The sequence below is a fragment of the Talpa occidentalis genome, unplaced genomic scaffold (genome assembly GCF_014898055.3).
Source record: "Talpa occidentalis isolate TD23 unplaced genomic scaffold, MPIMG_talOcc4v2.1 talOcc4.11, whole genome shotgun sequence".
In the NCBI taxonomy this organism is placed as follows: Eukaryota; Metazoa; Chordata; class Mammalia; order Eulipotyphla; family Talpidae; genus Talpa; species Talpa occidentalis.
Window position 1 is genome coordinate 39,483,280 of NW_023601104.1, and position 569,853 is coordinate 40,053,132.

A 569,853-nucleotide genomic window follows, 5' to 3' on the forward strand; every position below is an offset into this window, starting at 1 on the left:
GCCTTTGCAGTGCCGGTTCAATCCCTGTTGGCCAGGGAGCTACCCACATGGCACAGCAGACCGCTCCTGTCTTTCCTGCTGCTCCCTTCAGCAGTGTATTTCAGTCAGTCTGCCTGTTCTGTTCCCTACTCTGTCTCTGGTGAATCCTCTCACCATCCCGCACATCTGGCCTATACCTCAGTTCATGTATAAATAAAATAAATCTTTTTAAAAAAATCTACTGTACACTAGTCATCCCTAATAAAATGATGAATAAGACATGATCCCTGCCAACAAGGGGCTCACAGTTTCAGAGAGGGAGCCAGACTATAATAAAAAGTTTTAAATATACAAGGAAGAATAGGACGGACTAGGAATTATTCCAAGGAAGTCTCCATGAAGTAACTGACACTTGAGAGTTGAAATGTGCATAGGGGTTCACCTGGCAGACAGGGAACTGTCTGCAAGGTCTTAATATGGTGCATAGCTGAGCAGATAGCCAACATAGCAAAGCCTTCAGCATAATCTCCACGTCTGTAGCTCCAAGCCTTCTGCATGGAAGCCACAAGCCTCATGCTACACTGTTCCTATGGCTGGAATGCACAGGAAAGGGAGGCGGAGGTGGTGACCTCAGGAGATTAAAGCTATTGCTGTAGACAGGAGGAGCTAGAATGGGACACGGTCAGAGTCTGGGTTCACTGCAGGCAGAGTAATGAGAAAGCCTTTATATTTATCAGGAATGAGCAGACAGTCTGTGAACCCATCCAGAGAACAAGCTGTCAGGCACTGGGACTTGCACAGGGGCGCCCCTCCCAGAGAAGATAGGCATGATCCTTCTCTCTCCCTTAGAGTGTTATGGAATATTCTATCATTACAAATAAAATGTTAGGATAGAAATACGATACAAAAACAGATACTGAAAATATTGAGCAGATAATGAATGACCGTGCCAATATATTTTTTAAAACCTGAGATGAAATGCATAAATTCCTAGAGAAAAAAACCTGCCAAAGTTATCTCAAGAAGAAATAGAATACTCAACATCTCTATAACCATTGAAGAAATTGAAACAGAAGTTAAAATTCGTCTCAATGAAAAAATAAGGGTTAGGGGCCTCCCTGGTGGTGCAGGCAGTTGAGCGCCGCGTGTGAGGCTGTCCGCAGGCTCTGTAGCGCGGGTTCGATCCCCGCTGTCCAGCAAGAATCCCACATGGCGCGGCAGACCTCTCCTGTCGCGCCCACTGCTCCCTTCAGCAGTGTGTTTTAGTCCGTCTGCCTGTTCTGTTCCCCGCTCTGTCTCTGGTGAATCCTCTTACCCTCCCACACATCTGGCCTGTACCCCAGTTCTTGTATAAATAAATGAATCTTTAAATAAAAAGAAAAGAAAAGAAAAAATCATGGTTAGATAGAATTATAATTGAATTCAGTAAATAATAATATACAATTCCAATTATAGAAAATAAGATGGAATGGATACTCAATTCCTTTCTGAAGGAAACCATATAACTTGGATACCAAAATCAGATACAACTTACACAAAGGAAAAATTACAAAGCAATTTCACTCACAAACATAAATACAAAACAAACAAACAAAAAAATCTGTACCTAAATAAAATCAAGCTAAATTCAATACAGAATAACATTGCATCCTGATGAACAGGCGGCCCCTCCTCTCAGCCCACACTCATAGAGCTGGTGGAGTCCAGGTCCTGGTAGTGGCAATGGTGGATCAGTGTCTGAACAGGCAAAGCAGCCAATGACCCTGACATCACTGTTGGGGCTCTTGTTTGTGAACAAATGTTGTTGGTAGAGAGCCCTGTTGTAGTTTACAGAAATCTGCCATGGTGGCCAAATCCTCAAGAATGAAGCTGTCGTTCTCCTTCCATTTGCATCTGTCAGCCACTATCACTCATTATCATTTCAATTCTGGATGCAAATTATATTACATCCATGAGGAAACTTTGTTTAACAGCCTCTATATATGTCTATATGTCTGTTGAGAAGGGCAGGGCTAGAATGAAGATAGCTTAATCCAGGAGAAGGAAGGACAGATTAACAAGACAAAAAATAATCAAGGACACAATAGTTCTAAACAAACACCTATAACGCGTGGGCCTAACAGACATCTATAAGACACTACACCCAAAAAAACATGAGTACACATTTCGCTCAAGTGCACATGGATCATTCTCCAGGATAGACCACATACTGGGCCACACAACAAACATCAACAAATACACAAAGATCAAAATCATACCAACTATCTTCTCTGACCATAAAGGCATCAAACTAGAAATCAAAAAAAAAAAAACTAGAAATCAACTATGAAAAGAAAGCAATTACATGGAAAATGAAAAACATGGTACTGAAAGACCACAGGATTAATGGGATTAATTAATTGAGATGAATGACAATGAGGATACAGCTTTCCAGAATGTATGGGACACAGCAAAAGCAGTAATAAGAGAAAAGTATAGAATATAGGCCTACATCAAGAAACAAGAAAGAACCCCAAAAAACAACCTAAATCCACCTCAAAGTACTAGGGGAAAAAATAACAAAAAATGGCCTCCATGGTGGCCTAGGGGTTAAATCTCAGCACTATCACACCATCAATGCAATGGCCTGAATTCAACCCTGGTCAGGGAGCTAACGCATGTACGGCACAACAGACCTCTCCTGTTGCCCCCACTGCTCCCCTTAGCAGTATATTTCAGTAATTCTGCCGGTTGTGCTCTCCACTCTGTCTCTGGTGAATCCTCTCACTACCACTACCCACCCCATAACTCTGGCCTACACCCTAGTTCTTATATGTATAAATAAGTAAAAATAAAATCTTTAAAAAAAAAAAAAAACCAAAGCCAGTAGAAAAAAGGAAATAATAAAGTAAAAATTCAAACAAAAATAAATGAAATAGAATTTTAAAAAAAGACAATCCAAAAGATCAATAAAACCTAAAAGTAGTTCTTTGAAAAAATAAACAAAATAGACAAACTTCAAGCCAGGCTCACAAAGAAAAGAAGGGAGAAAACTCAAATTAATAGAATCATAAATGAAAGAGGAGAAATTACAACAGACACAGCAGAAATCCAAAGGCTAGCTGGAGACTACTATGAATATTTATATGCAAACAAGTTCAACAACCTACATGAGATGGACAAATTCTCCAGTCTGTCTCTGGTGAATCCATGTATGTCTTTCTCTTACCTAATTGCTCAACAATTCTCTTACCTAATTGTCTTTTTTTTTTTTTTAAGATTTATTTATTTATTATTCATTTATTTATACAAGCACTGGGTACAATCAGAAGCACGGAAGGGTGAGAGAATTCACCAGAGCCAGAGCAGGGAGCAGAGCAGGCAGAAGGACTGAAGTACACTGCTGAGGGGAGCAGCGGGCAGCAGGAGAGGTCTGCGCGCCATGTGGGACCCTCCTCCGGTGGCCAGGGAGCAGCTGGGGATCGAACCGGTGCTGCAGAGGCTGCGGGCAGCTTCGCAACCCAGCACTCAACCACTGCGCCACCGGGGAGGCCCCCTAATTGTCTTTCCATGTATGTCTTTCTCTTACCTAATTGCTCTAGCTAGGACTTCCAGTTTATACTGAAAGGCAGTGGTGAGAGTGGACATCCTTGTCTGTTCCAGATCTTAAAGGGAAGGCTTACCTGTTTTTCACCATTGAGAATGACAACAATGTAGATTTCTCAACAATCTACATGAGATGGACAAATTCTTAGAACTATACAATCATCCAAAGTTGAATAAAGAAGAACTATAAAACCTTAACAAACCCATTTCAAGCAGCAAAATTGAAGCAGTAATTAAAACCCTCCCCAAAAACAAAAGCTCAGGACCAGATGGATTTACAAGTGAGTTCTACCACATGTTCAAAGATGAACTGGTGCCCACCCTACAAAAACTCAAAGAAAATGAGAAAGGAGGAATACTACCAAATACATTTTAGGAAGCCAACATTTGTTTTGCCAAGAGCAAAAACAACACACAGAAAAGAAAACTACAGGCCAGTCTCACTAATGAACACTGATGTAAAAGTCCTCAATAAAATCTTAGCAAACTGATTCCAACAATGCATCCATCAAAAGGAAAATACACCATGACCAAGTAGGATTTATGCCAGGGACACAAGGACAGTCCAATATCTGAAAATCAATTAACATAATCCAACTCATCAACAAAAAGAAAAATTAAAACCATACTCTCATATAAATAGATGCTGAGAAAGCATTTGATAAAGATCATCATCCATTTATGATGAAGGCTCTTGAAATACTTGGGATAAAAGGAACATACCTTAATACAATATAAGCCATATACGACAAACCCACAGCTAACGTCATTCTCAATGGTGAAAAACAGGTAAGCCTTCCCTTTAAGATCTGGAACAGACAAGGATGTCCACTCTCACCACTGCCTTTCAGTATAAACTGGAAGTCCTAGCTAGAGCAATTAGGTAAGAGAAAGACATACATGGAATCCAAATAGGGAAAGAAGAAGTAAAACTATCATTATTTGCAGATGATAAATACAGAGAGAACCCTTAAAATCCCAGAGGAAAACTAATTAAAAAAAAAAAAAAAAACAGGGCCTCCCTGCTGGTGCAAGGGGTTAAGCACAACACTGTGAAGCTATCCACAGCCTCTGCAGCACGAGTTCAATCCCACGGAGCTGCCCACATAGCGCAGCAGAACTCGCCTGTCTCACCTGCTACTCCCCTCAGCAGTGTATTTCAGTCAGTGTGCCTGTTCTGTTCCCCACTCTGTCTCTGGTGAATCCTCTCACTCCCCACACCTCTGGCCTGTACCCCAGTTCTTGTATGCATAAATAAATAAATTTTTAAAAAAATAAAATTAAATTAACCAGTTTAGTAAAGGAACAAGACAAAACTTGCAGGTAAACAAAAGGGGAGTGATAAAAACAGGAGAAGGAAGAGCACAAGGGACTGAGAGATGGTTCACAGGTGCCATGGAGTGGGGGTTGGGGGAGAATTACAGGGACTACACCTGAAGGGAAGAAATAAAATTTTGTATAAAAATAAACAATGATACAATAAAATGAAAAAATAAATAAATAAAAATAATTTTAAAATAAATAAAAGATAAAGCTACTCTCAGCTTAAGCGGAGGGACAGCTGGTGCTCTCCTGGTAGGGCACAGCAAGCCCCATGGCGCCCTCTGCAGGTCAGTGCGGCGGATGCGCCTCTGCTGGGGAAGGAGATGGAGCCACCAGGGCACAGCTGCAACTGGCCAGGATCAGGAGCAGGATAAGAGAGCTTCTGAATTACATAGGCGCGGGGGATCAAACTGGCTCAGAAAGCATCACCCTAAGGTGCGGCCAAGCCTTAGAGAAATATACGTTCGCCCCCTCCTACCTCACACTCTGCGCACCTAGCAAAGATTCCGCAGGTGAAAGGGAATCTGCTGACACCAAGTAAGTCTCAGCAGCCCCTGCACACATCTGGCAAAAGAAGCAATTACCCTGGAGGAGACAAAGTGGCCCTTCTCCTGTCGTCCACCCAGGCCTCCTCACCCCATACCCTGCCATGTGAGGCGCCCCAAGAGTCAGCAGACTTGGGTCAATGAAGGATGCAGGTTCTGGAAGAAATGGAATACAGGTGAGGAGCACAGAGACACTCCAGTCAGGGCACTGGGGCTCTGAACCCTCCCACCTGCCAGTGTAGGACCCCGGGGCTCGGACCTAGTGGTGCAAATGAACCTACTGGTTCCCACACAGGCTCAGCCTACAAGATCCTAGGCCTGAAATGCCAGCCAGGGAGCCAGAGCCCAGAGACACCGCACACTGGATCATTTTGAGTTTTCAGAGGCTGAGGGAACAGTTATCTGCTCAGGACTCTGGCAACCTGCAGGCAGGGCACTGTGTGTGTCATTCATCCTTTGGAGCTCAGGTGAGTGCAGGATGAAGGGCTGCAGATCTTGGAGACAACCCCTGCCCTGAATCCCAGGGCAGTAACAACTGGACCTCCCTGGATCCCCGACCTGCTGTATCACCTGTGCACGTCCTGAGCCTGGGAGACAATAGTCAGACAGCAGCAGAAGTCAAAGGATCAGAATTTTGTTTCCTGTAAAAGAAGCAAGATTCAGAGTGTCTAACATATGTATCTGCCCCCTCACCAACAAATGTGGTAGTGGCCATTCTCTCTGTTCATGAAACCGGCTTTTTCTACATTCTCTCTCAGAAACTCACTTAGTCACACCCTCTTCCACCTCACCCCCTTCTTTCTGTCTTCTTTAGAGCTTTGTCTACCTTTCACCCCATTTCTATATCTAGATTTGTGTCTAGATTTGTTCAGGGGGCTGAGGTTGAGGGAGCTGTCACCCAAGAGAAGGGCCACATTCCACCTCCTACCAGACCTAGCATGGAGACCCCTTCTTATCCCAAAACATCACTGGCCATCAACTAATTGCTACTCGATCATTCCAGAACTGATATTTTTAACTGCTTTAGGGATTACTGTTATCTGATTCTCACAACCTTGTGAGTTCGGACAAGTATTTTACATAGCATTCTTAAAGAGATAAGTGTCAGAAAGTTTCAGTGATCTTTCCAAAATCAGATAGTTAACAAGTGAGAAGAGTCTAGAATAATTACCCATAAAAATAAAGCCTCCCCAGACTAGAAACACATATTTCATACTGCAAACTAAGAAACACCACCAGCCTCTTCTTCAGGCTCTCATTCCACCTGCTCATAATCTTCTCACTTGGCTCCTTCACCACCCCACCTTCCTCCTCTTCTCCCCAGGTCCAAGAAGGGCCACCAGGCTCCCTCTGTCCCCCACTGAGGATCTTCATGTTTAGTTGTGAGTCCTAGTGTGCCGTTCCCTTTACCAAGGCCCAGGCAGGTAGAGTTGGGGCTCTGGGGCAGATAGAGTTGGGGTTCTGGGGCTGAGGAGAAATTGAACCTCTCTCCTCTAAGGTGTGCTGGTGCCATGCCCGCTGCAGGGAGGGACTGGAACTGTCCCAGGGAGTAACAGGAACTGTCCCCCAATCTCCCAGGGGTGACAGTTCAGGCATTCAGTCCTAGACCCAACAACCTCCAGTTACATGTGGGGAGATGGCCCAGGGTCCTTGGGCAAATCAGACCCATGCAAAGACTGGAGGATGAAGGAAAATAAAGAGGCAGCCCCAGCTCCTGCGGACCCCAAATGACTGACTCTCCTCCCTGTGCCTCCTTTTTACCATGGTCATTGGCAAAAAGCTACATTGTCCCCCTTTATCCAGAAAAGCAGTGGCTAAAGAGGAACAGAGTCTCACTAGAAATCATCAACCCTCTGCCACATGCACCCTGGCCTGAGAATAGTCAGATCCACCTATCTCTCTGTCCCAAGCCAGGGGCCTCTCTGACCTGAAGTCAGAAATCAAAGGGCCTGAGGAAAATAGTGTTCAGAATTTTCCAGGGAGAAGGGGTCCCTCGAAGTCAGCTAGAAGGAAGAGAACATGTGAGGGGCTCATCGTTGGTGGTGAGGAAGCTGAGATCCGAGGAAAAGAGCCCACGCTGTTCATGTCAGTGCCCAACACCCGCCAGATCCCAGACAGAAGCCCTGACCCAAGCCTCCCAGAGCTCAGGCCTCCGGAATTTTGACACAGTCCACACTCGGGAGCAGCTCCCTAAATGTCTAAAACGGCCTCTCGCACAGTGGCCTGGGCCACCCCTGCGCAGACCACAGTCTTGTGATTCCGTAGTTGGTTGTCTCTGCTGACCCCTCAGTCCTGCCCGGCTCCTTCCTCCTGGATCCAGGGCTTCTGTGACTCAGACTCCATGAGACCCACACAGGCCCTCATGAGTATCCCTCCCCTGGGAGACAAGTAGAAAGATGCACATTCCCTGCGCTGCACAGTCCATAACGGAGGCTATAGACACCCAAGTGACCAGCGTCCATGGTCCCTGAACCAGGCATCTCCTCCAGGCAGCCTGATGCCGGGTGTTTGTGTGGAGAGTTCCAGAGCTCCCCACATCCTGTTCTAGCAGCTGCCTGCTTCAGGGTTGGGGGAGCTTCTCTTAAAGGCTGTGGGATCATGAGGTTACTGCAATTGGGATCCCACTGAGCTTGCTCTGTTTTGGAAGAGAAGGAATATAAATTAAACCATGCGTTGACACTTCTTTGTGTTACAAAACTTTTCTTTCCCCAAGCTCCCTTTTCACTTTGTTTTAGATTATAAATCGCCACACCTCCAGGTGTGTCTGCTGACCCCTGGCTCTTCTGCAGGGTCCCTAGCCCCCTCTTAGCAAAGCTGGTGAGCAAGGAGAGGCTGTCTCTCTATGGCAATAATGGGGTATATGTTCACAGCCTCCCTCCTGTTCTGGCCAAGGACCAGGGGCACCTGGCCAGATGGAAATGCATGGAGAAGGGGAGGGGCCTTGCAGATCCTGAGTCCTGTGTCCTGTAACTCCAGCCACTCCTACCCCATCAACATACTCTGCTTCCTATTAGGGGCTCAGGGCTACTAATTCTCTGCATGGTGCTAAGAGGAGTCAGGGAGCTCATCTCATGCTTGCCAGTCACTACCACAGGGGAGTTTGAGGCCAAGGTGGCACAATTGTCCTGTGTCTACTCCAGGGAAGGGAAGGGATAGATTGACTTCTAGCTGATTATTAAAACCAGAATCAGTGAAAAGAAACTGAATGTGTGAAAACTTTTTCAAAATTCAGCCTTGACACTCTTTAAAAAGTTCATTCATATAAATTGCCATTATGGAAAGCAGTATGGAAATTTGTTAAAAAGTAAAATTTAAAAATTGAGGGCCCCTCTGGTGGCCTAGGGGTTAATTCTCAGTGCTATCACCGCTAAGGTCGGAGTTTGATCTCCGTCCAGAAAGCTAACGCACATATCATGCAGCAGGACCTCTAACCCTCTTCTGTCTCACCCACTGCTCCCCTCAGCAGTGTATTTCAGTCAGTCCACCTGTTCTGCTCCCCATTCTGTCTCTGGTGAATCCTCTCACCCACTGCACCTCTGGCCTATACTGAGTTCTTGTATGCATAAATAAATCAATCTTAAAAATAAAAAAAAAAAAAGAAACTACCATTTGTAAAATATGAAAAAAAAAAAAAAAAAAGCTTTTATACATAAGACGAAATTACTGGTTACCACAAGGGAAGGGGAGCCAGAGGTGAGCAAATCAGGTAAAAGGGGTCAACTATATGGTGAAGTACAGAAGAGGACTTGTAGCAGTAAAATGTAGTATACACAGATGTAGATTTATAATGATATATACCTGAAACAAGTCAACCTTCAGCAAGGTGGAGGTAACTTCCTGAAAATCCCTCCAGGCCTGTCCTCTAGCCATGCTGAGCCATGGCCAGCCACCTCCAGGTCTTGTTCTGGCCTTGCTCCACCCTCCCCAATTTGGTCTTCCAGGAAAACTGTTGCTAATCATTCCAGATTCATCAGGTGTCATTTCCTGTAGGAGACCTTACCTGTCTCCTGCCATACCTCCCCAGACCTGCTCTTATGCCCCCTTCTTCCCTGCTCACCTTGGTATTATCGCTTATAGATATGTTTCCCCCAGCAGACTGTCAGTTTCTGAAGGATACAAACGTCAGTTTCTGGCGTCTCTGCCTAGAGTGTTATCTGTCAGATGGAAGAGACTCTTAAATGTTCATTACAGAATGAAGTTGGGCTCATGTGTCAAAGGACATAAACATCCTATTGGATCTGGATATAGTGCAAACAGTCCTCAATAAAGTTTGCACCTATTTACAATGCCATCTACAATGCATAAACTATAAGTCTCACTGCAACCTTGCTACTTTACTGGGAGAAATTGTGTCCAGGCGTTTGAACATGCATTTCTTTACTAGTGAGGTCAAACAGTTTCTCCCATGTTCATTTCACTGCTTATACACCTCCACTGTGAATTTGTTATAGGGCAGCCCCGATACAAAACAGGTTGCCTGACTGTGGGTCCTCACCCGCGTGCTTAAAAGGACTTATCAATACTCCACTGCAGGCACACATGAAAGGTTAATAAAAGGCTTATTTATAAGGGAAGGGCAAATGAGGAAATGTACAACTCAGGGAGAAAAGTGGGAGACAAAGTTTTAAATGCATCCTACCCTATCAGCTGATCTGGAATCCCAAATGGCACTCTGAGAGCTGGCCGCAAGTCAGGAGCTGTGAAGCTGTTAGGGGGAAATGATATCCTGAGCTAATCCCATACAGGCTTTGTGGACCCCACCCCCACTCCAGACTAAAGCCATCAACACACTGGGAAAGACAAATCCCGTCACCACCAAAGGGAGGGTGGCTGGGACCTGAGGGTGGAGTTGGGCAGCCAGGTTGGATATAAAAACCAAACACGTGGGCCTTGGGCTGGCTCGCTGTCACTCGCCTCCTGGCTTCAGGGCTCCTGGCTTGCAGCCAGCTCTCAGAGCGCCATTTTGGGATTCCTGATCGGCGGATCGGGTAGGACTCATTTAAAACTTTGTCTCCCACTTTTCTCCCTGAGCTGTACATTTCCTCATTTCTCCTTCCCTTGTAAATAAACCTTTTATTAACCTTTCGCGGGTGCCTGCAGTAGAGCATTGATAAGTCCTTTTAAGCGCGCGGGTGAGGACCACAGTCAGGCACCCCGTTTTGTATCGGGGCTGCCCTATAACAAAGCCAGGAGGTGAGCGAGAGAGCGAGCCCCCCAAGGTCCACGTGTTTGGTTTTTATACTAAACCCGACTGCTTAACTCCACCTTCAGGTCTGAGCCACCTTCCCTTTGGTGGTGATAGGATTTGTCTTTCCCAATGTCCTGATGGCTTTGGTCTGGAGTGGGGGTGGAGTCCACAAAGCCTGCATGGAATTAGCTCAGGACATCCTTTCCCCCTAACAATTGCCCCTTTATGTCCCAGTAATGATTTCCTACAGCTTGCCAAAGTAAATTTCTTTCTCCCCCTAAGCAAGGAGCCGCAGGTCCAATCTTGTAACTGAGTGAAGGACATTTTTCCTAATCTATGTAAATTCATATCAATTTGCCCCAGAAGGAGAGTTTAAATCTAAGTGTGCTACAAATGCTTAAGGCAATTAATATTCCCTACATTACAGACTCTGCCTTCTTGGTAGCAGCTACAGATGAAAAATTGAGTATTTAAAATTTCAGCAAGTAGTTAAAATTTCTGGAAAAGTGCAAGTCTATCAAAATGATCCTTTCTTTTTATTCCTTCAACCGTTTCTAGTTTATTCTCTGAAACTTCTTCCCTTAAGCCTCTAGATGGAGAGGGAAAGCAGGAGTAGGAGCATGGCTCAAGGTCAGGCCACACTGCAAATTGCACAGCAGCTTTGTAGGCAGTTGGTTAAGTAGTTGTTGTGACACAAATTTGCCTGTCAAAGCTTTTTCCAAAAAGTGTAGCGTGAGATCTTATTCTATCCTACACTGTCACAATAAGCCTCCTTATTGCCTCCCATGCACAGTTATTTAAAGGACACATATTGTTTTAGCAGTGACAGTGACTTTATAGTACATCCCATATGGCATCAGGGTAAATCTAATTCTTACGCCACCTGATTCAGTTTGGCATAGTTTCACCCACTATTCGGACATTGAAGTCTGCCCTGGTCCATTTCAAAGTTCACATGTACTGCCAGGCTCCATTTTTTAGGCCAGAGATTTTTATCCTTTTATCTCTGAAGAAGCAGCTTCTTACCAAGTGAACTCTGGGCCAGGCTTCCTGACTCAAGTCGAAACCACCCTCCTGTTTCCATACAAAGCCAACTCAACTGCTTATCTGTATTTTGTCCCAAGAACATTTCTAAACTAGGCTCTGCATGACCAATGATTCTAAACCTTTCCTGCCCTGAAAACCTTCTCCCCCTTTTCTGGACTCCAAAGAAACTCTTCTTAAAATTAACCAATTCTCAGGCATTCATTGACACGTCTCCTCAGACATCCATTCCATTTACTAAAATATATTTGATGAGCTGCTTATTAGGAATCTACTATGACTTAGGAATCTACTATGAACTGCTTATTAGCAATCTACTTATTAGGAATCTACTATGACCTGACTTTGTGTAAGTACTAAAGATAAAGCCAGAACAACTCTTAGACCTGGAAAAGAAGGGGCCCTTCACAGGACCTCATATTTTTTTCTTTTTTTATATATAATTTTTACATCATTTTTCATTTTTGCACAATGCATTCTTTTTTTGAAAGATTTATTTATTTATGCATACAAGAGCTGGGGTATAGGTCAGAGGTGTGGGGGGTGAGAGGATTCACCAGAGACAGAGTAGGAAACAAAATAGGCAGATTGACCGAAGCACACTGCTGAGGGGAGCAGTGGGCGAGGGTGAGTCAGGAGAGGTCTGCTGCACCATATGGGCTGTTCCCTGGCAGGCCCGGGGGTTGAACTCATGCTGCAGTGGCTGTGGATAGCTTCATACGTTGCATCTCAACTTCTTGCACCACCAGGGAGGCCCAATGTATGCATTTTAATCTTGGTTATAGTCCCCTACCACCCTTATTCTGATCCTACTCCCTTCTCCCAGGACCTCACATTTTTAAAAGTCCCACTTGTAACTAGTATAAACACACAAAACAATAAATTTCTCAAAGAATAAAAAAGGCATTCAGTCACTTCAACCTATAACCCTAACCCTCTGCTCTCATGACTGACAAAATTCTAACTCAAAGAAAACACTTCACATCTCTTGCCCAAGATCCCTAAAAGGTGATTACATCTGAGTGACAAGTTTTTGTAGGTTGTGCCTCTGCCAGGACAGGAGACAGACCCTTGTCTCCATGTGCAGATGGTTCAGGGCAGTAATGTACATAGGTGAAAGAAGCACTAACTTGTCAAATTTTCTCTGACAAAGAGCACGAATGCAATGCCTTTTAAGATCACGATGTCTCCTGGTGCCTGAATCTATTTTTGTCTTTCCCGTCACACACACACACACAATACATGGTTTCAAAGGTTCTCACAAACAAGCACAATAATTGTATATAGTGCTGGAATACATGCTACGATAGTCAATAATCTCTTCACTCTTAAATGTGTACACATGTAAGATTGGAGAACATCTATGAAACATGATGCTAATTCTTTACAATACTCTATGTCTCTAGATACTGTTTTAAGAAGTTAATAGTATTCCTGTATTAGAATAACCCATAAAATATATGGCAATAATGTTAATTTAACATATGCAAGCCCATTAAGACTTTTTTTTTTTTTTTATTTATACAAGCACTGGGTACAGTCAGAAGCGCGAGATGGTGAGAGAATTCACCAGAGCCAGAGCGGGGAGCAGAGCAGGCAGAAGGACGGAAGTACACTGCTGAGGGGAGCAGCGGGGTGGCAGGAGAGGTCTGCGCGCCATGTGGGACCCTCCTCTGGTGGCCGGGGAGCAGCCGGGGATCGAACCGGCACTGCAGAGGCTGTGGGCAGCATTGCAACCCAGTGCTCAACCACCGGGGAGGCCCACCATTAAGACTTTTTAACACAGCATGTAAAGCACACGATTCATTTCCAAATCTAGGCATTACTTTAAGAATTATATAACAACACTAATTGCTGAAGCCCCGACAACGCAACATATCTTTATATTCAAATTAATTTTTAAAAATGTATGATATTGGGGTCAAAATAAGGGGGTTGCAATTGTATGGGGAATATAAAAATAAAATTTATTATAAAAAATAAAAATAAATAACCTGAAAATATATATATGATAATTGCAATGATTCAAAAAATACTGATGAACTTGACAGTCATTACTGTCAGAAGATAAATTACATGAAAATCTAGACTGTACCAATAGTAATATTACTGAAAGGGCAGCAGAAATACTAATTTTCACCAATTAGAAGGCCAATCTGTCTGCCTTCCTCCCATCAAAGAAAAAACATACAGTATACTAGTAATTTGCTACTGCTTTCACTCAAGTGATCTTGCCAGGACGATGGAAGGATGAATTCAAGGGGTCACAGTTGTATGGACATTTCAGACTTATTTTGAGTACAGAGGGTGTGTATGGCTATAGAAAGGAGACTTGAGGAGAGTGCATTACCCTCCAGGCCCTTCACTATGATTCTGGGTCACTGATGCTATCAACATTGGAGGTAAATGAGCAGAGGTTGGGGGATTTCAAGCATGGGTGAGTCATGCACATTCTGCCTCCTCCCGTCCAATCTCAGGAGCCAGATTCCCTCTTAGCCTCCTCTGCTGTCAGCCATGAGTGCTTTCCTCCCTTCCCTCCAGCATGTCCTTTTCCTTCCCCAAGGTCCTTACCAAGCAGGACCAGCACCATCTTCAGTTTGAAGCCTAGGTATCAAGAGCTGGAATAAGCTCAGAGATAGCTTCACAGAGAGTATTAAGGATCAGGAAAAGAAAACCATCTGATCGTTTTCAAATATGCAAATCCCCCAAAGAGAAGAGCCAGAGAGGCTATAAGAGAGAAGATGAATGTGGTTTCCCAACAGGAAATAGACCCCTGCTCCTGGCCCTGGTCACACAAAACTATAAGAATGGCTGCCAATATCGGAGTGGGTGGGTATGTGTGAGTGTGTTCATCCAGGTACACACACACACACACACACACACACACCACTGACCTGAGGGAGGAGCCACAGCCACTGACAAAGGTTAAGCAAAAGGGCTGCTGACAGGGCTTCTGCCCCCACACATCGGTCTGCGGGGATGCTCAAAGACACCAGCTGTACATTACTACAATGCATTGTGAATGAATGAATGAATAATTACTTCATGAGATTCAGAATTTTCAAGCTGAAACCATGAGGCTCCTGTCATTGTATCTTCTAGTTTTTACTCTCCTTCGCACTAGGCCCTCTCCAGTTGTTTTGGGCTTCTCTCCCTCAAGTCAGGGAAATATGTTCCTGGAAAATGAGGGGAAGAGAGAAACAGGAGTCTCAAGCATGAAACAGAGACAAAAAGCAGGGAGTTTATAGTTCTGTTTCTATGCTGTGTGTCTCCCATCTCTTCTCTGTGTCCTGATGTTGTAAATAGGTACAAGCACAGTATGGGTCCAGACCCTCTCTATGTGGCTACTGGGTGTGATCACAGATAACAAAGGAAAACTGAGGAATGAACTGGCCAAAGTTAAGAAGAATCATATGAACCACAGGAAGGTACTGTCTCTGTGGGCTAGACAGGAATGTCACGACCAACACAGCAGAGAAGTTAATCAAGGACAACAAAGCCCTCTCCCTGCTCCTTTCAGGAAGCCTCTATCCATCCCTCTACCTAACTCTTGGGATTCTCTTGCAGAGGCATCTATAGCAGACATACATGCTGTGAACACCCACTTCACACACACCTTCATGAAAGATATATACATACACACTCACATATGTAATCTCCTCCCTCTTTCAAAGATCACATGAGTCCAGGTGGAAGCATCACTTACCATCATTCCTATTGACCCATTGGGAAATTTTTTGTTTTCATCTAGTAACTGTGGACTCTGCAAGGTAAAAGATACAGGTCGCCAGAGGAAACTGTTGGATGCACATGTGCAGCAACCTCAGCCAGAGAAAGATATGACTATCAAGGGCTTTAGAACCCTAGGGAATGTTTCAGGTCATAACACCAGGTAAGTCACGAAGACCTAATAATATGACAGCCAAGGGTGAGAAGAAATCAGAATGTGGAGTAAAGGAGGGAGAGGGTGGGAGCCAGCACAGCCCTGAGATCAACTGCAGTGACAGAGGCAATAGTAGCTTGCCCTCCCGAACCTTTCCTAGAGGTCAGACCTGCATCTCAGTCTTACAGCTCTTCCTGCCTCTTCTGGCTTCCTCTCCCTGTCCCTTCGCTGACATGTCACCAATAAATCTCTTACAAATCTAATCCCATCCTAACATTTGCTTTGTTGAGAGCCTAAACTAACACAGACATGCTCAAAACTGATTTAAAAGGTAATCCATGATTTCAAACAATGTAAGAAAATAAAACAAGACATAAAAGAACAATGCATCAGAATTAGAAAATATGCAGAAAAAAGGGGGATATATTCAGGAAAAGTTACAAATAACAGTAAAAACCAGTTAATCGATGAAGACTAATCTATAAAACACATACACACAACTAAAAATAATGCCTTAAGAAAATAGATGATTATAAAATGAACAATTTAAAAAAAGAAATAGATTAAAAGGGTAAAAAAAAAAGAAATAGATTAAAAGGGTAATATCTGAGATATTTGATGCCAGAATTTCTTTAGTTTCCCACAGAATCTATTCCAGTTGCTGCATGCTTTCCTTGTTAAGAGTCTCTCAGAATCTAGGGGCCTCCCCGGTGGCGCAGCGGTTGAGCGCTGGGTTGCGAAGCTGCCCGCAGCCTCTGCAGCACCGGTTCGATACCCGGCTGCTCCCCGGCCACCGGAGGAGGGTCCCACATGGCTCGCAGACCTCTCCTGCCGCCTGCTGCTCCCCTCAGCAGTGTACTTCAGTCCTTCTGCCTGCTCTGCTCCCCGCTCTGGCTCTGGTGAATTCTCTCACCCTCCCGCGCTTCTGACTGTACCCAGTGCTTGTATAAATAAATAAAAATAATAAATCTTTAAAAAAAAAAAAGTCTCTCAGAATCTAATAACTAGTTATTTTCCTTTTGCATAAACTCAGCGGAGGATACTAGATGGTCATTATCCATCTCAGGCCAAATTATCCAAACTTTCCCCCAGGAATCTTTATTTTCCTTATTTAATTTAGTACTGGAGATCTTTCTCTTTAATATCATCTTATTTCTCTACATCTTATTTTGGGTTTTTAAATGTAGAACCACTAATTGGAAATACTACCCAGGACAAGGTATAACCAATGTTAAAATGGCAGAATTCACAGATTAGGGAGGAAATAAATTTATCTATGCTTTGGGGGCATTGTATCCTGGTCAAATGATTTGATTCAGATCCTCAACCTAGTCTATCCTGCTGAGCTTTTCCAAGCATGGAATCAAAAAGTGGTCACTTTGTCAGCATCATCAACAAATACTGATAAGTATTTTCAACGTACAAAGAATTGTGTTCACTGTTTTAGATATCTAAAAAGTAATCCTTGATCATGAGGATAGTATTGTGAAGGTTGTTGTTTTGTTTTAATAAAGAATACTTTGGATTAAGACCAAAGACACATAAATTTGGATCTAAATGATCCTTTGAAATGTATTACTGATGGAAGGGAACAATTCCAATTAGGCCAGTGTCAGAATAAAAGAAGCATCTCTATGTTGTCATTTTAATAGGAAAAAACAGAGGGATATTCAGAGGCACCACCAACTTCTGCTCTTTACTTCTCAGTCTCCAGTGCTCAGGCTTATCTGGTCCCAAACACCCACACTTTCAAGTCTGTCTTTGACATAAGATACAAATTCATAATAATAATTAAAATGTGATTCTTTTTCAAGTTCTAAAAAAAAATATGACAGCACATATAATATCACAAACATTTTGAGTACTTACTTTGGACAAGACAGTATCTCATTAAATCCTCTGCGAAGGATTCAATAACTCTGTAAAGTAGTAATTAATATCCTATTGCTCTAGAACTCGAATTCAGACTGGTAGATTCCAGATGCCAAGCATTTCACGCCACATCCTGCAACTCTTTGACAAAAAATAACATAGCCAATCTTACACTATAGCTAACCCACAGAGATAGGGAGATCTTGTTTTGTTAATACTTGAGCCAGCAATTTCAAAAAAAGTGTAAGAGTGTAGAGATGTCAGTCAAAGTTGTGGGGGAGGACATAGAACCCTGAAAGGGAGAAGAGCAGTGAATGGGACATTTACAAGTTGTCCTAGCACCCTTTGTCTCCTTCCAGAGCATTCAGATTATAAAGTAAAGGCCTCATTTATTAGAATCAAAGCTTAATAACCCAAATGCAAAGGAATCATTAAATTCTCCAACTGATACCATTTTGTACCATAATTATATTTGAACATTTGCATTACAGCAAAGACAGTACTATACCCATCTAGTCACCCAATTCCTATCCTATCCCCAAAAGTTAAGATATATCCTAGTTAACTGATGCATTTGGATAGAAATCAAGGTTACAGTACAGTGAATTTTTTTTTTTAAGATCCATTCATATATGCATACAAGAGCTAGGGCACAGGCCACGGGCATGGCAGCATTCACCAGAGATAGAGTGGGGAACAGAACAGGCAAATCGACTGAAATACACTGCTGAGGGGAGCAGTGGGCAAGCCAGGAGAGGTCTGCTGCACAATGTGGGCAGCTCCCTGGCCTGGGAACGAACTCATACTGCATTGGCTGCAGACAACACCCTGGCCACTAGGGAGGCCCTACAGTGAATTATTTTTAATGCTGCATATTAACACTTCAGAGCAATTATCATATTGTTCTTAACCAGTTAAACTTGTATTCCAAGTAGCAACAATGTGTGTGAAGTTAAGACTTGGGTTACTTGGGCTTAAATCTTGTCACTTAACAGGATTTGTGATCTTGAGCTTGGGTGTGATGTTTAACCACCTTAAGATTCACTTTCCTCAGTTGCAAATGAGATTAACAAGAGAATCTACCTCGCAAGATTCTAGGGACTGAAAGACATTATGTGAAAGCAGCCACTGCAGCATGAGTTTGATTCCCAGCCAGAGAGCTTCCCACATGGCGCAGCAGACCTCTCCTGACTCCCCTGCTGCTCCCCTCAATGAGAAAATATATTATTGAGCAAATGAATATATAAAGATTCCAGCAGAACTGCCAGTCCTGGTGCAATGAAATTACAATGTAGGCATAATTAACAAGTTTGCTTACTTACAGCTCCTTCCCTTTCAAGATTCTTGGCCAGGGCCTCAGCACTGTTATCTATAAGGTAGGGCAGGCAACCAGCTGGTCTATCTCTCTAAGGCCATTCCCAATTGCCTGCATCTTTCTCCCCTTTACCTGCATCTTTCCCCCCTTGTCTTACCCCCCTTTTCTGGAGACTTTGCTACAAATGGTTGTGCCTGCTGAAAAACAATGCTATCAATGTAACAAATACAGAGACAGTTGTGTATAAAAGAAATCCTTGGTCTTTAAACCTGTGCTCAGACCTTATGGGGCTACCCAGGTCTGGGACCTCATGCATGAGTAATAAAGCTTCTCCAGACCTCCCCATTCTTGAAGTACCGCTTGTTCTTCCTCTGCCTGGGTAAAAGACTAGAATTTATTTCTACAGCATCCTCAGCAGTGTATTTCAGGCCTGTATCTCAGTTCTTGCATGCATAAATAAATATACAGTTTTTTTAAAAAAAAAGAAAGAAAGTGGGGCCTCCCCGGTGGCGCAGCGGGTTGCGAAGCTGCCCGCAGCCTCTGCAGCACCGGTTCGATCCCCGGCTCCTCCCAGGCCACCGGAGGAGGGTCCCACATGGCGCGCAGACCTCTCCTGCCGCCCGCTGCTCCCCTCAGCAGTGTACTTCGGTCCTTCTGCCTGCTCTGCTCCCCGCTCTGGCTCTGGTGAATTCTCTCACCCTCCCGCGCTTCTGACTGTACCCAGTGCTTGTATAAATAAATAAATAATAAATAAATAAAATAAATCTTAAAAAAAAAAAAAGAAAGTGAATGTCATCACAGTATCTGGCACACAATGCTCTGTCAGCTATTTATCTAAGAAGACCAGTTTATAATGAAGACAAACGAACACGTAAATAAAGTAAAGCTATTAACTACTACCGGTTCGGGCACCTATATCTGGTTTTTCTTAAGTCACCTTTCCATTAGTGAACTCTCACCTTTTATCTTATTTTTTAAGGTTTTTTTTTTTTTTTTTTTTTAAGATTTACTTATTTATACAAGCACTGGGGTACAGGCCAGAGGCAAGGGAGGGTAAGAGAATTCACCAGAGACAAAGTGGGGCGCAGAACAGGGAGAAGGACCAAAGCACACTGCTGAGGGAGCAGCGGAGGAGACAGGAGAGGTCTGCCACACCATGTGGGTTGCTCCCTGGCCGGCCGGGAATCGAACCCGCGCCGCAGAGGCTGCGGACAGCTTCACATCGCGCCGAGGCGCCACCGGGAGGCCAGAACTCTCACCTTTTAACACCGGAGTGTGGGGGGTATTTGTAGGGGGTGGTAGCCCAAGCCTTCAGAGAGCTCTAGAGCGAAAATCAAGGAACAAAGTAGTTAATACATCTAGAAATACCCTTTGCCAGTCACGGCCGGTGTCTAAAGATCCCCAAAAAGGCGCCACTCCTAAACCGTCCCGCCCCAACCCACTCTGCTCCTAGATTTCTGACTTGAAGCCACGCCCCCAGCAACTCGCGATCACCTCGCTTCCGGCAGGTTTCCCCGCCCAGGAGTCCAAGTCCCGCCCACTTACAGCTACTCTACAAGGTGATTTACATACCGACTGTTTATTGGCTACTAGCAAAGCACTCGCTCTCCTCATTGGCTGATGCTGCCCCGGCCCGCTGTTCGGCGGAGGATGTTTGCAGCTGCCAGTGCGACTGAGGGTCGTGGGCATCCTGTACTTCCGCTTCCGGCTCGCCTCTGGCGCCATGGCGACCGCGAGGGGATTGAGGTATCCGTGGACATTAGGCAGATGGCGCCACAGTCTTGGAGTGGCTCCCCAGGCTCGAGTGAGTGTATTTTCCCTGCGCTGGGAGAGACTGTGGATCTCGGGAACAGCCCCGCTCCGCGGAGGGACCCTCTCAGCAGCCCCTCCCTCAGCCAGCGCCGCAACCCGCTTCCCTCTCCCGGCCCGCAGGCGCTCGCCGCCCTCGTGCCCGGTGTGTCCCAAGTAGATAACAAATCCGATTTTCTGGGAAAGAGGCCGCATCGCCGTCACCCGGGCATCCTGCAGTTGCCTCGCGTAAGGCTGCCGCAAGCTTTGGCGGATGCTGCGCAGTTACTACTGCTCGGTGAGTAACGGTAGGAAAGGAGGCCTGAGCGCTGCAGGCTGAGCCTCTGTGCGTGATGCTGCTCTTCGTCTTTGGCCGTAGAGAGCTCGATGCCCAACGTGGAGAAGCACGTGCAAGGACTGACCAATTATCTCTGGAGCCGTCATTTGCCAATGGAGCCAGAGGAATTGCAAAGACGGGCTGTAGATCTTGAGAAAAAATTCCTGGAAAACCCAGGTAGGGTTTAAGGAAAGAAAAGGCCAAATTAAATGTCAGTGGGGAGTGAAGAGCAAGAAATAGTCAAATAGATACTGCTGTTTCTTATTTGACTTTCTGACCAGAGCAGCTATCACAGTGATACCTTACTAAAATAAGATAGATTATTTCAGAGATTGCCCTTGGGGCTCAGGTAAAAGTCTGAGTGTTTCTATATCCTGTAGGTTTTTTCCTCCAAGTTCACTGGATTAGGACCATCTACATTTTTATTCAAACAAAATGAAGTCCCCTGTATGGCTCCATGTCCACTACTGAAACACTTTTTTTTTTTTAATAATAAATTTTATTTTTATATTCCCCATACAATTGCAGCCCCCCCATTCTGACCCCAATCTCTCCCCTCCCACCCCCGCCCCCTTAAAAGTGTCTCTGGTTCGTAGTTTTTTGTTGATTTTGATTTTCACTTTCTTATAGTTATTTGTTTTCCTGGTCCCTTATTTAAGTTTTCTAGATTCCTGCTATGAGTGAGACCATCCGGTATTTTTCTTTTTCTTTTTGGCTTATTTCGCTGAGCATGATCCCTTCCAGTGCCATCCATGTTGCTGCAAATTGCATGTGTTTATCTTTTTTGAATGCTGAGTAATATTCCATGGTATATATGTACCACATCTTCTTGATCCAGTCATCTATTTTTGGGCATTTGGGTTGTTTCCAAAGCTTAGCTATTGTAAACAGTGCTGCTATAAACATAGGGGTGCAGGTGTTCTTTGGAATTGATGTTTCTGTGTCCTTTGGGTAAATACCTAGGAGTGGAATTGCTGGATCATATGGAAGCTCTATGTTTAACTACTGAAACACTCTTAAGGGACAGAATAAGTACAAGTAATCCAGTTATTTTCATGATTTTGTGAACTTCTTCATATTACAGACCTGCCTTTTACTCATCTTGTATTCCCCGCACTTCCCACAGTACCTGATTCATAATAGGCATTCAGTAAATAGAGTAGTACTGAACTGAATACAATCAGGACACTTTAGATTTTGAAGTTCTTATCTTACGTAGAGGAACATCAGAAATGTCACGATCTTAAAGTTTGGAGAAGTGAGAAAATATACAAAATATTGTCCTTATTTTAGTCTTTAAATCTTTAGTCCACTTCCCATTATTATAGAACAAAAAAATGTGGGATAGAGTCTGTTAAATTTAATAACTACTATTATAAGAGGCAAAGTACTGGTACACTCGTGGTGGTGATCATCGTTTTTAGTCTTACCTGAAACTTTTCTCTAGGTTTGGCTTCTCTTAAGATTTGAGGCTAGGGCCTCCCCTGGTGGCGCAGCAGTTGAGTGCTGGGCTGTGAAGCTGCCCGCAGCTCTGCTGTGCCTGCTGCTCCCCTCAGCAGTGTACTTCGTCAGTCTGCCTGTTCTGTTCCCCACTCTGGCTCTGGGGAATTCTCTCACCCTCCCGCGCTTCTGACTGTACCCAGTGCTTGTATAAATAAATAAATAAATCTTTAAAAAAAAAAAAAAAAGATTTGAGGCTTTTCCAGGTGGCAGTTGGAGAGGAATGGGTAGGCAATGTATTCAGATACTGGATCTGAGTCATGTTCTTCCTAGGTCCTCACCTCCAGTCCTTGTTCTCACCCCAGACTTATCTTTGAATGAAGAGAAACTTCATCGAGCAGTGCTGCGTGCTTTACGCAAAACTACCTACCACTGGCAAGAACTGAGGTAAGGGAGACTAGAAAGGCTGCAGAAGAAAAAGTGACTTTAGAAGGGGCGTTGGGGGTGGGGGGGAGGAGAGTTGGGAAGTACAATTACCCAATTTGGTGTTTGCAAAAGCAATCTTGTTTGTAAAACTCTGCGGGACTCTTCTGTGTTGAGTGAATGCTCTAAGTTGGAAGATTTCCAAAGATTCCATGTTTTAAAAAATCTAGAAGGTAACTGTGGGATGGAAGTTATTTCCCAGTGGGCTTGACACACTGATTTTTCTGACAGCTACAATGAAGGACTAAGCCTGGTGTATATGGCAGCAAGACTGGATGGTGGCTTTGCAGCAGTCTCCCGGGCATTCCATGAGGTGCAGTTTTCTCAATTGCCAACCTACTCCCTTTTACCATCAGTTCCCTTGTTCATAAAGTAGTATTCTGAGGTAGGGTTCTTAGGACATTGCATGTGCTTTTTTTTTTTGTCCCTAACAGACTATGTTTTCCCTTTGAAAAGATTTTATGACCCAAGAAAAGTTTTGAATTGCTGTTTTAGGAGCTTCCTATTCTACAAAGTATTTACATTGAATCTCAAAAGACATTACATTTTCTCTGCCATGGTCCCCTAATTCATTACATTTCCCCTAATTCATTACATTTTCATTCCATGGTCCCCTCAATAAGAATCTACATACTCTACTGTGGGTATTTTAAATTTCTTCAGATCCGGTCTCGAGTTCCAGAGTTCCAGCCACAAACCTTGATGGACTTTGGCTCAGGTACTGGCTCTGTCATCTGGTGAGTATCTTTCTTCTGTCTGCCTTGCCTGCCAATTCTAGCTCTAGACAGCCGTGTTTGTTACTCCACTCTAGTATCAGGAGTCAGGGAAACCAGAAGGAGATAGGAAAGTTGGGAACTAGAATGTTTCTTCCCTCAGATTAGACAAAACCTGAGAAAGCATATGAACTTAAAAGAAATGTCAAGGGGGAAAAAAAAGACTGAACCTAGTTTTAAAAGGAAAAAAACCTAGTTTTTTAAAAGGAAAGGAAATGAACGTGGGGCATAGGTCTTCTATATCATCAGACTTTTGCTTTTGTTTTGCCAACAGATTGTTTTTTGAATCTGACTTTTGTCGTGAGGAACTGTAAATGAAATAAGAAAATAGCATTATTAGTTTTTCCAATTTTTTTAACATAGCATTCTGTTTCTTCAGGGGTAGAGTTAGTATAGGGATGACTCTTTGTCATGGCGAACTGGTAATTTATATTTTGCCTTTGTAGGGCTGCTCACAGTACGTGGGGCCAGAGCATACATGAATATATGTGTGTGGACAGTTCAGCTGCCATGTTGGATTTGGCAGAAAAACTACTGAAAGGTGAGGGCAAGGTGTAAAGAAAGGCTTTCCAAAGTCAGAGGCCTTAAGAAATATAGGAATACTAGAAAGGTTTTTGTGGGGAGTAGAGAAGAGGGCTAAGAGTTAAAGATGAGTCTAATCCAACATTGTGGTCAACAAGAGGGTGGTATAAAGGCCTTTGTTGGGCTATGGATAGTTCGGATTAACAGGACAGAAGACCAAATATTCTCCCTGCTCATTTTAGTATTTATTTACTCTGGCACATCTCATTCTCACTTAGCATTTTTCTTTATTCTCAGGGTCATGTTTCTTAACAGGATGTCACTTCAATTTATTCCTATACATTCATAGTTGCCACATCTCCACTTTCTTCCACAGGTGGTTCAGAATCTGGGGAACCTTATGTTCCAGGTGTCTTTTTCAGACAGTTTCTGCCAGTATCACCCAAGGCAAGTAGTAATGTTTAGAATATGCTAAATGGAATTTGGCAGACAGAAATCTGTGGCCACAGCTTTTACAGCATTGAGTGTTAGAAGAGAAAAGAAAAGGGAAGAAATGTAGGGGGTAGAGCTTTGTAGTCCTCTTAGGATGTAGAGGTGTCGGCTCTGTCATGTTCCTTGTTTTGGTCCTCAGGTGCAATTCGATGTGGTGGTATCAGCCTTTTCCCTGAGTGAATTGCCTACTAAAGCTGACCGCACTGAGGTAGTCCAAACCTTATGGCGCAAGACAAGTCGTTTTCTGGTGAGGTGCAATTCCTTTTTCCCTTCAAATTTTAAAGCAGTTTCATGCCTTTCCTTCTCTCCACTGGAACTTTATTCTTGACCACTCTTCCCCTGAATAGATCCTTTTATCCCTCTTAAAGGGCTCCACTCCCACCTTGTATAAAATTCCCATTTCTGTATAATGCCCACTGTGTCTAGGAATGCTGTTACACAGCTACTGATACTTATGCTTTTGTGAATTTTAAGGCTTCTGCTTTCTTTCCCCTTTTGTGAACAGATACTGGTGGAAAATGGGACAAAAGCTGGCCACCGTATTCTCATGGATGCCAGGGACCTGATTCTTAAGGTAAGCTTCTTCTTTCACTGTTCCCCTGCAGCTGGCCCTCTTGAAAGCAGTATAGACTCTGTCATATAGTGCTAAGGATGACTCTCTGAATTCTAGGCATAGAAAGGCAGTATATAGGGTTGTGGTTGGCATAATCAGGCCTGCAGGTCAAATCCAGCCTGCCACCTGTTTTTGTATGAACCACACTTATTTGTATGTCTGTTTGTGACTGCTTTCATAGTACAAATGGCAGAGTTCAGTAATTGCGCCATAGGCCAATTTTGCCTACTCTCCGGGCCTTTGGGGGGGAAAAAGCGTTTGCCCACCCTGATCTAGGGCATTGCTGCGCCAAGAACCTAAGCTCCTTGGACCAGTATGAGCCAGTGTATAATCATAAATTTAATTGTCCTGGAGTGGGATTTGTTTGCAAGTGGAGGTTGCTGACAAAGGAGCTACCATACAGTGTGCCAAGTTCCTGCCTTTCTCCTGCTGCAAAAAGAAAGTTCTTTGTTTGGAGTATTAGAGAAGCAGCCAGCTTAACTTAAGGAACATAGTTAATAATAACTAGAAGTGAATGTTAAAGGAGTCCTCAGTTTACGGAATGCAGAGATTGAATTATGAGATGAGACCCCTCAAGCCCAGCTTAATATTTTTCATTTCAGGGAAAAGAGAAGTCACCATTGGATTCTCAACCTGGTTTTGTCTTTGCCCCAGTGAGTATTACTTCTACCTTTCCCAGCATAGAAAGATCTAAACTCGGCTGTGGCCAGGAAGAGTGAGAGTGTAACTCTATTCCTTTGTTCCCCTATCCGTTTCTTCTTCATGATGCTCCTGGCTGTCCCTGCCCTGTTCCTATGCTTTTTATCCCTAACCTGTCTTGACTTTCTCAATCTTAGTTTTTCAGTTTTATGATGCTTGGATTTTTATCTTACCTCATGTCTTTTCTCCATTCACAGTGTCCTCATGAACTTCCGTGTCCCCAGTTGACAGCCTCTAAGCCTCTGGCCTGTAGCCTTTCCCAGGCTTACCATCCTATTCCCTTCAGTTGGGTATGTATCTTACTGACAGTATTGCAGCAGGAAAAAAACAACCTGGGAAAACAGGAAGAAAAAGAGTCAGATGCAGAAGGAGTTGGAGAATTCAGAGACTAGGCTGGAGATTGTCGGACCTGAATGAGCATGACTTGTAGAACGTGAAAAAGCCAAAGGAAAGGGAGTCCAGAATCTTTTTCCCATAATTCTTTTCTCTAAGCAGTCTCCGTATCTTTATCTTAGAACAAAAAGCCAACAGAAGAAAAGTTTTCAATGGTAATCCTTGCCCGGGGTTCACCAGAGGAGACTAATCGCTGGCCCCGAATCACTCAGCCTGTCCTTCGGCGGCCACGCCATGTGCATTGTCACATGTGCTGTCCAGATGGGCACATGCAGCATGCTGTGATTACAGCCCGCCGGCACGGCAGGTATAGTGAGTGTGAACAAAATTTGTGGGAGGTGGCAAGAACCCTAAGGCCACTGTAACCTCTCTTTTCCTTAGGGATTTGTACCGCTGTGCCCGTGTGAGCTCCTGGGGAGATCTTTTACCTGTGATTTCTCCATCTGATCCTTCTCCATCCCCTGCTACAGATCCCCTAAAAGCTGACAAGGTTGTGTAACAAAAATGTTCTTCTCATGCCTGTCAAGGCTGAAAGCTACCTGGTATCCAGGGTGGGAGTACAGGTATTCCTATATACCTGTGTGTGTTTGAGATTTTAATAATAATAAAAAGTTTTCAAATATTGAAAATGGATCTTGTAATTCTTAAAAGGTATGGAGGTCAGTTGTCATGGCCTATCCTGTAGTTAAAAGAATCTGGATTCAATGCCTCTCTTCCCACACAAATCTCAAGCTCATCCCTTCCTGCAGAATATTGCACTTCTACAAAAGTCCACGCTTCCCAGGAGGTGCTGGGGAGTAAAAAAATCATCCTGTACCCTTCAGGGTTCTTTGACCTGGTCTAATAAATTAACGTAAGACAGATTAGCAGAAGAAAACTAATTTTGTGTCTATAGGAACCCCACATACGTGAGAGCTTAGGGACAGTCAAAAGCAAGTTTTGGGGACCTAAAGCTTTGAAGGGGAGCAGGGAAATTCACAGGATGATGAGACTGTCAAATATTGGTAATTAAATGTTTACCCTGCCATGTGGGTAGGCCATAAACATTTATTTGGGGAAATAACTCATGGCAAGGCCCCCATCTAAATTCTTGGTGGTAAAGGGAGACACAAAAGTTTCTCAACCCTTCAGGGTCTCAGTCGCCTTCGGCACAAAACAATCTGCATGCCAAAAGTGGAGGCTGTTCTGAATCCCTTTCTGGGATAGTGGGAAAGCCACCCCCAGCTCTCTGAGAACTGGCCCAACAGGTCTCAGGGCTGTTTGTGGGCCATCTGTTTAGGGGAACCAGCAACTGCCTAGTCTCTGTTTTTCTTCCTCCTTCCCTTCTGTCTTTCTCAGGGTTCATCAGCTCCTCCAGAGTTTACCTCATGCATTGTTTTCTCTCAAGAGTGAATGCCCATCAATAATGAAACTTTCCTCTCTACCCTGTATTTCCAGGCAGGATCTTCAGTTTATTTGGATCATTTCTGTTTTCACTTAAGCCTTGCTGCTTTACGACATAACTTTGTCTTACAACAATTCTTCTCCCACAACATGTATCAGAAACAGTTACAGTCAGGTGTAATAGTATCAGTGTTGTAATACCAGAAGTCACAATTCCCACTAGACATTTCCATGCCTGGAGGTATTTTTCTGGAGTTAGAGAAAAGGGGAGTCCCCTCATCAGCTATTTTTCACAGAATGGTGATGGCATCACCTCTCAGCCCCACCTCCTCCTTACCCCCAGGTGGCCCCAAATCCCCTCTGAAAGGGTGCTGGTTCAGGTATCAGCATGGCAACCTCTAAGTCTTGGGGTGGGGGTGGAAAGGGGAGGGTATAGAAGGCTTAGATCAAATGTCCTGAGTGAGGCAAGCCCAGATTGTCCCCAAGACAAGCAACTGGGAAGTCACTATCATAGACTGCCCCATTTTGGATTGAGCCAGTCCCAGCATGAACTAAGACTGTCCACAGACTTGAATTAGTCATGGGACTGAAGAGGAGGAGAAGATAGAGCACTGGCTGCGCCTGGCAGGGAGTCTGGAGTTTCTGGTTTCCAAGATTAGGAAGGCTTGAGGCAGGGGAGGGGCCTGCGGGCAAGGGCAGGGCCCCAGTCACCTATGCAAGGTAGCACAAGCCGAGGCGGCACAGAGCAGAAAGAGGAATCCAACAGACTTCTGGAACTCAGGAAGTGGACCCTCCGGCTTTGACCACCCAAGACACTACTCCTGCTCCAAAGACTGTAACTCCATTTGTCATTCTGAAGTCCCTGCTCACCCTGTACCCCAAGGATGGAACCACTGCTAGGGGTAAAAATTGGCTGTCTATTTGCTCTGCTGGTCCTCACTCTGCTCTGTGGCCTGATTCCCATCTGCTTCAAATGGTTCAAGATTGATGCAGCCACAGGTATAGCCCTCCCATATGTCTATCCCCATGTAATCTGGTCTGATTTCACCCCATCACCCTATCATGATTCTCCCACCACTCGAAGCTGCTGGACAAGTAGGGCACTGCCTATTACCCTTTAGTCTTTATCTTCAATCCTTTATCTCTCTCCTCATGGCCAAATGGATTTTCACTCCTGCTATGTATTAGGTCGTCACCGCCGAGTCCTCAGCCTCCTTGGCTGCATTTCTGCCGGTGTTTTCCTGGGAGCAGGGCTTATGCACATGACCGCTGAAGCCCTGGAGGGAATTGAGTCAGAGATCCAGAGGCTCATGGAGAAGGTGAGCAGCAGAAAGGCTGAGCTGCAGGGCTGTGAAGCCAAAGATGAACAGAACCAAGAGAAGAAAGGGGGCGAGTGATGGAGCCAAGGACACGGGCGGAGCAAAGGGAAGGTGCACATCTGCCATGTTGAGTGGGGTGATGAAACAGGCCAGGGAGCTTTAAGAAAAGCAGTGGTGCTGAGGACAGGACAGGAAGCTGAGCTGTACTGACCCTGTTCAATTGCTGCTTTTGTTTCCTCCCTAGAACAGGACGGAAAGTAAGGGAAAGCCTGATGATCCTGATTCGGCACATGTAAGTATCTCCCACCGGCCTTACCTGGAAGACATGGAGAACCAGAAGCTCCTTTTCATAACCTGACCCTTTAGAGGGCAGTGAGTGAGGAATACAGGACCCCTCCTGTTCCTCAGCTCCAACACCACACAGGAAAAGAGGAGCCAAGCCAGTCCTTTGGGTTGATGGAATCCCAGGAAAAAGCTCTTGCTTTTCATGTCCGTTCTTTCTCAACCTTGACATGTTTGATATTATCCTTTTTTTTTTTTTTTTTTGGAAAATCATGTTCCAAATACTAAGCAAACAAAAATGTGACATAATTTTAATTGATGTATACCATTTAACTATAAACATAAGCAATTTTTGCTCTGATGAACAGGAACCCTAATAGCTCATCTGCAGAAAATAAAATTAAACCCCAGTCTGCTATTGGTTTTTACTTGGCTCTGGATTACTCCCCTGTAATAATGTAATGCTGCTTCTTGGCACCCCTTTATTGTGATACTCTGATGTCCCTTATTGATTACCATAGTTTTTTCAGGAAAGCATGAGATCAGTGAAAGTGTCATGGGTTGTTTTTTCCCCACTGTCATCCCTTATGTTCCTTTGTCCCTTTCCTCATCTCTTGATCTCAGAGCCCTCACAATATATGTTGACGTCCTTTAATTTTTGAAGTGTTTTACTATTGTCAAATTGTCTACTCTGTAACTTCAATATTTGTTTTTATGGTTCTGACTTCTTTACTGCACATAGTTCTCTCAAATTGCCATTTTCTTGAAAATGGTGGCCTTTCATTCTTCATTATGGCTGTATACTACTCCATGGTGTGGATGTACCACATCTTGATCTATTCATCCATTGAAGGAGATTTAGGCTGCTTCTGTGTCCTAGATGTTGTAAATAATGCTGCTGTGTGGGGCCTCCCCTGATGGCACAGGCAGTTGAGCGCAGCACTGTGAAGCTGTCAGCAGCCTCTGCAGCACGAATTCGAGGCCCAGCTGGCCCACATGGCAAGGCAGACCTCTCCTGTCTCACCCGCTGCTCCCTCAGCAGTGTATTTCTTCAGTCTGCCTGTTCTGTTTCCTGCTCTGTCTTGGTGAATCCTCCCACCCTCATGCACATCTTTCCTGTACCCCGGTTCTTATATGCATGAATAAATAAATCTTTAAGTAATAATAATAATGCTGTGAACACAAGGATTTTTTGTTGATGGTTTCATATTCTGTGGATATATCCCAAGAATGAGATTGCCAGTTCATACGGTATTTCCATTTTTAAGTTTTGTTTGTTTGTTTGTTTGTTTTTTAGATTTATTTATGCATACAAGAGCTGGGGTATAGCCAGAGGTTTTGGGGTAAGAGGATTCACCAGAAATGGGAAACAGAACAGGTGGATCTACTGAAATATACTTCTAAGAGGAGCAGTGGGTGAGAGAGGAGACGTCTGCTGCGCTATATGGGTTAGTTTCCTGACCTGGGATTGAACGTGTGCTGTAGTGGCTGCCGATAGCTTCATAGTGCTAAGACTTAACCCCTTGCACTACCATGGAGACCCCATTTTTAAATTTTTAAGATAAATCTATATTTATGCTTTCCACAATGGTTTCACTAGTTCACATTCCCACCGTGTAAAGGGTTCCTTTTTCTCTGCCTCCTTTTTGGTACTCACTGTTGGCATTTCCCATATTCTAGCCCTATTGATAGGATATGTTGTTGCATGTCTGTACCTACTCTGGACTGCAGTCCCCTCCCCTTTTCATGTTCTATTACCACCATCTCCCATTCTCCTCAGTCTCCCTCCTTTCTCATCTCCCAGCCCCTCTCTCTCTTCCTAGATGCAGTACCCCTATGGAGAGCTCGTCATCTCCCTGGGCTTCTTCTTCATCTTCCTGTTGGAGTCGCTGGTGTTACAGTGCTGTCCCGGGACCGCTGAAGGATCGACAGTGCAAGAGGAGGAGTGGGGTGGTGCTCATGTCCTTCACCTCCACAGCCACGGACCTCTACCCCCGCCTTCTCAGGGTCCCCTTCGAGCCCTTGTCCTCTTGCTCTCACTCTCCTTTCACTCAGTGTTTGAAGGGCTGGCTGTGGGGCTGCAGCCCACAGTCGCATCTACCGTGCAGCTCTGTCTTGCAGTCCTCGCTCACAAGGGGCTTGTGGTGTTCGGGGTAGGGCTGCGGCTGGTGAGGATAGGCACCCAGTCACGGTGGGCCATGTTCTCCATCCTGTCATTAGCTCTCATGTCCCCCCTGGGCCTGGCAGTAGGGCTGGCTGTGGCTCAAGGAGATGCTGAAGGGGGCCGAGGCTTAGCCCAGGCTGTGTTAGAGGGGGTGGCAGCTGGCACCTTTCTGTATGTTACCTTCCTAGAAATTCTGCCCCGGGAGCTAGCTGGTTCTGAGATCCCTCTGGCCAAGTGGGCCTGTGTAGCTGCTGGTTTTGCTTTCATGGCTTTTATTGCCTTGTGGGCCTGAGAGATTCCTCACTTTCCTGATTCCCCACCTCCAGGGAACATGTGCCAAATGGTTTCGACCGCAGACTTTTCTTCTCTGACACTAAGTGACTTTCATTAGGCATCTGGCGCCTTCCTGCTTCTCCAAGCATGTTGCATCCGCATAAGCTGGACCCCAGTTTTTCCCTACATGAGATGCCATTTCTCATCGAGGACTGAAAGAAAAGGATGTTTAAGTTAAGCTCCTATATACTGGAGAATTAACATGAAGACCGTCACTCCAGATTTGACTCTTGTCCCAAATATGCTGCTGTGTGTAATAAAATGCCATTTTACCGTTCCCTCAGCCATGTTATACATTATTTCTGTGGTTGTCTAGATGCTGCCTGGCACAGGCAGTGGTGTAGAGGGGATTGGGAGGTAACAGTAGATGCAGTGTTTCCTTCTGGAGCCAGGGCTCCTGCCACTCTTGTCAGTTGCAGGCCATGACCCCCAAACATGAGAGCATTGCTGAAATTCCATCAACCCCTTACCATCTTGCCCGCAGGTGTTGAGAAACTGAACCAGCCTTTCCAGCATTTAGAGAGGTTTACATATAGAAACCATGGGGATCTAGATTTTCCCCACACTAACCACACCCGTCCCACCACTTTACCTCTTATCAGTCACAGCACGTGCTGTAGACCCTTGAGATCAAGTTAAAAGGAGCCTGTTTGCATCTGGTCCCGATTTTCCTTCTGTGCCCTCATATACACTCTGTGCCCTCATATATTGCTCTTCTTTGAGTCTCAGTCTCCTTCCAGCTGCCTCATGCGGAGGGGCAGGAAGCAGAGTGTTTGGAGAGAGAGAGAAGCACCAGATAAATGCTGCCCTTCACTACTTGACTCTTCCCACCTGCCTGCCCCTATGCCCCTGACCCTCCCCCTAGACCACTTGTCTCCAGTTTGCGTAAGCCCTTTGTGTGCTACTTCTCTGCACACTGACTATTTGGAATTGAGGAGGATCAGGTTAACTATTGACCAGCCCCTGACCCATATGGAAGGGTTGTGTCAGAGTTAGCAAGAAATAGGGAAAGAAAAGTTGCATCCCACGAGCTCATCGCCCTCACCATTCACCCCTCTCACACATTCACTGTGGGAGCCCAAGTGCCTACATGTGGACAGGGACTCCTGAGGGTCCTTGTCCTGACTGTCTGCTGTCCAGCCCACTCTTCCACCTACAAATTAAGATCCACAAACCTCCTCACAAGGCCAGCTTGCACACCCCTGGATGAGTGAGAGGGCAAAAGCTTCAGGTAAAACAATTAAAACATCTGACACAGGACATCATTTTCTTGAAGCACCATCCTATTCTGTTTTCCCTTCAGTATTGAAGACACACATGTGGTGACTCAGCAGTGCCTATTATGTAGTAGTGATAAAAAAGAGTTTCCATGCTGAGAACTGCTATGTGCCAGGCACTGTGCTGTCGCTCTCATATACATTCTTGCCTTCTCCACCTGCCAGGTAGGTAACAATCCCCACAGTAAATCCAGGGATGTGCATTCAAAAAAATTAAGTAAATTTGTTTTCAAATTTCAAAAAAAGCAGCTGAATCCCAAACTCCCTATGATTCTAATTTAAAGCCCAACTGTATAGACTCTCTTCTTCATTACTTTTACCTGTAATATCTTTACCTTACTTTTTCCTCACCATTTTACATGTTAGGATTAGGAAGAAAGCAGATAGCACACTGGAGATTGAGGTAAGTTTAATAAAAGGAGAGTGCAGCAACATGTGGGAGGGTTTGAACTGAGCAACAAATGATGGTGCAATACCCCGTGACTTAATAAAAATGTTGTTGCCTCGCCTGAAGACAAGGGAGCAGTTCCAGAGACTAGAAGCAGCCAACCATCAAGTACTATGGCCTTGGGTAGAGGGACACAACCAACCTGCAGGGACTTGATGAGGAAGCCAGAGAAATCTGTCATTCTCCTCTTTGACCTACTGCCAATATCTCCTATCAGCCATACACAGACAGCCTCTAAAGGACAAAAATGTCTGTTGGTGCACTGTAAATACATCAACCTCATGAGGCACAGGTCATAAAGAAATCTGAAGGCTCTGTTCTGTTCCCCACTCTGTCTCTGGTGAATCCTCTCACCTCTCACCCTCCTGTGCTTCTGACATACCCAGTGCTTGTATAAATAAATAAATAAAACTTAAAAAAAAGAAATCTGAAGGCTCAAACATGTCTAACACACCATCAGTTCTCTGCTGCTTTTAACTCAAGTGATCTTGCCAGGACAATGGAAGGATGAATTCGAGGGGTCACAGTTGTGTGGACATTTCAGACCTAATTTTGAGTACAGAGGATGTGTATGGCTATAGAAAGGAGATTTGAGGAGAGTGCATTACCCTCCAGGCCCTTCACTATGATTCTGGGTCACTGATGCTATCAACATTGGAGGTAAATGAGCAGAGGTTGGGAGATTTCAAGCATGGGTGAGTCATGCACTATCTGCCGCCTCCCATCCAATCTCAAGAGCCAGATTCCCTCTTAGCCTCCTCTGCTGTCAGCCATGAGTGCTTTCCTCTTTCCCACCAGCATGCCCTGTCCCCTCCCCAAGGTCCTTACAGCCAGGACCAGCACCATCTTCAGTTTGAAGCCTAGCGTATCAAGAGCTGGAATAAGCTCAGAGACAGCTCCACAGACAGTATCAAGGATCAGGAAAAGAAAACCATCTGATCATTTTCAAATATCCCCACAAGGAGCCAGAGAGGCTGTAAGGGAGAAGATGAATATGGCTCTGAGTGAGACTGAGAAGTGGAAGGATGCAGTAAGAACACCATAAGAACAATGGGAAGGAGAGCTGAGATACCCAAGGGTATGGAGACTAGAAGCCAGATTCAGGGGTGAACTTTAATTCACTCAGCCTTAAGACAGGTTATCACTGAAGAAAATTAGAATCACAAGAGTTGAAATTTTAAAACAGGGGAGAGACCTGCAACACGAGGAAAAGCAAAAGAGGAGGTGCTAACTGAGATAGTCACAGAATGCTTGTAGAATAGTCTTCACGTCTCTTCAATCCCTGTGTCCCTTCCCCATCCCTCATTCTTCATAGTTTAGATATCTGAGCAGAAACAAAACAACGCAAGAGAATGAGACTTCCAAATGCCCTCCCAGGAGAGCCAGCTTTCCATTTCTGCCACCAGCAGAGGTCCCCGCACCTCTGCTCACAGGAGGAGGGTTGGCTTTGGATGTTGGGTTCTGAGATAATGTGTGAAGGGAAGATGAGAACAGCATTAAAGAGCAACCAGAGTTAAGGGAATATCCCTGAGCAGGTGGGCGGTCAGTCAGAGACCAACACACAACTCCGTGGGGCAAAACCCAAATTGCTCAGACAACTCTGTGGGACAATTTGGGCCACGTCCCCCCCGAATCCTGATGGACAGGTTTCCTCCTTCCTGAAAGGAAACGTTTCCTTGCTCCTGACCCTGATCAGATGGAGTACAAAGAATGGCTTCCAGAATCGGGGTGGATGGGTGTGTAGGAGTGTGCCAAAGAGCCAGACACCCTCACATACACCCCCCCCCACACACACACACACACACACTCTCCATGGCCGATGGCCACTGGCAACAATGAAGCCAAAGGGCTGCATCAGGGCTTCTGCTCCACACCTCAGTCTGTGGGGATGCTCAAAGACTCCTGTTGTAGATTGTTTCCTTTATTTCAATTTTGTTCTGAATTCCTCTCTTCAGGTTTGCTGAATATCAACTATATAATGCATTCTACTTTACTATGTATTTATCCAATTTAGGAAAATTCTGAGGCAAGAGGGTGAAAACAACTTACACTGCTCTGGGCAACATTTCCCAGCCACACCCCTGGCCTCTAGTCAGAGCTGATTCTCACTATCCTGTCAGTCCTAAAAACTCTCTAGAAAGGCAGCGTCTCCCACTCTGGCACTTTCTCTGACTTCTGAAGGAGCACTGTTTAAAATTTAATGTCCGTCTCTCCTGCTACAGTTTCACTGTTTCATAAGCATCTTCAGAGAATCACCCTTTAAAATCTCTTCATGAGGAAAAAGAAAAATATCGGATGGTTTCATTTATAGGAGGAATGTAGGGAAACCGAATAAAGGGTAACAGAAAAAAAAAAAGACAGACCTATTCTCTCACCCTCCTGCGCTTCTCACTGTACCCTGTGCTTGTATAAATAAATCTTAAAAAAAAAAAAAAAAAGACAGAACTAGCAAGTAGAGGCATGCACCAGGGAAGGAGGAGGGAGGGGGTCAAAATGGAGGGGACAGTACAGGGGACTGTGATGACAATACACAGGGGATATGGTGGGAGATTTATGGGGACTACACCTGAGGGGGAAATCAACTATTGTACAAAAATGAACAATGTAAGAAAATTAAAAGTAAATCTCTTCATGGATGGAACTGGACTTCGAGTGATAAAGTTCATGTTATATATACACATGTTGATTTGTAGTGATGCAAAACCTGAACATTATATAAGAAACAGGTGCTATAGTGTACTGTAACTGAACTAAATAATACAAATAAGAAAAATCTCTTCAGGAGATTCAGAATTTTCAAAGAGAAATTATGAGGCCCTTGTCATTCCATTCTTCTAGTTTCATTCTGCTTACCATTGGGCCCTCTCTAGTTATTGGGGCTTCTGGCCCTAAAGTCAGGGAAATATGTTTCTGGAGAATGAGAAGAAGGAAACAGGAGTTCTAACCCTGAAGCAGAGATAAAAAGTAGGGAGTTTATGGTTCTATTTCTGGGGTGTCACTAACCTCTCCTCTGAGCCTTGAGTGCTGATCTCCAGAATAGACAGGATCCACAGACCCTGGTTTCAGGCCCTCCCTCAGCAGTAAGTGCCATAGAACCTTGCCAACCACAGGAGGGCACTGTGTCCCCGCCGGCTCATAGCAATGTCAAGACCAATACAGTAGAGAGGTTAGTGAAGGACAACAAAGCCCTCTCCCTTCTCCCTGCAGGAAGCCTCCTTCCCTCTACCTAACGTTTGGGCGTCTCCTGCAGAGGCACCTAGGAGAAAGACACTCCCACTCCGTATACATACCCATGTACTCACATCACTGTAATTTCCCCCCTTTTGAAGACTAACATCATCATCTGTTAGGTAAATGTGCTGAGAAGTTCTGCCTTCCCTTCCATGGTGCACAACAGCAGCTACTGTAAATTGAGGCTGAAGCTGCTAGGAGTTCTTTGCCTTTTCCTTGTTTTGTTACCTCGGAGCTTGTTAGTGACTTCAATATGCCATTCCTTTAGTGTGGCATCTAAGCACTCATAGCTGTTGGCCTTGGGTGTGGTCACCCAACACACCCCTGGCCTTCAATAGCTAGCTCTGTCACCCTGCTAGTTGCGTAATATCCCCAGCCCCTACTGATCCTGCTCCACTGCATTTAAAATAGACTCACTCTTATGAGAGAGTGATAAAAAGCTCAAGAATCAAGACCATCCCCACACCCCCGTCGGTGTGTAAGCACCAAACATCAAGCTGCTTTAGTGCTCAACTCAGATTCCTTGAGAAAAGTGTATAGCTGTCTGTGGTTGTCCTTAATGTAGTCTGGCAAAAGAGCTGTAGCAGTCCGTCCAGAGTGCCCCACAGTGCCCTTAGTGCTACGAAGAACCTAAGCCCGGATTTTTCTTTCTGTGTGTCAAGAGCCCAAGAGTCAACCTATAACAGACACAAAACATCTGAAATCTTAATATTATTCATAGTTGTTGAAAAGCTTCCCAGAGAATGACAAACATGGTCTGATTAACTCCCAAATTCTTGGGTTTATGAGGAAGGAGAAATTCCTCTTTTGTGTTGTGACTCTCTGGAAGGAGTTTTCAGATTGGAGTAGACTGTGAGCACCCCGACCCCTCCAGGCCCTGCCTCCATGTACTGGTTGTACTGATCTGCCCAAAACGGAATCTAGGTCACCCGTGGTGGGGCCCAGAAGGAGATGATCAAGGATAGCCTTGGCCACTTCAGTCAACTGCCTCTACTTCCTTCTCTAAGATCATGTTGGTTTTCTCTCTGAGGTCCTATGGCATCTCAATGATGTCTAACTGATCAGTAAGTCTTCTAAGATCTAAGCAGCTCCTGCCTCCCATATTTGAAAGTATTATCAAGTACAATAACATTCTGTTGGAATAGTGGGCCAGTGATTATGCAATTACATTTTGTCAAGTCTCTATGCTCTGTGAGTCCTTTCCTATGGTTTACGTCACTTTGAGAAGAGAATATGCAAGTTGGGCAGGGAGAAGGTAGGAAAAAGTGGCATGATGCAGGCAAACTCAGATGAAGAAGAATGATGTTCCTATTCCTCTACAATTTATTGTTACAGCAGAAATTGTGGGAGACAGGAGGGCACTCTCCACACAGAAGACACTATGTGGTCAGAGCTCAAGGTAGCCCTTCCCACCCCCCTATGCCAAGCCCCAAGCAGCCCTGCCCAGCTTGGCTCCCTCCCCCCACCCACTCTAGACACACACTGTCTAGACAGCTACCAAAGTTAGTGCAGCCAATGGCCCCAGGCCCCTTTCCATTGCCCCGGCTCTAATCCTTCCTTCATATTTGTTCATTGCCCACCACCTCCCATTCCAACTTCCATTTCACACACCGGATGTTTCTATCACGTCCTGAGGACCACTGACCCACCAGCAAGCCTCCCCTGACGCACATTCATTTAGACCCAGGCCCTTCAGAGATCGCTTTGGTGAATGGAGACCCAGCCCCAAGTCCCCTCCCCTTGCAATATTAGATCAGGAGGGCAGAGTCTGGTGGAGACACCATAGGCAACTACCAAAACCTCTTATCCTTCATCTATGGACACCTAGAACAGGGAGAGGGAATACATGCCCTCTCCACCTTAATACCAGAATGAGGGAGAGGGAGAATTTAAGGGTCTGGGTTCCTAAGAGATATTAGGACATCTCTCCCAGGAGCTGAGGGGAATCACAGGTTAGAGGTCAAGATTAGGGTAGCAATCAAAGTCAACGTCATCTCCCACACGATCTGCCCCTCCTCCCTTGCTCACTCTGGCCCAATGCCCTATGCACCTCCCAGGTTAGTGCTGGGGGAGGTGAGGGTCGGGTCCCACACCAGGGCAACAAGGGTCATTCAACAGGAGACCTCCATAGTGTGCCCTGGGGGCCCCGAAGGCAGAGTCCCAGACTCGCTGCTCTGGGACAGGGTGCGTGAGCGGGACCGGCTGCCATCAAAGGACGCTGCGCTGGTCAGGGAGGCTGTGCGAGACCGGGACAGGCGAGTCATGCAGGAAGAGGCCACTGTGGAGACAGAAGGATATGGAGGCAGTCAGAGGGGAGATGGAGAAGAGAGGCTGGCAAGTCAGAGTGGAGTTCTTGGGTGGCAAGAGTTGTAAAGGGGGCCAGGGTGTCAACAAGATTGATCAGGCACATGAAGTCCAAGAATTAACCTACACTGGCTCCTCCCCCTCAGCACCCATCCTTCCTCCTGGGCAGCAGTCCCCCTTCCTTGTGACAGTCTTTAACCCCCATACTCACTGTAGCCCATGCCTTGCAGGAAGTACTTGAAGGCTTCGGTCAGCTTGCCTGGCTATGGAAGTAGATGAGGAAAGGGAGGCGGTGAGCTTAGAAGCGGAACTGAGCCCAAGGTCACGGCAGGTGTGGGGCTGGAGTGTGTGGAAAAGGGCACAGTTCAGTGCCCTAATACCCCATCCCATGGATGAAAGGGGTACTCACCTGAGTCAGCTGGGGCTGACCTCCAGAGTCAGCCATCTGTTCATAAAAGAGCCACCAAAAAAAAATTAATGCACGTGTAAGTTTAATGAGCCCTGCAGGGAAGTAGAAAGGGGTCTCTCTTCCCAGGCATCCTCACTCTAGGCCCTTAGGGTTTTGTTTTCACTTCATTTACCTCACTTGCTCCCATGCAGGACCCTGGAGGCCTAGAGGCTGAATCTAGAGAAGATACATTGCTCTGGACAGGGGACCAGGAGTCAGGCTGGGCATGAAGTAGCAGGGTTACTGACCTTGAGGAAAGATGTCTGGGTAGGGTCCAGTTTTGAGTTACATTCCACCTGGAGTAAGTGGTAGACTGAATGAATGAGGTCACCATCCCCACGGCCCCTCCCATCCAAGGGACCCAGGCACCCAGACCCCCAGTTCCATTCCCATCTGTCCCCCTACCATCTCCTTACCAGGAATCAACTTCTTATGCCCCAAAGTTACTCTCCTTGTCCTAAACAGAACTTGCCTCTTGGAAAAATACTCCACTGACCACCCCCCTACGCAGCCAGCCCTCCCGTATCTACCAGATAATTCCCCACTGACCACTGCATCTTCATGGGGTGCTTGGTCTCCTACCACCAGCATCACAGGGCACCTGGAGGCACAGTGTCGGGGAGGAGGCCATGAGCCCTGGCACTCCCTTTCAGAAGAGCAGCTGGAAAAACATCTGGCTCCAAAGAGGAAATAGCCTTCCAGTCCCACTAACCCACCAAAAGGATTCAAGGAAGATCTAGAAGGTTGTGATTTGCTAAATAGGAGAGGCTGGGGGTGGCAAGAAAAACTCCCAGTAAAAGACTCCGAAAGGACGCAAGCGCCTCGGGACTATCCAAGGGGAGAAAAGGCTTATCTCTTAAAGTCTTACTTGAGGGCCTCCGTGGTGGTGCAAGAGGTTAAGAAACAACCTATGAAGCTAACCGCAGCCACTGCAGCACGAGTTCAATCCCCAGCCAGGGAGCAACCCACATGGCGCAGCAGACCTCTCCTGACTTGCCTGCTGCTCCCCTCAGCAGTGTGTTTCCATCGATCCGCCTGTTCTGTGCCCCACTCTGTCTCTGGTGAATCCTCTCACCCCCCACACTTCTGGCCTATGCTCCAGTTCTTATATGCATAAATAAATAAATCTTTAAAAAAAAAGTCTTACTTGAGAGTGACATCACCTCCACGCTCTAAGTTCAGGTCTCGGCGGCTAGTAAGAAGTTGAAAGAGTAGAAATGTTAGGCAGGCAATGCTACCACCCAGATGTAAGCGATCTTCCTTCCCCAAATTATAGCCAAACACTGGTGACTAAAAGGAGGAACTATAAGGGCAGGCAGACCTCAAGCACAATCTTTATAGTCACTTGTGCCCCAGGTCCCTGGTCAGAGTGCAGGGAAGGGGAAAGAAGTGCTCAAAAATTCTTATTCTGGGAATCCAAAAATCCCAGGGAAGTAAAGAGGAGGAAGAGGGACAGCTCCTTGCAGTCCTTTCCACTGGGTCAGTCCCACAGCTGCACTCCTACTCCACCCCCAAAACTCTGCTCTTCTTGCACAACATGCTTCCCAGATTGCCCCTCCTCTATGCCTCCCCACTACCCCCAGTCACTGCATCTATGTCCTCCACATGTGTGTGCACATGTGTACACACACACACACGCATGCATACACTGCCCACACTCACTTGTTGTAGCTATTCCAGTACAGTTCAATGTTATCCAGGTTGGGCGCATGTGAAATGATATTTCTGTACTTTTGTATCAATTCAGAATTTCCAGACAGCTCTTCCTGAAGGAAAGAAGAAGGAGAAAAATTAAAATTGGGAAGAGAAGCCAACAGATGCTGGATGAGAAGAAGGAAACCCTCTTCCCCCCAGATCTTATCCCAGTAAGGAAGTCATCCCAAGCATTCAAGTTCCTGCTGTTCCCCTCTACTTCCTCCATCTTCCATAACCACTAACCTGGCTGAAAAGATGTCCAAGGATCATTTCCGGAATGGAAGAGGTGAGGCCTGTTAGCTATGAGGAAAGGGCAGGCGAGAAAGCTCAGGACATTACAGGGAGAAGAGGCCCAGGCAAAGTGACATAGCTCCTCTCCTTAAAGTAGCTTCACCCCATCCTTAAAGGTCAGAGGTCAATCAGTTACACTAGTAAGACCTTACTGGACCTAGACAAGGGGACACCCCACAACCAGCATGGGCCCTTCCAAACCTTGTGGGCTGCCCAATCCATCCAGCCCTTGGCATTGGGGTCAATGTTGATGAGGACAAGGCCCTCAACTGTATCCGGATGGGTAAGCTGAGGGACAGCAGAAGGAAGGAAAATTGGATTATGACCTCATAACTTGATAAGGCCACTGAGCTCCACCCACTCTTAGGCTCCCACGGTGCCTGCCCTTGTACCCACTTCCTCCCCCAATACACACTAGTCAATAGTATTCTCCTACTCCGTCTACCATGGTCCTGGCACCACCTCTCCCTTGCCTAGGGGCTATTTCTTACAGCATATCGTGACAAGATGTAGGCTCCAGCTCCAACACCAACTCCAATGATTGTGGCAAAACTGAAAGGGAAACATGTCTAATAGGCCCTGCTGACCAAAACTCTGGGTCTCCAAACTCCTCACCCTCCTCCCTAAGGCCACAGTTGCAGAAAAGGTCAGAAAAGAACTTTCCTCTGGGGAGGCTGACAAGGAAGGTGCCAGGGCGCTAAAAATTGACGCCAGTAGTCAGCATGGCTCCCTGAAGTCTATCCCGAGCTCCCTCCTGAAGCGCTAGAGTCTTGCAAAGAAACATCCTTCCACCAACCAACCAGATGCTGTTTTCTTACACAGCTCTTTCTCCATTCTCTGTTTTCGGGAGCTAGTTCAACTTGTTCTGTTTTAGTTCCTGGTTCCTCTAGAGGAACTGGAAAGAGGGAACTTGAAGCCAGATGTCAAAATAGAGAGAACATTAGTGAACAACAGGAGGAATGGGGAAACAGCCAAAGAGGTGAGCCAGAGCTGCCCAGCGCCCTCATGCCCTAGAAAGCCGAGCCCCGGACAGAGCCCAGGAGTGGCCGGCACCCGGTATGCCCACCGGGGAGGCCTCACCTGGCTCGCTCCTCCTCCTCACACCCTGTCCCTTAGTGTTCACCAGGAGAGGTGGGAGGAGAACAGATAGGTCTACCTGGCTCCCCCAGGGATTGCTACCCCCTCCTCTTTCTCGCTAGCTTCCCTCATCAGAGTAGGCCCTCCTCAGCCTGAGGCAGGGCCACCCATAAACTTTTCCTTTTTCCTTTCCTCTATCATTTAGGGCTACTCTGTTATCTCAAGTCAAGGTTCTTGTCATCAATATGGTGGGGGCAGGAAGGAGGAAGGATATATCTGGAAAGGACCAAAATGCCAGGACCATGGTGGACACCAGAGTTTTGAAGGCCACCTTGTGCAGGAAAGAGAAATCTAGTTTGGAGGGGTTCCCAGGCTTCTCACTTTAAGTACTGCAGAATGCAAGGGATCATGTCTGCAAGCTGGTCCAGGGATGGGTACTGATATCTGGGGAAGAAAAGAATGTTAAGGAAATACCCACCTGCCCCCACGGCCCCCAACTCAGGGTGCCCTACTGATCTCCTCTCAGAATCACCACTGCCCTCCCTCCCTCCTCCCCTGATAGAATTTCCCCACCTAGCCCTATGCCTCACAGTCTGATGAGGAGGGAAGGAGTTAATTCTTACCCCAAAGGGAACACTGGAGCCCCCTCTTCCATTCCAGGGGCGTCCACATGAACCCGCACAAAGTTCTGAATGATTTCCTGCATATCCCCAAATTGAAACAGCGGCTGGAAGCAAGATTTATCTAAAGAGAATCCCCATAATCCCAATAGTAAAGTCAGACAGGGAAGAGTATCCCCAAGTCAGCACCCACCCTATTCTGTCATACCACAGTCAGAGAGGATAGAACTACTCCCTTCCTGCCCTGGCTCTTTACCTGGGGCCGTACCCTCCATCCCCCCCCCCACCCTCTTCCCAGAAAGGAGTGGGAGGGGAAGTGAAGGTCCTTACAGTTGAGTCCCACATCATGGTAGGTGAATATTGCTGGGCGTTTGGGTTTGGGGGTGCCATAGACCGTAAAAGTGACAGAGCCGTAAGGTGTCTCCACAGAATGAGTCTGCAGGAAAACAGGTCACCGTTAGGTAGGAGTTAGGCTGAGAGGAAAAGAGACAGGAGGAGCTCCACAAAAGCAAAAAGGGGTGGGGGGGAGGCAGAGAGGGTGAGGAGAAGAAGGGGACAGAGAATTAGAAATAGGAGTAGCAAAAATTTAGTTTAGAAATAGATGACAACAGAAGATGATTCTGAGGATGGACAAGAATAAAGAAAGATTGGTAAGCAACAAGGAACTGTGAATAGACGAGGAAGAAAGGGGAGAGAGAGAGAAGAGAAAGGACTAGAATGAAAAGCAAGTGACCAAAGAGAGGTGGAAAAACCAGGGCCCTCTCTTTACTGGGGGGGAAGGAGAGCCCCACCTCCACCCTGGGACCGCCCCACGCTGTTACCTGTCCCTGGTCCAGGAGGATTCTGGCAGCTAATTCAGCCTCCTGGAGAGAGACACACAGACACACGGAGACACACACGGAGACACACAGCCACACAGTCACAGATGGAGAGACAGACACAGATTCAGAGAAGTACGTAGAGAGAGACCGACAGAGACCAAGGACAAAGAAAGAGATGACAAGGGACATGGAGAGGATGAAGGTTAGTGTAGTGACAGGACAAGGGCTGGACCCTCAATTTTGGTGTATGGGGAGAGAGACGTGGGTAGAGGTGGAGAAAATAAGGGTGCGGATTAGAATGAGATCACGGATTGGGGAAGGCAGGAGTTTGGAGATGCTTGGAGGTCTGAAATTGGGGCTGGAGGAGTCAGAGGGAGTCTTATTACCTTGGCTACCTCAGGCGCCTGCCCTGGCAATAGCGGCTTCTCCTCTGTGATCTGTACCTCCTGCAGCTCCGCCATGGTAGCCTGGCAGAGGAAGAAAGCACCAAGATAGGGAGGTTACCTCCATACCCCACCTGTCCCCAAATGCTGGTTTCCTTTCTCTAGCACTGGACATATCAGGATACAAAGGGCCCCAGGAACTAAAGACTACTCTGGGACATAGAGAGAGCCCTTCCCTCCCCCAGCTTCCATGTCCAGGCCACCTGGGAGAGGACTTGTGAATGAGGAATGAGGATACCTCTTCAGACTGGCCATTCCCAGTGCTGCCCCTCAACACCCACATCTCCGGCCCTCCTCCCCTATCCCAGAGAGAAATTCCAGGGTGGGGCAGCATCACAGCTCGGGTTTCCCAGGCTATATTTAGGGGTCACCCCACACTCCCAGTTAGGTAGGGGGTGAAACTCTCAGCTCAGTAACTGGGTATTCCAAAGATCCTATGGGACAATGAGGTGAACATTCAAGTTCACTGTGACCTTCAACTAAAGTCACAAGGTCAGTAGCTAAAAGGGAACGGGGTTAAAAATGACCTGACTAACATGAACAAGAGGGAAGAGGAGGAGACAAGAGACAAGGGACATCTGTGTCCAACTGACCCAATACCTCCCTTCCTCCCCAAAACTCTCCCTGCTGACTGCAAATAAACTGGCACACATTCAACTGAGTAGGGGCAGTGAGGAGCAGGACACCTGTGCTGACCTGCACGCTGGAGCCCTGGCAGCCCAGGGGTGGGTCACTTACTGGGCTCCTATTGGTTGGATGCAGTAAGGTTAGGGGTCAGGGTTCTCACTCTTCCTGGCTCCGGGGTCTGAGAAAACAAAGCAATGAGGTGAATGACATGGGAGACAGACCCTGGGTCTTGTAGGGACAGAAAGCCTCAGCCAAGACCCAGACCACCCAGGTCAGCAACCTTCCCCAGTCACTAGCCCTCCCCAATCTCAGCCCCTAAGTCTGGTGAGCCTCTTTTCTCTACTTCATCTAGAATCCATACTGGCGGGAGGGGCTGCTGGGCAACACAGAGAGCTGGTATGTGGCCAGGCCAGGGGGGAGGAGAGAAGAAAGTGCTGATGTGGAGGAAAGCCGAGGCCCGTGTCAGAACCTCTGGATTCTAGTCTGGCTCTGCGGCTACCGGTGTGACCTTGGCCAAGCCAGTGGGTTACTACTCTTGGTCTCAATTCCCTATTTGCAAAGTACAAGTGGGGATTAAGGGATCCCCCGGATTTTTGACAGCTCGCGAATGAGAGGAGGGCAGCAGAGCACGGCTGTCCCCCTCCATCAATTTGGGGCGGGGGTGGGGGGGACGGAATTCTTTAAAGCTCCGTGCCTTCGCTTCTCTCCACCCAGTCTCCCGCGAGTGAGGAACGAGGAGGGCGGTCCCACAATCTCTTCCCGCACCCAGACGACCGCTGCGGGCCGAGCCCCGGGAAGTCTAGCAAGGCGACGGGACTCGGGCCCAGGACCCGGGACCTGTCCCTACACGTGCCCACGCCGCCGGGCAGCCGGGGACAGACACCCGCGCGCGGCGGCCGCGGAGCTCCCGGACCCCGGACACGGCCTCGCACACACCCCAAACACGCCCTGTCGCCCGCGCAGCCTCCGCCTTTGTGCGCCGCAGCCCAGCGCCCCCTCCTTGCGGGCTCTTCCCGCCAGCGGCCAGCGCCGAGGGACGGGCGCAAACCGCCCGCAGACCTGGCCGGCGCCGTCCGGGCCCCGGGACCCCGGCCTGCCCCTCCCCCTACCTGCTGCGCGGCGGCCGCTTCCACCTTCACTTGCCTTTGACTCTCCGGCCCTCCCCGGCTCGGGCTCCCCGCAGACCCGCCCCCGGCCCGCCCCTCGACGCCCACGGGCCGACAGCTCCCAGCAGACCCGCCCAGACCCCCAAGAAACACGCCCCCTTCACCCCGCCCCAGCAGGCCGCCGCGGGTGGGGAAGCGGGGCTCTGCCGGGGGCGGAGAGGGGCGCTGGAGAAAGCGAACGCCGGGGCTCCCCGGCGCGCGCGCACCCCACACCTGCCCGCACCTGGAGGCTGCGGGGTGTGCGGGAACCCCCGGCCCCGCGGGGATCCCTTGCCCGCTCTCGCCCCCACCCGCGACCTGGGTCTGCGGGTCGCACTTTTCTTCGCCCCCAAACTCCGAGGTAGCGAGTAGGGGAGGCGAGCCCGGGAACAGACGCCGCACGGTCCCCCCGCCCGGCTGCAAGCGGGCCGGCGGCGGGAGGCGGCGGGCTGGGGTCGCCGCGGCGGGAGGGTCCGGCCGCCGCGGAGGGCAGGTGTGCCAGCCCGGGGCGGACGGGGGCATGGAGGGCACCGAAGCGCCAACTCCGGGGCGCCCAGGGTCGGGGTACCTCCTTTCCCAGCCGCGTCCGGTCGCCGGCGCTCCGGCTGCTCCCTGAGAAGTTGGAAAACAAGGCGGGGAGGGGGGCGGGGAATGCGGGGGGCCGCTATAAATAGAGGGATAGCGCGGGAGGGGGAGAGGGTGGCCAACGGGAACTCCCGGGTCAAGGCCCCAAGGGGGGGGCGGGGGAGGGCCCGAGGACCCCCGGGGGCTCGGACTCAGGGGTAAACAGGCTGGGGGCGGGGTTAACGCTGAGAGGGGTGGGGCGGGGGCTTAGGGGAGGACGCTGTGTCCCGGGCTAGGACCCAAGAGACCCCGTGTCTTCGGCGCTAACCCCTCCTAGTCCGGCCGGGAGAAGGAGGGTGAGATTGGCTCGGCCTGGCCCAATCGCAATGCCCAGACGGCGGTGATTTCATGGGGGTGGCGGTGGCGCCTTCAGGGCCTAGGTGGGTGTGCCACTACGGACTCCTCACTTGCCCTCGTCTAGATGCACCTAGATCCCGCCCCGCCCGCCCCCCATCTAGATGCACTTTCCCTGTCCCCCTAAGAGGAAGGTGCCCTGGAATGGAATACTTACGTTGCTAAGGGGACTGGAAGTTGACTTGGCAAAAGGAAATCAGAATGAATTTCTCCCCACCTGCACCCCCCTTCCAGCTCCCCTCCCCCTAGGGTCCCCACCCCATCCTCCTTCAGCCTGGTTCCTGGGTTGCCATTTCGGGGACTGGGCACAAGGCCAGTTGGAAACAATGGCCAATGGAACTGGAGCTGCCAAATGCAACACCAGCACAGACTGCCCCCCCAAGACCCCCAAAGTTTCCTCCCCCTTCTGCCTGGGAACTACCACCCTCACCACCCACAACCCCCCTGCCATCCAAGGAATATCAATGCCCCTTTCATCCCCACTTGGCAGGGTCTATTGGAAAGAAGGAGGGGCCAAGAGGGAGGAGGTGACCAAGAGCAGGAGCACTGGTCAGAATCAAGCTCAACTTTCAACACTCCCAAATCTAGAGGACCCTCTCTATGTCCCTCAGTTGGAGCACCCAAATTTTCCTCTCTCCCCTCACCCACTCCTTTCATAATATTTCTCTAGAAACTAGCACAGAAGCTGGACACCCTGGCACCTCACCTAGTCCTCTCTCCCCTCCGATTGCCAGTTTAATAGTCTCCTGAAAAAGGAAAGGCCACCTGGAATTACGATCATATCTAATGACAGAAGAGAGGTCTCACCAGTCCCACTGGAAGAAAGGGAGAGGGGCCTTGGAGTGACAAGTTTTGCCTGAAGCCTCCTCTGATGTATCTAAAGTAGTCTTACTTGGAATGGGGGAGGGAAGGACCTGGAGGTTCCAGCATCTAAATTCAGCTCTGGGTCAGGATGACTCAGGGGGAACCTGATAAGGGGCCTACTCAGGGCAGGGGCTCTGGGCAGGCAGGAGGTGGGAAATTTCCACTGGGATCCTTTTGCTTCCTAGGATTAAGGGTCTCAGTTTGTTGCAGGCAGAAATGGGGCTGCTTCTACCTTAAGATAGGGTTCCTCCACGGCAGGATGGGTCCTAGCCTAGCCATGGTAAAAGCCACCCAAAACAAAGATAAGCTCCCTTAGTTCTCTTGGTCCAGAAGCAGCTTCAAACTATACCTTCAATTAAGTAACAGTTTTAATTACCTGCAATGTACAAGCCACTGTATAATGTGAAGTCTGGTCAGACCCCCCTCTAGAAGCTTATGGTCAAGTAGTTGAGGGAAGAGATAAAATTAGAAAAATTAAGGAAAATTGTGGATGTGACTATTTAGACAATGAGTCTTTTTAAAAATATTTATTTATTTATGCATACAAGAGCTGGGGTACAGGCCAGAGATGCAGGGGGTGAGAGGATTCACCAGAGACAGAGCGGGGAGCAAAACAGGCAGACTAATGAAGCACACTGCTGAGGGGAGCAGCGGGCAAGACAGGAGAGGTCTGCCTTGCCATGTGGGTTGCTCGCTGCTGGCCTGGGATCGAACTCGTGCTACAGAGGCCACGCACTGCTTCATAGTGTGGTGCTTAACCCCTTGCGCCACCAGGGAGGCCCCTAGACAATGAGTCTTATAGCAATAGTTTCCTCACCCTTCTCAAGTGGGAGACTGGAGGTTTCCACTCCCACATTATGGTTTTATTATCTTCTGATAGAGACACACCATGAATTCAGCAATACTTTCAAATAAGTTTGTATAGTATAGTGTTCTGACAATTATAGCAACGATGTATATAGTAACACCTACATGTACAAAGCATGCTACTTAACTCAGTGATCAATCTTCTGTGTATGAATGGATTCCAGGGATCCTTACAATAATGCAGAAACCCTCATGCCAAAAAGCTACAGCCCACAGGCTAGGAACCATTATCTAGGTATAATTCAGAGGAGGAAACAGGTTTTGTTCCTAGTGTGAACCACTCCACCAAGTGGGAGGGAGGGGCATTCTACCATGCAGAGAGCAAGCAGGGGGTAAAGATTGGGGGCAGAAATGCACACATTGCTTTGAAGAATTGAATAATAGTTATTATGCACAAGGTACTCCCTACTTATTATCCCCCAGTACTACAACTATTATTGTCCTCATATACAGATGAGAAATTTGAAGCTCTGAGATGTTTAGTGACAAGGCCATCCAGCCAGTAAATGACATATTTAGTATTCAAAGTCCTATCCAAGTCCATTCCACTCCAAGGCTGTGCTCTTTCCACTACCAGCTAGTCTCTGGCTCGAATAGTGATTAGGCTATTATGGTCCCAGGTGAAGAATAATTTTGATGTTTGATAAGGTAGATTGGGGCCAAGTGTGCAGGTCCTTGAATGACAGACAAAAAGGTTTGGCACTAAAGATCCTAGAGTGTTCTTGAGCAGGAGTAGTGGAGAAAAGATAGTTTGGTGAAAATCTGAAGGGGAGGGGGAGGGGATAGAGCTGGATTGCAGGGGAGGTCGTGGTGAAGCATTCGACTTTAAAGCCAGGATAATCATCTAGATATATTAAGGACTTGAATGAGTGAAGAGTAGTAGAAATGGAAATAAATAAATGAATTTGTAAGGTAAGGGAAAAATATTTATAGGAACTGATGTCTAATTAGATGGAAAGGGGCCAGAAGTCACCAACCTCGTTGATCTATTTTAGGATCCCTGAAGTTCATCCGTCTATATAACTTTTGGCCAGAGAAAAGGCGAAAATGTGGGGCCTCCCTGGTGGTGCAGGGTTTAAAATTTCAGCACGGACCTCCGCTGGTGGCACAGGCAGTTGGGCACCGTGCTATGAAGCTGTCCACAGCCTCTGCAGCGCCGGTTTGATTCCCAGCCAGCCAGCGAGAGTCCCACATGACGAAGCAGACCTCTCCTGTCTCACCTGCTGCTCCCCTCAGCAGTATATTTCGTCAGTCTGCCTGTTTTGTTCCTCGCTCTGTCTCTGGTGAATCCTCTCACCCTCCTGCAAATCTGGCCTGTAACCCGGTTCTTGTATAAATAAATAAGTCTTTAAAAAAAATTTTTTTTCAGCACTATCAAGCTGTCTCCAGCCACTGCAACATGGGGTTCTTTCCATCCCTGGCCAGGGAGCTGGCCCACATGGAACAGCAGACCTCTCCCTACTGCTCCCCTCAGCAGTGTATTTCAGTGGCTCTGCCTGTTCTGCTCCCTGCTCTGTCTCTGGTGAATCCTCTCACCTCCACACTTCTGGCCTATACCCCATTTCCTGTATGCATAAATATATAAAAATAAATCTTTTTTTAAAAACTGTAAAGATTTATTTATTTTTATACAAGACCTGGGGTACAGGCCAGAGGCATAGGAGGGTGAGAGGATTCACCAGAGACACAGTGGGGAGCAGAACAGGCAGACAGACCAAAAGAACTGCTGACGGGAGCAGCAGGCACGACAGGAGAGGTCTGCCACGCCATGTGGGTGTCTCCCTGGCCGACCGGGAATCGAACCTGCACTGCAGAGGCTGTGGACAGCTTCACAGCACTGCACTCAACCCACTGCGCCACCGGGGAGGCCCAAATGAAAATAAATCTTAAAAAAAAAAGGAAGAAAGAAAGAAAGAAGGAAGGGAGGGAGAGAGGGAGGGAGGGAGGAGGGAGGAGGGAGGAGGGAGGGAGGGAGGGAGGGAGGGAGGGGAGGAGGAAGGAAGGAAGGAAGGAAGGAAGGAAGGAAGGAAGGAAGGAAGGAAGAAGGAAGGAGAAAGAAGAAGAAAGAAGAAAGAAGAGAGAAAGAAAGAGAAGAAAAAAAAAAAAAAAAGAAAGAAAAGAAAGAAAGAAAGAAAAGAAAGAAAGAAAGAAAGAAAGAGCCACAGGAAAGCCCCTGAGGAATATCCTTGACCTGCACAGAAAAGTATCTGGAAGAGTTTCACAGTCTGAGACACCCTTAGTCTGACGTGTTTCACCCTGTCCCACCCAGATTTGTCACACTTCAGGGTCCCTGCTTCCCTTGTTGGATCCAACTTTGGGAGCCCTTTAAAGTTCCCATTGAGGGCCTCCCTGGCATGGGTTTAAGAGGCAACCTATGAAACTAATGGCAGCCACTGCTGCAAGAGTTCGATCCCCGGCCAGGGAGCAACCCACATGGCGCAGCAGACCTCTCCTGACTCGCCCGCTGCTCCCCTCAGCAGTGTATTTCAGTCAGTCTGCCTGTTCTGTTCCCCACTCTGTCTCTGGTGAATCCTCTCACCCCTCACACCTCTGGCCTGTGCCCTGTTCTTGTATGCATAAATAAATAAGTCTTTAACAAATAATAATAATAATAATAATAATAATAATAATAAAGTTCCCATTGAGGTTGGTCTGCCAAAGCCATTGAGATTTTCCATGTTGGTCACTCCCCCAGACCTGGGGACCAGAAAGAAAGGGAACATTGGACTGATGTCGACCCATTTCATTTATCCCCTCCCTGGGCTCTCCTCAGCTTCTGCTGTGGAGCAGAGCATAAGGCAATTTAAGCAGAACCTAGAGGCCTGGGTCAGGCTGTGCTGGAATGGTGAGGGAAATTCGATCAACTGGAGGATCAGTCCTCCCCACAAGACTAGTGCTTTGCTAAGAGTGGAGTGATGTCACATAGGCACTGCTGAGATCACAGAAGCTTCCCTCTGTTCCCCTTTCTCTTATATAGTCTTTCCAGCCAGCTGACTCCCACTTATCTGCACACACATATAAAGGTTAAGAGGGGTCAGACACCATCCAGACACCTTTAGGTACCTAAAAGTGGTGGTGGGGTGATTATTCGGTATGAAGCACCCACACTAGTCTCTCTGTGCTGGGAACGGTGGGTGGATGGAGTGAGGAGGAAGAAGGGAGAGAGCAACAGGGAAGAGAGGGCTTGGTTCCATTGTTGATTCTGGTTTTGTCTTAACCCCCATTCTTCTCACTCCTTAGTCCTCCTTTCCCCTCCTCCCTCACCCCCAAGTCTCCCCCCCTACTGTCCTCCTCCACCTCCTGTTGACCATGGCATCAGAAGCAGTTAAAACATTCCAGCGGTTTGCCGTTTTCGGAGACTCGTCAAGCAGTGGCAATGAAATGAACAACAAGAACTTCTCCAAGTTGTGCAAAGACTGTGGCATCATGGATGGCAAGATGGTCACCTCCACTGATGTGGACATTGTATTCAGCAAAGTCAAGTGAGGGATGAAAGATGGGAGAAGGGGTGGTGAGAAAACAGGGTTGTGAGACACAGAAGTGCTCATGTGGGCGACATCTGCAGGGGGTCTCCTGGGCCCCTGGCACCAAGTGATCACCTGTCCTCAAGACACACAGTGTCAAGAGGCCAGGTCTGGGGAAGGGAAGGGCTGGGCACTGGAAGGTAGTGTTCATGTTCTAGAGTTCCTGGATTTCTATCTCACGACCAGGGCCAAAAATGCGCGGACCATCACATTTCAGCAGTTCCAGGAGGCAATGAAGGAACTGGGCCAGAAGCGGTTTAAGGGGAAAAACCCAGATGAAGCCCTGGAGGAAATTTACAAACTCATGGAGGGCAAGGACCCAGCTACCAGTGGTGTCACTGTGAGTGACCTCCTTCATCCCTAAACCCCTGCAGCTCCTCCTACAACCCTCCGACACCCCTAACCCCTCCCTCCAGGGAGACAAGACAGAAAGTGTCTGGTGCACAGTTGGTTTGGGAACAGACTTAGAGATCATCTAGTCATTTCAGAGATGAGGAAACTGTGGCCTAGATTCCAGACAAGGAACCTGGAAGTGACTTGTCAAAGGTCCAAAAGTATCTTTTTTTTTGTTTTTCAAAGATTTATTTATGTATTTATACATACAAGCATTGGGTACAGTCAGAGGTGCGGGAGGGTGAGAGAATTCACTAGAGCCAGAGCGGAGAGTAGAACAGAGAGAGTGACGAAGTAACTGCTGGGGGGAGCAGCGGGCGGCAGGAGAGGTCTGTGTGCCATGTGGGACCCTTGCCTGGTGGCCGGGGAGCAGCCGGGGATTGAACCGGTGCTGCAGAGGCTGCAGGCAGCTTCACAACCCAGCGCTCAACCGCTGCGCCACCAGGGAGGCCCCCAAAAGTATCTTAATAGTGAAATTTAGTTCATTCTAAGTCTCCAGTACCCAAGCCAGGCAACTAGGGCCTGATGGCTTTGGAGGGTCATCATTTCCCCCCCACACCCCTCCCCCCTACGCCCCAGCCTCCTGATTTAATATAAGCTTGAATCTCTGACTTCCTGCCTCCCACTCACCCTTTGGTCCTTCTCTGCCCCATCTGCTAAAATCTAGAGTTCAAGTAAGGCCTTCCCAGCAGGAGGGACCCTGCTGTGGGGTCCAGAGTTGAAGTTATCTGGCTGCAGCCTAGTCAGACAAACTCCTCTGGAAGCAGGAAAATCCACATGGACCCCACTCATTCCCATACAGCAGAGACTGCTGCTTCCTCCTGAGTGGGCGGCTCTTGTCACAGTCCCTGCCCACAGTTACATCTGGGCCCTAAGAAAGCAGCGTCGCGCCAAGGGTAGAACAGGAGTTCTGAGCACTAGCCAGAGCAAAGGCCATCTTTAGAGGAGGGGCGGGACGGTCTAGGGGAAGGAAGCGCTCATCCAGTGTGCTCTGCCTTGCAGAAAGCCACCACCGTGGGCGGAGTAAGACGGCTGACAGACACCAGCAAGTACACCGGCACCCACAAGGAGCGCTTTGATGAGAGTGGCAAGGGCAAAGGCCTGGCTGGACGGGAAGATGTGACTGACAAGTCAGGCTATGTGAGTGGCTACAAGGGTGCTGGCACCTATGATAAGAAGACTGACAAGTAAGGAGTAGTCTCATCTTAGCCTCTCAAGCGTGATCCTTGTCTTTAACATCAGAGAGCTTGGGGGACAATAAACATCTGTGTGTGGAGCAGCTAATGGGCTCTGACTTCTACAGGGTTAGGGACAGATGGGCCCATAGGGAGGGGAAGCCACAGAGTCAAGTTTCTAGCTCTATACCCTTTACCCTACTTAGCCCCAAAGAATTACATTAGCATTCCCTTCAACAACTGCTTCTAGGGGGGCCTCCCCTGTGGCGCAGCGGTTGAGCGCTGGGTTGCGAAGCTGCCCGCAGCCTCTGCGGCACCGGTTCGATCCCCGGCTGCTGCTCCCCGGCCACCAGAGGAGGGTCCCACATGGCGCGCAGACCTCTCCTGCCGCCCGCTGCTCCCCTCAGCAGTGTGCTTCGGTCCTTCTGCCTGCTCTGCTCCCCGCTCTGGCTCTGGTGAATTCTCTCACCCTCCCGCGCTTCTGACTGTACCCAGTGCTTGTATAAACAAACAAACAAACAAATAAATAAATAAATAAAGCATGCCTCTATTAAAAAAAAAAAGAAACCTTAAAAAAAAAATAAACTGCTTCTAGGAACAGGGCTAAAGAGCATATTTGCAGATGCGAGATGAACCAACCAGATGTGGAGGCAAAGGTGTTTGTTACGTGTGGTATCCACCCCCTCTACCTCCCAAAGGGGAGTAGCAACTCCCAATTTGATATAATGTGACTCAGACACCACCAACTAGACCCTGTACCTTCCTGCTCTGTTGCAATGCAGGTTTTGTTGGGGTACAGTAGAAACCAGCTCAGGGTGAACCAAGGACCTACTTAGCCTGACTCCTGTTATGAGTTTGTTCTCGAGCCAAGGAGAAGGGAAAATCCATTTGCAGAATCCACCCAGCTACCTTCATCATGGTCCACTTGCTCAGAAGATCGTATGGACGGCTAGGGGTAGCCCAGGGAGGCGGCCAGAATGGGCGGCCTCCAGAACTCTGTGAATAAGAGCTCCAGTGCATTGAAGGAAAAGGAATGAAATCAGAACTGACTCTGATGTGCTTTTGATTTTTTAATTTTGACATGATTATAAATTCACAAAAAGATGCAAAAACAGTACAGAAGGATCCGTGTACCTTCCACCCAATTTCCAATGGTTATGTCCTACTAAACTCAGATGTGGTTTCAAATTTTCTCCAACTACCCACCTCACCCCTGCCTTGTTAGTGGAAACTCCTTGAGTTGGGGGTTTGTCAGGAGGAGCCTTAGGAAAGGAAAGAGGAGAGGAATAAGTCAGAGAAGTTCTAGCTTGACATTCCAGAGGGCCAAAGTGAGAAAGATGAAAGGTCAGAGAGAAGAGGACAGGTGACTACAGAAGCCTGGGGTGTGGGGGAGACATGGCCCTGGGCTCCAGATAGCAGGAGGGCAGCCAGGACAGCTTACATGAAGAGAAAATCAATGATTTCATAGAAAGGAGCAGACTGGGAATTGAAAGGGTTGCAGGGAGGCGAGGCTGAAATGATCAGAAGGGAGTCAGGGAGGTTTTTCTGGCCAGAGACACCCACCGTGTTGGTGAGTGAGTGGAGGGAGCTGTAGGGTAAATGGGGAAGACTGGACAGGAAAGGCTGGTGGGGGTGGGGAGCTGAGACACTAAGCAGGGTGCCTGTTGCCATGGTGTGAGCTGAGGCTCTGGGCCTCCATCCAGGATTCAGAATCTGGCCCTGTCGATGGACAGTCACTGCCAACTGGACACAGTCAGCTTCTTGGGTGGGTAAGACTGTCTGTGGGAGAGGGAGGGAGGGGGTAGAGGACAGGGAGGTAAACAAGTTGGAAAGAGCCTAGAAGACAGTAAAACTCTGCATGGCGACCAAGGTTCTGGACGTTTCTCCTACCTTCCTGGTCTGGGAAGGGAACTGCCTGCCTCTGAAGTAAGGGAGGCAGGCTTGAGCCAAGAATCAGAGTTTAGTGGGAGAGGCTGGTCTGTGGTGGCAGTAGGGAGTGGTTTAGAATGCTAACCTCCCTTAAAGGGTACCAAAGATACCTATGGGTTCAGCCTCATCCTTTGCAGAACAGAGCAGGCAAAGCCTCTGGTTGGATAGGGAGGTATTGTAGTTGCAGCTGGCGGGCTGCTCGTTGGTCACAGAGCAGGTTGTGACTGGAAAGGATTCCTGGGTGAATATACAAAATGCATTGTAATTCTCACAGAAGCTGTCACTGTGCTTGCACAATGGCCGGATGTCTTTCCAAGGAGCATGTATCCAATAATGAACCTTTGGGCAAAACCAGCTTTGCATTGTACCCCGTACATAGGACATCAGAATATTACAGTAGGCTTTGCTATTCTTCAGGTTTTCCACTCTGGGATAGTCGATGTTTAAGGCACGGAAGTTCTTAACAGCTTTCCGCATATTGATGTCCATGACCAGAGTTGGCCCTAGAACAAGCTGGAGGGACAGGATCCAGGCCACCACTGGTGTCATTCCTCCTGCTGGTAGAGTGTTTGGAGGCAGAGGTGAGCCTAGAGTGACCATCTGTCCCTCCGGGAGACTCTAGTGTCCACCCAGCCTTCCCTGTGTGTCCTCCCCCACACTCTAAAAGCTGAACTGTATCTATCTCAGAGAGCATCCAGCCCTAGTTTTCATGTCCAGAGAGAAAACACGCTCCCAAGTTCCCCTAGCCATGCCCCCCATTCCCTTGGTCCACCACGGGGTCTCAGCTTCATTCAGTCCACAAGCTGCAATAGTTACAGATAGGAGCTGCAGCTGCTTGTTAGGTAAGAAACTCTTCCCAACTATCCCTGGCCCTAGTCAACCCTTATGGTAAAAATACAGAGGAGCAGAAGGAGCTGCGGAGCTCCAATTCTCTAACTGCTCCAGAGGAAGCATAGGCACTGGAAGATGAACTGGGCATGGGCAGGGATTCTTACCTGAGACCAAAGACAGTTCAAAGGAAGAACAGACTAGAATGGTTTCTGGACAAAGAGCAGTTTGGGAGAATGGAGTGTCCCCTGATCCTGAGGAGGCCCTGTGCTGAGGAGGCTGGATGTGCGGGAGAAGAGATACACTGCTACCTGGTCTCCTCCTCCTGGTGTCTTCAGAACACTTAGTTCCAACCTCCTTGCCAGAAGACCAGGAGTTCCTAGACTCTCTTTGATGTTCTCTCTGGGCCGCAGGCCCTGCTCCCAAGGAGAGGTGAGTGAAAAGCACTGTATGTTGTGTTTGTGAGGAACACAGTGCAGCTTTTTCCTGACCCTCAGGGATCAGGGTCTGCCACACTGTCATCCCACTTACGGGCTCCCAGGAGGCCACCTACTCAAGGGCCTTCCATAGGATGCCTCAGTTTTAGATTCTAGTTTGTGCTTTAGTTTTAGATTCAAGTTTAGGGGGGCTGTGACAGACTTGAGAAAGACCTCCCCAATGACCTCCCAGGTACCAACTTCATTCCAATACCTGTCACATTGCCTCTTACCTCTGACCTCAGGCCCTGTCACATAGATCCTGAGAATCTGTAGATGCTGACCCTGAAGGTTCAAACTTGTCAGGTGGGATTAGACAGAAAAGCCTGGGCTTTAGGAGCTATGGCCACCTGAGCCTCGCCTATCACCCTCTTGCTATTGTTTGTTGATTTGTCATGTTGGGGAAAGCACCCGGCTCAGAACTCTCTTTTTCACCCCCACCTTCCCCTTCACCGGAGGCAAAGAGTTGGTTGCCCAGAGCCTGCTGGTCACAGTCATCTCAGCCTGGCCTCCCTTCAGTGTATGGCCCAGGTTGAAGGTGTTCTCTTCAGAGAGCCTACCTTCCACACCCAAAAGAGAGGAGTCAGAAGGCAGAACCCCAAGTGCCCTAAGACCAATGAGCTCTGCAGATGGTGGGGCCGGGACAGTGCTTAGAGAGAGATTTGTGTTCCTCATTTACAGCCCCACTAGACTTGCTCAGCTGGAGTCTAAAACCGAATCCATCTTTCCCACAACTTGCTTCTCCTCCTGTGTTCTCTCGATTTCTTCAGTCACCTCTGCAAGAAACAGGAGAGTCATCCTAGACCCCTTTCTCTTCCCAACCCCTCCTGTTGACAGGCAGTGCTGTATTGTGGTGAAGATCATGACTTTTGGGTAAAACAAATTAGGAATTGGTCCCGTCTCTAGGACCTACAGACTGTACCGTCAATCTAAGTTTCCCAAGCCATTGTCAGCTTCAATTTCTTCATCTGTTAATGAGAATGATAATTTATACCTCTCAGCAGTATTGGGTTCACTAGGGTGTATATCCATTGCTTTTAGCCCAGTGGTTGGCACATGGTGAGTGTGGCAGGCGTAGCCCATCAATTATGCAATTCTGACAATCTTTTTTTTTAAGTTTGATTTATTTATGCATACAAGAGTTGGGGTACAGGCCAGAGGTGTGGGGGTGGGTAAGAGGATTCACCAGAGACAGAGTGGAGAGCAGAACAGGCAGACTGAAATACACTGCTGAGGGGAGCAGCAGGCGAGTCAGGAGAGGTCTGCTGTGCCATGTGGGTAGCTCCCTGGCTGGGGATCGAAACTCGTGCTGCAGTGGCTGCGGATAGCTTCATAGGTTGCATCAACCCCTTGCACCACCAGGGAGGCCCGCACTTCTGACAATCTTATCAAAAGCCTTTCCTGACCCCATCCCTTCTATATCTATTTCCTCCCTGCTCAGATTCTCCCTTCTCCTGGACAGTCACTCTCCAACTTCAGTAAGGTTCTCCACCTTATGGAACAAAAGGCCTTCCATGATCTGCCCTTCTCCTCACTGCCATGTCTTCATCTCTAGCCCTGCCTGCTTCCCCCTTTGTGCCCCTGCCCACCTCCATGTGCTTGTTCATACTGTGTCCTCTTCCTGGAATGCAGCTCTACTTCTTCTCCCGCTCGCCCCCATCAATTCCCCTGTGCTAGCTCATAGGAGACTCAGCCAGAGCTCCTGTTGAGGAAGCCTCTGTTTGGAAAACCTCCCCACGGAAGTGTGCACAGCCAAGCAAGTGAGGGTAAAGCCCACACAAGCAGGTGCTTCATTTGTATCTTCCAGGCTGAGGTACAAGCCAACACAGAGTGGGAGTTCATGCAGGGTGGTGCCAGACCCTGCAGAGCAGCTGACTCAAATATTTGTTTTGAGAAAGCTTGCCACTTTGTGGTCCCCACTCAAATCTGGCCACCTCGTCCCTATTCACTCGAGACTGCAGCATCCCTGAAAAAAGAAAGGGACTTTTCATGCCTCTTGTTCTTCCTCTTCACTCTTCACTATCCACCATTACCGCTCACCTCTGCACACACAGTTACGGACCAGAACTGGTTGACAGGAAGACAGGAAAGCGTGCAGGACTTCATGTTGGATAAGGAGCCTCCCTAGTGGCTCACAGGTTAAATACACAATGCTATCAGGCTGTCGACAGCCACTGTAGCACGAGTTCGATCCCCAGCCAGGAAGCTACCCACATGGCACAGCAGACCAATCCTGTCTTGCCCCTGCTGCTCCCCTCAGCAGTGTATTTCAGTAGATCCCCCTATTCTGCTCCCCACTCTGTCTCTGGTGAATCCTCTTACCCCCCACCCCTTTGGTCTGTATGTACCCCAGTTCTTGTATGCATAAATAAATCTTTTTTTAAAAATGGGGCTAAGAGGGCCTCCCCTGGTGGTGCGGCGGTTGAGCGCTGGGCTGCAAGACTGCCCGCAGCCTCTGCAGTGCTGGTTAGATCCCCGGCCACAAGCGAGGGTCCCACATGGTGCGCAGACCTCTCCTGCCTCCCGCTGCTCCCCTCAGCAGTGTGTTTCATCGGTCTACCTGTTCTGTTCCCCGCTCTGGTGAATTCTCCCACCCTCTGGCGTTTCTGACCGTACCCGGGGCTTGTATAAATAAATAAATAAATAAATAAATAAATAAATAAATAAATAAATAAATAAATAAATAAAAATGGGGCTAATATCCTCCATACCTCATGAGACCAAAAAAATGAAATGAGATGGTCAGCATGAAAGTGACTTTAAAATTTTTTTTAAAAAGATTTATTTATTTATGCATGGGGTACAGGCCAGAGGTGTGGGGGTGAGAGGATTTACCAGAGACAGAGTGGGAAACAGAACAGGCAGACTCACCAAAGTACACTGCTGAGGGGAGCAGTGGGCAAGTCAGGAGAGGTCTGCCTCGCCATGTGGGTTGCTTCCTGGCCAGCTGGGGATCGAACTCATGCTGCAGAGGCTGCGGATTGCTTCACAATGCGGTGCTTAACCCCGTGCGCCAACAGGGAGGCCCCTTAACCATTAACCATTCTATAGATGAATGGGTATGGTCTCTTAGGTTCTACAACTCACTCCCCTGCCTCAATAGCTTTTGAGTGATCATTTATTCCTAAAGGGAGCCAACTGCCCTCCCCATCATCTTGCTCTGCCAACTAAACACCCCTAACATCTGTCTTCAGTTCATATTCATGAAGCCTTCTCTGTTAGCCATTCGTGTTGATTATTTTAAAATATTTTTTTGAAAAGCACTATGGCAAATGTTGGGGGAAATATAAAGGTAAAAAGACCATTCTGGTCCAGAGGACATTTTAAGTCAATAGGGGAAAGACACACAAGTGACCATATGTTACAGGCACTGAACCCGCCAACAGGAAAAGCGCTGAGCATGTGACATGCCTTCAGGTTCCAAACTGCAGCCCTACTGGTCTGGTCTTGAAATCCCTACCCAGGAAGTGCAGATCCATGGAATTGCTTCTTCCATTCTGACATCCTTCTCATGGATTCATCTGCTCCCTGAGCCTGAGATGTGAAGAATTGTTACCCTCTTACACTGGATTTTACATTTGAAAAAGCTACCTGAGAGACAAAGGAACTAAGTTTCAAGAAAGGCCTTGCTCAAGGTCATATGCCTCATTTGTTTATAATGGAGCAACTCAATAGGTTCTCAATAAGAGGGAATTTCATCTTGTCTGGAGGCAGGTGCTATCGACATCTAGTGGGAAGAGGCCAGGGATGCTGCTCACCACCTGACAGTGCACAAAATAGGCCCCAAGCAAAGGCTCATCCACATCAAAATGTAAATAGTACCAAGGTTGAGAAACTCTGGCCTCACGAGAGAATCAGATTCCCTAACAAAGGCAGACTTACTTATACCTTATGTATCGAAAGGGTTGGTAAATATCTGGAACTTGAAAATATTTTTGTGAGATTGTGTTTATAATGGAGCAACTGGTTCTTCTACCAGCAAAAGGAATACTGATAATTTACCACTGAAACAACTTTGAGATTTTTTTCCTATAAAGAGGCCCTTGTACGTCATCATCTGCATATTCTCTCCTCCCCTCCTCAAGGTAAGAATGTGTAGGACAACTGGCAAGGGTGGCAGGTAGAGGGATAATTCCCTATTATTGAAGGAAACCCCAAGATTTTGCCCCAAGTGAGCTCACCACAATCTCAGTGGCATCACTTTTGTCCTGTCCAGCTCAAATCTCTCCAACAGCATACTGTGTCATGGACAATTACTGGGTTGTCCTTGAACCCAAAGGATTGCTTCAACCATCGCAACCTTGTCATAGCCTCACCTCCACGCCAGGGCTGAAGTCCAGTAGCCGCATCATCAATTTCTCAATCAGTTGCTAACCAACACCGTGGGTTGCGGGTGATCCCACCTAGAACTGGCATCCTTCAGGGGCAGAAAAAATGTCTGTTCACCCAGAAATTAATCAAAATCACCTAGATCCCAGGCCCTGTGCTGTTTCCTATGGGAGGGTCAAAGGAAACACAACAGGAGGTCTTTGTCTTCTAGGCATTGATGGTCTAAAATGGAGAAAAATGAGACACATAGAATGATAACAAATGAGTCAAGGAAGAAAATCACACATTTTGAAGAGAGTAAGTACTGTAGGATTTAGAGGTGAGAAAGATTCCTCTGAATTGGGAGAGTGAGAAGTCAGAAAACATTTTCCTTGCATGTGGAGACTTGCTCCTGGGATCTGCCGATGGGGCTCAAGGAACAGTTAAGAATGAAATGGAGAGCCTCCCTGGTGGCACAAGGGGTTAGGCACAGCACTACGAAGCAGTCCACAGCCTCTGCAGCACGGGTTTGATCCCCAGCCGGGGAGCTACCAACATGGCACAGCAGACCTCTCCTGTCTCCCCGCTGCTCCCCTCAGCAGTGTGTCTCAGTCAATTTACCTGTTCTGCTCCCCACTCTGTCTCTGGTGAATCCTCTCACCCCCTGCTCCTCTAGCCTGTACCCCAGCTCTTGTATGCATAAATAAAATAAATCTTTTTTTTTTTTTAAAGAATGAAATGGAGAGGGGAATTATGAAAGGTATGTATAAAAAAAGAGAGAAAACTAGCCTGGCTGGGGTTGAGGCCCGCAGTGGGAGAAAAGTCACAAATAAAGTTAGACAGGTTTGCCAGATTGTGGCAGCCCTTGAATGTCAGACTGAGGAATTTATATTTTATTCTGTAGCTAAATGGGGAGCTAACTTAGGAGACAGAGTGACCCGGTGAGGCCTCTCACCCCCAGACTAGGTCCCCCCTCTCCTACATCCCGCTTTGTCCAGCAACATAGGTCTGGGAGCCAAGGATTCCAACCGTCTGTCAGGGCTGCCTCTTCCAGACCCACAGCTGTTCCAGAAAAGGTCATGAGAATTCCAAGATCCCCAGCAAGTCCCTCATCTGACCCCCAACTTGCTGTTTGTTTCACTTTCTCCATCTACAAAAATGAACCCATTACCTTTATTTATCCTTCAAGCAACAAATTAGAATAACAGAACTTGGATCTGCTCCTGCTTAGAGGGAAATTCTCATGGACTTTCCATCGGTATCCAGAGGCTGTGTGGAACTCCGGAAGAGAGAGAGAGGCTGGACTCTGAAGGGTGGGCACCAATCCAGGCCCAGCCTCTTCTCTCCCTGACCCCCTCACCCACCCCCATCCTAAACGAGAGGAAGCAGCAGCTGTTGTCCTGTGGGGGAGACAGGCAGAAGTCCACCTGGCACCACTGGGACTTTCACAACAACCGCCAGTGACTTTAAACACACACACACACACACACACACACACACACACACACACACACACATAGAGCAGCAGCAGCAGCAGCCTGGGGAAAGGTTGGGCCAAGAGCAGTGACTATGGTGACAGAATGAGAAGGCTGGAGCAGCAGCTTCATAGCCCTGGACAGGGCTAGGGGGGTTGGGAGGTGGGGAGGTGGGGGGTGACAGAGACTGCTTGTGTGAGGGGCTCCCCCGTATCTTCTGTCCCACCATTTTGTCTTCTGCTCCTCCTTCTCTAAGTTTTCTCCCTTCTGCCAAACTCTCCGATCAGTTGTGGTCAGTCCCTATCGTTGTCCTCCTTTCTCCAGAGTTTCTTTTTATCTAAACACAGTGAAGGAAAAATGGCAAAATGACTATACAGAGTACAAAGTGAAGCAAATCTAAGAAGCTGGATAGTTGAGGCAGATAAATCATTAAAACCGTATGCTTTATCTAACTAATTGAAGCAACGTAAGGGCTCACAAAGCATACAAACCCGCAAAACAACAAAACTAACTCTTAATGCTTTGAAAACTATGATGGTTACCAGAGAGGAGGAAGAAGGTTGGGGGGCAATGTGATGATACTAGAACTTTGGTGACTGCAGTAAAGCGCATACAGGAATTAAGGTGTGAGGCTGTAGTCCTGAAATAATAGGGTTTTGTAAACAAATGGTAAATCAATAAAATTTCGTTAAGAGAGAAAAGCAAGCGTTTGAATTGAACAGATGGGGCCTCCCTGGTGGCACAAGGGATTAAGACACAACCTATGAAGCTAACTGCAGCCACTGCAGCTCCAGCTTGATCCTCAGCCAGGGAGGAGACCCACATGGCGCAGCAGACCTCTCCTGAATTGCCTGCTGCTCCCCTCAGCAGTGTATTTCAGTCAGTCTGCCTGTTCTGTTCCCCGCTCTGTCTCTGGTGAATCCTCTCACCCCCACATACATCTGGCCTGTACCCCAGCTCTTGTATGCATAAATAAATAAAATCTTTAAAAAAAAAATCTTTAAAATCTTTTTAAAAAAATGAATTGAATAGATGGTAGTTTCAATAATTCTACCTCAATTTTAAAGCAAATATAAACTTTCACTCTCTCTTCCCTTTGACCTGAGACAGAGGAGCTGTGTTTATTTTACTTTCACATAGCATTAAGGCAGCCTTCTGGAGAATCCAGCACAATGGAGTTGAAGAGCAAACTAGAATAATTATAATGACAGGAAAACACAAGAGCAGAGAGCAGCCCAAGTCGTGGTTTGGAAACATCTCACTCTAGAATAATGAGAAATGAGACAGAGTCCAAGCTAGGAATTCAAATGAGCTTTTGCTCTCTCACGGGTCCTGCAACCCAAGGCTCTCTCCAGGGCTAGACTGGCCTGTGCTGATCCCCATTGTACCCACAGTCTGCCTTACACCAGGGATTTTATCTCCAAGCATTTGCATTCTTACGGTGGCAGAGGCATCATTCTCCATCCAGAAATTCAAACTGCAAAGACTCAGGCACCTTAACAAAGCAGTGAAAGCTGTTCCCACCGACAAGGGCTTCCAGAGGGCAAAGCAGCAGAGCCAGAGCCTGTGTGAACTTGCTCCTGGCTCTATGTTGCCATCTAGTGGTGTATCCTATCTCCAACACCATTTTTTTCCCCCAAAGATCCTTCATCCTGGCCCAGAGCCTTGCTCTCCCTCTGCTAAAATGATGTCCCTTAATATCAAAACAAATACCCCCTATTTCAGACTCAAAATCCCAATTTCTGCACCAGAATGAAAATCTCATGATAGAGGCATTTTATGTGTTCTCTCTACCATCATGATCCACACAACAGCCAAGTTGTCTTTAAAGGAACAGGTATTGTACTGCTGCTTACAACACTCCCAGAACTCCCCACTGTGTTCAGAGCAAGCCAGAGTCCTTCTCACAGTTGCTGAGGTTTGCCATGATCCGGTCTGTGGTCCTCTCTGACCTCATCACTCACCTGTGCCAGCCACACTAGGCTTCTTTCTCTTCCTCTTACACCCCAGGCATCTGTCTGCTTAGGGCCTTTGCAGCGCTGTTCCCTTTACCTGGAGAATCCTCCAAGTGCAGGTTCACTCTCTCACCTTCAAGTCACCTACTTCAATGACCCTGATTAAAAATCACTGGTGGGGCCTCCCCTGATGGCTCAGCGGTTGAGCACTGGGTTGCGAAGCTGCCCGCAGCCTCTGCAGCGCCGGTTCGATCCCTGGCCACTGGGCAAGGGTCCCACATGGCGAGCAGACCTCTCCTGCTGCCCGCTGCTCCCCTCAGCAGTGTACTTCAGTCCTTCTGCCTGCTCTGCTCCCTGCTCTGGCTCTGGTGAATTCTCTCACCCTCCCATGCTTCTGACTGTACCCAGTGTTTGTATGAATAAATAAATAAATAAATAAATAAATAAATAAATAAATAAATAAATAAATAAATAAATAAAAATTAAAAATAAAAATAAAAATCACTGGTGAAGGAAACTCCATGGGGCTATACCTGAGGGGGCGGGGAAAAGCAAATATTGTTCAAAAATGAACAATGATGTAAAAAATTTTTAAAAATTAATAAAAAATGGAAAAATATCAACTTTACTTTCAAGAATAAACACAAAATTAAAGGGGAAAAAATAAAAATCACTGCCTGCTCATTTCTGACCTGTCCTGTCCTTTTTTCCTTAGCAATTGTCCCTCTTTTTTAAGATTTATTTTCATTTATTTATGCATACAAGAACTGGGATGTAGGCAAGAGGTGTGTGGGATGAGAGGATTCACCAGAGACAGAGCAGGGAATAGAACAGGCAGACTGACAAAATACACTGCTGAGGGGAGCAGCAAGCGAGGCAGGAGAGGTCTGCAGCACCATGTGGCCATCCCCTGGCTGGGAATCCAAATCAAGCTTCAGTGGCTGTGGATAGCTTCATAGTGCTGAGACTTAACCCCTTATACCACCAGCGAGGCCCAGCAATTATCCCTTTGAGCAAAGTGTGCTTTTACATTACTTTTCCTCCAATGGATGGGAAGCAGCACATTGGTAGGGGTTTCTGTCTCCTTTGTTTTCTGACATATGCTCAGCACATAGTAGGTGCTCAATAAATATTTGCTGACTCCATGAATGAAGCTGAGCCAAAATTCTAAGATCACCTGCTACTTACAGGTGAATACTGAAAATAAAAATACCTTTCATCTCATCTTTCCAGGTCTTCCCAATACAGATAGTGATGATTCTCTGCCTCAGTGTTGTGGTTCTCCGCACATGCCATAGACACTCCCCTGAGGCACCTAAGCAGCATTGACTCACGCTCTTCACACAGCTCTAACTACCATGAGAAACAGGGCATACATAGCAAAGGAAGGCCTCAGACTGGGTGTTGAGAGAACACTACCACCAAAACCATTCTCAGTTTTGAAAACTTCAATAAAAGTAGAGAGGAAGAGAGGTTAGGATGAGAGGTGTTGGAGGCCTTCTCCAGGTAAAACCAGATGGCCTTGGTGGCACTGGAACTGGAGGGACTCAGAGGAATGAGCTATTATAAAAGAGCTGAGTTGGGGTGAGGCTGGACATCGTGACTGTGATGACTCATCCACTCCCCTATCTCTTCAATTCCTCTGAAAAGTAAGCAGTGGTAAGTCACGATGGCAAGAAATGATACAAAGCAGCTATTCTATCTGTATATCAGGTCAGAGAAAAAGCAACCCTTATACACAGTGATGTGCTCTGCTCTGATCTCTCACTAGAGGGTAAATCTAGCAAGAGACAAATGACAGCTCTGCCTGAAATTCATTTTGGGTCAACACCTAGGTCAGGTGTTTTACTGGTGTCATCACAAAGCCATGTGGCCAAGGGCCAAATCTTTAAATGTGAGGATTCACACTTCCTCATTGTCCAACACGTTTAGGCAGGTACACTCGCTCCACAGGCATCCCCTCCTTCAGGACACTGGACACGTTAACGAAGAGGCATGACCCTGATTCATTTCCTGATCCAGGACTGCGCCGAGTCCACCCCCAAAAGAAGTAACATAGCCCGGCCCACTCTGGAGGACTTAGTGAGAAGAGAGGCCAGAGACCCAGCGGTGGGTAGGGACATTCTCAGCCCAGGTAGAACGAGAACACAGGGAGAAGGTGAAGCCTGCGTGGGCCACAGGTGAGGTGAGAGCACAGAGAAGGGGTTGGTTCTGACGTGATGAGTGCACGCGGGTGAATGATCAGAGGGATAAAGGGCAGGCTCTGCGTAGGAGGAATAGGGGCGCACACAGGGAAGAGAGATGGGGGATTGGAGGCACAGAATGGGGTCATGGAGGACATGAGACACAGAGAAACGTATAGGGACATGTGGGGATGAAACTCAAGCCACAGAAGACAGAACAGAGAGTGGGAGCCAAGAACAGAATGAAGGAAGGTAGAGATATAAAGCCAGGGGGTGTGGAGCCATGGGATTAGGGGATGCGCCCTCCAAGATGTGCAGGGAAAAAGAGGGGAGACAGGGAGGGAGGGAGGACACAGTAGGGGAGAGAAATGATGATGATCTAGAAGGAGCAGATATAGAAAGTTTAGTTTCTGACCTCCTGCTCTTTGTTCCCATTGACTCCAGCCTTCAATTCTGACTGTTCCCCCTAGGAGAGATGGCACCAGCCAGAGCAGGATTCAGCTCCCTGCTGCTGCTCCTGCTGCTGGGACTGTGGGTGGCCGAGGTCCCCGTCAGTGCCAAGCCCAAGAACATGACCTCAGCTCAGTGGTTCGAAACTCAGCACGTGCAGCTGAGCCCTCAGCAATGCAACGCGGCGATGGCCAACATCAATAAGTACATGAAACGCTGCAAGAATATCAACACCTTCCTGCATGAACCCTTCTCCACAGTGGCCGCCACCTGTCAGACCCCCAACATAGCCTGCAAGAATGGCCGTGACAACTGTCACCAGAGCCAAGAGTGTGTGTCCTCCACCAGCTGTGAGCTCACCTCGGGGACATACCCAGGCTGTAAGTACAAAGAGAGGCAAATGGACGCCTTCTTCATCGTGGCCTGTGAGCCTCCCCAAGCAAAAGATAACCAGAGCTACCAGCTGGTTCCCGTGCACCTGGACAATGTCTTTTAGTTTTCCAGGTTCCCAGCCTTCCTCCTCCTTGGACTGCACCTTTGTTCCTTCTCCAGGTCTCTGACCCACTTTCCCTAAGCCCAGAAGCTTCTCTCCCCCTCCTTGTTTGGGGCCCCTCCAACTCAGGCTTCTCTGAGGGGGAGATGAGGTTGAGAGTTTGGCAGGCTAAGATCCAAAAGAGAGTCTTTCATCTTTCTGTTGCTGTGTTTCCAAGGGTGATCCCCAAGAGCAGGGCTAACTAAGCTCAGAGGTGTGGGTGCCTGTCTGGGCCTTGAACTTCTCTCTCTTGCCCCATCATGGCAGCATGACAAGAAGAGAAAATAAATGGAAAAGAATGTGTGAGACTCTGGGGACCTCCCCCGTGGCGGTGGCGCAGCAGGTTGAGCACTGTGAAGCTGCCGGCAGGCCAGGGAGAAACCCACATGGCGAGTAGACCTCTCCTATCTCACCCGCTGCTCCCCTCAGCAGTGTCCTTCGTCTGTCTGCCTGTTCTACTCCCCGTTCTGTTTCTGGTGAATTCTTTCACCCTCCCATACCTCTGACTGTACCTTGACTTGTACCCCATTTCTTGTATAAATAAATAAATAAATAAATAAATAAATAAATAAATAAATAAATAAATAAATAAATGACTTTAAAAAAAAAAAGAATGTGTGAGACTCATGTACAGCGCTGTTTCTGTTCCTAAACTCAGTGTCCCCCAGCTCTGATGTGGTTGTGAGGTGACCTCTGTGCAGAGGGGTGGCCGGAAGGAAAGACAAGACAAAGAAGACACTTCATATTTATATAGCATTTCATGCTTTTCACGCTGTGGCCACAGGAATCCCCGTGAGACAGACCTGACAGGGAATACTTGTCTTCTTTTGGGATGAGGAAATGGAGACTTCACAAAGCTCAAATAATTAGTTGGTCAAATTGGTTAGTAGCAGAACTTGGACTTGGACTTAGGTCTGCTTAGCCTAAATAGAGTACACTGTCTGCTCTACCATCAGGCCAAAAAGGGAGAAACTTCTGTAGGGGCAAGAGAACTAGGTAAGAGTTCACCCATGAAGAAATGTACCCTGAGAACTCAGAAGAGTCAGTTACCCTGTGTTGGCTGCAATAAAGGTCACTACTTCTCAAGCCAAGAGTCTGTTTATGAGGTGCTCCAGGGATCTTAATTCAGCACTCTCCCGCTCTCTCTCTCTCTCTCTCTCTCTCTCTCTCTCTCTCTCTCTCTCTCTCACACACACACACACACACACACACATGCTCCCGCTCTCACTCTCCCTCCTCTTCTCTTTCCTCCCCACTTATTTGCCATTACTCTTCTCCACCCTTCAACCTGGGTAGATCTCCTAAAGTTATAGGGACAGGGGAGTGTCCTGGCTTCATCCCCATGCTCCAGGATCACATTTCCCTTGACCTCAAGGGACTTCCGTGGCCCAGAGCCTGCTTGTCACAAACAGGCTGGTGGGAGCTGCCAGAGCTTCCTTCCTCCCGATAATGATCTCTCCTATCTCCGTGAGTCCCTGGCTCTTCACTCTGGCAGTCTGCCCCGGGCAGAGGGGTTGAGATGTGGAAATGCCACCCCCCTGACCCCCTGGGCTACAGACACAGTTTCTCACTCCTTGTGCACTGGAGAAACTCTGGCTTTCTGATGACAGGTCCCAAGAGCCTTCTGCCATGCTGCAGCCCTGACCAGCACCAGTCACCTTCTCTCTTCCTTTATATCATCACAAACAAGGGCGTTATGCTATGTGCTCATTCTACCTCAGCACCAAATTATGTGGTTAGATCTTCCCTCCCCCACTAGGGAGTCTACTCTAGACCTTTCCTCCCCAGCAACTCCAGTGTTCCTTTCCTCCTTACAGAGTTAGAGTAAGCTTTGGAGCCAGATAGAATTGGGCATCCTTCTTGACTCTGTGGTTCTCTCAAGGAAACTACCAAATCGACTCTCTGCAGTTGTGTTTCTTTGTTGTAAAATGGGAGTAAAAGCACCTACCCAACGGGACTGTGGGACGATGTAGAAATGGCATTCATGCAGCCTTCATGACCCTGGGCACTGGAGGGGCATTCACTCATAACTGCTGTTAGCAATATTGCTGACCAGTCATAACCAGCTTTGGTGAAATGCAGACCCAGGGGAACAGCTGACTCAGTTTGCCTCGAGGGCTTTCTTCTGCAACAGCCATGTTAGGGAGGAGTTCAGAGACCAAGTCTGCAGGCAGAGTCCTGCTAGTTGTGCTGGTGGACCTGGTGGTTTGAGATGATAAGGAGAGAAGGTAGGGAAGAGGTGATGAGAAGAAAAGAGAGCAGATCATGGAACAATTCCAACAGAGTATGGGGCCAATAAGTTGACGAGTCTTGAAAGTAGACGTGCACTATAAAACCTTGTGGCCAAATGCCAAGTGACTGAGTAAAGCCCATACTATAGTGACCATGCTCTCTATATTATTTTAAAGACATGGTGACTTTCAACCAAAGTACACAGAAAACCAAGATACTTGGGTGTAGCTGATTTTTCTCTTCAATTTTTTTTTCCCACAACTCTTTATGTAGATACATAGATATAAATACAGATGCTTTTTCTTATGGATGTTGTGGTTTGGGAGACATCTTCACAAAATTCTGCGGTTTTTTTTAAAGATTTATTTATTTATGCATACAAGAGCTGGGGCACGGGCCAGAGATGTGGGGGGTGAGAGGATTCAGCAGAGACAGAGTGGGGAACAGAACAGGCAGATTGACCGAAGTACACTGCGGGGGGAGCAGCGGGCGAGACAGGAGAGGTCTGCTGCACCATGTGTGTTGCTCCCTGGTGGGCCAGGAATCAAACTCGTGCTGCAGAGGCTGAGGTAGTGTAGTGCTTAATCCCTTGTGCCACCAGGGAGGCCCTTCACAAAATTTTAAAGTGGCAAAACTGTTCAATACATCCTCTGAAAATGAGAAGACTTTCCAAATAAGACTGTTTTCTTAAAGGCTCATGACCTAAGTAATATTAAATAACTAAAAATTCTAAAGTAACCAATGGTGATAGAATCAGAGTAGTAGTAACTTTGGGGAGTCCTAGTTGGGAAAGGGTAAGAGGTAGCTGGAGATCTTTTATTATTGGTCTGGATATGGTCATGAAAATTTACTGAGCTGTTACTTTCTTAACATTTGAGTGATTTACTACAGCTAATTTATACCTCAAAAAAAATCCTCTTAAAAAGTGTAATCTTTAGTTTATTTTATTTAGCATGATAATTAATAATATATCAATCAATGCTACAAAGATTATCATATAATGAAATAAAATTATGATATCATCTGATTTCCATTGTCTTGCCTTACACTATTGTTTTTAAAGATTTATTTATTTATACGTACAAGAACTGGGGTACAGGCCAGAGGTGTGGAGGGTGAGAGATTCACCAGAGACAGAGTGGGGAACAGAACAGACAGATTGACTGAAATACACTGCTGAGGGGAGCAGCGGGCAAGTCAGGCGAGGTCTGCTGTGCCATGTGGTGCTGCAGTGGCCGCGGATAGCTTCTTAACCCCTTGCGCCAGCAGGGAGGCCCCTGCCTTACACTATTATTTAAAATGGTACTTTATACTTTGAGCTCAAAAAGGATATAAGGTTCTTTCTAAAGTTTTCCAATTATCACACTCTCTCCTATTATTTATATTAACTGTCAACTAATTTTCCTGTTTTTAACTTTGAAAATGCTCAATAATTGGCATATAATCTAAGCATTCACAACCATTAATTATTATTGCATTTTTCTTAAGGGAATATATGTGCATTTATACTTATTTCTACTTGTTGATAGAATTTCAACATTTTAAAAATTCAGAAGGAAAATTTCACTCCAGGTTACATCTAGAATGTTCACCAATATTTGAAAGTGACTTTTCAGATATAAACAATGAATCCAAATGACCTGCCTTGTTTTCATTACTGTTCTAACTGATTAGATGTGACAGTCATCCATTCCTTCACATGCTCTTGATCACAGCCAAGTTTAGAGGTGCCAGGAATAATGTTGAAATAGGCATTTGGCTATTCAGCCTTCCAAAGGCTGAAGTTGAGATCCAAAATGAATAAGAGGTTTGTGCATAGCAAGTCTGCCTGAATCTTAATGCATTCTTACTTGAAAGTGGAGGAATGAGGAAAGGAGACTGATTAGCTATGAGACATTTCTCTTACTGGGGGCAGGAGTGTGGAGAAGAGAGAAGGGCTTGTAGATGACTTTAAAGAGAATTGTTTTAGCCTGAAACTGAGGAGCAGAAATGGAGTCCAAAAGTCCTGAAAGTAACTCAGGAACTGAGCTAGTTTTGCTAGGAGTGAGACTCAGAGGTAGATTAGTAAGAACTTCTCTATTTGACTCTGGCCCCTGAGGTCTCCACATTCTGTAGTAACCATGGACACTATGAAGAGATCAGGACCCTTCTCTGCGATTGAGTCAACTGGCCCTCTTCATGGTTTTGCTGGCCCTAGAGATAACCTCAGAATGACAGCAGCAGAAAACAGACATACCAGCTGCAGCAACATCCAGAGACCCCTCATCTCTAAGAGCCACTTCATCCCATTTTTCCTTTGCTCCAGCACAACTGGACTTCCAAAAGTTCTTTGAAGACTTCAGATCCTTGCCTTTTTTTTAATAAGTTTTTAAAAAAGATTTATTTATTTATGCATATAAGAACTGAGGTACAGACCAGAGGTATAGGACATGAGAAGATTCACCAGTGACAGAGTGGGGAACAGAACAGGCAGACTGACTGAAATACACTGCTGAGGGGAGCAGCAGGCAGACAGGAGAGGTCGCTGCACCATGTGAGAAGTCCGGAAATCGAACTCCAGGCATCGAACTCATGCCTTGCTGCAATGGCTGCTGATAACTTCACAGTGCTGTGCTTAACCCCTTGCACCACCAGAGCAACCCCCCAGATCTTCCTATACCTCCCCATCATGGAGGGGTAGAAAGAAAAACAGTTGTAGTTCTTATCTGGATGTGTATCTGTGCAGTACCTCAAATCTAGGAAGCTTGGGAGTATCTAGGGAGCCACAGGGAAATGAGAAAATCCACTTTGCTAATGAGGTCTTACAGGAGGCCCATAGTTCACACAGGGGAGGTAAGAAAAGATGCCAACTAATAATGGAAATACACACTATGGTATTAAGATCTCTTGACTTCTGGAAATAGGAATTTTCTCATCTATATAAGGGCAATCTACCCCAAGGGAGTAGTAGGTAGGATAAATGTGAATGTGTGTGTGTGTGTGTGTGTTTGTGTAGTATTTGGTACAATGATTGGCATGTGGGAAATGTTTGAGCAGTATTATCATTTCTATTTATTACTGTGGTGTCAAATGTTGAGTGGCCAAACCAGTGATGGATAGAGCAGGCCTGATTTCCGTGACAGAAAACAAAGGATTTAAACAAAAGAAGCCAAACTACTCCTCAGCTCTCCTTGCCAAAAAAAGTTCCTAGCCAAGTGTAGATAAGGTAAGGTTCAAGGTCAGACAAAGAGAACAATATGCATTAATTTCTCTAGGTGAGGTAATTTGGAGTGAAGTAGGGTGGGGGGAATGCTTTCAATTAGAGGGAAAAAAAAGAAAAAGAAAAAAAAATAGGATATCGGGCCTCCCTGGTGGCGCAAGGGGTTAAGCACGACACTGTGAAGCTATCTGCAGCCTCTGCAACACCAGTTGGATCCCCAGCCTGCCAGGGAGCTACCCACATGGCGCAGCAGACCTCTCCTGTCTCACCGCTGCTCCCCTCAGCAGTGTATTTCAGTCAGTCTGCCTGTTCTGTTCCCCACTCTGTCGCTGGTGAATCCTCTCACCCCCTGCACCTCTGGCCTCTACCCCAGTTCTTGTGTGTATAAATAAATAAATCTTTTTAAAAAAGAAAAGAAAAAGACCTCAAGTATTTAAGACTATTTTACTTAAAAGACTATTTTAAGACTATTTTACTTAAAAGACATTTTCTTATTTCTACCTTCCATAAGTTCAAAGATATGAAGAGAAGACAGAAGGTTTAAGGTCTCTAATTTTTGAGGGTGTCCTCCATACCTGTTCCTTTTCAAAGGGAACAATTATTATCACAGCTTTTGATGAAAGGAGAGCTCTAGTGACATTTTCAACTCCCCTCCTACTCCTCTACCGCCCCATCCCCCAGTTACCATGCCTTCCCCTTCACCCTCGGAGACCTCTTACATTTTCCCCATCCTCTGATTCACTTTAGTTTGTATTCCACTATCTGTGGTCTTCCGCCACTGCCCAGGGTCCTCCACTGTTTTCCAGTGGATTGCTTACAGTGGGGAAATACCAGAGTTGATACTTCTTATGGTTTCACACAGAAACTTACATGGCCAACGTGGGCCATGGCATTTAGCACAAGATAGAAGTTCACAACTCCTTAGCTTTAGGCTCTTGCAGTAGATATTCATAAATTGTAATGTTGCAAGAGATTGTATTCAGTGACCTCAGAGGTCATCTTGTTCTGCCTTCCTCAAATTGCAAATGAGAAAAATTAAATCCAGAGCACTTAAACACCTTGCCCAAGATCACATGTCTGATTTAGTGACAACTCTGTTTCTTGACTAAATCCGGTAATGTCTTCAAAGTTGCATTCTAATTCATGGTCCCAAATGGATCTCAGACATTTTCCAATGTCAAACTCATTATACAGGCAAATCAGCCTGAAAACAAGAGATTGCTGGACATGAGACAAAAGTATGTTTATCCGAAGAGTGTTTAGTGCCCATGATCCTGACGTGTTTGCATTACTGTTTCTCTCTCCTGGACCATATCTCCTTTACCTGAATGCTCACATTGTGTCACTGAGATGGAAAAAAATAACATCCAAGAAGTTGATGGCATTTTTACTAGTCAAGCGTATCCCTGGTCCAGGCCACTCGCTGTTGGAGACATAGATAAAGGCACACAGCAAGAACAAAGGTCTTTGCTTTCCATCTGCTATTCAGGACCAGGGTGAAAACACCCGGGAACCCTATTTGGTGGAGCTCCAGCTGGGCCTGAGACATGCTGAGACGTTTTATCTCTGGTAAGGGTCATCATTTTCACCCTCGAGGTTGGTGCATCCAGGGTTTTCATGGTCAACTGGGCCCTAATAGTAATGCTTGTCAGACTTTTCCCCAGAGCACTGGTGGTGGCAGCAAGAATTAATACCAAAGCCATGTCCTGCGAACATGAGCTTTCTCTGTAGCCACCATTTTGCAATCAGCTAATAGTCATAGGATAACCTTGTGCATAGATTTATTACGTTATCTTAAAATTTCATGTGTGGTAATAATGGATCAATGTTAATTTCCTGGCTTTGGTGGCTCTACTGGAGTTCTATAGGCAAAATAGTGCTTGTAATTAGGAAATATTCAATTTAATATTAAGGGGTAATGGGGCATCATCAGCCTCAAATAGTTCAGGAATGCTCATCACTGGGGGCTCTGGGTAAGGCATCTAAGAAAGTTCTACGTACTATTTCTGAAACATATATAAATTCATAATTATTTCAAAGTAGAAAGCATTTTAACATTGTAAAAAGCATTTAACATTGTAAAAACATAATTCATTTGAATTTTTCAACTGAAGCACATTCTACAGTTTTATTTAAGAGAAAAATAATGCTTTAAATTACTCTCTTTCTCCAAAACATTGCTCTCCCTGAAACATTGTTTTAGTGAAAATGAAAAAAGGAAAAAGAAAAAGGACCTCTGTCTTGTGGCTTCATATACCCTGGGCACACACCTGCATTCAGTTTGGGGTAGGGATACAGTGGCCTTAATGAGGTTTCCTTAACTTGCTCTCTGTGAATCTGTATCTCTGGCCAGTATTCTCTTCTAGAACAGAGTGGGGCAGGCAGTCTGGTCATGGGGTCAGGGCACTAGGTAGGTCCTTCACTTGCTCAAAAAATGAGAACATGGACACCGCAACACAGAGCCTTCAGTAAGCTGCTTGTGATTGCTGCTGGCTCTGTTGCTGTAATCTCTGACAAGTCAGAGCCCCTCCGTGGTTGGAGTAAGCCCCAGGCTACGAAACTCATGTGAGGGGCCCCACAAGCCTCAGCTCTGGTTAGGTTAAGCCCACATCCTTTTTTTTAAAAAAAAAAAGATTTATTTATTTATGCATACAAGAGCTGGGGTGCAGGCCAGAGATGCAGGGGTTTGAGAGGATTCGCCAGAGACAGAGTGGGGAATAGAACAGGCAGATTGACCGAAAAGACACTGCTGAGGGGAGGAGTGGGCGAGACAGGAGAGGTCTGCTTCACCATATGGGTTGCTCCCTGGCCAACAGGGGATCAAACTCCTGCTGCAGAGGCTGCGGATTGCTTCATAGTGCTGTGCTTAACCCCTTGCGCCACCAGGGAGGCCCCATCCTTTCCTTCTTGAGGACAGATCTTATATTCAGGGCCCAGGGGACACAGTCCATCCACTGAGGCAAGGTCTTGGTGGAAATGGGCAGGCACCTTAAGAAGGCTTCAAAGAGCTACACAGTAAAGAAAACCCCACTCGTCAGGAAATAGATTCAACCACTGGGAACAGAGTGAAGCTTCCCAGGGTGTGGCAGCAGGATTCCATGTGCTGGAACTCAGGGAAGTTCAGAAACCAGGATCTGAGGTATCTCATAGCCATGGGCCTTCAGAGCCAAGAACTCCTCTTGCAGGAGATTGCCTATTGGTTATTGACTCTTTGCCCAAAGCTCAAATTCCAGCAAACATTCAGAGAGAAGAGGAGAACATTCAGAGAAGCAGGGGCAAGACAGTCCTATTGTTCTCCAGAGCAGCTCAGGAGCAGAATGCTGACTGCCCTCTCCTCTTGGGCCTCTCTGGGCTTTTCCAGCCTGAGTTTGTCTCTCTCCAGTTCCCTGGACTTTCATTTTACTTGTATTACTCTCTTCTTTTCTTTCTTCTCCCCACTCTTGTGGGGGTTCTGTTATATACGCTCACAAAGTACCTGGGGTGCTAAACATTCACAGTCTGTCTCTTTTATGAATTAGCATTGCAATAATGTTTCACAGCCAGGGTTCATCAACTGTGGGGACTTCAGAGTACTCCATTGTTAGAAGTAAGTGCTCCTTATGTTAGCAGGAGGAATGAAGACACCTCAGGACCCCAAGCCTGCATGTTCTAAATGTGTTCTGCCATCCGCCGCATAAAGACAAACATTCTCTTAGTGAGTAGACCTTCAAATACAAAATAACTTTAATATAATTAGTGTGTAAAAGAAAGAAGAGAAAGAATGTAGTTAATATAGCTTCCAAATGAACACCCAAAGTTATAGAACCCCTCCTGCATAAATGTTCAGCCAAACAGGGTTGGCCCAAAAGCTTGCCACAGATCTATTCTTCCTCAGTCCTCTTCCAAGCCCTTTTAGCTTCCCCTTGCTGCTCAGCTCCATGCTTCCTTAGGGTGGGGCAGGGAACCTGGAATCTCCTCTTTCTATGGATATCAAGCTGTTACCTTACAATCACCTTCCCTGGCCGCAGATGGTCCACAAAGATAGTGTGAGCTGTGTGGCAGAAAGTTGGCTGAAAATCTCCTGTGCTGTGCCCAGAGAATATAGCCACTAGTCCTGCAGCTAATGTTATGCCTACATTCAGTTTGCCTCTGGGTGAGTTTTCCTTGAAGGCTTTTGCATCCCAGCTTGTCTCAGCCTTAGCGCCTACAGAAAACAGCACCAGCAACAGTTCTCATATGCCGACATGTAACTGGTCAGAGCAGTTGAACCTGTCCTCATGCACAACTTTTATGAACAGATCCCACCATCACCCTCTCCCGAGGGGTTATTCTGGACAATCTCATATAGGAACCAAGCAGAGCATTAGTTTAAAATACTCATGCTCTTGCCCCCTTAGCCACTCCTGGTCATTTGTAGTGGCCCTGGCCCCTCCTGTAGTAGCCCTGCTCTTCTAGAAGCCCTTCTCCCTGAAGAATCTGCCTGTCACACCCCAGGACACTGCAGGGTAAAGCATAAGGACATACTGGGGGGTGGCAAAGATTAACCTTCATGGTGCTGCATTCCCTCAAGTCAGCAACCCAAATGGCTTTACTGCCACCCACAAGGTGATTCTCAGCCCACAAGGTAACTTTCAATAAATAGGTAACAATATGGAAGGAGAAACAGCAAAATTTTAGAGCCAGACCTATCTCATTTTCTGTCCTGGTCCTTCCACTTACTCAATCTGTGACCTAAGCCACTCAAACAAAGTCTGTTGCCTTCACTGTGAAATGGAAATAGCAACATGGGGTATATACAATTGTGTTATATATAAAAGATATATAAGCACAATGCCTTGGCATGCATTAAACACTTTTTTAAATTGTTAATTCTTAACAAAAAACCTAGCACTGTGCCAAGTACATATTAGCTGGACACTGAATGGTGGTCAGCAGTGCCCTCTCCTCCTATGGCTGTTGTACAGGCCTGGGCTGACCTGACCCTTAAGCAATGTGGGATATATTGTCTTGGCTGCCTTTAGCGAAGTAGTTAATATTATATTCAAGGCAACTGGCCCTAGAATGTCCTAGGCCATGTTCAACACCATCATACCATACCAGGATAATCCTCAGGGAAGGGACAGTTTCCAGGTTCCCTGGCCCACCCTAAGGAGCTGAGGAGCAAGGACAAGTGAGAGGAAACTGGGAGAAGGAAGGAAGGTGAGGAAGAAGAGGACCTGGAGGAGGCACATGGAACAGAGAGACATGTGAAGAAGCTGCACTTGCTTCTTAGCCTTGGACTTGTACCAGGGACTCGGAGGACATGGAAGGAGAAACTTCAGACAGATATGGGTGAGAGACCCATGGGGAGGCTCACAATGGCAGCCTTTATCTTGACTTGGACTTTGATTTTCCTCTTTTCCTTCCAGACTTGCCTGACCCCTTCTGCCCCTTTCCTATGTGTCTCAGCAGAAGGTGCTTTCGACTTGTGGCAAGCTTTTGGGCCTCAGTGGCCCTGCTTTGGGCCAACCCTGTTTGGCTGGGCATTTACCCACGAGCGGATAGGTAACTTTGGGATTCTATGTGGAAACTACTTTATCTATTCTTTCTCTTCTTTTCTCTTTATTGCACAGTAGTTGTATTAAAATTTCATTCCATTAGGGCCTCCCCGGTGGCGCAGCGGTTGAGCGCTGGGTTGCGAAGCTGCGCGCAGCCTCTGCAGCGCCGGTTCGATCCCCGGCTGCTCCCCGGCCACCGGAGGAGGGTCCCACATGGCGCGCAGACCTCTCCTGCCGCCTGTTGCTCCCCTCAGCAGTGTGCTTCTGTCCTTCTGCCTGCTCTGCTCCCCGCTCTGGCTCTGCTGAATTCTCTCACCCTCCCGCACTTCTGACTGTACCCAGTGCTTGTATAAATAAATAAAAATAAATCTTTTTTTTAAAAAAAAAAAAAAAGAAATGAGGGACCAAAATTATAAAAAAAAAAAAATTTCATTCCATTAAAGGTCTTATACACTAGATTATGTCTTGTCTTGATGCAGTGGATGGCAGAACCCATTTAGAGTGGGCAGATTTGGGGGTCCCGTGGTGCCCCTCACTGTGCCTTGTAACACAGGCACTTTCACATATCATCATATTGCATTGAAAATGTAAAATATATGTTCCTCATTCAATAAACGTATATGGTAATGGTATATGAAATGATTTTCAAATTTTACTTTTGGAATAATTTGATGACAAGTAATTTGTGATTGGCACTGTTCCTCTGCCATCATGGTTCTTGGGAATGCCTATAAAATAAGCAAATCTAACCTCAGATTGTTTTCCAATGGAATAAACATTTATGTGCGCCAAATTTTAAAATAATTGAAATCGACTTCAGTGGCTATGGAAGTGGGTAGGCAGATAATTTACCTTTGACTTTGCAGTTTCTTATATTAGAGCCAATATATGTTTTCCCAGTCTCAGATATTGTAGACCTTTGCAAATCCCCCAGCCTCTATTGCTAAATGGGCCTAAGCTAAGGGGTCAGCCCTGGAACCATGGTGTTTGTGATCACTGACTAGGGCCAAATACATAATCAAAGGACCTCTCCCCAGACCTGTCTGGGTGGGGCTGGCCAGTGGCAATATTAGCCCTTACTTGAGGGAAAGCATGCTTTCAACTTAATTGGATTCAGAGCTTGCAAAGTCTGTGGTCAATCATCTTGGTCTGTACAGAATGTTCATGCCAGACCTTGGCTCCTGTCACCATCCCCACCCTCTCACTGCAAGCTCTGAGGCTTGGGTCTGCAACTATTAATGAATCATTTGGTAATTCTTCCATCCCAATGGGAGGGCACACACACACACACACACACACACACACATACTTCCTGGGGTTCAAGTCAACTGCTTGCTCCATTCCCCTAGGTTCAAAACCAAGGATTTGTTAGTTTCATGGCAAGGGATGCATAAAAAGACCCTCACTGTGAAAAGAGTGAGCTCTATTGGTGAACCAGGCCCCACCTTAGAGGCAGAGGCACAAACATCTCCCAAGTTTCCCATCTGGCAATGCTGATCTGAAGAGCTTGGTGATTTTTGCTACTTTGAAGATCATTTTCTCTCCAAGGCAGTGATGTCCCACACATTCCAGAGGTCTAGGTTGGGTGGGGTCCAACATACCAATTAAGACCTGAGAGGTTGTAGCCAGAGCAATTTCCCAACTTCAGTCATTCGCTTCCTCCCTGCAATTGTTGCAATATCACTAGCTGCCATAATATAATTTATTAACGATATGTGTACTCATTTTAGTTCAAAAAATTCTTAGAAAAGGAAACTACATGACACCATATTTCAAAGAACTCAAGTGTCACCTAATAAACAGACATTAAAGTAGATGTACTGAATGTCATCCAATTTTTAAAAATTTTATTTCAATATTATTTAGAGAAGCGACTTCAGCCCGATTTCTGTTGACTTGATGGAAAAGGGAAAGACAAAGAATTTACTCTCTTGTTAATAGGAAACTTTCTCATAGATGTTATCAGGAGGATTAGAAGAGAATTACTGAAGGTGGTGTTCGTGCACCACCCAAAGTCACACACTCAGTAGACTCTGCCTCTAAGGAAGACACTTTCTCCTTCCTTTTACAACGGACACGAGATCAAAGTCAGGAAAGCTCCTAGCCCCAGCTCTGCCTCCCACTCAGGGGCCTCAGGAAGGGCACTTGCCCTTTCAGGAACTCACACCCCCTCATCTGTAAAACTGAGCACTGATTAAGTGATCTTTAAGCTCTCTTCCAGCTCTGACCCTCTATCATTCCAAGGCTTTCCCCAACAGAGTAAAATGGCAGCCATGGAAAAAGCCCAACTCACCATGTGCTTTGCCAGCTGGAGCAGACTTCTTCACTGGGCGTGTCTGTTTTTCTAGCTTCAGTGAGAAATTGGGCCACGGAACAGAGAGGAGTGAGCTGGCTCCACAACCTTAATACTGTCTCTTTCAGGGTCACCTGAGCTAGCCGAAGAGAGTGGAGTGGAGCCTCCACTCTCTATTTTTTCTTCCAAGATTAGATTCCCTCTCCTCAATGTTCAAAAAAAAAAAAAAAAAATGGAGCATGGAAAGAATAGGGACTTTGGAAGCCAAGAGACCTTGATTAAAATCCTATATGTGACACTCTCTAGCTATGTAATAATAGGTAATTTCCTTAACTTTTCTGAGTTTCAGTTTGCTCATATATTTTTAAAAAGTATCATACTCGGGGCCTCCCTGGTGGCACAGGGGTTAAAGATACAGTGCTATCAAGGTCAGACACTGCAGCCTGAGTTCAATACCTGGCCAGGGAGCTGACCCACATGGCGCAGCAGACCTCTCCTGTCTTGCCCACTGCTTCCCCTCAGCAGTGTATTTCAGTAGATCCGCCTATTCTGCTCCACACTCTGTCTCTGGGGAATCCTCTCACCCCCCTGCACCTCTGACCTATGCCCCTGTTCTATGCATAAATAAACCTTAAAAAAAATAAATCAGTACATAAAAAATAGCATACTCACCTCATAAAAATATCACAAGGGGAAAAAAATAGAAGTATTTATTAGGGACATAGAGGCACTTTATCTGCTGGAAGTGTATTAAAAAATGCCAGTGGTGTTCTTAAATATCTGAGACTGCAAGAGCCCTACAATAACTCACTTAGGGTATGAGATTCTTAGAAGAGCCAGCAAGGTTCCCCCATGATGACTACTCATCACCTACTGCTCCCTCTGTTCCTCTGTCTCCCCTAGGAGAGATGGCACCGGCCAGAGCAGGATTCAGCCCCCTGCTGCTGCTCCTGCTGCTGGGACTGTGGGTAGCCGAGGTCCCCGTCAGTGCCAAGCCCAAGAACATGACCTCAGCTCAGTGGTTCGAAACTCAGCACGTGCAGCTGAGCCCTCAGCAATGCAACGCGGCGATGGCCAACATCAATAAGTACACGAAACGCTGCAAGAGTATCAACACCTTCCTGCATGAACCCTTCTCCACAGTGGCCGCCACCTGTCAGACCCCCAACATAGCCTGCAAGAATGGCCGTGACAACTGTCACCAGAGCCAAGAGCGCATGTTCTTGACCGATTGTCAGCTCACCTCGGGGAAGTACCCAGACTGCAAGTACAAAGAGAGACAAATGGATGCCTTCTTCATCATCGCCTGTGAGCCTCCCCAAGAGAAAGATGACCAGAGATACCAGCTGGTTCCCGTGCACCTGGACAAAGTTATCTAAGATCAAGTGTTCCCCACTCCTCCCATGCCACCCCAAGCTCTGTAAACTCCTGCTGCTGCTGCATTTCCTCCCATGAATTCTTTACTAATCCTTACCTTCCTTGCAAATACCACTTCCCTCCCACACACACCCAACTTCATACACTCTTAATTCCTTTGGGGGTTTTCGGGATGCTCCAAGTAATGAGGGAAGAGGGGTCATTCTCTATAGCCTTTCACTGATGCCTGCATTGCTTCCTGAGTTTGTGATACTCTGCGGCCTTTCAAGCACAAAGGATCTGGACAGGGCTTGCTGCAGGGCTGTGTTATGTATAATTTAGGGGGATGTCTGAAAAAGAAAGGGAATATAAAATTACAAATGCAAGCTAAGGTGAGGGCCTTGGAGGGGCTGTGGTTAGATAGTTCAGGGGGGCCACAGACAGTGGAGATTATCTCAGGAAGTAGGGCAGAAAAACCCTTGCTGTGTTCCTTGTGCTGGGCAAAGGAACGTGTCTGATTTTGCTGCAATAAAATACTCTGCTCTTCCTGAGTGTGTGTCATTGTCCGGGGAAGATATGAAGCTTGGAAATCTCTTCTTATCTCTGTGAGGCCTGACCTGCAGGCAGGAAGGGCAGCCAGCACTCTCTGAAAGCTCAGGATTGGGGTAGAGCTGGACTCTGGCTTCCACCCCATTGAGAACTGCCTGGGAGCTCCCATCTCAGCTGAAGGGCAGAAAGAACATCTTCCCAGATGCATGTCAGATCCTACGCCTGTTCGTGCTCCAGATCTGACCTCACACTTCACTGATATGAATGGAAGTAAGAGCCTCATGCTTCTGAAGTGAATTTCCCTCCCTTAGAAATTTCACAGTCAGGACCCTCCAAGAATCTTGATCGGGTACTCCTCTCAGTGTGGTGAAGGGAGTCTGACATGCGATCTGCCATGGATTTACAGTATTATACTGCAAAAAAGGAATTACTGGAAAATGAATTCAAAATAGAACATACTGATAGAGAAAAACGGGGTCAAATTTTTATTAGATTCAATTAACATAAAATCACTTTATCAAATTGCCATAAAAGTTGCTCAAGCTTTCTTCTCAATTTCTGTACTAATCTTGATACTTACACAGAAAAAAACACAAACCTATTATACATGTGTATAATATATGTTGGGACACATAAGTGCCAACATAAGACATACACACCCATGCATATACATGAACACAGGGACAAACACTCACATGGGTACATGTGTGTGCAACACACACTCAAATACATGCACTCAGCAGTAAGGCAACCCTCTCCTCTGCAGATACTGCCTCCTCCTCATACCTTCCTTCCCACATTTTGGAAGAGATTTTCCTACACAAGCTAGGGTTCAGAATAAAGAAAAGATATTGGTGAAATATGATGTAGCAGAGAAAATGGAGGACCCAGAATTTCTGACTCCCTGACACCACCATACCTTCTAGAAAGAGACAGCTCAGGAAGAGCACTCCATTATCTACCATATCCACATATAGCAATAACCCACCTCAAATAGAGCATCCCTCATGCCACACATAATAGTTCTGCCCATCGCTAGCACTATTTTGCCCATCCCTGTGCTGACAACCAAGGAAGGCATACTGTAAGTAAGAGAAAAACAACATTCTAAAAAAAAAAAAAAAACAACATTCTTCTACCCCTTTGGCTTCTCCCCAGTGTCGTGGGCAGGCTCCATTTCCTCTGTCTGCACCTTAAATGATGGTGTTTCTCAAGATCCTATTCTTAGCTCTCTTTCCTTCTCACACTGCATTCTCTTGAGCGACTTGATATACTTCCATGCCCTCTACAATTACTTATCTGCTCCCTTAAGTCTATCTCCAGCCCCAGTCTCCCAAGTTCCAGGCAGAGATATCCAGGTCCTACTGCCACTGATGCCGGCCCCCTTAGCATCCTGCAGGGGTCTAAATTAAAAACACTCAACTTGAGCTCAGTCTGCCCATCCTCCTGCAATCTCTCAGCCTTAGTTTGTGGAAACATCAGACCCAATCATTCAAGGCCCTAATCTGAGATACATGTCAGCTCATTCCTATTTGTTTGCTTCTCCAGCAATTTCCACACCCCTCCCCACCCCTGCCCTATACTGCGCTAAGAGGGTACACAACAGTACTTGGGTGTTCTTTTCTCAAATATCGTTGAATTTATAACAGGTGCCCAATACACATTATGGTTTTGGAAGGGTAAACACACCTGTGATTGGGAGTTAGGCAAACACACCTATATTGTTGCAGACAAGGATTCATTATCCAGCTTAAGTGGCAAGAGAAAATATGCCTTTGAAATACCATAAATAATAACAGAAGAGTGCAGTGAATCAAATGGACTCTAGAATATTTTTTTTCCCACCTCCCTAGAATGTCCCTCATCCCCTCCTAAAGTTTGTTCTTTGTTAAATGTTAATCTTTCTGTTACACGTCTGTGGCTTAACATTATGTCTATAACCAGAGTCAGGCAACACCAGGAAAAATTCAGTCATTCAATATCTGTAAAAGCAATAGCCCCAGAAGCTGGAAAAAGTGTGAAATGAATTCAGAATAGAATGGATCTTTAAATAAGTTAATTATGCCCAAACGAGTGGTGTGGCTACCTGGGTAGGAGTTTCTGGCTTCTGTGTGTAGGTTGAAGAACTCGATGGAGGGAAACTTGAATCTAGGGGCCATGGGCTATGAAATTGGCTCATCCAGAAACAAGTGCGGAAGTTGACAATTTGAGAAGAGCTGCCTGAGAATCTTGGAACAAAATCTCTGCTGGTTATGATCTCTGGGCCACCGAAGATGTGTCTCAAAAAATCACTTGGGTAGGGGCTCCCAGCTATTTAGGATGACATAATTATTTCCTAGTGGGTTTGTTTTAATACCCCAAAAGTTTAAAGTTAAGGGCAGAGGCATTTAAGAGAATCAAACGTGTAGCATTGGGCCTCCCGGGTGGCGCAGCGGTTGAGCGCTGGGTTGCGAAGCTGCCCACAGCCTCTGCAGCACCGGTTCGATCCCCAGCTGCTCCCCGGCCACCAGAGGAGGGTCCTACATGGCTCGCAGACCTCTCCAGCCACCCGCTGCTCCCCTCAGCAGTGTATTTCGGTCCTTCTACCTGCTCTGCTCCCCGCTCTGACTCTGGTGAATTCTCTCACCCTCCCACGCTTCTGACTGTACCCAGTGCTTGTATATATGTATGTATACACAAACAAACAAACAAACAAATAAATAAATAAATCTAAAAAAAAAATGTAGCATTGATATATTTATATTAACGAATTTGTTCATATTTAGCATTTTAGGTACTTTGCATGTTTAAGAGAATTTTGTCTGTAACAGTAACAATTGGACTTGCAACTCTAATTTAAAATGTGTGGTTTAAACATGTAATTTGAAATAGAACCTTCCTTCAAAATTAGTTTTGGAAGATTTAAGAAAACTTAAGAGTTGAATCATCATATTTTTAAATTGTTGGATTTCTAAGAGTCTTTTTGATATTCAGGAATGTTTTGTTGGGTAGCTCAGATTATCAAATTACTTCATAAGGACATGGACTATGTTAAATTTATAAAATATGTTTTTAATTGTTTGAAGGAGTCTTGTTAACTGCTTTTTTAAATAGTCATCAAATCCAATCCTTTAAAGTGATTATTAAAATTTGCTTGTTTGTAAGTTAAATATAAAAGTTTAAGGAAGGACTAGACTTCCGATTGGCATCTTTACACATAACAGCAATTTTATTTATTTATTTTGTGGGACCCTCGCAGGTGGCTGGGGATTGAACTGGCGCTGCAGAGGCTGTGGGCCGCCTCGCGACCCAGCACTCAACCACTGTGCCACCAGGGGAGGCCCATAACAGCAATTTTAAAAAGTCAAATATTGTGCCAAATATTCTTTTCCAAATTCACATTGACACTGCCAGACCAGTCCATTCACTGCACTGTTTTCATCTACAAAATGTACAGTTAACTTTGACAATTGTATTTCCTGGTGTCCCATGACTTCTGGTTTTCCTGCACTTCTAGAAGGAAGGATGGCCACCCATGACGCAATTGCTGAGGCTCATGCTGGGGATTGGTAATGGAGTGGACCCCAGGACTGTACCGCCCTCCCATACTCTCCTTCCTCTGCACCATATGGTCACCTTGTGGGTCATTCTGTAACTTGAGAAGGGTCTCCCATTACATTCTGGAGGAACCGAGAAAGGGGAGCAGGGCTTCCCTGAGGCGAGGGTGGTAGTGGCAGAGGAATTCAGTAAAAGTCTACAAAGGAGTGAAACTCAGAGACTATGGTTGAGTCGTCATCTTCAACAGGGCTTTTTCTTCCTTGGCCAAACTTGGGAGTTTTGAGACTATGTTTTACCAAGTAAGATGGCTTTTTAAAAAAACAAAAACAAAACCAACAGATTGTTAAGCAACTGGTTCCTTCAATAAAACAGGCTGCTTGCCTGGAAGCGTGTGTGTAAATACACTTGTTCATGGTAGGGAGGTGAAGTTATGTTAGTGGAATTAGGAGTGCTATATATTCCACCAATTACAGATCCTTTGTCGACCAAAATTCCCCATTTGAAGTGCAATTATCTTTTGGCAGAAATAAAAAAGATAGTGTAACAATGATTTGGCACCTATGACATTGGTATGGGTTTGTCTTGGGAACATGTGGAGGCACAGCATTTAGAGAGAAGGTTTTGTAATAAGGGGTCTTAAGATAGGTGGAGTGTTGAGCAGATACCTGGAAGTAGACAATGAGTACAGAAAGGGATTTGTCAAGGAACCAGAGACAAATCTGTCCCCGCTGCCTAGCAGGTCTGAAGGTTGGGGGGCATGGGAGGGCGGCAGAGGTATGACTTCATGCTGCTGTAATTTCCAGATTGCCTGCCCCAGGAGATTCTGCTGGGAGTCTGCCAAAGAGGGTTCAGGCTGCCATGAGATATACCTGGCATGTGTTAGGTCTTAATAAATGTTTGTTTAACAAAATTTGTTTTTAGAGCAAAGGAGTGGGGCTAGGAAAATATACAGATCACAAACCTGGAAAGCTTATGAAACAATTCCTTTTAAAACTTTCTCATTAAGCTAAATTTTTTTCCAGAGCGAGAGAATTCACTGCCTATGGAGACGGCCTTTGCCAGTCGGGCAGTTCTAAATATTAACTCCCCTACATACACCCTGGTCTATTCCTCAGTAACAGCAGCAATTCACTGATACTGTCACTTTGAGCCACTCAGAAAAAATCCAATTCCTCATCACACTCAACTTTTTAAATATTTTAAGAGTCCTGTGACTCTTGACCTCCAAATATTATCTCCTCAGGCAAGGGCTATAAAATGACTCCCACTATTTCATCCAATAATTCTACTTGGTGAAATATGCTCAGTGGAAATAACTCAAGTGTGGAGGGAAAAAATGTGTGCAACTGTTTATACTCTGAGAAAAGTTAGAAATAATACAAGTTCCCCCCAAATAATGCGACAACCACTTGATGCTTTAACTGAAGCATCAAGTTATCACTAATGAAGACATTCACACAATTACACAGATGCATGGCTATGTGTATGGGCAAAGCTACATGAAGAAACAGAGGTTAAAACTGTTTCCAAACAGGTCATTGCTATGAGTCTTCCTGGTGCTGCAGGGGTTAAAGTCTCAGCGCTATCAAGCTATCACCAACCACTGTGGCCTGAGTTAGATCTCAGGCCAGGGAGCTAACCCACATGGCCCAGCAGACCTCTCCTGTCTCTCCCACTGCTCCCCTCAGCAGTGTATTTCATTCAGTCTGCCTATTCTGTTCCCCACTCTGTCTCTGGTGAATCCTCTCACCCCCTGCACCTCTGGCCTATTCCCCAGATCTTGTATGCACAAATAAATAAAAATAAATCTTAAAAAAAAAAAAAACCAGCCAGGTCATAGCTATATAAAAGCGTCTGGGTTTGCATACCAATAAGGTCCTTACGTGAATTTGGAGTCTTTCCAGAACTTCCTCTCCAAACCATGCCTCTTCCAGACTCTCCTAGCCCGGTGGGTCTACATCTGACCCAGAAGACCCTCCACTCCACATTAGCTTCCAACTGTCTTGTGTCGCTTCCACTTGCAAATGTCAACCTACAGACAAAAAAGAACTGGTGATGTCTAAGTGCCCCGGCCTCCTCACTCCTTCCCACTTCCCAGCTTCCCCTTCTCATGTAGTGCCACCACCATTTTTGTTCTGATGGTGTCTTTCAGAACCTGGTCAGAGACTATTGAGGTTATCACAGTGACAAACAGACAAGACCCTTGACTTCATGGAGCTTATTTTTAAATTATATGTAGTGGCAGGGGGGCTATCTCTCTGTTAAATGAGGTGGAGAATAAACAAAGACATATTCAAATAGAAATTAATGCTGTGAAGAAAGCAAAAGATGTCTCATAACAGGTGGGAGACCACATAACGTCAGGGGGTCAGGGAAAACATTCTAGAATGTAACACTTCAGTCAGGACCTAATGGATGAGAGCCAGTGACTAGAATTGTGAAAAGAGGCCATCTAGCAGAAAGGAAAAAGAGCCAAAAGCCCACAAATTAGGAATAAACAAGGTATGTTTGAAGGATTGAAAGGGCACCAGTGGCTGAGGGTCCCTGGTGACTTCCCACCTCAGGGGAGTGCGCAGAGATGAGCCTGGACCAAAAGGCAGAAGAGGATTCATAATACAAATGAGAAGTCACTGGAAGGGGTTCATGTGATCCAGCTGAGGTTTACAGAGGATCAGTATGGCTGAGTGCAGAGAATGGCTTATCAGGAAGTAACAGAGGAACTTGTAGACCAGCATGGAAATGACTGCACCAGCACAGGCAAGAGGCTATCCTGTGAATTTTGGAGATACCCAGTTCAGAGAGATACCAGTTGTAAATTTTTAAGGAAATACTGTCAAGAAAATAAAGCCCAGGGCCTCCCCAGTGGCGCAGCGGTTGAGCGCTGGGTTGCGAAGCTGCCCAAAGCCTCCCCGGCGCCGGTTCAATTCCCGGCTGCTCCCGGGCCACCGGAGGAGGGTCCCGCATGGCACACAGACCTCTCCTGCCACCTGCTGCTCCCCTCAGCAGTGTACTTCGGTCCTTCTGCCTGCTCTGCTCCCCGCTCTGGCTCTGGTGAATTCTCTCACCCTCCCGCGCTTCTGACTGTACCCAGTGCTTGTATAAATAAATAAATAAATCTTTAAAAAAAAAAAAAAAAGAAAAGAAAAGAAAGCCCAAACTAAGGGAAAAATTAAACAAAAGTAGAATTAACATATACACTGTGCTGATTACTTATCCTAAAATAACTAAGGTCTGGCTCACAGTTTCCTCAGTAGACACAGGTAAATATATGCTCTTTCAAGTCTGTTCCTAAAATTCCCCCAGTGGTCCTCCACTAAATCCCCCCTTACTTCAAGGCATGGACATAGAGCCCTGACCACTGCCCACCTTACAGCAGTGAGCAGCCTCCCCCAGTTAGAATGACAGCCACATAAACCAGATAATAACCATTACAGACACAGATGTTTCTTCTGCATTCTCTCTTATCAGGATAACACTACTTCCCCCATAAAACCATACTGGGAAATTCCTGATTGCTTAAGCTATTACTTACACTCAAGCCAGTCTGGGGGAGGAAAGGTTTTATTCTCTGACCCACAGGAACATATCTACCATGTTTAGAAACTCTTTCAGGGCCTCCCTGGTGGCACAGCGATTGAGCCCTGGGTTCCAAAGCTGCCCGCAGTCTCTGCAGCACCGGTTCAATCCCTGGCCACCGGGTGAGGATCCCACATGGCGCGCAGACCTCTCCTTCTGCCCGCTGCTCCCCTCAGCAGTGTACTTCGTCAGTCTGCCTGCTCTGCCCTCCGCTCTGACTCTGGTGAATTCTCTCACCCTCCCGCGCTTCTGACCTTACCCAGTGCTTATATAAATAAATCTTAGAAACTCTTTCAGCACTGGCAACTACAAAATTAAAGTTGCCACTTTTTAAAAAAATTTATTTTATTTATGTATACAAGAGCTGGGGTGTAGGCCAGAGTTGCAGAAAGATGAGAGGATTCACCAGAGACGAGTAGGGAGCAGAACAGGTGGATCTACTGAAATACACTGCTAAGGGGAGCAGCAGGGGCGAGACAGGAGAGGTGTGCTGCCCCAGGTGGCTCAGCTCCCTGGCCAGGGATTTACCTCATGCTGCAGTAACTGGGGATAGCTTCATAGTACTGAGACTTAACCCTTTGCACCACCAGGGAGGTCCAAAGTTGACACTTTTTAACATGGTGGTTATGTGGTGGAACAGGTAATGAAGTGTTCCAGGCACTTCTTTCATGCCCTGTGACAGTGCAGATTGAAGCCCTATTCAAACAGACATATTCAAATAGAAAAGACTGTAGTAAAGACTGGGCGTAAAGACTGTAGAATCAGATTGCCTAGCAAGACAGGAGAGGTCTGTTGTGCTACACATGGGCCAGCTCCCTAGCCGGTGATAGAACACTGATAGAATTCAGCCAGCAGTGACAGCTCTGAGATTCAACCCCCTAGGCCACCAGGGAGGCCCAGTGCCCCCTCTTCTATGGGAAAGAAGAATGGTGCTTTTTTCCAGAAGTTCAGGGACTCCCATAATTTATATGCCAGTTCCTAACTGTGGGAGACTTAAATACTAACAATTGTTTCGCCCAAGAAATTTGCTCAAGATTATGGAACATAGGCCTGGTAAAGGAAGATTCAGACTCTCAACACTGGGATTGGGTGAGCAGGATTTGTTTTTGTTGTTGTTGTTGTTGTTGTTTTTAAAGATTTATTTATTTATTTATACAAGAACCTGGGTACAGGCCAGATGTGCGGGAGGGTGAGAGGATTCACCAGAGACAGAGTGGGGAACAGAACAGGCAGACTGAAGAAATACACTGCTGAGGGGAGCAGCCGGCGACACAGGAGAGGTCTGCTGCACCATGTGGGATTCTTGCCCACCGCCCTGAACCGGTGCTGCAGAGGCTGAGGACAGCTTCACAGTGTGGTGCTCAACCACCTGTGCCACCAGGGAGGCCCACGGGTGAGCAGGATTTGTAACAAGTGAATAAAGTTCATAAAATAATCTCTAAGAAACTAGTTTCCCAAGTGCTGGCTTCAGTAACCAGCTACTGGACAGCTTTTACAGAGTGGACACCAGGGGGTAGCAAAATCTCACTCTTGCAGTTTCCAGGCACTAATTAAAGGGAAGTTGGAGTCTACCATGACTGGAGGGCCCCAAAACCCAGTGGTGGAAAAGAGCCAGTTCCCTGCCTCTAATTCTACTGGGGAGATGATCGCTGGCGTGTACTGCCCTAGGCTATGTTTGACTCGCGCAAGAGCAGAGGTATCCTCTTGCCTCCAAGAAGGAGGCACATTTTTCTTTTTCAGATCCAACTGTGTGGGAAAAGGGTGGAGTTTAGCGTTTAGAGGTGAAAGAAGAGCCAATGATCCAGGTGACACGCCCCTTTTCCTTCCCCCCAGTTCCAACAGCTACCCAGAGGCCGCAAGAGCTGCCTCCACTGCCAGGACTTTTTCCAAACATCACCACCTAGCTGCAGTGGGACTTGCCTTTGCACTTCTCTGGCGTCCCGGATCTCTACTCAAAAGCCCACCCTTTGAAAGCACCCCCACTACTTCCCAAAGCCTACACAGGGAGGGACAAGGCATCTCCCTGCTTTGTTTAAGCCTCCCCCAACCCTCCTGGGACACATTGGCCTGGCTTCATTTCCCATCCAGACGTGTGGAGGATGGGTTAGGCTAGAACTTTCCTAACTAGACTATCCCCCTTTGTCTGCTTTGTCAAACAGCCATCCTGACCGCCTGAGCCCAGGGGACCCTGAGAGATTCCCTATTTCCACCCCACAAGGAGAAAGAGTCAGGCATCTGGGATTGAATCATGGGATCTGACTGGGAAGTCTGGCATCTTCCCTCCTTTACTCCAAAAGGGAAATAGAGAATTGGGGCGGGTGGAGGGGGGGCGGCGAGACAATGAGGAAAGAACTCAAAACTTCTGCCGAGGTGCAGGTCCCTGCAGGAGGATCCTGACCCCGGGGCCCTGCCCCGCCTCGGTCACGATGCCCACCCCCTACCCCAGCCTTCACAGCTCCCTAATTACCCCACGCCTCCGCCTTCTCCTGGCCACACAGAGGAGCCCATTGTCGCAGCCCGAAGGCTCGAGGCCCGAGGAGATGGGAGGGGACCGAGGGGACCAGGAAGCCCCCGGAGACTGGAAGGAATCCCCGATTGCCGTGCTCTTCGCTCCACTCGATAAGGGCAAGGGTTGGGGGTCTGTTCTGAGCCCCAGGTTCTGTCTCTGTCTGGCAACTGTGGGGGAAGAGGTTCCCAGCCAAGCAGGAGGCTTCTGCGCGCCCACCGACTCCAGTCCTGGACTTGAGACCTCAGGGAACCCACGCACACCCCAGGCTCGAGTGTCCCTCGCAGAGGCTCAGCTGATCCCAGGGTGCAGGACGGCGGCGGGGGAAGAGGGGCACCCTAGGCGGGGCTGGCTCCCGAGGGCAGGGTCCGGGCCACCCCCGGGGGGCGGGGCGGAGGAGCTCGAGCGCGGCGGGAAAGCCGGGCAGGGCGGAGGGGGCGTCCGGGGGCTCCGCCCGGGAGAGGGAGCTGCGGCGGGGGGTCCCGCGCGGAGGCGGAGGCGGGCACTGCGGGGCGGGGCGGGGCGGGGCGGCCGTCTCGGCCCTCCCTGGCGGGGCCCCGCGGCCTGGGAGCCCGAGTGGGCCGAGCCGCCGCCGGGCCGGAGCTGTCCCCGGCCAGACCCAGCGAGGCGCGCGCGGCGGGAGGGAGGCGGCGGCGCGCCCGGCCCCGCCCGCCGGTCCCAGCGTCGGACGCGGCCCCGCGCCGAGCCATGGTGAGTCCCGCGGCGCGCCCGGGCGCCCCCCGCCTTCGCGCTGCCCGCTCTGCGCCGCCAGCCCCGGCCGGGTGCCTCCGGCGCGGCTTCGGGCTGCCGGCGCCCCGGGGACGCGCCCCCGGCCCCCCCCCCAGCTCCTCTTCTTCGCTCTGAGCGTCCTCTGCCCGCGGCGGGGCTCCGAGCCCACGGGGCGCGCCTTCACCTTTTCTTTCTCGCCTCCCCGCCCCCTCCCCCAGTCTCCCTTTGGTCTCCCCCTAATCCAAACACCTGCCCCTCCCCCTCCCCGTCCTGACCTGTGCCTTCCTTTGCAGGACCTCCCTCCCCCTCGGGGTCCAGCTCCTTACCCGCGGGGGACCCCTGCGGGCTGGTCCTGCAGCGGCCGTGGAAGGGGCCCGGCCTCGGGTCATGAGAACTGACCTGCCTGGAACCACCATTTTCCATCCCAGTCCCCAGCCCGGTGAGCCGGGCCCACCCATCCGGCCCTGGGGGACCGGCCACAGCTGCGGCTGGGCTGGGGCCAGGGACGTAGCCAAACAGGGAAATTCCCTTGGAGAAAGAGGGGCTGCCTCAAGGTAGTGGACAGAGTGAGGAGGGGGGCCTCCCAGTGCCAGGGGGCGCGAAGCTACCGGAGCAGAGCAGAGACTGGGGGTCAGGGAGAGGGAAAGTGCCCCGAGTTCTCGCTGCAGGGAGCAGAAGCGCGGCCTCGGAGCTCTCCCGCTGCAGAGGGGAGGGAGCAGGGGCGGGAGCTCTCTGCAGGGGGTAGGGAACCCCGGCTTTGGCAGCTCGGAGCCCTGGAAGCTGAAGAAGGGAAGCCCATACCCACGGAGTGGACACTGTCTTGGGAACTTTCACTCCAGAAGTACTCTCTGAAGAATCCCTGCGGGGATCGGGCGCTGTCAGGGAGAGCGCCCACTGCATGTGCGGGTGGGGGTGGGGGTGAGAGGGCTGAGGGGCTCTCACTGCAGAATGAAGGAGGGGGAGAGGCCCTGCCAGGGGGCGCTCAGTGCAGGGAGTAGTGGGGGGAGGAGCATTGGTGGGTTTGCGCCTCTACCTCCTGGCTGGGCAGCTGGAGCAAGAAGAAAGAGGAACCGGGCCAGGGAGAGCTGACTCAGTCTCTCTGGTCTCCTCCTGGGTCCTGGCCGGCTGGAGGCTGGGTCTCTGTTCCCGCCTGCCGCCTCCCACCCCAGACCCCTCCTCCCCTCCTGCCGCTGCCGTTTCCTGTGGCTGAGACTCGCTCTGCCATGAGCTCACCGCCCCTAATGGGTTGCAGCTGCCTCGCAGTTAAAGCTCTAGCTACCCCCTTCTGGCCTCAGAGCAGACGGCCCACTCTGCCTCACCCCCCGCCCATCTCCACCTCCCCCAACCCACGCTCACAGTACTGGCCGGGTCTGGAACACTGGGGGGTCTGTCTGCTCGCCCACACACCTTGGGGCTGGGTCTTTGCATTGACGTGCTGAAAGCCGGTCTCTGGAGTGCCTGCTCTTGCTTCTCAGACTTTCGGGACTAGCGGGCAACTCTGGCTTTAGGGACTCAAAGTAAAACATAGTTTTTTATCTTCAGGCCAAAGGCAGGGTTTGGGGTGGGGGTGGGAATTGGGAAAGCTACATAGAGAACTAGACAAGGGAGGCAGTGAGCATCCCCTTGCCTCCCCCTGCCCATGTCCAGTAAGGAAATCTGATAAAGGGAACATCAAAGCCATCTTGAGAGAGAAGTAACTTTGCAAAGGAATAGCCTGAGGGGAGTTGTTTAGGGCTTGGGATGGAGAAAGATAGTCTCATTTATTCACACAGGGAAGGCAAGTCTGGAGAAAGCAGGCATGAGTCTTTTGAAGCAGTGGCTCCTGGTGGAGGTTGGCAGAGAATCAGCAAATAAATATTTACCATCAAAGTCCTTTTGTGACTTTTCCCACTGCCATCACCCAGTTCTTTGTAATCCAATGGCACATGCTTTTAAAATGGGTGATGCTTTACAGCCAATCTGGGAGAGGGACAGTGGCGCTAGAAAGACTCAAGACAGCTCTTTAGTCCTCTTTCCTGCTTAATAATTGTTCATGGGTGGTGGCACCTCCACATAAGATAGGGGTCTCCGATAGCAGGGGAGCAGCATAGGTATGTGAAAGCCCCCACCCTCCAGAGTCATCTGTAAACCCCTGATGTCCACGGAGCCTGTCTCTTCTCTCCCATGGAAGGTCTCCGCAATCCCAATTCACAAGAAGCGGGGACAGCCCTGAGCAGAGACAGTCACAACAAATTCTCCCTGGATCTCCAAAGCCATGATCTCAGAATTTATTGGGTACACTGACTGTAGGCCTTCCCAGGCTTTGGAGAAGTGATGCTTGGGTCTACAGCTTGGTCTTGTCTCTCCCAGGAGCCTGAGCCAGTGGAGGACTGTGTGCAGAGCACGCTCGCCGCCCTGTACCCGCCCTTTGAGGCAACGGCCCCCACTCTGTTGGGCCAGGTGTTCCAGGTGGTAGAAAGGACTTACCGCGAGGATGCGCTGAGGTATACGCTGGACTTCCTGGTGCCTGCCAAGCACTTGCTTGCCAAGGTCCAGCAGGAAGCCTGTGTGAGTAGCCGTGATCTCTGTTTTATGTCTCCTAACACCCACGCCAGAAACTGGCCAGATTGACTGATTTCCCTCCAGCCAGAGACCTACCTCCCCTGATACCAATCCCCACAAAGCCACCCAGATACTAACACACACTCATCTTCCCCAAGTATTGACCCTATGAAACATCAACTCCCAAAGACACCCTCCACCGGCCCTCCATATCCATTTTCAGACATGTCCCCCCTCACGTCATTTCTCAAGATGCTAACTTCCCTTGACATGATTCAACAGAAAGTCTTCACTTCTATAGCTAGAAAGACCTCCTAAGAGTTTCTGACTCCTCCAAGACAATGGCATCTGCTGACCATGTCTTTGTAATGACTCAGTTGTTAGCCTCCCGCACAAGGAACCAGCTTCCTAGAGAAGCTTCCTAACACCGGAAAACTGAATAGAACCAACCCCTTTCTCTGCCACAGGAACACTCCAAGATAGCGCTTCCCACTCCCCTGGGATTATAACCCATCAGGCAGAAGGCCAGGCCTGCCTAGGGTGGTCTCACTGTCCCCTCCTGCGGTTTCATCAGCAGAGGCTTGAGAGCAGCCTCCCACCTCTCTCCCCAGGCCCAGTACAGCGGTTTCCTCTTCTTCCACGAGGGCTGGCCCCTCTGCCTGCACGAGCAGGTGGTGGTGCAGCTGGCAGCCCTACCCTGGCAGCTGCTGCGTCCGGGAGACTTCTACCTGCAAGTAGTGCCCTCAGCAGCCCAAGCACCCCGCCTTGCACTCAAGTGCCTGGCCCCAGGGGGTGGGCGGGTGCAGGAGCTGCCTGTGCCCAATGAAGCCTGTGCCTACCTGTTCACACCTGAGTGGCTACAAGGCATCAACAAGGACCGGCCAACAGGTCGCCTCAGTACCTGTTTACTGTCTGCACCTTCTGGGATTCAGAGGCTGCCCTGGGCCGAGCTCATCTGCCCCCGATTTGTACATAAAGGGGGCCTCATGGTTGGACATCGGCCAAGCACACTACCCCCTGAACTACCCTCCGGACCCCCAGGGCTCCCCAGCCCTCCACTCCCTGAAGAGGCCCTGGGTACCCGGAGTCCTGGGGATGGACACAATGCCCCTGCTGAAGGACCTGAAGGCGAGTACGTGGAGCTGCTGGAGGTGACGCTGCCTGTTAGAGGGAGCCCCATGGATGCTGAGACCCCCTCCGGCCTCTCTAGGACCCGGACAGTACCCACTCGCAAGGGTGCTGGAGGGAAGGGCCGGCACCGGAGACACAGGGCGTGGATGCACCAGAAGGGCCTGGGGCCTCAAGATCAGGATGGGGCACGCCCGCCTGGTGAGGGGAGCAGCACCGGAGCCTCCCCAGCATCTCCCCCTGGAGCTGAGGCTTTTCCAGAGGCAGCAACGCTGGAGGTAGCCGAGCCCCCAGCAGAAGCACAGGGGGAGGCCTCTGAATCTTGCCCCCTGAGGCCAGGGGAGGCTGGAGGAGGAGCAGGCCAGGGGCCCGATGGACTGCCCGGCACCCCTCGGAGAACAAGCAAAGGAAATAGGAGAAAGAAACGAGCTGCAGGCAGAGGGGCTCTTAGTCGAGGAGGGGACAGTGCCCTGCTGAGCTCCAGGGACAAGGAAGAGACCAGCCACCAGGAAGCTCTTGTCAGTTTGCCTCCGCCAAGTGAGCATGAACTCCCAGGATGCAGCCTGATTAAGGAGGAGCATGAAGACTTGGGGAAACCAGAGTCTGAGCCAAAAGAGGAGCACAAACCAGCAGATGAAAAGGAACCTGGGCCCCCAGAACTCTGTGGGCCTATAGAAGAGAGAGAAGGAGAGAGAGAACAAGAGGGGCCAAGCCTGGTGTGCATGGCAGGTGAGATCGCAGGGAGGCTGATCAGCAAGGGCCAGTGTAGCAGGGCCTAGAAAGGGCTTGAAGGAGAAGGGGGTGAGGCTGGAAGCGGAACAGCCAGACCCATCCTCCCTTCAAATCCATAACTCTGCCCGTGTCTGCAGGACCCACAGGTCCCGACGGGCTCCTGTCTGACCATCCAACACCTCCCCCAGAGACTGTGCAGGAACTGAAAGGGGACAGTGTCCCAGAAGAGGCCCCTCCAGCTTCCATCTCTGAGGACCCGGATGTAGCTTGGGACTTGATGGCATCTGGATTCCTTGTTCTGACTGGTCAGTGGGCATCAGTGGTTGAAGGGAGAGAGGAAGGAGAAGCAGTTGGGGGTAGGCTGTGGAGGGAGGTGGGTGGGCTGGAGGTAGCCAAGGCTGGCCACCCACCAGGACAACCTGGCCGTTTTGTGTCCTCAGGAGGGGTGGACCAGAGTGGGCGAGCTCTGCTGACCATTACCCCACCGTGCCCTTCTGAGGAAGCCCCACCCACCCGAAACGTGCTGAGCACCGCTCTTCGTTACCTCCACTCACTGCTCAGGTAACCGAGCCCAGCTGGCTCCCCAGACATTAACCTCTAGGGTCACAAGGACCCCGACCCCTAGGACACCTACTTCTTCAACTCAGATTTTCAACTCATTGACCTTTACTGACTCCCGACCTCCAGGATATCTTCATCAACCTTCAATATCAACATTGCCGACATTCGTATCCTAAGACACAACTAGATTTTCAGGACATTGTTTCACTCTTCTACCACTATCGAGCACCAAGAGCCTATTAGGCACCATGCTACATGCTGATGTTGGGTTCACACCCTTCTAGAGCAGAGTTCCTGACTTTCCAGACCCAGGAGCCACGTGAATACAGGTTCCTGAATACTAGGTCACTTCCTTTTGACATACATCTGACTTTGGCCCTTTGCCCACTGTCTCCCCTGTGTGCCAGGAACTAACTTCTCCTGAGGACTATTATGGCTAAAACCAGACCATGTGTTGCTGTCCCTCCAACACACACACACATACACACACACACTCACTCACTCACTCACTCACTCACTCACTCACTCACTCACTCACTTTGCCTCATTGGCTCTTCCTGCGCCCACAGGCCTGATCTACAGATATTGGGACTGTCTGTCCTGCTCGATCTTCGCAAGGCACCCCCACTGCCTCCATCTCTCATCCCTGTCCTGAGTCAACTTCAGGTAACCAACCTCCTGTGACAAGTTCTTCCGCTCCTAAGGCTTCCCTAGTGGCAATCCCAGGCCACCCAATTGCCTACAGTTTAGAGTGAGTGTCCTCTCTGCCTTCAGGACGTGGGCAACCCCCCCATTATTCAGCGGCTGCTGCTTCTCACTCATGATGAACCTCCAACTGAACTCCTTGAACTTCAGGTTTGAGCCCCTCATTGTCAACTAATCGCCCTTACTAGTAGAGAAGAGCCCCAGGCCAGTTCCTGAATCTCTGGGTGCCCAGGCCAGAAACCCCCTGCCTTCACACATCCACAGGCTGCTGAGTTGCTGTCAGAGAATGATCTGAAAAAAGCAGTCAAACCAGAGGAGCTGCAGTGGGACTTGGGAGATCACAGAAACCTCTCTCCAGGCTACTGGGTAGAGACACACCAGGTAAGCTTCTGCTCCGTACCCAGGACACAGGGAACCAGGAATGACCTAGCTGAGGGCATTCTGGGAGAGAGGGCAGACCAGAGACATGAGATGGGGGTGGGAAAGCGTAGAAAATTCAGCAAGTACTTACTGTTCACAAATCATGAGCAAAATTTTGTTTTGTGCATGGACCATGGCTCCTGGAGAGATGGGAGGAGTCCATTAAATAAACCCATACTATGATATCAAGCAGCATGTGATTTTTGGTGGGAGATAAGTCAGAAACAATTGGAACGTGTAAGATAATGGTCACTGGGGTTCTTCTGAGAGCTGAGAGCCAGGAAGACAAGTTCTGGTTCCTTGTAACCTGGAACAAGTGACTGTATCCTGGAGATGGTGCTTCTCTCCACCTGTTCCCTGCACCAACATCCCAGCCTCAGGAGCCTCACCTGCAAAGTATAGCAATTATGATACAACCTCTGAGTCTATGAATCTAAATGCTAGTATTTAGTATTCGAGAAAAGAGGTGTAAACACGATCGGAATCAAGTTAAAGGCGGTCTGTAACCCCATCTCTAAGCTCTGTGTTAGGGAAGTGGCTCTGCATAGGCAGAAAGGAGGGTTTTACAGGGTGAAGACCCACTGTATGTTTACTAAGGTGACACACTAAGCTGTACAACGTGCCAGGCCCAGGCTACCTTGGCATCATCTCAAACCTCACAAAATCCTGTCTTAACCTGACTAGACAGCTGAAGGAGTTGAGGTTCAGGGAGGTTTCTGGATCTGCCCAAGGACATCTATTTAGCAAGCCACAAAGTCAGGCATTGAACCCAGCACTACCCCATAAAAGTCTCTTCCCCCACTCTGTACTGGGCCTTGGATTTCTTCTCCCAAACCCTGTCTTGGACTCTGTGTTGTATGTGTGCTGCAGGAGGTGGCCAGGCTGTGCCGGCTGTGCCGCGGAGTGCTGGGCTCCGTGCGGCAAGCCATCGAGGAGCTGCAGGCAGCCACAGAGCCAGAGGGAGAGGTAGGAAATGAGATGGGACAAAGGGGCTCAGTGGGGATAGGGCAGGGCTGGGCCAAGGGCTCTGATGGTACCCCAATTGTCAATTGTTCCCTGCCCCCAGGAGGCCGTAGGAATGCCTGAACCCCTACAGAAGGTGCTGGCAGATCCCCGGCTGACAGAGCTGCAGAGGGATGGGGGCGCCATCCTGATGAGGCTGCGCTCCACCCACAGCAGCAAGTATGAGGGTGGGGGTAAAGGACAAGTGGACATGGGGGAGAAGGACACATCGGAGGGCTGCCAATAAAAAACCCTGGTGCCTGATAGTCCTTGCTGAGCATGTATCTAGGCAAGATACGTGCTTTTCTACTTATGATCTAACAACCCTCTCAATTCCTCACAATGATCCTGGGTGCTAATTACAATTGCCCATGGGATAGCAAGGATCAGATATTAACTGTCTTGGCCATAGTAAGTGAATAAGTGGAAAAGTCAGTGTTCAAATTCGGGCCCAGGGTCTGGCCCCTGATGCTGTACCACCACCTTGTGTTGGCATGCACGAATGGAATGGGGTGGGGCTGGAGCTGGACAGGGTAATGGTTCACTCTGCCTGGTCCCCCAGGCTGGAGAGCCCCGGCCCAGCAACACTGTATCAGGAGGTGGACGAAGCCATTCACCAGCTGGTGCGACTCTCCAACTTGCATGTCCAACAGCAGGAGCAGCGGCAACGGCAGCGCCGGCTCCAGCAGGTGAGCCCAGACCCCATCTATATCCCTCTCACTCAGCCTGGGAACAGCCTCCAGCACCCCCTTTTCTGCAGACAACTTACAGTTGATGGTGTTCTCACCTGACTTGGTTCAGTGGTCCTACCTCTCTCCCCACCCCCGCCGGAGGTGGGTCACGGTCAGTTTGAGACTCAACAAGAGGGGCAGAGCATCTGGCCATCAGCAAAGGAGAGAAGCCGGATCTCCCCCTCCACTTTTATGTTTGACCAGGGGCCCTTGGAGACTGAGAGATGCTCCAGTGCCTGTGAGGGAAGAGCTGATTGATGAGGAAGTGCTTACCTCCTTAGAGTAAAAATAATGTCCATTAATATCATCTCTTTAGCTCCTCTTCCATCCATGTTCTCTCAACTCCTTGCTCAATATTTACCCCATCCTTAATCTGAAGCTAGAAAGGCCCCACATCCGCCCACCTGGACGGATTGGGCAATGGAAGCTGCTGAATGCCTTGGGAACCAATGCCTCTTTGCAGGGAAGATGTGGGGATCTGCCTGGCTTCTCTGAACCTCAAGTCTTCTCTTTTTTTTTTTTAATTTTTTTTTTTAAGATTTATTTATGCATACAAGAGTTGGAGTACAGGCCAGAGGTTTGAGGGATGAGAGGATTCACCAGAGACAGAGTGGGGAACAGAACAGGCAGACTGACTGAAATGCACTACTGAGGGGAGCAGCAGGCGAGACAGGAGAGGTCTGCTGCACCATGTGGCTATCTCCCTGGCCAGGGATCGAACTCATGCTGCAGAGGCTGAAGATTGCTCATAGTGCTGTGCTTAACCCTTTGCGCCACCAGGGAGGCCCAAGTCTTATCTTTTAAGCATAAGAACCCATGGGAATTTGCTCTCAGCTCTACCATGTGGCTTGGAGGGGGCTCTGAAATCTGAATGTTCCTTCTTAGGAACACCATCAGGGAAGAGTCACCTAGGGGAAAACGTCAGAAGCAAGGAGGTGGGGGCATGGAATCTCCATTTCCTGGGATTTCTGCATATTGGCTTCCTCTAGCCCAGTATCCAAGATGGCATATCCACTGTTGTTTGCTCCTTATTACCAATAACTTTCCCACTCCCCCACCCCCATTGAAAAAGCATGTGCACATAGGATTTGAAATCTAAAGTGTTCAGCCTGGGGTTTGGCTCTCTAGACGTGAGATGGCAGATGAGTCCAGAAGCATAGATTCCAAGTCCTCCTCCTGGAGGATGGTAACGTTTATGTCACAAGAGTTTAAGGATGATCAAAGGACCAGAGAACCATTTAGTGTTGGCACCGGTTATTAGGAACATCCTCAGACTTCTTGTCCTTACCCTCTCTCCAGTGTCTAGCCTCTTTCCAGAAGAAAAAATTACCATCCCTTTATGGTCAGATTCCAGGACCAATATGAGAGCCCCTGGTGCCCCATAATAGGCAACAAGAGCTGGGCACACACAACCCCTACCTCTGGGCCATCTCTTCAAGCTTGGTTCACAGGACCCCTGCCCACTTGTTCTTGGGCTTCATGAATGTGAAATCTCCCCAGGTCTCTGATTATGTCCCCTGCTTCGGGTTCACATCGGTTGAACCTGAGCCCTTAACCCTAACCCACCACCCTCAGTGCTTTCTGCCAGCTCAAAACTTCTCTTGCTCACTTCTTCACTTGACCCTGTGGAAACTTATTCATTGTCATCATTGCCACTATACAGACGAGATGGAATGGTTTGTCCAAGGTTCTGCAGGTCAGGTGGGGTTGGGAGTGGATCTCTGCTTTACTTTTCTTATCACGGCACAGCCCTTTTCTCCCTAACAGTCTGCTCTCCCACCACGTCTGCCCAGGTGCTGCAGTGGCTCTCGGGCCCAGGGGAAGAGCAGCTGGTGAGCTTTGCAGCGCCTGGGGATTCTCTCTCCACCCTGCAGGAGACAGAGCTGAGATTTCGGGCTTTCAGTGCCGAGGTTCAGGTGAGAAGGAAGAGAGATACTGGGGGGAAGGAGGAGAATGGGACCGAGGACCAGGTCTGAGGGCAGCCTCCATTCTCCAGGAACGCCTGGCCCAGGCACGGGAGGCCCTGGCCCTGGAGGACGACACAGCTTCCCAGAAGGTTCTGGATGTCTTTGAACAGCGGCTGGAGCAGGCTGAGAGTGGCCTTCATCGGGCCCTGCGGCTCCAGCGCTTCTTCCAGCAGGTATGTGCAGAGCCGCTTATTTCTATGCCCACCATGGCCTTTTTTCTGCCTGAGGGGTCATCAGGTAGTTGTTAAAAGCAGGTGCTCAGGAAGCCATCTCCTTGGCTTTGACTGTCGGCTCTGCCACCTAGTTGCTGAATGACCAGGGCACAATTCTGAACCTGACCATTGCTCCATCAGCAACTACTGGTAGGGCTGCAGTGAGGATTACAGAGCCAGCATATAAGCAGCACGTAGTCCAGGACCCGTCACTAGCACACTCTGTATGTTATATATTATATACGTTATATAGTATCGGCCAGTCTTTCAGCTAGGCTCCTGTCTGCATACCAACTCAGAGCGACGTGGTTAGGCAGTGATGCTGGGAGAGTGAGGGGAGGTGTTCCAGGCGACAGCGAAGGTGATGCCATTGGGAAGTCATAGATGGAAGAAGACAAGAGACATCAGGCAGCTTGTGGGAGAGGCACAGGCCCTAACTCCTTCCTCTCCCTATTCCCAAACCCTTTGGCCTTATAGGCACATGACTGGGTAGATGAAGGTTCTGCCAAGCTAGCAGGAGCCGGGCCAGGTCGAGAGGCAGTGCTAGCAGCCCTGGCCCTGCGGCGGGCCCCAGAGCCCAGCGCTGGCACCTTCCAAGAGATGCGGGCCCTGGCCCTAGACCTGGGCAGCCCAGTGGCCCTGCGAGAATGGGGCCGCTGCCGGGCCCGCTGCCAAGAGCTGGAGAGGAGGATTCAGCAACAGCTGGGAGAGGAGGCGAGTCCGAGAGGCCACCGGCGACGACGGGCAGACAGCACCAGCAGTGGAGGAGCCCAGCGGGGCCCACACAGCCCCTCACCTAGTCTCAGCTCCCTGCTGCTTCCCAGCAGCCCTGGGCCAAGGGCAGCCCCATCCCACTGCTCACTGGCCCCCTGTGGGGAGCACTATGAGGAGGAGGGCCCCGAGCTGGCTCCAGAAGCAGAGGGCAGACCCCCCAGGACAGTGCTGATCCGAGGCCTGGAAGTCACCAGTACGGAGGTGGTAGACAGAACGTGCTCACCCCGGGAACACGTGCTGCTGGGCCGAGCTGGAGGACCAGATGGGCCCTGGGGAGTAGGCACTCCCCGAATGGAGCGCAAGCGAAGCATCAGGTGAGAGCCCAACCCAATTGGTGCCCAAGAGGCAGACCCACCTGCCCAGCAGGAAAAGAATATGACATTGTTGGGGGTGGTGATTCCCTCCAATGCCCCAACCTCCTCTGCCCCGCCTTGTGGTGCCTGCAGTGCTCAGCAGCGGCTGGTGTCCGAGCTGATTGCCTGTGAGCAGGATTATGTGGCTGCCTTAAGTGAGCCAGTGCCAGCTGCTTGGCCTGAGCTGACTCCTGAACTTCGGGGCACCTGGGCCGCTGCCCTGAGCGCCCGAGAGAGGCTTCGCAGCTTCCATCGGACACACTTCCTGCGGGAGCTCCAGAGCTGCACTGCTCATCCCCTACGCATCGGGGCCTGCTTCCTCCGCCATGTGAGTGAGCCTCTGAAACTTCCTCGTCTTCTCCCTTCTCATATTTCAGCCCCATCCATTTGTCCTCCTCTCATTATCCATCCCTCCACCTCACCAACTTCACAACCCCACCTCAAATATGTGATGCAAGGCCCAGTGCCACTCCCTGGTCCCTCTGTCTTTAGTCTGTGCACTGTCCTCGGATGCCACTTGGCCTTTGCTCTTTCCATGGGAGTCATCATTCCCTTAGGCAGGCTGAGTGCTCCCTATGGTCTGTCCCTTCTTTGGCTGCAGGAAAGGGAGGGCTTGTCTGTGGAACTTCCCAAAGGATGTCTTACCCCTTCCTCATTGGCACAGGGGGACCAGTTCAGCCTTTATGCCCAGTACGTGAAGCACCGACACAAACTGGAGAATGGTCTGGCTGCACTCTGCCCCCCGACTAAGGTAACCTCTTCTCTGACCCTCATGAGAAAGGGTGGGTCCAGGAAGACCTAAAACTCACCCCACCTCAAAATCGTTCAGGGGAAACAGTTTCCCTGGGCATACCCAGGACCCTCACCTACCATCAACCTCCCAGAATTGCCGAGGGTGGGACAAGGACTGGACTGTGAGCCCACTGAGCCTGGGCTCATCCAGTTCACCTGAGGGACTTTGGCTGAGACTGTGATTCCTCCGGGCCTCTGCTTCTGTATCTGGTCAATATGGGCACTCTTCATTATATCTAACACACAGAGTGCGCTGAGGATCAAAAAATGTGACTTCAAAAATTAATAGAATATAAGGGGTTATTTGTCTTCCTCTTCCATTCCCCTTCCAGGTACAGAGGATGATTAACTCTTCTGCAAGCCTGTATGTGCTTTCTTTGTGGGGGAGAGTTTTTTCCTTACCTTTGGACATATCTAGGTTTCACTTAGCACCAAGATTCTGGAGTATCACCCATCTGCCCTCAGAGCCCAGCACCCTACTCCACCCCTAACCCCTCCCGTCATCCCTGTCTGTCTCCTCCCCAACCAGGGCTCCACAGAGGGTAGCCCTCACATACCCCAGGCTCTCCAGCAGCCCCTGGAGCAGCTGGCTCGGTATGGGCAGCTCCTGGAGGAACTCCTAAGGGAAGCTGGACCCGAGCTGAGTTCTGAGCGCCAAGCCTTGGGGGCTGCCGTGCAATTGCTCCGGGAACAAGAGACACGTGGCAGAGACTTGCTGGCCGTGGAGGCAGTGCGTGGCTGTGAGGTGAGGCCATAACTTCAGTAACTCCAGCTCACACTGCCTAGCCCTGTGGCCTCAGGATGGACTGATGACGAGAGAACTAGACTCAAGGTCAGAGGGTCTTGAGCTCTCATTTCTAACCAGCAGGATAGCCTTGGTCAAGTCACTGGACTTCTAGTCTATAGACTATGTTATGCCCAACATCACATGATACTATATCTGCCTGTGCTTTCTCATTCCTAATTCTTTTTTTTTTTTTTAAAGATTTTTTTTATGCATGCATGCATAGAAGAACTGGGGTGTAGGCCAGAGGTGCTGGGGCTGAGAGGATTCACCGGAGACAGATTGGGTAACAGAACAGGCAGACTGACTTGAAATACACTGCTGAGGGGAGCAGTGGGTGAGACAAGAGAGGTCTGTTGCACCATGTGAGTCAGCTCCCTGGCCCAGGACTGAACTCAGGTCCCAGCGGTAATAGCTTGATAGTGCTGAGACTTAACCCCTATACCACCCGGGAGGGCCCTTTCCTAGTTCTTATCTGTCCCTATCTACCCATACTTCTTCCTGCATTTTAACACCCAACGCATATCTTGTTCTCCTTTGCCTAGTCCCTTTCCAGCCTTGAGGTTCCAGTACGGGTAGGAAAGCTACCTCTTCTGAGATAGACCTCTTTCCCCTTCAATGCTTTGCTGGTGCTTTTCCTTTGTTCCCAATATGCAGCTTAGCCATGGGAGGCTATAAACCCTACTGTGCAATGTACTTTTTATCGTCAAGGTGGGGTGTGCTGCTAGACCAGATGGCCTCTGTGCTGGGGACCAGAGGATGGATTCTAGCCTGGAGCTTCCCTGATTTCCTGACTATGCCTGAGAACAAGTGGATTTCCTTTAAATTCCATTTTTATTACCCATAAAATATACACAAAGGACTGCAAGGTCAATGACCTTTCCTTTTCCTTTCCCCAGACAGATCTGAAGGAGCAGGGACAGCTCCTGCATCGGGACCCCTTCACTGTCATCTGTGGCCGAAAGAAGTGCCTTCGACATGTCTTCCTCTTTGAACATCTCCTCCTGTTTAGCAAGCTCAAGGGCCCTGAGGGGGGTTCAGAGACCTTTGTTTATAAGCAGGCCTTTAAGGTACAATACCTGGAGTGGTGATGGGGGTGGGAGCCTGGGGCCAAACAGCAAGTCATGCTCTTTTTGAGAACTCAGGATATTCTGCAATGCAGCCCCCACCCCAGTTCAGAATATGCTTTATGAAAAGAGTCTTAGGCTTGTAATCAATCATCATGTTAGAGTGTCAGGATGACAGAAATCACTGTCATTGGTCTGACCCCTGGGATTTTCCTTATTGTTCACTCAGGAGATCATGAGGCATTCCTGGCTGAAATGGAGAGGGACCACCTTTCCTATTAAGGACACATGCCTTTGAGCTAAGGGATGGGATGAGGAGAAGGGACATTATATATGTAGCTTAACTTGACTGAACAAGAAGAGGCCTTACTTTAGCACTGGTAGCCACGTAAACATCAAAATGACTTACGGTCCTAGATCAGGCAGGGTATCATAATTCTAAGGGTTTCTAGACTTTTTCTCCTATACTAGTTCCCAGCTCTTCTGGGAGGAGTACAGTTTAGAAAGAAAAGTCTAGGTTTAGAATAACTCAGATGTGGGTTTGAGCCCTCTTTCTCTAAGAAGCTCTGAGAAGCCCTTGGGCAAGCTGCTGCACGTCTCTGGGCATCCCCCTTCTGTAAATTATGGTTGTTATGAAGACTAAATGTAGAGCACTTGGCACACAGTAAGTGCTGAGCAAACATTTACTGAACATCTACCAGATGCCAGGCTAAGTGTAAGCTATTCCATGTGGTACCATCTTGCCAGGACTCACTCCGACTCACCCACTCTCCTCTGCTCTTTCGCAGACTGCTGACATGGGGCTAACAGAAAACATTGGCGACAGTGGGCTCTGCTTTGAGTTATGGTTCCGGCGGCGACGAGCACGAGAGGCATACACCCTGCAGGCAGCCTCACCAGAGGTCAAACTCAAGTGGACAAGTTCTATTGCCCAGCTTCTGTGGAGACAGGCAGCCCACAACAAGGGTACCGAGCAGATCCGGGCTAGGGTGTGCATGGGATCAAGGTTATGGCAGGTCAGCTGGAGATTGTGGAGATTGCTTGGGAAAACAGGATGTGGGATGAAGAAAAAGGATTAACTTATGAGAAGATTGTTGAGATCGAAATTAGTATAGAGAAATCTAGCAAATGTCAAGGCTATAAGAGCAAAGGGTTTTGGGGTGGAGGGTAAGAGAGAAAGCACTCACTGAACGAGGGTGCAGGAACTTATCCACTGTGTGAAATGGACTCGTTTTGTTTGTTTGTTTGTTTGTTTTTGGGGGGGAGGGTTGCTGTTTGCTGTTTGTTTTAATTCTCTAAACCTCATTCCATTCATTTGAAAAAAGGAAAGTAGTATCTCCCTCCTGGTGTGATAAGATTAAATAAGGTGATATATATGGAAGCACATGACAGACTATAAAGGTATACAAAAAATGTGACTTTTGCCCCTAATGCCCAAGATTTAGGGAAGAAGGTGGGGATCAGGAGAAGTTGGATGGGGCTGGCTGCCAAAAAGGAGGATGTAACATGGAGAGAAAAGACAGATGTCTGAGAAGGAGGTTAAGAATTCCCATCCCCATCCATGTCTGACAGTCAACAGGAAGGATAACAAGAGATACCAGAGGGGAGGAATGAGTCATGATGAGCAAAAGGGAGAGTTCACCATGATACTGCCAGGGCTGGAGCAGAGGAGAGGCAAAGGAGGTTGGTAACAGGGTCTCTGTTTCTTAGAGCTCCGAGTGCAGCAGATGGTCTCCATGGGCATTGGAAATAAACCCTTCCTGGACATCAAAGCTCTTGGAGAGCGGACGCTGAGTGCCCTGCTCACTGGGAGAGGTGAGGCCCAGAGTGCTGGGGGTGACCCCTATAAGTTTAAGACATTGAGAATAAGGGCACAGTGGGGAGGCATGGTAGAAAGTTTGGAAGGGAGATGAATGGATGTCTTCGCAGAAACTGTGGGACTGAGATGCCCTCTATGAGACTGGGGGTCATTTCAGGGAGCCCGGAGGGCTTTCCCACACCAGCACCCCACTCCCAACCCCCACTTTCTGCAGCCGCCCGCACCCGGGCCTCGGTGGCCGTGTCATCCTTTGAGCATGCCGGCCCCTCCCTTCCCGGTCTCTCACCGGGAGCCTGCTCCCTGCCTGCTCGCGTCGAGGAGGAGGCCTGGGATCTGGACGTCAAGCAAATTTCCCTGGGTGAGGCACCTCTCAAGGGGTGGCTCCCAACAGCTGGCCCATCATGGTGATGTTCAGGCTGCTTGCTGCTGAGCAATTCCTTTTTCTAGCGAAGTGGCCCAGTTGCCATGACAACTATGTACAGCTTCCCCATTGCTAAAAGAGCCTTCCATCTGGTTGCTAGGGTAAATGCTTACAGCAGCCTGTTGCTAAGAAGCACTTCCTCTGTACCTCTCTTTCTAGCTCTCCTTGGGTTTCTATGGAAACTGCCTCAGCTTCCTGTTGTACCCTCCTGGTCCATCAAGGCAATCCTTATAAGTTTCCTGTCGCTTCTTCCCTGGTTGCTCTAATGATGCTGCTGACAATTTCCTGCCTCTTGGTAGGGGGGGGTTCTCTTGCAACTAGATTGCTATGGTGACTCACAGCTTCCTGTTGCTATGGAGCTTTTTCTTCCTTGATGGAGCAGCTTGGTTGCTTAAGGTAATCTAGAGGATGTCTCTACCCTGCTCTCACCCTAGCTTCCCCTCCAGCCCCAGAAACACTTGACTCTTCTGGAGATGTGTCCCCAGGACCGAAAAACAGCCCCAGCCTGCAACCCCCCCACTCTGGGAGCAGCACTCCCACTCTGGCCAGTGGAGGGATCTTAGGGCTATCCCGGCAGGTAAGTTCCTCAATGGGTCTGGGAATGGGGTGATCTCTGTCCACTTTCTGGGTGGGCTTTTCTGATCATTCGACCCACAGGGGGCAAGGGGAACCAGTGAGACTGTGCTCCCAGTGAGGCTACAGGTTGGATATACTGTCCAGGCCTGGCTGAGAGGCATCAAGGTGAGAAAATAAAAAAGAATCTTTAATAAGGAGCAGAGTTCAGGAGTGGATGGATGGAGAGAGGAGAATACCAACAGTCTGGTTTGGACTTGTATTAAGTCAACAAAATTCAGGAACATGAGGGGGAGAGCAAGACAATGAATATAGGCAAGAGACCATTTCTTATCCTTCAAATTCACTGTACTTTCTCTCCCCGCAGAGTCATGCCCGAGCCCTGAGTGATCCCACCACTCCTCTGTGAACCTGGGTGAGTCAGTGTTCCCTTCCTACCACATCCAGCACACCTTCTCTCTGGCAGGTACCACCCTTCTTCCACCAGCTGCTTGGGAGTCAGCCTTTTCCCATTCCCATCACCGTCTTCTCTCTTGGTTTCTAAAGATCCAGAACTTGGCTACAGCCCCTCCTCTCAGGGCATTTTAGGCTGGGGTGACAGTGGAACATAACGGAGGATTGGAAGAGCATTTAATTCCTTCCCTCAGCTTCCTGGGCAAAGAGGAAGTCAAAGGATCAGCGCTTTTCCCAGCTACCACTATCTCTAGTCCTCCCCGCCAGGTGCCTTCTCCTGCACGAACCAGAGTGGCCACACTTGCTTGCCTTCATACCCTGGAGGTGGGGAACTTATCCTACGTCCAGGCCTCCATCCTGGGCCTTGGCACACTCCCAAGACAAGTCTCCATGACAGCCCTTCCCCAACAGCCTGTGTTCTCCCCCTTCTTCTCACACAACTGCCAGGCCAAGTGTAATTCCTGATGACTCCATTCTGAGGTGTCACAGGAAACGGAACTATGCAAACCATTATAGCGAGGGGGTGGGCAGGGAACTGCAGACTTTATATATGTAATTACTGTTATTATTATACTATTGTTATATTAAATGTATTTACTCACACCTTGTCTCCAGAGATAGAGCAGTCCCTCCAGGTGGAGATAATACTAACTTAAGCACTTGCCTTCACCCAACCATTAACTAAAACACAGAAAATAAAGCCAAGGCTGCAAGGTACCCTGTATCCTTATTGGCCTAAAGCTGGGTGGGCCTGGATCTGGAAGAATGATCCCTCCACATTGACTCCCAGTGGCTCAGTGCACCCTTTGAAGTTGCCCCTCTCAAGCTGCGCCCTACCTCTTGAGTCCTAGCTGGTCACAAACAAGCTGGCATCCATAACAGTCCAGCACTTCTAAAAATGAAATCCTCAGACCACAGTGCATCAGAGCTCCTTGGCTACTTGTTAAGTGCTAATTCTTGGGCTGCACCCCAGAGCTACTGAATCTAAAGCCTGGAGGTAAAGCCCAAGACTCTGCATTACTTATCGAGCCCTTTAGGTGATAGCTAAGTGCCTGAAGAGCTGACTCCTCTGGACAGAATGGTCCAAGGAAGAGGACAGGACATAGGCAGACAGACACAGTGCCCTGTGCCTCAAGACACCTGTTTATTGGGGACACAACTCTGCGACAGGGATGACAGGAATCGTACCAAAAATAGCGACGTCTACAGGGCCCCTGAAGGGGCTAGAAGGGTACAGTGCCCCCCACCCCCACCCATTGTACAAAAATAAACTCTCACGCCTATGGACCAGCAAAGACTGGCAGAGGGGCTCCTCAACAGACACAACCCTCTTTGCCAGCCCTGGGACCCAGTTCTTTGATCCTCACCCCTGCCACTTCTAAGGCACTGTGACTCTCCCCCGGGCTGGGTACTGCCAGTGCCCGCCCACTCTCCTACGCCCTCCGACCCCAACACCTCTGGTCCGCCTGGGGCTGGGATACGGGTCCCACGCTGCCCCCTGCTGGCTGCTCTACCCAACTACCTCTAGCGCTCCCCCGCTCCGGCGGGGTAAGCTCACTAAGCTAACCGCCCCTAAGAGGGCTGCCTACCGTTCCTGCCCCCCCAGCCCAGCCTCTCCCGATCTCGACAGCCCTGGGCCCTCCTCCCCTTCCTGCGGAGGACTGGAAGGGGACTCTCCAGACGGTGCCCGGGCATAGGGCGGGGATCCATCCGCCTGGGGCGGCCGCCGGCCCCGAGCCCGGCGGCTGTGGTGCACTTGCAAGTGCAAGGCCATGAGCTCGGGAGCTCCAGTGGCAAAGGGGCAAAAGAGGCATCGGTGGAGGGCACCCCCCGGCCCGGCCTCGCCACCCGGCCCCGCCCGCAGGGACAGGTCCAAGGGTTCGGCCTCACCGCCTCGCCCGTTGCGCAGGGTCCTCCCGGGGCTGGCAGGCTTCCGACGGGACCCCGGCGCGGCGCTGCTCGAGGGAGGCCGAGGGCTCGCAGCGCCCTCCACCCAAGTCGCAGGCTGCGGAGCAGGCTTGGCCCCAGTTGGCTGGGCCGAACCCCGCTGGGAAGGGGGTGGCGGCTCCGGAGGTGGCCCGGGCCCTGCCCCGCTCCTCTGCTCTCGGTGGTGGCGCTGCAGGTGGTACTTGAGTGAGCCAGACTGGGTGCCCGCGTAGTCGCAGTGTGGACACTTGTAGGGGCGCTCGCCTGGGGAGAGGGAGAGCGATAGCACGACAGGGTCACGATGACTGCACACTCCCACCGCCTTTCACTCTAGGTACTTACAGCTCTCCTCAGGACCGGAAGAGCACATTGCCTCTCCCTCTCCCAACCTTCAGGCAGTCTGAAGGCTGGAAGTTTCCCCACAACCCCCTCACCTTTTTTCCTGCCTTGCAGTGTTCCTCCCCCAGTCCGTGGCTGGCCCCCTCACCTGTGTGCACGCGCAGGTGCACTTTGAGATGATGCGCTGACCGGAAAGATTTTCCACAGAAGGGACAATCCTTGCCAGTGGCACCCCGACCCCCTTCAGGCCGTGTCCCTCCAACCAACAGCCCATTCTCTTCTGTAATACACAGGTGAAGGCAGGTCAGAGGAGCCCTTTGCAGCAGCCCTGTCAGGGCAGGCGTCCCCACACCCACACCATATTGCTTCCATTCCAGGCCCAGGAAGAAACAGTATGCTTGGGGGCACCTGAGTGGTGGGATCTGCTGTGAATTGAGCTGGTACCCTCAGAGAGTGATGAGGCCTTTGGAAGGCAAGGGGCAGGAGACAGATCCTTCTATAAAAGGGGGGCGCAAGGAAGGAGTGGTGACATCGGAGAGGGCCCAGGAGGTGGCAACCACAGGGTGCCCGATACCTACCCTGCGGGGCGGAGGGCCTTGCCTGGGCCCCCGCGGCAGGTGCGGCGTGCCCTGGGCCCTCCCCAGGGCGCGGATGCAGCGAAGCCAGAGGGCCCAGCGTCCTGCTCCGGGCCCAGGGCTCCTCCTCAGCCTCCACGACCTCTTCTTCCTCTTCTGGCTCCTCCGCACGATGCCGGCGACCCCGGCCAGGGAGGGCAGCCGGCAGTGGGCGGAAACCTCCAAAATTGCGGCCCGACCCAGATTCAGCGCCCTCACCATTGGGCCGGGCCTCTCCTGCTCGCAGGCTCAGGTAGCCCAGGAGGCTCGCAGGCTCACGGCGCTCTGCAGGAGTGGGCGCAGGGGCCAGGAGGAGCGCTGGGCCCAGCGGCTCATACGCCAGTAGGCTCAGATCTGGAGCTTGGGGGGGCCGGGCAGGACCAGAACCAGGCCCTGGGGCACGCAGTGGCCCCAGCTTGCTGGCGTGCACCTTCATGTGGTTCTTAAGGAACCAGGGCTCCTTGAAGCAGCGGCCACACACAGGACACGCATGATCGAAGGAGGCTTTGTGCTTGCGCATGTGGCCCTTGAGAAACCAGGACTGCGTAAAACTCTGACCACACACTTGACAGCGGAATTCCGGTGGTGCAGGGGGCTCCTCGGGAGCTGCAGGAGCGGGGGCGGGAGTTGCCTCGCGTTCGGGCTCTGGCTCAGGCTCGGGCACAGGGACCGATCTGGGTTCAGGTTGGGATGAAGGCTGAGGCTGGGGCTGGGGCTGGGGCTGGGGCGCAGCCGAAGTGGCCGCCAGGGGGCGGTCAGGAGCTCCGTGGGCGGTCAGGCTATGGTGCAGCAGCTCCTCCTCCTGGCTGGAACCGAAACTGCACAGGCCGCACTTCCAGGGCCTGTGCAAGATGTGCAGGTGGCGTTCACGCTCCGCCGCGGTGCGAAACTTGCCTTTGCAGAAGGGACAACGGAAGGCGGACGACGTAGGACCCTGGGGCCGCGCCAGGCCCTCAGTGGCTGGGGTGACCTGCGCACCGCCTGAACTGCGGGCTCGCCCCAGCCGGGCCTCGCGCAGCAGCGCGCGTTCCTCCAACTCCAGCAAAAGACGCGCGGCGGGGCTACGGGGACGCTCCGGCTGGTGCGTGCGCAGGTGCGAGCGCAGCAGAGCACGCTGCGCTGCGCGGTGCCCGCAGTGCGGGCACTGGAAGGCCTGGGCCCCTGGGTGCGCCCGCAGGTGCAAAGCCAGTATGGAGTTGAAGCGGAAGCGCTTCCCGCATACGGGACAGGGAAAGCGCCGTTCGCCTGCACGACTCTCGGACCAGCCTACTGCTCCCATTCCTGGAGACCCGGCGCTCACGCCTGGCCCGTTGGAGTAGCGCTGCAGATCCAGTTCGCCTTCGAAGGCCGGTGGCGATGGCGCAAAGTGGCCGCCCGGGGCACGGGGACGTGAGCCCTGTGGAGAAAGATGTGGGTAGACCACAGGGTGGAGAAGGGAGAGCTGTGGGGAAACAAGGGTTTGGAGAGCCAGAAGAACCCCAGGGAGGGTGGGTTGGGGCCTAACCGGGAACACAGGGCTGCCCTTCCTACTCACCTCGAGGAAGTTGGGCGATGAATGGGAATTGAGATGTTGAGGCTAGGGAGATAATTTTTAATAATGGGGGCAGCGGGAGGGTTAAAGGGGGTGGGGTGGGAGAGAGACTAGCTATAGATAGGTACTTTCAGGTTCAGGCCCCCAGCTTCACTCACCTCCATGGACCCCCTTCACATTCTTTGGTTCTGGGGAGTGCAGAGAAGAGGAGGAGGAAAAGCTGCTAGTGAAGGCAACAGGTGCTGAAGAGCTAAAGCAAGAGAGACAGATTTGGAGGAAAAGATGAACCCCGATTTTCAACAGTGGAGTTATCCCCAACCCCAGACGCTCAGCACCCCATATTCCTGACAGGATCCCTTCTCTCTCCTTGCAGCCTAAGGCAAGAAGGGGTGCTGTCTTCAAAACATGTGCTCCTGCCTTGCTTAGCCAAGCTCACAAGGCTTCCTAGTGACCGGTTTTCTTCACCCCAGTTGTATGTTTTAAATGCCTAGCCAAGAACCACCACCAGCATCACCCCGTGGTGGTGGGGGAGACCATCACAGTATACCCCTCTCTCATTTAGGTTGGGCTGGTGCAGCTTGAAGAGCAAACGGGGTGGGCTCACCGTGCTCTCCAGTTACCCAGGTTGCTCTTAGACCCCTAACTGACCAGCTAGCCAAACATCCTTCCAGGCTCCTTTCCTCTGCCCTCACCCAGTCTTTCTGTCTTTCCCCCCTCATTCTCCCTCCCTCCGCCTGGATTCCTGATCCATTCATTTCCATTCATTACAGAGACTCATTCATGCATGGGAGAGAAACACCTCCCAGCAGCAGAGTCTGGAGACAGACAGAGGGGGAGGGGCATGAAGGGGGAGAGAGCCAGAGAGAGAGAGAGGGTGGGGGGGAACGGAGAGTTGGGGGAGGAGTGAAAGTTAAGGGGCACTGCTGGCCTGGAGAAGGGGTTAAAAACTGCAAATACCAGCTAGAATTCATCCCCGTGTTTCAAACCTTAGAGCCTGCAGTTTGATGGGGCATCTCTGCCCCTTTGTCCAGGGCTGTTCCGAGGCAGGCTTTCCTCCTCTCTGCAGGGGAGAGGCTCCCTCACACAAGAGGAGGATTACACTGGCTCTGAGCTCAAGAGGCTGGAGTGAGGGACGGGGGGCGGGGCTGGGCCATCTGCACAGATAGGAGCTCAGCACATGCTCTGAGTGAGAAAGGGTTAAAATTCTCCAGGCTAAAATTCCCTGAGCCTGAGATGTGCAGAGCTCCAGTTCTGAGGAAAGAGAAGAGCTCTAAAGGAGGGGGGGGGGGGGGGGGGGGGGGGGGGTAGAGAACTCGCCTGATTGGAAGCTCAGAGGAGGTTAGCTTTAGGACTTAGAAGCACCCCCAGAGTTAAGGTTCATAGAAATGGACCTGGGAGAATGACCACAAGCTGACCAGTCTACCTTCCTGCTTGCTTACATATAGAACTGTATCTAGGAAAGCCAGATGGATATGGGCCTAACCTATTTTTTTCGCCTGAGATAGAAAGAATATTTGATAAAGAACTTCCTTACAATAGGCATTGTGAAACTGAAATGGGTTACTGAGAAAGAAAAGAACTCAAGCATTATTTTGCTTAAGGATCTTTAATAAAAGAGAACTGGGCCAGGAGACAACCCTGCTTATCGGGAAAGAGAAAAGGCTCTGGAGGTCCAAGGCATCTTTAATTTCTGACATTTGGTGGCTGTGACGGGACTCCATGAAGGGGCAGAAGCCTGTTACATGTGGAATCTGAGTTATGGAATTTTATTAACAGGAAAGGAATAAATGCAGTGTCCTTGTCCAGGGTCACTATACAACCTTTACCCCAACTTTTAATATTTGTATTTCTGTAGCTCCAAATTAGGGCATCCACCCTCATCTTGTGGCTCCTCCATATAACCCCCTCCCTGGAACCCTGAGCCTCACCAGACTCATGGTCATGAAGAAAGTGGCATGGTAGTGGCACAAAAGGTGAATGAGAACAGGAGTAAGGGGTGTAAGGCTATTGTGGGCCCAGGGTGACCATTAATAGCCGGGCATCCGGCAGTCACTTACACTCCCAGTTCACTCATCTGGAAAACAAGGGAATTGGGCTAATTTATACTGATGGCCCATTCCAGCTCAAAAGTTCATCGTTGCTGTCACAGTACTCTTCTGGACCACAGAGAGACATTAAACCAAACGGTCGTCCCTTCAGTACCATGGAGAGTGCAGTGGGCTACCAGAGGAGCCACTTTGGCCACCACAGTACCATAGAGACAGAACTATGAAGTGCTAGAGGGGCCCCATTTGCCATTTTAGCACAACAGAAAAGGCAGAGAAAAGCTAGATTCTTATCTGGGAACCACAAGCAGAAAAAATACAACAGTGGTACCAGAGGGATTATTTTGGCCTTTTGAATGTCACTGAAAATAGATAGATGTAATAGAAAATAGATGTAACTAGAAGAATTTTAATTAGCTAAAGGAGTGGCCTGACAGTTACAGTTTGTACATCCTGGAATGAGTTACTGAGGCATCGTATTTGGGTCCATCACATTCTGTTGCTCTCCTGGGGATTCCCGGAACATCCTGGTGTACAGCCAATCTGGTATATTCAGAGGAAGCAGATGGTGGGGGAGGAGGGGGGAGAATGGGAATACTGCATGGTCATAGCTGACTAACCTATGGGCACATATTCTGATTCTGAGTAGATTCTAGGGCCCCTAAAACTGCCTGTAAAATAGCAAGCAAAATACCTCATGGGAGGCTGACCTCTAGAATAAAGACCAGGGCAAAGCTTCTCCCCCTCCCCCAAATAAAACAAAAATAAACCCCTCACTTTGCACAGAGCAGTTTCCAGGATGGAAAATAGAGTGATATACAAGAAGGCCCAAACCAAAGCTGAATTCCAAAGCAGGGAAAGTTTCCCCAGAGAGTAGCCTCAAATCAACACCGCTGCCCAGCACCATCACCTGCCCAGCACCATCACCACCCTCCCCCGCCCCCCACCCCGGGGGGGGGGGGGGGGCCCAGTCAAGAGCTCCTGATCAGCTCCACACCAAACCAGGTCCTAGGCACCTGATCAGATTAGTTTTCAGTAGAAGAAAACACTGACAGGGCCCAAGATTTTATGAACTGGCTTGGAATGCAGATCATGTATATATCGCCTGTGGGCAATCATCACAATTTTCTGTAATCAGGCCCTAAACACCATCCATGAGACTTGGCCAGATAGCTGCACTGACCTACTTTCCACCCCCTCTGGGAATCAGGGATTATCTTACCCTTATTTGGGTTCTATAGGGATGCAGGGACAGGAATGAGAAATCTTTCCAAAGCAACAGGCCAATTATTTTTACGTGCTAGGAGAGCCACTAGGAAAGGAGGCATGGACCACCAAGCCTTACTGAGTAAGAGAGATGGAAGGGTTGGTGAGCAACACCAGGGACAAGCACATAGATAGAAGCATCTGCTGAATGGAGGACCATGAAGCCTTGTGATTCAAAAGTTTTTAGGGCCAAAGTATAAGGGGCATCCTTCAGAACTTCTGAAATCGAGCTCTGACTAGGCTTCTGTCATTGTTCTACCCTAATACTTGACGTTTTTCCTTCCCTTGAGACTCCTATACCTCCCAAGTCCACTAACAATTACAATTAACACTGCACTAGATGGGGTTAAAAGGAAAGGGAGCTTCTTATGAAGTGGTCTAGAGTCAAGATCACCTTTATCAAGACCTCACAGAGGCTGCAGATAGCTCGCTTTTATGATTTCCTCCCCATGGCCTCTGAAGCTCTCTGTTCAGGTGGCTCCTCCCAACTGACCCCACACCACAGCCTGCCCATCTTTTAGCCTGAGTTCTTGGTAAAGCCTCCCTCCCTCCATCTCCACTGTCCTGAATTGGGGCCATGGTGTAACAGGGTGGTACAATGGGACCTCAGTCATGGACTCCAAATGCACACAGGAGGTAAACGGTAGATACCTGCTCACCTAGTGCCACCCTACTGTGGTGAATCTTATCCCAGAGGCATGTCCCAACTTGACCCCTCTTCTGAAAGTTCTGGAGGACCTGGATTTGGGGGAAGGAGCTTGTAACCAGCCCCAAGTTCCCTTACCTGGAGCTGATCCTAGAAAAGTCAGAGTCTTAGCACCCACATAAGCATACTCCAGAGATTAGGGGGTAGGGGATGGGCAAGAGAGCCTCTGGGAAAACCCCCCTCCCAGAAGTAGGTTGGCAAGTAGGGCAGGACCTGTGATTCTGCACAAGAGGTTCTTCCAGCAGTACCCCAGAGCCCTCCCGGGGATGATAAGCCAGGAGAATGATGAGGGACGGGGTTGAGAGATTGGGAGGCCAGGGCTCAGCTACCCCAGCCGGAGAACAAAAGCTGAGTTGCAGCCGCCTCCGCTGCTGCTGCCGCCGGCCGAGCTCTTTGTGACACTTTGTTTGGGACGCAGAGAGGGAAGCACCCCCCATCTTCTCCCCTCCCCCACCCCGCTCCCGGAGAGTTCGGGTCCCTTCCCCCTCCTCCAGGAGCCCTACCTGGGCCGGGGGTGGGGGGGTTACTCATCCACTCCGGCTCCCGGTTCCGCCGCCCCGCACCCCCAGGCCCCTCGCGCCCTGCCTTCGGGCCCCTACAAAGACGCCTGCCCCCCCCACCCCCGGCCTTTCCCCTTTGGTGTCCGTTTCCTGGCTCCCCCACCTGATACCCCCCTCCCTCGAGGCCCCCCTAGCTCTCCAGGCTTCCGAGGCCGCCGCCCCCACCCCGCCCCCCCAAGGAGCTCTGGGCGAAGTTTGCTCGGGGCCGAGCCGGCGCCCCTCCCCCGCCCCCGCCCCCTGCACCTGCTCCGAGCCCGGCGCGCGGAGCGGCCCCCCCTCCGGGAGGGGGGAGGGGGCCGGGGGCGGGGGCGGATGGCGGAGGGGGGGGCCGGCAGTGGGGGGAGCGGCTACTCACGAGCCCCGGGCGGGCGGCGGCGGAGCGGGCGGCGGCGGCGGCGGGCGGCGGGCCGGCGGCGCGGGCGTCAGCGTTACGTGGGGCCGGGGGAGATGCGCCGGGCCCCGGCCCCCCCGCCCCCGGCCCGGCCCCCGCCCCCTCCCCGGTCCCCCGCCCCCGGCCCTGGCCCGCATTGTGTGCGGCGGGAGGCGGCCCGGCCATTAGCATGCGGGGGGCGGCGCGGCGGGGCTCTGAGCCGCGCGGGAACGGGAGCGGGGCTCTGCTCCGGGGACAGGGAGCGGGGGACCCCGGGAGCCGCGAGAGGCGGCCGCCAGGGGCGGGGTGCGGGCAGTTGGGAGACGGGGGGCGCTGTCGGAGGGAGGGAGGGAGCGAGCGGGGGTGGGGCGCGCAGACGATTCCAACTGGATACTGGAAGAGATTTTGAAAGGTCATCTCGTCCTTCCCCCAGCCTCCTAGCAGAGCCGCCCCTCCCACCCCGAACCCGGACATACCAGGGAAGGAGTTGGCGCTGCCGCTCTTTCTGCCCCAACAAGCACAGACTCGGGAAGTTCTTCCTGGGGTTTTATCTCAAAGCCTCTCCCTTACAATTTCTGTCTCTCTTTTCGGGGAGGAGGAGGGGCGATTATAGAGATAGTTAATGTCTGCCGTATAAGAAACATTATTAAAGTTACTCTTCGGTCCTTTCTGTTCTTGATAAACAATTTCTGCTCCTTCCCCTCGAATTCTGCTTTCCATTCCTGAAGTCACTTTAATGGCTCTTCAATGCTACAAATATTTACTGAGTGCTTATAAGTACCAGGCACTATGCTCAGCTGTGGGGGATGAACAGATGAGGGGCTATAATCTAGACAGGGGCCAAAAACTTGTTCGTACTATGCCCAGATTTAGTCAAGATCTACCGAATGCCAGTTCACATATTTGATAGTATAGAACGCTTACGATAACACTTTGAAATATAACTAGCACGTGCAGGTAAGGAGAATAAGGCTCAAGGATTCTCTTCCCACTGGCTTGCCAGCTCAGAGGTCCTTGGTGCAAGCCCAACAGCCCACATTCTGCCAGGCCATGGCCACCAAATAAAATGAATGCACATAGAGATGGAGGGAAAAGTAGACACACAAGATCTCTGGGTCATTTGAAACATGATTTCCACTCCCCCGGAAAAGAGCGTGGGCATGGTGCCCCAATTAGTGCAGGCCCAGCACTGAACAGGGCAATAGTGACTACAAAGACAGCCACTTCTTCCCAGGACCCTGGCTTCTGGTCCTAACCCCGAGGTGTCTTTTGACTCAGTCTTCTGTCACTAATCATAATGATAATAGCCCCTACCATTTATGTGCCACTGCTGGGCTGAGATGATTCATATGCATTTTCTTTTTTAATACTCAGGCAATCCAGTTGAGATTGGTATTAGTAACTTTCCTCTATAGATAAGAAAACAGAGATTAAGTAACTTGAGCAAGGTCACCCAGATAGATATGAGATCCAAACATAGGTCTTGTTGCCTCCAAACCTCAGACTCTGCACCTACATGGGCCTTTCCTATTTTTGACCTACAAAGTATATATTTGGGCCCAGCTGGTTCTGCTTCTTACTGTAGACATAAATGTCACTAGCTTAGCTTCTGAATAAGCCCTTTAGTGTATGGGCATCCGGCACATCAGTATGGCCTCATCAGCACCACTAATGGTTAGCAAGCACCCACCATGAGTCAACAGCCTTTACAGTCATACATTAGTCCCTTTTTTTAATCACTCAGTTTGAACAAACTGTGATTCAAATAGGTAGAATAATGTATTCAAGGTCAGACAGCTGGGAAAGTGGCAGAACTGAAATTCTAGTCCAGGTCTGCCTGGCTGCAAGGCAACTTCTATCTCTCAAAAACAAAAACAAAAAAATTTGTTGCAATTGTGTCCTTTCCAAAACTGACCGTTTGGGACCATCTCATCTTCTACACATATCTAGCTACAGGTTATCACTGAGTCAAAACCAATGCCCACTATAAACAGGGCTCCCCACCCACTTCTTCAGTGTCTAATCTAGGATAAATCATTCAAGAATGGAGGAAGGGAGAAATGGTCTAGAAAGTGAGAGGCAGAAAAGCACAGCTTAGGGCCTCCCCGTTGGCACAGCGGTTGAGCGCTGGGTTGCGAAGCTGCCCGCAGCCTCTGCAGCGCCGGTTCGATCCCCGGCTGCTCCCCGGCCATCGGAGGAGGGTCCCGCATGGCGCGCAGACCTCTCCTGCCGCCTGCTGCTCCCCTCAGCAGTGTACTTCGGTCCTTCTGCCTGCTCTGCTCCCCGCTCTGGCTCTGGTGAATTCTCTCACCCTCCCGCGCTTCTGACTGTACCCAGTGCTTGTATGTATGTATGTATAAATCAATCAATCAATCAATAAATCTTTAAAAAAAAAGAAAAAAAAAAAAAGAAAAGCACAGCTTACCTGGTCTTGGGGCAAAGTTACAAGTGATAATGACTAGAAGCCAATCCAGACACTAATGTGGTGATTGTGAACAACAAGTGGTTTGAGGACATCAAAAGAAAAAAAAAAAAAAAAGGAGAAAGAGTAGATGGGCAAGGGGGGAATATGGACTTAGAGTGGTAGTGTCCACCACAGGGGGAGGTAAGTGATCAGAAGGGGAGTCCAGGCTGGGCAGAGATGACAGTGAACAGAAGAGTCAGGGCTGGGCGTCTGGTGGAGTGAACAGAGACTCATATCTACACACGTAGCCACTTCCTGTATCCTTAGGTCCTCAAAGGGAACTTTGCCCCTCCACACCCCATCCCAACAGCCTGTCTCTGCTAAGACAAGTCTGTCGTCTGCTCTGAGCTACCAAGCAGGCCTCCCAGGAGCTCCAGGCGCAGCTGAATCCCATTCCTTGGAGTAGCTGCCTCAGATTCGGTAGGTGGGAGGTCCTGACCTTCAACTCCTTAGATACTAGAAGAGGGCAGAGGGACAGCTGAAAGAGATGTTCCTGCATGCCCTGTCTTCTGACAAGTCCCATAATATATTTTTCCCGGCCTAGGAAACACGGAGCCATGGAGGAGAGAGATGGTCAGAAAGAGCAGGAGACACCCAGTGTTCGTCTGGAAAAGCTACAACACTGGGCAAAGCACAGGCAGAGTGGGACCCTCTTGGTGCTGGCGGTGAGGCCAGGCTGCCCCACCCCATGCTTCAGCATGTCTACTTGAGCCCTAATTCGGTTCCATCTTTGTTCAATGAGCATCTCCCATGTACCTGAAACTGTGCTGGGCTCTGAGTGGGAGGAAGGGGGAGAAAACATAGAATATACAAGGCAAGACCCTTAATCTCCAAGTAGCTCCCATCATATGAGTAAATAACTAACCTATGACATGAGGCAGGAAAAAATTAAATTATAGCCCCTTCTTTCATTATAGCTCTTGGTTGACTACCTCCCACCACCATGCATTCCTCCCAGCTGCTGATCACTAGAAAAGGCAGGGTTGGAAAGAGAAAAGGGAATCCCTGATAGTTCCCTTCAACTACTTACTCCTGGCCCCTAGGTGAGCCAAATATGGCTGGCAATCGCTGTGGTACCCCTTGCTGTCTCAGTAGCCTGCCTGACCTCTGCTTGTCACATGACCACAGCACTACCACTTGGGCCTGGAGCCTTGGTAAGTTCCAACACAAGCAAGGGTGGAAGGAAGGTCCTGGGGGCCACTTCCTAATGGGACCAACACTTGTTCAACACTTGTCCTTCTTACCATTTAGGATCTCCTCACTGGAATTGTTACCCTTGAGATGCGCAGAGCGCCCCGATTCTGGAAGGTAAGAGAAAAAGAGAACGCAGTACTCTCTTCCCACTCCCCAACATAAATGCATACCCCCCTCTGCCCAGGAAGTAAGTGTTTCTCTACATGTTGATTGATCCCATCAGCTCTCTGCCTGACTGGCTTAAAAAATGGAGCAAGAAAGTTAGAGGGCTGGGCGGCCCTGGTGGCGCAAGGGGTTAAGCACAGCACCGTGAAGCTATCCACATTGTCTGGCCAGGGAGCTACCCACATGGCGCAGCAGACCTCTCCTGGCTCACCTGCTGCTCTCCTCAGCAGTGTATTTCAGTAGATCCGCCTGTTCTGTTCCCCACTCTGTCTCTGGTGAATCCTCTCACCCCCCGCACCCCTGGCCTGTACCCCAGTTCTTGTATGCATACATAAGATAAATCTTTAAAAAAAAAAAAAAAACCTTAAAAAAGAGGAAGAAAGTTAGAAGGCTGCCGGAGATAGAGGAATAGGAGCTGCATTTTGGTTTTGGCTAGGTTGCACTGAGTCCCCTAGGCTGATCAGTGCTGAGCTGGTTCACTGACAGGTACAGGCCATGATGATATGCAACACCTTCACTCTGATCTTGGGTTTCATCGCGGTGGTGGTTGAAGTGATGAAGACAATCTTGGGACACGGTGTGACCATCTTGGGACCTGCCCCAGCTTCCGCTTCCCAGGTACAGATGAATAAAGGAGAAGGTAGAAGAATGAGGAGGCAAGAGGAGATGGAGAGGTTTAAGGCAGGGGCAAACGGGTGCTGGGTCCTCTGGAGTATACTCAGTCTTGTCTACCCGCAGCTGGCCAGCTTGCTGGTGCTGGAACTCAGTGCTGAGGCCTTCACCCTAGGGGGAGCCCTGGTCTCAGCATACTCGCTATTCCTTCTGAGCCAGAGAAAGCCAGGATGCTGCAGAAGCCAGACTCTTCGCTACCAGGAGCTACCGGAGGTATTGAGGGAGAAAAGCACTGAGCAGCTATTAGTTGCTCATTTTTTTCACTACCATGGTCACAGGCACTTGGGGTGAGAGTGGAGGGCAGGTACAATGGGACAGAAGGGGTGTGTGGGAAGACTGAAACTGATTAATTTTCTGGCTAGTGGCGGGTAAGAGGGCGTTGGTTAGTATCTAAATGGTTGGGACCAGAAATGTGGTGGGGGGGACGCATTAAGACGCTACCTAAATACTAGCACACAAGGCAGAAAATGGGGGAAAAGGAGGAAGTTACTTTTTCCTGAGATTTCTCCTTTCTCATCCCTATAGTATGCTCCCCTCCCACCTCTGTCTGGTTTTCAGGGTTTTTCTGAGTTGGTGGAAGTTGGAATGGACTCACTGGACAGCACAGCAACGTAAGAAATGAGCGAGCTGGCGAGGGGAAGCAGACCCTCCTGCACCCACCCTATCTAACTGAAGCTAGACGAGCGGAGCCCCAAAACCTGCATGAAGCCCGGTGACGTGCCTTCAGTTTTCACTCAGACTAGCCCCCCGTTTTCTTCCCTTCCCAAATAGCGGAAGATATACCCAGACCAGAGCCCTTCCTCACCTCACCAATCTGAAGTGCTGCCCACCGCAGGACACCCTTAGGCACCTTTCAGCTATACCCACTTTCTACTTGCCATCCTTTCTCTCCACCTCCACCGCCTGCCCATACAGCTTCACACCTTCCTCATGTCTGTATTGCCCTCCTTGCCACTATTCACAGCCCCGTGCACCCTGCAACCACGCACGCCCACTGTGAAGCCAATTCGCGGGCGCTTCGGCTTCCCCTTCCGTGCGGCTCCTGGCCTCGCCCGCCGAGACTACAAGGCCCAGGATGCCCCGCTGCCCCGGGGGCTGCTGGGAAATAAAGAGCTTTCCCTCCGCGGTGGGGGCCCGGAGCATCTGCTGAGTGACGCGAGGCGCTCAAGTCGGGGCCTAGCCGAGAGTTTCCTCGGACGCGACCACTGGCCCCGAGTGCAGGGAGGCGCGGGGCGGGTTCCCCTGCGCGGGGCGCCGCCGCCCCACCCCCCGCGACTGCGAGCTCGCAGCAGGGCCACACCCCTCCCTCTGGCAGCCTCCGACGCGGGCCGCGGCTGGGGGGCAGCGCCCGGCAGGGCTGGGGGTTCCCCGCTGCTGGAGCCGTGCCCCCCGCACAGTGCCCGGGTCCAAAGTCCTGAGACTTGGAGCGCGCGCGAGAAAGGGGTTGGAGATGATGAGTCAGAAGCCCGGGGCCCTTCTCGTCCCCTCCCCCGGGGCCGGGGCGCCCCAGGAGCGCTGTCTCCGCGGGCCGCTGGCGGACGGGGCGGGAGGAGGGGGGAGCGCGGCGCCCAGGCCGAAGACTTTCCCGCCTCTGGGAGCACGCCGGTGGGGCGAGCCCGCGTGGCCGCCACCCTTTCTCTCCGAGGCGGGCGGGAACTGCGCAGGCTCGGCCTCCTGGCAGCCCTGCGGACCTTTGATCCCGGCTGTGGTCGGTGGCTGAGGCTGTGGCTGCGCGCAACCCCCACCGCTGAAGACCTTTGCGAGTGTGCAAAGATGACAAGCTCGGGTGGGCTTGAGCAAAGGCCAAGAAAACTGGGAGCCCCCTAGCACCAGTCGGGCAGCTTAACAGCTCGCGAAACTAGAAATTGACCAGAGCCGGAGTACTTAAGAGAACTCACCCCAAATTCACATAGTGCCCAGGATGGGTGTGCGCCTCACACTCATTTTTGTTCCCACTTGAGAAGACTTCTTCCCCTAGAGAATGCTGCTTCTCTGGGCTTAGCCAAGCCCAGGCACCCGTGAGGAAAGAGCACAGCCTGGCTGCCTTGCCCTGACATTGCAGCGGCGCCAGCGCAGCTCCTTTCTGTGACACCTTGGGAGTGGTAATAGTTGCCCTATGACAAGGTTGTGTGAGTACAAGTGGGTGGGGACAGTTCTGGGATTAGGCTCTGGAATGGAGAAAACGAGATTTCTGTCTCCCTTTTCTCCAACCCCCAATCCAACCGCCAGAATAATAGAGAGATCACGTGTGAAGGACTCAAAATAAATTTCTTTAAAGACGAAAGGTGGTGGTAGATGAGGAAGCTGGGAGTTAAAAGGCAATTTGCTCTCCCTGCCTTCTTGCTAAAAACTTTTAGTGATAGGATCTGAAGTCTAGGACTTGCATTCTAGATGTTCAGTGACCATGCAAATAAACCTTGCATCAGTCAGGTTAGGCTAGGTTATGCTGTGGTTAACAATACCAAAATCTCAAGTGACTTAAAACCACAGTTTTGTTGTGGTTGTTTTATTAAACCATGAGTAGTAAAGGATGTGAAAATGTCCCACTCTTAATAGTCACAATATTGTTCTACTTGTATATAAAGGTAGACAAAAGCATAGAAAGAAATACGATAGCTGTGTGAATAACTCATACATATTCTGTATGTTTTCAGTGTCTTTCTAAACATTTATCGCAAGCATTTTCCAATCTCATTAAAAACACCTGTTCCTCATTGCTTTTGAAGGTTGCACAATATTCTAGCATCTGGTTGCACTGTCTGTACACCTAACAATTTCCACATTTCTGACCATGTTATTTCCAGTTCTTCTTGTTCTTGTTTTGGTCTATCCTCTGAAGGTACTTCATCAAGCAAGAAAAGTATAAGAAGGCCTATTCCAAACCCTGATAACAAAGATAAGTTGTAGGAAATTTACTGTCAGACTCAATATAATAGATCAGGGGAAAATATAAACCAGTTTTAGAGGTGGAAGAAACTTGAGAAATGAGCTATCTCAGCCTTTCCCAACAACAAATGAAAACATTGAGAATCAGGATGATGTGGTGAAATGTTCCAACTCACAAATAAAAAAAGACCATGGCAACATCTCAAACCTGGAAAACTGAATGCATCTTTTTCCTAAGCTCTCCTCCTTATGAGTGCTCATGGGAGACATTTTTTGTCATTGTTCTTAGTAATAAAAAATGTCAATAGAGGACTGGTTATATAAATCACAAACAGTGAAAGTAAAAAAAAAAAAGAAGACATTTTCAACATTCAGTTGATTTTTTTTCCCCTACCACCATTGTGCAGGCCCCTTTTTACCCATTCTCTCTTCCCTCTCCCTCTTAAGCCCATAAACCTTACATATTTGTTAGTGTTCAATAGTTTTTTTGTTTTGTTTTTAAAATATTTATTTATTTTATACAAGCATTGGGTATAGTCAGAAGTGTGGGAGGGTGAGAGAATTCACCAGAGCCAGAGCGGGGAGCAGAGCAGGCAGAAGGACCGAAGTACACTGCTGAGGGGAGCAGCGTGCGGCAGGAGAGGTCTGCGCGCCATGTGGGACACTCACCTGGTGGCCGGGAAGCAGCCGGGGATCGAACCGGCGCTACAGAGGCTGCAGGCAGCTTCGCAACTCAGCGCTCAACCACTGCGCCACCGGGGAGGCCCAGTGTTCGATAGTTTTTATAATTATTTTGTTTTATCAAATCATCTATGTAAACATTCAATATTTGTGTTGTCATTCTGACTTGCTTTACTCCATGTAATTCCTTCAAATTCTTTCATTTTTCTCTAAGTAGCAACATTTCATCTTCCTTTATGGCTGAATAATATTTCACTGTGTGGTTATACCACAACTTCATAATCCAATCTTCTATCAGTGGGCCTTTAGGTTGTTTCCCTGTCCTAGCCATTGTAAATAATGCTGCAATAAACACTGTCAAGCCTGACATTTTTTTTTTTTAAGATTTTTTTATTTATGCATACAAGAGCTGGGGTAGGGGTCAGAGATGCAGGGGTGAGAGGATCCACCAGAGACAGAGTGGGGAACAGAACAAGCAGAATGACTGAAATACACTGCTGAGGGGAGCAGCGGGCAAGACAGGAAAGGTCTGCTGCACCAGGTAGGTAGCTTCCTGGCTGGCCGGGGATCGAACTTGTGCTGCAGCGATTGCAGATCGCTTCATAGTATGATGCTTAACCCCTTGCGCCACCAGGGAGGCCCTAAATGAAGTTCTTAATAGAAACTTTTCCCGTGACTGGGAATCAGAAAAATCTAAATTTAGTTTTGTTGTGTAAGTTTGGGAAAAATAAATTACTCTGAGCTACATTTTGCTTATATGGAGATTATAATCACTGTATTTGCTCTACCTTACTTGGACTATGAAGGCTAAAATAAAATCACGCATGGAAAAATACTTTAAAAACAATAAGCACTGGGCCTCCCTGGTGGCGCAAGGGGTTAAGACGCAACATGAAGCTGTCTGCAGCCCCTGCAGCATGAGTTTGACCCCCGGCCAGGGAGCTACACACATGGTGCAGCAGACCTCTCCTGCCTCACCCACTGCTCCCCTCAGCAGTGTATTTCAGTCAGTCTGCCTGTTCTGTTCCTCACTCTGTCTCTGGTGAATCCTCTCACCCCCCACACCTCTGGCCTGTACCCTAGTTCTTGCATGCAATGCATAAATAAATAAATCTTTAAAAACAAAACACCACTGTGGCTGGAGTTCAATCCCCGGCCAGGGAGCTATCCCACATATGGCACAGCAGACCTCTCCTGTCTCTCCTGCTCTTCCCCTTAGCAGTGTATTTCAGTAAATCTGCCTGTTCTGCTCGCACTCTGTCTCTGGTGAACCTTCTCACCTCCTGCTCCTCTGGCCTGCACCCCAGTTTTTCTGTGCAAAAAGAAAAAAAGCAGATAAATGAATAAGTTGTATATATAAAAAAACTATAAGCACTCTAGCAGTTGAAAATAAATTGTCTGTTTTCACTCATTTATACTGCAGAAGTAGTATAAATTAATTAAGCAGATTGGCTCTGTGGTAATATGGAGTGGTGGAAACTGTAGCAAAGTATATAGCACATATTCTATTAAAAGACTTTACCCACAATTATTGCCATGTGGGACTGACTGTGGGCCTGGTATTGCCATAGTTCCAATTTTCCAATAGAACTCAGAAATTCTGACTTTTTAAATGTGAAATATTCTGATTTTAAAATGATGAAATTAATTTTTCTTAGCCTGGTAACCAGATCAGCCTATGTTCTCCAATCGTAGTCTCTGCATTAAACAAACATCCGGAAGGATTTCAGGTTTGGGATATGCAATACAGCTCTTGCACATCTTCAAGGTCTTTTCTGAAATTCAAGGTTTGGAAAGACTAAATGTGTTCTTAAAAATATTTTTTCCCTGGTGGCTCCAGGGTTAAAGACACAGAACTATCAAGCTATTGCTGATCACCAGCCAGGGATGTGACCCACATGGCGCAGCAGACCTCTCCTGTCTCACCCACTGCTCCCCTCAGCAGTGTATTTTTTTTTTTATTAGATAATAAATTTTATTGTTATATTCCCCATACAATTGCAGCGCCCCCATTCTGACCCCAATCCCTCCCCTCCCGCCCCTGCCCCCCTAAAAGTGTCTCTGGTTCATAGTTTTTTGTTGATTTTGATTTTCACTTTCTTATAGTTATTCATTTTCCTGGTCCCTTATTTAAGTTTTCTAGATTCCTGCTATGAGTGAGACCATCCGGTATTTTTCTTTTTCTTTTTGGCTTATTTCGCTGAGCATGATCCCTTCCAGCGCCACCTCAGCAGTGTATTTCAGTAGATCTGCCTGTTCTGCTCCCCACTCAGTCTCTGGTGAATCCTCTCACTCCCCCCCCCCCCCGAACCCGGCACCTCTGGTCTACACTCCAGTTCTTGTATGCATAAATAAATAAATCTTAAAAATATCTATTTTTTTCAAAATCATATCCATCTAAGCATTTGTTCTCAGGGAGGGGATATTTTGCCCCCCAGAGATTATTTGGCTATGTCTTAGAGATGTTTTGGGTACTAACAACTAAGGGAGGAGGGGAGATAAGTTATGGAAGGAATATTAAATGAGAAGTCAGAAGACTAGAGATTTAGTTCCACTGCTACGAATGCCCCTTTCCTGTGCATCGTTCTTCACCAAATGGTAAGTGAAGACGGTCAAAGGCTTGTCCTGTGATCTTCATGATTCCCCTCTCCACACAGCCTATTGCGGTGAAGGCATTCTGCTTTGCTGCAGTGCTTCCCAGTAATCACTGTATCTGACCCATTCTTGGGTTTGGCAGCCTTTGTGGAAGTCACTCATAATGTACTTGAATTGCTGCCCACTGGAACTTCACAAAAAGAAGTGACTGTGACAAGCTTCCTGCTGACGTCAATTTTTAAAGAACTTGAGGGGCCTCCCCGGTGGCGCAGTGGTTGAGCGCTGGGTTGCGAATCTGCCCGCAGCCTCTGCAGCGCCAGTTCGATCCCCGGCTGCTCCCCGGTCACCAGAGGAGGGTCCCACATGGCTCGCAGACTTCTCCTGCCGCCCGCTGCTCCCCTCAGCAGTGTACTTCGGTCCTTCTGCCTGCTCTGTTCCTCGCTCTGGCTCTGGTGAATTCTCTCACCCTCCCGCGCTTCTGACTGTACCCAGTGCTTGTATAAATAAATAAATAAATCTTTAAAAAAAAAAAAAAAAAAAAAAAAAAAAGAACTTGACCCCTATCTTTGCTTGAGGCTTGGAGAAATGTTCAATTCATATGGGGCATCACATGCAACTGAATTCTGTGATGGTTGGGAAATTTTCTATATTGATGAATTTTATCTTCATTTCTTGGAAATTCAGTTATTTATTCTGGCCTTAAATACATGATTGATTATACACAACTGATGATATTTCCCTAATGAATCGTCTGCTTTTGCCCTTGGCTCAGGTTTCGTGCCCCAGGTTGTGTCCTCTGCTGCCATCTGGTGGCGTCTCGGCTGCCCGGTCTCAATCTCACAAAGAGCCGTTTGCAAGGTAATGGCGTTTAGAAAAAGAATCTCTGCACACAGAGATATGCTCCCCAAACTCCTCCCCTCGATGAGTCTACCACTGCAGCAGCACAAGCAATCTGGAGCACAGGGTACCTGGAGGATTTTTCTGAGTCATCCTCACCCCCTTGGGCCTCTGTTACGCAATCTTGGACTAAAGCCACCAAAATCATTAAACTCAACTACCCAAGAATAATCAGAATAATAATCCTCAAGGCCTCTTCTGAAATTCAAGGTCTTGGAAAAGCTAAACATTATGTTCTTTCTCTCTCTCTCTCTCTTTTTTTTTTATGATTTACTTATTTATGCATATAAGAACTGGGGTGTAAGCCAGAGGTGAGGGAGGTGAGAGGATTTGCCAGAGACCGAATGGGGTACAGAACATGTAGATTGACTGAAATACACTGCTGAGGGGAGCAGCAGGAAGAGACAGGAGAGGTCTACTGCACCATGTGGCTTGCTCCCAGTCGGCTGCGGATCGAACTCCTCTGTGGTGGCTAGCAGTAGCTTGATAGCTCTGTCTCTAACCCCTGTGCCACCAGGGAGGCCCCAAACATTATGTTCTTTAAAATATTTTTTCAGGGCCTCCCTTGTGGCTCAGGGGGTTAAGATACAATCTCTGAAGCTGTTCACAGTCACTGCAACACGAGTTCGATCCCGGGCCAGGGAGAAACCCATATGGCACAGCAGACCTCTCCTGACTTGCCCACTGCTCCCCTCAGCAGTGTATTTCAGTCAGTCTGCCTGATCTGTTCCCCCCTCTGTCTCTGGTAAATCTTCTCACCCCCTGCACCCTATACCCCAGTTCTTGTATGCATAAATAAATCTTTTTTAAAAATATTTTTTCAAAATCATATCCATCTAGGCCTTTGTTCTTAGGAAGGGGACATTTTGCCCTCCTGACCTCACCTGCTTGGTCTGATGTACGCTTCACAGCCTATCCCCACTCACCATCTGGGAATGGGATATTCTTTTTTTTTTTAAAGATTTATTTATTTATTTATATAAGCACTGGGTACAGTCAGAAACATGGGAGGGTGAGAGAATTCACCAGAGCCAGAGCGGGGAACAGAACAGGCAGACTGACGAAATACACTGCTGAGGGGAGCAGGGGGCGGCAGGAGAGGTCTGCGAGCCATGTGGGACCCTTGCCGGCGGCCGGGGATCGAACTGGCACTGCAGAGGCTGTGGGCAGCTTCATAGCCCAGCGCTCAACCACTGCGCCACCAGTGGAGGCCCAGGAATGGGATATTCTCTATCTCACAGAGAAGAGATTACCCAGTCAGCTTTCCAGATTACATTTTCCTGTTTACCCCATTTTGTGTTGCTCTGTGTCCACACCCTTCATTTTGGTTTGCTCAGCTGGTGCTGTCTCAAGTCTGATACTTGACTGATGGGCTGAGCAGGATACTGGCAAGTGACTCTCACTGTGAGGCAGTACTTCCTGTGTACTTTAGTGACCAGAGATCTATCTCCAGGGAACAGGGAATTTGGGAGACTTCCCTCAGCTGGACTATAACCACTGAGCAGTAAGTGACTCAGTGCAGAAAGAAGACAGGAAAACAATTGTAGTTGGTGCTAACTTTTTTTTATTAAAATATTACAAACACACACACACACATAATTAAAAGCTTCCCAATTGCTAAAGCAAATTAGTAGAGTTATCTCTTACTTGTTAGCCCCTCCTGTTTACTTTCCATATTTTTTTATGCAGAGTCCTGGCTTTTCTGCACGCTCATTATCCCTAACCCCAGAAGAAAAGGAGGAAAAGGAAGAGAAAGGAACAAAAGGAGCGAGAGGAGGAGAAACTGATGTCTTTGGCATTTGTTTTAACATGAGTTCCCCTGTGTCAGGAGGGGGAAGGGCCTCCTTATATAATTTCCTATGGCCTCAGGCCAGGGATAGCCATACTTGGTGATAAATTACTACTAAGCTAAGTATGTGTTGCCTCTTTTAAAAATTCAGATGCCATTTACTTAATGTGAGTCGTCTTCTCCGTTTTTTCCCCCCTTTGCTATATTTTTCTGACTTACTTATGTTTCATGTTGAATGATATTCTTGATTCTTCTTAGCTATCTATATCTTTGGATTTTCTTATCGGAAACTTTTCCTTGGTTCTGTTCAGAGCTAACGATGTATCTTTATTATTTCTTCTCTATTTTCCTTGCTTTTGTAAAATTTATTTGTGTAAATGATCAGGTGGACCAATAGAAATTTATAGAACATTCTACTAAAAAAACAGCACAATTTACATTATTCTCAAGTTTACACCACTTACACAGAATATTCTCAATGATACAACATATGTAGAAGCATAAATTAAGTATCACTAAACTTATGAAAAGTGAAATCATACCAAGTATTTTTTCTGGTCTTGAAATTACAAAATTAGACACCAACCACAAAAAGGAAACTAGAAAAACCTCAAACATGTGAAGATTACAGCATGCTTCTCTGTAATCACTGAGTCAATGAGGAAATTAAATCAGTAATTTAAAAACACCTGGTGGCAAAAGAAAATAAGATACACATTATAAAAACTAATGGAATGCAGCAAAAGTGGTACTAAAATGAAAGTTAACTGCAACAAAGGCCTACACTAAGAAACAAGAAAAATATTAAACAATTTAAACTTATACTTTTTTTTAAAGATTTATTTATACAAGCACTGGGTACAGTCAGAAGCGCGGGAGGGTGAGAGAATTCACCAGAGCCAGAGCAGGGAGCAGAGCAGGCAGAAGGATCGAAGTACACTGCTGAGGGGAGCAGCTGGCTGTAGGAGAGGTCTGCGCGCCATGTGGGACCCTCCTCCCGTGGCCGGGGAGCAGCCGGGGATCGAACCAGCACTGAAGAAGCTGCTGGCAGCTTCACAACTCAGCGCTCAACCCCTGTGCCACCGGGGAGGCCCTAAACTTATACTTAAAGCAACTTGAAAAAGAAGAACAAAGCCAAAAGTTAGTAGAAGGAAAGAAATAATAAAAATTAGAGTGGAAATAAATGAAATAGAAGCAAAAAGAATATAGAAAGACCAACAAAAACAAGAGTTGGTTCTTTGAAAAGATAAACAAAACTGACAAGCTTTAGCTAGATTCATAAAGAAGAGTGAAAACTTTTTTTTTATAGATTTATTTATTTATTTATGCATATAAGAACTGGGGTCTAGGCCAGAGGTGGGTGTGGGTAGGTGTGAGAGGATTCACCAGAGACAGAGTGGGGAGCAGAACAGGTGGATCTACTGAAATATACTGCTGAGGGGAGCAGTGGGCAAGACAGGAGAGGTCTGCTGCGCCATGTGTGTGGCTACAGATAGCTTCACAGTGCTGTGCTTAACCCCCTGTGCCACCAGGGAGGCCCCTGTATGATTTTTTAAAACATACTATAGAAAAACAGTCAATTAAGTAGAGAAAGTGTTCACAATATAGTCGTGTATTATTAAATCAAAATAGTGTATTTCAGTGTTCCATATTTTATTGTAAACATTTTTACATGCATAGAAAAAAGCCTACTGAAAGTATTATGTCAACCTATATAACTAATGGTTATATTTAAGTGGAATGACTTTAGGAGAATTTTATTTACTTTTAAAAATATATTTCAGGGGCCTCCCCGGTGGCGCAGCGGTTGAGCGCTGAGTTGCGAAGCCACCCGTAGCTTCTGCCGTGCTGGTTCGATCCCCGGCGGTTCCCGGCCACTGAAGGAGGGTCCCACATGGCGCGCAGACCTCTCCTGCCGCCCGCTGCTCCCCTCAGCAGTGTACTTCGGTCCTTCTGCCTGCTCTGCTCCCTGCTCTGGCTCTGGTGAATTCTCTCACCCTCCCGCGCTTCTGACTGTACCCAGTGCTTGTATGTATGTATTTATCAGTCAATCAATCAACCAATAAATAAATCTTTAAAAAAATATATACATATTTCAGAATTTCTCCATAAATATACATTACCTTAAAAACTGAGTTTTAAATTTCTTAAATTTTGAAGACTTTTAAAATTTTCCCTCATATTGAGCCAAAAACTATTCTTAGGGTTTTTTTTAAAGATTTATTTATTTATGCATACAAGAACTGGATACAGGCCAGAGGTGCAGGGGGATTAGAGGATTCACCAGAGACAGAGCAGGGAGCAGAACAGGCAGACTGACCGAAATACACTGCTGAGGGGAGCAGCAGGCGAGTCAAGAGAGGTCTGCTGTGCCATGTGGGTAGCTCCCTGGCCTGGGATTGAACTTGTGCTGCAATGGCTGCTGATAGCTTTAGAGGGCTTAGACTTAACCCCTTGCACCACCAGGGAGGCCCAGAACCTTCATTTCTATTAACAACAGTAACTTTGTCCTACTTATTGTGTGTGTTTGGCACTGGTGCTTTAATTATTTAATTATTTAATCCTTGAAGTAGGCACTATTACCTCTGTTTTACAAATAATGAAAATGAACCACAGGAAGGTTAAGTAATGTCACACATTAATGTGACACAGCTAGTAAGTGAAAGAGCCAATTCATATCAAGGAGTCCTCATTCTGAGTTCATGCACTTAGCTGTTATGTCACTGTGTCTCCAACAAAGCAAGGCACACCCCACCCCAGGGCAGTGGTGCACAAAGGGTAATCCTTTCAGAAGTCCAAGAGGTCAACTCTATTTTCATAATGATACTGAAAGATGTGTGTGTGTGTTTGGTTCTCAATTTTAATTCCCTTATGTGTACACAGAGGAGTTTTCCAGAGGAAATATGATGACCTCATCACTTCATTGACTAACAGAAAATATGCATACAGTCCTGTTTTCTAGGATTTTCTGAAGCACGTTCTTTGGTGTCCTGAAACCAAAAACTTGGAGAAATATTGTCCTAAGGTAAAAAGAACATGGTTTCTGAAGGAATAATTAAGACTGACTGCCAAAATATGTTAATTAATTCATTCGTTCATTCACTCAACTAATAATTGAGCACTACATGCCAGATATAGTGCCAGGTGCGGGGATTCTAGTGGTGGACTAGAGTGGCATGGTCTCTTGACTTGTGGAGTTTGGTTCTAAAACATTAGGGTGAGTGGAACTTCCTTGGCAAATTCTTTTTTTTTTTTTTTTTAAGATTTATTTATTTATTTATTTATTTATTTATACAAGAACCGGGGTACAGGTCAGATGTGTGGGAGGGTGAGACGATTCACCAGAGACAGAGCGGTGAACAGAACAGGCAGACTGACTGAAATACACTGCTGAGGGGAGCAGCGGGCAAGGCAGGAGAGATCTGCCATGCCATGTGGGACCCTCGCCAGCCGGCCAGGACTGAACCACTGCTGCAGAGGCTGTGGACAGATTCACAGCACTGCGCTCAACCGCCTGCACCACCAGGGGAGGCCCAAATACTATTTTTTTTTAAAGATTTATTTATGCATGCATGCAAGAGCTGAGGTACAGGCCAGAGGTGTGAAGGTTGAGAGGATTCACCAGAGACAGAGTGGGGAACAGAACAGGCAGACTGACTGAAACATACTGCTGAGGGGAGCAGCGGGCAAGACTGGAGAGGTCTGCTGCGCCATGTGGGTTGCTTCTTGGCCTGCCAGGGATCAAACTCGTATGGCAGAGGCTGCAGACAGCTTCATAGGTTGCATCTTAACCCCTTGCGTCACCAAGGAGGCCTTCTTTTCTTTTTTTAAGATTTATTCATTTATGCATACAAGAGCTGGGGTGTAGGCCAGAAGTGCAGGGGGTGAGAGGGTTCACCAGAGACAGAGTGGGGAGCAGAACAGAAAGATTGACTGAAATTCACTGCTGAGGGGAGCAGCAGAGAGAGACAGGAGAGGTCTGCTGCGCCATGTGGGTTAGCTCTTGGCTGGGGATCAAACCCCCACTGTGGTGGATGTGGATAGCTTCATAGTGATGAGACTTAACCCCTTGTGCCACCAGGGAAGCACCCTTGGCAAATTCTTTCAAAAATGTAAATACTGGAACTCCACTCAGAAATGCAGATTCATTGGGCCTCCCCTGGTGTTGCAGGCTGTTGAGCGCAGTGCTGTGTAGCTGTCAGCAGCCTCTGCAGCACTGGTTTGATCCCGGCCGGCTGGCGAGGGTCCCACATGGCTCAGCAGACCTCTCCTGACTCACCCGCTGTTCCCCTCAGCAGTGTATTTCAGTCAGTCTGCCTGTTCTGTTCACCACGCTTCCCACACATCTGACCTGTACCCTGATTCTTGTATAAATAAATTAATAAATCTTAAAAAAAAAAATGCAGATTCATTTTTTTTAAAGATTTATTTATTTATGCATACAAGAACTGGGGTACAGGCCAGAGGTGTGTGTGTGGGGGTGAGAGGATTCACCAGAGACAGAGTGGGGAACAGAACAGGCGGACTGACGGACTGACTGAAATACACTGCTGAGGGGAGCAGCGGGTGAGACAGGAAAGGTCTGCTGTACCATGTGGGTAGCTCCCTGGCCGGGGATCGAACTCATGCTGCAATGGCTGCAGACAGCTTCATAGGTTGCATCTTAATCCCTTGCACCACTAGGGAGGCCCCAGATTCATTTTTTTAGGTGATGGGACTCAGACATTTTCTTTTTCTTTTTACAAGCTTTTCCGTTGATTCTGAAACAAAAGAGCCATTTAACCATGCATTGAAAAACACTGATCCAGTGGTTATTTATCCTGAAGAGAAAACTTGGGGAAATGAATCATCCTATATAAAAACCTGAGTGGGGTTCCAGTCCACAGAGTAGATACCTGTAGTCCAGGGCGAACCTAAAGATAGATTTCCATCGAGGACTATGCAGGAACGGCCACTCGTGGAGGGCAGGGGTGGGGGCAGTGGGTTTCTGATGAGCTGCAAGTTGGAGCCTGCTGAAAAGCCATACCATAGACATTGTCACAGGGCGCTCACATTGAGTATGACATTTTTATATAAGTCCTCTAGGGATGAGGCAATTTTACAAAAGCCAAAGGAGAGGGTTGGTAAAAGGCCTCATTGATTTAGTGCACTATTTAACCACTTATTTTCTCTATGTCAATTCAGATAATAGTACCAATTAAGTAACCACTTAGACTAGGACGGACTAACAAGACTCTGATGATGAAAAAATGAGGACTCTGAAAATGAAGAAAAAGTAGAAACAACTTCATGGAACTTCCCTTGTTCTCATGGGCCTGCACCTAAAGTTCAGTGACCTCAGTAGTAAGGACCAAGAAGAGCAGAACTTTCTTCCATTTTGGACCCTGAGAAAGGATGTCTCTCAGGCCTCATCACCCCCAAAACACCCAAGGTTCTGGTTCATATTTTCTTTCTAGCTAGACATACCACTAGCTATGAAACTTATATGATAAGTATTTCATATAACTCAGACTTCCAAGTTTCATATCTTGCTGGGCAATAAGACCTATTAGAAATTTCAGTGTGGCAAACCTAGCCATGGTCTTTATAAGGTATGTGGGGCCTCCCTGGTGGTGCAAGGGTTAAGACGCAACCTATGAATCCATAGCAGACCTCTCCTGTCTCGCCCACTGCTCCACTCAGCAGTGTATTTCAGTAAATCTGTCTGTTCTGCTTCCCATTGTGTCTCTGGTGAATCCTCTCACCTCCCCTCTGTGCTATACCCCAGTTCTTCTATGCTATAAATAAATAAAAATAAACAAATAAATAAAAATCTTTTCTAATAAAATCCAACATTCTGTTAAGAAAATATCATTTCATGCCCAAGTAATTGCCCAGAAACAAAACTTGTTTAACATGAGGAAACATGTTTTAAATTCACCATTGGAACAAAATTAAGGAAGATCACATTATATTAAGAGTTACTGAAGATACATTTGAAAATTATCAGCAACTGGGCCTCCCTGGTGTCACAGGAGTTAAAGTCTCAGCGCTATCAAGCTATGGCCAGCCCATCTCTAGCCACACTGCTGCATGAGTTTGATCCTTACTCAGGGAGCAACCCACATACTGCAGGAGACCTCTCCTGCCTCGCCCGCTGCTCCCCTCAGCAGTGTATTTCAGTCAATCTGCCTGTTCTGTTCCCCACTCTGTCTCTGGTGAATCCTCGTCCCCGCCCCCCCCCACCTCTGGCCTACCCCCCAGTTCTTCTAAGCATAAATAAAAATAAATCTTTTAAAAAGAAAAGAAAAGAAAAATGTCAGCAGCCATTTGTAAGAGTAACAGTTAAAGTTAATTAAGAGCCTACTATGTGCCAGGTATTGTTCTAAGTGCTTTGTTTGTATTAACTTACTTAATTATCCTAAGAACCACTGCTTTGCTGCAATTATTGTTATTCCTATTCTACAAAAGAAAACAATGAAACTCACAGAGTTTGAATAATGGACCTAGGATCTGAACCAAGGTAGGCTCAGCTTTAGAACCCATATCCTTATGGACTAATAAAATCTGCCTCTAATTAGCAACAAAAGGAAATCATTATACTTAAATGTGATCAACATTAAATATTAAACTTTACAATAAAAGGCAAAATACTCATTAAAATTCAGGAACAAGTTCAGTGTCAGGATGTTTTTGAGCACGTGTCAATATTTGGCATCATCCGCTCCCTTTTGATCTGAACAATTTACAAAAGGGATAAAAATCAAATAAGGAGCAAAAAGCCCATTGTATTACTGTTAAAGGCTAAAATATATGGATTATCTTTGCGGAAAATGATCTTTAAGAGGTTGAGTTACTGACCACAGCAGACTTGGCTGACCCGGGTAATGGATGTCCTGAGCAGAGACAGATCTCCCCTAGTGGAAGGACTAGCCAAGCCTGCCTGCTTTACTTTCCTCCAGTATGGATGAGTACAGGGACCCCAGGAATACCATGCTTGACTCAGCTCCTGCCCTTATGATTCTTTTTTTAAAATATTTAATTTAATTCAATCACAACTTACAAATTACCAAGAACAGAATGCTAGCAGAGACAAGCACCTGAGAAAGGCAGAACATTTCCTTCTCTCTCACTTTGTGACAATTTAGGCATTGGGTTAACAGAAAAGGTGAAGGAACTTTCCAGATGCCTATTATGTGCTGAACCATTCACTTGTGATAGCTAATTGAACACTTTAAAACTCACATCAGGAGGGCCTCCCTGGTGGCACAAGGGGTTAACTCTCAGCACTATGAAGCTATCAGCAGCCACTGCAGCATGAGTTCGATCCCTGGCCATGGAGGTGACCCACATGGCACAGCAGACTATTCCTGTCTCACCCGCCTCTGCCCTCAGCAGTGTTTTTCAGACAATCTGTCTGTTGTGCCTCCCTGGTGGTGCAGCAGTTAAAGACACAGTGCTATCAAGCTATCAGCAGTCACTGCAGCACGAGTTCAATCCCCAGCCAGGGAGGTGACTCACGTGGCACAGCAACTCTCCTGCCTTGCCCGCTGCTCCCCTCAGCAGTATATTTCAGTAGATCCGCCTGCTCTACTCCATACTCTGCCTGTGGTGAATCCTCTTGCCCTCCTGCGCCTCTGACCTAGCTCTTGTATGCATAAATAACTAAATCTTAAAAAAAAAAATTGAACACAGGGTGTTGTTAACTTTTTTTAAGAGTACATGGAACAGGGCCTCCCCGGTGGCGCAGCGGTTGAGCGCTGAGTTGCGAAGCTGCCCGCGGCCTCTGCGGCGCTGGTTCGATCCCCGGCTGCTCCCCGGCCGCCGGTGAGGGTCCCACATGGTGCGCAGACCTCTCCTGCCGCCCGCTGCTCCCCTCAGCAGTGTACTTCGGTCCTTCTGCCTGCTCTGCTCCCCGCTCTGGCTCTGGTGAATTCTCTCACCCTCCCGCGCTTCTGACTGTACCCAGTGCATGTATAAACAAAAACAAACAAACAAACCAGCAAAACAAATAAATAAAGCATGCCTCTATAAAAAAAAAAAAAAGAGTACATGGAACATAACTCAATGATTCATTTGAAGTGACTGAGATGTAATACTCAGCCCTTCTTTTTTAAAAAAATTTATATACACATGCATTTTTACATCATTGTTCATTTTTGTACAATGTTTGATTTCTCCTCTCAGGAGTAGTTCCTGTAAAATTCACACCACCAATTTACCCGTGAACCATCACCATAGTCCTTTATTCAGCCCTTCTTTTTTTTCTCTTAAAAATTTATTTATTGATGCATACAAGAACTGGGGTACAGGCCAGAGGTGTGGGAGGTGAGAGGATTCACCAGATACAGAGCGGGGAACAGAACTGGCAGATAGGACCTCCCTGGTGGCACAAAGGGTTAAGCACCGTACTATGAAGCAATCCCCAGCCTCTGTAGCACGAGTTCGATCCCCAGCAGGCCAGGGAGAAACCCACATGGTACAGCAGACCTCTCCTATCTCACCCTCTGTTCCCCTCAGCAGTGTATTTCAGTCAGTCTGCCTGTTCTGTTCCCCACTCTGTCTCTTTGGTGAATCCTCTCACCCCCGCATCTCTGGCCTGTACCCCAGCTCTTGTATGCATAAATAAATAAATCTTTTTAAAAAAAAGAACAGGCAGATAAACTTGAAGTACACTGCTGAGGGGAGCGAGGTCTGGAGGTCTGCTGTGCCATGTGGGTTGCTTCCTGGCTGGCCAGGGATTGAACTCACGCTGCAGAGGCTGTGGGCAGCTTCACAGCCCTGCGCTTAACCCCTTGCGCCACCAGGGAGGCCCTATTCAGCCTTTCTTAACATAACAGCTGCTAGTTTATAATAAACCCTGTTATTGCAGCTCTAGAATTTGGTTGCAAATGTCATTGGCCCTTTAGTATCAAAAGCCAACAGTGCTTCAAGGCAAATTACAAGGACTTCAAAGAAATGACTGTAAAAATCCCAGGTTGGGGGCCTCCCTGGTGGCGCAAGGATTTGAGACGCAACCTATGAGGCAGTCCGCAGCCACTGCAGCACGAGTTCTATCCCTGGCCAGGGAGCTACCCACATGGCGTGGCAGACTACTCCTGTCCCATCCGCTCGCTGCTCCCCTCAGCAGTGTATTTCAGTCAATCTGCCTGTTCTGTTCTCCGCTCTGTCTCTGATGGGTTCTCATGCCCCACACCTCTGCCTGTACCCCAGTTCTTGTGTGCATAAATAAATAAATCTTAAAAAAAAATCCCAGGTTGGAATAGCTTACAACAACTTCAAGGAAGTTGATAAATGGTTTTTAAGAGTAGAGAACTTCTTGAGACTGTTTCACATCTTTCCTCAACAGACTGTGCCCGTGTGGTTATAGGTCTGCAAGAATCTCTGGTCAAAAGAATTGTCAGAAGCAGAGAAAAGTAGGAATGGGGCCAATGCATAGGATGATGTAGATGAAGTGGGGAGAGGAGGTGGGACAGCGTTGGCTGGTGGATAGTGGATCAGAGCCTCCAGATGTATCACTTGCTTTAAATCCCTCCTCTCTTTTCCTCCCCTTTTCTCTCTCATCTCTTCCCCAGTCTGTACTAATTCAAACTTATTCAGAATAGGGCCTCCCCGGTGGCGCAGCGGTTGAGCGCTGGGTTGCGAAGCTGCCCGCGGCCTCTGCGGCGCCGGTTCGATCCCCGGCTGCTTCCCGGCCACCGGAGGAGGGTCCCGCATGGCGCGCAGACCTCTCCTGCCGCCGGCTGCTCCCCTCAGCAGTGTACTTCGGTCCTTCTGCCTGCTTTGCTCCCCACTCTGGCTCTGGTGAATTCTCTCACCCTCCCGCACTTCTGACTGTACCCAGTGCATGTATAAACAAAGAAAGAAAGAAAGAAAGAAAGAAAACATGCCTCTATAAAAAAAAAAAAAACTTATTCAGAATATAGAGAGTTAATCAAGCAAGGAATTGTGGAGAAATTGACATCTCTGACAGTTTTTCAAAGAATGCTAGAATAACAACTATTTCTGTGGGCAGCACCTTGTGCCTGTGAATGAAAACTGGGTGACGATTTAAGTGTGGTCTTATACAGAGATGTATTGGGGAGTGGAGTGACTAGGAGTGAGAGCAGATGTCTGGGGCTGGTAGGTGAAGGAGGAGTAGGCAAACGGGGCTTTATTTATACTTGACTTTTTGTCATCCTTCCTAGACAGCAAAGTTGGAGCACATACAGAGAACAGGTAGCCACAGCAAGAAGCTAGTGAGCATCTCTGAGTAATAGTGATCACAAGCAATGGTTTTTAAACATAATGGAACGCTGCCCGTGGCTCACTTGTTACATGTGAAAGTTTCAGATCCCAACCATAGAAAATTGGATCCAATAGGTCATAGTTGGACCCAAATTTCCAGGTATTTTGAAACAGGTGGACTCTGAACCATACTTTGAGAAAACCTAAGCCATGGGGTACCTATAGGAGCCAACAGATTTTCCTGAGCCACAAACAACAATTGTTTTCTAACTTTTCAGAATTATCTGTGTCCTGGAAAAATCAATGTGTAGGTAGAATGTTTGGCCCAGCTGTACATTCTTTTCTTTCCAGAATATATTACAGTAGTTAACAATTCATAGAAATCTGGACATTACCTGATAATAATAATCAAACACATCGTTTAAGAGAGACTTTCCTCCTTCAAAGTTACTTGAGGGCCTCCCCTGGTGGCGCTGGAGGTTGAGTGCTGCACTGTGAAGCTGTCCGCAGACTCTGCAGCACGGGTTCGATCCCGGCCAGCCAGTGAGAATCCCACATGGCGAAGCAGACCACTCCTGTCTCACCCGTTGCTCCCCTCAGCAGTGTATTTCACTCGGTCTGCCTGTTCTGTTCCCTGCTCTCTCTCTGGTGAGTTCTCTCACCATCCCGCGCCTCTAAACTGTACCCCAGTTCTTGTATGTATGAATAAATAAACCTTTAAAAAAAAGTTACTTGAAAATACCGGATGGCCTCACTCATAGCAGGAATCTAGAAAACTTAAATAAGGGACCAGGAAAAAGAATAACTATAAGAAAGAAAATATCAAAATCAACAAACAACTATGAACCAGAGACACTCTATGGGGGGTGGGGGGCGGGGAAAGGAGGGCTTGGGGTCAAAATAAGGGGGTTGTAATTGTATGGGGAATATAAAAATAAAATTTAAATTAAAAAAATTTACTTGAGATGTTCTTAAGTGAATCATTTAATTCTTCAGTGAATACAACTTGATGGCAGAGCTGAACAAGAGCCTTCAGTAGAAAAACAGTATAGATAAAGCCAGGCTTGTTGGATCCATAGACTGAGCCTGGGGATCTAACCTGCTACTGACTTTAATCTCTCACGTGGTGAGGGGAGTGAGACAATCCCAATCCCTGCACCTGATCCTACACCAGAGCCATCTGCTCCCCTGGGCAAGCTAGCAGCTCACTGCTGGGGAGGATGATGTGCTCATGCATGAGAGTTTAGGAGGCAGGGGAGGAATGACAATAATTGGCCCCATGTAGACCCATTAACATGTTTTCAAAGTTACTAGCATCTCCAAGAGTCTCTATCCCTGAGGAGTCAGGTGACTGGGAAGCTGGGATTGAAGGGAAGAGATTGACACCGTCCCAGCTGGTATATTGAACATTAGCCCCAAAGGACTGCTCTGCCTTAACCCTAAACTTAAATCTTATGTAAATTGTGATCTGTATTTCCTTAATCCTGGAAAACCATGTTTTTAAGGCTTTTCTTCTATGCCAGGTACTCAATGTATGCTGAGACCTAGATTACAGCAGAGGACCTCCCTGCCTATCAAGATCACAGTGAAATCAGAAGTATGTGGTTTGGTTGCCAAAAATTTGGGAACTTTCATTGATCTTTCTCTAATTGACTTCTAATTTATTTATTTTTTAAAGATTTATTTTATGCATACGTCATGAGCTTTGGTGTAGGCAAGAGGTGCGGGGGCGGGGTGAGAGGATCCACCAGAGACAGAGTGGGGAACAGAACAGGCAGACTGACTGAAATACACTGCTGAGGGGAGCAGTGGGAGCGACGACGGGAGAGGTCTGCTGCGCCATGTGGGCTGATCCCTGTTCGGTTGGGGATCAAATTTGTGCTGCAGAGCCTGCGGATTGCTTCATAGGCTGCGTCTTATTAACCCTTTGTGCCACCAGGGAGGCCCCTGGTTTTTGTTTTTTTTCTTTTTTTTTTTTTTTTTTTAATTTTTTTTTTTTTATAGAGGCATGTTTTTTTTTTTTATTTTTATTTGTTTGTTTGTTTTGTTTTTGTTTATACATGCACTGGGTACAGTCAGAAGCGCGGGAGGGTGAGAGAATTCACCAGAGCCAGAGCAGGGAGCAGAGCAGGCAGAAGGACCGAAGTACACTGCTGAGGGGAGCAGCGGGCGGCAGGAGAGGTCTGCGCGCCATGTGGGACCCTCCTCCGGTGGCTGGGGAGCAGCCGGGGATCGAACCGGCGCCGCAGAGGCCGCGGGCAGCTTCGCAACCCAGCGCTCAACCGCTGCGCCACTGGGGAGGCCCTGGTTTTTGTTTTTTATCTAATTTAATAAGCTTTGACATTTAACTGATGTTTAAACAAATTACATTTAATATGATTTTGGGATGGTTAGATTTGAGTTGATCATCTTGCTATTTGTCTAAAATTTGTCTCATTTTTCCTTTGGTCCCTTTTCCTTGTTTTCTACAAGTTTTCAAGTATTATTTGTGATTCTATTTTATTTATGTTCTTTGTTGCCTTATTAGCTATATAGTTCTTTGTTTTAGTTTTTTTAATTGGTTGCTCTAAATATTTTTAAAAAGATTATTTATTTATTTATACAAGATTGATTGATTGATTTATACAAGCAGTGGGTACAGTCAGAAGTGCGGGAGGGTGAGAGAATTCACCAGAGCCAGAGCGGGGAGCAGAGCAGGCAGGAGGACCGAAGTACACTGCTGAGGGGAGCAGCGGGCGGCAGGAGAGGTCTGCGCGCCATGTGGGACCCTCCTCCAGTGGCCGGGGAGCAGCCGGGGATCGAACCGGCGCTGGACAGGCTGCGGGCAGCTTCACAACCCAGCGCTCAACCGCTGCGCCACCGGGGAGGCCCTGGTTGCTCTAATTTTTATAGTCTACATCTTGACCTTATCCCATCTAACTTTGAGTGATATACTACTTAATAAATAGTTTAAGAAACTTACAATAGGGCCTCCCCGGTGGTGCAGCGGTTAAGCGCTGGGTTGTGAACCTGCCGGCAGCCTCTGCAGCGCCGGTTCAATCCCCGGCTGCTCCCCGGCCACCAGAGGAGGGTCCCACATGGCGCGCAGACCTCTCCTGCCACCCGCTGCTCCCCTCAGCAGTGTACTTTGGTCCTTCTGCCTGCTCTGCTCCCCGCTCTGGCTCTGGTGAATTCTCTCACCCTCCCATGCTTCTGACTGTACCCAGTGCTTGTATAAATAAATAAATCTTTAAAAAAAAAAAAAAAAAAAAAAAAAAGAAACTTACAATACTATACTTCCATTTTTCTGTACCTAGCCTTTACGCTATCACTGTTAAGCATTTTATCTTTGAGATCCCACAATACATTGATATTATTTTTGTTCAACAGTCAATTTTAAACATATTTAAATAATAGGGAAAACAATCTTTTATACTTTCCCATGCAATTAACATTTCAGTTACTCTTTTTTTCCTTTTTGAGATCCAAATTTCCATCTGTTCTCATTTTTCTTCTGCTTGAATAACTTTTCTTTTAACATTTCTTATTGTGCTGATCTGCTGGTGATGAATCTTACAGCTATTGAATGTCTGAAAATATCTTATTTGACATTTTGTTCTTTTTTTATTATTATTATTATTTATTTATTTATTTATACAAGCACTGAGTACAGTTAGAAGCACGGGAGGGTGAGAGAACTCACCAGAGCCAGAGCCAGGAAGAGAACAGGCAGACAGACGAAACACACTCCTGAGGGGAGCAGCGAGCACGGCAGGAGAGGTCTGTCACGCCATGAGGGACCCTCACCGGTGGCCAGGGAACGAACCAACACTGCAGAGGCTGCAGGCAGCTTCGCAGCCCAGTGCTCAACCGCTGCGCCACCAAGGGAGGCCCAACATTTTGTTCTTGAAAGATACTTTGGTTTACCAGGTTTAAATTTCCAGGTTGACACTTTTTTTTTTCCCTTTCAGTGTGTTATTCCACTGTCTTCTTTCTTCCATTGTTTCCAATGAAAAATCTATTCTCATATTTCTCTGTAGAGATGTCTTTTTTTCCCCCTCTGATTACTTTTAAGATTTTCTTTTTATCATTGGTTTAAAAAATTTGATTATATGTTTTGCTATAATTTTCTTCATGTTTCTTGTACATGGGTGTTCATTGAGTTTATTGAATCTGTGGATTATTCTCATTAAATATGTAAGGTTTCAGCCATTATTTCTTCAAATATTTTGTTTGATGCCCCTCATTCTCCTTGGCTTCGAGGACTACAATTACACATACATTTGGTTGCTTCCAGTTGTCTTACCCATACTGATGCACTTTTTAATATGCTTTTATGTATTTCATTTTGCATGGTTTTTATTGCTATGCCTCCAAGTTCACTAATTATTTCTTCTGCAATATTTTCTTCTGCTGTTGATCTCTTCCAGTGTATATTTTCATCTCCAGATGTTTGATTTTAGCCTCTTTCTATATATTCCTACCTTTAGTTAAATTTTTATATGCATGAAAATTTATAATAACTGTTTTAATGTTCCTTCTCTGAATTCTAATGTCTATGTCAATTTGATGATAATTGCTTTATCCATTATGGGTCATATTTTCCTGCCTCTTTAATAATTTTGTTTGGATGGCTCCTACTGATATTGTGAATTGTGTCTTGTTGGGTACTGGACATTTTTATATTCCTAAAAATGTTTTTTGTTCTGGGATGCAACATTTTTTGAAAACAACACGATCTTTGTGAGTCTTACTTTCTTGATTTGTTAGGCAGTACTTGATTGAGTATAACAGTGCTCAATCTAGTGCTAATTATTCCCCAACACTGAAGAATAATTCCAAAATACTTTACCTAATGTCACAAGAGTTATGAGTTTCTCCATTCTGACTGGTGGGTCCTCTGAGGACCAGGCACTGTTCTCTCCAAGTATTAAGAGATCAGAAAACTTACATTTTCTCCTTTAAAGCCCTGCCTGAGCCACTATGTGATTATCATGCTAAAAAACAAAAACAAAAACAAACAAACAAAAAACTTGAAAAGAAGGATAGCCAGCTCTCAGCAATTCTGTCCATTCAATAACAACATTAAATATAAATGGTTTACATATGTATAGTCCAAACAGATATATATGTATAGTCCAAACAACAGAGGTTCAAATGCATGAAACAAAACTCATACATTGAACTGAGTTCCTCAAAAATAAATCTCCAGATCTAGATGGTTTTAGGTGACAGGTCTCCCAAACACTTAAATAGAATTTACATCAAATTTATATAACGTCTCCAAGAACATAGAGGGAAACCTTCATCAATAGATTTTATGAAGCCAGTTACCATGATACCAAACAACAATCATATTAAAAAAAGACCATAGTGAAAAAAAAAAACCTTTGTGAATATAAACACAAAAATCTCCAACAAAATATTAGTGAACAGAATCAAAGCATATATAAAGAGAATTATGTGCCATGACTAACTGGAGGTTAATTTGGGGAATGCATCATTGGTTCAATATTTGGAAAGCAATCAGTGGATTCTACCTACTAATAGGTACAAGAAGAAAATTACACAATAATATCAATTGATGCACAAAAGCACTTGATTAAAAACCTACAGCTAACATCATACTTATGGTAAAATACCAAATACTTTCTCCCTAAAATTGGAAACACAGCAATGACATCCACTCTTACATCCTTCAGCATCATAGTAATGGAAATCCTAGTCAATGCAATAATGAAAGACAAGGAAACAAGAGGCATACATACTGGAAAGGAAGAAATGTAACTGTATTTGCAGATGACATGATTATGTAGGCCGATGAATCTAGAACATTTTAAAAGAATTGAGAAAAATCATTTCTCAATGAAGTTATCAGAAACACTTCCCAGAGTTTAGTAAGGCTGAAACAAAAGTAAAATATAAACTTGAATTATATTTCTATCTACTTGCAATGAGTTTATAGAACCTATTCTAAAATATTTATCTGTAAATCTTGTAAAACCTGTACAGGATCTCTATATGCTCAAAATTATATTGATTAAAGTAAAAATGCTAAACAAATAGAAAGATGTAGCAGTTTCATGAATTGGCATAATTGTTGGGGAATAATCAGCATAATAAAGATATCAGTTTTCCTCAAATTGATCTATAGATTTAACAATTTCTCATAACAATTCCAGTAAGTTTTTTTTAACATGTTGATAAGTTTATTCTAAAATTTATATGGAAATGCCAAGGGAAAAACTAAAACCAAAGATTGAAAAAAACAAAAGAATCGAGTAGAAGGAATCATTCAATCTTATTTTTTAACTTCCTATAGCTACAATAAACAAAAACAATGTTTTGGACAGATAAATACAGTAACCAAAGGAACAAAATAGAGAACCCAGAGATAGATCCACACACGTATGTTCAATTGATTTTTGACAAATGTGCAAAAGTAGTCAGTGGAGGGAGGCTAGTCTTCAACAAATGGTGGAGCAATTGAGCTGAAGGTAGAAACAAAACCACCCCCAAACCCCCTCAATCTAAACCTCACATCATATACATATATATATGATGAATATACATGAATATATATATTCACACATTTAAATGTAAAACTATTGAACTTTTTAGAGAAAATGTAGGAAAAAGGAGAAAACTATCACAATCTAGAACTTGATGAAAGTCTTATAAATTACACTAAAAACATGATCCATAAAATTTAAAAATTCACAATTTAGATTTTATCAAAATTAGACTTTTGCTCTGTAGATGAAAAGACATGCTAAAGACTGGGAGCAAATACTTGCAAACTATCTGACAAAGAATTTTCAAAATTCAATATTTCAAAGCAAATCCAATTATAAAATAAATAAGACATTAACAGACATTTCACCAATGGGGACATACGGGTGGCAGATAAGCACAGGAAAAGATATTCAACATCATTAGCCATTAGAAAAATGCAAACAAAACTCACAAAATAAAAAACAAAAACCCATTAATACCTATTGGAAGAATTAAAACTAGTGGCCATCACAAATCCTGACAAGAATGCAGAATAACTGGATCTCTTATACATTCTTGGTGGGAATATAAAATAATACAGCAACTCTGAGAAAGTTTGAGTTTCTTATAAAATTAAAACACACACTTACCATACTACTCAATCACCACACTCCTAGACACTTCTCTGAGAAATGAAAACTTATGCCTACAAAAACTGATATATATTCATAGCAAATTTGTAATAGTCCAAAATTGGAAACATCCCAAATGTCCTTCAACATATGGTTAAACAAACTGCTACATCCACAGCAATAAAATGGAAGTCTTTTCTATTGATACATGGGTGCATCAAGGACATGATATTGTGAGGGTGGGAGAGGACATTCTAAAAAAGTGTGGTGTCATTTATATAACCTTTTGAAGTGGCAGTGACAGTGATAACAGATCAGTTGTTCCCAGGGCTTTGGGACTTTAGTAGGTGGATGGGGAAATGTATTGTCATAATAAATAGTACAAGAATTCCTTTCTGATGATGCAACAGTTCTATGTACATATTTTTAATAGATTTTATTTATTTTTGCATAGAACTGGGGTGTAGACCAAAGATGCAGGGGATGAGAGGATTCACCAGGTACAGAGTGGGGAGCAGAGCAGGCAGATCCACTGAAATACACTGCTGAGGGGAGCAGCGGGCGAGACAGAAGAGGTCTGCTGTGCATGTGGGTCAGCTCCCTGGCCAGGAATCAAACTCAGGCCATGACAGTGGTAGCGCTGAGCCTTAACCCTTAGGCCACCAGGGAGGCCCAGTTCTGTATATTGATTGTGGAGGTGGTTACATTATTTTATACATGTGACAAAATTTGCAGAACTGTGTGCATGCAGGTGCGTGTGCACACACGCACATCACATACTCACACACCATGTACCAACATACATATGAAACTGATGAAATCTGAAGATCATCTGGGGTTTAGTAGTAATGTACCAGTGTTGGTTTCTTAGGACAAATGTACTATGGCAGTGCTGAAATGTTAACATTAGGAGAAACTGGATGAGGCATACAAGGAGGCTTCTTGCTCTCTATGCAACTTTTCTGTGACTAACATTATTCCAACATTAAAAACTTATTTTAATTTTTTTTTTTAAAGATTTATCTCCTATCTATGCATACAAGAACAGAGCACAGGCCAGAGGTGCAGGGGGTGTAAGGACCCAGCAGAGACAGAGCAGGAAACAGAACAGGCAGATCCACTGAAACATACTGCTGAAGGGAGCAGCAGGCGAGTCAGGAGAGGTCTGCCGTGCCATGTGGGTCACCTCCTGGTCGGGGATCTAACCTGTGCTGCAGCGGCTGCAGACAGCTTCATAGGCTGTGCCCCAACCCCCTGCACCACCAGGGAGGCCCATTAAAAGCTTATTTTTAAAAAACATAAAGGATGTTTTTAGTTTGATACTGCTCTACACCTACCAGAATAGATAACCGGTGAGGATATGGGGTAATAATCCATTCTTAGTTATATGCCCTGTAGAAAGACATGTATTTTAAAAAAACAGACACACTCTAGAATGTTCAAAGCAGCTTTATTAAGTCAAAATTGAAAAGTCTAAATGCCTATTTAGAGAATCAACTACAATATACTTATATAATGCTATACAACAGTATGAACAACAAAATACAACATGCAACACTATAGATGACTTGCAGACAGATTGTTGAATGAAGAAGCCAGACACAAAAACTACACAATGTTATTCCATTTATTTGAAATTCAAAACCAGAAAAAACAAAGGTCTATGTAGTGGGAGTAACAGATGTCCTTGGGATGGTGTTATGGTGACATGAAGAGGGTATGGCTAAATAGGGTGTCTGTAGCACTGGTGATTTTCTCATTTTTGATTTCTTGATGTTTGTGGTCATGTGCTTCAAAAGTAACAGCTGTACAGATTTTTTATTTTTCTGTATGTAAACTATATTTCAATAAAAATTTGACCAAAATGCAAACAAACTGAGATACCACTACACACTCACCAAAAAACCCAAGGACTGATACTACCAACTGGCAAGAATGTGGGACAACTAAAATTTTCATTTGCAGTTAGTGAGAACACACACTAGTACAATGACTTTGGAAGTGTTTGGAAATATCAAAATTGAATACACATATATCCTCTGATCCAACAATTATACCTGTTATGATCCACAACAGAAATGTGTACATGTGTTCTCAAAAGACATGAACAAGCACATTTTTAATAGCATCATCCCAAACTGCAAACAATCCAATGTCCTTCAGTGCTGCTGAAGCCCACTGAGAGCAGTTACAGCCCGGGATTGCAGGGAGCTTACCTGCCTGTGGCATTCCTCAGTCAATGGGGAGAGGAGCCAGTGGATATTCTAGCCTTCCGTTCCCCCATCCAACAGACAATTCTGGGAAGCATTATGCATCCATTTTCAATAAACACCCTTCTATCTTCAACTGTCTCACCCTTCCCACTCACTCCTGCCTCCTGGAATCATCTCCCAAATAAACTACTGTATCCAAGTGTTTCCCTTGGGGGAGCCCAAATTTCAACAATACAATCCCATCCTATCCACATACAGTTCAGATACAAGCAAAAACTATCTATGAATACAGAAGTCAGTGGTAGTGGTTAAGGGGGCAAGATTTCTGGGCTGCTAGTAATAATGCTCCATATCTCCTAGCCAGGGTCATGTTTTAATAAGTAAACTTTGTAAATGTCCATGAAGCTGTTTACTTAAGATGATAGCATTAATGTACACTTTTAAAAGATTAAAGGATGCAGGTGTTAAGGGGGAAGGAGATCTACTCACTAAGGAAAACTGTGAGGAAAACGGAACTTAAAGGTATTAAAACAGGTTAATTGCAACAGACACATTCACCTTTGTTGATAATGCCCTCTCTCAACCTTGGATTACTGAGGGATTTGTTGGAGTCTGGCACTGGGAGAGAAGTGTGGAGTTATTAGTGAAAGCAGGGACATTGAAATTCACCTGTAACACTCCTCCAGGTGTGAAGTCAGTTCTTCTGCCTTGCTTGGAGTTCCTGTTGCCATTTCCAAGACCGCCTCACCCAGGGCTAACCCTTCCCCACTTCTTCCTTTCCCTTCCATCCACCCATTCATTCAAAATATATTTCAGAAACCATGTTAGGCACTCAGGATATACTGGTGAACAGTAGCAGATGTGATTCCTGTTCTGCTGAGTTCCACTCTTTCAACATTTTAATCAAGTAATCATACAAATTTATGAGTGATTGTAATTAGTATTACAAAGAAGAGATTCCTGGTTCTATGAGCTTACTGGCCTACTTAAGAAAGGCAGGGAAGACATGATGGAGGAAGTGACACAAACTCAACTCAAAATGGAATACAAGTTAACTGGGGAAGAATATGGGAAAAGAGGAAGTAATAGGAAGGGGACGTAAAAGGGTTAAAGAAAAATCCACTGTGGTTGAAAAAGTACAGGAGCATATGGTAGAGAGGCTGGATAGATGGGCAAAAGAAGACCATGTTTAAAAGTTTTCTAATTATCCTAAGGACAAGTAAAACCAGGAGTTTAGGGCAAAGAAGTGCCATGATTATCATGTTTGGAGATTACTATGCCTGTAATGTAAAGTAGATTGGAAAAATGATGAGAGGATGTGGGTGCACAGGAGGCACAGTAAGCTGGGAGCAAGGTAATGGTAGCTTGAACTGGGATGGTTGGGATGGAAAGAAAATGATTAACCAGATTTGTACGAGGCACATGAGCTTTAATAGCTATAAAAGATGGTGTCATCTTTCTGACCAGAGCAATCCTAACTGTCTTCATCAGCTAGATAGATGCAACAGTTGAGTCTTCTTGATCTTGCTTGTCTCATTTCTTATAAGACTTAGAAGACATTTCTTCTAAGAAAAAAGGTGTGTGGTCATACTGGAAATGAATTGTGCCCAGGACATTCTAAAGCTTCTAAATACAAATATTGCTCAAGGAGAGAACTGAAAATTATGATAAAAATCACAAGGAAAGAGGGCATGTGGGGACATGGCTATGGAACTGGAACCAGCGATTAAAAAAAAAAAAAAAAAGGTACCCAAAGGTGATTTAGCATTGTCTGAATACAAAGGATAGGCAGGAGGTTGCCACTTTGGTGGAAAAAGTTAAAACAGGATCTTCAGATACACCGAAACAGAAACAATCTTTCCAAGGTCTGTAGAGATCCAGGGAAAATGAACCATCCAGTCATTAACATGAAAACCGCAGACTCCTAAATTTTAGATAAAAATACATACCCCTACACTCAAGTGAGTGCTTAAAAGAGGACGACACCATCACATTCAGGAGTGCTGCCCCTCACAGGCTGAGGGGGCGATAGCACCCCAGGTAGTTGCAGGCCACATCACACATCCAAGTAACAGGGAATGGAAGACAGCAGAGACTGAGGTCGTCTCCAGAGGCAGGCAAACAGTGAGAAAGTAAGGAACCTCGTAGATTCTCCTAAGAGCTGCTACTCCCTCAGCCCAAAGCAGGGTAGAAATAGTTCTAACTGGAAGGATGTTAAGGGTCCATAAGGGACACGGCAAGAACCTGAGACCACAACAGCATATCTAGCACTTATGCAACTAACCCCCAGCAGTTTCTGGGAACTTGTGACCTAGTGGAGGCTTCGGAAATGTTTGTGGAGAGTGTATATAAAGTCCTGGGGAAAGGGCAGGTTTGGTTGGATGAGGACTCCAACACAAGTATTAACACAAGTTCTACATAGGGAAAGGAGTACTGTGAAGCTGGGCTGGCAGTTGTCTATATAGTTATCAATCAGACAACCTGGTGCCACTCACCATAAACCCTCTGGTTGGGGTCATATCCCCCAGCAGAGAGGGCTAAAAGGAACTTTAAAATATTTCATTCACCTTTGCAGAGCGAGTCATCTTCAGGGCAGGAAAAAAAAAAGCATCAAAGCATCAGACACCAAGATTTTATGGTTCATAAAGGATGCTTTCGAGGCCCGGATGGGAACTAGTGAACCTGTTAACAAAGCACCAAGCAAGAAATGGATGTTTCTGAGTCACTGAACTTGACAGGTATTGTTAGCACCCTCCCTTTCTTTTTAACTTGTATCCAAATTCACACCAGGAATTCACTATTGTGGCTTGTATGGATCTGCACAAGTGACTCAATCTGCCACTGGACCCCTTCCACAAAAATAAGCCCCTGTCAGGGACACGAGTCTTTTTTGGGACATTTTTTTAAAAAAAGAATTATTTATACAAGCACTGGGATACAGGCCAGAGGCACGGGAGGGTGAGAGAATTCATCAGAGACAAAGCAGGGAGCAGAACAGGCAGAAGGACAGAAATACACTGCTGAGGGGAGCAGCAGGAGACAGGAAAGGTCTGCCACACCATGTGGGAAATCTCCCTGGCTGGCCGGGAATCGAACCTGTGCTGCAGAGGCTGCGGACAGCTTCACAGTGCTGTGCTCAACCCACTGCACCACCGGGGAGGCCCTTTTTTGGGACATTCTTGGAATGACACTTAAAATGGGCGATGCTGGCTTATCAAGGTTCAGGGATGATAAGAAACTTGAGCTCGAATGGTTTAAAATATTTGAGGTACCCCAGGAAGAGCTAAGGACAATGAGTGGGAGCTTGACAGTATTCTTGCTAATTTTCTGAAGTCCAACCAAGTTGCATGAAGTAGCAGTTATTTTAATTAAGAGCCAGGCATTTAAAAATAACAGTGCTTTTGCAAGTTAGGCCTATGAATGACCCTAGTGTACAAAATGGAGAAGATATTTCCATCATTGAGAAGGTGCTGACATCCTACAGTCTTTTATTGTAGTTTGAAAATACTGTGTCATTTCCTAGCATTCAGGTTGTGGGTGCAGAGATATCATTTACTCTCTTAAGGTTCAGAATGCATGGAAAAGTCAGGTTACTGGTCAAAATGTTTGCTTCCCCATTTAATAATTATAGGGTTTAACGTAACCAAGGTACTTAATTTCTCTGCAACTCTTTGAAGCATAGGTATTAGTTTTATATATCCATAGTTGGTTTATGTGAAAATCAAGATCATACATTAAATGTTTGCCTTGATCACACTAATGCATATAAAACCTTCATTAAATAGCAATGTTTGCCTTGAATTTGATTTGGAGCAGCCAACTGACCAGACAGGTTTATACTAGCAAAAACTTCAATGTTAGGGTCTAAAAATATGTATTTTCAATGAGCTCAGGACATGAAACATCTTGGAAACATATTTGTTGATCTAAGTTTGAGTTAGTAAGACTATCTGTACTTTATAAAGTGTACTCAAATACAAAACTATCCAATAAGGTACAAATGCTACATGTGGCTATTCATATTCAAAGAAAATTTAAATCCAATCCTCACATCTTTTTTTATAAAGATTTATTTATTTGTATATTTGTTTATTTATGCATACAAGCACTGGGTACAGTCAGAAGCACGGGAGGGTGAGAAAAATTCACCAGAGCCAGAGTGGGGAGCAGAGCAGGCAGAAGGACCGAAGTACACTGCTGAGGGGAGCAGCGGGCAGCAGGAGAGGTCAGCACGCCATGCGGGACCCTCCTCCAGTGGCTGGGGATAGCAGCCGGGGATCGAACCGGCGCTGCACAGGCCGCGGGCAGCTTCGCAACCCAGCACTCAACCGCTGAGCCACCGGGGAGGCCCCAATCCTCACATCTTCAGAGCGCAGCAGCCTATTATGGCTACCCTATCAACTAATGCAATATCAGACATTTCCATCACAGAAAATTCTATTAAATAACTCAGTAGTTATCCCTACTCAGAAGTTGTCATAGGTACTTTCTGTACCTTGGCCACAGATTTCAATGCAGGTACACTCTCATTAGAAGTTTTTCACTTTTTAAGCAAAGCATGCACTGTATGCTTGCTTTCCTCACTACTCCAGGAAGTTTTCTTGATCCACTTAACATGGACATTCTTTTACTGACTTGTTACCCAGCGATATCCTCTCCAAAGTGGAGTCTTTTCCTAATCCTTTCTCCCTTTCCACCTACTTTACTAAGGAAATGGCACTATTTGCCTCTCAGTGCTGTGATTCTCCATCTTGGCAGCAAATTGAAATGACAGCAGCTTGAAAAATATTGATGCCAGAGAACTCCAGATTTAATTGGCCTTGAGAGGACACCTGGGCAAAGGATTTTAAAACCTCCCTTGATAATTTTAACACAGAACCAAGGTTTAGAACCAAATTAGAACCAACTAATTTAATAATATACTAGCAAATCTTTTGTGAAAGGCCTCCCACAGTTATTTTTGCACAAGTACCTTCAGAACATCTGATTTTCCCTTTTTAGTCCCGTGTAGCACTTCAAAAAAGCTGGCATGCTCAGGACTGAGAGAGCAACATACCCTCTTAGGTGCATTCATCTTGGGCCACAGGCTCGTTAACACCTTTGTCTTTGGCAGTCATCCCATTACAGTGGCCCTCTCTTTTCTATTATTTTCTATTACATTCTGTTGTTTAAATTTAAGCAGGGGGGAAGGGCCTTAACGTAACTGCAACAGAGCTTTTTAACACTCTTAAGCAGATTCTAACTTTCTTAACAAAAAACTCAACCAATATTGTTTTCAGGGCTTCTCCTTGATTTACTTGATTAGGATTAATCTGACTGATGAAAACTCAAATTTGGAATTTTCTAACACCCCTAATTGGATCTTTCTAAATATCTGGAATGCAGTCATTCCAGTAAGGTATACATCAATATCCATCTTTCTCTCTGCAGTTCAATATTCTTGAACATAATTCCCATTAGCCAAATAACCACCACAGTATATAATCTGTTTCCTGCATATTATATATAACTCATTTACTGCTCACTCTCATTTATGTCGTATGTTTAGAATTCTTAAGTGGTTTCCTTATCAGGATACCTTTTCTTCTTTCCCTCTAAATTCAACTGAAATGCATTTTCTTGATCAAGGTGATTGGAACTAGGGTTCAGAAATTCAAATCTTGACATTGGTGTAGCTGAGTTTCCTTATCAAGGAAGGAGGTCTACTGTCAGCAGGAAAGGTAAGGGCTAAGTCCTACAGGCTCCCAGACCTATCAGTGATGGTTTCCAGTTCTATTCCAAAAATAAAATTAGTGCATTAGTAGTCAGTGCTGCCAGAGGCCAGCAGCATGTTCTCAGAGCCAAGTACTACTTTCCTCTAATCTCACTACACAGCTATTTTCCTATTCCAACTATTTCCATAAAGCGCCCCATTAGACTACCTAAAAATGTTTTAGTACAGTTATATACTGCATGATGACATCTTGGTCAATGACATGTTTAAGTTGCCCAAGTGTGTAGTAGCATAGCTATAACCATTCAAGTTTGTGTAAGTACAACCAATGACACATAACAAAATCACCTAAGGGTGTATTTTTTTAGTGTGCCCATTGTTAGTTAATGCATTACTATACTTGATAGCTTATCATCTCTTCTGTTTCATTTCTTTCAATATTATACCCCTGAGCTTTGTGATCCCTAGCTACTTCTTTTGAACTTTTAAACACACTGTTGCTAAGTTATCCAGTAGATTTCTTTGACATTTTATATGGCTACTATAGATGGCTCAAACAATGACTGTATTAATGTGTTCTACTCCTATTATATTCTCAATCCTCATCTTGTTAGGGGGAAAAGGATGTCCTAAAGCTAATTCCATACAGGCTTTGTGGACTCCACCCCCACTCCAGACCAAAGCCATAAGACATTGGGAGACAAATCCCATCACCAGCAAAGGGAAGGTTCCTGGAACCTGAGGGTGGGGTTAAGCAGCCAGGTTTGGTATAAAACCAGACACATGGGCTTTGGCGAGGGGAGGGGGGGGTGCCCCTTTTTTGGCTCTCCGCCAGCTCGCAGTGCTTGGTCAGCTCTTGGAGTCTTTGGGTTTCCAGGTCAGCGATCGGATAGGATGCATTAAAGACTTTATTTCCCTATTTTCTCCCTGAGTTGTACATTTCCTCATTTCCCTTTCCCTTGTAAATAAACCTTTTATTAACCTTTTGTGTGTGCCTGTAGTGGAGTATAAGTAAGTCCCTTTTAAGCGCGCAGGTGAGGACCCACAGCCAGGCAACCCGTTTTTATATCGGAGCTGCTCCGTAACAATCTGAATTAAGTTTCTTTCTTTCTGATTTCCCCTATTTGTTTGCATTATTTTCCTTTTGTTATACCTCATTCCCTCTGTCAAACAGGGACTTTCAAATTTAGACTGACAGGTACTAATCATATATAAATCCTTGCAGGTTTCAGGTACTGTGAATCTAAACTAAAATCGAATGGGAGCCCTCTTTTCAAGCACCTCAGATTTGTCATCTATGTCCACCTAACTTTTAAGTCAGCTCTTAATACTGGTGAGTATAGTATCAGAAAGGTTTTATTTTTATTTATTTAATTTATTTTATAGAGGCATGTTTTTTATTTATTTATTTGTTTGTTTGTTTTGTTTATACATGCACTGGGTACAGTCAGAAGCGCGGGAGGGTGAGAGAATTCACCAGAGCCAGAGCGGGGAGCAGAGCAGGCAGAAGGACCGAAGTACACTGCTGAGGGGAGCAGCGGGCGGCAGAAGAGGTCTGCGCACCATGTGGGACCCTCCTCCAGTGGCCGGGGAGCAGCTGGGGATCGAACTGGCACTGCAGAGGCTGCGGGCAGCTTCGCAACCCAGCGCTCTACCGCTGCGCCACCGGGGAGGCCCATCAGAAAGGTTTTAAAGGGATCTTTTCAATCATTTATCTTCTCTCTTGCTTTCCAATTTGGCTACAAACTTACATTTTGTAAGTTTCTGGACTATGAGATTTTATGGCATAGTGAAAAAACCTATTCTGATGACTTCATAAATGTATTAATTTACTATTTCCATTGAATACTGGAAGGATCCTGCCTTTGCGATTATCAAATTACCCAGAATGCTCTCTAAGCAATTATTAGCTAACTCTAAAACTATGGGACTGCATCAAATTAAAGAGCTTCTGTACAGCAAAAGAGACAGTAACCAAAACAAAGAGACTCCCCACCGATTGGGAAAAAATTTTTGCACACATTAATGATAAAGGACTGATCACAAAAATCTACAAAGAGCTGATGAGACTCAACAAAAACAAAGTAAATAATCCAGTCAAAAAATGGCAAAAAAAATGGCAGAAGAGCTAAAAAGAAACTTCTCCAAAGAGGAAATGCAAATGGCCAACAGTCATATGCAAAAACCTTCACTTGTAATCTGGGAAATGCAAATCAAAACTACAATGAGATATCATCTTACACCAGTGAGAATGGCACGTATCAAAAAAAAAAAAAAAAAAACTAGCAACAACAAATGTTGGCGAGAATGTGGAGAAAAAGGACCTCTCCTGCACTGCTGGTGGGAATGCAAACTGGTCCAACCACTATGGAAAAGCTGTGTGGAGATTCCTCAGCCTGCTAAAGATGGAGCTTTATGATTCAGTAATTCCACCCCTAGGTATTTACCCAAAGGACACAGAAACATTAATTCAAAAGGGCACCTGCACCCTTATGTTTACAGCAGCACTATTTACAACAGTGATGCTATGGAAACAACCCAAATGCCCAAAAACAGACTGGCTCAAGAAGATTATTACGTATACACAATGGAATATTACTCAGCAATAAAAAAGGTAAGCTCATGCAATCTGCAGTAACATGGAGAGCAGGAAGGGATCATGCTCAGCGAAATAAGCCAGAAAGAAAAATACCGGGGCCTCCCCGGTGGCGCAGCGGTTGAGCGCTGGGTTGCGAAACTGCGCGCAGCCTCTGCGACGCCGGTTCGATCCCCGGCTGCTCCCCGGCCACCGGAGGAGGGTCCCACATGGCGCGCAGACCTCTCCTGCCGCCCGCTGCTCCCCTCAGCAGTGTACTTCGGTCCTTCTGCCTGCTCTGCTCCCTGCTCTGGCTCTGTGAATTCTCTCACCCTCCCGCGCTTCTGACTGTGCCCAGTGCATGTATAAACAAAACAAACAAACCAGCAAACAAATAAAAAAAAAAAAAAAAAAAAAAAAAACTAGAAGAAAAAAAAAAAAGAAAAATACCGGATGGTCTCACTCATAGCAGTAATTTAGAAAACCTAAATAAGGAACCAGGAAAAAGACTAATTACAATGAAGTAATAATCAAAATCAACAAGCAACTATAAACCAGAGACACACTGTGGGAGGGAGGAAGAAGGAGTCAGATCAAAACAAGGGGGGGTGGGAATTACATGGGGGCTATAACCAAGATGAAAATGCATACATTGTACAAAAATAAAAAATGATGTAAAAAATGTATATAAAAAAAACTATTGGGTCTTTTATCTGCAACATCGAGTTTACAGTTCTACCTTCTAATTTATATTGAACATACCCCAGTCTTATTTCCTGGGACCCAGGGTTAAGCAATTTAAGTTTACACATCCGACAGTCTTTAATAACACCAGTCTCTTTAAAAAAAAAAAAAAAAGCTGCTGATATCTATTATACATAAACTGTTTTGATCAAATTTCTTATTAATTTGCTATAGTTTTAGCACTGGAGACAAAATATTAAGTGCATACGCCTCTGATTGCACAAACTTTAGAGTAATGATTTCTTACTTACATGAAGAAATGTAATTCATAGCAGCCCGAGACCAACAATGTGAAGACTGCTATTTTATCAAAAACACTATATGTGTGTAGACTTTCTAAGAGAATATATATAATCATTTCTCTAGTTATTAAAAATGGCTCAACATGGGCTTTTTTTTGGTTATTGTTTTCTTTCTCCTCGATGTCATATGGATTAAAAGTAGACATTTTTATGTCTGGACCAGTATATTTTAAATACTGATGGGCAATATAGTCTTACAGGCTTATTAGCATCTTAGAATTTTGACCCTTTCTTCTAAACATTTAGGTTATTTTGCCATCAGTTAAATGCAAAAAGTTTGCATAACATAAGATCAGAAAACAGGGAGGGTACAAGAATTTTAGACCAAGAGCTACTTTTATAATGTGGATATGGCCTTCAAAGGTAGTCTATATCTATAGTTCAGCCTCTTCTTTCTATCTGCTTTATCACCTGTTATATAAAAATGATTTGTAAGATCCAAATATATATATATAGCATATGACTTCTGCCAATAAATGCCTTTGCTACATGATACAAGACAACAGTAATTTTCTGATGAAGCCACGGTTTGTACAAATGATAAATCAGCTCAAACTGAACATGTTTTTGTCCTGCTGTGATGGAAGAAAAACATAAACTGGGTCTTTCTGAACTGAAGGCTGATTATTATATCCATTTTTAGAAGTTTGGGTGCTAACTAGTGTACTATGCTTAAAAACCATCGCAGTAAATCAAATTAGGGAAAGGGATAAAAATTAGTTCATATGAAATGAACTTAATAAATACATAATTCTTCATGATGTTTCAGTTACCCAGGAAGGTAGAGACTACAGTATAGAAGATCAGTAAAGAAAGAACTTTCCTATTTACAGTGACACCAATGCAGACCTCAGAATCCAGGTCACTGAGGCTATAAATAGCAATAACAAGGACAAAATGTAAGCAAACAGAGGTTTCATTCTTCAGCTTTAAATTTTTCCTAAAATCTCAACATGTTTGGGGCCTCTTCTATACAAGGATTTTATCATACAACAAAAAATCTCAAATGAGTATCAACCAGACTACAAAGCAATATAAAGGCTTAAACGAGTTCGCCAATCCTTTCATTAGGACATATAAACACTACTCTAGCTCAGTTACCTGGGTCCTTGATGCAACACTCCCCCCCATGAAATATAATTTGAGTAGTGTATGTTGGTATGCATAATGATTATGATTCTAAGAAATCTATACCTAATACATCAGAGGGGTTTTGTGGAGGCCGCTGTGAAACAAAGAATTTGAATAAACAATTATAAAATACAAAAATAAAAAAACCAGGTTATTTTTTTTCTCCAAATTCCTGGTTTAATAAGGACTTGTTTATTTTGAGAAAAAAAGGTCCCAAACATCAGGCTGTTCACAAAAATAACCCACAGTATCAACTTTAGAAAACAAATTTTAAGACTATTACACTATTTTTCTAGAGGATGCATTTGACATGCCAACTCTCATTCACAAAAATACATTGTTACATCTGTGTTGACCATCCCCACATAAACACTCTTATGTGGGGTATAACACACATACCTCTAACTCAAAGCTGCTCTCAGGTGCTACTCAACTAATGAGATTGCCTTTGCAGTTAGGGAAGCAACTACCGAACTCATGTTATGAATGAAAAGAACTGTACTCCCTGCATAACAAGAGATTATTTTGGAGACAGTTGATAAAAACCATACATCCTTTTTATTGTTAAGTCATAAAGAGGTATCAAAATTAAAAGCAAAAAATTACAGGGTGAGACTTAACATAACTACTAGGAGCGTCAAAGGAAGTGAAAATGGGACTAGGCGCAGGGCAATATGAATTAATGAACATGGGAAGGACAAGGATGGGTAGAACAGTGAGCATGTGCTGAAGATACTAGGGGAGAGGATCTGGTGAAAATTTTGATTTTAGACAAGCGCCTAGGTAAAGAAATAATGGGACAAGATTTCTAAACCCCACTATGTGCTTAAGAGTCATCCTCGCCATTGGCGCTGTCTCTGTCATCCTCTCCTTCCTCAGCCTCTTTTTCATCATCCTTGATCAACTCCAGCTGTGAGAAACAGACACAAACAGGATGGAGTTAGAGGCACTCCATGTGTCCCTGATCCCCCCTCCACCACCTCTTTCTTTCCTTTCCCGTGGTTTTCACCTGGTCATCCCCCCGATCTTCATTATCATCATCATCCAGTAGGTCCCCCTCCTCAGCAGAGTCATCTGCACCCCCCTCAGACTCCATCTTCACATTAGTCTCATCTTTCTTCAGGGAGCTGCTGCTCTGCTCCTCTTCTGACTTATCATTCTTCATCTCTACTGGGGATGAGAAGGACAAGTCTGTCTAGGGGCAAGTAATGTCCACAGGATGTAGACAATCCCCACTACTGATCATAGATGGCAGCACAAGTCTAAATCCTCCCACACAAATGCCCTTCCCAATTCAAAGTCCCCAAGCTTCAAATTCATTTGCTTTATAGCCCACTATTCCAATATATACTTTCAACTGTCTTAGGTAACTAACCCAACTTTATACCCAACAACAGCGGACCATTTACCTCCTTGTTTGCTCTGTTCCTTTTCAATTTTTTCCAGGCTTTCAAGTAGAGAATCCACTTTTTGTTTTATCTGGGTCAACTCCTTCTTAATGGTCTGAAGGTCATCTCCTTTCACTTTAATATAACAAAACCCTAGATTAGAATCAAATATACAGAAGCTACCAGTTACTAAATACCTTCTTGCTAAACTACACACCAGGAGCCAACAGGAGATCCCTGGGGAGAAATGGAGCCAGTACCAGACTATCCCCAGTAAAATGGGGACCTTTGCGCTTTCATTTGGTAGTTGAAAACTGAATCTCACATCTACTTCCTTAGCAGTAGCATGCAGACCTTTGTTGGCCTGCCAGAAAACTTTAATCCTACTTTTAAAAAAGATTTTATTTATTTATGCATACAAGAACTGGGGTGTAGGCCAGAGGTGCAATGAGAGGATTCACCAGAGACAGAGTGGGGAACAGAACAGGTGGGTCCATTGTAATTCACTGCTGAAGGGAGCAGTGGGTGAGACAAGAGAGGTCTGCTGTGCCATATGTGGGTTGGCTCCCAGCCGGGGTTCAAACTCATGCTATAGTGGCTGGGGACAGCTTGATAGTGCTGAGACTTTAACCCCTGTACCACCCAGAGACCCTTTAATTCTATTTAAAGCATTTTCTCTATGTTTTACTGATATACGTTTCATACATTTATTTATTTATGCATTTAAGAGCTGGAGTGTAGGCCAGAGGTGGGGAGGAGGGGGGTGTGGAGAGGATTCACCAGAGACAAAGTAGGGAGCAGAACAGGCAGATATGCCTTAAAATACACTGCTGAGGGGAGCAGCAGGTCCGAGACAGGAGAGGTCTGCTGTGTCATGTGGGTCACTTCCCTGGCAGGGCACTGAACTCGTGCTACAGTGGCTGAAGATTAGCTTCATAGTGCTGAGACTAACCCCTTGCACCACCAGGGAGGCCCTGTTTCATACATTTAATAGGTGCCTCAACTAATAGTCTATAATGAATTCAAATTACCAAGGTTGTAGGGATAGAAGGCAGACTGGAATTGGCCCCTTAGTTATTATCTACTTGCATTATTTTGATTATGCAAGCCATTTATACAAAACCTGAACATGATTAACTGCATTAATTCCACAATTTCAACACAGAAGAAACAAGAATCACAAAAATGAGTAATACATACACTTTCCAGATTTGGAAGAAGAGCCTCGCTGTCCACTCTTAGAATTGAAGCCACTTTTGCCCCTTCGTGATGTGTTTCCTGATACACGCTGGCGTTTCGAGGGCACTACAGCCCGAGCAATAGGAGGAGGTGGAGGAACACGAGCGGGGTAACTGTACATCCTATTGGATAGAAGGAAAAGAGAATTCCTTCATAATTAAAATTAAGTCGGCAAGATTCAAACAGTGACTTAAAATAATGAATATGCATCTCTCTCAATTATTTTTTGCTGCTAATTTCATTCAAAAGGACAGTAAAAACTTTCACTCTAGCATTTTTAATACTGTAGTCACTTTTCTTCAAGAAAATATCCAATTAACATTGGATATGTTGGCCTTAAGCACTGGACATAAAAAGGTTCCTCTGTACTAAGCAGTAGTAAGAGAGTATTGTGTTTTTACAATATGAATGGCTTTTATCTATCTGTTATTTACACATACATACTACACTAAGCAGTTTCTGTACGTTAAATAAAGTACATCATCGTAAAGGACCGCAACTAACTACATCTGTAAAGGGAGGTATTTGCTACTAGCTAAATCCTTGATCTCTTCATCCAAAGAAACATACAAATCATTTCTAATGATATTAGGTTGAATCACAAAGAATCGTCAATAGTTAACTATTCTTGGTTTAATGAACAGCTGCTTTGTATGTTAGCTGGGTATAAGGTACTGCTATCAGTTGTAACAAAATTTAAACATAAGCCCCACTTAAAGCTAACAGCTTTAAAAAATACTTTTGTTCATTATCATTATTACAAAATATCATTATTTAAAAAAATTCCACTGCCTAGCATATATTTAGCTTTCAAAACTCATTGATTTTTCTACTGCTACATCCATTGGAAAAGCAACCCAATGACTGCTAAAGATGTATCAACATAATGGCTTGGTATTGACTCTCACAATAAAGATGGATTCAAAATACCAACAAAAATTTCTTACATTGACATTAGTTCAGAAAATTTCAACATTACATATTTTTTTTTTTAATAGAGGCATGTTTATTTATTTATTTATTTGTTTGTTTGTTTTGTTTATACATGCACTGGGTACAGTCAGAAGTGCGGGAGGGTGAGAGAATTCACCAGAGCCAGAGCGGGGAGCAGAGCAGACAGAAGGACCGAAGTACACTGCGCTAAGGGGAGCAGCGGGCGGCAGGAGAGGTCTGCGCGCCATGTGGGACCCTCCTCCGGTGGCCGGGGAGCAGCCGGGGATCGAACCGGCACTGCAGAGGCCGCGGGCAGCTTCGCAACCCAGCGCTCAACCGCTGCGCCACCGGGGAGGCCCAACATTACATATTTCTATTTTTACAAGAGTCTATGGGGACATAAGAGGTAACAGCAGGGGGAGAGTGGGCGGGGAACTTTTTAATTCTAGTTCTGGGGTTTTTAGCTACTAAACTCCAAGGCCCAGGTATTCCTTAAACAAACAACCTCAACCTTAAACAAACAACCTCTAACTGCTTTCCCAATTTCAAAGGTTTTAAGGAACAAATATGATGTATTTAAACAGCTTTGAAGTTTTATAAATCATATATTACATAATTAGACTCCCTCATGAACATCTCCTTAGTGGCTAGTCTTCTCTGAATTTGTAACTGTTCACTGCTGGTGGTAGTGAAAACATTGGTTTTATGGTCTGGCTATCATACCTAATTCTTTTCTGGTCATTTCAACAATCTAAAATATTTCCTTTTCATTGTGAACAAAGTAGTATTTTATCTTTATTATTAAATATAGTTTTAAAAGTTTAAAAAATTATTTTTATCATTATTGTAATAAAATGTCATTATTTAAAAAATTCCAATAGGGAACACTTTTAAGTATGATCCCCAGAAAATAAAGTTTATTGATTTAGAAATCAGGAAGGCCTTGTTTCCAGAGGCTTCTTCTCAATGGTTAAGTATTAACTGAGCTGTCAGTTTTACTCCATTTATGGAAATAAGCACAGCTATTCAGTAATTTTATCATCATTACCATCTTTCCCTCTTTACATAAGGCTTTATTTTTTTGGTCTTATTCCAAAGTATGATTCAGAAACTGTAAAATATCAGCATTTTTTTTTTGAAAAGACAAAAAGTAACAAAGATTTAATACTTACATATATACCCTATATACATAGCAGAGATTAGGCATGACTGAGTAACTCACCCATATGGCTTCAGACACCATCTTAATAGCTTAATTAAGACAAGAGATGTTGGGAAAAAGAAGGGAACTTCAATATGGAGTATGCTAAGGAAGGCACAGCAGACAGAAATATACAGACTAAGTGCTGCCTTCTCCATTGAAAAGAGATTAGGTCTTCCTGGTACACACCCCTACAGAAATGTATATGTAAATGTATTTTTTTCAAAAGCTACTTTCATCTAGCCTTCAGAGCCCCTCCCATTAAATGAAACTTTTAAAAAAGACATAATAAGTTGTGGTGGTAGATTTTTGATCCCTTATAGGGAGCTTACAAAATGTAAACATGGGGTAGGAAGGTTATGATAGCTAGCCTTCAAAATAGCATCTCCTAGTCTTTTGGTGTGTGCTGCTTTTCCCCACATGAATATCATCATTCTTAAAGTACTATCCTGTGGGTAAGGTGATGGTATTTTAAAAACAATTTCCAGAGGCAAACAACAGTGAGTTATCCAAATCTTTGGGCACAGAACTGAGATCTCATGCTAAGCCCAGCTGGGTTGCGTGATCTCACCTACTCCCCAACCTCATGTACTATCACGAGCACCTGTCTCAAAGCAATGAGCCAGCTGCTCTAGACTCCATATATAGGTAAAAACATTGAAATTTCCTTTTGAACCATACAATTCAGTTGATCCAGTTAATGGCCGTAATGAAAATGAGGCAAGAAATGCAGTTTATTTTCAATCTCTGGAACGGACCCAGAAAACAAAAGGGAGAGTCAAAAATTCTACTTGATTGAAAGATCAACCGGTAATGTGTGAAGGGCTCTTTGTGCCAAAGAACTTAACTGCCACTCAAACACAAATAAACTCTCAAAACACAAAGATTTCTCCTAGCAAGTTTAAGGAGAGACCATGTCGCTGTAAAGTATCAAAGTGCATGACTGTGAATGTCAACTGTGATAGCCCTTAAGGTAAAAGGGACAGATAATAAAGAAGCTCAGCATGACAGCTGCCAGAACCATACAACAAAATTAAGCTTCCCCTTGAGAAAAGCTATACAGCAAGTTACAAATCTACAATGGCTACTATCTCCTATTGATAAAGCCCTATTGTTAGTAGGTCTTGATGAAAGTTTCAGCACCGAGAAATATGCATAATCCCCAAGAGAATTATGACTATACCTAAACCAGAAATTGGACACCAAATGTTGATAATAAAACCTATAGCAGTAACAAAATGTAATTAAAACACCATTTTAAAGAAACAAAAACATTTCTGAATGTACAGAAGCTAGATAATTATTTGAACTGCTAAGAAAATTTCTATCCTTACCTCAATGCTAAAACCATAAGCATCACTAAATATTTACTAAAAATACAGGCTTTCAAAAACAAACTTTGGGCTTCCCTAGTGGCGCAAGGGTTTAAGACACTACCTATGAAGCTATCCACAGCTACTACAGCACAAGTTTGATCCCCGGCCAGGGAGCAACCCATATGGCTCAACAGACCTTTCCTGACTCACCTGCAGTGTACTTCCATCAATCTGCCTGTCTGCCTATTCTGTTCCCCACGGTCTCTGCTGAATCCTCTCACCACCACCCCCCACCTCTGGCCTGTACCCCAGCTCTTGTATGCACATAAATAAATCTTTAAAAAAAAGTAATAAACACTTTTTTTTTAAAAAAAAGATCCATCTACCTATGCATACAAGAGCTGGAGTACAGGCCAGAGTGGGTGAGAGGATTCACCAGAGACAGAGCAGGGAACAGACAGGCAGACTGACCCAGTACACTGCTGAGGGGAGCAGCAGGAGAGCCAGAAGTTTGCTGCGCCATGTGGGTTGCTCCCTGGCCGCCGGGGATCGAACTCGTGTTACAGAGGCTGCTGACTGCTCCACAGTGTGGTGCTCAACCCCCTGAGCCACCAGGGAGGCCCGGAAGAAGCAAATCCTGTCTTAGAAAGAAAAGTTTATTTTAAGAAAAGACAAAGAACAAAGACTCCCAGGTATAAGGTACCTACCTGGGAGGGGCCAAGAGCAGCCAACACACACACATTTTAATCACTACCAAAACATTCATTGTTGGAAAAGTCATGATGCATTTTTCCTATGTTTTTCAAAGAAAAAATACATCCTGGCTTTCCCCACAACCCAACAGAAACCTGAGGTAATATGCTAGTATTAATTCTATGTTCTCTGGAATATATTTATCTATGGTACCATAGTTGTTTCCTGTCTTAAAGAATTGGGATTATACAATTCTAATATAATTTAATTCAAGTGTTAGGAGATAGCATATATAACAGAAAATTTTCAAGATGAATTTTCATCCTGTTGGCCATTGATTATCCTAGAAAAGGTACTGACTTAAGAGACTACTATGTGTGGATTTTAAAAATGTCTGAGAATCCCTGAAATTGTCTGCCAAAAATATATGAATGTACCCATTTATTAAAAGTTAAAATTACTGATGCAGAAACAATTCATTCTATGTAAGCTAATTGGGACCAAATCTAAAGTACTATGCGCTCATTTCTGAGACAACTGCTTTACATTTAGAGAAGTACAGAGAAAAATATGTACAAGGCCATGATGAGATTCAAAAGGAATGATTTTAAGAACAAAAACAAGAGACCAATGAAGAAATAACACATAAAATGCAATCTGTGGGCGAGGAACTTGTGCAAAACTATGTGACAGTTTGCAAAATTTATAGTGTTTAAGAGCCATGAGCAGATTTCCATACTAGCTCCAATAATGACTAGCTGAATGAACTTCCAATTGATGACAGATAACCAGCCTCAAACTCAACCAGAACGCTGATGGAAATCAGCACACTAATGACTTCTTTAAAAAGAGTTTAGGGCCTCCCTGGTGGCGCAGCAGTTGAGCACCAGTTCGATTCCCAACCACCGGGTGAGGGTCCCACACACACAGCGCAGAGACCTCTCCTGCCCCGCCCGCTGCTCCCCTTAGCAGTGTACTTCGTCAGTCTGCCTGCTCTGCTCCCCTCTCTGGCTCTGGTGAATTCTCTCACCACACCCCCACCGCGCTTCTGACTGTACCCAGTGCTTGTATAATAAATAAATCTTTTAAAAAATAAAATAAAAAGAATTTAAACTAAACTAAGGTTCTGAGTGAAGATCTTCTGCTACTATAATTGTTCTCATTCCTTCCTTATTGATATGCCCCAAACCATGACAACCTAGAACTTCAACAATAGCTTTCCCTAAGTATCATTCCAAGCAAAACTTCAGAATATACCCCATTACATAACATTCTGTACAATTTTGTAGAGAAGGCCTTTACAAACTTAATCTTTGGCATTTTGTGGACTGAAGTTTTAAGCATTATCCTCCATGAAAAAAAACTATCAGCTACTGATAACTCACAAATACCAGAATGAAAACTACTGAAAAATCAAGCTCTCTGCTGAAAAATAATTGCTCTCTTTGAACTTTACAATATGTATAATCTGGATACTTCCTTCCCACTTTTTATAAAAGTTGCCTGCACCCCAGTTCTTATATGCATAAACACATCTTTAAAATTTTTTTCAGCAAAATGTAACTATGAAATCACATCATGAAAAAAAATGACCTCTCCCCCAAAAAGACTTTTCATAATTGTATCTGGAATTTGTGTTTAACAATAAACCATCTGGCTACATTTCTGTAATGTGTCTTATTTCTAAATTAAGACAATTTCTAGATATTATTTGTAAGCATTCCACTACTAACACGCTGCCTGTTGATTCTGGGAGAAACTGAACTGGACACAACTGTACAGGTTTTGTTAATGTAATTTATGGATTGCATGCCAATTATCAAAGTAAACTGGTTATATTTTATGTTTCTTAATTTTCTCCATGGTGCTTTTATCCAATGATCCACTGAGGACATGGATTACCAGTAGAACAGTCAATTTGGTAACAGCAAACACTACTAGTCTAACTGATAAAGGGACTAAATGATGATTAACAACTATGCTGTTAAGGATCCTTTGACGTATATGGGAACTCAAACTGTTATATTTCAAAGAAAAATAAAACCTTGTAAAGGGGAAAAATAACAGAGGTTATTACCACCTCTGTGGCTTTAAGAATCTTCCCCAAAAGAATACTACATTTGGTTGGGAAACACCACATGCATTCCTACTTATAAAATGCAGAAATCGGGCCTCCCCGGTGGCGCAGTGGGTTGAGCACTGTGCTCTGAAGCTGTCCTCAGCCTCTGCAGCGCGGGTTCAATTCCCGGCTGGCCAGTGAAATTCCCACATGGCATGGCAGACCTCTCCTCTCCTGTCTCGCCCGCTGCTCCCCTCAGCAGTGTCTACGGTCCGTCTGCCTGTTCTGCTCCCCGCTCTCTCTGGTGAATTCTCTCACCCTCCCGTGCCTCTGACCTGTACCCCAGTTCTTGTATAAATAAATAAATCTTAAAAAAAAAAAATAAAAAGAAATAAAATGCAGAAATCAATGGTATCAAGTCAACAATCTTCTACGAGAAAGAATTGTTGATATTGGTACTTAGGGTATTTTTGCAAATTCAAAGATGTACTTGACTGAAAATTGCTCCATTTAATTATTTACAACCGTTTTGAAGGGGAAAAATATTAAAGGTACACATTTTACACAGTTCATTTTGAGATACACTCAATTTTTACAAATTTTAAAATAAGAAAAGCAGTAAGAAAATACAGCAATTTGTTCGGTTGGATTCATGGGAAAGCTATGTTAACACAAAATAAGACACTGCATTGAAGACAATTTGAAAATTCACATAAAAACTTTCTGAAAAATAATTTGGGCAATGATGTGCTGGTTGTTCTGAGTCCTAAATCAATCTGTTCAAAAACAGGGCTGAATCCAAGACTACCCTAAGAAAAGCAATGAATTCCTATTTTTGCTTCTGTTTATAAAGCTTTCTAGCCAGATGATGATCTTTTCTAGATTCCTCAATTTTCAAAGAATTAAAATATTACTCACCAATAGTTCTCATCACATATACTTCCATATGTCACTTTGAATCTTTCCCAAAGACAATGTCTTAAAATGTCAGTGTGGTCCATATTTTTATTTTTAGAACAGCTAACTATAACAGTATTTATAAAGAACACTGTTTATACACCCTACTTTTAAGAACATATAAATAAAACTATTCATTCCTATATTGTCATTTTATCAAATAAGAATTACACATCTTTCCTTCCACTATGAATAAAATATCTCTTAAGGAGTTGTCTGAGAAAACAGATTGCAGCTGCTAGGGCATAGAGTTGAAGGAGCTGACTACAAAAGAACTTCATAGTGAATTTCTGGGAATTATGACGCTACTTGTTATCTTCATTACACTGGTAGACAAATGGTAATCCATGTCAAAATCGTAGGTTTTGTTATTCTATGCTATCTCCAATTTCTAGCTTTCTAGTCTCCTGAATATCCTTTCGTTTCTTCACCACACCCACCATTATCAAAACCTACCTTGTCTAGGTCACCAGTAATCGCAATATTGCAAAATGAAGTGGGTAGGTCTAAATCTTCACATTATTTCCATTTCCAGTTACTTAACAGTTCTTCCTTTTATTCTTTCAGTACATAATCACACAGGCTCCAGAACACTTCAATCTCCCTTCTATCTCCATTTATCTAATATCCAACTTTTTACAGTTGATAGGCAGATGACAGCTTTGGCCCCATGCAACTAATTGCATACTTAACATCCCTTGAAGTGGATGTCTAACAAGGAAGCTGATAACATGTCCACAAGTATGTGATATTCACTCCTAGTTCTGTGTTTATGTTCTCCCTTGCCCCAATCACTATTTCTATAAATGCCAAGCACCTAGCTATACAGGCCAAAAAACTTTGGTGACATTTTTGACTACTCTCACTTCTCACATCTGTAAATGAATTTTTCTACATTAACTTCAAAATTCAAATACTTCTCACCACCTCCTTGGTTCTTCCCAAAATGAATGCTTGTGTATTATTATTCTATTGACCACTTATTACCTATTCTGAGTGATCTTGTTATAATACAAATTAGATTCTGTCACTCCTCTGCTCAGAACTCTCCAATGGCTTCCCATCTCATTCAGAGTAAAAGCTTAAGACACATACTGTGTATCATGTGTTCAATCTACCCATCTGTTTTTCATTACAGAACTCGAGGTTCGCAAAACAATGCCTCACAGTGAGATCTTAATACCTTTTGAAAAAATAAACGTGTTTCCTAAATTTGCCTCAAGGAAAGAATTTATCACAAATAAATTTATCTCAAAAGGTAACATTAAACCATACTAATATTTGGAAATCTAGGAGAATGAGTTTACCTTTTTTCTAATTTTATAAAGACAACTGGACAGCACAAGTTGAATATAATTATTTACCACAAAATTAGCTTTTTCAAACTATTATAAAATCAAAATCTGATCTTATGCTTATAATGGATATAATCTGAGATGATTATGCCAGGCTTGTTATAATCACTGACATAAATTTTCAGACAACTTACTCCTGCTACTTTATTTCCTGTAGCTTATTCATCTGTTCCCCTTGCTGAATTTCACTAATCTCATAGTAGCAATACATTTGTTTCCTTCAAGGCAGTAAAGATACTGGGAAAAAATGTTTTCCTACCTATACAATCAAATTCTAATTAATAAACTGTAACCTAAGAAACAAAGTCCAAGAGGTTATTATTAAAGTGTAATCTTATTTATCAAAAGTATATATTCCCTATTTCAAAAGTAACATTAATTTTCTGAATATTCTTTCAACATTGTCAGCTTTGATGCAAAACTATAACATGGGATCTCTGATTTCTTCTAGGAAGAGTAGTCTCTACTCATTGCAATTCTCACACTTAATACTCAAAACTCATTTGATCTAGGGCCTCCCTAGTGGAGCAGTGTGTTGAGTGAAGCGCTGTGAAGCTGTCCACAGCCTCTGCAGCGCGGGTTCAATTCCCAGCCAGCCAGGGAGATTTCCACATGGCGTGGCAGACCTCTCCTGTCTCGCCCGCTGCTCCCCTCAGCAGTGTACTTCGGTCCTTCTGCCTGCTCTGCTCCCCGCTCTGGCTCTGGTGAATTCTCTCACTCTCCCGCACTTCTAACTGTACCCAGTGCTTGTATAAATAAATAAACAAACAAACAAACAAACAAATGTTAAAAAAAAAAAAAAAACACCTGACATAGATTAAAAAAACAAAACTACTCATTTGATCTAATAAAACTAACTTCGCAATATTCTAGGGTGGCACTGTCCAACTTAGTCACTTACCCACATTTCAAGTGCCAAGCAGCCGTATGGCTAACGTTAGCACACTAACATGGGGCAGATATAGAAAAATATTGTATCACGGAATTCCTAATGGGAAGCACGGTTCTAGTCTGTTGCTTCCACAGACCTTTACCTACTGCCTATATGGCTTTCAAAGAGAACATAAGATTCTATGATTTTTTTTCAGTTTAACAAAATACTCCATAAACCTTGTCTAATGTCCATAGCATTAATTGATAATTACACAATTATAATCACAAAGCACAATGTTGAAACTCATAAAAAAGCTGAAAACAGGGCCTCCCCAGTGGCACAGCAGGTTGAGCATAGAGCTGTGAAGCTGTCCGCAGCCTCTGCAGCACCGGTTTGATTCCCGGCTGACTAGGGAGACTCCCACATGGCGGGGCAGACCTCTCCTGTCTCGCCCACTGCTCCCCTAAGCAGTGTACTTCGGTCCGTCTGCCTGTTCTGCTCCCCGCTCTCTCTGGTGAATTCTCTCACCCTCCCGCACCTCTGACCTATACCCCAGTGCTTGTATAAATAAATAAAATCTTAAAAAAAAAAAAATCTGAAAACAATTAACTTTACAATGCCAATGTCAGATATTCTACTCAGAGACTTACATCCAGAACATGCAAGCCTACAATACCAAGAAAACAACCCAATATAAAAATGATAAAGAATGAGAATACATTTCTCCAAAGATTAATAAACCATCAACAAACACATGAATATTCAATAAGATCACAGGCTAACAATACTACTCCCCCCTGGAGACTACAATGGCTTATATAAAACTGGTAATAAAATAAATGTTGGCAGAGAGATATAGAAACTAGAACCCATATATGGACAATGGGAATGTAAAATGATTCAGCTACTTTGGAAGACAAATTGGTAGTTCTTCAAAAGGTTATCCTAAGACCTAGCGATTCTACTAGGAGGTATATACCTAAGAGAAATGAAAACACATGTCCATGCATAAATTATTCAAAGAGGTAGTCAAAATGTGAATTAACTCATGACCACTAACTTGATGGACAAATAAAATGTATTATCCAAAGTGAATATAATTCTTTAGCAATAAAAAGGAATGTGGTACCAGTACATGTTACAAATGATGAACCATTATTCCAAGTGTAAGAATTATTCTAAGTGGAAGAAATCAAACAAAGAGTCAAAGACACATTTTCTGATTCTGTTGATATGAAATATCCAGAAAAGGCAAATCTGCAGACAGAAAAGACAAACTGGATGAAGAATGTCCTGAAATATATTCCTAAAACAGCAAGGATACCTCTAGATTATTAATGCTATCACTTGATTACCACTAAGTCTGAGGCATAAAAAAATATTCTCTTGATCCAGGCTGAAATGCTTCCCTTCAAAGAAATACCTTCTGCCTAACCAACAAGATATGCCCAAAAGAAATGTTGTATTAGTAAAAAATTTAAATCTGGTATTAACAGGTTCACACTGAAGTAAATTCATACTGATCCATTATGCCTTCATCTAAAATCCTTCTGGCACCTATATAAACAATTTCCCACAAGAAAGATACAACCAACAAAGTGACTCTGAGCAAATGAATTACTTTAACTTATTATGTCTAAAGTACCTTCTCCCCACCTGAAATGACAGGAAAAGTAGCATCTTCTCCAAGCAGCCAAGAACCCTTTTGTTCTCTGAATCCATATGCCTTTCTTTGTACCTAATATTTAATATATAAATATTTCATGTACTCTCCCTTCATACATGATACTATGCTCTCTCAGGTCCAGTGTTGTTCAAAAATGTTAAAGTGTTACGAGGGAGGCAACACATCAGCTCCTCTAATTCGGTAAGAATGGGTGGGGATGAGGTATGAGTAATATCTTCAGTCCATATTCTCTGTATTTTTTTACTTTTAACAAGTGAATGCAAAGCTTAAAATTGTGGGCCCAGAACATAACAGGAGAGAAAACATTAGTTTACAGAATATGAATGGTTGGCCTCTTTTATCTGTCTTGCATTTCAGTGGAGACTCCCCTAGCACTGCACTTCACCTCAACTACTTTTCCCCACTATTTACCAGACTACCTTCCTGAGAAAATTTATACAGCAAGTATTGACAACACAATTGCATCGCCCACCTCCACAAATTCTAAAATCTCAAATCCTCCAACCTCTGGTCACACAACCTTTAATAGTATAATCCTAATGATGAGAGGTAAAATCTCAGTTATATATTTGACTGTTTTCTCCCTACAAGCACCTACTTTCATAACTTACTCCCAATCATACCAAGACCAGTCTATCCTCAGAGATTTTTCCATCTTCAATCCATCCCAACATTTACAATGGTCACTACATAATTTATCTTCTCCACTTTTTTTTTTAAAGATTTATTTATTTATTTATTTATACAAGCACTGGGTACAGTCAGAAGCACGGGAGGGTGAGAGAATTCACCAGAGCCAGAGCAGGGAGCAGAACAGGCAGACTGACGAAGAACACTGCTGAGGGGAGCAGCGGGCGCGGCAGGACAGATCTGGGCACCATGTGGGACCCTCGCTGGTGGCCGGCGCTGCAGAGACTGCAGGCAGCTTCGCAGCCCAGCGCTCAACCGCTGCACCCCTGGGAGGCCCTTCTCCACTTTCTTTTTTCTAGCCATGAGGTGGTTTCTAATTGTGTCTGCCTGTAGGACACAATTATTTAATTTGCCATACATACAAAGACCTTAACAACCAACATTCTTTCCAATTACACCTAGTTGTGCCCCCAAGGGATAGTCGTAACTCAGTATAACCTTTGTAAGAACTGCCCTTATCCTACTTGCTTAAAAATCTAAGGCATATCAGAGGCAAGTTCAAATACAGGCCTTTGTTTGTTCCCCACTCTGTCTCTGGTGAATCCTCTCAACGAGAATCTGGCCTCTACCCAGGTTCTTATATAAATAAATAAATCTTTCAAACACACACACACACACACACACACAAATACAGGCCTTTGTGAAACTATCTGTGTCTCATTAAACCTTAACAGGCAGTTTATACCTCTTTAAACAACAGAATCCATCTTTCTCTACAACAACCCTATACAATGCAGAACACAAAACAGTCCCTATTAATTTCAAAGCATCTTCTTTTCTGTATCATATTTTGTTCTATGTGTGTGTTGCATTTGATCTGTGCAGTGATGTATTTCATTCCTTTTTCTATTCATGGTACACTGGCATATCTACTTAACGTATTTAGACTTATAATCTTTGAAACTTGATCACTAACACCAGAACAAAAGTACATATCACTGTTTCTCCTAACAAAACATCAACATTAATCACCTGTTTTCTGTCATTTAAAATGTTTCTCCTTACAAAACAATCAACACTTACATTCTTACTCAAGTTAGGCTAATGATTAAAATGTCTAATAACTTTATGAAATATTCTGGTTTCCTTTCCCACTCCTCCACCAATGCCATTAATTAAAAACAAAATCTGATCAAGCCTCCCAATCATTCGTGCAATTTCCAGGAATATGCTAAATACCACAAAATACAACCTACAAAAACAAGTTTGGAAAACTGACCAGAATAGTGGATGAAATTAAGTCAAAGAATTTTATTATTTTGAGTCTAAATCATTTTATGGCTATGTTTATAAAAGGTGTCTTTATCTTTGACTGGTATACCCTTCTTTTTTATTTTATTTTATTATTTTTTATTTATTTTTATAGAGGCATGCTTTATTTATTTATTTATTTATTTATTTATTTATTTATTTATTTATTTATTTATGCAAGCACTGGGTACAGTCAGAAGCACGGGAGGGTGAGAGAATTCACCAGAGCCAGAGCCGGGAGCAGAGCAGGCAGAAAGACCAAAGTACACTGCTGAGGGGAGCAGCGGGCGGCAGGAGAGGTCTGCGCGCCATGTGGGACCCTCCTCCGGTGGCCGGGGAGCAGCCGGGTGCCGCAGAGGCCGCCGGCAGCTTTGCAACCCAGCGCTCAACCGCTGCGCCACTAGGGAGGCCCTATACCCTTCTTTTTTAAAAAAAGATTTTATTTCTTTTATACATACAAGAACTGGGTTGCACACTAGAGAGGTGAGGGGGGTGAGAGGATTCCCCAGAGAGAATGGGGAGCAGAACAGGCAGATCCATTGAAACACACTGCTGAGGGGAGCAGCAGGTGAGACAGGAGAGGTCTGCTGCGCCATGTAGGTTACTCCCTGGCCGGCCTGGGATAGAACTTATGCTGCAGTGGCTGGAGATAGCTTGACAGCGTTGTCTTCAACCCCTGCACAAGCAGGGAGGCCCTACCCTTCTCTATTAAATGTATGTGAATTGAAATGTTCCGTAACAGAAAAAGGTTGTGGTTAACTATTTAAAAGGATGTTTAGAAAACCAGTATCAACCATTCTTTATTTTACTGTGCATTACTTTGGAAGATGATGGCCACACATAATTTGAAAATGCTAGTTGTGCTAGATCTATTAGGTTGGGGGTGGCAAGTGATAGGATATCCATAAGCCCTTTCATTCTGATATTGAAATTAGTGTCAACCAAATGTGCAGTAGTAATGTATGTATAACAGTGTTAAAAAGGTTTATAAAATACTAATTGAGAGCCATAATTTTTAGTAATTTTAACATAAGTATGTGGAGATTTTGATAATAAAATTATCATGGTTTGGGAATTCTTGACTGTCCAAAGAGCGCTATTTTGGGGTCATTTTTAATACTATCTTTCATGTTTCCTTTAGTCTTCCTATCAACCCTGTGAGTAGGAATTATTTCACTTCAGGGACAGGAAAACTGAAATAACATTAGTTAATGACTGTGGTTATAACATTTACTGCAAAGTTATATTTACCACAAAGTGACAAATCTTTGTATTGTTCTTTTCTCTGCTCCTTAGTAGCTACCACCCTACCATAATGTAATAGGTAAAAAACTCAAGATGTCAGAAAGCTCAGTAATAAATGATTTAAAGAAATGCCAAATTTATGTCTTGCAACAGTCACATAAATTTTATGTTCTTAATGGAAGGACTAAAGGACTAAAATTACAAGTAAATACTGATTTAATCCCAATTTAGATAGTAAAGCCCAATTTTCAGAATAATTCAGAGCAAATTTTCCACCTTCTTTATTTAATAAAGAATCCATCACAATTGGAAGATAACTGTGTTACTAACTAGAACAGTAACAATTATTTTAACCTTATACCCCCAGAAAGACTGCTGAGAGGAAACTAATTCCATTTTCCTGAATATTTTTTCCTCTCTACCAGGTCTTACTAAACAAATTATTTCCCAGGCCCGACTACCTTACTAGTATCTCCCAAATCACTAAAAAAACCTATGGATCTGCCAAATGGCAGACAAATCCTTGCTAATAGAGCACTCTTGGGCCTCCCTGGTGGCGCAAGGGGTTAAGACACAACCTATGAAGCTATCCGCAGCCTCTGCAGCACAAGTTTGATCCCCGGTCAGGGAGCTACCCACATGACACAGACAACCTCCCCTGCCCGCTGCTCCCCTCAGCAGTGTATTTCAGCCAGTCTGCCTGTTCTGTTCCCCATTCTGTCTTTGGTGAATCCTCTCATCCCTCACACCTATGGCCTGAACCCCAGTTCTTGTATGCATAAATAAATCAATCTTAAAAAAAATAGCACACTCTTCAACATCATATTCAACAATCATACAAAACATAAACCTAATTCCTTAACTCAACTTGAGCTTTGCAATTTCCTAACATGCATTTATTTCTTCTTAACTAAAAACGTTCATTTCCCTTCCAGTCTTCTGTACTATACTTGAATCAGTCTTTTGCCAGCATCTATTTGCTAATTCAATTTATCATCAGAAGTCCTTCTAACTGGTTGAGATTGTAATGGAAGGGGAAAGACATTACTCTTCACTGATGCTCTACAGTATCAAACAATACAGAGCATAACTAAGGGTATCCCCCTGACTCTTGAAAAACAGAAGTGAAGCCACCAGTGTAGGGCCACCAGTCTTTAGGATTAAATAGCAATGATAAGAATTTAAAGATTTTCCACAAACACCTAAATTTCTTCACTATTTTTTGCTTTCTATATCATCTTTCATCAATTAAACCTTGAGATTTCTTACTTAAAAGTTTTCCCAAACCTACTTACATACAAAAAGATGACATGGTCAAAGTTTTGCTGCCTTACTAATATGACTAAACATAATTATTATATCCCCCCAAATGAGCATATTAGAATTTTTCTAAAAGGAGTTATATCAAAGAAATAAGAATCACAGAAATACAACAACTTTTTCATTCTCTTATCATAGATTCTTAACTCTGCCTGGATATTTGAAATTCTTAGGAAGCTTAAAAAACAAACAAACAAACAAACAAACAAGCAAAACCCCACATCATTAAGCCTACCGTGGGGGTACAAAAATTCCCACAGGATATAGTTGGGCATTAAGTATTACTATGATGATTGGGCCTCCCCTGGTGGCGCAAGCGGTTGAGTGCCGCACTGGAAAGCTCTTGAAGGCCCTGCAGCGCGGGTTTGATCCCAGCCGGCCGGCGAGGGTCCCACATGGCACAGCAGACCTCTCCTGTCTCGCCCACTGCTCCCCTCGGCAGTGTATTTCGTCAGTCTGCCTGTTCTGCTCCCCACTCTGTCTTTGGTGAATCCTTTCACCCTCCCGCGCATCTGGCCTGTACCCTGGTTCTTGTATAAATAAACAAATAAATAAATCTTAAAAAAAAAAAAGTATAACTATGATGTGTGGCTTTTATTAAGACTTTCAAAGTGCTTCATTAGTTTTTAAACTGTGTTCAAATAGTCACAAAAATGTGAGGAAATCTTTAAGACAAATGAAATAACCATGTTGATAAAATATGGAGACTCATACCACACCACTTACTAGTATGGCACTCAAGGCTTTTTGTAATGCAGTTCCAAACCACATTTCCAGTTCTAATTTCTGGCCTTTTAATGACTGGCTACCATAATTTATGTGCTTTTTCTCAAATACATAAAATAAACAGATTCAGTTCTTTGATCACACAGTTTACTGGCTGACTTGATGCCTTTTACCTTGGCATGATAGATCAAGTCAGCTAAGCAGTTAATTTCATTTTTGCAAAAACAGTCCCAATCAAAAAAGATATTATGTATAATACAAAAAGCAGGTATTGATCTAACTGGAATTTATTATATATCAACTACAAAAACACAAGTGATTAGAATACTAGAATTTCTGAGATGACAAGCAGCAAAGAAAAATTTAAACTGATTTTTAAATCAAGCCTAATCAATGTTCCATATACATACATACAATGCTCAATTAAAAAAATAGCAAATCAAATAAACATGTTTCCCTAGTATCAAGACTTTACAGAATGTAAATATGACAGTAACATTTTTGTATATCATTCTATTTTCTGATAATTTCAACATAACCTAGTCTAAATCCATCACTCAAAGTCATCCATAACCCATCTCTATCCCTACATCTTCCAATTTTATTTCTAATCACTCTCCAACAAAACCAAACTATTCTGAAGGTCAAGAAATAATTCCAATCTCCTTGCCTTTTTAACTTATCACTTAACTGTCATCAATCTACAATATGAATTTCTACACTTTATAATTAACTCTTCTTTTTAAAAATTTATTTTGTATAAGAACTGGGGTCGGTCTCCCTTGGTGAAACAGGTGGTTGAGAGCAACACTGCGTGAAGCTGTCCACAGCCTCTGCAGTGCTGGTCCCATCCCCTGCCAGCCGCAGAGCAGCCCATGTGGCGAAGCAGAACTCTCTCTGTCTCGCCCGCTGCTTCCCACAGCAGTGTATTTCAGTCATTCTGTCTGTTCTGTTCCCTGCTCTGTCTCTGGTGAATCCTCTCACCCTCCTGCACATCTGACCTGTACCCCAGTTCTTGTATGCATAAATAAATCTTTAAAAAAAAAAAAGAACTGGTGTGTTGGCTAGAGTGGGGAGCAGAACAGGTGGATTTACTGAAATACACTGCTGAGGGGGAGCAGCAGGCAAGACAGGAGAGGCCTGCTGTGCCAGATGTGATTAGCTCCCTGGCCCAGAATCAAACTCAGGCTATAGTGGTGAGAGTATTGAGACTTAACCCCTACGTCACCAGGGAAGCCCCATAATTAACTCCTAAAGCAATTTGTATTTTTAATTTATTATAGATGTTTATTGCATCTATATTTCATATTAGTTGGTTTGCTGAAAGGAGACTAAGGTTTTTAAGGTTAGCGATAGCTTCATATCGTTTTGGTGTAACAGCCTACAACGCAAAGCCAAGTGACAAGTACGCAACGGGAATAATGAAAGAACATGGAACTGTTAAATCCCATTTCATCATCAGGCAGGTGAGTTATTCTTTACTCTTATTTGGCATACTAATCAAAACAAACAAAATCCCCACTGACTTATCCAGAAAAAGCATTATCCATAAAAGACTAGACATATCCCATATGCTCAACAAAACAAATTCATTCTTTAAAAATCAATACAGGGCCTCCCCGGTGGCGCAGCGGTTGAACGCTGGGTTGCGAAGCTGCCCGCAGCCTCTGCAGCGCCGGTTCGATCCCCGGCTGCTCCCCGGCCACCGGAGGAGGGTCCCACATGGCGCGCAGACCTCTCCTGCCGCCCGCTGCTCCCCTCAGCAGTGTACTTCCGTCCTTCTGCCTGCTCTGCTCCCCGCTCTGGCTCTGGTGAATTCTCTCACCCTCCCGCACTTCTGACTGTACCCAGTGCTTGTATAAATAAATAAAATAAATCTTTAAAAAAAAAAAAAAAGAATAAGGTACTTATTTAAAAAAAATAAATAAACAAAATCAATACAAATGTCACTCTACTTATTTGTAAGGTATTTTTCACTTTGTTTTCACAGAAAAGGAAAAGTTCATTACTACAAAACAGAAAAATAAAATGGTTTATAACAAATGGCATTTTACCAGAAAAGACACACAAAAAAGCTTTAACATACCTGTCATAATAATCCCGTTGGAAGTCATAGTCCAAGTCAAAAGAGGAGCTGAAAAATAAATACCAAAGAGGATTAATTTGGAGTTGGTGATATAAATTCACAACAGCAGATGGGAAAAATAAGAAAAAAAATAAAAACAAACAAAAAAACCTATGTCAAACAAACCACAACAAACAGATCAACAGATAGCATGGAATAATCCCCACCATTCAAACAATAGATCACTAAATCCTAAATAAGTTTAGGCCACTGCAATACAGTGGCTAAATTGTAAATTTATATGAAAGTCTGCTGAAATTTCAAATCAAATCATAATAGCTAAAATAACATTGAAAAATACAACAGTAAACTAAACATTCTTACATCACCCTTCCCTTTCTTACTGCCCAGCAGCTTCTTAGAAGCTAAACAACTCTTCATGAAGAATTACAATGCTATAAATACCAAACTACTCTTTACTAGTAAAAATCTAAAGAAAAAGGGCAATAAGGAACTATAGTAACGCAAAATAAATACTTTTACACAGATACTACAATTAACCCTCCCCACATCCAGAAAACAGATAGAGAAGATGCCCACTGATGGACACAATGCAGTTATAAATAATAAAGTTCCGGACCTGAGTAGAGGGGACGGAGAAGGGTGTTCTGGTACTGACCCGTACATCTCCGCTGCAGATCGTTTCACACCTGCTTTTCCTCGGTTCACTTTTGGCTCTGCAGCCAGATTAATATCTGCAAAAGCAAAGATGTTAATTTTAATTCTGATGAAAAGGTTTGGAATTAAAAATACAACATTTAAAAAATGTACTTAGTCATACAAATCAACTAAGGTCTAACAATATATATCATCTTTTCTTACATAAAAGAGGCTCACAAATTCTTACAATGCTAGAAATTAATGCTTCATTTCCTATGTTCTGTTTTCTTTATGTATCACATTGTCTTTGGTAAGTCCTATCCTCAGCTTCCACCTCACTGAACTGCCCTACGCAGAGCACCCACTCTTTCCCTCAGTTACTAGGACAAGAGAAGTGTTGACGATCAACATTTGCCTTTGCAGGAATTAATTCTGTGCATTTAAAATGAGCACAATTACATTAAGAATAAGTGAATAACCTAGGAGATTTTAGAATATATAGTAACTCATAAATCAATGTGATTTAAGTATGGTACATGTACCTTATCCCCAAAGGCAAACTTTTATTCCCCTTGTAAGTAGAACCAGCTGTAAAACTGCATAGCAAGTGCTGCTTAAGAAACTCTATGCAGGGCCTCCCCTGGTGGCTCAAAGGTTGAGCGGTGGGCTATGAAGCTGCCCACAGCCTCTGCAGAGCCGGTTCGATCCCTGGGTCCCACATGGCGCGCAGACCTCTCCTGCCGAGCCCGCTGCTGCCCTCAGTAGTGTGTTTTGTCGGTCTGCCTGTTCTGTTCCCCGCTCTGGTGAATTCTCTCACCCTCCCGCGCTTCTGACTGTACCCAGTGCTTGTATAAATAAATAAATTAAAAAAAAAAAAAAGAAAAAAAAAAAGAAGCAACATCCACTCAACCTTTAAAAAAATGGAAAAAAAGAAAAGCTATGCACCCAAGGGGAACAATAACTATACAAAGGTGACCTCTGACGTAATAAAAAATTAAATAGGAAAATGAAAATTTTTAAAATCCTATGCAAGCAATAAAGTGCTTAAGAACCCGCATGTGTGTGCATATACTACAAATCGAGAAAAAGTAGGAAATAAAAAAATTCTAGTTTTCATATACAACATAATTTTTAAAATATCTGTTCCAGTGTGGTCCGTTACTTTCTGTCACCTATCTACGTAAGAGTTGGTTTTCTCTCTTGTTCTAACAAGAGTCCATTTGTCATTCAGCCAAAAGCTAGTTCTCCAAAACTCAGTTTATCAAAAATAGACGTAGTACATGTCTACTTGATGAAAACATTGTATTTATGAATAACCTTCAGAATCCTAAGTTCACTAAACTCATTTCCAATTTTTAATCATCAAAAGTTTATAGCGAGCTGGAAGGGATCATGCTCAGCGAAATAAATCAGAAAGAAAAAGAAAAATACCAGATGGCCTCACTCATAGCAGGAATGTAGAAAACTTAAATAATAAGGGACCAGGAAAATGAATAACTATAAGAAAGTGAAAATCAAAATCAACAAACAACTATGAACCAGAGACACTCTATGGGGGTGGGGGCAGGGAAAGGAGGGGTTGGGTCAAAATAAGGGGGTTGTAACTGTATGGGGAATATAAAAATAAAATTAAAAAGTTTATAGCAATTTTGCTTTTTATAGTTTTGGCTTTGGGATCATATATATTTTATAAAACTAAAGATAAAATTAAATTTAAAAAACCTGAAATGTAAAAACAAAACTATCAAAAGTTGATCACACAAAACTATAAAAGTGTTTCATGTAATTCCATAGAGCTGAGTCAATATCCAGAGTAGATTACATATTTATAATTAAAAAACCCCAAAGTGTAAAATTACCAGTAATCTTCATTAAGCTATAAAAATATAGGTGTGGGTTATTTTGAAACTCTGGCGCAAAGCACACATAAAATTTTATGTTTTGTTTTTTTAAAAAAATGTAAGAGAGGGGCCTCCCCTGGTGGCGCAGCAGTTGAGCACTGGGCTGCGAGGCTGCCTGCAGCCTCTGCAGCGCCGGTTCAATCCCCGGCCGCAGGGAGGGTCCCACATGGCGCGCAGACCTCTCCTGCAGCGCCTGCTGCCCCCCTCAGCAGTGTATTTTGTCAGTCTGCCTGTTCTGCTCCCTGCTCTGGCTCTGGTGAATTCTCTCACCCTCCTGCACTTCTGACTGTACCCAGTGCTTATATAAATAAATCAATAAATCTTAAAAAAAAAAAAAGTAAGAAGAAGAGACTCCCTATTCTATCTACTAAAACTAACCATAAGTAATTAAAATTCGGTAAGAATAAACACTTCTGGTATACAGACTGTGGTTTCTAAGGAAGTACTTCTGAAAGGAGCTGTTACGGAAAGTGGCAAATTCTGGGGTTAGGTCAAGAAATATACCAGATGACCTGGGATATCATGTGATTCCAGAAAGCAAGGAAAGAAGCAAAGCAGTATTACAAAAGTAATGACAATGACACAGGAATCAACTTGAAGTAAATTCCACTGAACTAAAGAATTATTTTGAGCTCTAAATAATTTGCAATTTAAATTATATAAATTTATTTTTTTTTGACTTTTTTTTTTTTTTTAAAGAGGCATGTTTATTTTTTTTTTTATTTGTTTGTTTTGTTTATACATGCACTGGGTACTGTCAGAAGCGCGGGAGGGTGAGAGAATTCACCAGAGCCAGAGCGGGGAGCAGAACAGGCAGAAGGACCAAGGTACACTGCTGAGGGGAGCAGCGGGCGGCAGGAGAGGTCTGCGCGCCATGTGGGACCCTCCTCTGGTGGCCGGGGAGCAGCCGGGGATCGAACCGGCGCCGCAGAGGCCGCGGGCAGCTTCGCAACCCAGCGCTCAACCGCTGCGCCACTGGGGAGGCCCCTAAATTATATAAATTTATGAGGATACTACTAAAGGTGATAATTACATTTGAAAGTTGCTAGAGTACCAATTCATTACAAGATTTGAAAAAGATTTATTATATTGCCTGCCCAAGTATCTGGGGAAAACTAACATTGAGTTCATTTTAGAAAAATTACAGTTAATAAATGCAGAATGAATGAGGAAACCCACTATGTTGTGAGCTCTAATGAAATACCTAAGCAATGATTATCAGTGGTGACCATAAAAGATAAAAAAATTAAAGACAAAACTTAATCATGGATCAAAAGCTTTCCCTGAACCCACAAATTATTTTTCATAGTACTAAAACTGGGATATAAGTCCATACAATGTTGTAAGATATGAAATTTTAGCTCATTTTTCCATAGACACTTGATAGATGGTAAAGTTTTACATACTCTGTGTTTTCCTCTACTTTCAAGTATAGAAAAAAATGCACATGAAAATTTCTGCGCTCTAAACTATTTCATTTTAAATGTTAAGGATTACTTGTTCTCTAACTTCCAATATTTTCCCTTCCCAATTCATTGGGGTTGGGATATTAAAAACGGCATTTGAGAAATGTTATATTCAATATGAAATGCTGATGTTTTGAGCAGTATTATGCAAACACTTAAAAGTCATTCCAGTTAGAAGAGAAAGGCAAGTAGGAAATGAAGCATAAATGAGCTTTAAAATTTACTGTACTAATAAGCATTAAAAGTGCTGAACACAAACTGTTGAAAATGCCAAAAACAAATGGAATTCTATCATTGAAAGCAGTGACTACTAAATTGAAAAGGACAATATATTATCAATGCAACTAGTCATTCGATGGCACTCAAAACATTGTGTGCTTATTCTTTTTTATTCATAAACAGCAACAATAAATGGACTTGTCTTAGATAGCCTTAGTTTCCTTAATATTCACATTCAAGAACAAAAGCTATACCAAATCACTATGATTCTGACAACAAACCAGAAACTGGCAATTAGATATTTAAAAAGATGAAATTCTACTCTCACCAGTATGTTCTCCTCATGTGCTAATAGTATAATATGTAATGTGAACTTCTAAAATTTATAATATAAACCATTACCCTGAACTATGCATAGATATTAAATACTTGAGTATCACCAAGGATACCCAGATTGGGGGAACTAATACATAAAACAGAGAGTTTATGCTCTAAGATAGTTGCAGCAGTATGTACTTTTGATTGAGTGTAACATATTAGACTTACATTGCCATTCTGAATTAAACTTCATAGTATTACTGTCATTTTAACATATGAGAAAATTTAAGGCTCAGTGATGCTACAGTGGCTACCCAATACACAGAATTGAGAAGTCCCAGTACAAGGCAAGCAATTTGACTTCAGTGCCCACGTGTAACTAATCTATAGTCTCCCTTAAGTTGATCAGGAGCAGCAGGCCACTGTCATTTAGGCAGCAACTGCACATTACAAAATAATGTTCTTACCCCTCCCTACCTACTTACTGAAGACTGACAACTGATGGTTATCCAGTCTCTCCTACACGAAACAGCATAAAAGTAAAACCCTTATTTGACCTATCACCTACCTATTAACGTTATATGGTTTTATTAGACTTAAGTTCCATGCAGAAAACTTAAGACCATTAATTTTATGGAGAAAATTAAAAGAAAAACTAAATTACATCATCAATAAAAAAATTAACCCAAACCTTACCTAAAACCTGGCCAGCAATCATTCTGCCATCTTCTCCTGCCACAGCAGCGCGGGCATTTCTTTCATTAACATATTGAACGAAGGCAAAGCCCTTATGAACAGAGCAACCCACAATTTTGCCATATTTAGAGAAGATTGCCTCCACATCAGACTTCTTCACCACAAGAGTATTGAGATTCCCAATGAATACACGGGAGTTCATGGAGCGAGGATCTGTCTTGTTTGTAACATTGCTGGCCATTGTCTTTGATGGTAAGGTTCCTCACAAAGCTGAAAAACTAGAAAGAAAAAAATTGCATTGAGATAAAAGGATGCTAATACAAATAAAATAGTCCTTATAAAACTTTCTTATTTTGAATCACCATGACTATCTAGAATATTATCTGTCAACATAAAGGGAGGGATCTCACACAGCAGCAAGCATATGGCTATTCAGAGTACACTAGAGTCTCAATATAATCTTATACTCAACCTCCCCTTCTTGGGTCCATTCCAGCAGTACTGGATTACCATTTCAAGGGAGGAAATACTTATTTCATAGTCTACTCACAACACTTTCTGAGATATTAATTTCAGATGAGCCCTCTATGTTCTGAAGTTTTGAAGAGAAAGTTAGAAAACCCTAAGTGCTCTACTATCAGTTTCTGCATGTTTTTCACATTCCCAGTCATGCCAAACCATTCCTTGCCATCTAGTAATAACTTTGCTTTCTTGCACATTACTTACATTAAAATTCATCTCATTCATTCCCAAGGATATACAAAACCCCAAATCATGCTACAAACCATTCTTTGGTAGGCAACTGACACTCTAGCTTTCAAGTACAATTAATCTTAAGAAATGGCAATAAACAGCCAATTTAATCACTTTGGAAATATCTATTTACAGGTATTTCAACTGATTTGTCATATAGCTTAATTATCAATACCATCTTTTTTTGCAGACGCAATTTTTCACGTGATAACCTACAAAAAGCTGTTAACACTTAAAAAATACTGAATGATAATGATGATAAAACATAGCATGAATCACGAGAGAATCAGAAGAGAATATACCTTCCCCCCTCAGATTTTTTCAAAATGAAAGTAATTTTTTTGTATGTAATGGAGGGTTCGAGTCTATCATAATTACATGGAGACTCACAATAATATCCTTTTAGGTCTTCTTCAAGTGAAAAGGTTTTAGGCATTTTTTTTTTTTTTAAGTACTTTTATTTATTTATTTATTTATTTTGTTTTGTTTTGTTTATACATGCACTGGGTACAGTCAGAAGCACGGGAGGGTGAGAGAATTCACCAGAGCCAGAGCGGGGAGCAGAGCAGGCAGAAGGACTGAAGTACACTGCTGAGGAGAGCAGTGGGCGGCAGGAGAGGTCTGCGTGCCATATGGGACCCTCCTCAGGTGGCCGGGGAGCAGCCGGGGATCGAACCAGCGCCGCAGAGGCCGCCGGCAGCTTCGCAACCCAGCGCTCAACCGCTGCGCCACCAGGGAGGCCCATAGGCATTTTTTTTTTTTTAGCTTTTATTTACGTACCTTTCCACTCCAACAACCAAACTTAAAACAGAGTTAAAGATGGACCACCTTAGATTCAGAGTAACATTCTTAAGGTTATTTCTCACTGGCCCCTTGAAAGCTACTAAAGAACCTCAAATCAAAAGATACCATTGTCTAGGATCTGTTATCTTTCTAATTCCTAACAGAATCATGACAAATGAATTTTCAGATTAAGTAAATATGTCATATAACAGATGCATAAAACAGTATAGTGTAACACTTATACATGACCACTACTATTGTGACCCTTAAAAAACAAAAAACCTGGTAATTTCACAGAAGCATACTGATTTAAAAGCTGCAACTGCTTTTTCCTAACAGTTCTGAAATTCAAGAATCTGTCTTATTTAATTTTTAAGCTCTATCTTTTTTTAAAGATTTATTTATTTATAGTTATACAAGCACTGGGTACAGTCAGAAGCGTGGGAGGGTGAGAGAATTCACCAGAGCCAGAGCGGGGAACAGAACAGGCAGACTGATGAAGGACACTACTGAGGAGAGCAGCGGGTGGCAGGAGAGGTCTGCGCACCATGTGGACCCTCGCCCGGTGGCCAGGGATCGAACCGGCGCTGCAGAGGCTGCGGGCAGCTTCCCAACCCAGCACTCAATCGCTGCGCCACGTGGGAGGCCCAAGCTCTATCTTTTTAAGAGTAGTCCTGAATCTTTGTTTAAACTAAGTAATGAAAATCACCATGCCGGGCCTCCCCAGTGGCACAGCGGGTTAAGCGCAGAGCTATGAAGCTGTCCTCAGCCTCTGTAGCGCAGGTTCGATTCCCGGCCAGCAAGGGAGATTCCCACATGGCGTGGCAAACCTCTCCTGCTGTCCGTCTCAGCAGTGTTTTCGGTCCTTCTGCCTGTTCTGCTCCCCGCTCTGTCTCTGGTGACTTCTCTCACCCTCCGGCGCCTCTGGCCTGTACCCCAGTTCTTGCATAAAATAAATAAATCTTTAAAAAAAAAATTCTTAAAACTCAAAAGTAAAAAATCAAACACAATAATTAGAAAAAGGGCAAAATTTTGAACACATGCTTCACTAAAGATAAACAGATGGCAAGTGAACACATAAAAAGATATTTGACACAATTATTATAAAAATGCAAATTAAAACACAAGATATATCTATATACACCTATCAGAATGGCAAAAATAAAAGAAAAAAAAAATCACCATGCCAACAGCAGTTGCTTAGAATCACCAACAGCTATGCAACTTTTGAGTACTGTAAAACTTTACAACACCAAAAGGAATTAAATAATCCTGCTAAAAGCCTTAATTGGTTTCAAATATTATTGTTGGAGATTAAGGTCTGCTATTATTAACAAGCTAGTTTTAAAGAAACAATAAATATCTGAATAGCAAGTATAGGCAAAACATTGTTGGCTTTAATGTGGATTAACTTGTAGGAAGACTGTCATTTTACATTTCACCATCATACCAAACAAGAGACACAGAACTCTGAATAGAAGAGGAATGGATTTAAATGCCTCTTCAATTTTCACAAGGATGGTAAGTACCAAACCAGATGCAGAGAAGGGAATTCATTACACAGAAATAAAACAGTGTATAAGGATTTAATTCTTTCTAGGAAGTCCATTTGAAAAGGCTGGTAGAGGGGCCTCCATGGTGGCACAAGGGGTTGAGCAACACACTATGAGGCAATGTGCAGCCTCTGCAGCATGAGTTCGATCCACAGCCAGCCAGGGAGCTGACCCATATGGCGCAGCAAACCTCTCCTGTCTTACCCGCTGCTCCTCTCAGCAGTGTATTTCAGTCAGTCTGCCTGTTCTGTTCCCCACTGTCTCTGGTAAATACTCTCATCCCCCGCATCTCTGGCCTGTACCCCAGCTCTTGTATGCATAAATAAATTAAAAAAAAAATAAAATAAAATAGAGAAACATCCAGTACCCAAATAAAAAATAAAGATTATCTTTGAATTTAAGGATATGATTTTATTTGCTTTATACGTGGTTTCTAAATGTCCTATTAAAAAATCATATATTGTTAATACAAAAACAATGACCCCCAACTTCAAAAGCATACTGAAGACAAAGGAGGGCCTCCCCGGTGGTGCAGTAGTTGAGCGCTGGGCTGTGAAGCTGCCCACAGCGCGCAGAGACCTCTCCTGCATCGCCCGCTGCTCCCCTCAGCAGTGTACTTCATCAGTCTGCCTGTTCTGTTCCCCGCTCTGGCTCTGATGAATTCTCTTACCCTCCCGCTCTTCTGTCTGTACCCAGTGCTTGTATGTATAAATTAATCATTTAAAAAAGAAAAAGACAATGAAATAATGTTCAATGTTCATACTTATGAAAAGAAATTCATCAAGGGCCTCCCCGGTGGCGCAGCGGTTGAGCGCTGGGTTGCGAAGCTGCCCGCAGCCTCTGCAGCGCCGGTTCAATCCCCGGCTGCTCCCTGGCCATGGGAAGAGGGTCCCACATGGCGCGCAGACCTCTCCTGCCGCCCGCTGCTCCCCTCAGCAGTGTACTTCGGTCCTTCTGCCTGCTCTGTTCCCCGCTCTGGCTCTGGTGAATTCTCTCACCCTCCCGCACTTCTGACTGTACCCAGTGCATGTATAAACAGACAAACAAACAAACAAACAAATAAATAAAACATGCCTCTATAAAAAAAAATTAAAAAATTAAAAAAAAAAAAAAAGAAATTCATCAAGATACCAACAACAGTAAAGACAGAGAACTATTAATCCCACATTTAGGGGGATTAACATTCTCTTCAAAAATGTAACAAAGAGGCACTACCAATTAATATGTTTTTTTCACTGAACATTTAAGCATCTCCTAAGTACTAAGCACCACCAACTGAGCTACTGAAGGGAAGGAACAAAAGGAATGGATCCATCAGAGTTTACATTCTAGAGGTACCTCTACTTCAAATTTTATTGAATAGATTTCTCAAAGCTTTAAAAAAGACCAAATGGTCTCAGACCATACTTTATCTTAAGTCTGATTATTAAATCAGACTTTATTTATTTATTATTTATTATTAGATCTGAATAATAGACTTTATTATTAGATCTGAAATCTCTATTAAGGGAGAAAATGGTGAATTCCCCAAATGCATTGCGAACTACTGGAAAAGAATTCAAAGTCTTGGAAAAAAGCAACAGCAAAGCAGTTTTCTGAGCCTTCACATAAAAAAGCAACTAGGCAAGTGAAGCCAAAACAAAATCCATGGTAAAGGCATACCAACAGCCAACAAGCATGGTACCGATCAATGACTATAAGAGAAGGAAAAAGCAATAAGGTGTCTACAAGACCTAGAAATTAAATTATTCCAAAATACCTGTGTAGTTTTTACTGGGTAACAAGAACCAATTCTAAGAAATGAAGTTGAAATAGATTTTACCTGCTCTAGTAAGAGGATGAATACAAGGGACTGTGGGGAAAATGAAGGTGCTACAGCATTTTACTCTATAAAACCTCAAAACTCAGAAGCCTTGTGTATTATCATTCCATTTTCATTATTTTTCCATCTCCCAATTCTACTCTAACTTTACTATCACTTTCTTCCATTTTAAATAATTCATCACCTAAGAGAATATCCCTAGAGAGTAGCTTTGTCCATTAAAACCAGTCACCTATTTTTCAACCCCTAAGTTTCCCTTTCATCCCTTAGTTGGGCATCATCTATCCACATACGGGGTTTTTGAATTGTAGTTTTCCAGTCTAGGTTTTCCAGAAGTTCATACTCTTAGTACAATTTCATATATTCTTTTGCCTTCTGTATTTCCTGACACTGGAAGTTAAGCCCAAAGGCTTGATCAGACTTGTGTGACATTTTAAGACTATACATAGTAGGTACTTCTTGTGATGTCCTTAATGTTTCATTTTTACATTTCACTAGGTAGTATGGTGCTTTAGGTTTATCTCTGATGATACTAAGATCTCAGAAGACTAGCTTCTCAGATCTTACGTGCTAGTAACAGTTTGCCTGTGTCCCTTCTATTTTTAAGTCAGTTTTGCTGGGTATAAAATCACTATACCCCATTTTCTTCCTTTAAATGTTACTCTCATTTACTTCTGGACAGTTTTCTGGCTGTCATGGGGTCACCCCAAAGTGTAAATCTTGCTGAAAAAGCTTTTTTTTTCTTAATGTGGGTAGCTGAGCAGGTCTTTGCTTTGTCATCACTCATTAAGTCTTATTTTTTTTTTTACCCAAACAGCTCACATATTTACAGAGCCAGGTACAAAGGTGTACCAAGAGAAAATGTGCACAAAGCAGTGATGTTTTCAGTGACATGATAGATGCTACTGATCTTGATACAGCATAAATATGCACACCATCTCCATGCTATTCCTTACAGACCCAGCTTGGTTCTTCTCCAGTGTCTCCTCTTGGAATTGTACCTGATTTTATTGCCAGTTTTCATCTGAATTCACTGGGGAATGGGACGATTTTATTTTTATTTCTTGGCTAGGAACAGCTTGATCCTGAAAGCCTTGAGAAGACATGGTAAGGAAGAGGTAAGCACGCACAGCGCCATGGTGGAGGGAAGGGTACTCATTCAGTCTTAACAGTTTAATGATAGAACTAGAACATACCTAAATGAGAGCTTTAAAGCTTTCTCATGGGTCATGAAGTTTATACTCTGGAATAAGCCTGAAAGGGTACATAGGCCACGACAGTATTTCCCAACTTTCAAAATCTAGGTGCTATGAAAGGAAGAAATGCAGACTGTTTTGAGCTGCTTAAACATCAGGACTAATAATCTTAGAGAAACACATCAAGGCCTTCCTGGTGGCACAACTGGTTAAGACGCAACCTATGAAGCTGTCTGCAGCCTCTGCAGCACCAGTTAGATCCCCCGGGCCAGCCAGGGAGCAACCCACATGGCACAGCAGACCTATCCTGACTCGCCCGCCGCTTCCTTGAACAGTGTATTTCAGGGCCTCCCCGGTGGCGCAGCGGTTGAGCGCTGGGTTGCGAAGCTGCCCGCGGCCTCTGCAGCGCCGGTTCGATCCCCGGCTGCTCCCCGGCCACAGGAGGAGGGTCCCACATGGCGCGCAGACCTCTCCTGCCTGCTGCTCCCCTCAGCAGTGTACTTCGCTCTGCTCTGCTCCCCGCTCTGGCTCTGGTGAATTCTCTCACCCTCCCGCGCTTCTGACTGTACCCAGTGCATGTATAAACAAAACAAACAAACAAATGAATAAATAAATAAAACATGCCTCTATTAAAAAAAAAAAAAGTGTATTTCAGTGTGCCTGCCTGTTCTGTCCCCTACTCTGTCTCTGGTGAATCCTCTCACCCCCCACACCTCTGGCCTGTACCCCAGCTCTTGTATGCATAAATAAATCTTTTAAAAAAAAAAAAAAACCCACACAAAAAATAGGGCCTCCCCTGGTGGCGCAGTGGTTGAGCGCTGGGCTAAGAAGCTGCCCGCAGCCTCTGCAACGCCAGTTCGATCCCCGGCCGCCGGTGAGGGTCCCACATGGCGCGCAGACCTCTCCTGCCGGCCCACTGCTCCCCTCAGCAATGTATTTCGTCAGTCTGCCTGTTCTGTTCCCCGCTCTGGTGAATTCTCTCACCCTCCCGCGCTTCTGACTGTACCCAGTGCTTGTATAAATAAATAAATAATCTTTTAAAAAAAATCAGATATCATGTAAAAAGCAAGTTGCAAGAGGAATGAATTGTTTACATTTCATGTGGATTTTTTGTAAAATAGATTTCTAATAACTCAGCGTTCTAATTACCAGCAACTGCCACCTTCAGAGAATAACTTTTAAATGTGGGAATTATATTTAAATTAAAAAAAAAAAAACAGTAGTATGTACAGCTGTACAACACAGAACCTGGACAATGTAAAAACTTGGTACAAAAAAATGTGCTTAAGAAAAAAAAATGTGCTTAAGTCAGAAATATCAAGTATTTTGTATAGGTACTCTACTTTTGGTTAACTTTTGCTCTATATTGTCAAATTTTCTGCAATTAACTTTTTTTTACAGTAAAAGTTATCTTTTAAATCAAGCACATAACTCTAATACATTTGATGGAAATAAAAAAGGCCAGACTTCCAAACCAAAACATCATGAGAAAAAGCACCCAAGAAGTGAAAACTTCCTTTTCTTGAGCTACAACCTTCAGCAATGTTAATTCCTTTTGTGAACAAAACTAAAACATCTACTATTCTCTGATACCTCCCAGAATGCAGAAACTTTTATTAAGTGTTCTTATTTCTCAAGGCAATGGGTTATTGTGCATAAATTCACCCAGATTTTTCCTCTACGGAAGACTACTGGAAATATGGTTCTATTACAAAGGCTTTCACCAAAATGTCCTATCTGAGACCAGACTGCTTTCAAGAATTCTACCTGATCTCAATCTTCAAAGAAAAAACTAAGAAGAAATAAAACACTGAATACCTTGCTTTAAAGAGTTCCAGGTCTATAGGAAAAGAATAAGAAAAGTCATCATTCCTGACAGCACAGGCCATTTTAGGGACCTCAAGAGATAGATTTACCCAAAAAATACAGGTATCAAGGGCAATCTTATGTTGAGACCTTGGTGTGGTCCCAAGAGACCATTAGTTTTATATGAGATTCCTTATGAAACAGTTCTGCAAAGCAGATTTTAAAAATCAATAGGGGCTGTACTCTTTCAATTGTGCTTATACAAAAAACTGGGCAACTTTATTGGAAATAGGCTTAATTTACAAAAATTTTTTTTATTGTTTTAGTATTTTTAGATTTATTTTTATTTATGCATACAAGAGCTGGGGTGTAGGCCAGAGGTGCACGAGGATTCACCAGAGTGGGGAGCAGAATAGGTGATCTACTGAGAGAGATAGGAGAGGCCTGCTGCCCCATGTGGGTTAGCTCTCTGGGGATGGAGAACAAAGGGAGAAGGGACCCCAATGGTCTTTGCTGGAGGATTATGGGTAGCATTGTTTGTGGGAGTGGTAACATACATCTAAAGAGGTATGAATCTATTCCCCTAAATCAGTGTTAAAAAACCAATGTTGCAAACTCAATAAAAAAGTTGGTATTATGTAAAAAAGTAAAAACGTACAGCCACATTAGTGTCAGTATGTATTAGCAGTAACAGGCTGTAAACAGTGCTTTTATAAAACCAAATGTTTTGAGAATATCAAATGTACCAACACTGCTAAATAATGAATATTAATCTGCACAAAATAGTTTAAATTTTAATAATCTTATGTAATGTCTTTTTAAAAAAAATTTATTTATGCATACAAGAACTGGGGTACAGGCCAGAGGTGTGTGTGTGTGTGGGGAAGAGGATTCACCAGACACAAAGTGGGGAACAGAACAGGCAGACTGACTGAAATACACTGCTGAGGGGAGCAGCGGGCGAGTCAGGAGAGGTCTGCTGCACCATGTGGCCGGGGATGGAACTCATGGCGCAATGGTTGCAGATAGCTTCATAGGTTGCATCTTAACCCCTTACACCATCAGGGAGGCCCCATAACGGGATGTCTTGATGGAAAATCCAACTCATGCATCTAGTTTATAAACTTCAACTTTATTCCACTTTTTGAAAATGATTAAATTTTCTAAATGATTAATCCTTTAAGTCCTCAAAGATTAAAGCACCTAGGTTTATGTCCTTTAAATGTTTTCTCAGCAAAGTTTTAAGTCAAATTCATTAAGATAAATTCATTCTTTAATTTATTAACAAATACTATGTAAGATCTAAGTAAGTGAAAGTTCAAAGAATAAAAAAACTGTATCAGATTCCTTTCTGAAATTGGCTTTATAGAGTATAGCCCTCAGGGAAAAGATCTGTGAAATGACTGTGTTTGCTGGTTACTATACATCTTGTTTAACTTACTAGCAGAGCAACTGGTCTGGTTTCCAGAGAATTCCAAAAGCAGAATTCCATGAAAATACAAATAGTTTCCCTAGAAGGTATTAAGTAGTGGCACTCCAATCTCTAGTCCATGAATGCATATACATGCAGATTTGTCTGTTTTTCTCACTCCAGGTTTTAATTCCTGAACTTGGACTGAGATACTTCTATACCCATATACCAAAGGATCTGTGTGTATAATATGCTTCATGCTGAACCAATACAAGCTATGAGATTTTAGTGACAATGTGAAGGATAAGAAGTGCTTAAGATTCACAGATACAGGAAAATGTGCTTCTATTCCTACTTCTACCACACCATTCTAGTAAACCCAAAAATCATCCCCCCAAAACCATTTACCTCACTGGGATGCAAGCAAACCTATGGATTTTATTTCCAAATCTTACTCTAAAGTTTTAACTACTACCATGACTCTTTGCCCTCTTAAGAAAACCTATCAGATCATCAAATCTAAGCTAAAAAATTGGAAAATGTTTACAACTACCCCATTTCTTTTAAGTTCACATTAAACCTCAAGTAAATTGTGCACAGAAGAGGTATAGAAAGGTGGAAAGGGAAGACAGCACTATTTGATTATGAGATTGAAGATGCAAATGATCCTGAAACAGGTTATGAAAGTTCTGGAATTCATTGGGAGTGGAGTCAAAATTGATTTCAAATTGGAATCTAGCCTTCAGCTCCATTCCTTTTGTGACCAAGGTACTAGAACTCAGATGCAGCAGAAAGGAACTACAGGTATAGAAGATACTTGACAAAACAGTATCACTCATTCCAATTGTGTCAGGATTACATACAGACATTCACTGCAAAGAGAGGGGGGAAAAATGCAAACTAGCCACAAGGAAATGTTTCTATGGTGCATTTCAATTTCAGCAAGTCCTCTGTTTGTTCATCCCCTTCACACAAAATGAATCACATATACTTGATAACTCATTTGTCAAAAAACAATATATATGGCATCAATATGGCTTATCAGATGTCAAATCATATTAACTAGAAAACAAGGGAATTAACTTACCTCAAGGAAGAAAATTTAGTACTGTTCCTTTAGAATTTCCTTTATTACTACCCCTTAAAACATAAACTAGCGTTTATATTAAATTCAAATTAGATTACAGTGGTCATACACCTAATGTTATTTCCCATCTTTCAAGAATCTTAAAAACAAAGTGGCACTAGATGGCAGCAATGAGGTGGTGCTAAAAAAAAAAAAGACTTGAGCCACAAGATACTTGATTTCACAATGCAGTCTACAATTTGCCTACTTCCCCATTTCTCTTTACATTTTCAAAAGGACATGTATTTAGAAAAAGACAGGAGAACACAAGGTAGGAGAAGGAGCCTTCTGCCCTCTGGTTTTCTGGTTTGTTTTTTAATTTTTAGTGTGGGAAAGATTTTGTATTTTTATGTTCTATTTAGGATGTTCAGCTCAAGGTTAGTCACTATCTTAAATGTGGGGGAAAAAAAAACAACCCTGAGGAATATTATTGTCCATAAAAATTCAAGTCTTTAATACTGCATACAAAGATGTATGAAAATATACCCTAAAGATAAAGAGCTCAGAGGTTTTGGAGTGAGAGATTCCTTTCAATTCTAAGCTCAACCACAGAAATAGTGTGCCCTTTCCTTTATAAGTCAATCTCTTCAAAATCAGATTTCTCAACTGTAAATGAGGAACACTGATATTATTTGCGTCAGAGGACAGGAATAAGGCATAACTGAAGACACACAAAACATCTAACACAGTGCCTGGCACACAGCAAGTGTTGCTGCTACAGCTGCTGCTGTTACTATACATCATTTACTATTATTGGTACATACCAATGTAAAAAAAACTGGACCAAGAACAAAAACAGGTGATTAACAAACACAAAAAGGTCAATGAAAATTAATAATTCAACACTGCCATGAAAGAAACATAAACCAGATGAACTAAAACATTTTAAATCACAAGTGACTTTCATTATTCTGACAGTATGAAGTGGTACCAAATTTTCACAGAAAAACTGGATTTTATGAAATCTTGAAACTATTATTCTTTGACTCAATAGTTTCCACTTTTTGAGAATTCATTTGAAACAAAAAGACATTAAGAATGAAAGATTAGAAAACATGCATGACAATAGGAGACTGGCTAACTAAATTTCAGTACCTGTATACAACTGAACATAGCAGCAAAGGGTCCCACCAAAAAAAAAAATGAAAAACCAGGACATCCTTAATGTAATTGAAAACTTAAGTGAATGAGAGTAACAAAGGTCATCAGTGTATAAACTCCTGGTCAGGCAGAGAGTATCTTTATGCTTGAGAGATTTATGCTTACAAATTTAGGGGTTTTTTTGTCTTAAGTGAGCAATTTTTTTTCAAAGGTTCAGTAGAAAAAACTGAAAGAAAAAAGCCAATTTGGCTATCTATCGAGGTGGACAACAAAGGAACTCAGTGTGAAGTTGGGGAAAAGGAAAAAGTGGTTATATAACTAGTAATCATAGATCTACCTTGAGCTGCAAAACTTTTTTAAAAAAAGATTTCTTTATGCATATAAGAACTGGGGGGGTGCAGGTCAGAAGTGGGGGGGGGGGGTGAGAGGATTCAGAGAGTGAATGGGGACCTGAACAGGCGAAATACACTGCTGAGGAGAGCAGTGGGTGAGACAGGAGAGGTCTGCCGCACCATGAAGGTTAGCTCCCTATCCTGGAGAACTCTGTTGCAGTGCTTGACAGCACTGTGTCTTCAACCCCTGCGCCACAAGGAAGGTCCCTTGATGTGCAATCTTATTAAAGTGTGAATCTTTCAGGTATCATTTCCCACCAAGAAAGAATTCTTGGTCACCACATGGTTATACTATGTTATATAATAATATGTAATTTGACTAAGCTCAGGTAATTCAAAATGTATTTCAGGACTTCAACTATTTATGATATTTGTAAAACTTCATTTATTATCTTGTAGAAAGCTTCAACTGCATCGATATACTTACTAAAATTTGCTACAGTTCATGGAGACTTTTGCTTGGAAAAGCATAATCTTTCGGATTTTACAAAAGTAGCTGGTTATCTGTTGTGTAACATCTCAGCAGAATCTAGGGACGCACACAAGTCAAATATGTTAAGTTTCTGTAGCAATGCATATTTTCAGTCACTGAGGCAACAGATTATAAAAAGCATGCCAACTAAGGTCAGGTTTGTTACTAAATGAGTCTGGATCGAACTAACAAAAATCTCTGTCAAATTTTTATTTATTTTATTTTTTTATTTTACTTAATTTATTTGATTTATACATGCACTGGGTACAGTCAGAAGCACAGGAGGGTGAGAGAATTCACCAGAGCCAGAGTGGGGAGCAGAACAGGTAGAAGGACCGAAATTACTGCTGAGGGGAGCAGTGGGCGAGGCAGAAGAGGTCTGCTTCACCATGTGGGAATCTCCCTGGCTGGCTAGGAATCGAACCAGCACTGCAGAGGCTACGGACAGCTTCACAGCATGGCACTCAACCCGCTGTGCCACCAGGGAGGCCCGTTGTCAATTTTTTAAATCTCTGAATTGTGAATAGAAAATTGTGGAGCAGGGGGCCTCCCCAGTAGCGCAGCGGTAGAGCGCTGGGTTGCGAAGCTGCCCGCAGCCTCTGCGGTGCCGGTTCGATCCCCGGCTGCTCCCCGGCCACCAGAGGAGGGTCCCACATGGCGCGCAGACCTCTCCTGCCGCCCGCTGCTCCCCTCAGCAGTGTACTTCGGTCCTTCTGCCTGCTCTGCTCCCCTCTCTGGCTCTGGTGAATTCTCTCACCCTCCCGCACTTCTGACTGTACCCAGTGCTTGTATAAAAAAAAAAAAAAAACAAAAAAAAAATAAATAAATTAAAAAAAAAAAAATTGTGGAGCAGGGCCTCCCCCGGGGGCGCAGCGGTTGAGCGCTGAGTTGCGAAGCTGCCCGCAGCCTCTGCAGCACGGTTCGATCCCCGGCTGCACCCGGCCACCGGAGGAGGGTCCCACATGGCGCACAGATCTCTTCTGCCGCCCGCTGCTCCCTTCAGCAGTGTGCTTCAGTCCTTTTGCCTGCTCTGCTCCCCACTCTGGCTCTGGTGGGTTCTCTCGCCCTCCTGCGCTTCTGACAGTGCCCAGTGCTTGTATAAATAAATAAAAATAAATCTTTTAAAAAAAAAAAAAGATAAAAAAATTGTGGAGCAGTGCAACAAAATTAATTTTTATATAGAAATTTTTAGTAAGGAAATCTAATAAAATTATTGCAACATTCCCCATTATTCAAACCCAAGAAACTAAAAACAGGATTATACCTAAATTTGAGAATTAAACAGTGAAATGTGTAAAAAATTAGGAGTCCTGTATTTGTTATCATAAACTTCATTTTATCACCACTATAACGATGTAGATTCTTATCTTAGGGCCTTGAAAATAGGTATTTATTCAATGTTTTCTGTGTGAGCACAGTTGTTTTTTAAGCTCTTATCTTTTAGAAATACATATTAAAATACCTACAGAAATATACCAAGGAGGCCTCCCCTGGTGGAACAGCGGTTGAACGCTGGGCTGCGAAGCTGCCTGCAGCCTCTGCAGTGCCAGTTCGATCCCCGGCGGCCAGAGATGATCCCACATGGTGGGCAGACCTCTCCTGCCGTGCCTGCAGCTCCCCTCAGCAGTGTACTTCGTCAGTCTGTCTATTCTGTTCCCCGCTCTGGTGAATTCTCTCACCCTCCCGCGCTTCTGACTGTACCCAGTGCTTAAATAAATAAATAAATAAATAAGAAATATACCAAGGATTTGCTTCAAAATAACACGTGAAGGAACAAATGCAGGTATAAATGAAACATGGTTAGCCAAATATTAAAGCCGAGTAAGAGGGCCTCCCTGGTGGCACAAGGGGTTAAGACGCAACCTATGAAGCTAAAGGCAGCCACTGCATCAAGAGTTCGATCCCCAGCCAGGGAGCTACCCACACGTCTCAGCAGACCTCTCCTGTCTCACCCATTGCTCCCCTCAGCAGTGTATTTCAATCTGCCCGTTCTGTTTGCCACTCTGTCTCTGGTGAACCCTCTCACCATCCGCAACTGTCACCTGTACCCCATTCTTGTATGCATAAATAAATCTTAAAAAAAAAAAAAAAGCTGAGTAAGAATTTGTAGACTATTCTCTTCTCTAGAGTATATTTGGCATTTTTCACAATAAAATAAAGATAGCCCTAAATATTTACATATGCCTATCTCAGCATAAAAATTACATGGGAATCTCAAGCTATACATAAAATGTAGTCAACATAGTAGCAAACTTTCAACAGATCTGTAACTATAAACAACTCTTTAGCATACCAATTCCTACTTCTTGGGTAAGAAATGCCCAGGATTCTATAAATTTACAAAATTATCAAACACTAACTCCTCTCACCCCCACTGCTGACCTACACCCTAGTTCTTGTATGCATAAATAAAAAATAAATCTTTAAAAAAAAAAAAAGAAAAAGCCTGTGTAGTCACAGGTGGACAGGAGAGCTACAAACTTTTGTAAAAGGAAAACAAATAGAACATGAAAAGATTCTACAAGTATGCAATGGAATACTACACAGCTATTAAAATGTTTAAAGATAAACACATGCAATTTGCAGCAACATGGATGGCGCTGGAAGGGATCATGCTCAGCGAAATAAGCCAAAAAGAAAAAGAAAAATACCGGATGGTCTCACTCATAGCAGGAATCTAGAAAACTTAAATAAGGGACCAGGAAAATGAATATAAGAAAGTGAAAATCAAAATCAACAAAAAAACTATGAACCAGAGACACTTTTTGGGGGGTGGGGGGCGGGAGGGGAAGGATTGGGGTCAGAATGGGGCGTTTGCAATTGTATGGGGGAATATAAAAATAAAATTTAATATTTAAAAAAAAAAAATAAATAAATAAACAAGTAAATAAAAAAAAAAAAATGTTTAGATTATCTTTATTTACTAATAAGATGCTCATGCTAAGTAAAAACTTACATGGATGTGCTATCTGCATGACCCAACTTTCTGAAAAGCCTACACATACCAAAAAAAAAAAAAAAAAAGTCTGGAAAGACACAACAAAACCTTTTATCTTTGGATGGCTGAAGTTTATCTTTCTTTTTGGTTTGTTTTCAAAGTATTATATGAGCATGTATTGTTTACTGAATTTGGACTAAATGTGCAACAGAAAAGGGGGACCATCTCTTAAAAATGCACAGTAAGGACCAAATTAATCAATCTTGACAAAACTATCTTAGGTCCAGTGGTGATGCCCTATTCACAAGAGTATGCCTCTCACAAAGGGTCTCCATCTCTCTCCAGAAAAGAAGCAACTTGTTCTTCATGGATGAAAAATGCGCAGGAGTCTATAAAATTATCACCATTTTTAGCCAAGCACAAGATGTCCAGTTTTGCATGCTGGCTGCCCCACTGTTCTGTGCCAGCCTACAAGAAGAAAAGCAATACTTACAGAAGGATGCTCCTTCATAGCAAAGCTGCACTGAAAGCACCTTGAATCAAGATGAGTGGCAATCCCAATAAACACATTTGGGATTTAAAAACAAACTAAAAAATCTATCTTAGATTATATCATAAATAACCGAACAGTTGAAGATATCAGCCAACGAAGAAAATTTCCTTTGGAAATCACTGAGTTATAAAGCTTTTTGAAGTTAACACCAAAACCACTTAGGTGAAGAGGACAGTAATATACTAACAGTGCATTATGACTGTATCTTTTTCAGAATACAGAACCTTTGCGATGGGTGGAGGGAAAACGTCTGTTTAATATATATTCTACTATTAAAAAAAATATTTCAGACTAGCCAGAAAAGCCCAAGATTTGTTCAATGAACTCACAAGAGTTACAGGTTCATCTCTATGATGCCCAAGTCATGGGTTCATCTATGCAGGAAACTGGAAGAGTATTTCAGATTGGTAAAATTGGATCAGATTATACAGGAAGAAAATACTCAGATGTTCTCTAATCTCTTATGGCTACTTCTTACAAACCTGTGTTCTCAGTAAAGAATATAGATATTTTTAAATAATAAAATTCTTTCAAATTTTGATGACAGCCCCATCCCAGGTAACACTTATGTCCCCATATGCTACCAAAACTGTTTACTAAACCCCTATGTACAAATTCTAGTTATGCCATTTAAACCCAGACACAGAAAACTGAAGTAAAACTGTTGTTTTTAAATCAGAAACAAAAAAATGTACTGCTCATTACAATACTCAATCTCAGCACATACAGTGAAAGTTTCATTCCAACCTTTCCAAAATCCCTCCCCCTTGCCCAGAGATAATCAATATTAATTACTTTGCATGTATTTTACAGACAATTTTCTATATCTTTATGTAGAAAATAAAGTTCTACAGCAAGTGAGCTGGTGAGAAGTGCTGGACTATTTAGTGGGAGGGTAAGCGTGAATGGCTGAGTGAGGGTAAAAAATACTGAGATGGTAACATCTATTAACCTAAACGAATTAAACTTAACTTTATGTCTAGGGTAATAAATTGTAAGGAAAGCCTTAGGTAGGAATATTTAGTGTGTTCAAAACATGGTAATGTGGCTGATGTAAAGTGTATTATTAGTAAGGGAAGAAGGGAACAATAATTTGTGTAGAGTGTCTTGTAAATCACAAAATTTTATAGGACCTACAGGTCACTAATTTTCTACAAGGCCAAAGATAAGGTATGAGAAAAAAATGAAGGATGCCTACACAAAATCTGTCCACATGACATGAAAACTAGTTTATTAACTGACCAGGCCGACAGTGCAGAAGAAACTGGTTTGAGGTAAGCAAAGGAGGTGACCAATTTTGGACTTTTAAACCTAACATACTTAAATTCAAAGAAACTGTAACTGGCAGATGAGTATGCCCATCAAAAAAGATGTCTAGGTTGGGCCTCTCCAGTGGTGCAGTGGGTTGAGTGTCACGCTGTAAAGCTGTCTGCAGCCTCCACAGTGCCAGTTCGATTCCCGGCCAGCCAGGGAGAATCCCACATGGCAAGGCAGACCTCTCCTGTCTCTCCCGCCCATCCCCTTATCAATGCCCTCAGTCTGTCTGCCTGTTCTGCAACCTGCTCTGTCTGGTGAATCCTCTCACCCTCCCACGACTCTCTCTGGCCTGTACCCCAAGTCTTGTATAAATAAAAATAAATCTAAAAAAAAGGCTGTCTAGGCTGACTATTTAAGTGTGGGAATTCCCGACTCAAGAGATGGTATATAAAATCATGTGACTGAATGAAATGACCCAGAGAGTACGAACAGAAAAGGAGGACTGAACCATAGAGCACACCATCTAAATGGTACAAAAGCCAGAAACAGAAAACCCTGGAAGTTAAATTAAAAATGTTTCTAGGGGGGCCTCCCCAGTGGCGCAGAAGTTGAGCGCTGGGCTGCGAAGCTGCCTGCAGCCTGTGGAGCGCCGGGGAGGGTCCCACACGGCCTGCAGACCTCCCCTGCCGCTCCCCTCAGCAGTGTATTTCATCAGTCTGCCTATTCTGCTCCCCGTTCTGGCTCTGGTGAATTCTCTCACCCTCCCGCGCTTCTGACTGTACCCAGTGCTTGTATAAATAAATAAATCTTAAAAAAAAAAAAAAAATTAATGTTTCTAGGGCCTCCTCCCTGGTGGCGCAGGGGTTAAAGTCTTAGCACTATCAAGCTATTGGCAATCACTTACTGCAGCATGAGTTTGATCCCTGGCCAGGGAGCTGACCATTCCTGTCTCACTCACTGCTCCCCTCAGCAGTGTATTAAATCAATCTGCCTGTTCTGCTCCCCACTCTGTCTCTGGTGAATCCTCTCACCCCCAACACCTCTGGCTTACACCCCAGTTCTTGTATGTATTAATAAAAACAAATCTTAAAAAAAATGTTTCTAGGAGATAAGTGGCTTGATTATTTAAGTCAAGCCACAGATCAACTGAGATGGACAAAAAGAATTTACCAATATATCCCTCTGTATTTTTAAAACAAATTATTTTCATCTAGAACTCACTTAAAAAAATAGTTACTCCCTTAAAAGAATGTCATACCCAGATTCCATAAAAATCCTGCTATACTGGGCCTCCCTGGTGGTGCAAGGGGTTAAAATGCAACCTATGAAGTTGTCTGCAGCCTCTGCAGCATGATTTCGATTCCCCAGGCAGGCCAGGGAGCAACCCACATGGCACAGCAGACCTCTCCTGACTTGCTCCCTGCTCCCCTCAGCAGTGTACTTCGGTCAATCTGCCTGTTCTGTTCCCCACTCTGTCTCTGGTGAATTCTCTCACCCCCCACACCCCTGGCCTGTACCCCAGGCTCTTGAATGCTTAAATAAATAAAAAATTCTGCCACAAAGCTTCATAATTTATTGCCTTGGACACATGCCACTTGAAAGTGTGAATTAAATACATTAAATATGTACTTTATTATTTAATTTTAAATATTTAAAATTTAAAATACATAAAATATTTTATGTATTTAATTTTAAACACACACTAAACAGTGGTATTTGGCTCAAAACATAATGGGGAGCAGAACGGGCTAATCCACGGCTAAAGGGAGAAGCAGGTGAGAAAGGAGAAGTCTGCTGTACCAAACGTGGATTAGCTCCCTGGCCAGGATAGAACCCAGGAATCAAACTGAGCCTGGAGCAGTGACAGCATGATAGCGTGAGATTTAACTCCTACACTACCAAGGAAGCCCCTGAAGCACAGTTTTCTTGGTACTTTAACCAAATTAAAACTGGTTTTTCTATAACACTTGACAATCAACTACAGACTAGTAAGATTAAGAATTGAAATTCACAGGTTTAAATGCCTGGGTTGAATTCATGTGTCACCATTACTAGGTATGTTTAGCAAATTAAATTCTATGGTTCAATTAAATATATATTAAAAAACCATATATAAGGTTCAATTAAATATATATATAAAATCTTTTTTTTTTTTTTTTTTTTTTTTTTACAAACTGTTTATTTTCCATCAACCTTATTTCCACTTTCTGTTCAAGTCTCTGGAAGAACAGCTTAAGACCACTCAGTGGTTGTTCCCACCCACTCAGTGGCTTGAGCAGTGGGAGCTGCAGACCAGTCTTCAGTGGCAGGCTGGGCGCTCCAGTCTTCAGTAGGGAACTGCTGGATAGGTACAGAGGGCACCTGCACGCCTTCAGACCAGTCTGCCACTTCAGGCTGAGTAGCAGTAAACTCAGCATGTAATACTATTTATGCAAGGTGTGACATTCAAGTTAACATAAATTGAGCACCTTAGCAGTGATAGCTACATGGTACAGTCCAGGTTATTACTTTCAGAAGAAAAAATTCACGTTCTACCTTTCAAATGAGAAAGCTGTTATATAATGACTGACCAAAGAGTGGTGGTTATAGAAATAACTAGTAATTTCATAGAGCCTGGCCAATATATCCCTATCCCCTTCAAACTAATTACATGTGCTCATTAATACATGCAAAGAATTCATTTGAAAAACGAGGGCAAGTAGTAACCTCAGGTATAGGATTCCTACTTTTTGAGGAGATCAATAGTGACCTACTCTAGTGGGTTTTCTAACTTACTGTTCTACTTGTACTTGGTCCTCATTACTAATATCACCAGACAAGAACCCAAAGGCAACTCCATTCTCCTTCAACAGATTCTTATCAAGCCCAAGATAATCTAGATCTTGCAGATGGCTCTAGCAGGACTTGTACGCTATGCTTGGTCCCTACCTACCTCTCCAACTTCATCAGTAACTCTATTAGCATTCTTTTAAAAAGTATTTGTTTATTTACTTATGCATACAAGAACTAGGATGTAGGCTAGCTAGAGGTGCAGGGAGTAAGATTCATCAGAGACAGAGTGGGGAGCAGAACAGGTGGATCTCCTGAGATACACTGCTGAGGGGAGCAGGGGCAAGACAGGAGAGGTCTGCTATGCTATGTGGGTTAGCTTCCGCCAGGGATCCAACTTGTGCTGCAATGGCTGATGATATCTTGACAGCGCTGAGACTTTAAACCCTGCACCAACAGGGAGGCCTCTCTGCATTCTTGATGACTATTCTCCAGTAGTATTTCTTGTTCTGAGGTCAAGTCCCTTAGCCCCCAACTCTGCTTTTAAATAGGATAACCCTCTTCCAAATATCAATTTTGACATTAATTCCTTTAACATCTCTTTTCTGGCAATACCCTCCCATTTCCAAATTCTAAATTTGGTTCCCTTAGTACAATCATCTCACCCTGTTTTCCTTCATGGATCTAGAGTGTGAAAGTGTTTATGTTCATTTTCTCTCTTCAAAGGTCTATTAACATCCAGGAAGGCAGGGGACAGAATGTTGTCTTCATTCCTACATGCTCAAGTCTAATGATGACTTTCAGAGTAAGTACTCAAATGTTTAATCAAAACCTGTATACCTGAGCCCCTCCCTGGTGGCACAAGGGGTTAAGACACAGACTATGAAGCTATCCCAGCCAGGGAGCTGACCCACATGGCACAGCGACCTCTTGTCTCGCCAGCTGCTCCCCTCAGTAGTGTATTTCAGTCAATCTGCCTGTTCTGTTCCCCACTGTCTCACTCCCCCCCCCACCTCTGGCCTGTAAGTCACTTCTTGTATGCTTATAAACAAATCTTAAAAAAAAAAAAAATCTGTATACCTGATTGTTCCACGAAAAATTCAAAGATCAATAAGTTGTTCTTTTTCTTACTTTCAAAGCTAACCCAGCTCCCTTTGTTGCCTTAGCTTCTATCCCCATCCCAGAAGCTAGAAACCTGAAAAGTCGTGCCAGTCTTCTTATCACAGCCACCACTAAAATACTCCTAAATTTATTTTCTCCTAATCACAGTGCCACTGCTTTTGATCAGACTAGGTGATTACTGTTCCTTAGATTTAATATCTCCTACTTCCAACAATCCAATTCCCCACTCAGTCATTCCTACACTGCTGTTATGCATGATGACATTTCTAAAAATGAAAATTTGATGTCACTCCACAATTTGGAATCTTTCAATAGCTCACCTTCGATTTCTGGCTTAAATACAAACTCCTTGGTATATCTTTCAAATTTGTGTAATCTGGTCTTAACTCCAAGATTCAGTTAATCTCCCTTTCTCTGAAAGGCATTTCTTGACCTCAAAAAAGAATTAGGTAACTATTTTTGCATTTGGCTCTGTGCTTATCTCTGATCACATTGTGACATTATTTTACCCATCTGTCTCCCTCAGAGGCTGAGTGCCTGAAGAACTATTGTATCTTTCTGTATAGTCAAAACCAGAATATGACCCACGAAGTAATGGATATGTAGATTAACAAGGAATAGAATTATGCTGGACGTATAGTAAACAGCAGCCACACAATGAGTAAAGAGCGTTAAGAGAAGCAGAAAAAGGTTTCATATACCAGGAGCATGAATAAAATTTGGACCCATAATAAAAACATTTCTATTCTTCCAGATAAACCTCCAGACCTTTTTCCTTAACCTTCTCCCATCCGTTTTCCTTTGAGGCCTGCCTTCAGTGTTCACAAACTAGATTTTACTCTTCAGTATGTGAACATAACTCAACACATCTTTAAAAAAAATTATTCTACTTCCCCAAGCTCAAAGTCTGTTAAAGCAACTCTAAAATGAACTATTAAACATTCCAATGTCAGAAAAAATACTACAGGTTGCTAAAATTCTTAACTTTTTAGCTACATTCTCATTAACTTATTCGCTGTTCCTCTAACAGACCAGATTCATTCTTTCCTATTACCTCTGGGATGACAACAGACTCTCAAATATCTGGTTGGGACACAGTCATCACTGAAAACAAGGTCAACCCTAGATCTTTCCTGACTTGGATACAGAGACTTAAATGATTTTTGTCTCCCAGGTTAAAAAGCTTATATCCTTTTCTTTAAAAAAACTTCAGGGAGACAGCATTTTAATATCAAGTCATGTGGGGTTTGTTATATTTTACTGATAAAAGTAGGCTAAATATAATTCAGTTGTCAAAAATTCAAAGAAATGTACTTTAATTGGCAAATTTACTAATTTACAGTAACTTAAAAACAAGGACTGCCATGTCTTGTTGCTAATCACTAAAACAAGCCAGTCATTCTAAAGCATACTTTATTCTTTCCAATTATCAAAAATTCTCAATCATGCAAATTAATTACTCATAATCCCATCAGTTTACAAAAAAGCTGAGGTGGCCTCCTTTTGTAAACAGCTCTTGAAATACACACACAAAAAGCATCACCCAAACATTACCAGTAGCTATCACCTACACCACAAAACTAGACTTAAAAATCGATGTATTTCCTAGCCTTTGCAATGAAACCAAGTGGACCTCACACCTCTTACCATCACCCAGGAAGGGTGTGCATCTGTTCCGAAGGCCCCCCTGGCTCCAAGTCATCCTGGCTGCTGCTGCTCCAGGCTGGGCATCCATGTTGCTGCAGCTTGTGGTTTGTGAGGGGTAGTGTACAGGAAAAGCAGGATGGGATTTCAAGGGAAACAGGAGGAAGATGGCTTTCTGGGAAAATGCCATCATCATCATAGGTGTTAAGTAGTACCACACACATTTTATTGCAGCACAGTTTAAAAATTTAACAAATGAAAGATTAAAAATAAAAAAAAACCAAAAAAAAATTAAAAATACAGACGTCCAGAGATGCTCTAAAACAGTTAAGTTAAAGATCAGGAAAAATAAGGTCACAGACTTAACAGCCAGTAAAATTCTTTTGAGGGGGTAGGGGATGAGGGCAAGGGTGGGGTTGGGAGAGAAAAGGTTTATGCTCAATCCACTTAAAAATGCTAATGCCTTCACTTTCTCTCCCAAGGTGCAAAACTCCAAAGTCAATCAGGAGGCGAAGAAATTCTTATGAACATTCAGAAAAACTCGACTTTAATCCGGTTAAAAATCATCAGTCATTATCATCATTATCACCACCATCATAAGTATAATAATAATAATAATAATAGTAACTAGTAACAACAATAAAAAGGAAATCAGCGGAAAGTCAGGAAAAATGTAAAAAAAAAATTGGAATAACTTACTGTAGCTGAAGATCAAAAAAATCTCACTGTAAAAAAAAAAAATAAAAATAGCCCAGATTAGAAAAACGGGAGGTGCAAAAATGTTAAGTCAGTAAAGTTCATTTCTTTCTTTCCAAAAGCAGTTTCCACAAAAACCGCAAGGGTAAAGTTCTCAGTAGCAGACAAGCAAAGCCCTTTCCACATCATCAATCAATCTTAAAAATACACGAGGAATAGAGAGGTCAATTTATGAGAGGCTAAAAGGCTCCTCCTCCTCTAACCCAACTGCTGCAGAAAAAATAGAAATAGAAGTTTTAAAAATTACATCTTAAATCCAAGTCCCGTTTTTGGAAATAATTAAAAAAAAAACACCTGTAAATTTGCTGTAGTGCACACCAAGTTGCATCATTATGTTTAAAATGTCTTAAAATCAGTTTTGGAATGGGAATGTGTGTGTTCTGGAAGGGTGGGGTAGGGAGGTTAAAAATCAAAGCTGAGCTCCAGTGAGTAGGGATGGGGTTCGCCTTGCTGCCCTGTGAAAGGAGAAGGGACAGATTGAGTCAGAGTTCCTCAGAAATGTTGTGCCCTACACCCCCAAGACAGAAACATCTGTCCATTGCATCTAACACATTTTGGTAAAGCTTAACATTCCATTGGGATGGGGAGAGCCTTTATAGAATCAGCACCTCTACCAGTGACTGTTTTTACAATCTTCAACATCAGTAGGTGACTAAAATCACGGTAGTACATGCCTGTATTTCCTTAAGGGTCTCAAAAAAGGTCTACAACCTAACATTCATCTTGCTAATCAGCCGTTTGGGCAAAGAATATAGAAAAACCAGGTCAGCAAAGACGAAGATGTGAGCAAATGTCAAATATCAAGATTATGAATGTAAACAGATTCATGGTTTTTAAAATTTAATTCCTGTGAGACTGAAGGAATGGTCTATCATGAAGATACATGCTAGGGGTATCTATTCTCAAAATTAATGTGATCGAACTGTAAGACCTGATAAGTTATACAGTAAGGAGGAACGATGCTTTAAATAAGGAGCACATTATTTCACTACCAGAATGAAAAAGCTCAGATGAATAAAAGATTACTGTTTATTGAATATCTAATGTCATTCATGTGTTCAAAACCAATTTGCCTTATGGAATCTGTTTTGTGGTCCCAATGCTTATAAATAGGTATATAAAGCAAATTCCAAGATATGTATTCTAAGAATCCCGATACACAAACCCCACTAAAAATAATATGCACCATAAACTTCCTACTAGCTAACACAAGATTTGCAATTAGAGTGTAAATCTGTGCAAATAAGAATGAACCGGTTGCACTCACATTTCAACAGTCTTTATAAATTTCAGTAAACTAAAGAATTTAAACGGCTCTTGTGTCACTTGAGTCAATTATGCATGAATGACTACAGCAACAGAATAGCAACTGTAACACTAAAATTTTAATGGTAAAATTTTTCAAAATAATAAATAAGTTCAGGCATGACAGGTAAGCTATGCAAATATACAAAATACAGAAAAAGTTGTAGGAATTATCTCCTTCCATTCAATCCAATTTTCTTATTTGGATTGATAGCCTGAACCTCTTACTCAAAAATTTCAGATTTATGTTAAATAACTTTGTGGCTCATCTACAACAAATCCTTTCCACGTGTCATCAGACAGTAAGCTTAAAAAGCACCTAGAACGCTTTCATTTTTGAAAGCATTTTCTCTCTTTCAATGGGCTATCACCCAAAAAGACTAAACAATTTTAGCACCTAACTGTAAAGTTGTGCAATTAATAGTAAACAAGATTACACTTTGTTAAAACTCTGGGCAATCTGGAGCCCTTCTAAAAGGGTAGTCTCAAAAGGAGATTTCTGCCAATGAGCACCTTGTGGGATTGACAAGAAATGCAAATTCTCCTAGACCACTTTGGAATCATCACTTTAATTATAAACTCTAGGGGTACAGAGCACAGCAATTTGTTTTAACTAGCCCTCTTGCTGATTCTGATGTCAGCCCATGTTTGAGAACAAGAGCAAAGAATTTAATATGGAACCTTTATCCCCTAGTTAAATCAATTCTTTTAAATAAAGTGCCTCATCCTTGCAGTATACTGTGACAGCATGAACACGAAGGCTCCAAAATTTTTCCTGATACAACTGAAAATAAATCCAATATCATACCCTATACAGTAAATACACCAAGGGAATTTAAAGAAAATCCCATAGCAATCATTTTTTCCCCTTTATAAACCCCAAGTGTTCAATACCTAAGAGAACATACGTAGACATGCTATAGCCAATAGTTTTGGTTTTCACCAATTCTCTAGTAAATCTAGTATGCATAAAACGGTAATTTTCCTGATCTCAAAGAGTATACATGTCAAATATGAGCAAATAATGCTCACCAAAGACAACCACCAGTAAAATTACTGAAATACTAAAATTACTGAAGACTGAAATACTGTTAAGCCAACTAACAGTAATTGCTAACATACAAAACCTGCTTTCAGATAAAGCTGTTTTTTAGTCTTCTGGCAACAAATGACATCAGTTACACAAATTAAAACCGGTAAAAAGTCAAAGGCCCCTTATAAATATAACCAAAATGCAAGAAGTTTAACTGATCTGCCTGACATCTAATAATCATGGATGGATGGGAAGGCAGAGAGGGTAAATAAAAATCAGTTCTTTTTAACTCCTAAATCGAGATTCTTTAAACTGTTATACTCCCAAGTTAACATCTCACATTCGCCAGTTAATATAATTAAACTTCAGTATTAGAATAACTGTCCTGGAGCTTATTCTTTGCTTGTTTCTAACAACCATCCCATCGAAAACAAGGTCAAATGCTATGTGACACCCTCTGGAGACCTAATTACAAATATAATCTGTGTTTAAATTTTCCACAGAAAAAATAGCCACCAAGCATTCCATGGCAAGAGCACACAAAAAGGTCATAAGACCTGCAACTTACTCCCCCGTAAGTCAGTCCTCTCTAGCCAACAAAAAAAAATATACTAGGGCCTACCTGTTTTAACACACAATTAGAATTGTTTCTCCGACCAGAATGTGAATTCTGGGGCCAAATTCTTCCAAATGACATTAGCTCAAAGGAATTGTTATCTCGGTATATGCTAATCCCAAAGAATCCTTATTTCTAACACAAGGCAAAAAAGTGCACTTTAATTTCAACTAACAATTGTACTTAAATATTAATTTCTGAACATCCCTTTCTTTGCCAACAGTATTTTTATTAGGTAGATGATTCCTGTAACTAGCCAATCATTGCCCTTATTTCTAACGGTTCTACTGAAAGAAACCAGATTTAAATTTAAGAAAAAAAAATTAAAGATCCCTAGCACATAGCTACATAGTGAGGAATCAACAAACGCACTATTTAAAAAATATTTTTACTTTCTATCAAATACATTCCCCTAAGGGAACAATTTACCCTGGGGGGGGGGGAGATTTACCCTGCAGTACTGATTTCAAATGTGCCTTTTAACAACTTTTTGTGAGATGAAAAAATTAATGAGATATAACAAACTACTTCTTGGATACGGAAACGCGGTACTACTTAGAAACCTATGTAAAAAAAAAAAAAAACAACCCTGTGTAACCAATTTTTATAATCTTAGCAATAAAGTTCAATGACGTTTCAGGACCTAGTGATAGTAGGCATTATAGTACTTGCTGAATACAAAGTACTTAGTTACGCATTTTTGCCGAAGTTTAAATGAACTGGAGAAGTAATGCCAGCATTATCTTCAAAGTCAAATTTTAAGTTTATCATCTTACTACGTTACATGAACAACAAATAGAACTCTCATAATTAAGTATTTTTCCAAGGCGCAGTTCAGGAATTTCATCCAGTAATTTCTGTAATCCGGTTCTTGTAAAGATTCAATCACAATACATTTGTGCCTAAAATTCCAGTAACAGAAAAACCATTTGACTGACCTAGTGGTCAAATTCCTTACTAGGTCCGCTACTAAGACGATCCAGACCATCTAAACTTATGCCTCAGCTTCTGTCTTAGAAGATGGTAATACCTACCTCAGCAAAGTTCCACTAACTTATATATTTCAAGTGATTTTGTAACCTGCAGATAAAAAGTTAGCTTTAATTATTACTGTTATTAGATAAATGAGATTAGCCTTTTTTTAAAAATGAAACTGAAAAAACGACTTCGCGGTCCATCATTTGCTCATAGAGAGAGAAAAAGTAACCAACAAAATATTAAACCTATTGTTATAATATCTATTACCCTTATACCCTGCGGTAAGCTCCAGAATTGAGACGCTTGTGGTAAAATACCTACTTGGCAACCCTTCTCCCTCCCCCCTCCAATTAAAAAATTTAACAGGAGTTATCAACACTGCGTTAAATTCAACTGCATTAATGAGCATCTTCATCTTCCCTTCCAGAATCTTTCTCGGAGTCCTCATGGTCGTAAAAATGAAAGGAAAGCAGCCGTTAACACTGGAAAGCGAAAATAGAAATAGGGCATTTCCCCTGCAGATCGAGGCCTAGAGGACGCCAGGTTAAATCCACGCAAGGGCCGAGGCCTAGGAAACTCTCCCGCATAAGACCTAATCCCCCCAAACAATCAGAATAACTGAGGGCCTGAATACTCTACCGAGAGGAGGGTTCCCTCGTTTTCTCTCACACCCCCTCGCGCTCCCAGAGGAACCCAGCGCCCCCCTTGCTTCCGCCCACTCCACTTACCAGGAGGGGGGAGGGAGAAGAGATTCGATTCTGAATCTCCTACTCCCGGGTTCTACGTGGAGAAGCCAACTGCTGCTCGAGGTCGAGAGCTGCAACCGCTCAGTCTTCGTTTCTTCACAAAATGGCTCCCGAGTCTCCTCTGCCGCCGAGGCGAAGGCCTAGCTCCCGCCCCACTTCTAGGACTCTTTGTATTGGCTGCGGCTTTTCTCGCTCCCGCTTCTAATTAGACACATCGACCGCTCTTCAAAATTCTGTCCAATCACAATCAGTAGTGGGTTAGACTAAGTAAGTGAATTTCCACATGCGTGAGCGATACTAGTTTGTAACTGGTTGTTTCCCCCGTCACTTATCACTTGAGAAGTGTTTATTGGCCACTGTACCGGAGGAAGCGCAGGCGGGGGGGAAGGGATCTCGCCTTTGTATCGCGCACCGCTTCACATCCGGGTAACAGAGAGGCCTGATTGGCGGTCAGGCTGTCCTATCGCTGCTACATAGAGCTCCTAGTGGAAGGCCCGCCCACATCTCGGAATTCCCGCGGCGCGAGGGCGGAGCAGGAGCCGGCAATGTTGTGAGGCAGCGGGTGGAAGGAAAAGCGCCTAGTGATTTTTCCATCGTGTGGTGTGAATGAAGGACTTTTCTAAGAGGGAGCAATCAAGACGAGACCATGGGTAGAAAATTTACCATCCCAGCATTTTGTCCAACCCTAGAGCCTTTCTCAGTGGAGACCCAAACGACAGCTGCCTCGTGGGCCACTCCACTCCTCAACCTTTCAAAAGCCCATCTTCAGGCAATCCACATCTCACCCAAGCCAGCTGAGTTCCCTAATCTCTCCACTACAAAAAGTAAAGGAAGTCCAAAATGCTGGCCTGGAATACTGCAGTGCATCCTCTAGGCCTGAATCTTTTCTCTTGCCCTATATGCCAACCAAATTGGCCTACCTCTCTGAATCGCAGAGATTCACAGGGAACTTGATGCCTGTGAAATGACAAAACTGAAACACTTAACAAGGAATTTGCTCTCCTTTATTAAGGAAAGCAGTCCATGGGTGGGGCAGTACAAGGCCTCACAAGTACCCCTTCCAGAGGGATTTTAGGCAAGAGCAAGTTTGGCAATATGGAACCCAGGGATGGTGGCTGGCGTTGCATATTTAACTTTATTTAGAAAGGTCAAGGAGCAAGTAAATAGATTTCAGAATCGGCATGGCATTTGGGAATTGGCTGGCTGGATGAGCATTTACAGGAGCACAAAACGTTTGGTTTGCTGACCGCAGCACCCTGGTAAGAGTGACACCATCTTAGATCTAGAAATTTATTTCTACATACATTTGGTGAGTTTACCTTTTTCATTGGTGTGCCTTTCTTATTGTTTGAATTTTTTACTTATGCTTGTGTGGCTTTAAGCTCATTTAAAAAAACGAAGAGCATGTAAGAGAAAAATAGACTAAAATATTCGTAGTGGTCCTCTCCTGTGGGGGAACTATCTGTGGTTTAAAGATTAAAAATAAATGAATAAATAAAAGACTCGTGCTTTCCTGTATTTTCCAAAGTGTCAACTTTGAATAAATTTCTAGAAAAGTAATACCTAGTTTACTTTTTACCTAAGCTATTAGCTGCATATTGTCCTCAATATCTTTTCATCTGACACACCCTCAGCCACTACTAATCTACCCTATTTTGTTCAACAAGTCAAATAAAACTTTACTAGATCACCATTGTTTCTCTTCCCCAGCTGCCTCTGTCATCCAGTAATGTCATAAGCATAAGCACTCACTGGAGACTGAGGGTATGGGATCTGATGACGACAAAGCACTTAATTAAAATTTCACAGAGATCTCTATCCAACATGATTTTATACTCCTTTAACATTTAATGTGGCCATCTTTCTAGTGGTTTACAAGCTATTGTCTACAGGCAGCCTTAGTCTACATGAAAAAGAACATGATAAAGATATTACCATTTTCAAGACCTTTCCTCTTTTTTCTGCATTACTCTTTCTCCCATATTGAGGCTGTCCCCCAACTGATCCTGCAAACTGCTGTCATGGTAATCTTCTGAAAGCACTCACTTTTATTGTTCGACTCCCACACTAAAATCCTATAATAGCTCTCTGTTGCAGGCCTACGTTTTCATTGTCTCATTCACAGCTCTTCCCTGATTGGCCCCCTCATTACCTACTAAGACTGGAAAATTAGGCAGCCCCTATTGTTCCACTCCAGCAGGCGGTATTCATTCTCCCCATAGTCTGCTGGTTCTTTAAAACCCAACTCAAGTCCAGTTAATTTTTAAAGAATGTATGTTGCTTCATTCAACTGCTTTTTAAATTAACCAACATTGTGTTTTATTTTTAAACTTTGAGTGTTTTCTATACTCATACACTGACCTAAACATCACAAACCCGGATATATTGATAACAGAGTTTGACTAGCTATCTGACATAGCATTTCATTATACCCATTTCTCTTTTCATCCACAAAACCTTTAGCAGTGGATAAAATCATAGTAGGAGAAGTTAGAACATAGAGTCTAATGAATAGATTATTGATGATCTGTTTGTAGAGTACAAGTTTTCCAAAAACAATTTTACACACAGCTAGTAAAATTAGTGGTCACTGTGGTTGGATACACACCTTCTGAAAGCTTCCAGTGTTTTTTTTTCCCCTTCTCATATTATTTTTCAAGTATTCAAATGGAAATACCCTATTTGTTTTTTTCTGATGTTGTTGATAATTGTAAAAATTTGAAAAACAGTAAAAACACCCATTCTTAACTTTTTGGCACAGATCTTGACAGCTTTTTAAAAAAGTATATAGGGTTTTATTTTTACCTAAATATTATAACCTGCTACCTTTTTTGAGATTAGTATTATATAGTAGATGTTTGTCTATATAAATGTATATAAACTTCATCCTAATTAACAACAGTATTGTAACAGAATCTATGGAAGTAACATAATTAAGAAAAAAATCTCCTATTCATGTAGCTTGAGCTTGTTTCTAGTTTTTCAGTATTATATAATATTTAATGACTCTTAATACTTCCTTAAAACTTCCTGCGTGAGAGTATTGAATATTTCCATCAATTGAGAATTTGGGAAACTGATCTGTACAGGGCCTCTATAGATGTACCTATGAATGCTAAAAATTGGCTAGCTATTACTAGAGTTTCTGCAAACATTAATATCATTCATCAAGGCATAAACACTTACAACCATATTGAGCTTTCATGTCTTTTTAATAACAGAAAATCCTGTACTTAAAAAATTTAAAAATAAATAAGCAAAAAATATCCATAAAGCTTGAAAAAAAATTTAGGAAGATTAAAAAATCTGAATCATGACATCTGTTTAGTGATATTGGGGTTGAGTAGTATTTGATTTTAAGTATTTCTCACCACCCTTATAATAATAGTAAAAATAATACGTAACTTTTATTAAGCAGATACCATGTGCCAAACATTTTTGTAAGTGTTTAAATGAATTAGTTCATTTGGTAATATTATTCCCATTTAAAAGTACAAGAGGGTAGGTAATAATATACCTGAAGTGGACAACTAGTTTTTTTTTTTTTTTTAAAGATTTATTTATTTGTTTGTTTGTTTGTTTGTTTATACATACATACATACATACAAGCACTGGGTACAGTCAGAAGCGTGGGAGGGTGAGAGAATTCATCAGAGTCAGAGCGGGGAGCAGAGCAGGCAGAAGGACCGAAATACACTGCTGAGGGGAGCAGCTGGCGGCAGGAGAGGTCTGCGTGCCATTTGGGACCCTCCTCCGGTGGCCGGGGAGCAGCTGGGGATCGAACCGGTGCTGCAGAGGCTGCGGGCAGCTTCCCAACCCAGCGCTCAACCGCTGCGCCACCGGGGAGGCCCGGACAACCAGTTTTTGATGGAGCTAAGATTCTGAAACTAGGGGGTTTGATTTTAGAGTATTTGTGTATATATGTAAATATATTTTATATAGAAAATACACACACAGAGAGTCACTCCTAAGGTTTGCTAAAGTGGAAAAACCCTACCTATTCATTCATTTATTCAATAGATATTTACAAGATACATGTTATGTAAAACCTTATATCAAGTACTATGACAGATCACAAGAACATAAAAGTAAGGAGCATAGATATTACCTTTGACCATCAGAACAGAGGCAGATATTAAATGAATAATTTTTCAAGTAATTGTTTATAATAAGTTGTATTAAATGCTACTAAAGATAAGTAACAGGATGTTGTGAGAGCTATGTAATATAGGCCCCTATTCCTTCAGGAAGATATTGTGAAAATAAATGACTTATTTATTTCTCAATTTCTTATTTTCCCCATCCTTCTAAATATTTTCTCTATCTTTTCCTTTGTCTTTGTTCCTCTTCTAATTTTCATCCTCACAATGACCTGAATCTGGCTTCTTGTAGGGTAAGCCTTCTTTAACACACTTGCCATCTGTTCTCCTTCTGGCTCTGAAGAACAAGATTTTATCCTCTGTTAATTTTTTCATTAGGCTAATCTTTGTGCAGCTTACAAAGGGCTTTGCAGTTGATAAGTCTTATATTTCATAATTAGTGTTTTTTTTACAGAGCAATGGTAGAAACTGACCTATAATTAAACATCTAAATATTATAAAAATGTTATGTGAACCCTCTGGCCTACATCCTTTGAAATATGAAAATCATTTGTTTCACATTGTAATTATCTTTCACATAACTGATCATTATAAAATTTATCCAGAAAAAATTTTTTCTGTCCATTAAAGCATTTTGTTAGCACATGTATATTAAATCCCTAGAAAAAGAATCCCAGGATTTTCCCTTTGTATGTTTTTGTCTTGCTTCATCATGGCCAACTAAAGTTGTCAATGAACCCAAACTGCAGAGACTGGAGCAGATTATTCTGCCATTTTTCTGGATCTTTGAGTTTTACATCACATCTGGGGCTGATCACTCCACACTTGTTTAACCTGACTGTGAAGTTCACAACAATTTTCCAGCTCTGTGATCTGCAAAGATTTCAAATTTGCCAATGTAACCATGCTTCATCATCACATATAGAAACCAGACCTTGGCTTTGTAGCATGACATTTGCCTCTCTTTTTGGCATTGTTGATGCCAAAAGTTGATGTTGGCATAATGTGTACCATTTTGTGGCACAGAAAATTGTGGCACAGATAGCGGGAAAGAGCTACCCAGGGACTTTTTTTAAACACAATTTTGGAGACCTTTCTTAATGTCTAAGGAACAGTGCCAATTAAATTTACTCTTATCTTCACTACTCCACTCACAGATTACTGCCTTTTTGTCATCTCAATTTATATTCAAATGCCTAAAGCCTAAAAACATACTCCCTTGCTCACGTCCTTATTTTCCAAAGATACCTGACTGCCGTTACCTCTGGGGAGTGGTAAGAATAGAATAGCCTGGGGTCAAAGAATAGAAAACTGAAGAAATGCTGAATTAGGGACAATAACATCAAGAAAAAGGTAAATCACTAGGTAGCATGCATTTGAATTGGCAGATGTGAGGAAGGTAGAAGAGATAATTTGAATTTCCTTCTTACAGGAATCCTAAAGAGCAATCAAAACCTTATTAAATTGTGTAAGTAAGACCTCTCTGGTAGTGCAAGGGATCAAGCAAGTCTCAGCACTATGAAGCTATCTGTAGCCACTGCAGCATGAGTTCAATCCCCCGCCAGGAAGCGAACCCGCATGGCTCACCGGCTGCTCCCCTCAGCAGTGTGTTTCAGTAGATCTGCCAGTTCTGCTCCCCACTCTGTCTCTGGTGAATCCTCTCACCCCATCCCCTGCATCTCTTGCCTGTACCCCAGCTCTTGTATGCATAAATAAATAAATCTTTTTAATAAATAAATAAAAATAAAATGTAGACTATTTAGTATTTTTTAAATGTTTACTCTTTGTTATATGTTGGTTAATGAAAAGTACAGACTTCTAAAAATAAAACATCTAGAGTAGTTAAATCCATAGGAACAGAAAGAACAGGGCCCGGGAAAGGGAAAAGGGAGATCACCAAATGTTAACACTGTCTACCAGTAATAAAATTTCTCTACCATGATTTTTACTTGCTTCTTTGTATATCTCCATTCAAAAAAGCTTGTGGGTGAGCTTCTTTGGTTGATCAATAATATGACTATAATTAGCACTCCTATATATTTAAACATGGTTAAGATAGTAAATGTTATGTGTATTTTACCACTTTTGAGAAATTTTAAAAGATAAGTGATTCTAATTTTATTTCAAATAGTTTATATGCTTGCACATCAAAAAACAATAGTTCTCTGCAGGTAATAGGATTACTAATACATTTCATTTTTTTTCTTTTCTGTTCATGTGTACCATGAACATGTATTTCTTTTGTAATCAGAGAAATGTTATTATACTCCAACCCCTCAATGACTGAGACTCCTTTATCATGGAATCAGACCTTTTATTCCACATTTAGGAGTACATTAAAACCTAGTGAATTATCTCTAAGGTTAATAGGATGTCAAGGGAAAAAAACAGGAGGCAACTAGTTGTCTGAAAGTGATAGAAAAAAATTTTTGTATGTGACACTTACATTATTTTGAAATAGTTCTGAAAAAAATTTTATTGATTAAACTTTTTTATTTTCTTACATTGTTGTTAATTTTTATACAATATTTGATTTCTCCCCTCAGATGCAATCCCCATAAATCTCCCACCACCACATCACCCATCACCTACTCTGTTGTGCTCTCTCCCTCCCCTTCCACTGCTATATGCCTCAGATCTATATTTTGCAAGTTTTGTCTCTTTCTTTTTTTTTTGAGCCTTTGTTCAATTTTCCTATATTCCTCCTATAAGTGAAACCATCTGATATTTTCTTTTTCCTTCTGACTTATTTCACTGAACATAATCCCTTTTAGTTCCATCTATGTTGCTGCAAATGGCATGAGTGTATCTTTTTTGATTATTGAATAGTATTCCATAGTGTATATATACCACACCTTGATCCATTCATTTGTTTTTGGACATTTGGGTGGTTTTGATATCTTAGCTATTGTAAATGGTGCTGCAGTAAGCATGGGAGTGTAGGTTTAGAAGGAAATGTTTTTAAAAATCAACACAATTCAGAAAAGAAAGAACAAGATGACCAAACACAAAGTTGGCCTGCTTCAAAATTTTACACACCACAATTTCTGGTTATTTCATCCAAAAAAGGAGAGAAGGTAGAAGATTCATTGTGAAATAGTTTGGACCAGAAGCAATCTGATGCAGATCTGGGAAAATAATATTTGGATTGTACTGTTTTTATTGAAAATATATATGTTCTGGATAATTTCTATACTTTCATTGTCTCCAACACTTTATTATTTCATAGGATATAGGGGAGATCATACATGGCCCATTAAACATATATTCACCTTCCTGGGAATACCTGCACTTCTCAACTTTCCTGGTGCACAGAAGTGCATAAGAAAGAATTTCATGTTAACAGTTGAGACCCTATTTCTCTTAACATCTAATATGAATGCAGGTACCAGCCTGTAGAATTTTTAGGAACTAATTTTAAGATCTCGTTTTCAAACATCAAATCCTATTGTTGCATACTTACATTCCAATGTTTGGTTTGGAAACTGGAGACACAGTGAAATGGAAGATATCCATATAAATGGAACAATACAGTGTAGTCAAAAATCCATGCATAACTTTTGACTCCCCCAAAACTTTTTTTTTTTTAAGATTTATTTATTCATGCATACAAGAACCGTGGTACAGGCCAGATATGCAGGAGGGTGAGAGGATTCAATAGAGACAAAGCGGGGAAAAGAACAGGCAGACTGAAGAAATACACTCCTGAGGGGAGCAGCTGGTGAGACAGGAGAGGTCTGCTGCACCATGTGGTTATCTCCCCAGCCAGGATCAAACCCGTGCTGCAGAGGCTGTGAACAACTTCACAGTGCTGTGCTCAACCTCCTGCGCCACCAGGGAGGCCCCCAGAACTCTTTTTTAAAGATTTATTTATGCATGCAAGAACTGTGGTACAGGCCAGAGGTGCAGGGGGCGTTGAAAAGATTCTCCAGAGACAGAGTTGGGAATAGAACAGGCAGACTGACTGATATACACTGCTGCGGGGAGCAGCAGGCAAGACAGGAGAGGTCTGCTACACCACGTGGATAGCTCCCTGGTCCAGGATTGAACTCAGTGGCTGCAGATAGCTTCATAGCGCTGCAACCCAACCCCTTGTGCCCACAGGGTTCCCCGACTCCCCCAGCGCTGCAACCCAACCCCTTGTGCCCACAGGGTGGCCCGACTCCCCCAAAACTTAATTACTAATACCCTGGTGTTGACCAGAAGCCTAACCAATAACAAACAGTCGGTCAACACATATTTTTGTATGTTATCCATATTATAAGTAAGCTAGAGAAAAGAAAGTGTTAAAATCAGGGCCTCCCCGGTGGCGCAGCGGGTGGCGCAGCGGTTGAGCGCTGGGTTGTGAAGCTGCCCCCAGCCTCTGCAGCACTGGTTCGATCCCCGGCTGCTCCCCGGCCACCGGAGGAGGGTCCCACATGGTGCGCAGACCTCTCCTGCTTCTGCTGCCCGCTGCTCCTCAGCAGTGTACTTCGGTCCTTCTGCCTGCTCTGCTCCCCGCTCTGCTCCCCGCTCTGGCTCTGGTGAATTCTCTCACCCTCCCGCGCTTCTGACTGTACCCAGTGCTTGCATAAATAAACAAACAAACAAACAAACAAATAAATAAATAAATATTTAAAAAAAGTGTTAAAATTATAAGGAAGAGAAAATACATATATAGCACTGTACTGCATTTATCGAAATGAAAAGAATCTGCATATGTGTGGATCTGTGCAGTTCAAACCTGTGTTCTTCATGGAGCAACTGTACATTCTTTTAGTTGAGAGGATTCTGGCACATGATTAAGCAGATCTGTTGACCCCACCAATAAATCAGAATTTGTTCTCATGAAAGAGATTTCAAGGCTCCAGACAGTCTCCCACTATTGTTACCTTTCAGGAGGAGATTTAAACAAATTCTGTTTATCTCAAATCAAAGAAATTTGTTTTCAGATTTAGTTTTAGTTGAGAAGATGGTATGTTAAGGAATTTTTTAGCTACTCCACCTACAACATGCATAGAGAAAAAATACAGCCTTCAAGCTCTGATCTACAAAGAGTTAACATCTTAAGAGCTAAAAAGAATTGTATTAACTCCTCTCTTAACAAGCCAGAAGGACAAGAGGATTCTAGAGTACCAGAGGACACCGGAATAGTCAGAGAAAAGAATTAGCTCTCTGGAGGAATCAGCAACGGTGAGTTTATATTTAATACATATTTTTCATCTCCCATTTCTTTCCCTAGAGTGTTTTTGAGAATTGTGAAATATTTATTCATTTTGCATTATACTACCAGTCTCCCAGGCATCCAAACACAATATCACTAGATCATCTCTAATCCTGTCACCCACATCCAACTAGTTGTCAAATCTTTGTTTCTCCTTCATCAGTGTCTTTGTGATCCATCCCCCTATCTAGTTCAAGACCTCTTTTTAAAAAAATACTTATTTATGCATACAAGAACTGGGGTATAGGCCAGAGGTGTGGGGGGGTGAGAGGATTCACCAGAGACATTAGGGAACAGAACAGGCAGATTGACTAAAATACAGTGGTGATGGGCCTCCCCGGTGGCGCACTGGTTGAGCGCTGGGTTGCGAAGCTGCACGCGGCCTCTGCAGCGCCGGTTCGATTCCCGGCTGCTCCCCGGCCACCGGAAGAGGGTCCCACATGGCGCGCAGACCTCTCCTGCCGCCCGCTGCTCCCCTCAGCAGTGTATTTCGGTCCTTCTGCCTGCTCTGCTCCCTGCTCTGGCTCTGGTGAATTCTCTCACCCTCCCGCGCTTCTGACTGTACCCAGTGCTTGTATAAATAAATATATAAATCTTTAAAAAAAAAAAATGAAAATGACTTGTAACTCTTTAAAAAAAAAATAAAATAAGATAAAATACAGTGCTGAGGGGAGCAGTGGGTGAGACAGGAGAGGTCTGCTGCGCCATGTGGGTATCTCCCTGGCCGGGGATCAAACCTGTGCTGCAGTGGCCTCAGACAGCTTCATCGGTTGCGTCTTAACCCCTTGCGCTCTTACCTGAACCACAGCAACATCCTAAGTCTCCTCTTCCCTTTCTGTCTCTCTAACTACCTAAGAGCAGATGAGTCTTCCCAAAGCTCTTTGACAGCTCTAAATCATTTGCTTTTGTGTTCAAAATGTATAGTTGCTGTCCATTGTTAGCAGAATGAATAGAACTCCTCCATCTTATATATAAGGACTTCCAAAATAACTCTTCTTCAAACTCATCATACCTACTTAACTACAGTCCAAGACCAACCTAGCTCTTTGCCCATCCCTATTTCTACTCAAACTGTCCTCTTTGTTTGCAACATTCAGTATCTCCACATGCCAAAATCCCTCCCAGAGTCCAGCAACCCTCCCTCCACAAAACTTTATCTTATCCTTCAAGTGAACATGAATGTCATTTTTACATTCTCACTATGCGTTGTTCTTCTCTGATTTTTAAAAAATATTTTACATTATAATAAAAGTATGTTTTTTTCTTTTGTTAATCACTTCCTAGGAGCAGGGACTCTATTTTTATTCTCCTTGCAGCAACCAGATAGAATGAGTAGTCAGTAGTATTTGCCAAATTAAGTTTAATACAAATTCCAGGAGACTCTATCATCTCTTCTGAGCATTTCATACAACCACTGCAATTTCTTCTCTGTATCTCTGCTGTGATGCTCTGGCTTAATGCTTACCTCTCCTTTGCGTCTATCCATTTACATGTATCAGCTCCTAAGTCCTCTCACCATGAAACTATTTTCTTCAAGAGTCTATTCACAATTTGTTTCTTTCCCCAGACCTTCTATTGAAAGGAGCCCACCTGCAGCCCCCTTTCAAGGACTTCTTTAGTTAGTGGGCCCAATAAAGTTAATTCCTTATAGTGGGAACACTTGAATTCCCAATCCATATTAAATTTGAAATAGTTTAAACCCTATCTTTTTACAGACTCACTTAATCCAGGACTTTTTGAAGGATGGGACTATTTTTGCAGCATCATTTCATATGCTCTACTGATATGCTAATGATACTTCTTTGAGGATACTTTTCACCTTATTTTTAAATATTCTCCCTCCTCTTCCCTACTCAAGTCAGTGATACCATTATGGTACTGACCTCACTGTGTTACTGGGGCTGGGGTATATTAGTAAAAAAACTGTAAAATCATTACAAACAATTATAAAAAGTGAAACAGTTTCTGCCACAATCCAGTGTCATAAGAATACATCTGCTTGAAAATCTTTATGTATCATTATATAATCTGCAGATACCAGTCACTGTATTAGGCACCATGATATATAAACTGTATAGGAAGTGGACTCATTTGGATCTGGGCGCAGGGGTTAAAGTCTCAGGACTATCAAGCTGTTACCAGTCTCTGTGGCATGAGTTCAATCCCCAGCCAGGGAGCTAACCCACATGGTGTGGCAGACCTCTCCTGCCTCGCCCGCTGCTCCCCTCAGCAGTGTACTTCGGTCTATCTGCCTGTTCTGCTCCCCACTCTGTCTCTGGTGAATCCTCTCACCCCCACACTTCTGGCCTAGACCCTAGTTCTTCTATGCATAAATAAACAAATAAATCCTTAAAAAATCAATCATATAGTTCCTTTGATTTCCATTTTAGTGTTTGTTTTCCAGTCGTTCCATATCACTACTAACTTTGGTGATGTATTTTTGAATGGTTATAAATGAAAACAGTCTTCTCCCGGCTCAGATCTTAAAGAAACAAACATCTCTCTTTCCTCTACAACTTCATTTTTGCAAATGACTTCAGGTCCAAAGAATTAGGCCTAGATACAGTCATCTCTCCTTTCCATTCACATTAATTATCTACATAGGAGGCCGGGAAGATAGGATTAACTTGCTGAACTGCAAAAGCTACCTTAAGTGTGAGATTTACTTAAAACAAAATGGTTTCCTTTGTGGTTTGCCATTTGATCCTAACTCTAAGACTATTTTTTAAAAAGATTTATTTATTTATGCATACAAGAGCTGGGGTACAGGCCAGAGATGCTGGGGGTGAGAGGATTCACCAAAGACAGAGTGGGGAACAGAACAGGCAGATTGACCGAAGTACACTGCTGAGGGGAGCAGCGGGCGAGTCAGGAGAGGTCTGCTGAGCCATGTGGGTTGCTCCCTGGCTGTCCAGGGAGCGAACTCATGCTGCAGAGGCTGCGGATTGCTTCATAGTGCATTGCTTAATCCCTTGCACCACCAGGGAGGCCCCCTAACTCTAAGACTATTGTCTAACATGTGAAAGTACATTAACTGGTAGGTCACTGTTCAGCTTCCTTAAAATAGACCGGCTGTAAAATCTGTCTGGATCCATTTGTGATTATGTTATTATGATCTTAAAAAGTAAAAAGCGGGCCTCCCCAGTGGCGCAGCGGTTGAGCGCTGGGTTGCGAAGCTGCCCGCGGCCTTTGTGACACCGGTTCGATCCCCGGCTGCTCCCCGGCCACCGGAGGAGGGTCCCACATGGCGCGCAGACCTCTCCTGCCGCCCGCTGCTCCCCTCAGCAGTGTACCTCGGTCCTTCTGTCTGCTCTGCTCCCCGCTCTGGCTCTGGTGAATTCTCTCACCCTCCCGCGCTTCTGACTGTACCCAGTGTATGTATAAACAAAACAAACAAACAAATAAATAAATAAAAAAAAAGCATGCCTCTATAAAAAAAAAAAAAGTAAAAAAAAAAAAAAAAAAAGTAAAAAGCTGCAGAATACGAATGACCCAATTCAAGTTAAATTGTCTGGAAAGTAGATCAACAAAATGTTAACAGTCTCTCCTAGTAATAAAATTTCTCTGTCATGCTTTTTACTTGTTTCTTTATACTTCTTTGTTCAAAAAGCTTGTGGATGAGCTGCTTTGGTTGACCAGTCAAACTAGTTTCAGCAGAAAGGGGGAATTTGCTCTACTGGACATAGGACTCTTCTGTAGTACCTAAGGGCAGAAACAGAAACAGGCTTTGGAAAAGATTAGAATCAAGATCAAAAAGCTTTTGACTCATCTCAGTCACTCAGTGTCATACTCTCTCTTAATTTTCTTGTACATTTATTCATTTATACACTATATATTTATGAGATGCCTGCTATGATCCAAGAGCTGTTTGGGTGCTGCGTATATAGAGGTAATCGAGAACTAACTTTCTCATTCTTTTCAATGAGAGGAAATAGACAATAAAAAAGTGTAAATAAATGAAGGTAATTTCTGAGTATGTTAAATGTTAGGGGAAATAAACAGGGCAACATGTATAACTAAGGAAGTATTCACTTTAATTATAAAAGTAAAAGTCAGAGAAAGTTTTATTGCAGATGAAAAAATGATGAGGAACTGAAGGATGAGAAAGAATCAGCCTTGTAAAGAGCAAGGGGAAGAGAATTCCAATGAAGTACAAAGGCCCTCAGGTGAGAAGGACAATGATGGTGGAAGAGGAGAGAGGAGGCCAGAGGTGAGAAATGAACACGGTGTGAACTGAGAAGTAGAAAGGAGATCAGATTGTAGAGGGCTATGTGGCCCATGATAGGGAGTTTAGATATTATTTTAAATTTTAAGGAGGGTCATTGGAGAATTTTAAATAGGAAATACTATGACCAGGGTTGTTTTATAGAAACACTCTCTGTTTCAGGGAGGATTAATGGGAAGGGCCTGGGGAGAAGAAAATAGGGAGAGCATTAGGAAAATAAAAAATAGTATGATGTTGAGGTAAGAGACATAGGTGGCTTGAGTTACAGTAGTAGCTGTGAAGACAGATATTTTTTAGGAATTATTGGAGGATTTGTTAATGGATGATGGAAAGGAGGAATCAAATCTTTAGGACCTGGCCGGGTAGTAATGCCTTTTATGGCGATAAAGACAGGTAGGGGAAAGTTCAGGTTTTAGAGAGAAATCACAATCCCTTATGTAGAACAGGTGAGTTTGAAATATCTAATAGATATGTAAGTAGAAATGTTTAGAGAGGAAGCTGTATAAATCTGAAGGTCAGGGCTGGAGATAATAAATTTTGGAAGCAATGTGTATGTGTACATAGTACTTACAACCAGAAGATTAGATACTATCATCCAGGAAAAAGAATGAGGCAAATCTACATATTGGACTTCCCCGGTTATTCAAACTACAGAATAGACTATGGCCATTTTAGAACTCCCGAATTTACATAATAGCTCTCTTCAGAGTCTAATTTAGCACTCTTACAGCCATTTTCATCCTTCTGGGAAGGAGAATCTTACTGAGGCATCTTGGGGTTGTTGTCTATACTGGTCTAATGAACAGTGACTGTGGGAACTGGATCATAGAAATACCTGGGGGGTCAGTCCCTGTAAATGGAGTGGGATGTGGGGGTCGGAGGTTCATTTCCCATAGAGAGGGGATGGTTGTTAGATTCCAGACTTAGCAGACACTTAAAAAAATGATCCAGGGCCTCCCCAGTGGTGCAGCGGTTGAGCACTGGGCTGCAAAGCTGTCTGCAGCCTCTGCAGCGCCGGTTCGATACCCGGCCGCCGGCGAGGGTCCCACATGGCACGCAGACCTCTCCTGCTGCGCCCGCTGCTCCCCTCAGCAGTGTACTTCGTCCGTCAGTCTGCCTGTTCTGTTCCCTGCTCTGGCTCTGGTGAATTCTCTCACCCTCCCGCGCTTCTGACTGTACCCAGTGCTTGTATAAATAAATAAATAAATCTTAAAAAAAAAAAAAGATCCAGAAAGATGTGCATTTATTCTATACTCAAAAAAATGACTTCATTTTTAATAATGTCATCATTATTGAATACTTTGTCTTACTCTTTAGACCACATGGCCTTACTCTTATTCTTGATACTACCAGAAAATAAGACTATGTTATACCATTATGAATGTGCTGAGAATTTCCTTTTGCAACTTAAGTGCAGCCTACAGAAGACATCCTTAAGTTTCATGCGGTGACTGGCCTTTTCTTTTGTTTCGGTATTCTCTTGGATCTCTTCCAGCTTGGGAGCTGATATAGCATCACATCTTCAGGTGGATGAAACATCAAAGGATCTATTACACACCTTAGACTTGTTATTTATGATGCTACCAACATCAAAAGGTAAATTCAGTACCCAAGGTCCTCCCTGGTGGTGCAGGGGTTAAAGACACAGAACTATCAACCTATCCCCAGCCATTGCAGCCCAAGTTCGATCCCTGGCTGGCCAGGGCTGGCCAGGGAGCTACCCACCTGGCACAGCAGATCACTCCTGTCTCATCTGCTTCTCCCCTCAGCAGTGTGTTTCAGTAGATCTGCCTGTTCTGCTCCCCACTCTGTCTCTGGTGAGTCCTCGCGTACCCCATACCTCTAGCCTACACCCCAGTTGTTTTTGTATGCATAAATAAATAAAATAAATCTTTAAAATAAGCTTTAAAAAAAAAAAAGATGAGCAGAGACCTGATGGCTTAAAAAAAAAATTACATATGAAAAAAATTTCCATTTACCCTCTCCTGGCATTTTAGGTAAGAATATAAAAGGTCAGCCAACTTTGAGCAGGATGAGCCGGGAAGAACTGGAGGACAATTTGTTTCGTCTTCGTGAAGAGCACATATTGGTGAAGGAACTTTCTTGGAAGCAACAGGATGAGATCAAAAGGTAACTTGAGTTCTCCTTAAGTCTACCCAGGACTGCACCAAACTAAACAAAAGGAATATATTTTGCTGGGATATCTATACCAGAAAATGTTTCTATGTCAAGAATGGTTAGCTCCAAAAATAATCTTTGAAGCCGTATTGCTTTATTCTGTTTTTTAGTTGAGTTTTGTTTTTGTTTTGCCAAATATATTAATAGACTGTGCCCACAGGTCACAAAGCATTGGCAGAGCTATTTTAACACAGAGGGCAGGTCCATAGGCTCCTACCTTAGTCACAGAAGAGGATAGGGTTGGGAAGGTGGGGTGAGGGGGGTGGAGAGATGACCAAAATCTAAGGGAACAAAGACTGTAGGGCCAAGAAAGATGAGACTTTAAATTACATTAAAAAAAAAAAAAAAATCAGGGCCTCCCTGGTGGCGCAAGGGGTTAAGCACCGCACTATGAAGCAATCCGCAGCCTCTGCAGCATGAGTTCCCTCCCCGGCCGGCCAGGGAGCAACCCACATGGCACAGCAGACCTCTCCTGACTCGCCCGCTGCTCCCCTCAGCAGTGTACTTCGGTCCTTCTGCCTGCTCTGCTCCCCGCTCTGGCTCTGGTGAATTCTCTCACCCCCCCGCCCCCCCGCGCTTCTGACTGTGCCCAGTGCTTGTATAAATAAATAAATAAATAAATCTTTAAAAAAAAAAAAAAGTTTATCTTTTGGATGTAGACCCGGAGAGGAATCTGAGCTGGGTTGTGGGCAAGCAGATGAGGGTGAATGAGAGTACTGAAAGTCCTGGCTTTATCTCTAGGATATGTTTTGGAGATACTAATGTCAATGCCTTCTAGCCAAAGACCACCAGATAGACACCTGTAGTTGAACACTATTACTAGTGCAGCTAGAGAAAATGCAGTGCATACCATGGGCCTCCATGGTGGCGCAAGGTGTTAAGCATCGCATTCTGAAGTAATCCGCAGCCTCTGCAGCACAGCATTCCATCCCCGGCTGGCCAGGGAGCAACCTCCATGGTGAGACAGACCACTCCTGTCTTGCCTGCTGCTCCTTTCAGGAGTGTATATCAGTCAATCTGCTTGTTCTGTTCCCCACTGTCTCTGGTGAATCCTCTCACCCCCTGCATCTCTGGCCTGTACCCCAGCTCTTGTATGCATCAATAAATAAATCTTTAAAAAAAAATACATGCCATGATGAAGTAAAGGTATCTCAATATGAGTGTTTCAGAAAGAACCCATTATAGTATTTGGCCATTCAGTTGACTAATTTGGGGGAGGATCCAAGATAACGAGTTTGCTCCAGATTTGGAAATGTCAGTAAGCAAAGATAATTCTGTATTTGGATATCTCAATAAATCTTGTCTATAGGGAGTGTAGACTAGTGTGAGGCTAAAGCTCTAATTGGTGAAAAACTAGCTGTCACTCAAATTAGCCAGGAGAGGAGTTTTTATTTGTGCTTAGACAAAATTATGCAGTGGCCTTTTTTTCTAATCATGCTATCATGGCCTCAGAATGGCCTTGTTTGATGTTGGTTTTCTGTGAGATTATGTCCAGCACGGCCTCTCGAGTGAGCAGCAGACCATGTTCAGACAACACTAAGGACCAGCTATGTCAGGCCAATTCCCCAGAGTCAAAGGCAGCTTTTTACTTTCTCATTGGTAATCTCCTGGAGGGTTCAGAACTTCATTTAGAATCTATAGTATTGCAAACTTCTACTGTATGATAGTACTCTTCAGAGTTAGAGATTCTTTTATATTGTGGAGAACTTGAGAATCTGGGGAAGTCAGAAGGTTGCTAAAATATCTTGCTTCTTTGGTAACTCAAAAGTATTTGAGATTACAGATACTGACTGATTTAAGTGGATTCTGTCCCCCCCATGTTTTTGGGCAAGTTATCTAGTTATTTCACTCCTTGATTTATTTAATTTATTTAATTCTTATAATATCCTAATGAGGTAGGTACAATTTTCATAGATGAGAAAGTTGAGCAGAAAAGAGTAATGACGTGCTCAAGACCACATAGTCAGTAAATGTTAGAACCAATATGCATGGTAAAAAGCATGATTTTAAATCAAGATAACAAGTATTGGGGCCTCCATGGTGGTGCAAGGGGTTAAGATGTAAACACTGTAGCCACTGCAGCATGAATTCGATCCCCCACCAGGGAGCTACCCACATGGCACAGCAGACCTGTCTCACCCGCTGCTCCCCTCAGCAGTGTATTTCAGTCAATCTGCCTGTTCTGTTCCCCACTCTGTCTCTGGTGAATCCTCTCACCCCCCACACCTTTGGCCTGTACCCCAGTTCTTGTATGCATAAATAAATAAATCTTTAAAAAAAGATAACAAGTAGTGGTTGACTATCCATTATAAATAAGACTCTGTCTACAAGGCTGTGGAGGACAAATTCTTAAAGTTGGGCACATATATAAGGGTGTGTATACAACTGAGGCAAGGAAGTAAACATTAAAATTTATACTTGTATTTAATTATGTCCACTTCAAAAATTAGTATTTTTACTTATGCTTTGTAGAATCCATAATTTATTAATACAGTAATAAATGTGTATACCTAAAAAAATACATACATGTATTACAGAATGCCCCAATATATTTTACTAAACTGAGTGTGTGATCACTATAACAGAATAGGGAAAGACAGAAACCAGGACGCTTACCCTCAAATAGTCAGTGTAGGGCCTTCCCTGGTGGTGCAGGCGGTTGAGTGCCACGTTGTGAAGCTGTCCGCAGCTTCTGCAGAGCCGGTTCGATCCTGGCCGGCCAGCGAGGGTCCGACATGGCATGACAGATCTTGCCTGTTGTGCCCGCTGCTCCCCTCGGCAGTGTATTTCGTCAGTTTGCCTGTTCTGCTCCCTGCTCTGTCTCTGGTGAATCCTCTCATCCTCCCATGCATCTGGCCTGTACCCTGGTTCTTGTATAAATAAATAAATAAAATAAATAAATCTTAAAAAAAAATAGTGTATTGGGGACAAAATATGTTTTTTAATGTAAATAATGGACTGCAGTTGATAAATTTATATCAACCAATCAATGATTATTTGCCACCAAATAAACTGTAGAAATAATAACTGTCATAGAAGCCATGTGTCACCAGCTCTCTTTTGCCCACAGGATGAGGACAACTATCCTCCGATTGACTGCCAAGGGCCGAGACCTGAGGGTAGAGGCGGCAGCAGGGGAGCAGCTCTTAGAGCCAACAAAGAGGCCACCGAACACGGGGTGGCGGCAGCGTCCCCACAAGCACCAGCACTCCTTGATGCATGGGTTGCGACAGCAGTTTCAGAGTGTTGGCCCCCCTGCAAGATACCGTACCCAACCACGCGTCCCCACAGGACACAGACAGCTCCATTCTGCTGGTGCTCAGGTGCTGGAGAAACCCAAGAATGGTGCGGATCAGGGCCGAAGCCCCAAAAGGCAAAAACACTGGAAATGATTGATTTTTTTTAATCACTGTGTTTTCTTCTTCATAGCTTTATCCTGCCTATCACCCAATTTTGTTCTTTTGTTCTCAATCCTTTCTACCTTTCTTAATTCTTATTTTCCTGGGTGGGATGTCAGGTTCAAAATCTTCAGTTGAAAAAAAAATCTTCAGTTGACCATGAAGTACTGCTGACGGGAGAATCAGACCAGGGAAATGGGAAATTTGGCAGTCAAGTCTGCAGCAGGCCTAGAATATAGACACAGAGATAACATTATGTCCTGATTAGGTGTGAAAAGCAGTGAGATTAAAACACATTCTTCTATTGGAACTATGGATCTCTCTTCTAATTGGCCTTGGCGCAGAATTGGGGGAAGAAGACTCCTTTGAAATCATGATCAAAGTTTAGGCTTTCTCCCAAGAAAAATGTACTTAGACATAGACAAAGCTTTTCATACAATTCCGTGGGTTCAGAGATTCCTCAAGATCAGGGCTAGAAGTTAGGCTATAAGTGATCCTTGGGAGAGAGTTGCACTTTCTCCTCTTCCTGTGTTTCAAGTGACCAAGAATTTCTGACTGCTGTGAAACCCAACTCTGAATTAAATGTTGTGTGTGCATTTCCTTTACCTAGTTCTTATCCCTCATTTAGGTTAATGGAAATGAGTTTGTATTTATCCTCAGGATTCAGTGTTAAGTTTTGTTTAGTATAGTCCAATACTTTGAAGTTCCCACTCCAGTCAACCAGATCTATGAAAAAAAAAAAAAAAAAAAAAGCTAAAAGTCGAAAATTAAATAAGTTTAAATTTCAGTTCACTTTAACAGCTCAGCATTATTGAGTATCCATATATACCAAGTAGTAGTGATAAAGATGCATTACAGTTGGACAACAGTTCCTATTCTAGACAAGCTTGCACCTTTCTTTCTTCCCATTTATACTCACTTAACTTGCAAATTAGTAGTCTGACTGACTTCTGTATCTATAGTTGCATTTCTATGCACAAGTAAAGATTGAGAACTTTTTGTAATTAGTGGTTAACAGAAGATTTTTCTCAGACCTCAAGGCTCCCTACTTTCAAAAAATTGATATTCCAATTCTAGCACTTGCTGTTCTGGAGAAATCTGTTGTCACAGTTTGCATTTCTGTCTAAACATTCAGAGCCAAGGGAGAGGCTGAGCTACACAGCTCCTCCCACATTCAAGGAGCATGTGACAAATGAAGAAATCAGAGGTGAAGTAACCAGTGAACCCAGTGAACTGTGAGTTCTTTTCATTCATCCTGTGCTTTATTCTTTCAGCTTCAATTGGAAATACATTATTTAGGGGACAAGTAAATTTTGGCACTTTTAACTTTTCCCAGCATTATTGGAAAAGGGAAAGTGAGCCCTAAGTCCAGGTCCAACTTTATTGCTTGAAAATGGAAAAGAAGCAGCTTTCTGTCTTCCAGAGAAAGGAAAACACTTTTTTCCTTAATGGAAGGTATAATGTATCTACTTTCTTTCTCTTTTTGTTGTTTCTTTCTCTTTGTTTCTCTTTTGCTTTTACTTTCTCTTTGTTTCTCTTTTTGTCATTTATATTTCTGTTTGACACTTGAAAGCTGTATTTTGTAAGATTATGCTCCACACATAGCACATATTAGCCCCTCTAACTTTTTTTTTTTTTTAAGATTTATTTATTTATTTACACAAGCACTGGGTACAGTCAGAAGCACGGGAGGGTGAGAGAATTCACCAGAGCCAGAGCGGGGAGCAGAACAGGCAGAAGGACCGAAGTACACTGCTGAGGGGAGCAGCGGGCAGCAGGAGAGGTCTCTGCCCCATGCGGGACCCTCCGGGGAGCAGCCGGGGATTGAACTGGCTCTGCAGAGGCTGTGGGCAGCTTCGCAACCCAGCGCTCAACCGCTGCGCCACCAGGGAGGCCCCCCTCTAAGTTCTTTTTAAATATGTTTGAGCCCAGATCTAAACCTCTATGACAGCAGTTTCTATTTCTTCTTTTTGTGTTTAATGTTCCTAATTCTAACAGTATAACTTCTTTCAGGAAAGTTGTAATTATGACTAAACTCTTTGGTCTCTGTATGCCAAACAGTGCCGGCATTATGACCAGCAACACTCTGCTGGAGAAAGAACCAGCCAAGTCTCCAGAGAAATCATGGTCCAAAGATGAAAATTTTGAAGAGAAATACTCTGTTCTGGAGTATGCTCAGAAAGCCACAGAGCTTCGGTAGGTGTTTGGCATTCCTTGCTTCAACCATAATGAATTGAAAAAGTAAGCAATTTTTATTTGTACCTTTTATCTATCTCAGGGAAAAAAAAATGTTTGGGGTTAAATTCAATCTGAGAAGTAGACCTTGGAGTCCCAAGTGGGTTAAAAGCTACATTACCCAGGCCTCCCCGGGGGCGCAGCAGTTGAGCGCTGGGTTGTGAAGCTGCCCACAGCCTCTGCAGCGCCGGTTCGATCCCCGGCCACTGGAGGAGGGTCCCACATGGTACGCAGACCTCTCCTGCCGCCCGCTGCTCCCCTCAGCAGTGTACTTCAGTCCTTCTGCCTGCTCTGCTCCGCGCTCTGGCTCTGGTGAACTCTCTCGCCCTCCTGTGCTTCTGACTGTACCCAGTGCTTGTATAAATAAATAAATAAATCTTTAAAAAAAAAAAAAGCTACATTACCCTCACGGGATGTTTATGTATATTAGATTTGCTGCATCAATTCACAGAAGGAAAACTATTATCTTCCTTATCTGATCAGGTTTTCAGCCCTCTCTGTGCATCAGTTCGTGAAGGACTTTTCTTTTTCTTTTTTTTTTTTTTTAAGATTTATTTATTTATTTATACAAGCACTGGGCACAGTCAGAAGCGCGGGAGGGTGAGAGAATTCACCAGAACCAGAGTGGGGAGCAGAGCAGGCAGAAGGACCGAAGTACACTGCTGAGGGGAGCAGCGGGCGGCAGGAGAGGTCTGCGCGCCATGTGGGACCCTCCTCTGGTGGCTGGGGAGCAGCCGGGGACCGAACTGGCATTGCAGAGGTTGCGGGCAGCTTCACAACCCAGCGCTCAACCGCTGCGCCACTGGGGAGGCCCCGTGAAGGACTTTTTTTAATACACTTAATTTTTTTAGAGCAGTTTTAGGTTTACAGTAAAATTGAACAGAAAGTACAGATTTCCCATACACATCTCTGCCATCACATGCAAACAACCTCTCCCACTCTCAATAACCCACTCTAGAGTGATACATTTGTTACAATGAATGAACTTAAAATTATACTTTTAAAATCAGCATTTCAGGGCCTCCCTTGTGGCGCAGGGGTTAAATTCTCAGTACTATCAAGCTGTCGCCAGCCACTGCAGCATGAGTTCAATCCCCAGCCAGGGAGCTGACCACATGGCACAGCAGACCTCTCCTATCTTGCCTGCTGCTCTCCTCAGCAGTGTATTTCAGTCAATCCGTGTTTTCTGCTTCCTACTCTGTCTCTGGTGAATCCTCTCACCCCTGCATACCCCTGGCCTACACCCCAGTTCTTGTATGCATAAATAAATAAAAATAAATCTTTAAAATCAATGTTTCAATATTCAACTCTCAAAGTATCTAGTTTTCTGAGAGTTCACTCTTGATACTCTACAGTTTGTGGGTTTGGAGAAATGTATAACGACCTATCTATCAGTATAGTATCATACAGATGGTTTCACTGCTCTGAGAATCTGGGGGAGGAGGGTGGAAGTGCTTAACTATCTACCCCAATCATACACAGACGATTTTAGCACTGTTTTCTTTCTCTAGAACTTCTATTAGGGAAAATATAGAATTGATTCGACTTAAGAAGCTCTTACATGAAAGGAATACCTCATTGGCAGTAACAAAAGCACAGTTAACAACAGTTCAAGAGGTGAGTTGTGATCATAAGGTATACTTTTGTTAATATTATGTTCTCCCTTTTACATGTGGGAGTGCCTAAGATCACACAACTGGTCGGTATTATTCAAAGCCAAGTCTTACGCTCAGAATCTCTTCTTTTTGCAATACATTCCATTATCTCTCTATTGGAAGAAGACACAAGCCCTGTCTGCTAAAGTGGAATTAAGTGGGGTTAATTTGTATCAGGGTTAAGGTCCCAGCCACGACCACAACTACAATGTAATTAAGTTGGGAAGCCAAGAACAGTTACAGACAAAAAGGAAGGGAAATAAACCAGAGTCTTTTCTTAAGGGCTCTCTACATGTTGAACTGTGTCCTAGATACTCATAGTCAAGATCTCATTTATGCTTGACAAGAGCTCTCAAGGTAAGAACATTTAATGGATGAAGAAACAAAGTCTCAAAGAAGTTAAGTAACCTGCTCAAGTCATAAAAATAGCAAGGAGCAGAGCAGAATTTGAGCCCAAGTTTACCTGATACCAATGTTCATGTTCTTTCTCATTACCATACAGTAGAAATTATGAAAATAGGGCATCAATGATCTAAGTAGTAGATTGGCACAATTCTTTTATTGAATAGCTATTAAGTACCAGGAACTATGCAAAGCAATGGATGCAAAGATTACAAAGATAAGTAAGTCAGCTCCTAACTTCAAGTAACTACAGGATAAAAGAACAAGATGGAAACAGATACAACTATCCACACACAGGATGTAAAAGGGAGAAGACAAAAAAGGAGAATAGTCAGGGGGCCTCCCTGGTGATGCAGGGGTTGAAGTCTCATATGCAGCTATCGCCAGCCACTGCAGCACGAGTTGGATCCCTGGCTAGGGAGCTGACACACATGGCGCAGCAGACCTCACCTGTCTCACCTGCTGCTCCCCTTAGCACTGTATTTCAGTAGATATGCCTGCTCTGTTCCCCACTATGTCTCTGATAAATCCTCTCACCCCCTGCACCTCTGACCTACACCCAGTTTTTGTATACATAAATAGATAAAAATAAACCTTTAAAAAAAGAGAGAATAGGGCCTCCCTGGTGGCGCAGCAGGTTGAACGCTGCGCTGTGAAGCTGTACACAGCCTAGCAGCACAGGTTCAATTCCCAGCTGGCCAGGTGTATACCCACATGGCGCAGCAGACCTCTCCTGTCTCTCCTGCTGCTCCCCTCAGCAGTGTATTTCAGTCAATCTGCCTGTTCTATTTCCTGCTCTATCTCTGGTGAATCCTCTTACCCACTGCACCTCTGGCCTGTACCCCAGCTATTGTATAAATAAAAAAAAAGAGAAATCTTTAAAATCAATAAATAAATCTTTAAAAAAATTTGAAAAAAGAGAGAATAGTCAGATCTACCACAGAATGGTGTACAGATTACAAAAAGGATTCATAAGGGAATGTATTGATAACTGAATACTGGAAAATACTAAAAGATTTGCAGGTGGCAAAGACAACAAAGAATTTCTAGGGGATAAGCATAGACAAAGGCACAGAGGTGAGAAATTTCAGGGACCATGTCAGGCATGTCTTATTAAGAACTTAGATTTTGTCCTATATGCAATGGAGAGCTAGACAAATGTTTTAATAAGTTAATAACCTGATCAATTTTCTCCCCAGAGATATCATTTTATTCTTTTCTAATGTCTGAAATATTTTGGAAATACATTTTATTTTTTAAAGATTTATTTTATTTATTTATGCATATAAGAACTGGGATATAAGCCAGAGGTAGAGGGGGTGAGAAGATTCACCAGAGACAGAGTGGTGAAGGTAGATTTACTCAAATACACTGTTGTTTTTTTTTAAAGATTTATTTATGCATATAAGAGCTGGGGTGCAGGCCAGAAATGTAGGGGGGGCGGTGAGAGGATTCATCAGCGACAGAGTGGGGAACAGAACAGGCAGACTGACTGAAATACACTGCTGAGGGGAGCAGTGGGCAAGACAAAAGAGATCTGCTGCACCATGTGGTTTCTCCCTGGCCAGCTGGGGCTTGAACTTGTGCTGCAGAGGCTGTGGATTGCTTCGCGTAGTACGGTGTTTAACCCCTTGCACCACCAGGGAGGCCCTCATATACACTATTGTTGTTTTTTTAAAAGATTTATTTATTTATGCATACAAGAGCTGGGGTACAGGCCAGAGATGCAGGGGGTGAGAGGATTCACCAGACACAGAGTGGGGAATAGAACAGGCAGACTGACTGAAATACACTGCTGAGGGGAGCAGCGGGCGAGGCAGGAGAGGTCTGCTGTGCCATGTGGGTTGCTCCCTGGCCGGCCCGAAATTGAACTCATGCTGCAGAGGCTTTGGATTGCTTCATAGTGTGGTGCTTAACACCTGGTGCCACCAAGGAGGGCCCTCAAATACACTGTTAAGGGGAATAGCAGGCAAGACAGGAGAGGTCTGCTGTGCCATATGTTGGTTAGCTCCCTGGCTGGGAAAACAAACTCAGCCTCTGCCTCTTGTTAACTATGTTATTCTGAGCCAGTGACTTAGTGCTATGGGCTTGGTTTTCTCATTAAAAAAATTTTTTTTAAAGATTTATTTATTTATTTATACAAGCGCTGGGTACAGTCAGAAGTGCAGGAGGGTGAGAGATTTCACCGAGCCAGAGCGGGGCGCAGAGCAGACAGAAGGACTGAAGTACATTGCTGAGGGGAGCAGCGGGCAGCAGGAGAGGTCTGTGCCATGTGGGACCCTTCTCCGGTGGCTGGGGAGCAGCTGGGTATCGAACCGGTGCTGCAGAGGCTGCAGGCAGCTTCACAACCCAGCACTCAACCACTATGCCACTGACGAGGCCCTCTTGTTAAAATTTTTACTTACTCTGGGCCTCCCTGGTGGCACAGGCAGTTGAGCACTGGGTTGCAAAGCTGCCCGCAGCCTCTGCAGTGCCCGTTCGATCCCCAGCCCCTGGGCGAGGGTCCCACATGGTGTAGAGACCTCTCCTGCCACCCTCTGCTCCCCTCAGCAGTGTACTTCATCAGTCTGCCTGTTCTGCTCTCCACTCTGGCTCTGGTGAATTCTCTCACCCTCCCGTGCTTCTGACTGTACCCAGTGCTTGTATAAATAAATAAATAAATCTTTTAAAAAAAATGTTTTACTTATTCTATTTTTTTATTTTAAAGATTTATTTATTTATTTATTTAAATTTTATTTTTATATTCCCCATACAATTACAACCCCCTTATTTTGACCCCAATCCCTCCTTTCCCTGCCCCCTACCCCCCATAGAGTGTCTCTGGTTCATAGTTGTTTGTTGATTTTGATATTTTCTTTCTTATAGTTATTCTTTTTCCTGGTCCCTTATTTAAGTTTTCTGGATTCCTGCTATGAGTGAGACCATCCGGTATTTTTCTTTTTCTTTCTGGCTTATTTCGCTGAGCATGATCCCTTCCAGCGCCATGCATGTTGCTGCAAATGGCATGAGTCTATCTTTTTTGAATGCTGAGTAATATTCCATGGTGTATATGTACCACATCTTCTTGATCCAGTCATCTATTTTTGGGCATTTGGGTTGTTTCCAAAGCTTAGCTATTGTAAATAGTGCTGCTATAAACATAGGGGTGCAGGTGCTCTTTGGAATTGATGTTTCTGTGTCCTTTGGGTAAATACCTAGGAGTGGAATTGCTGGATCATATGGAAGCTCTATGTTTAGTAGGTGAAGAAATAAAGATTTATTATTAATGCATACAAGAGCTGGGTTGTAGGCCAGAGGTGTGGGATGGGGTGTGTGTGAGAGGATTCACCAGAGACAGAGTGGGGAGCAGAACAGGCAGATCTACTGAAATACACTGCTGAGGGAAGCAGCGGGCGAGACAGGAGAGGTCTGCTGCACCATGTGGGTAGCTCCCTGGCTGGGGATTGAACTCATGCTTTAGTGGCTGCAGATAGCTTCATTGTGCTGAGACTTAATGCCTTGTGCCACCAGAGAGGCCTGGTGACAAACAAGTTTAAAGGCAATATGCTATTAATCAAAGCTATATTTTGTGACATCCACTAGGGAATGGATGTCAAGAATAACAGAGATTATTCTTGCGATTATTCTTGCTGAATGATATGACCATTACCAGAGCAACTTTCCTCTTGCCCCAGAATCAAGGAATCCTGAGTGCAGCCCATGATGCCCTCCTCAGCCAAGTGAATGAGCTCAGGGCAGAACTGAAGGAAGAGCGCATGAAGGCTGTGAGCTTAAAGAGGCAACTAGAAGATGTGTCTATTCTGCAGATAACATTGAAGGAGGTAAAATAGCAATAATAATTAGAAAACATCATCATTGTAAGTTACATTCCAATTTTAGAGATATCAAAATGTGTTTTTTATTTTATTTTTAAAGATGATTAATTTATTCATACAAGAGCTAGGGTGCAGGCCAGAGGTGCAGCGGGTGAGAGGATTCACCAGACATAGAGTGGGGAGCAGAGCAGGCAGATCTATTGAGATACATTGCTGAGGGAAGCAGCAGGTGAGACAGGTCTGCTGCACCATGTGGGTTAGCTCCCTGGCCAGGGATCTAGCTGGTGCTGCCGCGGTTGTGGATAGCTCAGTGCTGAGACTTAATGCCTTTCACCACCAGGGAGGCCCCTCAAAATGTGTATGTTAGTAATGTGTTTTCAAATGAGAAATATGGGGCTGTAAGTGTTTAAACACTTTGCTCAAGATTATACCATTGGGGAAAAACTAAGCCTTATACTTATGTCTGTTCTCTAGTCTTTACTATTTTACAAAGTTCTGCTGCATTTCTGACAATAGAAACTATGAAAGCTTTCAGAAAAGCCTTACTAATTCCAATAAAAATTTCTATTCCACCTTCATTTGGTTCTAACCTTTGTAGTTGAATGTCTCCTCATAGACATAAGAGATGAGTATAAAAAGCTCCCACCTAAACCCTATCCTGCAATGGGAAAAGGGGAAACTTGTGCAATGCAATGGATTTAAAATTGGATCTTAAGCACTCTACTATCATTCTTAGTTTCAGGAGAGAGTTGAAGATTTGGAAAAAGAACGCAAATTGCTGATTGACAATTATGACAAACTCTTAGAAAAGTGAGTACCAAACTTGGGTCCCAGAACATTGCTTGGGATAAAGAGCAATTATGAAAAATTCTTCCAGTTTTTCAAAATAATACCTAATGTTGATAAGGATGTGAAGGGAGCTGGTACTCAATACTGATACAATTTTAGTGAGAATATAAGTTGGTGCAGTGTAAGTAAGAGAATTTGACACTATCTGTCCAAGTGTTAACCATGCTATCTTTTGTGCCAGGAATTCCTTTTATTTTGGAATCAAAATTAAAGAAAGCCTCTTATATACATGCAAAGGTATATGTATAATAAGGTTGTTAATTGCTGCATTGTTAGTAACAGTAAAAAAAATTAAAAACTATCTAAATTTCCTTTGTTAAGGGATTGACTAAATAAATCTTATTGCATAACCACAATAAAGTACTATGAAGCTGCTAAAAATGAGATGGATCTATATTAAGATATATATTATTAAAAAAACAATGATCTAGCAAAAGAATATGCTTACTCTGACTTAATTTGTGTTTTGTATAAATGTATAAATCCACAAGCCTTTAATGAGATGAAAGGAATGGAGTAGGGCGTAGAGGCACCTTCACTTTTATTCTTTTTTTTTTTTAGATTTATTTATTTATACAAGAACTGGGGCACAGGCCAGGTGCACGGGAGGATGAGAGGATTCACCAGAGAAAGAGTGGGGAACAGAACAGGCAGACTGTGAAATACACTGCTGAGGGGAGCAGCAGGCATGACAGGAGAGGTCTGCCGCACCTTGTGGGACCCTCACCGGCCTGCCGGGATCAAACGGGCACTGCAGAGGCTGTGGACAGCTTCATAGCACTGTGCTCAACCGCCTGCGCCACCAGGGAAGGCCCCCTGTCTTAATTTTTAAATTAAAAATATTTGACAGTTTTAGGGCCTCCCTGGTGGCGCAAGGGGTTAAAATGCAACCTATGAAGCTAACCGCAGCCACTGCAGCATGAGTTTGATCCCCGGCCAGGAGGCAACCCACATGACGTAGCAGACCTCTCATAACTCGCCCGCTGCTCCCCTCAGCAGTGTATTTCGGTCAGTCGGTCTGCCTGTTCTGTTCCCCACTCTGTTTCTGATGAATCCTCTCAACGTCCTCCCCTGCCCCCCACACCTCTGGCCTGTACCTCCAATCTTGTCTGCATAAATCAATCAATCTTTAAAAAAATTTTTTTAAAAATAAAAATATTTGACAGTTTTAAAAAATTAAAAGTGCCTCTGACTTACTTGAAATCAGCAGAGGGTAGATTGGGGAGGTTGTATAGGCGCATCCTGGGAACAACTGCAGCTTTTCAGCACAGTGAAATAGTGTGGGGGTGATCCTCTTGAAGACTCTCTGTGACAAACATTACCATTTTCTTCATCATTCAGAACATTATCTGCTTGGATCAACATGTAATATGCGGTTAGGAAGTGCCAAGAACTCTTAATACTAAGTTAAGCCACTTTTAGACTACATTTATTAAAACAAAAAATTGCAAAAGACATAAGCAGAAATAATTGTTTATCAACATCTCTTCACTTTTGAAAAGAACTGACCATGGGTCAGCTCTGACAGCTAGCAGTAATGGTGTGTAGGATACAGTTATTAAAATGTTTAGTTTTTGCCTTCCAGTGTCAACTTTTTAATCTGACTCTTAGGCAAGACCATTGGTGAAGGTAAGTAGATAATGGCGTAAGGAAAGGTAAATACTTTGTTCCTCACTTCTAATCCAGCAGATATGAGAATGTCTTGGTATACAGTTACTGGCCTAAAGAAAGCCATCATGCTGGAGAACTTCCTTGGGAAATAGATTTGACTTGGGTTCTTTCCTCAGTAGGATCCAAAGGTTCCAAGGCAGTTGGTAAATGACAGTTACAGATAAGGCAGGGACAGAAAAAACATTATGGGAATGAATGATGAACTAGACTCAGGAGATGCTAAAACTGTGTAATAAAGGTGTCTTATCATACACCTTCTGTTATCCATGTGACGACTCTCACCTTGCTCCCTAATTGCTTCTCATTTTAAGCATGCTGGACAGCAGTAATCAGCCTCAGTTGAGCAACGAGCTGGAGGGAGAACAGCAAGAGCAGAATGTTTCCCAGTTGCAGCATCAGCCGGATATGCAGCTGGAAGAAAAGGAGGAAGTCTTACTTCAGCTGTCCATAGAGCAAGGTAGGTCAGGCCTTGAAGAGCTCTCTCAAATGAGGCATATTCTACATCTGGTTTGGGAGACAGAACTTGGACCAGCGTTTTTCCGTTCCCCTCACTTGATCCTATTTTTGTGTGAGTCACAGATAACTAGAATAAGAACATTGGCAATCAAATCAAATTTACCATCAAGAAAGCATGACACCTACCTTACTCACATATTTTTTCCTATTAATGACTTCATATTTGAGAGGATGCTAATTCTTAATTTATTATATATTTTAAATAGCCCCTTTATCAAATGTATTGAAAAATAATTTTTCTATTTTTTATTCTTATCAATAATTTTAGGGTGATGAGAAACTTTTTCTTTTTCCTTTTTATTAGTACTTACTGCCTGAAATTGAGATCTAAACTACAGCTTCTGGTTACCACTACCATTTCTTTCTGTCTTAACTTTTGGATCATGGTGATAGTTATTGTGAAGACCTGTTTTTTCCTAAAAGATTTATTTATTTATGCATACAAGAACTTGGGGTATAGGCCAGAGGCATGGGGTCGGGGTGAGAGGATCTACCAGAGACAGAGTGGGGAACAGAACAAGCAGATCGACTGAAATACACTGCTGAGGGGAGAGATCTGCTGCGCCATGTGGGCAGCCCCCCTGGCGGGGGATCGAACCCCCGCTGCAGTGGTTGTAGACAACTCCACAGTTGCATTTTAACCCCTTGCACCACTAGGGAGGCCCGTTATTGTAAAGACTTTTAAATACTGTCTAAGAGATCTTCATCTCACTTCTTTTTTGCTAACCTGGGCCTTACTGTTAGGTTTATTAAACTTATATTTAATCAGATTCTAGTATGTTCACATAGAAGAGTGAAGGAAAAGAAACATGACATGAAGAAAAATAGAGGCAGAAACTATGAAAGCTGAGAAGCACATGTTCAGGACCTTGTAGTATGTCTCAAGTACAAGTGAAATATTTTTAGGACTTTAGGATTTAATGTAAACCCTCTCTGTAATGCATAATTATGAACTTATCACACTAAACACTAATCACCATTCCCTAAAACACACACACAAAAATGCCTATGTACTTATTTTCCTCCCCATCTCCAGGTTAGGTTGGGAGTGGGGGTGAATGCCACAGAGAATCAATAGCTTAGAAGTCAGAATGGAGAGGAGTGCCTTCCTGGATACATAGGGGTTGGGATCTCAGAGCTATCAGAGTACGGCCGGCCATTGCAGCGTGAGTCCAATCCCTGACAAGGAGCTAACCCACATGGCACAGCAGCCCTCTCCTGTCTCACCCACTGCTCCCCTCAGCAGTGTATGTCAGTAGATCTGCCCATTCTGCCCCCGACTCTGTCTCTGGTGAGTCCTCTCACCCTCTGCACCTCTGGCCTACACCCCAGTTCTTGTATTCATAAATAAATAAGGACAAATCTTTGAAAAAAAAAAGAATGGAGTGGAGGAGCAATCAGTGAGATACTGGTTTGGAAGTAACTGTCCCTCATGTAGCTGTTTCTTTTTTTTTAATTTCTGATTTTGTTGTCCTTTCTACTCTACAGTTCTGTAGGTGTTTTTTGTTTTGTTTTTTGGTTGCAAGTGTCAGTTCATTTTACTGGGTCAATAAGCTAGAACTACCTTTTTTAAAAATAAGAGAATATTGCTTCTTTAAGGATAAATTTTCATTTATTTATTTGAAGTAACATTGGTTTACAACAGTGTACATGATTTAGGAGAATAGAGTCACACCTCCTCAGATGTATGTTACCATGCCACCCTACCATCAAAGTACCCATATTCCTCTACTCTAAGCCATTGGGCCCCAAGGGCATTTTTTTTTTTTAAGATTTATTTTTATTTATTTATTTATACAAACTTACAGTCAGAGGCGGGGGAGGGTGAGAGAATTCACCAGAGCCAGAGCAGGGAGCAGAGCAGGCAGAAGGACCGAAGCACACTGCTGAGGGGAGCAGCGGGTGGCATGAGAGGTCTGCAGGAGAGGTCTGTGCGCCATGTGGGACCCTCCTCCGGTGGCCGGGGAGCAGCCGGGGATCGAACTAGCGCTGCAGAGGCTGCGGGCAGCTTTGCAACCCAGTGCTTAACCTCTGCGCCACCGGGGAGGCCCAAGGGCATATTTTTTTAAGATTTATTGATTTATATATACAAGAACTGGGGTGTAGGCCAGAGCTGTGGAGGGGTGAGAGGATTCACCAGAGACAGAGTGGGAAGCAGAACAGGCAGACTGACTGAAATACACTGCTGAGGGGAGCAGTGGGTGAGACAGGAAAGGTCTGCTGTACCATATGGGTCAGCTCCCTGGCCAGGGATCAAACTCATGCTGCAGTGGCTGGTGATAACTTGATAGTGCTGTGTCTTGAACCCCTGTGCCATCAGGGAGGCCTCAAGGGCATTTTTTTTTTTAATTAAAAAAAATTTTTTTAAAGATTTATTTATGCATACAAGATCTAGGTCACAGGCCAGAGATCCAGGACGGTGAGAGGATTCACCAGAGATAGAATGGAGAGCTGAACAGGCAGACTGACTGAAATACACAGCTGAAGGGAGCAGCGGGCAAGACAGGAGAGGTCTGCTGTGCCATGTGGGTTTTTCTCTGGCCGGCCAGGGATCAAACTCTGCTGCAAAGGCTGTGGATTGCTTCATAGTGTGGTGCTCAACCCCTTGCGCCACCAGGGAGGCCCAGGGCATATTTTTAAAATGAGTTAACATTAGTGGGAAGATTTAATTTTCACTTGGCCCAACTCTGACCATGGTTACTGAGAATTGCAGAGTTTCAACTTTCTGGATTATTTTTTCTAGCTCAAAAGGATCTGATGCTTGAAGTCACCAAAAAACTACAGCAGCATAACCAGGAATTAGAACTCCTGCAGACTGAAGATATAACTTCCCAATCTCCAGACAGTCAATCTGAACCAGCCTCTTATCCAGTTCCAATCCAAGAGACCACTGAAGTAGAGGTAAGAGTACCTTTAATCAAACAAGTCCCCTCTACAGTAGATCTCTGTTAAATATCCCTAGAGAAGGGATTAGAAAACTAACTGAATTATATTATATTATATTCCCCCACCCTCTACAAGTGATAAAATGTAGACTCTTTTTTTCAGAGTCAGAGATGAAATGATCTGTTGAAGATCAAATAACCTTTACAGGGTGTACAACTTCCTGACTATTGCTACTGAACATGAGGAATTAAAGGAGAGAGCACTTGGGAAATAATAGGAGTCCTCATTTACATTTTTTAAAAAGATTTATTTATTTATGTATACAAGAATTTGGTTACAGGCCAGAGGTGGGGAGGGAGGGTAAGAGGATTCACCAGAGGGCCTCCCCGGTGGCGCAGCGGTTGAGCGCTGGGTTGCGAAGCTGCCCGCGGCCTCTGCAGCGCCGGTTCGATCCCCGGCTGCTCCCCGGCCACCGGAGGAGGGTCCCACATGGCGCGCAGACCTCTCCTGCCGCCCGCTGCTCCCCTCAGCAGTGTACTTCGGTCCTTCTGCCTGCTCTGCTCCCCGCTCTGGTTCTGGTGAATTCTCTCACCCTCCCACGCTTCTGACTGTACCCAGTGCATGTACAAACAAACAAACAAACAAACAAACAAATAAATAAATAAATAAATAAATAAATAAACATGCCTCTATAAAAAAAAAAAAATAAAAAAAAAATAAAAAAAAAGAGGATTCACCAGAGACAGAGCTGGGAATGGAACAGGCAGATCTACTGAAACACACTGCTGAGGGGAGCAGCGGATGAGTCAGGAGAGGTCTGCGCCATGTGGGTAGCTCCCTGGCCAGGGATCGAACTCATGCTGCAGCGGCTGCGGACAGCTTCATAGGTTGCATTTTAACCCCTTGCGCCACCAGGAAGGTCCCTCATTTACATTTTGGAGTAAATAAATAGTATTATAAACTAACAAGAGCTTTATGGAGAGTAGTTATTCATGTACTTATTATTTATACTCCCTTTTATTATGCTTTTTCCTCTTTAGCCCTGCAAACCAACAAATGAAGAAGTAAACAAACTGTCCCAGATTTTAAGTGAATTGAAAGAATCTCATGCAGAGACCACATTGGAATTAGAAAAGACCAGGGACATGCTTATTCTGCAACGTAAAATCAACGTGTGTTATCAGGTGCAAGAAACGATGGTCCAGGAAGGGGATAGATACATGGGCACATGGGAACCACTCACAAGACTGGGAATGAAGCAAGCCCCGAGTTTGTAGGGCTGATGCAGTGATATACTGTCCCCTGCAAACACAGAATGGGCTGTCCTTTGAAGACCTTGAGGACTCACCCATGTTCATGGCACCTTGGCAATAGAAGCTAGTGAAGGGGCCAGCTAATGAAAATGGCAGGTGTGAAGCTTCTGGGTTCAAAATTTGCCAATCCCAGGAAAATACTACCATATGGCTCTGATAGCGCAACTTGTCCTGGAGGGGTCTTTGAGGAACCCAAGCCTTTTTCTAGTGGATGAATCTGCCCTGCTAAGGAGATAATGGAGTCTCTACTACCCAACAAATGTCACCTTTTTATCTGGGCTCTTTGGTTCTGGGCCACTGAGATAGAAAAGTTCAGACATTATTTTGTTTCAGGAGGAACTGGAAGCAATGATGTCAAAATCCGATAATGAAAATAAAGAGCACACAGAAAAACTGGAGAGGTTGAATCAACTCCTAGACCTCAAGAACAAGCGTATCAATCAACTGGAAGGTATTTTAAGAAGCCATGGCCTTCCAATATCTGGCAAGTCTTAGTACCTTGTTCCCCTCATCTTGGGACCTGTCATGGAGCTAGCGTCTCTGTTCCTCTCGGTGTATTCCTATCTAGAAAGCTGCTTCTTATGTTCTTGGCATATGACTTATCCCTCCTTTTCTTTATCTTGTCATCAGCAAAGGCTGATGATGGCTAGCAGCTTCTTTTCCTTCACCATGTCAGTGTCTTTCTCTGATCTCTCTAGAGAGTTTCAACAGGGCCCAGCAATTTCAGAATCTATTTTGAGAACAACAAAGTATCACCGTTGGCCCTCAGAGTGCTTTAACATTGTCCCTCTGGCAAGCTTGTCTACTCAACAGTCCAGGCATACATAGCAGTTTTTGTGAGGTAATAAGAGTTTCATCACTCATCTCCCATCATCCTTTTCTGTTATTTCACTCTGAAAGTCTCTGAATTCTTTCTTGCACTTTGAAGATGTCAACAGTAACAGAGCAACTTGCTGGATAGTTCAGCAAATTTCATAGTATAGTACTTCCTATTTTTAGTAAGTCACTGTTGACCAGGGCCTGGTATCCACCTGACTTGACTTTGGAAAATAGAGAAAGAAAATAGTCAGACAAAACCCAGCCAAAAAAAACCCTAGAAATCTGATGGTAAAACTGAGTCTACCAGAGCGGGATGGTGGAGACTAAGGGTGAGAGGGGGCAAAGTAGACTATGGTGGAGGACTATGGATGCCTTGGTGGCAGGTGTGGTGTGATGTGGTAACATACATCTAAAGAGGTGGGATCCTGTATTTCCTTTTTTTTTTTAATTGTGGACTTTATTTATTTAGCTATCTATTTATTTATCTATCTATTTATTTATTTATACAAGCACTGGGTACAGTCAGAAGTGCGGGAGGGTGAGAGAATTCACCAGAGCCAGAGCGGGAAGCAGAGCAGGCAGAAGGACCGAAGTACACTGCTGAGGGGAGCAGCGGATGGCTGGAGAGGTCTGCGCGCCATGTAGGACCCTCCTCTGGTGGCCTGGGAGCAGCCGGGGATCAAACCAGGGCTGCAGAGGCTGCGGGCAGCTTCGCAACCCAGCGCTCAACCGCTGCACCACCATGGAGGTCCGGGATCCTGTATTTCTTAACATACAGAGTGTTGGAAACCAATGTTACCTTAATAAAATTATTTAAAAAAGAAAAGTAGAAAATAGGTTGTACCTACAATAGGTTTATAAAGCTATGAGTATAAGCTGGATTAAAAAGGAAGGTAGAGAATTTATTACACTTGGAAAAAAAGAACTAGAGTAAAGGGAGATGGATCACTCTTGGGCACAATTTATCCATGCCAAGGTGAATCTGTCAAAAGGTCAATGCCATAGAATAAAGGAACTCCTCACCTTGTATTGAAATTCTCAGGTCTTTTAAATTCAAGGTCTTTCTCCCAGATAGTGCTAGATAAGGGCCCTTACCTTCTTCTGAGGTTTAATTTGCTTTAGCTTATAGTTTTTTCATTGACTGCAAGGTTAGAGGGTATTCTTTATGTTTACCTGTTATTTGTATTATTTCTTTTGAGAATTACCTCTTCCTACCTTTACCCCTTTCTTAATAGATTTTTTTATTCACTTTTAAAAGTTCTTTATATGCTAAGATTTTTTTTTTTAAAGACTCATTCATTCATGCATACAAGAGCTGGGGCACAGACCAGAGGTGTGGGGTGCGAGAGGATTCACCAGAGACAGAGTGGGGAGCAGAACAGGCAGACTGACTGAAGTACACTGCTAAGGGGAGCAGTGGGCGAGTCAGGAGAGGTCTGCAGTGCCATGTGGATTGCTCCCTGGCAGGCCGGGGATCGAACCCATGCCGCAGAGGCTGCGGACAGCCCCACAGGCTGCATCCTAACTGGTTGCGCTACCAGGGAGGCCCTATGCGAAGATTGTTAATCTTACATCATCCAATGCAAAATTTTAAATATATCTTAAGTTTTGTTAATCTTATCAACTAGGAGACTGTTAGTCAATCTCTATGTTGACTTTGGATAGGAAGATATTCTGTTGTATACAGAATATTTTTATTCTTTTTCTTTGAATCTTAAAATAGGACCTTCACCATCAATACATTATGACTGAAATACTTCCCAATTTGAAGTGATATTTAAGTATCTGGTTGGATTTGGGGAGTAATGCTCAGATGGTGGTAGACTGTCTTACATATCTTTGCATCTTATTGCCAATATTTTGAATGTCTTTCCAGTGAGTCTTCTCCCCACTTTTTACTTCCTTACTCTTTGACTTAATGTGTTTTGTTTTTGCCATCTTACCAATAAATAAAACCAAATTCCCAATAAAATAAAGATTCTTGTGGTTGATCTGCCTGGAGAAGAGGAATCATTTCTTGGTAGGGCCCATGCAGTGTAATAGCCACTATGACTGTAACATGCTATTCTTCCCATGGCCAATATCCCAAACTGTTGGAAATGTTCACATTTTGTGATTTTTAGTGCTCTCGTGTATTTACCAGTGAATTGCTAGGGCTTGTCGTAAGCCAAAACAGTGTCATCTGTAGATGATATTGTGCCTCTAGCATTCTCCTGATTTTCAATCACTCATACCTTATCTCTAAAGTAGGCTTTGGATTACTTGGACATCAGAATTCAAAGCTCCTGGTTCTGTTCTGTTTCTTTTCCTCTTGAATAACATGATTTCATGAAATAACCACAATTTGGATTTCCAGCGTGGTTTTTATTCCCTTTCTTTCTGCCTGCCTCTACCCTAAGGAATAGCTTCCTACTCTTTAATAGATAGATAGTTTTTTTTCCTCTCTAGAACAGCTCAAAGATGTGGCTTATGGTACCCGACCATTGTCATGTCTGGAAACACTGTCAGCACACAGAGATAAGGATAAAGTGGACATTTCTCTGCTTCATCAGAGTGAGAATCTGTTTGAACTGCACATCCACCAGGCCTTGCTGACATCTGCTGCCCTGGCTCAAGCTGGAGACACTCAACCTACCACGTTCTGCACCTATTCCTTCTATGATTTTGAAACTCACTGTACCCCACTAGCTGTGGGGTCACAGCCCCTTTATGACTTCACTTCTCAGTATGTGGTGGAAACAGATTCTCTTTTTTTGCACTACCTTCAAGAGGCTTCATCCCGACTTGATATATACCAGGCTTTAGCCAGTGAGCACCATACCTTGGCAGCTGGATGGATTTGCTTTAGCAGGGTTCTGGAGACTGTGGAGAGAGTTCATGGCTCTGCCACACTTACTGGTAAGTGCTCTCAGCTTCCCACAGATTCAGGCCTAATGCAGAATTTCCTAAGGTCTAGTAACTCATTTAGTGGTTTACCATTTTCTTCCTCTGTATTTATGCCCCATCCTCACCACATCATCTATATCTTCCATACCTTTAATGCTTTCTACTTACCCAGGAGCTGGTGGAGAAGAGTTTGGGGTGCTAGAGTACTGGATAAGGCTGCGCTTCCCTGTAAGACCCAGCCTGCAGGCATGCATTAAGCAAAGGAAAGCTCAAGCTTACCTGTCAGCCAATGTGCTTGGAGTCTGGGAGGCCCAGGAGGATGAGGTGAGAAAAAGGATGTATCCAGGCTTCTCAAAGGCGCCTCAGCCAAGCAGCTCATGAGAACAGCTCAATCTTGCATTCTCAATAAGAACTTGTTAAATGTGTATTTGCTGAAAGAGAAAAACTGTCACACTACAACTAGTCCAGATTCTTCCCTTGTTCAAACTTGAGTTTGAAGTGAAATTATGCCCTTGGAACTAGCTATTTCTCCTTACTGTGAAAAAAATAGCTTCTCTGTTCCATTGTCTCGAATAAGGCCTGAGTAGCAGCATCTCCTTCCCATAACTATCTGCCAGAGCCAATTTGCAGGCATGTGAAAGTCATTAGGTTTCTCTGTAACCCAATCAGGATTCAGCCATTCTCTAAGTCATAGTTCTTTCTTACCAAGGGTGATAGGCCTTGCTTACAAATCTCTCTGGCTGCCTTTTCCTCAATTCAAGACCAACATCTTTCCAGACCAGATCAGAGACTTGGAAGCATCAGAATGCACTGCGAGTGGAAATCACAAGGTGCTGTGGCCTCCAGAGTCGATGGCCGGCAACCCAACCCAGTCCATATGCCATGTACCGCTTCTTCACCTTTTCTGACCATGACACTGCCATTATTCCAGCCAGTAACAATCCAAATTTTAGAGACCAGGCTCGATTCCCAGTGCTTGTGACCTCTGACCTGGACCAGTACCTGAGGAGGGAGGCCCTGTCTGTGTACATTTTTGATGATGAAGATGCAGAGCCTGGCATGTACCTTGGCCGAGTCCAAGTGCCTTTGCTGCCTCTTGCACAAAACAAATCCATTAAAGGTGGGAGTTCAAAGTTATTAGAACTTTAATGCTCTCTGCTCAGTGTTGTTTCCTTTCTTAATTCTACTTTGCTTTGATTACTTGCTTGGAACAGTCTCTCTTAAAGCTTGCTGAAAAACCTTTAGAATATTGTCAGGAACAACAGAGCAGAAGATTTAGAGCCTCAGCAATCATGTGAAAACATTAGCCGCTGCTGCATCTTTCTAGCAACAAAAGCAAGGTTCCCAGTGGGTACAATCCACCAACCTGAGTCTGTACTTCTGTCTCTCTACAAGTATTTTCTTACCATGTGATGCTTCACAGTATTTGTCTTTGTTCAAGACCTCTCATTTCTTAGCATATGGATATTGGATTTTAAGTTGTGTGCTTAACACTCTCCTATCATTCTCTTGCTTCTTTGAAACAGAGACAAGTTAGACTTCTGTGCCACACCACAGGAAAGGCAAAAAAAAATTTTTTAAAGATTTATTTATTTATGCATACAAGAGCTGGGGTACAGACCATAGATGCGGGGGGTGAGAGGATTCACCAAAGACAGAGTGGGGAGCAGAACAGGCAGATTGACTGAAATACAGGGCTGAGGGGAGCAGCGGGCGAGTCAGGAGAGGACTGCTGCGCCATGTGGGTTGCTCCCTGGCCGGCCTGGGATCGAACTTGTGCTGCAGAGGCTGCAGATTGCTTCATAGTGTGGTGCTTAACCCCTTGCGCCACCAGGGTGGCCCAAGAAAAGCAAATTTGGATTCCTTCCCCGCCCTGCCCCCGCAATACAGACCTGAGTTCTTGCTACCTTACTTTACTTTCAGACCCAGTGTTGTAGGGTGCAGTGAGGCAAAGTCACCTCTGGTTGCAACTGGGAGAGTGAGGCAGGGTTATCCATGCTCATTAGGAAATGTGGAGAGCTATCTCTAATTCCAGTCCTATTTAACAAGCTTCAGGATGCTCCATGAAGTATGTGAGGTCCCAGTAACACAACTGCTAAAACAAAACAAAAAGCTGACACTTCGGCTCATAACTAGTCCTTTGCCAAACAAGAGAGACAATTTGAGCCATCTGTTAATCAGTGTTACAAATTAGAAGTCTGACATTTAGAAAAAGTCATTGCTAAAATTTTCTTGGCTTTTGTTATTTTACAAGTAGAGACCACTTGAATGTAGATAATGGTCTCCTCGGTACGCCTAGGGCATAGTGAGCATAGGTAATAGTAATAATGTGATCTTGTTTGTTGGCTGGGTGACTGATGACAAGCAAGCTGTATTCCTCCCCGTCTTGACTATCTCTTCCTGAAACTTAGATATCTGTTTCCCCTAAAATATTCAAAGTATCCTGCTATTTTATGTTATTTCTAAATGTATTATCATGATTATTTGATGTGAATTTATAACAAAATAGGATGAAATTCAAAATAGGAATGGAGACCATAAGTTGCTGAGAAGTACTCACTGGCCTACTTTGTATGATAAGACTTTTCTTAATGTCTGTGTCTTTTACAGGTGATTTTAACCTCACTGATCCTGCAGGGAAACCCAATGGATCTGTTCAGGTGCAACTGGATTGGGAATCTTGCTACCTAGCCACAGAGAGCTTCCTGAAACCAGAAGCTCAGACTGAGGAGACCATCACCAAGGACAATTTAGAGATAGCACCTGAAGAGGAAAAGGAGTCATTTCCTCCCCAGGTGTCAGAGCTTTACCAATCCTACAAGGCAGACTTGAAGAAGACAGTATTAAAATTGGAGTAAAAGAAATTCCTTCTATGAAAGTCATGTGTTCTGCAAACAATCTGCATCCCTCATAAGCTTTGAGGCTATTGCTGAAGCCGGGCTCTTATTGTGGGGATAAGAGAAGAGGGGGTCTCTCAGTTCTGTGTCAGGAGGGAATTGATGTCTAATGCCAGCTCACAAATACCCTTTTTTGAATACAGATATTGTTCAACTATCATTTTGTAAGACTGTCTTTGATCCTTCTACATAGGACCAGGTGGCATCTACTGAGATCCTCACTGAAGCTGACCAGTGTCAAGCAAAGAGAAAACCTCCTCAGGAGGGAGAAAGAAAGGAAAAGGAACACCAGGTGGCAAGCTACTCAAGAAGAAAACATGGCAAAAAAACAGGCATCCAAGGAAAGAACAGAATGGAGTATCTAAGTCGTAACGTCTTAAACGAAAATGCATTACAGGTAAGGCCTTAGAAAACCTAGAGAGGTAAAATATGGGTTATATAGCATTCCCAAATGTATTATTCTCACAGATAGAAACAGGAGCAGATACAGAAGAGAAGTAATAATCATTGCTTTTTGTGTTTCTACAAATATAGGTAGTTTAATAAAACTTTAAATAGTACAGCCCATTTCAGTGTAAATTAATTAAATTATGGACTCTGTGATTTATGCTTAAAGGCTTTAAAACCATAACCCTAACCATCCTCTTCAACTATAATCAAAGTAAATTAAAAACAAATATTTATTGAATAACTGCTGTCTTGATACTGCCTTTTTTCACAGGAAACTGGATTAAAGTTACTACATGACACCTAAAAATATATGCATGAGATTGTAAATATATACTATTATCTGATTATAATATTTCTAATTATATGTGATTTATATTATATGACACATAATTATGTTATATTACTGTATAATTAACACATAATTATGAACTTATTTTATTAAATTATAATTATATAACATACTTATAATTATACCATATATATTATTATAAATATATATAACACACATTTTTAACTTAAAGACATGTATTAAATTAAAAATTTAAAAAGGGCTAGTATGAGAAAAGAAATCCAGGAGATCACCAGCTATATAATATTGTCTTATTTTGAAGCAGGTGAACTATACTGAATGGACCTTCTCAGGGCTGAACACCTCCATCAAAAAGGATTTAAAAACTCAGCAAAAGGAAGAGGAAATCACATCATCCCATTCGGCACTGTTACAGAAGGAAGCCCTACATTCTGTAAATGGTACTGTCTTTTTTTTTTTTAAAGATTTATGTATGTATACATACAAAAGCTGGGGTACAGACCAGAGATGAGGGAGGGTGAGAGGACTCACCAGAGACAGAGTGGGGAACAGAACAGGAGAAGTTAAAGAAGAGGAACATTAAATTGATAATGTATAATTTATATCTACACTCAGAAAATGAAGTTATGAGTTCTCTTTTTTCTGGAATATCAAGTATAATATCAATTATAATTTCTTTTTTAAATTTTTGTGTAGAAGAGCTGGAGTGTAGGCCAGAGTGTGTGTGGGGGTGGTGGTGGTGGTAAGAGGATCCACCAAAGGCAAGAATGTGGGGGAGCACAATACAGATTTACTGAAACACATTGCTAAGGGGAGCAGCGGGTGAGACAGGAGAGGTCTGCTGTGCCACATGTGGGTTAGCTCCCTGGCTGGGTATTGAATTCAGGTCATAGTGGTGATAGTGCTGAGACTTAACCCCTAGGCCACCAGGGAGGCCCATAACTCTCAGTAGTTAATTGTAGGTTGCTTTCTTTGATTTCTTTGAGCAGTTTCTGGATTTGAGATTCATATTCATCTGTCTTCAACTGGAGTATCTAGAGGGAGCAATTTTACAGTTTTAAGGCTTCACACAGTGTCTTTACTCCATTATACCCCTTAAGATTTCTTTTTTTTTTTTTAAGGGACGGGGGCTAAGAGTCAGAAATTCTTTTTTTTTTTTTTTAAAGATTTATTTATTTATTTATACAAGCACTGGGTACAGTCAGAGGCGCGGGAGGGTGAGAGAATTCACCAGAGCCAGAGTGGAGAGTAGAACAGGCAGAGTGACGAAGCACACTGCTGAGGGGAGCAGCGGGCGGCAGGAGGGTTTGTGCGCCATGTGGGACCTTCGCCTGGTGGCCGGGGATCGAACCAGTACCGCAGAGGCTGTGGGCAGCTTCACAACCCAGCGCTCAACTGCTGTGCCACTGGGGAGGCCCCCCCTTAAGATTTCTGGTTCAGGTACAGAGTAAGCTGGTTCTGGTTGCTGCTGAGGTCAGATGAGAGGTCTACATAACTGAAAGAAGTGATGGTGCATCCCCATAACTACAGGCATCTCAGGTTACACTGTAGTTCTCTTTAACACTTTACATAATCATACATTATACAAAAATAAAGGATGATGTAAAAAATATATATATAAAGAAAAAGAAAGGAAAAGAATAAGTTATGTGAATAAAAAAAAAGAAATTTCACACAGAAACTTTAATCCAGTAATTCTTATATATTTCTGCCCCAAATCGAAGCATGTTAGTCTTGATTTTTGTTGGAGAAGATGTACAGTCATCAGTTATGTTATAACCAAATACTGTGCATCAGCATCTGCAGTTTACATTGGGGGTAATTCAAGTCCCTACTCAGAAGTTTTATGCTGCCATCCCCCAGGTTATTCTTTGCCAAACACAACTATGTCAGCCTCTACCTTATGATCAAAGCAGAAGAGAGCTCCTTACAATGGATTGCTGTAAGATAACAGTTTTCTATGACAACTTCTGCAGGAAGCATGGCAGTTGTCTAAGTTGTGTACAGCAACTTGACACCCTCATTCAGGAGCTCATTTGCTATGAGGTTCAATACTGCCAGGAACTGGTTGATTTTTTTTTTTTTTTTAAATTTTTTTTTTAATAGAGGCATGTTTTATTTATTTATTTGTTTGTTTGTTTTGTTTATACAAGCACTGGGTACAGTCAGAAGCGCAGGAGGGTGAGAGAATTCACCAGAGCCAGAGCGGGTTGCAGAGCAGGCAGAAGGACTGAAGCACACTGCTGAGGGGAGCAGGGGGCGGCAGGAGAGGTCTGCGCGCCATGTGGGACCCTCCTCCGGTGGCAGGGGAGCAGCCGGGGATCGAACTGGCGCTGCAGAGGCTGCGGGCAGCTTCGTAACCCAGCGCTCAACCGCTGCGCCACCGGGGAGGCCCAGAAACTGGTTGATTTTGAGAAAATAGAGGAGAGATCAGCTCATCGATGAATGGTGGCAGAACAAGATGCAGCTTACATTTTGGTGGTCATAAGACCTCACACAATCAGGGAAACATCATTTTGGTCATATCTTTGAAAAACCAGATGGTTTTTGTTTCTTTTTTTCCACAAAAAATTCTCACTGATGATACCAAGGAAGTGCTGAAAGAGAGCTAAAAAGCAGATTCATGTTTGAACCAAACATGGAATAAAGGTCTATCCAGAAAGGAAGCAATTGTTGATCATTCTGTGATCGCTCAACTTAAGCATCTCATTCTGATGTATCATTTAGCAGGTGTATCCTCTTTTCTTGCAAAATTTTCTGCAAGTTTTTTTTTTTTAAAGATTTATTTATTTATTTATGCATACAAGAGCTGGGGTACAGTCCAGATGTGTAGGGGGTGAGAGGATTCACCAGAGACAGAGTGGGGAGCAGAACAGGCAGATTGACCAAAGTACACCGCTGAGGGGAGCATCGGGCAAGTCAGGAGAGATCTGCTGAACAATGTGGGTTGCTCCCTGATTGGCCAGGGGATAGAACTCATGCTGCAGTGGCTGCGGACAGCTTCATAGATTGCGTTTTAACCCCTTGTGCCACCAGGGAGGCCCCAATTTTCTGCAAGTTTTGTCAGTGCTTGCTGCAGAGCAATATATGCATGATTTCCATTTTATTTTTCAAATGTTCTTTGTCATGGGTCATTAATTCTTTCACAATTTGTTTCTCCTGAGAATTGTAAAGACAATACAAAACTTCCTTTCCATCACTGAGAAGTTTTATTCTTTTGGGACTGTTTTGTATTTTGGTGAGTCCCTTTTGACCTCCATTCACATCTAGCAGCCAAAAGTTTTCTCCAACGCCCTGACTCACTTGATGTTGGGCCTCCCTGGTGGTGCAAGGGGTTAAGTCTCAGCACTATCAAGCTATTGGCAGCCACTGCAGCAAGAGTTTTGATCCCTGGCTAGGGAGCTACCCACATGGTGCAGCAGACCTCTCCTGTCTCTCCCACTGCTCCCCTCAGCAGTGTATTTCAGTCAATCACCCTGTTCTGGTCCCCATTCGGTCTCTAGTGAATCCTCTCCCCACCCCCAGCACCTCTGGCCTACACCCCAGCTCTTGTATGCATAAATAAAATAAATATTTTTTTTAAAAGCAAAGATGCTAATGTTCAAGATGCTGAATAGGAAATTGGTGTTTGTTAGCCTTTCTTCCTTGGAGAGAAGCTTATGTACATCTATGTGTCCCAACTGAGGCTATCTCTGTCTTTCTCCTTGTTTCCAGAATATAGAAAATGGTGGGAAGAAACTACCGAGATGATGAGGGAGTGGTAGCCCTCACAGTTCTTGTCCTTCTAGAGAATATTCTTACTCAGGAAAAGATAGACTCCACTGCCCCAAGTTTCCCAAGGTCTTCTCCATTAAACAGGGATACCTGTGTTCACATGCTCTCAGCTGCTGAAACAGAACCTTCTTTGAATCTTGGAGGTACTATTTGTGACAGCTACAAGTTGCCTGTGTGAACTGGTTGCATAGAAAACACAGGTAGTAGTTTAGCAAGTCAGGACAGGTCTTCTCTCATCTCCATCTGCAATTTCAGACAAATGCAGAGATGCTCCAGCAGATTTGAGAGCTGAGTCCATGTGGAACAAGGCTGCATTTCTTCTCAAGATAAAAGTTCACAGACTTAATCATCATCTTCAAAGCATTTCAAGAAAGACTTTCTGTCCAGCTCTAACAACCCCTCTATTTCTATGAAGAGGGACTCTTTGACTAAGAGTTGGAACTCTCTCAGAGTCTTGTGCAGTGTGATAATCAGTATCACAATTGGCCTTGGTTAACATTTTTCTCTTTGGCATACTGCCCACAAGGATGGACACCAGCTTCTACTTCCTGTCATTACTACATGACATTGGTTAAGTACTTCTGAGGTACTCTCAGCTCATTGAAACCACCATGATGAACCACCAGGATCTCTGCAATGGCATCCTGCAATTTTGACTAGTCCTTGGAGACCAGCTCTGCTAAAGTAGTGACCCACTTAGCTGAGATAAAAGGCAAAATTGAATTCTTTGTGAGGATGTCCTGTGTCAGGTGCAGCATCAGTTTATTTTTTGTCAGTGGGGTTTTCCCAGTGCATGCAGGACATGTAACACCACCATGTGTGAAAATGGTCCCGAGAGCATTTTAGGATTAGAAAATGGGATCATCATCTCATATCTCTGAGTGATAGTATGGGCATTTTACCAGTTCTTGGCCAAAATTGCTCTTTAATTTGTTTTTTCAAGCCACCAAATTTGTGGTAGCTTGTGATAACAACAATAGGAAAGTAATGCAGACAGTAACAAATATTTGATTATTAGCCAACACACATCTAAATAAATTTTGCATCAAGATTAAATCTTAGTTATGCTTATAGCTAGAAAAGAATAAAGGTCCAAAGTTAGTAATTTAAGCTTCCATTTCAAGAAACTAGAAAAAGAAAAAAAAGTCAAACCCAAGGAAGGAAATAATAGAGCAGAGCAGAAGTCAGTGAAAAGTAAACTGAAAAAGAAGAAAGAAAATCATTGAAGTCAAAATTTGTTTGAAAAGATCAACAACTTGCTATGCCTTGTTTGAAAAGATCAACGACTTGATAGGTCTTTATCTAGAATGACTATATTAATGAAGATTCAATAATAAGAAACTATATAGTAATTTGAATCGGAAAAATGTAATGTAAACAATCACCCTACCACAAGTACTGACCTAGAGGAGATGAGGATTGAATAGTAAGAAGTAAAGAGAACTCCAAAGAATACCGGACTGAAATCCAGACCTCATTGGAGAATGTGAAGTTTTATTTTACTGAAAGGCACCAAAGTTTACTGTGGCTTCATGTCAGAACTCAGAAGGAACTGAGAAGTTGCTTTCAGTAAGCCATTCACAGAGAGGTTCTAGACAATGGAATTTCACTGTGAAACCCCCGTAGGGGGTGTCAAGGAAACTGCCCATGGGAAGGTGCCCATGCTACTGACTGCTGAGAACCACTGGAGTAGGATGTTGCAGAAGCCACTTGCTGCTGAATTGCGTTCTGCAGGAAAGCGCACATGCTGCTGGAGCCAGACCCTCAGTTGGAGGATCCCATTGTAGGAACCTGGTCTGCAGACTCAGGAGCCTATAATGAGTATAATGGAACCAGGAAGAGAATTACTCCTCCAGTGATCTTCAATACCTTCTGCTGACAAAATTTAACATGCCATCTGGCAAAGAAGATGTATTTAAGAGTTCAACTTAATCAATGCAGAGCAGTTAAAATTTATATTTGGAGCTGAGAAGCAATACATTGATAATTGGCATGTTGATCAAGAGAAAAAGAGCAGTGGCCACCCTGGTGGTAAGGGGTTAAGACTCAGCACTATGAAGCTACCCGCAGCCACTGCAGTATGATTTTGATCCCCGGTCAGGGAGCTACCCACATGGCTCAGCAGACCTCTCCTGGCTCATCTGCTTCTCCCCACAGCAGTGCATGTCTGTCAATCTGCCTGTTCTGTTCCCCAATCTGTGTCTGGTGAGTCCTTTCACCCCCATACCTCTAGCCTATACCCCAGTTTTTGTATGCATAAATAAACGAAACTTTAAAAAAAAGAAAAAAGAGCAGACACAATTAGCACAATCGGGAATGAATGTAAGGTCACTACAGAGCCTATTATTAACAGATTATAAAAGAATATTATGAACGTTATAAATGGAAACTTAGATGGAAAAAAATACCTAGAAAGATATAAATTACCAAAACTGACTTACAAAGAAATAGACTATCCGTATTGACCTATAAATATAAAGACAAACTATCAGAACTTATGGGGTGCAACAAAATGTTATATCTATATCACTCGATTTTTCTCCATGTAGAATATGAGAAATGGGAGCAGGAGTTAATCTATCATTTGTTTTAATATCTATCTTTTCTGAATTTCAGATCAAGAGCAGCAATTAGCAGGACAGGAAGGTAATATTTGTCCCAGAAGTCCAAGTAGGGATATCAAAGGCAGGATGGTGTGGTTGCTGAGAAACTTAATCATTAAACTTTCAAACAAACATCTACATGACTATTAGATAAAGATCCCCAAGAAAAAGAATGGGCCCAATATTAAAACTATTCCAACATCCGCTGACTTAGGCCCTTTAGTAGAGTTTGCTTCTGTTACCCCATGTCATCTCAGATCATCTGCCTCTGAAACTTCAGTGGAATGGACAATTCGAGAACTTTGAAATTTTATGTTGGCTGCAGTTAGTCTTCCAGTTATCTGTTACTACAAGTAGCAATCCACTCCAAAACGTAGCGACTGCAAACAATAATCACTTCTTTTGCTCACTAAACTACAATTTAGGCAGGACTCTTGGGGAAGGCACAAAGCTCTTACATGATAGCAGATATGGCAGCTGTTTGGGGGACTGAATTCATCTTAGAAGTGGCTCATTCTAAAGCTTGGCAAGGTGGCCCTGTCAATTGGCAGTGGCTGTGGTTTCAGTTCCTCTCCACACAGTCCCCCTGCAGGTTGCTTGCCTTCCTCACAGCTCGGTGGCTGAGTTCTAAGGGTGAGTCCTAAGAGGACAAGTTGTGAGTTCACAGCATTTTTATTTTGTAGCCTCAGAAGTCACAGAGCATCATTTCTATCATTTTCTTTCAGTTGAAGCATTCACAAAGATCTACCTCTGTTCAAAGGCAAGAACATAGACCCCCACCCTCAGTTGTTTGAGACTGTCTTTGGACACAACCTGAATGCGCTACTTTTCCTTGGCTTGGCCATTTTGTCCAGCTCCTACAAAAGGAACTAACTTTCTAATTTTCCCTCTTCCCTTCTTTTTTTCTTTTTTGCAAAAGTAAACTCGTGTTTGGCAAGCTTCCAATTAAGTGACTCTTTAAAAAAGAGGATTTGATTCTTTATAAGGGCAGCCAAAATCTAGGTCCTCAGAACTATGGCTAAAGAGTGAATTGAAAATACAGGCGCTGGGTGTTTTCTTGGCTATTCAGGGTGGTCTGAAACCGTTCTTTAATGCCAGTCTCTTCTCTAGCAGATAAAGATTCCTGTGAACAAATTTCCGAAGTCAGTGAAGCCCAAACTACAGAGAGTGATGACGTCATAGTGACACCCATATCTCAGCAATGTCTTAAGGCAGTAAGTACACTGGTCATCATTGTGAAACAAGATTGTAAATAGTGGTAGTATGCTTAATGTCATGTATATGAATTTCATATTCAATTTTAATAAACTTCATGGGAAATATAAAGTTACTTAAATTTACATTACATGTGAATGGAAGCCTGTTGATAGAAACAGATAAAAGGATCATTTTCTTGACTTGGTGTAATGAGGACTTGCTTTAACTCTGCTCTTGCCTGTTCTCTCAACTGTCTTCTCCTACTCCCATGTTCTCCATTTCCATATTGTGATTCTTCCCCAGCCTGAGTGATGCCCTAAGAAGAACAGATTTGTTTTTGGAAGTTGAGGTTGGAAGAGAGGAAAGGATTCTTGGTGGGAGGGCTCAGAGAGACCATTCAGTTTGTGAAGTTTTTGACCCAACCCTTAAAATCTGTACTTACAGTCATGTATTAATTTCATCCTCAAAGCTCTTTTGGAACTAGTTGAGGACACACAGTCACACACATGCACACATGTATGAATAAATGTTCATAGGTATATTCAGCAGTTATTGTATTAGAATCTTGTGGGGTTACAAATGAGATAGAAAACATTCACTTTCTTGAGTCACTAGAATGTTCCACGGCACATCTGCAGATGCTCAATAAATAGTTGTAGAATAAATGACTGAATGAAAGAATAAAACTTAAGATTGTGAACTTCCTTAGAAGCAACAAAAGAAAATATAGGTGCAGCTAAAATCAAGAAGGTAGATTATATGATTTTTAAGTATTCAGAAAAGAGAAATTATTGTTGCTTTTGTAGAGATCAGAAAACTTTTCCTGAGTAGACGTCAGAGCTTCTCAAGATATGCAGGAAAATGAAGGCTATTGGAATGGGGAGAAACAATTAAAAATCAGTACACTTAAACTGTTAACATAGTAAATAGTTAAGTTTCTCTTCCTTTGAAGTTTTATCTGTCACACCTTTTTTTAAAGACATTATAAAATTAATATCTTGAGAAATGTTTAGGAACCAGAGAATATTGGACTTTGACACCTTCAAGATTATAAAGATGAAAAAGATTAAATGATATTTCCAGGAGTATAGAGCAAGCTGGTAAAAGAGTGGGAACTCAGGACCTCCCCTGGTGGCGTAGGCAGTTGAGCGCCACGCTGTGAAGCTGTCGGCAGCCTCTGCAGGGCTGGTTTGACCCCAGCTGGCTGGCGAGGGTCCCACATGGCGCTGCAGTCCTCTCCTGTCGCGCCCGCTGCTCCCCTCAGCAGTGCATTCCATCAGTCTGCCTGTTGTGTTCCCCGCTGTCTCTGGTGAATCCTCTCACCCTCCTGCCCATCTGGCCTGTAACCTGGTTCTTGTATGAATAAATGAATAAATCTTAAAAAAATAATAAAAATAGAAAAAAAAAAGAGTGGGAACTCTACTCAAGGTTTCTAAACTGTGCCCCCTCTCTCAGGTCAACAGCTGAAAGGCAGACAGCTGGTCAGCAAAGTTTTTTTTTTTTTTTTTTTTTTTTAAAATTTTTTTTTTTTTTTTTTTTTTTTTTATAGAGGCATGCTTTCTTTATTTGTTTGCTGGTTTGTTTGTTTGTTTTTGTTTATACAAGCACTGGGCACAGTCAGAAGCACGGGAGGGTGAGAGAATTCACCAGGGCCAGAGCGGGGAGCAGAGCAGGCAGAAGGACCGAAGGACACTGCTGAGGGGAGCAGCGGGCGGCAGGAGAGGTGCGCGCCATGTGGGACCCTCCTCCGGTGGCCGGGGAGCAGCCGGGATCGAACCGGCGCCGCAGAGGCCGCGCGCAGCTTCGCAACCCAGCGCTCAACCGCTGCGCCACCGGGGAGGCCCTGGTCAGCAAAGTTTTGAATTACAAACCAGGCAGATTGGGCCTCCCCGGTGGCGCAGCGGTTGAGCGCTGGGTTGCGAAGCTGCCCGCAGCCTCTGCAGCACCGGTTCGATCCCCAGCTGCTCCCCGGCCACCGGAGGAGGGTCCCACATGGCGCGCAGACCTCTCCTGCCGCCCGCTGCTCCCCTCAGCAGTGTACTTCGGTCCTTCTGCCTGCTCTGCTCCCCGCTCTGGCTCTGGTGAATTCTCTCACCCTCCCGCGCTTCTGACTGTACCCAGTGCATGTATAAACAAAAACAAACAAACAAATAAATAAATAAATGAATAAAATACGTGCCTCTTTAAAAAAAAAAAAAAAAAAAAAAAGAAAAGACAAACCAGGCAGATTACTTTTAAAATATTATTCTGACAACTCCTAAATAAGATCTCCTTTTAGAGAACCCTTGCATGTCCAAAAATGTTACTTGAGAAACTAAATATGAAAACTCAGTCTAGTTTAGCAAAAAAGTAGTGTTTTGATCTAATTAAATATCCTACATTATAATTAAACTTCCAGCTCAATCATGATTATATTTCAAAATTGCTAGGCATAAAAGATCAAAGGGTTGAAGGCCCAGAGACAGTACTTGAGTTTTGTCACTCTTCTCCCTGGAGTCAGCCAGGATAATGAAGGAGGCAAGTAGTGTTTCAGAGCTTGGAGACTGGTTCAGAGAGAAGTGGTTTGGGTCTTGCTGCTAACTAGCTATGTAGCTTTGGGGGAGTTATTTCACCTCTGTAAAATGGTACTGTTGGGCCTTCCTGGTGGCAGAGTGGGTTGAGTGCCATGCTGTGAAGCTGTCCACAGCCTCTGCAGTGTGGGTTCGATTCCCAGCTGGCCAGGGTGATTCCCACATGGTGCAGTAGACCTCTCCTCTCTCGCCTGCTGCTCCCCTCAGCAGTGTCTTCCGTCTGTCTGCCTGTTCTGCTCCCTGCTCTGTATCTGATGAATCCTCTCATGCCCTGCACTTCTGGCTTGTACCCCAGTTCTTGTATAAATAAATAAATCTTTTTTAAAAAATGGTACTGTTAACTATGTCTACCTTATAGTCATGTGGCAGAATTTAAATGAGGTAATGGGTGGCAAGGGTCTAATATAGCACCTGAGCTACATTAAGCACTAAATGACAATGATGTTATTGATGATGTCAATAATCTATCCTCTCTGAAATATCTTCCTCCTCCTGCTTCTGTAGCATGGTGGAGGCCCCTACAAGGAAGGACTAGGCCCCAATGCGGGGGAGTGTCATTTCTCTTCTGCCTGACTCTCCCAAAATGCCTTTCCCTTGTATAGCTAAAAGAGTGAAGCAATCACAATACATGTGGATCTTTACCTGGTCTCTTTGAGACAGTTCTGTGTGCATAGGATGTATATAGAATTGTTCCCTGGGAGGCCTTATTTGTTAATCATCACAAAGTTTCTAGATTTCCTTTATGCTTATCTTCCCTCTAAGAATCTTTTCCGGGGCCTCCCCAGTGGCGCAGCGGTTGAGTGCTGGGTTGCAAAGCTGCCCGCAACCTCTGCAGCGCCGGTTCAATCCCCGGCCACCGGGTGAGGGTCCCACATGGCGCGCAGACCTCTCCTGCCGCCCGCTGCTCCCCTCAGCATTGTACTTCGTCAGTCTGCCTGCTCTGCTCCCCACTCTGGCTCTGGTGAATTCTCTCACTCTCCCACGCTTCTGACTGTACCCAGTGCTTATACAAATAAATAAATACATCTTTAAAAAAAAAAAAAAGAATACTTGAGTCCTTAAAAAAAAAAAGAAAGAAAGAATCTTTTCCCAAGAAAAGATTTCAACCCAAACCACATATTTTCCACCAGATGAAGTGCCATTCCTGGACCAGTAATCAATCTTGTATTCTGAATGGACCATAGAATACATTTCCTTCCTTTAACAGCTACTGAGAAAGGAGAGGTCATTTGCCTTTGGTCTGTGGCCTCAGGTGACTGTCTCAGGTTAGCAGTAGTATCTATAAAAACCTTAAAGTTTATTCTCTTTTCTTATAAATTTCAAGTGTGGAGGATGTCCTGAACTTTTATTATGCTAGTTGATTAATTTTTGGAGCCCCCACCCCCATCCAAATTAGCTGGCACACCTGAACTGATAAGCCAAAAAGAACTGTCTGGCACTAATACTGCATAACTAACTGTTCTTGGGGGTTCTGCAAGTAACCCCCAAGCAAGTTCAAATGAGTTAGTATGTTATAGAGGTGAAATGGCTAATATTACTAATTGTATACTTCTCTTTTAGTTATTTAGTCCCAATAAATTATATAATGAAATCAAAGGAGAGGAAAATGGTGGTGGCAGCAACTCTGGAATGAGGATGAAAGTGTTGGAGTTGCCAAGGGAGGGTGGTGGTCCTAGGGCTGCACTATGATATGCAGTCAGAAGGGGATGGAGGCCCTGGACAGCGCTCTATTATTGTGCTTAAAACAGTTACTAAACCTCCAATTATCAATCAACAGGTCTGTTAGGACCTAATCTCGGGAAAATGCTGGACTGGTTTTCATTCAGAATATTGAAGAAAAACTATCTGCTCAGAATTGATTCTTACTGTAGTGCAGATGGCTGCAGAAACTATTTACTGGACTGGGAGATACAACAACTGGATTCTCTTTACAAATTTCCCAACAACAAATTGGGGCATGGCAATTCAGTCAAGTTGTCTTTTGGTGCATATTTTATCTAAAAATTGATCCTCAAGAAGTAATACATTAGATGAAGTATGCCTAATATTGATTCCTAGAGCATAATGTGTTAATTAAATGGAGTATAAATACATGAAGCATCACTAAACTATAGGGAAATAACTTTTGTCTTATCAGGGTTCAGAGAAGATGTGCATTGAAGTTGTCTCCCTAGCCTTCTTCCCAGAGACTGAAGTGATGTGTGATGAGAACGTACAGCAGGTGTATGTGGAGTATAAGTTTTATGACCTGCCCTTGTCGGAGACTGAGACTCCAGTATCCCTGAGGAAACCAAGGGCAGGAGAAGAGATCCACTTCCATTTTAGCAAGGGTGAGACATCATCCCCTGTGGATAGTGAGAAGTGACTGACAAACATTTAGATGGGAGGAGTCAGAACTATTCTGGACTTCTGATGGAGTGAATCCAACCATTTTACATTCTTTGATTTATCAAAGTAATAGGTACATAAGGTTTTAGAGTGTCCAATAGGTGGCCTCCCTGGTGGTGCAAGGGGTTAAGCACAGCACTATGAAGCTATTCACAGCCTCTGCAGCACACATTCGTTGCCTGGCCAGCCAGGGAGCTCTCCTGACTCGCCTGCTGCTCCCCTCAGTGGTGTATTTCAGTCAGTCTGCCTGTTCCGTTCCCTACTCTGTCTCTGGTGGATCCTCTCATCCCCCACACCTCTGGCCTATACCCCAGCTCTTGTATGCAAAAATAAATAAATCTTAAAAAAAAAGTGTCCAATAGGTCTAAAAAGATTTTTCATTAACATTAAGCAATTATTTGCTCTATCTCTTCTCTACAAATCACTTTGTTCCGTGCCCCCTCAGGCCACTATACTTTTTCTGCTATTCGACTATATATTTCTGGATGATGTTTTTCTTGCAGTTTCCTGATTCATCAATTTTAGACATTATCTGCTGACTTCTTATATTGGAACATAAAATTTATCTGTCTTATATCACACCCACCCCCTTCCCTCGATGTAGTGGGATTCTAACATTTATTTAATCTGGTCTTAATTATTTGTTATTATGGATCTGTGAATATTAATTCTTGCAAAGCCAATTAATACCCCGTGATTGTATTGCCTTTCTTATTATTTTTTTGCTTTAATTTTTCACTTGCTTTATTTACATTATACGTATTTTAATTATTTTCATAATTTCTAATAGCCTTTCCAAATTTTTAAATAATCAAGCCTGTCAAATAGTTTATATATTTTTTTTCCTGAATAACTCTTTATCCTCTTGTTTTTCTCTCGTCTACTCTTCAGCTATTCTCCCACATAGAGAATTTCATTCTCTGGATTTTCTTTTCTCCTTTGTCATCCTTTGTCTGATTAATTTTCTTATTTTAATGAATCATGTTTTCAGCAGCTTTTAAAGGATACCTTGGAAGTAAATATTTTGAAACAATCCCACTGAATTCTCTTTATTTTATTCGCATATTCTATAGGTAACAAGGCAAAACATATGTTGAAAACATTTTCATCTAAAATTTCAAAGAGATTGGTCCATGGTCTTCAAAATTCCAGCCAGAAATCTAACCTTTGTGTGAAAACTGCCCCCAAGAAGACTTTTAGCATTTTTCTGTTTATCTTTAGTGTTCTTAAATGTCAGAGTAATATGCATATTTTTTCTTTAATTGTTCTACATTTAGCAGATTCATTCAATCTAGAGCTCATTGCTTTTAGTTCTGGAATTTTTTTTATTGCACTTTCTTTGATAATTTTGTTCCTAACATTTTCTCATTTTCTTAATTGTCAGATCTTCCAAATTGATCTTCTAATTTTTAAAAATATTTATTTATGCATACAAGAACTGGGGTACAGGCCAGAGGTGTGGGGGGTGAGAGGATTCACCAGAAACAGAGCAGTCAGATTGACTGTAACACACTGCTGAGGGGAGCAGCGGGTGAGTCAGGCAGGTCTGCTGCACCTTGTGGGTACCTCTCTGATAGGGCAGGAATCAAACTCATGCTGCAGAGGCTGAGGATAGCTTCATAGGCTGCGTCTTCTTAATCCCTTGCACCACCAGGGAGGCCCCTGATCTCCTGATTTTCTTATTTTCCTTCTATAATTCTACCTTTTTTTCCCCCTTTCTATATTTTTGGGATATTTTCTCCCTTTTATCTTCTAGTCATTGACAGAGTATTTAAATTTCCAAAAGCTATTTCTTGTTCTCTATTCCTCTACCCCCACACTTTTGTATATCCTGTCATAGCATGCAAGATAGTAGTTTATTTCTCACTTGTTTAAAGTGAGGCAATTAATTGGCATTGCAAGAATTAATATTCACAGATCCATAATAACAAACAATTAAGACCAGATTAAATAAATGTCAGAGGTAGGCAATCCAGGACTGAGACTTGTGGCGATTTAGATACTATCTTGTCTTCCCTTGTCTTATAGATATCCCATGACCCTTAATGCCTGCTGAGGAAAGGAAGAATATCTTCCAGCTAAGCCTCTTAAACAGGTTTCACACAACACAATGGCCAGAGCTCAATCTCATGACCAAACCTTGCTCTAACAAAAGCTCTTTTTTTGTCAACTACTACATTCCATTATAAAAATGAGGAGGAAGGGGAGAGCAGATGTTAAGATAGGCTCTTGAGTTGAACCTGCCTAAAAACCCAAATATCTAGGTGGTCCCCCAAAGTAAGTCCTAGAATTCTTTCAGCTGTGGAGTAGTAGGAGCACATTTTTGAAAAAATTTATTTATGGAAAAAAAATTTACTTATGTATACAAGAACTGGGGTGTAGTCCAGAGGTGTTGGGGGATGGTGAGAAGATCCATCAGAGACAGAGTGGGGAGCAGAAAAGGCGGATCTACTGAAATACACTGCTGAGGGGAGCAGTGGGTGAGAGAGGAGAGGTCCGCTGCACCATGGGGGTTTTAGCTCCCTGGCAGGGAATCAAATTCATGCTGTAGTGACTAGCGATAGCTTGATAGCCCTGAGACTTCACCTACGTGCCACCAAGGAGACCCAGTGGGAGTACATTTATCTTGACATGGAGCAGAACAGCTTTCAAAGTGGGCTATAAGTTTTCCTTTTTATCAGGGGTCAAAATTTTTTTCTTAAAGAGCCAAATAGTAACTATTTTAGATGTTGTAACCCAGACAGTCTCTGTTACAACTACTCAACTCTATTACTTAGGTTGGAAAACTACCCTCAAATATATGTTAAATATTCAATAAAACTGTTTTTATGAAAACAGGGGCAGCCCACTGGCTCTATTTTGCCAACCTCTGCTTTTATTACTGTTTTACTTATACCATGTATGAAAGTCTTAGTGCCCAAGTATAACAGTTTATGATTCTTTGGGTTTTTTTTTTAATCTTACCCTTAATAGTGATAGACCTGGATCCACTGGAGCAGAAAGGTCGAAGAGAATTTCTCTTTAACATGCTGAATGGACAAGATCCTGAGCAAAGACAGTAAGCACCTGCTGCACACTTTGAAGGGAGTTACTCAGTCACAGCATTTAAGTTTGGTCTTTCACTAATGCTGAATAACCTAATTACTTCTGTCAAATTAATTGACTTTTAATGAATTTCTCATCTACTTAAGTCTAATTTTTGTCTAATGTTTGTGTCTGATTACCTGATCAATTATGTCATCTCATAGGTTTAGTTCTTTTCTCACTATGGCAGCAGCCCTGATGAGCACTTTCTAGTGGCAGCAATTTACCTGAATACCTTTGACTTTCTTTTGTCAGTATGGCATAGTAGACAAACAACTGGCTTTGTAATCAGACCTGACTTTGAATCCTGATTTCCACATACTTGCTCTAAGATCTTTGAGATATCACTTAATATGAAGGATCATGTGAGGATTCTGAAATAACATAGTTTACCTAAAACACTTGGTAGTATGCCTAGCACAGTTATACGAGATAACCTCCCTTTGCATTGTTGAATTTCTCAGAATTGATACAGAAATATAATCACAGTCAGATTTTAGTTCTAGTTCTCTTGCACTCTATTGGCCACCAATATTTGACTTAAAAAATATGAGCATATAAAATGTCCATAACAGGCAAATCTGGAGACAGAACAAAGGTTAGTGTTCACCATGAGCTGGGGAGAGGGGATAGGGGAATGTCTGCTTAATGAGTATAGTGTTTCTTCTTGATGTAGAATTAGGTAGTGGTGATGGCTATACATTATGACATTAAAAAACACCGAATTACATACATTTAAGTAGTTAAAGTAGTGAATTTATGTTATGTGAGCTTGTCTTTAAAATTTAATAGGTGCCAGTTTTTGGAATTCATCCTTTGTTAGGCTAAGCTAAGGTCATAATAATTGCTATTGACTACCCACTGCTTGTCAGACTGTGCTGTGTGCTTTACAACATCATCTCTCAAGACTCTAAGGAATGCACTTTTTATATTCTTTTAGTAGTTCTTCATTCTTTCTGTCTCCTTTACCCACTCAGGCACGTTCTACAACTTTTATTTAGAAATTTTAAACCTCTTCTAACTTCTATACTCTTGGTTTCTGTGTAACACCTCCAAGCTTAGATCAAATCTTTCATCAGAATTGTAAACTATTTTACAAGGAATTATATCTCAAAAGTTTTGAGGCAGCTTGGTGAACTACAGTACCTGGAGTCTTAGTGCCTTTTTCTCAAGCCCGTTGTTACTTTAAATCATCCTGGTTCCTTACTCTTCTGCTGTTGCAGTCTCATGAAATGGAGGCAAGGAAAAGTGACCTAGGGATGACATTGTAAATTTAGAATTACTTTTATCCTTATTTCACTTCTAAAGCCTATTCCTTAGGTTTACATTTCTCAGTTAAATGGAATGTTGTTTTTTCCCCCCTTTAGTTTGAAGTTTACAGTGGTAAGTGATCCTATGGATGAAGAAAAGAAAGAATGTCAAGAAATAGGATATGCATATCTAGAACTGTGGCAGATCATGGAATCAGGAGAAGACATTACAGAACAAGAACTTGACAGTAAGTAATGTGCCTCTCAGTTCCACTTATATCTAGTAAATCATCCTAGTAATGAATACCTTCCCTGTTTCATCTTTATTACATATCATCACAACAATATTGATAGTTACAAGCTGAAAAGAAATTCCTGCAGCTATATTTATTTCTAGATAAAGCATGAAAGCAGTCACTTGTATATTTTAGCCCATAGGTCTCATGACAAGTAGAATCTATTGTTTTTTTTTTTTTTTAAAGATTTATTTATTTATACAAGAGCTGGGAGTACAGGTCAGAGGAGCGGGAGGGTGAGAGAATTCACCAGAGACAGAGCAGGGAGCAGAACAGGCAGACAGACCAAAGACACTGCTGAGGGGAGCAGTGGGCGAGGCAGGAGAGTTCTGTGCACCATGTAGGCATCTCCCTGGTCTGCTGGGAATTGAACCAGCACTGCAGAGGCTGCGGACAGCTTCACAGCGTGGTGCTTAACCTGCTGCGCCACTGGGGAGGCCCCAGAATCTACTGTTAATCTCCAATGTTTGAGTTAGGAAATTTTTAAAATTTACATTTCAGATTTAAATATTGGAATTTCTTTTTTCTATTCACTTATTTATGTAAATATATATTCACTCAAATATATACATTTACTTAAAATTTATATTCTTCCGAAATACGTTTTTCCTGCTTTTAAAAATTTGTTGCAATACCATTGGCTTACAACCCAGTATTATGTTTTAGGAGTATAGGTTCACACCCCTTCAAATGTATTTTATCATATCATGTCCACCACCAAAGTCCCAACAACCTTCCATCACATTCCTCTGGGCTCTCCTCCTCCCTTTTCCCCACTCCCCCTCACCTCTGGTAATCTCAGTTCAGTGGTCAGAATCCAAGGGATTATCTTGGTTTTGTTTTTGCTTTGTTCTACATATATATTCCACATATGAATGAAATCATGTGGTATTTGTCTTTTTCCTTTTCGCTTATTTCTCTTAGCATAATCCCCTCAAGGTCCATTCGAATTTTCACAAAAGGCAAGACTTCATCTTTCTTTCTTTTTTTAGCTTAGTAATATTCCACAACTTTATGCTCTGTCATTAGGCATTTGGTTTGTTTATCTTGGTTATTGTAAATAGTGCTGCAATGAAAATAGGAGTGCGTGACTCTTTTCAAATTTGTTCTTACATTGTTCAGAGAGACATCTGAGTGGAACTGCTAGATCACATAGATAGATCTATTTTTGATGGCTTGAGAAATCTCCATATTGTTTTCCATAGAGGCGATATCAGTTTACATTCCCACCAAAAGCATATGAGAGTTCCTTTTTTCTCCATACCTCACCAACACTTGTTCCTGGTCTTTTATAAAGATCATTCTCACAGGTGTAGGGTCATTGCTCATTGTGGTGATGATTTGCATTCCCTAAAAAGTGACAATGAACATTTTTTTTCCATTTTGGCCACATGTATATCTTCCTTGGAAATGTATCTGTTTAGCTCTTCTGCCTATTGTTTGATTGGGTTGTCTTTTTTGCTGAATGAGCCCTTTATATATCTTGGGTATTAAGCCCTCACCAGATATATGATGTGTAAAAATTTCCTCCCATTTCGCTGGGTGTCTTTTTTTTTTTTTAAAGATTTATTTTTATTTATTTATACAAGCACTGGGTACAGTCAGAAGCGAGGGAGGGTAAGAGAATTCACCAGAGCCAGAGCGGGGAGCAGAGCAGGCAGACCAATGAAGTACACTGCTGAGGGGAGCAGCGGGCAGCAGGAGAGGTCTGCGCGCCATGTGGGACCCTCCTCCAGTGGCCGGGGAGCAGCTGGGGATTGAATCGGCACTGCAGAGGCTGCGGGCAGCTTCGCAACCCAGCGCTCAACCGCTGCACCACCGGGGAGACCCTAGTTGGGTGTCTTTTTAACTGTAGTTCTTTTATTGTACACTTTTTATTTTGATGTTGTCCCATTTTATTTTGCCTTTGTTCTTTTCCTTACCATCGGACTTCCCAGGTATCACTAAAGCCAGTGTAATGGAGTGTTGTGCCTGTTTTCATCTTAGTATTTTATGGTTTCAGGTCTTGAATATATTCAAGTATTTTACCTATTTTGAGTTAGTTTTTGTGTATGGCATAAATAATGGTCTAATTTCATCCTTTTAATGTGACCAATTTTTCCAACACCATGTGTTGAATAGACTTTCCTTTCTTCATTATATATGCTCTTCGTTCCTTTGTCATAAAGTAACTGTCCATGTAACTATGGGTTTATTTCTGGGCTCTCAATTCTCTTCCATTGATTTATTTTTATTCCAATACCTTGTTATTTTGATTACTATAACTGTAATATAGTTTGAAGTCAGGGAGCATGATACCTCCATTCTTTTTTTTTCTCAGGAATTAGTTGGCTATTTGGTGGTTCCATATACATTTCAGTAATGTTTGCTTTATTTCCTTGAAGAATGCTACTGGAATTTTGATAGACTGTATTAAAACCTTACATTGCTTTGGGTAAGATGGTCAATACAACAGTTGATTTTTGCAGTCCATCAGCACATAAAATCTCGCCATTTCTTTGTGTCTTAAATTCCTTTTTTTTTTTTTAAAGATTTATTTATGCATACAAGAACTGGGGTGCGAGGGTGAAAGGATTCACCAGAGAGAGTGGGGAGCAGAACAGGCAGATCTACTGAAATACACTGCTCAGGGGAGCAGCAGGCGAGGCAGGAGAGGCCTGCTGCGCCATGTGGGTTGCTCCCTAGCCGGCCAGGAATCGAAGTCTTGCTGCAGTGGCTGTGGATAGCTTGATAGTGCTATCTTTAACCCCTGAGCCACAAGGGAGGCCCCTTAAATTTCTTTTAACAATGTCTTTTAGTTTTTGTTGCTCAGGTCTTTCACCTTCTTTTAGGCACTTAATTCTTTTTGATGTGATTGCAAATGTGATAGTTTTCTTAATTTCTTTCTCTTCATTGTTTGCATATAGAAAGATTGTTACATATTGATTAAACATTGGAATTTCTGACTTCTTAAGCATAGTTTGTAAAAAGAAACAAAACAAACTAATACCCCTTCTTTTTTAAAGTAGTCCCTTATGTAGATCAAATCTTCCGACCATCAATTGGTTGCACTTCAGGAGTGTCTTGACTACATCCCCACTACTATAATGGTTTTCTAAACTGATCTCCCATCACTGGTTCCTTCCACCCCATTTCCACCAACTACAGTTTTTAATTTTTTTTAAAGATTTATTTATTTATGTATATAAGAGCTGGGGTACAGGCCAGAGGTGTGGCGGCGGGGATGAGAGGATTCACCAGAGGCAGATTACGGAACAGAATAGGCAGACTGACTGAAATACACTGTTGAGGGGAGCAGCAGGCGAGTCAGGAGAAGTCTGCTGCACCATGTGGGTTGCTCCCTGGCCAACCAGGGATCGAAGTTGTGCTGCAGAGGCTGCAGACAGCTTCATAGGTTGTGTCTTAACCCTTTGCGCCACCAGGGAGGCCCCAACTACAGTGTTTTTAAACAATAAATTTGATCACATTCTCTCTAAATTTGCTTAGACTATTTGCCAGAGACCAGCTTCTTTTTAAAATACTTGCATTTGAATGCCTTTAGTTGGGCTTGCTTTGTCCAGTCCACACTGATCCCAGTCACCTTATACATCTGGGACTTCATATATTTATGTTAGGTGGTAGCAGACACCTAAGAGTATCCACTTGACCACTGTTTTCAAATTTCCACTCATAATCCATTAGCATATGGTAAAATGAAATTAGTAACAGAGTCTGGAAAAAAAAAAGATGAAATACCAAAATCACAGATAAGAAAACATGAGTCCACTGCACATATTTTGTGAAACTTGTCATTACTCCTGTCCTCATTTGAGTCATGATACAAAATGGTTTGTACTGATTGTAATCAAGGAACTTTGAGGACTACTCTTTGGACCAAATGTTACAAAGTCCAAACTTTGGCTTATCGACAAAGATCTTTGTTATATTCCTCTGGTACCTTTCCAACTACATTGGGCAAGTTACTTACTTTCTCTCTACCTGTTTCCTCAACTATAAAATGAGAATAGCAGTTCCTATTTCACAGGGTTTTCAGGATGAAGAGTACTTAATAAAAGGATTAAGTAAAGGTCATGGTTGGCACATTGTAAGTGCCATCTGTCAACTGTTTTCAGCTCTCACTCCCAAATTTTTTTCCATTTTTGGGGGGTGCAGCAGGATCTCATATCAATACACCAGCCAGCAGCATGCCAGACAGTGCCAAGGCCACACCCTTAGCTGCAGGAGCCGGTATGGGTTTACTCATTCACTTCCAATTTCTACTCCTGTCCCCATTCTCTGTACATACCATGCATTCCTGACCTCTATTTCCTTTGTACATAAGGAAAACCCCCTTAAGCTTTTAGTGACCTCGGAGTCTCAAAAATCAATGAACACGTTTCAATTTTTTAATCATTAAAAGTTATAATTTCCTTGATATGGCCTCTCTTCCACTCAGGTTTAAACATGTTAGTCTGATTTTAAAATCAAAACTCTGCTTTCTATCTCTGCAGCTATCTTATCACTTTAAAACTCAGCTCCTTGAAGTACTTGCAAAATGGTTGGTCTATTTGGCATTGCCTGTACTCTAAGATCAAATTTACACCCAAGCACCTTACACTGTTCTTACCAATTTCCCTATCTTGTCAAATCTCATTGGTTTTCTTACTCATCCTACTTGGCTTTTCTAAACCTCTAATGTGGCTCATTCTCCTTTTTCTAGGCCAGATTTTTAATAAAACTGGACTTAAAGCAGACCAAGTCACTACTTCTGTGTCCATTTAGTACCTCAAACTCCCCCTACAACTTTGTACCTTGTATTCCCTCTTACTCCCACTATCTTATTACCCAAGTTAGAATGGTCATCCTTAATTCTACCTACCTCCTCACTTCCAACATTGAGTGTTGAAATTCTATTTTACTTAAATGTTCTGAATCTGCCCTCTTCCCTACCTCCCTCCCCTACTATCACACATGAAGCCCCTTCTTTTTTCTCCCAAATTGCTATAATCACCTCATAACTACCCTCCCCCAATTTACTTGTGTCCCATTTGAATCAAATATATTCTCCAAATAATGGAGTCATTTTTCTAGAACCCAAATAAAAACTGTCATTTCTCATACCTTCTAATACCTGTCATTTCAAATTCCTTAAAAGACATACAAGGTCTTTTATGACCTGGCTCCTGCTTATCTGACTAGCTTCCTTTCTTTTTATAAAGGTTTATTTATTTATGCATACAAATGCTGGGGTACAGGCCAGAGGAGGGGGGGGGGGGTGAGAGGACTCACCAGAGAGTGTGCGCAGGGAACAGAACAGGCAGATTGACTGAAATACACTGCTGAGGGGAGCAGCAGGCAAGTCAGGAGAGGTCTGCTGCTGGGCCATGTGGGTTGCTCTTGCCAGCCAGGGATCGAACTCATGCTGCAGAGGCTGCGGACTGCTTCATAGGTTGCGTCCCAAACCCTTGCGCCACCAGGGAAAGCCCTGAATAGCTTCCTTTCTGCTACTCCTCACATTTTCCCAGACTTCACATGTTCTCATGTCTTGGCAAATGTTTAGAATATCTTTCAGTTTTGAAAGACTTAGGCATTATCTCCAGAAAACCTTTTCCAATTCCTCCAGTGTGGGTTAGGTGCCTCTTGTTTTCTCAAGGCACCTACACTATTTTATTATGATTTTCCTTGCTCTTCCAAACTGTGTCCCCTCTAAGAAATGAGGTGAAAACTTTAGTGTCCTCAGTACCCGACACAACAAAAACCAGGTATTTAAATTAAGTGTTTTTACTTGAGGGATGCTGTTGTCTGACATGTTCCTTCTTTATTTCCCAACAGTTGTTAGCCCTGAAGATCAGGCTACCCCAATAGGAAAGCTGAAGGTTTCCCTTCAAGCTGCAGCTGCCTTCCGTGCTATTTACAAGGAGATGACTGAAGATTTGGTTTTGTGATGGAACAAGTGCTATTCCACGCTAAACCCTGAGGGAGCCATAGGAAAACGTCTCATATAAAGTAACTTGCTACGCCATAAATGTAGTTTCCTGTGATGTCTACTGTGACAGCAGAGATGATGAGTGACGGACAAAGGCCTACTTCTCTACATCTTAACACTTCATCAAGGAGAAGCTGGTTTTCAGTAACTGCAAAAATAAATAGCACACAAGGTGAATTTATAAAAACAAAACAACAACAAAAAAAACCACAGTTTATTTATCTTTTAGTTTTTCCAAAATTGAAAATATCAAGTCCTACTGCTAAGGAGAAAAAAAAAAAAACAACAAAAACAAAATCTGAGGCCCCTCCCCCCCTCTTCTCTTAAGGTCACAGAACACAGAAGGAACTGTAATGGGGACAGATGGGTGCAGAGAACCAGGAGGGGAAGGATGGCAAGATAAACTCCCCAAATACTTAAAAAGCTGTTCAACAGAAACTGTGATAAATACAGGACAATGCAAGACAAGTAAAAATAAGGAGCAGCAGTGATGAGAGGCTGTGTTGTAGATGTGGCCTCCCTTCCTCTTCTCTGTTCTCATCAGGGTATTCTAGGCCCAAGGCGTGACTCGCCCCCTTCCAGATCTAAATGTTGACTCCTTTGCACCTCTTCCTAGATTCCACTGGAAGCAGTCAGTATATGAGGAACAATCACTCTTCCTCAGGTACACCAGAAAAGAAACTTGTAATTTTGTTTCTACATTGTACCATGTATGAATTGTAAGGAGGATGAACTGAGCCAAGGAGTGTCACTGCTTATGTCTTCCAAGGCAGCAAAATAACTCAGAATCCGCAGGAGGCAAGAAAGCAGGAAAACTGGTGAAAGTACCAGCCTGATCTGCCTCATCAGCTCAAGCTGTATGGTTTATCACAACCATTAGTAATATCCAAGAACCTTTTCTTTAGTACTGCAAAGATGGAACTTAAAGAGATGTGAGGAAGGTCATGGCAAGTAGGATAAGATGGAGGACTGAATCTGCTGGTTAAGAACCTTGGCACAGTAGGTAAGAGTCACCTTGTACCAATGTCCTGGAAATAGAGCTTTGAGACATCAAAGAATAAGATGTCAGAAACCTTCAATGTCCTGGTAGAAGGTGACAAGAAGAGAGGAATGAAACAGTATTAACAGTGGAAGCCTCTGCCCTTCTTCAAGAATACCTCCTCCCTTGCCATCTGGATGGGGCCATTGGCACGAGTCCTGGTGGGCCTGGAATCCCCCGAGTAGATTGGTCCACACAAATGGCCCCCTAAACCCATAAACACAAATGGCAAACGTTCGAAAGAAAAAAAAAAGGAAAAATACAGTTTCTATGTCATGTAAAATTTTCAGGGGTTGGCTGGAGGAAGAATGGAACTGAGGGTCAAAGTTCAGAAGTTACTTCCTCTTTTTCTTGGGGGGTGCAGAGCTGTGTCTGGAACCACGGTTAGAGCCACGGCCTGAACTGTGCACAGATGCCTTCCTCTTTCGGCTCATACTTCGACTCTGTTCTTCTTCCTCCTCGTAACGACTTTCACGGTCCGCTAAACAGAAGAGGCATTACTAGTTAGCTGCAGGTTAGCTGTAGGTAGCTAACCTGGAGAACATGAAGTAACACAGAGAATGACCTTTGTAGTCAGTCCTAGGTTTTAATTTTTACTTAGTCACTAGATGTGTGACTGGACAAGTACTTAATCTTCCGCAGTGTTCATTCATTTATTCTTATCGAATGGAAAACTTTTCAGATTAAGTAAGGTAATTGATGCCAAGAACAATCTCAGTGGCCGGGATATGGGAGACTATTTCCTTTTCATCTTTAACTTTTCTTTGTTATCTGGCTTCAGAGTAATTAAATTAATACCACATAAACTTTCCTATCCTGGGAGACGTGCAGAAAGTTAAGAGAATTTAGATTTGAAAAACAAATAGCCTAATTTTGGAACCTCACAAGATTATGTTGGCATCATGGCTATCGACCCACTGGGAGCCTGACCAGGTGAAAAAAGCATCCAGTTAGGCAGTCATGCCCCTTGGAGTGCACACACACTCATTTTCTTCTTTGGTCAATGAAGTTGCAGCTTATTCTTTTGTTACTCTTATTAGGCTGCCAATATCACAAAATATTGAAATCCATTAGCAATTTGTGCCTCAAAAAAATAAAACAAGCAAAGCAAAAATTTACCTTTTCGGGCTTCTTCCTCCAATTCATCCCAATCCTTTCCACTCTCTTCTTCACTGCCTAATGATTCCTTGGAATAATCTGGAATAAAATTAAGCATTAATCTTTAGATAGGCATGGAGTAACAGAATTTTCCCTTCTAAAAAAACCAGTTTCTAGGGCCTCTCCAGTGGTGCAGCGGTTGAGCGCTGGGTTGCAAAGCTGCCCGCAGCCTCTGCAGCGCTGGTTCGATCCCCGGCCACTGGGTGAGGGTCCCACATGGCACGCAGACCTCTCCTGCTGCCCGCTGCTCCCCTCAGCAGTGTATTTCGTCAGTCTGCCTGTTCTGCCCTCCGCTCTGGCTCTGGTGAATTCTCTCACCCTCCCATGCTTCTGACTGTACCCAGTGCTTATATAAATAAAATAAATCTTAAAAAAAAGTTTCTAGAAATGACATTAGATTAGGAAGACAGAAAACTTTCCCCTATAAAGACCAACCTGATTCTTCTGCTTCTGATGAATAATCTTCATCACTGTCCTCCTCCTCCTCTTCATAGTCATCCTCTGAGGGATTAAAAGTCTCATCTTCAATTTCAGACTCTGAATCCCCTTCCTCAGCATCACTTCCCTAGTGAAGGTAGCACATAATATTATTTGTGTTTTTTTAAAACAAACAACAAAAACCTGGACGATCAAGAGATTAAAGGATTTATTTAAAATCACTAGTAAGAATTAATAGAGACCCTCAATATCTAATTCATATTTTTTTTTATAGATTTTCTTTATCCTTTCTTACCCAGGAAAATTAACCAAAGAAACACTAATGGTAATAATGCAATATGCTGAAGGAAACATTTTCTGCAAAATGCCCTTAGGAATTTTTCCATATAGTAAGGAATTCACTGAAAGAAGCAGATTTTGTTTTAAAGAAATCTTGTCAGTGGCTAACAAAGCCCAATTAATTTATCATTTACCCGTAAAACTAATTTGGAAAAACAAAAGCAACTTGTATTCAGAGCTTTTTCCATTTGCTCCGGTCCCTCCTGTACTACCTACATGGCACTGTGCTAACTCCCCAAGTGGTAACGGGCAACACTATACCAGAAAAAAAACCCCACACTCACGCACCTCACCCTCAGGCTCCAGGAAAGACCAGCCACCTTGTTCAAAGAAGCCTTCAGGGTCATCAACGATAGTCTTCATGATTTTAGTCCAGTTGAGGGACTGTACTCCTTCTGTGTACTTTAGGTCACAAGAACTGAAAGAAAAGACATTACAAATCAAAGTCAACCCTCTATATTTTCTGAGAAATCTATACTGTCTTTATCATAAACATCTCATAAAAGTCAGTAACCTTTTCCCAAATATCCAAGAGCAGGTATTCCTTTCACTGTGCCAACAAAACATACCTAAGTGGCTGATAGTTCATTTCTCAGAGCACTGGATTTTAACACAAGGCAGCTTGACTGATGCAAGCTTTGTCCCACAACCAAGTAAGTGTGAGCTCATCCTATTTTCCATTTCTTTTCCTTATCTTTAAGCACCAATTTCCTATTCCTCATGTAGCTTTCCCTCCTACTCACCTCACCCATGCTTTCTCCTCTCTGATGCCATTCTTATTTGCAAGTAGGCTCAATGCATAACCATCTCTGTGAATACTTTTCAGTTCTGATCATTCATACTTCCATTACAAAATAGCAACAATTTTCACTGGCCCTACCTTAACCCCTGCAATTTTTCACTGCTTTCCTATTCTTGTTTACTTGATGCGAGGTCTATCTGATGGCAGGAAATTTTTTTTTTTTTTTAAGTACTTAAAGTGCCCTGTATTAGGAAGATGCTCAAATCCATTTCTGTTGAGGAGAGCTGAATCAATTAAAGTGGGTAGGGAGGGCCTCCCCGGTGGCGCAGCAGTTGAGCACTGGGTTGCGAAGCTGCCCGCAGCCTCTGCAGCGCAAGTTCGATCCCCGGCTGCTCCCTGGCCTCCGTAGGAGGGTCCCACATGGCGCGCAGACTGCCGCCCGCTGCTCCCCTCAGCAGTGTACTTCGGTCCCTCTGCCTGCTCTGCTCCCTGCTCTCGTGAATTCTCTCACCCTCCCGCGCTTCTGACTGTACCCAGTGCTTGTATAAATTAAAATAAATAAATAAATCTTAAAAAAAAAAAAAAAACTTAAAAAAATAAAAAATAAATAAAAATAAAAATAAATAAAGTGGGTAGGGAAGAAAAGAAATCAAAGAAATGACAATAGCAAAGACGATAACAAGCTTAGCATTAAACCTGCCTGAGAACTGGCATAAATCTATTACAGGTATTATCACATTCACTGAAACTTCTGCTTCTAGCCACAATGGAGTAACAAGGTCTAAATTTACCTTTCCAGTTTAAATAAATAGAAAACAGAACAAAATATGAAATAGCCATTTTCAAACACTGGATAAAAAGCAGCACATGACTATAATTCCTGAGAGAAGGAAACAAACAAGGTTTTGTTTTATAGTCGCTCCAGTTTTCTACCTGAAGATAGTTTCCAGGATGCTAAACATAGAGGGAGACACCAACAGGAACAGAAATCAACAGAACATGATTAGGGGAGGCTAAGGCAGAAACTGGGCAAGAGTACTAAGGAAAAAGAAAGCTCTGGAAATTTGCAGAAGGATCCCTTCAAGTCTTTGGCAAAAGATTGAAACAAACATGACAAAATGATGAAGAAATCCCTCACTTCATTTTGTAAGTTAAAAGAGGACTGACTGTATCAAAGCTAAAATAATGACAGTGGAATTCATAACATATTATGTATGACTAATAGCAGAAAGGACAGAAGAATGGAAATGCAAACATAAGAATCTTCCAACAATAGTGATATATTTGCTGACCGGGGACTGGTAAGTTAAAGATGTGTATGTAAACCTGAGAGCAGCCATAAAAGTAAAAGAGGTATAGTTAATAAGCCAAATATGAAGATTATTTAATAAAGAATCATAAAGTTAATCCAAAAGTGCATAAAAAGATGAGGAAAATAGTAAAGAGCAGATGGGGGCACAGGGTTAAAGTCTCAGCGCTATCAAGGTATCACCAGCCATTGCAGCATGAGTTTGATCCCCTACCAAGGAGGTGACCCACATGGTGCAGCAGACCTCTCCTGTCTCACCCACTGCTCCCCTGAGCAGTTTATTTCAGTCAGTCTGCCTGTTCTGCTCCTCATTCTGTCTCTGGTGAATCCTCTCACCCCCACACCTCTGGCCTAAACCCTAGTTCTTCTATGCATAAATACATAAAAAATAAATCTTTTAAAAAAAGAGCAGATGAGAAAACAAATAGCAAGATGTCGGATTTCAACCAAACTTATCGATAATTAAATTCGGATGGTAATCCAATTAAAAGGCAGTCAATTTTTCAGAATGAATTTTAAAAGGTGAAAAGCAAATAAATGCTATCTCCAAGTAAGTAAGTGACTTTAATAAAATGTTAAACAAGAGTTAAACAAGAAATAATAGAAACAAAAAAAGAAAACCAAAAATACATTAAAAAGTAAAAGACAGAAAAAAATATGTACTATGAAAATGCTAAGCAGCACTAACCAAAATAAACTAGAAATCTACAATATCCCATTTTACACATTTCAAAACAAGGACTATTAACAGGAATAATACATGTACTGCCAAAGCAAATACAATTACCAGGAGTAAGGAAGATTATTTCATGAAGATGGGAAAAAAAAATTCAATTAAAATGACAAATTATCTGTGCAGACTAAACAACAAGAGGAAACCAGTTATGAACACTGGGAAGGAAGAGGGACATCAACACAAATTGTACATATACTAGAGCTGTAATTCTGATGAAACTGACCACTTTTGTTGAATGATACTGATTCTAAAATTTTAAAATGGAACAAAACTGGAGACTTATACTACCTGATTTCAAGACTTACTGTTAAGTGACAAATAATCAAGACAGTAAGGTATCAGCCTAAGGATACACATACCCCAATGGTAGTCCAGAAATAGACTACTTCCTATATTGTCAACTGATTTTTTTTTTTTAAATAAATACGGCAAGGTAATTCAATGATTGGTAAGAAATGATCTTTTCTCTTCAGTAAATGCTAAAACAATTTGTCTGACCCTTAACCACAGTTAAAAATATTAACTGGAAATGGATAACAGACCTAAATATAAGACGTAGAAATATAAAACTTTAGAAGAAAAAATATTTATGACTTTGGCTTAGTTAAAATTTACTAGCTAGGACATACAAAGCTCAATTACAAGAATTGAACAGATTTTTTGGATATTTTATACTTCTGATCTTTTAAAGGCACATAAGAAAATGAAAAAGCAATGAAACTATTGAAGGAAACAGATACAAAAACTGTATTTGATAAAGGACTTGTAGCCAGTCTAAAGAACTCAGTATCCAAGTGGCAAGATACTGATTACCGGATACCTGATTTTTAACATGAGAAAAAAAGTAAAATACTTCTTATATCTGTTATGTGTCAAAAACAAGAAAACTTAATTTTTCAGTAAAAACAGAGAACGTCTAAGAAACTTGCCCCATGTTATATTTGTGTATGTCTTCTATACATATATATGTGTGCGTATATCTATTTAATAGAGACAAAAAAAATTTTGGACTTTGATTTTCTTTGAGTATAGACTCAAAGAAACTACCGTTTAGTATAGAACATAAACTACTGTTAAGTGTTCAGGGAAAAAGTAAATAGTTCTATGACTAACAGATCCCAAATTTTCCAAACCTGGTCTTCAACTCAACCCAGGGACAGTTCACCTTAAATATGATGGTAGATTTCATATACCACACCGCACAGCTATAGTTTCTAATGTAGGCTTCTTGGGATAAATGTGAGACTGGTAACAGACTTACTTCAACCATTCTTTGATGGGGTCAAGTGAGGCTACGGGAATGGCATTGATCATTGTCACTTTCTTGCTGTAGTCCTTATAGACGATTACCATATCAAAGTTCTTCAGGTGAAACTGGACCCGCTCAAAGTGAATCAGCTCCACTTCATCCAATGTCACCACAAACGGTGGCTATCAGAAAGGAATTGGAACAGTACTTTATAAATACTTCCCTTAAAGCATTAGCATCTTCAGATAACTTTCGGGATCTAAAATTCACCACACAAACGATAACTAAACTGTTTTTTGGGGGAAAGATTATAAGAAATACAGCATTAAGCAGCTATAGTAAAAGGGTCTGCTAGACAGAAAACTTCCAAGGAGAATAAATTTCAGAAAAAAAAGTGAAGAAACTGTTTAAAAACTATTTTGAAGAATCATTTGTGGGCTGCCCTGGTGGCACAGGGGTTAAAGTCTCAGTGCTATCAAGCTATCACCAGCCACTGAGGCATGAGTTTGATCCCCAGCCAGGGAGGTGACCCACATGGCACAGATGACGTCTCCTGTCTTGCTTGCTGCTCCCCTCAGCAGTGTCTTTCAGTAGATCCACTTGTTCTGCTACCCACTCTGTCTCTGGTGACTTCTCTCACCCCTGCACCTCTGGCCTACACCCCAGTTCTTGTATGCATAAATAAATAAAAATAATCTTTAAAATAAATAAGAATCATTTGTTCAATGTTTCATGTCTTAGGTAAGTAAATATCAAGTGGAAATCAGTTAACAGTTTTCTTACTGAAAAGAGATAAGAAATACTCACCCATTCTGTAGCATTTACCAGAGCACTACTAGTGGGCTGAAGGAGGCAGGTACTCCTATAGGGAGCTCCATTAAATCTAAAAGGTATAAGAAAATAAACTCATGTAGACCTTGTTATTGTAAGAGAAACTGTTGCTACCACAATAAATCCCTTCCTTCCCCCTAGCACACTCACTGGAGATTATTTTTAGATGAATCATCTTAGCCTTAACCACTCACCTCAACCCTTAAACATTTTCAAGAGGAGAAGAATTTCTCATGGGTTATCAGTCACAGGAAAAAAAGATTTATTATTATAAAAGGAAGATAGGAAGATAACTGGTTTTTCTAAAAGATATCCCAATGAGGGCCTCCCCTGGTGGCACAGCAGTTGATCACTGGGCTGTGAAGCTGTCCGCAGCCTCTGCAGCACTGATTCCATTCCCGGCCACCGGTTTGGGTCCCAAATGGCGCGACAGACCTCTCCTGCCACGCCCGCTGCTCCCCTCAGCAGTGTATTTCGTCAGTCTGCCTGTTCTGTTCCCCACTCTGTCTCTGGTGAATTCTCTCACCCTCCTGCACTCTGACTGTACCCCAGTGCTTGTATAAATAAAAAAAAAAAAAGAAAAAAGAAAAAAGATATCCCAGTCAATCTTAGGCCAAAAAGAAGATGAAATGTTACCCCAAGTCCCTAAAAGGCACTTCAAATTCCAGTTCCTCCTTAGTTAGAGCCTCTACTTTCTCAATGAAATTTTTAAAGGCTGTTTTCAGTTTGTGCCTCATTTCTCGTTCCATCTGTAGAAGAAAAAATACTTATTAATTATAGCTACCACTTTAGCCATTAATAGTACATTCCTTCAAAATGTCTGAAATGTTTTCAGTCCTTACCTCTTGTAACTATATCACTAACCCATATAGCTCATTATAAGTCACCATACCACTAGCTGTAGTTAAATCTACAATCTAAGTCAGATCCGTAAGCCATTGCACTATGCCATCCCAACAGATACCTAAGTCATCATGCAGACAGATATAGGGATCGTTTGTAAAATATAATAATTTTTGGGCTCAAGTCTGGGCCCCATCTCACCACCCTGCAAATAAAATGCTAAGTCTCACAGACCTGCTCAGCATAGAGGTCATCTCGATCATGCATATGCTGATGTTTCCCCAAGTCTGTGGTGATCTCTCCCACTTCTGTGTAGAACTGCACATCTGTGTGCCGTTTCTTCCCAAACATGATGGCGTTCTGAGTGTAGGAAGCAGAGGGAACAAGAAGCCAAAAGACTTAGGCTACATAATAGTGAGGCAAGGCCAGCAAACAACAAAAGGTGAAAGCACCAATGTTTTGTGAAAAGATTAAACCATCCTTGGTGTCATTACAAACTACACTTGGGAATACAAAAAGGGCATAAATTTTCTATTTATTAGAATGAACTTTGCAGATTATGTCAGTAATTGTGCCTACAGAAAAAATTTTCTATTTTAGAAATGGGAATTTGGAGACAAACCTTTTGGTGGTTATTATATATCACGACAAAGGAAAGAACATGTTTAGTACTTTCTAGGTGTCAGGCACTGGGGATTTTCATAATTATTTTATTCAATCTTCATAGTAATCTGAGATGATAGGTGATCTTTTCTATTACTATTTTAAAGGAAAGAGGGTGACAGATCTAGCCCAAGGTCTCATAGTCAGTATACCTTGAGGTGAAAGTGCAAGACAATAATCATTTCTCCATCACAGGGCTGGAACAAAGCATGCTTGATGTTATTGTACAGAATATCCACTTTGTCTCCCCGAACAGATGTGAAGCGGAACCCTGGGGGGTGTTAAAAGAAGTAGTTATATATCAAGCTGCATAATTTGGTATGTTAAAATCCAGTATATCTTTCTAGCTGATTTGAATGAGGTCAGAGGAAATGCCATAGAATAGCTTTCCTTTTCTTCATGTCACACAGTTATGTAAGCACATTCCTCCTCGTATTTTTGTGTCATACTAAATTATCCAATCTGTCATTTCTACAAATGTGCCCCTGAAGACAGAGCCCAGGCATGCAAAACCATCCATACCATTGACGTGGGCCTCCAGTGAGCCTTGCATCCTCTTTTGGGCAATGTTTGGACGAATGTACAGATCTTTCAGTTTGGGATTACTTCGATTTAGATTGATCACCAATGAGTCTTGTTTCACGATACCCTAAATACAATGAAAACTGTGAATCCATGTATCTTTATGTGTCACAAACCTGCACATGTGTCATTCTGCACAGAGGTGCTTAGCTGTGTTGAGGCTCACCTCTTTCTCTTTCTCTTCTGCTTCCCGAGTCTTATAACGCTTCTGTACTTCTTTAATTATTCGGAAAGCATTCTGAAGGTTTAAGGCTGGTACTGTCTGTTCTCCGGGGGCCTTCATATTTGAAGCTCGGTATGTACTGTAGGAGGGGAAAGTACTTATATAAGTTTCTTTATTAGGTCAGGTAGTTGGCCTCATTACAACATTTTACAACTGGCTTTATATCCTCGAACAGAAAAAGGTACCCGAGTGGTGATATACATCTGGGAAGCTCGCCCCCAAATCCCTGCCAAAAAACCTCCCTTTCTTCTCTTTTAAACAGAGTATATTAAAAATGGTTAATTGAGGGGCCTCCCTGATGGCTCAAGGGGTTAAGACGCAACCTATGAAGCAATCCGCAGCCACTGCAGCATGAATTCAATCCCCGGTCAGGGAGGTAACTGACATGGCGCAGCCGACCTCTCCTGACTCTCCTGCTGCTCCCCTCAGCAGTGTATGTCAGTCAGTCTGCCTGTTCTGTTCCCCGCTCTGTCTCTGGTGAATCCTCTCACCCCCCCCCCGCCCCCCCACATCTCTGGCCTGTGCCCCAGCTCTTGAATGAATAATTAAATCTTAAAAAAAATAAAAAATAAAAATGGTTAATTGAATGGGTGGGAGAATAATACTTAATTTTCCAAATCTGGCATAAACTCACCAAATCATCCTATTCAACACCAAGAAAGAGCAGATTCCAGTATGGAAAACATCTCCTTATTTGCGATTCTATTGCAAAATACGTGTAGTAACTATTAGACTTAAATCATGAGGATTCTAAATTAGGTTCCATCCTCAACAGGTAACAGCTGGCAAGGTGGTCCTACACAAGTACCACTGAGGGCCCTCTGCTGTACTCTACACAGGGCGGACACAGCCCAGAGGGTGAAATGTTTGAGTTCCCACTCTAGTCACCAGGGATCTGGGAGTGGCTGTTTTCCCTAGGACTCACATTTCCTTGACAAAAGTGGCTTCTGGATTAGGAAAGATGTTGCCCTCATTCCTGCCAAGAGCACTGCCTGGGCAATAGAAGTTGATTCGCAGGTAAGTATAATCTCCTTCCACGGACATACTTATATTCTGTTTAAAGAAAGGCAAAGTATTACACAAACAAGTTTCTTTCCTAAAGACTGGTGGTTACAGAGATCCTAAAATTAATTGAGTTATAAGTTGACTGCTAAACCTAGCCAGTAAACCTTAATCTTAATTTAATAAACTACCTAGTTAGCTTTTCTTTCTCTAGTAACCGAATGTGTTTCTCCCAAAGAAACACTGAGTTTTCCAAGTACCTGTGCCATTTACACAACCAGTTAAAAAATGCTTTAAGATCAAGGAAAAATAGGCAAATTATGTTTCTAAATTAGATCAGTTAACTTTCAATGAAGTGAAAACTGAAAAGGAGAAAGGAAGAAAGAGATAAGGGAGAGAAGGGAACTTAAGAGGTGAGAAGGGTAAGTATGAGTGAGCAGAGTGGGTGAGATGATACAGTAGACAGAACAGTAATCTCTGGTAAGTCTGACTGTATTTTAAGAAACAGCTTGGAGGTACTCTGATTCAATGTTAGTACCTTGATTGTGGCAATGTGAAAAGGCGTTGCAATGCCAAACACAGGCATTATTACGGTTTCATATTTCTTATCAATATAGATCTTCATTTCCCGAATATGCGGTTCCTTGGGCATCAGTGATGGGTTTTTATAGGACACGTTAGATTTGCGGGCTCTGAAATGGGTAAAGAAAAACATCTGAAAAACTTCTGCAAATTACATGTGCCCTTAAGACAACCTCACTGCTCAGTGCAAACTTACTTCTGAATCTGCTGTTCTCCTTTCTGTTCAGTCAGTCGCCTCTTTGCTTCCTCATTGAGTTGAGCTGCCAGTTCTTTTTGATGTGCTCGTCGCTTCTCCTCTGCGGTCATCTCATTCTAGTGAAGGGAATACCCAAGCTTTCAGAACATGTGGACCATATGATAAATATGCAATCCATGTTGTTTAAAATAAAAAGACTCACACGTGTTCTTTCTGTGAGCAGTGCTGCCCGAGAACCTCTCCCCAACAGGTCCTCGGCTTCATCTTTCTCTTCCTCCTCTTCTTCCTCATCCTCATTCTATGAAAAAGTCAGTCAGAAATTCAAGTCTTAATTTTTCTAGCCAATGCTGTTTATCTTCTTCATTGTACAAATTTTGTACAGCCCTCATTTATCTTCTTCCTACCTTTAGAAAAATTCCCACATTCTTCACTTTCTTCTTCACAGACGTGAGAACAGTGGCTGGGCCATCCTGGAATTAGATGGAGAAACCAGACATTTATAAGAGACTTAAAAGAAACACTCTCACTCTCTAACGTGGTATACAATAAAGCAATGTTTTGAGCCTCCTGTATACTAAAATCTTCGGCAATAAAGTTTTTAACCTTCCTAACCTCAACCTTGGGAGGCAATGTTGGGCCAGTGGATAACAATATAAGCTTAATTTGAAACTTGGCTTAGTCAAACCCTTGACAATTGGCAAATTAATCATCTCTGTTACTTAGTTTCATTAGCTATATATAAGGATAAAACTATTCACTTCATAGGATTATTGTAAGGATTCATAACTGCATACATAAAAATGCCTAGCTTAGAAGAAGAACACTGATTTGCTATTATTATTAAGAACCAACTTCTACTAAATGAAAGAAATTAGTCATAAAAGTCTACAAAGTTCCAGAATTGACAAAACATTAGAGACAGAAAGTAGTTTAGTCATTGCCTAGGCCTGGCTATGTATGTATGTATGTGTGTGTGTATGTATGTATGTATGTATGTATGTATGTATGTATGTATGTATGTATGTATACAAGCACTGGGTACAGTCAGAAGCGCGGGAGGGTGAGAGAATTCACCAGAGCCAGACCGGGAGGCAGAGCAGGCAGAAGGACCGAAATACACTGCTGAGGGGAGCAGCGGGCAGCAGGAGAGGTCTGCGCGCCATGTGGGACCCTCCTCTGGTGGCCGGGGAGCAGCCGGGGATCAAACCAGCGCTGCAGAGGCTGTGAGCAGCTTCGCAGCCCAGCGCTCAACTGCTGCGCCACCGGGGAGGCCCGAGGCCTGGCATTTTTGTGGAGATAGTGGAAAGTGACTGCTAATGAGCACAAGGTTTCTTTCTAATTTGATGAGTTTGTCATAAAATTAGATGTGGTGATAGTTGCACAGTAGTGAATGTACTTAAAATCACTAAATTGTATATTTAAAAAAAATGGCTGACTTGTATGGTACGCAAACTATAGTTCAACGAAGCTATTAGTAAATTAAAAAAAAAAAAAAAAAGCAGTTCCCTCGGGCCTCCCCGCTGGTGGCGCAGCGGTTGAATGCTGGGCTGCGAAGCTGCCCGCAGCCTCTGCAGCACCGGTTCGATCACCGGGTGCTCCCCGGCCACCGGAGGAGGGTCCCACATGGTGCGCAGACCTCTCCTGCTGCCCGCCGCTCCCCTCAGCAGTGTACTTTGCTTGATCTGCCTGTTCTGCTCCCCGCTCTGGCTCTGGTGAATTCTCTTACCCTCCCGCGCTTCTGACTGTACCCAGTGCTTGTATAAATAAAAAAAAATAAATCTTTAAAAAAAAAAAAAAAAGTTCCATTATTACAATCAAGTCCTGAAAATATCATTATCAAGATTCAAGCCATGACATAGTAAAAACCTGTTTTGTTTAGATTATTCCCTATACTTGGACTACAATGACTCTTCCCGCTATATAAGGTCAGGCTGTCAGAAGGATCTCTCCCCTTAGTCAACATTTATAAAGACCTTTAAGAAAGAAACCTGAGTACAAAATTGTGCCTCACAACTCACTTCTTGAACCCTTAAAAGTTATTTATTTATTTAAACCATTTATTTATTTATGCATACAAGGACTGGGATGTAGGCCAGAGGTATGGGAGATGAGAGATTCACCAGAGACAGAATGGGGAGCAGAGCAGGTGGATTTACTGAAATACACTGCTGAGGAGAGCTGTGGGCAAGAGAGGAGAGGTCTGCCATGCCATATGTGGGTTAGCTCCCTGGCCAGGGATCGAACTCAGGCCATAGAAATGACAGTGCTTAGACTTAACCCCTACATTACCAGGGAGGCCCCAACACTTAAAAGTTTAAGCAACAACACACACCTCATCCACAAGCACTGTGTCACCAATGAACAGAGCATAGGTTTTCTCTTCTGGCTTCTTCCCTTCTTTGTTAGACAGGTCTGAGAATCCCAAGTTGATGCTGAAAACCATCCCTAAAATGCCAAAACAGTAATTAGTCCATAACTGTAAAAGAGTGGTAAAGTATAGATTTTATTTAAAAAAAAAAAAAAAAAAAAGGGAGGGGGTGCAGGATGAAGTTATAGGAAATTATTAAAAAAAAAAAATGTTCCTATGGCATGCATATAGAACTTACCTTTCTTCAGTTTGTATTGATTTTTACTATTAATCACTAAAGAACCTTCACGGAATTCAATTCCCATTCCAAACCTAAAGCAAATGAAGAGAAAGTTCAGATAAAGCAGCAAACATGTGGAGTTATTTCCCCATGCTGACCAGTGAATTAAGGAACATTCAAGGACAGTCTTTGAGTTCTTAATATGTTGAAAATAATCCCCTAATTAAGTATCTCCTATAAAATTTACTTTATAAAGCCTTTCTTATTTTAATTTATTCATCCACATTTAAATTTTAATCTTCCACCATGAAATCAAGTTAGGAGTTTTCCTATAAGACGCTCTTAAGGGGTGTATTACTAAATGGTGATAACTGTATTAAAAGAAGCAAATTTTAGTGGAATATTGATAAATAGATTTATTAAGTCACTTGGGCCAAGACTTGGTATCTGTTAATATATTTCCTCTTGTCCATCAGAGAAATCCAGAAAGAAACTACATACCCCAAGAGTAGTTTCCATGTAAGAAGACTGCCTAAAGGTTTTGTTTCCCAAAATGCCTTTTGTTCTGTAAGAGGTTATTAGGTACTTCCAGGTGGTTAATAGTCAAATACATTTTAGAAGGTGTTCTAAGAAAAGAAATATAGTGTGTAATACTTATGAACATCTATGATTAAATTCTGGAACACTTACTGGCATCTATTACATTGGTCTAGAATTTCCACTCCATCTCATAATACAAGGTGCTGGGCACACAGTTTAGTCTTAGTTGAATCCATTTAAGAATATTTTCGCTGGCCACTGCCAGTCATGAAAATTGACTTAAGAGTGACAGTCACATCATAGCACTTACCCTAAGTTTTTTGTAATTTTGTTCAATAATTCTGGCTTCTGCTTTTTAACCACATCCATGACAGCATTATACACATCACATATCTTCACACCTAATCACAAGACAGAAAGGGAAAATTAAAGTGTCTTTGAAAAGAAAGCCCTAAACTACATTTTTTTTTTTAAATTTAAAGATTTATTTATTCATTTACACAAGAACCAGGGTACAGGCCAGATGCACAGGAGGGTGAGAGGATTCACCAGAGACATAGAGGGGAACAGAACAGGCAGACTGACAAAATACACTGCTGAGGGGAGCAGCGGACGAGACAGGAGAGGTCTGCTGCGCCATGTGGGACCCTTGCCCGCCAGCAGGGATCGAACTGGCGCTGAAGAGGCTGCAGATGGCTTCACAGCGCAGCGCTTAACTGCCTGCGCCACCAGGGAGGCCTGCTAAACTACATTTTTTATTTATTTATTTAAATAGAGGCATGCTTTATTTATTTATTTGTTTGGGTTTTTTTTTATACATGCACTGGGTACAGTCAGAAGCATGGGAGGGCGAGAGAATTCACCAGAGCCAGAGCGGGGAGCAGAGCAGGCAGAAGGACCGAAGTATACTGCTGAGGGGAGCAGCGGGCGGCAGGAGAGGTCTGCGCGCCATGTGCGACCCTCCTCCGGTGGCCGGGGAGCAGCTGGGGATCGAACTGGCTCCTCGGGCGCGGGCAGCTTCGCAACCCAGCGCTCAACCGCTGCGCCACCGGGGAGGCCCTAAACTACATTTTTAATCAACATTTTCCCCATACAGTATGTCTCCTACAGCAAGGTTTCTCAAAGTATGAACTGAGGATTGCAGCTGCTTGAGTGGTAGGGCTTTAGAAATTTACATCTTAAAAAACAATCTACTCATTCATTCATTTTTTTTTTTTAAAGATTTATTTATATAAGACAGGGGTACAGGCCAGATGTGCGGGAGGGTGAGAGGATTCACCAGAGACAGAGCAGGGCAACAGGCAGAAAGATTGAAATACACTGCTGAGGGGAGCAGTGGGTGAGACAGGAAAGGTCTGCCATGCAATGTGGGTTGCTCTGCCGCCAGCGGGGATCGAACCGGCACCGCAGAGGCTGCGGACAGCTTCACAGCGCTGCACTCAACCGCCTGCACCACCAGGGAGGCCCATTCATTCTTTTATTTTAAAGATTTATTTTTATCTATACATACAAGAGCTGGTGTATAGGCCAGAGGTGCGGGGGGAGTGACAGATTCACCAGAAACAGTGGGGAGCAGAACAGGCAGATCTACTGAAATACACTGCTGAAGGGCGCAGTGGGCGAGACAGGAGAGGTCTGCTGTGCCATGTGGGTCAGCTCCCTGGCGGGGATTGAGCTCAGGCCACCAAGGTGATAGTGCTGAGACTTCACCCCTATGCCACCAGGGAGGCCCTACTCATTTATTCTTAAGAATCGTTAAAAATCAGTGACCCAAAGAATTGGGGGGACTAAGTTGTCTCTTGAAATAATTTTTTAAGAGTTGATAAAGAGGGGGCCTCCCTGGTGGCGCAGGCGCTTGAGTGCAGTGCTGTGAAGCTGTCCACAGCCTCTGCAGTGCCGGTTCGATCCCCGCTGGCCTCAGAGCAACCCACATGGTGAGCAGACCTCTCCTGTCTCACTCACTGCTCCTCGAAAGTGTATTTTGTCAGTCTGCCTGTTCTGTTCCCCACTGTCTCTAGTGAATCCTCTCACCCTCCTGTGCATCTGGCCTGTACCCTGGTTTTTGTATAAATAAATAAATCTTCAAAAAAATAGCCTTTTAAAAAAAAAGAAAAAAACTATGAAATGGGTACCTATTAGAATGACTTTGGCATAATTTTCCGGTTCTAGTGTATGAACAGATATTTCATGCTATAGTAGTTCTGATACAGTAGCTTCAGAGAGGGATCTATCCTTATCAAACTACCTATGACTGTGATTTCCAGTAATATTTGTCAAGATTAGCTTGAGACATGGAAGAAAAGTGTCTGCAAACTCTGGATAAATGGATGGACTTACAAAGTGGTATAAAAGTGGTGAACATAAAATCTCATTTAGCCACCTGGGGGTGTAAAGTCTCAAAAACAAGGTGTCAAGCAATCTGCTTTCTTTCTGAAGCAAGTAGTTGCTTGCTCAGCTGATTTGTCTCAAATTAAGATTCTTAGTATCCATTCAATGTAAGATTAACATCACACATTGGTTCCTAAATACTAGTGCAATTTTTTAAAATCTAAAGAGAAATAATAAGGCCATGGTATTTACAAAGATCTGGACACAGGCGTCTAACCTCAGAGGTTTTTCTAAATATTGCTGTAAAACCACAGTAACCACTCATGACCAAAAGAAAAAGCAGATAGAAGACCTACATGCTAGGAAGATTCCAAGCCTGTAAAATCTAGTTCTATTTTTAGTAAAACAGTTTCAGGGATATAAACTCACACCACCTCAAAAGATATTTTTGTTACATGATCTCCAAAACTTGACTCAGGCATCTCACCGTGTCTTAATTCCTTCAGCAGTTCCTCTTGAAGCTGGAGCAAAAAGTTGTAATTTTCTTGAACTTCCTGAGAAGGGTCAACCATCAAAGTGCGAACAAGGTTGGAACAGTAAGATTTGAAGCGAATACCCATGGCACAGGTGATGGCCCCAAAATGCATGTGATTCTTGTCACTAGAGACCCGAAGAAAGTATTTCATTAGCCAAACTAAGTAAACCTAAAGTTCTCAATAGCACTGGCACACAACACTCGTAATAATTTTTCTTTGCTACAGCCCAAAGCTGAAGCAGAATAACCAATGAAGCTTTTTAAATTCCAATCAACTTGTAATGGTTGTGGTATAATACTTGTGGCCACAACTTTCAGAATAAAAATTCAATTGACAAGTAGTTGAGCTGTATCATAAATGTCCAAAAGGTACATTGAACGAATTTTATTCATTTATAGCCCTACAGTATGGTGAGCTACATCATGAGTTGATGCTGAATTGTAGCATTTACTGCAAATGTCCTCAGACTGCAGGAGAAACAGCATTATTTACAGTATTTTTTAAATTAGAGGGAGAATTACATTATGGTATATCTAATGAGAATTCAATTTTTTCCCCCAGCATGTCTTGTGCTTTCCCCCCAGCATTTTAAATCATCAGGAAAAAATGCTTACAAATGGACTCAAGTAATGAGTTGTTATGTGAAAGAGAAATATACAGGTAGAATAAGAAGTCAGTGTAGAAAACAGAACGGTTATTCTGTCTCCTACATTTTGGAGTTCCAGGGTAAGCCAAGGAAAAAAATAGGTTAAAGGCTGACACGCTCTGGCTATTGTTGTATCTGGAAGTTCTCAAACTTACCTCACCACACTGAACTTGAGATTGTAATTGCCACCACTCTGAATGATAGGAGGGTAACACATTTCCACGGTAGAAGGGTCTGCCCCAGCTAGATACTTTTTCTCTTCGATGGCCTTTTCCACAGACTCAGCCAGTTTGCTGTGCCGAACTTTCTATAAGTATACCCAGAAAAAAAGCAATATTTAACTAGAGGACAGGAAAAAGGATGCTGGGCTTATGTACCAGACAACATATTGGTACAGATGCAAAGCAAACTTAAGAGAACAACATGTGGAATTCACAGTTATTCAAGGAATTTTCCAGTAATATACTGGGTAACTATCAAGAAACTATCGTGTAGGTTTAGTTATTTTGAAGAAGAGTTGGCACAACTGTATACCAACTTAAACATCAAAGACTTATGCCTATTTCATTCAAACAGTAAAAGGAATACTTCCTCTCTCCATTTACCTCATCTGCATCAACTATTTCCATGACCCTTTCCTTGAAGAACTTGTTGAAGACTTCAGAGGTGATGCTGGCTGCTTTCTTCATCAGGTTGAGCTCCCCGTCCTCCTTGACAGCAATGGTATAGGCCACAACTGCACTGATATCTATCTGCAGTCAAGGTGGTAAGAGTTTTCATCATGGAAAAAAAAATGTTTTTCTCCAACTATGACTATTTTTTGTTTTAAAGATTTTTATTTATTTATACAAGCACTGGGGTACAGGCCAGAAGCACGGGAAGGTGAGAGAATTCACCAGAGACAGAGCAGGGAGCAGAACAGGCAGAAGGACCGAAGTACACTGCTGAGGGGAACAGCGGGTGAGACAGAAGAGGTCTGCTGCACCATTTGAGAATGTCCCTGGCCAGCCGGGAATCGAAATGGCACTGCAGAGGCTGCCAACAGCTTCACAGCGCTGCACGCCACCAGCGGCGCCACCGGGGAGACCCCTCCAACTTTGACTATTAACAGTGACGATAACTGGTTATTTAGTAAACTATTCACCAGTAGTTTGTGGAACACCTAAATAATATTCTCTTCTTAGATGCATAAACATTTGAAACCACTCTTAACCAGGTCATTCTCTGTACTCTAAGAGACATTAAACTAATGTAAATGTCTCTCTATAAAGGATTTTGTAAAGGTTGAAGGAGGGAGAGGCAGGATTGGAGGGACCCCTCCCCCCAAAAAAAATGTTTTCTGGTAAAGAGGTTTTTCTCAGTATCTCCCTGAGATAGCTTATCTATCTCCTGAATGCCTCATTCCTGACAGAAAATTAAAATTGGTTTACTACTCCAAGGGGAACGAAAAATGGAAATGTGAATGAATATACAATCTTCCTAAAACATACTCTCTGCACAATCAGATATGGAAATCCATCACATGTTTGTCTTTCTGCCTCCCAATGTGCTTGTTTCAGGGAGTATTCTTACTTTGTCAAAGCCTTCTTTGTTAAGGCAGTCATTCCAGCTCTTCATGAATTCTCCAGGGAATTTGTCTTTGCTGAACACTCCAATCTTCTTGCCATTCTTGCTTTCTTTAATAGCTTCAATCATTTTGTCAAAGCTGCTCTTATTACTTTCATTCTATCAGTGCCACAGGAAAGAAAGGAGGTTTGTTAGTTTTAGAATTAGACATCATTTCTACTAATAATAGGAAGTAACCCCCACACTCCATCTACTTCTATAGAGCAGAATATAACATACCAAAAGGTAACCAAAATTTCTTTGGTTATTTTTATATATTTAAGTGAAATGCCATATAAGTCAACAAGACTACTCTTTTTCTTCAGGACAATTAAGAAACTCAAGGCCCTAGGTTAACAATATTTGAAAAAAAAAACTGTCAGGTGGGCAGGATGACAAAAAGATCACATTTGATAGAACTGGAAATGAGTATTTATTTTATTTTTTTTTTTTTAGAGGCATGGTTTTTTTTATTATTTATTTTATTTGTTTGTTTGTTTTGTTTATACATGCACTGGGTACAGTCAGAAGCGAGGGACGGTGAGAGAATTCACCAGAGCCAGAGCGGGGAGCAGAGCAGGCAGAAGGACCGAAGTACACTGCTGAGGGGAGCAGCGGGCGGCAGGAGAGGTCTGAGCGCCATGCGGGACCCTCCTCCGGTGGCCGGGGAGCAGCCGGGGATCGAACCGGCTCCGCAGAGGCCGCGGGCAGCTTCGCAACCCAGCGCTCAACCGCTGCGCCACTGGGGAGGCCCTGAATATTTATTTAAAGATACTTAAAGATATTTGTTCTAATGAAGGTACTCCAATGAAAAACAAGGTGAGAGTGTCTTTAGAATGGACAGATAGTTGGCATTCACTAGAATTTCACAGCCATGTTTTGTGACAAAACTATAATACTATTAAACTGCTTTTCTTCCTAATGAATATGCAATAGAACTTTGTAATTACAACCACATTTGGCTAAAATCTCCCATTTATATTCTTTGAAATTCCTAGAAGGCATTTCTGTTTATCACTTTTAAACAATCCGTCACATTTATGACACATTCTTTTATCAGCTCTGACCTTTTCTCGTATCAACAGTGTGATGGCAGGAGCTCCATTAGCATTCTCATTGCCTTTAGTGTTGGCAATCTGTTTCAAGAACTCCACTTTTTTCTTGCTGGCCATAAAGATGATTTTGTCATCACAGAAAACCATAATGGTATCAGTTAGTTCATAACCAAAGAGCCATGTCTATGGAAAAAGATAACAGTGATAACAGTATTAACTCACTGAAGAAAATTACTTATACAGAAACACTTACAGAATACGGGAATTAACTTCAAAATAATCTGAGGAGGGGGAGCCCGGATATGGACACAAATGAAATTAGATCACCCAAGAGTTGACAAATTTATTGAAACAGGATAATGGGTACATAGGAGTAGATGTTACATTTATCTATCTTTATGTTTAAAATATCCCATAATAAAGACCACCAAGTAGAAACAATTTAACTGTATAGAGGACATAAATACATAAACAGAGTAGCCCCTCAGGGAATTGTGTATTCTATATCCCTCAAAGACTACTAGTTGCCAATCAATTATTTACCATCATTTCTTGTCGCTAAGTATGGCCATAGATTGAACTTAGGCCAATTAAGTTATAAGTAGAAGTATTATGTGGGGGACTTCAAGCAAGACTCCTTAAAAACAAAACGCAGTCTCCCATTCTTTCCTTTCGCTATCTTCTACCTGGAATGGAGATGTAATAGATGGGGCTGCTCTAACAATTTTTTCACCCTGAGCACAAAGGCTACAGTCTATGGATGGGAGAGCAAAGATTTGGAAAAAGTCTCGGTTCCTGAAGACTATACATTTAAATCCATCACAGTTTACACATGTCTCTTTTCCTTATATTCTAAATCCGTGTTGCCCACTCACTGATGGAAAATATTCTATATCTATTCTAAAACATGGCAGCCAATATTGAGTACTTGAGACTTAGAACTAAGGAATTAAATTTGTAATATGGTTAGTGGCTACCATACTCAACAGTGCAGTAGATGATCCAGTGACTCTCAGGGCTTAAAAACTGTTAGAAACCTCTCACCTGTAAGGCAGTTGATTTGGCATAAACAATTTCTTCATCAACACCCACTGATACAACAATAGCATCGACATTGGCGTACTCATCTTCTCCTTTCTGAAAAGCAAGGAGGGTAAGTAATTTGGTCACTTTCCTTTTACACTACCAGAATAGGAATATTTACACAGAGAATGCATAATTTCTTCCTAACAGAAATTCTAATTTAAGTTACACATTTGTTTAACAACCTCACAGCCACTACTCATTCCACTTTTTAAATAGCTTTAAGATAGAATTCACATCTAATACAACCCATTCATTTAAGGTATAGAAGGATGGTTTTTAGTGTATTCAGAGCTATACACCATGACAACAAAATTTTTGAACATTTTCATCTCCCCAAAATGAAACCCAGTGACAATCATTATTGATCTGCCCGCCCCCCCCCCATCCTAGGCAACCACTAATCTATCCCTATGGACTGTGTATTCTGAACAAATTCATATAAATGGAATCACATGTGGTCTGTGTGACTGGTTGCTTTCACTTAACATGCTTCAAAGTTCATTCAAGTTGTAGCATGTATCAATACTTCATTCCTTTTCATTAATGAATAATTCATTGTATGGAAACAGCATATTTTATTTATCCAATCATTAACAGCTAGATATTTAGGTAGTCTCCATCTTTGTGACCATCATGAATAATGCTGCCATGGGCACTCATGTAAGTTTTACGTGGACATACTTTTTTTGAGCATATACCTAGCTACGAACTTGCTGAGTCAAATGGTAACTGTGTTTAACTTTTTGAAAAAAATCACCAGATGTGAAGTAATGTATCATTTTAGTTTTGATATGCATTTCCTATGACTGACTACTCACCATCTGTACACTTTTTAATTTTTTTGAGAACTGCCAATATAGAGTCTTTCTATAATGGTTAAGAGCTAGATATTTAGGTAGTCTCCATATGGGGTATTGCTTTGTTATTAAATTTTAAGAGCTCTTTTTGATCTTATATTCTAAATTTAAGTCTCATCAGATTATGACTTACTTTTTTTTTCCATTGGCAATCTTTTCCACTTTTTTTTTTTTTTAAAGATTGATTTTATTTATGTATACAAGAGCAGGGGTGTAGGTCAGAGGCGTGGGGGGTGAGAGAATTCACCAGAGACAGAGTGGGGAGTAGAACAGGCAGATCTACTGAAATACACTGCTGAGGGGAGCAGTGGGTGAGGCAGGAAGGTCTGCTGCTCCATGTGGGTCAGCTTCCTGGCCAGGGATCCAAACTCTACAGTGGCTGGCGACAGCTTCATAGTGCTGAGACTTAACCCCTTGCGCCACTAGGAAGGCTCCCTTTTCCACTTTCTTATTTATATCCTTGGTAATACAACTTTTTAATTCTGGAGAAGTTAAAATTATTTTCTTGTGCTGTTGATGTCTAAGGCTTGTCTAATCCAACATAAAGATTTACCTATACTGGGCCTCCCTGGTGGCTCAAGGGGTTAAGACGCAACCTATGAAGCTATACGCAGCCACTGAAGCATGAGTTCGATCACTAGCCAGGGAGCTACCCACATGGCGCAGCAGACCTCTCCTGACTCGCCCGTTGCTCCCCTTAGCAGTGTATTTCAGTCATTCTGCCTGTTCTGTTCCCCACTCTGTCTCTGGTGAATCCTCTCACCCCTCACACCTCTGGTCTGTACCCCAGTTCTTATATGCATAAATAAATAAATCTTTGGAGAAAAAAAAAGATTTACCTATTCATTCTCCTATAAGTTTTTAGGTCTATGGTTCATTTTGAGTTAATTTTCTTTCTTTTTCTTTTTCAAGATTTATTTACTTACGCATACAAGAGCTGGGGTACAGGCCAGAGATGTGGGGTGGGGGTGAGAGGACTCACAAGAGACAGAGTAGGGAACAGAACAGGCAGACTGACTGAAATACACTGCTGAGTGGAGCAGTGAGTGAGACAGGAGAGGTCTGCTGTGCCATGTGGGTTTCTTTCTGGCCAGCTGGGGATCAAACTCGTGCTACAGAGGCTGTGGATTGCTTCATAGTGTGGTGCTTAACCCCTTGCGCCACTAGGGAGTGCCTTAAGTTAATTTTCATGTATGACATGAGGAAGAAGCCTAACTTCATCTTTACCTGTGGATATCCAGTTGTTTCCAAAACTATTATTTTCTCATTGAACTGTGTTAGTACCATTGTAAAAATAAATAAATAAAAATCAAATGATACAAAGGCAGAGGTTTATTTCTGGATTCCAAGTTTCAGTTCACTGATCTTCATGCCTGTCCTTACATTAGTACCAGGTTGTTTTCATTACCATAGGTTTGTAGTTCTGAAATTGAGACGTGAGAGTCTTCCAACATTAGCTGCTTTTAAACAGCTTAAGAAGACCAAAGAAGTAGCAATTATGAACTGTAAGGTTAAATCTGACTTCTAATATCAAGAAAAACAGTTACATAAAACTCCTCCACACTAAGGCTCTAGTTGCCAATGAGGTTCTGCTGAATTTCTCTACCACAATTTCTCTATGCAACCCAAAGAAGATATTACTTACAAAGTACATACAGTCTCCCATTCTGAGAAAATGTTTCTACTTCAGGTTGATAAAATTTTACCATTAGATCTCATGGATGAACTGAAAGCAATGGTAGCTAGAACTGCTAGCACCAAAGCATGAATTAAGACAGGGTCAGCATAATTTTTCTCTACCACACACCCGTAAAAGAAAAGCCAGTTTCATTAAAAATTATCTTTGATACAATAAAAAAATTAATATTATGAAACCCCAACCACTGAGAAATGAGAAGTACATACAAGCCCTTCTATGTGCCTACTGAAGTATGATGGCTGCTTCAAGCAAACTGCTTGTACAATTATTTGACTAACAAGTCACATTAGTCATTTTAAACAGTATGGGTATCTGTCACACATACTCTCATAAATGAATGAGGCAAATCTGCCACTTCAAGAAAAATGAATGACATTTGTGTTGTAAATAAGATTTGCGTTTTCAGACAAAAATAAAAAATTTGAGAAACTTGTATCCCATCGCTGGAACTTGACAGTGTCCCTAGTTATTCAACTTTTCTGATAAGATCAGTTGTAATATTAATATAATGATTTTTTGATACTGTATAAAGATACTGACATTATATGTAAAACATTTCAAAAATCTGCACAAGTGAGAAAACCAGTGTTTTCCAAATAATCAACTCATAAAGCTACAAAGTCATCCATGGGTAAAGGATCAAAGGTGCAAAACAGACTTAATATGAAAAGTTTATTTTTTGTGGTTTTAGATTTACATTACAACTTTCAAGAAACCATCACTTCTAGAATAACAAAGAATATTCATAATTATCTGAAATGGTTATGAAAATATCCTCCCTGTTCCAGCTTTATGTACATGAGATCAGATTTTCTCTATATACTAGATACAAATAAAGAAAATTTCTTTGGGGTCCAGAGTATTTTAAGACTGTGAAAGAGTTCTGATAATAAGAGTCTGAGATCCAATGGACTATATGAGTCCTATGACACATTAACTCTGACTTGGACATCAGTTACCTTCCTCCTAAAAATTTTGTTCCCTTACATTCCCATTCTTCAGGCAAAAAAGGATTTTGTGGCAATTTTACTACTATAATATTACTACTATACCTTGATAACCTATCAAAATTAGTAAGAGGCACTTCTCTATGTTTTTGTGTTCTGGACACAATACATAATTTTCTTCTTAAACATTTTCTGAAAAATATCACTGAGTCCCTTTTAATATTTTTTGATACTTAAAACCTTGGTTGAATCAAAAATTTTCAGCAAGAACAAGCCACCAGCTCCTTTCCTCCCTGGCTGCCTGAAAAGCCATCACCATCATGAATGACACAGTAATTATCCAGACGAGGAAGTTCATAACCAACCGAATTCTTCAATGGAAACAAACGGTCATTGACATCCTTCACCGTGGGAAGGCAACAGTCCCTTAGACAGAAATTTGAGGAAAAACTAGGTAAAATGTATAAGACCACCCCTGATGTCTTCTTTGTACTTGGCTTCAGAAACCATTTTGGAGGTGGCAAATCAATTGGCTTTGGCATGATTTACATTCAGATTATGCAAAGAAAAATGAACCCAAACATAGTCGCAATACATGGCCTGTATGAGAAGAAAAAGACCTCAAGAAAACAGAAAAAGGAACACAAGAAAAGAATAAAGAAAGTCAGGGAGAGGAGATGGAAAATGCCAATGTTGATGCTGTCAAAAAGGAGTCAAGATTCTATAGTGACTTTATCTGATTCTATAGTGACTTTATCTGTATCTGTGGTGATTATATAGAGTTTTCATGAGAGGATTAATAAAACCTTTTATGTATCTGCTTGGAAAAAAGAGAAAAAAGGTATCAAAATACATAAAATATTCAAACACTAATATGTTTTAAAAAAGTAAACAGTATAATCATGCAACTGAATTTTGTGGAAAATAATTCAAAGGGATCTCACTGCATTTGAAAATGGAAAAAAAGACCCACATATTTATTTTATGAAGACAGGGGAAACAAACTGAGCAAAGCTCAAGGATTTCACGTCATATAAAATGTCTAGTTTTCTACTCCCCCCCAAAAAGATAAGAGGATGAATTCTAACATTTCTCCAAAAGTAATTGCTCTGGCCATTTGAAATACTCTTGATTCTTTATAAATACTGGTGATCTCTGACTCCAAATGAAATAAATGTCATAAGAGCAGAACTAAAGGTACCTAAAGATAATGAATTTCGGTAAAAATTTTATAAAACATTATCAGTGAAAAGAATTACAATAAAACCCAATATTTTGACAGCAAAATCCAGGACACTACTTTGTATTTTCAAACCCATGAGAAGTATAAAATGCCTGATACAGATTACATCTGGTAACAGTCTTATGAAACCGTGGGAGAGTGGGGGCCCAAACCTGTGCTGCTTAAATGGCTCCACATTTCTACTTGATCCATTCCTGCTTGGGATGGTCTTCAGGACTGATTTATTTATTTTAAATTAAAGGATTCATTTATTTATTTTAAACTAAAGTTCTTTTTTTAGAATTTTATTTATTTATGCATAGAAAAACTGGGGTGTAGGCCAGAGGTGCTGGGGGTAAGAGGATTCACCAGAGACAGAGTGGGGGCAGTAACAGGAGGGATGACTGAAATGCACCGTTAAGGGGAGCAGCAGGAGAGAAAGTGGGTAGGTCCCTGGATAGGGATCAAACTCAGGCCTTAGCAGTGACAGCGCTGAGACTTAACCCCTAGGCCACCAGGGGGGCCCAGTCTTCAGGATTTTGATTCAAGTCCTTGTCAAGTACGGACTGTAATTCCTGTGTTCCTCTTTCTAGATGATCCACCTTGTAGCAGTGACCACTGGTGTTCCCAGATTCTTGATATCCATCAAATCTCTTCTGCCACCATAAAATTTAGATACAGTATGTATCACTGTACTCAAAATTCCACATAAAGACCTAGCACACTCAAAATTCCCCACACAAATATATAGGCAGTCCTCACTCACATGAATGGGTTAAACTTAAAAAAGGTACTGAAAATAATAGTTAAAATATACTTTTATTATAGAATTTTATAGAACAAACAATAAAGCGATAGTTTTTCTCTTTTAAAACTTCCAGTTACCAAATCAGATGAGAGAATACTTTCATTATGGCCCTAAAGATAAAAATAAATTTCTCTGGAAGTTTTTGATTTTTATTTATAAGGAGAATTAGCATCACGTGACAAAATTTTTCAGGAAAGGCATCAGTATACTGATACTGACACTGACTTCTTAAATTTACCAGAAAATTCTTTTAGTGACTGTAACCAACAGGAGGTCTGCCTTCTGTATTTAGAGACAACGTATCTACCATATAGGCTCACTCTGAAAAACAGTGCTTACACTTACTATAACCTAACCATGCTGGACTCCAGTCTCCTCTATCTTTACATATTTAAGTTCTGCTGTGAGAATGAAGGGGGTAAATGTGTATAAAGTGCTTAGAATAGTGCTTAGTACATTATTACTAAAGATTGAAATGGTTTCTTGTTAGAAATTTGCAGGTATCATCACACCACTACTGTTATTGATGTCAAAGATTAGCCGTTGATTATATAATCAGTACAGAGTACGGTAGAAGAAACACTTTGAACACCCTGAAAGTGTGCAACCCATAAAGATTTTGGGTGAGCCCAAATGTGGCTTTAAACATTTAATCACAGAGCAAAAATAGTTATATACTTTTATATAATAGTTATATACTTTTAAAAAGTTATATACTTATATACTTTTAAATTGATTACAGAAAAATATCTGCTTAATATTTAATGTTATCTGTTAATCTGTTTAATGTTAGTCCTTAATAAATGCTATAATTTAATAGTGCAGTTGTAATTACACTACCTTTATTTCTAGCAGCTATTTTTTATTTTTTTAAGTGACACAATCTTCCATTATAGTGATATAAAGTAACCTATCTGAATACATTTAGGTTTAAAGAGTTGAAAAGTTTTTTTTGAAGATGAAAATAGGTCAGAGCTTCACCCCAAGGGCTTGAAAAGCATTCTCACTGGAAAGATAATGATTCTAAGTATGCATACCTTGAAGAGCCCCAATGAGGCACCAAGTATCAGGGAAAAGGAATGGAGTATGTATGTGATGGATGAGTTCAGAGCTAACAACAGGTGCTGTCAGCAAACTTGAGATGAGCCTCAGGTTCTCGGAAGTTCCAAGACAACTTCTAATCTGTCTGCAAAAGGACTCGATTTATTCTCTGGAGAAATGGAATCAGAAAAGATTCTAAAACCAGATACTAGGACCAGCAGAACGCAAGCATTAACTGTTGAGGAAATAAACAAAAGCTTGTAATGGGAACAATAATAATTGGGAATAAATGCCGTAAGACAAGAACCACAGATTATTTTCTTTACACATTCTCAATGAATTCAGAGAAAACACTACTGACATTTGGAGGTCTTCCATGAAAAAGCCAGCCCACTCACTCTAGAGTAACTGTAACCAGTTGAGAGGCCCCATTCATGCAAAGTTTCCATGCTTTAACAAAATAAAGGGAAAATCAAGACAAGGGCTCTCTAGGATAAGGGGGAGTCCCCACAAGGGAAAGTCACATGGGTCAATAAGACTAGAGAGCAACTTGCACAAACAGATAAGGAAAATGTGAGGTGAGACGTGGTGGGCAGGGCAATTTAAAAATAACAGACTTAAGTGTGAAAATTTTGGAATCAAAGATTGATAAGACTATGGCACACGTAAAAATAAACAGAGTAAGTTATCAGATGAGTGTGAGAATTTTAGAATGAAAGACTGATGACAGACCAGCAGGAAAAAAATTAAGGGCAGGTACATTTTAAAAAGGAGGGAAAATAGAGGCAATCCTTAATGTCAAGATAAAATGGAAAACAAAAAAACACTAAACACAGTAGATCCAACATTGAAAATATTTACATGAGGGCCTCCCTGGTGGCGCAGCGGTTGAGCGCTGGGTTGCGAAGCTGCCCGCGGCCTCTGCGGTGCCGGTTCGATCCCCGGCTGCTCCCCGGCCACTGGAGGAGGGACACACATGGCGCACAGAACTCTCCTGCCGCCCACTGCAACCCTTAGCAGTGTACCTCGGTCCTTCTGCCTGCTCTGCTCCCCGCTCTGGCTCTGGTGAATTCTCTCACCCTCCCGCGCTTCTGACTGTACCCAGTGCTTGTATAAATAAATAAATAAATCTTAAAAAAAAAAAATTTACATGAGCGTTACAATGTACACTGACTACTGATTTCACTAAAATGGCAAAAAATGAACAAACAAAAAAAAACCCCAAAAAACCCCACAACAACTTATCAAGAGGGGTGGATGCGTGAGATAGAGCAAGTAGAATAAAACATTATATAATTGAGATGGAGGGTACATGGGTATTCACTATAAAATCCTCTCATCTTTCTGTGTCTTGAAATTTTTCCAAACAAATATGTCAGGAAGAAATTTTAATCACAGGAGAATATAGGGAAGTTGGAATGAGTGTGACGGTGTGGGATTACAGAGTTAAACAGTTCTGGGTGGGCCACAGTCAGTAAACAGCAGAAAATGAAGCCCAGCATGTGGGATGCCAACCTGTGCAGCTCTGCTTGAGAGTCCAGGCTCCACTCCACCACACCACTTTTTCTTAAGTATGATGGTATAAGTATGCAAAATTTAAATCCTAGTATACCAAAAAACAAATTCACATTTAAAACTGCCAAATTAAGAAACAGCATGTGGCAGCTTTGGGGGCAGGTGACCTTTTTATGGTTTTGTTTTAAAGAATTTTAGAACTATTTGTTTTTTTGAAACACTTCATTAAAAATAATCTTTGAAGTGCAAGGTAGAGAATATAGATGTTAAGAAATTGGCAAAAGTGGTGAAGGTGTTATCTGAATGATAAGAAAGTAGGGGAAATACAGCAGGAGAGGAAGAACTAGCTTCCTTTGAATGAAATGGGTGCTACATCAAAGAGGAAACATTCTTGAAGGTTTTTGTTCTAGTTAAGATACTTTATCATCAAAACAAGACAGTTTTGAGAATAAAAGGGTAAGCTATTAATAATTACACAGGGATAACAGGTGAACAGTTCCAGAAAGGCAGGACTTATGATCACCCTAAATATAGCCTGGACACAAGTATTTTCAAACCAAGAAAGACTGCACGACAGACAGCTCAAGTCACCATTGTCCACTGACTATTATATACCAGGCATTACACTTAATAAAGGGAAAAAACAAATATAAAAAAATAGATAATCACAGTAGACCTTAAAAGTTGAGTAAGCATGAATAAAGAAACCCCAAACTATTTAATCATTTACTTCCATCTAGTCCTCTTCTTTACTTAATAGACCAAAGCATTATTTAAACCATTCTTGTTCTTACTCCAGAGATAATGGAGCTATACAGAACTGAGATGGGTGGAAATAACCCCTTACCCTGCTGAAAGCAGTCAGGGGATTGCTTATATTTTAAAGAATCTTTCCAAGTCAAAGTTGCCTAGTCGTTGGAGAGCAATACAGAACAAGAAACTTGTCCACAACAAATACAAGCAAAGAGCCAGAAACTGGCACCAGAGACAAACACTGACACTATAGCTTATTAGTTTTCTCCATACGCACAAATTTTCTTTCGGGGCTGCAAACCCATCACCTCAATGCTGATCTGTGGTGTAGAGTAGCATAAGTGAATGCACTGGATCAGCATTCCTTTCGAAAACAGCTGCCTTTTTGACAGTTTATGGAATTCTTCTGGGATAGAAGGCAGACAACTGAAGTGGAGGTTCACTCACTGCAGGATGTCTCAAGTGGGTCTCAAATGAGTCACAGGTGTTTCTGGATATTGTATACCTCAGCTCTTAAAGTAGGGACCCTGAAAAGGGGGCAACCTCCCCATTCCTATCCCATGCAGTACTAATCACATTACTTGGTTAAAAATGATCATATCAGGGCTTCCCCTGGTGGCGCAGCGGTTGAGCGCTGGGTTGCTCGCCTGCAGCCTCTGCAGCGCCAGTTCGATCCCCGGCCACCGGCGAGGGTCCCACCAAAAAAAAAAAAAAACCATCATAATCATAGTCATGAAAAGGCTGGGGAGTCCTGAATAAAGACCTAGTAAGTATGAGATGGCAGAGAAGCCACAGCCCACCCTCAGGTCTGACCACTACCACCTGAGCTTTTCTACAGCAGAAATAAACAGGCGCGGCAAACCCTTGAAGCTTTTATCAATTCTAGTTTAGAAAATAAGAAGGAAGACTGGACTGGACTCAAATATCCAGTGAGTCATAAAACAGTAGCAAGTTCCAGTCACTGTAGAGGTTCCCTAGTGATTTTTGACTGAGCCCATTTTTTCATCTCTAAAACTATTTTCTCAAGTGTAAGATTTAATGTTTTAGAAATTTCTACTCAAACAGTTAAAAGTGTGTGAGTGATACTGCAACTGTTCTTAGGACTTAAATTATGAACAACGTAATTAAGAGAAAACATCTTATTTGCAATGGCCTCACAATATATACTTAACTTGTAGAGAGATGAGATTAGGAGTCACATTAGCTCTCACTCTTAGGTAAAAAGAAAGAACAAAAGTTCGTAGCTTTTTGGTCCTCTACAACTTTATGTAGCTAGAGACAGCGACCTCACGCAACCACAGTTCTGAATTGCTTATCCTCAGAAGTATCTAAAATTAAAAAGTGGGTGTAGAGCCCAAACTAGTTTTTTGTCTTTAACAGATTTCTTTGAAGAAGATAATAGTTTAAGACTTGGGATTGATATAGGTAACTTCAGCTATTCTATTTCGATGCCAGTTTTCTTAATAAAATAAAGTAAAACAAACAGAGCATGCCACCTATATACTCAACGATCTTTCTGCTACAGCAATCAGAACTTATCCCAGAAAACTGTTATCTTTGCTTAAGCAGATCAGAATGCAAGTAATGTAACCTAAAAGACCGTCCACATAAAATGAATTCTGGGCGTAGTTACTGAAATTTAGTTATTAAAAAAATACAGGTCTATCAAGGTTTTTGTAATAATTAGCCACAAGATTAGCTAATGAGTATTTTTATATTGATTTGGCTCATACTGCTACAATCCTAACAATATCTGAGAGGACTGATATCAATTTAATGATTAAAAAAACAAAAAAAAAGGGGGATAGTAAGTTAATTTTCATGAATTTAAAGACTGCCATTTGATCTTAAGTTTGTTAATGTGTATTCAGGCCTCAAGATTTTCCTAGTTTCATGCTTTTCATCTATCAGTTGTGCTGGGAAACTTGGAACTCGGAATTAATCATACCTTTCATGAATGGTCTAAAGAGAATGAGAAATAACTTGATAAAGTGATTTTACTGGGCTAGAAACAACTTCTACATTAAGGGTGTTTAATTTCAGGGTCCACGGATAGAAGGGCTTCGATTATACCAGTACACTAGAACTTAGTCATCTTTAGCACACTTGTACCTACAAATCTTTAGAAAATATAAGAGCTTTTAGAAAGACCTTTTCAACATGGAGCATGTTCAAATTAATTTTGTTGACAGTGAAAAAAGCTGTAGCAAATAGAAATTAAGCAAATTTTTAAAAATTATGGTTATGATTTGTCTAGCACAGTCCTTAATTTTGCCTTTCATAAAATGCAACAGAGGATCCATTTTATTTCCAATTATCTCCATGCATTTATCCTCGAAAGATGAAACATGCACAGGAACCTTTATTTTCAAAGTCAGGGAAATGACCAGCAGCTTGGTTTGTCCGTAGATCAATTTGCAAAGGCAACTTAAAACGCTGAAATCAGATTGATAATTTTTGTGTACATTTTCCAGGTTTAGAAAGTCTTTATTAGTTTTATCTTCCCTAGATGACAAAGTTCCGAGGCCAGCCTCAAGCTAGACAGCTCACGCTGCACCACAGGACGCAACCAAACGTATGAATTGATAAATTACTATCATAAAAATAAATGTTAACTCTGGATGTTTTTCAAGCAGCAAAACGGCCCAATCTTTAAAAGACCGCAACAGCTCATTTTCTTGAACACGTGCCCCAGACACTACCAAGGAGGAAAACTAACAAGGTTTTGGGCAACACATCGCTTTTTCTATTACCAATGCCTGCAGGTCTTCAGCCTGAGGTTTCTGTGTTACCCACAGCAAGGCCTAGAACGAGAGGCGGTTGCGCGTGAGCAGCATTTGTTGTTGTTTTTTTAAATCCAGCAAAAACCCCCGCAAACGACAAACGCTAAGAGCCGGATTCACAGCCTTGAGCGCCCCTCCATCCATCCGTCACGAAGGTGGTGATAAGTGTGGCGGGACCTGGGGCTTTCTACCGTGGTTCTGGGGGCAGAGCGGGCGCGTGGGTGTGTGTGAACACTGCAGGAGGGGGCAGCAAGACGAGATCACGGAGTGGGAGGGAGGACGATGCCTCTTCTAGGGCGGGAAGAGCTACGAGGGGCGGCTGTTATGCATGACGGGGGCCGGCACTCGGGGGAAGATGGTGGTGGCCGCAGGGCAGGGTGATTGCGGGGGATTCCCTATTACCAGGGGGCGCTCGGAGCCGTCTGCGGGTGAAGGATCCTGGAGCCACGAAAGGGGCGCGACACTGAAACCGGGTATTACCGATCGAAAGGGAAAAAAGGGCGCCGAAAAACGGAGTTATTATGGGATGGCAGAGGTGGGCTCCCTAGGGAAATTAATTACGGGATCCAGCTCACCCGCCAATTGCTGTACAGTCTCTTCACTCGCCGGTAATAGGCATCTTTGTCCAAAGTCACAGCCATAGCCACAGACGCCGCTCCTCCTCGGGTTCCGAGAATCACGCGAGGTCCCGGCTCCACCACCCGCTCTCGGCCCCGGAATCCCGCACTCTCCCAGTGACCCGGAAGTACCGACCTCAAAAAAGATGCCCTTTCCGCTTCCGGGTCCCGGCAGCGTGCAGATTTTTTTTTTTTATTTTTTTATTTTTTTTAAATCTTCTCTCCAGAGCTTGGGGGCGGAGAGAGAGGGAAAAAAAGGGTGGGGAGATCAACAAAAGTATAATGCCAAGAGTCTAGATTTTCGCGGGGTTTTCTCATCAATTTAGCAAGAGCCGCACGCAAGTCGACGTCATCACGTGACGCCCTGCTCCAGTCCTCACGCTCACCAGGGCCTCGATTTCCAGGAGCTCCGACTTTTTGTCGAGGAGGCAGCGGCTGGGCTTGCGAAGGAGGCGGGAGGCCTGACGCGCTCGCCCCGCCCCACTTGAGCTGCCGCGCGCGGGTGTGAAGGCCCCACCCATCGGCAAAGGAAGGGGAAGAGGAAAGAGCGGGATCTGCCGTGGGGTGGCAGTGGGAAGCCCGCAGCAATAACTGGGTACCTGCCTCTCCTAGAGGTGGGAAAGCAGCGATCGCTGCTTCTCCAGGGCTGGAAGGATCTTTCGTGCCAGGACCCTGAGTCAGGGGCTTCCTTGAGGGACAAATACAGCCCTGGAGAGGAAGCCCCACCTCCTAATAAACCAGTCAAGTTTTGTGGGAAGAATTTGGCATTAGAAAGAAAATAAAATGCCAGGCTTTTCTGAACTCTGGAATGTTAGGGGAAGGGTCGTGGTAAACAAATGGCTTTAACGGTTTTTCACACAGCTCAGGTAGGCCCCCAGGCCCAAGTAGTGAGGTGTTCTTCCAAAGTAGACCCCAGGCACAAGTAGAGAGGTGTTCTTCCAATCAGCCAGTCTCCTTGCCACACTTTGTAAAGTGACACCATTCTTATGGTTTCCCAAAAGCACCTTAATCCAAACAAAATGTACAAGGTTCTTGATGAAGCTCTTCCTTCACATCCCTCCTAAGAATTTGGAGTTTGAATCTGAGACATTTTGTATACTATTCAGCTTATATCATTTCCTAGCCTTTAGCAAGCTGGACAGCTTACTCACATCCTTTAATGGAGTAAAGGTTAATTGTCCGCCTTATTCAGGTAACTGCATGAACAGTAATGACCTTTAGGAAGTTAGTGTTGAAATTACATCAGCTCTTTAAATGAGTATTATTGGATTTGAGCAAATACAGAACAAGGGAAAAGTGAAAAAGGATTAACTTAAATTTATTAATGCCAAGGGGAAGGAAGGTAACAGTTCCTGACCCTCCAGCTGTATCCACAGTTCGGCCAGGAACAGGCTCTGCCAGAGGCCAGGGCCAGCGCTACATAGTCTGTGGTTAATGGAGGTGTCTAGGGAGGGGTGAGAGCATCAGCTGCTCTAGTCTCCTTTTCTTCCCCAGAAATGAGGAAGTGGTCATGTATTATTTTAGGAGTTCCCCTGCCCACCCAATCCTCTCAAATTTGGAAGCAATCAGGTACAAGTTTTCTTTTTCCTTTTCACCTCCTGGAGTCCTGGGTTTCCCCACATCTCCCCTGCCCCTCCCACTTTTCCATAGTCCAAGGGCCAGAGTAAATGAAAATACAGCAGCCACCCGAGCAATGGGGACCATGGGACATCAGTCATCAGCATCTTCACTGGAGTCTGAGTTGGCTGGCATCATAGGATCATCAATGAGTGAGAAGTCCCTTTCTGAGCTATCATAGCCCTGAGATAAATCATCATCATCATCTTCATCCTCATCGTCCTCATCTTCCTCAGGTCGCAGTGGTGGCAACCTCAAGGCAGTACCAGAGGTGGTAGTGGCTGGTGAAGAAGGGTAGCCAGTGGCTCTCAGGCCTGGATGGTGATGGTGGTGATGGTGGGGATGGGGGTGGTGGTGGTGGTGATGAAGCATGGTGCTGGAGTCTACATGAGGGGATGATGTTGCACCACCCATCACAAATGGCATAAAAGGCAAAGATGCAGAAGTGGCACTACTGTGACCCAGAGATGACACTGACTGCAGGCCACTACTGCTGTGTTGGAAGGTATTATGCAGAGATAAGGACCCAGTGGTTCCACCCTGCATCAGGGCCATCATCTTAGAAAGGTCTGGTCGCATCCTACGGGCCCGCTTCTTGCTGCTGTCTGGTGCAATAGGCCCTGGTAAAACCCGGTTGAACACAGTTTCAGCATGGTGACCCTGGGAGGAGGAATAGAAGACAGTAGAAAGAAGGGGGTGGGGTGGGGGGGAAACAGAAGTCAACAGAATTCTAACTTGCAAATGTTTTTTCACCAAATTGATCTTTAGTAGTCTGACAAGGCCTGATGGTAGTAACTAGGAGGAGCAACTGTGAATGTTGCCGGCTAGAGCATTCTGATGTTGCAGCTAAATGAAAGGATTTGACAGAGTTTTGCTTATTTTTATGATGATATTTTATCTTTACTCTGGTCGCCATTCCACAAATCCTTACTTTTGTTAATAAGGGATAAGAATAAAACAGTGAATGAACCAGTACTTGCACAGTATACTTTACTGATGGTAGGTTGTTTACATCATCTGGCCAAATGAAGTGCAGTATAGCTAAATCAATATTTACAGTACATAAATGGGGTAAACTTGAGACAGGGGTAAACATTAAGATTTTTGGATATCTAGAACACCAAACATATTGTGAGTAGCTCCTCACCAAATTAATGTTTTTCTCCTCACATTGGTAGGCTTACATTATCTACTGAATTTTGAATTGCTTTCTTCTAAATACTGACTTCAAATATTGGTTAAATTCGGGCCTCCCCTGGTGGCGCAGCAGTTGAGCGCTGGGCTGCGAAGCTGCCTGCAGCCTCTGCAGCACCAGTTCAATCCCCGGCCACCAGCGAGGGTCCCACATGGCGCGCAGACCTCTCCTGCAGCCCGCTGCTCCCCTCAGCAGTGTATTTCATCAGTCTGCCTATTCCGTTCCCCACTCTGGCTCTGGTGAATTCTCTTACCCTCCCGCACTTCTGACTGTACCCAGTGCTTGTATAAATCAATCAATCAATCTTTAAAAAAAAAAATTGGTTAAATTCGTTGAAGGAGAAACACTGCTTTCAGTACCCTTGCTTTGCTAGACTCAGGCAATAGAAGGGTTGGAAGTGTGGCATAAAGGATGGCATTAAACTCAGACCATGTTACACATGTCTATGGACTCTATTTTTTAAAAAAAGATTTATTTATATTTATACATACAAGAACTGGGTGCAGGCCAGAGGTGCAGGGAGTGAGAGGATTCACCAGAGACAGAATGGGGAGAAGAACAGGCAGGTCTACTGAAATACACTGCTGAGGGGAGTAGTGGGTCAAATAAGAGAAGTCTGCTGCGCCATGAGGGTCAGATCCCTCGCTGGGGATCGAACTTGTGTTGCAGTGGCTGCGGATAGCTTCATAGTGCTGAGACTTAACCTCTTGTGCCACCAGGGAGGCCCTGGACTATATATCTTAATCTAAGCCTAACACTTGAGAATATGCTTTTATGATTTAGAAAAACAGTATCTTGATACTCATTTCTATGGATTTTTACATTTTTCCATAAAAATTATGGAACACTTCACAAATTATATGTCATCCTTGAGTCAGGGCCATGCTAATCTCTTGTTTGAATTTTTTTTTTTTTTAAAGTTTTTTTTTTTTTAATAGAGGCATGTTTTATTTATTTATTTATTTGTTTGTTTGTTTTGTTTATACATGCACTGGGTACAATCAGAAGCGCGGGAGGGTGAGAGAATTAACCAGAGCAGGGAGCAGAGTAGGCAGAAGGACAGAAGTACACTGCTGAGGGGAGCAGTGGGCGGCAGGAGAGGTCTGCGCGCCATGTGGGACCCTCCTCCAGTGGCCGGGAAGCAGCCGGGGATCGAACCGGCGCCGCAGAGGCCGCGGGCAGCTTCGCAACCCAGCGCTCAACCGCTGCGCCACCGGGGAGGCCCTCTTGTTTGAATTTTAATACCTATGCTGCTGAAGCAAGTGCTGTGTGAATTTTTAAAATGTAACTATTGTAAACACCTAAATTCCTGTAGCTCCCAGCAATGATGTAGTGCCAGACTACTGCTCAGAATTCTAGTCACATTAAGATTTTTTCTAATTTCCTCTGATCTTTTTTTTTTCCCAGAGTTATCAAACGCCACTAAGGAAGTAGCAAAATTACTTATTGTAAAAATAGGTAATAATGAAGGAAAAGTTTTTCCCAGAGGCTGCCCTATAATGTCAGATTCAAGAAACAGATGGCTCTCTAGCCACCGGGCTTTTCTCATAACTATTCTGCTTATTACATGCTTGCTTCCATGGAGGGTAAGAAAAAAATTAAAACATCCCTACATGGTAACAATATTTACATGAACCCACTTTTCCCCTATATGAAAAAAAAATAAGCCTCCTAAATTTACCTCACAAATATATTATGTGCAAAATAATGTTATTAAAATTTGTTAAATGTAAAAGATCGTATTCATTTGAAAATTTTATTGAAAGATAATGTGTAGCAAGTGCTAATTCATTTCTAATAACTACCTACATCAAATCAAACTATACTTTTTTAAAAATGTTTAAAAAACACTACTGTCCAAAGTTAAGACACATGTAGTCAAATAAACTTTTTGCAGGTATAGTTTTGTAGGAAGGAGAAGAAACTATGGGTAAACTTAGTCCACCAAATAGTTTATTAACCATGATTATACTTGAAAATAATAGAATTACCATTATTTTGATCAAAATGTAAAGAATGCCATTATAAACGATGAAACATAGTTTCCCCTCCTTTTTCCATTGCTGGTGTATTAGTGATACTCAACTCTTTAGTGTTCTGGGAAACCCCAAGACTATTTTCCTTAGGTTTCCAAATCATTCCTAAGATATATAGAGTCATAAAACTTTTAAGAGATTATCTGCTCAGAACTCTCACTCTTGGGCATGTGCAAAATGAAAAGGTTAAAGCATCTGCAAAAAAATCCCTTAACAGAAGAGCAAGATAAAGTCTTGAATATTTTAACACATTTACTAATTCGTACATTTTAATAAGTTTCAAGTACGATGTCAGTTTTCAGAATTTTATGCTCTTGAGGTGACAATTCCACAGTACTAGAAAAATACCAGTAAAAATACTCTGGGCTTCCACATTAAACTGAAGATACATTTTTTTCAGAAGTGTACAGTGGGGAGAAAAATAAAATTAAAGGCCTCCCTGGTGGCACAGCAATATCAACTATCACCAGCCACTGTGGCCTGAGTTCAATTCCTGGCCAGGGAGCTGACCCACATGGCAGGGCAGACCTCTCCTGTCTTGCCCGCTGCTCTCCTCAGCAGTGTATTTCAATCCATCTGCCTATTCTGCTCTCCACTCTGTCTCTGGTGAAACTTCTCATGCCCCGCACCTCTGGCCTACACAGTTTCTAGTATGCATAAATAAATAAAAATAAATCTTTAAAAAATAAAACAGAATTAAGTAATTTCCAGTCATAACATACGTTGAAAGCATACTTCACTTTGGAGACGGAGTGTTAATGCTCCAATCTTACCTTTTTTCCATTCCTAGAGTTAGCTGTCTGTACTGGTTCCATTCCCAAATAGTTCATTTCTGCCTTATTATTTTTTTTACATCTCTGCCACTTCTGTTTTCTACGATCTTCCATATACTGCAATAGAAAAGTACCAGTTATCCTGGCGGAATAAATATCTTCTCTGTAGTAATATGGCACTAGACCTAGCTTGACAATAAATAATTGCTTACTACATGAATAAATAAATGCTTAGTTCTAATTATTGCAAAACTGCCACTAGGCAGATCTCTCAAAAAAGATTAGGTAGTTATATAAGCTTAAGAGTAAACAATTGTCTACCATTTAATTTAACAAGTGACAATATTACTTTGACACTCATGACAACTCTGGGAGACATGAAGATTTTGTATAATAACTCTTATTTTTTGGATGCAAAACCAGTGACATAATATGGCATGCTTTCTCCTTCTCACACAGCTAAATACCAAGGGAATGACTTTAAAATCTTGCTGTATGGAACTGCCACTCACCGCTAGAAATCGGGGATCGACAGCAAACTCTGGATGACCCTGTAACCACATCTCCAGTTCAGCCCGGCGAGGGGCATCCTCACCCACCAGCAATGTACCATCCACCTTATTGATGACAGGGATCCGGGTCTCCAGGTCCACATCAAGGTGATTGGGCTCTTCCATGCACTCCACCTCCAGCTGCAAACCCAGAATCCACCCCCATGAGCACATACTCTTCTTTGGGGCAGGGAGGGAGGGGGAGCAGAGCCAATGGTAGCCAATAAAATAACTCTAAAATCTTCTAATCCCTCAATCCCAACTATCTTCATAAATTACCAGGAATAAAAAGATCTTATCATGTTGAAGACTTTATCACTCACCTCAACTAGTTTCTTTCTGTTCCCCTTCTTCTTATGAAACAATGGATGTCCATCTCCCATTACTCCATTAGCCATCAATTTGTGCTTCTGGAATGTTAACTTTAATCCTTCCTCCTAGGAACACAACCCACCCACACAAGACATTATATGGCACATGTTTTTAAAGTAAAGATTAAAGCTTTGGAGGACATGGGTTAAAGGTCATCCACTGGCTCAACGATTGTGAGACAGAAGACTATCTCAGTTAGAAATATAACACAATTTATGTATGTTCTCATTGGAAAGATTTTATTTCTTGACTTAGAGCCCCTCAGGTAGATTTAAGAGAAATACAATTTATCTCAACAGCACCCAGAGCAGTGTAAAAAAAATACCTACCTAGAGAGGCTCAATATTAGCATGGCAACTCATCATAGGGGCAAATCCTAACATAACTGTCACATACTAATTTAAGACATTTTTCTTATTAAGTACTTAATGACCAGCTAATTGGGTTCAATAGAAAAGAAGATTCTGATTTAATTTCACAGGAAACATTCCTTTTTAACTTAAGGCTCTTAATACTTAGGTGTCATTTTAATGGCTTTCCCAAATTCGATTTCAATTTTTTAAAAACCAGGCTTAGATCTAAAAGCAAGTTATCCAAAGAAGCCTGTGTCAATTAGATTTCTTTCAAAAATGTTGTCTCTTTTAATCTAGTCTTCAGGAGATTAAAGTCAAGATCCCTTTCATTACTTCAATGACTTTTTTTTAAACGGATCACTGTGACCTCTAATTTCTCCTCTCATTTTTAAAGTTAGCTGACCAAATACATTAGTATCCTGTTAGTGAAACTAGCAAGGACTACAGTCTCATTCCCCACATCCCGATCCCTAAATGCTGAGCTTACATCTTTGATCTGAACTGTAAACTCTTTTTCATCCATGCCTCGGCGAAGTTTGGTAAACTGAGCTGCTGCTGTGGTGACTGCAGATACTTCCTCTTCTGCCATGGAAGCTGCACTGCTACTTCGTGGTGTGGGGACTGGAGAGTCTCCATATTCTCCTGGTGTCAATGAAGGACTGTCTAACAAGTGGTTGCCTGACCCCAAAATTCCTCCTGTTATCATTTCCTGGCTTCGGCGGCTAGAAGGCCACTTCCCTGAGAGTACAGCCTGGCAGACGAGGTCAATACGGTTTATCAGGACACGATCCTGAGAGGAAAAAAATATACTGGTTTTAAGCTCGGAAAACTGACTAGTTGTATGATTCTGTGCCAAAGAATATTTCTGTTATTATCAGGATAGGTACAAATATTAAGGCAGAAAGAAGGAAGGTAATAAATACTATCACCTTCCCAGTTTCATGAAAAACATGTAACACTAAACACAATACAAGAAAACCAGAACTATCTGCTCCATTTTCCCCTTATATGTTTCACTGTATTTCTAAACTGTATGTTTCCAGGAATAAGGCTGTTACCTTGGGCCACTCAGATGCTCTTTGTCTTTCTTGTAGCAGCAGAAGCTCAGGGGTCATTTGTTCTCCATCTTCATTTGGGAATCCATCTTGGGACATAGTGAGGGACAGGAGACTCTCTTCATCATAGAGCTTTGAGCGGGGCCGGTCAGCAGCTAGAGATCATACATGTATGAACAAGATGAAAGAATAAAGTTAGAAAGGAATGGTATCATATGGGCTTTCAGAAGTTCAAAGAATAACAGATGTTTTTTTGACATTTTATCAAATCAAAACTAACATCTATTTCAGGAGATGCATTTAGATAAGAAAGGAAAGAGCAGAGAAGAGGAAATAGGGAAGAGGGCCAACAGCCTGTCACATGCACTCACTTAGCTTTTCTTCCTTCTCGTCCTCACTCTCATCAGTGCTGGAGCTGGAGCTGGATGACGATGAGGAAGAAGAGGATGATTGTGACAGCTTGCTCAAGTCCAACTCAGAGTCTGAATCATCCTCATCCTCTAGTTTGACTGGTGGGACACTCCGGGAAACCAGAGGGGTAGAATCAGAGGGAGCTACTCGCATTTCATAGTCTTGTGGGTTTGCTCGGCTCCTGGCCACCACCTCATGCTCTAGCTTTAAAGTCAGACTCTCCAGACTGGGAACCTGGGCAGCTGTCTCCTCGGGTGGCTTTTCAACAGGAACATCTGGGCGCAGGGGCAGTGGTGAGGCAGTGCGCGAGGTATACTGCTGGTGTAGCAGTGGAGTAGAGCAGCGTGACAGGGATGGAGCTGGTGCTCCTGCCTGATGATTCTGCATATAATTCATACGGGCAGCCAGAAAAGAGAAGTCTGGATCCTGCATGATGTTGCAGTCTGTTTGGCTCACCCCATGGCGGGCTGCCCCTCGTAGAAGCTCCCCATCATGCCGAATAGGCTCCCACCATTTGGGCAATTCAGGACCTGGAGGCTGACATAACGCCAGCCGATCTTCCAAAAGGGGGTGGCATAAAACTTGTTCCCGTAGGCGCCGAAGCAATTCGATACGGTAGAGAGTCCGTGAGGCCCTCTCCTCAGTAATAGGCTCAATGAACAGGTTGGGGTCCGGGGGCTCTGTAACATACAGAGACAGTAGGAAAGAAATGATTCAAGAATTGGTTGTATGATAATCCATCCCCACACTTCCTAGCTCTCCAGTCTCCCTTACCATCTCCAGCTGCTGGGGGAAGGCGGCATACTTGGCGGCACATGGCCACAAAGCCATGGAAGTACTTGGTAAGGCTTTCATCTGTTTTTTTGTCCAGTCGGGCAAAAGTGCGGAAGCGATCCCAGTGGAATTGCATGGTGTCAGGGTCATATTCCACACCAAAAGTAGACACTACTCGATAGAAATCAGTTTGTTCACGCCTTGTCCACCTACAGAGGGAAGAGGAATCAGGTAACAGTGATTAAAAGAATATAGGGAGACTGAATACTTTTTAGTGTGGTTTAGAATACCTGAAAAACATAAAATTGAAAGTAGCAGGAAAAAAAATGCACAGAAGAAAGCAGAAGAGGTGGTATAAAAGGTACTCTATAATGTGTGTATAAGACTTTTAAAAATTATCAGTCTAAGGGGAGAAAGGATATAGGGAAATAAATCAATGAGAATGGCTATAAACAAGCACTACCTGGATCACCTATGTGGTTATGTACCTAGTGAGGTTTTATGTCACAGAGGTGTAACAATTAAAGGCAAAAAATGGTCCCTCGGTAAGGAATTCCAAATCCTTTCCAAGATGCTTTTCAAGATAGGGTCACAATTGAAGACAAACTTACAGCTCAGCCCAAATTCCTAGTCATATTTTACCGTTGCTGTTTCTCCCGCCTTGCAATTTCCTTTAACTTGAAGGCTGCCTCACAACGCCGTCGTCTCCGGTCCCCTCGTTCTGCAGCCTCTATCTTCATCTGTTCTCTCTTATAGCTGCGCTGGTAGGCTGTAACTAGGCGGCGAAGTCTGGCTGTTAGAGCAGAGCCTGGAGGCCAGAAAAGATGACCTGGCTGTTGGGTCACCTGGGCTGTGGGAAATAAAGCAGGATAAATAAAAGGTACAGGAAAGATAATAGAAACAATACTAGTATTTCAACCCACCCAAAGGTAAAGCTCTTAGAAATCCCAAGATAGTATAGAATTATCAGAATTATCAGGCAAAGGGGAGATAGGATATGGGAAAATAAATAAATAAACCCCCACCACCCCACACAAAATTGCACTAGTTCACCTAGAAGTTTACCTTCATCTCCATCAATCACTGAGATCTCCTCATCCATCATCATCAAGGGATCACCCTAGAGAAAGAGATCCACCCCAAAGGATGGAAGGTGAAGAAAGGGGGGAGGTTGGCACTCTGAAATCATTTTGGCACCAAGGGAGCAAGAAACACTTCCAATGAAAGGACTCTCACAGAAAAAATGGAAGCAATCAAGTAAAATAATAAGAAAATATAACCTGAAAAGTGAGTTATTATTAATAGTTTAATGATAACAGGACTCAGGAATTTAGTAGTCAATTATTTCAGTATCCAGCTTGGGTCCCACTTTATCCATAAGGTCATCCCTGATCTCCCCCAGTTGGCATTGTAATTCTTTTCATATTCAAAATGGTATTTATTTCCATTTCATATTATCAATTAATATAGGGTCCAAGGAATGGGAGAATACTAAACTATTTAGTATTAGAGAAAAGCTAAACTCAAATGAGATTCCTTACCTCATCATCTTGGTCTTTTGGTGGACCCTGGAGTGGTTTATATTCAGGGTCTTCACAATCCTTATCAAAGTCAACCCTAAAATTATTCAGAGGCATGACAAAAATATTAATAATACATCTTCTTTCACTAAGAGGAACTGAGGATAAAGACCTGGCAAAACACAGAATCTAACATGGACTAATCTTTTCTGTAATGCTTGATGGAATGGCTACCAGGTGCTAAGCTTTGAGTAAGTTATATACAGCACCTAACAGGAGAAATAACTGGAAAAACTGACAATGTGGTAGTCTATATTGCTTGAATTTGAAATTAAACACTCTGACCAGCACATTTCCTTTCTCCTGCTTTTTTTTTAATGTTTAACCCACTATCCCCCTCATCCCAACTACTTACTTTTATTATTTCATTTGAAGAGCCATGCTTCCTTAATATTTTGCTCTATTGAGCTTAAGGATGACATAATAAACACTTCTCAAAAAACAAATGACCCAATTTCCTTTAAGTATCTTACACTAAGGAACTGAGGTTGTAATCATTAAAAAGAAATCTCTCTATCACAAAAGTGAGTGGGTATTTATGACCTATGTGAATTACTTTACATGCCCCTCAGGTCTCCATGTGAGAAGTTTTGTTAAACTCACTGGCACCCAAACCAGGGCAATATTGCCTTAGCTGGTGGCTCAGTATTAGCATGGCAACTCATCACTGAGGCATGTATCCTGATAGAGTCAATCTGTCACACATTGCTGGAAGATGATATAGTGCAAAATTTTTTAGGTAATACCAAAAAGTAGCATGAAGAAATGCATGGTTATATGAGATTGAGTTATCTTCTTAGCCATTTACTATAGCGATATTGAAAAGCATTGCAAAGAAAGCTGAGTCAAATGAAACATTTGGGAGAAACATTAACATTCACATTTAGGAGCATCTTATGGATTGTGGATTTAGGCCAGCTTATGGAGTCCTTTCCACTGGTCCCATTCTCTCTCAAAGATTTATCATTCATGAGTATAACTACCACTAAGAATCCCAACAGGTTTAGTCAAAACTAGAATTGTTACTTTTCAACACAAGCAACTATGAGCCTTTATAGGGTGGACTCAGAGTTTTTAGAGAACTAACCCCAATGCTTACCCTTCTACTATGTCAGAAAAATTATCCAACACTCGGTGTTCTGCTGCAATGGCCTTGTCATCTGGTCGGCCAGCCTTTTCCAGGAAGCATAAGGCTGGGTCTGCCCTCATAGTATTATATTTCTCATATCCTAGAAGGAAAAAGAAGCATAAATTAAAGAAATTTACTTGGTATGTTGATAGAGTAAATATGATATGTGTGCTATTTTGCAAAAGTTAAGTAAGATATATAATCGAGACAGTTTTGTTGGATTATAATACTATATTCAACATTTCTACAGAGTGTAGAGTCATAAAAAGTTTTAGTATAAGTTATTGAAGAAGGGAATTTAATCAGTTTACATAAAATGGTGATAGATTTAAATAGCCACTTAACTGGTAATCTTTCTATTATTCGTCCAATAAAGGTAAAGAAACTAAAAAAGTTGAATAATTTAGAGCTAGGTAACACATTCTCAAATAAAGCATAAGAAACTTCACCTACAAACAAATAGGACTCTGAATGTCTGATTAACACTGAAAGAATGAATGAAATGAATAAACACATTTCAGGATATTTGGACTCTTATCAGCTCTGTGTCTCACAAGTAAACCAAAGACTATAAATGGTCTGCTTTTTCTTGTCCCTTTAAACTTAAAAAAAAAACATAGATTAACTCAATCACTTCTACCTTATAGAAGTACAGAAAAGTCTTTGGAAAAAAGAATTTACTGATTCATGGGAAGTTAGTGGTCACTGCTATTAATACCTGGGTTTATTTCTAGGCAAGACAAAAAGGGAACATTCCCCCTTTTAATATTTTATTTTTGTTTCAGTCAAACACTGTTGCTCACGTCATTAAATTGCTGACCATTTAGACAAATGGATAGTACGAGGGTCACAGGAAAAAAAAATAACTATACAAGTAGAATACTTTTAGCAAGCCACAGGAAACCCAAACAATTAACTGTGGTTATTACTAATGAGTAGGCATATAGTACCTCCCCTGATTTGTGGAACCTTAACTGAGAGGGTATGACCTAAAGATTGGTAACAGTGATTAAAAAACAGATGGGAGTCTTCCTGCCTTGAGATTTAATTATCTGTCTGGTCATTCTCGAACAACTATTTATAAAAACTAACTGCTCTGCTCTGGATATTTAAGAACTAGCTTACCACTTAAACCTAAATTTATCGAAGATCGGAGAACTCAATTAATACTAAATATTCTATCTCTAACACAAATCAACAACAGGAAAGGAATAAGCTAAAAGAAGGTACCTACCATGCTTAAAGACGCCAATGAGCAGGGATTTATCAGCCTCACTGTCCCACCACGTTGTTGGAACCTCCAGCTGATCCACTACTGGGAACCATATGTCAATCTCACTAAAGATGTAAGAGGTCAGAGTCAGCATAATGAAGCAGATAATGGATATGATAATCCTTGGAAATATTAGCCAGGTATCTTCTATCCATTCATTTAAATACTCATGTGTCTACCTATTTCCTCCTGCTTATATAAGGTATAGAATTAAAGACATGATATATAAACATTAATTATTAGGTATCCCAAAGACATTATAGAGGGAAATAAACGAATCATTCTTGAAATAAGGCAGAGCATAAAAAAAAAACATAGCATAATTTTACCTGGCAATGGCACCCCCTAACACCTTCTCTGCTTGGTCTCCAATGACCTCCTGCCTCAGATAGTATAGCATTCGGACCCGCAACAGCACCCTAGAAGAGCAGAAGAGCTGGCTCAATAATAGAAAGTTTGAAGTGGAAAATGCTTTAATATTTGCTAAGTACTATTCTTACTTGTTACACTGATGTTTCAAATGTTTCTTATAACTTTCATCTTGGAAGAGAGTATCAGGGTTATATTTCCGGATCCAATCTGCCTTATGGATATCAAAAGTGCTTTGTGACTTTACTTTTTTCCCCTTGCGTCCACGAGGCACAGGGATAGAAAGACCTTGGACAGGAGAGACATTGAAGACTTGGATTGAGAAAAACCCTTGGACATGAAAATGATAAGGTAACCTATAGAAAGATGAAAAGTAAAGAGTTGATAATTACCTGAATGATTCTGCAATTCTTTTGTCTTGCCATTTTCAGCAGGGCTAATTAAGTCCCAAATGAAGCCTTTGATATTTTCATCCCCACGATAGTGTAGAAGACAGTACACGAGAATGGTCCGGCAGATTGTCTCTACATCTCGTTCAGTCATACGGCGCTTGAAGCGACCATGAGACAAGATATCTCGCCACCGTCCCCAACTGGAAAAACCAAAAAGGAAATTGTATTAGCATTTTCCTGGAAATGCCAACTCACTGATATATCTCTGTCCGCCAAAATCACATCTCCCAAATGGTGGAGACAAAAAGATGTTGGGAAATCACAAGAACAGAATAAATAGAAACAAGTTCTTCAAAGGCAACCAACCCCCTTAGTCCTTCTGTCACAGCTCCAATTTGAAAGGTAAACAGGGTGTCTATTAGAACAGAGATGTTCTACATGGGATGGAAAGGCAGACTCTTACCCATATACCAAGAGATGCTTTTCCACCCGAAAACAGTCAGTGCGCCCATAGGGATGATGACGGTCATGTCGGCGAGAGCGTGGTCGCTCATCATCTTCACTTTCCAAATCAGAAAATTCCACCAGGTCATCATCTTTCAGAGTGCTGAAGTGGCGGGTTTGTTTCCGTACTCTAGGTGTGTCAATCACCAAGTTATTCTATGCAGAGAACAAAAGAGGTAACTTTCTTCATATGTTCATGGGAAAGGAATTTAGACAATCAGGGATTGAAACAGCCTTGGAAATAAATTTATAGATACTCAAAGTTTTTGACATTCAAAATAATCTATAAGGACTCAAGTAAGCAAATACAAGTAGTTTTCTGGGGCCTCCTATACAGAGAGTTTGTACAATGATCCTTATATATATGCCATCATAAAACAAGGTCAACATTGAAGAATCAGAGTAGCTATAAAGACTCCTATGAGGAATGTTTCTTCTGCAACACTTCCTCCTTGAAGGAAGAGTAAGCTCACCTTGCTATTGAGTAGATCCATGTCCAGGTCAGCCTTTTTGGCCCACTTTTGCCAAAAGTTGGGGTCATCCAAAGAAATATCTGTCCGATTTTCAGAAGCAACAAAACTTGCCTAGTGAGAAATAAAGGAACACAGAATGTTGACTGTAACATTTTTTTGAGCAGTAAGAAAACCGTAACTACATTAAAAAAATGTACCTAAAATATAGAAATTCCTATCTTTATCTATGTCTTTACTAGCCTCTAGCACAGACAAAACATACCTTGGCAAAGGTAGACCCCTTTCCTTCAGACTCAATGGTGATGGTTGTGGTTCGTCTCAACAAAATCTGGTCAATGTCCTCTTCACAAAACTTGGAGCCCTCATCATCTTCCTCCATTATGGCTGCATATGCTCCTTTTCGTAAGAGATCCTCAATCTCCTTCTTAGAGAACTGTTGGATCTACAAAATCCGATAGAAAGATGAAAAGACTACTAAGAATATTACCTAACTATATCATAGTATTTTAGTTCATTATAAGAAATAGTAGTTGAAAATCCATACAAGGTAGATTCCTGTGCTGACATAGTTTTTGCCTCCCTCTATCATCATGACCTGCTACAAACATATCGATAGTCTAAAAGGACTCACTCCAGTAATGTTGCCATCACGACCACTCATGGACTGAAGTACAGCCTTATCCAGTCCCAATTTGAGGCTAGCCTTATCAAACATTTCTCTCTCATAGGAATTACGAGTGATAAGACGATACACCTTCACAGCTTTGCTCTGCCCGATTCGATGACAACGTGCCTGGGCCTTTTAAAAAAAAGGGAGAGAAGGAAAGAACAAAGGAAATATGAGATGGGGGTAGGAGACAGATGGGGAAAGGATACAAAATATCAATTCACATCTACAAAGCAGTCATGAGATTAACTCCAAATCAAAATTCAATTTCCAGGTGGATACTGCCTTATCATGCAGGCCAGGGGTGAGCAAACTATGCACTGTAGCTACCCAGTTCTATTATAAAGTTTTACTGAAACAGAGTCCCACCCATTCTTTACATATACCATTGGCTTCTTTTGTGCAACAAAGCAGAGATATGTAGTAACAAAAGAGCTCATATGGTCTGCAAAGTCTAAAATATTTACTGTTTCTTTACAAAAAGTTTGCTGACCTCTGATTTAAACTGCCACTCCTAAACAAGTAAAAAATTCCAAACTCTCTGAAAGACACTTCCTAAGAGGTCCTGATCCTGTTGAAAAATCTCCTAGGTTATGTACTTAGTTCTAAGACAGCAATTTCCTTTACCTGCAGGTCATTTTGTGGATTCCAGTCTGAATCAAAAATGATGCAGGTATCTGCAGCTGTGAGATTAATACCAAGTCCACCAGCCCGGGTACATAGCAAGAAGACAAAGCGGTCGGAGTCAGGCTTGCTGAAGCGATCAATAGCAGCCTGTCGAAGGTTGCCTCTAACTCGCCCATCAATACGCTCATATAAGTACCTGTATAGGAGTCACAGAAAAAAAATTTTAATTGGCTAAGGAGACAGAGACCAAACATATTAGGATCAATATTAGTATCTCCATGTCTCCAGTTGGCCAAAAACCATATCAGAAACTTAGGCATATGCCTCTTAAATATGCCTCTCATTCCAGACCTGGTCAGTTTCTACTGAAGTTGGGCACAGTTCAGGACCTTCTACTCTTTGTAGCTTTGAGGATACAGTGAACACAAGGCTTATAAAGACTCTTTTCTCACCTTCTTTGGATTAGATAATCCTCTAGGATATCCAGGCAGCGTACCATCTGGGAGAAGATCAGAACCTTATGGCCACCAGCTTTCAGTTTTGGAAGTAACTTGTCAATAAGAACCAATTTGCCAGCTGAACGAACCATGGCCTGCAGGTGGAAGTCATGAGGTATGATATGGCAAGCTTCTCGAAATTCTGTTAGGATTTTCTCTTCTGCACCTGCCAAAAAAAAATTAAACTTGATGGTAAGATGTAGAGAAACCTACTAAGACTGTGATTTATTTAACTACAATATGGAAGCAAAAAAAAAAAAAAAAAAAAACAAAAACAAACAAACAAAAAAAAAACCCAGTAATGATTTGAGATGAACATTTCTCACATACATTTCAGCATGAAAAAAATACAAAATCATCTGCAGATGTGTTACATCAAAACCTTCCAAGTCAGTCTTACAATTATAATTGGGTTTAACAGGGTATCTAAGATGTGTAAGTATGTGTACAAGGACTAGGATAGATCATGCAAATGGCTATGACCACTCTACTGGCATCCAAATTAGAACCAGCAAAATGGAGTAACAGTGAGGACATTTATACACAGAACAGAATGACCTGAGTTCTTATTCATGAAATTTTTAATAATAGGTTCTATTTAATTTTGGAGATTGTGCAGGGTAGAATAGACAAAGACATTTCAATTTAGAACCCTATTAAAAGGAGAACTCTCCTTCATCCCCAAATTAGTCTGGATTAGTCAATGCATCCATTTTTCCTGAGGTATATCACTTAGAAAGTGAACTTTAAGTTTTACGGAAATTCAGCTATTTTCCAGGAACTTCCTCACCATTAATGAGATACGGGTGATTGCAGCATTTACGCAACTCCATCATTGTGTTGAGTAGATTAGGCATATTAGTATGACCTGCCCCTTTGGAAAGGAAGGAGAAATTCTTCTCCAAAATAGCCCGGTAGTATTTCTTTTGGATGTTGGTCAGTTCTACTTCAATAATAGTTTCCTGTTTGGGTGCCAAGTTTTTTTCAACATCCTCTTTGAGTCTTCTTAGCATCATTGGCTTAAGAATTGCCTGTAGTTTTTGAACCTGTGTCCAAAACAGAGAAAAGAAATCAGAAACAAGAAGACAAACACTTTCAGATAATGTGGAAACAGAGAAGATATAAGTTTTCCAGTATCTAAGTGGACAATGCCCCCAAATGATGCAAGGACAAGGCTACACAGAGTCCAGAAAGGTTTTGGATGTGTATGGCAATAGGTATCTACTTAGTACAAACTTTATCTTTTATCTGCCCTATCACCAGACTTCCTACCTGTTCCTCTGTCTTGAGATCCCCAAAGTCCTTGAGAAACTCTGATTCTGAAGGAAACTGTGAAGGTTCCAAGAAATGAAGCAAACTGAACAGTTCCTCCACTGTATTTTGCAATGGTGTTCCTGTGAGTAGCACTTTATGTTCCTACACATGAATGATAAAATTCAAATGATAAAATTCAGAATGATAAAATTCAAAAACACAAAGGACTTCTGGAATATTCTACTGAGTGTATAACTTTATCTACAAAATTATGAGAATGGACCAGATTACTCCCTTTTCTTTTACTTGCTCTCTCCTTTTTTTTTTTTTTTTTAAAAGATTTATTTATTTATGCATACAAGAGCGGGGGTGGAGGCCTGAGGTATGGGGGTGGTGGTGGTGGTGAGAATATTCATCAGAGACAGAGTGGGGAACAGAACAGGCAGATTGACTAAAATACACTGCTGAGGGGAGCAGCAGAACAGGCAGATTAACTGAAATACACTGTTGAGGGGAGCAGCAGGGCGAGATAGGAGAGGTTTGCTGCGCCAGGTGGGTCACCTCCCCGACCAGGGATCAAACTCATGCTGCAGTAGCTGCGGATTGCTTTATAGTGCTGATGTTTAACCCCCTGCGCCACCAGGGAAGCCTCTTGCTCCATGTTTTGATAAGCATAAAACATTCAAGAAGAACCCTGATGTTATTTAACACATTGAATTAACTTAAACACTGCGACGATGAAATAAACAATTCAGAATATGCCTTCTTTCCAATTACATGTCTCTCCACACCCAACCCCCCTCAGATGTCCTAGTATATTCCCCCTCTAAATACGGCCATTAAATTCTTTGTAGCTCCTCTTATCAAGGTTCACCCATTGAATCTTGGTGTGCCATGTTTTGACAAAGAGAATGCAGTAGAAGTGGTACTGTGTGAATTTCAGACCCTATAACTCAAATGCTTTATAAGCTTCCATCTCCAACTCCACCATGTAAGGAAGCCCAGTCTGACCTATTAGAGGGTGATGTCTGCATTGAAGTTGAGCCCAGGTGACCCAGCCAACAACCAGCACCAACTGCGAACTGCAGATACATTAATGACTCCAGACAAGACCACCAGAAGAATGGCCTAGCTGAATCTTAGGCAGATTACTGAGCTAGAGAATCCTGAAAAATGTATTTGTTGTTTAAGTTTGTGGGTATTCTACTATGTAGCAATAGGTAACTAATATAGAATCCCTCCTCTCCACCTGATTGAGAACCATTAGCTTAATCTGCCTTCTAATTCTAAAACTTATGTAACTTTTAGGTAACCATTCCCAGAGATCCCATAGATCAATACCCACCACCCAATAGCAAGATGGTGATTTCTTTTTCTTCTCTGCTAAATTGGGGTTATTTTAATTTCACAGTAAATCAGGGCTATTTTAATCCAGGTGTTTTGTCCACAAGTCAAATGTGAGGACTCACCAGGTCCATATGCTTAAGACTATCAAGTAGTTTGCAATTACGATTCTTCAGTCGATGGGCCTCATCAATGATAACACAGCGCCACTCAATTTCACGAAGCTCAGGACAGTCTGACAGAATCATCTCAAAAGTGGTGATCAGGGCATCAAACTTGTAAGCACCTGGGATGAGGCGCCCCTAAGCATGAAGTCAGTAAAGTCAGAAAAAGGCTAAAACATACCTAAAACAAGGAGTTCTTCTGAATTACACATTTTCTTTTCCAAATTCAGGCAAGCTTAGTAGGAAATACAAACTGCACCACCACCCACCTTCAATGCCATTTATCTTCCTGATAAACAGTGCCAAATCACTGAATGTAAGACACATTGCCTCCTCAACATATTTAGTTCTTGGGACTATGACAGTCCTCACTGAATGAAGCTGGACATTTTTGCCTAGTTCATGTATCTCAGCCTTAGTATTTTGCTGGTTAACAATGAAATCCACAAATGATGGGCACCGCTGAAACACACAAATCTAAAGTGAAAATAGCTAATATTGTATGTGGAAATACTGGTAATTGCCTAAAAACAGAAGAATCAAGCCATCAAAACAAAATTAAGAACAGTAAAATGTGACTTGAATAAATGTGGTTTGGTTGAAATAAAAAGCACAGAAAACTGATGGTAGAAAACTTGCTATTAAAAAAGGGTAAGTGATTCAAATATATTTTCAAGTCCACAAAGAAAAAGGAACTGTTCAAAATTTCAGTAGACTAGGGGGTAAAAAAAGGCAAGAGAGGAAATGATTTGAGTTCACCACCACATGGATCAAGGAATTAAAGTGGCTAAGTGATTTTCAGAATGAAAAATTTTCAGAATGAAAATCACTTTGTTGATTAAAAGCCAATGCTGGTAAATAAAATTCTATTTAAAATGTATGTCCTCATGAAAAAAAAGTTAGACCTTCTACTGGATCCAAATAGCAAGATTGAAAAAAAAGTCCTAAAAAAAATGTCCTATAGGGCCTCCCCTGGTGGTGCAGGGGTTGAGCGCTGGGCTGAGAGGCTGCCTGCAGCCTCTGCAGCGCTGGTTCATTCCCCGGCCACGGGCGAGGGTCCCACACACACACACACAAAAAAAAAAGTCCTATACAATCTGCACAGAATTACACTAAAACCAGAGTATCAAAAGTCTTTTATTCATGTGAAAGCTTCTAAAATACCAGGTCCCTTGGCCGAAGACATGTATCTCACCCGTGAATCTTTGCAGTACATTTCATATTGCTGAATCATCTGCCGGCTGGCCAGACTGCCATGATACACAATAGTATTCATCTCTGTCCATGTATTGAATTCTCGCTCCCAGTTAGTAATTGTGGACAGTGGGGCAATAACCAAGAAGGGGCCATGGATGCCCACATTATATACCTCCTGCAAGAAGGCAATGGACTGAATAGTTTTGCCCAATCCCATCTCATCAGCCAGGATGCAATTCTGCCTGCATATTCATCGTGGAAAAAGAAAAATATGTCAAAGATACCATCTTAAAAAGGAGTATATAAAAACAAAGTTTCAAAAGAAAAGTAATACAAATAATCCCAGACTTAGCCCATATCTCATGGGTCCACTCTTTCCTTTACCTGTTATACCAATTAAAAAGCAACCAATTGACCCCTTCCAACTGATATTCTCGTAATTGGTTTCTGTTTTTATATTCATGTGATAACTCCAACTTCTTCCAGGCGCTTGCCTGTGGACGAGTCTAAAAAAATAGGAAATTTGAATAAATGAGATGGAGACATGAACTAAAGTAGACAAACTTACTAGGTAGTTCTGGTAGAACTCAATTCAAAAACATTACTGCTTGAATTAAAACGTCAAATTTATTCAAGCTTGTGAATTTTTACTTACATCTTAAAAAGAGTAAAAATCCACTAGTTACTCTGGAGGATGCTAAAGAACTACTTCGATAATTAAAAAATTAAAAATTAAAGCATTTATACTCCTTTCCTATACCATCTGTATCTCAGGGTAACCAAATAGTAAGTGAGACTTCTTTTTATAGAAGATTCCAGCTAATAAATGAAGAAATGATAGTACACTTAGTGGCCCTCACTCCTATTATGATCAAGCCTCTGGAACACTGACGTCTGATGGAACTTTCATCAATAACTGAAGATGTTTTATATCTGCCTCTAGCCACACATCACTATTCAGCATGTGAAATATGGGTAAAGGCTACTGTATTGGGCAGCACAGCTCTAAAAAGCTCTAATGGACCACACTGCTCTACACCTAACCATACAGGAGTTAGAAGGGACAGAGAACATTCAAAAAGTACCAAGGGTAATGAAATTGGTAAACTTCAGACTATGGAAAATCCCAGAGAACAAATTACCTGGTTTCTTCAAGAGAAAGTTGCAAATGAGAAAGAGGAGGTCAAAGGAGACTAAAATGACATATTAATTAAAAGCAATATATGGATCTTATTTGGAATCCATTTCAAACAATATTAAAAATTAGAAGCCAGAGGTCCTCCCTGGTGGCGTAAGGGGTTAAGTCTCAGCACTATGATGCTACCAGCAGCCACTGCAGCAGCACGAGTTCCATCCATGGCCAGGGAGCTAACACACATGGTGCAGCAAGCCTTTCCTGTCTCGCCCGCTGCTCCCCTCAGCAGTGAATTTCTGACAATCTGCCTGTTCTATTCCCCACTCTGCCTCTGATGAATCCTTTCACCCTCCCACACCTCTGGCCTGTACCCTAGCTCTTGTATGCATAAATAAATAAAATAAATTTAAAAAAAAAATAGACAACAATTAGGGAAATATAGACTAGATATTTAATAATAGTTAGGAATGGTTAAATTTTTCAAATGTGATAATGGTATTATTCATTTTTTAGACATAAACACTAAAATATTTATAGAGATGAAATGAAGGAATCTGGAATTTGCTTTAAAATAATCTGGGGGGCCTCCCCTGGTGGCACAGCAGTTGAGCACTGGGCTGCGAAGCTGCCCGCAGCCTCTGCAGTGCCAGTTTGATCCCCGGTCTCCAGCGAGGGTCCCACATGGCGTGACAGACCTCTCCTGCCGCACCCACTGCTCCCCTCAGCAGTGTATTTTGTGAGTCTGCCTGTTCTTGTTCCCCGCTCTGGTGACAGGTCACATAACTTACTTTCTCCCACCCTCCCGTGCTTCTGACTGTACCCAGTGCTTGTATAAATAAATAAATAAATAAATAAACAAATCTTTAAAAAAAAAATCTGGGAAACAGGAGAACAACTGGGAAGAGAAACACATGAAAAATGGCTATGCGTTAACTGTTAAAGATGGGTAATAGATACATGATACTACTTACCCAATTTTTGTATATTTTTAAAAATATTCAATAACAAAAAGTCAAAACAACATTAACTTTTGTAGAAGGAAAATTATAAAGCCGTACATGGACTTTATATGCTAAATGCAAAGGTATTTACCATTCTTTTGAGTTCTGGGTGCCTTGATTGAATCCGTTTAAATTCTCGAATCTTGCCTTCATCAACATCTTCTTTCAATTCCCAGGTACTATCCTCATAGGGTAGAGAGCACCATTTCACCAGGTAGTAAATTACAGGCTAGGAAAGAAGTCAAAGCCTTTATAAACTAATTGTGTATTCTCTGCTGTGGTTAAAGAATAAGATTTTGATTACAGAATCAGATCACAAAGTGTCAATAACTTAAAGGCATCGAAAAGGTCAAGCTGACTGCACCAATCATTTGCTCACCTGCTGATGTATTGCACTATTTTGGCTTAGATCATTCTTCCACACAATTTATAAGTACCTGCTCTAAATTTCTATCTGGTTGTTTCTAGAACATTAAGAACTAAAACATTATGCTTATCAAACAGGCAGATGCCAAAGGAAAAAAAAAAAAGGAAGAAAAACTTCTTTTCCTTTATTTCCTAACCTCTACTGAGTTAAGTTAAAATGAAAAGATAAGGCTTGTAAAAGATAAGCATACGGGCACCAAATCTGATATAGTGGAAGCGAGGCTACTTTTAGAAGTGAGGAACAGGTTAAACCCAGAGGAGCAAAGTAGGGCTGAAATCACTGGACTTCAGAGTTCCTGATGCTCTGAATGCAGATGCTTCTTCAAAGAGTGGTCTTATGGTGGTAAAGAGATTTCCTTGTGAGCCTCAGGAAGCTAGGAGATAATTAGAAGATAGTATCACTGAAGAAAGTAACAAAAGTGAAGAAGAGAAAATGCTGAAATTCTAACTACAGCACAATGCTCTATATAGGCATTTCACTGCAAGGGAAGAGGCAAGATGATTCAAGATGATCACTGCACTCACTGCATTTCCATTTTTGGTTTATAAGCAAGAATTACGTTGGGCCTAGAGTTAATCAACAAGAATCTCTACCAATTCATAGAAGCCAGCAAGAAGTCTGAAGACACAGTAACTCCAGAGTTACAGATCAAGAAGTAACCCAGTTACTCCTTTACCTTTTTCTTTATCATAGAAGTCAGGTCACATTCTAAGTCAAGTCATTTGTCCAGGTCACATATTTTTGCAGCATCATAACTTACTTTACAAGGGCTTTATTCAAATACTTATTTCTACTATTAGGTAATGTAAAAAGGATGACAAATTAAACTCACTTGGGAGAAGGAACATAGGTACACATAATGTTTTTATCCAATACTGAGAACATAAATTACAGAACCAGAGTACTATAACAGCTTCATCTGTCATGCCAGTTATAATACTTTCCAAAACAGGCCTAACCAAAAGAAATTATTCTGGGGAGGATAAGTATAGTGTGGTAGTCAGCATAAGACTTTTAAGGCTGTGAAGGCTGTGATGCTGAAAATGATGGGAATAATGGTAATTAACCTATCCTTTTAGCTAACTAACAGTATTTAACCTAACCAGGTTAATAACTGGTGCATTTTTCAATCACCTCCCACAAACAATAACTCACACCTTTAATTCAAAAAGCAGAATATATGTTATCTGAGGCATGCTCATTAGGATTTGAAGATGTACTGAATTGTAATAGGCCTTGGACATCTAAGGTTGACTTTGTGAGTGGTCTTAAAAACATTAAATAAAGTAGACTTAGGAGTTTTACAGAAGAGACTGTCAAATTCACTGTGGCTTAGATCTGTAAGACTCATGGAAAATGAAAATAGTAATGTATGAGACTGTATCTGCAAGTGTTTTAGCATCTGTAAACTCTGCTACCCAGTCTAAGAAAGCTTCTAGAGCAGTGTTTACCATATCAGTCTATGCATGAGAACAACTTAGAGAGTAATGTGAAAATACAGTCCCACAATAGACCTACTCAATTTGAATCCATGGGAGTCAGACAGCACAATCTGTTTAAAAGTACTGAATCAAATGCCATAGATCTGTTTTAATGACAAATGAAAATGCATTTAACTGATGATAAGTTCAGGAAATAATTCTCAACAACATGCAGAAAGCTATAAATATGAACAAATATTTTTATATTCATAAATCTGAAAATTTGTGAAGTACCCTTTTCTCCTCCCCACCTGTCACCCTTAAGTGAGAATCAAGGGTCTCCTATATAAAATCTGAGAAAAGCTGGAGACCAAAGAGAATGACTTTTCAGTATATAAAGCCCGAAGATAGGAATCTTCTCTACCCCTTACCTTCTCAGTATCACTCTAAGGATCCCTCAGAAAAATTCAAAAGTACCTTTCCAGTCCAAAAGATAATTCAGTTATAACTGAAAAATAAAGGATGGGCAAGCAGACCAGTAGAAGAAGTCTTTCATGTTCCTCCATGGTCCCAACTCACCTCGCCATTGTCCTTGTCAATACTGTGAGACTCATCCAATATCCTATCCACCTCTACATAGTCTGGATTGAAGGGCTCTTCATCCTAGAGGAATTAAGAAATCAAACAATAAGACCTAAAGACCATTGTTAAGTAAACCTATCCCTCCATCCTACCTTTAGCTGATGACCCTACTTCAAGAGTTATTAAGAAAACAATTTATCAAATCAGAGCTCCCCACTTCCATATCATCAAATCCTCCAAACTTTGCTATATCTGCACACATGTTCTTGCCTGTTATGAGAGAAAATGTCTCCTCTCCATAACAGAGGTTACTTTCTCCATATATGCCCTGAAATCCATCCCATGTTTTAGCAATCCCTCTATATTGGACTATAACCATATGAACATGCACTACCATTTCCCATCTTTGCAACTACTTTTCTATTCTGCTTCATACTCAAACTTTCATAGGTTTTAAACACACAGCATGTCAATCTCACATGTCCATCCATTTCACTCTTCCTTTGATCATATAACTAAACTAATCTCCTCAGGATCATTAGTCATGTCCAAAAACCAAATACAATGATAACATTTCTGTACTGATCTTAACTTTATCGCTACACAGTATTCAATAATTCACTAGTCTCTCCTGAAACACTCTTCCCTTGACTTTTTCTCTCTCTCCCCACCCTTCTTTTGTTTTGTTTTGGACAATTCTCAGTTACATTCACTTGATCTTTTTCCCCTTGGTCTCTATTTGGGTTGTATCCTAAGATAAATAATGCAAGATTTCTACACGTGATCTCGGAGCAAGCTTAAGGGAAAAAATCCTACTTTTTCTTAAGATACTTTGCCCCCTTGGTTTTTGTGATGTATCTTTCACCTATCAATCTGGCATATAAGTCCCCTTGCTTTATCAGGACATCTGACTCAGGGAGAATTCTTTAAGGTTTGATTCTAAGGTCACAACCATTCTATTGCAGAATGTTCTACAAGAAAGTACAGAACTATTAGAATTCCCCTGCCCTCTGATTTTATTTATTTGCTCAGATCAGAAACCTATCCTCATAAGACATCACACCAAACCCTGTCAATTCTACTTTGAAATAAATTCTCTCTACCCAATAAACCTAAGTCCAAGTCATGATAATTTCTCATCTAGAAAACTTCAAATGCCTCTGTACTGCTCATCCTACTTTCATGTCTATTCTTCTCCAATCCATTCTGCAAAGGTAGGTGCATTTTTTTTTTTTTTTGGTGGGACTCTCGCCGGCGGCCGGGGAACGAACCGGCGCTGCAGAGGCTGCGGGCAGCCTCGCAGCCCAGCGCTCAACCACTGTGTCACCAGGGGAGGCCCAGGTAGGTGCATTTAGAAGCAAAAATTGGATTATGTGTTTGGCCTGTTTTAAAGCATTCAATGGTTCCCCTTTGCACTTAGAATAATAAAAAACAAAACAAAACAAAAAACACAAGCTGCTTATAAGATTCACAAAGCACCTCCTTGCCTAAACTTCAGATCTCACTTAGGCCGTTCACTCTGTTATATATTAACTTCACTGTGTTTTCAGTTCCAATCCTATCTCAGGGGCTACTTCACATATGCTACTTCTCACTCCAAGGATACTATTTACACGTGCTCATTGCCTTGTTAACCCAGCTGTCAGGGAAATCTTCCCATATTATTCAAAGCAAAGTAGGCAATTGTTCTCTTTTTGTATGTCCATGTTCTCTTTCCTAGTACTTATCACAATTCAATTTTTTATCTCTATTGCCAATTAGACAATGAGCTACATGAGATCATGTCTGGTTTGCTTATTACAGTGATTAGTACAGTAAAATGATGAATACATGAATGACTGATTTGGTTAAATTGTCTACCTATAAAGGCAGATTTAACTGGTGTATGAGTTAGTTAACAGAACTCAGTTAAATGATCACAAATCGTACATCGAATGCCTACTGTAATGAGATTACAGTTTCATCGAGCATTTCACAAATCAAAAAGAACTTGTTTAAAAAGAACATGGATGGAAGCACCACCCAATTATCCTTATTTTCTTATAAAAAGAAATATAAACGCTTCATGGTTCTACTTGCCCTCTTGAGATAATAAGAAAAATAACTCATTTAGTAGCAAACCTGGTGGTATAGTTTTAACAGATTGATCTGTTAGAACTTTTTTGGGGGGGCTGGTTATACATTGTAATCCTTTTCTCAATCTTTCTCACAAGACCTTTTTCCCTTTTGCTCTAAGAAATTCTGAAAATGAATCCTTCTTAGGGCACTTAATACAGTATACAGAATAAAGATGAAAAATAAGTTTGGTAAAGAGATATGTACACAAAACTTTCAAAGCAACACAGAGGGCTTAAATATGGCTCAAGAGATCCTTAAGCATGCTCCACTGTTTAACTAGTGATCTTCCCAAAACACGGGATATGAGAAATTAAAATGCCTTTATCACTATTTCTTATAATAATAGATTAGAAATTTGAGAAAATAAATGTTCTCTCTTACTGAATAGCTGTTTATATTTATCTACAGATACCATCAACAGATGAACACTAGAGGAAGAATACCTCAATTGGACCAGAGTTTGATTTATCATCCACTCTGGAAATACTTTATGAATGTTGAGCAAATCAATTTCAAATACCTGTAACTTATAAAAATATCATATTTAGAGCTGGGAAAACAAAGCATGGAGCAATTAAGTAAGGGGAGTCCAAGGATCAAAATTAAAATTTCATGTATATACACAGTAACTATAAGTCTTTTAAAGAATCGGTCAAGATCAAGATACATAGTAATTGACCCTTTAATGAAAGAAATGACAGGCAATAGCATTCATAATTACCTCATGGAAGAAGTGTCTCATCTGAGCCATTTTGGTTTTGAAGCGTTTTAGTTTTTGATGGATCCTCTTATCCTTCTCAAGTTGGGAGATGGTAGCCCATTCACAGTGTAAATAAGAGCTGGAAGAGGATGGAAATAGCCCGTCATGATGTGAAAAAGAGGAACTGGTAGGCTAGTGTTCAAGATTTGGAAATCAGCCAGAAGCAGACATGCTTAAATATGGGGTGAGTCTTCTAGGTCAGTGCTTCTTAAACTTAAGTTTGCACATAAATACTTAGTCTGAGGTAGGTTTGAAAATTTACATTTCTGACAGATATCCAAATGATGCTAATTCGGTCTCTCCACTAGTCACACTTTGTGTAGCAGGTCCTAGTGTTAGACTAAGGTATACAGGAAGGCAAGAGATTTTGTCAGCAATCACCTTCACCCCACCTTCTTACAAAGAAATATTAAGAATCATGTTAATTCCTGAATTTCTCTCTGAACAGCAATTTTCCTCACTGAAAACAACATAACAGCTAGATACCACTAAAAAAAAACAAATCTCTCCCCCAACCCCGAAATAGCCTATACAGGATAACTTTTTACAACCCTGGGAAATTTGGGGTGAAAAACTTTTTGCACAGATCACATACTAGTTCTTGTACTTGACAAAGAATTCTTCTGCTTCAGTATATTGTCCAGAAGGAAGCTGAGAAAAAAGGAAATTACAGTTACTAATACCTTATTTGTCAAAGAAAGAATCTTTAATTTTAATCATACATGTGGAATTTCATATCAATTCTCACAGAATATATTATTTGATTGAAAGATTAAAGAAGTAAATTGGTATTTAAATATTAGAGGTTTGATAGGTAGAAAAATAAATCTTTACACACTTTAAATGAATAAGCCAGGAAGAGGCAATAAGACAGTTTCTACTTTTTGGCTAACTTTCCTCCAACATCTCTCATAATGATACTCTAGCAATATATTCTGACAACCAAGGGTGCTCATTAAATAAAGCCTGACAAAATAGCATTACGGACTAATATTAAAGATAGAAGTCTCACCTCCTTCTTCACAATCCGCATTGAAAGCACTTTATCTACAATGGCTGCATCTTCTTCACTGGGATTCTCCTGTAGCAAAAGTTGTAGTCAGTCAACAAAGATTAGGAGCAGCAGAACCAGCCTCTCAAATTACAAGTTCTCAGCTTACCACAAAGAACTGCATGGAAGGCAAAGTCTCGCCATCTGGTTCCTGCACGGGTTCAGGGAGGATAGGCTCAGTTTTTATCGGACCAGTTACATCCACTTCTTCTTCTTCTTCATCATCTGTGATCTTTATATCCAGATCTTCTGTGTATTTTTTTCGCTTAACTTGGCGATTTGAGCGTCTCTTCTACAGAAACAAAAATGATTAAAATAATCACACTTGTTACACAAAGTGTGACTAGTACTGAGGTCTTTCAAAAGGGAAACATTTAAAACCTCCCATAGTCATTAGATCTTATTTCAAAATTCTTATGAAAAATCAAACCCAAAGAGCTTATTTATCAAACTATGTGATGTCGAAGCATGAAATTTATTCTATGTCCATACATTAATAAATTATTCATATAGACTATGAATAAATTAATTTGCTGAATTATTTTACTAAAGAACCAGAATCCACCTGAAAGAAACATGGATACTACTGGCAAGAAGCTCTGGAAAACTGAAATAGTACTCTCAATCTGCAGGGTGCAAAATACTTCACACCATAAACAACCATAAAGTGTAAAGATGTAAGAATATTTTGTTTCTGTTTTAGTTCTCAAGCTTTTTTCTTTATGTGTGTATACACATATACATAGACACTATACATATTGTTCTGCTTATTTTTTTACTTAACAGTATTTCATGGAGATGTTTCCCATTATTGACACATTTTAAGTATACTTTATTCTTTCAATTGGTTGAGTTAAATACTTTTCTTTTTTAAGATTTATTTTTATTTATGCATACAAGAACTGGGGAATAAGCCACAGGTTTGGGGGGGGGGTGAGAGGATTCAGCAAGGACAAAGTGGGGAACAGAATAGGTGGATCTACTGAAATTGGTGAGGGGAGCAATGGGCAAGTGAGGAGAGGTCCACTGCGCCTTGTGGGTCACCTCCCTGGCCAAGGATCAAACTTGTGCTGCAGTGGCTGCAGACAGATTCATAGTGGGAGGCCCGAGTTAAATACTTTTAAATTAAGTAATACTTGCAGATCACAATAAAAAATTGGAAGTGATAGAAAAATTATTTTTCAATCATGGTTATGTCCCTGAAAACCTGCTGTTTTAAAAATGAGTGACATTCCGAGCCTCCCTGGTGGTGCAGCAGGTCAAGCACAGAGCTGTGAAGCTGTCCGCAGCCTCTGCAGCGCAGGTTCAATTCCTGGCCAGCCAGGGAGATTCTCACATGGCGTGGCAGACCTCTCCTGTTGTGCCTGCTGCTCCCCTCAGCAATGCTTTCCGTCCGTCTGCCTGTCCTGCTCCCCACTCTGTCTCTGGTGAATCCTCTCACCCTCTTGCACCTCTGGCCTGTAACCAAGCTATTGTAGAAATAAAAAATAAATCTTAAAAAAAAAAAAAAGTAATATTCTTATATAGACACAGCCAGAAAATATGAGAGTAAAGATTCTATTTTTGGAAATAAAATTATCTAAACAATTATATAGTAAGAAATATACAACATACATATGAAGAAAATTTTAAAACACTATCGGACATAAAAGACGACGAATGGGGATAAAATGTAGTGTTCTAGAGTAAGACAATTCTCCTTGATAACACAAATCTGACAACAAAATTAACAGAATGTTTTAATTAGATAAACTGATTCTAAACTTCCAATGAGAAATAAATACCAAAGAATAACTAGGAAAAGCATATTGGGCCTTACCAAATGTTAAGCACAATATAAAGCAATACTAAAAAATATAACTCTTCAAGGGCCTCCATGGTTACGCAAGGGGTTAAGCACAGCACTATGAAGCTATTCTCAGCCTCTGCAGCACGAGTTCGATCCCCGGCCAGCAAGGGAGGTGACCCACATAGTGCAGCAGACCTCTTCTGACTCACCCGTTGCTCCCCTCAGCAGTGTATTTCAGTAGATATGCCTGTTACGTTCCCTACTCTGTCTCTGGTGAATCCTCTCACCCCTCACACCTCTGGCCTGTACCCCAGTTCTTGTATGCACAAATTAAAAAAAATCTTCAAAAGCTAAAGCTCTACTTAAAAAAAAAAAAAAATATATATATATATATATATATATGGATATCACCTTTGAAAGAAAATTTAATAATGACCTTTGATCCAGCAATTACAGTTCTAAGATAATTTATATGTAAATTTGTACATATACAGCATTTCTTGATGTAGTAGAAGACTAGAGAAAACTTAATGCTCATCAAAAGGAGAATGGTTAAACAAATTACCATATAGTTAAAACAAGGAATACTGCAGACTATTTAAAAAGAATGGGGTAGGGCCTCCCCGGTGGCGCAGCGGTTGAGCGCTGGGTTGCGAAGCTGCGCGCGGCCTCTGCGGCGCCGGTTCGATCCCCGGCTGCTCCCCGGCCACCGGAGGAGGGTCCCACATGGCGCGCAGACCTCTCCTGCCGCCCGCTGCTCCCCTCAGCAGTGTACTTCGGTCCTTCTGCCTGCTCTGCTCCCCGCTCTGGCTCTGGTGAATTCTCTCGCCCTCCCACGCTTCTGACTGTACCCAGTGCATGTATAAACAAAACAAACAAAGAAACCAGCAAAACAAATAAATAAAGCATGCCTCTATAAAAAAATAAAAAAAATAAAAAAAATAAAAAGAATGGGGTAGATTAACAATACTAGATGCTGAAGATGTGAAAATGTAACTCTACCAGTAGCAGGGTAAAATGTCTCAATCACTTTAGAAGCTAGTAAATTTTTACAGTTTTTTTTTTTTTTTAAAGATTTATTTATTTACACATACAAGGCCAGAGGTGCAGGGGGGTGAGAGGATTCACCAAAGACAGAGTGGGGAACAGAACAGGTGGACTGCCTGAAATACATTGCTGAGGGGAGTAGTGGGCAAGACAGGAGAGGTTTGCTGCACCATGTGGGTAGCTCCCTGGCTGAGGATCGAATTCATGCTGCAGAGGCTGCAAACAGATTCACAGTGCTGTGCTTAACCTCACCACCAGGGAGGTCCCAAAATTTTATGTTTATATGTTTAACTATCCTACAGTCTTATCAATTCCATTCTCAGGCATTTATCCATGAGAAATGATAACCTATGTCTTGTACTATATTCATAATAGCTCCATGGCACTTGTAATAAGTTCCTGCAGTAAAACTGTTCATTTCAGCCTTATTCATAATAGCTCTAAAGTGTAAACAACCACAATGTCCATGGATAAAGAGTGAATGGACAGGGCCTCCCTGGTGGAGCAGGGGGTTGAGCACCGCACTATGAAGCAATCCGAAGCCTCGGCAGCACAAGTTGGATCCCTGGCCGGCCGGGGAGCAACCCACATGGCAAAGCAGACCTCTCCTGACTCGCCCGCTGCTCCCCTCAGCAGTGTACTTCGGTTAATCTGCCTGTTCTGTTCCCCACTCTGTCTCTGGTGAATCCTCTCACCCCCTGCATCTCTGGCCTGTATCCTAGCTCTTGAATGAATAAATAAATCTTTAAAAAAAAAAAAAAGTGAGGGGCCTCCCCGGTGGCGCAGCGGTTGAGCGCTGGGTTGCGAAGCTGCCCGCAGCCTCTGCGGCACCGGTTCGATCCCCGGCTGCTCCCCGGCCACCTGAGGAGGGTCCCACATGGCACGCAGACCTCTCCTGCAGCCCGCTGCTCCCCTCAGCAGTGTACTTCCGTCCTTCTGCCTGCTCTGCTCCCCGCTCTGGCTCTGGTGAATTCTTACCCTCCCGCGCTTCTGACTATACCCAGTGCTTGTGCCTGTATAAATAAATAGATAAATCTTAAAAATAAATAAATGAATGAATAAATAAATAAATAAATAAATATGCATCTGACCCCAAAAACCTGGGTCCTTTAAAAAAAAAAAAAAAAAGTGAGTGGATAAACATTGTGATATACTCATAAAAAAATTCTCACGAAAAATAAGAATGAACTACTGATACATTCAACAGCATGAATGACTCTCAAAGCCACTATGCTACAAGAAGATCCAAAAGCACATATTATATAATTTCATTTATAGGAAGTTCATCTATAGTAATAGATGAATCTATAGTAGTAGAAATCAGAACAATGACTGCCTATGGGAGAGGGGATGAAGTGACTGGAAGACTGTATAAGGGAACCATTTAGTGTAATGGAAAGGCTCTTTATTTTGATTTGAGTGGTGGTCACTTGGATATATACATTTGTGAAAGCTCACCAAAGAACACAAACAAAACCTATGTACATTTCATTGTGTGTATATTCTACCACATTAAAAAAAAGTCTGAGAAGATACATGAACTATTGGTAGTCAGGTCTAGCCAGTGGGATTACAAGAGAATTTCTATTTTCTACTTTACGTTTTTCTGTATTATTTAAATTACATTACATCCATCATAGAGTAATCTTAGTATATTTTTATAAAGTTTAAGAGACATTAAAATTACTTGGATTGTGTAAAATAATTTAGGAAGGGACATGATAATGAGATAGCTGTTAAGAATTGAGGTAAGAAAATGGGAAAATGGGACTTCATAAAATAATCCCTGCTTTTCGCTTCAAAATTTTCATAACAAAAAGGTAGGGGAAGAATGGCATAGCTCTATCTTTTTTTTTTTTTAAGATTTATTTATTTATACAGGTACGGGGGTACTGGCCAGAGGAGTGGGAGGGTGAGAGAATTCACCCAGAGACAGAGCGGGGAGCAGAACAGGCAGACGGAACGAAGACACTGCTGAGGGGAGCAGCGGGCAAGACAGGAGAGGTCTGCTGCACCATGTGGGGATCTCCCTAGCTGGCTGGGAATTGAACGTGTGCTGTAGAAGCTGCGGTCAGCTTCACAGCAAACTGCGTTCAACCCGCTGCGCCCCCGGGGAAGCCCCAAGACCTATCTCTCCTGATAAAGAACAATCTCCAAGATGTACTGGTAGAGAAGAAAAACCAAAAGCATATATATGGACTACTAACATGAAATGAAAGGAAAAGTAGAGTACTCATGAAAAAAAAACAGAAGAAGTGGTAAGAGGTTGCTTCTAGGAAAAGAACTGGGGACTGTAAGTTTGGAAGGTAGATTTGAAGACTTTAATAAAGTCTGCTTTTTCAAACTGTTAGTCATTTTGCTCATCCATATATATTAAAATAAAATGGTAAATGGTCAGGTACATGGATAGTTCTGAAGAACAAAACTCAAAAGAACAATAATCATGACCCATTTACCCTTTAACCCCTCTCTCTTCTCAAAGAAACGTAGTCTTAAAAACTGCTTGTTCATTCTACCAGGAGGAAAAAAAGGGTGTATATGTATATGCTTATGCATACACACTCACTCTTTAAAAGTTATTAAAGAGATTTTATACATACTAGTCTACATCTAGGTCTTTAAAGAGATTTTATACATACTAGTCTACATCTAGGTCTTTTCATTTAATATGGAGATGTTTTCCACATTAGCATACTGTGTTCTACTTCACTGTTTTTTTTTTTTTTAACTTTTTTTTTTTTTTAATAGAGGCATGTTTTATTTATTTGTTTGTTTGTTTTTTGTTTATACAAGCACTGGGTACAGTCAGAAGCGCGGGAGGGTGAGAGAATTCACCAGAGCCAGAGTGGGGAGCAGAGCAGGCAGAAGGACCGAAGTACACTGCTGAGAGGAGCAGCGGGCGGCAGGAGAGGTCTGCGCGCCATGTGGGACCCTCCTCTGGTGGCCGGGGAGCAGTCAGGGATCGAACCGGCACTGCAGAGGCTGCGGGCAGCTTCGCAACCCAGCGCTCAACCGCTGCGCCACCGGGGAGGCCCTACTTCACTGTTTTTAATTGCCATGTAGTATTCTATTGTATGGCTTTTCATGATTGTCTTTCTTTTCCGTAACAGACATTAAATATTTGGATAATTCTGCCACAGCAATACATGCTTCACTGCATACTTCTGAGAATGTATTTATCAGTTTCCTTGGTGCAGGATCACTGAGTCAAAGGACATTTTATATGCACACACTGACAACAAAAAAACATTGCCTCACCACTTCCTGCCATCAACTGTGTGTAGTGTCTGTTCCTTAACTCCATACCAATGGTGGCATCATCACTGCTATAGGCTGAACTGCATTCCCCAATATTCTTATACTGAAATTTTAACCCCCATTATATCAAAATGTGATTGCAACTGGACACAGATTTTTAAAGAAACGATTAAGTTAAAACAAGGCTTTTAGGATGGGTCCTCATTCAATTCGACTGGTATTATAGTAAGGCAAAGCAATTTTAACACACAAAAAGGTACTAAGGGATGTAGACAACTGGGGAAAGACCATGGAGGGACGCAATCAGGGTGGCCACACTCAAGCCAGGAGAAGGGCTCTTAGAGGAACCAAAATTGCTGAACCCTTGATCTTGAAATTTTAGCATTCAGAACATAAGAAAATAAATTTCTGTTGTTAAGCCATATATTTTGTGGTATATTTTGTTATGGCAGCCCTAGCAAACTAATGCACTTTTTAAATTTTACTAAACTTTATATTTCTTGTAGTACAAAGATTTGTTCTCAGTTTGTTTCTTTATTATTAACACTTCATTGACACTTTTATTTAACAAACATATATATTATTCTTACTATGAGTTTTTAGTACGAGCTTAGTACTGGTGTATGTGTTTTTTAACATTTATATTTAATCTTCCTAATAATCCTACTTGGTTGGTTATTATTACTTGCATTTTAGAAATGAGGAAATTGAGGTACCAAGGTTAAGTGAACTTGCCTGAAGTGACAATGTTACTAAATGGTAAAGATGAGAATCCAAGAAATCTTGTTCCAGAGAATGGGCTCTTAACTACTATGCAGCTTATGGAATTTGTTGCTGTTCTATATGCATCACACTTTTATATAAAGGTATCAATCTTTGGCTCTCCCCTGGTGGCGCAGTGGTTGAGCGCTGGGCTGCAAAGCTGCCCACAGCCTCTGCAGCGCTGGTTCGATCCCCGGCCACAGGCGAGGGTCCCACATGGAGCACAGAACTCTCCTGCCGTGCCTGCTGCTCCCCTCAGCAGTATATTTCGTCAGTCTGCCAGTTCTGTTCCCCACTCTGGCACTGGTGAATTCTCTCACCCTCCCGCGCTTCTACCATACCCAGTGCTTGTATAAATAAATAAATAAATCTTAAAAAAAAAAAGATATCAATCTTTTCCTTTATAATTCTGAATTTTAATACCCTCCATAGTAAGATCTAACTTACTTGATAATTTAAAATTTCATCAACATACAATAGAAAATTCATTTTAATTTTTACATTTAAAGCATCACCTGAACTAGAATTTTTTTGGTTTGGTTTTAATGAGTGACACAACAAATCAAGTTTTATTTTTTTGTAAATGTGTACCCAATCTTCCTAACATTTATTAAATACTCTTTCGCTCCACTGATTTAAAATGGCATTTTTGTAACTATTTAAGTCTATTTCTAGACTATTATTTTTTACTAGACTGTTATTTCTTCTCTTATTCCAAACTCTTGGTAATTATTGTTTCATAATATATCTTAATATTTATTAAATCAAATTTTTGCCTTATTTTCCTTTTCAAAAATGTCTTGGCTATTTTCACATGTTAACTTGCTCCACATGAACTCAAAATATCAGTCTGTAAATGTACTGAATGTATATGAAAAGGAGAGATACCTGTAAGTATTAATAAAGAGGTAACTAAGGTTCAAACCTCCACCAGCAACAGGGAATTGAGACAAAGCTAAATACATTAATGAACCCAGGTTAGTAGAGCTACTTGGGTACCATGGGTGTCCTGAATTTTCATTCTAGTTCTTTTTATGGTTGGAAACTAGAGCCAAAGATGGTGTCATAAGGCAACAATCAGAGAGAGAAGACTAAATTTTTCTGGTCTTACAATGTCTCTTATCTTCAAAAGGCAGGGAAAACTGAGGCCTCCCTGGTGGTGCAAGGGGTTAAGTCTCAGCACTATGAAGCTATTGGCACTACAGCACGAGTTGAATCCCCTGCCAGGGAGATGACCTACATGGCGCAGCAGACCTCTCCTATCTCACCCGCTGCTCCCCTCAGCAGTGTATTTCCGCCTGTTCTGCTCCCTACTCTGTCTCTGGTGAGTCCTCTCACTCCCCCAACCTCCTCATCTCTGGCCTATACCCCAGCTCTTGTATGCATAAATAAATAAAATCTTAAAAAAAAAAAAAAAAAAGTAGGAAAATTTTGTGCCTAAGCACCCCAGTTCAGAGTCAGAACCCCGAGTGTAAAAAAGAAAAGGGAAAAGGGGATAGCTGGACAGATGTAAGACAAACCAAAGTCCTGACTTGGCCATAACAATAATCATTACTCGATTTCTTATTTGCTTAGTTTTTAAAATTGGAATTTAGGGAAATGTAATTTTTATAATAATATGCTCTTTGCATAAGAAGACAAAATTTAAAAGACATGATCATGACCAAGTCCTACCTCTTTTACCTTTTAGGCCTATTCGTAGGCTTAGAAAAACTACTAAAATGTGTACATGCTTATAATCTCTCAGTATCTATTCCTGATTTGTCTGTCAGAAGTAAACATGATTCTCTTCCAGGTTCTTTAGGGATCATTTTACCTGGATGCTGCTTTCTTCATCTTCCCGGGGTGATTGTGCAGGCATGACTTCCACATCTGAATTATCAGATGAGGTATTACGTTTTCTTTTCTTACCCACAACAGGAGTGATGGTGCTAAAAAGGAAAAATCAAATTCATTTTCAGCGAGGGGAAGGAAAATTTACAATTAAGAAAATAGAATCTAAACCATCATATATGAAATTTCCAGATATAAATGTCTAGATCTTCAGTGTGTGGGACACACAGCTATTAAGTAGGATGTTTGAAAAGATATTAGGGTTTCTAATCCACTGGACTGATCTTTACACCCGGTACAACAAATCCTTGCTACCACTGTATTCACAAGTACCCGAAGGAAGGTAGCATAAGACAACAGAACAAACACTGGACTAAGAACTACAAAGCTTTTTTAGTGCCTGTTCTGTCACTAGTGTTAATTTCCTTATTTGTAAGCATTGGTAATACCTGGTCTAACCGTTATTAAAGATCAAATAAGATAACAGGTATGAAACTTGTAATTGAGAAGTCCTAAATCTTAAACATAGCACAAAGTCTAAAAAATCCTAGGGAGAAGGAGCATAAAAAAAAAACATGGAAGAAAGGAGTGAAGCCACATAACACAGAAAGGAAAGTGGACCATGCAGTTGTGACAAGAATTATGTGGCGGGCCTCTCCGGTGGCGAAGTGGTTGAGCGCTGGGCTGCGAAGCTGCCTGCAGCCTCTGCAGCGCTGGTTCAATCCCGGGCCACAGGCAAGGGTCCCACATGGCGCGCAGACCTCTCCTGCCGCCCGCTGCTCCCCTCAGCAGTGTCCTCCGTCTGTCTGCCTGTTCTGTTCCCCGCTTTGGCTCTGGTGAATTCTCTCACCCTCCCGCACTTCTGACTGTACCCAGTGCTTGTATAAATAAATAAATCTTTAAAAAAAAAAAAAGAATTATGTGGCAAGTCAAGTCAAGGTTCTGTCAACACTGCTTCAGGTAGAGAGTGGCTGCTGAAACCTTTTCTAGTTCAGAGATGAGATGCAAGAACAGGGAAACAATGTCTCCAACAGCTTTTACTGGTGTGGGTGTTAGAGTAGTGGGAAATCTTTCACACTAGAGTAATACAAAATCAGGATAAATACATACAAGCATAGCCACAGCTTTTTAAGTATGATCCCCCAGGCAACTAGCTCTTTCCCATGTCTTACTGTTTCTTTCAAACATGCTAATTTCCAACTGTTTAATAAGTAATATTAGCATTGGAACACAGAAAAGTTCATATTCTTTCATGATACATAGGTCACCTTAAATTATGTATCTGTTAAATATATGTGGTTCCTCTCAACTCTAATTTTAAAATGAGCACAATGTCTTTTAATGTTCCATTAAAGAAGCAAGAGGTAGTACTTACTTTAGCTTACTCTTGCCTTTAGTTTTAGAGGTACCAGATGTTTTATTCTTCTTTGGCTTTTCTTCCTTGAGTCTTTCCCCACTGCTCTTCTTCCGCCGTTTCTTTTCACCTTCTTCCTCAGGCCGAACACTGGGCAATTCATCCTCATTTAGGACTCGAGGTATGTTCTGCTCACCCCGGGCACGGGCCCTAGCAATGGCTTCTGCTACAATCCGATTTGCTTTCTCTTGCTTTTTCTGGTGTTCCAGCCTGCGGTTTTCCTCCATTCCTGTCTTGCCCCCCGTATGAGCAGCAGAGCTTGCTGGTGATGATAGAGCTGCTACTTCACTGGCACTTAGAACTTTAACTACAGAGAGCCCGGAAGAGGCCCCTTGTGAAGAGCCAGCCTGGAGAAATAAAGACACTAAAATTTCACCATCCTTGTAACTAAGTGACCTAAATAAAACCTAGACCTAAAGGAGGTAGGCTAGAAACTTTAGCTAATTCCTCAAAATCAAGACTCAGACTGAGTCTTACTGAACCTAGACACATTAACACAAAAATTGTCCTTGGTGGGAAGTGAGAAAAGGCAAGAATTCTGCCAACTAAACTTCAATATCCTTTATTTATGTTCCTAGTATCAATACCCATCTCTTAACTGTTTTAGGAAAAAAAATTCAACCAACATAGCCCATAGTTTCTGTGGCGTAAAAGTAACAAAGTTCAAATTCCACTCCTGGCCTACCATTAGCTCTCTCTGGGGTGAGATAAGTGATCTCTCTGAGACCTTATGTTTATCTTTTATATGAGAGGCTATTTATTTTATATCATTTTTATTTTATAAGGATATTAAGAAAGGATTATAATTGAGATAGTTCAAGGATAAATACTAGATAAATGATCTCTATCCCAAACCAAATAACCCCCAAATTTTTTCATGATACAACTGAAACAAGATTTCCATGGGTAGAAGTAAAAGTCTGTATCTCAGTTCAGAAGTATAAACCTAAACTGGCCCCATATTCAACAAGTAGCTGCTGAGGATTAAGAACAAGGTACTAAGAGATTTGTTTTCTTTCCTAACTAGGGAAGTCTCACCTGTGGCTGCAGCACAACCTTGAGTGGTACTGAAAGTCTTTGTCCTGGGCTCTGTCCTGGTCCCATTATCTGAGCCTGCTGCACAGAGGAGAGTGTCACGGGTTGGGTTGAGGGTGGCTGCTGGGGCTGGGGCTGTGATGATGGTGGTTGTGGTACTATCTGGATTTTCTGCTGTGGCTGCTGTACCTGCAGCTGAATAGTTACTACTTTGGCAGGTTGTCCCTGGGCATTCTTGGCTTGAGTCAGGGCTGCCAGCTGGTTGCCCTGTAACACTATCTTGCCTGGTAGACTCCCTAGCACGACATGCCGGTGTCCTCCTTGGGGACCTCCAGATTGTGGCTGCTGGAGGACCAGAGTGATGCGTTTCGACTCACCCTAGAGTAAAAAAAGCAAATTGCAAGAGAGACACAACATTAAAGGATGGTATACCCTTAAATATTTACACCAGCTTTCCTCATCCTAGAATCGTAAAAACTAAGGGTCAGAAGATACGGTACAATTTATTTTGATCATCCTCCTATCTGTACTGATATAATCTTTTCTATAACACCTCTGCCAATTAGGTAGCAAGTCTACTTTTAAAAGTTCCTGATAGAAGACACATTATCTTCTCAGGTAGTCCTTTCAATGCTTTTGAAATCTGTGAGAACAAAAGTCTCTATATTGGATGAAAATCCACCACCTTCTTGGAGCTTCTTCCCACTGGTCTTAATATCTTTCCTCTCTTTCCTCCCAAAACCCATTTGGCCCTTTATTCAGAGGCTAGAGCCTTTACTTTCTTATAATAGAAACTATCCTTTTCACTGGGCAATGTAGAAGGACATTTTTGTATTAAGAACAGGAGAAAGTTATACATAGTTCTGTAAGTCTTATATACTTTTTTTCCCCAAAAAATGACTCCATGTTCCCACAGCATCCTATAATTCTCATCAAAATTTATCTATTACTGTGAATTCTTGCTTAATGTCTACCTTTCCTGGCAGACTGTGAGCTCTCTAAGGACAGTGGCTATGTCTGTCTTGTTCAGCACCAGCTAGGCAATGTAAATATGTAGTAAGAGCTCAAAAAATGCTAACATTAACTGCTTTCACCTAGTAAGTATGTGGTTGCCAATACTAACTGATAAAAAGTAAATACGGAATTTAAACAGGATTTCCCGGGGATAACTCTCATGCGTGCTCTCTCACACAGTTGCTGGGCCCTCTACTAAACCAAAATTCACCTCCCCCTTTCACTCAAGTCACCTGGGCAGGTGTAGAGGTCAGTGTAACTGCAGGCTTCAGTGGGGGCCCTGTGGCCCCAGGGTTTCCAGCAGGAGCTGAACCCTTAACTGGCTGTAGGACCAGCTGCTTTACTGGTCGGCTGGGCTGGACAATGCGCTGAACAGTAGCCTGGTTCCCAGGGACCTTGGCGGCCAACACTGTATTACCAGAGACAATGGAAACACCTGGTCGAAGGGGAGTGCCGGTTAGCACTTTGGTAAAAGTGACTTTTCCACCATTGGCTGTGCCAGCCACCAGGGGCTGAGCTGTGCTGGTGATACCTTGGGCCTGAATTTGTGCCACATGGGCACCAGTGACTGAGGAGCTTGGTGGGGCCTTAAGGATAACAATCTTAGGGGTTGACTGAGGTGTTTGTCCTCCAGCACTACTAGAGGAGACAGCTGTGGCAGAGACACCCATGAAAGGATTCCCTTGGCTCAGGATCTCCTGGTTCTTGGAGACCTGCAAAAGTCCTGATGTTGGCGTCGATGTCTGTAAGACAGGTTGGGCTGGCTGCTCCTGGCTGACGGGCTGAGTGGTATAATCATGCAAAGTTAAAGACTCTGGAGCTGGAACTGTTGATTCTTTGGGAAGTTCTGTGGGGGTTGTCTCCTCTGGTGGGGGGACCAAGTCACTTGCTGATGAATTGCCCACATCGCCACCTCCACCGTCTTGGTTCATCTGATCCAAGGAGTCCAGAGAGCTTGGCAGTCCAAGAGCTTCCTCAATGGGGTCTTGTGTGACCTGGTTGAAGCTGTCATCAGTCAGAGAGTCCAAGCCAAATAAATTTGGGTCATCAAACAGATCCATGATGGGGTCTGCCATCTTGGGAAAGCAATGGAGGGTACTTCCCCAAGATCTAGGGAGGGAAGGGGAGGGGGGGTACTGGTTCTCCCCTCCCCTCCCCTATTAAGAAAAAAATGTACACAGTGAAAGAGGACTACTCTTCAGGTAAAGAACCAAGAAACAAGTGCATGTCAGATTGTCCTGACCTTCATGGAGCAAGATGGCTAGGTCTTCAGAGGAAGATGGTGGAACTCCTGTTGTGGGAAGACAAATGGAAAATGAGCAAAGTAGGTGACCTCAGGGAACATTTCTTAGGTACTAACCTTAATCAAATGACATCAAAATAATAATGTGAGGGAAATTTGAAGTAATATGAGGACAGAGACCCAGTAGAGAAAACACCAACATTTCTGCTTCAAAATTAAGACTGAAAAAGAAAAACGAAACAAACCACCCCTTTTCTGGGCTCTTCCACCTACACACTTTGAAGCTTCTGTCAACAGCATTCAGCTGTCTTTGTCCATTTCATTTGAAAATTATCATTCTTAGGTAGAAATCAGAAGATGTGATATTCATTTACCTTCTATTTCGAGGTCTTAAACTGGCAGAAGTTAGCAACTTACTTCAGCATTTCAGTGAATGTACACAAAGATTTCTGCATATATTTTATTTTATGAATTTCCCTTGTATTTTAGACACTTTGACTTACTACTGGCAAAAATAACAACCTTTTAACTAAACTCATAGTATGGGGGGTGAGCAGAGAAAAATACTGCAACAGGCTTACAGTATAATTTTTCCAGGAAGGTTTGCCAACTTTATTCTAGTTAACATATCATCTATATATAGCATTTCTGTTCTTAAGTCCCCTGTCCCCTTCTCCTATTAAGAGCAAAAACGTCCTCTGCAAGCGACTTGAAGCTTTCCATATTTTAGTAGAAATGGGTCCCCATTTATATTTCCTACTTACATTCCCAACTTCACTCACATCGTTTCACTGCAGTCCAGCTAGTTTCCTTAATGTGACTCCCAGCTACTGACTTTGCCTTTTATGCCACAGTTTCTGCTTGAAACTTTCCTGTACCCAAACATTTCTCCCAGTTGAAATCTCGCCCACCATCAAAGGTCTTCTACTCCATAAGATAAGTCCTGAATCTCTGCCCTTTTAACAATAGAGTAATTAATGCTGTCTTGGTCCCCTTACCTTCTTTACCCATGGCATTGCTTGTACCTTAATTACAGCACTTGTATTTATTTTACTAAAATGATGAGTCTCTCTAGTCCATATTCTGTGAAGGCTGAAATGGCTCCTTTGTGCAATTTACAAAGAGCTGTCTGCTCCTCAAGATGCCTGTCTGCCATCTACTGGAAAATTGTCATACTAAACATATTATCAATAATGATCATGAATATGTGCAATGCACACCCTGCATAATTCTGCATGGTGGCCCAGCCTCAAGAGACAGAAAGTTCCCGGATGGTAGGGACCAGGTTTTACTTATCTGTGAAGAGCTAAGACCAACAGGATATTGTAAACACAGTAGCTATTCAAAAAAAATTAATGAATTAATATACTTATTTGTTTGTACTATCCGGAGTGAACTGTTTAGAGAATCTCAACAGCATACCCTGATTGTAAGATGAAACAATAGAAAGATTCCTACTTTTAAAAGTTGCCATACAAGTGACTGAAACAATACCTGGGCTATAAGTTCACGAAAATAATGGCAAAAACAAAAACAAAAAACAAAACCTAAGGCAAGGAATTAGTATATGACCACAAAGTTAAACTATATGAAAAACAGTATCTGTTCTTTGTATAGGATGTCAATATTTGACTTCACATCTGGAAAATTTTACATGAGACCATTTCTCCTAACTTTTAGAGGATACCAGAGAAATAAAATGTCATTTACATAGTACAGACTTCACTAAACATTTTCCACACAACTCTCAAATGTATTCCCCTTCCTAACTCATTCCAGTTATCTTTTAAAACAATATAATGTTTTATCTTTTAAAACAATATAATGTCAGAAAACTCAAACATAGTTAAGATGAATAGATTCATCAGTAGTTGGCAAGTCAATCAAATGTACTAAGTATACATGGTATCTCCATCTATGTTAAACAAATTTATATACTTTTCACATCTCACTCAGAAGCCTCATCACTTCTCATCCAGGCTAAACTCATTTCATTCTCTCCTATGGAATACCTATTTCAGAGTTACTCAAAAAGGTAATCAGAAAAGTTATGGTTATTTCTTGAGTTAATAAAAATCTACTCATTTTGTAAATTTTCAACATTAACATCAACTTGCTTCAAGTTATGTCCTACTTTGCCACCTGTCATCTTTTATCACCTAATACTTTCAGAGAAGTTATACTAACATCTCCAGTTAAGTATCACATAAAATCTATAGTGAAAATTTCCACTTACTGTAAGTTTATGCTGGTAATAGTTTGTAACTTAGCTTTTCCTGCATGGGGCATTTTATCTTTTCCATGACTTCTTGCTATTTAACCTATCCAAATGCTCGTCCTTCTCTCCATAGTGGCCTAATCTCAGACAGAGAAAGGTCTCATTTTCAATGGTAGAAACAAGGTTTACAGTTTCTGAAATAATTCCTTTCTCCCATATAACTGAAGTATAAATTTTTAAAGGTCAATGCATTTATCATTTATCCCCCTTCCAAATATTTGGGCAAATTTATGCTTCTTCTGGTTTAGTTTAGGAACAATAAATTAAAAACCTCACCAATGATTTAATGCCACACCATCAAGTACCACTACTTATCAGTCTCGTCCCTTCAACTCACTTCTACTGACCCAATTCATCTTATATATACTTTTAAATCTAGTTTTCTACTTCTTTTCTACCTCACAACTTTCAAAAGATTAAACTTTCTCCCATCATACCTTCAACTTTCTTCACCCTCCTTCCACTCCTATTTGTAGATTATCCTGGGTGTATCCACATGAGGGCTACTCTACCAAGCTCCTCTATCCCATGAATTCCTTTTCTATGGTTTAAATCCTCGTAGTGAAAATAAACAGATGTTAAGCAGCCTTTAAATTTATGAAGGACTTAGATAGCACCAAGTAAAGCAACTACCTCCATAAAGAAGTTATACCAGACTTCTATAATATTGAGAATGAAAAGCCAATTTAGGCCTACTATTTCCGCCAAAGAAAAACACATATATGAGCTCAAAAGAAAAACAGTTTAATGTTTGTATTTAATCATTTTCTGTAACTCCAAACTAATGACCAGACTAGTGACAGAAGGCTTGGGGGAGCAGAGAAGAAGAAATGAACAAACTATTCAGTTAAGGTTAAAACCCAAGGCCATTCATCTATAAACCGCCCCCTCCAACAAGCCGTTAATACTAAGGAAGTATTCTATACTGATCAATAATAGTCTTTCACTTCATCTCCTTAAAGGGGGAAATTTTCCTCAGACTAAGTATAAACATGTTCTGCTGCAGCTTTACCACCTTTAATGATGCAGTTCTTCTTGGTTTGGTCTGGAAACCTAGAGTCTCAACTCTCATCCTTATTTTATATGTCTCCCCTTCCATGTCCATTTTGACAACACCTTGTTTCTCCAATCATAAGGAGCTTTGTTCTAATTTTAATTCTTCAAAAATTCTTTTAATTATACTTTTAATTCTATATTTTTCCATCTGGGTTCAGCATCCCAGACCTTTTAATAAAGCAGTGCTTCTCAATCAGGGGTTGGATGGTATATGTAAAATATCTTACAAATATCTCAATATGTGAAATGGTACTCAGTGTCATAGTTTTGTATTTATTAAATGGAAAAGAAAAACATCAAGTGTGATGTTCAGATTATTTATATTCAGTAAAACTACACAACATCCTGGCCAGTGATAATCTAAAAAAGAAACATACAAAGGGTGGATAGGTAAGGGAGGGGTGGCTGCAGAGAAAGAAGCATGTCTGACTTGGAAGGGTTATCAACATCTCTGTGGTGGGATAAGATTTCTTATGGTCTCTCAAAAGGGAGTTTATCATAGTTTATTGTCTATGATGGATGAGAAACACTGGACAGAGATCAGTCCTGTTGTCCAACAGATAAAATTACATAAACTTAGCTACAGACATCCACCCTCCATTTACAGATTTTTCTGTACAACCATCCTTTTAGAAGATAATGAATGAATATTATAGTGACAAATAACCAGCACTGTAACAAAGTATCACCCATGCCCACTTAACCTCTAACTGTTCAAAGATTCAAAAAAGAATAAACTATTTTACTTCAAAGTATAAATCTTGTTATTGGAAACTGTATCCTTTCAAGAGGATCATCTGCAGATAGACATAAACACATGTTATTGAAACACAAGACGGGTAGAAGCAGTCTAATTTAAATGAGAAATTCTTTGGGGGACAAAAATTAGATCTAAAATGAAAATCGCCAACATGATTTTAAAAGAGAAAGATTTAAAAAATGTGCCATGGAGATATTTGTAAGACTGAAAGCGCTTCAAATCTTATAAAGGAATTGAAAACAAATATGGAAAGTAACTGTAATCACATTTAGGTTCAGCAAGGGATCAGGGTGGAAAGACACAAGCCATAAGAAATGGAACTATTAACTTGGAGCCCTACATTTTTTGAAGATCAAGATCCTAGGCCATTTTCTCTACTTTTCCCATCCTCACTGCCAAATGTACGGTTACTCTATTACTGTTTCCCCAATTACTGAAGGAAAGGCACTCACACCTCAATCTGGGGTATGGATATTTGGGGGCAAACATGGCTCATGAACCCTCCTGAATTAATAGGGAAAGCAAAATAAGCAACTATGAAAGCTAAAGGCGTGTACGTACGTTCAGGGGGTAAAAGAGAAACTACAGAAATTATGTACTCATTGGAAGAAAGGAAGAGACAAGGTAAAGAAGTGAGGGGTTGATGGAGAGGGAAGCGCGACTGGGGGTGGGGGTGGCGGGGACCAGAGTACATTACCTGCTCATACTGCCGGGGTTGGTGCCAATAAGGCCCACACAGCAGAGGCGGGAGATTTCAGGCAACTGGCGCCCCAAAAATGGAGATGAGGTACATGCACTTGAAGGAGGGAGCTAGCGGGGTGCCCTCCAGGGTGGGAATGGCTAAGACGGGAAGATGCGGGGGGAGGGGGGATGTGGATGCCCGGGTGGGAGCAATGTTAGGGCGGAAGCTACAGTTGAGAAGGCCCAACAAGCCCCGAAGGAGAAAAAGAACTGTGCCTCACCCCAGCTGGGGAAGAGAGGTGCCTTTACCTGCAGCGGCCGTGGGGGGCCGGTTCGCCCCTCTCGCTGTCTCTCCAGCACCAGTTTCCCCCTCCTCCTGTACAACCTACCATGATGCGCCTGCCTGCCCCGCATCCTCATTGGCTAAACTGGGCTGCCACTCACCAGAAGCGCCAGGACGCAAACCAGCGCAAGGGGTGGGACCAAAAAAGAACTTCCCCCTCCCCCCCGCCACCGCGAGTTAGGTTGAGAGCGCACGGAGAGGCCTATCCGGTTTCTAGGGCCGAGGCGAAGCCTGCAGTTTGCTTGGAAAAAAAAAAAAAAAAAAAAGGGGGGGGGGGGCTAGTCGGAGGAACGGTCTCATGCTGCGGGAAACTACTAGCAGGGACTAAATTCCCCACTATCTACACTGTATTCTGCACACCAAAGAGCGTAAACTCGGGAGGGAGGGCTCCACACTAGGTCAACTCCGCCTCCCTCTGAATCCCCTGCCTTCCAGCAGCCCTGTCAACACTGTGCTGGAGCGATCATACCTTATCCCACTACTCATTAATAAGGGGCCAGGTCATGGGGGTGAGTCGGACCGGTTGCTGGAATATGAGGCCTTTCACTCCGAAAAGATAAAGCGCTAATTCTGCCACAACACACAATGCTGGCTTGTATTCTTCACACTCCAACCCTTGGGCAGCTGTATCACTTTTTGGAAAGTAATCCCAGTTGCCCTCTTAACAAGTCCCAGCCCTCTCCCCCTCCAGAGCACACACTCACTCCAAACCTGATCCTTCAGCACACCTCACTCCTCTCCAAACTCAGGCTGTTTGATATATTGGCCAGTGTTCACTTTGAAATTCCACTTGAGACCACTCTAATTCCCAATGAGACTAGCCAACCCCAGAATGAGGATATACAAACCAAAATCCCCCAAAGCAAACTGGTATTGAAAACAACTGCTTACATTCTGATCACTAGTTTTCCCTGAAATGTAACCCTCAACACTGAAATCCTGCTTTGTGTACTCCAGCCATAAATGAGGAAGATCAACTTATCTTTAGGTTTCCTATTTTTAAAGATTCTAGCATTACTACCATTGTTAGGAACACTCAATCATCACTCCCATAAAGAGTAATACTGTTTTCCCATTCACTCAGGCTCACATCCCAGTGACTCTTGTACATGTATCACAAGATAGATCTGAAGACTTCAGCAATCATATCAATCAACATTCCTGTTGTACAGATGAGAAAACTGAGGCTCAGGGAATTCAGTGATTCCACTATGAAACTAAGTGGCAAAGTAGAATTTGCCACCTTTAGGATTTAGATATCTGAATCTTCTATTTTGGTTACCAATATTAAGAGAAAGAAATTTTTACAACTAGTCTAGTCTCTCTACTAATCCAATCTGCTGCCAGATTAATTTCCTGAAACACAATACATACAAGTCAGCCTCCTGCTTAAAAACTTTCAAAGATTCCCTCTTTATTTTTTTGCTTTTTAAAAAGATTTATTTATTGTTATACAAGAACCGGGGTACAGGCCAGATGTGCAGGAGGGTGAGAGGATTCACCAGAGACAGAGTGGGGAACAGAACAGGCAGACTGACAAAATACATTGCTGAGGGGAGCAGTGGGCGAGACAGGAGAGGTCTGCTGCGCCATGTGGGATTTTCGCCGGCAGACGGGTATCGAACCCGGCTGCAGAGGCTGCGGACAGTTTCACAGTGCTGCGTTCAACCACCTGTGCCACCAGGGAGGCCAAGATTCCCTCTTAAGATATATCAAAAGACCGCATTCTTCCTTTCCAGTCTTACTTCCCACTATTCTTCTACATGTATTATACATTTACATGCATGCCAAAAGAAGACAATTTACTATCAACACATTTTTCTCACCTGAGCCTAGCTAATGCTGCTATCTTCAAATTATATGTGATTCTTATTTGTCTTACCAAAATTTTATCCTCTAAGATCAAATGTCTCTTCATCACTTCAATGTTTACTGAACATATGATATACCACGAAATATAGTTGCACTGGAGAAGCAAAGTTGAAAAAAACATAATCTCTACCTTCAAAGAACTCACAATAGGTAGCTGAGGGTAAAGAGTAGGAACAATGACATCAGTGACAATTATAATACAAAATGACAGGCACAATGAAACAAACAGGAGGGGTCTCCCTGGTGGCACAATGATTAAACTCAGCGTTATCAAGCTATCGCCAGCCACTGCGGCATGAGTTCAACCCCTGGTCTGGGAGCAGACCCACGTGGCGCAACAGACCTCTCCTGTCTCACCCACTATTCCCCTCAGCGGCGTATCGCCATAGATCTGCCTATTCTGCTCCCCACTCTGTCTCTGGTGAATCCTCTCACCCCCCCACCACCACCTCTGGCCTAGACCCCAGTTCTTGTATGTATGTATGTATGTATAAATAAATAAATAAATAAAATCTTAAAAAAAAAAAAAAAAAAGCAGAGGGTTCTTAGAGGAACACAGGTGAAAGGTACTTAACAACTTAGTAAGAAAAGTTGACATGAAAAGTAGTTAACTAGGTGGGAGAGTAAGATGGGTACAAGAAAGGGAATTCAGGCAGAAAGGAAAGTAAGAGGAAAGGCAAAACAAAGCACAATAATGAGAAACAGCATGAGATGTGTACAGGAAATGATAAGCAGTTCTTTAGTTCAGTCTTGCCAAAGTGTAAATCACAAAGAAATTAGAGATCAGGTTGAAGGAATAGATAAGGGTCATATGTTACCACAGAGGGGTATGAATGCCATACTAAAACATTTTCCCATAGGTGGACGAGGAGCCACTGAAACATGGAATGACATGATCATTCTGGGGGGACTCCCTGGTGGCACAGGGGTTAAAGTCTCAGTGCTATCAAGATATCACCAGCCACTGTAGCATGAGTTTGATCCCCCATCCAGGGAGCTGACCCACATATGGTGCAACAGACCTCTCCTGCCTCACCCCCTTCTCCCTTCAGCAGTGTATTTTATTTTTTTTTAAAGATTTATTTATGTATACAAGAACTGGGGTACAGGCTAGAGGTAGAGGGGGTGAGAGGATTCACCAGAGACAGATGGGGAACAGAACAGGCAGACTGACTGAACTACACTGCTGAGGGGAGTAGTGGGGGAGTCAGGAGAGGCCTGCTGAGTCATGTGGGTTGCTCCCTGGTCGGCCAGGAATCGAACTCGTGCTGCAGTGGCTGCAGAGAGCTTCATAGGTTTCATCTTAACCCCTTGGCCACCAGGGAGGCCCAGCAGTGTATTTTAGTAGATCACCTGTTCTGCCCCCCACTCTGTCTCTGGTGAATCCTCTCACCACCACCCCTACCTGGCACCTCTGGCCTACATCCCAGTTCTTGTATGCATAAGTAAAATAAAATCTTGTTTAAAAATCTCTAACAAAACCCCCACATTATGGTTAGCTAACTTGGGCTGTAGGATTAATAGATTTGGGGAGTGAGGGAACAGAGTTCACAGAAGCAGTGAGGAGGCTTCTGTGGTAGTCCAAAAAAAGTTGTATAGTGGATATTTCTTGATTTTTTTTTTCTGCTCAGCAACCAAAATCCTCCTTCCAATAAACTAGGAGACTATTTCAATATAAAAGTCTTCAACTGGGGTTTCGCTGGTGGCGCAGGGGTTAAAGACATCACTATCAGTCACTGCAGCACAAGTTCTATTCTTGGCCAGCCAGGGAGCAACCCAAATGGCGCAGCAGACCTCTCCTGCCTCGCCTGCTGCTCCCCTGAGCAGTGTATTTCAGTAGATCTGCCTGTTCTGCTCCCTACTCTCTCGGTGAATCCTCTTACACCGCCACACCTCTGGCTTACACCCCAGTTCTTGTATGCATAAATAAATCTTTTTAAAAAAGTCTTCAATGGTAAGTTGGAACTTACCTCCCACTATACAGCTGGGGTAAGGAAAGGAAAGAGATGAAGAACACACATGTTGGGTGGAATTGTATGGGGACTATAACCAAGATGAAAATGCATACATTGTGCAAAAATGAAAATGATGTGAAAAATATATAAAATTAAAAAATAACAATAAAAATTAAAAAATAAAAAAGAATAAACATGTCTAGGCTAGTTTAACTGGACACTCCTGCTGGGGAATTTTAACTTTGCAGAGGTAATGTAAACACCCAGAACTGACCAGTGGACAGCAATAGCAGATACAAGGGTTCAAATGCATCACTCTAAAGTCTCTTCCGTGGTGTGGCCTTGGCCATGTTCTCCAAGTCTCTAACCTCCCTTAGTTTCATGTCATTTACTAGACCAGATTCTCTAGCATTGCCATTGATTTTGTGAGCCACACAATATTCTTCCAATAGATTCCTTTTCTGCTTAAGTTACCCAAGAGATGATTTCTGTTGTTTGCAACCAAGAATTATAACAAACCAATTAGGGCCTGAATTACAGCAGTCTGGTTCAAAAGTTAGTGACAGGAAATGTTGCGTTGGGCAACACCACCCTGACAAAAACACAGGAGTCAAGCAGTATCCTGCCTTGTGCAGCCTGCTCCATGACTCCCGTGTTTTTGTCAGGGCGGTGTTGCCATTTATTGCATCGGGCAACAAGGAAAGAAGGGACAGAATTAAGTATTACTTAGGGGCTAAAAAACTAGTAGAACCTGGAATATGGAGGAAAGATGCATTCATTCATGTTATTTAAGTGTCTATAGCATGTTAATTAGTGATATTCAGTAGAAGGTTGGATGCAGAAATCTAAATGTTGGCTTGGTTGCCTTTTTGGCCAGAACTGCCATTTTCCAATAAGTCACCAAAATGACCAACACAAAGGGAAAGAGACGAGGTACCTCCTAAATGTTCTCCAGTCTTTTAGAAAACAGAGTTATTCTTTGGGCACATACATGTGAATCTACAAGAAAGGTGATATTGCAGACATCAAGGGGATGGACACTGCTCAGAAAGGAATGCCCCAGAAGTGTTACCATGGCAAAACTGGCAGGCTATAATGTTCCCAGCATGCAGCTGGCATTGCTGTAAACAGACAAATAAAGGGCAAGATTCTTGCCAAGAGAATTAATGTTCATATAGAGCATATTAAGCACTTTAAGAGCTGAGACAGCTTCCTGAAACGTGTGAAAGAAAATGATCAGAAGAAAACCATAGAGAAAGGTACTTAGGTTGAACTTTAGTGCCAGCCTGCTCCACCCAGAGAAGCACACTTTGTAAGAACCAATGGAAAAGAGCTGAGCTGTTGGAAATCATTCTGTATGAATTCACGGCACGAGAAGTGTGAAAAATAATAATAATAATAAAGACCTCTGGATTATATTTATTTATTTGTTTGTTTGTTTGTTTATACAAGCACTGGGTACAGTCAGAAGCGCAGGAGGATGAGAGAATTCACCAGAGCCAGAGCGGGGAGCAGAGCAGGGAGAAGGACCGAAGTACACTGCTGAGGGCAGCAGCGGGCGGCAGGAGAGGTCTGCGCGCCATGTGGGATCCTCCTCCGGTGGCCAGGGAGCAGCCGGGGATCGAACCGGCACTGCAGAGGCTGCGGGCAGCTTCGCAACCCAGCGCTCAACCGCTGCTCCACCGGGGAGGCCCTGGATTATATTTAAAAAAGAAAAGTTGGCTTGGTAACAGATTTAAAGGTATCAGTATCTAAATGGTAGTTTTAAGAGTTGAGATTATCAGCAAGTGTGACAAGGCAGACCAAATATATGGGATAATGCACCAATACTACCCAGGGAGGTGATAGAGAATGTTCAGGACTGAAAAGAACTGGAACATTCCAAAGAGAGTACCTTTTATTCAATTCTGGTTAAATGTTGCCATATAGAAATACACATTCAAGATTGAGAGAGAACTTCAAATTTTCTAAAAGCCAGAAATACAGAGTTTTATGTAAATCTCCTAGGCTTTAAAATTAATAACTTTTTTTTATTTTAGCCACTATATAGGCTAAGCAAAACTTAGCTGAAAACTCAATTGTTTAAGATTCTGCTGTAGAGTGAGAAAAGCTAAGGTGAAAGGTAGGAGGACATCAGGATTTAAGAATCAGAATAAGGGCCTCCCTTGGTGGCACAGCGGCTGAGCACTGGGCTGCGAAGCTGCCTGCAGCCTCTGCAGTGCTGGTTCGATCCCTGGCCACCGGCGAGGGTCCCACATGGTGCGACAGACCTCTCCTGCTGCGCCCGCTGCTCCCCTCAGCAGTGTATTTCGTCAGTCTGCCTGTTCCCCGCTCTGGCTCTGGTGAATTCTCTCACCCTTCCGCACTTCTGACTGTACCCAGTGCTTGTATAAATAAATAAATCTTTGAAAAAAAAAAAAAAGAATCAGAATAAGCTACACCTACTACATAGGTAGAGAAAGAGAAAGAGAGTGCAAAATCACAGAAGCAAAGAGAATTGCAAGGGGGTTGTGCGTGTGGGGGGGGGGGGTGCTTGAAAGGGATGGAAGAGGGAGTGATTACACTCACCAAAGCAAAAATGTCTAATAATATAAGAACTTCAAAATGTCCACTGGATTTAATAACTGAAAGCCTTCTTTTTTTTTTTTTTTTTAAGATTTATTTATTTATTTATACAAGCACTGGGTACAGTCAGAAGCATGGGAGGGTGAGAGAATTCACCAGAGCCAGAGTGAGGGACAGAATAGGCGGACCAATGCTGAGGGGAGCAGCGGGTGGCAGGAGAGGTCTGCGCGCCATGTGGGACCCTAGCCCGGTGGCCGGGGATCGAACCGGCGCTGCAGAGGCTGCGGGCAGCTTCACAACCCAGAGCTCAACCGCTGTGCCACCGGGGAGGCCCTGAAAGCCTTCTCAATCCCTACTTTTCACTGTCAAGCCAAACGTAATCAGTTCCATATGAGCTTTCATAGCATTTTGGCCAAGTACTCTTCTACTCTGTATTTGTTTAATTTACACATGGAGATACAATGAGCTTTGAAGTCAGAGGGATCTGGGTTCAAGTTTCTGTCCAAGGAAATAAACCTTTCTAGTCAAGTTCATTCCACTGTACAAAGGGGGATTAAGTTACAGGGTTACTAATGAGGATTAATGAAACACCTAGTACAGTATTGGCACATAATGACTATATAGTGTAGGGGGTACTCAACAACGATTGCTGGATAGAAAATTTGGGGGGGGATGACTGATTTTGCAAGTGTCTCTACCTACTAGGAGATGCTGATCAGTCTCACAGGGGATCACCACCCAGATTGTCTCTAAAGCAATTTGTTATTTCCAACAGGCTATCATCCATGCATTTGAATGTGAACTCTAGCACTCTCTTCCTCTATACTTGAGGAATCTACCTTGAGGCAAAAATGGATAATACCACCCTGAAGATCAGACTCTAGCTTCTATCAGTCTAGCCCTGCTATAGATGTTCTAAGTCACTACTGTCCAAATTTGAATAGTGAGAAACCTAAGACTCTCAGGGATCTGAAGAAGGGTCATAATGATTTTAGGAAAAAACACTCCTACCCTCAAACATTTTTTTAGATGGCTTCCAAGACATCAGACTTTTCTGTTTTCTTTCTACAATTCTGGCCACTTCTCCTTTGCTGCTCTTCTCTAACAGCCTTTTAATTGTTAAAGTTCATCATGTTTTGGTCCTGGATATTCTTGTCTTGTCAGTCTATACTCCCAAGAATGTCTAGTTCACACATGGTCTCATTTATTATTCATTTTTTTCTTCAACAAATTACATATGCTGTTCATTTGTAACTCCAGGTAAGATATCAACTTTAAACTCTGTATCTATATATGGACTTGCTTACTCAACTGCTCCACTTGGCGGTATCTCCAGTCTCTTTGATGACTCACTTGTCCAACTTTATTACCTTAAGGAGATGGATACCTTGGTAGTCCCTCTAGAATTCTCCATCCCCAATACCATGTGCACACACATACAAAAAGGATAGTACTCTTCAAACATCTGTCCAATCATGGCCACAGAGACCAGAAACACTCTTTCTACCACCCATATCCAATATATTTCTTTAAAGATTTATTTATTTTGCATACAAGATCCGGGGTGTAGGCCAGAGGTGTGAGGGGTGAGAGGATTCACCTGTGACAAAGTGAGGATCAGAACAGGTGGTTCTACTGAAATACACTGCTGAGGGGAGCAGTGGGCAAGACAGGAGAGGTCTGCTGTGCCCTGTGGGTTAGCTTCCTGGCTGGAGATCGAACTCAGGCTGTATGTTGATAGTACTCAGACTTAAACCTGAGGCCACCAGGGATGCCCCATATCCAATATTTTTAAATCTTACCTTTACCTTGTAAATATCTCTCAAATCCATCTGCTTCTGCTCTTATTGTCATTCTGGATCGATTTACCAAACTCATTACCCTGGACTACTGAAACTGCACTCTTATTGGTTTCCATTCTACCTGTTTAATTCTTACTTATCCTTCAAAGCTCTTTTCAACATTATCATCAGTTCAAAGAAATGCTTTCCCGGGTCTTCCCTGGTGGCGCAGCGGTTGAGTGCTGGGCTGCGAGGCTGCCCGCAGCCTCTGCAGCGCTGGTTCATTCCCCAGCCGGGGACGAGGGTCCCACAAAAAAAAAAAAAAAAGGAAAGAAAAGAAATGTTTTCCCTGGCCTCCCAGACAAATAAGTCCATTTATTGAGTGTGCATTACACAGTAGACACTCTTCTAAACAAGGAAGATGTATTAGCATACATGATTTTCTTAAGCCTGAAATGACTACCTTTATTTTACAGATGAGGAGACCAATGCACAGAGAGATAATAATTTGCCCAAGTTCCACACTGGTGAAAACTGGTGCCAGATTCAAGTTGAGGCAATGTAGCTTCATAAAGTCACATTCTTAACCTCTAAGTTACATGGCCCTATTATAAATTCTCTGGTCACACCCAGTACTTTTTTTGTAATAGAGATAGAATAACTGATAATATAACTAATTGTTTGATGTCTGCCCACCCCACCCCCCATTAGAATGTAAGTCTCCCAAGGGCAAGGATTGTGTATGACTTATTACAATATTCCCTTCGCTTATCAGGTTGGTAGTGGACATTCAATGTACTTGTGTTGAAAGAATGCATTTTCAACTCCCAAAGATGTGTGGGAGTGGGACTGTGGAGGGGTAATGGGAAGGTTTCTAAACAAAATCACTTTGACCACATCTTCTCTTTTTAGGACCTGTAGCAGACGCAGCTTTTACATATAGCAAAAGGGGTCTCACGTAACACAATAAAGCACTATTTTCTGTAGCGTGATGAACACTGTTGAAAGTAATAAAATTTTAGTTATTGCCTCTAGGCTTAGGGCCATCAGAACTCAGTGGTGGCCAATTTAAAGCTGTGGCAAGAAATGAATGGTTGACACTATCCCCTTTGCCTCAAAAATAGGGCATGGATTCATTTTTAAGTCAGCCACACTGTAGATCCTCCCCCGCCCCCAATAAAACCCTGGACTTTCAGCCTAAGTCTGAAAACAGAAAAGAAGAGCCTCATGTTTAAGGATAACTGCCTGAGGTCAGTTTAGACAGAATCTGCATTAGTTCTTCACTGGCACAGGTTACCAGGGTGAAACAGTTCCAGTTGAGGAATATTTAACCGGATCAATATATCAACCTTGTATGACTGCCACTTGGGGGCTCTGATATATGTAACTATATACACATAATTTTCCTGGTCTTCTGTACTTCCCCCCCCCCCTTGTCTATGGCATGCCCTACTTTAACTGGGCCAAGTACACAGACATTTCTTCATAACAGGAATGAATATTTACTTAATTATTTATGAGGGATTGTTTTCACTGCAACATTTATGTGAAAGTGTGTGGGGTAGGGGAGGAGAAACATTATAAAACATTATTATCAGGGCCTCCCCGGTGGCGCAGCGGTTGAGCGCTGGGTTGGGAGGCTGCCCGCGGCCTCTGCGGCGCCGGTTCGATCCCCGGCTGCTCCTCGGCAACCGGAGGAGGGTCCCACATGGCGCGCAGACCTCTCCTGCCGCCCGCTGCTCCCCTCAGCAGTGTACTTCAGTCCTTCTGCCTGCTCTGCTCCCCACTCTGGCTCTGGTGAATTCTCTCACCCTCCCGTGCTTCTGACTGTACCCAGTGCATGTAAAAACGAAACAAACAAACAAATAAAATAAATAAATAAAACATGCCTCTATTAAAAAAAAAAAAAAAAAAAAAAAAACATTATTATCATACTTGTGCCTATAGGCACAAAAACCCAACCCCAGTGACATGGAACTGATGAAAATTTATTGGGCTAGTTTGACTTGCATTGGCTATAAAATTATTACTTGCAAGACTAAACACATTCTGTAAAGCTTAAAGCATTTCACATAATCTTATCTTCAAAATAACTAAGTTAAATTAAAGAAACAGTTATTTGTTTTTTCCTTCTAACAGAGACACAAAGACAAAAAAAAGTTTACATTCTCAAGGTTCTATTACTGTCAAAGGTACAGCTTTAACAGACGACTGAAAGCCTGCTTGTCTACCACTGTGGTTACATGCAGCTCTCCCAAGGGGTCAGCATTGCACTTTTAAATGGAGGAGGCTGGGGCCTCCCTGGTGGCGCAAGGGGTTAAGTACCACACTATGAAGCAATCTGCAGCCTCTGCAGTACAAGTTCAATCCCCTCAGCAGTGTATTTCAGTCAGTCAACCTGCTCTGTTCCCCACTCTGTCTCTGGTGAATCCTCTTACCCTCCCACCCCCCGCATCTCTGGCCCGTCCCCCAGTTCTTGTATGCATAAATAAATCTTTAAAAAAAATAAAATGGGAGGAGGCCGAATAATGAAGGGGAGTTAGAAGTCAGACACAACAGTCCTACTCATGATTGAGTTAATTCAACCTCAGTAAACCTTATTTTTTCTCTTCTGTAAAACATCACATATTTTAGGGTTATTCTGAGAATTAAAAGATAATATACAATTTGGAGGATGCAGTAGGCCAGTAAAAGGGAGTTTATTATTTCCTGTCCAATATCTTTTTTAAAAGATTTATTTTATTTATTTATGCATACAAGAACTGATGTGTAGGCAAGAGGTGGAATGGCGGGGGAGAAGATTCACCAGAGGTAGAGTGGGGAGCAGAACAGGCAGATTGACTGAAATACATTACTGAAGGGAGCAGTAAGCAAGACAGGAGAGGTCTGCTGCGCCATGTGGGTTAGCTCCCTAGCTGGGGATCAAACTCGTGCTGCAGTGGCTACCAATAGCTTCACAGTGCTGAGACTTAACCTAACCCCTTGCTCCACCAGGGAGGACCTCCTGTCCACTATCTTAGAACAGTATCACAGAATGTTTCTCTCAAAGCAAAATTACCCCTTAGAGACTTGGCAGAGCTGATCTGCTAAGCAGAATTGTGGGATACTGAAATAGATGTAAAGTTTCACAATTAGAATAGCAGGACTGCTGGGCAGGATAAAAGGACTCTAGCACTACCTTACTGAGAAAGCAGTACAATCCTTTAACCTCAAAACCATGGAACAGACTTCAGCAAGCACTGGTGTCTCAGGCAACAGCCAGGTTATGCAATTTATCATTTTTTGTGTTTGTTAGGAATGATGCCAGTGTCTGTCTCATAATACTCCACTCAGTTCACAATGTCTGCTGTGGAAACTTAAGAGTTCTCCAGCTGACTAGGTGGTCCCCGGTGGTACTACCTGCTTCTGATTCCCCTATCTAAAGAGCAGTGAATGGAAGTGGCCATTACTTATGTAAGTTTTATATATATCACGTAAATGTTCCCCCTCAACAGAAGCCATACCTGAAATCCGGGATAAAACACTATCTTTTATTGAAGAACTGATGTGTAAATAAACAAAGAGCTGACTAATGTGCTTCACTCCTCAGAAAAAGGGTAGGGGGGAAGGAAAATGATTGAGTAGAAGCAATAAAGACTAAAACACTGAGTGAAAGTTGAGTGTTATTGTAACTTGGTATCCCTTATTCAAAAATCCAGAAAAATCTTTCTAGTCATTTAGTTTACTTAGGTAGATGTAGATCTGATAAAGTTAAGTTCTATTACCAAATTCTGTTATGATCTGAGTCCTAAATAGGCACACAACTGAAATAATTGGTTTCTTCTAGAAACAACAAAAAGTAATTCCCATATTACTAATAGGCCAATATATCTCTAATAACCATGTCCCAAAGGAACAATCCCCAAAGATGTAGTGTATGCCAACGTATATAGAAGAAAAAAAATGAAAGCAGAATATTCCAAAAGTTTCTATAATGACCATGAGATACAATTTGAGAAACCTGAAAGATTGTACAGTTCTTAAATATCCTTGCTCTCCAATGAAATAAAGAAATCAGTACATACATTTTTTTTTTTTTCCTGAGAAAGTTACTGGCATAGTTTTAGGAGAATTTAGACTCTCAAACAAAAAGGTATTATTACAGAATTACTAATCACTGGATATTGGGGGAGGCACTACCACATTTGAGGTACTCACACACAGGAGAGAAAAGAAATACAGTTCTATTATTCAGTATTACCCAGTAATTTCAGTAACATGCCATTTAATTACCTTTTCAAAATAAAGTCTGAAAATGTCAAATAAAGTGAAATCATGCACAATAAATTTCTCTGGAAATGTATAAAGCAAAGAAAATAGGGATGTTTCATTCTTTCCATGGCAAAGTCAATCTTAACAATTATGCATTAGCATAAATAATTTTTTAAATCCTTGGTTTGTCTTTGAAAGGTTTTTGTACTTTTATTTGAACATGAATTAGTCTGATGTTCTGGGAACTCCCTTCAACCAACTAGTGCAAATAAACTTGGCTAGTCTGAATTTGAGGAGTCTAGAATGTGGTCTACATTGCCCCACTGCTCCACTGCTTGGAACATAACCCAGATCAGTTCCTGCTGAAGATGAATATACAGCATTATCCATGTCAGTCTCCTTTGTATTTATGCCTACTGAATTTTTGATTATCACATAACATACTTTAGTGGGTAAAAATTAAGTGTTTTATTTTTAAAAGTTCCCTGACCTGCCTCCCTGGTGGTGCAGGCAGTTGAGCACAGCGCTGTGAAACTCTGCAGCACGGGTTCAATCCTGGCCAGCCAGAGAGTTACCCACTGGCGTGGCAGACCTCTCCTGTCTCACCCGCTGCTCCCCTCAGCAGTGTATTTCAGTCAGTCTGCCTGTTCTGTTCCCTACTGTGTCTCTGGTGAATCCTTTCACCCTCCCACACATCTGACCTATACCCCAGTTCTTGTATGCATGAATGGAAAAAAAAAAAAAGTTCTCTGTCCCAATCTGAAGGCAAGAATTAAGATACTTTAAAGTTGACCATTTTAGTTTCTTATGACATTAAACAGCCAAGAACCTAGCAAAAGACAGAAAGTAGTGGATAATAAAAGGGCAGAAGAAATGTTACCTACAGAAGAAATGTGACCTACAGAACAGCATGAGAAATCTCAACAGCTAATGTACTTTGTAGTTCAAATTCAAACTATCCAGTAACTACAAAGAGGTAGACTTATTTTGCAGTATAAACACAACAAAACAGAGTTAGAAAACACACAAAAAGCTAAACTACAACTTTATACACAAGTATACACACAACTGAGGTTAATGGGGGGAAAGTTAGGCAAGATAAAATTTAGAATGTAACAAATGGTTAAACTTTTAGGCAATAGTATACTTTCATACAATAGCTGTGTGATACAGAAATAACAACTGTCACTTGGGTACTAGGCACCAAAGGAACCACATTTTGAAAATACAGGGTCACTTTGCATTCCTTAAAAGGTCTTACAGCAAAAGAGAAGCAAAAAGGCTCGGTGTCAGTGAATTAAAATAAAAAATAAAGTCAACAAAATTATAGCAGGATGGAGGAAGAGCTCCAATTTTATAAAGACTAAAAAATTAGAGGTGATACAAAAAGTTAACCAAGAAAAACAGGAAATGACAATGTATCGATGAACTGAATGCTAAAGGTAAAATAGTGAATACCAGGCTGGTAGCCGTAGTGCAACAACTGTAGGCCATGCAAAGACCTGCAGATCAGGGACTGTAGGTCCAGAAGTAATGTGATTCCTATGGCTGAGGGTCCAGAAAATTATTAGTGTTCTGTTTATCCCGTAGGTATAAGGTTCAATACTAACTCAGAAGCTAACTTAACTCTTGCAGCACTGTTAACAAAACAAAATTTCAAACATTTAACATTAATCTTAATGCTTGTTACAATCCTACCACAAATAACAATATTAAATCTCATTCTGGTTTCATGGTTGAGAGTTGGGGAGGTGAAATAAAAAAAAAAAAATCTCATTCTTTCAGTAAGCACAGAGGGCACAGTTCTTGGCGCTGCAAATTAATTCAATGGTAATTCTGCTTAGAAAAATCTTACCCTTTTCAAAGGAGATGTGTACACTGTTTCTTTTAAAGACTGATTCCCCTCACTATCCTATTTTACCTATCAGAATCTCAACCCTTCACATAACATGTCAAATTTTATGTCAAGTTTTAACAACCAAAACTCTGCAGTAGTGGGGTTATCATGATGCCAAGAGTCTTTCACCCCATCAACAGGCAGTGCAATAAAGAGGGCTATTCCAGGAAATGCAAGATCAGCTCAGCAGATACATTTCCTATCCACGTCCAGATGGATTTTGTCAATTTGGGAACTGACAAAATCAAAAGGCCAGATGCACAGGATAGATCATAGGAAGGTGAGAATTGTGCAAATACCCATACACACACCATCAAATCCCTTTTCCCAACACATTACTCCTTTGCTAATTTCAGCTTTACACTTTCCCTACATCTCTCTCTCTCTCTCTCCACACACACACACACACACACACACACACACACACCTATCCTCTCTTTAGTATATTTTCATACAACAGCTTGTGATACAGAAATATTAAATCTCCTCAGCCAATGTCCTTCATCTTGCCTTGCAGATCTACTGTTATGTCATTCTTGCAAACCAGGTCTTCGTAAATGTTAAATGTTTCCGTATCATAACCCTTGCTTTCTTTAAAGGAAGTGAGATAATTCCAAAGTACGTGGAATGAGAAATGTCCTATATTCTGGCCCTATGAAGTAGGCCACAATTTGTTCTGAAACTTATTTGATAACCCATATACAAAAAAAATTCCAAGGCCAAAGAAATTATCTAACTAGCATAGAACATTACTCAAATCACAAACTCACCTTCTAGTATCTAAAATGCCCCATACCAGACAGGGCCTCAGCTAATGCCATGTTCGAGAATCGCTGACTGAGTTGTCATGCTCGGCACAACACAGAGAACAAGAATCTGTGGACTCAAGGCTGACGGTGGGATGCAGTAGACGCCAATAATGCAGCTCCCCGGGCTTGGGTTGGGGCATTCCACTATGTCTACTCTTTAAAAGAAAAGACATCTGATTCTAAGTCTTCGACTTTTGGCGCACTATGCTTAGTCATTAAAAAGAGATCGATCCACTTAACACCTATACACCTTCACTATCTACTTCTTCTTTGAAGACTTTAATCACTTTAGGACCGCCCCTTAAAAGTAGGCGCTGCTGCATCTGCACAGCAGCTGCAATGGTGGGATATTTCCTGCGACACTAGACAGGTAGGTAAATAAAGCAACTGCATTCGCTGAGGCAGGGGGAGGGGTCTTCCGCCAGTAAAGAGTTTACATAATGCAACAAAAAACCAGTGAGCTCTGCAGACCTGTCAGTGGATATGCAAGGCACTCTTTCCACCATCTCAACACACTCTCGCCTGCTCGTGTCTCCCAAAGACCCCCAGAAATCACACCTTGTATAATAAACCGTACACGGTCGCCCCATGCTTTCCTATCCACCTTTATTATTAAAATACAAAAGAGAAAAAGAAAAAGAAGAAGAAAACCTCCCTAAACTCCCAGTTGTGAGTCCAAAGTATGGAGTAACCAAACGGAGCCGGGGAGTTTGCCCTCCTCGGAAGGGACAAGAAGAACAAGGAGCTGCCTCAAATCTACACCACGCCCAGTAATGCAGTGACAGGCCCTCAAATCTCTCCCGCGGCCGGGGCAGCCCCTTTCGCCTCCAGGCCCGGCTCGGGCCCCGCAGCCCCGCAGCCACCCTCTCCCCCGGCCTTTCACAAAGGAGAATGGTTCAGTCCAGAGCATCACCCAGCACCTGATCCCTCACGACTCGGGGACGGGTAGGGGCGGGGGAGAGAGGAGGAGGATGAGTTACTAAAACCAATTCTAACAGCACAGCTTTTGCAGAGACTGTAGAAGCGGCAGTGAGGGGCGGGCGTGTGCGGGATGCCTACCTGAGCCAGTCCTGCGGCTTCCTTTCCAGCCAGCGCTTCAACTCACCCTTTCGGAGAACAAGGCGCCTTCCGGCGGAGCATGGCCAGCCCTCGCCTCAACCTAGCTTGCTAGTAGTCCATTCTCCCCCTTGGCCCCGCCCACGTACGCTCCCCCCCACCAATAGCAGTGCCGACGTCAGGCCTCTTCCAGCAGGGTAGTGTGAGCGCCATCCAGGAAGTCTCCTGAGGGTGGGAGGTCCTAAAAGGCTGCGAAGGGTACTAGGCAACCACAGATATGCCTGATTGAAAATAAAATCCAGCGGTAGCTCGCTGCTGACGGCTCAGTTCACAGGCGTTTAGGCCTCTCGGCATCTTTTTTCACCCCCGCCGTTGGGGGCGCTCTAAACGAAACAGCATTTAGTTACCTGTTTCTGGGAAGCCATCTTGGATCGGGCTAGTGCCTTGGGGGCCGGTTAATAATCTGCAGCCCTTCTCGCGTTCTCTTGGATTATTTAGGTCCAGCCCCACATACTCTGCTTTATACAGTCAGAAAGTGCTTCAGTCAGGATGGAGAAAAACTCTGTAATAAGGCTGAATGTGATTAAAGGCAACCACCACCCCTCTCTCACAGGAGTGAGGAGTCAGAGGCAAAAATGAATTCTTGGTATGACAGTGGGTTTTCCCAGTTCCTAGGATGATTGTAGATGCTTCTTTCTTTAACATAGCAGCATATGACATAGGCTATGTAGCTATTGTAGATGCTTCTAATCCTTATGCTTCAGTTGGAAATAACAGTGTTGTTTGTAGTGTGCATCAGTTGGAAAGGAACACGATTCAGGATAAAATTTTAATTTTTAAAAATTGCCTAAATGCATCAAGATTTAAAATACTTGTCAGTTAGAGCAAATGTTAGGTGCCTCAGAGAAATAAGTTATGTAAGAAGGGTCATTAGTGCCTTATTAGAAACATAGGCTAGAGAGAGGTTTTCTTTTTTTTTTTTTAAAGATTTATTTATTTATTTATACAAGCACTGGGTACAGTCAGAAGCACGGGAGGGTGAGAGAATTCACCAGAGCCAGAGGGGAGAGCAGAGCAGGCAGAAGGAGCGAAGTACACTGCTGAGGGGAGCAGCGGGCAGCAGGAGAGGTCTGCGCCCATGTGGGACACTCGCCCGGCGACTGGGGATTGAACCGGCGCTGCAGAGGCTGCGGGCAGCTTCGTAACCCAGCGCTCAAGGTTTTCTAATAGCTGCACTTAAATTGGAGGGAAAATAGTTTTATCGTGGGTAAAATTCACTTGCCCTGAATGAGAAGGGTTTTCCTGTGTTTCCTCATCTAAATCTCTATGGCAGGGCCTCCCCGGTGGCGCAGAGGTTGAGCGCTGGGTTGCCAAGCTGCCCGCAGCCTCTGCAGCGCTTGATACCCGCAGCCTCGATCCCGGCTGCAGGGCGAGGGTCCCACATGGCGCGCAGATCTCTCCTGCCGCCCACTGCTCCCCTCAGCAGTGTACTTTGTCTGTCTGCCTGTTCTGCTCTCCACTCTGGCTCTGGTGAATTATCTCAACCTCCCGCGCTTCTGACTGTACCCAGTGCTTGTATAAATAAATAAATCTTAAATAAATAAATAAATAAATAAATAAATAAATAAATAAATAATCTCTATGGCAGTTACAACTTGCGACGAGTTGTTTTTTTAACTCATGAGTGAAAAGAGTCCTTATCATTAAAGGGATTTCTCAAAGAATAACATATTTGCATGATCATATGTGGTAGGAACTGAGAGAGGGTAAGGAGTGGTGTGAGTAAATATTTCATTGAAATAGTGACTAGGCCAAATACATTTTCCTGTGTATTGAACACAATCTGCTGGCCAAATTCTCCCCTGGGTACTGCTGTTTTGTCAAATTCAAAATTACTAGTAGGATTTACCAGAACAATGTGTTTGTCTATAAATCCACATAAATGTATCAATAGTTTCTAGAATGAGAACCTATTGTCCTTCTGCTTATTTGGTACAAAATAAATCTGTTACTCAATTACAAAAGGGAGAAGGGATGTGCTAGTCTAATAATTTCACTACCTGCAATGTATAAACTGTGTGATTTAGATTGCTATAAGCAGTATAATTTCCAATGGTACTAGCCTTCAAAAGTCAACCAATACCTTTATTATTTCACAACCATCATTCTTCACGTGCAGATGTGAGACGCACTTTTTCTGATAATTCTTCAAGACAGGAAGATCTTTAATGATCAAAACAGGTCATGATTTACCCAGATACTTTTGTTTCTCTTGTGTCCCTAGAACAAGTAAAATATCCAAATATCCAGAGGTTAGGAGTGGTTTGGATAACAGAATTGGCTGTGAATTTAGGATTAAAAAGATATGCTCCACAATACCAAAATGATGTCCTCTAATGACTCTGAAAGCAGCGGCTCCAGGCAGAATGCTATCTTTGGCCAATGCTCTGATCACTAAAGACTTTTTTGATTAGTAAAGAAAAACTCCTGCATAGAAACTATAAAGTTATATCTACTTCAGTTTTATCCCTGAGGTAAGAGGGCAACCCCCAAACTCAACTACCTCAATCCTCTTTGGAGGTAGGATTATAAAAAATCAAAACAAAGCCATGATCAAAAGCGATACCCCAAATGTCTTCCAAGTTGCAGTGGTGCAGTGTTAACTCTTACTGTATCACTAAGGGCAGAATCCAGTATAAAATGAATGTATCTAAAGAAGGCTTCTTCTGATACTTTCGATACAATTCCCTAGAAAGGGAGTATCTACTTATGTTTGCTACAATCAGAAATGACACATGAAATATGAGCAGCTTGAATACATGCATATATTTAATAATGAAACAGTTCATCAACAACAACAACAACAAAAAATTAGAAAAAGTCATGAGACCTCAGTGCAGTAAAGAGAATGGATGTCAAGGCAAAAAAGATATAACAAATGAACCAAAAGATGGCATGATAAATAAAGCAAAAGCAGATTTGGCTAAGATAGTATTATATGCTGTTGAAAAGGAGAATGGCTGGAGAAGTACCATGTATTTGATAGCTTGGAAACAGACAGACTTACTGTATGTTACATGGAATGGAGGCAAAGAGTCAGGGAAGGGAAAGAGGAGAGAGATGAGAGGAAAGCAGCAATAGAGAATCCAGGGTAAGCAGATGGGAAGAGTGAGATAGAGTTACAAAGAGATGACACTAAGGCCTTTTGTTTCCTCTGAAGTCTCGGATAAACCTGTTCCAAATCTTTACGTGTGTCAGTCAAAGTCAATGATCACATAATGAATTGCACTAGGCACTGGAAGGAATGGTGGAGGGTGTGGTTTACAAAAAGTAAAGGGAAAATATGGTTCCTGCTCTCAAGGAGCTTACAACCTATATGAGACAGATACCACACATAAAACAACTATAAAATATATTTACAAAATAACATAATACAAATAAACAATACCTCTGAATAAACATTTGAAAGCTAAGGTTTACTAAAGTTTACTGTGTTAGTAATTGTCTAGAAGTTCTGAGTTCAAAGAAACCTCTCTGAAACACAAATTTTTAGATTTTGAGTATAATAGTAGCAGGGAGGTGGCAAGTGCAAAGGTATTAAGGTGGAAGTAAATATGACATGTCCAGAAAGCATAATAGTTTGATAGACAGTCCAAATAGGTCTAGTTAAGAAATGAGTGTAATGGGTGTTTTTCAGGAAAGACACTCAATTTTAGGCCTGGTCCCTAAAACAAAACAAGCGAGGAAAGACTTTTCTTTAAGTAATGGTAGTAAGTAGCCATTGTCCAGGAGCAACTCTGTGGCTCTCACAGTTTTGTAGTTACTCCAGGAAAGAGAGAAGCTAGTTAAAGGATGGTAAAGAAGTATTCAGCCTCTTTGAGAAGTTCAAGTAGAAGGAACAATCTTTTTCAAGATCTCTTATGAAGTGGTGAGTGGGTTCCAAAGACAAGGAAGTAAAATAACTCAATGAAATTGCTAGGCAGAGGATCTCTGGTCCATGGCTATCTAGATCCCAGTAACTTTAAGTGCTCAAGCACACTGTCCTAGACCCTATTACTAATTTTACTTGGTGGGGTGTACACTGTGTAGGCTCATAAAACAATATATTTACTTTTGAACTACTATGACAATCAGTTTTGATGCTAACATTGTAGAAATTAAAACAGAAGAAGGATAAGAAAAGTCCTAACTATAGGGAATGCTCACATCCCTGAAGAAGGACAGGTCAGCAAGGGACCAAATTCTCCCCTGGTCTTTTTATGTAGAAAGGCAAAACATCATATTTTGAAAAGAGGCTTTTCTCAGCCAAAGCAAATTAGACTTCTTTCTTTAAGCCTATTGATCTGAAGCTGTTCCAGAAAGAAAAAAAGAGATCAGGCCAGATGTTCAGCAGCAGCCAGAGTTGGACCCTACGTCACCAGAGTTCCGCGGGGAGGAGCTGGATCCCACCGATGTTGAAATACACTGTTGGGGACCAATCTTGATTCCATTTGCCTGCAAAAGAAGAGGTAAGAGTTCCCTCTCAGTTCTCAATGCTGAAGTGGAAGAACAAGGGAGGATAAAAGGAGAATCATGATTTACATTTTCAGATACCACCTTGGCAGGTAATCGTGAGCCCTAGTTAGACTGTTGTGAAACAATAATCCATGGCTATAAGGATGTGATGACCAGTTGTGATATAAGGATTACTGATGATTAGTAGTGGCTTCTGTGCCCACTTTAAGGTGACTGTTTTAAGTTTCATAGTTACATGCAGAGTCAGGATGTGATTAAGAGTAGGAGAAGGCAAAAAGTAGATTTAACACAAAATTCTTTTTTTGCCCTGGAATTTGCTTTATAGAAATAACCCTGCTGAACAATTAAGAATCACACCTCCCCAATGCGCTGGAATAGTAAAAAAAAAAAAAAAAACAGGTTGAGAAGAAAACCTCCCATATTATATAAGCCTTTTAGATCCCTAATTAATAATCTCTAAGAGGGCCTCCCCGGTGGCACAGTGGTTGAGCGCTGGGTTGTGAAGCTGCCCGCAGCCTCTGCAGTGCCAGTTCGATTCCCAGCCGCTGGCGAGGGTCCCACATGGCACGCAGAGATCTCCTGCTGTGCCTGCTGCTCCCCTCAGCAGTGTATTTCGTCAGTCTGCCTGTTCTGTTCCCCGCTCTGGCTCTGGTGAATCCTCTCACCCTCCCACACTTCTGACTGTACCCAGTGCTTGAATAAATAAATAAATAAATCTTTAAAAAAAAAAAAAAATCTCTAAGAATTATGGGTCTCAGACTTAAGAAAAAAAAAAAAAACAGAATGTGATGATAATTTTCTATGTAGCTACATAAAAAAAACAAGTTAAACTGGCATAGCTTCAAATAGTGTGATGTTAGATAGCAATGCTCACATTCTAGGCAGCTCTCTGTTTAAGACAAAGCAAAGGTAACTGACAGGCCCTCCCCACAACCTTCCTAGCCCCCCCCACACACACACTTTCTCACCTCATTGTGGATATCAAATAAACCCTGCTGGATCTTTCTATATATTTCTTTGGCTGTGTTAATGAAGGCCTAAAGGAAACACAAATCATATTATTAGGCTCAGGTTTAGGTAGAAAAATGAGGATAGCCAAATATAAATACTCCTATTTGGTTATCTAAGATGTATTAGGAACCATTAAAGAAGACAGTGAAAATACAGACGGCTCACCAAAGTTCCTAAAAAAAAAAAAAAAACCATTGAGAGTAGTTTCAAAAGGAGAAAAGAGATTATATGGCATCTAGTACTGACCCAAAATGTTCCTAGCATTCTCTACAAATAAAACAAACATGCTCTCTTTGCCATTAGTCACTGAAGACACAGTCAACACCAGTATTGTGAATGACTACAGTAGAGGCCATTAGATCCTCCAATAAAGTGATTTACAAGTAACAGAGTCCTCTAATCCACACTTACCAATTAATGTTACCCAGAGCAAAAGGAAAACCTTAGAAATAAATGTGAAAGAAAATAGGAGAATTCCCTTGAAGGGAGGACTTATGGTTACCATGACTACAGGATTTTTTTCCTTATCCATGGAGAATGCTGAATAAAAGGACATAGCTAAGGTGTAGTCTATGAAGAGTTTTCCCTATTTTTTCCAAATAGTACCTCTTCAACATTGCAGGCTGTTTTGGCTGAAGTTTCCATGAATATAAGTCCATGTTCCCGAGCAAAGGCCTCTCCTTCTTCTCTCTTCACATCCCTGCGGGACTCTAAGTCACTGCAAGAGATTAATTGAGGGGCAGGGAGGAAACTAAAAAAAGATGGAAGTAAAAGAAGCAAGTCTCATTCTAAAAGAATCCCATAGCTGTTTCAAATGCCAGTTAATCCATAAGGTATGTAGCCTCTACACGATACTCTCCAGCACAGGGTTACTGATTTCTGTAGCCTCTTGGAAAATATTCTTCAGATTCATGACAGCTGCTGCATGGTTGAGGATTAAGCCTTACTCTACTACAGAGAAGAAGGTTTATAAAGGGGTAGGCAAGCTCAGTTACTCAAAGCTTATGTTCTAGACTGCTTGTGTGAATGCAATCCAATGAGAATTCAAGAAAGATGAAAAGAAATTTCCAGTGGCTAGAAGGTAGCAAAATCATAGATGTCCTATCCCATAGGGATGAGCACCCCTTCCTCTTTTACTGAAATCAACCCACAAGAAGGGAGTTAAGTGGAAATAAGGACACTGTTGCCTCGGGCCTCCCTGGTGGTACAGGGGTTAAGTCTCAGCACTATAAAGCTCTCAGCAGCCACTGCAGCACCAGTTCTATCCCCAGCCAGGAAGTGAACCTGCATGGTGCACCAGACCTTTCCTGGTTCACCAGACCTTTCCTGGTTCACCTGCTGCTCCCCTCAGCAGTATATCTCAGTAGATCTCCCTGTTCCGCTCCCCACTCTGTCTCTGGTGAATCCTCTCACCCCCATGCCTCTGGCCTCTACCCCAGTTCTTGTATGAACTTTTTTTAAAAGATACATTTTATAAATGTATAAAATGTATAAAATGACAAAAGATAAAATGTATAAAATATATAAATCTTTTTTAAAAAGATTTATGTTATTTATTTATGCAGTTCTTGTATGAATAAATAAAATAAATCTTTAAAAAAAAGATTTATTTTATTTATGCATACAAGAGCTGGGGTGTAGGCCAGAGGTACAGCGGGGTGAGAGGATTCACCAGAGATAGAGTGGGGAGCGGAACAGGCAGATTGAAATACACTGCTGAGGGGCGCAGCGGGCGAGTCAGGAGAGGTCTGCTGCGCCAGGTGGGTTGCTCCCTGGCCGGGGAGAGAACTTGTGCTGCAGTGGCTGTGGACAGCTTCATAGGTTGTGTCTTAACCCCTTGTGCCACCAGGGAGGCCCCCAAATAAAATAAATCTTTAAAAAAAAAGAACACAGTTGCCTTAATTCTCATGTTTCTTTATTAACCTGTACAGTAGCAGCTTACTACCAAGGAAATGAAAGATTCAGAGAAAATCATATGGAGGAAAAAAGAGCCAAAGTCTAAGAAAGGGAATAAAGTGGCACAAAAAGACATTACAAAAGATGGACAAAAGGCTGCAGAATAAGGTAAGGGTGATCTCTTTGAGTTTCACTTCTCAAATTCGAAGTTTTTGTTTGGGAGGTTTCAAGTTTTTCAACCATAGGAAAAAAATCAAGAGTAAGTCCATTAAAAGAACAACAAATCCACAATATGTCTAGTTTTTATTCTTCAGCTGTGTGAAGACCAGGGAAAAACTATCCATTTAAATGTCAACACTCCTAAATTTGTACCTCTAGCCCAGATGCTCCTCTAAGCTCCAGATCTCTTAGTCCATTTGTCTGTTCTTCATTTCCATTCCGATATATAAAAAGCAACTCAAACTTAGATCAAAATGGAACTTGATTATTTTCCCACTAACCTACTTCTGCCCCAGGCTTCTACGTCTCAGTAAATGGCACAAAGCAAAAATCAAGACACTATTATTAACATCATTTCCACTTTCATTTCAAATACTCAATCCACCCCAAAGTGAGGCACTTCCAAAACGTACCCTAAAAGCACCCTTTCCTCACTCTCTCCAGCATCATCACCCTAGTCCAACCCACTATTAGTTAGATTACTGCAAATGAACTTCCATTTCAACTCTTGCTTCCCTCCAGAATAACCTTCTAAAATTTGATCAAGCCACTTTTTTGATCAAGCCACTTTTCTACTTAAAACTCTCAGAATGGGGCCTCTCTGATGTTGCAAGGGATTAAGTCTCAGCATTATAAAGCTATCAGCAGCCACTATAGCTCGAGTTTGATTCCTGGCCAGGGAGCTAACCCACATGACACAGCAGACCTCTCCTATCTCACCTGCTGCTCCCCTCAGCAGTGTATTTCAATAGATGGGCCTGTTCTGCTCCCACTCTGTGTCTGGTGAATCCTTTCACCCCCTGAACTTCTGGCCTACACCCCAGTTCTTGTATGCATAAATAAATAAAATAAACCTTTAAAAAAAAAAAAGATGATTTACTGAGACTGTAAGTGTGGTGAGGAGATGGAGAAATTGGAACCCCTGTGCACTGCTGGCAGGAATGTAAAATGGTGCAGCCTATGGAAAGCAGTATGACAGTACCTCAAAAAATCAAACATAATTATAAGATGCAGGAACTCCACTTTTGGGTATGTAACCAAACTGAACAGACATTTGTATACCCATGTTAATAGCAGCATTATATGCAATAGCAAAAGGTCTAAGCAAGCCAAGTGTCCATCAGTGGATGAATAGGTAAAAAAAAATGTGGTCACCACTTATGGTGAAACACTATTCATCCTTAAAAAAGAAGGAAATCCTGACACATGCTACAATAGGAATGAACTTTGAGGATATTATGCTAAATGAAATAAGTCCATCATGAAAGGACAAATATTACATGATTCTACTAATACGAGGTGCCTAGAGTAGTCAAATTCATAGAGACAGAAAACAGATGGTTGCTAGGGACTGGTGGGCTGGGAAACTGGGGTTAGTATTCAATTGAAACAGAGTTTCAGTATGAGTAGATGAAAAAGTTTTGGGGATAGAGGGTAGAGATAGATGCAGAACAGTGTGAATGTACTTAATGCCTCAGAACTGTACACTTGAAAATGGTTAAAATGATAAATTTTATCATTTATATTTTATCACAAGAAAAAAATTCTTGTACTGAGACACCAAGAACACCATAAACTAAAAAAGTTTGGGAACCAAATGCGTCAGTGTTGACATAGGACTCCCATGATTCCTGGTTCTTATTATTTACACAAATAAAAATTTACCTCTTATTCCCAATTAGCATGATAACCATGTTGGAGCTAGAGTGTTGCCGGGCATCCTCTAACCAGGAGGTCAGGTGGTTGAAGGTTTCACGTCTAAGCAGAAAAGTTTAGAAAGGTGGTCAGGGGCCCATTTCAAAATGCTAAAGTAATTCCAAATGCATGATAAAGGAGTAAACTACATGTATAAAGAAAAATACTGAAGAGATCACTCTTATTTAGCATTCTTGCCAGAATCAGTAAGTAGAAAAGAAAAATATTTCAAGAACATAGGAAAAGTCTCCCACCCACACACCAGATCTGACTCACCTTGTGATGTCGTACACCAGCAGGGCTCCCGCAGCTCCCCTGTAGTAGGAACGGGTGATAGAACGGAAGGATTCTTGCCCAGCCTTTCCCACCAACATAGCAACAAAAAATCCCAACAAAACCAGGTTATTTCCAGAGAACTGACTTGATCATATGCCACTCTAACACAAAGGCCTTAACTTCAGACAAGAATTATATTAAAATAAGAGAACTAGGGAAGGAAACATGACTGTCTCGGGAGAAACCCAAGTGAAAAACCATTATTTTTCGGTGGGAGTGCAATGGATAACTGGGGTGGACTGTCCATCAAACTGCTAAGTGTTTAGCATCACTGGCTCCAGTGACTACAGGCCAGTAGCACCCCACCATGCCAGTGAGAATCAGACATATTTTAAGATGGGAAAATGAAGATGTAGACATGGGGAAAAAAATGGCTTTCTCAGAGCATAATAATAATAACCCAAATGGGAAAAGTGAGACTCAAATGAGTAAGTTCAATAATTGGTCAAAAGTGATAAAGCCAGGCCTCCCTGGTGACGCAAGGAATTAAGTTCTGCACTATGAAGCAATCTGCAGCTTCTGCAGCACGAATTCGAATTTGATCCCCAGCCAACCAGGGAGCAACTCACATGGTGCAGCAGACCTCTCCTGTCTCGCCCACTGCTCCCCTCAGTAGTATATTTCAGTCAGTCTGCCTTTTCTGTTCCCTACTCTGTCTCTGGTGGATCCTCTCACCCTCTGCATCTCTGGCCTGTACCCCAGCTCTTGTATGCATAAATAAATAAATCTTTAAAAAAATTTTTTTAAAAAGTGATAAAGCCTAGGGCCTTCCTGGTGCACACAGGTTGAAGTCTCAGTTCTATCAAGCTATTGCCAGCCACCGTGGCATGAGTTCCATCCTCTGTCAGGGAGCTTCCTACATGGCACAGCAGACCTCACCTGTCTTGCCTGCTGCTTCCCTCAGTAGTGTATTTCAGTAGATCAGCCTGTTCTGCTCCCCAATCTGTCTCTGGTGAATCGTCTCGCCCCCTGCACCTCTGGCCTATACCCCAGTTCTTGTATGCATAAATAAATAAAAAATAAATCTTGGGGGGGAAAAAGTGATAAAGCCTATAAATGTTGAATCTACAAATTAAACTCAGTACTTTCTAGTACAAAAATTTGTTCTCTTAGTCATTATGTCATATAACATAAACCTGGGTTTGAAGGTGAGAAGAGAATTATGGTACACTAAGGTTACTTTTCTAACACAAGAATTCCTTTCTACAGGAAGCATACAGTGTTTTAATGAGTTGCATGCCTGTTAGTATGTAAAAATCCAAAAATAATTTTAAAGAACTTTGTTGATAATTTTAATATTTTAAGATTTAAAATATACCTTTTTCTAAGAGCTCACTTAAAGTTTTATTTATTCTCTGACAATCTCATATTTTAAATTATTTGATTCCTGTTTTGCTTTTATCTCTTACTGACTTTTCTCCTTTTCTGTTATTGGTGAAAACTCCTTCCTTCCCCTGGATTACTAGGAACTAAAAGGGAAAGTTTGAGAGGGGCCCACAAAATGGTTGAATTATATGACAGCGTTTCACTTAAGCAGTTGAAAACACTTCCTGTGAATCATCAGAAATTGCCAAAATAAAATCACTCTACTTCTTCATCTCAGTCCATTTCATGAACTAAAGTTTGTGAGCCAGGAAGTTAGAAAGAGCCATTCTACTTGGGCTGGTCTAATCAGTCCGAGGCATCCTTGTCCAGCCACAGGAAAAAAATCTGAAGCAGATATTTAGTAAGATGATGGTTTGATAAAGAGAATTTCAACAGCTTTCTAATTTCTCTCAAGTGGAACTGTATGTTATTGTTTCAAGATAAATTATTTGAAATATCAATTCCTACAAAATCAGATACACTCATTTCCTAAGAATCAAAATATACTCCCAAATAAAATACAATGAATTTGGGATTATTTAATCAACATTTTATATTAGCTACAATACAGAGACTTTTCATTTAGCATGGTTATTTGGGCAACAATGTATAGAGAATGAACAAAGGTAAAAACTAATATGGTTCTCTAAATACTCGTCAATAACCAAAATGGTGACAACAAAATCTCTGAAAAACTTTGAATAACTTAAAGTCTCTTTAAAAATACTCTTGGGCCTCCCTGGTGACGCAGCAGGTTGAGTGCAGCGTTGTGGGGCTGACCGCAGCCTCTGCAGTGCGGGTTCGATCCCAGCCGGCCAGGGAGATGCCCACATGACGTGGCAGACATCTCCTGTCTCGCCCACTGCTCCCCTCAGCAGTGCTTTCTGTCCGTTTGCCTGTTCTGCTCCCCACTGTCTCTGGTGAATCCTCTCACCCTCCTGCACCTCCGGCCTGTAAGCCAGCTCTTGTATAAATAAAATAAATCTTTTAAAAAAAAGAGAGAGAGAGAATCCTTATAAACAAATAAATAAATAAATAAATAATACTCTTCATGGGGCCTTCCTATTGGCCTAGGAGTTAAGTCTCAGCGCTCTCACCACTATGGCCTGAGTTCAATCCTAGGCCAGGGAGCTAACCCACATATGGCACAGCAGACCTCTCCTGACTCGCCCGCTGCTCCCCTCAGCAGTGTAGTTCAGTAAAGTTGCCTGTTCTGCTCACAACTCTGCCTTTGATGAATCCTCTCACCACCACCTTAACACATACCTTTGGTCTATACCCCATTTCTTCTACACAAAAATAAAAAAAAATAAATAAGAAAAAAAATACCCTTCATGGAAATCCCTAAACATTTTCATGTACAATGGCTCTGGGAATGGGTGAGGGTCAACAAAGTGGAATGCTGAGGTGGGTAAGCAATGAGCAGCAGATCAGGGCTCATGAGAGAGATGATCAGGTTTATCCAGAGAGTGGTAGACAAAACAGATACTACATTATAGGTAGGAATCTTAAAATAAATAGAAAATCCCAGTATTCTGAGACCTATATGATTCAACAAAGATTAGTCTGAATTCAAAATAATTATTAAGAGAGAGCAGAAAGGAACTAAGCTAGTTTCTGTCAACAGAGCAGTGGCTCTTGACTTTCTTAGTTACAATCCATCCAGGACTCATTACCACCTAAGCTAAAAAAGAAGGAAAAAATCCCAGCAGGCCAACACTTAGACATTCTCATGACCATGACCATACCACTGACTGACAGCTATGAGGTCTCCTGGCATCAAAACATCAATTTTTGGAAATGGTAGAGGTTTAAGTAAAAGGCAGAATCTAGCTAATAATATTAAACTTGATACTTACATGTGCTTCACTCTGTGTCCCCTCCTCAAAATGTGTCCTGTGGCTTTGAGGGGGTCAAATCTCCCTCGTGAGAAATACAAACCCAGGGAGTAATAAAAGGAGACATGGTCTCACTCCATGTCTCACTCCACGTGGAATATAGAGAAACCAAGCAAAAGGTCAGGAAAAAGTCAAAACTAGCAGGCTGACCACAGAGCTGAGGCCTACAGCAAAGGAGAGGGTAGAAGAGGGAGCAAAACAGGGGAGGGCAGAATACAAGGGAATGTGGTGGTAGTTCATGGGTGATAAGGTGGCAGGAGAACTATGGGGACTACAATGAGAAGAAAAAATTCAATAAAAACTAACTAACTAAATAAATAAATAAATAAATGGAGAGTTGTAATACCTACTTGGGTTAATAGTGACAAAGAACTGTAGGCCCCAAGAATAAAAGAAGGGATTAGTGATAGTTGTTTAAGAAATATATTCTCGGGCCTCCCCGGTGGCGCAGCGGTTGAGTGCTGGGTTGCGAAGCCGCCCGCAGCCTCTGCAGCAACAGTTCAATCCCCAGATGCTCCCAGGCCACCGGACGGGGGTCCCACATGGTGCGCAGACCTCTCCTGCCGCCCGCTGCTCCCCTCAGCAGTGTATTTCGTCACTCTGCCTGTTCTGCTCTCTGCTCTGGTGAATTCTCTCACCCTCCTGCGCCTCTGACTGTACCCAATGCTTGTATAAATAAATAAATAAATCTTAAAAAAAAAAAAAGAAATATATTCTCTTAATTTTGGCAACAGGCATAGAATAATACCTCTTAGGCTTTATTGGAAGGAAAAGGCTAGAGAAAAGCTGATCAAATGAAGCAAGTTTGAAGTTTTAGAGGCATCTAGCTGGTCCTACCACTATTAGAGATGTGAAATGATTTACATTCACGTTATAAGATGGTGAAGTGCAAAATCTGACCAGAAGGACAAGTGGGGGGCCTCCCTGGTAGCACAAGGGGTTAAGCACAGCACTGTGAAGCTGTCTGCAGTCTCTGCAGCACAAGTTCAATCCTTGGCCAGCCAGGGAGCAACCCACATGGCACAGCAGACATCCCCTGACTCGCCTGCTGCTTTCCTCAGCAGTGTACTTCAGTCTGCCTGTTCTGTTCCCCACTCTGTCTCTGGTGAATCCTCTCACTTCCTGCACCTCTGGCCTGTACCCCAGGTCTTGTATGCATAAATAAATAAATCTTAAAAAAAAAAAAAAAAGAAGGCAAATGCTTATTCAAATGCTTGGAAATACAACCAACAAATGCACAGAAGAATATCGTGCTTGTAAACAGCATCTGATCAATTCGTTCATCCAAAAATGGCAACCATGTTGGGGACCACCAGAAAAGGACCCGGTGCAAAAAGGCCCTACAGCAGTAAGTAACTGCTTTTAAGATAGACATCTATATGTGTTGGGGGAGGGAAGGAGAAGGAGAAAAAAGAAAAATCATGTATAAATCACTTGTAGATATACGAGTTTCACTTCTCCATTCTGAGAATAAACAGAATCAAATAAGAAGCAAAAACAGGAAGAGATTTTAGGTGAATATTAGCAATATTGCTAGCTCCCTTTAACTCAGAAAACTAGGATAATGTTTTTTTTAGAGGAAAGAAAAGAAAAACCAAGTGGGATACTGCCTATAAGGACAATTTACCTGGATGAAACAAAATTACACTGTCAGGCTAAATTTTGGCATTTATCAAAGTTTAAAATATGCATAAACTTTAACTCAGAATTTCCATTTCTGGGCAGCTATTCCACAGAAATTCACAAACATTTACATAAACATATAGTAAAAAAGAATGTTCAATGAAATTTTGCCATGGTGAAAAACTGGAAACTACCTTTCCCCAAGGGAGAAGAAGTAAATAAATTATGGTATAGACAGTCTACAATCCTGTGCAGTGATTAAAGGGATGACGTAGATTTACCTATATCTACATTTAAGTCTCCAAAACAAATCCTTAAATAAAAACCCAAGTCACACAGCTAGGTCTACTATGACATAATTCTATAATGCAAAAACTAATAAAAACAAAACCATTATCATATGTTTGTACATTTTTACATTTATGTATCTACATGCAGAGAAAAAGTCTGAAAGTATTAATAGTGGTTTATTCTGGTAAAGCAGAAACTAAGATTGGAAAAAAGAGATATTTAGATGTGTAAAGGGGACATTCACTTTTTATTCTATTCATTTTGATTTTTTGTTTTTATTTTCACTAGAACAAACTCATATATTACCCGGGGAATTTAAAAGAAAAAAAGAATTTGTAACTAAAACAGATGGAAGTGAAAACTTCCCTATATCTTTAATTTTATTCCTCCCCTATTCTCGTTACCATTAGTCCCATCCTCAGTACTGTTCCCCTGAATTAGCCTTTACTATTATATTTGCATAATGACCAGGGACTAATTATTTTGTCCTCTCTCACCGTATCCCAGATTTGCAGTTTGATTTGTTTTCCATCAATGTTGACCATGCGGGCCCCAAACTCCACACCTGTCAGTGAAGACCGAGAGAAAAAACATGATACTCATGAACAAGAGCTATGCTGAATGAGAAGTTCTTGCTTTCCCTCAGTGTACTAATATGACTCATCCTCACTCAGTGCCACTAAGTCCATTACTGCTGCCTATTAGCTCCATTTAACTGTGTATTCTTACGGTTTCATTTGCCTTCTAGAATTAAGAACTGTGTCCTAGGTGATAATGACTTCAGGAATGTAACCAAAAGGCAGATATGGGGATGAAACTAATTAAGAGTCAAGTAGAAAAGGTGAATACATTTTTAGCAATGTTAGTTAATGCACAAATTTGATTAGGTAACATTCAATTTTGTAACTTTTTTAAAACAGCTAAAGATTTTGAAACTATTTCTTAACATTTTTCTCAGTTCCTGACCCTCTATATGCAACAATAGTCCTTTCTTTTACAAAGTAGAACTTTTTGTTTGAGGAAAGAACCCACCTAAGAAATGGGTTCGCAAGAATGATACACTTCAGATAATAGATACACTTCCAATAATTCCCAGAGCTCACTGGGAAATAGCCTCTCATAGGAGTATGGAATCTGATAGTCTTAACAAAGGTTTTAGTTTAATGGCATTCATCTTCTTTCAAGGTAATGTCAGGCCAAAACTTAAAAATTGAAGGTCACTTACATTACAAATACTTTATTGTAAATCAGACAATTTGTCCTATTTCCTATTTTTATACAGTACTTTACGCATAGTATAGGGAATTCTGATTTCCAAATAAGAAAGCACACTAACCTAGCTTCCACTAAAGAGGTGATCTGCACCCATAAAGTGCCCCAAGCACAATATATCTGGAATATCCCTCTCAACACTAAGGTACTGCAGTGAATAAGAAAGATATAAAAATTATTTCATACAACTCTAGATTGCCTCATCAAAAATAGCGAAAGCTACTGAAAAAAGCCACTATTTTTTCTTTCTGGTCAGCAGGAATTGAATTCCACTGGGAAAAATTTAAAAAACTTTATCTTCTTTATGCAACTTCATCTAGTTATCATTCAAAACTCCTATATTTTGCACATATTTTCTACCTAACTGCCTTATTTATCTTGGTACAGAAAATTGAAGTCAGAAAAAATGCAGCCCATTTTAGACTCTAGTTGAAAACACAATTGTTTCATTCTTCACTTTAAAACTTGTCATTTGCTCCCTTCACCTTCAGGTATTTCAAAACTTGGTACCTAATTTATTCTCTTGCTACTTCAAACTCAAACTTCACTTCAAACTCCTTGCTCCAGTCACATTAAGTTGCTATCAGTTTTCCAAAAGTGGCCTGACCCCTGACATTGCTGAGCCTCTGCACATTTATTCTCTCTCGCACTTTTTCCACATCTCTAAAACTTTTGCCTAACTCCTACTCATTCTTCAATTTTCAGCGTCTCCTGATAAAGATGGCAGCCTCAGCTTTCCTTCTGCAATAGGAATTTACTTTCTGCACGCAGTCTCAGATTCTGTCTGTATATTGGAAGACAGTAAGCTACTTAGGGCAAGCACAATATTTACTCTGTTAAGCATTGTATTATTAGCATCTATCACAGTATGGTATTCACTTAATACTCATTTACCAAAAATATTTCCTGTTAATGCTGTCCTTTTACTCATGTCTAAACCCACTAGAAAGCTGACTCTGAAAAAGTACTTCAACTTTCATAAAGACAGGACTAGAAAGTGGCACTATGTTAAGAGTGGGAGCCAAGTATTTTATTCAGAAACTGTATTTTCATGGAAAGGTTTTTTATGTATTTATTATCTGGGCTGGGGTTATGCATTTATAGGGAAGAGGCAGCATGTTTATACTTTGCAGGATCACCAGTGTGTTTTCGGAGCGTTCTAATACTGTTCTTTAAAAGGAAAGTTAGTATTTTCATCTATCTTTTCATTCTAAATCTGGGATCACCCTTCAATTTGCATCCTCCTCTCACACACAAAAATTCATTCGTGTGTGATGATGGTTTTGAAAAACATATATTTAGCATTGTTACCGCGATGTTTAGAGAGTTTTTGAAAAATTATTTATGCTGTCATGAGATTTTCCATAAACATATAAATGGCATTTGGTGACCCCCCCCCAAAAAAAAAAAAATCCACGGCGACTAATACATACTACACGCTCATCTCTTAAATTACCTCTTAATTATTTACTCCCCATTGCAGTTCTTTCCAAGTATAGCATTTTCTAGTCACACCTCATTTAATATACTTTCGGATTAGTTTAAAAGTAGCGAGAAGAAACTTTCCTTCGCACACTGAAGGCTGCTAACTTTCCATGTAAACTAGTCAGTTTTTTTTTATAACTAGTCAGATGCACTTACCTATGGTGAGGTCGTGGACAGGCTGGAACCGCTTGTCTGTGAACTGCAGAAGGAGACATGACTTCCCCACACCTGAAAGAGGAGGACGAGATTCTAGGAATCACACCCTCCAGGAACAGCCTTCAGTCCCGGCGTCCGGATTAGGGAAAGGGAACCCGGAGCCCCGCCCCCGGCCGCCCCGCCCCGATCGTTCTTCACGAAATCGCCCAGCCCACTAACAGAGCCCCGCCCCCACGACCCGATTTGGGGACTTCGGATCTCCGCTCCAGCGATGAGGACAGTCGCGGCGGGTTACCTGTGTCCCCGATGATGATGTACTTGAAGAGATAAGCATAAGTCATGGTCCCGTTTCCTCTAGATTCCGGGTCCGCCCGACTTCACGTACCACCTGCCCCTCTAGCCACTCAGTCGACCGATGTCCGTCCCCTCTAGCCCAGATCAAGTCTCTATTGCTCTCCCAAGAAATCCTCTCTTGATCTGAGCCACGGTAGTATCCTGACACTGCTTCCCGGCACGCCTACAACAAATCTCCATGCCATTACACCACCAAGCTACAGGGGGCGATAGCTAGCTTTTCCGTCCGGTCGCCCTTCCGGGTCTGACTCGCAACAGCCCAAACAACTCCTTCCAATCAGCGGAAAGCGACGCGGTCCTTGCGGAAGTGACGTCAGTTCCGAGTCCTCTGGGGGCGGTGGGAGAGATGAGAAGGCTGAGATTGGGGTAGCCGTTGTGTGAAGATGGAGGTACGAGCCTGAGAGCTTAGAAGGCTGGCGAGAGAGCGCGGCCGACGATGTTGAAGCAGAGACGGGAACCCGGGAGGAGAGGCGGCTGGCCGGGAGGGTTGGCGGCGAGAGGGGTTTTGGGTTCTGGCAACATTTTGGCAGAATGTTGGGGTCAGAAGCTGTCGCTCCAACTCCCTGCTCCCCCCCAAACTTACTCCACGGTTTTCTTTTGATTTCCAGTTTCCCGGAGGAAATGACAATTACCTGACGATCACGGGGCCTTCGCACCCCTTCCTTTCAGGCGCCGAGGTGAGCTTGAGCTGCCCACGCAGTGGGGGGAGGGCGTGGAGCTGCAGTGGATCGGGTGGGGGGGTGTGGGCTCGGACGCCAAGGACTGGGGGCCGGGAGCTAGGGTCGCTATGGTGTTTACAGAAAAGTGACTGCCACTTCTAGAGCACGTGAGGATTATAGGGAAGGCCCAAGAAGCCACTGTCATCAGATAAGCAGGATGTTGGAAAGAGCTAACTTATTCAAGGGTGATTCTGGATCAGAGGAGTGAAGTGGCCTCCTTTTCTTGGGGAGAAATAAAACAACAATCTTGAAATATCACAGCGGAAAGGAAATGTTATAGCTAAAAAGTTGGGGTAAGAAGAGGGCTTTACCTACGAGGGTTTAACTGGGCTATTGAAGGGGTCGTTTCACTTAAATTTCCTACATTGATTTTAAAAAGTTTGTACTTAGTTTACATACCTGGTATTAATTTGTTTTGCTATTAAAAGGCAATAAATGCCAGAGAACTTGAAGGGAATTGAGTAGAACACGTGTTTTTGTTTGCCAGTGACTCAGAGTTTGCCAGTGACTCAGACCTAACCTTTGTGTATCACAGTTTTCCCAGTTGTCAAATGGCTGTAAAAATAGTTTATGATGTTGTGAAGTGGAAGTAGTGGTTGTGGTGGGATACTTTAGTATTCACAGGAAAAGTTTTGGTTGAAACGTCATACTATTTATCACTTGCTTGGTCAAAGCAAAAGAGAAATGGAACAGACAAAATAAATTTCTTGGTCTTTAAGAACTTGAAGTTGAATTTTCTACTATCTCTTGAGGATTTTAATTCTTCTTCAAAAGTGGTATGAGCCACTCACGTACAATTTAGCTTCTTACTTTGCTAGTATTATTTTTTGGTATTCTCCTGAGTAGGGGAAAGTGTGAATCAAGGGAGCGGCAAATTTAGAAATGATTTTAAACTAAAATGTTTGATGCTTTGCAGTTTCATTGACGGTTTTCCTAAGCAATATATCCATGGTTTAATTTCATAATTTGGAGTGTTGTAAATCACATTAGCCTTTATCCACATGAAATTTGCCAATTTCTTCTGAATTAGTCTCCAGTTTGTTTCTTTAGAGTGCTGTAAATTTCACACAGGCCTCATGCATGTGGAAGTGCATTGCAAAATTTAATTTAAATACAAATAGACTTTACATTTACCCCCTGTTCTTTTTTTTTTTTTTTAAGATTTTTTTATTTATTTATTTATACAAGCACTGGGTACAGTCAGAAGCGTGGGAGGGTGAGAGAATTCACCAGAGCCAGAGTGGGGAGCAGAGCAGAGCAGGCAGAAGGACTGAAGTACACTGCTGAGGGGAGCAGCGGGCGGCAGGAGAGGTCTGCGCGCCATGCGGGACCCTCCTCTGGTGGCCGGGGAGCAGCTGGGGATAGAACCGGCGCCGCGGAGGCTTCGGGCAGCTTCGCAACCCAGTGTTCAACCGCTGTGCCACCGGGGAGGCCCTACCCCCTGTTCTTAATATTCTACTCCTTTTATAAACTTGAACAATCAAGAAGAGGTAACTACCTAAGAAGTTACTCCTTATGGGCCTCCCTGGTGATGTAAGGGACTAAGCACAGCACTATGAAGCTATCCACAGACTCTGCAGCAAGAGTTCGATCCCTAGCTGAGTCCTCTCACCCCGCCCCCACACTCTGGCCTGTAACCCAGTTCTTATATGCATAAATTTAAAAATCTTTAAAAAAAATTTTTAGAAAAATTTTTTAAAAATGAAGTTACTCCTTTTTACTTCAAGAAACTTTCCATGTTTGAGTCTATCTTTTTCATGACTTTAAGATGTGTTAAAATAAAACTTTTGCCATGAAGCTCATCATAACTAAGTTTAGGCTCAATTTCAAAATCTCCCTTTAGCCTAGGGCTCTGTCATCATTAACAGTTCTTTTCCTCATTACTACTTCTTCATTTTCCCTTTCCCTCTAGTTTTGTTTGGTTTTAAAATCCTTATTTTAATTGGTTTGTGGTTTTTGTGTTTCTGGTCTTACTGTGAACCACCCCAAATACAATTTTTTTTTTTTTTAAAGATTTGTTCTTTGTTACTTTATACAATAGCTGGGGTACAGGCTGGAGGCGCGGGAGGGTGAAAGGATTCACCAAAGACAAAATGGGGAGCAGAACAGGCACAGACCGAAAACACTGCTGAGGGGAGCAGCAGGTGAGACAGGAGAGATCTGCCACGCCATGTGGAATCTCGCTACTCTGTGTCTCAGTAATTTCACCCCTTGATAGGTGCTCAAGAGAAATAAGTGTATGTGTTCCCCAAACATGTTTGCTCACAGTAACTTTACTCATAATAACACTAGAAACAACCTAAATGTTCGTAAACTTCTAGATTTGTTTAAAAGGAATAATATACAACAGATTATAAAAAGAACAAATTACTAATAAATGCATCTTGGGTGATATCAAAAATTTATCGTTGAGTGAAAGAGGCCAGACATGAAAGAGTAAATATTAAATGAGTTTAATTTTTATGAAGGCTAAGAATACACAGCACTAAACTATGGTGCTAGAGATCAGAATTCCACCTGTTGTGGAAAGAAGGGAAGGTAGAAAAGGAGCATGAGAAAATCTTTGAGTCATAAAAATGATCTGTCTGTCATCTGGTTGGGGCTAATTGGGTACTAACATATGCAAAAACTCACTGAACTCTATGCTTAAAATTTTTGTAATTTGCATGAGTTGTACCTCAGTGAAATAAATAATTTTAAAAGAGTGGTAGTTCAAAGAGGGAGGCTCTTATTGTTTAAGATGGGAAAACTCTAAAGGGAGTTTAATCTTTTTCTTGTATTTGTTTTGACTCATACATTTTCATTTGAGCAATCTGGGAAAATAATAAGTCATAAAGATATACCTTTCCTTAGTTAGGAAAAGTAATTCTAATATAAGGACTAGTTAGTGATTTCAATATGAAAACTATTTTTACTATTGTATTAGTTTTTTTTTTTTAAACATTTATTTATGCATACAAGAGCTGGGGTACAGGCCCGAGGTGCGGTGGGTGAGAGGATTCACCAGAGACGGAGTGGGGAGCAGAACAGGCAGATCTACTGAAATACACTGCTGAGCAGTGGGTGAGACAGGAAAGGTCTGCTGCGCCATGTGGGTCCAGCTCCCTGCTGGCGGTCATACTCATGCCGCAGTGGCTGGCAATAGCCTGATATAGCTGAGACTTTAACCCCTGCGCCTCTAGGGAGGCCCTAAAATAAATTGTTAAAAGTAATTTACAAAAGAAACTATATTAAGAAGTACTGGATTGTGTGTTTTGGTATATAGGGATGGTGAGAAAAAGGAAGAAAATGGTATTTTTTGGTTTTCTAAATAGTTTAGCATCCTTTGTAAACTGTAATTCCCAAACTGCTCTCTCCCTCAAAATGGCCCAGGAATTTAACAGAAGGAAAATAAAGCTGAGTGAAAAGGGAGCCACATCATGTTCCTATTTTCTCCTATGTCTGAACCATTTATTATTTCTTTAAGACTTGCTACAATTTCAATTTTGTTTCATATTTGACAGTCTGGCATAAACGCTAGTTATGTAATAACATTCGATATTGATTTTTTTTTACCATAATCTTACAGATTATCTGTGGTAGTAACAGGTATTTAGATTAAATCTATGTTTATTATAGCATGTGGTATACCTTTCTGTATTCTTGATCATTGCTATTCTCATTTAAAGGAAAAAACCAAGTGAATAAAACATCGCCCCCACCAAAAAAACCAAAAGATTAAAATCAAGGGTACCGAGTAGCAAAGCTGCTTGCACATTCCATGAGTGGTGCACAGAAAGATTCCTTGTTAATCCCATACAATGAAATCTCTGCATGTCTGTTTGTTTTTTTTTTTTTAATTTTTTTTAAGATTTATTTATTTAGGCATACAAGAGCTGACGTACAGGCCAGAGATGTGGGGGGTGAGAGGATTCACCAGAGACAGAGTGGAGAGCAGAACAGGCAGACTGACTGAAATACACTGCTGAGCAGAGCAGCGGGCGAGTCAGGAGAGGTCTGCTGCGCCATGTGGGTTGCTCCCTGGCTGGCTGGGGATCGAACTCGTGCTGCAGAGGCTGTGAATTGCTTCATACTGCGGTGCTTAACCCCTTGCGCCACCAGGGAGGCCCCTCTGCATGTCTGTTTTTTTAATGTAGTCCATGAGAGCACTCCAGATGGTTTATGAGGTATAGTCCTTTGTAGAACACTGGCCTTTTTATTTTGATATGAATTTTTTTAGATTGATATGAATTTTTATTCTTTTTAAGTTCTCATAATAAATAGTATCATTTTCATATCTCAGCAGTTGCTTATGTATACTTTCTCAAAACAGAAAAATATAGGTACCTTTTGTGTGGCCAAAGCTATCTGCATCTTTTTTTAAAAATTGAAAATCAATATTATACTATTATTAATTCGGTCTAATAAATGTTATTCCTGGTGCTTTCTCCTGCTTCTGTAATTTCTTTGTTTGATGTGCGTGTTGTAAAAATCTTTGTACCCTGATCCTGAAAAAGTGCTCACATGAACCAAAATAAACTAAAATTTCAGAGAGCTTCATGGAGCTGAAATTAAGAACTCCCACACAATAACAAAAATTATAAGTTGTATATTGAGAAAAGTTAAGTTCTTGGGGAGAATTTCCAATTTTTCCATCAATAACTGCCTGCTTCTATGCTCTGTATATGTTCCTCTTGTGTTAAATCCTAGCCAACTACCAAATTTTTACCATACTAAGTAAATAAATAGTAAAGTTCTCAAAGGAGGAAAATGTAGAAATGAAGGGAAGGGATATATATATCCTGTTGTCTTCTAGAAAACTTTGTTTGCCTGTGTGATTTAGAAAGATTGGACAGGGCCTCCCTGGTGGCGCAAGGGGTTAAGCACCGACTATGAAGCAATCCACAGCCTTTGCAGCACGAGTTCGATCCCCTGAGTTCGATCCCCTGCCGGCCAGGGAGCAACCCATATGGCGAAGCCGACCTCTCCTGTCTTGGCCGCTGCTCCCCTCAGCAGTGTACTTCAGTCAATCTGCCTGTTCTGTTCCCCACTTTGTCTCTGGTGAATCCTCTCACCCCACTACATCTCTGGCGCATACCCCAGCTCTTGTATGCATAAATAAATAAATCTTAAAAAAAAAAAAAAAAGATTGGACAGTTCACATACTTTTTTTATTTTCCCTCTCTAGTTTCTACTAGCTGGAAATATTCTTTTAGCAAATAAAAATTGTTATTAATGAGGCCATTTTAATGAGTCCATTGAACTTGATATCAATCAGTAAATATTTACTATGCCATACGATAAGTTGAATTTAAAATTTCTTAAATTCCAATTATCTGTGATAGTTAGTTGGGTAGGTGGCACATAAATAGTAATTAGGATATTAAGATTATCACTAAAAATAGTGATTAACAAGTTATTAAACAGCTATCAAGCAATGTGATAAGTAGGTGAGGCTACTATAATGCGATAACTAAATCCTTCATCCTCTTAATAATATGAATAATCATATGAGATTACCGTTGAAATGCCCATTTTATATATGAGGACAAGCCATTTAAGATCAGGAAGTGAGTAGCAGAGCTGGAACTTGAATTGAGACTTCTCTGGCAACAAGGTCTGTTGCCAATATGCCATATTACTGCAGATACCACTTATTTAGTTTTTTTTTTTTTTTCGGTGTGTATAAACAAATCATAGGATTAAATATATCTTAGGTTAGACCCAGGTCTTTAGCTTCATGAATGATGATCCTATTTAGAATAGAAAATGTTTATTATTATTGGTTGTTGGATCAGAAGAAGGGGTTGGATCTTAGCTGGAGTAATCTTATTGCAGAAAGACGTCGTCAGAGCAAGACTGTGTATGTATTCTTTTTTTTTTAAAGAATTTATTTATTTATGCATACAAGAGCTGGAGTACAGGCCAGAGGTGTGGGGGGTGAGGATTCACCAGACAGAGTGGGGAACAGAACAGGCAGACTGACTGACTGAAATACACTGCTGAGGGGAGCAGCAGGCTTGAGTACGGAGAAGTCTGCTGCACCATGTGGGTTGCTCCCTGGCCAGCCGGGGATTGAACTTGTGCTGCAGAGGCTGCAGATTGCTTCATAGTGCAGTACTTAACCCCTTGTGCCACCATGGAGGCCCTGTGTATGTATTCTTAAGCTATTAAAGAACCACTTTGGGGCCTCCCCGGTGGCGCAGCGGTTGAGCGCTGGGCTGCGAGGCTACCTGCAGCCTCTGAAGTGCCGGTTTGATCCCCAGCCGCTGGAGAGGTTCCCACATGGCGCGCAGACCTCTCCTGCTGCGCCCACTGCTCCCCTTAGCAGTGTGTTTTGTCAGTCTGCCTGTTCTGTTCCCTGCTGTGGCTCTGGTGAATCCTCTCACCCTCCCGTGCTTCTGACTGTACCCAGTGCTTGTATAAATAAATAAATAAATCTAAAAAAAAAAAAAAAGAACCACTTTGTCTTTGTTGCTCTTTTTAAAAATTTATCTCCTCGGGCCTCCCCGGTGGCGCAGCGGTTGAGCACTGGGTTGCGAAGCTGCCTGCGGCCTCTGCAGCGCCGGTTCGATCCCCGGCTGCTCCCCGGCCACCCGAGGAGGGTCCCACATGGCGCGCAGACCTCTCCTGCCGCCCGCTGCTCCCCTCAGCAGTGTACTTCGGTCCTTCTGCCTGCTCTGCTCCCTGCTCTGGCTCTGGTGAATTCTCTCACCCTCCTGTGCTTCTGACTGTACCCAGTGCATGTATAAACAAAAAAACAAACAAACAAACAAATAAATAAATAAACATGCCTCTATTTAAAAAATAAATAAATAAATCAATAAATAAAAAAATAAAAATTTATCTCCTCACTGTTATCTTTATCTTGGTATAGTTCAGAAAATGTTGTACAAAGAGGAGTCTTACTTGTTTTTATTCTTTTTTTTTTCTTACTTGTTTTTAATGTCATGATTTCTACAATGAAGAGAAGAGATAGGAAATCAAAGTTCATATATTATTTTATTTTTTTTTTATTTTTTTTTTATTTTTTTTTTTTAAATATTAAATTTTATTTTTATATTCCCCCATACAATTGCAAACGCCCCATTCTGACCCCAATCCTTCCCCTCCCGCCCCCCACCCCCAAAAAGTGTCTCTGGTTCATAGTTTTTTTGTTGATTTTGATTTTCACTTTCTTATATTCATATATTATTTTAGAGGAGGGTAAGGATCCCATAACATATCTTTTAGGATCTTCATCAAAGGAAACTGAAACAGTAGTCAAAGTACAACTGTCTGATTAACAATCAATTTCTGTGTATTTCAGTGAATTTCTAACAGTTCTGATGTAGCATTAATTGTGGAATAACTGCTATCTGTTAGAATCTTTGGAAAGATTTTAAGCATTGTAGCTAAATAGATTATAAAGGTGGTACCATTTCATTGGAACAGTAGGAGATGGTAATGGTAGGAAATAGGAAATAATTGAAAACTGATCATCTTTTCAGTTTTGTATATGCTATATGACCTAGGGTATGAGGAAGAAGATTTATTTATAAAATTAAGTATGTCCCAAGAAATTGATAACAAATACAAGACCCAGGCTGAGGGCCTCCCTGGTGGCGCAAGGGGTAAAGTGTCAGCTCTAGGAAGTGATACGCAACTACTACAGCACGAGTTTGATCCCACACTGGCCAGGGAGCAACCCACATGGCCCAGCAGACCTTTCCTGTCTAGCCTGCTGCTCCCCTCAGCAGTGTATTTCAGTCAATCTGTCCATTCTGCTCCCCACTCTATATCTGGTGAATCCTCTCACCGCCCCCCACACCTCTGGCGTGTAACCCAGCTCTTGTATGCATAAATAAATAAATCTTTTTTTAAAAAAAAAAGAAAAAAGACCCAGGCTGAAAGATACACTGAGAATATCCAGTTCTGAACCAAGTGATGCTTTTCCCACTAATTCTTTTTTTTTTTTCTTTACAGACATTCCATACACCAAGTTTGGGTGATGAGGAATTTGAAATCCCGCCTATCTCCTTGGACTCTGATCCCTCACTGGCTGTCTCAGATGTAGTTGGCCACTTTGATGATCTTGCAGATCCTTCCTCCTCTCAGGATGGCAGCTTTTCAGCCCAATATGGGGTCCAGACATTGGATATGCCTGTGGGCATGACCCATGGCTTGATGGAGCAGGGCGGGGGGCTCCTGAGTGGTGGCTTGACCATGGTAAGGGGAAAGGCATTATTGGACTCATCCAAGCTCATGGGCATGGTATTAGAGGAGGCAAAAACAATTCTCTATTCCCTACCACACTTGGGTATTTCTTGTCACTGCAAAGACTTCATTTCCCCTGAATAAATGAGGTTGTTATTTGAATCAATTTCACTTGAAAAATGGTTTAAAATTACAAATAGTCCAGTATTAACCCTGAAATAAAAATGGTTTATTGTGATTGTCTTAGGGGGGTAAGCAAGGTTTTTCCTCCTCTTATTATTGCCTTCCCATCTTAGGATTTAGATGTATGATAGATAGCTGTCACATCAAGCAAGGGATTTATTTTAAAAACAGCCTGCATCCAATGTATCGATGTTGGATTAGTGTTGTAAATCAGCATATTGGATTTCCAGCACGTCTCTTTAGTAGCACATCTCCACACACTATATGGATGGCAAACCTCTCTATCATTAGTCTTATTTACTGTGAATCCTTGTATATTGCAAATAAAGTGTTTATTTTGTGAGGGTACAAGGAAGTTTTTCTTTACTTTGTATAGTGTCACTACCTCCAGTTTACTAAATAAGTTATTTGCTGTTTTTGCTTGTCCAGAATTAAGATTTCACTGGTTATTTTTAGTTAGAGTAGGCCTTTGCATACAAAAAATGAGTTTACTAATTCTGTACTTTGTTTAAAAGCTTAATGTTTATAGAAGACACATTATTTGATCATATCTAGAAGTTAAACAAGGACACAGTCTAGTTAAGTGGGGTTTATAAATTGTCTTAAATTTGGGGCAGAGGTAGTGGTGGTTTTTATATTTAGAATTTAATTAATCTTTCTGCTTTTCTCAGGACTTGGAGCATTCTATAGGAACTCAGTATAGTGCCAACCCACCTGTTACAATTGATGTACAAGACATGGCATCTAGCTTGATACCGCATAGCACGTTGACCACAATTGATCAATCAGAACTGAGTTCTCAACTTGGTTTGAGCTTAGGTGGTGGCACCATCCTGCCGCCTGCACAGTCACCTGAGGATCGTCTTTCAACCACCCCTTCACCTACAAGCTCACTTCATGAAGATGGTGTTGAGGATTTCCGGAGGGTAAGGCCTTCCCTGCAAATAATCAAATCTGCCATTATAGGCCTCCCTTGTGGCACAAGTGGTTAAGCATGGCACTATGAAGCAATCCGCAGCCTCTGCAGCGCGAATTCAATCCCTGGCTGGCCAGGGAGCAACCCATATGGTGAGGCAGACCTCTCCTGTCTCACCCGCTGCTCCCCTCGGCAGTGTATTTCAGTCAGTCTGCCTGTTCTGCTCCCCACTCTGTCTCTGGTGAATCCTCTCACCCACTGCATCTCTGGCCTGTGCCCCAGCTCTTGTATGCATAAATAAATAAATCTTTAAAAAAAAAATCTGTCATTTTAGTCTAGAATGAAAGTCTTGGCCTAACAAGCCTACTCAGGGTTCTTTACTCCTGCTTTACCACCTTCTCTTCTTTTTTCTCACTCTCAATTTACTTTTATCCTCCCAATCCCTAATTTTTTTTAAGATTTATTTTTTTATTTATGCATAGAACTGGGGTGTAGATCAGAGATGCGGGGGTTGAGAGGATTCACCAGAGACAGAATGGTGAGCAGAACAGGTGGATCTACTGAAATACACTGCTGAGAGGAGCAGCAGGTGGGACAGGGGAGGTCTGCTGCGCCATATGTGGGTCAGCTCCCTGGCTGGTGATTGAACTCATGCCGCGATGGCTGGCGATAGCTTAATAGTGCTGAGACTTTAACCCCTGCGCCACCAGGCAGGCCCCCCATTCCCTGTTCTTATTGGCCCTCACATAATTTACTAAAGTCTTAATCCTTATTACCTCTTTTTAGCATTTCTGAAAATTCCATCCACATGGTCTCTTTCCCTCAGACAAAAGTCCTTTTTTGTAGTTCTCTAGACACAGTACATTCCTTCTTCCGTCTTATAGTTCTTTCTTTTCTCCCTACAGCAAGTTCCCAGCCAGAAGGCAGTTGTGGTGGAAGTAGGGAAAAAGCAGAAGGCCCCGAAGAAGAGGAAAAAGAAAGATCCTAATGAGCCCCAGAAACCAGTCTCGGCATATGCTTTATTTTTCCGTGATACACAGGCGGCCATCAAAGGACAGAATCCCAATGCCACTTTTGGGGAGGTTTCGAAAATTGTGGCCTCCATGTGGGATAGTCTTAGAGAGGAACAAAAACAGGTAAGCAAATAATGAGGAATTAGTAAGGAATGAACGTTCCAGAAGCTTTTAAGGGGATTAAAAACGAAGATGTGTCCGTCTTTCTTACATATTCTTAATGTCAACTCCTTGTTAATGACATTCAGTATCATCCTTTATTTCAGAAGTTGCAGCTATATATCAAATCAGAATACACTTCTAAAAATTTATTATGAAAACAAAGCTAACTTTTTCCAGGCCTTGTTTTTTGTTGTTATCTGTGAAATTAGGCTGTTCCTTGGTAAGCTGCATACTGTAGCTATTTCTAAAATCCATTACAAAGTTTAGATTAAGCATTTAGTTTAGGGCTTTCTCATTGGCCTAAGTGTAAATTAGAAAACCTAGTTAATCTCCCAAAGTTTATTAAAAAATAAGTGAAAGTCGTGATACTATTAAAGATACAGTTGAAGATGACTATAATTATCATCCTAGACTCCCCACACAAGATTCCTCCTGTCAAATATTTGAAACAAAAAAACTGGCTTCTCATCCTCCAAATAAGCTAGACTGGCTTCCTCACAGTATGACAGGCTTAGAGCAGTGTTCCAAGAGAGCAAAGAAAAAAAAAACCTTAAGGGGTTTTTTGTATCATGTCAACCATATTCTAACAGTCAAAACTTAGTCACAGAACTAGCCCAGATTCAAAGGAAGAGTAAGTAGTTTTCCACTCTTGCTGAAGAAAAGGCATGCAGGGTAAAATTCTTGTGGGCCATTGTTGCAAACAATTCTTCACATTCATTAAGAGAGATTATACTGGTTAAATACAATCCCAGGCTAAGCAGATGACCGATCTTAATTTTGGGGTCAGGATTTGTTTTGGTTACAGAAGTGGGTGTGGTTTCATATTAGTGTTAGAAGTGTACTTATTCTGGCGAGGCTTGTGTTGACTGGCTTTCAGATGCATTGTAACTGAAGAATCTGCCATGGAGGCTATTCTGGTTACTAGCTCTCAGAAGTGTATTTAATAAAGGAAATTTATTAGATTGACATGAATTGTCATTCACTGATGAATATTATAGAATTATCAGTCTTTTCTAGGAGTATGAGGACTTTTTAAATAGTCTTTCTTTCCTGTAGGTGTATAAGAGGAAAACTGAAGCTGCTAAGAAAGAATATCTAAAGGCGCTGGCTGCTTATAAAGACAATCAAGAGTGTCAGGTAAGAGGGTTAGGGTAGGTAGTGATTTAAACCAATATAAAGATTTTTGTTGATTTGTGGTTATAAGAAATACCACCCAGGGCTTCACTGGTGGCCTAGGCGTTAAATCTCAGTGCTGTCACCACTATGGCCTGAGACTGATCCCCGGCCAGGGAGCTAACCTACATGGTGCAGCAGACCTCTCCAGTCTCGCTCTCTGTTCTCCTCAGCAGTTTATTTCAGTAAATCCTCCTGTTCTCCCTGCTCTGTCTCTGGTGATTCCTGTCACCCCTTGCACCTCTGGCCAACAACCCAACCCACTTCTACGCAAAATAAAATAAATGAATTCTAGAACTTAATTTAAAGGAAAAAAAAATCTTGTGGAAAAAATCTCGTAGAATTAAAAACTTAAAAGTGGCTAACTGCTTTCCTGTTGTTTTCATCATAAACCTTGCCTGGCATTCTTTGTGAATTTTTTATTTTGTTGTTTACTTCAGTCAGTAGCACCCACATACCCACAGCGGCTCCTTTTCTTAATTCTGTCTCTCCCCTCCCCAGTCTGTGATGCATCTTTTGTTGGGAGGTAGATTGTATCCTGGGAAAGAGGGTTAATCTCCCAATGATGGGCTTTTTGGTTTTTTTTAGGCCACTGTGGAAACAGTGGAATTGGATCCAGTGGCGCCATCACAGACTCCTTCTCCACCTCCTGTGGCTACTGTTGACCCAGCATCTCCAGCACCAGCTACAACAGAGCCCCCTGCCCTGTCTCCTTCCATTGTTGTCAACTCAACGCTTTCATCCTATGTGGCAAACCAGGCATCTGCTGGGCCTGGGGGTCAGCCAAATATCACCAAGTTGATAATTACCAAGCAGATATTGCCATCTTCTATTACCATGTCACAAGGAGGGATGGTTACTGTTATCCCAGCTACAGTGGTGACCTCCCGGGGCCTCCAGCTAGGCCAAACGAGTACAGCTACTATCCAGCCCAGTCAGCAAGCCCAGATTGTCACACGGTCAGTATTGCAGGCAGCAGCAGCAGCTGCTGCTTCTATGCAACTGCCTCCACCCCGACTACAACCCCCTCCATTGCAACAGATGCCTCAGCCCCCAACTCAGCAGCAAGTGACCATTCTGCAGCAGCCTCCCCCTCTTCAGGCCATGCAGCAGCCTCCACCTCAGAAAGTTCGAATCAATTTACAGCAACAGCCACCTCCTTTGCAGAGTAAGATTGTGCCTCCACCCACTCTGAAAATGCAGACTACCTTAGTCCCACCAGCTGTGGAAAGTAGTCCTGAGCGGCCTATGAATAACAGTCCTGGGGCCCATACAGTGGAGGAAACCTCTCCTGAGACGATCTGTGAGATGATCACAGATGTAGTTCCAGAGGTGAGTGTTTAGACCAGTGGCAATCTATAAGAGTGTTTATGTTAACCAGTAAAAGTGGGGGTTGCTACTAGCATTTAGTAGCTGGCAACCAGGAGTATGTCTTGCAGAAATGTCTGCAAGAGGCAATTCCCTGTGACAGGGACTTGCCCCACCTGAGAGACTCTATAGTGTTCTTGGTAATATTATTCAATCTTTAAAGTACTACTAGCGTTCAACTAGAGCAGATACAACCTAAGCATAATTACTTTTTAGAGGTCTTTCCCCAAGGAGCCTAAGCTTTGGAGATATAAATCCTTTTCATTTCTCCTTCATTCTTGATGTTTGAGGTAGAGGGATGCATATGTGTAGTCCAGTATAGACGTGGTTTATCTTACTGTCTTGAACAGATAAATGCCAGTTACCCAGTTTTCCTTAATGTGTACATGACTATTAGTCATTTTAAAATATGGGTCTTTGAGAATCTTGAACCGTAATTAATGAAGCATCATTTAAATGAAAACACAAAACCAGACTTATATCAGAAGGAAATTGAATCTTTAAGTTCTCTTCCTTTTTCTAAGGGTACCACATGTAGTCTTATCTTAGCTTTCCTTAATCTTCGTTGAGGTGCCGTACCCTCTACTCACATTCTAGTTTTGATTTTTTTCTGAAAATACTATTCAAGTGTGGAGTCAAGTCAATGAGCATGTTTAAAACGTAAGAAATAGCGTATGTCCAGCACTCTGGATGCAAGAATTTCCTTACCAGTTTGTTTGGCAAAGTACTAAAGCTAAGTATCAAGGGGGACACTCACTGAGTACACACCTTTAAGAATTCTGCCTTTACCTGGAGGTATTAGCACCTGTTCCTCCATTGAGTCCAGACTTAATTTCACTAGCTAGCTAGCAGGTAATAATCTAATCAGTCTTTGTGTACTTTCTGCCTCACATAGGTTGAGTCTCCTTCTCAAATGGATGTTGAATTGGTGAGTGGGTCTCCTGTGACAATCTCACCTCAGCCTCGGTGTGTGAGATCTGGTTGTGAGAACCCTCCCGTTGTGAGTAAGGACTGGGACAATGAGTACTGCAGCAATGAGTGTGTGGTGAAGCACTGCAGGTGAGCTTATGGTTCCTTCTTTTAATTCAGGTATCACTAAATCAAATGTTTGAGACATAACCCTGAGTATACAGTTTTACCTAACTTAGGTATGGTAGGTTGCTATCTACGTATCTATAGATAGCTGATTCTAGAGCCTACTAAAAGTTACCCTGCATAAAGATACTACATTTACAGCAGCTGAAAATGACGTGATTAGCAGTGCATGCTTTCCAGTTAGCGCATTACCTAGGATTGCTCTTTAAAAGTATGTATTAAGCTGCAACTATGTATCTCTGGAGTTCAAATCAGACCACTGAGGGAATTAGAACATGGGGAGGATTAAAGTGAGTTAGGTAGTATAAGGTGCTAAATGTGACAGGAATGGGGGAAAATTGTGAAGAATTTTTTCCTTCCCATATTTTCCTAGGATTTATCTATATCCATAAAACAAAGCATTAGTGTTTCCTATCTCAAATGCTTTATAAATCAGGATTGCCCCTATTTCATACTTTTAGGCCCCCTTGCCCTTTTACTCACATTGAATGATATCATCTCACCTTGATGCTACAGGAAGTTATCTGGGAAGCTATTTAAGACAGTATAAAAAGAATACTGTTACTATAATTCTAAGTTTCTGTGTATCTTCTCTTTTAGGGATGTCTTCTTGGCCTGGGTAGCCTCTAGAAATTCAAACACAGTGGTGTTTGTGAAATAGTCCTTCCTGTCCTCCAAGCCAGTGAAGACTTATCTGCTGGGAACACGTCCAAGAGCCTTTTAACCAAATGGGCTTGGTAGTGCCTGATCTCAAACCATGATGGTCCTTTACGCTTTTTCCCTTTTTTCTTTCAATAGGGGCCACACTATGGAGCAGGGCCAGTGAGTTTGCTGTAATCAGGATTTGCTTTTTCCTTTTAAGTACAAGCAGAGATGCCAGTTATTAAAATAGCAGAGGAAAGGGTAAAGGGAAATGACAAGCAGAATATAGGGATGGGATGGCTGGCAGGGTGATGGTGGTGGGGTTGAGAAAACTTACTGGTGTAATTGTCACAGGACTTTCCTGAAAAATTATTAAAATGATGGGAGAGTATTCAGCTTTGAGTCCAGGGGAAAATACCAGTGTGTGCATCAATTTTAAAGGGGATAAAAGATTGCATTAAAGGTTATTTCTTGAACAGGGAACTGCTACTGTTAGATCTTAAGTGCTGCTCTGAGAACAGAGGTTTTCAACATAATTGGCACAGTGAACTGCAGGGAAAATAACACCTAGGAGTTTCTCTTTACATATTATTTCTGTAGTTGATATCCCTCTATCTGTATTACCATAGCTGTAAAAGGCTGTCTACATACTTAAATTAATATAAGTTTCACCATAATCTAAAGAAGTCTGTTCACTTGTATTTGATAAAGTATCTTAAAAAATAGGCAAGAAGTGTTTTCACCTAGCCGTCATATAGATTAATTCTCTGCATACCTCTGCCACTTATTTCATCCCAGTGTGCTCATTTTTTTTTCCTAGATGTAAGTTAAAGAATAGACAAGCAGAGCCACAAATTTTTAACATGATAAGCAAATATTTAGAGGGTGATAGTCCCCAGTGATACTTTAAGTGAAATTCAATCAAACCTTACACCTTAAGAAATGCTATTCCAGAGAACTTCCGTATTAACCACCATGTTCACATAGTACTGATTGCTAGTCACTTTGATCCTGTAGTGTATAATCAACATTTTAATGTGTTCCTTGCATTCGTTTAGTTTGAACCCTCACAACAACCCATGAGGTAGGTAATAATCCCATTTTATGTATGAGTCAGACTGAGATGAACTACACAAAAACACCACTGTTAAGTAGCAGAGCCAGAATTTGACCTCAAAATCCCAACCACAATACAAACTTTTATTTAAATAAGGAGAAAAGACTACTGTACAATATTACTCTTCAGGTGCAGCCTGTAGAGCCATGGCCTTGAATTGCTTAGCTGTGAGGAAGTGCTTCATAGATTCTTAGGTTTAGAGATGATACCATCTGGATACCTTTGCTTGAACCGAGCAACGACATCTGGGTCTAGTAGATGGATCCCATCCAGCTGGTTTCCAAGAGTAATCCTTGAAGCAAAGGAAAAGAAGGGGCAAATCAAAAATCCTAGAATTAAAAGGCTTTTAATATTATTTAAAAAAATGTATACCTTTTATTAAGATTGCCTTTCATCTCATGAAATATCCATTCTAATTCTTTTTTAAAGATATTACTGGTAGAATAGTATATGGTAGATGACTGATTAAGAACTGGGCGTAGATGCTAGTATGAAAACATGCTGGATTTATTACTACTTAAAAAAGGTTAATACCTGATGGCTAACTAAGCCTACTTCACAAAGTGGCTGCTACAAGTGGGTATTCTTTGGGTAAGTAAAATGCTAGCAGCAGGTCTTTTAAACTCTGCTAAAGGGATGAAAGTTAGAGACTGTTGTCGACAGATTAAATTCTTTAATAACCACCAGGGGGCAGATACCACACATCCAATAAAATAAAAGGAAGTGCCTTAGGTGAAAGCAAATGGAGACCGTAGAGATCAGTGGTTTAGTTCTACCTGCTGGATTTCCAATCAATGTTTTGAGATCCCATAAACATTTTAAATACAAGCTTAGGTGACTTATGAATCCTCTGAAGCCAACTTATTTGTGGACTGTGAGATGAAACTACTAACTTTTTCCTTGACCAAACACAGTTCTGCCCTTAGGGGTCAGCCTGTTGTCTTACCAGTTGGGTTGCACATTGTGTGGCCGTCCAAATAACTCAATCTTGCGAGTGCCAGGTGACAGTCTCTCAATCATGCCATAAATTTCATCTGGTTTATGACTGGTGGAACGAACCTAGAAATAAAGGCTCTAGCTACTTTTAAGTTACCTAAGATTACAGTTCTAGACTTTTCCAGTATGTTTATGGTCCAAATGAGAGAACCTGGGATAACAATACATCTCATTTAAATAAATGATACCAATTAAAATGCCTAAGCTATGAATGTCCTGGGGAAGCACATACCTCAGCTACGATCACATCACAGTCCAGACCCTGGTTGAAGCCTTGGGGATTTCCTTTGACACCAACCTGCTCGCCACAGAGAACAAATAATTACCCTATGAAACCCCAGCATTTGAACTTTTTTTTAAGAAATTAAACAAATGAGCCTCCCTTGGTGGCACAAGAGTTAAAGTCTCAGGGCTATCAAGCTATCGCCAGCACTGAGGCATGAGTTCGAACCCCTCCCTGGCCAGGGAGCTAACTTACATGGCGCAGCAGAACCTATCTTGCCTACTGTTCCCCTCAGCATTGTATTTCAGTAGATCTACCTGTTTTCTCCTCCCCCTCCCCCACTCTGGTGAATCCTCTCACCCCCTGCACCTCTGGCCTACATCCTAGTTCTATGCATAAATAAATAAAAATATATCTTTAAAAAGAAAAAACAATTCCTTTTTTGCTCCACCTATTGAATTAGGCCCACTGCTGCTCACCAAGCAGTGTTCCTTCCCATGGTTCAACCAGTGACCTGTTCGGCCTGTCCGAATGATACGCTGCAGTTGATTTGTCTTCACCCAGATAATTTCATCTACCCGTTCATACCTGTGGACCACAACAAAGAGAATTAGAGCTATAACTAGGCTTTCACAATTTAGGGGTAGTACCATCTATTTTAGAGGCAAGACATCATGGAATACTCTGGGAGAAGGGAACATATCTACAGCAATTATGTATTTCCCTCAAAAGAAAAAAGAAAGCAACAGTGATCTCTACTTACCCCCAGAGGTTCAGGCATTCTCTGCCCAACTCCATGGCCCTAGAAAGAAAGGATTACAAAGCTATTTTCATGCCCATATATTTTTTCCCCTTCAAGATGTGTTTTCATTAGATATTCCATGAACATTTACATGCAAGTGTACCATTAGGGAACAGACTGGATCCAAGAATGAAACAGTATCTGTTCTCAATGTCCATACATTTCACCAGAAGCAAACAGAATTAAATATAATTCAAGGTATCATCTGTGTTATAAACAGGCATTAATTAGGTCATAGTAGGGAAAAAAGCAGACTCAGTCATACTCTTTAATAGCAGGAAACCCCAGGATTTTATCCCCACCCAGTACTCACTCTGTACTATATCTGCCCATACCTACATATCTTTGAACTGCATTACCTGCCTGTGACCCAGAGGAAGAGAAAGCCATCATCCTGCAGTACTGGTATGTTGAGCCTGCGCATCTCATCATCTGTCAGGGTCCCATAAGGCAGCTCCATGTGAATATCCCAGGGTGGGTCAGCCATCACAACTGCAAACTTGCCCAAGATACTGACGTCCAGGTAGCGGATATCACAACAGATCCACTGCATAAGGTGGTATTTGGTCATCTTCCCTTCCTTCACTCTCAGATGCAAGGCCCCAGACCCTCCTTGCCATATGACTTTCCTATTCCCTTATAAGGGTGTCTTCTCCCACTCCATTCCCAATCAGCAAGAGATTGCCAATTATACCCTGCTCTCCTGTATGTCTGGCTGTATACTTAAACCTAAGTCATAAGTTAAATTTTCTGACCAAGCAGGTACCTGAGGTGGGAAGAGTCGATCTGCATTGGAGTCGCCTCCAACACTCTGTGTAAGAGCAAGTTCCTGGCTTGGTGTATGGTCTTTACTGCCAGGAGCCTCAGAATCCATGCAAGCGTCAATTTCATAGTGAACGTATTTGCAAGTATCCATGTGGAAACATGTATTAAGGAAAGAGCAGTCACCTAATGACTCATCAGTGTGTTTATTGATGATTCGTCTGAAGGAATAAAAAGAATCAGAATAGTGCACTAGAGTTAGATCCCACAGTTTGAAGTCCAAGTCATTTCAAAACTTCCTTTCATTACCCACTCCTAATTTTTTCTATTTAGCACCTCCTCCAGTTTTCAGACTGGAAGTTAGGTAAAACCCATACTTCATACTAAAGAAGAGTTGTAATTCCTCAATGATGAAAGATAAATCCTTATAACAGGAAGGGAGCGCTTGCTGGTTAGAGCAGAACAAAACTGACCTAAATTAAGTTCAGGTTCCCGTTTTTCCTAGCTGATAACCTTTCAGGGAACTTTTTATCTATCACATCTGCTCAGAGACAGCGATACCTTGCATTACAAGAAGTGGCGTTACCAAAAAAAAAAAATATTTGGGAGGGCAGCCTGTATTCTCTCCCAGAAAACACTACTTCTGAAAGTAGAACTTGCAATCCAAGACAATCCATAGACTAACTGATAGAATTAAAGAAAACTTCAATGACTGGAAGGAATATGCTGAAAAGGAATGACTGCTTTGAAGAGGCCCATCCCCACCCTTCCCCTTCCCAAGAGACCTGAAATGTAGCTTGCGACAGGGCCGGTCAGCATCACTGGCTTTCATGCACTCCTCCTTGGTTCCATAGTCACAGAACTCTTGCACCTGGGCCCGACCTCGTGAGCGAAACTTTTCAACAATGGATTGTTCCTTAGCTGTTGTCGTATTTAATAGCTCTAGGATCTCCTGACTGACCTATGATGGAAGAAATTTTGTACTTAAAAAGGGCTGACAGAGGGCCTCCCTGATGGCTCAAGGAGTTAAGACGCAACCTATGAAACTGTCTGCAACCTCTGCAGCATAAGTTCGATCCCTGGCCAGGATGCAACCCACATGGTGCAGCAAACCTCGCCTGTCTCACCTGCTGCTCCCTTCGGCAGTGTTTTTCACTCATTCTGCCTGTTCTGTTCCCCACTCTGTCTCTGGTGAATCTTCTCACCGCCTACACCTCTGGCCTGTACCCCAGTTCTTATATGCATAATTTTTTTTTTTTTAAAAAAAGGGCTGATAGATAAAAATTGGTCCTTAAACTATCTCTAAATTCTAACTGACATTAATGTCCCATAGGGGATATATACACGCTAATTTAATCAGAGATTTGTCTCAGGTTCCATTCTTTCTCACAAATCTGCATTTGGAATGGAATTAAAATACGACGAGGTTCATACTGCTAAACATTAAGCTAACCTCCCCTCTCCAGGAAAACACTGCTTCCTACAAAATACTGGTATTTATTAGATGCTGAGCCAAGACACACTGCTAAGCACTTTCCTGTTTAGCTGCCAGACTATTCAATAGTTTTATAAAGGAGGATACTCTGGTAATCCTCAAATTACATATGAGAAGACTAAGATCAAGAGAAGTTAATTAACTTGCTAGAACTAGCAAGAGGGTGAGAACTCACGGGTCTAATGTTTACACTCAGAACCACTACACTGCCAATTCACCTTGTTTAATCATAAATTCCTGTAAGTACTGCTCCATGTGACTATTTTCAAGTATTCATCCCCCACCCCCATACCTCTACATTTAGATTACTCTTCTCTTTGATCTAAGGAGCTTCCAGAGTCTATGATAAAGATTCTCTAAATCATAGTTTCTCAGCACTGGCAGTGACAATATGGGCTGGGAAATTCTTTGTCATGAGGGTTGTCCTAATATGATTGGAGGATGCTTAGCAGCATCCCTTGCCTCTATCCTCTAGATGCCTGCAGCACTCAAGTATTGTGACAACCAAAAATGCAGACATTGGCTAATGCTGGGGAAAGCAGGTGGCAAAGTCATCCCCAGTTGAAAGCTGCTGCTCTAATGCTCTAAACATTCAATCGAACTGTTCTTGCCCTAGAAATAAATCCTTCTCAAGCAAAGCTATAAATGAAAGTATGTGTATGAAAGTGTTTTCATCTACCCTTACCTTCTTGCTCTGTTGTTCTTTAGTAGACTGTTGGTTCAGAAGGCTCTCTATCTCCAGGTCAACATCTGAGGCAGCATGTCTCCTTGATTTCTTAGTTGGCTCCTTAGCTGGTTCTGATGCTGAAGAGGCCAGACCAGAGGCCAAAGAACTAGCAAAGGCAGCTACTGTGGTCGAGTCCTGTTCCGCACGCCGTTTCTGCCCTGTGATAGTCCCTGATACCTCCCCAGGGCCCTTCTTTTCTGCCACAGCACCCATCATAGCAGAGAGCTTGGAATGATCAGCATAGGTCACAAGCGTGGGATGTGCATCATCTTGTAGGAGTCCTCGCTTTACCTCGATCAATTCCTGAGCTGCAAACTTCTGCAGCAGGCTTTCCACCCCATCTTGAGTGGCAGGGGCATCTGGCTAGGGAAGCAGGAGAAGGAAGGGCAGTAAGATATTCACTATGAACTGGAAAAAAGAAGTGGTAGATCCCAACCCTGTCTTATCTGTCATTACCGTGGAGATGGCAAGGCGAATGGACACGGCATCAGTGGGCAATGTTAGGGCCAGATCAGAGAGGTGGTGTAGCAACTTCTTCTCTAATTCAGGGTCTGTAGCTAATTCAGGAACTGCTGAAGCTGTGCTGGACTTGGCGCCACCAGAAGTAGGTGCGGAAGGCACTGGGCTATCACTTCGGAAAGTTGGAGACAATGCAGCCTCTGGATTCCGTAGATCTAGCAGTGAAGTGAAAAAGCACAACCACTATCACTCTGTATATTCCCCAGAAGTCAAATTCTCCAGCATTCGGGCCTCCCCGATGGTGCAGCGGTTGAGCATTGGGTTGCGAGAAACTGCCTGCAGCCTCTGAGGCACCGGTTTGATCCCCGCTACTCCTCGGCCACAGGAGGAGGGTCCTGCATGGCGCGCAGATCTCTCCTGCCGCCCGCTGCTCTCCTCAGCAGTGTACTTCGGTCCTTCTGCCTGCTCTGCTCCTTGCTCTGGCTCTGGTGAATTCTCTCACCCTCCCATGCTTCTGACTGTACCCAGTGCTTGTATGTATAAATAAATAAATAAATCTTTAAAAAAAAAAAAGTCCTCCAGCATTCGCAGCATATAGTTCTCTCATTTCATGGAGGAAAATCCTGTGACCAAATTTTAACAATAGATGATGACCTTTCCTCAGTCATACTCAAGTATTTACTTTTTGCCAAAGATAAGCATCAAGGACTTTATTGAAATTGAGAGGCATTTTCCCAATATCTTGTCCTTATCGTGTTTCAAAGGAAAAAAAATTAGTAGCACGGTAAATTTAAATGTTCATACCACCTCATTTCAGTTACTCTAAATGACAACTAATAAATTAACCTGCATTTGAAGTCAGAAATATCTTCAACAACAAAGAAAGAAAGATCTTCAACAACCTAAACTGTGTTCAGACTATCTTTCTGAAGATTGGAATTTGAAATTTAATGAATTAAGGTCAGTAGACATCAGGTGTACACAATGACAGTGAAGGGGACCAGAATGATGTGATCTTTAACACTGAACTCAAAAATTTTACAAAACTTTGCTGAAGTCCTGGTCAATAAATGATATTTCCTGAATGTATTTTTATTATCTACTCTACTACTTTACAAAATAGATGGCTATCCTAACCTTAGTAAGGTTTAATAAACTCAAATTAGGAAAACAGGATTAACCTTTGGGAAAGTCTAATATCTATAATTAGTTAAAATACAGATGAAAATTTTAAACTCCCTGGCCTTTCCGGGAATTCTGTTAAATTATAAGTGGGATTTCTGGATCATTTGGGCATTCCATTTTTTATTTTATGAGGAACTGCCATATTGTTTTCTATAATGCTTGTACCAATTTACATTACCACCAACAGCGAATCAGGGCTCCCTTCCCCCTACATCTTTGCCAACACCTGTTATCTTTAAGACTTTTTTTATTTTTATTTTTTTAAAAGATTATTTATTTAGGCATACAAGAACTGGCGTATAGGCCAGAGGTGTTGGGGGTGAGAGGATTCACCAGAGACAGAGTGGGGGACAGAACAGGCAGATCTACTGAAATACACTTCTGAGGGGAGCAGCAGGCAAGTCAGGAGAGGTCTGCTGCGCTATGTGGGTAGCTCCCTGGCCAGGGATCGAATTCCTGCTGCAGTAGCTGTGGACAGCTTCATAGGTTGCATCTTAACCCCTTGCGCCACCAGGGAGGCCCTACATTGTAATTTTACTCGTTTCTAGTCCATATAATTTAAAAATGATTGAAAATAATTACTGATTAAAATAAATTATCAAGTCACACTGGTGACACAATGGATTAAGTCTCAGCACTGAAGCTATTGCACCCACTGCAGCATGAGTTTAATCCACGGCTGGCCAGCGAGCTACCCACATGGTGCAGCAGACCTCTCCTGGCTAACCCACTGCTCTCCTCAGCAGTGAATTTCAGTCAGTCTGCCTGTTCTGTTCCCCACTCTGTCTCCAGTGAATCCTCTCATCCCCCCACCCCCTACCCTCTGGCTTGTATTCCAGTTCTTGTATGCATAAATAAATAAACCTTAAAAAAAAAAAAAAAGAAAAAGAAGCAACCGAGTCATTTGTCTGTGATGGAGGTGTAACTGTTCTATTTCCTATCTAAAATTAAAATGCATAAAAGGCTCATAAATGGAGGGAACCAAAGAATAAGGAAATTAAAAAACAGGGAAAAGTGGATCTACAACATGAAGACAAAGAGTTGAAATTTATATATCAAGGGAAAAAAAAATTCTCCCTTGGGTAATTCAGTAATTTACTCCAATGCTTGAAAATGAATATTCCCTTACCATGACTTATATACACTTCTTCCTCCACTCTTAACTTATTTGATCACCTAAGTTTTACATAGCCATCAAGACCAAATTCCGTTTCCTTCATTATATCCTTCACTAACTAAACCAGTTACTTCTCCCTTTGCTATACTCACTATATCCTTTACCCTCAACTAAAATTTAAACTCCTTGAGGGCAGAGCCAGTAACTTATTTATTTTTGCCTAACTAGACTTCGCACTGTACTCAACAGATGTCTACTTATTATGATGAGAATCCTTCTTGTTCCAGGGACCAGAATATATGACCATGGATCTAAGCTGTATCAAGACAAGACTTAGTTAGATACAGCATCGAGTGCATGATGAACACTAGAACAAGTTACCACAAGAGTGATAAAGATTCACTAACGTTTAGATTCTTATAATTGACTTGCCTTAAATAATTCAGGACTTGTGCAGGGAGGGCATCAGAGGTGGTTAGAACTTGACAGCCTTTTACAGTTCCTTCAAGTTTTATGCAAATGAATCAGGTGCAACCAAAAGAGAAAAAGTTTAAAAGCAAATGTTTCAAACTTCTGCTCGGTATCTAAGTGGCTTGAGACAATGCAAGTTCCTCTACTCATTTGGCACGACCAAGTGTCTACTCTGGGTGGGCTACTGTATTGTTTACTGTGTACACAAAGCTTCAGTCCTTTTCTCTCAGTGTCCACGAGGGCAAAGTACCCGCTATAATCAAGGGAAGAACAAAGCGTTCAAGGAGTAATCAAAAGGAGGCACTTGCAGCTTAGAGGGATGGGGGCTGAGAGGCCTAGAACAGGCGACGTTCTGGAAGACCTAAGAGAAGCCGGCCAGAAGCACGGCTGTGAGGCCCGGGCGTTTGTCCGGGAAAAGTGAACTGGGAGAAGCCAGGCCCGAGATGGGAAGGGACAGCAGGAGCGCGAAGCATCTGCGCTGCAGCGGGGGAGAAGCGACCTACCCGACTTTAAAGAAATGGCCGCTTAGGGAAGGATGCCGATTCCGGAGCTGTCTTTTTCTCCAAGGTTCCCTGCCCCCCGTCTCCGGCTGAGCCAGAACCCCCACAGCCCCTTGCCTCACCCAGGTGCCCGGAGTCCTGCTTCCGCCTCCGCTGCAGTCTCTCCCGCAGCGAGTCCAGCTGCTTCTTGTGGGCCTGGATAGAGCTCCACGTGTCCGACATCCTAAACTCCCAGCTCCAACACGTCTCGAATCAGGCGCGGCGAACTAGCACCTCCCAGCCCCAGCTTCAGGAAACATCCAATTCTCTCGCGGATGCCTTAGGGCTAACCGGAGAAAGTCCCGGGAGGGGCGCTGAACGGGAGCGTCATTTCCGGTTTCGCGCTCTCTTTGATGCTGAAATGGGAGCCATCATAAGTATTGGCAGGATGGCCGACTCAAGGGGTTTTTTTTTTGTCTTTTTTTTTTTTTTTTTTTTTCCATAAGGGCTCCCTTGTGCTTCCGGGTGCTCGGAGGCTGCAGTTGCCATGTTGGTACCTGGCAGAGTGGCCATGTTGCTTACAACGCGCGCATGCGACCATGTTAAATATTAAGTGAGCCCTGAGTCGGCCAGTGTTAAGACCGTTCTCACAGAACCGCGCTTGTTGTATGCTTTTTTTTTTTTTTTTTAATAGAGGCATGTTTTATTTATTTATTTTGTTTGTTTGTTTTGTTTATACATGCACTGGGTACAGTCAGAAGCGCGGGAGGGTGAGAGAATTCACCAGAGCCGGGAACAGAACAGGCAGAAGGACCGAAGTACACTGTTGAGGGGAGCAGCGGGCGGCAGGAGAGGTCTGCGCGCCATGTGGAACCCTCCTCCGGTGGCCTGGGAGCAGCCGGGGATCGAACCGGCTCCGCGGAGGCTGCGGGCAGCTTCGCAACCCAGCGCTCAACCGCTGCGCCACCGGGGAGGCCCTGTTGTATGCTTTTTAAATGAAGGATCTTTAGGGCCTCCCGGTGGCGCAACGGGTTAAGCACCGCACTATGAAGCAGTCCGCAGCCTCTGGAACACAAGTTCGAGCCCTGGCCAGGGAGCAACCCACATGGCGCTGCAGACCTCTCCTGGCTGGCCCGCTGCTCTCCTCAGCAGTGTACCTCGGTCATTCTGCCTGCTCTGTTCCCCACTCTGTCTCTGGTAGATCCTCTCACCCCCCACATCTCTGGCCTGTACCCCAGCTCTTGTATGCATAAATAAATAAGTCTTAAAAATAAAATGAAGGATCACTTACTCCTTCTAACAGTTTGATACTAACATTGAAGGTACTGTAGGGTTATATTTCCATGAATTCAGTTACAAAGACATAGCTAATATATATTTTTTACCAATACATCAATGGGGTGTAGATATGTGCTCTTTGAAAAAGGCAGGGTGTGGGAACAGACGTTATATGAGGTCTACAAATACATATTCTTACTCACTTTACTTATACCAAATCTACTAGAACCATGTGTACTACATTAAAATTCAGCCCAGAAGAAGGCACTAGAGGGCCTCCGTGGTGGCACGGGCGTTAAAGAAAGGGCTGTGAAGCTCTACACAGGCTCTAAAGCATAAGTTCGACCCCCAGCCAGCCAGGGAGCTGCCCCACATGGCGTAGCCGACTGCTCCTGTCTTGCCCGCTGCGCTCCTCAACAGTGTATTTCAGTCAGTCTGGCTGTTCTGTTCCCTACTCCGTCTCTGGTGAACCCTCTCCCCGCCTCCACCTCTGGCCTGTACCTCAGTTCTTATATGCATAAATAAATAAATCTTTAAAAAAAAAAAAAAGGCACCAGAAGGGCTTTAGAGATTCTGTTTGCATTGTTTCTTTTTTTCTTTTTTAAGATTTATTTTATTTATGCATACAAGAGTTGGGGTATAGACCAGAGGTGTGGGGAAGGGGGGTAAGAGGATTCATCAGAGACAATGGGGAGTAGAACAGGTAGATTTACTGAAATACATTGCTGAGGGGAGCCACGGGGGAGACAGGAGAGGTCTGCTGTGCCATGTGGGTTAGCTCCCTGAGCAGGGATGGAACTCATGCTACAGTGACTGGTCGTAGCTTGATAATGCTGAGACTTTTAACACTTGTGCCACCAGGGAGAACTGCTCTCTTTTTTTTTTAGATTTATTTATTTATTTATACAAGCACTGGGTACAGTCAGAAGCACAGCAGGGTGAGAGAATTCACCAGAGCCAGAGCGGGGAACAGAACAGGCAGAAGGATGAAATACAATGCTGAGGGGAGCAGCCCTCGCCGGTGGCCGTGGATTGAACCGGCACTGCAGAGGCTGCGGGCAGCTTCGCAGGCCAGCGCTCATCCGCTGCGCCATCATGGGAGGCCCTGTCTTTTTTTCTTTTTTAACCGAGTCTTCTGAATGAAATCATTTGGTAACCACTGATTTATCAAATGGCTATGTGATGTGAAACACCGTATCAGAAAGAATAACTTAAAATGGCATCATTACCCTGTTTTCAAAGGATTTATGATTGGGGTAAAAAATAGCTACGACCTAATTCCTTAATATCAAACTCTCTTTACAACAGAGGCAATGTGAGTGTGGACTCTACAAAACAAATAAACCCGATGACAAAGAAGAGGGCTCCCAAGTGCAGATCACCCAGGAAGGTATTTGAAAGAAGGTGGATTCAAGGTTCAAGCCTGAAGTGACAGAGAGGGTTTCAAAGGGGAAGCTATAGGAGAGACTTGCAGGCCAAAGACTTGATAAAAACAAAGGTCTAGACTACAGTTAGAAAAGCAGGTATGTTCTGCTAATTCACATTAACTTGCTAGATCAGAGAGATTGATATTTTAAAGTACTGGGGGAATTATTTAGGTTTTCACGTTTGAGAACAGATTGCAAAGGGTACATGTTCCCTAAGTAAAGAGCTTCCAGTTTATTCAGAATACAACAGGGGAACATTTTAGGGTTTGTGAATAGGGAAATGTTTTAAAGTTAATCTGGCGTTCTAAGAAGATTGAGGTGAAGAGGCAGAATTTAGAGACAGAGAAAGATGGTTAATAGCTTAGTGTACAATTCAGTGCCTGATGATAGGACTAAATGATAATTCAGAAGCTGGTTAAGGATAGTAATGGAAGGGAAAGGATGAATATGAAGAGGAATTATTGTGAAGATGTATGTGTATTAGAATGTGAATTTTATCCATTTATTCAGCAAGTATTTATTGAATGAGTACCATATGCTAGGTGCTGTGGAGATTTAGTAGTCATCAAAATATTCATTTTTGGCCTCCCTGGTGGTGCAAGGGGTTAAGACACAACCTATGAAGCTATCTGCAGCCACTGCAGCATGAATTTGATCCCCGGCCAGCCAGAGAGTTACCCACATGGCGCAGCAGATCTTTCCTGACTTGCCCACTGCTCCCTTCAGGAGTGTATTTCAGTCAATCTGCCTGTTCTTCTCCCCACTCTGTCTCTGGTGAAGCCTCTCACCCCTCACACCTCTGCCCTGTACCCCAGTTCTTGTATGCATAAATAAAAATAAATCTTTAAACAATATATTCATTTTCATCTTATATTTCAAATTTAATTACTTAGTTGCTGATTTACACTATTTTGCAAGATGTGAAATTCTCTGTGTAAATTGAAGTAGAGGATGCAAAAATGAATATGGACACATATGAACATCTCTGTACATTTAAATCTCAGAATCAGGGGCCTCCCCGGTGGCGCAGCGGTTGAGCGCTGGGTTGCGAAGCTGCCCGCGGCCTCTGCGGCGCCGGTTCGATCCCCGGCTGCTCCCCGGCCACCGGCGGAGGATCCCACATGGCGCGCAGACCTCCCCTGCCGCCCGCTGCTCCCCTCAGCAGTGTACTTCGGTCCTTCTGCCTGCTCTGCTCCCCGCTCTGGCTCTGGTGAATTCTCTCACCCTCCCGTGCTTCTGACTGTACCCAGTGCATGTATAAACAAAACAAACAAACAAACAAAATAAATAAATAAAACATGCCTCTATAAAAAAAAAATATATATATATATGAAAATAAATAAATAAATAAATAAATCTCAGAATCACAATTAGAAGTAAAATGATCTCTTTCTTTTTTTTTTTTTTTAGAGGCATGCTTTATTTATTTTATTTATTTGTTTGTTTTTTTGTTTATACATGCACTGGGTACAGTCAGAAGCGCGGAGGGTGAGAGAATTCACCAGAGCCAGAGCGAGGAGCAGAGGAGGCAGAAGGACCGAAGCACACTGCTGAGGGGAGCAGCGGGCGGCAGGAGAGTTCTGCACGCCATGCGGGACCCTCCTCCAGTGGCCGGGGAGCAGCCGGGGATCGAACCGGCGCCGCAGAGGCTGCGGGCAGCTTTGCAACCCAGCGCTCAACCGCTGCGCCACCGGGGAGGCCCTAAAATGATCTCTTTCTCAGTTGAAATACTCTGGGGAAAGTTGGCTGACAGGAGATCAATGAAACCATGAAAGACTATTCAAGGGATTTCTCTACCTAAACATGTTATATCTTTTAAAAACCAGCCCTCAAGAAAGTTGACAAGGGATTTTTTTACATTCGTACTTTCATTTGGGTATTCTGTGTGGCTCTATGTTTAGGTACATATATTACTAAAGGAGTGAAATAATCCCACTGTTGCTATATTGTAGAACTGTTAATTGTTCAAAGTTTGAATCCATCACGTTATAAGATCACAGTTCTTTAAAGGTTCTTAACACATATGAGTGAAATATAGAAATTATATGGCTGCAAATTAAATAGTCTTGGGAGAGTACTGGATATAGCATTGCAGAAGATGAAGGGGATTCATTCACCTTAAAGGCATAAAATTCTTCAGTTCAACAGTATAAGCATTTTGTCTAGAAAAGGAAGAATTTCCTAGTGAAAGAGGTTTAGTCCTTGTAAGGTTTGGGATACTGAAGACTTGGATTACCTTCCTCTTACCAGAGGAAGTCAAAATAGCCCAGGTATTCCTGAAAGTCAGCCAAATCAAGGGCAGCTCTCAAAAGTTTTTGCACATTCACTTTGGGTAAACTTACAAAGTAGTAAATTTGGCAAATTTTAGGAGTTCATGATGGCCATTTTGAATGATTTACTTTAAGAGAAAGTCCTTATAGAGTCTTCATAACAGTAAATTTTGTGGTGGTTTGTTACACAAGGGATTGCCGAAACATCTATAGTACTGACTTGATTTGGTTCTCTGGCCAAATATTTTTGTTTTATTTTTAATTTTGTCCTTTATCAGTTTTTCATTATATGACCTCCCCCGCAAAAGTAAAATGTGCACTGTGGTTAATCTAATATTGTTAAACTAAACATTAGAAAAGACAAAGGGAATGTAAGGGGAAGTCAGAGTTAGGTCTAATGAAGCCAGTTTTGGGGATCAGGAAATAGACTTTACCTGCTTTACTAAGTTCCAGGTACAGTAACCAGAGTCCCAGGAGCAGGAATTTATAAATGAAAATGTGCTAACAGAATTGAGGCCTTTGGAGGGTGAGGAGGAGGCTTTGGAATGGGTTGAAATCTCCAAGAAGCAGAGAGCCTAAAAGTTTCTTTGGGAAGTAATGCTTGTGAAAGGAAAAGGAAGAAAAAGCAGAATTGGACAGGTAGAGCTGACAGAACTTAATGTAGACCGGACAAAGTGTTTGTCAGCCCAAGAGGAAGTTTCAGAGTAAAAAATGCTCATTAGAGTCCCATGTTCCATTTGGAGGTTTTTAACCAGGTTTCCTATGGCTGGATAGCCAGTTCTTTTTTTTTTTTTCTTTTTTTTCTTTTTTAGTAGAGGCATGTTTTATTTATTTATTTGTTTTTTTATACATGCACTGGGTACAGTCAGAAGCGCGGGAGGGTGAGAGAATTCACCAGAGCCAGAGCGGGGAGCAGAGCAGGCAGAAGGACCGAAGTACACTGCTGAGGGGAGCAGCGGGCGGCAGGAGGGGTCTGCGCGCCATGTGGGACCCTCCTCTGGTGGCCGGGGAGCAGCTGGGGATCGAACCGGTGCCGCAGAGGCTGCGGGCAGCTTCGCAACCCAGAGCTCAACCACTGCGCCACCGGGGAGGCCCTAGCCAGTTCTTTTTTGAAGAGGCATTTCTGAAGCAGCATGATCTCTGTGTTTGTCAAAAGAGACCTGGTGGATCTTGTATAATAGGTTCTTTCTTTCTTTCTTTTTTTTTTTAAAGATCCATCTATTTATGCACAAAAAAACAGGGGTACAGGCCAGAGGTGTGGGGGGTGAGAGGATTCACTGGAGACAGAGTGGGGAGAAAAACAGGCAGATCGACTGAAACACACTGCTGAGGGGAGCAGTGGGTGAGTCAGGAGAGGTCTGCTGCGCCATGTGGGTTAGCTACCTGGCCGGGGATCGAACTCACGCTGCAATGGCAGCAATTGTTTCATAGGTTGCGTCTTAACCACCAGGGAGGTCCTATAATATGTTCTTAAATGGTAACTGCATTGGTCTTTAGGTTGTTCTATGGATTGAATTAGTATATTTGAGAGTGGTTATTATTATATTTGGGAGTGGTTATGTACACTCTTTCCCCCTTCTAACTTTGCACTGAGAATTATTTCGATGGGGCCGAGTTTGATCCCTGGCCAGGGAGCTAAGCCACATAGCTCAGCAGACCTCCCATCTTGCCCGCTGCTCCCCTCAGTAGTGTGTTTCAATAGATCTGCCTGTTCTGCTCCCCAGTCTGTCTCTGGTGAATCCTCTCACCCCCGCCCCCCACACCTCTGGCCTACACCCCAGCTCTTGTAAGCATATTTTTTTTCCCAAAAGATTTCTTTGGTAGCCCCCAGAGACTGTGTACCTATCATAGTCTTTACTACTACCAATAAAAATGCTTACACTTTCCCTCTTCCTAAATTGAGCTTCCCTAGAGACAGACATGTATCTCATTTATTTTTGTACCTATCCAACACTTACATGTCTGAACCAAAGAAATCCTCAAATATTCATAAGTAAATCTCTCACTTCTTATAATAGCAGCACTTTTACGTACCCAGTTTGAACTGGATCCACTATTTATTTTGTGTTGTTTTTCAAGTTGCATTTATTTACACACCCAGTAAGTTAGTATTAATTCCTCTTCCAAAAAGATGAGCCTATGAAAAGTGAATAAGATATGGTGGGGCTGAGGGTGAGCATAAGGGTGCTGCAAGAATGAAGAAACAGAGGCTCTGAGAAAGAATAAACTAAATGTGAAGCTAGAAAAGAGAAAGAACTGTTAGATTAAAAAGGTCAATGAAAGAAGAAAAAAACAGGGCCTCCCTGGTGGCGCAAGGAGTTAAGCACCACACTATGAAGCAATCCATAGCCTCTGCAGCATGAGTTCAATCCTGGCCAGCCAGGGAGCTAGCCACATGGCACAGCAGACCTCTCCTGACTTGCCCACTGTTCCCCTCAGCAGTGTGTTTCAGTCAGTCTGCTTGTTCTGTTCCCCCGTCTCTGGTAAATCCTCTCACCTCCCACATCTCTGGCCTATACCCCAGCTCCTGTATGCATAAATTTTTTTTTTAAAAGATTTATTTATTTATTTGTTTATTTGTTTGTTTGTACATACAAGCACTGGGTACAGTCAGAAGCGCGGGAGGGTGAGAGAATTCACCAGAGCCAGAGCGGGGAGCAGAGCAGGCAGAAGGACCGAAGGACACTGCTGAGGGGAGCCATGCGGGACCCTCCTCCGGTGGCCAGGGAGCAGCCGGGGATTGAACCGGCGCTGCAGAGGCTGCGGGTAGCTTCGCAACCCAGCGCTCAACTGCTGCGCCACCGGGGAGGCCCTGCATAAATATTTTTTTTTTAAAAAAAAAGAAAAAACAGGAGAAAAAAAATAAAAAGGAGACAGAGAAAATGAGAGGTGTGGGGTGGGAAGTGAAGCCCAGGATGACTCTACCCAAGGAAATACCCATCAGAAGCCTCACAGTCATTACTTTAATGGGAAGTGGCATCTAAAGAGAGGGCAAGTCTAGTTTAATTAGTTAAATGGCATTATCTATGTCCAAAGGGGTTGGGGGAAGTAAAGGGAATAGGATTGTGACCCTCTTCCTACCACAGGCTAAGGCAAAATAGATTTATAAAGCTTTGCCAGGAATTAAAGAGACAAGGGCTGTTTATTCCCCACTTGACATCACAAGATTCCCTTACGTTCCTATTCATCTTTTAAAGGGAACCTGCATAGAGTCAAACATCGGTTCTTTACCTTGAATTGAGCCAAGGTTTACTCACCTCTTTGCCTCTGCCCTCCAGTCTTTAATGATGTAGCAGGAAGCAGGCACCATTCCTGATCAATGGAAGTAGAATCCCAATAGACTGCCTACTTGGTTTTTTAAACCAACTCTAATGCCACTTGGTTTAGTGACTCTGTGAAATCATTTTACCAGCTCCACCTCCTTAGCACTAAGATTCAGTGATATTATCTATCAAATGCAAAAAAAAAAAAAAAAATTATGGCGAATGGTCTTTTAGGAAAGCAAAGTCTTGGAATCAAATCTGAGCCTTATCATGTTGTAGAGAGATTATATTTCATTTCATGCTCCCCCCTTAATGTACTTCCCCTCTGCTAACAATCTTTATATTCTCGTTGGCAGAAATTATTAAGGTCAAAATTAGGCTTCTGTTTACATCAGATGTCAAGGATCATAAAGATTAATTCATCTTGGGCCTCCCCGGTGGCGCAGCGGTTGAGCGCTGGGTTGCGAGGCTGCCCGCTGCCTCTGCGGCGCCGGTTCGATTCCCGGCTGCTCCCCAGCCACCAGAGGAGGGTCCCACATGGCGTGCAGACCTCTCCTGCCACCCGCTGCTCCCCTCAGCAGTGTACTTCGGTCCTTCTGCCTGCTCTGCTCCCCGCTCTGGCTCTGGTGAATTCTCTCACCCTCCCGCGCTTCTGACTGTACCCAGTGCATGTACAAACAAAACAAACGAACAAATAAATAAATAAATAAATAAAACATGCCTCTATAAAAGAAAAAAAAAAAAAAAGATTAATTCATCTTGGTGTGCAGATCAACTGATGGCAGCTAGATTGAAAATGACACTTCCATCCTCTGAACAAAACACAAAAACATAGCAGTGGGGGGCCTCCCTGGTGGCCCAAGGATTAAGACGCAACCTATGAAGCTATCTGTAGCTACTGCAGCATGAGTTCGATTCCCGGCTGGCCAGGAAGCAACCCACATGGCGCAGCAGACCTCTCCTGACTTTCCTGCTGCTCCCCTCAGCAGTGCACTTTGGTCAATCTGCCTGTTCTGTTCCCCACTCTGTCTCTGGTGAATCCTCTCACCCCCTGCGCCTCTGGCCTGTACCCCAGCTCTTGTATGCATAAATAAAAATAAATCTTTAAAAAAAAAAACCCAAAACCTGGCAGCAGAAGGTTCTAGGCAAAGAGAAAACCTAGACAGTGACTACACAAAGTGAGCAAATCCCCTGCCACTTGAGAGTACAAACTCCATTTCTCCAGGGAAATTACACTCACTGGAGGTTGTTTTAGGACAAGGCTGAATAAATTAAATATTTCAACACCATATGTTCAGCTTTGGCAGGGGATGTAAGTGAGAAGGGAATCTCAATGTTAGGGAATGCCCATATCACACACCAGCTGGCTATTTAGTTATGAAATAAGGAGAAACACACAAATATTTGGTTAAAACACCTTTAATGAAGAGGGAAAGACACTAATATCTCCCTTGTTTGCTCTTCACATTTTACTATGTTAAGAAGCTCTGGAGCCTAACCTTTGGAGGAGAAACCATCATTCAAGTCAGTCAGTAGCAGAACTGTCACTCTCTCCTCCGCAGAACTCCTGTTTCAAATGATCCTATGTTAAGAGTAAGTACTACATCTCATTACAAGACGGAGAGGCAGGGAGAACATCACCTGGAGCTCATCTCCCAAAGTCTGGGACTCTAAGAACCAGACAGTGGCAAAGACAGAAGCCCCGGTCTATGGACAGGCAAAATGGGAAGGAAACGGGCCTTGAGACTGGAAGCTGAGGAAAATACAAGGAGCCAGGGAATAAAGGAGGGAATTATCTAAAACTAGAAGCACACTAGTGCTAGGAAATCCCCCGTGAGCCACGGTGCACTGCTGCACACTAAGTCACTATTAGTCCAAAAGAACATCCATGGTCCATTCAATCAAAAATTCAAGGTCCCCTCCCTTACATCATATCCCCTTCCTAATCACATAGGTTCCCAGCATGCCCTATGCTTTAGCAACATTCCCCAACTCTCCGTCTTTACTCCTTCAACTACCCTCACCAAAAATGCCTGTTAATGATATAACTTCACATTTTCAAAATGACCCATAGAAGACCTCTTGGCAAGAAATCTTGTTTCTTAATTGTGAGAGGCCATGATAAAGGAACATGAGAAGCTGGAGATGTCTTAGCCTATGGACCAGTCAACATCTTGGCCTTAATGTGACTATCAAAGAATTTACTGGGAAGAGTGTCTTATGCCCTTCGTTTCTCCCTACCCCATGAGGCTGAGCCAATAGATAAAAACAGATATTGCTGTATCTTCATTACTGGCACCTTTGGGGGGCGGGGGTGGAGAAGGAACATACAATTTGCTACTTCTCTTCTATGACGGGGCTCTCAGGTACTGCCCTGGATGCATGAGGCCAAAATAGGAAGGGGGGGGGTATCTCTTCTCCTTGGATGCTGGAGGCACCTTCCCAACCACAGTTTCTAGACCAAACAGCACTGACGATGCTAGGCCTGAAGTGGTAGTAGAAGTAGAGCTGGAGCTCCAAGGCTTGGTAGGCAGAACAATTACACAAAATATTGGTCCCCAAAAGACAGGGGATCCACCCCAACGACTGGACAGGAATGTCTGGGACAAGACATGGTCACCAGAAAGGAGTGGCCGTGGGCCCTTCAGGGCCAGCTACTGGCCCCTCTGGCCTGGGCTGCAATTCCAATGTGGGTGCTCAGGTGCACCTGCCAAAGGGAAAGCAAGAGGAAGAAAGAAGAGGGGAGAAGGGTCATCCCAGGGAATCTAGAGGTGTCCCCTCAGGAATGTGGAAGCTGTAGGGAATCTATATTTCTCAGGTTCAGTGAATGAAGAAGGAAGTAAAATTCCTCAGGGGGCCATCCCCCTATGAACACACTGATTTCCAAGCTTAGGGACTAGAGAAAAGTCACTAGGGACACATGTTATTAACTCAGAGAAAAGGAGAAATGAAGGTTCAAAATCTTGGAGGTCCTTATGGAGAACTGTTGGTTTCTGCTCCCTGGGTCAAAGAGCAGCAGGTACAGAAAATCAGGCTCATGGGATTGTGGGGTCATCTTTTCGGGGGAAAGGCGAAAGCCCTGGGGAAGTGATGGAGGGTGAACAGCCTGGGACCAAGGAAAGAGCAGCAATATTCTGGGGGCCGTGCGGGGCAAAGGGCTGTACCTGGTGGTGAGCCAGCAGCATGTGCTTCTTGAGGACAGCCCGCTCAAGAAAGCCCTGCCTGCAGAAAACGCAAGTGAAGAGCGGCCCCTCCTTGGGGTGGGTCTTCTGATGCTCCTCCAGAGCCACCTGGGTGGGAAAGGTCTGGCCACATACATCACAGGCCTTTCTGCTACTGCTCTCTCCTGGCTCCTTTCTTATTGCTTCCTGAACGCTCAGCTCCTCCACCAAGGCGGTGCTGCTGCTTTCCCCTTCTATGGCAAGTGCTGACATTGGGCTTGCGCTTCTCTCCAGTTTGCCCCCCTCTTCCACGCCTCCCACGACATCACTGCCTCCCTGCTCCATTGACTGTGCTTGATCCAGGCTGTCAGGTGGTGGTGGCGGTGGTGGTGGCAGAGAAGGCTGTTGAATTGCCTTCTCATTACTGTCAATCTCCTTCCCAGCTGTGGCTGCTGCTGCCACAGTGCCCACTTCCTCCTCTGCCCCAGATGCCTCTTCTGAATCACCTCGCACGGATATTGCCTTCTCACCTCCACTCTCTGAGCCTCTCCCTGCCAGGGAATCTTCATCAGTCACATCTTCCTCTTCTTCCTCCTCCTCCTCCTCCTCTTCAGACAACTCTTCTTCTGGGGAGGGCTGCTGGGATGGCTGCGGCGGGAAGCTCCCTCCTCCAGAAACAGCAGATTGCTCAGCGCCATTTTCCTGGGCAGCTCCTCCGCTTTCAGGTAGTGTGGTACCACCGTTGGGGATCTGGCCCCCCAGGTGCATCCGAACGTGCTGCTGCAGAGTAACAGCATTGGTGAACTTCTTCTGGCAGATAGGGCAGGAGTTCTGGGCCCGGGCAGCTGGACTGGTCTTGTGACCCACAAAATGTGCGCGCAGATTGCCCCGAGTGGAGAAGGCTCTGCCACACACCTTGCACTTAAAGGGCCGTTCACCTCCATGTTGACCATAATGCAGGCGTAGTGCCCGAGGACAGCTCAGCACCCGGAGGCAGATGACACACTGATTGGGTCCAGATGAGGCTGAGGATGAGGCTGCAGGGGCCGAGGTGGTGGGAGCTCCCGAGGCAGTAGAGGCCACTGTCACAGCTCCCTGTCGGTCAATCTTTTCTACCAGTTGCTGCAGTTTCGATGTCTCAGAGGGTGATGCCCCCAATGGCTCTAACACATAGGGGAAGGGGAAGCTACCTGTGGACTTAAAGTGGTTGGTGAGCAGTGCCCAGCTGGGTAGTGAAGTCACCAGCTTGCTTAGCTGCATGCGGGTAGCACTTCCACTTTCTGCCACCCCTGTGATGGCAGAACCCTCACTCCCTGGAGGGGTATTTTCATCAGCTTTACTCTTTGGCTCCACCGCTTTCATGAGCACAAACTTATTGAAAGGAGGGAGTGCAGGAGCCGAGGCTGTGCCTGCACTGGTGGAGAGCAGCGTCAGGCTCTCTGTGGCACTGAGTGCTGTGGTGGAGGCCACCAGAGGCTTGCGTTCTACACCGCCACCTGGCATGGCCGCCTCCTCCTCGGCCTTCTCAGGTGGCACGGACATACCATAGGGCAGGCCGCTGCTGGTGATGACGTAGTCTAGGTGCTCTGGCACCGGGTGAGGGTTCATCTGCACATGCGGGTACTTCTCACGATGCCGATGGAAGTGTACTTTGAGGTTGCCACGGGTGGTAAAGCGGTTGCCACAGACATTACACTTATAGGGTCTCTCACCTGTGTGGGAACGCAGGTGGATCTGAAGAGCACTGTCACTGCCAAATACTTTGGCGCAAAAGCGGCACTTGTGCCGTCCACCAGGCTTCTCCAAGGGACCCATCACTTCCCCATAGCCCAGCTCACCACTTCCATTCTTTGGCTTCAGGAGCCCTGGGGAGGCAGCAGCCTCAAGGCCTCGGGCCGCCCCAAGACACTGTGCTGCCAGTAATCCCGTGGTGCCTGGGAAGGCCAGATGAGGCGAGGCAATTAGCTGATCTGTGCTGCCTGGCAGGGCCGGGGAGGGGGCAGGGGTGGGTTTGTGGCTTCGCCCAACCGCTCCAGCAGAGAAAGGATGCTGCGATCCCAGTGGATGGTAAAGGTGGAAGAAAGCCTGCTTGGGTGTTTCTGCCCCCGAGGAGGAGGAGGAGGAGGAAGAGGAGGAGGAAGGTGCCAGGGTCTTGCTGGTTTGGACTGGCTTGATGGGACTGAAGAGGGGTAGCAGGGGCTTGGTGGAAGAGGCTGTCCCTGTCCCAGGCAACTCTGAGGGACTGGCAGGGGCGCCCACCGTCTGGCCTAAGGAGCCAAGCAGCAGTACCTGCCGGCAGATTTGCTCCGTCATCTGCATCTGATGGATCTGCCGCTGCTGCAGCACCCGGAGCTCTTCCAAGATCAGAGGGATGTTCAAGTGGCCGCTGCCCACCCCTGGGGGTGGAGGAGGTGGCGGAGGAGGCGGAGGTGCAGGGGTGGATTCTGGAGGTAATGGGGTTGCTCCCAGTTTGGGGCTGGCCAAGATCAGGCCTCCGCCTCCCCCAGTTGCTGTACCTGTGGCAGCGACCAGAAAATGCCCCGCAGACTCCTCTCCTCTCCGCTCAGGGGCCCAGGTGGGATCTGTAGGCACAGAGGAGGACCCAGAATCCTGGACATTGCTGTGCTCTGCATCCATGACCTGGGGGCTATTGTGGCCCTCAGGCCGGGGTTCAGAAGAGGCGGAAGAGTTGTTGGGATTCTCCTGGCCCCCAATGATCACCATTACAGGGGGTTCAGTTGAACATGCATTCTGGTGGGCAAGGAATTCAGCTGGGTCAGAGAATTGTGCGCAGCACTTGGCACAGACTTGGGGGTGGTCCTCCTCACTAGCATCACCTGGGGAGAAAACAAGAAGCGAGAGCGTGGGTGGTGCGGGTGGGATGGATACACAGAGGCTCTAATTAACGAGCCCAGTAACTGCTAGTTGGGGGTGGGGGTGATGAGCTCACCATCAAGCCATGCAAGGGGCTTTAGAGCTCAGTCCCAACACCCTAGCATGCAGGGCGGGGTGGGGGTGTTGGTGAGAGCACGCGTGAGCGACCGCCTTTCCCAAAGCCCCCCCCCCCGCAACCCCCCAACCTCGGTCACCGAGCCAGCATACTGCATGGGCGCGAGGACAGGGGCCTATGCAGAGAATCGTTCATTTTCATCCTATCCACCCGAAGTCCTCCCCCGCCCTCCCCCTCCCGCGTCCCCTCCCGCTCATTCCGGCCCCAGCCGGGCCCTACCGCACCTCCAAGCTCCGTGGGCTCCCCGAGAAGAGAACTCCTCCCGGCTTCATGCGCCATGGTTGCAGGGGAGGTGGAGGGCCGGGCGGAGGGGAAGACAATGGGTATCGCGACTGGGGGAGGCGGCACTGGCCGCCGGGGCTGCGGCAGCCTCTGCACCCAGCGGCCCAGACTGCGGAGATGGAGATCGGCGGGCGGCGGGGGCAGGGAGCAGCCCGGGAGGGGGAGGGGAGCGAGGAGGCGCAGGAGGGGAGGAGCTGGAGCGAGAAAGCCAGCGGGAGACGGGGGAGGAGCGGCTGCAGAGGGGAGCTCGTGGGGAGGAGCTGCAGGATCTGCGGAGGGAGCGGGGAGGGGGGCGAAGGGTGGGGGTGGCAGCCCAGGGGGTTTCCGAAGTCCTAGTGACAGGTGCTGTGGGACAGGATGGGGGTCCACCTTTCCTTGCCCTCTGCTAGCTCCCCCCTTTCAAGATGTCTTTGCCCAGGCCTGCCCGCCCCCGCCCAGCAAGCTCAAGGGGGCACAGTGGGAAACAGCCCTGCTCAATAGAGCAAAGCGGTAGGCTTCTCTTATTTTTCTTTGGATAAAGGATCCGCTGAGCCTGGAAAACGTGCTCTCCAGAGAGGGTGGTCTGATCTCCTCAGAGGTCGGAGGGCCAAGTGGGGAGGGGAGCCCAGGACATCCACCTCTCGTCAACTCACAGGGACCTCAAAATGTCCCAAGTTTTGTCCTGTCTTCCTCACCCCCATGTCCCTTTCCCCCTCCACGAAGAAGTTTCTCAGGTGGGAAGCTTCAAGGTAGAATTTCCAAGGAAGTCATTTCAGGACTCCTCTCTGCGGAACACTCAACACTAAACCCCTTTACACCCCGCCCCTCCTCCCCCAGAATAATAGCTGAATGCAAGTTACTGCACAGATCACCCAGCCCACACCTAATTTATAGAGTTCATGCTTATTTAAGGAGCCATCTCCTATTTAGTACCCCCTTTATTCTTCCTCCCCCTCCTCCATTGTCCTCTGGCAACACAGGCACACTGTCACTATTAAGGAGAATTGGGTGTGAGGAGATGTTAGCCTGCAGAGACCCTATATAGGCCCACCTAGCTCTAACTTAGGGGGGAGGGGAGCTCTTTCTGGAACAATGGGGAAAATGCAGCAGGAGCTTCCAGGCAAACAACCTCTCCTAGTCTGAAGCCCTATTCAGCCCCAACCTGGTTTGAATGCCTAAGAAGTGACTTCACACTTGCTAGCACCACGGAGACCACCTTCTGCTCAGAGACAGTATAAATAGCAGTAAGATGCCCCATGCCCCATTCCCTTTCAACGTGAAATGAGTCTTAAATGGTTTTCCCACTTGCTAAGAATCTTACAGGAAATGACTTGTTTACTGATGCCAGTTCTATTATGGCCTACCGGGTAAACTGAGGCATGGTGGTCAGTCATACCAAGTTATGCTATCATTTCCCTTTCTATAAAGTAGTAACAACATTGTAGTTGCACGATCTTCCTTAGAGAAATATCATGGGGACAAAATCTTGAAAAACCTCAATAAATAATATCAATATGTACACATGAGACTAAATTGGGCGGTGGATCCTGAATGAGATCTGTTTTTCACATTACTTATTAATCATATTGATTTCTGAGGTAAGATATTGGCTGTTATCACTAGCATATGTCAGGGCTTTAGGGAGCCTTGCGGGGGTGGGGGGGGAGCTGAAATAATACTAGAAACAGACATTTCCTTTTTCAACACAACGTTTGCCATCTTCTTAAAATTAAAAACATTGAATTGGATTAAGTCAAAGTTTTGAAACTTTAGACAATCTTAGTACTGTGAATCATGGCTCTGAAACAGATGACCTGACCCTTGCCATTGCTGCTCTATAACACCATGAGGAAGAGGAGGATCTGTTTTCAAGTATGGCAAGTCACAGATTAGTACAATGGTTGTTTATTTTTATTGATAAGGAAATTGAAACTTGGAGAGGTTAAGTGACTTTTCCAAGTTCACACAGTAATTCAGTAAAGCAAGCATTCAGAATTTTGACTCCTGTCCAGTGTTTTCTCCAGCACATCGACATTGTGTGGCTTCCCTGATGCTAGAGAAAGGGGCCTGTGTGGCTCCCAGCTGCCATTTGCTCTCTGGCCTCAGTAAGGGAAAGGGAATCAGATGGAGGTTTCTACTGAGCATTTGTTAATTAGCACTGAACATTTGATATCAAGTTGCTGTTTTGTCAAGTCTTCCGACAAGAAAAAAATCCTGTTCTTTTCATCTTCTCCTGGGAAACACTGTTCCCTTTCTTGCTCTTTAATGAAACTTGCTTTCTGATGCGTAATTTGATCTGCACTCTTCTATAAGGTAAATTTAGTCCCTGGTGAAAGGTGACGGATCAACAGCTACCTGTAAGAGGAACCCTCTATTTCTCAGCACTTTGCACTCACTGCCTGTCCTGAAAAAAGGGGCAGGATTCTTAGGCAGACATGAATGAAGTCATAAACACAAGAATAAACTAAGCTGGTAATGGTGTCCCTAGATAGCAGATAAGGTGAGGTAAGCTAACCTGGGTCACAGGTAAAGTCTGGCATGGATATAGACTAAGACCTGGACATGCCTGTTTATTTATTTATTTTTTTTAAGATTTATTTATTTATACAAGCACTGCGTACAATCAGAAGCACGGAAGGGTGAGAGAATTCACCAGAGCCAGAGCGGGGAACAGAATAGGCAGACTGACGAAATACACTGCTGAGGGGAGCAGTGGGTGGCAGGAGAGGTCTGTCGCGCCATGTGGGACCCTCGCCCGTGGCTGGGATCGAACTGGCACTGCAGAGGCTGCAGGCAGCCTCGCAGGCCAGCGCTCAACCGCTGCGCCACCAGGGGACGCCCACTGTGGGATTGTTAAACATTGGTTTTCAAACTTTGTTGTCCATTGGAATTACCAGGAGGGCCTTGTAAAATTCAAAGGGCCAGACCAATTAGTTTCAGAATCTGAGAGAGCAGGACCAAGCTTCAGGAGGTTTATAAATCTCCTCAGGTGATTCCAAGGTACTACCAAGAATGAGAACCACGGTATGTATCAGAGGACTCCCCTTTCATCAAACCTTCCACCCTAATACTTATAAATTTTACCTTGTGCAACCTGACCAAAATGAGGACATGGACAAATAAGCCATTCTTATGTCTAATCGCTGTCTTCTGCCAGGCCCCCTCTCTACTCTACCCACACACACTTGGCTATCTTACATTCTGCTTCCTTGAATAGGATTTGATATGATTTGTACCTGACTGTGAATTTAAGCAGTCATTGTCTTTCCCAGGGTATGTGACTCTTGAGCTGTATTTCTAATTCTAAGATGAAAGGTTTTGTTCTACAGAGTTCAAGCATCATCCGCTCATGAAGACAACTACAATCTATTAACATTGGACCAACACCAGTTGAGAGTGTCTGCCATTATGAATTGGTTCTGTGACTGCTGCTATATAGACTACTTGTGAGATGGTCTCATCTTTTCCTCCTCACTCTCTTTCCTTCATTCACACACATAATCCTTTGCTACCCACACCTACTAATATGCCTTGGTGTTTGCAACACAGTAGACAAATAGGCACCATGATTTATCCATTTAGTGATAGGTGAGAAAAATATGTTTCTAGAAAAGAAATAGATCAAACAAGAAACTGTTTTTTTTGTGGACATTTTTCTGAAAGCAAAGGACTGAGAAATTTAAGATGAAATTCATACCACTTGGGAGCCAAATGGGACTTTATATTCCTTTAGAGAGAGCTGACCCTCTCTCAAATGAGTGGAGTGATTGGGAGTGTCAGTTCTGAATCAGCTAGAACTAAGTTAAAGTCCCATTTCTAGCACTCTCTTTTTTTTTTTTTTTAAGGATTTATTTATTTATGCATACAAGAGGTAGCGTACAGACCAGAGGTGTGTGGGGTGAGAGGATTCACCAGAGACAGAGTGGGGAACAGAACAGCCAGAGTGACTGAAATACACTGCTGAGGGGAGCAGCCGGCAAGACAGGAGAGGTCTGCCGCACCATATGGGTTTTTCCCTGGCCGGCCGGGGATCGAACTCGTGCTGCAGAGGCTGTGGATTGCTTCATAGTGCAGTGCTTAACCCCTTGCGCCACCAGGGAGGCCCAGTGCTAGCACTTTCTAACTTATGTGACCTTGGCAAAGTCTCTTAATTTCTCAAAGGCTCAGATTTCTCTTAAAATAGGGGTATAGTCACCAAGAGACTAAAATTCTGATACATGTTTTCAAGTATGACAAGTTACAGCTTAGCACAATGGTTGTTTATTTTTATGGACAAGGAAATTGAAACTTGGAGAGGTTAAGTTTCAGCATGGAAAAGGTGCGGAAAAGCCTTGAAAAGTTATGCCCAGTGAAATAAGTTAGGCAGAATAACGTACGAGTTCACTGTATGAGGCTCTTGTAATGGGTAAATTCAGAGACAAAAAGTGGACTGGTGATTGCCAGGAGTTGGAGAAGTTATCGTCTAACTAGTATATAGTTTTAGTTTTGCAAGATGAAAGAGTTCTTAGTTTTGCAAGATGAAAGAGATGGATAGTGATGTTGGTTGCCCAACATTGTGAATATTCTTAATGCCACTGAACTGTACACTTAAAAATGATTAAAATGGTAAATTTTGTTATGAATACTTTACCATAATAACAAAAATGTCTTTTAAATGGAGCATTTATTTATTTATGCATACAAGAACTGGAGTACAGGCCAGAGGTGGAGGGGAGGGTGAGAGGATTCACCAGAGACAGAGTAGAGAGCAGAACAGGCAGCCTGACTGAGAGACACTGCTGAGGGGAGCAGCAGGCATGACAGGAGAGGTCTGCCACACCATGTGGGAATCTCCCTGGCCATCCGGGAATCGAACCCATGCTGAAGAGGTTGTGCACAGCTTCACAGCACTGCGTTCAACCTGCTTCACACCGGGGAGGCCCCAATAAAAATCTTTTTAAAAAATCAACGGGGCCTCCCCGGTGGAGCAGCAGTTGAACTCCAGGTTGCGAAGCTGCCCGCGGCTTCTGTGGTGCCGGTTCGATCCCTGGCTGCTTCCTAGCCACCAGAGGAGGGTCCCACATGGCACGCAGACCTCTCCTGCCGCCCGCTGCTCCCCTCAGCAGTGTACTTCGGTCCTTCTGCCTGCTCTGCTCCCCGCTCTGGCTCTGGTGAATTCTCTCACCCTCCCGTGCTTCTGACTGTACCCAGTGCATGTACAAACAAACAAACAAACAAACAAACAAACAATACATGCCTCTTTTAAAAAAAAAATGCATCAACGGTCTGCAGAATACCTGACAAATAGTAGATACTCTGAAAATCTTAACGATGAGTGTGATTATTTAAAGGTCCAAAGCTGAGCCCTGGGAGAAAGGACTTGCCCAAGGTCACATAGCTTCAAGGTCCAAAGTGGATTGAAAACCCTGGTTTTTGCATGCTTATCCTGTATTTATAACTCCAAGCCGAAGTTACTTTCTAGTTACTCAGAAATGTTTTCTATTTGACCCGAGAGCACCTGGGGTTGAATGATTCAGAGCTTAAGAGCCTGAGGGATGATGCTCTCAACTTCTAATACAAAAAATATAGAGTGCTCAAAAGGCTACTTTTGGGTCACCCTGGTGGTGCAAGGGGTTGGGACACAACCTATGAAGCTATTCACAGCCACTGCAGCATGAGTTCGATCCCCGGCCAGGGAGCTACCCACATGGCACAGCAGACCTCTCCTGACTAGCCCGCTGCTCCCCTCAGTAGTGTATTTCAGTCAATCTGCCTGTTCTGTTCCCCACTCTGTCTCTGGTGAATCCTCTCACCCTCCACACCTCTGGCCTGTACTCCAGTTTTTGTATACATAAATAAATAAATCTTTTTTAAAAAAAGGCTACTTTTGCCTTCTATCCCCCCTTGTGCTCTTGATGTCTGCCAACTTCCATTTCTCCCTCTAGGCCTGTTTGGCTGTTGTCCTGGTTTCTCCTTCTCACTAAATATCTGGGTTTCTGATCGTTTTCTTTATTTCCCAGATGTACTAGTTTACATTTTCCCTATTCACATCCTTTAAGTTCTCTATCCAGATTTCTAGACTCTGTAGGGGAGAGACAAAAGTTTTTTCTCTCCAGAGTTTTTAAGTAAATAGACTATTTCCTTCTCATCACTTATGTGCAATGACTATTTGTTAGGTTTTGGTGTTCTGGTCAGGGAAGCTGAGAAAAAACAGGGCTGTAAAACAGGTTTTTCAGACTGCTTCTTGGTGCAGTTTTAGGGCACTGTGGAGATGGGGCTTTTAAAATATGCAACAGAGTCTCCCTGGTGGTGCAGGGGGTTCAGTCTCAGCACTATGAAGCAATCCTCAGCCACTGCAGCACAAGTTTGATCCCTAGCCTGGAGCTGACCCACATGGTGCAGCAGACCTCTCCTGTCTTGCCTGCTACTCCCCTCAGCAGTGTATTTCACTCAATCCACTTGTTCTGCTCCCTGCTCTGTCTCTGGTGAATCCTCTCACCCCCCAGCACCTCTGGCCTACACCCCAGCACTTTTATACATAAATAAATCTTTAAAAAAAATAAAAAAAAAAATAAAAAAGCAACAAAGGCTCAGCATTTGCTTATCACATATGGTAAACATGGCTTAAAAGAAGGCAAAGACTTCTGAAAACCTAGCCTACTGAATAAGTATCTGTTGATGCTCCCAATGATAACCATAATTTCACAGATACACCAAAAGTCTCAAAAAAGAAAGCGCTGCACCCCCCCCCAATTTTGGAACATGCAGAACAAGACACTGTCTCTGAAGTAGAAGGAAAAGTAAGGTGCCTGATTGTCAGATAAATGAACAGAAACCCTAATTATGGAAAAGGAGGGAATGTGAAATTTATAATTCAGAAAGGAGTTTTAAGATTTGATCAAGTACATGTCTTGTGGTGTGTGTGTGTGTGTGTATGTGTGTGTGTACACAGAGAGAGCTCATAGGAGATATAGATGATAATTTCATCTCCCAAATGTGACCCAATGACCCTCTACCTCATGCAAGTAATCCAGAATCTTTTACTCTCAGGAAAATTCTAATCAAAAAACCCTTAGGATTTCTTCAGGCACATCTTAAGAGGTTACTTACTGCTTTCTTCCTTCTTATAGTTATGATTCTGACTTTTCTGGCTCAGAGACAAAATTTCAACTGCAATCTGTTGCTGCCATTGGGTTGAAGCCTACACTGTTTCTATGGGGATGGCTTTGCAGTAGCAACCCTGTGGCCTCAAGTGTTCATAGCCCCAAGTGGGAGCTATTGCTCAAAAGGCTTGAGAATCCACTCAGGGCAATTGTGATATATTCCTTCACATAAGATTTTCCTCAGCTGGGTATGGGAAATGGCGGAGCCAAATTCGAAGATCTGGGGAGAGGCGAGGAGCGGAGAGGACGCCCGTTGGGTGGGGAGGATTCAGCATAGTTCCACAATTGAACCAGCAGGGGATCAGGACTGTGAGGCAACTCTGAGGCTCTGGGGGAAGTCTCCTGTAGAGTAGCAGGAGGAAACATCCGGCCTGTAGCAGCATTAAGAGGGGGGTTAATGTGTCCCAGAAGGGAAGGATGCCACCATCATGAACCTCTTAATATGGCATAGTGGGATCCCCGCAGAGCAGTGGCTTAAGGAGGATGTGTTTTACCCAAAACACAATATGTCTGTTAAGGTTATTCTGTGGCGCACTGATTTGATCTGAAGTCATTTTTTTTTTTTTTTACAACAGGTGAAAGGGTAAACTTAATGATTTAGAATTAGTCACTACAAATACACTATCCTAGAGCTCTTCAGGTCACACAACTCAAAGAAGTGCTGAAGTTTGCCAAGAGGTTCCTGAGCTTTGGTCATACTTCAATACTTGCAGGAAGTGCTACAAATGTACATGCAGCCAATATCACAAATAGTGATAATAACTCCCCCCACATATTAAATACTCATTTATGCTAGGGACATAACCACATGTATCCAGTACATAGTTACATTTGTTTTTTTCCCCAAAATTTTTCCCAAATGCTTTACATGTATTGAATCATTTAGATTCACAGTAACCTAATGAGGAAACTGGTATATCTATCCCTATCTCATAGAGGAGGAAACCGAGGCATAGAGAGGCAAAGTAAACCACCAGCTGATCAAATTGTGGAGCCAGGATTTAAATTCTGAAAGTCTGGCTCCTGAACAGCTGTGCTTGGGTAAATCAATGGTCTGCTGAATAAATCCAGTAGTTTATCCCTGAGCCAGGACTTTCAGATTTGCACAGTAGGCACATGTGCAGCCACAACAACTAACATGTCCCAAACTTGCTCAATCCTAAGAACAACCCAGATATTTGCAAAAAGATACAGAATCCCAGTTTCTAGGCCAGATCAAGCAATTTGGAAAACTTTAAGCATCAGGAAACCTAGGTTTTTGTCCTTACTGTTCCTCTGTTTCTGAGACTTTGGGCAATGTGACTTCTCAATACCTTGGTTCCTCCATTGTCTGTCTCTTATTTACTGGAAGGTTATAACAATACATGAAATTTTTTCCTCCTCATAAAGAAGTCTGTTACTTAAAAAACAGACAATAATATCCTCATAAAGTGACATGCATCTACGAGCAGGCACGTTAACTCAAACTTTTTTGTTTTTAGCTTGGCTTGCCGAAGCACGAACTGAAATGCCTCTACCCCAGGTGACACAGATCCACACCCCAAAGCAGACAGCCCCTGACCGACATTAGCCCTCTCCCTCTGGGAGCTCTTCTCTGCTCTCAGCTCAGCTCAACAATGAGCAACTTTTTTCTCTTTTCCCTCAGGGAAGCCTTCACGTTTATCCAATTCATTCTCTTGCAACCCAACTCTCCAGAAAGGGGAAAAAGAAAAAAAAAAAAAAAAAAAAAAAAAAAAAAGCGTGTGTGGGGAGGAATCCCACCCCTAAGAGACGGTCTTCAGGTCTGAGGACGTTACTTAGCAACGGCACAAAGACCAGGGAGCGAAGGGGGACCTGGGGAGAAAACTCTTGGGTGGGGAGACAGAGCCAGTTTGAAAACTCCATTTCATCAAGAGAAAAACAGCGAGCAAAACACAAACAGAATCATTCCAGAGAAAAGCCAAGTGGGACTTCTCCCCCGCACAGGTCATCTTACTCCCTGCATCTCAACTCCTTCAAACCCCCGATGACCAGGTCCTCCCCCCGGTTTCACCCCTGGCCCGGCTGCCCTCCCCTTGCCCTGGCCTGACCCTCACAGGCTGGGACTCAGGGCTCCCCACCCCTCCCCAGGCACCCACCGTTCTCAGACGCGCTGGGACCTTCGCAGTCCGAGATTAACTGTTGGGGTTTCCGCTGCTTTCGCCGAGACATTCCCGGGTAGAAGTGGGGTAGGGAGGGGCAACGCTCACTTAGTCTTAACCGGGGTGACCAGATCTGGTGGCCCCCTTGGGTCTGAAGCCAACTGACGTCTCTCCCCCTGTGCAAATCACTGTGCAGCAGAGACGCGCTCTCTTCCCAGGGACAGACAGACAGACAAACTCGTGCGCCCGAGCCCGCGCGCTCTCTCCGATTCCGTCCCTGACTCTCTCTCTTTCTCTCTCAATCTCTGCAAGTCTTTAAAGGGGAGACGCCCCCTTTTTTTTCTCCAGCTTCTTCCCTACGCTTCTGAAGCTCCCATTGTAAAAGCAAAAATCCTAATCTTTCCGCACACTCTTTTCTTTTGTACTGCAGAGGGGAGGATTTAACCCTCTCCTCCCTGCCTAGGGCTCCGGGCCTCTCCCGGTGCTGTCTGTTTAGAAAATGCTCTGCCCTAGTTTTTGTTTTTTAACTCTTCTGCCAAGATTTCGCGGTACTTTTGGGTCTTTCATCATTCTGGGACATCTTGATTGGTAAAGTGACTTGTTCTGGGGTATAAACGGAATTAAGCACTTTCTGTTATATTCTGATTTTGAAGCCAAGAAGTCAGTTAGTCCCAATGGAAAATGAGGATATGAAAGGTTGACTATAAAGATTTGAGCAAAGATGGGCAGTCATTATACATCAGTAATTACTGATGTATAACTCTAATTTATAGAATATTTTAATGCGTGTGACATGTGTCTGAGATCAGCACGGCAAGTTTTACTATTCTGATTTATAGATGATCCCTTCATAAATGAACTCAGAGTCTCAGTGAGGTTAAGTAATCTATCTATCCAAGTTTGCACAGCTATGATGTCACAGACAGGAGCCTGGAAGCCAGGTGCACCTAGCCAGGTACATTTTCCCCCTACATTGTCAGTGGTGCAATATGCCACCAGATTCCTAGCAGGAAAAGAAAGTGATTTTAAGGAATCTAATTAAAAATAGCAACAATGTCAGTGGCTTTTCTGTCTCTCCCTCTCCTGTCCAGCTCCCAGGGTGGAAGAGGTCCACAGGGTGATGAATTCCTCGGTCAGGGTAGATGAGTTTCATGCTACGCCCAGGGTAAAATCTACAAGGAGGCACTTATAGCTCAATATGAAGGAACTTTCTGATAGTGTGGTGGACTCTTTGTAACATGTTCTTACACAGGCTGAAAACAATTTCAAGAATTCTATTGAAAGAATTTCCATGTGGATGAAGTTGGACCTTTATGAATCCATCTCTAAAATACATCCTTTGGCAACCAACCAGGTCTTTCCCTCTCAGCATGCACCCTCAAGGGAGACTCATTTATTGTTTATGTGTCCACCTGAATTGGAGTAATGCCACGCTGCTGAGCTTAGAGATGCCCTATCTTCTAATTATAGTGCCTAAATTCTGTTCTTTTAACTTTATTTACCTTTTACTCTTCTGCTGAGATTTGAGAGAACATTGAAACACCATCAGGAAAGGGGGAATTATTTTCCCCTTTGGAGTTTAGTGATGTAAATCGCTGGTCCCTATGTCTTCAGAGAAATGCAAAGCAGGGTTCACTCACATTTTAGGGTATAAGCTTGAGGTTGCCTTCATTTTTTTCCCTCAGACAAATCCAGGTTAGTTCAGCAATACTAAGAGGGGAATACAGAACAGATGGTAGGAGGGTTGCTGGTGAGAAATGAGACAGGTACGCACGGCTGAAGAGAATTTGGGAAGCACTCAAATCTTTGCTTTGGCGTTCACTGACTCTCCATTATTATCCTAGTCCTTTGGGGTCAGGACCCTAGGAGGCTCCCTTATATTTTCACCCTTGAAACTTCTTCTAACATTGTCTAATTCATCCTGTCAACTCCCCTGTGGTAGACAGGTGTAGCGATTGCAGGGCTATTGTAGGAGATATAGGAACACCAGGGCAGGAAAGCTTCTCATTTCTCAGTGGGCTAGGCCCTCTCGTCCCTGCTGTTTTCACCATGACCTCTTCTTTGAAAAAAGTAAGGAGGGAAGGAATAGAGCTTTCTGTTTTTCTCAGGAGTCTATGAAGACTCCAAGGGCAGATTTGGGAGTCTACTATTTGTCTCTTTCCTAGGTTTTGTCTGTCTTGTCTTTTCCTATTTTTTTCCTACCCTCCTTCTTGCTGGCCTTATTGTGAAAGGAAGGACTCTTTCCCCTCCTCTCCTTTCTTCCGCCCTCCCCCATTTACCATTTTTTTCCCTTTTACCTCTCCACTGTGGCCTCTTGACCTCCCCACAGAGTTACAAAAGTAAAATCCTTGAAGAGATGCTGCTGTGGGAATGTTAATGAGCCTTCCCCACAAAGGGGCAAAGACTTTACTTCACTGAGTTGGAAAAAAGCCCCTTTGAAAAGGGGTTTCTGTGTGTGGTGAAGTGGAGAGGGGAGGGGTAAGAGAGAGGGAGGGACAGAGAGGGAGAAAAGAAGGGAGGGAGAGTCAGGGAGATATTGAAAGGAGAGAGAAATGAGAGAGACAGAGAGACAGAGACAGAGAAGAGACAGACAAATGAGGTAAACTTAATAGTTTGAGAAAATATTAAAGCCATACTTTTCTTCATTTAATTTGGGAAAACGTTCTACTTGTGGGCATTGAAGATAATAAAGGATAGGAGAAAGCGACTTATCCAGGCATTCTAACTCAGTTCCTTCCCATATATGGGACCCTAAAAGACTCTAGGGAGACTTCCGGATGGGGGAAGCTGGTGGGCTCTTCTGGTTTTGTGGTCCTGTCTTACAATATTTTCTAAATAAATCAACATTTTCTGCTTTGCCTCCCTGTTGGCTGTTGGCCTAATAATTTTTTCTCCTGTCAAGAATAGCTTAAATTATATTTGCGCTATATGGAGCCAATTTTCAAGCCAGACCACTTGAGCATAATCTCTGTATCATTTGTGAGCAAAGGTTTACTCTAAATTAGTTAAAATTCCTTTTATTTTTAGTGTCAAAATTAAGACCTTAAAACGCACATACATATTGTTGCTTTTTAAAGAAAACAGTCCTTACGCTTAACTTTCAGAGATTTCCCTACACATTGTTTTGTGATATCAGCATAACACTCCAGCTAAAGGAGCCCAGAACTGTGAGGAACAAAGAGAAGGTGATTGGAAAGAGATCCTTGGAAGAGAATGCTGAGGAGCCAGTCGGGAATGCTAATCCCCAGAGCTCTATACTCTCCTCAGAACTCACTGTAATCACATGGGATATTTAGAATTCAGATTCCTGCCCTCTATCAGACTCTCTGAGGTGGGGCCTAAGGTGTTCAAACAAGCTCTTAAATGATTCTTTTGCAGAGTCAAGTTTGAGACAATTGCTCTTGAACCATGGACTCTACAGCACCAGGGGACTACAGAGTCCGCGCATGGAAATCCTTATACACACGAACAGGGCCTGGCCTGTGCTGTGAATAAATAACGTGCCTCTCAGATGTATATGCCACTGTTGGCCAATGTTTGTTGATGCTGTTGAAATGAATACACTTTTAAGTCATTTATAAATGATTCTAAACCCATAGTGACTTTTGCCCTATAGTTCAATTCTTGTCATGTTGTTTCCATGACTCAACATGAGGGGCCAGTACATTTCTGGCATTTTGTTCAAAGCCTCTTTTCTCAGGGCAACACTCTGCTTCTTAACATTTTCCTTTTTCAGCTTTTTTTTTAAAAAAAGATTTATTTTTATTTATTTATGCATACAAGAACTGTGGTACAGGCCAGAGGTTCTGGAAGTGAGAGCATTCACCAGAGACAGAGTGGGGAGCAGAACAGGCAGATCTACTGAAATACACTGCTGAGGGGAGCAGCGGGCGAGACAGGAGAGGTCTGCTGCGCCATGTGGGTCAGCTCCCTGGCTGGGGATCAGGGGATTGAACTCAGGCCACAGTGATAGCTTGGTAGTGCTGAAAATTTAACAAACCCTGTGCCACCAGGAGGCCCTTTTGTTATAGGACAGGGAGAGGGCCACGGATGGCTCTGTCCTAAATCACGTTGGACGCCAAATCTGTTATAGGACAGGGAGAGGGGCAGCCCAAACCCCGCAAACCTGCCTATTCTAAATGGGTTCTGCCATCCGCCGCATCAACACAAAACATAGGAGACTTTCATGGGAAGGAAATTTAATAAAACTAGGAAACAATACAGGTAAGGCAAAGAGTCTAGTTTCTAAATGAAGCATCCAGAGTTACCCGTCCCCTCGTGGGTAAAAGTCCATCCAAATGGGATTGGCCCAGAACAAGGCCCCAAAGCCTGCTACAAGTCTAAAGCATCTTCCAGAGGGAACCCACAGAAAAGGGTCACAAACAACTGGACAACCCGGAAGGAAAAGAGCAAAATCAACATCAAGATAAAAGCTGCCATTGTCACCTCCCCACGGGTCTCTCACCCACATCTGTGTCACCCAGTCCACGACCAAAAGACAAGCGCAGTTTCTTTACGTGTCGCTAGGCTCCATGTGCCTCCTCCAGGTCTCCTTCTCCATCCTGCTTCCTTCCTTAGTCTCTTCTCCAGCTTCTCCTCTTCCTGCTCAGCTCCACCCTCCCTTGGGTGGGGCAGGGAACCTCCCCCTTTCCTGGGGACCACCCTGTTACACTTTCAGGTTTGTTGATGAGCATGCATTATGGAGGCATTTTCTTCACTTTCCAAAGAGTTAGACTCTTATGAGGAATTTGATTTTAGTTGCAAGAGAGTTAAACTATAAATCTAGAAAGTCACATAACTAACATTTTTTTTAAAGCTTTTTAAAATTTATGCATACAAGAGCTAGGTTGTAGGCCAGAGGTGTGGGCCTGAGAGAATTCACCAGAAACAGAGTGGGGAGCAGAATAGGTGGGATGAATAAAATATACTGCTGAGGGGATCAGCGGGCCAGACAGAAGAGGTCTGCTGTGCCTGTGGGTTAGCCCCTGGCTGGGCATTGAACTTGTGCTGCAATGGCTGCAGATAGCTTCATAGTGCTGACACTTAACTCCTTGTGCCACCAGGAAAGGCTGTAACTAACATTTTTCTTTTCTTTTTTTTTAACTATCTCGGGCCTCCCCGGTGGCGCAGCGGGTTGAGTGCTGTGCGGTGAAGCTGTCCACAGCTTCTGCAGCATGGGTTCGATCCCGGGCCAGCCAGGGAGAAACCCACATGGCGTGGCAGACTTCTCCTGCCTCGCCCACTGCTCCCCTCAGCAGTGTCCTCGGTCCATCTGCCTGTTCTGTTCCCCGCTCTCTCTGGTGAATTCTCTCCCGTGCCTCTGACCTGTACCCCAGTTCTTATATAAATAAATAAATCTTAAAAAAAAAAAAAACTCTTCCTTTTTTTTTTTTAAAGATTTATTTATTTATTCATACAAGAGCTGGGGTGCAGGCCAGGGATGCCGTGGGTGAGAGAATTCACCAGAGACAGAGTGGGGAGCAGAACAGGCAGATGTACTAAAATACATTGCTGAGGGGAGCAGTGGGTGAGCCAGGAGCGATCTGCTGCGCCATGTGGGGTACCTCCCTGGCTGGGAATCAAAATTGTGCTGCAGTGGCTGCTGAGAGCTTCATAGTGCTCCCTTGCACCACAAGGGAGGCCCCCAATTAACATTTTTATTGATGGGAATAATCATAGCTTCGATGCATCCTGTGTGCCACATGAATACATGATAGCATTTAATCCTTAAAATAACTTTGTGAAGGAAGCATTTTATAATTCCCTTCTTAAAATACAGAATACCCCATTTTATAAATGAAGAAACTGAGGATTGTCATAGAGTTGACACAATAGCTTTCTTTTAAGCTCTCATAATTGATAAATGGCAGGTTGAAATTTGCCCAAGCAATGCCTGCTTGGACAGCTTGTGTTTTTTCACACAATGTGATACTTGATTGGCTGCCCTGCTGATTTCATTCTCTATTATAGGCCTCATTTTCTGGCTGCAGACCTGAAGCATGATTTAAACTTTCAACTTCAAAAGAAAATTTGAAGACCTACATATAAATATCTGCAACAAATTTTGATACTTATCATTACACATACTACCATGTGGTCTTGGTCTTGCCAACAGTGGAGGAAGGCAACAGAGAATAAGGGAAAAGTGCTCTTTGCAAAACTTTACTACATAAGAAAGCATAGGCAAACAATACCTAGTCTTAGTAGATGATTTCTGCCTGGTCTCTTCCAGGTGGTGGCGGTTGCCATGGTGTTTTAGGGGCAGAGGGAGGGGGTGAAGATCAAGGAGGGTTATTTAGACTATGTCTAGTCTGATGTTTCTTGCAGAGTTCATTCTGCAAAGGGTAGTGGGAATTTAATAAAAGAGGAAGGATGGAACTTGTACTTTTGACTTTCCTTCATTTCTTCATGTTACTCATGTTAAATAAGGGGGAAATGGAATTGATGTAAAGGGCAGGTAGTGGAACTGGAAAAGGAGGTTGTGGGGGAAGGGCCCTGAGTCTCACAGGCAGTGGGACAAGACTGGGCTTGGGGTGGAAATGGAGAGAAGTATGTGTATGTTGTCAAGGGAGAAATGATAGAAACAGGGCCTCCCCGGGGGCGCAGTGGTTGAGCGCTGATTTGCGAAGCTGCCCGCAGCCTCTGCAGCACCGGTTCGATCCCCGGCAACCGGGAGAGGGTCCCACATGGCACAAAGACCTCTCCTGCTGACTGCTTCTCCCCTCAGCAGTGTACTTCATCAGCCTGCCTGTTCTGCTCCCTGCTCTGCCTCTGTTGAATTCTCTTACCCTCCCACGTTTCTGACTGTACCCAGTGCTTGTATAAATAAATAAATAAATCTTAAAAAAAATTATAGAAACAATTTACTAAAGTTCTGGGGAGCTTGAGATTCCCCGGTTGGTCATGAGAAAGAAAATCAACAACTGAACAATGTATGGGGATCAGGGAGGAAGAGAGCATGATGATAAAGAAAAATAAAAAATTAACTAAGGGATGAGAAAGGAAAACAAGTAGATAGGAAAGAAAGAGGAAAGACTTTGGAGGAATAGAAACATGTGGATTGAAGTTTGTCAGAAAATATGAATAATTGACCACCTATAATGAAAACAGGTGAGAGCCTTCAGGAAGAACCATTAAGAAGGTCCTCCCTATTGGCGCAGGTGTTAAAATCTCAGTGCTATCAAGCTATCATTATGCAGCTATCCCCAGGCACTGCAGCATGAGTTCAATCCCCCAGCCAGTGAGCTGACCCTCATGGAGCAGCAGATATCTCCTGTCTTGCCCACTGCTCTGTGTGTATCTCAGCACAGCCTATCTCATAGACCCATCGGTTCTGCTCCTCACTCCCTACTTTGTATCTGGCGAATCCTCTCACCCCCTGCACCTCTGGCCTACACCCCAGTTTTTGTATGCATAAATAAATAAAATAAATCTTAAAAAAAAAAAGAGGGCCTCCCTGGTGGCCCAAGGGGTTAAGTCCCAGCACTGTGAAGCTATTCACAACCACTCCAGCATGAACTGGGGTACAGGCCAGAGGTGTGGGGGGTGAGAGCATTCACCAGAGACAGAGTGGGGAACAGAACAGGTAGATTGACTGAAATGCACTGCTGAGGAGAGCAGGGGGCGAGACAGGAGAGGTCTGCTGTGCCATGTGGGTCACCTCCCTGGCCTGGGATCAATGGAACTCCTATTGCAGTGCTGTGGATAGCTTCCTAGTGGTGAGACTTAACCCCTTGTGCCATTAGGGAGACCCCTGAACTTTTTTTTCTTATAGAGACCATTGTAATTTCAAGAGTTAATTCCTTTCTGATGACATTAGACCTTAAACTATTTTAGTCAAATAATAATCCCCTTCCCCTCTTTGAGGCTATTCCCTGGAAAGGCTATTTCTGTGACTAATTTAAGTACTAAGAAAATTCTCCATAATGCCTAATTATATTGATTCCTAATTATATTTTAAGTGAAAATCCTTTAAATCTGTGCTCGGTAGAGTGTATTCATTCACATTCATTCCTGCAACAAATATTTTTTTGAGCACCTACTATGGGCTAAGTATACAACAGAAAATAAAACAATGACTATTTATTACTACACTGCTATTTCATAATTATTTGGACTTTAATCTTTTGTTGATAGCTATTACTTTTTACATTATTTCCACTTTCAAATTATTCCTCATCTATAATTGGGGAAATTTATGCCAGGATTTTTAGGGACTTCTGATGTGGCTCCTCAATTTTCCTGGAACTGCTCTAATGAACTCAGATGGAACCACGACATGTGGTTCCCATGGACTTGAGTAGAGCAAGTTTACTATGGAAGATAGCTCAAAGTAAGGAGAGCTGGCAAGTCAAAACCAGAATCCTTGAGGAGATTTAGGAGGAGCTGAGGATCCCACAAGCAATCTAGAAGTCTAAAAGGAATGAAATAGGATAGCAAATGAATTAACAGAGAGAGGAGTTAAGAACTGGGAAGAATAGGGCCTCCCTGGTGGCACAAGGGGTTAAGATGCAACCTATGAAGCTATCTGCAGCCACTGCAGCAAGAGTTTGATCCCCGGCCAGGCCAGGGGCTGCCCACATGGCGCAGCAGACTTCTCCTGACTCACCCTCTGCTCCCCTCAGCAGTGTATTTCAGACAATCTGCCTGTTCTGTTCCCCACTCTGTCTCTGGTGAATCCTCTCACCCCCCGCACCTCTGGCCTGTACCCCACTTCTTGTATGCATAAATAAATAAATCTTTAAAGGATGGCAGCTACTTAAATGTGAAAGTTAATATCCACAGGAAGTAAGGGCTGTGGTGTATACTGTGGAGAATTCTGTGCCTCCCTGTAATTGAGCATTTCTATGAAAATGGATGTCCATATATTACTTATGTTACTTAGTAATCATATACTATTTGATTCATTTTTTTGTCCATTTTATTTATTTTTTTAAGTTTTATTATTATTTATTTTATGTATACAAGAACTGGACTTGGGTGCAAGGGCTTGAGCACAGCACCATGAAGCTATTGACAGCCGCTGCAACAAGAGTTAGATCCCCTGCCAGGGAGGTGACCCACATGGGTCAGCAGACCTCTCCTGTCTCGCCTGCTGCTCCCCTCAGCAGTGTATTTCAGTAGATCTGCCTGTTCTGTTCCCCACTCTGTCTCTGGTGAATCCTCTTACCCTCCACATCTCTGGCCTTCACCCTAGCTCTTGTGTGCATAAATAAATATATCTTTAAAAAAATAGGTAGGTAGATAGATAAAACGTATATTCTTTCTATATTTCTGAATACAGAGAGATATGGTATATATGTATAGGTATATACATATATATTTAAATATATATACAAATATGAGAAGAGGGGATCAGTGGATTTAGAACAGAAATTAGGAATGATGGAGGAGAGACTTAATGAACCAAATTTTACTCTATGAAATTTAGGTCTTTCTTTCATTGTCCAACCTGGTTCTGTTATCATTGTTCTCACATTTTGGTCAAGGGATAAGTATTACCAGGGTATGTGTGTTTCCAATAAATTGGATGAACATCTGGAAAAATGGTGAAGAGGGAGATTTAGGAGAAATAGCAGCTCCTGTGTTACTCAAGGGGAATTATTCTTTCCATCATCTATCCTCATCTTTCTGTTTCAAAACTACCCTATCTGGTCAAATGGTCCTTTACTGAATTATTTTCCTTTATAGTTCTCAAGTATCTGGGCATTCCATGGCACTGCTCTTGATGTCATAAAGGTATTGGCCATCAACATTGCCACCAACAGACTGACCAGTTGCCAGGAACTTTTTAATGATTCTGAGAGTGTTCTAGCTAAAGATTTGTACTACATCTGTGGGCAATGTTGACAGTCTCATCAAAAGTGATATTTCCACTCTGTTTAATGTTTTTCTGCTTCTCTCTGTCCCTTACCAGTTCCTTAACCAGAAAGTGTCACCTCAAACTGGACCTGTCTGTTCTGAATGGTCAGTTTCACCATAATCCTCATACCTTTCCAATTGTGGGTTATCCTGGTGATGTCATCATCAACCTTTTTTGGAGACAGATACAAAAAAGACAGACCTCCTCACCCTTGCAACTTGATCTGCTGGGGGCTGAACTTAGGCAGTGGGGTGGAGGGGGCTAGTATTGCAGGATGCCAGAGCAGGAAGATAGATATTGTACTTTGGCTCCTGATGAGCAGAAGCTGAAGGTCACACGCACCATTTCTTTTTCTTTTCTTTAAAAAAAAAAATAGGGAATGCTTCATGAATTTATGTGTTCTCCTTGCTCAGGGGACAATTTTAATACATCTACTGGGCAAATTGAGCTCCACACACACCATTTCTAAGCTGTCCATATTTATTCAGTTTGAAATCTCAGTACTGGGCCTCCCCGGTGACGCAGCGGGTTGAGCACAGTGCTGTGAAGCTGTCCGCATCCTCTGCAGTGCGGGTTCAACTCCTGGTTGAGTGCTGTGCGGTGAAGCTGTCCACAGCTTCTGCAGCATGGGTTCGATCCCGGGCCAGCCAGGGAGAAACCCACATGGTGCGGCAGACCTCTCCTGTCTTATCCGCTGCTCCTCTCAGCAGTGCTTTCTGTCTGTCTACCTGTTCTGCTCCCCACTCTGCCTCTCGTGAATCCTCTCATCCCCCACATCTCTGGCCTACACCTCAATTCTTGCATGCATGCATAAACAAATAAAAATAAATCTTAAAAAAAAAGAAAATGACTATTGTAACCATTTCTACACAGGGTCCTGCAATAATAAATCCATGGAAATGAATTTGTAAAGGCATTTTTTAGGGCAAAAATCACCTAAATCAAAGTTGAAAGGTTGCTTTGCTATTGGAACAGGTTATCATTTCTGTGAAGTATCACATTATGTAGATGGCCTGCAGTTAGGGGGTAGGTGGAATTAAAAAAAAAATGTATTTCTCAGTATAGAATCACACTTATGCTTATAATAGAGACAAGGGGGGGGCCTCCCTGGTAGCACAAGGGGTTAAGCACAGCACTGTGAAGCTATCTGTAGCCTCTGCAACAGGAGTTCAATCCCCGGCCAGCCAGGGAGCAACCCACATGGCGTAGTAGACCTGTACTGCCTTGCCTGCTGCTCCCCTCAGCAGTGTATTTCAGTCAGTCTGCCTGTTCTGTTCCCCACTCTGTCTATGGTGAATCCTCTCACCTCTAGCCTATACCCTTGTTCTTGTATGCATAAGTTAATAAATCTTTTTTAAAAAATAGAGACAAGGAAGCAGAGAAAATCACTGTAATAATTGAATGGAATGCCAGGGTGGCATTGGCTGCTTCCTTTACACTGTTGTTTATCTCTGTCTTTTGTAGACTTTCACGTTACTATAAATGAATTGGCATATTGAAATTAATTTGATTTACAGTGATTTAAAATATTAAAGTCCATCAACATCCCTCTTCTGCTGATCCCTGTGACTGCCAGGAATAAGCCCAGTCAAAAGCCAAAGGAGCTTATAGGTTTATGATTCTCTATCTCCAGATGGCAGAATCATCACCGGATTTAAACTCAAGCTCAGGCCAGAGAACATTTTTTCGTCTTTTGGGCATAAGTACCAGGCTAGATTTTCCAATTAATTATGTGCTCACCAAACACTTACTAAATGCATTTCATTGCACCTGCATTTTAGGGGCAAGTAGAATAAAAATAAATAAAAATAAATAAATAAATAAATAAATAAAAATAAAAATAAATAAAGTCTCAGCACTATCAAGCTATCCTCAGCCACTGCAGCATGAGTTTGATCCCTGGAGCTAACCCACATGGTGCAGCAGACCTCTCCTGTCTTGCCTGCTGCTCCCCACAGCAGTGTATTTCAGTACATCCGCCTGTTCTGTTCCCCACACTGTCTCTGGTGAATCCTCTCACCCCCCACACCTCTGGCCTGTATTCTAGCTTTTGTATGCATAAATAAATAAATCTTAAAAAAAAAAAAAGAATTTACATCCAAGTAGATTCTCCATACATATGTAACTAAACTGATGTATCCAAGGTTAATTTGATCACTGGAAAGTATGGGAAGAAACCAGTGGGGTAGGAGGAAATTTTCTTTCTGCCCTACAATGTTACAGCTCCATTTACCCTTTAGAAAATTGAGGTTTAGAAAGGTTGGTAAACAGGCTGAAGTTTCTGCAGTCATGAGGCTCTAGCACATTTATTTCACAACAAAGTCTATGTTGCTAAGACTTTTTGGGTTTAAATCACCACCACTTATCAAATGCATGACTTTGGGCATTCACTTAACTTCTCTGAGCCTGTTTCCTCATATGAAAATTAAGTTAATAGAATCTACGTCATAGGCTTGTGGTAGAGATTTAGTCAGATTCAGTTAAAGCATTTGGCTCCATGCTTGGCCAATCTTTCAAGCTCAATATGTTCAATCACTGGCGTTAGCCTGTCCAGCGTAGGTAGCAAATGGCAATTGTTATGAGAGATGCAGATCAAATATGCATACATTCAGTGGAAAGATTTCACTTTTAATTGAGAGCCAGAGTGTAAGTAGATTAAAGAAGGATCATGGCAAATTCACTTAAATTGGAGTTTTCAAAAAGAGGTGAGACTTGAACATTTAGACTCTAAAATTTGGAGTAGAAATTCTGTGAGAAAGGCAGCTAGGAGCTTGTTACCTGTGTGAGGTGATAAGCAATAAAAATGCAAGTAAATAAATTAGATAATTACAAAGAGTGGTAATTAAACAGGGTAATTGGAGAGAAAGTGAGGAGGAAGGATGGGGCTGGTGGGTAGGGGATTAAGAGGGAAGACCTGATTATATCTCAAGGTAGGAGGCTGTTCATATGTAGATGGTGCTATCTGTGAATGAATACAGAATTTTGGCCCAAATTGAGGGAAATGCAAATAGCCTTAGAAACTGGGGCTTTTAGTAATGCAAATATGAAAAATCTCTGATTTAAGTAGAACATCAATGACGACAAAACACCCTAATCGATCTTTGCATGAATCAATCTGTGAATAAAGACATTCACATTCTCACGATTTCAATGATAGAAAAGACAACTTTTCTTTGTCTCTGTTTTATCTTAAGTTAGACCTAAGTAAGATCAGTCAAGGCCGTCCATTCTTATTACTCATTCCTTTATTCGACAAATATTTTAACTAAGAATTTACTAGGGGACAGGCACTATGCCATCCTGGGGGAATACAATAGAAGGTTTTATCTTGGCATCTTCTCATCCCAAGCTCCAGAGGGCTTTTGGAACAAAAGGACATCCCAGTGACCAAGAAACCCCCAGGCAGGATCTGATTCTGTCTACTGACACTTTTGGATAAGGATGGAAGACGACCTTGTAACAAGGGCCCAGAGTGTATGCTGAAATGATGTATGGTTAAAAAGACAAAGTACTTTGGATTAAAGAATTTTGAAAATATTGTAACATTCCCCCACTTTTATTTGAACTAAAATATGGTCTGCCTTTCACATTCCTCTTTGCACCCAGTCCCTAACTCCTCCTCCTATACCTGTCCTCAACTTTTGCTATACAAATGGACCAAATAAATCTTTCCACTCATTCCAATTCCTGCTGTTCTTCACAGTCAGTCTCCAGGCTCAGCCCCAAGCCTGGAGGGGCAGTAATGGATTCAGAGTTGCTACTCAAACACAGATCCCCATGGAAACCAAAGGACTAAGAAAACAAAAAGAGAGGAAGAGGCAGCCACTGCCTGACCTTTTATACTCACTCTCCAAATTCTTTTCACTCTTGGGCATGAAGGCAAGTGCTTATTTGTATAACTAGTGGAACTAAAAAACCTGACCCCTTCCTCTCACCTCCCCCCAACTCAAATTCTTAAGAACCTCTCTTCTTTGACATTAATAGGACAGTGGGACATCTCCACCTGGTGGTACAAATGCCAAATTACCGCCGAAAAGAAAGAGGACCCTGCAATGAGGGCTATTAAGTAACTGCAGCAGGAAGAGCTTGCAAAAAATGTAATATTCAGGATCCACTCCTAGGAAAGCCTTTTAGCTGTGATTCATTTACTTGCTTTTTCGTTTATATATTTCAATTATTTAAATATAATGTTTATGTTAATGACACTTTTTATTTTGGCATCCTATCCAAATATGGGTGCATGAAGTCTGGTTTCTCATCTCTTACCTAGATGTCACTTTGTCACCATAAATTCAGTGTAATCCCCAAACTGGATGGTGCACATGTCTTTGTTCCTTTCCCTTTTTTTTTTTTTAAGATTTATCATTTATTTATTTATTTATTTATTTATTTATTTGTACAAGCACTGGGTACAGTCAGAAGCGCGGGAGGGTGAGAGAACTCACCAGAGCCAGAGCGGGGAGCAGAGCAGGCAGAAGGACCGAAGCATACTGCTGAGGGGAGGAGCGGGCGGCAGGAGAGGTCTGCGCGCCACGTGGGACCCTCCTCCGGTCACGTGGGACCCTCCTCCGGTGGCCGGGGAGCAGCCGGGGATCGAACCGGCGCCGCAGAGGCCGAGGGCAGCCTCGCAACCCAGCGCTCAACCGCTGCGCCACCGGGGAGGCCCTGTTCCTTTCCCTTTTAGAGGACAGATTTTGCTAGACTACAAAGGGAAACCAGAAGGTTTATCCACTGTTTTTTTGATATATCCTCTTTGTTTCCTCCAGGACTGTGCCCCCCAACCCCCAGGTTGTCACCCTTTGTCTTCAGGAACTGGGAGGGCTTAAGAAGGTGTAGTGCCAGGATGGCCACAGTGCAGGTTTTCTCTGATTCGAGCAGACCAGATGGGTAAAGGAGAGTCCTGGAGACCTCGGTGGCTTTCTCAGGCTCTTATTGAGCTTTTACATGTAGTGCAGCAACCAGGTACACGGCAGGCAGGAGCCTGAAAATCATTTACCCTACAGAAGGGTATCCATCTTTTTGCTTCTTGATTCCCTCAACTTTCCCAAGACACATATACCGGAGAAGCTGTGGTCTACTTTACTGGACAGCTAGGGGCATTTTAGAAGGGAATTACAATGTAGAAGGCATAGAAACCAAAGTTCTAACTAGCCTGCATGTTCTTTTTTTTTTTTTTTTAAAGATTTATTTTATTTATTTATGCATACAAGAACTGGGGTCTAGGCCAGAGGTGTGGGGTGGGAGGGTGGTGGGAGGGTGAGAGGATTTATCAGAGGCAGTGTGGGGAGCAGAACAGGCAAATCTTCTGAAATACACCACTGAGGAGAGCAGCTGGTGAAACAGGAGAGGTTTACTCCCTGGCTGGGGGTCGAACTTAAGACATAGTGGTGATAGCACTGAGACTTCCCAAATCAGTTACTAAAAGTGAGTTACTTTAGGGCCTCCCTGGTGGCGCAGGAGTTAAAGTCTCAGCACTGTCAAGCTATCACCAGCCACTGCTGCTCCCCTCAGCAGTGTACTTCAGTAGATCTCACTATTTCGCACTCCATTCTGTCTCTAGTGAATCCTCTCACCCTCTGCACCTCTGGCTTACACCCCAGTTCTTGTATGCATAAATAAATAAAAATAAATCTTAAAAAAAACAATAACAAAAAAGACCCAAAATACAGATTCCTGAACATCTTTCACTCAGATCCGCCAATCATCTTGACATACTTAAACTCAGGTCCAAAGGTTATCAAGAAAGTTACCCAGCACATCTCCTGAGTGAAAGGTTTTGGTGCAGTAAAGAGAGAGAGAGAGAGAGAGAGAGAGAGAGAGAGAGAGAGAGAGAGTCAGGCCTAGTTTCTGAAAGGCAGAGATTTTATTGTGGAGGCCAGAAAAGTCGGGCCCCTTGGGGGATGAGGGCAAGCTTTTATAGGGCAGGGTCTGGCCTTGGCTGGAGGTTGAAAATGTGGAGTCAAAGTTACTTTTTTTTTTAATCTACTTAAAAATTAAAAAAAAAAATTTTTACATCATTGTTCATTTTTAAACAATATTTGGTTCCCCCCCTCAGGTGTAGTCCCCATAGAATTTCCTTCACAAATGCACCCCTGCACCATCACCTCAGTCCCCTTGCGCCTCCCTTCCTCCCTCCAATCCCTCTCCCTCCTCCTCCCCTGCAGTATGTCTCTCCTTTATAATTGTTTGTTTTTGCTTTGTTGTGTTTTTTACCTTTATTATTTGTTTACACTGATATCTTATTTGGTTCCCCTCTATTCCTGCTATAAGTGAAACCATCTGATATTTTTCTTTATCCTTCTGGCTTATTTCTTTCTTTCTTTTTTTTTAAGATTTATTTATTTATTTATACAGGCACTGGGTACAGTCAGAAGCGCAGGAGGGTGAGAGAATTCACCAGAGCCAGAGCGGGAAACAGAACAAGCAGACCGACGAAATACACTGCTGAGGGGAGCAGCGGGTGCGGCAGGAAAGATCTGCGTGCCATGCAGGACCTTCACCAGTGGCCGGGGATCGAACCGGTGCTGAAGAGGCTTCGGGCAGTGTTGCAGCCCAGCGCTCAACTGCTGTGCCACCGGGGAGGCCTCTTCTGGCTTATTTCACTGAGCATAATTTCTTCTAGTTTTATCCACGTTGCTGCGAATGGCATGACTCCTAACAAGTTTATCTTTTTTTTTTTTAAAGATTTATTTATTTACTTATTTATTTATTTATTTATACAAGCACTGGGTATAGTCAGAAGCGCGGGAGGGTGAGAGAATTCACCAGAGCCAGAGCAGGGAGCAGAGCAGGCAGAAGGAACGAAGTACACTGCTGAGGGGAGCAGCGGGTGACAGGAGAGGTCTGCGCGCCATGCGTGACCCTCCTCCGGTGGCCGGGGAACAGCCGGGAATCGAACCAGCGCTGCAGAGGCTGCGGGCAGCTTCGCAACCCAGCGCTCAACCGCTGCGCCACCCGGGAGGCCCGAGTTTATCTTTTTTGATTGCTGAATAATATTCCATTGTGTATATATGACACATCTTCTTGATCCAGTCATCTATTTTTGGGCATTTGGGTTGTTTCCTTTTCAAAGAAGTTGCTTTCCTCTCGGAACTGGTTGTTCTTTCATCTCTGCTTATCAGGCCCATGGTCTCCGGAATGCAGGTGACAGCAGTTTCAAGTTCCCCTTTCCTGCCCCATCCCTGCCCCAGCCTCCACCTTACACTGAGCATCTCCAGCATGGCAGAAACATTTGGTGACCATACTATGGAAAGTACAGGAAAAGAAGGAGAGGAAAGAAAATATTTCCTATCCCACCTGCCTTGTATTTTGTCTTCAAAGAACTTAAAATTTTTTTTTTTAGAGATTTATTTATTTATGCATACATGAACTGGGTGCAGGCCAGAGGTGTGTGTGTGTGGGGTAAGAGGATTCACCAGAGACAGAGTGGGGAGCAGAACAGGCAGATGTACTGAAACACACTGCTGAGGGGAGCAGTGGGAGAGCCAGGATAGGTCTGCTGTGCCATGTGGGTAGCTCCCAGGCAGGGGATCGAACTCATGCTGCAGAGGCTGTGGATAGCTTCATAGGTTGCATCTTAACCCCTGGTGCCACCAGGGAGGCCTCAGAAATTTAAATTTTTAGAACAATTTCTTTCCACATCATTGTAAAATATTAACCTTTATTTCATCATTTCTACATTTGTGGTTATTAGAGTTCTCCTACAGAACTTTTTTTTTTTAAAGATTTATTTATTTATGCATATAAGAGCTGGGGCAGAGGCCAGAGATGCCGGGTGTGAGAGTATTCACCAGGCTGCGGATTGCTTCATAGTGCGGTGCTTAATCCCTTGCACCACCAGGGAGGCCCCTCCTACAGAACTTGTTAAGGAAAAGTTAAAGAACCATAACTTTGTATCTAGGTTTCCGGCTGAGGACAAAACCTTTGCTCCTGGATTGGCTCAATTTCATTTGTCTTTTTTTTCTTTTTAAAGATTTATTTATTTATGCATATAAGAGCTGGGGTACAGGCCAGAGTTGTGGGGGTGAGAGGATTTACCAGAGACAGAGCGGGGAACAGAAGATTGACTGAAATACACTGCTGAGGGCTTCAGCAAGTGAGTCAGGAGAGGTCTGCTGCACCATGTGGGTAGCTCCCTGGCTGGGGGTTGAACTCATGCTGCAGCAGCTGGGGATAGCTTCATAGGTTGCATCTTAAATCCTTGTGCCACCAGGGAGGCCCTGTCCTTTTTTTTTTTTTTTAAAGATTTATTTATCTTTGCACAGAAGAACTGGGGTATAGGACAGAGATTTAGGGAGTGGAGGATTCACCAGAGAAAGAGTGGAGAGCAGAACAGGCAGATTTTTTTTTTTTTTAAAAAGATTTATTTAGTTTATGGACGCATACAAGAACTGGGGTGTAGACCAGAGGTGCAGGGAGGGTGAGAGGATTCACCAGAGACAGAGTGGGATGACAAAAATGGATCTACTGAAATACACTGCCGAGGGGAGTAGCAGGTGAGACAGGAGAGGTCTGCCGTGCCTAATGAGTTAGCTCCCTGGCTAGGGATCGAATTCATGCTGTAGTGGCCAGCAATGGCTTGATAGTGCTGAGACTTTAACCCCTGTGCGAGCAGGGAGGCCCTGAATGGTAAATCTTTTTTATTAAAAGTGTGCAATATTTCTATTAGAGAAATTAAAACAAAAAAGAACTGCCTAACAATCTGGCAAAAAATTAGTTGAAATAATTTAATGTAGGTGAGATGAATGGGCATTAACAATACACACTCACACCATTTATAATTGGTAACTGAACTTCTTGCAGGTGATTTCTAGAAAAACGCTTATTTTATCCAGTATGAAAATTGAGGAATTTGAGAGAAACTATTAAGTTATGAACCTTTCAAGCCTCTGTCTAAGATGGCTGCCAGTATTTTTGGCTTCTGGTGCACTTACTTTCTCCCAGTCATCAAATACAATCAAAATTCTCTCTAGGTTCTGATGTGGAGGGATTTTGTGGGTATAATTAAGAAACCAAATGAGTTGATCTTAAAATAGGAAGATTATCCTCTGTGGGCCTAACTTAATAAGGCGAGTCCATAAAAAGGAGTGGATTTTCATGGAGAGAGAGCTTTGAAACATGAGAGGGAGATTCTCTGTCCTGACATTGAAGATGGAGGAGTTAATGTGGCAAGGAATTCAGGCAGCTTGTAGCGGCTGAGGGTGACTTTTTTTTTTTAATTTATTTATTTATGCATACAAGAACTTGGGTATAGGCCAGAGGTATGGGGGGGTGGTGGTGAGAGGTTTCACCAGAGAAAGAGTGGGGAACAGAACAGGCAGATCTACTGAAATCCACTGCTGAGGGGAGCAGCGAGTGAGTCAGCAGAGGTTTGCTGAGACATGTGGGTCCCCTCCCTGGCTGGGGCTGGAACTCTGTGCTGCAGTGGCTGCAGATAGCTTCATGGGTTGCATCTTAACCCCTTGTGCCACCAGGGAGGCCCCTCATCTTTATTTTTTTAATATCTGAGTAGCATTCCATTGTGTGTATGTTATTATATTTATATATAATATATAATTATTATACATTTTATATATATAAATAAAATCTTCTTTGTTCACCTATCCATCAATGGGCATTCAGACTGTTCCCAACTCTAGGCTATTGCAAATGGTGGTATGATGACCATTGGAGTGCATGTAACTCTTTGAACAGTGTTCTGTTATCCTACAGGTGACTAAATATCCAGAAGTGAGATGGTGGGATCATATGATCATATCAATAGAGCATTAATCTATTCTAAACTTTTTTAAAGATTCTCCATACTATTTTCCATAATAACTACTTATATCTGAAGTGGGGGAATTTAATTTGAAAAGATTTTATAGCATTCTTTCTTTTGGATTGCTTAATTTGGTTTGATTTATGAAAACACTAGTTTAAGGAAGCTTTTTTTTTCTTTTAACAGGCAAGGTAAAATAAGCACTTTATTACTCTTCACACAATTTGGTAGCCTCAGGAAGTTCCCAGAACTAGGCCTGTTAAGACACATACAGTGGAGCTTGTGTAACTTATCCTCTAGTAATAACTCCTAAGGTATATACCAATTGGGACAGAGCTGAGCATTCTCCCCATCAAAAGAAATGGAGTTCATATTTTGAAGACTTGACCAATGTCAACCTAGAGGCGTAAAAGTTCATTGGAAACTTTTGATATGCCAATCACCTGAATGTCTAAGTGTGGCAGCTTTTGCTATTTTCAGAGTCTTTAGTCTCACTCTCTACTCTTGGAGCAGCTGAGAGGTGTTGATCTGTAGGGGATATTAAGGAGCTTCTAGGAAGAAGCATTTTACCTTAAACTGTATTGGTTTTAACATCACTGACACTATAGGAACATATTGAACATAGCATATCTACATAGTGTACTGAAACTATGTGTCTACATAAAAGAGAAAAAGCAGGAAGTACAAAACTTTGCTGAAATTTAAACATTGGAAAAAATTACAAATATGAAGTATCCCCAGTGGGGAGAAGACACATTCAAACCTCAGTCTTAGCCACCGGACCTTTCATCATTCTCTTCAGAGCCAGCTTCACATCTTGGTTCCGCAGAGTATAGATGAGGGGGTTGAGGAAAGGCGTGATGGCTGTGGGGAACAGGGCAGCTGCCCCAGCCAGGGGGCTGTTGGCTTCAGGCCTCAGGTAGATGACGGCACAGGGCACATAGTACACGGTCACCACAGTGACATGGGCTCCACAGGTTGAAAAGGCCCGACGCCGCCCATCAGCTGTTTGGATTCTTAGGATGGCTCGAATGATCTGTATGTAGGAGAGGAGGATCAGGGAGAAGCAACTGGCAACCACCACTCCAATGTCCACAAATGTCACCATCTCGTTGACTGTGGTATCCGCACAGGCCAGCTTCAAAACTGCGGGGATATCACAGAAGAAGTAGTTTACCTGGTTGGGTCCACAGTAGGGCAGACGGAAGGTTAAGATGGCCTGGATAGCCCCGTGGATGGATCCTGCCACCCAAGCACCAGTCACAAGCAAGGCACTCAGCTTAGCACTCATGAGGACAGGGTAGCGCAGGGGCCGACATATTGCCAGGTACCGGTCGTAGGCCATCAGGGTGTAAAGGAAGCACTGGGTACTGCCCAGAAAGTGATAGAAATAGAGTTGAGCAGCACAGCCACCATATGGGATGGGTTTGATGCCTAAGGTGAAGTTCATTATGAGCCGAGGAACGATGATAGAAGAGATGCCCATGTCAATGATGGAGAGAACACCTAGGAATATGTACATGGGACGGGCATGGAGCTGAGGGTCTACCCAGACAGTGATGAGAATAAGCAGGTTCCCCAGCTGGGTCAAGATGTAGATTAGCAAAAAGAACACAAAAAGAAACACCCTTAGCCTGAGTGGGTAGGGAATTCCTGTAAGGATGAACTCAGTCAATAATGTGCTGTTGACTTTTTCCATCTCTGGAATGATCAGACCTGGAGAATGAGAAAACAGGAGTTAGTGTGGAGATGAGAGGGAGCTGAGGTGACTAAAACCAGATATAGTGGGGGAGACATTTGTCTCTTATGTGGAGAGATGACAAATAGGGAGAAAGTATGTTCTGTACAGAGGTGGGTGTGCAAATTCTCAAATATTTACTTTCTGGACTTTACAGAAAAAGTTGGCACCTGCAACACATTTGCCAAAGATTAAAAGTTGTTGGAAATATGTGTGGGGAAGAACATTTATTTGGTAAGATGCTCTGGCAGTTCAGAAACTTCCAGAGACTACTGGCTCATTTTTATCTCTCCAGGATATAAACTTACATGGAGTGGGAGTAATTACAAAGGAAATGAGAACGTTCTTTTGCCCTCTTTGTATTAGAGAGAATGAAAGAGAATTCCGATTAAATGGCTAGTTGTTTATGATAATGCTTGATGCTTTTCAAGTCTCCATGTTCTTTATAGTTAAAGGAAGAGCGTGCTCATGAGACTGAGCAAGTAAGCAAAGTTATGGCTGACACTGGTACTATGTATTTCACTTTCTTTTCTTTTCTTTTCTTTTCTTTTCTTTTCTTTTCTTTTCTTTTCTTTTCTTTTCTTTTCTTTTCTTTGGGGGGACCCTTGCCGGCGGCCGGGGAACGAACTGGCGCTGCAGAGGCTGCGGGCAGCCTTGCAGCCCAGCGCTCAATCGCTGCGCCATCCTCAATAGGGGAGGCCCTATTTCAGTTTCTTTTTATATAATAATTTAGCCTTGAGAGATGGTAAAAGAGGGGAGGAGAGAAAGAAGCAAAGAGGGATGTCTGTAATGAGAAGTCAGAGATAAAGGAAGAGCAAGGATGATGGGTGAAGATGAGTGGAACAGAATGAGTGGATGGCTAGAGCAGAGCAAATGGCTCTCTGCGTTGAAGAGTCATTTTACAATCTTAGCTTAACCCCTTGATTAAAATTTCTCCACCTGAAGAAAAGGTTTGGGTTAATGAGTTTTTTTTTTAAAGATTTATTTATTTATGCATACAAGAGCTGGGGTACAGGCCAGAGATGCAGGGGGTGAGAAGATTCACCAGAGACAGAGTGGGGAACAGAAAAGGCAGACTGACCTAAGTACAATGGACTGAGGGGAGCAGTGGGCGAGTCAGGAGAGGTCTGCTGCGCCATGTGGGTTGTTCCCTGGCCAGCAATGGAACTCCTGTTGCAGAGGCTGCGTCTTAACCCCTTGCACCACCAGGGAGGCCCTGGGTTAATGAGATTTAAAAACTCCCACTAATGGCCTCCCTGGTGGCTCAGGGATTAAGTCTCAGCATTATCAGCTATAGCCAGTCATTGCAGCATGAGTTCCATCTCCAGTTAAAGAGCTAACCCACATGGCGCAGTAGACCTCTCCAGTCTTGCCCACTGCTCCCCTCTACAGTGTATTTCAGTAGATCCACCTATTCTGCTCCCACTCTGTCTCTGGTGGATCGTCTCACCACCCCCACACCTCTGTCCTGTACCCCAGTTCTTGTATGCATAAATAAATGATAATAAATCTTAACAAAAAGTTCATGACAGAACTGTTCCAGATATTAGGGCAACAGACATTGGCCTCCCCCTCCCATTTCCCAATTTCAGGAAGTGCAGAGTGTTTAAGTCCCACACAAGTCCCTTGAGCAATCTGTGACTGCCCAATGTCAGCCCTGGCTGGAATGAGCTCACGTGGCTTCTTGTTCTGGTCTGCGTGTCATGTGATGCTGTTGTTTTCTGGGGTTACAAAGGTCTGATGTTAAATTGCAGATTTAGAAGCCTCATTTGTGTCTCTAGAGGAACGAGGCTTTAGGAAATCAATTCTGCTGTTCAAATACCTGAGAGAATGACATGTAAACCAAACAATTTGTTAACTTACTGTGGGAGATACCACCCCCAGGACTGGGTGTGTGTGCTACCCAAGGCAACTTACTAATATCAAGGTTTCTGATACCGAATGGTCTTACTCATAGCAGGAATCTAGAAAACTTAAATAAGGGACCAGGAAAAGAATAACTATAAGAAAGAAAATATCAAAATCAACAAACAACTATGAACCAGAGACACTCTATGGGGGATAGGGGGTAGGGAAAGGAGGGCTTGGGGTCAAAATAAGGGGGTTGTAATTGTATGGGGAATATAAAAATAAAATTTAAATTAAAAAAAATCAAGGTTTCTGGAAATCAAATTAGAAATCAGTGCATATTTCTGAACTTCAAATCAGAATAAAGAGAATTTGATAGAGTACACTTAATTTAGTCTTCAATAGGTTTCAATGAATTATACCTGGTAAATTACACATTTTCTTTATTTAAGGGAATATTTCAATCTTCCCTTTAGATGCAATATCTTTTTCTTCTGAGCAGTAGTAAAATAATGACAAAATTGTACTCTAATTATTTTCTTCCTGAGTTGCTATCTCTTTTTTATAAAAGACTTATTTTTATTTATTTATGCATATAAGAGCTGGGGTGTAGGCCAGAGTTGTGTGAAGTGAGAGGATTCACCAAGACAGAATGGGGAGCAGAACAGGTGGATTTACTGAAATACACTGCAGAGGAGAGCAGCGGGAGAGACAGGAGAGGTCTGCTGCGCCATGCTCCTGGGCTGGGATCTAACTCAGGCCACAGTGGTGATAGCTTGATAGTGCTGAGACTTACCCCTCCACCACCAGGGAGGCCCCTGAGTCGCTATTTCTTTTAGATTGCTTTTATTATTTCCAAAGGCTTTCTTCTTTTCACACATTTCCCTAAACTTTTAGAACTCCCTAACCATTTTTTCCTCATTTATTTTCCGTACTGCTTTCTTCTTTGCATTAGGGAACATTCTTTTTTCTTTGAATTATTCTCTAGAAACTGTTATTTCTTTGGGGAATTTTACTGTAGCTAGAGACTTCAATCTGCACAGTGTGCTGATGCTTGTTTCATTCAACTGGAAAGAATAGCATTGCCCAAACTTGCTCATAGATTTTAGAACCATCTTAATGGGAGGAATAAGGAAATACATGGAGCCCTATTTGTATATTACTGTCCTTATTAGGTGTAATTTCATTCCAGTTGCATTTAAGTTTTCATCAGTTTGTTTAACAATTTTTTTCTTCCTTATGAAGTTATAAAGATTAACAGGTCATTTTCCCTTTGATCTCGAACTGTCATGACCTTCTTTATACCCCTGCCATTATCATAGATCTCCAAGCATGAATTTTGGTATTCACTAGGTAAACACCTCTCTTTTTTAATTCATTGGTATCTCAGATGTTCTGAGATGCCTTGAATCCTTGCAATAATAAAACTGAAGGAGATGGGGAGCCCGAAGTGGCACAAAGAGAAAGAAACACATCACCCGTGAAGTATCAATGGAGTAGGTTGCTAAGATCTCACAGTGTTTTACATCTGTGTGGTGTGCTCCTGCTTCTTAAAGGAGTTATGTGATGAAGGAAACCCAGAACTATAAATGCTAGACCAAGGACTCCTGGCAGATTTTATGGTTTCTACTTCAAAACTCTTCATTTTTACTTAACATTTATTCCTACAAATAGGTCAAAAAAACAATTAGTAAATCATCTTATTTCAGATTGCTTGGTAATTAAGAGCTTTAAAAAATCATTGGCAATACTAATCCTTATTGTCCTGAGGCTATAGTTTTATCTGTGATCTGAAAAACTATTTTAAGAGTTTGATGTTTCATTCTGTCAAAGATTCTAAACTGGTGTTGCTACTCTCTTTTTAAACTTAGTTATGGCAGAATTAAGTGCAAGTTATAAAGTCAAGAGTCAAATTTTGTTACTTGGAATCTCCTTTCATTGTCTGGCATTCTATTACACTGTATTTCTTAAAAACTGTCTGAGGATTTAGCACTAGTTTCATTTTACAAAGACTTAGACTGTGAAAGTATTGATACATTATTTATTAAAAAATATGATCTGATATCAAATGTAAAAGGCATCTTGTACAATCACGTTTGAAAAAGACATGGGGATCATCAGTGGGCAACAAATTGACTATAAATTATAATGCTGATCATTAAAAAGGCAGCAAAGGGCAGAGTTTTGACCAGTCATCAGATGAGTTTTACTTAATTCTGGTCTGAGATGGCATGTCTAATTTGTCTTCATATGATCATGAAGAAATCTTAAAAAATTTGCTTTTTATTTGAAAATCCACTCAAACTACATTTTCTTTTAGTTTATAGAAAGTACCTCCGCTCTAATTTTACAAACAAGGCATGCAAAACTGAAAATAATCTAAAGAGGAGTAATAGCCGGAAAGAATATATCTAAAAATACAATGAAATGAGAAAAAAATGAGTTACTGAATATGAGAAATGAGACTAAAAGTTTTCATTAAAACATGGAAGCCCTTATCAGCAATGAGTTTGAGCTGTCTGTTTAAGATATTCACTAACATAAAAATCAGATTACTTACAACCATCTTTCAATTTTCAGGCAGAGAATCTATCTTACAAATGAGAGAAGGAATCTGGCAAGGGCCAAAGAGCAAGGAGCAAAGAGAACCAGCACAGACCTCCAAGGGGCTCTCACCTGCTGTGGTCGGCATTGAAGCCAGATGGGAAACGAACCTTTGAAGAAGGTAGTTTTGGAGAAAGATGTAGCCAGTGAAAGACTTGGGGAGATAGTATCATCTTGATATAAAAAGGTTAAATGGTAGTTGCATAGTTATTTAGCACAACTGTAAAGAAAATTTCTGCAAGAGAAGAAAAGTATATTGAATAATTAAATAAGGAAGGACATTGAGAGATGAAGAGATGGACAGTGGAGAAACCCCTTGCAGTGTTGGCCCCAACATTTACCTACATTTGAAACTTACTCAAGGTCATCTATACATGGGGATAGCTTCCCTTTTTTTCAGCACTTCTCCACATCAGTAATCAAGTCCTGTATCAAGTGATCAAGATGTTTACTCTGTAAAATGGAATGGGACAATGGCAGGTGCTACCTTGTGAAGAGAATCACCTTCACTTTGAAGTGTTAGCACCCACAGAAAATTCTTTTGTTATGTGAGAGAAGGAATATAAATCTGTTCCTAGAGAATCTCAATGGTTTTGGATCCCATGGGGTCAGCTGATCCCATGGGGTCAGCATTTGAAGAACTAATAGGAAAAGGCCCAATTAGTCAGTTCTGCCTGGCCAAAATGAAGGACCAAACTACCGAAACTTGATTTATCATTTGCCTACCTATTTGTGAATATTCTTTACTAGTTTCCTTATGAACTATGGGGAGAGTTATGGCTCCCACTGAAGGTAACTGCATAAGTTGGTCTCACTTGTGTTCTGTTGTCTCTTTTACTTTCCCCAGAGTCGATTACAGTGTGTGAGACCTTTAGCTTGGGGAATAAGGTAATAGCACCCCTGTGATAAGACAAGAACAATACGGTTTGTTTCCTGGGAAAATCCCAGAAACATTAGGTGGGACAAAGTCTGTAGGACTTAATAGGGCTTGCTGGTGATTTCATATCTGTGGCTTTTTTTCTCTTCTAAAAATGAATTTGGAGGGCCTCCCCGGTGGCGGCGCAGCGGTTGAGCGCTGGGTTGCGAAGCTGCCCGCAGCCTATGTGGCGCCGGTTCCATCCCCCGCTGCTCCCCGGCCACCAGAGGGGGGTCCCGCATGGCTCGCAGACCTCTCCTGCCGCCCGCTGCTCCCCTCAGCAGTGTACTTTGTCAGTCTGCCTGCTCTGCTCCCCGCTCTGGCTCTGGTGAATTCTCTCACCCTCCCGCACTTCTGACTGTACCCAGTGCTTGTATGTATAAACAAACAAATAAATAAATCTTAAAAAAAATTAATTTGGAGAAAAAAATGAAAAAACTAATGTGATTGGTATTGGTCAAAGAGTTTTCTTATTGGCATATTCACATCTTATGACATTCATATTTCTTTGCATTACTAAGACGCTAAGATAGAACCATATAGATTAGAAACAAATCAGAATGTCAGGACTAGAGGCACATGAGAAGTCATTCAATCCAATTATCATCTACAATATTTTAAGTCATCCTGCTGACAAATAATTTTTATCAGCATATTTTGGTGTTGTTTCTTTGAATATTTTGAGATTGGCTTGACATCTTTTAATTTGATCTTCAGAATAGCCTGAGCATTTTCTCCACATCTTCTTCAAATATCTAGACATGGAATATACCTTGAGAAAATACTTTGAACGAGATCTATTCCATGTACCCCAAAACTTTTGTGGTAATCTTTCTAGCTCCCAAGTCACCTTGGTGTTGAAGTGTCTAGAACAGAGGTCAGCAAACATTTTCTGTAAAGACCAGAAAATAAATATTTTTGGCCCTGAGGATCATACAATCTCTGCTGCAACAATTCAAGTCTGCCTTTTAAGTAAAAGCAGCCAAAACAATATACATATAAATGGCCAAAACTATATCATAATAACAATTTATTCATAAGCATTGAAGTTGAATTTCATGCATCCTGAAATATTACTCTTGTTTTGATTTTTTTCCTCTCAACTACTTAACAAATGGAAAAAACATTCTTAGCTTACAGTTTACACACAAAAAACAAGTAGCAGGTCATACTTGTACCACAGGTGAGTAGAGGTGATCAGGGAAAGCATGAAACTTCTTTACAAAGAGCTGTTCAAAAGAGATGTATGTGCATAGATGCAGTCTGGCAAAACTATTTGTCTTTCATAGCCTGGTCTTTCCTTGTGTTTTTCTCTTCTACTATTCCAAGAAAAATGACTTCAGTTGAAATAGATTTCAGAAAAGAAATCACTGAATTTTATATATTCAATGAACATATTGCATTTTGTATATTGCAACCAGAACATGTATTAGAAGTTACTTTGTGAAGTGGGACAATGATAGTGCAGGTTCAAATTTTCTTAAGTTGTTCACAACTTGGTCTAGTTTCGTAGTTTCAACTGATGACTTTCTAGCTCTGTTCCGCAAAAATTGCTCTGTCTCACAAGAGTAATTATGTTTACTGATGAAATTAGTAATGATACATAAACTTCTAAGAGAGTAGTTGGTTTTATAGATTAGTGTTAATAATTCCTAAAACTCAACAACAAAAAGTGAGGAACACTCTTCCAAAATGTACAGTGGACTTAAGTAGATGTTTCTCTACAAAGATATACAAATGGCCAAGAAACATGAAAAGATGATCAACATCACTAATCACTAGGGAAATGTAACCAAAACTATAATGAAATACCACTTCACACTCTACTATTAAAAAAATACACACAGGGCCTCCTCGGTGGCGCAGCGGTTGAGCGCTGGGTTGCGAAGCTGCCCATAGCATCTGCAGTGCCAGTTCGATCCCCGGCCACCGGGCAAGGGTCCCACATGGTGCACAGACCTCTCCTGCCTCCCTCTGCTCCCCTGAGCAGTGAACTTCGTCAGTCTGCCTGTTCTACACTCCGCTCTGTCTCTGGTGAATTCTCTCACCCTCCCGTGCCTCTGACTGTATCCAGTGCTTGTGTAAATAAATAAATTAAATAAATAAATCTTTAAAAAAAAAAAAGAAACTCAAAAAAGTCCTGCTCTTTAAAAAAAGCACACACACACACACACACACAAAAAAAAAAAAAAAAACCTCAACCCAGAAATTAAGTGTTGGCAAGGATGTGGAGAAATTGGAATATTTGTATACTGTTGGTGAGAATGTAAAATGGTACAGCTGCTATAGAAAACAGTGTGGTGTGTCCTCAAAAAATGAAAAATAGAATTACCAAATGATTCAGCAGTTTTCCTTCTGGGTATATATTCAAAAGGACTGAAAGTAGGGTTTCAGAAAGAGATATCTGATACTCATAGCAGCATTATTCATGTTAGCCCAAATGTGGAAGCAACCCAGTGTCCATTAATGGGTGAATGAGTAAACGAAATGTGATATATACAGACAATGGGATATTATTCAGCCTTAAAAATGAAGAAAATTCTGCTATATGCTATGATATGGATGAATCCTGAGGACATTATACTAAATGAAATAAGCCAATCAAAATGATAACTGCTGGGCCTCCCTGGTGGTGCAGGGGTTAAAGTCTCAGTTCTATTAACCTATCTCTAGCCAAATGTGGCATGAATTTGATCCCCAGCCAGGGAGCTAACCCACATGGCACAGTAGACCTCTCCTGTCACCTGCTGCTCCCCTCAGCAGTGTATTTCAGTAGATCTGCCTGCCCTGCTCCCCACTCTTTCTGGTGAATCCTCTCACCCCCTGCACCTCTGGCCTATACCCCAGTTCTTGTATGCCTAAATAAATAAATAATAAAATCTTTAAAAAAATGGTAAATGCTGTTTGACTCTACTTACATCAGTTACTTAGAGCAGTCAAAATCATAGAAACAAGAAGTGTAATAGTGATTGACAGGGACTTCAGAAGGGGATAATGGGGAATTGTTTAATGAGAAGAGTTCCAGGTTTATAAGGGAAAAGGAGTTGTAGGGATGGATGGTGGCATAACAATGTGAAAGATTTTATACCACTTAAATGTCTTAAAAAATGGTAATTGTTGGGCCTCCCCAGTGGCGCAGCGGTTGAGCGCTGGGTTGCGGAGCTGCCCGCAGCCTCTGCAGCGCCGGTTTGATCCCCAGCCACCAGGAGAGGGTCCCACATGGCGCGCAGACCTCTCCTGCCGCCCGCTGCTCCCCTCAGCAGTGTACTTTGTCACTCTGCCTGCTCTACTCTCCGCTCTGGCTCTGGTGAATTCTCTCACCCTCCCGTGCCTCTGACTGTACCCAGTGCTTGTATAAATAAATAAATAAATAAATAAATAAATCTTTAAAAAAAAAAAAAAAAGGTAATTGTTATATATTTTACCAAATAAAAAATATCTACCAGTAAACACCCCCCCCAAAAAAAAAAAACAACCCAAAACAAAATAGGCTAGCATGATTTCAAACATCTAAATGAGTGAAAAAACTTTCAGTGAATGAAAGAACACATTTACCTGACTCTTTGTTTTCTGGAAAGAACTGTTGACACTTGCACTTATACTACCATACATTTGAATCCTCTGTCTCCAACTTTTTTATGTTTTACTGCTTTGTCAGTAAGACCCAGACAGGTCACAGGGGTCAAGGTCATTTACATCAGCCTATCCCACTGACTGACTAGGTGGCTTCCAGATCTTTGGCTATTGAGCATTCATGATAGTTGGCCCCCCAATTTTGGGGGGGTTGCCCTGGACAATTTAGATGTGATCAAAAGATTTTCTTGGTGCTGTTTTAATTTAAAAACTGTTGATTAAGGTGAAGGTGCTGTAAAAAAGTAATTCAATGACAAATCAGTATATTAAAGAAGTTGGGGGTTTATTTTCCTGTGACTTAACGTTGTGAGGTGGTATTGCAGCTGAGCATCTCCACTGGCACAGGAATATTACCTGTGATTTTCCTTCTCAGAATTGGAAGTGGCGTATAATGGCGACCCAGCTCCATGATCAGATTGTGGATACAAGTTAAGAGATCTAACTATCTCTATGCAGGAAAGAGTAATGAATATTCATAAGGAGAGGAATGACATACTTAGTTCTATATTTCATGAAGTAAACTCTGGTAGTGTCATGGATGTGGTTGGGGATGACAGGAGACCACTTAAGGAGCCAGAAAGAATTCATTTGGCAGAATGAACGGAATTTGGTGACTTACCACACAGGGAGTGAGGGGCTAGAAGGAAACATGGTGATTGACACAGAGATTTAAATTTGGGAGGATGGTTTTGCTTGATGTGAACCAAACAGCCTGGAATGCCTAGAAACTTGGGAAATTAGGTATGAAGGAAATTAATGAAGTCTGATGGAGCAGAATTATGCTGGGCTTTTCAAACTTTGCCTGGAGTAATCCCCCCTCCATTTCAGTAGAGCATTTATTCTTCATAGTCAATAGTTGTGTAGAATATGCTATTTCCTGAAAGGTGGGTAAGAAAAGTGTAAAACAGCTTTGGTTAATAATTTTAGGTTAAATGTAGCACCAGAAGCTTCTTCCTGGTGGAAATACATTGAACTCAATTTAAACTAATATGTGTTTTATTGATAGCTTGCCAAATGCAACAGTGATGTAGGTAGTCCTTGAGCCCATAGTTATTTATTTTCATTTGTACCCCCTGGACCTGCTGTTATTCTCTTCAGAGCAGACTTCACATCCTGGTTCCTCAGTGTATAGATGATGGGGTTCAGTAATGGGGTGACAACAGTGTAAAACACAGCCACTGCCCCATCCAGGGGACTTTTAGAACCTGGCCTGAGGTAGATGAAAATACAGGGCACATAGTAGACTGTGACCACAGTTAGGTGGGAGCCACAGGTGGAGAAGGCTCGGCGCCGCCCCTCAGCAGTGCGAATCTTCAGGATGGCGTAGACTATGTTGGCATAGGACAGCAGAATTAACATGAAGCAGCTGGCAGCCACTATCCCAATGTCCACAAAGGTCACGAGTTCATTAATAGTTGTGTCAGCACAGGCCAGTCTCAACACTGCAGGGATGTCACAAAAGAAATAATCTACTTCATTGGGCCCACAATAGGGCAGGCGGAAGGTTAGGGTGGCCTGGATAGACCCATGGATGGAGCCAGCCATCCAAGCTCCAGCTACAAGGATGGTGCACAACCAACCATTCATGAGCACAGGGTAGCGCAGGGGCTGGCATATTGCTAGGTACCTGTCATAGGCCATCAGGGTGTAAAGGAAACACTGGGTGCTGCCAAGGAAGTGAAAGGCATATAGCTGAGCCACACAGCTGCCATATGGGATTGCCTTACTGGCAGGAGTGAAATTTAGAATAATTCGAGGAACAATGACAGAAGAGAGCCACATGTCCAGGAATGAGAGCACACCAAGAAGAATGTACATGGGGCGGGCATGGAGCTTTGGGTCAATCCACACGGTGAACAGAATGAGCAGGTTCCCCAGCTGAGTCAGGATGTAAATGATTAAGAAGACCAGGAAGAGCAGGATCCTCAGGTTTGGGGGGTGAGATAAGCCCAGGAGAATGAATTCTGTCACTGTTGTGTGTAGAGATGTGTTTCTGGTCTTCCCCATCTGTCTGTCGTCTGCTAAAATGAATGGTGAATTCAGACAAGGGAAATACAACACAGGGAGATGGTAAGAGGATTTTTTTTTCTAATGACTAGAGTTTCGGAAGTAAACAATGGACTTCTATATTTTATTTCATTTTTACTTTTTAAAGATTTATTTATTTATGTATACAAGAACTGGGTACAGGCCAGATGTGTGGACGTGAGAGAATTTACCAGAGACAGAGTGGGGAGCAGAACAGACAGACTGACTGCAATATACTGCTGAGAGGAGCAGCGGGCAAGTCAGGAGAGGTCTGCCGCACCATGTGGGTAGCTCCCTGGCTGGGGATCAAACACGTGCTGCAGCCACTGCTGATAGCTTCATAGGTTCCGTCTTAATGCCTTCCGCCACCAGGGAGGCCCCGGACGTCTATATTTTAATTGCCAACTATCATCTAGGTTTCTTTACAAGATAAGCTCTCAGAGCCTGGTTAGTGTCTTGGTGACTCACCATCCTCTGCATGGGCAGACTGTACAAGTGTTGAAAGTTAAGACACAGGGTTTTATGTGAATAATATAGTAAGTGCATACGATGGGTTATGCCCCAATGGGAAACCACAGAGAGTTGGATTCTGGAGGTATAGGGCAGTGTGGAACAATTATTCCACAATTGCCCTCTCATTGTTGGCCTCTAACTTATTACCTTCATAAAGTTTCCTCCCATAATCTGCAAGATCCTTTGATATCTGGCCCTTGCATATTTCTACAGTCTTTTTTTCCTTCTGTTCCTTCAGATCACTACAAACTCATTCTTTCTGGAAGTACTCCCCCCTGAAATATACTAATTCATCTTTTTTTTTTCTGTTTTCTCTTTTATTTTTTTTTAATTTTTTAATTTTTTACATTTTTTAATTTTTATATTCCCCACTAATTCATCTTAACAAAACCTCAGCACTTATGCTCCACTGTGGTTGTCATCTCCTTTGGGAAGGGTTTTTCTGTCTTAGAATAAAAGTTAATTACCATAAAGTATGATAAGAGCTATTTGCTTAAATGCTTCTTAATAACTTTTTACTGGATTAAACTCAGAGCAAAGACCTAGTCTATTTTACTGTTTCTATGTTTCTGTAGTATCTGCTCCAGAACCTTGTCAACAATAAGTTAAGAAATATTTGTTGACTGATTGGCTGGTTGAATGAATATTATGAACTCCTGTTAATCTCATTTCTCTGAGGATTACATCTCTCATGCTATATGTCACATAGTCAGGACTATAGGCAGAGGGATTAGCTTCAAACTTCAGCAAGGTGTCTCTGCTCCCTGAGTAAACAAACCCAAGGCATCATTTACACATTCTGTTCGCTCTAGAATGTTATTTCAACATTGTTTTAATGATTGTTTTAAATAGTTTATAGTTTTTGATGATTTGGACTATAACAACATTGTCAATAGGAGACAACCTTTACTATGTTGCTATTTAAAGACCTTATTTGACTTCCAACAAATGAGACTCAAAAACCCCCTTTAATGGTATCAAACATTTGAGTCAGATGTTATTTAAAAACTCCCTTTGGGGCCTCCCTGGTGGCACAATGGGTTAAGCCTCAGCACTATGAAGCTATTGGCAGCCACTGCTGCATGAGCTAGCCACTCTGGCATGATTTCAATCCCCCATCAGGGAGCGGACCCACATGGCGCAGAGACCTCTCCTGTCTTGCTTGTTGCTCCCCTCCACAGTATATTTCAGTAGATTGCCTGCTCTGCTTCTCACTCTGTCTCTGGCCTACACCCCAGCTCTTGTGTGCATAAATAAATAAATAAATAAATAAATAAATATCTTAAAAAAAATTGAGGTGAAAGCAAACTTAAATTCATCAACTATAAAACCATTTTAAGTGTCTACACCTTGGCTAATTTGATATATATTCTAAATTTCTCTGTCTCAAATAGCATCTTATAAAAAAGTTGTAATTTATATAAAAACAATCATATGCTAATAGGAGCTAGTGACATCATTGATAGAATCAATATTTAAAGTAATGAAATATTAAGTGTAGGGCTTTTCCCCTTGAAATTCAAAGGAGGGGCTTTTAGGGATGAAATGAAAGAGGGTGACACTGAGAGGGTAAGGTAAAGGAGAGATGAAATCCTCTTTGCAGTGTCAGGTGGGAGGTTGTAGGCTGGGCTGATTACTGGGCTCGCTTTTGCTAGAAGGCCAACTCACTCTGAGCCCTTTATAGACTGTACCTCTTTTTCTAAGAGGTCAGTTTATTTCTGTGGCTTCGCCTCTGTGTCATGTCTACACTCAGCTGGGGTTTTGTACAGGGAATCTGTGAGTAGGCATCATCCTTATTCAGAGCAGAGATGAGATGAGGAATCACCCTTGTGCTGAGTTGTTTGTTCTTGCTTGCCTTTAGCACCAGGCTCAGATTAAAGTCCTTTCAGACCTTTCGACAGCCAGGGCAGAGAACCAGTGCAAGGGGAATGAACAGTTTGGGTACAGTAAAGAGCCAGAACCCATATTTTATTGCTCTAATTATCCCTTCAGAGTCCTTGCACTGTAAGTTAGAAGAAAAAGGATGAGATTTTGATAAAGTACTTGAAGGCTTTCCAACCGTCAAGTCAGTTGGCCAAATATGCTCGTCCCTGGGAAATGACCGTTTGCATAGCAATGCTGAATCTGATGCATTATTTACATTGTTTAATACCTTTCACCCAATGGAACAAATAAAAGATAAATGTTTAAAATTCTTTTTTTCAATTCAAAGACGAAAGTTCCCAATTGTGGAGAAAGATCAATTTAATTGTAAGTTAATATGTTGAAGACTGTTTACTCTGTTAGTAGAAGATGGAGGAAAGAGACAGATAATATACAGCTTTTGACAAAGTTACCAAAACTTTTCAAATCTGGAAATTAAGTCTTTCTCCTACTGTGAATCGACCTGACTTTAGGAATGGTTCCTTGTTTGGACTCACATGGTCGCAGCAGCAAAATCTTGGCAAAGGCTGGCTTTTCTCAGGTAGAGTGGTGAGTAAAATGTCCCTCAGAGCGTGCCCGGGGCTTGTGCTGATGGGTTACTGGATCTTTGCTCTAGACTGGAATCACAGTCTTCCAGGGGATCGACACTCTTATTTTAATAATCTACAAGATCTCCTATCCTTGGAGGTCTTTATAGATTGTGACTTCTTAAGTGTTTCAAATTTTACATCAGTTACATTATTAGCTAGATCTACTTTGATTGAGTTTTTTTTTTTTTTTTAATACTGTCAGGAGATATGTAGAAAACAATTTAGCTCTTGGGAGTTCCACCCCAAGTTATTTCCCCCATGAGAAATACATTCCCTAGATCCTCATTATTTTCTTTGATGTTACCATCAAGCAGGAATCACTTCTACATAACTAGAACTTATACAGTGAAGAACAAGAACAATACAATCTCTTCGGGTGATCTCTAATATTTGAGAATTCTTTCTTTGAAGTGCTATGGGATTGCATATTGACCTATATTACACTCAGAAATGCATTGCAAATGGACTTCATTGTCAATAATTGAGCAAGTTTTCCTTACATGTCCCACCTCTTTGGACACTGAGAGGTAAAAAAAAATACACTCAGTTTAGATCAGTTCAGTAAATTCAGTCATTTGTATTTAAAATCCTTGATCACTCCATTGTCTGGATGGCAGTGGAGAAAGAGCTTGGTTTCAAATTGTTGGCATGGTCCTTGGATACTTCCTGTTCTTTCTTAGGGTGTGGCAGATCTGGTGAGATTTTTGGACCAGGCAGTTGCTGATTTGGGGGTGACTTGCTCCCCCTGATACGATTCAGAATGAGTTGTGCGCCGCAGTTGGTTTGTTCTAGCTTACAGTGGCTCATTGTTAAACTTTCAGAAGTTTTATGAGCTCTTTTTAACATAAACTTGCAATTAAATATATATTTTGGGGGCCTCCCTGGTGGTGCAAGGAGTTGGGGCGCAGCCTATGAGGCTATCTGCAGCCACTGCACCACAAGTTCCATCCCCAGCCAGGGAGGGGACCCACACGGTGCAGCAGACCTCTCCTGTCTCGCCCTCTGCTCCCCTCAGCAGTGTATTTCAGTCAAGTCTGCCTGTTCTGTTCCCCACTCTGTCTCTGGTGAATCCTCTCACCCCCTGAACCTCTGGCCGGTACCCCAGTTCTTGTATGCATAAGTAAATAAATCTTTAAAAATATATACATTTTCAATTAAATAAATCATAATAAAATATAATAATACTCAAAACTCATCACTGTATAATTATTTTACTAATATTTATGAGGTTTTCTATCTTTAGGTTATATCTCTCTTACTATATATGAAGGTATATCTCTCTCATCTTTAAGGTGAAAGTACTATAGGATGGTACCTACCATTACCAAATTCATATGCAGTGATAACGTGTTGGAGCTTGAGTTTGATAGTGGGAATATCAAGCATAGAAAATGGAAGTGATACAAATCACTGCTTTTTGGGGGTTCAGCAGCAGCCAGATTTTAAACATTTACCAGCACACCACTAGCTGGAATCCACTGTTCTTGTTCTTACTTCTGGTCTGGAAGTCTGTGCATGACGCGGTGACTTTGCTTGCACTCCAGCCTTGTGCTGCTGCTCCGTCATTCCCACTATGTCAGTCTTCCCTGGCAAAATATAGAAACCTGTGATTATTTATTCACCCCATTCAGGCACTGGAAAGCCAGTCTTATATACATATATTTTATTTATTTATTTATTTATACATACACAAACTGTGGTACAGGCCAGAGGTGTGCGTGTGTGGGGTGAGAGAATTCACCAGAGATGGAGTGGGGAACAGAACAGGCTGATTGACTGAAATACATTGCTGAGGGGGGCAGTGGGCAAGACAGGAGAGGTCTGATGTGCATGTGGGTCACCTCCTTGGCCAGGGATTGAACTCATGCTGCAGATTGCTGCAGATTGCTTCATAGTGCTGCATCTTAACCCCTTGTGATTTATTTTTATTTTATTTTTTTAAAGTATTTTGAAATTCCATCTTTATTTATTTATACATACATACATACAAGCACTGGGTACAGTCAGAAGCGCGGGAGGGCGAGAGAACTCACCAGAGCCAGAGCGGGGAGCAGAGCAGGCAGAAGGACTGAAGTACACTGCTGAGGGGAGCAGCGGGCGGCAAGAGAGGTCTGCGCGCCATGTGGGACCCTCCTCCGGTGGCCGGGGAGCAGCCGGGGATCGAACCGGCGCTGCAGAGGCTGCGGGCAGCTTCACAACCCAGCGCTCAACCGCTGCGCCACTGGGGAGGCCCTTAACCCCTTGTGATTTAAAAATATAATAGCTTTGTTGAGGCTGATTCATATACCATCAGTTCACCCTTCAGAGTATACAATTCAGAGGTTCTTAGGGTATTTACAAAGTTGTGCATCCATCACATTGTCTACTTCATGAACATTTTCATTATTCCAAGAATTCTCATGCTTATTAGCCACCTTATCCTTATCTATTTCAAAAGTAGCCTGGAAGAGAGATATTCAATATATCATAACTGACATCAATGATGCTCTGTTCAGATCCCTTGTTCTCTGTTACCGCTGTTTCTGTCAGTCCCTTTCCTTGAGCATGACTTCAATAATCAGTTTCTGCTAATTCTTCTTGGGGGTGAGTATATGGGAAATCTCAATCTGTTTGCCTATAATGGTGCAATCCAGAAGTGCCTGAGATCAGTGTGAAGGTCAGTGATGAAAGCAGAGTGATGCTTGGATGTCTGTGGACAGAGAAAGCACACAGAGATTCAAATATGAACTTCAGCTTCAGGATTACCAAGTTGAATTCTCCCCAGTTGTGGGATATGTAATCAAGCTGCTTCTCATCAGATCACTAGATTCTGCATAATCCTTGATGAATAGTATTAGGGCTTTATTAATTTGACAATGATCAGTTGTATTTTGAGCAATGGTGAAGAAACCTAGTTTTAGGACAGAGCCTCATAAGTTTTTGTTGCCTCACCGCATTTTACATAATATCACTAATAAATGAGACAGTTGAAAAGGACTAGATTTTTTAAGTTTTCTTTTGATTCTAAATGTCTGTATGTTTGGCAGGGAAAGGATATTAGACATTTGGGGGTTTATGTGAGAATGAGTGTAAAATGGCAATACTCCAGGGTGCCACAAGATGTCAGTATCACATCTATTATAATCAGGTGCTATATTTTGCTAATGTGCAATAAGTTGACAATAATTATTCAGTTCCTCCCTGGTGGCACAATGGGTTGAGCACAACACTAGGAAGCTGTCCACAGCCTTTGCAGCCAGAGCTTGATCCCTGGCTGGCCAGGGAGCAACCCACATGGCGCAGCAGACCTCTCCTGACTTGCCTGCTGCTCCCTTCAGCAGTGTATTTCAGTCAGTCTGCCTCTTCTGTTCCTCACTCTGTTCTGGTGAATCCTCTCACCCCCCCACCTCTGGCCTGTACCCAGTTCTTGTATGCATAAATAATAAACCTTAAAAAAAGAAAACAATTATTCCTGATGGTTCACAAGGGATCTTATTTACTTTAATGCTTTTGTTGCTTCCAGCTTGTTTATTTTCACCTTTCTGACAGTTGAATGATGTTTATTTCAACTTTCTCATCACTGAAAATAGATTGTTTCCCATTTTCTACTATGTTTATAAAACTCAAGAAAAACACTGGACATGTTGTGTAGACAAAGTTGAACAGGTGAGGAGGTAGCAAAACCCCCTACATATTTGTTATCCATCTGTTGCTGAAAAGTCTACTTTTGTGCAAAAGATTGAATTCAATATACACAAGGAGTTTTAATATAAACTTACAAATGTCAAGGAAAGCCTGAAATCAGCATGGACTCAGGAGAAGCTATAACATTCTGTTTTCACAAGAATTTCCTGAAGAAGGATGTTTCTGACTGCAAAGATTCAAATGTTACTGGAGTCAAGGTGAAGGTGCCTGCCACTCAAAAGCTAAGACTCCCAAGACAAAAATTAGTGGGAGGAAATCAAATTTATTCAGGAGCTGAGGAGATGATGGACTCTTGTCTCAAAGACCACCTCAGATATCTCAAGTTGACCAGAGGGTTTTTAAAGGGACAGAGGCTGTGTGGAACCCGTGTGTTGGCATGTTCTATTTTGATATTACCTTGACTCATGGCCATCAATGCAGGCTGGCATCTTTTGTCTAGTGCAAGGGTTAGTGATTCACTATAGAAGTTCTCCTTCCCGGTCTCAGTTTAGCCTGATTTCCTGTAGTCTTGTCTTTAGGAACAGAGCAAAAAGATGAGGAAACTTATGGTACCCGGGCCCTGTGACAAAAATCCAATCTGAGAGCTGTATCCAAAAGCAAAACTGTCTTCATAACAGGGCTCAATATGTTTTGTGTGTGTGTGTGTGTGTGTGTGTGTGTGTGTGTGTGTGTGTGCGCGCGCGCGCGCGTAATACATTGATTTCAAGTATAATGAGATTTCCTAATATCTATCCACAGTAACTAATTTGATTTAAAAATATAATAGCTTTGTTGAGGCTGATTCATATGCCATCAGTTCACCCTTCAGAGTATACAATTCAGGTGTTCTTAAGGTATTTACACTGTCTACTTCATGAACATTTTCATTACTCAAGGAAGAATTATCATGCTTATTAGCCATCTTCATCTACCTTCCTTATCCCTCCCCACCCCAGTATCTGGTAATGCTTAATCTACTTTCTATCTCTATAGATTGGCTTATTCTAGACATGTCATATAGACAAAACCAAACAGATTTTGACTTTTATGCCGGCTTTATTTCACTTGGCATAGTGTTTTCAAGGTTCATTCATGGCATAGTCTGTATTAGAACTTCATTCATTTTTATAGATCAATATTACTCCACTTTGTGGATAATAATAACTGGATTTTTCATAATAATTTTGTGGATGTTTTGTTTATCTGATCATCAGTTGATGGATGTTTTGGTTGTTTACACATCTTAGTTATTTGAATAATGCTGCTATGAGCATTAAGGTACAAGCTTTTGTGTAGTCTTATGGTTTCATTTCTTTCTTTCTTTTTTAAAAGATTTATTTATTTATGTATACAAGAACTGGGGTATAGGCCAGAGGTGTGGGCGGGGTGAGAGGATTCACCAGAGACAGAGTGGAGAACAAAACAGGTGGATTGACTGAAATACACTGCTGAGGGGAGCAGCAGATGAGTCAGGAGAGGTCTGCTGTGCCATGTGGGTAGCTCCCTGGCTGGGGATCGAACTTGTGCTGCAGTGGCTGTGGATAGCTTCATAGGTTGCGTCTTAACCCCTTGTGCCACCAGGGAGGCTCCTGGTTTCATTTCTTTTGGGTATTCACCAAGGAGTAGAATTTCCAGGTGATGTGGTAATTCAACATTTTGAGGAAACGCCAAACTGTTTTCCAAGTGACTGTACTATTTTATTCTCCTACTAGCAGACTATGAAGGTTCCATTTTCCCCGTATCCTCAACACAACTTTTATTGTCCATCATTTTTTTCTGATATTATCTTTGATAATAAAAGGTGTTGATGAGAGGCCAATAAATATGGGAAATTATTTATCAGAGATTACAGGCAATTTCCTTCTGGAATATCTTGATAAGTAGTTTAAGAAATAGTTGAGGTTTCTTTTTTCTGTCATTCTCATTTTCCTCCTCATTTCCCCCATTTATTTCTTCCTCTTGTATCTCTCTTCTTGTTTGCTTTTAGTTATTTTAAAATTAATAAGAATTTTAATATTAAAATTCACTTTAGTATTAAGCAATACAGAGATGTACAAGAAAAAAAAAATCCCTACTGTATTTTCCCAACTGCTAATGCAGTCAGTGTGAGTAGTTCACTGTGTATATTCCTGCCCTTTTTTTTGTTGTTGCTTAGAACTTCTGTGTAGGCCAGAGATGCGAGGGTGAGAGGATTCACCAGAGACAGAGTGGTGAGCAGAATAGGCAGATCTACTGAAATACATTCTGAGGCGGGCAGTGGATGAGACAGGAGAGGTCTGCTGCACCATGTGGGTTATCTCCCTGGTCTGGGATAGAACTCAGGCCATCCCAGTGGTAGTGCTGAAACTTAATTCCTAGGCAACCAGGAAGGCAGAACAGTTATAAGTACACTTAAAGCATAGGCAAATTCCCTTGCTTTTTAACATTCAAAACATATACCACATAAAGACAATAGTCAATATACACAAACACATACTGCACCTATAATTTATTACTTTTCACATTTTTTCCCTGTATGTTATGAGAAAAGGAAATTGTTACTATGGCCATATTACCCATCTCTGCCGTAGTCTTTCTACTGGTCTTTATTCTTTGCACACAATGCTGTTGTTCAATGGTCATGGAGTCTCTGGGACTAAACCCTATAGATTCTTCAATAGAGTATGCTCATTTGAGGACTGGTATAGGGGATCCATTGGTGTTTTTGCAGAAACTGAGTCATCCCTTCAAGAAAGAAGCTACTCCCCTTGTGTTTCTTCTGGGTTCTGCATTAAGATTGAGTCTCCTCCCTCACCTACATGGAGGAACATGACCTCCTGCTGCCTCCAGTAGCTGGAGAACCTGGGACCCAGGGCCTGGGTCACCGTGTCTTGCAGCATGTGTGGAGATTCTTCCTTCTCTGTGTTTCCCTGACAACAGGAGGTAAGTCTCAGGTAATAGTAAACACTGTAGGGGATTTTCAAAATAGTTTTCTTGCAGGTAAATGATTTCAAATTCTGACATTTGTGATGAAAGAGTCATGATACAAATTTTCCTGATGTGGTGCTAATTGTCTTCCAATTAGTACTACTGCTATTTTGCTTCTTATGCCACCAGTGATTTCTATCCCAGGATCTCCTCATCAATGGTAGTTCTTTTTTGTGGCCATATAGAAATAAACGATCCTTTTTAGTAATGCTGTGACTTCCAGGAGTCTGTGTTGGTAACGTCGTGTGTCTTCTCATAGGCACTGCGGGACAAGGGGTTCAGCAGCCCAGTGAGTTGACAGCTGTGGAGGGAGCCTTTGTCCAGGTGAATTGCTCATTTCAGACATCCGGGTTCAATGGACTCTACTGGTACCAGCAACAGGATGGTGGAGCTCCTGTATTTCTGTTCTACAATGTTCTGGATGGTCAGGAGAAGAGAGGTCGTTTTTCCTCATGTTTTAATCAGGGTACTGCGTACAGTTCCCTCCGCCTGCAGGAGCTCCACATCAAAGACTCTGCCTCTTACCTCTGTGCTGTGACAGACACAGTGACTGTGAGGCTTCTTCAGCTGCACCAGAATTCAAAAGAGATCAGTGGGGCAGGGGTGGGCTTGAGAAGTGGCATTTCCTGAGTATATGCTTGCTTTCCTCTAATTCTGAGCTTGGTGAGAATAATTGATTAAGACTCAGAGTGAATCCTAGCACTTTTGAACCATTGACTCCTAGAAGAGAGGATAAACTGCTCTCTCTCTTTGTGTTTTTTCTTTTCTTTCTAGTCCTTTGTCTCCTACTCCTGCTTATTCGTACTTCCAGCATCCTGTGGCCTGAGGGGTAGGAGATAGAATTTGTTTAGGAGGAAGTTCTTTCTTTGAAAGTGGGATCCCTGGGTTAGTAGTTTGGGCAGTAGTAAGTCATATACTTATTGGTTTATCCTTAGGTGGCTCTGACATTAGGGAAGTAAAGGCAAATGCCTCAGCTTAAGATATTAAGATTCCATTTAATTCTTTTTTTTTTCCATTGCTATGCAGAAATTTTTATTTTTTAATTGTATATATTTTTACATCATTTTTCATTTTTGCACAATGTATGCATTTTTTTATATTTTTTATTATAAATTTTATTTTTATATTCCCCATACAATTGAGACCCCCTTATTTTGACCCCAATTCCCACCCTGTTTTTTTTTTTTAAATAATAAATTTTATTTTTATATTCCCCCATACAATTGCAAACGCCCCATTCTGACCCCAATCCCTCCCCTCCCGCCCCCCACCCCCCAAAAGTGTCTCTGGTTCATAGTTTTTTGTTGATTTTGATTTTCACTTTCTTATATTCATTTTCCTGGTCCCTTATTTAAGTTTTCTAGAAGATTCCATTTAATTCTATAAAACTTCTCATTTAAAAATTTTTCTGAAGTGTTATTTTTTTAAAAGTTATTTATTTATTTATACAAGCACTGGGTACAGTCAGAAGCGCGGGAGGGTGAGAGAATTCACCAGAGCCAGAGCGGGGAGCAGAGCAGGCAGAAGGACCGAAGTACACTGCTGAGGGGAGCAGCGGGCAGCAGGAGAGGTCTGCGCGCCATGTGGGACCCTCCTCCGGTGGCCGGGGAGCAGCCGGGGATCGATCCGGTGCTGCAGAGGCTACGGGCAGCTTCACAATCCAGCGCTCAACAGCTGAGCCACCAGGGAGGCCCCCTGAGGTGTTATTTTTTATTCTTTACATTTTGGTGATATTTTCCCCAGCATATTGGAGAATGCTCCCACGTGACTGGATGACCTGAGCTAGAACAAGAGCATGCAGTGAAGGGGAGGTGGAGTGGGAAGGAGATGTTCAGTAGGGAATTTTCACAAAAGCACCTGATGATGGTCATGAAAAACAGTGAACGTCCCAAATCAGATTACCCCAAGATTCTCAGTATTGATGTCCACAAGATGCTTTACTCTGGTATGCAGAATATTTTGAGCTGAGAACAATGTAGTCCCTTTGTAACAGGGTGGTCCCCAGGAAAGGGGGAGGTTCCCTGCCCCACCCAAGAGAGGGTGGAGCTGAGCAGGAAGAGAAGAGGAAGCGGTAGAAGAGACTGAGAAAGGAAGCAGGATGGAACCAGGAGACCTGGAGGAGGCGCATGGAGCCTAGAGACACATGAAGAAACTGCGCTTGTCTTTTGGTCGTGGACTGGGTGACACAGATGTGGGTGAGACCCGTGGAGAGGTGACAATGGCAGCTTTTATCTTGATGTTTATTTTGCTCTTTTCCTTCCGGGCTTGTCTGGTTGTTTCTGACCCTTTGCTGTGGGTCCCCACTGGAAGATGCTTTAGACTTGTGGCAGGCTTTGGGGCTTTGCTCTGGGCCGATCCCATATGGATGGACTTTTACCCACGAGGGGACGGGTAACTTTGGGTGCCTCATTTAGAAACTAGACTCTTTGCCTTACCTGTATTGTTTCCTAGTTTTATTAAAGTTCCTTCCCATTAAAGTCTAATATGTTTTGTGTTGATGCGGCGGATGGTAGAACCCATTTAGATTAGGCAGGTTTGCAGGGTTTGGGCTGCCCCTCTCCCTGTCCTACAACACCTTGAGGCAAAGGGGAAGCTATGTTTGTGCCTAAGGCCTTAAACGTTTCCTGGTGAAAGAAGAAATTGTCATGTCCTAAGCTTCTTCTGTTTTCCTAATCAGAGAAACAATCACTGCTACTCCTTTATGACCTAAAACCATGGGGCTTAGCTCTCTGACCAGGAATCCAACTCCTACTGCGGTGGCTGCAGATAGCATTAGCTCTCTGACCAGGAATCCAACTCCTACTGCGGTGGCTGCAGATAGCTTTATAGCACTGACTGCGCCACCAGGGTCTTTCCCTGGTAAGTCATTTTCTTTTCTTTTCTTTTTTTTTTAAAGGTTTATTTATTTATTTATACAAGCACTGGGTACAGTCAGAAGCGCGGGAGGGTGAGAGAATTCACCAGAGCCAGAGCAGGAAGCAGAGCAGGCAGAAGGATCGAAGTACACTGCTGAGGGGAGCAGCGGGCGGCAGGAGAGGTCTGCGCGCCATGCGGGATCCTCCTCCAGTGGCCGGGAGCAGCCGGGGATCGAACCGGCACTGCAGAGGCTGAGGGCAGTTTCGCAACCCAGCGCTCAACCGCTGTGCCTCCGGGGAGGCCCTGATAAGTCATTTTCTTATCTCACAAAGTAGTTAGTAGTGTAACAGGGTGGTCCCCAGGAAAGGGGGAGGTTCCAGGTTCCCTGCCCCACCCAAAAAGTAGGGTGGAGCTGAGCAGGGAGAGAAGAAGCTGCAGAGGAGACTGAGGAAGGAAGGAAGGAAGCAGGATGGAGAGGCAGGAGGAGAACTGGAGGAGGCACAAGAAGAGAGACACGTGAAGAAACTACACTTGCCTTTTGGTCGTGGACTGGGTGACACAGATGTGGGTGAGAGCCCCTTGGGGAGGTGACAATGGCGGGTTTTGTCTTGATTTTGATTTTGCTCTTTTCCTTCCAGACTTGTCTGGTTGTTTCTGATCCTTTTCTGTGGGTCCCCACTGGAAGATGCTTTAGACCTGTGGCAGGCTTTGGGGCCTTGCTCTGGGCCAATCCCATTTGGGTGGACTTTTACCCACTAGGGTACAGGTAACTTTGGGTGTTTGATTTAGAAACTAGATTCTTTGCCTTTCCTGTATTGTTTGCTGTTTGTATTGAAGTTCCTTCCCACTGAAGTCTCGTGTTTTGTGTTGGGAAGGATGGCAGAACCTATTTAGAGCAGGCAGATTTGCGGGGTCTGGGCTGCCACTCTCCCTGCCCTATAACAGTAGTAGTAGAGGTGATGCATCCATTTATTTCTAAACAAATTATGTAAAATCAGTTTGAAACAGTTTAATGAAATGGAAAGACTACATATGCAAAGACTTTAGAATTTTCTAAATAGAATAAAATGTAGTTCAGTTTAATCATTAAAATTTTACTGAACATGTAACAGGGTGGTCCCCAGGAAAGGGGGAGGTTCCAGGTTCCCTGCCCCACCCAAGGGAAGGTGAAGCTGAGAAGGGAGAGAAGAAGCTGCAGAGGAGACTGAGGAAGGAAGCAGGATGGAGCCAGAAGGAGACCTGGAGGAGGCGCATGGAGCCTAGAGACACGTGAAGAAACTGCGCTTGCCTTTTGGTCATGGACGGGGTGACACAGATGTGGGTGAGACCCGCGGGGAGGTGACAATGGCGGCTTTTATCTTGATGTTCATTTTGCTCTTTTCCTTCCGGGCCTGTCTGGTTGTTTCTGACCCTTTTCTGTGGGCCCCCACTGGAAGATGCTTTAGACTTGTGGCAGGCTTTGGGGCCTTGTTCTAGGCCGATCCCATATGGATGAACCTTTACCCACGAGGGGACGGGTAACTTTGGGTGCTTCATTTAGAAACTAGACTCTTTGCCTTTCCTGTATTGTTTCCTAGTTTTATTAAAGTTCCTTCCCACTAAAGTCTCATGTTTTGTGTTGATGCGGTGGATGGCAGAACCCATTTAGAACAGGCAGGTTTGTGGGGTTTGGGTTGCCCCTCTCCCTGTCCTGTAACAAACATATGTCACATGCAAGTGGAGGCTAAAAAGAGAGGTAATGACAATGATGCAGGTAGTCCCTGAGGCGGTGGATGGCAGAACCCATTTAGAACAGGCAGGTTTGTGGGGTTTGGGCTGCCCCTCTCCCTGTCCTGTAACAAACATATGTCAAATGCAAGTGGAGGCTAAAAAGAGAGGTAATGACAATGATGCAGGTAGTCCCTGAGCCCATAGTTATTTATTTTCACTTGTCCCCCTTACACGTGCTGTTATTCTCTTCAGAGCAGACTTCATATCCTGGTTCCTCAGTGTATAGATCATGGGGTTCAGTAATGGGGTGACAGTAATGTAAAACAGGGTCACTGCCCCATCAAGGGAACTTTTGGAGCCAGCCCGAATGTAGGTGAAAATGCAGGGCACATAGTAGAGAGTGACCACAGTTAGGTGGGAGCTACAGGTGGAGAAGGCTCGGCGCTGCCCCTCAGCAGTGCGAATCTTCAGGATGGCATAGACTATGTTGGCATAGGACAGCAGAATTAACAAGAAGCAGCTGGCAGCCACTACCCCAATGTCCACAAAGGTCACAATTTCATTAATAGTTGTGTCAGCACAGGCTAGTACCAACACTGCAGGGATGTCACAAAAAAAATAATCTATTTCATTGGGCCCACAGTAGGGCAGGTGGAAGGTTAGGGTGGCCTGGATAGCCCCATGGATGGAGCCAGCCACCCACGTTCCAGCCGCAAGGGTGGCACATAACCTCCTACTCATGAGCACAGGGTAGCGCAGGGGCTGGCATATTGCCAGGTACCTGTCATAGGCCATCACGGTGTAGAGGAAACATTGGGTGCTGCCAAAGAAGTGTCCGAAATACAGTTGAGCCACACAGCCAGCGAATGGGATTGCCTTGCTGGCAGGAGTAAAATGCAATATAAATCGAGGAACAATGACAGAGGTGAATGTCATGTCCAGCAATGAGAGCACGGCCAGAAGAATGTACATGGGGCGGGCATGGAGCTTTGGGTCAATCCACACAGTGACCAGAATGAGCAGGTTCCCCAGCTGAGTCAGGATGTAAATGATCAAGAAGACCAGGAAGAGCAGGATCCTCAGGTTTGGGGGGTGAGATAAGCCTAGGAGAACGAATTCTGTCACTGTTGTGTGCAGAGATGTGTTTCTGGTCTTCCCCATCTGTCTGTGGTCTGCTAAGATGAATGATGAATTCAGAAAAGGGAAATACAACACAGGAGATGGTAAGAGAAGTCTTTTGTGTCATGATTATTGCCTAAGACTATTAGATAGGCAGAATGCTGTGAATTTTTTTTAAGAAGATATAACAACAACAACAAAAAAAAACCTAGTTGTAAGTAGTTGTTTTGGTTTACTTTCTCTGCTCGATAGGAGAAAATGTGCAGAAACTGGTTAGTTCTTGATAAATGGAAATTCTCATTATCTTTTGGGAGATATGAGAAGCACAATTTGGCAAATCGAGGAACAGAGGAACATGTGACTGATAGGTGATGACCTGTAATGCCAACCAAAGGGCATTCACCGAAGAGAGGCTAAGGTGAAGACAGAGCAGTGGGGAGTGTGTACCCCACACAGTTCCCCTGCCTTCCCGTCATCACCATGCCTCCTCTTTGCTCTGTGCTGAAACCCCCTCTTCTCATCTTAGACACACAACACTCATCACCTGCCCCTCTTTTGCTGCTCAGTCCCACACCTTGTGATTCCTTCTTAAGGTTCAGATGCTTGGGCTCCTGGGCCCCTCACAGCAGTGTGCCCCAGTTTGAGACCCATGCACATGCTGCCTTCTCTGCTCCTTTCACTGGGCAAGGCCCCTTTTCCTTCAGAACTGAATTTGTAGGTGCTCAGCTTCAAGGAGGCTTTTCTGATCCTCGAGGATATGCTTGCTCTTTGCAAAGCTTGCATCACAGCATTGCCAGTTGTGATTTCTTACTGGCCTCCCCCACTAGTCAGCCCATCTGGCATGGTAGAAATGATGAATAATTACTACTGGAGTGACTGAAGGGCTGATCAAGTGATGTTCCCCATTGCACTGACCAGGCACAATGTTTATTTCTCTGCCTGATCTTGTCTGTCTGAGCCTTGTGCCCACCTGGCTGACCAGGGCCCATCTCATTCTTATGCAGAACAGGTCTAGTTTCATTGGAACCAACTCCCAGCATGATTTCATGCTTTTCATTGTTCCTGGATATCATTTCGATATATTGGTTGATTTAGCAGTCCATTGGTTTCAGATTGCAGTGTATGTATGGGTAACAGGAATTTCTATTGTTCATTAAAAAAACATTAATTAGGGCCTCCCTGTTGGTGCAGCAGGTTGAGCGCAGTTTGCTGTGAAGCTGTCAGCAGCCTCTGCAGCGCAAGTTCCATTCCCAGCCAGCCAGGGAGATACCCACATGGTGTGGCAGACCTCCTGTCTCGCCTGCTGCTCCCATCAGCAGTACTTTCTGCCCGTCTGCCTGTTCTGTTCCCCGCTCTGTGTCTGGTGAATCCTCTCACTCTCCTGTGCCTCTGACCAGTACCCCAGTTCTTGTATAAAAATAAATAAATCTTAAAAAAAATTGATTAAAGTTTAATCGTTATTGCTATCATGCAGAAACTCTCTCTAAAGACCTTAAAAGAATTTGAAGTTCCTGCTCACTAATAAAAAGGCTGAGAGATGAAAATGTGTTTGTTTCTTTCCTTTTTCTTGAATAGGCTGTTGATGTAGATTTTTCTCCACACACTAGGATGTGAGATGCAGTCATCTGTCATTAACCATAATTTAAATTAATTTCATAGTTTAAATTATCTTCAGAAGGCAGTAGAAATGGCAACAGATTATTTGTAAAGAGCAATGAGTATTAATGAATATAAACATTTAATTTCCATGAGAAAATTCCTCAAAGGAATTTTATCTCCGTTATTTTCTAAATTAACTTAATTCTAATAGTTATACTTATGATCCATTAATAGTAATAATGGTACTTACTATACCTGGCACTTCAAGGTGGAAGTGTTATCAAGCCCTCTGTCCACAAAGAAAGAAGAAATACTGCATTTAACTGCTTAAGTTTTATGAGGCCATCTTGATTTACTTGAAAGTATGTGGGAAGACTAACTCTTATTTCTGAGACTAGAATATAGAAAAGAGAAGTCGTTGGGATTATGAGTATATATATATATATATCTATATATAGTGGTAATTATGAGCCAAATAATATTATGTTTATTATTATGAACATAATAACTGTGCTTCCACTTTGGCCAATGATATATTCCTGAAAAATTTTATGAAAATCAATTGTCTGTCTAATCAGATAGAACTAACAATAGGGGGATATTTTCAAGAATTTCCAAAATGTGTATTTCTGTGAAAAAATTCTCCCTGTTGATCTATTTTGCAAGTCTGCTTTCCCCCATTTGCTGTGTATAAATCTGGCCCCACTACTCCCTGCTGCCCAGTGGGAAGAACTCCTTTCATTCCTTTAGTTCCGGCTGCCCTGCTTGCTCAGACCAAGACACCGAGCTGGGTTATACTGGTGGTTTTGAGGACAGGTTGTTTCCATGCTGACAGCAGAGGAAGGAGGTTTAATTTGGGGTGTTGTGGTTAGGGTCTGCAAGAGGAGACAAATTTGTGGGGCAGGGAGGAGGGGAAGGTAAATTTCCAGAAGGTAAGTTTTTTTGAGAAAGGATGAAGTTTGCATAAGGATGAGAATCCTTTATGAGAGAGAATAGTATGTGGCCATCCTAGCAAAAATAAGGAAAATAAAAAACTATGGTTACGTTCTTGGCACTACCTTCCCTTCCTCATCTGGAAACTTTATGTGTCATTTAGTTTTAGGTCTGCTACTATTTTCAGCTATTGAAAGTTAGGGTATTCATAGAAAGGGGAGGAGAAGATTTAGAATTTGAAAACCTCAAAACCAATTTTTATATCCTGGCTAGATGATGAAAATATTAGTAAATTTCCCAAGTTTTAGATGTGTTTGATGTTGCCATAATCATCTTGTAAAAGGCTGCATTTTAAATGACAAAAGCTCCTAAAAATAGCAAGTGATTAACACTCCTATAAAAAGCATCTGAGGGGGCCTCCCCTGGTGGCGCAGCGCAGTGGTTGAGCGCTGGGCTGCGAAGCTGCCGGCACCCTCTGCCTTCCGCTGCTCCCCTCAGCAGTGTATTTCGTTGGCCTGCCTGTTCTGTTCCCCTCTCAGGCACTGGTGAATTCTCTCACTCTCCTGCACTTCTGACTGTACCCAGTGCTTGTATAAATAAATCTTAAAAAAAAAAAATCGCATCTGAGGGCTTTCCTGGTGGCCCAGGTGGTTGAGCCTGCAGCCTCTGCAGTACAGGTTTGATCTGGCCAGCCGGCTAGAATCCCACATGGTGCCGCAGACCTCTCCTGTCCCACCTGCTGCTCCCCTCAGCAGTGTTTTTCACCAGTCCGCCTGTTCTATTCCCCGCTCTGTCTCTGGTGAATCCTCTCACCCTCCCGTGCATCAGGCCTGTACCCCAGCACTTGTATAAATAAAAAATAAATCTTAAAAAAAAAAAATCTGAAAAAAAGGGCCCCTTGATACTAGAGAATAAACAATACATGTTTAAAAGCAATTATACTAGAAGTCTAGGGACAGGATCTGAGGATGGAGTGAGAGTGACTTTGATAAGAAAAGAGGGGGTGAGGGGGAAGAGGTGGTTAGAGGCCCATCTCAAGAACTTTCAGGGTCTGTGGGATCACAGGATGGAATCTTTTTGTGCCTTTCACCATCCTCCTCATCCTAATCAGTCCACGTTGGCCTGAGCACATGTCTTGCAGGCCCTTTCCATAGGTTTATTTATTTATTTATACAAGCACTGGGTACAGTCAGAAGTGTGGGAGGGTGAGAGAATTCACCAGAGCCAGAGTCGGGAGCAGAGCAGGCAACAGGACCAAAGTACACTGCTGAGGGGAGCAACGGGCAGCAGGAGAGGTCTGTGCACCATGTGGGACTCTCCTCCGGTGGCTGGGGAGCAGCTGGGGATTGAACTGGCACTGCAGAGGCTGCGGGCAGCTTCACAACCCAGCGCTCAACCGCTACGCCACAGGGGAGGCCCCGGAAATTTTGTTTTGATCTCTACAGTGAACTTTAGGATCTAGGTCACTATAGGGCAATTACAAAATCCTGAAGATGAATGCAAACTTGTCCAGTATTGTGTTGGATATTGTAACTCCAAAGGAATTCCATTTATGTATGTTTGGTGCAAGTTGCAGCCCAATATGCATCTCAGGAATAGACTTTCCTTCAATACGTCATCACAGTTAGATAACCTGGTAGAACTAGGGCAGAGTAGGGGAAATGGATAGAGTTTGGGCTGAGCTAGACACATTTTGGCTACTCTCTGAAGAGTAGATTCTACCAAGGCCTCCCTGGTGGCTTAGGTATTAAGTCTCTTCACTATCACTGCCAAGTATTGAGTTAGATTCCTGGCAACGGAGCTTACCCACATGGCACAGCAGACCTCTCCTGTCTTGCTTGCTGTTCCCCTCAGCAGTGTAGTTCAGTAAATCAGCCTGTTCTGCTCCCCACTCTGTCTCTGGTGAATCCTCTCATCCTCCTTTCACACCTTTGGCCTACACCCCAGTTCTTCTATGCAAAAATAATAAAAAACAACAACAATCTTTGAAGACTAAAAATACATTTAAAAAGTATATTCTACCAAAGGTTTAAAACAAATGAGCTTTTTTTTTTTAAAAAAAGAATTATTTTATTTATTTATGCATACAAGGACTAGGGTGCAGGCCAGATGTACAGGGGCTTTGAGGATTCACCAGAGACAGAGTGGGGATCAGAACAGGCAGATCTACTGAAATACACTGCTAAAGGGTGCAGTGGGCAAGATAGGAGAGGTCTGCTGCACCATATGTTGGTTAGCTCCCTGGCTGGAGATTGGAACTGATGCCACAGTGGCTGGCAATAGCTTGAGCACAGACTTTAACCCCTCTGCCACCAGGAAGGCCCCAAATGAGCTTTCTTAGGGAAATTACTTAGTGTTCTCTTCGCTGCAGAAAAGACAAAGTTAAGTCTAGTCTTTCTGTGTTTATACAATTACCAGAGTCTCCTCCACGATCTATGACTTCATCACCACACAACGCTTTATCACCGTCCTAGAAAAGACAGAGAAATGAAAAAAAAAAATAGTGTTAGGATTCTTTGAGTCTTTTTCTCAATACAAGAAGAAATTCCCTAAGTTGGAAGAAGATGCTTAGTTCTAGCACTTTGAAAAGAGCAGCAGATAAAAAGGCTGAACAATAGGATAACATAAGATAGATCTTAAAGTTCCAAAATTAGCTTGTGCCTTATTCTGAGTAGAGCTGGTTCAGAATCATTATTCTATCCTCTTGACTCACATGTCCAGAGCTCCAAAATCACGGAGAAGCCTGGCTGTCCTCGAGGGGAAGGGCCCCAAGAAAAGGCAGCTGTCCTGCAGAGATTCAGCCTAACCCACTATAAAGCCTTCCGTATGTGTTTTGGGAAGGTTCTGGAGTTCTTTCAGGACTTTTGCCTGGCAAATAAGAATTCAGAATTTCTAAGAGCACCGGCCTGCCAGAGGTGTGTGACAGGTGTGACTGAGCTCTCTTTCCAGTCGTATTTTACATTGGTTTTTATTAGCTATTGTCTCTGTAGCGCTAACTAAAGAAAAACACTCAAGAGAATTGAAGGAAAATTCTAACCTCAGGGACATAATTGAACAGTAGAGTATTTCCCTAATGAGGTTGTCCCTTTCTAAATCCTCATTATTTTGTTTTGAGAGAGAGCAGGAAATGTTTCTAGATCTCTGGAAAGGGGGCTCTGGGGAATGACCTCACCAATCTAGTTTGGACTGACCTCCCGTTTCTGAGGGTGTTCTGAGTTCTCAACCACCCTCTCGCCGAATACCCACTAAGGCTCCTCTGTTATCCCTTTGATTCCAGGTCAAAGGTCATCTGATCTGTTATCCCTTTGATTCCAGGTTCAGAGGTCATCTGATCAGTGAAGACTCTTATGACTCTCCCCTTTCTGCTCTGACCTTATATTTCTAGATAGCGCTAACACTGACATGAACGTATTGGCTTATCTTGTTCTGCTTGTCTCCATTCTCATGTAGTCTCCACAAGACATGCTCACCTGGGAATCTCCAACATAAGCACACTTCCTGGCAGGCGGTAGACTCTCAATGAATATTTTGAAGGAACGCATCAGAGAAACTGCCACACCTATTAGCTGCTGTGGGCAGAAAAACCAAAAAGTGGTGCTTTCAAGTAACAACTTGAGAGTTACCAGGAATTAATGTGGTAAGAAATTGTCAGTGTATGTGCAGGTCTAGGCTGCTTCTGCTGGGGCAAGTAGCCGTGGGTATTCACTCATTTATAAAGGTTACTGTTAATATGAGTAATAATGGGGACCTGGCTGGAAATGAATGAATTTTGGAGTGGGATATAAGGTTCAGGAGAGTCCATTGAAAGTGATGGGTTAGGACAAAGCTGGATGATATCCAGGATTCCTTTTAATTCTATATTACTAAATAAGAAAATATTTTGTTTGTGTGTATAAAGTGCAATGTTATATCATGCTGAATAAGGTTAAGAGTTGAAGAGTTGGAAAGGAAGCACCACAAGAACAGAAAACTGCCTCACTAAATGCTGGGGGCTGGAGGGGAGGGGTAGAAGTGATTACTATAGTCCTTAAACAGCTGTAGAGGTGAAAAATCCTTAGGAGCCCCCTGCTGTAGCAAGTATCAGGAGGCACAGACCAGAGGTGGGGTCATGGAGGTTGAGGTCCTTGTAGAGATTTGCTAGTCCTTAGAAATCAACTTAGTCGCACTCTAGAAGTAATTAGGGTAACAAAAGTTAACTCCACAAAGGAATGAGGCCCTCTCATAGAGAAGAAGACTTTATCAGGACAGTATCTGCTCTGGTGAGGGGCAGCAGCCTCCTGCCTGCCTGTGACCTGTGACCCTGCTGGTGCTTCTCTTCACTGACCTTCTCCATTTGCGAAGCAGCAGAGGCAGCTTCTTCCCAAGGCTGCTTGCTTGTGACTATGCAAGCCTCTTTTTGCAAAGCTGTCCCTTTTCGGGGCAGCCCTTTCTGTCTGCCAGTGTTTGTGCAAACATTCTTTGTCCTTCTCTTTTATAATAAACCTGCCCTCTTGGAGGTAACTAAGGCCTCTGTCTCCTGGAGAAACTCACCTGGGAAACTTGCCAGTGCTGCTGAAATGGGAGCTCTGGTGAAATTTTTCTCAGAGTATATCCAAGGGCCCTGCTCTCCAAACCCAACATCTCCCAAACAGGCTTCAAAGCCGCAAGATTGAAGTGGTATCTTTTTTTATTTTTTAAAAACATGCCTTATCTTGCTTTTTTTTTTTTTTAAAGATTTATTTATTTATACAGGAACCCAGGTATAGGCCAGAGGCGTGGGAGGGTGAGAGAATTCACTGAGACAGAGCAGGGAGCAGAACAGGCAGATGGACCAAAAACACTGCTGAGGGGAGCAGCAGGTGAGACAGGAGAGGTCTGCCGTTCCATGTGGGTACCTCCCTAGCTGGCAGGGACTCAAACCCGTGGTGCTGAGGCTGTAGACAGCTTCATAGTGCTGCACTCAACCACTGAGCCACCCGGGAGGCCCAGAAGTGGAATCTTTAAAACCAAATGTAGGGTAAAGAAAATGTCAGGCTTTTCTGCCCTCCCGCCATCAGGATAGATGGTGGATCCTTGCGGTCCTGAATGTATTCCTGATGGCGGGCACCTGGAGTAGGGTGTGGGCATAGGTAGATGGGATTCACCTGGGCTAAGACTGTGCTTTTAAGGGAGGTGTCACGGGGATGCCAGCAGAAGCAAGAGAAGTAGCAGAAGCCGAGAACAAAAGGGAAGCCGAGAGAGAAGCAAGAGAAGCAGAAGCTGAGAGAAGGCCGGGGAGCCCAGAGTGAAGACTTGCTGGGGGCTGGGAGGCCTGCCAGCCTCCTGGTCCCCCAGTACCCCTGTCTGCTGTGTACCAGGTAAATCCCAATAAAAGACCTGCAAAACCACTGAGGACTCTGACTTCTCCTTTACCCGGTCTGCATGGGATCAGAAAACCTGCACTGTGCCCGGTCCTACCTCTGCACCAAGTAACAGTCTGCTGTGGGAATACTTGAAATAATAAATCCAAGGGGTTCATTATGGCTATACATTTCATTGGCAAACATATGTGTTAGGGGACCATTAGCTTGGTATAGGGCAAGGAAAAATGTCAGGCTTTTCTGCCCTCCCGCCATCAGGACAGATGATGGATCCTTGCGGTCCCGAGCGCATGCCTGATGGCGGGCACCTGGAGTAGGGTGTGGGCACAGGTAGATGGGATTCACCTGGGCTGAGACGGTGCTTTTAAGGGCAGCGTCACGGGGACGCCAGGAGAAGCTAAAAGAGAAGCCGAGAGAAGGCCGGGGAGCCCAGAGTGAAGACCTGCTGGGGGCTGGGAGGCCTGCCAGCCTCCCGGCCCCCCAGCACCCCTGCCTGCCGTGTACCTGGTAATCCCAATAAAAAGCCTGCAAAAACCACTGAGGACTCTGACTCCTCCTTTACCCTGTCTGCTGGATATTAGAAAACCTGCACAGTGTCCAGTCCTGCCCTTACAATTGGCGTTAAGTCGGTGTAGGGTAAAGAAAATATCAGGCTTTTCTGCCCTTCCGCCATCAGGATAGATGATGGATCCTTGTACTGAATGCATGCCTGATGGCGGGCACCTGGAATAGGGTGTGGGCATAGGTAGATGGGATTCAGCTGAGCTAGGACTGTGATTTTAAGGGTGGCGTCACGGGGACGCCAGCAGCAGCAGTTGAAGCCGAAGCAGCAGCAGTAGCAGCCGAAGAAGAAGCCGAAAGAGAAGCTGAGAAGGAGCAGAACAAACGCCAGAGAGCCCAGATAGAGTGAAGACTTGCTGGGGGCTGGGAGGCCTGCCAGCCTGCCAGCCCCCCAGCCAGCACCCCTGCCTGCCATATGCCTGGTGAACCTCAAATAAAAAACCTGCAAAACCACTGAGGACTCTGACTCCTCCTTTACCCGATCTGCATGGATCAGAAAACCTGCTCTGTGTCCAGTCCTGCCTTTACAGTCAGCAAGATGATCCATGAGACGTGTATGGAGCCCTCCGAAGACCTGGAGGGACTAAAAAGTAACAGACTGTGTTTGTCTGTGACGACGCTGGAGGCGCCATGGCGGCACAGAAGGTGGACACTGTCCAGGAGCTGCAGCACGAGACCTCAGCTGGAGGAGGCGCCCGAGAGGACCAGTCAACGACACCTGAGGCAGCAGAATCGTCGGGAAGAGAGGGTCATGATTCGGAGCTTGCCAGTGCTGATGCAGGCAGAGGCCAACAGACTTGGCCTAATGGACTCGGACTGAGGAACTTGGACTGACAATCCTGCCAGAAGGTGGAGGACCTTGGCAGGTTATGTTTTTTTGAGAATCTGGGGGTGGCCAGTGGGCCTTGATGGCCAAAAGCAGCCTGTGCATGCCCAGCAGCCAGGCAGAGGAGAAAAGCCAACTTAGAAGGCAAAAGCTGGTGCTGATGCTAAGTTTGAGAAGCCCTGAGTGGCTGTTAAGCAGCCTGGGTATGCTGAAGACCAGTGAGTCTCTTAAAATCACCTGTGGGTGATGCCCTGCTCGTTGTCGAGTGAGGGTGAGGAGCTGAGGAACCCGTCCTTTGGGGACGGGTGGGGAACGTGGCTTGGGGTGGAGACCAAGCTGCATGTAGAGTTGGATCCCCGACCCATGTGCTTGTGCAGTGGGTTGGCCTGAGTGCAGGGGTCTGCGAGTCGCACTGGTGGCTATGAAGGCCGAGTGTTGGAGCGACTGCAGACAGAAACCCTGAGGGTTGGCGATTACCCCCAACAGTATAGAATCGCCAATCCCAGAGCGAGTGCATCCTGGGGGTGGATGCGGTGTGTGGCTTGTAGCCGAGACTACAGCCAGAGAAGGCCAGGAAGCCTGACGGCTCCTGGTGTGTTATAGTAGATGCCGTGAGTGGTTCCCCTCCCTTGTATGAGCAGTGCCTTCGGCAGAAGATTTGGTGGATCATCTGCTGGTACCAATAATTGTCTTTTGCCCCTAGGTTGGGGCCCTGCCTGGACTTATTTGTGTTCTGTTGTATTTTGTTATATTGTGATGTATTTGCTTTTGTGGGCCATGGCTGCATTGTTGATGTTTCCTAAGAAAACTGTATATATGAAGACTATATGGCAGAAAACCCTGAGGGGGTGGACTGTAGGGCAAGGAAAAATGTCAGGCTTTTCTGCCCTCCCACCATCAGGACAGATGATGGATGCTTGCGGTCCTGAATGCATGCCTGATGGCGGGCACCTGGAGTAGGGTGTGGGCATAGGTAGATGGGATTCACCTGGGCTGAGACGGTGCTTTTAAGGGCAGCGTCAGGACGCCAGGAGAAGCTAAAAGAGAAGCCGAGAGAAGGCCGGGGAGCCCAGAGTGAAGACCTGCTGGGGACTGGGAGGCCTGCCAGCCTCCCGGCCCCCCAGCACCCCTGCCTGCCGTGTACCTGGTAATCCCAATAAAAAGCCTGCAAAAACCACTGAGGACTCTGACTACTCCTTTACCTGATCTGCTGGATATTAGAAAACCTGCACAGTGTCCAGTCCTGCCCTTACACTTGGGAAAACTGTGTCAAAGAAAGACAATTTCCATTTGTGATAATTGGGAAAGAGTTTGAAATACAGATTCTCCCCTCCCTTCATTCTTTCTTAGTCTTACTCCCTTCCTACTTTCTCCTTTTCCATTTATTTCAAGTTCTCACTTTTTTACATGAAAATCTATAAGTCAAACAAAACATGAGAGAAGGTTAATTTGCTCAGTATTTCCATTAATCCTAACCTTCAGAAGTCCCTAAAGTTAACGGCCTCCTTTGCTCTTGCAGTTCTTCCACTAATTCGTGCACATGTACAGAAAGATATATTTCTTTAGATCTTGTAAAAATTATTTGCTTGTCTGTTGGAAGATAATGTAAATGGTAGAAAAGTTCCCATCTCTTCTGTATTACACCCGGTAGGGGCAGGAACAGGACACAGTGCAGGTTTTCTGATCCCATGCAGACCGGGTGAAGGAGGAGTCAGAGTCCTTAGTGGGTTTTTTGCAGGTCTTTTATTGGGGTTCACCAGGCATATGGCAGGCAGGGGTGCTGGCTGGGGGGCTGGGAGGCTGGCAGGCCTCCCAGCCCCCAGCAAGTCTGTACTCTATCTGGGTTCTCTGGCGTTCTCTGCTTCTGCTTCGGGCTTCTGCTGCTGCTGGCGTCCCTGTGACGCCGCCCTTAAAAGCACAGTCTTAGCTCAGCTGAATCCCATCTACCTATGCCCACACCCTATTCCAGGTGCCCGCCATCAGGCATGCATTCAGGACAAGGATCCATCATCTATCCTGATGGCGGAAGGGCAGAAAAGCCTGATATTTTCTTTACCCTACACACCCTCCCTACTGCCACACAAAAAATGTGTTTAACCCACCCACCATTAACTCTTTTTCCATTTTCTCCTGCCTTGAGATGGAGACAATCTTAGAATGGTCCTATTGACCACCTCTGCCTCTGCCTCCTGTTATTCTTCCCATTGGTCTTTGCAGTGGGGCCACCAGGCAGGACAAACAGGAGCAGGCTGGGAGGCAGGCAGTTAGTAGAGCCCCCCAGGCATCTTTACACTCCCTCTTTGGGCTCTCGTGGTCTTCCTTTTCTGTGGTCACTTCACTCATCCTCCTCAAAGCTATTCTGTAGTTTTCTCCATCTCTGAGTGATGCTGTCTTTACGTCTCAGCCCCTAGGCTCAGGTGTGCCCGCTCACGCATGCCCATACCCATACTCCAGGTGTCCACAATTAGGCATGTGTACCCTGCACCCTGCTCACACATGCCTTCTCAAGATCAAGGCCACAGGTGATAGCCACAGATCCTGTGGTGTAAAAACTTGATTCACTCATTTACCCTGCCGTCCTCTTTGTTCCTACACACAATAGTTTAAGGGATTCCTCTTGGTTCCTGCAGAAGCTTAAAGTCATCCCTTCAAGAAAGGGGCTTCACCCCTTGTGTTTCTTCTGGGTTCTGCATTGAGATTGAGTTTCCTCCCTCACCCACATGGAGGAACTTGACCTCCTGCTGGCTCCAGTGGCTGGAGAACCTGGGATACAGGGCCTGGGTCACAGTGTCCTGATCATGTGTGGGGATTGTTTTTCTGTGTGTTTCCCTGACAACTGGTTGTAAGTCTAAGTTAATAGTAAGTACTGCAGGGGATTTTCAAAATTTTAATGCAGGTCAATGATTTCAAATTTGATTTTTTTATATTCCAAAAGGCAGGTTTATTATAAAAGGGAAGGAAAGGTAAAGAATACTTGCACAGACACAAGTGGGCAGAAAGAGCTGCCCCTGAGGGACAGTGTAGGGTAAGGGATGATCAGGCTTTTGAGCTATTGGCCTCTGTGGCTATCACCTGTGACCTTGAATGCAGGAGGTACTTGGGAGCATGGGCTTGGGGTATGTATGCTTGATGGTGCACACCTGGAATATGGTGTGGGCATGTGTAAGTGGGCCCACCTGAACCGAGAGACTGAGGGTATAAGGGCAGCAGCATACACTGTCCTTGGCCAGTTTTAGTGGCCCCATTTGCCACGTATAGAAACACTATATATGCAAAGAGTTAAGAAATTCTCTAAATAGAATTAAATTTAGATCAGTAAATCATTAGTTTTTTATTATATGTACGTCACATGCAAGTAGGAACTAAAAGGTAATGACAATGATGCAGGTAGTCCCTGAGCCCATAGTTATTTATTTTTACTTGTCCCCCTTACATGTGCTGTTACTCTCTTCAGAGCAGACTTCATATCCTGGTTCCTCAGTGTATAGATGATGGGGTTCAGTAATGGAGTGACAGCAATGTAAAACAGGGTCACTGCTCCATCAAGGGGACTTTTGGACCCAGTCCGAATGTAGGTGAAAATGCAGGGCACATAGTAGAATGTGACCACAGTTAGGTGGGAGCTACAGGTGGAGAAGGCTCGGCGCCGCCCCTCAGCAGTGCGAATCTTCAGGATGGCATAGACTATGTTGCCATAGGACAGCAGAGTTAACGAGAAGCAGCTGATAGGCCCTAACACAACGGCCACAGAGATCACAATTTCATTAATAGTTGTGTCAGCACAGGCCAGTACCAACAGTGCAGGGATGTCACAAAAAAAATAATCTATTTCATTGGGCCCACAGTAGGGCAGGCGGAAGGTTAGGGTGGCCTCGATAGCCCCATGGATGGAGCCAGCCACCCACGTTCCAGCCGCAAGGGTGGCACATAACCTCCTACTCATGAGCACAGGGTAGCGCAGGGGCTGGCATATTGCCAGGTACCTGTCGTAGGCCATCACGGTGTAGAGGAAACATTGGGTGCTGCCAAAGAAGTGTGCGAAATACAGTTGAGCCACACAGCCAGCGAATGGAATTGCCTTGCTGGCAGGAGTAAAATGCAATATAAATCGAGGGACAATGACAGAGGTGAATGTCATGTCCAGCAATGAGAGCACGCCCAGAAGAATGTACATGGGGCGGGCATGGAGCTTTGGGTCAATCCACACGGTGACCAGAATGAGCAGGTTCCCCAGCTGAGTCAGGATGTAGATGATCAAGAAGACCAGGAAGAGCAGGATCCTCAGGTTTGGGGGGTGAGATAAGCCCAGGAGAATGAACTCTGTCACTGTTGTGTGCAGAGATGTGTTTCTGGTCTTCCCCATCTGTCTGTCGTCTGCTAAGATGAATTCAGACAAGGGAAATACAACACAGGAGATGGTAAGAGAAGTCTTTTGTGTCATGATTATTGCCTAAGACTATTAGATAGGCAGAATGCTGTGAATTTTTTTTAAGAAGATATAACAACAACAACAAAAAAAAACCTAGTTGTAAGTAGTTGTTTTGGTTTACTTTCTCTGCTCGATAGGAGAAAATGTGCAGAAACTGGTTAGTTCTTGATAAATGGAAATTCTCATTATCTTTTGGGAGATATGAGAAGCACAATTTGGCAAATCGAGGAACAAGGAACATGTGACTGATAGGGGGTGACCTGTAATGCCAACCAAAGGGCATTCACTGAAGAGAGGCTAAGGTGAAGACAGAGCAGTGGGGAGTGTGTACCCCACACAGTTCCCCTGCCTTCCCGTCATCACCATGCCTCCTCTTTGCTCTGTGCTGAAACCCCCTCTTCTCATCTTAGACACACAACACTCATCACCTGCCCCTCTTTTGCTGCTCCGTCCCACACCTTGTGATTCCTTCTTAATGTTCAGATGCTCGGGCTCCTGGGCCCCTCACAGCAGTGTGCCCCAGTTTGAGACCCATGCACATGCTGCCTTCTCTGCTCCTTTCATTGGGCAAGGCCCCTTTTCCTTCAAGACTGAATTTGTAGGTGCTCACCTTCAAGGAGGCTTTCCTGATCCTCGAGGATATGCTTGCTCTTTGCAAAGCTTGCATCACAGCATTGCCAGTTGTGATTTTTTACTGGTCTCCCCCACTAGTCAGCCCATCTGGCATGGTAGAAATGATGAATAATTACTACTGGAGTGACTGAAGGGCTGATCAAGTGATGTTCCCCATTGCACTGACCAGGCACAATGTTTATTTCTCTGCCTGATCTTGTCTGTCTGAGCCTTGTGCCCACCTGGCTGACCAGGGCCCATCTCATTCTTATGCAGAACAGGTCTAGTTTCATTGGAACCAACTCCCAGCATGATTTCATGCTTTTCATTGTTCCTGGATATCATTTCGATATATTGGTTGATTTAGCAGTCCATTGGTTTCAGATTGCAGTGTATGTATGGGTAACAGGAATTTCTACTGTTCATTAAAAAACATTAATTAGGGCCTCCCTGTTGGTGCAGCAGGTTGAGCGCAGTTTGCTGTGAAGCTGTCAGCAGCCTCTGCAGCGCAAGTTCCATTCCCAGCCAGCCAGGGAGATACCCACATGGTGTGGCAGACCTCCTGTCTCGTCTGCTGCTCCCCTCTGCAGTGCTTTCTGCCCGTCTGCCTGTTCTGTTCCCTTCTCTGTGTCTGGTGAATCCTCTCACCCTCCTGTGCCTCTGACCAGTACCCCAGTTCGTGTATAAAAATAAATAAATCTTAAAAAAAATTGATTAAAGTTTAATCATTATTGCTATCATGCAGAAACTCTCTCTAAAGACCTTAAAAGAATTTGAAGTTCCTGCTCACTAATAAAAAGACTGAGAGATGAAAATGTGTTTGTTTCTCTCCTTTTTCTTGAATAGGCTGTTGATGTAGATTTTTCTCCACACACTAGGATGTGAGATGCAGTCATCTGTCATTAACCATAATTTAAATTAATTTCATAGTTTAAATTATCTTCAGAAAGCAATAGAAATGGCAACAGATAAATTGTAATTAGCAATGAGTATTAATGAACATAAACATTTAATTTCCATGAGAAAATTCCTCAAAGGAATTTTATCTCTGTTATTTTCTAAATTAACCTAATTCTAATAGTTATACTTATGATCCATTTATAGTAATAATGGTACTTACTATACCTGGCACTTCAAGGTGGAAGTGTTATCAAGCCCTCTGTCCACAAAGAAAGAAGAAATATTGCATTTAACTGCTTAAGTTTTATGAGGCCATCTTGATTTACTTGAAAGTATGTGGGAAGACTAACTCTTATTTCTGAGACTAGAATATAGAAAAGAGAAGTCGTTGGGATTATGAGTATATATATATATATATATATATATATAGGTAATTATGAGCCAAAAAATAATATGTTTAGTATTATGAACATAATAACTGTGCTTCCACTTTGGCCAATGATATATTCCTGAAAAGTTTTATGAAAATCAATTGTCTGTCTAATCAGATAGAACTAACAATAGGGGGATATTTTCAAGAATTTCCAAAATGTGTATTTTTGTGAAAAAATTCTCCCTGTTGATCTATTTTGCAAGTCTGCTTTCCCCCATTTGCTGTGTATAAATCTGGCCCCACTACTCCCTGCTGCCCAGTGGGAAGAACTCCTTTCATTCCTTTAGTTCCGGCTGCCCTGCTTGTTCAGACCAAGACACTGAGCTGGGTTATACTGGTGGTTTTGAGGACAGGTTGTTTCCATGCTGACAGCAGAGGAAGGAGGTTTAATTTGGGGTGTTGTGGTTAGGGTCTGCAAGAGGAGACAAATTTGTGGGGCAGGGAGGAGGGGAGGGTAAATTTCCAGAAGGTAAGTTTTTTTGAGAAAGGATGAAGTTTGCATAAGGATGAGAATCCTTTATGAGAGAGAATAGTATGTGGCCATCCTAGCAAAAATAAGGAAAATAAAAAACTGTGGTTACATTCTTGGCACTACCTTCCCTTCTTCACCTGGAAACTTTATGTGTCATTTAGTTTTAGGTCTGTTACTATTTTCAGCTATTGAAAGTTAGGGTATTCATAGAAAGGGGAGGAGAAGATTTAGAATTTGAAAACCTCAAAAACAATTTTAATATCCTGGCTAGATGATGAAAATATTAGTAAATTTCCCAAGTTTTAGATGAGTTTGATGTTGCCATAATCATCTTGTAAAAGGTTGCATTTTAAATGATAAAAGCTCCTAAAAATAGCAAGTGATTAACACTCCTATAAAAAGCATCTGAGGGGGCCTCCCCTTGTGGCGCAGTGGTTGAGCGCTGGGCTGCGAAGCTGCCCGCACCCTCTGCAGCGCGGGTTAGATCCCCGGCCGCTGGCCAGGGTCCCTCATGGTGCACAGACCTCTCATGCCTCCCGCTGCTCCCCTCAGCAGTATATTTCGTCGGTCTGCCTGTTCTGTTCCCCGCTCAGGCGCTGGTGAATTCTCTCACCCTCCTGCACTTTTGACTGTACCCAGTGCTTGTATAAATAAATCTTTAAAAAAAAAAAATTGCATCTAATGGCTTCCCTGGTGGCCCAGGTGATTGAGCGCTGCAGCCTCTGCAGCATGGGTTAGATCTGGCCAGCCGACTAGAATCCCACATGGTGCCGCAGACCTCTCCTGTCCCACCTGCTGCTCCCCTCAGCAGTGTTTTTCATCAGTCTGCCTGTTCTGCCCCACTCTGTCTCTGGTGAATCCTCTCACCCTCCCGTGAATCAGGCCTGTACCCCAGCACTTGTATAAATAAAAAATAAATCTTAAAAAAAAAAAATCTGAAAATAAGGGCCCCTTGACACTAGAGAATAAACAATACATGTTTAAAAGCAATTATACTAGAAGTCTAGAGACAGGATCTGAGGATGGAGTGAGAGTGACTTTGATAAGAAAAGAGGGGGTGAGGGGGAAGAGGTGGTTAGAGGCCCATATCAAGAACTTTCAGGGTCTGTGGGATCACAGGATGGAATCTTTTTGTGCCTTTCACCATCCTCCTCATCCTAATCAGTCCACGTTGGCCTGAGCACACATCTTGCAGGCCCTTTCCATATGGGATACCCAGGGTAGCACAGACCTTATCCAGCTACCGGAAATTATTATTTTTTTAAGGTTTATTTATTTATTTATTTATTTATTTATACAAGCACTGGGTACAGTCAGAAGCGCAGGAGGGTGAGAGAATTCACCAGAGCCAGAGCGGGGAGCAGAGCAGGCAGAAGGACCAAAGTACACTGCTGAGGGGAGCAGCGGGCAGCAGGAGAGGTCTGCGCACCATGTGGGACCCGCCTCCAGTGGCCGGGGAGCACCCGGGGATCGAACCAGCGCTGCAGAGGCTGCGGGCAGCTTTGCAACCCAGCGCTCAACTGCTGCGCCACCGGGGAGGCCCTGGAAATTTTGTTTTGATCTCTACAATGAACTTTAGAATCTAGGTCACTATAGGGCAATTACAAAATCCTGAAGATGAATGCAAACTTGTCCAGTATTTTGTTGGATATTGTAAGTCCAAAGGAATTCCATTTATGTATGTTTGGTGCAAGTTGCAGCCCAATATACATCTCAGGAATAGATTCTCCTTCAATACATCATCACAGTTAGATAACCTGGTAGAACTAGGGCAGAGTAGGGGAAATGGATAGAGTTTGGGCTGAGCTAGACACATTTTGGCTACTCTCTGAAGAGTAGATTCTACTAAGGCCTCCCTGGTGGCTTAGGGATTAAGTCTCTGCACTATCACTGCCAAGTCCTGAGTTAGATTCCTGCCAATGGAGCTAACCCACATGGCACAGCAGACATCTCCTGTCTTGCTTGCTGCTCCCCTCAGCAGTGTAGTTCAGTAAATCTGCCTGTTCTGCTCCCCACTATGTTTCTGGTAAATCCTCTCATCCTCCTTTCACACCTTTGGCCTACACCCCAGTTCTTCTATGCAAAAATAATAAAAAACAACAACAAATTTTGAAGACTAAAAATACATTTAAAAGTATATTCTACCAAAGGTTTAAAACAAATGAGCTTTTTTTTTTAAAAAAGATTTATTTTATTTATTTATGCATACAAGGACAAGGGTGTAGGGCAGATGTACAGGGGCTTTGAGGATTCACCAGAGACAGAGTGGGGATCAGAACAGGCAGATCTACTGAAATATACTGCTAAAGGGAGCAGTGGGCAAGACAGGAGAGGTCTGCTGCACCATATGTGGGTTAGCTCCCTGGCTGGAGATTGGAACTGATCTTGGAACTGATGCCACAGTGACTGGCAATAGCTTGAGCACAGAGACTTTAACCCCTCTGCCACCAGGAAGGCCCCAAATGAGCTTTCTTAGGGAAATTACTTAGTGTTCTCTTCACTGCAGAAAAGACAAGGTTAAGTCTAGTCTTTCTGTGTTTATACAATTACCAGAGTCTCCTCCACGATCTATGACTTCATCACCACACAATTCTTTATCACCATCCTAGAAAAGAGAGAGAAATGAAAAAAAAAAAAAACAAAAAAACAACAGTGTTAGGATTCTTTGAGTCTTTTTCTCAATACAAGAAGAAATTCCCTAAGTTGGAAGAAGACGCTTAGTTCTAGCAGTTTGAAAAGAGCAGCAGATAAAAAGGCTGAACAATAGGATAACATAAGATAGATCTTAAAGTTCCAAAATTAGCTTGTGCCTTATTCTGAGTAGAGCTGGTTCAGGATCATTATTCTATCCTCTTGACTCACACGTCCAGAGCTCCAAAATCACGGAGAAGCCTGGCTGTCCTCGAGGGGAAGGGCCCCAAGAAAAGGCAGCTGTCCTGCAGAGATTCGACCTAACCTACTATAAAGCCTTCCTTATGTGTTTTGGGAAGGTTCTGGAGTTCTTTCAGGACTTCTTGCCTGGCAAATAAGTATTCAGAATTTCTGAGAGCACCTGCCTGCCAGAGGTGTGTGACAGGTGTGACTGAGCTCTCTTTCCAGTTGTATTTTATGTTGGTTTTTATTAGCTATTGTCTCTGTAGCTCTAACTAAAGAAAAACACTCAAGAGAATTGAAGGAAAATTCTAACCTCAGGGACATAATTGAACAGTAGAGTGTTTCCCTAATGAGGTTGTCCCTTTCTAAATCCTCATTATTTTGTTTTGAGAGAGAGCAGGAAATGTTTCTAGATCTCTGGAAAGGGGGCTCTGGGGAATGACCTCACCAGTCTAGTTTGGGCTGACCTCCCGTTTCTGAGGGTGTTCTGAGTTCTCAACCACCCTCTCGCCAAATACCCACTAAGGCTCCTCTGTTATCCCTTTGATTCCAGGTCAAAGGTCATCTGATCAGTGAAGACTCTTATGACTCTCCCCTTTCTGCTCTGACCTTATATTTCTAGATAGCGCTAACACTGACATGAACGTATTGGCTTATCTTGTTCTGCTTGTCTCCATTCTCATGTCGTCTCCACAAGACATGGGGATTTGCTCACCTGGGAATCTCCAACATAAGCTCACTTCCTGGCATGCGGTAGACTCTCAATGAATATTTTGAAGGAATGCATCAGAGAAACTGCCACACCTATTAGCTGCTGTGGGCAGAAAAACCAAAAAGTGGTGCTTTCAAGTAACAACTTGAGAGTTACCAGGAGTTAATGTGGTAAGAAATTGTCAGTGTATGTGCAGGTCTAGGCTGCTTCTGCTGGGGCAAGTAGCCGTGGGTATTCACTCATTTATAAAGGTTACTGTTAATATGAGTAATAATGGGGACCTGGCTGGAAATGGAGGAATTTGGAGTGGGATATAAGGTTCAGGAGAGTCCATTGAAAGTGATGGGTTAGGACAAAGCTGGAAGATATCCAGGATTCCTTTTAATTCTATATTACTAAATAAGAAAATATTTTGTTTGTGTGTATAAAGTGCAATGTTATATCATGCTGAATGAGGTTAAGAGTTGAAGAGTTGGAAAGGAAGCACCACAAGAACAGAAAACTGCCTCACTAAATGCTGGGGGCTGGAGGGGGGGGGTAGAAGTGATTACCATAGTCCTTAAACAGCTGTAGAGGTGAAAAATCCTTAGGAGCCCCCTGCTGTAGCAAGTATCAGGAGGCACAGACCAGAGGTGGGGTCATGGAGGTTGAGGTCCTTGTAGAGATTTGCTAGTCCTTAGAAATCAACTTAGTCGCACTCTAGAAGTAATTAGGGTAACAAAAGTTAACTCCACAAAGGAATGAGCCCCTCTATAGAGAAAAAGACTTTATCAGGACAGTATCTGCTCTGGTGAGGGGCAGCAGCCTCCTGTCTGCCTGTGACCTGTGACCCTGCTGGTGCTTCTCTTCACTGACCTTCTCCATTTGCGAAGCGGCAGAGGCAGCTTCTTCCCCAGGCTGCTTGCTTGTGACTATGCAGGCCTCTTTTTGCAAAGCTGTCCCTTTTGGGGGCAGCCCTTTCTGTCTGCCAGTGTTTGTGCAAACATTCTTTGTCCTTCTCTTTTATAATAAATCTGCCCTCTTGGAGGTAACTAATGCCTCTGTCTCCTGGAGAAACTCACCTGGGAAACTTGCCAGTGCTGCTGAAATGGGAGCTCTGGTGAAATTTTTCTCAGAGTATATCCAAGGGCCCTGCTCTCCAAACCCAACATCTCCCAAACAGGCTTCAAAGCCGCAAGATTGAAGTGGTATCTTTTTTTATTTTTTAAAAACATGCCTTTTCTCTCTCTCTTTTTTTTTTTAAAGATTTATTTATTTATACAGGAACCCAGGTATAGGCCAGAGGTGTGGGAGGGTGAGAGAATTCACTGAGACAGAGCAGGGAGCAGAACAGGCAGATGGACCAAAAACACTGCTGAGGGGAGCAGCAGGTGAGACAGGAGAGGTCTGCCGTTCCATGTGGGTACCTCCCTAGCTGGCAGGGACTCAAACCCGTGGTGCTGAGGCTGTAGACAGCTTCATAGTGCTGCACTCAACCACTGAGCCACCCGGGAGGCCCAGAAGTGGAATCTTTAAAACCAAATGTAGGGTAAAGAAAATGTCAGGCTTTTCTGCCCTCCCGCCAGCAGGATAGATGGTGGATCCTTGCGGTCCTGAATGTATTCCTGATGGCGGGCACCTGGAGCAGGGTGTGGGCATAGGTAGATGGGATTCACCTGGGCTAAGACTGTGCTTTTAAGGGAGGTGTCACGGGGACGCCAGCAGAAGCAAGAGAAGTAGCAGAAGCCGAGAACGAAAGGGAAGCTGAGAGAGAAGCAAGAGAAGCAGAAGCTGAGAGAAGGCCGGGGAGCCCAGAGTGAAGACCTGCTGGGGGCTGGGAGGCCTGCCAGCCTCCTGGTCCCCCAGTACCCCTGTCTGCTGTGTACCAGGTAAATCCCAATAAAAGATCTGCAAAACCACTGAGGACTCTGACTTCTCCTTTACCCGGTCTGCATGGGATCAGAAAACCTGCACTGTGCCCGGTCCTACCTCTGCACCAAGTAACAGTCTGCTGTGGGAATACTTGAAATAATAAATCCAAGGGGTTCATTATGGCTATACATTTCATTGGCAAACATATGTGTTAGGGGACCATTAGCTTGGTGTAGGGCAAGGAAAAATGTCAGGCTTTTCTGCCCTCCCGCCATCAGGACAGATGATGGATCCTTGCGGTCCCGAGCGCATGCCTGATGGCGGGCACCTGGAGTAGGGTGTGGGCATAGGTAAATGGGATTCACCTGGGCTGAGACGGTGCTTTTAAGGGCAGTGTCACGGGGACGCCAGGAGAAGCTAAAAGAGAAGCCGAGAGAAGGCCGGGGAGCCCAGAGTGAAGACCTGCTGGGGGCTGGGAGGCCTGCCAGCCTCCCGGCCCCCCAGCACCCCTGCCTGCCGTGTACCTGGTAATCCCAATAAAAAGCCTGCAAAAACCACTGAGGATTCTGACTACTCCTTTACCTGATCTGCTGGATATTAGAAAACCTGCACAGTGTCCAGTCCTGCCCTTACAATTGGCGTAAGTTGGCAAGATGATCCATGAGACGTGTATGGAGCCCTCCAAAGACCTGGAGGGACTAAAGAGTAACAGACTGTGTTTGCCTGTGATGACGCTGGAGGCGCCATGGCGGCACAGAAGGTGGACACCGTCCAGGAGCTGCGGCACGAGACCTCAGCTGGAGGAGGCGCCCGAGAGGACCAGTCAACGACACCTGAGGCAGCAGAATCGTCGGGAAGAGAGGGTCATGATTCGGAGCTTGCCAGTGCTGATGCAGGGAGAGGCCAACAGACTTGGCCTAATGGACTTGGACTGATGAACTTGGACTGACAATCCTGCCAGAAGGTGGAGGACCTTGGCAGGTTATGTTTTTTTGAGAACTTGGGGGTGGCCAGTGGGCCTTGATGGCCAAAAGCAGCCTGTGCATGCCTAGCAGCCAGGCAGAGGATAAAAGCCAACTGAGAAGGCAAAAGCTGGTGCTGATGCTAAGTTTGAGAAGCCCTAAGCGGCTGTTAAGCAGCCTGGGTATGCTGAAGACCAGTGAGTCCCTTAAAATCACCTGTGGGTGATGCCCTGCTTGTTGTCGAGTGAGGGTGAGGAGCTGAGGAACCTTTCCTTGGGGGACGGGTGGGGAACGTGGCTTGGGGTGGAGCCCAAGCCACATGTAGAGTTTGGATCCCCGACCCATGTGCTTGTGCAGTGGGTTGGCCTGAGTGCAGGGGTCTGCGAGTCGCACTGGTGGCTATGAAAGCCGAATGTTGGAGCGACTGCAGACAGACACCCTGAGCGTTGGTAATTACCCCCAACAGTATAGAATTGCCAATCCCAGAGTGAGTGCATCCTGGGGGTGGGTGGATGCTGTGTGTGGCTTGTAGCCGAGACTACAGCCAGAGGCCAGGAAGCCTGACGGCTCCTGGTGTGTTATAGTAGATGCCGTGAGTGGTTCCCCTCCCTTGTATGAGCAGTGCCTTTGGCAGAAGATTTGGTGGCTTATCTGCTGGTAGCAATAATTGTCTTTTGCCACTAGGTTGGGGCCCTGCCTGGACTTATTTGTGTTCTGTTGTATTTTGTTATATTGTGATGTATTTGCTTTTGTGGGCCATGGCTGCATTGTTGATGTTTCCTAAGAAAATTGTATATATGAAGACTATATGGCAGAAAACCCTGAGGGGGTGGACTGTAGGGCAAGGAAAATGTCAGGCTTTTCTGCCCTCCCGCCATCAGGACAGATGATGGATCCTTGCGGTCCTGAATGCATGCCTGATGGCGGGCACCTGGAGTAGGGTGTGGGCACAGGTAGATGGGATTCCCCTGGGCTGAGACGGTACTTTTAAGGGCAGGGTCAGGATGCCAAGAGAAGCTAAAAGAGAAGCCAAGAGAAGGCCGGGGAGCCCAGAGTGAAGACCTGCTGGGGGCTGGGATGCATGCCAGCCTCCCGGCCCCCCAGCACCCCTGCCTGCCATGTACCTGGTAATCCCAATAAAAAGCCTGCAAAAACCACTGAGGACTCTGACTCCTCCTTTACCTGATCTGCTGGATATTAGAAAACCTGCACAGTGTCCAGTCCTGCCCTTACACTTGGGAAAACTGTGTCAAAGAAAGACAATTTCCATTTGTGATAATTGGGAAAGAGTTTAAAATACAGATTCTCCCCTCCCTTCATTCTTTCTTAGTCTTACTCCCTTCCTACTTTCTCCTTTTCCATTTATTTCAAGTTCTCACTTTTTTACATGAAAATCTATAAGTCAAACAAAACATGAGAGAAGGTTAATTTGCTCAGTATTTCCATTAATCCCAACCTTCAGAAGTCCCTAAAGTTAACGGCCTCCTTTGTTCTCGCAGTTCTTCCACCAATTCGTGCACATGTACAGAAAGATATATTTCTTCAGATCTTGTAAAAATTATTTGCTTGTCTGTTGGAAGATAATGTAAATGGTAGAAAAGTTCCCATCTCTTCTGTATTACACCCTGTAGGGGCAGGAACAGGACACAGCGCAGGTTTTCTGATCCCATGCAGGCCGGGTGAAGGAGGAGTCAGAGTCCTTAGTGGGTTCTTTGCAGGTCTTTTATTGGGGTTCACCAGGCATATGGCAGGCAGGGGTGCTGGTTGGGGGGCTGGGAGGCTGGCAGGCCTCCCAGCCCCCAGCAAGTCTGTACTCTATCTGGGTTCTCTGGCGTTCTCTGCTTCTGCTTCGGGCTTCTGCTGCTGCTGGCGTCCCCGTGACGCCACCCTTAAAAGCACAGTCTTAGCTCAGCTGAATCCCATCTACCTATGCCCACACCCTATTCCAGGTGCCCGCCATCAGGCATGCATTCAGGACAAGGATCCATCATCTATCCTGATGGCGGAAGGGCAGAAAAGCCTGATATTTTCTTTACCCTACACACCCTCCCTACTGCCACACAAAAAATGTGTTTAACCCACCCACCATTAACTCTTTTTCCATTTTCTCCTGCCTTGAGATGGAGACAATCTTAGAATGGTCCTATTGACCACCTCTGCCTCCTGTTATTCTTCCCATTGGTCTTTGCAGTGGGGCCACCAGGCAGGACAAACAGGAGCAGGCTGGGAGGCAGGCAGTTAGTAGAGCCCCCCAGGCATCTTTACACTCCCTCTTTGGGCTCTCGTGGTCTTCCTTTTCTGTGGTCACTTCACTCATCCTCCTCAAAGCTATTCTGTAGTTTTCTCCATCTCTGAGTGATGCTGTCTTTACGTCTCAGCCCCTAGGCTCAGGTGTGCCCGCTCACGCATGCCCATACCCATACTCCAGGTGTCCACAATTAGGCATGTGTACCCTGCACCCTGCTCACACATGCCTTCTCAAGATCAAGGCCACAGGTGATAGCCACAGATCCTGTGGTGTAAAAACTTGATTCACTCATTTACCCTGCCGTCCTCTTTGTTCCTACACACAATAGTTTAAGGGATTCCTCTTGGTTCCTGCAGAAGCTTAAAGTCATCCCTTCAAGAAAGGGGCTTCACCCCTTGTGTTTCTTCTGGGTTCTGCATTGAGATTGAGTTTCCTCCCTCACCCACATGGAGGAACTTGACCTCCTGCTGGCTCCAGTGGCTGGAGAACCTGGGATACAGGGCCTGGGTCACAGTGTCCTGATCATGTGTGGGGATTGTTTTTCTGTGTGTTTCCCTGACAACTGGTTGTAAGTCTAAGTTAATAGTAAGTACTGCAGGGGATTTTCAAAATTTTAATGCAGGTCAATGATTTCAAATTTGATTTTTTTATATTCCAAAAGGCAGGTTTATTATAAAAGGGAAGGAAAGGTAAAGAATACTTGCACAGACACAAGTGGGCAGAAAGAGCTGCCCCTGAGGGACAGTGTAGGGTAAGGGATGATCAGGCTTTTGAGCTATTGGCCTCTGTGGCTATCACCTGTGACCTTGAATGCAGGAGGTACTTGGGAGCATGGGCTTGGGGTATGTATGCTTGATGGTGCACACCTGGAATATGGTGTGGGCATGTGTAAGTGGGCCCACCTGAACCGAGAGACTGAGGGTATAAGGGCAGCAGCATACACTGTCCTTGGCCAGTTTTAGTGGCCCCATTTGCCACGTATAGAAACACTATATATGCAAAGAGTTAAGAAATTCTCTAAATAGAATTAAATTTAGATCAGTAAATCATTAGTTTTTTATTATATGTACGTCACATGCAAGTAGGAACTAAAAGGTAATGACAATGATGCAGGTAGTCCCTGAGCCCATAGTTATTTATTTTTACTTGTCCCCCTTACATGTGCTGTTACTCTCTTCAGAGCAGACTTCATATCCTGGTTCCTCAGTGTATAGATGATGGGGTTCAGTAATGGAGTGACAGCAATGTAAAACAGGGTCACTGCTCCATCAAGGGGACTTTTGGACCCAGTCCGAATGTAGGTGAAAATGCAGGGCACATAGTAGAATGTGACCACAGTTAGGTGGGAGCTACAGGTGGAGAAGGCTCGGCGCCGCCCCTCAGCAGTGCGAATCTTCAGGATGGCATAGACTATGTTGCCATAGGACAGCAGAGTTAACGAGAAGCAGCTGATAGGCCCTAACACAACGGCCACAGAGATCACAATTTCATTAATAGTTGTGTCAGCACAGGCTAGTACCAACACTGCAGGGATGTCACAAAAAAAATAATCTATTTCATTGGGCCCACAGTAGGGCAGGCGGAAGGTTAGGGTGGCCTCGATAGCCCCATGGATGGAGCCAGCCACCCACGTTCCAGCCGCAAGGGTGGCACATAACCTCCTACTCATGAGCACAGGGTAGCGCAGGGGCTGGCATATTGCCAGGTACCTGTCGTAGGCCATCACGGTGTAGAGGAAACATTGGGTGCTGCCAAAGAAGTGTGCGAAATACAGTTGAGCCACACAGCCAGCGAATGGAATTGCCTTGCTGGCAGGAGTAAAATGCAATATAAATCGAGGGACAATGACAGAGGTGAATGTCATGTCCAGCAATGAGAGCACGCCCAGAAGAATGTACATGGGGCGGGCATGGAGCTTTGGGTCAATCCACACGGTGACCAGAATGAGCAGGTTCCCCAGCTGAGTCAGGATGTAGATGATCAAGAAGACCAGGAAGAGCAGGATCCTCAGGTTTGGGGGGTGAGATAAGCCCAGGAGAATGAACTCTGTCACTGTTGTGTGCTGAGATGTGTTTCTGGTCTTCCCCATGTCTGTCCTCTGCTAAGAAGAATGATGAATTCAGACAAGGGAAATACAACACAGGAGATGGTAAGAGAAGTCTTTTGTGTCATGATTATTGCCTAAGACTATTTAGATAGACAGAATACTGTTATTTGTTTTGGTTTACTTTCTATTCAATAGGAGAAAATGCCTAGAACTGGTCAGTTTTTTTTTTTTTTTTTAAAGATTTATTTATTTATTTATACAAGCACTGGGTACAGTCAGAGGCACGGGAGGGTGAGAGAACTCACCAGAGCCAGAGCGGAGAGTAGAACAGGCAGAGTGACGAAGTACACTGCTGAGGGGAGCAGCGGGTGGCAGGAGAGGTCTGCGCGCCATGTGTGACCCTCACCTGGTGGCCGGGGATCCAACCGGAGCTGCAGAGGCTGCGGGCAGCTTTGCAACCCAGCACTCAACCGCTGTGCCACCGGGGAGGCCCGAGAGTGGTTAGTTCTTGATTGATGGAAATTCTCATTATCTTTTGGGAGATATGAGAAGCACAATTTGGCAAATCGAGGAACAGAGGAACATGTGACTGATGGGGGTGACCTGTAATGCCATCCAAAGGGCATTCACTGAAGAGAGGCTAAGGTGAAGGCAGAGCAGTGGGGAGTGTGTACCCCACACACTTCCCCTGCCTTCCCGTCATCACCATGCCTCCTCTTTGCTCTGTACTGAAACCCCCACTTCTCATCGTAGACACACAACACTCATCACCTGCCCCTCTTTTGCTGCTCCGTCCCACACCTTGTAATTCCTTCTTAATGTTCAGATGCTCAGGCTCCTGGACCCCTCACAGCAGTGTGCCCCAGTTTGAGACCCATGCACATGCTGCCTTCTCTGCTCCTTTCACTGGGCAAGGCCCCTTTTCCTTCGGAAGTGAATTTGTAGGTGCTCAGCTTCAAGGAGGCTTTTCTGATCCTCGAGGATATGCTTGCTCTTTGCAAAACTTGCATCACAGCATTGCCAGTTGTGATTTCTTACTGGTCTCCCCCACTAGTCAGCTCATCTGGCATGGTAGAAATGATGAATAATTACTATTGGAGTGACTGAAGGGCTGATCAAGTGATGTTCCCCATTGCACTGACCAGGCACAATGTTTATTTCTCTGCCTGATCTTGTCTGTCTGAGCCTTGTGCCCACCTGGCTGACCAGGGCCCATCTCATTCTTATGCAGAACGGGTTTAAAATGATTTCATGCTTTTCATTGTTCCTGGATATCATTTAGATATATTGGTTGATTTAGCGGTCCAATTGGTTTCAGATTGCAATGTATGTAGGGGTTACATAGGAATTTCTATTGTTCATTAAAAAACATTGATTAAAGTTTAATCATTATTGCTGTCTACCATGCAGAAACTCTCTCTAAAGACCTTAAAAGAATTTGAAGTTCCTGCTCATGATAAGACTGAGAGAAGAAATGTGTTTCTCTCCTTTTTCTTGAATGGGCTGTTGATGAAGATTTTTCTCTGCACACTAGGGTGTTCAGTGCAGTCATCTGTCATTAACCATACATAAAGTATCCTCATACTTTAAATTATTTTCAGAAAGCAATTAAAATGGCAACAGATTAATTGTAATTAGCAATGAGCAATGAGTATTAATGAATATAAACATTTAATTTCCCAGAAAATTTCTAAGAATATTTCCCAAAGGGAAATTTTTGGTTATTTCTTAATTCAGATATTGAGAAGTATATAGTAAGAACTTAACTCATACATTTACATTTATGATATATCAATAGTAATAAGGAAACTTATTGGGACTTCAAGGTGGGAGTGTTAAGCATGCTTTTGTACACAAAGAATGAAGATATATTGCACTTTACTGCATAAGTTTCATGAGGACATCTTGACTTACTTGAAAATGTGTGAGAAGACACTGGGTCTAGAATACAAGTGAAGAGAGAAACTGAGTCTAGGATATAAGAGAAGAGAGAAACTGTTGGGATAATGGTTGTATGTAAAATTTTCATTATGAGTCAAAGGAATTTTTCCAGTATAAACATAATAGTTGTGCTTCCACTTTGGCCAATGATATATTCCTGAAATGTCTTATGAAAATTGATTGTTTATCAAATCAGATAGAACTGTACCAGAGTGGGATTATTTTCAAGAATTTCCATAATATGTAAATTTGTAAAGTGAAAAAAATTCTCCCTTATTTTTTTTTTTAAATCCTCTAATGCTTTTAATAGTTTCACTTTCCTCATGTTCATTCTAGTTTAAGAGTTTAATCAACATCTTTCAAATACTTATGATTTTACTCCGTGGAGCCTTAATTTGAGGCATGTAGAGTCCCTTCTTCCCCTCCCTCCCTCCTTTTCAGTTATTTAATAAATATTTTTCGAGAGCATATTATGGGCCAGGCCCTGGGTGCATGTGTTGGGAACAGTGAATAGAAACACAGTAATGGTCCCTGCTCTGATGACCTTACAGCCTAGTGGGAGAGATGGATTTTCACCATAAATCACACATAAATGTCTCCACATAACCTCCACGAGTGCTCTGCTTTTCCATGAGGAACTGACCCAACGATGGAGGTAAGCAGCCTTCCTTGAAGAGCCAAATTGAAAGATTCTAGGCAATGAGAAAAGGAGTGAGCCCTCCAAGCAGAGAGAAGTCAATATGCGTAGTCTTGCGGGGAGGGGATGCAGGCATTTGTAGGGAATGCAAGGAGAAAATTCTCCCTTATTAATCTGTTTTGCAAGTCTGCTTTCCTCCATTTGCTGTGTATAAATCTGGCCCCACTACTCCCTGCTGCCCAGTGGGAAGAACTCCTTTCATTTCTTTAGTTCCGGCTGCTCCGCTTGCTCAGACCAAGACACTGAGCTGGGTTATAGCTGGTGGTTTTGAGGACAGGTTGTTTCCAAGCTGATAACACAGGAGTGTGGTTTAACTTGGGGTGTGGTGTTTAGGTTTTGCAAGAGGAGAACAAATGTGTGGGGCAGGGAAGAGGGAAAGGTAGATTTCCAGAAGGTGAATTTTGTGAGAAGCGAGGGGTAAGATTGCATAAGGACAAGAACCCTTGATGAGAGAGAGCAGTCTGTGCCATCCTAGCAAAAACAAGGAAAATAAAAAACAAGTGGTTACACTCCTGCCACCACCTTCCCTTCCTTGCCTAGAAACTTTATGTGTCATTTAGCTTTAGGTTGCCTTCTTTTTTCAGCTGTTGAAAGTTAGGGTATTCATAAAAAGGGGAGGAGAAGACTTAAAGAATTTGAAAACCTCAAAAACAATTTTAATATCCTGGCTAGATGATGAAAACATTAGTAAATTTCCCATGTTTTAGATGTGTTTGATATTGCTATACCCATCTTGTAAAGTGGGACTTCAAATCATAAAAGCTCATAAGACTAACAAATGGTTAATACTCCATATAAAAAGCATTTGAAGGCCTCCCTGGTGGCACAGGGGTTAAAGTCTCAGCGCTATCAATCTATTGCCAGCCACTGTGGCACGAGTTCCTGAGTTTGATATCCAACCAGGGAGCTGACCCATATGGTGCAGCAGACCTCTCCTGTCCCACCCACTGCTCCCCTCAGCAGTGTATTTCAGTTAGTCTGCCTTTTCTGTTCCCCACTCTGTCTCTGGTGAATCCTTTCACTCTCCCATACCTCTGGCCTTCACCCCAGATCTTGTATGCATAAATAAATAAAAATAAATCCTTGAAAAAAATGAAAAGCATTTGCAAATAAGGACCTGGTGACACTAGAGAATAAACAATACATGTTTGGAAGCAGTTATCCTAGAAGTCTAGGGACAAGCTCTGAGGATGGAGTGAGAGTGACATTGAGAAGATGAAGGGACAGCGTAGAGAGGAGGTGCTCAATAGCCTCTTGTAGAGAACTTTCATGATCTGTGGGATCATGGGATGGACAGCTTCCTGGGCCCTTCACTCCCTGTACTATCCTAAACAGGCCACTTTGGCCTGAGCACATCCCTTTTAGGGCCTTTCCACATGGAAAGGCCCAGAGGAGGGCAGGCCTTATCCAGCTACTAGAAATTATGTTTTGATTTCCACAAAAAACTTGGGGATCTAGGTCACTAGGGGGCATTACAAAATCCTGAAGACGAATTTAAACTGGTCTGGTATTGTATTGGATATTGTAGGTCCAAACGAATTCCACTCACCATCAGTGCAAGACCCAGCTCAATCAGTTTCAGGACTAAAGAATCACCTTCCTTTACATCACTCACCATTAGGGATCCCGGTAGATTTAGGACAGTGTAGGGGAAATGGATAGAGTTTGAACCAGACTTTTATCTATTCCCTTAAGAATAGATCTACCAAAGGTTTAAAACAAATGAGCTTTCTTAAGGAAATTACTTAGTGTTCTCTTCATTGCAGAAAGGACAAGGTTAAGTCTAGTCTTTTTGTGTTTGCACAATTACCAGAGTCTCCTCCATGATCTATGACTTCATCACCACACAACTCTTTATCACCATCCTAGAAAAGAGAGAGAAATGAAAAAAAAAAATAGTATTAGGATTCTTTGAGTCTTTTTCTCAATACAAGAAGAAATTCCCTAAAGTTGGAAGAAGACGCTTAGTTCTAGCACTTTGAAAAGAGTTGCAGATAAAAAGGCTGAACAGTAGGATGACATAAGATAGATCTTAAAGTTCCAAAATTAGTTTGTGCCTTATTCTGAGTAGAGCTGGTTCAGGATCATTATTCTGTCCTCTTGACTCACATGTCCAGAGCTCCAAAATCACAGAGAAGCCTGGCTGTCCTCGAGGGGAAGGGCCCCAAGAAAAGGCAGCTGTCCTGCAGAGATTCGGCCTAACCCACTATAAAGCCTTCCGTATGTGTTTTGGGAAGGTTCTGGAGTTCTTTCAGGACTTCTTGCCTGGCAAATAAGTATTCAGAATTTCTGAGAGCACCTGCCTGCCAGAGGTGTGTGACAGGTGTGACTGAGCTCTCTTTCCAGTCGTATTTTACGTTGGTTTTTATTAGCTATTGTCTCTGTAGCTCTAACTAAAGAAAAACACTCAAGAGAATTGAAGGAAAATTCTAACCTCAGGGACATAATTGAACAGTAGTGTTTCCCTAATGAGGTTGTCCCTTTCTAAATCCTCATTATTTTGTTTTGAGAGAGAGCAGGAAATGTTTCTAGATCTCTGGAAAGGGGGCTCTGGGGAATGACCTCACCAGTCTAGTTTGGGCTGACCTCCCGTTTCTGAGGGTGTTCTGAGTTCTCGACCACCCCCTCGCCAAATACCCACTAAGGCTCCTCTGTTATCTCTTTGATTCCTGTTCAGAGGTCATCTGATCAGTGAGGACTCTTATGACTCTCCCCTTTCTGCTCTGACCTTATATTTCTAGATAGCACTAACACTGACATGAACGTATTGGCTTATCTTGTTCTGCTTGTCTCCATTCTCATGTCGTCTCCACAAGACATGGGGATTTGCTCACCTGGGAATCTCCAACATAAGCACACTTCCTGGCATGTGGTAGACTTTCAATGAATATTTTGAAGGAATGCATCAGAGAAACTGTCACACCTTTTAGCTGCTGTGGGCAGAAAAACCAAAAAGTGGTGCTTTCAAGTAACAACTTGAGAGTTACCAGGAATTAATGTGGTAAGAAATTGTCAGTGTATGTGCAGGTCTAGGCTGCTTCTGCTGGGGCAAGTAGCCGTGGGTATTCACTCATTTATAAAGGTTACTGTTAATATGAGTAATAATGGGGACCTGGCTGGAAATGCATGAATTTTGGAGTGGGATATAAGGTTCAGGAGAGTCCATTGAAAGGATGTGTTAGGACAAAGCTGGATGATATCCAGGATTCCTTTTAATTTTGTATTACTAAATAAGAAAATGTGTGTGTGTGTGTAAAGTACAATTGTTATATCATGCTACAAGATGGTAGTAGTACCTTATTAATATCAAGTACCAGTCTGCAGTAGGAATAATTTGTAATAATAAATCCAAGGTGTTCATGATGGCCACACATTTCGTTGGCAAAGGTACTGTGTGTGAGGGGAACTTAGCTTAGGAAATCTAAAATAAGACAAATTACATAAGACAATTCCAAAATAAGACAATTTCCATTTGTGATAATAGGAAAAGTGTTTGAAATACAGATCCCTTCCTTCTTTGATTCTTTCTTAGTTTTACTATTTTCTTCTTTTCCATTTATTTCTTCAAATTTTTGCTTCCTTACCTAAGAAAATCTACTTGTCAAACAAAACACGGATGTATGAAAAGGTTAACTTGCTCAGTCTCTCCATTAATCCTAACCTTCAGAAGTCACTAAAGTTATTGGCTCCTTTGTTTTAGTAGTTCTTCTGCTAATTCATGCACATGGACAGAGAGATCGATTTCTTTCCTTTTTTTTTGAAAAGATTTATTTATCTATGCATATAAGAACTGAGGTGTAGGCCAGAGGTGCAGGGGGTGAGAGGAGTCACCAGAGAAAAGAGTGGGGAGTAGAACAGGTACTGAAATACACTGCTGAGGGGAGCAGCAGTTGAGCCAGGAGAGGTCTGCTGTGCCATGTGTGTTGCTCCCTGGCCGGCTGGGGATCGAGCTTGCGCTACAGTGGCTGCTGATAGCTTCATAGGTTGCGTCTTAACACCTCGTGCCACCAGGGAGGCCCTAGAAGATAGTTTAAATAGAAAATCTCCCACCTCCTCTGTCCATCCCCTCTCCCCTCCCCCCCATTATGTGTTTAACCCACCCACCATTTTCTCCTACCTTGAAAAAGAGACAATCTTAATATTGTCCTATTGACATCCTCTGCCTTTGCTCCTGTTATTTTTCCCATTGGTTCTCTTTGTTCTTTACACACAATGCTCTTGTCAATGTCCATGGACTTTCTGGGACTAAGTCTTTTAGGTTCATCAGTAGAATATGTTCATGTTAAGACTCTAGTTTTAGGGATTCATTGTGGCTCCTGCAGAAGCTTGAAGTCATCCCTTTAAGGAAGAGGCTCCTTCCCTTGTGTTTCTTCTGGGTTCTACACTGAGATTGAGTTTCCTCTCACACCCACATGGAGGAACTTGACCTCCTGCTGGCTCTATTGGCTGGAGAACCTGGGACGCAGGGCCTGGGTCACGGTGTCCTGAGCATGTGTGGAGATTGTTGCTTCTGTGTGTTTCTTGACATCCGGAGGTACGTCTCAGGTAATGGTATACACTGCAGATGACTTTCAAAATAATTTTCTGCCGGTAAATAATTTCAAATTCTGATGTTTGTGATGAAAGAGTTTTTCATGGCAGGAATTTAGAAAAACTAAATAAGGGACCAGGAAAAAGACTAATTACAATAAAGAAAAAATCAAAATCAACAAGCAACTATAAACTAGAGACACATTATGGCGGGTGGGAAGGGTAGGAAGCAGTAGGATCAAAACAAAGATGAGGGGCCTCTCTGGTGGTGCAAGGGGTTAAGCACAGCACTATGAAGCAATCCGTAGCCTCTGCAGCATGAGTTTGATCCCCGAACAGCCAGGGAGCAACCCACATGGCACAGTAGACCTGTCCTGACTCGCCCGCTGCTCCCCTCAGCAGTGTACTTCAGTCAATCTGCCTGTTCTGTTCCCCACTCTGTCTCTGGTGAATCCCTTCATCCCCTTCATCTCTGGCCTGTACCCCAGCTCTTGTATACATAACTAAATAAAAGTCTTTAAAAAAAAAAAACCAAGATGAAAATGCATACATTGTGCAAAAATGAAAAATGATGTACAAATATATAAAACTAAAAAAAAAAAGTCTTTCAGGACACAAATTTTCCTTATGTGGTTCCAGTTTTCCAGTTAGTACTGCTGCTGTTACGGGAACCAGGCGCCTCTGCGGTGGGAGCAGCAGGAGCAGTGGTGTTCTTTCATCCTGCTGCTCCACCACTAGTCTGTTGTGGCAGTTGCTCCTCAGAGCTCAATAACTGCCATTTTGTAATGGACCAATCAGGTGTGAACTGTGAGCTGATTGGTGCTAAATGGTCCAATCAGACTTGTCGGTGAAAGCGCACATAAGCCAGGGTCAGAGGGAGCTGAAGGGCCCCCCAAGAGAAGAAGAGAGCTCCTTCTAAGAGAAAAAGAGAGCCCCCTCTAAGAGAAGAAGAGGCGCTCCAGAAGAGAAGTGGAGGCCCCAAATAAAGGGAGATGATGCCAGCCCCCAAGAAAAAAGAAGGCTCCGTTCTAGCCTCTGGAGAAAAAGGAATAGAAGCATGCAGCAGCTGACCTCCGAGGAGGGAAGAGAAGCCGAAGGACTCTGTCACAGACTGGGCCTCGGGCCTGTCTCTGACACTGAGAGGAGCACCAAAGGCCCTGGGCCTGGTGTCTCGAAGAGCTGTTTGTGGTTGGTATAACCCATCCACTTACAAAGAGCTGTTAACACGGGGTGCCTCTGACACCACCTCTGAGGGACCATTAGTGGCCATCACTACTGGCCAGTGTGTCCCGCTCCCCTGGTGACTAGTGGCGACCATCACTGATGCTATCTGGGTCAGGCAGCCGCCACTTGTGGATACAGTGAGCTCTTTGTTTCCACTGTTTGTAAAATAAACCCTATGGTTGTTGTTCCTGGAGTCTAAGGTCTCTTGCAATTGTGAGCACAGGTGAGAACCCACAGTGGTGTGTCCTCGTATCTGGCACTGTCCTTTGGGAGGCTCTAGCCCAGAGGCCCCTACTGCATGGCTGTTGTACTGCAATAGCCCTTGGCTTTGGTTCTTGGCCTTTTGGCCTTTTGGTGCTTTTTCATGGCTCTCTTGTCTCAGAGTCTGGGCAGGTGGGTGGCTGTTACATCCTTCCATCTGGCCTTCTGCCTTGTAGCCTCTTTTGTGGCCCTCTCTGCCCGTTTCACTGCTGCTTTGCTATTTCTGCCACCAATGATTTATTCCAGGATCTCCTCATCAATGGTAGTTCTTTCTCATGACCACATAGAAATAAATGATCCTTTTTAGTAATGCTGTGACTTCCAGGAGTCTGTGCTGGTAACGTCGTGTGTCTTCTCATAGGTACTGCGGGACACGGAGCTCAGCAGCCCAGTGAGTTGACAGCTGTGGAGGGAGACTTTGTCCAGGTGAACTTCTTGTTCCAGACATCCGGGTTCAATGGGCTCTCCTGGTACCAGCAACAGGATGGTGGAGCTCCTGTATTTCTGTCCTACAATGTTTTGGGCAGTCCGGAGAGGAGAGGTCGTTTTTCCTCATTTCTTAGTAAGTCTGCTGCATACAGTTCCCTCCTCCTACAGGAGCTCCAGATCAAAGATTCTGCCTCTTAACCTATGTGCTGTGACAGACACAGTGACTGTGAGGCTTCTTCAGCTGCATCAGAATTCAAAGAGGCACTGTGGCAATGAGAAGTTGTTTATTTCCCGAGTGTGTTCCTGCTGTGATTTAACACTGAGGACTTTGGATCAAAAAACCTGGATTTGAATTGGCCCCTTTCGAGCTGGGTGGTCTTCAGCACCTAAAAAAGTCATTTTTCTTTCTTTGATTCTCTTTTCTCATGTGTTAAATGAGAATGGTAATAGTACCCATTTAAGGGAACTGTCGTGAGATCTATGTGTCTATGAATCTATGTATGTAGGCATGTAGTATGCATCTGTCTCTGTCTGTCTACTTACTTAAAAATTCTCTTTGGTGAGGTAGAACTTCATTTCATTCCAGTATATAAAATGAGATTTTGAGATGGAATATGGGTGGACATAATCACGTTGGAAAGCAATATGTCATTACAAATCAAGACCATTGAAATGTTTATATTCTTTTACTTGAAAATTCAATTTTTTGGCTTGCATTAGAGATGAGATCAGGGGGCTTTGGACTTTGGGTGTGTGGAGTGTTTATGTGGCAACAGTATTCCATAGAGCAAAACATTGATATGTTCAACAATCTAAAGTAAGTTATGATCAGTGAGAACTTTTAAAGCTGTTGTAGTTTCTATGAGTGCCTAACAAATTACTACAATGCCTATATATTTGCTCATATTCTGTTGGTCAGAAGTCTGGAAGATTCTATTGGTGCTATTTCCCCATTTTCAAAGTCTTAGTGTGTATAGGTTTTCTTCTCTGTCTCTTTACCACTCTCTCTGTATGTATATGCAAACACACAGAGATATATACATATATGCATAGTTTTAAAATTATATGAAATATAAAATTTGTTTATATATGAAATTTATATATATATTAATTTTATTTCTCTTACCAGCAAATTGCAAGTCCAAGAAAGAGGTAGTGCTGGTTTGGTCAATGTCTTAGATTAGGGGCCTCAAAAGCAGACACCAAGGCATGTATTTGAGTGTTAGTACTTATTTGAGAGGTAATTAAAAGAAAAATCAGTAGGAGAGTGGGGCAGTGAGACAGAGAGGGAAGAAAACCAGTGAGGTATAGATTTTCAAGAAGTTACTCCTGTGGATAACTCAGCTAGAGACCTTTGTTAGTAGGACACAGGTTTAGAGTTATTCTGCTGTGAGTGGAAGAGAGGAAATTTATATTTATTCACAATATTAGCTATCTGTTGTTACATAACAGTTTACCTCAAACATAGTGCCTAAACAGTTACTGTCCAACAAATATTTATTACAGTTTCAGTGGGTTGGGAGTCAGGAGCAGTTTTGCTGTGTAGTGTTGGATTAGAGTCTTTCTTGAAGTGTTAGTCAAGATGAAATCATCTGAGGATTGATTAGAAATCTCATATGCACTTCTAAGCTTGTTCGCTTACATAGCTATGGTGTGAAGTCTCAGTTCCTGATCACATTCACCTCTTCATATGTGTTTTTATGACATGGTAGTAGCTTTCCTTAGATTCATTAGGGGAGATTGAGAGGCCCAGGGAGAGAGAAAGGAAGGCCATGTTTTATTTTATGATCTAGTCATTTTAAGACATACTGCTGGTCACCTAGACCCACCCTGATATGGTGTGGAAAGGGACTACATGGAAGTGGGCACCAGAAATCCCTGAGATTATGGAATATTTGAGATGGTAGAGATCCTGGAGACATCTTGTGAGTTGGCCGCCACATTTATCAAATCATGCCCATCACTGCTTGAGAGGTTTTCACCATTAATTCTCTAGCACTCAAGGTTACTAATCACAATAGCAAAGGAAGCTCAGCTTTTCCAGAAAGATCCCTCAGGCAGAAGTGCATGTGCTGACAGTTGGAAGTTGGGCCAATGTGGTAAGATATGAAAAATGGCCTGGTTTATGTGGGAGAAATGGACAGCTTCAGTTCATACCTTGCATTCATGCCCAACATTCCATTCACTGTGTCCTGTTATTGAATCCCCAAGGCATTGACTAACCTAAAGGTGTTGTAAAACCCAACACAGGAGATTTAGGACGTGTATGGTCCCTGTTGCTTCAGTTTGTTCCAAGACCATAATTTTTATCCATCATCTCCCTTTTGGATCACCCATTGGAGATTCCACTGCACTTTCATTAAACATTCCTGTTGTTTTGGGTTTCTTGCTCAGTGGCTAGAAACCTAAAGCCTCTAAGTCTTTAGCTACCATGCCCTTGTTATGCCTTGGTTAATATATTTGCTTGTAATCACCAGGAATGGAAACCCCAATATATGCTTCAGTGAATCCTCTGCTTCCTTTCATAATTTTCTCTGCAACTCTATCTCTTATGATCATATAGTAGCAACTATCATTTACGATCATATGGTATTTATTCATGATAATTGTCAATTATCTCTGCCATTATAGTTTTGTCAAATTTGGGAAAATTTCAGCTATTAGTTCTTTGAATGTTTTTTTCCCCCAGTCCTTTCTTCTCTTCCTCTTACTCACCTCCTCTTGTCAGAAATGACGTTTAAGGAGTTGAACTTGGGGAGTACGGGCACAATTAAGGGAATCTATGGAAGATGGAAGGGGGAGTAAACATAAGCAAAATGGCAAAAGTCGTGGTGGGGAAAAAGAGCCAGTACAGGATTTCTTTTTTTTTTTTTTTTAAAAGATTTATTTATTTGTGCATACAAGAGCTGGGGCATAGGCCAGAGGTGCAGGAAGTGAGAAGATTTACCAGAGAGAGAGTGGGGAGCAGAGCAGGCAGACTGACTGATTGAAAATACACTGTTGAGGGGAGCAGCAGGCGAGACAGGAGAGGTCTCCTGCACCATGTGGGTCACTTCCCTGGCCAGCCCGGAGGCCGGGGATCGAACACATGCTGCAGAGGTTGCAGGTAGCTTCACAGTGCTGTGCTTAACCCCTTGCGCCACTAGGGAGGCCCTAGTACAAATCTTCATTGCCATCATGAAGAACAGTACTCCAATCTCTCAGGTCATTCCTAAGCTAGAGCTTTGGCAGTTACTTTGAGGCACTTCTTGAAACCAATGTCTGGGCTCAAATCAGATATATCAGAAATAGCAACTGCAGCAGTAAGTGATTTCCCTGGTCAGTGATGCTCTGTTTACTGGAAGGGGTAATATATTTGTTGGCTTCTTTAAGCATCTTTTAAACCAACACTAAGTGTACATATTCATGGTTGTCTGGAGGAAACATAACTTAAAATAACATCATTTTTTTTTCTGTTTTTTTTTTTTTTTTAAATAGAGGCATGTTTTATTTATTTGTTTATTTGTTTGTTTGTTTTGTTTATACATGCACTGGGTACAGTCAGAAGCGCGGGAGGGTGAGAGAATTCACCAGAGCCAGAGCGGGGAGCAGAGCAAGCAGAAGGACCGAAGTACACAGCTGAGGGGAGCAGCGAGCGGCAGGAGAGGTCTGCGCTCCATGTGGGACCCTCCTCTGGTGGCCGGGGAGCAGCCCGGGATCGAACTGGCGCTGCAGAGGCTGCGGGCAGCTTCGCAACCCAGAGCTCAACCGCTGTGCCACCGGGGAGGCCCAAAAATAACATCATTTATTTATTTTTATTGAGATAACATAGGTTTACAACACTGTATATGATTTAAAGGTGTAGGATTACACCCTTCAGGTGTATGTTACATACCACACACACCAGCCAGGCACTGAAAGTCCTCTGCCATAGTCTACTGTGTCCCCTCCCCATTTTGCTTTTCCCACTATTGCTCCCCTTCTACTGGCTTCAATTCTACAGTTGGATTTCTAGGGTTTGTTTTTGGTTTGTTTTTTTCTGACCCTTTGTCTTATTTCTCTGTACTCCGCATATAACTGACACCATCTGGTACTTGTCTAGGTAAGATAACTGGTGCAAGCTGAAATTTGAGATAGTAACTACTGTTTCCACTTTAGGTTTCAATGTGAAAAATATGCACAAGGAGGAATACATCAGCATCACTGTGTGGGAGGCAAGTGATTAGGACAAGATTTGGCCTCTAGGATTACAGCTTCCAGAACACACTCTCAATGTTTGAAGAAGTCCTGTGAAAAGCTCTTGATGAAGCTGGCAGAAATTGGATTCAGTGATACTGTTCTTTATTAGTGTTTGTCAACAAAAGTATCTTCCCAATGCTGTGAATGCTGTTGAAAATAAGATATGCTGAGACTGCATTTTGTCACAGAAACCGGTTCCTCCAGGTCAGCTACATTGCCAGTGGCTGGGCTCTATTGCAGACCCCGCTACATGTCCAATCAGCTGGAAAACCACAAGTGAACCAGGAAAAGCTGTCTTCCTCCTCACTTCACTTTCCTTCTCTTTTTTTTTATGATTTTTAAAAAAGATTTATTTATTTTTATTTATACAAGAACTGGGGTACAGGCCAGATGCACGGGAGGGTGAGAGGATTCACCAGAGACAGAGTGGGGAACAGAACAGGCAGACTGACGAAATACATTGCCGAGGGGAGCAGCAGGCGAGACAGGAGAGGTCTGCTGTGCCGTATGGGACCCTCCCGACCGGCCAGTATCAAACTGGTGCTGCAGAGGCTACAGACAACTTCACAGCGCTGAACCAACCGCCTGTGCCACTGGGGAGGCCCCACTTTCGTTCTTTCATCTGCTACTTCATTCTCATGTAGTGATCTCCTACTCTGTGATACCAAGTATTAGGAACAATTTTCATATTTTGTTTGGTTACAGTATGTATTGTACCTTTTTAGAAATGTGGCATGTAATGCCTGCAAACAAGCATAAATACCTCTTTAATGGAAAGATTTTTTTGTTAGTGTTGTATTTTCTGGTACTCTATGCAAATTACTCAACTTAAAAAAATTTTAAGTAACTATAGTCACAGATCAGCGTTGGAAAGGGATTTTATGCACGTGGGGGATACTGAGGCTTCCAGAAGTTACATTTTGGAAAATCTGGTTACTCCTCCTGTCAGCTTGTGAGATGGGTGTGAAGAGTTGTTTTTTTTTTTTTTTTAAGATTTATTTTATTTATTTATGCATACAAGAGCTTTGGTGCACGCCAGAGGTGTGGGGAGTGACGGGACCTACCAGAGACAGAGTGGAGAGCAGGACAGGTGGACTGACTGAAATATATTGCTGAGGGGAGCAACAGGTGAGACAAGAGAGGTTTGCTTCGCCATGTGGGTTAGCTCTCTGGCCAGAGATCGAACCCCTGCCAACAGTGGCTGCCAACAACTTGACAGTCTGACAGCCTTTCAGCCTGGCAACACGGAGACTTAACCCCATGCTCCACCAAGGAGGCCCTTGGAGAGCTGTTTTGGTGTTCGGTTTTCAATTTGGACACAGTGTATTATATAAAATTAAATTTGAGGCATAATTTACAAATGATAAAATGTAATTTTTAATTGTATATAGTCCGATGTGTTATGGCAAGCAAAAATACCTGGTTAACTACTATTACAATAAAAATATAGAACAATCCACTCTAAAAGTTTCCCTATGTCCCTCTTTCAATTAGTGTCCATCCTTATATCTTCAAGTCCCAGTGTTAGCCCTTGGAAACCACTGATATATTGTCTTATAAATCTGTCTATGCTACAATTTCATAGAAATGGCATGTACAATATGTACCTGTTCATATTTGGCTTCTTTCAGCATAATGTTTTGTCAGTCATCTATTTTGTTGTGTACACTGGTAGTTTTATAATTTGTACAGGTTTCTCTCACTATCTGAAAGTAGAGCTTTCTTTTGAAACCATTTCTAAACCGAAATGGTGTAACGTGAAGAAACAATTACTGTTAACTTATATGGAAACAATTTTGAACATTCCCCCCTGAAATAACCTACCAAATCATAGCAAATAACACATAAAATCTAGAATAGCACTTAATATATAGTAAGAGCAGGACTGATATGAACAATACACAGCCTGTATAATGTAGTTCCTCTAGAAAGAAGGACAATGCAAACTGTCTCTATGATAGCTGCTGTGAAACAGGTGCTGAATATGAGTTTTGTTGCCCGCCTTTCATTGTAAAAGAGAAAATCCTCTTCAGATTTCTTTCCTTTAGCAAAAATGGGCACTAATATAGGTCTTTTATGAAAACTGGTGTATATGTGTATTTATAAAAGTTTGAGTTTGCAACTCAAACTTTAAAAAGTGGAGGATACTTGTATTGCATTGTATGCACAATGCCACAGTTGTTGATCTGGTCTACGTTGACTTGCTTCTGGTTTTTAACCATTTTGAATAAGCCACAAAGATCATTTGTGTTCATATCTTGTGTGAGCATATATTCTCATTTCTCTTGGACAAAGTTCTTGGAGCAGAACTGTTTGGATATATGTAAGTATGTGTTGAATTTATGAGACATGGCTGACTATCTTTTATAGTGAGAGTACTGTTTAATATTCCCATGAGTAATCTTTATATAATTTACTGTTGTTAGATGAAGTATTTTGCGTATATCTATTAGGCCAAACTGGTTGTTAGTGTTTTTTTTTTGCTTTTTTTTTTTAATATGCTTAACTATTTTATTTATTTATTTATACAAGCACTGGGTACAGTCAGAAGCACGGGAGGGTGAGAGAGAATTCACCAGAGCCAGAGCGGGGAGCAGAGCAGGCAGAGTGAAGAAGTACACTGCTGAGGGGAGCAGTGGGCAGCAGAAGAGGTCTGCGCGCCATGCGGGACCCTCTCCTGGTGGCCGGGGAGCAGCCGGGGATCGAACCGGCGCCGCGAAGGCTTCGGGCAGCTTCGCAACCCAGAGCTCAACCGCTGCTCCACCGGGGAGGCCCTGGTTGTTAGTTTTTAAGCTACTATAACCTTCCTGATTTTCTGTTTAACTATCTACCAATTGCTAAGAGCTAGGTGGTAAAAGTAACAACAATAACTGTTGATTTGTTTTTTCTCCTGTAGTTCTATCAGTTCTTGCTTCAACTACTTTCTTTTGGGAAATTTTGTTTCTCTTGGGAAGAAAGAGGAAGGTAGGCCTTAGCATCTTGCTGAGGTTGCCAGGAGCACTCACTGCCACCTGGAGATTCACAAGCTGAGTGGAGGTCAGGGGGGCCTTGAACTTGGCTCTGGTGCTGGGGTGATCCATGTACGCTGAAGCAGTTCAAGCAACTGGGGTGAGGACCTCGTGAATCAACAGTTAGTCCAGCAGTTTGTAGCTGTGAAGGAGACCTGCTTGCCCATGATGAAAGCCTGACTTTACCTGGTTCTTTGTCCAGGTGCTGCCTTCACATACTTGCTGCCTGCCTCTTTATTGGTGCACATGAGACTGACATACTTGCAATAGAGGTCTTCTACCCTGTCATCCATTACTCCACCCACGGCTGCCTCCTGCTGTTTTTTCTGAGACAGCCAGAGGGAGTGGCCCAGATGTTACAGGATGGCATTGGATTAGCCCAGGTGAGGTTTCCCTCCTGGAACTTGGGGAGTTGACAGTATAGACAAGATTAAGCCTATTGGTCACCACCTCCTCCTTTCAGCTCTGGCCTGGTCAACCAGCAGCAAGAGCTCAGCCTCACACTTCCCTGGAACAGTGAAACAGACCACGGTACAAAGTGGCATGGTTGTGGGGAAGAGCTTGACTTTGACTCCCTGGCGTATATGTGTATTTATGATAAATTCTCTGATGAACTGACCACATCTTCAGTTCTTCGTTCTTAGCAATATTCTTGTTCTGAAATCTAGTTTTTGATATTAACTAAACAAATCAACTTTAAAAATATTTAATTATTTGGGGCCTTTTAAAGCAGGGGCTTACATTCTCACACCTGTGAGAGTGGCTCACGTAAAAGAAAAAAAAAAATCAACAAACAAACCTAGAAACAAGTGTTGGCTTAGGTACAAAGGAAAAGGAAGCTTTGTATACTGTTGGTGGGAATATAGGCTGGTTAAACCCCTACGGAAAATAACACGGTGGTTCCTCAAAATATTAGAAATGGATATACCATATGCTGTCCAAAGAGTTTATCACTAATTCAAATGGATATATGCACTACTGTGTTCATTGCAGCACTGTTGATAAGAACCAAGGTGTGTAACCAACCCAGGTGCCCAATGAGAGATCAGTGGATAAAGATGATGTGGTATATATCTGTGATGGAATACCACTCAGCTATAAAAAGATGAAATTTTTCTATTTGCAACATCATGGATGGAACTGGAGGGGATTATGCTAAGTGAAATAAGTCAGAAAGACAAATGCTAGATGATTTCACTCATTTGATGAACATTAAAAAACAAAGGAACAGCCAAAACTAAGCCAAAACTAACCCTAGAAATATGATGGCAGAATTGAGGCTACTGGAAAGGGAGCGTGGGCGTGAAGAGCAAAGTGGGGAAGAGCATAGGCCCAAGGGACTGTGGTGAACTGTGGGTGCTTTGGTGGTGGGTATGGTGTGGTAACATACACCTGAAGGAGTGTAAACCGATTCCCCTATGTTACATACAGTGTTGCAAATGAATATTACCTTTATTAAAAAAAATTACAGGAAAAAAATTGCAAATAAATCCTAAATATGTAAATTAAAAAAACAGGGGCTTGTAGTTTGTTGGTAATGATTCAGATACTAATTCTTATGTGTATGTAGGTTTTCCCCATGCTACCAAGCAATTATTGGAAATTGTGTGTCCTGCATTCAACTCAATTCTGTCATTATTTACCCAAAGATAGCATCAGATTCTACACGTGAAAGGCTCAGTCCCACAAGACTGCCCTCCAATTCCAATGCCAATAGCAAATGCAGGTGGTTACCTGTACTTCTGATTGGCTATAAATCATGATTCCCATGAACTCCTTGGGCTTGATTTGTTTGCTAGATGACTCACAGGACTCAGGAAACCAGCTTACATACTAGATTTCAGACTTATTATAAAAGGTTATATAACTCAGAGACAATGACATGGAAGAGATGCACAGGCCATGACTTGGGGGAAGGGTATAGAGCTTCCATACCCTCTGTGAGTGTGCCATGCTCCCCAGAATCCCACCTTTTCACCAACTTGGAAATTCCCTGAACCCCATCCTTTGGGTTTTTATGGCACCTTCATTACATAGGCACAATTAATTGAATCATTGTCAATTGTCAATTGATTCAAACTTCAATCCTTATCCTTTTCCTACCCCCTCAGAGATTAGGTATAGGATTGAAATTTCCAGCCCTCTAATCACAGGATTGACTCTTCTGACAACTAGGCCTCATCTTCAGATGGGACCCAACAGTTACCCCATTTTGCATAACAAATGACACTTTTGATTGTTCTCATCACCAAGAAATTCCAAGGATTTTAGGAGCTAAATACAGAAAAGGGACTGAAGGTCAAATATATTTCTTTTTTTTTTTTTTTAAAGATTTATTTATTTATTTATTTTATTATTTATTTTTTTTAAAATAATAAATTTTATTTTTATATTCCCCCATACAATTGCAAACGCCCCATTCTGACCCCAATTCTTCCCCTCCCGCCCCCCACCCCCCAAAAAGTGTCTCTGGTTCATAGTTTTTTGTTGATTTTGATTTTCACTTTCTTATATTCATTTTCCTGGTCCCTTATTTAAGTTTTCTAGATTCCTGCTATGAGTGAGACCATCCGGTATTTTTCTTTTTCTTTTTGACTTATTTCGCTGAGCATGATCCCTTCCAGCGCCATCCATGTTGCTGCAAATTGCATGTGTTTATCTTTTTTGAATGCTGAGTAATATTCCATGGTATATATGTACCACATCTTCTTGATCCAGTCATCTATTTTTGGGCATTTGGGTTGTTTCCAAAGCTTAGCTATTGTAAACAGTGCTGCTATAAACAGGGGTGCAGGTGTTCTTTGGAATTGATGTTTCTGTGTCCTTTGGGTAAATACCTAGGAGTGGAATTGCTGGATCATATGGAAGCTCTATGTTTAGTAGGTCCAGATTATTTATTTGTTTGTTTGTTTATACATACAAACACTGGGTACAGTCAGAAGCGCGGGAGGGTGAGAGAATTCACCAGAGCCAGAGCAGGGAGCAGAGCAGGCAGAAGGACCGAAGTACACTGCTGAGGGGAGCAGCGGGCAGCAGGAGACGTCTGCGAGCCATGTGGGACCCTCCTCAGGTGGCCGGGGAGCAGCCGGGGATTGAACCGGCGCTGCAGAGGCTGTGGGCAGCTTCGCAACCCAGTGCTCAACTGCTGCGCCACCGGGGAGGCCCAAATATATTTCTTATAAATCACAGTATCACAATTTACTTAAAAAATTATAAACCTCTATTACTAATTGAAAATGAGGTTCTTAAAAAATTTTTTTTTTTTTAAATGTTTATTGAAGACTGAATGATCAGGGATAAATAGCAACGATAATCTTGTTTTTTTTTAAAAGATTTATTTATTTATTTATTTATACAAGCACTGGGTACAGTCAGAAGCGCGGGAGGGTGAGAGAATTCACCAGAGCCAGAGCGGGGAGCAGAGCAGGCAGAAGGACCGAAGTACACTGCTGAGGGGAGCAGCGGGCGGCAGGAGAGGTCTGCGCGCCATGTGGGACCCTCCTCCGGTGGCCGGGGAGCAGCCGGGGATGGAACCGGCGCCACAGAGGCTGCGGGCAGCTTCGCAACCCAGCGCTCAACCGCTGCGCCACCAGGGGAAGCCCAGGTTCTTAAAAATTTTAACCTTACCAGATATCATTGCCTATATAGTATAGGGATCTTCCAAACTTCCATTTTCTCCTTCCAACTTCTTATTATTTTCATGTGTTTTACTCCTGCATGCTATAAATTCCACAAAACTTATCATTTTTGCTTTAAGTAGTCAAAACTGTTTTAAGGAGATTAGAAAGCTAACTGCTTATAAAACATTGATATCATTGCCTTATTTAAAGAGGTTACCTCACACAGACTATCTGTAAAGGGCAGATTATATGTATTTTTAGCTTTGAACTTTTACACAAACAGTAGAAAGGACAAGTGAGGAGGTGCTGATCAGCTATTCTGGAAACTAAGTCATTTACAGATTGCATAGCAGACATTTTGGGAGTTTTGGAACTGGTACTGATTTATTTGGTGTGCAAGGGTAAGATTTGCCTTGTCAATGGACTTTGAGTCCCGAGAGTGTTGCAGTGGTGAATACAGTGGCTAAACAAATAATGTCATGCTAATTGCCAAAGGTTTGGAACTCTTCCATGTTTGGAGGCTGCTGGCTTTATTGTCCACTTACTAAATTGCCAAATGAATGAGACTAATAGCAGGAGATTTCCTGAAAGGGAAAGCTTTAAGTAATGCCCCTGAGTATTCATTGATGGCAAGTTCAATTATAGCCATGCAATGATCGCCTCAAAATCCTATGTCAGGTAGATAAAAATCCCAAAGCTTTCAAGCCTGATAGCCACTCTGAACAGAATTTTGTGTTCTTTCTGTTACGGAGTTTAAGAGGAGAACTGCATCACTAGTGGAGGTGTAGGCGTAAATGGTAAGTGTTTGATGTCAGTGGAAAATCTAGTTCTAGTTGTCTGTAAACAAATATTACTTATTATACACTGAAGAATATGGCTTTGGACTTTTAAAAGAGAGCTGGAGTTTAACAGAGCTACGGATTGATTTTGATGACCCTGAATTTTCTCATGCTCTTTTCGCCTCACCTTTATAAAATGATAACAATTATTGTTATTTTTTAAGGTGGATATTGAGGGAAGCAAGGAGATAATAAGATCTTCAAGGGAAGTTTATCTTCTGAGAGTAATAAATGAACACTGGTCTTCCTTTTTACCTAAACTTCTGTAGTCCTGGGCCTCCCCGGTGGTGTAGCAGTTGAGCGCTGGGTTGCAAGGCTGCCCGAGGCCACTGCAGTGCCGGTTCGAATCCCCAGTTGCTCCCCGGCCACGGGAGGAGGGTCCCACATGGCTCGCAGACCTCTCCTGCCGCCCGCTGCTCCCCTCAGCAGTGTACTTTGGTCCTTCTGTCTGCTCTGCTCCCCACTCTGGCTCTGGTGAATTCTCTCACCCTCCCGCGCTTCTGACTGTACCCAGTGCTTGTATAAATAAATAAATAAATCTTTTAAAAGAAAAAACAACAAAAAACTTCTGTAGTCCTAAGCTACATCCCCATTTTTAAGACCATTGTGAGAAAGGTAATTGTATTAGGATCCTCCAGAGAAACATAACCAACAGGATCTCTGTTTCTCTACTGATCTTTGTATCTACTATCTCAATCAATTTATATGGGGGGAGAGACAGAGTGGGGAGAGAGAGAAAGATAAATTTTAAGGAATTGGCACATGAGATTGTGGAATTTGGCAAATCTGAATTCTGCACATCAGGTCAGCAGAATGAAAATTCTGACAGAAGTCTGTCTTGCAGATTTCAGCCCTGAGGACAATCTGAGGCAGAATCACTTCTGGAGATCACTCTCATTTAAGACCTTCCACTCATTGTATGAGATCTACCCACATTAAGGAGAGTAATCTGCTTAACTAAAAGTCTACAAGTTTAAATGTTAGTGCATTTAAAAGAACAACATCAATACTGGTATTTGATCATGCCACTGGGTGCCATGGTCTAGCCAAATTTACACATAAAATTAACCACCACACCAATTTAAAGGATATAATTATTACTTTCCAGATAATGAAAATAAAGTCAAGTGACTTGCTCCAGTGGACACAGTAGTATGAGAGATGAGTTGGTAAAGGACTATAAAGAAACAGTATTCAAATTTTAGATATATTAACCCACAAGATAGGTCTTCACTCAATAATATTTATTAGTTCAGCAGGACAACAATAGAACCTAACACTAATTTGACAGAACTTTTGCATTTTCTGTTCCCCAACTTTATTGACAAAAATTGCGTTTTCTTAATATATGCAATGTGATGATTTGATATATGTATACATTGTGAAATAATTACCACAATCAGCCACTGTTATATTTTCTTGCTACAAAATTTTAAACTTCCATTCAGTAATTAATTACATCTCATAAAGGGTGCTATTTATTTATATTAACTAGAAGTAAGAACTTTTCTTCTATAATCAATATTTGTTGAATGAATGAATGGACTTTGAGTAGCAGATTTTGGAAACTGTTCAAATACACTTCTAACGGCTACTGATTAAAGTGGAAATGGAAAGTAGTCTTAGTTCTACCTCACTTGGCCAGAAGAAGGCAAAAGTAGTGAAAAGAACAAATGCAAAATTTCAAAGAAAGAAAAGGATTAAAAAATCCCAGGGACCAACTTGAAAATGGTGAAACTATTAAATAAAAACCAGTTGCTAATATCTTATTTTTTAAAAATATTTTGCTTTCTGTTTCCTTTCATAAGGAATTATGAATAAAGTGGATGAAAGAATGTAACATTAGCTAAATTACTCCTGCATAATTAGAGAAAATTGGTAAGTTTTACAACCTGTTTAACTTGCATGACCTTGCTTTTTTGGGGTGTGCACTTACATACATGGTGCTGAGCAAAACCCTGTCTCAATTGTTTGTTTGGTATGTTGCATAAGTGTGTGTTTAGAAGTTTAATAGAAAGTCTTTTAAGTTATGAAAATTATTTTAACCTTTCTTCTGCTGGAGGGCTCAGTGTACTTTTTCAATGTGTTGCTTTCTATGAAGGTAATGCCGCTTGCCCCTCTAACACACACATTACAAATATACACATTATTCAGGGGGCCTCAAAATGCCTAGGGTTGTGGTTTGTCACTTTTTAGATTTTGCCACAGTACTTCTTCCTTCTTTGCAGTTTTTGGAAAAGTCGTAGGTACTATCACTTCTCTCTTCCTTCTGTATTAGAATCCCTAGCACTGTGCCTATCTAGACACACATAAATGTTTATAGAATGAGTGTTGAAGATATATTGTGAGGTCCAATACCAGCAACGTGATAGTAACAATTAACTGGGTTATCAGATTTTGAGTGTTCTTCTCATTCCACTTACCATTATGTAGTTATGTTGCTTTCCTAGTATTTGTACACATATGTAATATGTAAAAATATATTCAAGATGGGTGTTGAGTCATAGGTGTAGGGTGAGAACTGGGCAGCAAAATTTATATGCACCTGCCCCTTGCCAGGTGGTTCTCATGCAGCTACACAGTGAACTACTGCTTTAAGTCAATATCTATAACTCTAACTCTTTCTTATGAATGGCTGCATAATAGTCTAAATTGTGGCTGGATTAAATTTTTTTATCCATTCCTCTATTGATAAGCACTCAGTTTATTTTCAGTAAAAATAAAAAAAAAGTGTTTTGTTAAAAAAAAGTGTCAGTAAACACATATCCTTACTTACAGGTCCCTTTGTTTCTATGAATACAGTCCTAGAAAGTGTGCTTCCTGGCTTTGAGATACGGCATTTTAAATTTTGATAGGTAGTGCCAGTTAAAAAAGTCTTAATACCTACTTCCAGTAGCAGTCTAGAGAGTGCTCAGCTCCTTATACCTTTGCCAATCTAATGAGAAACACAAAGTATTTTTCTTTTTCACCTACTACTGAAGTTGAGTGTCTTGTTATTCAAGCTTATTGATCATTTGCATTTCTTTTTTGGTGATTTGATCCATTCTTATTCGTGCCATTTGTTTATTCTAGTGAAATATTTTTTTAATACTTTTTTTTTTTATAGAGGCATGTTTATTTATTTGTTTGTTTGTTTGTTTTGTTTATACATGCACTGGGTACAGTCAGAAGTGCGGGAGGGTGAGAGAATTCACCAGAGCCAGAGCAGGGAGCAGAGCAGGCAGAAGGACCGAAGTACACTGCTGAGGGGAGCAGCGGGCTGCAGGAGAGGTCTGCGCGCCATGTGGGACCCTCCTCAGGTGGCCGGGGAGCAGCCGGGGATTGAATCGGAGCCGCAGAGGCCGCGGGCAGCTTCGCAACCCAGCGCTCAACCGCTGCGCCACCGGGGAGGCCCTCCAGTGAAATATTAAGCAATCTTTGAATAATAGGGATATTATCCTTTCTTGGTCATGAGTATTATAATACTGTCCTCTAGTCTGCTATTTGTATTTGGATAGATAGGATAGGATAGCATTACATATATTTTAAAGTGTTGAGATTATGTATAAACAAATTTTATCTCATTTTTTATGCATTATAATATTTCAATATTTTTTCATATTGGTAATCCTTGGTGATTATCATTCCTAAAGTTTACATAAAATTATATTCAAATTTATTATATTTATTCAAGCTTCTAGAAATGTCCTATGGCTGTTATAGTAAATAATACTGTAATTAATATTTTCTTGCATTTAGGTTTTTTTTGTAGTTTGGATACTTAGGAGTTTCCTACAAGTGAAATAATTAGACCAAGAATATAATTCTTTTCGTGGTTTGTGGTAATTATTTCTTAAATTCTGTTTATAGTTTTTGATCAATTAGAAAATTAGGGGCAATATAATTGTAGTTTTTGCACAGTAATATCTACTACAGTTCAAATCATATTACAGAATTTCAAAAATTAAATTTCTTAAGTAACTTAGACTTGGACTCTTTTTCAGGTTACCTACAAAGTTAGGTTTAGTTCAAACAGAAATATTTTCTGCATACCTGTTATGTGTAAGAAGCATGCTAAGTGCTGCAAGGGATGTAATAGGTGCTTATAATGCTTCTTAAGAAGCATTTCAACCTAATGGAGAGCAAAAGAGAAAAAAGAAAAGTTTTATTTTACTTTCCTCTATAGTTAAGTATGATGAAAAAAAAATTAAGTACCACATAAGGGAAGAGATACTGCATCGGGAAAGTCTTCTTAAAGTTACTGCTTTCGGAGATAATCTTGAAGAATGAATAGCAATTTAGTAGTCAGTAATGTGAGGAGAGTATTATTGACTAGAGGGTATGTTTTTTGAGCAGAGGAAACAGAACAAAGATTTTGGAAAGTTTGTCAGTGGAGACAACATGATGAAACATAGGAAAACAGGACACTGCACCGGAAAAATAAAAGTGCAGCAGACTCTTGCAGGTTTTTTTTTTTTTAAAGATTTATTTATTTTTATACAAGAGCTGGGGTACAGGTCAGAGGTGTGGGAGGGTGAGAGGATTCACCAGAGACAGAGCCGGGAGCAGAACAGGCAGACGGACCAAAGGCACCGCTGAGGGGAGTAGTGGGCGCAACAGAAGAGGTCTGCTGCGCCATGTGGGAATCTCCCCGGCCGGCCAGGAATCGAACCGGCACTGCAGAGGCTGCACTGCAGGGCTGCGGACAGCTTCACAGTGTGGCACTCAACTCGCTGCGCCACTGGTGAGGCCCTCTTGCAGGTTTTGAAGGTACATTTAACTGGAAAGGAGGAGTGACATACTAAATGATTTTATCAGGGAGTTGTATTTTGGAATATTAATCTGATATTATCAATGGATTAGACTGAAATGAAAAAAAAGTCTAACTAATGGCTAAGGATTTTGGAAATCTGACTCTGTTATTGCTCACTTATCTCATCTGCGAGACTGGAATAATAATGCCTATGCACAGTGCAGTTGTGATGTATATAAAGTACCCATGAAGTAGCCAGCATGACTCCTGGTACATAGTGGGTATATTGTAACAAGTCTTTAGAATTGGTTTTATACTCTATGTACCCTCATAATAAAAAAGCAATCCAGGTAGGATTGCAGCCTATTCAATTAATTCTAGTCCTATAATATTAAAACTAAATTAGCTTTGGGCCTCCCTGGTTGCGCAGCGGTTGAGCGCTGGGTTGCGAAGCTGCCTGCAACCTCTGCAGTGCCGGTTCGATCCCCGGCTGCTCCCTGGCCACCGGAGGAGCGTCCCACATGGCGCGCAGACCTCTCCTGCCGCCCGCTGCTCCCCTCAGCAGTGTACTTTGGTCCTTCTGCCTGCTTTGCTCCCCGCTCTGGCTCTGGTGAATTCTCTCACCCTCCCGCGCTTGTGACTGTACCCAGTGCTTGTATAAATAAATAAATAAATAAATCTTTAAAAAAAAAAAAACTAAATTAGCTTTTATTTTTTTCCTCCAAAGGTCCTTTGGGAAGCTCATTGGATGGATGCTCTAAACCAAACAAGAGTGACTGAATTTGTCTTCTTGGGACTCACTGATAACTGGGTGCTTGAGCTGATATTTTTCATGACATTCTCAGTCACATATTCGCTAATCATTTTGGGGAACATTCTCATCATGATTACCATAGCTTTTTCTCCACGTCTCCATACCCCCATGTATTTCTTCCTGAGCAATCTGTCCTTTATTGATGTCTGCCACTCATCTGTCACTGTGCCCAAGATGCTGGAGGGTTTTCTTTTAGAGAGAAAGACCATTTCCTTTGATAACTGCATTGCGCAGCTCTTCTTCCTTCATCTGTTTGCTTGTTCTGAGATCTTCCTGCTGACCATTATGGCCTATGATCGCTATGTGGCTATCTGCACTCCCTTACACTACTCCACTGTGATGAATATGAAGGTCTGCATCCAGCTTGTCTTTGCTCTCTGGTTGGGGGGTACTGTTCACTCTCTGGTGCAAACCTTCTTGACCATTCGTCTACCTTACTGTGGCCCCAACATTATTGATAGCTACTTCTGTGATGTGCCTTCTGTCATCAAGCTGGCCTGCGCAGATACATATCTCACGGGAATGCTGATTGTTTCCAACAGTGGAACCATCTCCCTTGTCTGTTTCCTGGCTTTGGTCACCTCCTACACAGTCATCCTGGTTTCTCTGAGAAAACAATCAGCTGAAGGACGCCGGAAAGCCCTGTCTACCTGCTCAGCCCACTTCATGGTGGTTGCCCTCTTCTTTGGACCATGCATCTTCCTCTATACGCGGCCAGACTCCAACTTGTCCAGCGACAAGGTGGTATCTGTCTTCTACACTGCGGTCGCCCCTTTGCTGAATCCCCTCATTTATACCTTGAGGAATGAGGAGGTGAAAAATGCCATGAAGCATCTTAGACAGAGGCAAGTTGCTTTCATGAAATTACATACATGATAGAATGGGATTGCAGACATAATTATGGCCATATTCTTAAAGAGAGAGCAAAAACAAAGAATCAAAATCATTAGACAACAATGTATGGAGCAGGGCAGACTTTTGCATTAAGGACGGTGATTTATTATTACACTTATTACATGAAAGGGATAAAAATGTGGGAAAGTTTAAAGAAGGCTTTCGGTTTCACCAGTAAAATAACAAATTTAGGGCACAGACTCATTCTCAGAAGAGGTATAATTGTGAAAGAATGTACTTTCTTGAATTTTACTGTTCTGTGGGTTATTGCCTCTGAGAAGCTGTACGTCACATCTGCATTTATTTATTAGAATGATCTTGCTTTCCAGTGTATTTTCAAGTTATTTATTTGAAGATGGGGATGTATAAAGAATTTACTTTTTTGTTTAGCTTAAAAATTATTTTTTCAGCTTAAAAATTACTTATTTTGACATTAGAATTTTTTTCATACATGCACATGTTCCACTTACCCTCCACCAAATCACCCATGCCCATACTCCCTCTGTCCCCTTCCTCCACCCTTCCTCACTGCCCCCATTCCCTCTAGTAACCATTATACTCTTCACTAAGTTCAAGATTTATTGCTACTGTATTTTGCCTATGTATGTTTTTGTTATTTATATCCCACAGATGAGTGAAACCATCCCATATTTGTCTTTCATTTTTTTGACTTATTTCACGTAACATAATCACCTCAAGTTCCATCCATTAGTCCCAAATGCCACTATTTCATCTTTTTCACAGCTGTGTAGTATTCCATTGAGTATATATTCCACAATTTCTTTATCCATTCATCTATTGAAGGGCATTTGGGTTGGCTTCATGACTTGGTAATTGTGGGCAATGCTGTTATGTACACAGGCATAGATAACCTTTTTGGATTAGAGATTTCATATTATTTGGATAAATACATAATTGTGGTATTGCCAGATTATATAGAATTTTCATAAGACATCTCCATACCATTTCCCACAGGGACTTCACCAATTTGTGTTCCCATCAACAGTGGATAAGGTTCCTTTGATAAGTGTTCCTTTTTCTCCACATTTTTGCAATACTTGTTGATTCCATTCTTTTTTATATGAACCATTCTCACACTTAAAACATTTTATTTTGTGTCAACTGGGGATCACTTCTGGAGCATCATTCCTCAAAATGTTTATAAGCACGTCTTTATTTTTTTAAATTTGTTTTTTATTTTTTAAGAATTATTTATACAAGAGCCGAGGCACAGCCAGAGGCGTGGGAGGGTGAGAAAATTCACCAGAGATAGAGTGGGAACAGGCAGATGGATTGAAAACACTGTTGAAGGGAGCAGCAGGTGAGACAGGAGAGGTCTGCCACGTCATGTGGGTATCTCCCTGGCCGGCCAGGACTCGAACCCGTGCTGCAGAGGCTGCGGACAGCTTCACAGTGCTGTGCTCAAATGCTGTGCACCGGGGAGGCCCTATAAGCACTTCTTTAAATGCTGAATAGAGGAACAATTTTTTCTTTTCTTGAACATGTGTCCTGAAGGTACCACTTTCATTAAACATCTTTTTTTTTTTTTAAACCTACCATTTTTTTTTTTTTTTTTATAGAGGCATGCTTTATTTATTTGTTTGCTGGTTTCTTTGTTTGTTTTGTTTATACATGCACTGGGTACAGTCAGAAGCGCGGGAGGGTGAGAGAATTCACCAGAGCCAGAGCAGGGAGCAGAGCAGGCAGAAGGGCCGAGGTACACTGCTGAGGGGAGCAGCGGGCGGCAGGAGAGGTCTGCGCGCCATGTGGGACCCTCCTCCAGTGGCCGGGGAGCAGCCGGGGATCGAACCGGCGCCGCAGAGGCCGCGCGCAGCTTCGCAACCCAGCGCTCAACCGCTGCGCCACCGGGGAGGCCCTCATTAAACATCTTAAGTACATGCGTTTTCAAACACTTCCCTAGATGTGAATAACTTATTTTAAAATAAACTTCACTACATTAAAGTTTTACTGAATAAAATATATTCATTTTAATGGTAAAGTGTGAAAAATTTAGGAAAAGGTATATATTCATCAATGTAAGCACCTCCCCAATCAAGATATAGAACATTTCCATCACCCACAAATTTCTTGAGCTTTTTCTCAACCCATCATTTCTACCTCCATCCAAGTATCCAATGGTCCACTTTTTCTACTATAAATTAGATTTCTCTCTCTCTCTCTCTTTTTTTTTTTTTTTAAGATTTATTTTTTTGTTCATACCAGAACCAGGGTACAGACCAGATGTGCGGGAGGGTGAGAGGACTCACCAGAGACAGAGCGGGGAACAGAACAGGCAGACTGATGAAAAAAACTGCTGAGGAGAGCAGTGGGTGATACAGGAGAGGTCTGCCACACCATGCAGGGCCCTCGCGGCTGGCTGGGATCGAACCTGCGCTGTAGAGGCTGCGGACAGCTTCACAGCGCTGCGCTCAACCGCCTGCACCACCAGAAAGCATATTTCAGTGGATCTGCCCGTTCTGTTCCCCACTCTGTCTCTGGTGAATCCTCTCACCCTCCACACCTCTGGCCTATACCCCAGTTCTTGCATGCATAAATAAATAAATCTTTAAAAAAAATAAAAGGGGGTCTCCCCTGGTGGCACAGGCGGTTGAGTGCGGTGCTGTGAAGGCTGTTCGCAGCCTCTGCAGAGCTGGTTTGATCCCAGCCAGGCGGCAGGCTGGCGAGGGTCCCACATGGCACAGTAGATTTCTACCGTATCCCCTCCTGCTCCCCTCAGCAGTGTATTTTGTCGGTCTGCCTGTTCTGTTACCTGCTCTGCCTCTGGTGAATCCTCTCACCCTCCGCCCCACCTCTGGCCTGTGCCTGGGTTCTTGTACTACAAACAAACAAACAAATAAATAAATCCTAAAAAAAAAATAAGGAAATAGAAAAATAAAAGCAGTCTCTGGTCACCAGCTGGAGAAGAACTGAAGCTCTCAGTCCAATAACCCTTGAGGAATTGTAATCTGTCAAAAACCACTTGAGTTTGAAGGCAGATTCTTTCCCATTTGAGTCTTCAGTGAACTTTGGCTTTGCCAACGACTTGATTGAGCCTTGAGAGATACCCAAATCAGAGGACCCATCTGAGCAATGCTGAGATTCCTGATTGACTACAGAACCTTTGAGATAATAAATATATATTGTTTTAAGTTGCTAAGTTTGTGGTAATTTAAGTGACTGGTAATTCATACATTTAATATTCTATTAGCTTTCTATATTGATCTGATTATCTCAATTACAGCTAAATGTTCATTTTTTAAGGGGATGATGCAAATGTCTTATTGTTTCATAACGCCCCAGATTTTGTTTTTGCACAAAATTTGATCAGTAACTATAAAATTAAATTTTAGTTTAGCTTTTACTTCTTGATGGCGGGAATATTGAGCCCCTACCTCACCCCCCAATTCATCTATTCTTACTCTTGATTTAGGCCATATTGACAAAAGGGAATGTTATCTAAAGATTTTAATCACTGGAAATTTCTAGATCTAGGAGCCCAGATAATTCTTAGAATTTTGTAAGGGGTTTATCACTTCTATTTCCTATTATTATATATTTTTAAATCAAAATGGCATTGGCTTACAACACTGTATATTTTAGGAATATGGCTTCCCAATTCTTCAAATCTATGTTACCACACCATGCTGACTGTAGGGTAAGGAAAAATGTCAGGCTTTTCTGCCCTCCCGCCATCAGGAGAGATGATGGATCCTTGCGGTCCTGAATGCATGCCTGATGGCGGCCACCTGGAATAGGGTGTGGGCATCGGTAGATGGGATTCACCTGGGCTAAGACTGGGCTTTTAAGGTTGGCATCACGGGGACGCCAGCAGAAGCCAAGAAGCCAAGAACGAACAGAAGCCGAAAGAGAAGCCGAGAGAGAAGCAAAGAAGCAGAAGCAGAGATCACTGGAGAGCCCAGATAGAGTGAGGTTTGCTGGGGGCTGGGAGGCCTGCCAGCCTCCTGACCCCCCAGTACCCCTGCCTGCTGTGTACCGGGTAAATCCCAATAAAAGACCTGCAAAAGCCACTGAGGACTCTGACTCCTCCTTTACCCGGTCTGCTGGATCAGAAAACCTGCACTGTGGCCATTCCTGACCTTACACTGACCAACAACATAGTAACAACTCTCCACCACAGTCCACTCACTGGACCCTCTCCACTCTTTGCTCCCAGCTCTCTTTCCCTCGGGTAACTTCAGTTCTACAGAATGAATCCAAGGGTTTGTTTTGGTTTGAACTTTTCTATTCCTTTGCTTCTTTCTTTTTTTTAATTTTTTTTTTTATAGAGGCATGCTTTATTTATTTGTTTGCTGGTTTGTTTGTTTGTTTTGTTTATACATGCACTGGGTACAGTCAGAAGCGCGGGAGGGTGAGAGAATTCACCAGAGCCAGAGCGGGGAGCAGAGCAGGCAGAAGGACCAAGGTACACTGCTGAGGGGAGCAGCGGGCGGCAGGAGAGGTCTGCGCGCCATGTGGGACCCTCCTCCGGTGGCCGGGGAGCAGCCGGGGATCGAACCGGCGCCACAGAGGCCGCGGGCAGCTTCGCAACCCAGCACTCAACCGCTGCGCCACCGGGGAGGCCCTCCTTTGCTTCTTTCCATTCCATATATGAGTGCATTTCCTATGAAATTTTAAGTGGAGAGCAAATAAAAACTAAACAAAAACATCAGACACTATTAAAGATGGAATTCAAATCTGCAGGTGGTGGACAGATGGACTAACTCATTCATTTACTCATTCAAAATTGTAAATTCAGCTCCATTTATAAGAAAGATTTTTCTAGTATAAGGAAAAGAAAATATGAGTTAGTCCCAGGTCTTAAAGTTGTAGGCATACAAATTAACTGAAGTACAAGACAGTACGTGATACAGTACGTGATATAGTGAGAAAGGTACAGATATATTTCTGAGAGGGTCCACTAGTGGGATAAATTCCTTCGTGGTGGGGAAAGCAGAGAAGAATTCAGGGAGAAGTTGACTTTAAGAGTGAATTAAAATCTGGGTAAAAATTGGTTATAAAATATTAGAGAGACAAAAGGACTCAGAGCAAAGGTGTGGAGATGCAAAAGCAATAGGGTATGGATTAATTAGACCTGAAGAAGAGGAGGAGTAAGAAGTATCATAAGGTATGTATGCCTGGGAGGGAGGGTGAAAATTGTGGACATTTTTAAAAGACTGCATTGGAAATTTAGACTGTATTTATAGGTAATAAGGGTACATTCTCTATCTCCCTGTGACAGTGGAAAAATCCTTTTTGAAATTCTTCTTTTGAAACATTCATGGTCCTATGTTACATGAATGTAATAAAATTTGACGCTTATAATCTTGTGCCTTAAGTGCTAGGGACCACAGGATGTGAGAGAATAAGTAACTGAGAGTACCTGTGATATCCTGAGTGTATAATATCACCAGTGACCCAGCAGTTTCCAGGTTTTAGCCATTATTTTCTTTTCCTGAGTATGGCTAACTAGAACCCCATGCTACTCTCACCACCCATGTTTTCTAACATTGATTTCTTTTTTTCACACAACATACTGTGGTCCAGAACATTTTCTCAAATATAGTATGCATAAAAATCACCTGGGGAGTCTTTTAAAATGCATACTTTGATTGAGTAGTTCTGGTTGGGATCTGAGGTTCTACATTTCTAACAGCTTCCAAGTGATGTTGATTGATGCTGCTGGTGCCGAGACCACAATTTGAGTATAAGCTATACAGAAAATAACTGTATAGCCTTCCCCTATCCTCCCCTACTTAAAGCTTGCACATAATGCTTTTGAGATTTCCAGATGATTTCTTTAGTCTTAAGTAAAAAATGGAACAGATGGGATTAAAAATGCACTATATATTCCACCTCAACTTTATTTAACTGTGATTTGTGGCAATTTACAGTATCAAAACAAGAAATAGTAATGTTAAATAAAAGAGAAATCAGAACTTACATGAACTGAAACAATAGATGAATCAGAAGATATTGCAATTAAGTTTTTGCAATTAAAAATTAAAATTGGTCTGAGCTTTTGGATCAAGACAAGTGAAAAGAAAAGGCTACAGATGTTTTTTTTTTTTAATTTATTTATTTATACAAGCACTGGGTACAGTCAGAAGTGCAGGAGGGTGAGAGAATTCATCAGAGCCAGAGCGGGGAGCAGAGCAGGCAGAAGGACCGAAGCACACTGCTGAGGGGAGCAGCGGGCGGCAGGAGAGGTCTGTGCACCATGCGGGACCCTCCTCCCGTGGCCAGGGAGCAGCCGGGGATCGAACTGGCGCTGCAGAGGCTGCGGGCAGCTTCGCAACCCAGAGCTCAACCGCTGCGCCACCGGGGAGGCCCTGGGAGGTCTTTAGAAACTGAAAAAGTGAAGGAAACAGATTCTTTCCTATAGCTTTCAAAAACGAATGCAGCCAAATTCACAGTTAAAACTACCTTCTGGGGATCTACTGTATAGCATTGTGACTATAGTTAATGATATTCTACTGTATACTTGGAATTTGCAGAGAGTTGATCTTAAGTGTCCTACCCCACCCCTACACAAATGTGACTATGTGAGGAGATGGATGTGTTAGTAAGCTTGATGGTGGTATACATTATGTATACATTTCATTTCACAATGTATACATAAATCATCACAATATGTATTTTAAATATATATAATTTTTGCCAATTATATCTTAATAGAACTTGAAATTAAAAAAAGGGTTATGGTGGTGGGAGGTGACAGGGACTATATCTGAGGGGAGAAATCAAATAATGTTCAAAAATTAATGACAATGTAAGAAAATAAATAAATTTAATAAAAGAAAATGAAATCAATGAACCTTAGCCTCAAAAAAAAAAAAAAAAAAAAAGGGACCAGAAAATGACGCCTTGATGTAACTAGCCCAGTGAGATTCATGTTGAATTTCTAACCAACAGAACTGTAAGATAGTAAATTTATGTTGTTTTAGCTTATAAATTTGTGGTAAGTTGTTATAGAAGCAATAGAACGTTAATGCAGATTTGTCTATGTCATGTTTATTTTTTTTTGCCTAATAAAGGAAATATATGCGCCTTTTTGGGAAAAACTACAACACTCTCCTGACAAATCTTGGCTAGAGATGTATACATGCTCCTATATAGGAATAAAAACATTGTAAATATAACAGACCTTCTTAAATTGATTTATCAATTTAATTTAATGTGCTTATCATAAAAACTCCACAGAATTTTTTGGGATAAAAATTTCCAACAATATTCTAAAGTTAATTTGAATAGGTAAAATAGTTAAGAAGGCACTTGGGTTTGTATATCAGAACTGTTGATCTCCTGAATGAATTAGTGTCACGCAATGAGTTGAAGTAGATTGGTTATTGTGGCATGAGTAGGTCCATATAAGGAATAACTCTTTAACAAAGTCCTTAGGTAAAGAGGATGATGACTTAGTGTGACCAAAGGGAGTAGGATTTCTATATCCTATAGATGGTCAGAGTGCTGCTATATAAAATAATCATAATATTAATTTTAATGGAACTCATGGAATGAAAGAGTACATTTAATACTAAAAATATATCTGATTTTTATTATTCTGAAAGGAACTGAGCATTGATTTGGGACCTTTGGGTCACTATTCTAATAAGTTCTGGTAACCGGTAGAAACAATGCTTATAAGTTCTCCAGAGAACTGGATGCCCAATTGGACACACACACATACAATACAGAGTGAGTGACTCACTAACTCTGATCAAAAGGTAACAAATGGTTGAAATGACAGAGAATACTCAAAAAGATAAAGAATCAGAAGCAACTTATTAAATAAATCTGGAGGTGCTCATGAAAATATGTAAACATTATCAGTTGCAAGTTGACAATGTTGCATGTCAGTCCTCTACAATTTTCATATAAAACCCAAGTCAAAACCAGAATTTTCTATATCTATGATGAAATAAGTCATAAATCCACTACTATGCACAATTAAAAAAACGTGGAAAAATGATCTATGCTACTACATTCTGGTCTTCTATATACAACAGATTTTTATAACCATTAGTATTTTTTATGCAGAAACAGATTCCTAAAGCCCCATTTATTTATGTGTGTAGAATGTGGTTGTAGCCTGAGGAATTCAATTATTGCATACAAATTTGCTGAACAAATTTCTCTATGGAGCACAAGTTTCTATAATGACAGTGTTCCCTGTCTCCCTTTAAAGTAAGTCAACTGCAGAACCAAGAGTTAAGATATTTTCATTTTATTCTTTCCTCTTGAATTTATTTAGTGAATAGCTAAACATATTTTATTTTATCCCTGAGTCCACAAAACATTTTCTGTGAAATTGAGAATAAAATTATCTTACCTCTCCAGAAAGTTGAGAGGATTCATGCAATTGAAAATGGGGAGTAGCAGAAATTTTGCTTGCAAATATGGGAAGCAAACAAACCTGACACTGCTGTTCCATTGTGGTTTTACCATCTACCATTTTAGACTTTTCACAAGCATTGCTTTGTCTGTCACACTGCCTGAGTCTTCTGGTTGGGGGATTTCTGCACGAGGCTCTACTTGGGCTCTTGAACAGGCAATTATTCCTTATTACCTGCCATTGTCTATAGTAAAGGCATTTACTTCATACAAATTCTACACTTCTTAAATTCAGTTCAGTTATTTTATCAACCAGTCCCATAGTTTATACTACGCAGAAAGCTATCTTTGGGAAGGAGACTATTCATTATTAGATGTGCTTGTTGGCATTAACTTGTGCTGCCCAGAAACTCTACAGGATGCCTCCCTAACCATATCTCTGTTTAACTGAAATGACTTGAATTTCCTTCCTAATGCAATTCTAAGCAAAAATAGAACAAAAATGTAACAGCTGGGCCTTATGGCTCACAAGTTTATTTGTTCAATTTTTTAATTAAAAAAATTTTGCCCTTGGGTTTGTTGTTGCACCCTCACCTGAGAAAGCCTGGCACCATGGAAACACTCCTCTCTTGCTGATGGAGTCAGAGTCAACTGCTGACTTCTAATATACTATGCTTTCTACTTATAGGCATGTGGAACCCTGTTGCCAGGAACATCCTCTTCATATCCCCTATTATCCTAGTTCACTCAGCACACCCTACCAGCACTGACCACAGGACTACATGTGTGTCACCAAGCTAGAGTCAAGGTTTTATTCAACTTGGTATTTTCTCCCAGAATTAGTGCACTATTGAATGACTATTGTGTTTGGTAATACATTTTTAGTTGAATGAATCATCTCCATAATAACTAGGATAAATTTCACTAAAACATAAGTTATATCATACCAATTCTGTGCTACACCATCTCCTGGTGGCTCCCCCTTTCTACTGAAATAGAGTCTAAACTGGAGAGAACATCTCTCCGTTATCATTTCTCACCATTCTCCGCTTCACAGTCTCAGCTGAAACCACCATATGGTTTACAACTGCCATTTCTTCTGCCCAGAATGTTCATTACCTCTCTTTCTTTTCATCTTTTACATCTAACTGATATGTTATTTTCTCAGGGAGAAGCTCCTTGACTAGTTAATCTAGAGATGGTCTCATCTCGAACTGTCTAAGAGCATTCTGCTGTGTCCTTTTACAGCATTTGTCACCGTTTGTAGTTAAAATTTATTTCTTTATATATTTGTTTCCTATTTTCCCCTAAACTCTAAGTGGCATAAAAGCACTTTCAGTATTAAGTGCTTATGTATGCTTTATTTATCACTATAAACCTGGTACTTAGCCTATAATAGGTGCTCAGTAAATGTTAAGTGAAGGAATAAAAACACACTCCCATTTTATAGATTTTTCCTGGACACTTTAGGATCACAATAACTTCAAAGTCTTGACTCTTCTTTTAAGTCAGGAAGTCATATGTAAGCTCCCTTTGTCTATCTTAATTGGTGCTTGCTAAGCTATTTAGGCAAGCATCTGAGGGAGTGATATAGGCAAATGCTGCCCAGAAATGTGAAGGTTTGTTTCAATCTTACATATTGCCCTAAGAAAAATTCAGGGAGAGGCAGCATTGTAAAATGATGAGTAAAATAACATTGTAAAATAACATGAGTTTGTGTTGATGCCCTTAGGTTAAAATCCTGCCTTTATGTTTTTCAGATGGGTAACCTTGGGCATGCTACTTGCTATCCTCTAATTTTTTATATGCATTAAAGAAGTATAATAATACACTGCAAGGTCGTTGTGAGAAATAGGTAAACGCAAACTGCCTAGAACAAGTTCTAACATATGGAAGACATGATATTAAAAATCACAGTGCAATGATGATCAGATATTGGGCCAGAAGATAATTTTATAAGTCATATAGTATGATAAATATGGAATGTATCTTATTCTTTGCAAGACATTTCTCTGATTTGGAGCACCAAACACCTTAAGGTTTAGAAATTTTCAGTGTTTTCCTTTTCTCTCCTCCCTCCCCATTAACTTGTTCAGTGCATTCTTCATGTCTTCATTCCTAAGGGTATAGATGATAGGGTTCAGTAGGGGGGTGACAGCGGTGAAAAATACAGACACTATCTTGTCCTCTGGGAGGCTGGTGGATGGGCGGGAATAGATAAAGATGCAGTGCCCCAGGAAGAGCGTGACCACGGTGAGGTGGGCTGCACAGGTGGACAGGGCCTTCCGCTTCCCCTCAGAGATCCGCTGCCTCAGACTCACCAGGATGACTGCATAGGACACCACAAGGACCACAAAGCAGACCACAGAGATCAGTCCACTGTTGGAGACGATGAGAATCTCAATGATGTGGGTATCAGTGCAGGCCAATTTGATGACCTGAGGTACATCACAGAAGAAGTTGTCGATCTCGTCAGGACCACAGTAGGGCAGCCTGATGGTGAGGGAAGTCAGTGATATGGAGTGGATGGTGCCTCCTGCCCAGATGGCCACAGTTAGCAGCACACACACTTTCCAGCTTATTATTGTCATGTACTGCAGGGGCTTGCAAATGGCCACGTACCGATCATAGGCCATGATAGTGAGGAGAAAGATCTCTGTGCAGGCAAAGAGGTGCAGGAAGAACATCTGAGTCACACAGGCATTAAAGGAGATGAGCTTATCTTCGAACCAGGTGTCTATCAGCATCTTGGGGATAGTGACAGTGGTGTGGCACACATCAATAAAGGACAGATTGCAGAGGAAGAAATACATAGGGGTATGCAATTGGTGGTCATAGATAATCGTTATGACAATGAGGATGTTGCCCATCAGTGTCAGGATGTAAAAAACGAGGAACATGGTGAACACTGCTATCTGTACGTTCTGATTTACAGATAAACCTCTAAGACGAAAATAGGTCACTATAGTAGTTTGATTGAATAGGATAGCTTCTTCCATTCTCCTTGTTGGACACTTCTGTCAATAATTAGAAAAACAAAGCAAAACAATATCTATACCAGTCATCTAATCACTTAATTCCTTGTGTTTATGACTTTTCTTTCATTCTAGAATTTATGGTCAAATATTTTATTTAAAAATTCCCATTTGCCTCTTAAATCATGCTGGATGCATAATAGACATGAAACACATACACATGGAAGAACAAAATAGAGAAGCTTGTTTCACTATGAGATATAAAACAGCCACAAACAGGAAGAGATCAAACAAGTTTTTTTCTCCATTATTGTAGAGAGACATAGGTTTTTATAGGATTAAGACATAGGATAAGAAATTAATAGTCTCCTTACCTCCAATACATATTTTGTTCAAGGTCACAAAAAACTGTTCTGGGTCTTGAACAGTTTTCTTTATTGTCCTGTTGACTGCATTTTCACTAACTCAGACTCTTGCTCCCCTGTTGGCTCTGTGATGTTGCCCTGAGATTAAAATAATTTTGGTGATCTAGTTTTCTGAAAGTAGCATCTGTCAGATAACTGTCAGATAACTGGCAATAGGGTTGTGATTTTTTTTTAAAATAATTCTTTCAAAGAGTCTGCACAAAATACCTGAAACCTTGGAAAATCTGGAGAGATAAAAGGGAGTCTTGCTTTTCCTCTAACCCTCAGGGCAGACTTATTCACTCATTTTTTTTTAAGATTTACTTATTTATGCATACAAGAACTGGGGGGTAGGCCAGAGTTGTGGAGGGTAAGAGAATTCACCAGAGGCAGAGTGGGGAGCAGAACAGGCAGACTGACTGAAATACACTGCTGAGGGGAGCAGCAGGCAAGGCAGGAGAGGTCTGCATCAGGTGAGCTAGCTCCCTGGTTGGGGATCGAACTCGTGCTGCAGTGGCTGACAATAGCTTGATAGGGCAGTGTCTTTAACCCTGCACCACCAGGGGTGTCCCCCAGATTTATTCATTCTTAAGCTGGAGATCAAAGTCCAGGCCTAAGAGCATCAGTGTCTAACTCAGCTCTTTTAAAAGTGCAATTCTAAGGTTGGTTTCACTTATAGGAGGAATATAGGGGAACCAGATAAGGGGTCAGAAAATAAAATAATAATAAATAGATAAAATTAAGAGGTAACTATAAATCAGAGACATTCTGCAGAGGAGGGGGAGGGAGAAGGATCACAACTGGTGAGGGAAGAGCACAAGGGACTATGGTGACGGTGCACAGGTGAATTGGTGGTGGGAATTTTACAGGGACTACGCCTGAGAGGAGAAATCAAACATTGTACTAAAATGAACAATGATGTAAAATAAATATAAATAAATAAATTTTTTAAAAAGTGCAATTCCATTTTCTGAACCACAAGTAAAATAAAAGTAGCTATTTTATTTTCTTTCAAATTAGCCTACCTTTAACCCAGGTGTAGCTATTTTTTTAAACAAGAAATGTATATATTATATAGAATTGCAATTTCTTAACCCTTAAAGGGACCTAAGATAAATATTTTCTGTAACTCATCTCACTGGGCTTCTGCAGTAAATGGATCTTTTTGTTATCTATATCAAAGAAAAGACTAATGGTCATGTCATATCAGGGAACTACCAAAGTAAATCTGTGACAAAGAAGGCATTTTTGGAGCAGGAGAAATTTTTCTGTTAACATTTAAATCATACACATGGTGTACACTGCTTGGTTTAATAATTAAGAATACAATAACTACAATAACTCACTTACCTACTCATTTTTTTTCCATTTTACAAATAGAGAAAATGAGGCAGAAAGAGGCACAGCAACCGGCCCAAGTTTACAGAGAATTAGAGTAATATTTAGGTCTATTATTTATTTATGCATAGAAGAACTGGGGTACAGGTCAGAGTTGCAGGGGGTAAGAGGACTCACCAGAGAGAGAGAAGGGAACAGAACAGGCAGACTGACTGAAACACACTGCTAAGGGGAGCAACGGGCAAGACAGGAGAGGTCTGCCATGCCATGTGGGTAGCTCCCTGGCTGGCTGGGATTGAACTCCTGCTGCAGTGGCTGTCCATGGCTTGATAGGACTGTGTTTAACCCCTGTGCCATGAGGGAGGCCCTCAGGTGTCCTGATTTTTGATGCAGTCTTTTCCAACTTTCTCACTACCCTGATTTGAATTTTTGTGGTGGTTGGCATAATTGGGGCATTAAGTAGACTGTGTCTCCGTGACCTCCCTCTTCCTTCCTACATGTCCTGGGCTGCTGGAATGGGCATATGTGGGAGAGTCTCTTCTCTGACTGGCTCCCTTCAAGCTGCTGCCCTGCTGCCCAGCCTCCCAGGGGCAGACCACCCGCGCCAGCTGGCTCTCTTGGCTCCGTGGTCTCTGTCAGCTTATGTGAGCTTCTTCCCTAGTGTATAGAACACTAGCGGTGTTCTATACCGTCCCTCCACGTTAGGCTCTGTGTGGGACAAATGAATCAATTCAACATTACTTAGGACAAAAGAACAGAGAAAGCCTTTCTCTTCTGCTCCTAGCTCTTCCTTTCTTTTCAGTCATTTCCTACACCTCATTACACTGGGCTTCTGCAGACAATGGACAGTTTCAAGATGACCTCTGATGAGGAAAAAAGGACCTCTGACATACCAGGGATCTAGCAATTAAATCTGTGGCAAAAAAGGTATTCTGGGAGCAGAAGTCATTTTTGTTAACATTTAAATTAAACTCATGGTTTCAAATGGTTGGATTAATATTTACAGTCATATCTTATTTTACAAAAGATTTATTTATTTATGCATACAAGAGCTGGGGTACAGGCCAGAGGTGTGGGAGGATTAGAGGATTCACCAGAGACAGAGTGGGGAGCAGAACAGGCAGATCCACTGAAATACACTGATGAGGCAAGCAGCGGGCGAGACAGGAGAGGTGTGCTGTGCCATGTGGCTCATCTCCCTGGCCTGGGATAGAACTCGTGCTGCAGTGGCTGCAGATAGCTTCATAGTGCAGTGTCTTAACCTCTTGTGCCACCACGGAAGCCCCCTCTAGTCACATCTTAAACGATAAATTTTACTGCTTACACGTTTTTCTAAGAGCGTTCTCTTAAAGCTATTGCTCTAGAAAACCATTTTAAATGTCAAATGATTTACATCTATTATCTTTATAACTTATTAAATTCAAAAATGGTGGTTGCAAAATTGAAGCACTGACCAAGAATGGGACCAGGGGTTTATTTGAAATTCAATGTGGAAAATTTCACCTGGACACCTAGGAGAGATCTGAAATGAAGCCTCTGTTTTCTCATTACAAGATAAGGATAGACATTTTAAACTAATTTTCTCAATCATCTTTTTTTTTCTATTTCTGTGAGCCACAGGAAAAATTGCTTTGAAAGAGGTAGATGTATGCAACAGGTGTTAGTTTATGCCAAGAATATGGTGCATGAAAAGAAAACCTAGTGTCTATTGCATACATTTCAGAAAAAATGCCAGAAAACCATTAAGGGCAGAACCAGAATAAAATAAAAATCTACAAAACTCACCCTGGTTTGTTTCTGATGCTTTCAGCACATCCAAAGGTAACCAAATTGTCAGTCTTGCAGATTCAATATCAAGAATATTCTTTTCCAGAAGAAACAACAATTTATTTGAATCTGGTCAAGTCAAATAACATTTTCCATAAAACTTCAGAGTCGTTGAAGTTCCCTTGGGTCTTGCTTTTGGTAATAAGTCATAACAGATATACTTGGTGTATTTTTACCAGCACTTCAGGACTTCTGCAAAAATCACGCTCTGTTACCTATATTATTATTATTTTCAATACATAGGGAGAGCATTGTGCATGCACTAAGATTTTCTAGAATTGGTTTCCAGTCATCTGAGAGTGTGGTGCAGGAATGGTCAGGCTGTACTGATGAGAAAAATGAATTAAAAACTGCTACCAACCATTGCTGCCGGCCATTTTATAGGATGCTGCTAACACACAAGTCGACCTAATTATTCAGAACCACTGGGAGAAGCATCCTGTTTCCTTTGCAGCACATTCTCTAGGCATAAGTTCTGTAGTGCTGGTTTCAGATGGATTCACCCACTTAGAGAACTGAAGGGGAATCTGTAGAGAAAGAAACCAACTGGGATTGGCAGCAGCAGCAGCACTGGCATTGTTCCACCCCAGTTATATAGGCTTTATGTCCTTGGCAACTTCTCAGTGATGACATCAGCTTGCCAGAGTCACTGGTTAGAAAAAGTTTATTCTCTGGGGACTAAAGTTACAGACTTTGCAGTTTTGACTGAGGGAATTTAATGAGAAAGCAGGACTTCACCAGCTAAATTTTTTGGAGGTGTTTCTATGTGATTAAATGAACTGTCTAGCGAGTGCTTGCTGTAGGCTATGTACTAGGTGAGAGGATTTCATGTTTTCTTGTTTCTTTCATATCATATGAAATCATGGTGTTGAGGAAGGGCAATGGAGACAAGATTTTAGTAAGCTCTCTGCCAGAGTGGTTAGGGCTTGGACATGAGATCAGATTGCCTATGTGTTAATTCCAACATCCTAGATGGAATTTTGGGCAAGTTATTGGACCTCTCTGGCTGCAGTTTCCTTATGTGGTAAAATTTTTTTAGAACCCTAGAAATTTTTGTAAAGCTTGTGGCACTTAGTCAATGTGTTGCCTAAATTGATATAATTGTGTAATATGCAAATCAAACAAACAAAAAGCTACCTCCAACCACTAGTCTATTTTAGGGTCATCATTTATTCATTATTTTGTATTGACAGTGAAAATTTACAATCTTGTGCTCTAACCTCCCCACCCCCCTTTTTTAAATTTATTTTTTTATTTCCCATACAACTGCAACCCCCTGATTTTGACCCCAATCCCTCCTTTCCCCGTCCCACCCCCAAAGTGTGTCTCTGGTTCATAGTTGTTTGTTGACCCACCCCCCTTTTTCTGTTTAGCTATATGAACCTGGTGTTTTAAATTGGTGAAAGAATAATCCAAAAGTGAAGGAGGCAGATTATTCTTTGTGTTTGAATTTCAAAATTGATCGTTTTGTGCGATAGTTGGAATATACAAAATAAAGAATATGGAGTTAGCAGAAAACCTTATAGCCAGCTTTCCTTGCAACATTATAGATAAGAGAAGATGGATGGTAAGAGAAGTGTGAGAAGAAGCTTGAGAAGCTACCAAAAGTTCTTACTCCTGAAGATTTAAGACTCAAGCTCCGTTTCTCTAGGGTTTTTTTTTTTGTTGTTGTTGTTGGATTCATTATCATTGACAGAGGTCAGACTTAACAGCATTGAAAAACCCAGGGCTTCAACTTGCAGATTTACTTGGTCAGTGTGAGTTTTAAATCACCACTTTGGCATTCAGGGTACAAATTAGGAAGACCATATGAATTCTCTGTACTTCGGAACTTAGATATTTTATCATGGGTATAATATGTTATGGATGATGTAGAAAGTGATGTTTGTTTGGTTATAGAGTAATTACTATCACTCTTGTCATTGGTAAAATGCAATGTTGAGAAATGAATCTCTGACCTTCTTCTATGAAGTTTCTGTACTCTCCCCCTTCCTCTTGGCAGCCTGTCTCACTGACCCAGTGCTCCCTCCGACTGTGCACAACCGGCCACTTAGGAGTCCCTGGAAATATTTTATGGTCCAAAATTATATGTTCCTATTTCTGCCACAGAATGAACAAAACAATTGTTTGTAACTACCTAGCGCTTTAGAGTTTGCAAAACTTTTTTCATCTCATTATTTTATTTGTTCCTCACCACACCCTTGTGGGGTAGGGAGTATTTAAGAAAACTGGACTTGTGTTAAGTGATTTTCACGGAGTTTACAAGTCAGGCAAGCACCTGAACCAGGGCTGAATCAGGTCTTGTGCTGCTGACTCGGGACTCAGGCTATCACTGCCCTGGGAGGCTGCACTCTTAGACCAGCAGCAGCTTCAAGGCATGACTGATTGGCTGACCTCACCCCCTGTGGGAGAGGCACGCTTAAAAGAGTTGCTTATTAGATCAGATAGGATTTTTTTGCTCTTGGTTTAGTGGAGACATAACTTTTTGGTACTTGCTAATCTGACTGACTCTTTCTTTCTTCCCATTATATTCTCTCCATTCCAAAAGATCACAAAGTGATAGAATCCTCACTTTTGAAATTTTTGACTCCCTGCTAAAAGGGTGTGCCCGATATCATACTCAATGCAATATGAGATAAAAGGTCCATAAATACAATGTTTCTTCTGAATAATATGCAATGTAGTAAATTAAAATGACTTTCATTTAGGAATTTAAGGAAACCTCTTGCAAAAATCCTGGGGTGATGCTCATAGATGCACCGTGAACAGAGTGTGATGGAACTTGCTGTTCTGACCTTTATGCCTCCACATTCGGAGGGAGGGAGCCAACAGAGCCTGCATGCACCTAGTGAGACTGCTGCTGCTGTTCCTCCCAGCAAACTATGTAGGTAACAGACCCCCCCCAAGAAAAAGCTGCAATTGGATCTCATCCCCTTCTGACCTCTCTCTTAAAAGAGGCCAACCAGTGTGATCTCATTAAGCACTACCTGCTGTTCATCTCAGCCTTCAATTTTGAGTCTTCAGTTCACAGCTAAGGACTCTCATCATCTTAAAGCTTGGTATTTTGTCCAAGTCAAGCTCCCACCCTCTCCTACCCTGAACACTCTTCATTATGTTGTTTGGCATTTTGCAAGTAGAATCCTCAATCTCATTTCTGCACATTACCTTTACATTCCTGCTCTGTGTATCCGTCTCCTACACTTAAGAGAGATCTTAAGTGGTGCAGGCTCTTCCCTTTCTAGGCCTCAAATTTTGATGTGTGTCCTGTGATTTCTTTTTGACAATTGCTGATTCATATAATTTTTCTTTCCTCTTTTGGAAAAACCCCTATCCTTTGAAGAACCCTATCAGATGATTCCAACTACAGCCCTTGTATCTGTGATTGTCTTCTTGGATACTTCCCCTTCTTCCTCAAATAATTTGGCATTTTTCACCACCCACAAACATGTCCATATAGTAATCTTGTCTCATCTCCAGTGACCTTGTCTTCCACCTGACCTCAGCCAATCCATGGTCAGGATGTCTTTTCCAGAGGACTATACCCCTAGATTTCATATTATGCAGTGAGTGTTTTACAAATAAATTGAATCTGTTGGGGATAAAGCTGGAGCCTTCACAAGGTATTTAGTCTTATGAACCTATATAGGGTAAAAGCTACATATGAGGGATTTTTCAGATGAATGGAGTAGACTTTTGTTAGCTCATAAGGAGATAAACTGTGTGTCCCAGAGAAGGTAAATCTCATCGTCATCAAGACTAACAGAAGGCCAAGTATTTTTGAGTCATGCTAATTTTAGTTTTAGAATATCATTACTTTTCTCTCTTTTTCCTCAAGTTTGTATATTTTAAAGATAGTGGAATTTTATTTTATTTATTTATTTTTTAAAGATTTATTTTATTTATGCATGTGGTCTAGAGGTGTGGGGAGTGAGAGGATTCACCAGAGACACAGCAAGGAGCAGAACAGGCAGATCTACTGAGATACACTGCTGAGGCCAGCAGCAGGCAAGGCAGGAGAGGTCTGCTGGCCAGGGATTGAACTCATGCTGCAGAGGCTGCGGATTGCTTCATAGTGCTGTGCTTAACTCCTTGTGCCACCAGGGAGGAAGGGCAATGAATTTAGCCATCAAAATGGATTTGATTTCTGGCTTATATTTTATTTTTTTTAAAAAAAACAGATTTATTTATTTATTTATACAAGCACTGGGTACAGACAGAAGCATGGAAGGGTGAGAGAATTCACCAGAGCCAGAGCAGGGAACAGAAAAGGCAGACCGAGGAAATACACTGCTGAGGAGAGCAGTGGGCGTGACAGGAGAGGTCTGTCGCGCCTTGTGGGATTCTCTCTGGCGGCTGGGGATCGAACTGGCGCTGCAACCAAGCGCTCAACAGCTGCGCCATCCGGGAGGCCCTCTGGCTTATATTTTAAAAATAAATTTAAAGCTAAGACAGCCTAACCTTCTTTACAATTCTCAATTTCTTAAAAAGGTGTGAACTCTTAATAAATAATATTGAGTCAGGATTAGGCAAGGATTGCTAGATCTGTGCAAGGAATGGATAGTTAGTTCCCTAACAGAAACAGAAACAGCATACAGCACACCACACCAGGCCATATTATTTTATAATTAAAAAGGGTGAAGTGTTGATTCATGTCACAACATGGATAAATCTTGTAAATATCATGCTAAGCGAAAACAGGCTAAATTTTGTATGTATGATCTTACTTGTGTGAAATTGTCTGGTGTTGCGTGTTGAATTGTTTTCTCCCAAAATTCATACCTTAAAGTCACATCTTCCAGTACCTTAGACTGTGGCCAAATTTGGAAAGAGAGTATTTAACAAAGCAACTAAAAGTTAAATGAGGCCAGTGGAGCGGCCCTACTCCAATACGACT

The 569,853-nt window shown here is 43.1% G+C and overlaps 26 protein-coding genes, 3 long non-coding RNA genes and 2 other non-coding genes across 79 annotated transcripts; 12 read left to right on the plus strand and 19 right to left on the minus strand.

Annotated features, from left to right (window-relative positions):
• The first annotated feature begins 20,410 nt into the window (after positions 1–20,410).
• Positions 20,411–26,883, plus strand: METTL17 (methyltransferase like 17). Of its 2 annotated transcripts, XM_037502966.2 has the most exons (14): positions 20,412–20,538; positions 20,667–20,820; positions 20,902–21,036; positions 22,665–22,746; positions 23,014–23,095; positions 23,446–23,519; positions 24,002–24,096; positions 24,454–24,524; positions 24,709–24,816; positions 25,075–25,143; positions 25,785–25,835; positions 26,079–26,171; positions 26,397–26,581; positions 26,656–26,882. In XM_037502966.2, the coding sequence occupies exons 1-14, from the start codon at positions 20,458–20,460 to the stop codon at positions 26,771–26,773; spliced, it is 1,398 nt and encodes a 465-aa protein (XP_037358863.1). In that variant the 5' UTR covers positions 20,412–20,457; the 3' UTR covers positions 26,774–26,882. The 2 variants fall into 2 exon arrangements, with proteins under 2 accessions (XP_037358862.1, XP_037358863.1); XM_037502965.2 differs by having other exon boundaries at positions 20,411–20,820; positions 26,656–26,883.
• Positions 26,884–26,980: 97 nt separating this feature from the next.
• Positions 26,981–32,074, plus strand: SLC39A2 (solute carrier family 39 member 2). The gene is made up of 4 exons (XM_037502967.2): positions 26,981–28,656; positions 28,846–28,976; positions 29,221–29,268; positions 31,082–32,074. Exons 1-4 carry the CDS (start codon positions 28,542–28,544, stop codon positions 31,712–31,714), a joined length of 927 nt encoding a protein of 308 aa, XP_037358864.1. The 5' UTR covers positions 26,981–28,541; the 3' UTR covers positions 31,715–32,074.
• Positions 32,075–38,176: 6,102 nt separating this feature from the next.
• On the minus strand, positions 38,177–46,812 carry NDRG2 (NDRG family member 2). Of its 5 annotated transcripts, none has more exons than XM_037502970.1 (17): positions 46,751–46,812; positions 45,149–45,215; positions 44,354–44,434; positions 43,968–44,009; positions 43,477–43,582; positions 43,150–43,270; positions 42,908–42,970; positions 41,941–42,001; positions 41,651–41,737; positions 41,402–41,458; positions 41,126–41,229; positions 40,611–40,655; positions 40,013–40,064; positions 39,712–39,759; positions 39,425–39,460; positions 39,227–39,278; positions 38,177–38,989 (listed from the first exon to the last, which is right to left on the minus strand). In XM_037502970.1, the coding sequence occupies exons 3-17, from the start codon at positions 44,426–44,428 to the stop codon at positions 38,823–38,825; spliced, it is 1,116 nt and encodes a 371-aa protein (XP_037358867.1). In that variant the 5' UTR covers positions 44,429–44,434; positions 45,149–45,215; positions 46,751–46,812; the 3' UTR covers positions 38,177–38,822. The 5 variants fall into 5 exon arrangements, with proteins under 5 accessions (XP_037358867.1, XP_037358866.1, XP_037358869.1 ...); XM_037502969.2 differs by lacking the exon at positions 46,751–46,812 and adding an exon at positions 46,147–46,211; XM_037502972.1 differs by lacking the exons at positions 43,968–44,009; positions 46,751–46,812 and adding an exon at positions 46,147–46,211.
• A 5,039-nt stretch (positions 46,813–51,851) lies between these two features.
• Positions 51,852–54,111, plus strand: TPPP2 (tubulin polymerization promoting protein family member 2). Of its 2 annotated transcripts, none has more exons than XM_037501924.2 (4): positions 51,852–51,950; positions 52,132–52,373; positions 52,602–52,755; positions 53,811–54,111. In XM_037501924.2, exons 2-4 carry the CDS (start codon positions 52,201–52,203, stop codon positions 53,997–53,999), a joined length of 516 nt encoding a protein of 171 aa, XP_037357821.1. In that variant the 5' UTR covers positions 51,852–51,950; positions 52,132–52,200; the 3' UTR covers positions 54,000–54,111. The 2 variants fall into 2 exon arrangements, with proteins under 2 accessions (XP_037357821.1, XP_054544997.1); XM_054689022.1 differs by having other exon boundaries at positions 51,856–51,914.
• A 934-nt stretch (positions 54,112–55,045) lies between these two features.
• On the minus strand, positions 55,046–58,221 carry RNASE13 (ribonuclease A family member 13 (inactive)). The gene has a single exon (XM_037501925.2). The coding sequence runs from the start codon at positions 56,510–56,512 to the stop codon at positions 56,003–56,005; it is 510 nt and encodes a 169-aa protein (XP_037357822.1). The 5' UTR covers positions 56,513–58,221; the 3' UTR covers positions 55,046–56,002.
• Positions 58,222–62,990: 4,769 nt separating this feature from the next.
• Positions 62,991–94,547, minus strand: LOC119238882 (uncharacterized). The gene is made up of 3 exons (XR_008549538.1): positions 93,939–94,547; positions 88,685–88,833; positions 62,991–63,336 (listed from the first exon to the last, which is right to left on the minus strand). It is a non-coding gene; the product is annotated as an uncharacterized LOC119238882 (long non-coding RNA).
• Positions 67,613–68,090, plus strand: LOC119238881 (ribonuclease 7-like). Its single transcript, XM_037502989.1, has one exon. The coding sequence runs from the start codon at positions 67,613–67,615 to the stop codon at positions 68,081–68,083; it is 471 nt and encodes a 156-aa protein (XP_037358886.1). The 3' UTR covers positions 68,084–68,090.
• LOC119238880 (ribonuclease 7-like) lies at positions 82,253–82,758 on the plus strand. Its single transcript, XM_037502988.1, has one exon. The coding sequence runs from the start codon at positions 82,268–82,270 to the stop codon at positions 82,736–82,738; it is 471 nt and encodes a 156-aa protein (XP_037358885.1). The 5' UTR covers positions 82,253–82,267; the 3' UTR covers positions 82,739–82,758.
• On the plus strand, positions 93,555–111,928 carry ARHGEF40 (Rho guanine nucleotide exchange factor 40). Of its 10 annotated transcripts, none has more exons than XM_054688973.1 (23): positions 93,555–93,594; positions 95,962–96,159; positions 96,765–98,010; positions 98,151–98,318; positions 98,454–98,574; positions 99,144–99,240; positions 99,349–99,429; positions 99,544–99,660; positions 100,570–100,665; positions 100,766–100,881; positions 101,264–101,390; positions 103,226–103,348; positions 103,429–103,572; positions 104,089–104,699; positions 104,832–105,066; positions 105,403–105,489; positions 106,060–106,275; positions 107,214–107,384; positions 108,170–108,347; positions 109,092–109,196; positions 109,415–109,558; positions 110,056–110,198; positions 110,279–110,600. In XM_054688973.1, the coding sequence occupies exons 1-23, from the start codon at positions 93,592–93,594 to the stop codon at positions 110,372–110,374; spliced, it is 4,623 nt and encodes a 1,540-aa protein (XP_054544948.1). In that variant the 5' UTR covers positions 93,555–93,591; the 3' UTR covers positions 110,375–110,600. The 10 variants fall into 10 exon arrangements, with proteins under 10 accessions (XP_054544948.1, XP_054544938.1, XP_054544941.1 ...); XM_054688978.1 differs by lacking the exon at positions 93,555–93,594 and adding an exon at positions 110,741–111,927 and having other exon boundaries at positions 94,617–96,159; positions 110,562–110,609; XM_054688976.1 differs by lacking the exon at positions 93,555–93,594 and adding an exon at positions 110,842–111,927 and having other exon boundaries at positions 94,617–96,159; positions 110,562–110,609.
• Positions 111,744–126,602, minus strand: ZNF219 (zinc finger protein 219). Of its 7 annotated transcripts, XM_037502985.1 has the most exons (6): positions 126,398–126,583; positions 123,713–123,769; positions 115,216–115,307; positions 113,491–114,922; positions 113,061–113,192; positions 111,744–112,837 (listed from the first exon to the last, which is right to left on the minus strand). In XM_037502985.1, the coding sequence occupies exons 3-6, from the start codon at positions 115,219–115,221 to the stop codon at positions 112,233–112,235; spliced, it is 2,175 nt and encodes a 724-aa protein (XP_037358882.1). In that variant the 5' UTR covers positions 115,222–115,307; positions 123,713–123,769; positions 126,398–126,583; the 3' UTR covers positions 111,744–112,232. The 7 variants fall into 7 exon arrangements, with proteins under 7 accessions (XP_037358882.1, XP_037358881.1, XP_037358880.1 ...); XM_037502984.1 differs by lacking the exon at positions 123,713–123,769 and having other exon boundaries at positions 126,398–126,602; XM_037502983.1 differs by lacking the exons at positions 123,713–123,769; positions 126,398–126,583 and adding an exon at positions 120,481–120,912.
• Positions 126,603–163,503: 36,901 nt separating this feature from the next.
• On the minus strand, positions 163,504–217,872 carry HNRNPC (heterogeneous nuclear ribonucleoprotein C). Of its 10 annotated transcripts, none has more exons than XM_054689032.1 (10): positions 217,711–217,872; positions 213,345–213,505; positions 212,994–213,019; positions 189,597–189,874; positions 184,977–185,091; positions 184,358–184,405; positions 165,926–166,086; positions 164,747–164,860; positions 164,347–164,507; positions 163,504–164,247 (listed from the first exon to the last, which is right to left on the minus strand). In XM_054689032.1, the coding sequence occupies exons 4-10, from the start codon at positions 189,835–189,837 to the stop codon at positions 164,164–164,166; spliced, it is 924 nt and encodes a 307-aa protein (XP_054545007.1). In that variant the 5' UTR covers positions 189,838–189,874; positions 212,994–213,019; positions 213,345–213,505; positions 217,711–217,872; the 3' UTR covers positions 163,504–164,163. The 10 variants fall into 10 exon arrangements, with proteins under 10 accessions (XP_054545007.1, XP_054545008.1, XP_037358891.1 ...); XM_054689033.1 differs by lacking the exon at positions 213,345–213,505 and adding an exon at positions 217,039–217,084; XM_037502994.2 differs by lacking the exon at positions 213,345–213,505 and having other exon boundaries at positions 164,347–164,504; positions 185,016–185,091.
• A 9,032-nt stretch (positions 217,873–226,904) lies between these two features.
• Positions 226,905–236,826, plus strand: LOC119238002 (X-linked retinitis pigmentosa GTPase regulator-interacting protein 1-like). Its single transcript, XM_054692860.1, has 4 exons — positions 226,905–227,000; positions 232,752–232,852; positions 233,254–233,386; positions 236,505–236,826. The coding sequence occupies exons 2-4, from the start codon at positions 232,831–232,833 to the stop codon at positions 236,824–236,826; spliced, it is 477 nt and encodes a 158-aa protein (XP_054548835.1). The 5' UTR covers positions 226,905–227,000; positions 232,752–232,830.
• A 2,073-nt stretch (positions 236,827–238,899) lies between these two features.
• On the plus strand, positions 238,900–247,427 carry LOC119238888 (X-linked retinitis pigmentosa GTPase regulator-interacting protein 1-like). Its single transcript, XM_037503007.1, has 5 exons — positions 238,900–239,028; positions 240,579–240,684; positions 244,799–244,945; positions 245,676–245,749; positions 247,374–247,427. The coding sequence occupies exons 1-5, from the start codon at positions 238,904–238,906 to the stop codon at positions 247,390–247,392; spliced, it is 471 nt and encodes a 156-aa protein (XP_037358904.1). The 5' UTR covers positions 238,900–238,903; the 3' UTR covers positions 247,393–247,427.
• Positions 247,428–247,586: 159 nt separating this feature from the next.
• On the plus strand, positions 247,587–284,924 carry LOC119238886 (X-linked retinitis pigmentosa GTPase regulator-interacting protein 1-like). 10 transcript variants are annotated; one of them, XM_037503006.2, is made up of 15 exons: positions 247,769–247,916; positions 250,719–250,876; positions 251,902–252,045; positions 252,508–252,658; positions 255,442–255,891; positions 256,052–256,203; positions 256,657–256,999; positions 258,490–258,674; positions 258,970–259,173; positions 259,838–259,976; positions 267,027–267,127; positions 271,818–272,010; positions 275,042–275,126; positions 276,520–276,650; positions 282,510–284,924. In XM_037503006.2, exons 1-15 carry the CDS (start codon positions 247,772–247,774, stop codon positions 282,620–282,622), a joined length of 2,694 nt encoding a protein of 897 aa, XP_037358903.1. In that variant the 5' UTR covers positions 247,769–247,771; the 3' UTR covers positions 282,623–284,924. The 10 variants fall into 10 exon arrangements, with proteins under 10 accessions (XP_037358896.1, XP_037358893.1, XP_037358894.1 ...); XM_037502999.2 differs by lacking the exons at positions 256,052–256,203; positions 256,657–256,999 and adding an exon at positions 265,927–265,956 and having other exon boundaries at positions 247,587–247,916; positions 252,508–252,625; positions 259,841–259,976; positions 267,024–267,127; positions 282,510–284,919; XM_037502996.2 differs by lacking the exons at positions 256,052–256,203; positions 256,657–256,999 and adding an exon at positions 265,927–265,956 and having other exon boundaries at positions 247,587–247,916; positions 252,508–252,625; positions 267,024–267,127; positions 282,510–284,918.
• SUPT16H (SPT16 homolog, facilitates chromatin remodeling subunit) lies at positions 282,863–317,644 on the minus strand. The gene is made up of 26 exons (XM_037502995.2): positions 317,180–317,644; positions 304,938–305,030; positions 303,906–304,076; positions 302,806–302,958; positions 301,839–301,985; positions 301,389–301,540; positions 300,539–300,711; positions 298,034–298,124; positions 297,202–297,275; positions 296,928–297,040; positions 295,000–295,065; positions 294,798–294,893; positions 294,596–294,711; positions 294,356–294,509; positions 293,741–293,868; positions 292,759–292,894; positions 292,533–292,659; positions 292,163–292,281; positions 291,582–291,707; positions 291,141–291,253; positions 290,481–290,556; positions 289,686–289,855; positions 285,926–286,055; positions 285,296–285,425; positions 284,822–284,899; positions 282,863–284,183 (listed from the first exon to the last, which is right to left on the minus strand). The coding sequence occupies exons 1-26, from the start codon at positions 317,243–317,245 to the stop codon at positions 284,038–284,040; spliced, it is 3,144 nt and encodes a 1,047-aa protein (XP_037358892.1). The 5' UTR covers positions 317,246–317,644; the 3' UTR covers positions 282,863–284,037.
• An 879-nt stretch (positions 317,645–318,523) lies between these two features.
• Positions 318,524–381,119, minus strand: CHD8 (chromodomain helicase DNA binding protein 8). Of its 6 annotated transcripts, none has more exons than XM_037503012.2 (38): positions 381,026–381,119; positions 359,719–359,766; positions 357,465–357,839; positions 356,388–356,773; positions 354,996–355,110; positions 346,433–346,615; positions 346,285–346,353; positions 345,868–345,923; positions 345,234–345,351; positions 342,392–342,475; positions 340,056–340,193; positions 338,213–338,334; positions 337,827–338,070; positions 336,593–336,769; positions 335,142–335,285; positions 334,660–334,915; positions 333,825–334,035; positions 333,373–333,568; positions 332,710–332,877; positions 332,341–332,520; positions 332,079–332,189; positions 331,565–331,761; positions 331,102–331,301; positions 330,841–331,021; positions 330,670–330,759; positions 330,302–330,405; positions 329,038–329,167; positions 327,900–327,975; positions 327,424–327,478; positions 327,001–327,208; positions 326,359–326,567; positions 325,545–326,264; positions 325,177–325,328; positions 324,606–324,908; positions 323,717–323,830; positions 323,355–323,534; positions 322,843–322,959; positions 318,524–319,498 (listed from the first exon to the last, which is right to left on the minus strand). In XM_037503012.2, the coding sequence occupies exons 2-38, from the start codon at positions 359,722–359,724 to the stop codon at positions 318,932–318,934; spliced, it is 6,942 nt and encodes a 2,313-aa protein (XP_037358909.1). In that variant the 5' UTR covers positions 359,725–359,766; positions 381,026–381,119; the 3' UTR covers positions 318,524–318,931. The 6 variants fall into 6 exon arrangements, with proteins under 6 accessions (XP_037358909.1, XP_037358907.1, XP_037358906.1 ...); XM_037503010.2 differs by having other exon boundaries at positions 330,841–330,997; positions 358,709–359,766; XM_037503009.2 differs by having other exon boundaries at positions 358,709–359,766.
• Positions 324,022–324,135, minus strand: LOC119239648 (small nucleolar RNA U6-53/MBII-28). The gene has a single exon (XR_005123926.1). It is a non-coding gene; the product is annotated as a small nucleolar RNA U6-53/MBII-28 (small nucleolar RNA).
• LOC119239647 (small nucleolar RNA U6-53/MBII-28) lies at positions 328,502–328,611 on the minus strand. The gene has a single exon (XR_005123925.1). It is a non-coding gene; the product is annotated as a small nucleolar RNA U6-53/MBII-28 (small nucleolar RNA).
• Positions 381,120–383,833: 2,714 nt separating the features above from the next.
• Positions 383,834–399,347, minus strand: RAB2B (RAB2B, member RAS oncogene family). Of its 2 annotated transcripts, XM_037503015.2 has the most exons (8): positions 399,080–399,347; positions 398,785–398,856; positions 396,369–396,436; positions 390,635–390,717; positions 390,329–390,421; positions 387,155–387,266; positions 386,506–386,574; positions 383,834–385,516 (listed from the first exon to the last, which is right to left on the minus strand). In XM_037503015.2, the coding sequence occupies exons 1-8, from the start codon at positions 399,123–399,125 to the stop codon at positions 385,409–385,411; spliced, it is 651 nt and encodes a 216-aa protein (XP_037358912.1). In that variant the 5' UTR covers positions 399,126–399,347; the 3' UTR covers positions 383,834–385,408. The 2 variants fall into 2 exon arrangements, with proteins under 2 accessions (XP_037358912.1, XP_037358913.1); XM_037503016.2 differs by lacking the exons at positions 398,785–398,856; positions 399,080–399,347 and adding an exon at positions 396,542–396,810.
• A 90-nt stretch (positions 399,348–399,437) lies between these two features.
• Positions 399,438–414,986, plus strand: TOX4 (TOX high mobility group box family member 4). The gene is made up of 9 exons (XM_037503017.2): positions 399,438–399,527; positions 399,747–399,815; positions 407,802–408,044; positions 408,887–409,141; positions 410,037–410,267; positions 411,363–411,443; positions 412,068–412,811; positions 413,743–413,906; positions 414,543–414,986. Exons 1-9 carry the CDS (start codon positions 399,522–399,524, stop codon positions 414,601–414,603), a joined length of 1,854 nt encoding a protein of 617 aa, XP_037358914.1. The 5' UTR covers positions 399,438–399,521; the 3' UTR covers positions 414,604–414,986.
• A 777-nt stretch (positions 414,987–415,763) lies between these two features.
• METTL3 (methyltransferase 3, N6-adenosine-methyltransferase complex catalytic subunit) lies at positions 415,764–424,785 on the minus strand. Its single transcript, XM_037503019.1, has 11 exons — positions 424,561–424,785; positions 421,163–421,380; positions 420,665–421,069; positions 419,270–419,445; positions 418,489–418,705; positions 418,082–418,269; positions 417,684–417,722; positions 417,400–417,508; positions 416,930–416,995; positions 416,648–416,760; positions 415,764–415,993 (listed from the first exon to the last, which is right to left on the minus strand). Exons 1-11 carry the CDS (start codon positions 424,658–424,660, stop codon positions 415,882–415,884), a joined length of 1,743 nt encoding a protein of 580 aa, XP_037358916.1. The 5' UTR covers positions 424,661–424,785; the 3' UTR covers positions 415,764–415,881.
• Positions 424,786–434,059: 9,274 nt separating this feature from the next.
• Positions 434,060–448,625, minus strand: SALL2 (spalt like transcription factor 2). 2 transcript variants are annotated; one of them, XM_037503020.2, is made up of 2 exons: positions 448,347–448,625; positions 434,060–438,653 (listed from the first exon to the last, which is right to left on the minus strand). In XM_037503020.2, exons 1-2 carry the CDS (start codon positions 448,417–448,419, stop codon positions 435,691–435,693), a joined length of 3,036 nt encoding a protein of 1,011 aa, XP_037358917.1. In that variant the 5' UTR covers positions 448,420–448,625; the 3' UTR covers positions 434,060–435,690. The 2 variants fall into 2 exon arrangements, with proteins under 2 accessions (XP_037358917.1, XP_037358918.1); XM_037503021.2 differs by lacking the exon at positions 448,347–448,625 and adding an exon at positions 439,051–439,246 and having other exon boundaries at positions 435,261–438,653.
• Positions 448,626–468,627: 20,002 nt separating this feature from the next.
• LOC119238219 (olfactory receptor 10G3) lies at positions 468,628–469,673 on the minus strand. The gene has a single exon (XM_037501926.2). It carries the CDS (start codon positions 469,668–469,670, stop codon positions 468,729–468,731), a length of 942 nt encoding a protein of 313 aa, XP_037357823.1. The 5' UTR covers positions 469,671–469,673; the 3' UTR covers positions 468,628–468,728.
• A 10,087-nt stretch (positions 469,674–479,760) lies between these two features.
• On the minus strand, positions 479,761–480,717 carry LOC119238004 (olfactory receptor 10G2). The gene has a single exon (XM_037501806.1). It carries the CDS (start codon positions 480,715–480,717, stop codon positions 479,761–479,763), a length of 957 nt encoding a protein of 318 aa, XP_037357703.1.
• A 14,447-nt stretch (positions 480,718–495,164) lies between these two features.
• On the minus strand, positions 495,165–496,121 carry LOC119238005 (olfactory receptor 10G2-like). Its single transcript, XM_037501807.1, has one exon. The coding sequence runs from the start codon at positions 496,119–496,121 to the stop codon at positions 495,165–495,167; it is 957 nt and encodes a 318-aa protein (XP_037357704.1).
• A 12,598-nt stretch (positions 496,122–508,719) lies between these two features.
• LOC119238220 (olfactory receptor 10G2-like) lies at positions 508,720–509,700 on the minus strand. Its single transcript, XM_037501927.2, has one exon. It carries the CDS (start codon positions 509,698–509,700, stop codon positions 508,744–508,746), a length of 957 nt encoding a protein of 318 aa, XP_037357824.1. The 3' UTR covers positions 508,720–508,743.
• Positions 509,701–521,938: 12,238 nt separating this feature from the next.
• LOC119238221 (olfactory receptor 10G2-like) lies at positions 521,939–527,361 on the minus strand. Of its 3 annotated transcripts, XR_008549562.1 has the most exons (3): positions 527,326–527,361; positions 524,792–524,848; positions 523,579–523,940 (listed from the first exon to the last, which is right to left on the minus strand). XR_008549562.1 is itself a non-coding variant. In XM_037501928.2 (2 exons), exons 1-2 carry the CDS (start codon positions 527,338–527,340, stop codon positions 521,963–521,965), a joined length of 984 nt encoding a protein of 327 aa, XP_037357825.1. In that variant the 5' UTR covers positions 527,341–527,354; the 3' UTR covers positions 521,939–521,962. The 3 variants fall into 3 exon arrangements, 2 of the variants coding, with proteins under 2 accessions (XP_037357825.1, XP_037357827.1); XM_037501928.2 differs by lacking the exons at positions 523,579–523,940; positions 524,792–524,848 and adding an exon at positions 521,939–522,931 and having other exon boundaries at positions 527,326–527,354; XM_037501930.2 differs by lacking the exons at positions 523,579–523,940; positions 524,792–524,848 and adding an exon at positions 521,939–522,928 and having other exon boundaries at positions 527,326–527,351.
• Positions 527,362–529,009: 1,648 nt separating this feature from the next.
• Positions 529,010–530,800, minus strand: LOC129144845 (uncharacterized). The gene is made up of 3 exons (XR_008549563.1): positions 530,596–530,800; positions 529,633–530,169; positions 529,010–529,533 (listed from the first exon to the last, which is right to left on the minus strand). It is a non-coding gene; the product is annotated as an uncharacterized LOC129144845 (long non-coding RNA).
• Positions 530,801–530,920: 120 nt separating this feature from the next.
• On the plus strand, positions 530,921–537,160 carry LOC119238222 (uncharacterized). Its single transcript, XR_005123505.2, has 3 exons — positions 530,921–531,492; positions 531,892–532,092; positions 536,097–537,160. It is a non-coding gene; the product is annotated as an uncharacterized LOC119238222 (long non-coding RNA).
• An 11,964-nt stretch (positions 537,161–549,124) lies between these two features.
• LOC119238223 (olfactory receptor 1509) lies at positions 549,125–550,066 on the plus strand. Its single transcript, XM_037501931.1, has one exon. It carries the CDS (start codon positions 549,125–549,127, stop codon positions 550,064–550,066), a length of 942 nt encoding a protein of 313 aa, XP_037357828.1.
• A 10,400-nt stretch (positions 550,067–560,466) lies between these two features.
• On the minus strand, positions 560,467–561,414 carry LOC119238006 (olfactory receptor 4E1). Its single transcript, XM_037501808.1, has one exon. The coding sequence runs from the start codon at positions 561,412–561,414 to the stop codon at positions 560,467–560,469; it is 948 nt and encodes a 315-aa protein (XP_037357705.1).
• Between the last annotated feature and the right edge of the window lie 8,439 nt (positions 561,415–569,853).

What these genes read in the sequence shown, in the direction of transcription:
- LOC119238888 (XM_037503007.1), top strand. Translation starts at nt 238,904, where the DNA reads ATGACCAGCAACACTCTGCTGGAGAAAGAACCAGCCAAGTCTCCAGAG. An exon ending in CAGAAAGCCACAGAGCTTCG is followed by an intron (nt 239,029 to 240,578) that starts GTAGGTGTTTGG and finishes TTCTTTCTCTAG; the next exon opens with AACTTCTATTAGGGAAAATA. An exon ending in TGCAGATAACATTGAAGGAG is followed by an intron (nt 244,946 to 245,675) that starts GTAAAATAGCAA and finishes TATCATTCTTAG; the next exon opens with TTTCAGGAGAGAGTTGAAGA.
- ZNF219 (XM_037502984.1), bottom strand. An exon ending in AAGGCCCTCCGCCCCGCAGG is followed by an intron (nt 113,193 to 113,490) that starts GTAGGTATCGGG and finishes TGTGTATTACAG; the next exon opens with AAGAGAATGGGCTGTTGGTT. An exon ending in GCACCTGCGCGTGCACACAG is followed by an intron (nt 112,838 to 113,060) that starts GTGAGGGGGCCA and finishes CCCTCTCCCCAG; the next exon opens with GCGAGCGCCCCTACAAGTGT.
- LOC119238886 (XM_037503006.2), top strand. Translation starts at nt 247,772, where the DNA reads ATGCTGGACAGCAGTAATCAGCCTCAGTTGAGCAACGAGCTGGAGGGA. An exon ending in AGGAGTCATTTCCTCCCCAG is followed by an intron (nt 258,675 to 258,969) that starts GTGTCAGAGCTT and finishes CCTTCTACATAG; the next exon opens with GACCAGGTGGCATCTACTGA. An exon ending in TAAACGAAAATGCATTACAG is followed by an intron (nt 259,174 to 259,837) that starts GTAAGGCCTTAG and finishes CTTATTTTGAAG; the next exon opens with CAGGTGAACTATACTGAATG.
- RNASE13 (XM_037501925.2), bottom strand. Translation starts at nt 56,512, where the DNA reads ATGGTCACTCTAGGCTCACCTCTGCCTCCAAACACTCTACCAGCAGGA.
- LOC119238006 (XM_037501808.1), bottom strand. Translation starts at nt 561,414, where the DNA reads ATGGAAGAAGCTATCCTATTCAATCAAACTACTATAGTGACCTATTTT.
- LOC119238223 (XM_037501931.1), top strand. Translation starts at nt 549,125, where the DNA reads ATGGATGCTCTAAACCAAACAAGAGTGACTGAATTTGTCTTCTTGGGA.
- LOC119238219 (XM_037501926.2), bottom strand. Translation starts at nt 469,670, where the DNA reads ATGGAAAAAGTCAACAGCACATTATTGACTGAGTTCATCCTTACAGGA.
- LOC119238004 (XM_037501806.1), bottom strand. Translation starts at nt 480,717, where the DNA reads ATGGGGAAGACCAGAAACACATCTCTACACACAACAGTGACAGAATTC.
- SUPT16H (XM_037502995.2), bottom strand. Translation starts at nt 317,245, where the DNA reads ATGGCTGTGACTTTGGACAAAGATGCCTATTACCGGCGAGTGAAGAGA. An exon ending in GCCACTTTTGTCAAGGAAAT is followed by an intron (nt 292,895 to 293,740) that starts GTGAGTCCTAGG and finishes CCCCTCCTACAG; the next exon opens with TACATACCGAGCTTCAAATA. An exon ending in GTGCCTTTTAGGGACTTGGG is followed by an intron (nt 290,557 to 291,140) that starts GTAACATTTCAT and finishes TATACCTTTTAG; the next exon opens with ATTTAATGGAGCTCCCTATA.
- METTL17 (XM_037502965.2), top strand. Translation starts at nt 20,502, where the DNA reads ATGGCGCCACAGTCTTGGAGTGGCTCCCCAGGCTCGAGTGAGTGTATT. An exon ending in TCTCCCGGGCATTCCATGAG is followed by an intron (nt 23,096 to 23,445) that starts GTGCAGTTTTCT and finishes AAATTTCTTCAG; the next exon opens with ATCCGGTCTCGAGTTCCAGA. An exon ending in GGCAGAAAAACTACTGAAAG is followed by an intron (nt 24,097 to 24,453) that starts GTGAGGGCAAGG and finishes TTTCTTCCACAG; the next exon opens with GTGGTTCAGAATCTGGGGAA.
- NDRG2 (XM_037502970.1), bottom strand. Translation starts at nt 44,428, where the DNA reads ATGGCGGAGCTGCAGGAGGTACAGATCACAGAGGAGAAGCCGCTATTG. An exon ending in TGCATTCTGCAGTACTTAAA is followed by an intron (nt 42,002 to 42,907) that starts GTGAGAAGCCTG and finishes TTTCCCTTTCAG; the next exon opens with TTTTGCCACAATCATTGGAG. An exon ending in TGGATTGGGCAGCCCACAAG is followed by an intron (nt 41,459 to 41,650) that starts GTTTGGAAGGGC and finishes CTTTCCTCATAG; the next exon opens with CTAACAGGCCTCACCTCTTC.
- SLC39A2 (XM_037502967.2), top strand. Translation starts at nt 28,542, where the DNA reads ATGGAACCACTGCTAGGGGTAAAAATTGGCTGTCTATTTGCTCTGCTG. An exon ending in CAAGATTGATGCAGCCACAG is followed by an intron (nt 28,657 to 28,845) that starts GTATAGCCCTCC and finishes GCTATGTATTAG; the next exon opens with GTCGTCACCGCCGAGTCCTC. An exon ending in ATGATCCTGATTCGGCACAT is followed by an intron (nt 29,269 to 31,081) that starts GTAAGTATCTCC and finishes CTCTCTTCCTAG; the next exon opens with ATGCAGTACCCCTATGGAGA.
- CHD8 (XM_037503009.2), bottom strand. Translation starts at nt 359,551, where the DNA reads ATGGCAGACCCCATCATGGATCTGTTTGATGACCCAAATTTATTTGGC. An exon ending in GATTATCTAATCCAAAGAAG is followed by an intron (nt 333,569 to 333,824) that starts GTGAGAAAAGAG and finishes ACTCCTATACAG; the next exon opens with GTACTTATATGAGCGTATTG. An exon ending in GTGATGGCAACATTACTGGA is followed by an intron (nt 332,521 to 332,709) that starts GTGAGTCCTTTT and finishes CGGATTTTGTAG; the next exon opens with ATCCAACAGTTCTCTAAGAA.
- LOC119238005 (XM_037501807.1), bottom strand. Translation starts at nt 496,121, where the DNA reads ATGGGGAAGACCAGAAACACATCTCTGCACACAACAGTGACAGAATTC.
- TPPP2 (XM_037501924.2), top strand. Translation starts at nt 52,201, where the DNA reads ATGGCATCAGAAGCAGTTAAAACATTCCAGCGGTTTGCCGTTTTCGGA. An exon ending in ATTGTATTCAGCAAAGTCAA is followed by an intron (nt 52,374 to 52,601) that starts GTGAGGGATGAA and finishes TCTCACGACCAG; the next exon opens with GGCCAAAAATGCGCGGACCA. An exon ending in CAGCTACCAGTGGTGTCACT is followed by an intron (nt 52,756 to 53,810) that starts GTGAGTGACCTC and finishes TCTGCCTTGCAG; the next exon opens with AAAGCCACCACCGTGGGCGG.
- ARHGEF40 (XM_054688963.1), top strand. Translation starts at nt 95,926, where the DNA reads ATGCTTGGGTCTACAGCTTGGTCTTGTCTCTCCCAGGAGCCTGAGCCA. An exon ending in TGGATTCCTTGTTCTGACTG is followed by an intron (nt 98,319 to 98,453) that starts GTCAGTGGGCAT and finishes TTGTGTCCTCAG; the next exon opens with GAGGGGTGGACCAGAGTGGG. An exon ending in ACAGGCAGCCCACAACAAGG is followed by an intron (nt 108,348 to 109,091) that starts GTACCGAGCAGA and finishes TCTGTTTCTTAG; the next exon opens with AGCTCCGAGTGCAGCAGATG.
- SALL2 (XM_037503020.2), bottom strand. Translation starts at nt 448,419, where the DNA reads ATGTCTCGGCGAAAGCAGCGGAAACCCCAACAGTTAATCTCGGACTGC. An exon ending in TCCCAGCGCGTCTGAGAACG is followed by an intron (nt 438,654 to 448,346) that starts GTGGGTGCCTGG and finishes TTTTCTCCCCAG; the next exon opens with GTGATGCTAGTGAGGAGGAC.
- LOC119238881 (XM_037502989.1), top strand. Translation starts at nt 67,613, where the DNA reads ATGGCACCAGCCAGAGCAGGATTCAGCTCCCTGCTGCTGCTCCTGCTG.
- LOC119238002 (XM_054692860.1), top strand. Translation starts at nt 232,831, where the DNA reads ATGATGCTACCAACATCAAAAG. An exon ending in GATGCTACCAACATCAAAAG is followed by an intron (nt 232,853 to 233,253) that starts GTAAATTCAGTA and finishes CTGGCATTTTAG; the next exon opens with GTAAGAATATAAAAGGTCAG. An exon ending in CAACAGGATGAGATCAAAAG is followed by an intron (nt 233,387 to 236,504) that starts GTAACTTGAGTT and finishes TTTTGCCCACAG; the next exon opens with GATGAGGACAACTATCCTCC.
- METTL3 (XM_037503019.1), bottom strand. Translation starts at nt 424,660, where the DNA reads ATGTCGGACACGTGGAGCTCTATCCAGGCCCACAAGAAGCAGCTGGAC. An exon ending in ATCGACTCTTCCCACCTCAG is followed by an intron (nt 418,270 to 418,488) that starts GTACCTGCTTGG and finishes CACCTTATGCAG; the next exon opens with TGGATCTGTTGTGATATCCG. An exon ending in GTGATGTGATCGTAGCTGAG is followed by an intron (nt 416,761 to 416,929) that starts GTATGTGCTTCC and finishes CTTTATTTCTAG; the next exon opens with GTTCGTTCCACCAGTCATAA.
- LOC119238880 (XM_037502988.1), top strand. Translation starts at nt 82,268, where the DNA reads ATGGCACCGGCCAGAGCAGGATTCAGCCCCCTGCTGCTGCTCCTGCTG.
- HNRNPC (XM_054689037.1), bottom strand. Translation starts at nt 189,837, where the DNA reads ATGGCCAGCAATGTTACAAACAAGACAGATCCTCGCTCCATGAACTCC. An exon ending in TTCTTCCAAATCTGGAAAGT is followed by an intron (nt 164,861 to 165,925) that starts GTATGTATTACT and finishes GTTATATTAAAG; the next exon opens with TGAAAGGAGATGACCTTCAG. An exon ending in AAGATCGGGGGGATGACCAG is followed by an intron (nt 164,248 to 164,346) that starts GTGAAAACCACG and finishes TGTTTCTCACAG; the next exon opens with CTGGAGTTGATCAAGGATGA.
- LOC119238220 (XM_037501927.2), bottom strand. Translation starts at nt 509,700, where the DNA reads ATGGGGAAGACCAGAAACACATCTCTGCACACAACAGTGACAGAGTTC.
- TOX4 (XM_037503017.2), top strand. An exon ending in AAGACAATCAAGAGTGTCAG is followed by an intron (nt 411,444 to 412,067) that starts GTAAGAGGGTTA and finishes GGTTTTTTTTAG; the next exon opens with GCCACTGTGGAAACAGTGGA. An exon ending in TGTGTGGTGAAGCACTGCAG is followed by an intron (nt 413,907 to 414,542) that starts GTGAGCTTATGG and finishes CTTCTCTTTTAG; the next exon opens with GGATGTCTTCTTGGCCTGGG.
- RAB2B (XM_037503015.2), bottom strand. Translation starts at nt 399,125, where the DNA reads ATGACTTATGCTTATCTCTTCAAGTACATCATCATCGGGGACACAG. An exon ending in AACTGCAAATCTGGGATACG is followed by an intron (nt 390,718 to 396,368) that starts GTGAGAGAGGAC and finishes TTGGTGGGAAAG; the next exon opens with GCTGGGCAAGAATCCTTCCG. An exon ending in CAGCCTGCAATGTTGAAGAG is followed by an intron (nt 386,575 to 387,154) that starts GTACTATTTGGA and finishes TGTTTCCTTTAG; the next exon opens with GCCTTCATTAACACAGCCAA.